This window comes from Buteo buteo, chromosome 1, assembly GCF_964188355.1.
Source record: "Buteo buteo chromosome 1, bButBut1.hap1.1, whole genome shotgun sequence".
Classification (NCBI taxonomy): Eukaryota; Metazoa; Chordata; class Aves; order Accipitriformes; family Accipitridae; genus Buteo; species Buteo buteo.
The window spans coordinates 30,031,895-30,608,610 of record NC_134171.1 but is presented as its reverse complement, the minus strand read 5'-3'; the positions used below and the strand labels follow the sequence as shown (position 1 = coordinate 30,608,610).

At 41.4% G+C, this 576,716-nt stretch overlaps 5 protein-coding genes, 2 long non-coding RNA genes and 1 other non-coding gene across 20 annotated transcripts; 3 read left to right on the top strand and 5 right to left on the bottom strand.

The window, feature by feature from the left end:
- Positions 1-102,747: 102,747 nt before the first annotated feature.
- On the top strand, positions 102,748-178,149 carry LNX1 (ligand of numb-protein X 1). Its single transcript, XM_075025847.1, has 12 exons — positions 102,748-102,937; positions 110,112-110,592; positions 142,695-142,936; positions 144,543-144,698; positions 150,229-150,384; positions 153,632-153,834; positions 156,580-156,951; positions 162,005-162,142; positions 167,884-168,061; positions 169,973-170,201; positions 177,136-177,294; positions 177,980-178,149. Exons 2-12 carry the CDS (start codon positions 110,207-110,209, stop codon positions 178,113-178,115), a joined length of 2,355 nt encoding a protein of 784 aa, XP_074881948.1. The 5' UTR covers positions 102,748-102,937; positions 110,112-110,206; the 3' UTR covers positions 178,116-178,149.
- On the bottom strand, positions 173,141-178,043 carry LOC142030192 (uncharacterized). The gene is made up of 3 exons (XR_012650116.1): positions 177,939-178,043; positions 176,572-176,749; positions 173,141-175,245 (listed from the first exon to the last, which is right to left on the bottom strand). It is a non-coding gene; the product is annotated as an uncharacterized LOC142030192 (long non-coding RNA).
- A 1,419-nt stretch (positions 178,150-179,568) lies between the features above and the next one.
- FIP1L1 (factor interacting with PAPOLA and CPSF1) lies at positions 179,569-224,062 on the bottom strand. Of its 9 annotated transcripts, none has more exons than XM_075025863.1 (18): positions 223,845-224,062; positions 222,943-222,982; positions 220,519-220,576; positions 216,895-216,998; positions 214,633-214,694; positions 214,325-214,432; positions 213,037-213,167; positions 212,685-212,753; positions 210,287-210,396; positions 200,883-200,976; positions 199,661-199,814; positions 192,301-192,327; positions 191,673-191,727; positions 189,845-189,900; positions 185,629-185,724; positions 184,418-184,637; positions 180,611-180,748; positions 179,569-179,893 (listed from the first exon to the last, which is right to left on the bottom strand). In XM_075025863.1, the coding sequence occupies exons 1-18, from the start codon at positions 223,924-223,926 to the stop codon at positions 179,746-179,748; spliced, it is 1,752 nt and encodes a 583-aa protein (XP_074881964.1). In that variant the 5' UTR covers positions 223,927-224,062; the 3' UTR covers positions 179,569-179,745. The 9 variants fall into 9 exon arrangements, with proteins under 9 accessions (XP_074881964.1, XP_074881984.1, XP_074881975.1 ...); XM_075025883.1 differs by having other exon boundaries at positions 184,418-184,616; XM_075025874.1 differs by having other exon boundaries at positions 216,895-216,995.
- A 4,336-nt stretch (positions 224,063-228,398) lies between these two features.
- Positions 228,399-435,666, top strand: SCFD2 (sec1 family domain containing 2). The gene is made up of 9 exons (XM_075025831.1): positions 228,399-229,158; positions 237,894-238,062; positions 262,881-263,008; positions 282,354-282,529; positions 317,517-317,766; positions 421,247-421,392; positions 425,003-425,137; positions 429,764-429,883; positions 433,951-435,666. The coding sequence occupies exons 1-9, from the start codon at positions 228,417-228,419 to the stop codon at positions 434,041-434,043; spliced, it is 1,959 nt and encodes a 652-aa protein (XP_074881932.1). The 5' UTR covers positions 228,399-228,416; the 3' UTR covers positions 434,044-435,666.
- Positions 435,667-437,216: 1,550 nt separating this feature from the next.
- On the bottom strand, positions 437,217-441,144 carry RASL11B (RAS like family 11 member B). The gene is made up of 4 exons (XM_075041511.1): positions 440,960-441,144; positions 440,817-440,873; positions 439,675-439,751; positions 437,217-438,831 (listed from the first exon to the last, which is right to left on the bottom strand). Exons 1-4 carry the CDS (start codon positions 441,105-441,107, stop codon positions 438,364-438,366), a joined length of 750 nt encoding a protein of 249 aa, XP_074897612.1. The 5' UTR covers positions 441,108-441,144; the 3' UTR covers positions 437,217-438,363.
- Positions 441,145-478,468: 37,324 nt separating this feature from the next.
- Positions 478,469-481,196, bottom strand: LOC142037265 (uncharacterized). Of its 3 annotated transcripts, none has more exons than XR_012652319.1 (6): positions 481,171-481,196; positions 480,672-480,873; positions 479,688-479,761; positions 479,347-479,511; positions 479,191-479,260; positions 478,469-478,757 (listed from the first exon to the last, which is right to left on the bottom strand). It is a non-coding gene; the product is annotated as an uncharacterized LOC142037265 (long non-coding RNA). The 3 variants fall into 3 exon arrangements; XR_012652318.1 differs by having other exon boundaries at positions 479,347-479,452; XR_012652317.1 differs by lacking the exon at positions 479,347-479,511.
- On the bottom strand, positions 479,407-479,524 carry LOC142037427 (small nucleolar RNA SNORA26). Its single transcript, XR_012652372.1, has one exon. It is a non-coding gene; the product is annotated as a small nucleolar RNA SNORA26 (small nucleolar RNA).
- Positions 481,197-488,674: 7,478 nt separating the features above from the next.
- Positions 488,675-523,539, top strand: USP46 (ubiquitin specific peptidase 46). 3 transcript variants are annotated; one of them, XM_075025798.1, is made up of 10 exons: positions 488,675-489,103; positions 490,132-490,253; positions 501,799-501,879; positions 502,670-502,883; positions 505,158-505,387; positions 508,863-508,939; positions 514,525-514,608; positions 514,892-515,089; positions 515,934-516,012; positions 517,004-523,539. In XM_075025798.1, the coding sequence occupies exons 2-10, from the start codon at positions 490,173-490,175 to the stop codon at positions 517,103-517,105; spliced, it is 1,146 nt and encodes a 381-aa protein (XP_074881899.1). In that variant the 5' UTR covers positions 488,675-489,103; positions 490,132-490,172; the 3' UTR covers positions 517,106-523,539. The 3 variants fall into 3 exon arrangements, with proteins under 3 accessions (XP_074881899.1, XP_074881908.1, XP_074881918.1); XM_075025807.1 differs by lacking the exon at positions 490,132-490,253 and having other exon boundaries at positions 488,681-489,103; XM_075025817.1 differs by lacking the exons at positions 490,132-490,253; positions 502,670-502,883 and having other exon boundaries at positions 489,044-489,103.
- Positions 523,540-576,716: the final 53,177 nt, after the last annotated feature.

Below are 576,716 nucleotides of genomic sequence, written 5' to 3'. Positions count from 1 at the left end.
TTTTTATTTAAAATAAATTCAGTTCTAAAGTCTCCTTGATTAGAAGCCACATGCTTTAAATACATATTTTCTTTCTTTATCTTGTGGACTACACCCTTCAAAACAAATATTCCACTATTTTATACCTTCATCTTACTGTTGTTACATTAAAAGGACCAAACTAATAAATACGAGTTTTAAAAAACATAATTGTTTCTGAAGTGGGGTTCAGGCCTGTGAATTCAGTTCAAGTTCAGAAGATTATGCTGGAGGTACATGGAAAAGCCTTGAAGTAGGTATTTTAAAGAAACTTACAATTTAAAATGGAAATAAATATTGTATTGAAAAACTAAGTATGCAGACCATGGCATGAGGCTTAGAAAAACGCAGCTGATCTTCTGTTGACAAAAGTGGAAGGTGGCTTACCTTGTGCTCCTCTCCCCAAGGATGCCTGTGGGAGGCCCAGCTCATGAATCTTGTTGTTGGATGGTGCTGAATCCTGACCTATGTACAGTTATAGCGAGAGCGATTCTTTGGACAGCTTGGAAACTCATGACCCTTTGTTTGCAAAAGGCGTTTTTAAATAGCAGCATTTTGGACTCCACAAGTGATCTGTGCTTCAGTGTAGAAAAGCATTTCTTTAGTTAATTTTTCTCTTAAGAAACTCCATTCCAAGTCAGCAATCGCATCTTCTGGTCCTGGTTAAGGCATCAGGCAAGGGAGTCAGGCTTTTACAGTCAAGCTTATGCAAACACGCGCATCCCCATGCACCCTGGTTTGTTTTGTTATAAGGCAAGTAAGGGTCATCCGAAGCTTTAGCAGGGGAAGTTCAGAGCCTTAGTCCTGGCACTGACTGTGTTTTAAATAGATGGAGCACAGCAGAGCTGTGATTTAGTTGCCTGAGGTGTTAGTAGTTTGTTAGCTGTACTTGTGGAGCTGCTGAGAGCTTGGGCTTTTGTGGTACCCGGTCTGCAACACAGAGCAGACCAGCGGGGAGGTTTCCTTGGTAAGGAATCTGCCCTTGGACAGTAGCCCAGGTTGTGCAGATCCAGGTCAGCGCCCACCTGGGTTAGCAAGTGTCAGGCTTTAAAGTAATTAGAGAAGTCAAGCTGTGAGTTACTGCGTTTCATTTGGGGGTCCCAAAACCAGCACGCCCGGTGAAGCTGGGGGAGTCCAGGGGGATGGTGTGAACCCCCTCCTGGCCATAGCACAGAGCCCTTCCCAGAGGAGGGCTGCGATGTGCTCGAGCAGCCTGAAGCCACTCGCTGCCCTCTCTGCTCTGCAGAGGTTTTCTGAGCGTGGCTTCAAAACCGTGCTTGTCTGTACTGAATACGCAAACCACATTGTGCAGCCTTAAACCCTAGGCTCAGCCTCCAGAGGGAAAGTGTGGGGGTTTCCTCTGGTAACAGAAAGCTGTGTTAGCAGTCTCTGTGCCAATGCGGTGTGGAGGGAGTGTGTGAAAATGGCCAGTGCCAGCTGGCTCACATGCCCTCGGGACCACTTTTTTTTTTTTAATACTTTATCGTATGAAAAATTGTATTAGCATAGTTTAGAGTAGCCCTGAGCCCCCTGATTTAGGGCTACTTTGAATAACTTCTGGGAATCATAGACAGCCCTCAGGAGTCTCTAATGCAGGGAGGCAGCACCCAGCTCCCTTGTATCATAATTTCTATGCTGGTTTTTTACTGGGACATGCAGATGGCCATGCTTAATGAGGCAGTTCCCGTTGCAAAAGCTACTCTGTTGGAAGACCAGATTTCTGCTTGCAATTCACCCATGATGGCTGAACAGTCCAGCCACAGAGTACAGCTTGGACTGACTTTGGTTTTAGTTGTATTTCCAAATCACCCTAGTATGTTATTTTAATATATTTGTATGTATGTGTAAATATATAATATGTATAATGTATGTATTATATACAATATCTGTACATACATCTTAGATACATACATACATTAGGGTGGTTTTTTTATATATATATATATATAAAATATATATATAAAATATGTTACTTCCACTGACAATCTTACTGAAGAGTCAGTTATAGGCTTCCACAGTGTGTCATGACACAGAATACTGCTGACAAGGCAGTGGCCTGGCATTGATTTTAAAATCAGATTCTTCTTCAATAATAGACACATTTTTGGTATTGACAGCATTAGGCTCTGCAGTGTCTACTAGAACCATGTTGTTCTGATTGCTTGCCAGATCACTGACCCTATTGTTTCTCTTACACCTCTGTATTAAGTTTTTATGCAGTACTCAACCAAAGCAAAAGTTTTAACAGGATACGGAGCCTTCCATTCTTTCCACTTCTCTCTGCAACTCCAACTGCAATGCGCTTTATTTAATTCGCTGTAACTGCTTCTCCATTAATTGGCCATTTATAATCCACTGGAACCAAAACAATGACCTACGCGTTAAAATGAGAGTAATGGAGTATCCCCCTGACACAGAGTCAGCCCACCTTGAAAGCCCTGACATTACCACCACCCCATCGGATTAGAGGAGATGTGGTTTATATTAGTGACCTGAAGAAGGTTCATGCCCTCTGGGAGAAGGCTGTTCCCTGGAATGGCAGTGTGATTAATGGTTTATTTACAGCACTGACATCAAGGCTGTCAGGACTCTTCATCAGTCTTTGATGTAAAACACACTAAGAGGCCCTAGGTCATTCTTATCTGCTTGGAGAAGAGAAATCAGAAATGAGGAGCGGTTCAGTGTGGCCACAATTCTGGTACTAATATTTTCCACAATGGCAACAACAGAAGAAAATTACAAGGTCACTCCTACTTCACTGGCCTTACTGGTAAGACGGTGTGACCACAGTGAGACCGTGGCTTCTCTTTTTTGGCTGGGGGGGGGGGCTGCAAGAGAGCACTAGTAACAGAAAACGTGGTGAGAACATACAGATGCCTACCTCAAATCCACAGGACACTGTGAGGGGTGAGTGCTTCAGTTCTGCACAAATCACAAACCAGAATGGGTTTTTCATGTCCTGGCTGAAGTTGAGCTTAGGCAGATATCTTTAGTGATTACTGTGTAGTCCCCAGCACTGTCACGTATAGACATTTTCAATTTTTAATATTTAATACTTTAATACTATTTTAGAAAAGGCTTCCGCTCCTGAAAACTTCCTCCGTTTTCTTGCTGAGTTGGCTCAGCATGGTCTGATTTTCCACAGCTCTGTGTGCTGGTAAATCCCACGCAGCCCGCTGCTCTCATGGGCTGGCTGATCAGTGAGATAATGTAGAGGCAGCGTCAGCCCTTTCCCTCAGCCCACTGATGGGAACCGGCTTGCTGACACCCGGCACGTTTGCACGGGCAGCCACCTCCTCCCCTGCCCGATCCAAGTCCTGTGGTGCAGGACTCTTGCGGGAGAGCTTGTGAGTCGGGGGCGTGATGCAGGATTGTGCCTGTGGTGCTTCGGTTCTGCATTGCCTTCATGGGGGACTGACTTACTTAAAAAATTACTAAAGATGCCTGAGAAGTTCTCCTGGCCCCAGTTGAAATAATAACTGGATGAAAACCAGTTACTGAATCCAAGCCAGATAAGATTGAAAATAATGCTGGGGGGGGGGGGGGGGCAGAGAAAACTATGTTGGAGAGCCTCAGCTTCCCCAGAATTTCCCTCTGTTAAGAGGTCTGGCACTTGCGCTATCGGCGTGTTCCAACCCACTTGGCTTGGTGTGGGCTCCTCACTATTTCCTGGTGCCTGAGCAGCGCAGTCCCGTGAGACAGCTCTTCTGTGTATGATAGCCTGTCTGGCTGCGCTCTTTCTTACTGGGTTAAGGTCTACAGATAGTAATCTATGACTTGCAGGAATATGTATAGGATATATGCCTGTGAATCAAGCCGTTGATCTTAACAGGGCTCTGGTTTGTTCAAAACCCTGTTAACAGGCTTGCTTGGCAGAGCTGGCTTCCCAGAGAACATTTTGCTGGGGCCTGCTCCCTCCTTGGCTTCTTGTAGAGTACTGTATGGAAATTAGTGTGTGCAGTGAGGACCACCCAAAGCAAATGATTTCCATTAGAGCTAATGAGTCCTTAAACACAAGAGTGTAGCATGTACGTGCAATGGGACCCGGAGGTTTCTCGACAGCAGGTGTTACTTAAAGGAAGCAAAAAGCCCCGGGATATAGTAGGAACAAACCACCCAAATAAAGCAACCAAGAAAAAAATAGATAAGAAAATTAAAGTTTGTGCACAACAAAAATGAAGATAAACAAAGCTGCACTTCCCTGTCCTAACTTTAATCCTCTAAAAGGTCTTTAGACATTGCAGTATATGGCTTCTAGCCCACATGTGAAGATCCTAACTACCATTACGCAAATGATTGTAATTAGCAGTCTAGTTGATTTTACTTCCTGAAAGTGCAAATTGCAAACACTTTACATATTCATTATTTGATATTTCTTCTAAGTTTCTTAGGGGAATAATTCTCAGCTGTAGACCATTTGCAAATATTTCATTCTCAACAAATTTGACCTTTTTGTTGTTGGCAACTTAAATAGATTTTTCTTTCTTGGTTGGATGCCCCTTAATTACTTAAAACCTTGTGTGGCGAAGATGATATATGAGTGTAAAGCCTTAGATGCCCAGCTCTGGTTAAGCAGGTAAAGTGAGCAATACTCAGACACTTCCACTAGAATACTGCTAGGGAGTATGTACATACATCAGTGCCAAAAAACCCAACCCTTTTGCTGCAAACATTTCACACAAACACAAAAAAAACCCGTGAAAATTTTGCAAGAAGATGCAATGTTGCTTTCCAGATATACCTTAAAAGCTGTAGTATTTTCATGGCTAGTATTTCTATTTGATTAGTACAGTTCTGGGTACAGAACCTAAGCCAGAAAGATTGGAGAAGACAGGAGAAGAAGAATACACAGAAAACAATCTTTGTTGGTGGCTTTCCCTGTTTCTCTTTCCCCTTGTTTCATGGAAGATTCGAGGTAACAGCAGTTTATGTGGCTGGTGAGTCACAACCAACAATCATTATACTCAATACACACTATACATATATTTTGGTATTTTCCAGCTCCCAGAGAAAGTTGCATCATTTTCTCATTTTCTAAAACTTTCCCAGACCACTCCCTTTGTAAAATCTGTTAAAGGGCTTTTAGCCATTTTGTGGTCAAGGCTCTGTCCCCCGTGCAGCGTGCTAGTCCCAGAATATGCTTCAGTAAACTCGGAACAAAGCCGGGCTACCCTCAGAAGCCCCCGCTCCCTTTCTTCTCTCCCATCTCCATATGGGAACTCAAAAGCCTAAATTATTAAATGCTGCGGGGTTTGTTGTTGGTGATGAGCAGCTGCAGCGTAGAAGTTAGCGAGGGAAACCTGGATTTTCTGGCACCCGTCTTGGGAAACACCCAGACCCGCAGCCTGGTCCTCTCCCACCGCTCTTGTCCTGCCGTTGCTACCTGAGGCTCATCCCCGGCTACGCGCATCTCTTGGCTCCCTCCATGCCAGCCAGAGAGATCCTTCTGCTCCTCTGCTGCCTGCCAGCCTGCCTACCTGCTGGAGGGGACACCCGCAGCCTGACCTGCTCCGGGGCTGTCTCCTACGGTGCTTCAGTCGAAACGCGCTGGGTGAGGAGCCAGCAAGGGTTAGGGAGCACTCGGGCACCAGCAGCCCAGCTAGCAGCAGGGAGCTCGGTCCTTCGGGTGCAGGGACAGGGCATCCAGACCTGCTCTGGGCCGCTGATGGTCAGATGAGGCTAAGGAGCTCCCCGTTTTTGTCAGACTCCTTCCTGCCTGCAGTGCCCCGGTGGAAAGCAGAGACTGTCCTCCCCTCGCAGGGAGGGCACAGGGCTCCTCCCAGGCAGAAGCAGGTGATGTACTTGCACGTTTCAGGTGACCAGCAGCCCAGGGGTTAAAATGCAGCTTTGCCACAAGCTCTGTTTTAGATACAGCTCAATAAATCATTAGCAGCTGAATCATAGCTGCTTCCCAGATCCCCTCCTTGAGGGAAAGGCAGCGCTGCCAGCAACCTGCATGACACACAGGAGGACCTACCGGTTTGCTGGTCCTGCTCGGAGGTCTGGAGCCAGCTCCCCACCCAGCCTGCCTACAGAAGGAGGTGCAGAGGCTTTATCCGGCAGTCAGTGCAAAGCAGGAACAGGGGACTGTAGGCCCTTTTACCCGTCGGCATAGGTTAATGGGATGAGCCACAGCTTGTTTCTAAAGCTTAATTTCAGCAGCAGAAGTCGCGGCTTGAGCAAGCCGCTTTGCCTGTGCTCCTCCCTAAGCAGCACGTCAAATTTCTATTCTGTCTGCTGTATCCAGAGTTTAATATTGCTTCTTGAGTCTGACATAACCTGCTTTGCATTGCACAGAGTTCTTGCTGTGGGATAAATTGCAGGGTCTGACAGCCCTTACATTGTATGTAACAGTTCTTCAGGTGCCAAATTTTTCCAGTTTAACACGCAGCAGATGTGCTTGCAGTCTTTTTGGAGTTGTTTTAAAAACGGCTACAGTAAATCTATTTTCAAAGCTGGCTGGCTAACTAATACGTCCTTGCTTAAGGGTGAATGTTTTCATAACTAGCCCCAGGAATGGCTCATCATTTTTTCAGTGCTCTGTCTATGAAGCATTTCATTAATGGCAATTGAAAATCTACTGCCAGATTACTTTGTTGATATGATATTTTCTTTAAAAGTTTCTGCATCCAGCTGGAAACTTAATAGTCAAGTTTTGACAAATACAGTGATTCATTTTTGCAAGAAGGTATTGCAACTTTTTAATTCTGTAGGTATTTTGGTTATCAGATACCTGTGGGTTTGGATGAGGTGTCTAAAACATAGCTAAACTAAAACCTAAACGCATATATAACACTGACAAACTGAAAAGCAGAGCAGCCGCAATACTCCAGGCACAATATCCCTTAAGAGTCATAACGGGCTTCTCTTGAAGAGTGCAAGCGTGGAATGGGTATAATGCTGCTCCAGCACAGTTAAAGACAAAACTCCCATTGACTTAACTGGGAACAGCATCAAAGCCAAGCAATAATGTCTGATAACAAAGTAAATGGGAACTTTCTTGCACTGGTAGAAACAAGAAATGACGGCGTACTGCATTGCTGTGCATGAAGTTTTGTTTGACAAGAGCTGAGTGTGAGGCATCCAGTCTTGTTCCCTGCTCACAGAAAGAAGCAGTGTTGATATTGGAGCTTTTACCATACTTTGGAGTTGTTTATCCTCCAGTTGCAGTAGAAACACAACAGTGTTATCTAAATTAGCATCTTTTTTTTACACACCAGACTGCAGCAGTGTTTTTCCTGCAAGGATGGGCTGTACTGTAGTCAGGATACAGGAATGGGGTGCTCGTATGAAGTGATAATGTTTCTCCCCATTGGCTTGCTGGGACATTGTTGCCTGTTCTAGGGCTGGAGTGAGAGGTGTGAGTTAGCTTTCAGCTCCTCATTGTGGTGTTGGGGCTTGTTGTGTGATGCTTCCATGGGTGGGTTGTGTGCCTTTTGCAATGTCATTTGACACAGCAAATTGTGTTACTCAGCCCAGACAGGCAGGACTGTTGACTCTGCTGGGCACCATGTGAACAGATAAGGCAAAGGTTGCTTGTTCTGTCTTGGACAAGCCAGTTATGATCAGATCAATGGAGGAGCTCTCACAACTTGAGCAGGGTCTGGAACACACATGGAAAGCCCAAGTCCATGAAGACAATCCCCCCAAACCCTGCTCAGCTACTCTTCCAATCTGGGAGCACCCAAATGCCATAGGCCTCCCCCCTTCTTTGGGCTCTCCAGGCATTTAGGGCCCCTGTGCTTTCCCAGTAGCACCCAGCTCACTGCTTCAGGTTGAATGGCTGAACTTGGATCCAAGGTGCTTGGCTGAACTTGGATCCAAGACTAGATGCTCCTCTGCTGAAGTCCCCTGGGGTACCAAGCATGCTGAGGCTCACAGTGTGTGTCTAACAGCCATGGGCACGACAGCACCTCGTAAGGCAGTGGAGGCTGCTTCTCTCTTTTAAAGGATGGAGAGAGACAGAGAAGCAAGTGGCCCATCACTTTTTGTTCCTGCTCTCCTTGAGCTAGGATACCTGGATCTAGCTCTCTCCTCAGTTTGAAGGCACTCAAACCCACTGGTCTTGTTGGCCAAGCAGAACCCTACTCCCAGCCTATAAGCTCCTGTACCGAGAAATGCTGCCCCGCTCCCAGTTTGCTCTGCAGCACGTACCCACCTCGTCATACCGATGGGCCAGCAACAAAGTGATTGTGGCTCTGACGAAAGCATGTGCGTGGGAGGGAGTTTGCACGGGTAGTGTAGCAGGCATGTCCTGGGCAGCACGGGGGCACAGCCTGATGAGGCAGCCTAGCTGTCCTACACACCTTCCCTGCTCTGGAGGCATGAGACTAGAAGTCACAAGCGCCCAACAGCTGCCTTCAGGATACCTAATTCACAGTCTTGCCCTCTGTCTTCTCATGCTCTTGCTCTTGCCTATTTGTGTCACAGGTTTTAATTTAAAATCAATTTTACTAGCGTAAATGCTGATATTACTCAAGGGAACTGGGCTTTACTGGCAACGGGTGAGGTATAAAGTACAGCTGAAGGAACAGCGTCTCAGCATAACACGTTAGCAAGCCCTGAGTCAGCACAGGCGCAACAGTGTAATCAAGAACATTGCCTGTTTACTTCAGTGTGATTAATATCAATCATCTGTTCTTCATTAAATGGTTAGATCCTTGATACTAGGAAGTTTCCTGGAGTTATATTTGGAAACCCCATCCATCTCTCAAGAATTTACCTGCTGGCCCCTCACCTTGTGTGGGAACAGCAATGGCTTTGGCTCCGAGGTGGCCAGTGATGAGGCTGATCTGGCTCGAGGTGCTGGACACTCAGGAAATCCCAGAAGCGAATCAGAGCTGAAAATTAATTGCTTTTTAATTTAGCTCAGATCTACAGGCCATGTGTGAGATAAAATAATGCCTGAGATATTAACGATGTTCCCAGTTATGCTAAACTTTAAAAGGAACCTCTTAGCCTTATGCAGATTAGGCCTTGGTCTTTGACATGGAAACAATTACGATTTGAATGTGGTCTCTTTTTCACTGTCATCCTGAATTGGCCTTGCCTCTTAGCAAACGAATGCATGTCAAAAAGATTAATGGATTAAACATGGCCAGGGATAAGCCTATTACACTAAAGCCCTTTAAAATCAATCCATAGCTTGTAAAGGAAGAGATCACCTGAAATGCAAGCCTCAGGGAATATCTACAGGGTGCCGTGACCATCCCTACACCATGGCTGCTGTTGTAGGCATGACTAGACCAGCCACGGCAGCTCTGAGTGTCGCACAGGCCACAGCCAAAACTGGACACGGGGGCCCAGGGTGAGCTGCTTGCTACCTCACCACCACCCAAGCCATACCCTGCATAGCTAGTTTTAGCATTGGGAAAGATTTGCTCTCAGATGACTTTACTGGACTGTGTTTCCCTTGACTTCCCAGGGATTTCTTTTGCAATTCGTGGTCTGGGCTCAGACCCCAAAACGACTAACCCGGAGGATCTCACTGGTGTCATCTTCCACTCTGCCTGCCCTGTGGAGCCTGACACTTCCCTGCAGCTCCACGATGTCTCTTTCAGCATTTTCTCAAGAGGTTTTGAAGAATATTTCACAAACAATTGGCCTAGCACACCGAAAAAAATACCCATCTTGTTTATCTATGCTCCAAATTATTTACCACAACTGGTCATTTTAAAGTATAGTTTACACAGCATTTGAACAGTTTATTCCATAATTTAAGGGTTATCTTCAGAGCTTTTTAAACATTCTGTAAACTTTTTTTTGATTAGATAATTATTTCATATATAAAAATGTAAATGAAGAGTGGGACAAGAGAGCCTGACCCTCAAAGCAGGGCCTTTGGTAAAGAAAAGGAAACCACTGTCTCGAGTCCAGCGCTGGCACTGCCTTTCTGCTCCACAGCACACACCATGCCTTGGAAGACCTGCCCCTGGGGTTTGCATTCACTGCAAGTGGCACAAATGGGGGTCAATAGAGATCTGATAGTTTTGAAGCCAACTTTGCATGTGTTCGTGCTGAAGCCAGAGGGATTGCCTATACAGTAGGCCACTGCTCTGCTCTTTGCAGCTACAGCCAGGTAGCTGAGGCTGCCTGTCTCCAGTTTCATGCTACCTGTTACATTTGCAGTGGCAGATAAGCCTTATGAAGAGCCTTCTAACCTTCTCCGCAGTCTGGCAAGTTGGCAGCAGTTAACTCAATACATCAAGATTTTTGCCAGTCAAACTCTTAATTTGACCTCAAGCCTGCAAGACCTGCCCATATCTAAGAATGCAAGTATTTAAGAGAGTTTATCTTACATGTGGGGAATATATTACTGGACCCAACTGGAGGCAGGGTGAGCAAACATCGCACAGCTCCCAGGGCACGGTGATCAGCCTGCTCCCAAATTACCCGGTTGTGTTGCAGTTACCTGACTTCAGCTGACTGCAAATTAGTCATTGATCTCCTGTAACGTGATGGCTCTATGCTAGCTGTAGGTCTTTCGATATTGAAAAACAAGATGAACAGATTAGCTGCAAATAAGATACAAACCAAGATAAACTCTTTTCAGGAAAATCACTTTGATGTCAAAGGCAAATTAAAGGAGCCCAATAAGCAGGCCAAGCAAAATAAAGTGAGAATAACTGATCCTAGCACAAGCCTTTGGGAAAATACAGAGGGTCTTGCAGCCTTGAGTCAACCAACAGTTAACTAAAGCGACAAATGATTTTGACCATCTCTGATGTTATGTTTCCACATATAGGGAGCTTGATTTTTAGAGGTGCTTTCCCATCCTTTTCAGAAAAATTATGTCTCTTGAAGACATGTAAGGTGGTAAAACCCTCACACTGAAAAAATGAAAATGTTTCCAATATACAATCTGCAACTATTTAAATAAATAATATTACAATTTATATTTAAAAAATGAAAGAACCTTGCTCTTTTGGACAGTGTTTACATTGCACAGATTTGACTGATGAACTAGAATCTGATTGATGGTCCAAAAATGCTCACCATATGTCCCTTTTCTGTATTCCAGGAGACTGGATAAACATACAATGCTTTCTTGGAATGAAAGAAGATTTTGTAAGAGCCATGTACATAAAACACAGTACTTTGTGAATAAAAGAGATTTTATCTCCATAGATATTCTCATCTTTAAAGTCATGGTATTTTAATTTAGTTAGGGACATATAGGACAATTTGTTTGTTCCACTTCAGCCACATTTGTCCTTAGGTTCTTAAGGAAAAACAGGGCTTTCCTCTTGCCTGAGAATGTTTTTCTGCCTTCCTTTTTCCTTAATTTTTTTCAGGATGAGCTTCATGATGTAAATCATATTGACAATTTGATGTCACTGTAAAAAACAACAACAAAAGTATTTTGTCTTACTGCAATAGCAGTGTAAAAGTTTAGACATTGGCAGGAGCACACAGGGACTCTGAAGGGTGTAAGGTCATTTGTTAGGTTTTTTAAAATCCATTTTCTCTTCATTTCAGATGACCACTGGAATGTCATGAGCATTTGGAAATCACTGCTTTTGCCTTGAAGGTATGTTGAATCTTTGCTGTGGAGAATGACCATAATGCTTTAAAATCTAACTGACCATCAACATTTCCAGATGTGCAAGGAGGACTTGATTTCTTTCTCAAAGCTCCTTTTCAACACACAGCCAGCCAGCAACGCAGTTCAGAACATATGGAAAAGGCACCAAGTGTCTGACCTTCTGCTGGAAGAGACCTTTACTTGAGATTTGTCCACTGTGTATCTTACATAGAAACTAGTGCTAAGTATACAAAGCAAAACCACATTTTTGGCTTTAGTGAAACAAATTGCAGCCCCTGACACTCCAAAAGAACGCAGGCTACAGAAAAAGGAAAAATAAAATATCAATGCATCCAAAGTAAAAGAAATCCAACATGCTTAAATCCAAACCCTCCCAAATGTTGTATTTAAATTAAAATATCAAGGGAATAATTTCCTTTGATAGACACAGTATTTCTGCTTAAAAGGTCCTGTGCAAGTATCTTTCTGCATGTACATCTACCATAATATGGATTTTAATGATTTTTAATTATTGTTGCTTCTTCAATAGAAAACTAAAGGGAATAATATTATTTATTATTGAGAATAGAAAACCCTCATACAAATTAAATTATACATGTGAATTCGTACACATTATATGTATTTTTTTCTATTACACACGTAATGCAACTGCTAATACCACATTTACTCCTGCAAAACAAGAGTCTTTTGTTCTTTGTCTTTTTTCCCCTCTTTTATAACAAAATTCCAGAAGTAACAAGCAAACAAAAACCTAAAGCTTGATTTAGTGTTGTAATGCTATGGCAGTAAATGAGGACTCAGGAAATGTCCTATTCCAAATGTACAGCTAATAACAGAGACTTAAGGCACTGTTACAAAATATAAACTATTCACCAATTCTTCACTGGGCTGTACTCCAGGGAAACTGTATTCTGCTTTGCAGAATTCTAGGGCTGACAGAAACGTAAATAGAGTAGATGTCTATATTGGAAGAAGATTTTGCTTTTCCACATTGAAACTATCTCAGAGAGTTTATAAATCTAAGAGTGGATAATACTTTCTTTTGCCAAACCCCAGGTATGATAAATGTATCCTCTCAGAAGAGCATTTTAGCCATTTTTGTTTTGAAGCAGCAATAGCAGAATTGGTAATTGTATGAATTACAACTTGTGAACAATACAGGATGCTTAGCTAGTGAAGTTGCTCTAAGGTTTTCCTGCCAAGTACGGTGCCTGTAGCAGTCCAAGTATTGTCTGATTCTCTAGTGTGTGACATGCCATTTCACTTCATTTAGTGGCATAATTTGGCTCCAGAGCTCAGAAGTACAAGGTGGTTACACAGCTCTTCATGGTTATCGCTCTTGCTGCCAGTAAAGTGCTGTGGATCCTGCCATAGGCTCAGCCTTTCAGAGATGTTTGGAACAAATGTATTTCAAACTATAAGAAGCTATTTTTACATTGGAAAAAAGGGTGTAAAAAGAACCTTTTGTGTTAGTTTAACTGGATCGGTTTATAGGACTAGCCATTTGGCAACAGCACAACTTTCTTCTTGTTGATAAATCCTCCGCTTGCATTAGACCCCATTGAAATATATTCTGTCTTTCTACCATAGATGTTAAACCTATATATTTTTGTTTTGTTTTGACAAATTTGTCACCCGATGGATGAAAACGTGAAATCATTCAAATACAATGACTGAAAGATGGCTCATCCAAAATACTAACTGCATTTCCATTTTAGTTTTTGAGCCATTCCAAATTCCTGCACATCTTGTAAAACCCTCTCAGATATTTTCTTTCGTTGACCGATGTACAGAGAAAACTTTTTGCAGACGCTCTCCCTTTATCTTCAAGACACTAGCTCAGGCAGGAGTTGATGTCCTCGTTTGTCTTGTCCGGGTTCAGTGTGGGATTTGTCCTCAAAGAAAGGTTCCTTGTATGAGGCATGGCAAACAATCAATAATAGCTGTATCCTGAGGGCACTTGGTGAGGGGTGACACAGGCGAATGCAGCTGTAGCCACAGGGTATGTGAGAAAAGCAGTCATGCACGAAGAGCGGACAAGAAAGTGAGAAAGGGGCCAGAAAAAATCCAGGGGGACTTCAGCTGCCAGGACCAGCAAAACAGGGATGCCTTAGGATGGATTTAAAAAGGTCAAAAGCGAGAGGTAGAAATTCTGGGTGGTTATATAGGCTGCTGAGTCCATTCACAGCTAGAGGAAAGGGACAGGATAAGATTTGTTCCAGGCAGCCTTTAACTGTACAATAAAAAGTTACAAAATATTTTAGGAAAAGGTGTTGCCCAGGGGTGTTTGTAGATGATTCTCCAGGGGCGTGGCAGGATATAATGCCAGGTCTTCATCCAGATACATCTCATGCTGCAAAAATCTGTCTGAAACTGATCCTTTCATCACACTTTGTTGGCTACTTAGATGACTTCTTTTTACACTTGAAAAATGAAGAGGATGTAAAAATAGCAATATGCCATGGAAATCATTAGGGACTGCTTATGTGTGTCCAAGAGAAAATATATGGCCTCTGGAACCATTTTGTATCTGCTGAAGTCATTAGCTTGGTGGAGGGAGAGTGCTTGGGGATGAAGGGGTGCAGGTCCTTGGCCACAAAGCCCAACATCAGCTATTGAGCAGCCCCAACCGGCTCCAAGGAGCTTTCCAGCTAGTCCTTTCTGTTTAAAAAGGTTATGGCTCTGGCATCAGATCTGGTTGGTATGACTACACGTGGGCATTGACATGTTCCTTGTCAATATTTTTAGGAATTCAGCTACTTGCTAGCTAGTGCAACAGCCGTATGTTGGAAGGAAGCCCATAATGGAAAAAAGCCTGTGGGTTTACAAAGAAACAAGCTTATACCTGAACGAGACTATGTATCAGCCTTGGCAGGGCACACTATCACTGAAATCTTCTATCTTTCCCTTGCCGTGAGGTGATTTATGCCTAGCAATAGGAGGATAATTGAAGACTGGAAGGGTTAGAATGGATTTGGTTTGGATCCAACAGTCCATGGAGATTTTTACTATTATTACTACCATTATGTGTGTGCAGAAAATTCTCCAGGGGAACAAGTAAGGTCTGTGGTTGTACCATAGCACAAAACACTCACACGATGTTTTGCCTTGATCCATCCTGACAGCCAGTCTCTGCCCTCAGACTTGCAGGGATGGGACTGAAGCGTGGGTAGGAGTCCCAGGTAAGCAGGATGGGGTTTGGCATCCCAAGTCAGGGGTCCTTTCTTTTTTCTTCTCTCATGACTCTGGTTTGAATGAGAAGGTGCTGTGGGTCAGGCCAGCACAGGGAGGAGAAATCAGTCATTGCCTTTTCCCCACACTCAGCTTTGATCAGATGTTAAAAATTTTTTAGTAAACAAAATTCTTACTAGCTCCAACACTGATGATCAGTTAGCTGGTTTAATTTGTATTTTGACTTAAAGGCTTCAAAATGCCATTTATCTTAAATAAGCCTCTGAGCTTGTTTTCCTGAACATGCTAAGCCATTTCCTCTAGTCATACCCCAAATCTCCCACAGCTTTTTCCTCCCTTGGCCTGGGATCAAGCGTCTCGGTGGGACAGCTGGTGTGGGCTCCTGCTCCGAGCTTTACCTTCAGCTGTGCCCCTGGGATGCTAGATAACCATCACCTCTGCCGTGGTGTCCACATCTGGAGATGGAAAGAATGGAAGTTGCCTCCTCTTGTAAAGCATTTTAAGTTCTCCGATATCTCTCTGCAAAAGAATGGCCTCCAAGCTCTGATTTCTACTCCACAGAAGCAGATGTCTAGTAAGCCTAATGTTTGCAAAATTCTTCCCATTTTTACAACAAACAGCAACATTTATTGTAACTGTGCTTGCTAGGATGTTGCCGTGGGAGAGTCTCTGCCCTTTAATTCAGTGCTGAGACCATCACAAAGACTGCACATTCCTTCTGATTACTCTTCTTGCTTCGCACTCCCTCAATTTTTAGTTTTTTATTTTTAGACAAGATGAAACAAAGTCAATGACTGCCTGCCTGAAAGAGGAATTAGGGACTGTGGACTGCTGGGTTGAAGCCTAAGCAAGCAGGGAGAGAGGAGGACTGTCTTTTGACCTGAATACAAACCAATCGGCTCCCATGGGAAACAGCAGCAGTGCTTGCTGAAGTGGGATTTGAGAATGGGTTCAGGATGCGTGTTTTAATAGCCAGTTACACCACACCTTTTCCAGCACAGATCTGATCCCCACCTCGCAGAACTCCCAGGGGGATGCGATGGGTGTCATTAATTCTATCAGCAGAGTTGGATTGTACATGAATTTCTCCCCCTGCAAAGGCAAAAAGAAGTTCTTTGGTATTCTGCTGGCCCTTCTCACTGTGAAGGGTGGCTATGATAGCTAATACTAGTGAAGAACTTTTGCACTTTGTTTGCTAAAAAAAGCTGATTTTAAGGTTTAATAATAGTTACAAGTAATTTTGTAGAGCACAGAGTGGATGCTTAATATTAGGATTATAAATTGATCTTTCTGTAATTCATATCTAGGAACCTATACATTAACTTAGAAGCTTAACTTTCATGACCAGTATTTGAAAATAATGCTCCTGTATTTTCATGTATGCTGATCTCTGGAACATTTCAAAAGCACATGCTTTACACCCCCAAAACGTCAATGTCCACTTTCTGTGCAATTGGAAGATACGTTATCCATCATGAAAACAGGGCTTTGCAGAGCTGCTTAGAAAAAAAGGCTATTATGACTCTGTTGCATATGACTTTTAAAGAGGTTTTAATGTAGTTAGTGTTAAGTGTGGTACAAGTCCTGCCTCCGACTTACTATTCAAAAAGGCAGGAAATTCCCAGGTAACACACAACATATACTTGGCAAAGTGCAAATTTCTGCCATCGTCTTAAACCTTCATGTAGCATGTACTTCACTCCCTGAATCCTAGGTTTTCAGACTGTAAAAGAAGCTTTCTAAATAAAAGGGTCAAAAAGATGTTTTTTAAAGCTGAGGCACACTTTGGTTCAGAGCTCTCTCAGGCACGATGGCGCACCACGTAGGAGCGATGCAGATCTATACAGGTTTATCTTTCCCTGAAGACAAGAATATCATGGCTTTTCTCCCTACTGAAAATACTTTAATTGTCTGTTTTACTTAAGGAGTTTCTTTATGGAAACAAAACCTGTTTCAGATAAAGTCTTTTGGTGCTGCCACACTGGGATCTGAGAGTCCTAGGTCAGCATGCATTTCACGTAAGAAGAATGACATCTAACTCTTTAATTTGGTATAGGAAAAATGTCATCAAGGTCATGTATTTTTACATTTTTAGGTGCTGCTGCTATTAGGGAAACTAAGGCAGAAAAGCATGCTAAAAAAGCAGCAATGTCCTGTTAATTTTCTCCCTAGTTGTTTTCTGCTGTAATTGTGGCAGCACAGCAGGGTGGGAGGGGAGTTAGAAATATTTTGAAAGGTCTGGTTAAATTTTAAAAGACCAATTTTATTGCACAATAAAGGAAATCTTCATTTATCTCCAGGATTTCACATTTTTTTGCCGTCAGCAAGTGCCTTTTGTATTCCTCACTCTCCCAAAGCCCCATCACGACTCATTAAAGAATTTTGTTGCAACAAACTGCTTGCCATTGTTCGTATTTGGGGTCAAGTTTTCTAAGGCACCTCCGAGTAAATCCACAAAGGACAAGGGCTCTGCTGTGCCCCTCATTAAGGCATCTCCCTGGATCTCTGCGGCTGCTGGCTGGGTGCTGGGCTGCCCACACAGCGAATGGGAAAGTTGGTGCTTATGTGGAGGGACAGACAGAGGTGACCACATGGAGCTGAGCACCAGGCAATGCTGAGGAGGGGAGCAGGGCTTAAGCTTTTACCTCTGAGTGATCTGGGTACTTCCCTCCTCTTCAGATTAATTAGTCCCAAGCCCTCCTCAAGAGATAAGCAACAGAAGGCACTTAACGGCAGCCTGGGCATAAAGCGATTTTGAAATTGAAGACGTACCAAGACATTATTTTTGTCCAGAATCACTCACGATGGTTAAATTGCTAATGATACAAAAAGGGATTCAGTAAGTATTTACCTCATTTTAAAAGCAGTGGCAGGCTGTCTCTGGATCTCATGAGAACAATGAAGTGCTTTTCAGTTTGTCAGTAACCAAGGGGATACGGAAAAAAACATTTAGGCAGAAGAAGAGTTTTCAGTTTGGTTTCCTGCAGAAATGAGGCAAAAAGGATCTCAGTCTGCCAGATCCTATCCCAATAATTCTGAACCCACAGACTAATTCTTACCACTTTAGCAGAGGAGATGTTTCACAGATATCAGGTCCCACAAGCTTCGTGAAAATCAACAGCCGGGCAGAGGAGAAAGACCCCATTAATGCTTCATTTCATTAAGGAAAACTCAGCTGCTCTCCATGCTGTTTGGCAGCAGGCAGCTGTTGCCAAGCCTGCAGGTACCTCTTGGCCAGCCGGCCAGCAGCGTGTGGCTCCAGGTTTCCACAGGGCCTGCCAGATTCACACACTTGTGCTCCAGAGAGAGGAGCCTGGGGTGGAAAGGTGAGGCAGGACACGAATCTGGTTTCATCCCTTCCACTTCTATGATCCTGCTTCACTTGCACTAGAGGCTCCTTAAACAGCTGTCTGCAGGCATTTGAATCCCACTGTCTGTAATTTCTACTGTATTTTGGAAATCCCATCACAGAAGTAGAGTTGTGCTATTAATAGTAACTAATTGTAAACTGGTTAATTTGATATCAGTTGTGTCAGCTGCCTATTCAGGAGCTTAAGAGACAACAAAAGGACTGTACTTACAGCTAGTCAACATGGTTTCAGAAAAAACTAGGACTTGTTAAATCCTCCCGATGTCAGAGCTTGAGAGACGAGGGTTGATTGAGGCAGATAACTGACACAGTGGACTTCTGTGATGCATTATCACCACATAGTGTCCTGATTATAAAGCAGTGCTGTACCGTATCTAGCAAGACACTTAACAAGTGACTTAAGATATGGCTAGCTGACAGATTGCAAAATATAGTTATCAAAAGAGAATTGTAACTGAATAGACTGGGGACTGTTGTGTGGTGCCACAGGGACCAGTGTTAAACACACTGCTATCTAATGAGGTCATCAATGACCTTCAGGAAAATATTAAATTTCTGCTGACAGAAGTTTTGCAAAGATTAACATGTTCAGTCTCATAGCATGATTGTAAGTGGGGAAGAATCACCTTCACTGGAGGTTTTTCAAGAACAGGTTAGGCTAGGTCAGTTGGGGATGGTTGGGTAGTCCTTTCTCTGTGTGTAGTGTGTGGGGGTAGACGAGACAATCTTCTGAGGTCTGTTACAGGGTTACATGTCTGTTGGCTTGCAGGCCTAGACCATAATGTAGCTGTGTTAGGCTTATCATCTATGACTTAGATTTTCTCAAAACTTTCCATCAACTTGATAGCTTAAAGAGTACTAACATCCAAAAGCAAAGAGTCATGCTCAAGCCTGATACATATAGAGGTCATTGTTTATGCTTAGTCTTTGTTGCCATAAAAGGAGGTTGTGAATTCTTCACAACTGATGGGTATTTATTCTAAATGATGGTTTCCCTTAAGCTATTAAATGGGAAATTATCCAAAGAAACAAAGAATAGAAATATTCTTTCCACTTGTATTTTTAAGCAACACCCTTTAGTAAACTATTGCCAAATCAGATTGACTTTTTACAAAGATGAAATGTATACAACCTAGTGTAAGCAATTCTTTCAAACCTGGCAATTCCTTAATGCATGAAACTTTATTGATCAGTGTTTGGAAATGGGGTGGTCTCCCATAGGAAAGGAGCTTTGCACTCCTAGCCTGACTCCTAAGTGTTGTGTTTAGCCTGCTGTTGTTTTGTAGTAGGGCAGCTCTGCTGAACAGCACAGTTTATAAATCCTTATGCACTGGTGTTTTTGGCGACCTCCATGCAGAAGGGGAAGGGCTGGGCACTTCCATTACTTGGATGACCATTGCCAAACTTGTATCTGATGGGATCCTGGCCTCTGTCACAGAGCGACTCCTTTCACATAGACACATAAATGGAAGAAGGCATTTTGGCAGTTACGGGTATTTCCCCATCCAACCCCACTGAGGAGTCAGAAAGACTATGAACTGCTCTCACAGCCAAGACAGGGACCCTCTCAGTAGGTTCTAGAGATTTAGGCAGGTTTTTATGCAAAATCTTCTGTTCCCACTTTTTCTGCTAGGTTTCCCTAAGGCAAGGGAGCAACTGCCTGCCAGAGGGGTTTTTTTTGCACTGATACAGACTGGTTTTGCATACAGGCAAGAAGCTGCTCTGTTCTCTGAGCTAAGCAGTACAGGGGAATGAGCCCCCAAAGCAGAAAGAGAAGAGCTTCAGCGGGCTCCGTGGGGAGCCAGCATTGCCCCCCACTCTCCTGCCCCATGGCAGGCAGGAGGAAAGAGGAAGCTCTAGCTCTGGGGCTGCTCTCCTGGCTCAGGGCACGGGAAAGGTGGGCTCCCGGTTTGGGGCCAGCATGGCCTGATGCAAAAGGAGCAATTGAGAATCAGCCTACGCTCAGCAAAGTAGCACGCAGGAAAATTAAGGGTGGGCATAGTCTGGCTCATTTAGTGGGGGATGACACGTAGCTAAGAGTCCATGGTGTTCATGGGAATCACTTTTCAAGAGCTTTGATTCATTGCTAACACCTTATCAGAGTAAATCACACTCACACCTATACATGCTTATATAGGCTGCTTCCAGAAAAAAGGAAGCAAAAAACCCAGCTCTGCAGCAAGTTGTGACAGTGGGTGAGCTCAGGTGTTGGAGGATGGTGAATCCCCAAAAGAGGACGCTGGGGAGAAATGAGTGGCTGTTGCCTTGCCTCCAGACCACGCGTCATGGAGTCTCCTTACTCTTTCTGATACAACCACCACATCAAACTACTAGATAGAAATCATGAGTCATCAAACCCTAGTAAAATGCGTATGTTACACAGCTGTGCTCTGAGCCAGCCACTTTCTTATCAGCATGTCTTGGGGCTGTGTTAGATGCTCTAGAAGCACAAAGAAGCAGTGGCTTGCTCTTCCTGCCCAAGTGGGCACATTTCCCCAGACTGGCTGCAGGGAGTAAGTGTCTGGTCATGTCCAGACAGGCACGGTGGCCTGGCAGTTTGAGAAAGTATCTTGGAAGAGCGATAGTAACGTGTTACTTCAGTGTTAAAACAGGAAAGTCATTGAACTGGTTCAGAGGATGACTTCAAAACTCTACCGGGTGTTTTTTCAAAACCAGATGTTCAGCAAGTGATGGGTTATTATCCTCTAACAGCAAAGAATTTGCCTGTTTGGGGTTTTTTTCGGTCTTGTTTTTTTTGTTGATTTAAAAGGCATGATATTTATATCAAATGGTTACCCAGGAAAAATATTAGAAGAATGTAATGAAGCCTGTAAAATCAAACACTCAAGAAATACCAGGAGTCAAACTGCGGTGCACTCTTAATTCATCTCCATTGTGAGTATGCTTAAATGGTAGTGCTTAACCACATGCATGCAAAAGTATCTCCTCCTCCTTGTTCAGAGTGGATGGTTCTTTCTCAAGTAATATTACAGCTTCTTCTCATTCAGTACTTAGCATTGTCTTATTTACTGCATGATATTTAAGATCTGCTTTGAAGATGAACCTATTAGTTTTTTTCCTGGCTTAGTCTAGTGCTTGTCATTAGGGTAACCTGGTGTTTCACAAGCATTACCACAGTTATTTTTTTGGTGCTCCATTGAAATAAATGTGCATTCCCCCCCCCCCCCCCCCCCCCCATGCAGGGTAAGTTAGCCAAAGAAAGGTGAAAGAGAGAAATTTGGGGACTGAGGGTCTTCCGGCATAGGGGGCCACTCTGTGAATGCTCATGCAACTCAGCAAACAAGCAGCTCAAAGCGACTTAATCAGGTACCTAAAAAAAGAGGAATACACAGTAGCCCACCAGTGAAGACTTTAGTTCAGCTAATCTAGTATTATCTAGGAAGAAGTGGATAGTAAAGAGTAAAGCTGATTTGCTGGCTGACACTCTGCTGCATTGTATGTAAAACTAACGTTTTTCATCTGCAGTCCCAGCCTCATCTTCCAAAGTGAATTATTTTTTGCAGAATCTGGATTATACCAACAGTTTTATACTGTATCTAAGTCTACTGTATTTCTACAGCTTCTCTTTCCTTTGCACTGACTATGGTAAGGGATCGTATGGAAAAAATTCTATGTACACCTGTAACTGCAAGACGGTATCCCAACAAACAAGCATAAAAGGAACTGCTTTAGGCTTATATAGTCAGCCTCATTTCAGGCCTCAGCAGATATTGACAGACTTAGTCTTGTAAATACTGGACTTCAAGTTCTGGTCTTTATTTGTTCCTATGTATAACCTCCCAGTTTGCTTTTAAAAGAATAGTTCTGCCCCCAGAAGTTTTGCAACACAGCATCATGCTGGCATTTATTTGGCACCTGTGCTGCACCTGAGGCCATGGATTACACAGATCTCTGGCACTTTAAATAACTTAGTTACTGGCCATCAGTAATTGCTGCTGTCCGTAGGGACCTGGGCGAGAGCAGAGGGAGAGGCCATTCATCACTGCATCCTTGAAGTGGAGGGATGGTGAACCTCAGGCAAGCCGGGCTCTGTCCTGGCCTCGGGACGGGAAGATGCTCTGGTAAGCAATGCCTTTGTATTTGGGTATTTCTCCTCTCTGCCCACTGATTCCTGCCATTTCTGACCATTTTCTGCATTCTTTGCCATCCTGTTGCTATGTCCCCTCCCAGGCTTCCCAGCCTTGCAGTCATGGCTTGGGTGTCACAGGTCCCATGCTCCTGCACTCAAATCCCATTCCCTCCCTCAGAACAAGAGGGCATGAGAGTTTTTCCAAGAAAATCTTGCTAGTGCATAGTGGCTTTTTTAATGTGGGCTAAAAAATGCTTTTCCCTCAGGCTTCGTTCTCAGAAGTGACTGAAATATTTGGGCCCAGACTTTTCAAAACTGTGTCTGAAGCAAAATTCAGGCTTGGTTTCCCTCAGTCCTGCCACTGGTGTTTGTTGTTACTGTCTTAAAGGTGAAAATGGGCAACTGCAATAGGATTGGGAAAGGATTGGGAAATGTTAAAGACAGGTCAGGCTAATCATGGAGCGTGTCCTCTATATATACAAAGAACTTAAGGCGTTTATATTTCCCAAAACAGTGCTTGACAGCATAAAGCATTTTCATGCAATCCAGTATTTGTGAAATCTACCGTAAGTGCTTTTATAGGATGATTTAACATCAATAACAGTTCCATTTCATGCCAAAAATATTTATATTTTGTGATTGTAACATGCTATGTATTAATCAAGGATAACTGAGAAAGTACTTTGGGTGGGAGCAGCTAGGTCAGTGTTTCCCCTGGGAGCATAGCCGAGGCCATGGACTGCCGTTAGACTCCAGAATCTGGGGGGAGGTGGCCCTTTTGTCTGATCCAGTATGGCAGTTTGTACAAAAGAGAGATTTTGATGAAGCGAACTGGGAAAGATGGAAAGCTTCAGCTCCTTGAAGGTGTGGTAATAGCCAAGGAGAGAGGTAATGGCACTGCACTCCCTTTGACGAAGGCTTGATGAGCGAGACTTGAATCAGTCGAGCAATGCAGTAGCTCTGCTGACTCACAGCTCAGGACCTAAAATCCTGGAGGCTAGAGGCTTGGACTGGGAACACCACATTAAATTCAAAGGAAGATGCCTTCTAATTTGAAGTGATGGCAAGCATCATCATTTTTCCAGAAAGATGTGATGAAGTAACTAAGCTGTACTGCAGCATACTTCATCTACTCCTTCTCTCCAGTGATTTTTATATTGCTCTGTCAACAGGATGCATTTTGTGGCTGCTCTTCGTTTACACATACAAAAGGGCAGTTTATATTCCCTGCGTAGGACCGTCCCTATTTTATAGTGCCAGCTGCTTGCAAAAAAGATTCAGATAGTAAATAACTGAATAGTTTCGTACTAGGTAGCAAAAAAAATACATGTGAAACATATTTTTTCCCTGCTGGCTTTAATTTACTTGGTCACAATGTCACAGGGGACTAATTTTGCCATTTTCTGGAGGCACGGTTACATTATTGTTGTGTACGTCTGTCTGGTTTTATCAGCCGCGTATGGCATCACGTCAAATAACATGAAGTGACATGACTAGTAGAGTCCGACAGGATGCTCTGGGAGAGCCTCCGAGCGGATGTCATCTTTAATGCATCTACAAGGAGTTTTGGAGTGTGCTTTGTTCATCCTCACCATTCCCTGCAATTAGTGCGCTAGAAAGATCCTGCTCCTACTGTGATTGTCCTGGGAAAGAGTTCATTCATTTGCTGTCCATAATGTGGGCCATATCTCCTGAGTTATGATGTCCAGAGGGAAAAACAGCCTCTGAAGACATCAGCGTCTTCTTCAAGTAACCACAGAGACATCCTGAACCTTTTTCTTCGGAGTGTCTGTTGCTTTTGCCATTTATGCAAGATTTCAAATGTTTACGTCCTTCTGACTTTGCTGCCTGTGATTCATGGCCAGAGTCTGCCCGACTTTCTGCCTGGGGCAAGAAGAGAGTGGCTGGCAGCTCTTTGGGCTGCGTGACCTGTTTGGAGATGTTTGTGAGGGTCGTGTGCCCATGTACACCTTTCTCCCGGAGGGCTGCAGGAAGAGGGACACCTGAAAAAATGCAACAAAACTCTTCCCTTTGCCCTCATCCTTAAACAGTGTCAAGGAGGGGGGGGTCAGCAGCGAGGTGGCCCTCGCCCCCTCGGCGGTGGGGAGCAGAGCACTGGTCCTTGGCCTGGTGACACCCGGATCCTGTGTGTTGATGCAAGAACTGCACATGTCTCTGTGTGAGCTGAAGGCTGTCACAGTCACAGTAACATTTTCTCCCCATCCCCAAGATCAAAGGCCAGTCCCATGAGCTGGGGCACTTCGACCTCCATGCCAAACAGCACATCTCCCCTAATGCTAACGGGAAGGCTAAGATTAACCAGGAACGTACAAGCAGCTCCTGAATGAGCCATGGCCAGAAGCCCATGATTAAAGACATAGCAGGCTGCAGGTCGGCTAAGGCTGCCAACAAGCCTCCTGAGCAGGAAGAAAACACTTAAAGCTGTCAAAGCACTTAAAGGTATGATCCTGCTCTCTGGGCTGGGCTCCTTTTTTATTTTTTACTTTTTATTTCACCATTTTTTTCAGGGAATTCATGCTGCAAACAGTAGGTTCCTTTGAAAGATGCTCTTAACCTGAGCAGTGGTTTGAATTTTCAAAGGATCGAGGCTGCAGCGTCACTGAGAAGGGATTGCAACAGGATCGGGCTGTGCTGCTCTCAGCTCCGGTGCTGACCCTCTCTCTTCTCGTAAGGTTCACCAAGTCACTTAAACCCCTCTGCAGCTTCACTGCAGCACAACTTAAAACTTTTTTCAGGTTGAAAGCCTCCTCTCCTAAGACTGAAATTTCTAAAAATGAGGAATTACACAACTCTTTAGAGGTATTGTGGTAAAGGGAGCCAGTACTTGAAGTTAATGACTGCAAGAGATCAAACGTGTTACAGTCTTTCTTTCTCTTTTTCTATATTTTCTTTACTTTGTGCATTTGAATTGCTGGGGGCGGGGGGCTGGAAATCCTGGCTTTGCTGATTTCTGAGTACTGTCAACTGCAATAATACCAAACTATTGCCCTTTGGGTATAGATGTTATAAAGTTTTGTCCAGACAGTCATTGTGTTAGTAACTTTCCCTATTTCTACATGTCTTAACACAGGAACAGAGGAAACATTTACACTTCTTTTTTAATAGGAAAATGTGATGGCTAAACCACATCTTGGCAGAGGAAGTAGGGATAGGTGTGTGAGCTAAAATTTCTTTTAGCTCTCTTTATATTGGCTAACTGTCAAGTTGACTTGTTTCCATTTACTCTTGAGTACAGTACTGGAAATTTATATGTATGCATATGTTTATAAATGTATGTACATGATGTGCACACATTTTTTGACACACTTATTATGCTGTCACTGTAGAAAATAAAAATACAGCTACAGCAGACTGTGTGGGGTGGATAGTGGTTGTTTTGATTTTGTCACACACAGCATTAGATTGTATCGCTGAGCAGTAGAACGGATTTAGCAGCAGGCTACCGCCTTAGGTCCATTTGTATTTATTCTTCCTGATGCATTGTATGCTGAGGGAACTGTAAAAGCACATCAAGATAAACAAACAGTACACAAGGAAAAATAGCAGCTAAACCCCATTTTCCTGAAATTGTTCAACTATGTCTCTTGAGCTATTTCACACTCAGCCATACATCTAAGGCTCCAAAATTTGGAGTGATTTGGGTATCACGCTGAGCTGCGATGAGTTCAAGAGACTACCTCCTTATCTGTAGGAGGCGACTGTCTTGCAGAGAAGGGAACAAGCTGACTTTTGGCCCAGATTGGTTGCACTGGGAGAACCTGCTGCTCAGCGGCTGTCGGTGGGCTGGCGAGCGGTCGGTGCCTTCTGCAACGAGGAGGTCCCTGGGCAAGCCAGGCTCCTCTAGTCACCCTCCTGCTACTTACACACCCACTGCTGCCCAGCTTTGGATACCCAAGCAACGAAAACCAGAAAGATTACATAGAACTTATGCTCTCTTCTCTACTGCTATTTTGCTGTACCAGGCTGGAAGTCAGTATTTTTGGGTGTCTTAATTCCACTGACTGTACAATAAAACTAACACCTGTAACCCTTAAGATACATTTCTGGATCAGAAGTCCTTAACTAGGAACAGGTTTTGTGCAAATGTAGCTGTTCTGCCTGTGCAGGACGTGATTGTTGGCATCCACTCACACTTTCAGTATTTTGCGTGCACAATTATGGATCCTTGTGTTTTGCCAAGCCTCCTAAAATCCTAAATTGAAGTTTAGAAGACTAAAGTGCTTCCTGAAAGGGAAGTCTCCACTGTGTGGACTGCAATATTTGAAATTCAAATTCAGCTCTTGTTCTGGCCAAGGAAATCCTCCGGCCAAAGCACTGCCACAATATCATGGAATGGATTGGAAAATAACCAATGCCATGGAAGTCTCTGCTGGTGAAAAGTGCAGCTTTTCTGAACTGTTCAGAAACTGTTGAGAAGTGGATTTTGTTTGGAGAAAGGGGACTTTTTTTTTCTTTCTGTAAGCTGTTAGCAAAATCTGCTGATTTATATAGGATACTTCTTTCACCATCTGTTTCAAAGACCCAAACTGCTTGTGACTGGGTGTGTGAGGTTTGTCCTTGGTTAGGATGGCAGTTCATCACAGCTCATTGCTGTCTACTGAGTGAGTAACTAGAGATTGAAGGGACAACACTGAGGAAGCTTATCTTAGTACCATGGAAGGATTGATGTTTATGATGCACATGATGAAAATAAGGCATTTTGTGTGCCTCTTTCTATACCATGATTGACTGCCCACTTTGTCTGAGAGGGGGTGGCCTGTTAATCTAACATGGATATGTTAACAATGTTTTCAGCCCAGGGTCTGTAATGATGGTGTTGGCAAGCCACCCCACGACGTGTACATGGCCCCTCCAGGCGTCTTGGCTGCTGCTGGCTATTCAAGCAGCTCCTCGAGGCACCTCCTTTCATCTACAGCGAGCTACAAGGTTATATTCCCCGCTGTCGGTTGTTGGATAGGCCATCGTGATCCACATCTGCGAATTCTGGGCTGGACAACAGACACTCAGTCCAATGAGGAATTTTTCTTCCAGACCTAAATTAGGCTGTAACTGTCCCAGATTCTCTCATTTGGCCTCTGGCAGTTTGGATTGCTGCAGAAAGCACACCACAGCTCTCTGCTCATTGCCCTGGCCCTTGCACAGCTGCAGGTCTAGTTGGTTTTTGCTTTGACATCTTATAGTAGGGCAGTCTAGCCTCGAAGGCCATGTTCTTGGTGACCATCCCCAGCAAGAGGGGTCCTTTGGTATCCTACACTGGGGTCTGGGAGGTGACAAGGAAGGATAAGCTGCTCCTGAGAGCTCAGCTTGTGCAAGCATGAGCCATCGAGGCTTGCTGCTTCACTGGGACTGGCTGGGGTAGTAGAAAATAAAACCCACAAATGGTCCTTTCTTATCTGCAGAATAATCTGTAAAGGCACACAAACATATAAGCTCAGTCAGCACATAGAAGGTTTCAGCAGTTAGCCTTGGAAGTTTTATGATTCCTTGGCTCGATTTTCAGCCTTTCATCTATGTACATTGAACTACCAGCCTAATGTGTCCTCTGTTTTCCTCTTATGAGTAGGAAGAAGCCAAAGAACACATCTATCGAAAAGATGAGAAAGCAGGGGGAGGGTAGAGAAAAGAAAAACACTATTTTAAGTGCAGTTTTTTATTTCTGTCCTGGTGGACGTGTGCGAGACTCCTAAGTGTAACTGTGATTCATCAAGAGAGCCCAGCAAGGTTTGGTTTCTGCCAGTCTCTGAATTCAGAGGGTGTTGGGAGAAAGATTTCCTAAATCCGGAGTTGTGTCCCTCTACTCACGTGGCAGTAGATTAGCTCTGGAGCTCTCATGTATTAAATTACAAGTTGGTGCATTCAAGAATAAAGTTCTTTAGTGTGTCTGCATATTAATTGCTATTGAATTGTGAGAAGGAGGGAAGGGAGGGAGGGAAAGAGATAATCCCATGTCTATAGAGTATAAAATAATCATCACGTTGTTGACTGGATGAAGGCCATTGCCAGCTCAGCTGTGGCATACAATCTGCTGGAGGGCAAGAACTATTCAGGTATTTTTGAGTTTGTGAATAATTGCAGTTCCCATTCAATCAATACCTTGCCCTGTTATCTAGACTATATGGTATGGCACTACAATCGGATGCTTAATTCAGCTTTAATGTGACCTAAGTGGAAGGTTAGGGATCTATTTATTAACAGCCTGCTAAGTCACACTGCACTGAAAATTGGACTGTATGTGGAGGCATAGACATAGATAATCATAGCAAGACTCTGAGTGTTTCTTTAATGTTCCTTAGATTGTGTTACATTGGATTTGGCTTGGCTCATGGGAGAATTTTTGGCATCCATTTAACTGGATAACTAACTTCTCTTAAAATTGGTTTGGTCTCAAAATCCTTGTTTTAGACTCCCCCTACCACCACCACCAAAGTATGTACTTTATTTCCCCACTTACTTATGGCACAGTATTACTGTACAACAGCTTGATGTTAAAAAAAAGTTACCAGAATATAAAACTAGATTTCAAGTGACTTTACTTTTCTATGCAGTGCTTTATATTCATGAGCTATATCTAAAAAAGCAGAGTTCTGTGAACTTTTTATTTTAAATATTTATTAATTACATAAACTAAAGTCTGCTAACTACTGATAAATATATAATACATAAGCAGTGGTGCAAAAAAGATGCTCATCTGGAAAGAAATCCACTCAGACTAGAAAATAACGTGCATCTAGATGTGTTGTTCATCCAGAAAGCATCTTCTCCTTCCTGTTTTGAAGAGAGTTTCACACTTCCTGGGTGCAATTGAGATATTATTTTCAGTTGAGATGGGAAATTGCTTTCTCTCAACACTCTGCAAGTTAAATGTCTGCATCGATAAGTTAGAAAAGGTGATAACGTGTTTGATCAGCTTGTACTGTTGGTACAAAATAGAAGTATGTGGTGTGTCTATAGCAGATCTGATACCTCTGATTTGACCAGCATAAAGGCAGAAACATGTTTTCAGCCTCTTTCAGAAATTGCTGCATTTTTGCTTCATCATTTAAAAATATGGGAGTCTTTCCTGTGTGCCTGTGTGCAAGAATGTGAAATCTCCTCTCCTGAGTCAGACCAGATTTTGTATGATTCAGTTTGTCTGAGCAATTAGATGACACAAGCTGAATTGCCAGTCCAGTAGGTTCTGGAGGAAGGAGAAGAGGTATGATCATCCAAGACCAAGATCCTGGCCTTTTCTCTGGAAGCATTCCCAAAATGCTAACCCAACATTTTTGAGAAATGGGGCTGGAAGACCAGTTGTGAATATGAACCTCCGAAAGCCGATGTTTGTGGCATGAGAGCCGGGACTGTGACTGCCAGCAGTCATCATCCTCCAACAGAGCAATCCCCTCACTTGCAAAACAAACTCGGTGGAAGTACTGCTTGTTGAGGAGACTCCCCTGAAATCCAGGCATCTAAATCTAAGTGAAAACACCATTTCCATTTCCTGATCTAGAATAGACTCTAATCTAGTCCCACTCATTGTCAGTAATTTTTCTTTGGCAATGACATTTCCAGAAATCGTGTATAGCAGCTTAGAGCACCACCCCTGTACTTGAATAAGATAGCTGAAATTCAGCACTCAAGCCTCTGAAGGTGGACTATTTAATCCAAACCCATTTATCCCTCATATGTGAGCACAGGATTTATAGCCCCAGTCTGTAATCATTCAAAAGTTAATTTTTTTTTTTTTACTGTGAGCCTTTCTTGCAGGCTGAGGCTCAGATGGGAGGACATTGTGCAGACTGAACAAAGCCTTTCTGAACTTCATGTGAAGAGCCGTGATCAGACCTGCACCACTGCTGAGCAGCAGTGGATTGTAGTCGTGTATTTTGGGTTGTTTTGTGTTTTCTTTTTAACTTTCTCCCTTTCTGAGGCTGGGAGAGGACAGGACAGTTCCTGTGCCAGGCTCCATGGCTCCTATCCCCAGCCCCAGCAAGGCAGGAAGGCCACTGGGATTACAGCCGATGCAGATGGCTGTGTTCCAAGATGCACATTTCCTGCAAGAAAGCTCAGCTGGGAATGCTGAAAACCAGCTGGAAAACCAGGTCCTACACGAGGCTTCTTCACTGGAGCCTGTGCTGCAAAAATAAGTCAGGAGGAGTTCAGCAGCGCGAGCTGCTGATCCCGCAGGGTTTTCCAAACAGGGGATGGCAGGAGGTGCTGTGTTGGGGACCCTGTGCAAGACTTATGTGTGGGCTGACTGCCTTGTCCCTGTCTACCCCTGCAAATGGGGACAGAGCACGAGGCAGGGGAGCAAAAAAGTCTGGCCAGCATGTACGAACCCGAGCTGGCTGTGCAAAAGCCTGTGGCTCTTGATAAGGATGTGACACCATTTGGGAAAGGTACCCGGGGAGCGGTGTTCTGGCTGCCTTTTGCTCAGGAACACTCGTGCTGAGAGAGTCGGGGTTCTGCCTGGGGCAGCATTGATGCTCACAGCCTCGTCCCGCAGGAGCGCCCGATGCTCCCACATCCACACAGGGGCTTGTGTTCTCCTTCCCTCTCTCCCCACCGTCTGCGGGTGCAGGACCATCTCCCACCCCACACCTCCCAGGGGGGTCACCCACAGCAAGTGGCGATGCTCCTGCATCCTCAGTAAGGCGGTGCCTCTCTCAAAAGGCTTTATCACCTGCTTGCACACCTCTGCATGAAATTATTGGGGGAAAAAACTACTCTGCCCTGACAACCTGCTGCTCCTTTGCAGAAGTTTTTGTTCGTTTGTTTGTTTGTTTGCAGCTCTTGTATGTAGAGGGTTTCTCTTCCTTTTCCTCCATTTATTAATAGATCTGTGCTGTCACGGTTTGGAGCTCCAGTTGAACATGGAGACAAATTCAGACTGCACGTGGAGGCTGGAGAGGAGATGTCGGCCTGGTAGAGCTGCACACCAGCTGCATCACCTCCCGCAGAGTGCACAGGCGGCACAAACTCCCCTCACTGTGCCAAGCAGAAAAGCCACCAGCCATCAAATTAACACCCCCCACACTTACTTCCACTGGAGCTGTCTGCCTCCGAGTGTGTGCCCAGCAGCGTCTCTGCTCCTTCTGCTCTCCGCCTGTGCTTGAGGTCCCCAGAGCAATCAGGTCCAGGGCTGTACTGCAGCCCCCTGCGGTGCAGAACCGGGGGATTCCTGAAGGTAGTGGGTTTGCTGGGCTTGTAACCTCCCCAGAGCCTGGGGGTACTGGTGTTTAGAGATCCATCTTTAGGGCAAGGGGATTTTCCCTTGCGTTGACTGCTCCCAGCAGTCTTTCTGTGATCCCGATCAATTAACCACTGCTGTTTGGCTTCCAGAGCAGGAGAAGACAAATGCCTGGTTTAACAAAACAACAGTGAACACATGTAGCTGGGTAAGGCTTCCTCGCTCCGCTTGCTTTCGGAGAAAGCTTTCCGTCCAGCTCTTGAGGCAGTACAGCTGTGCCACCTAAACATCTTTGCTGCTCCTCTCTGGTGCCTGTTCTGCAAGACATCTACTTCTGTCTTCCACAAAACAAGAGAAATCTGCAGATGTTGAAAACATTGTGGTGAAATATGACCCGTCAGATTTAAGCCATAAAATAGTTCAGCCTCTGTAATGTGCTGCTCTAATTCTATAATGTTTGAAACGAATTCTTACTTGAATTGAAAACTTCAAAAAATTAGGACAGAAATGGATAAGGGATGTTGATCCATATGCAAGGGGATGTCTAAAATTTTCTTCAAATCCACTGGTCATGGGTATGAGAGGGAGACAAATACCGCCTCAGCTTTTTCAATCTTCTTAAATTTGACCTGGTTTAGTGTCTGTCAATTTTGCCTGACCCAGAACACCACCATAAAATCTGAGTTTCTCCAATAGATTTTATGGACTAAAAGAGCTATTCCATACTGTCCTCCATTACAGACTGACAGTAGGCTGAGGTCCTTGCTGTGCAAACAACAGCAGCGATAGCTTCCCATGGGAACAGCTTGCACCTGAGCAGCCTGCCCTGAGGGCAGCAGCCCTGACTGGTCCAGGGGCTCCGCTGCGCTGCAGCATGATGCAGCAGCATGGTCCCCATCTCTTCTCTTCTGCTTTCCCTTTCACCTGCGTGCAGACGAGACAATTTAAGCATTAGTTATTCATTCGTAAGTGTAGAATAACTGGAGAGAATCTATGATGCCTTCTTAGTCTAGCACTTGGCCATTGAACTCTGCTTTTGCAGGCTTTTGCACTGGTACCTCTCTGCTGTGATGGTTAGCACAAACCATAAATATCTCTGACAGCTCTGAAAGGGAGAGAAAATCTTTCTTAGGTCACCGGAAATAATGGATTAGGTCGTGAAACCTTTTCATTTCAAACAACGTGGTTTGGTCAAGGTGGGCTGTTTGCATGCAGGCAGGATACTTCAGTACCTTTCAGAATTTGCGGTTACAATATTCTCCTTAGACTACCTTTTCCACTCATCTAGCTTACATAAATATTTGACTTGAACAGATACCACTATTAATCTGTTTAGAATGCTGCTATACTGTTTACACAGAGAGGAAAGCTGTAAGCCTGCTTGTCCAAATAGTTTTAAGCAAGGGCAATGCTGCTTTTTAGCACCTGGCATAAATATTTGGAAAAAATTATAAATCCCAGATAACCTTGCCTCTCTCAGATGTATTTACTGCTTCCTAAAACCTTTTCCCTAAAGGTCCTCTCATTTTTTTGTTGTTCTTTTGGGAAGAGCTTCATTTTTCTCTGTGAATTTTATCTGCATATCTTTCATGATCCTAATCAGCGCTGTGATTTTATGAATTAAAATGTTTGTCTACCTAGATTTGTATAGATAACACAATCTAGTAGAATGCAGCAAGATTGCTTGAAAGTGCCTGTGATGTGAGTTAAAACATGCATATTTGAGCAGATCATTTCAGAATAATGCAATAAGCTGTCTCATGTTCTGTATGTCCTGGCTTTCTTCTTACATCCGTTTGAATTGCCTTATTATTCCCTTGAAGGTTTCCTATGCTGAGAGAGATTGCCTTTAAATAATAAAAAAACCCTAGCACCACTGCAGTATGGTGGAGCTTTGTTCTGTAGCTTTCTTTTCTTTAGCTGAGCTGTGTCTGAAACAGGTTTGTTTTTTTCTTAAGATTTTATCCATTACCAATGATTTTTTATTTGTCATATCTGCTAGGTGAAATATATGTAATTGCACATGGAATGGAAAAAAACCCTGCCATATTCTCTAACCAGTTTATGGTTGGGTTTTTTTCTGGCCATCAGCCAAAAAAGATCAACTAGAATATTTTTATATGATTATGATTATGATTATTATTATACTAACATTTCAAGGCTGAGTTGCCTGCTCTAGACTCGAGGCAATGCACATAGAGCAAGGGGGAGCCGAGTGCCTTAGGGGCAGGAGTGTTCTCTGTGCACTGAGATTTCTATACAAACTACTGATAACTGTTATGAGACAAAAATATGTTTACGAAGTGTTTTCCCAGCTTCATTTAAGGTTCTGTGATCTGTTCTTTTTTTCTTTTTTTTTTTTTTTTTAAGAAAAGAAAGCATTGGTTTTACATGAGAGCTTCTTTGAATTTGAGAGATCAGTTTCAGTGCGCTTGACCTCTTGTACTAGTTGTTCAGCCTTTCAGAAAACATTAACTTCCTGGTTTTAAAAATCTGGGTCTGTTAAGTCACAATAATAAAACTGCAAATTGATGAAGACTAAAACTGATCACTGGAGTTAAAGTGCATTATAAATAATGATGTTATTGATAAGTGCAAATTCACCTTATAAACAATGATCTAAATTTTGAAATGAAAAATCTAGTTTAAAAAAAATGGGAAGAATTTGGTATTTCATAGCGTAATTTCCACCTGTCTCTGTCTCACTTGCCTTGGGGACAGAAATATGGGGGAATGCACGAGTCGACCCAGAGGAGATCTGGGGAGGGATCTGATTGTCGGGGGCTTTGTGGGCACTGAAGGGGAAGAGAAGGCAGTTCAGCAATGGAGGTGAGGGAGGTCAGAAGGAGCTGTGGGTGGGGAAGCCATGGATGCTCAAAAGACAGCACGCTGTAGAGAAGGCAAGCTAGGGACCAAAGACTACAATAAGCCAGGAAAGGTTCAAATATATTTAGGTGGCTGCTACTAAAATTTGCTATACAAACCAGGTTATTCATATGGCCATGAAGTTAGTTCAGATCTTTTTTACAGTCATGTGCACAAATATAATCTGGAAATTCCAGTCTGTTTTTCCCAGGATCCATGGATCTAGTGAAATTTTGTGAATTGTCCCAAATGCCATGTGTGCAGGAAACGAATCATCACACAGAAGGGAAAATGGTGAAGAGGCACATCTTTCCTAAAGAAGTCAGAGGAGGAACAGGCAACAAAATTTGAGAGGTACTTTGAGAGGAACTGTGCCATACTTGCATGCTGTGCAGTGTCATGTTATAATTTCTTTTTAGTTCACAGCAATCTGATTTCTTTCCAGTCAGCTTTCTCATATGCAGAAACTCCACTAAGTTGCATTTAATTACAACACAAAGATTAAAAAATGATTTGTTCTTCTTGAACTGGTGCTCTGTAAATGTTCAAAGTGCCTGTAACCCCTACTGTATATCGCAGAGCAAAACAATTGCAACCCATCTCCAGAAAGCCTGCCAGAACCCTCTTTTCTGCATTGTCTCCGAGTCAGGAAATCTAAACATGTATTCCAGTTTGTCAAACTTCCCAAAGTGCTGCTATGTATTTTGTGGCATGGTGAGACTCTGTTTATACCTCCTTCAACCATGAGCGTGAGAGCACTGAAAGAAGAAAGGAAAAAGAATAATGGCAAAGAACAGAAGTAAGATATTTCCCACTGGAAACTGCAAGTATTGGTATTACAAGCTGTCTGATTTCAAAGTTGGGGGCCCATGCTCAGCTCTTACATATAGGCAGCCAAACGCCTGAAAAGCTGATGGTGATTGAGCCGGGTGCAATTGTTTGGTCAAAACTTTTTGGAGAGGGGGAGAGGGAAGGAGGACGGAAGAGAGGAAGAAGAGGTGGTAGGTGCAAACAACGAATATGTATGCAGTGGCATGGAGAAACACTTGAATTTGTTTCGGTGTTAACAAACTGTGTTTGGAGAAAGGAAATGCAACTACAGATGTCCAACAGTTAATGCACTTCATTTGACATAAAAATGCTTGCAGACTTTCCTTCCCATATGTCCTCTCATTCTGTTGAAATAAAATACTGCAGTTTTGGTGGGAGTTTTTTGAGGTGAACAAAGAAAGATGGACAATTTTTTTTTTTTTATGTGTACTTGATTCATTAAAATATTTGAAAAATATTCATCAGGTTAACCTTGAAGATGTTAAAAATCTCCACCCAAAGCTACCTGTATATTTCATACTGTTAGTATTTACATCCTTCTTCAAAATCCCCACAAAAAATTAATGCCAAGATGAGATACTCTCAGCATTTTGAAATGTTAGACACCTAGGAACGTGTCTGAAAGATATTTAGATACGCCATCTGTAAAAGCTGAAGCTTGGAAGTGTTTTGTGCCTCTCCATCCTTAAGCTGCAGTGGATCAATCCTTTTGTAACAGGCCATGAGAAAGGGCTCCTCAGGGCTGCCGCTGGTCTCTGCTCTGAACCTTGCTGCCAAACGTAGGAAGAAAAGAAGCTGCTGAGCTAAGGTCTACTTTAACGTTATTAGGAAAGGAAGGCAAGAAAAACCTCAGAGGGTCAGTTCCCAGGCAGTCCTGCCAACCCCCACCGTGCCACAGAGCTTCCTTCTGCCCTGGGAAGTCAGGAGGGAAGCCAAGAGTCCTCCTGGCAGGGAAGTCACCGCCTGGTCTGCTTTTTATTGTCATCTAAATAGTTTCTCCCATGCTTTCTGTCTTCCCCTTCCTATGAACACACTTCGCTTGACTTACTATTGGACTGAGACCTGTCTGCAAGGAGAGGGCTAGGGAAACGGTGGCCAGCAGAAGCTGTTCAGGGCAAGGTAGACCAGGACACCCACAGCGTGGCACTCTCCTTGGCACAATCTTCAGGCCGTCGGCAGCGTGTGTTGACATTGACTGTGGTAAGTATTGTGATTCAGGGTTCGCAGTTCTGCAAAGAAGTACATACATCACAAAGCTTTTCCTGCAAATATTTTTGAAGCCACGGGGCTACCCTGTTTTACGAAAACCGCTTCTCCAAATAATTATATGCAGGCTGCAACGTAACGTTGGGGCTGGGTAGGGGCTGGGATGAGCAGTCTCCTGCGGCCTTGGCTAGCTGCACTGGCTGGTGAGGAGACAGGGCTCGGGAATTCAGTTCTGCTTCAGCTCCTGTCCCTGAGCAGACCTCTGCAAGCAGGAGGCAGAAAGAAATTCAAGCTGTAAATAGATGAGTTTGGGTTGCAGTGTGTCACGGCAGGAAAGGTTTTGTAAAATGCAGTCTAAGCCTTACGTGCTGCATAATAATCCAGGCTCTTCTGCTATTGTTGAAAGAGTTTTCTTCTTGCTCTAAAATGCCTGCACTTCCAGGACAGGCTCTGACTTTTATGGCCCCAGACGGAACAGAAAATGGTTGGTTTTGGCTTCAGCCCATCGAAACCACAGACAGAAACACTGTACTATGCTGCAGTCAACTCTTTCCATGAACAGGCAAGGGAATGTATTGGATGAGATGCTCTGTGGTTATCTGTTACTTAAATATGCCGTCCCAAATTTGTATATGTAACAAAAGTCATGGTAGAGACTACGAGACAAAGCTCAGTACAGCCTCTATGAACGTGGCTCTCCTATTGGAAATAATAAAAGAAGAAAGGATGACTTGTTTCTTACTGCCTATTGACACAAGCATTTCTGGACAGATTTTTAGTCTTGCATTAACCAAAACTTAACAATCTCCCAAAAGGAGGGAGGATGACAGGAAGACTGAATGGCTGGGGACTGGGGGAATGGATGAATGCTGTGGAACTGGAGTCTCTCCAGGTCTCCTGAGCTATTTCTGGTTTTGCAACACTGGTTAGTTTGCAAAGCGTTTTTCTGTAATTTAAACCTATCTGTTTTCATGGATGACTCATTTTAAGAAATAGCATTCTGGCTAAAGGCAAATCTGTGTTGTGTGCTTAGAGTAGAAATATACTTCTCACTAAAAAAAAAAAAAAAAAAAAAAAAAAAGGTGAGATTTTCTGTGCTGTATAGTCAGATAGCCTGCCTGAGATGGAAAGTGTTCCCCTAGTATTTCTATTAAAATTTAGTTTCAAACCCAGTAAATCCGAAGAGATTTGTGCTGGGCAATTAAGGTAAGAGTATGACATTCCCTACCAAAAGGGCAAAAAAGCCATCTCTGTGGGGTTCAGCGAAACTCCACAAAATGAAAACAGGCAACAGATAAAGAGACAGACCACTCCAAGCACTAAAAGAGCATTTTAAATAAAATGTATACTTGGAAAGCATTTTTCTGGAAACAGGCTTCTTGTACAAAACATGCAATCTGCAGCTCAGATCTAAAAAGAGAAAAAAGAGCATGTTCCAGCCTTGCTATGACTGGTGGTGTAAGAATCAGCTGCATAATCTCTTAGCATTAAAACCAGCTGATAAGCAGTCAGAAAAAATGGATATTTTATCAAACTGTTATTACGCCAGAGTAGAGTGATTCTTTCATGATCTCTCTCTGGGTTCACACATTACAGTTAACATTAATATTTTTGTAAAATTGTTGCCCTCCATAAATGGCTTAGAAATACTATAGCATATTGGAATTTTCATAGATATATAACTTTACAGTGTCTATATTGACAAAAATATTCAGTGCATTCCTGCTTCCTGATGAAATGGAGTAGGTGGAGTTTTTCCTTCCACAGAAACAAAATAATTGTCTGGATGATAAAACAATTTCAAATGCTCAGCATCATTGGCACAAAAAAACTAGCCATCTGCAACTGATCTGAAATCAGCTTGTAAGGAAATTGGCCCAAAATGGCTGGTCAATGGCCTTGCAGGTCATATCATACATCATAGTACAAGTAGGAGAAGCAGTGAGAACACTGAAGGAAAAGTAAAAATAAGAAGAACATACCTAATGAGACACTGTGACTTGAAGGCACTGAGCCTCCTGCTTCCCAGGACAGCAAGAACTTCTAACTTGCTTTCAGTGAAATAAGTTTGTTGAATTTTCATTTCTTAGTCTGGATTTTTTGGGGTGTTCTCATTCTCACCTTGCTAGCAGGATTCCTTGTTAACCTCTTGCTGAGCCCCTTTATACTTATCCTTCCTGTTTAAGATCTCCTCTTCTTTTATTTTCCTGAGCACTTTGTAATATTTACCACTAGGTGCACAAGCAGATGTGCAGCACCCGTACTCATCCTCTGAAGACAGACTTCCAACAAATTTGCTCATTTAGTATACTTATCCATCACGGCCAGAATATGCTTAGCTCTTACGTGATTGTAGAGGTATAAAAGACAATGTAGGATACCTTTACCATTTGCTGGGACCTGCAAAATGGCTAGATTAATCTACTACTATTCTTGCGAAAAATAGTTTTTTTATTAGTCATCTTTCAGATTATGAAAGCGGAAAGCAGCCTTCATCACTAGAGGACCTACATATTTTTTCCATATGAAAACTCAATAGGTGGCCCTTTGTTTAGTAACTAAACCTGTAGTAAGAATATATGAAAAATACCATTCCACATTATGGCAACATCCCTGCAGGTTAGGAATATATGAGAAATATCTCTTTTATAGACATTTGGGCAATAGTAAATGCTGATAGGTTTTTTACGCTTTTAAATGTTCTGAATTCATAGAAATTTGATGTAGACCTATTTTTGGTTTAAATGCCCTTTTTTTTCTTGTTGTATTTGCCGAAGAACAAGTTATCACGTATAGTTTTAGTACTCTGAAGATTGTCAGTCTGTGCGTGTAGCAATTGCTGGTGGCCAAAAGGAAAAAGGTGCCCTTCACCTCAACGCCACAGTGGGCTGTTTTTCTAACCACAGTTTTGTTAGGTGGCAGCTAGCCAGTTTTGGGGGGGCTTTTTCTAGATAGGAACCCCATAACATCTTAGTAGTTGCTGCCAGTTAGATATGATTCCTGCAGTCCATCACTGGGACTTGATATGGGTGAAGTCACAGTGAGTGTAACACTCGCGGCTGGAGAAAATATTGACCTTGTCATGTGACACTAGATTCGACTTTGAAACCCTGATCCAGACACTGTGCTTATGCCAGAAAACAAAACCTCCCATTTTCCTGCCAGCATTCCTGGCTGTCAGATACTTCAGACAGCAGGAGACTGGAGCCCCATTATCTATGTGCTTTATAACTCCCCCAGCGTTTGAGGTGGACTGAAGAGGTTCACACCTTTCTACTTCACACCTCAGCTGTCTATTATTTTATTTGCTTCCCAGTATCCAGATGCGTATTCCCTCACTGCGAGTAGTATTAATTTCAGTGCCCTCATTTCTTTGAACTGACGGTTCAAGCATGTAGTTTCTTTATCAAGTGGGATGCGACCTCTGGTCAAGGTTCCTCAACCACAGGTGATGTGGAGAAGGTGGCCGGAAGGCATCTCTCTGCAGGTGTGTTGTGCTCTTGCTCTTTCCCAGACACCTCCTGTGGGGCAGAAGCATGGTGCTGGGCAGGATCCTCACTCTGACCCCATGTAGCTGTCTTTGTTTATGACTTGGGGGTTAGTCATTTCATTTCCAGTCAAAACTGCCTAGTTCATGTAAGAGCTAGCTTATTTCTTGCTGATGTGTCATCTTGCCATGCTGAAATACTACCACCAACACTGCTTTGTCTCCACAAGACCTTCAGAAGGTGGTCAGGGACATCCAGCTTGTGAAGGGTGTTGAGTTTCCCTGCTGATCACAACAAGGCTGCGATTTCATTAGGTATTCGAGCATCCAGTTTTGGTTCCACTTTTTTTCGCAGGAACATTATTTTTGCCGATAACCTCTCGTCTGGGCAGAATCTCAGCATAACTCTCCCCGGGCTGATTGATGACTTCCTGGAGCTGGTGTTGCAAGGCAGTCTGCTGAGCGCTGCTTCCTCCAGAGACGCTGCCGAAGCCGTTTGGGGCTGTAAATGGATTGCATACGCAGGCAGCTCAGGAGCTGCAGTACGCTAACATTTTATGGCTATTTTTTCCTTCTCATTATGTCTAATACTAGTCATCCAGGTGCTGTGGGCTTTCCCTCCCCCTGTTGTCTTGGTTGCATGAACTTGCTAGGAACTATTTATCTGACATTTATATTACCAGGATAAAAAATTGCTACATTTGTATTTTTTTGTATTTCATTGTAGTTGTACCCCTCCAGAGGCATTAACAACTGTGCTGCTGCAAGAGTATTTGTTTCCATCTTTAATTTGGCTGATTTCCATCTTGCATCTGCTCTTTGCTTTTAGAGCGATGGTAAAACTTGAAGGTCACATGTGTGATAAAGATCTGTATGAACGAACTTAATCAAGATTTCTTCTAGAACAAACTGTGGAGATCGTGCTGACCTACTCGACCAGTCATCCAGAAAATATGTCTATGGATTCAAGTCATTTATTAGTCTTGGCTTTTATTTTATTATTTTTTATGTTGTTCACCATGAAATTTTCTCTTACTAAACATGAGATCCTGCTGGGGATTTTGGTAGCTCAGCTCCACTTCTGTTCTTGTATGAGTTAAATATGCTGTTGTTTTTGTTCTATAAATGTGAATCTCTTTCAGTTGACAGAGGTTTCTGTAGTACACAGATTGCTGCATCCAACATCTTGATCTGGATTCCATGCTCTTACCCATCCCAGCCTGTTAGTGTTATCTGCTCGTTTTTAGGAAAACAATTTTAGCTTTTATTTCCTGTCAGATCAACTTCCAGCCTAGTTTACCACCTCCATCAAAAGTCTCTGAGACGCTACTGTCTAAATATCTTGAGCTATAGTATAAATAGGTCTTGCAATTTGTTTACAAACATGCCTTTTTGCACAGATCACAGAAAAAAACCCTATAGATGCATTTTGAAAAAGGAGCCCCACTTAGGCTGCCACATGTTTATTCAATAGCCGAGGCTCCTTCTGCAGTGTATGATAAATAAACATGTGATTGAATTAGATTTAGTGCATGAACATCTCCCACGAACTGATAAAGGATGTAGCAAAGCAGAACAGAAAGTCCTATCCCGCGTGGTGCTCCTTTAAGCAACCCTGCTCAGAGAAAGGAGGCTTGTTCCTCCCCAAACCTCATCCCTGCAGAGCTGGGCAGGATGGCAAGCCCGTGGAGGTGGCCGTGCTGCTGCCCTCCCCGCGCCACGGTCCTCGGGGTCAGCTGGGAGCCTGACCCCAGGCAGTCACTCCCACGGCTGGGGTGTGTGTGCCTGTGCAAGAACCCCCAAGCTAAATTCCCACCTCCCCATGTGTAGGGCATGTATTTCATCACAGCCTTAGATTGCTTCCAGATGAGCAGAGACAACTACAGAGGAAAGCCGGTTTGCAAAGATGGTGATGCTAGCAATGGACTTTCTGCTTGGGCAGCCTTGCCGCAGGCATACTGAGCCCGGTCTGCCCTCTGGGATCAAGAGAGAAGGGGAGGTGGGTGCTGGTGAGCCACCCTCTGCACTGCTCCCTCTCCCAGGGTTGTCCCTCTTCTCTGCAGCAACCCATGCAGAAAACCTTCTCTGGATCAGCTCCCCCCTTGCCCCCCCCAAAGCAGACAGGGAAGATCGACACCTTGGTGGCACGGGGGCTGCCATCTGCTGGTAATTATTCCTTTTTTTTCAAAATTAATTTAATGAAGTGCAGTTAAACAGCCTTTCAGAGGCACCCCAAGACTCTTTCATTTGGTGTGATTATGATGAGGAGAGAGTTGCCCGTTGCAGCAGCCAGTGGAGGCAGGACTAGTTGACTGTGCAGATGTGGGACCAGAGGCGGCCGCGTAGGTGGTGCGTCCAGGCAGCGGGCTCTGGAGGTTGCGGGGTGTCACAAGCTGTCCGTGAGTCAGTAGAGTTGTGTTGCTGCAAAAAAAGCAAACATCCCACTGGCTTGTATAAACAGGCATATAGCCCACGAGAAATGTGAAGTAATCCTTCCGTCCTGCTCCACATGTATAGTGCCTCAGCTGGAGTACGGCAGATGATGCATTTCCAGAGGGTCTGGAGAAACTGGAGCGAGTCCAGAGGGCAGCAGTGGGAGACGTAGTGTTTCCGAGGGCTGTGATCGACGAAGGGAGGCTGGATGAATTAAGCTTACTGTTGTCTAATAAGGGCAGTAGCACAGGACCAGGCTGCAGCCTTAAAGGATGCATAAATGCTACTGGGGTTAGTCTGTCCTCATTGGCATCGGTAGAGAGGATATAAATTAATGACTTTTATTTCAGCCAAGAAAATTCAGGTTAAACACTGGGAAAAGCTTTCTCTTGGGGGAGGAGGGAAATGGCTCTTGGGGATAAACTCTGTGGCAAGGCTGCAGAGTCACCGGCTCAGTGCCAAAGTTGGTCTCCTTCTTGGGAGGGCAGGGAGGCAACAGGCAGCCCGGCCACTCTTCCCTGTCCTCCCATCCCTAGGGCAGGGATCCTCCCCTGGCACCCACCGCCCTCCCCGCTCACCTAAGACAGCCCCATCGACTGCACCAACCCCTGGATGGAAAGCAGCCGCCCGATTCTTTGAGATTTTTTCACATCCATTCTATTTCTAGCTCTACTGACCTCAACTTTTCAACATAGATTTTGTTCTTCCTGAAGGAGTTGATGTATTACATTAGAGCTAAAAGTGAAACTACGCTACTTATAATTTTGTTACAGATTTATTCTTGGGCAATGCTAGACATTACAAGGGTTCAAAACAAAGGAGGTGAGGTCAGTGTTGTGATTCCAGATTGTTTCTTTTTCCCCTTTGAGATGTATTAGGCCTGGCAATTTAATGACTTTAGTTAATAATCCCCTTTTTGCTCTGTGTGTTTTGTTTTTTGTTCAGAAACACAAAAATGTTAAAATGTGTCATTTAAAGGAATTTTGCAGAAGTGTAAACCATGTCCATCTACTTTAGAGCTTGGGAAGTTAAGAACTTCCATATGTCATGACTGCAGCCCTGAGTCAGAGTATAACGTATGTGTTCTCAGCATGTAGAAACGGTAAAGCATTAGAGTTAACGTTTGGGAGAATTCAGCATTTTGTTCAGGTGGATTGCTCAGTCAAAACCTGAAAATATTCTTGGCAAGGCTCTAAATTAGCGTGGCGGTTTCAGGTTAGAGCTGCTGCAAGTTCCAGAGGACTATGAATTTCATTCATTTTTCTTGAGGATCCTGGAAAGAACACCAACACAAAACCTTTTCCTTTTATCTTTTTTCCAAATGCATTTGATAGTTACAGTTTCCGTTTAGACTGACTCTGGCACTGGATAACCTATGATGGGAATTCCATGGGTTTGCGGAAAAAAAAGTTTTACATGGAAATTTTAGATACCCCTGTGAAGTGGATAGTTGAAAAGCAGCTGCAGTAGCTCTGCGTATCTAAATTAATGGATTTTTATTAAATGTAAACACAATCCCTAAAAGTTCAATATTGGAAAGTAGAGCTGTAGGGTGTTTTTTAGAAAAGAAGCACTGGCTGCTTTCTGCACCTCCCAGCAAACTGGGGATGCAGTAGGATGGCAGAAACTTTGTGTCTGTTATCTGAGGCTTTCTCTGAGGAAGTTTCTCTTTGCAACATTGGAAGTTACTTTCCTTTATGATGTCCAGAAATAATGTTCTAAATCAGAGCAGCACTTCCAAGCACAGATTCATGTAGTTTGAACTATATTTTGGAAGAAACCGGTCTGCTGCTTGGATGTGTGTTTTCCTATAAAAAGTATTTTCACACAAACACTTCTTCTTTGATAAATACATTTTCAAGGTTGTCGGTTTAAGGGTTTGTTTACTTTTTAAAAGTATGTCATTTGTGTGGAAATTGTTTCTTTTAGAAAAAAAATGAACATTCATCTTATATCCAGAAACACTGTTTATTTATTCATCTGTCCAAAAGCTAAAGCATTTGACCCAAGCATAAATATTTCGGCTGTAAAGATGCCACAACAGTTCTTGAGAATTTCTGTTTGGGTACCTGAGACTTGTGTTTCCCTGGAAAAGTTGATCTTCAGCACATTTTTGGTTCATGTGATGATGTACTACGAGCACTTTACTGCCATGAGGAATTGCCTTCTTTTCTTCACAAAGAGAGGAAAACGTACTGTAGCATGAGGAGTGTGGTTTTCCTCCAAAACCTAACCGAGGTGCGGGGAAGACAGCATCCCTCTCCTCATGCATTTCAGATTCAAAATATTTTTTATTTCTTCAATTGCAAAAACTTTAGCTATTTCAGGTGAAAAATTTTCAAGAACAGAAGAAGGAATGAATAACTCTTTTCTGATGAGTTCTAATATAAATCATTGAACCACATTTAATTAATATTTTATTTTGCTGCTTCTGCTGCTTTGGTGCCAGCCCAGGGCAGATGCTCACAAGTTTACTTCTTACTGACTTCCTTAAGCGTCATTCATTTTTTTTGTATCGCTTATCTCTGTTTTTGTCCCTTGGAAGGAACTGTCCTATCATAGTGACTTAGAAGATTCTCAAATAATATCTACCCAAATATGTCTTTGGTTAATTTGTAAAATTTCAGTTTCTTTTAAATTCAGGAAACATGATGAATGGCAATTTTGAAACCAAGATAGCTATTTGTCATTAGGCAGCCAAGAGCTATTGCAGAACAGCAATAATGCAATGAGACTAATTAGTCTAAATTATGCAGTGAGTTTTCTGTTTTTTAAAGCATTACTTTGGATGCCTCTGAGTTGTTCTTGATCATGTGGCCTTCCTACATCTGCTTTTGTTTTTCTTATCTGGGCAACTCTTTGGGAGAAAAGACTGTTTTCCTTTGGTTCACAACTCTGAACATTATCTTTCAGATATCGGGACTTCCATGAAAATCACATCCTCATTTAGTGCATTAATGTCCCATTATGACCCCTGAACCCCCCCAGACCCTGTGCTGTGATGCTGCCTCCAGCTTGGCAGTGAGCGACACAGTGTGCATCACGAGCCCTTCTCCAGGAAAGCAGACATTTCTCAGCTTACTGTGTGCCAACAACAACATAATAGCGATAAGGAATGAGCAAATGTGATGGGGTAACTTGGGCAGTTCTCTCCCAGCATCACTTCCAGGGCACCATGTCAGAGAGCGATCACTTAACCCCCAGTCATAGCACCAAGACACCTCTGCAGCATTGTACAAAGGTTTAGCCTTTGCTCAAATACTTTCTTATCCAGAGTTTGTCTGCATTTGACAGCAAAAATTGGGTTGTTTTCTTTTTTTAATCTCTTTGTAAAAATGACACATTCCTGAAAAATGCCTGAAGAGCTCTGCAAAAAGACTGATAGAAATGGGGGGTCCATTTGCATATTCTGAAAACTTGTGTAGCTCCTGAGCTGGCCGGCAGCCTCAGCTTGCTGTAGGAACCTGTCACCCAAACATAGGAAGCTTTTCTCTGAGATTCAGACCCATTCCTTTCTTTTCACTGTTGTTTATTATCTCCAGTGCTGAATGTGGAGAAAGGGAGATAAATCTCCGAAATTGCTGGTATTTCATACTTATATAAATGCATCCTTGCTGCAGTATGTACTTGCACCTTGCGAATAGCTAATCACTGCTCAAACTGACAGCAGGTCAAAAGTGCACAGCAGCCATCTCAGGGTTTAAAAAAATAAATAAACAGCAGACTCTGTTGACTCTCCGGTGTGGAGAAACGCACATCTGAACTCCCTGTTGTATGCATGAGGTGTTTCCTCATTTACCACACGGAACATTTTAGATTAACTTCCTGTGGTGACGCATCCCGCATCAGAGCTCAGCAGATAATAACAGGGAAGGAGGCTATGACTTGGGATTAGTGATGTACAAGCAGGGTCCTGTCTCGGTGTGACTTGCTGCACCGGTGATGCTGCAAAAAATTCAGGAGCCCAGAGCAAGCACCACCAAAATATGTAAACATTGGTGAGAAGAAAAAATTGAAGGAAAGCGATCCTCTCATATTTCATAATCTTTTCCTTCTGTGGATAGCTGTGACACAGCAAGCAGAGCAGAAAGAAATCAGCAAACAAGCGGAAGGTGCCTTAGATGGGTGGGCACGGGCGGCGCAGGGAGTGGGAAGAGGGAAGGAAGCCGAATCTGGGCTCGAGGCTCTGCAATTAGTCCCACGAATGTCCCTGGGAGGTGGCCTTGCAGATAAGCACCCCAAACTTGTTGTGGGGAGCGGGGACCCACCGTGGGCTATGGGGAGGTCAGGGCTTTCCGCAGCCACCTCCGCTCCCTGTTTTGAAGGGCAGGTGCAAGTCAATGCACTCAGTAAAACACTAAGCAGGTGGGATTAGGAGGCAGTAAGGAGCCATTAACTGCTGGAAATGGGTTGACTCAGAAAATAATGAGAAGTAATAACAAGAGACAGCAAAAACTCCCAAGTAGGAGCGCAGTAAAAAATGTGGACTATTCCTCCAAAGGAAAGCAGTGAAAGCCTCACTGCCTCCAACAGGAAGGGAGACGTACTTCATCATGGTAGTGATTAGGTTAGGTAGCAGGTCTTCTCCATCTCTGATTTCTGAGATCATACAGCCAGGCATGTTAACTATAATTAAGCATACCATCAGGCATCATTTACCCAGGGGTGTGCCTTGGCTGCTGTGCTCTTGCCAATCTGATGCAATTGCCTCCTTTAGGCATAACTCCCTGAGCACAAGCATCCATGACTCACTGGGGGCTGTCTACCTGTCTGACTGCTCACAGACTCAATTAAACACTGTCACAGAGCAAAACACAGGGTCCACTTGCACTGCAGTATGCCATGGCAGCCTGGTGCGTGATGTTACCTTATAAAGGTGTGTGGCCAGGACCATGGGGTGTGTGGTGGCACCCTCCTGCGTGTGCACATGGAGAGCTAGATGTTGCTCCAGTACTTTACTGAAAAAATCAGGCTTAATACAAATAATTCTCTCCCTGAAAAAAAAAAAAAAGAAAAAAAAAAGAAAAAACCCAGAGTGGAAGTGGTGATATATGCTAAATGCTGTCCTGTCCTTTTTAAAGGTCTGATCTCTACTTGCTCTGAATTCAGTGCTGGTCTTTATCAGCGCCATTTTTAATGTCGCACACTTGGACCGCTGGATGGCAGAGATCCCCAGTGCAATGTAGGGGATGGTGTTAAGACTCTAGTCTAATACTTGAGATGCCTTGGTTTTATTCCCTGCTCTGATGGTCTAATCCCACATTCATCCCAGCTAAATTTAGGCACTTAACAGCTCTGCCTGAAGTAGGAGCTTTGCTTCCTTTCCGGAGGAGGCAGGGATGATGCTGGGCTGTGGTCTCTCTGTGCCTTATATTTCTCAGAAGCTGGGGAGAGGGCTGAGGAGATTGGGGAAGGGCTGGGAAAATATAAAGAGACTGCAAAAGAAGAGGCACTACTACCAGGCACTGAAGTGAAGGACTAACCATCAGGTAAAAGACGTCAATTTTCATCTCTGAAGTAGGAGAAATGGTCTTTATGTCAGAAAAGGGTAAGGAGGAGGAATGCGTTGAGGGTTGCGAGGGATTTTGATGAGACAGTAATGGGGAGCAGGGCAGGAAACGTTTATTTAAAGACCAACCCCAACCTGTTTCTTCATGCACCAGTGCTGTGTGCCACGTAACTCATCAGGATTTGAACAATGTTAGCCATTTCTTATGGGCTTGTCAGGCCAAAGCTTGGATTCTCTGTAATAATTAGAAAACAAGGTGACGGGCCAGCTGCTAGCTTTCCGTAGACCTCTGGAAGAAGCTGGGAGGCTGGGGTGAGCCACGCTGAGGGAAAAGAAGTGTTCACAGAGATGCCAGTAACAGTACTGCTTGGTACATCAGCATACACTTACAAGTGCCCTCATGAAAGAGAAGAAATGGTTGATTGGCAGATGTTGTGACAATTATTTTTCACAGGTGCATACGAGGGTTAGAGCAGACATGGGTTTTAAGAGACTATCGTATGTGGCTGCATGTCATCATCAGAATGTGCAGACACAAAATCACTGGATCCCCGTAAGTGGATGTTAATGTACTGCAGCTGGCTTCTTTTTTTTTGTTTTGGAGAGTACACCGAGTATATTATTACATGAGTGTGGTAAAGAGCAGTGGCCTCTAATGACCATAACAAATTAATCCTTACAAAAGCTCTATGAGTAGTAGCATTATTATTAATGCTGGCAAAAGTCTTTAAAGGCGAAGCATGAAGTAAATGGAAGGTGTTTACATTAGCATTCCAGATGTTTGATAATGAACAGCCCTATGGACATGCACTTGCTCCCACCATCTCCTCTGGAGCATGTCACAGATGATGAGTGGATGAAATGTTGCGCTGATACTGAGGATGACTGTTGACTTTTAGGAAATGTTGTCCTATGTCCTGTTGCAGCTTTTTTTGTGGCTGTTGATACTGCTGGTTTCCTTCATTTCTGCAGTAGTAAGCCTGGGGGACTGGAGTGCGTCTAAAGTGCATCTTAGCATTTGCATCTTGGTGGACTTCGGCTTTACTATGCAAAATAGCTTTATATAAAACAAATCACAAGGTGTCTCGTTCTCAAAAAGCTGTCACTCTAAATAGGAAAGACAAAAGGAAAGATGTGTAAAAGAGTAGAAAAATTAAACGTGCCTGGCATCTTCCCTGTGGTAGACCTGTAATCCAGAAACCACGCCAAAAGGCTGGCTGTCTTCCTCTTGCACTGTCACTATTCAGTTTCTCTACATTTCTAAATATTTTTTTATCATTTGGTAATTTCTTTCCCATTCCTAGCATGAGCTGCCTGAAAGTCTTGTTGTTGGGTTGAGAGTAAAACCAGATTCAGAAGAAAGTTTCTACTTAGTGACACAGCATGTGAAGCTTCCCACTAGCCTGTGACACTCGACAAAGTTTCCACCTTGGGGGAGGGCTGTGCTTTGAGCAGCCACAGAAGGGATTGCCCTGCTCCTGAATTGCTAGATTTTCCCCTGAAGGGTGAACCAGAAGCATCTTCTTTAAGCCTGACAGGTGAAGCAGGCATCCTGCTAGTCAGCTTCAGTTGTTATCCAGTCACCCCGCCAGGCAGCCGCATCCTGAACACTTCACACTGCTTTAACTTGGTCACTTAATTGGTGAGAGGCACGGGTTAAAATTAACCCTCAGCTTCCCGAGCTTGTCTGCATTTTATGAAATAAAAATGCTTTAGGGAGCTCTGAATCGTGGATGTAGTCCAGAGGGTGCAGGGGGAAAACACCTAAGAAATCCCTCTTTAATAACAGTGAGCCTGTATGATTTGGTCTGTGTGAGTGAGTCATCATTTCTGTAATGATTTTGAAGAGGCCACTCTGCTGTCCTTGTCCCTGCTGTGGGTCCCCAAGTCTTACCTTAAAGGTGGGATAAAATAAGTTGCCAAGGCCTGGGGTGACTTGCTCAGGGAACCTCGATGGGTCATTTGGTCAAGCAAGGTGGGAGCAGACGTGTTTTGTCAGGGTACCCACCGCCCCAGACGGGCTGGTGTGCTCCTCGGTTAATGCTGCTTGGGAAAAGTGGTCTGCAAACATGCAAGAAACATGCTGGACCTTATGAAAAACAACTGTAAAAGAGATGAGGGATACTTCTGTTTTGTTTATTTACTCATGAGTTCCCAAGGTGGCGGTGTGGCCGGGAGTGCTAATGGGGTTGTTTGAATGCGGATTCAGGAGATGCTCGGGAGGTTTCAGTCCAGGGCAGGGATGCCATCGGTGTGAGAGAAGGTTTAGTGTGAGAACGAAGGTGTGAGTGTGCTGAAAAAAGGCGAGCAAGCCGCTCAGCTTTTGAAAAGGGGGATGAGGGGAACCTGAAGATTATAAGTGCTTCCCTGGGAAATAACACCCTCAAGCCTGGACACACATCCTGTGACATATAACGAGCTGTCAATCAGATGACCTACCAAGTTGTATGGTATGTTCCTCATCACTGGGAGTTTTTGAAACCATGAGTTGATTTTTCACTAAAGGAGATGTGTTTAGTTCAAACTGGCATTAATTCAAGGAAGCCTTCTCGCCTATGTGATAAAGGATATCAAACCAGATAGTTGTGTTAGTCCTCCTTTTGATTTATGAATTTATTAACATTTTCTCCAAATAGTATGTTCACTGGATATATCTTCCAGATTGCAAAAGATGTTCTGTGTAATTTTAAAAATGTGTTGTTGTGATCAGCAGTTTGGACTGATTTTTGAACAAGAATGCATTTTCCTGTAAAGTACAAATAACTTCCACCCCCTCCTCTTCGCCCCCAGCCTGGTCTGTGAATTGTTTTCCAATTTCAAATACTTAATAGGAGGCATCTTTGGTGGTTTATATTCTGGGCAGAATTCATAGATTGCAAACTTTTTGTGATCCATTTTATTGCAGCAAGATTCTTTCCAGAAACGTTATACTATGTGTTGCTGTTTTGTGACTGGGACATGTGGTAACTCTACTTCAAGAACTACTCAATGCCAGATACCACAATACATTTCTACGTTGTCATCCATATAGAGAAAAATCAGAAACATCTGTCCTTTTTTTTTTTAATTCATTGAAAAGAAATATAAGCACAAACTAGTATAGGTAGTAGAAGTTGGTGCACAAGAGTGAAATAAAGAGAGCCATGTGGAAGCATATTCTGGAGTTCATTAATAAAAAAGACAAATCACTAACCATTATTTACTAGTAATAAACATTGATGCTTAATATTGTGCATCTCTTTAAGAGTCATCACCGCTTGTCTTGTGACCATGTGTCTATGTGGAAGGTTATTGTCACCTTCCAGTCTCTGAAATCAATTGCAGTTTTTCACCTTTGTTGAAACTTGCAGCTGTGTTTTTAAATATTCACTCAATTTAGAAGTTCCTTCTCTTTAAGAGTATGTTTATTACCGTGTTGTTCTTTAGTCCCTCCTTAGGCCAGGTATCTGATCATCAGGACACATACTTCCCTTCTGTTCACATTTTGTCATGCCATAGCCAGGCAGAGCCGCGTCAGCATCACTATATGGAAAATTATTCCAGGCCCTAAAAGTTAAAATTGGAAAGGTATTACTGGCAGGTTAACATAAAGAAAACCCAATGCATTTTGCCTGAAGAACAGCAGGCAGGATGAACAGCTTCTTAGACCTTGCTCAGTACAAATTTTTCTATAAGCTCACAGGCACTCCTCTCAATAGAGACAACAAAGTTACTGCCACTTTTATCATGCTGGGGTGTATCAGCTCCATGGGATAAACTTAGCAGCGTTCTTGCTCCGAGTACTTGGAAAGCATCCCTTTATGTCTCAGTTTTCAGCATTCTTGTAGATTAGGAAGACTCTATCTCTCTTTTTTCACCCTTCATAATTTGTATAGAGATATCACTTTCGCTGTATGTTTGTTACAGTTATTTTTTTGGAAAACAGCAGTCATTTTTCCAAACGCTGTTGGCCGATAATATGACAAGAATATACCAGTGCTATTTCCTTAGATTAACAAATCTCAGTTTAAACAAGATTGAAAGAGTAAAGGTTGAGTGAAATATTTTAGTTCAAGCTTCCTTAATGAACCTAGGCAGAAATTTAGTATGCCTTGAAAAAAATGGGTTTATTACAGCCAATTATTTCTACTGGGGAAAGATAGGACATAGTTTTAAAAGCCTCTGTATCATGTTAAAAATATCAATAAAATATTCTATAACTAAGAATGATTTTGTTTCAAAATACTTTACAAATTTGAACACAAATATTTCACCTTCCTAACTGAAATTATTTTTGTGGTTTACTGAAAACTTTGAAAAATAACCATTAATTTTTTTTAGCAGAACTGCCAACAAACCAGATAATCAGTTACATGCATCAGCCCTTGGCCTCGTATTTATATCATTGTCAAAATTACAAGAAGTTGTTTAATTGTAATGATGCTGAAATTTTTTTCAGTTTTGTTTCTAATTTTGCCTGGGTAAGATTTGTCCTCTCTGATACTTGCTCCCATGTGACTTTTTGTGACCCTACTGCCTTTTTGCGTGCTCCTGGAACTAAAACGTAGGACACAGGGCTACAGACTTTTTTAAAAAAACAAAAAGGTAATGCTATTCAAAAAGCATTATTCAGATGCAATAGATAATTTACTTGGAATTCCCACTTTATTTATGCCTTGCCCTCCTTCTAATACTTTCTTAGGTATGGTCTACTTGTGCATGGTGACTGCCTGAGCTGGTATGGCATTTCCTTTGCTCTTATGGCAATTTTAGTTGTCAGTGATCATGACAGGAACAGACAAATTGAAATCGAGCAGTTTTAACAGTTTCATGAAGATTCAACAAGATGGGCATGTCAAGACTACGCTAGCTTGTTTTTAGGAGCACTATCAATGCGCCCTTTATTGTGCGGGAACAGTTGTGCCTTTGTTTTGATGGCACTGTTTTTTGGAAGACGGGTGAATAAGAGACCATTGATACTTTTTTTTTTCTTTTTCCCAAATCTCGCATGTGTCTTTTGACTGGCACGTCTCCCTCTGAAGCGTAAAAACAGTGTGCCACTTTGCTTTTTATATATTTGAGGAGCCAAAAAGGGGGGAGGAGCAGTGGGTACCAACACTGTTGGTACTAACACCTAATTTTATCCTGAGATTCAGCAAATGAGGCTATTCCCTGGCAAAGCCAGGGAGCATCACTGCTAGGTTCGCAAGCCTCTAACAACTAGACACGTGTTGATGAAGGATGAGGTAATTTCCAGATGATGTGTGGCAAGTGCCGTGAGAGTAACAGTGGCAGGAGAGCTGGTGGTGGGAACGGTCTCCTCACAGGTTGTTACCACAGTTGTGCTCGGTAAACGTCTGAGGTAGGTCTCATGGAGAGAAAGAGAAGGGGAGGTGGAGGAAAACAGTGAATTACTGACAAAGTCTGCTCTGCTTGTTCATACTTTTTTTCACTCAGTTCTCCCTTCAGTTGCAACAGCCCAGACTTTGCATGACAGATGGCTTACCGTTTCTCTCCTGTAAGATGCTAAGAAATTTCTGAGCAGAAACATGCAGCATTACTTTCAGAAAGGCATTTTGCAACATCCAGGCTCTGGCTGTGAAGGACCTGAGGTCTGAGTCACGTAGATCATAGGGAGGAAAAAAGCAGTAGGGCTTAAATGTGTAGCATCCGAAAATACGCTTGCTGCTTCCAGTAGGTGCTCTTTGATTTTAGTTTCGGATTCAGAAAATGTAATGAATTCCAGATATTGCCAGTATTAATATATAAAAATCTTTCTTTTTTTGTGTTAAAGTGTTAGTTTAAAGCAATGAATAAAAATATTGGAAATATCATCTTCCTGTAGAAAAAGTCTATTTCAAGTTTATAGCTCATATGGCCAAATAGTAAGAAGCAGCATGGCATCTTTAGAAACATCCATAATGAAACTTATCCTTTTGTAGACAGTAAAGAATTTAAGTAAGTTTAATTTGATCTTTCAGGTGGGATTTTTTCAAGTAGTTATTACAAAACTGTGTGTGAATATAAACACATCATCTTTATGAAAATAAAAATGAAATATAAAAAGTACGTCAACTTGGATATTGGTCGAGATCTGGTCTAGAGCCACAGCCATAAGTGGGTGGCTAGACCATCAGGGGCCCTAAAATACAAGGTCAGAGAAGATACACTACATTAGGAATGGTTATTTTAAATCATCGAATACTCAGTGCGGAGGTTACTTTCAGAATTCTTTATATCATAGTGTAAGACAAAAGTTTGGCTCTGGCTGTTTCAGTTTCGGCATAATATTTTTCTGGTTGTGGTATCACTTTAGAACTCTTCCGGTGGCTTTAATTCATCACATGAAAGCTGAATAATCTTTATGTATATTTGTGAATATTGCAGCAGGCATAAAATAACATTTTGCTTAATAACAAGTTATTCCTTTATTTGTTTTTTTTAAAGATATAATGAATCTTGCAGGCCAGGTTTGATTAACAATAAATTTGTTTTCAGTTCACATGCATATCCAGTATCTTACATAAACATGGAAGAAGGTACTGGAAAAAGCCATAACCATGTGCGGACTTGCAGAAGTAAACAAACCTTAAATTTTTACCTGAAGACTAAAGGAAAAGGTGTTATGCCTCTGGCCTATCATTCAAAAGATTTGGTGACATTCCTGTAAATCCAGAAAAACCTTCCAAATATGGACCTGTAAGAAGGGAAAAAGGGAGAGTAAAAAAAACCACAAAAAAACCTCAGCAAACAGACAACTCTTGAGCAGGATGATGGAGATGCAAGGTCCTGAATGAATGCAGAACTGGACCCCTAAGTATTTAAAGCCAGATCATGCAAAGTGCTTCTGAAAATAAGGCTACTTGTTTCCTCCCAGAAATCACTTGGCAGTTTTCAAGCCCTCCACAGTAGCTGAGATCCTGCCTCCATTGAAGTCAATGACTCAGCTGGGGCCAGGTTTACACTCATATGCTCATACTAAAAGTAATGCTGAAAATAAGAAGAAATAATGTTTCTGGTCATGTTCTGGCTCAGTGTTAGACCTTTGAGTGCTGTAAGATCCTTTGATCTTTTCTGTTTCCCTGTGAAGACCCATCACCTTATAAACCTTGTGTTTTTTGGTTTTTTTTTTTGTTTGTTTTTCTTTAGTGATTACTGTATCAGCTTCCCCAGATTTGAATGAAATAAGGAGAGGTGCCTTGGTGACCAAATTCTTGTTAACTATTTAAATGTGGTCAGGGAAGGGAGTAGGATTTGCATTCAGCAAATGAGCTCAAGCTTACAAGCTGTTATTTTTTTCCTTCTTTACTTGGAGCTGCTTAACAAGGATGATTTATTTGCAAATGAATTACTTTAATAATAGGGTTTGAGTTACACAGAACACAGACGATCTTGACCCCATCTCTGCAGCTGTAAAAGTAACAGCGTGGGTGTGGTTGCCTGGTGGCTGGCCAGGATGATACAGTTCAAGGGGGTGGATAAAATAACATTTACACTTACAGTAACTGTTTAAAAATGTAATTTGAGTTCTGCCAAATCCTTCCAGTTCGTTTTGGGAATCCAGCTCGTTAGGGTTGCCAACACTTAACTCTTCTCACCCTTGCTTTTTGCAAGTTATCTCCTCCTGCCAGATGCATTTCGCTGCAGTAGTCTCATTACGGACCGCGAGGTTCCACCGGGCTTGCTCTGCGCATGGTTACGGTGGGACACTCGTAGCCGACAGCCCTGCCTAAGCAAGCAGTGACCGAGCCTGGCCCGTGAGACTCAGCATGGAGGGGGAACGCGGTCGCAGAGGAAGCATTCCGCTTACAGCTCTGTTTGTATCTGCTGCAGCAAATGCTCCCAAGCCAAGCAAGGTCAGGCATCTGTCGGATCCTTGAGGAAGCATGTGGCGGAGAAGACGGAGGCTTGGAAGCTGGCATTTGTCTTTCTGAGCTGGAATTGCAGAAGTGGGCCATGGGTACCAGGCATCCTGTCTAACAAAGACATAGAATGTGGTCTTGGCCACTTTGCAGTCTCACAGCTGCTTTTTAAAAGGGGGCAAGAGTTGGCTGAAATAGCCAGATCATTCCGACCGGAATAAGCGGTCTCTCTTCCTGCGCCCCTCCTGTGGCAGCACCCTGTTTGAGGACACAGGGAGATCCTCCACCAAGGCTGGCACAGGCTGCCACACGCAGAGCTTTGCTGCGTCGAGTCCTTGCAGCCCTTACCTGCGTCACTGCTGCGCCCAGCAGCGCAGCCAGTTGTGAAGTGCTTGTAGCACCCCTGAATAGAAAGGGCAAGGCATTATTTATGGCTGGGAATAACAATCGCTTCCAAAGGCGTACTGTGAGCTATGCTTACCTGTGTAAATTGATGGATTACTGTCTTTTGTTAGACAAAGAACCCAAGCAGGGGGTGCTTGGGCTGCTAGTGCAAAGAAGAGTGTTTTGAAGAGTTTGCGGTCTCTGCAGGTTGAAGACTCATGTTCACAGCTGGTCCATTCAGTCCACTTTTTAGGACTACTCATGGAGTCCTTGCTGACATCAACCTATTTATCGCATGATAGCATCCATGACTAATGGTTGTCTACTATTGCTGTGCCATGCTAGGGAATGGTTCACAGAGCTTAAGACCTGAGGGACCACTGTCTGCCCGGTTTATGTTAGGCTGTCATAATTCATCCACTTTGGCTAAAATATGTTTTTTTTCAAATCAGCATCTAGTGTTGAACACGTAAAAGACATAGAATCAGCTCTTTGGTGACTTGTTCACATGGTGAATTATTGCCCTCACTTGTTAAGAAAAAGTCAGCCTTTCTGCCTTGAATTTGGCAAACTTTTTCAGATTAAAACATGGCGTGCTTTTTTCAGATTAAAGAGCACTCTTAGTCCCAAATACCTTTTCTTAGTGAAGGTACATACATGTTCACACCGTTATCAAGTCAGCCTTATTTTGCATCTAGCTCGTGCAGTGACAAGATTTGTGATCTTGTCTCCTTTTGTCCATCAGCTTCTCTTACCTAACGTATTTGGAATATTTTGCTGATTTCAAACAAATTTGAAAGAGTGTAGAAGTCTCAAAGAAGAGAGTTCACACTGGCTTGATGAAAAATTGGCCTGGGTAGAGGAGAGAGACTCAGAGAAGGGAGAGCTTAGCTGGCACACACTCTATTTGGCAGCACAGGGCCAGCCGGTCAGTGTAAAAGTATTTACAGGCTACCTGCAGCATGTGTCAGCTCATGTCTAGTAGGGGAGTCATAAGAGACATCGAGACTACGGAGAGTTTTCCTTCAGCTTTGTTTCCCTCAAACCACTTTCCACCAAAAATTGATATGAATTCAGGCATCAGGAATTCTGTTGTCGCGGAACATTTTCTTTTTTATAAAATGAATTCGTTTTCACTCATTAAGCTTTTCAGTAAATGACACTTTCTTCTGCCCTCAAGTCCTCTGTGTCTTCTTGTCTTTCTCTTTTGCCCTCTCCAGATTTTTCAGCACCTAAAGTATGAGTGTCAGACTGCATGCAGAAGTCTATTATTGGTCTTAACAGTGCCTTATTCACACACTTACTTTCTCCTTTCTTCAAAACCTTCTAGTTTTTCTTACTGCAGCTTTGAAATTTGAATGTTGCTTATCTGTCATTAACCCCAACTAGTCCTTGTAGCCGATGATTGCTAACCTAGTGCCTACCCAGTTCTGCAGGCAGAGGCTGTGTATTCTGCTCCCGACAACATGGCCATGCTTGGCTCTGGACACACTGTCTCTGGTATAATGTATGGAGTTTTCCAGATCACTCTATTCAGCCACCATGGTCTTCTCAGCACTGCAACAAGCTCTTAGTCATCTTAGTCTTACCAAATAATTATTTTTTATTTACTTCTGCTGATGTAAAATGCCATGGTACATCTTTTCAACGGAGCACATAAACATCCTGCAACGTAAGAGAAGCAAACAAAAGACATTGGATCATATATGAGAGATATCAATTACATCATTGATGAACTGCTTATAAGATAGCACTGAGGACAATGTAGTAATGTTTTGGAAGAAATCTGTGCAACTTCCATAATCCACTGATGTTCAGTAATTCTGCAATGGGGAAAAAACTGGTGACTTGCCCAAGGTCCTACATACATGGTTCCAGACATCATGACCATACATGGTCATCGCTGTCCTCAGAAACATTGCATGTAGACTTTATGATCATATAACTTCGCATTTAATTTTATTTTGAATTACATTTCCATTATCAGGAGAATATTCCTAACAAGCTTAGGTTCAATGAAAGCCATTGGATATACCACTGTGTAGACAAGAAAATCCTCTCAGAATAGATCAAGATTGTTTTTCCTTTAAAAGGTCTGAAACTCTGCATTTTTTATGGGGAACTCGAGCATTCATTTTTAAAGGAAATTCATTATAGAAATCTTCAACACCTTTAAATAAGGTGTGAATATTTCTTTTTCTCTGTTTTTATTAAAGCCTTGACCAACTTTAAGTGATTCAAACACTGAAACTTCCATTCAGTATCAGCCCAGCATTTATAGAATCATGCAGCCAAAAATCTGGAAGCCATTGAGTAAACTGTACCCCAATCTTTAGTATTTGGAAGTCCATTTAATCAGGCTGTTGAAGGAAACATGAGGCTGTAAAATTGTTTAGACATTCAAATAAGTGAAAATTAATTGTGAGGAAGTTTTCCTATCTCCATTCACTAAACAAATTCAATCCACAAAATGTGCTTAAGGCATCATTTGAAGTGAGCATGTAGGAGTATATTGTTTTAATTAGGAGATGGCAGTTTCAAGTACAACTTCTGAATCCAATCCAAGATTTTCAGTGTACACAGAGTGTTTCCAAAACACACTTTTAAATATTTCAGCTTCAGCTCTGGTTTTAAGTACTGCAGTTTGATGAGCTGTTCTAGTCTGGGGCTAGTAAACAAGTCTAGAACTTGCTGGATTTCTTCCAGCAGATAAATTGTCATCCGCTTACTTTTAACATTGCCTGGATTTATCAAGTCTGCCTGCAATCTTTGTCTCCAGGATAACATGCAATGCAGTCAACTCATGGGAACATGGAAAGATTCTCAGTTGTAATAATAACTTTAAAGTGAGCTTTTTGTAAAAAATCTTCCTCGTGGCTATAAAAGAGGTTAGCTTCCCTGAAGGTACATTTTCACATCAGTCTGCAAGATTTTTGACATATCAACCCTGCTGAATTTTAATAGGGATAGAGTGCTTGGTTTTGCATGTAGTAAAGATGTTTGATCTGCATCCAGATCACAGGTCTGGTTTTTTTAGCTTCCCAACCTACAGCAGCTGTACAGGTAAGAGCAAACTAGTATGTGTGTGGATACAGGACAGCATGAAAATGCCAGGTTTTGTGATTATGTTGCCCATGGATTTCATTGGTCAAAAAAGATCTCTTCATCCAGATGCAACATTTTTCTGGTTGTTAAGAGGACATGCAGACATCTAAACATGAAGTTATTCCATGCTGTGCTTAGGCTGAAACATTTTGTGCAGTTTAGAGAGAGATGGAGAGGCTTTTTAATTTTTTTTCACATTTTGGGTTTTTTTTTGAAAATTTTTAAACTTCTTTTTCTTCCTGTGCTCTTCTCTTACCTTTATCAGCCCAACGCACCCTAACATGTTCAACTTAAATAATACTTCACAAAAAATGAGCTCTTTTTAACACTATACTAGGCAAGGTGTCTGTTGGTTTGAGAAGATTCATATTTTCCAAGCCTTGCAGAGATTTTTATTTCCGAGGGGTCTAAAGAGCTTCTCAGGTGCAGACAACCCCATGGATAGGTGCGTGTAAGCATGGCAGGCACCTTGTTGTGTCTTCATCCACAAAAATTTTTGGACAAAAATCTGCTAAGACACCTGCTGTCTGAGCCACCAAATCCCTTCTTCTAGGCAGGAGATGCTGGTCCCTTCTGCTTTTCTTGGCACTTCTAGAAATACCTGGAGGCTGCACGGTATGTCTGTGTTCTTGCTGCACTTACTGCAGGGAAGACCAGTCGGTTCCTGGACACAGCTGGGCTCTTTGAACTGGGCTTGCTTTATCTCCGAAGGCATTATGATGGGGTGTGTGTGTCACTCCATCAAAAAGTAGATGGGTTTTGACACACACACACGAAAAAATCTGACCGGACAGGCGCGGTGTCAGGGGTCTGGAGGTGGGTGCTGGAGGGAGCTGGAGAAGAAGGGAGGGGGTGTGTGAGCTGCAAGGAAAGCTGAGAAATGGAGCTGAGTCACAAGTTTCTGACCGAACCACCTCCAAGTTTCACAGACGTTCTTTCCCAGCAGGACAGCGGGCAGCAGGGCTCACCCTGTGAGCTGTGCAGTCTCCCTGGCTGGCTGCGGAGTCTTGCTGGCTGGAAGGGAGAGGACATTTCTGGTTAGTCTTACTCTGGCTGACAAGATCACTGACTTCTTGAAGCTGTAACAAAGTCCTTTCATCCCACAGAGGGAATGTAAGATCTGATCTCTGGTGGGCTGGGTTTCTTCTCTTGGGGTACTTTGTGTGAAAAGTCAGAAAGATTTTCCTTAGTTTTTCACTGCGGTGCTGCTAGCCTGGTTGTTACACGACACTTTTTAAGAGCTATTTAAAATCTCAGCTGGCTAAAGTGGTGGGGGAGAAAAGCCTGTTTCACATTTAGCCACACAAAATATTATGTTTATCCTTCATTAGATAAAAAAAAATAAAATCTTTGTTTTAATGTGGGTTGAGTCTAACAGGGGAATACTTCAGGTTTCCAAATTTACAAAGTGTTCTTCCTGAGTGGTTAACTGTTCCCACATTTGTAAAAAGGAGGGGAGAGGAAATTGCCAAAGAGGGTTTGAAAATTACCGTGGACATTAATGGTTGTTTTCGGTTTGTTTTTCCTTGTTCTAATTCTAATAAAGTTTTCTCAAGTCACACTATTGTGCCGCTCTCTTCTAAATGTCTGCTGTGGAAATAAGAACAATGTTGGGAACATTCGTATGGAGTTGGTCTGTTTTGCATTACAAAGCATTTTTCTATCATAAAACTCTGGACCAGGTCTTTACCTCCATCATTAAAGATGAAGGGACAGAAACTCAGCTGGTCTACACTGGCTTAGTTCCATGCATTTTACTGCTATGAACAAGTTAAAGATTTCACCCTTTGCAGTAAGATTCCTCTTTATGAGATTTATTTTCCTTTGATTATAAAAATAATCCCTGAAACGTAAAAAAAAAAAATTGCGTCGATTCAGCCTTGGTTAAATCATGGAAAAAATCACGTGCGAGGCAAATTGCAAAAGCAAACATTGCTCTAGCTGCAGCAGTCTGCAAGTGGCAGGACAGCACTGTGCCGTGTGGTGCTCTGTCTGGGATTCGCCCGCGTGGCTGGGGTAGCTATAAGCGAAGTTAAGCATCTGCTTAGAGAATGCGCAGGTAATTTAATCTTAGCTTAAGCCTGCTTGCATAATAAAACATGTCCCTCTCCTCTGTGCCGACTTGCAGGAGCCCACGGGCAGGTTCCTGGTGAGTCCAGAGCTGTGGCACAGCCCTCGTGGCACCATGGCCCTGGCCCTGCCTGGCTCCTGGCTGCCCCGGCAGAGATGCTCCCACTGACCAGGCGTGGTGAGGACGGAGCCGGTGACAACCGCAGCAGTGGCGGTACCCACACCTGGTCCTGCAGCAGCAGCAGCAGCAGCACTGCTTACGCGGCCCCAAAGCCAAGGCAGCCCACTCCTAACAACCCTCTGCTAGGAAAGCCTACTGATTTATTTAGGAGTTTATATCAACCAGCCATGAAGTGTTAGCTAAAAATAACAGAAGGGCCAGCCTTGCAGGCTGGTGGCAGCCACTTTTGGCATCTTGTCAGAGCTGGAGCTTGATTTTGATTCTGCTTTGCAGCTCTCTGAGCTGACAGAGGGCTACATTTTTAGATGCATGAAGATACCAAAAGTATCAAAAGGACAGAAGCAACAAGCTTCTGAATAACCAGCTTGGCATTTATTTCTACCATCAGGCTCCTCAGTCCCTTCAGAAGTCTCCCCCTAACTTTCTCATGCTGTTACCTATATGGGGGACGAGTGCGCCTCATTATAGAAGCTGTTCTTTATGGCGCCTGATAATTTTGCTGGCTCTTGGAGGATATTTTGGGGGTCCTATTCTGTCTTTCTTTGAAACCTAGCCCAGTTGGGTTGCAGTAGCATGGAGAGTCCCAGCAGAGTGCTGTAGAACAGTCCCGAGGCTCTGAGGTCTCTGCTGAACAGCTGGACGGTATGTAGGCATGACATCCTGTAGCAGACTGATGATTAGCTTTCAAAAAAGAAAAGTAGAAAACATGAAAAATGGTTGGCATGCTGGCAAGCCTACTCTGAGGCTCTTTGGAAGGGATGAGGTGGTGGCTGTAGAGGTTGTTATTCCATGAGCTAAACCAAGGAGGCAGGAAGCTCCCATCAATTGCTTTGTGGTAGAGTCCTCAAGACTGAGTTTCCACCTCATCCTGTCCTTTCTAGCAAAGAAGAAAAATGTGCGTCCTTTAAAGTGGTAATTTGGAAAAAATATAAGCAAAGTCTGTGTAAGCAAGCGCTGGAAAAGTGCTGCCTCTTTTTGGCTCGGCGTGACTGTTTTTCTGTGCATGGACTTCTACACTGTCAGCAGGAAAAGTACACCCTGCTGGACAGGACAAAATTCTGGACAAAAATGCAGCCTCGAGTCAGAAAAAGGCAACCAGGTTAGGAATAAACAATACCTGTTGGTCTCAATGGTGCAGTCATTCTGCTGCTTGCTATGGGGGTTTTCTGGTCCTCATTGTAAGTAATTCATGCTCGGAAGTAACTCTGCATAGGCTGGTAATTCTAGCCACCAGCCAAGATCTATCTCCTGTTCCCCATCAAAATGTGGTCTTTCGCCAAGATATGGAAGTTTTGCTTTTCGCAATTACATACTGAAAGCAGAAACAGTCTTGTTCAAGATTGGTGGGAACAGTTATATTCCCAAAGAGGTCAGAAAATGAATTGCACTGGCATAGTCCAAACAGTGAAGTATCCTTGCTTCCCTTGGGCTCAGTGCAGTAAGTGGGTGAAACCCATGGACCTCAGGGAAAAAGCCCTGAGCAAGGGCTAGGCCAGGTCAGGAACTCACACTGGGGAAGGGGATGTTGCAGTGACATCTGTAGGAGGCACTGGAGCGTATCCAATTCCACCTCACCATTACTGTATTTACCATTGCTCTCTGGTGCGTCAGGTGGTGTCTTCTTCTATGGTGCTTGGAGTGCGGGCTATCGATCACCTCTACTCACCCCAAATAAAGTGGCATTACTGCATTTTTCTCATTTTCTATACAAAAATTGTATTGTCAGTTCTTTCCTTCCTCCTCTGTAAGGAGGGAGGAGGGAAGATCTTTTTTTTAGAAATAAAAGATTTGAAAAAGAAAGGCCAGCATAAAAAAATTACATACTCTTTTCCTTCTTGGACTCTGATCTACCTGAAAGCAACTCAAGCTTCCCTTCTTCTTCAGAGCCCAGGTCCTGTTCTTCTGCATCCCAAAGCACTGGGGTGCATAAAGGTTTGCAATGGTATTTGCTTTCTGCTAGACCACCAAATGCAAAAACTTGTAGAATTAAGAAGGTTGAAAGAAGGAAACCAGGGCATGACTGGTGCTGATGGGCATGCCTGTGAACAACGCCGCCGGCTGCTGCCTTACTTACTGTACCTGGCAGCATTCAGACAACTTTGCCTTGATATTGCACTCCTGAGATTAACAGATGCTATATGTAAATGCTCTGTACAAGCTTAAACCACCACACCGTATGGAGTATGACAGTGTTTAACACTCAAGGGCTGCTTACCTTGCTTCTGAGATATTTTTAAATTGGTACATTGATTTTTGCATTTTGGTGCTGGGTCTGTTTTTAAAAACCACCCAGATGTGGAACCCATTGAATAGATAAGCTGGAATCTGTTTGCAGTTGATAGAAGGAGTTAGCCGAAAGGACTGGGTTTTCTTCCTTTCATTACCTAGCTCTTTCAGATAAGGCAATATCGTCTTAAAAGCTTTTTAAGTAAATAACCAAATAAGATATTTTAAATGAAGGACTTCATAAAAAGTTTTGAGAGAGGCTCATTTTCTTTCCTTTCAATTAATCCCGGAGAGTTCACCACTAGTGTCACCTGTTTTGATGTAAATTGCCTGGAGAGCAAGGCACACATGTGCAAGCTTAAGCTCGGTCACTTCTCTCAGGTACGCATGTGCAAACCTGCAATTGCACAGGGAGTCCACAGGCAAAACCAGATTGTTATGATGGTATATGAGCACAGGTTTTGGTCACAGAACTTTTCAGTTTTGATTACTGCGTGACATCATCCATGGTTTTGGGAACTAGTTTAATGGCTTATTTGTTTAAGAGACTTCAGTAAAGAACTCACAATGGCAACATTAATTCAGATAATTTACTGCCGTTTTCTGCAGAACAAATGGACTCAATGGATTTTTATTTTAGCTCAAGCTCTTTTTAAAGTCTGATCAAATAGTTTGGGAATGTTGAGTTCCACATATGAAATGTTGGTTGTGACCAATTAGAAATACATAATGCTGTTTCTGTTCTTATTTTGGGTGAACTCACTGTTGAGCCAAGGATAGGCTTGTAGGTCTCTAAATGTCTTGGTGCCAGCACATATTAATTTGCAGTTTTCTCACATCGCCACGACCATGGGAACATAGACTAAGTCTAGCCTATAAAATTCTTTCACCAGCATTGTTATATGAAGAAGTGCCCTACTGGAGATGCAGCTCCAAGGTCCTTACATTTACTTGGCTTCTTTTCCTTCTCCAAACCAGGGTAAGTAAGTTCGACTGCTAAGAGCATTATTTATAACTGTGTCTACACCACGGCTAGTTGCTGCACAAGAGCTATCCAATAGTCTATATAGCCGGGTAATAAACAAGTAGTAACAAAAGCCATTGGAAGGGATAAAAGAAATGATGCATAGAGTGCCTGAAGGCACCTTCAGGAATCCAGGTTTGGAAATCCTGAGCCACAAGTTGAATGTAAGCTATTATGTTTAAGATATATAGAAGACTAACGCTCTATGGCTCTGATCAGTTTATTTTTTGATCAAGATGTGCTTTGGACCTTTTGCAGAGGTTGGAAATGTATTTCCTTGTGTTGGTTTTAAGCCTGCTGCTTGATAACCTGATTGATTGCTGCCTATTTGCTCTGTGTTAAGGAAAAGGGAATAGTCATCCCCTATTTGTTTTCCCTGTGTCTTTCATGATTTAATAGATCTTCATTTCATCTCCTGTGCTGTCTTGGTGTCTCTTGTAGTTCTACTATCACCTTCAGGGAAAAAAAGAAAAAATCTCTGAATATATCCACAGATGAATGCAGTGAGAGAACATTTTCTTCTTTAAATAATTTGTATTAGTTCATATAGTCTCTCCAGAACACTGTGTTGACATTTTCCCAGTGATCCCAACATCTCTTTTCTGAGTGGTAATGGCTACTTTAGAGCCTATTACAGGTACAGTTAGGGTAATTTTTCCCTGGTACACTACTTTTAATGCACCAATACCAACTGTAACATGACAAAGTTACAGTATCGAAACCCTTGTGCCTATACTAGTTCTGAAAAAAATCATGTATAATTCCATAGTAATGTATGGCTTTCTGTTCCTACTTTTAATCGGCAATATGCCATAACTCTGATTATCTGTTTTGACTCAGCTATTACAAGCTGCAACTTGCCTTCTTAGGCAAGCATACAATATGCTCTTCACAAATGCTTGAATATGCCGTGACTTCTTTTATTTTGCTGTATTACTATTAGAACTATGTGAACATTTATAGGAGTACCATGCCTCTTCCTTTTTTCTCTGGGTTTTTTTTCCTGTCAATTTTTTGTGAATTTTCTGTCAACAGCTTAATAAATGCATTTGAGAATTTCATGATCTTCATTAAGTAATTCTTGGTCTGCAGATTGTTGCAACTTTGTGAGCAAATATAGGATTTAGAACATGTGTTGTGTTAATGATGCAAACTACCCAATCAAGCTACAAATTGGCACATAATTTAGGACTGGCTCAAGCACAATAGATTGCTAATTGTATAATTCATGGTGCTAGTTGAATTGTTTAATGCAGCTGTTAACTAGGAAGGAAGCATAGATTTTAAATTCTCTCCTGACAAAGAAGCATGTACCTGAGAGAAATGCTGCCTTTAAAGTAGGAATATTTGAATGTTTTAAAATACAGTCTCATAGGGCACGGCTGTCATGATGAACCATGATTCCCTTCAAAGGTAAATGCATCATTTTGGTGGGAAAAAAGTACCGGTTCATAGTTATCAGCAAAATTCAATTCCTTTCTCTCTAGCCTTCCTCCACCTTTCTTGTTCTATTGCTGTTTCTCTCAACAGTTTGAGGCTTATATATGAAGTGATTAGGATGAATATAGAACAGTACTGTTTATGTGTAGTTCTGCATAGACAAAAGGGGTCACTACTCTGAGGAGCTGACTGAAATAGTTAGCTTGGCCGCCGAAGCTGCATGTTGCACACTTTGCTGGCATGCTGATCTCTGTGTGCCATTTACCCTGTATGTGCAAGAACTCACCAGGCTTTGTTGCAAAAGTTATTGAAATGACCTTGCAAGTAGCCAATTAATTCTATTTAAATACTTGCTAATGGCCAGAGAACAAGCATAGTGCAAACTAAAGCTAAATCTTCAAATGCTGTTTTGCCAATAATTAGACTCAGGGCTTGTAAGCAATGATCTGCTATTATAGTTTGCCTGAAAACCCTGACATTTTTCCCCTGACAAAGGTGCTATTGATTGCGGGGCTGTCATGACAGAGCTGCAGTTGCATTCATTGACAGCATGCCTGAGGGTAAGAGACTTGCATATATACAAGGTGTAGAAAATACTTAATTTACTTGTTAAATATGTTCCCTATGCTGTTTCCCATTAGCAAAGGTCTTTGCCAGCTGCGACTGTAGAGCCCACTAAAACTTCATGGAAATGGTTTCTTTTCATGCCTGTTTTTGGAGGTTGGATGTTAGTTCTTTGCGTGTTTCGTAAATTTTGGGTAGAGATTTCTGGACATGAGCAGGAAGGAGCTGCTCTCTCCTGGACTGCCTGGGTGAGAGGAGCTGAGCCAAGCCACACAGGTGAGAGCATTGTGCTCTTCTTTTAGGTGTGCAAACAACCCAATGCTGCTTTGCCTGTGTATGTCTAATACCTGCCCTGGAAGAAATAAGTAAAGCATTTTATATTTGCCTTTGGAGAGGTGCGTGCCTATGCTTTCTGGTTCAATATGGTATCATGGGAGTTGGCAGTATGTAGCCCATATCTTTCTAAAAGACATATGATTTGCTTTCCTGGCTGCCTAGTTTGCTTTGTGTCTATGACCAGTAAAGACGAACTTTGCTTAAAATGTGAAACCATCCCAAAATGGAGACACGTTCCTCTTCAAAGCCAGTACTGAGAGCCAACACAGTTAGCATTAGTCCATATATGCGTGCTTGCAGGCACACAGAGACACACAGAAACAAATATCAGCCAAAAACAGAGAAAAGAGGCCTGGATGCAGTTGTGGGTGAGGGATTATTAGTTAGAGATCCCAATGGTTGGCTTGGAGATCCTGTGTGCTACCAACTTTCTGTGTTTGTGGGCAAGTCATGTACTTTCCATGTAACAAGTGTCTTGTTTGTAGAGAAAGGCTTTACTTTGCTTCCTTTTTTGTTCATTTTCTTACCATGTGTTTGCACATTGCTTGCATATTGTGGTTGCTTAGGGTCAATACATTTTATGTCAAGACAGACATAATACAGGTTTAACTATATGTATAATCTATTTGCCTAGACTGTGAAGAGCTTTCAGGAAAATATGATGCCATCCTAACAGCAAAATTAAACAACTGTAAATTCTCAAATTGCACATCATTTCTAGTCCTTTTTTTTGCTTTACATTTATGTCACCACTTGGTTTGTAAAGTTACAGTAATGTAACCCAAAAGATGGACAAGAATACTGTTCTCATCCTTGGTACTTAACAAGCAAAAATAATTTGAGCAGGTCAGTCAATAATGTGTTTGTCTTTCGACATCTGAAGCCAAACCCCCTCAAATGGATTACGTGGCAGGTTTGCTCAGACATTGCTGCCAGTCTTCAGACCATTGAAGTAGGATCCTAATTTCTAAGACCTTCCCATTCTGGGGACCTTGTTCCAGAATGGACAGGCGAAGTTGGAAGCAGAATGCCCTTTTTTCATCTCTAGAACCAGCTGATCTGGAAGGAAATCTGCTTTCAAAAGCGAAAATTTATGGAGATGAAAACTTTTTGCCTCTGAGTGTTTTAGCTGGTTCCCAAGTCATTGTTTCAAATCTGCTCAGGAATAAAGATTCACTTGGCTTCACTTGGCTTAGCTCATTGTAAAGATAGGAACTGTATTTAGGCTTGAATGTAGCCATGGATCCAAGCTACCCTAAATAGTGTTTGCAAGATTGGAATCACTGTTCTTCTGTAACTTCATCCATGGTCTGTGCTTTGGGAGAGTAATACATCACTACTGTGGCCTCATCTGCTTAGTACCAGTTAAAAAATCATGAAGTCTATGGAAAGGGTTGTTATGATATTTTTTTTTTTACCTAAAAGAGACCTGATTGGAGGAAAAAAAAATAGCATCATCCAAAAGCAATGTACTGTCCCTGTGCTTGATTGTTTACTAACAACTATAACATTTCTAGTGACGGTGGTATAAATCCAGTTGCAGAGGTTGGAAAAGGATTTACAAAGAAATGTTTGGGTTTGTTGAAAACCAAAAGGTTAGATTTCTGTTCAAGACATTCTTCTAGGAAAATTTAAGTATAACTAAAACTATTAAGTGCTTGCCTTTGTCTTTTAGTTTGTTAACATCATCTTCTCAGAGAAAGTCTTACAGCTGTCAGTGTTTCTGAAAATGCTGCAAAATAAAAATAAAACAATTGAAAATATTAAGATACCATTTTTATTGATTAAAACTAGTATTTATTTTAATTGAAATGTGATTAACTAATTATAATTTAATTAAAGTTCCTTAGTTCAAGTAATTTAAATTTCAATTACACAAATTAATATTTTGCACAGATTGCTTGATGACTGACAGACAAACATCCCGTTGCAAGGAGATAATAACTCAATCATCCAAGTGTGTTGAAACAGTTCTGCAAGTACATGTATAGATGCTAGGTCAGGCCTAGCAGTAGTGTATTGTGCTGATGTAGAGCTCACAGGTGCCTTGCTATTCTAAATTCTCTCATTATTCATCTCTTTTCTTGGGCATCTCCGCCCATGCTGTAAGTATGTTCTGCAACACAAGACTAGTTTGCTGGTCCCACTCCATTCCCTCTGAACAGAGCTGCTCTTGTTTAGGGGAGGTGATCGGGTGGCTGCAGATGAGAGGGAAGAGGAGAAAAAGGAGATGCAGGCTGTGTGTGCAGTGACAATAAATAAGGGCAAAGTAGGCTTTAGAAGAGGGAAGAGTGCGTGTTAAGGGAGAGAAGAAATGGACGTGTCCCAAGGGGAGAAGGAGGAGGCAGGGAGGGATGACCATGTCCCGTGGAGAGTCCCAGATGTCCAAAGTAGCCATCTCACATAGTACAGCAACCAATTTGCCCCTCTACAGCTGTGGGGTCACTTCAGGAATGGTCCTAGTTGGCTCCAGAGGAAGTTACAGGCAGCTGTGCTCTGCCCAGGAGACAAACATCACGACATGATGTAAGGACCCCAAGGATGAGAGCGGTAACCAGCAAACATGGGAGATTCCTCAGGGCTCCTGTTGTTGACAGGTCTACCTAAGACACAAGGGAATATGTTGTTATTCCAGGAAGATTTAATGATTTTAGCAGTTGGCTTCCAAGGAACCTGGAATTTTTTATTTTTCTGCACAGTAATTGCAGGTTTCCTGGATGCCATGAATACATCAGATACACTTTGCTATGATGCTTAAGGTTTGATTTGATCTCTTTTTACACCAGTGTGATCTCTTGCTTAATTGCAAATATTCCTCTTTCCTGTAACAATTAGGAGATTTTTAGTGTATCTTGTGTGTAATTTTATACAAGTGTCTGAGAGCCAGGCTGCTAAGTCTGCTCTGTTTCCTCTAAGAGATGTTTCTTGCTTTGGAGAAAGGAGCTGCTTTTGTATTCAATGTGGTTGAGAAAGGTGGGGGAAGAAGATACATGTCAACATGTATATATACCACATACACATAATTCTATGTAAAATGTGTGTTTGTGTATATATGATAATAGGACATGGGTATATTGATGCCTATTTGGAGTGTGGGTATAATTTCTGTTCTCACTCGTATGTTTTGTGATGGGTAGTATGTGTCTAGTGTAGATATAGTCAAAGACTTGGCCCAGCCTGTACTTTGTGGTGTTGTCAGACTGGTGTTTTCTAGGCAACTCTTGCAAATGTTCAAGACTAGCTCCGAAATTCAGGGAAATTCATTACTGTAGATTGCTCTTAGTGCTATAATTTTTAGGTCCCAAATAAACCTCAGCAGCATGTTCCTGAACATCAGGAAACACTTTTTTTTTTTAATGAAGGGGTGACTGACCAATGGCACAGGTTGCCCAGAGAGGTTGTAGAGTCTCCATCCTTGGAGATATTCAAAAGCTGTCTGGAGATGGTCCTGGACAACCAGCTCTAAGTGACCCTGTTTGAGCAGGCAGGTTGGACCAGATGACCTCCAGAGGTGCCTTCCAACCTCAGCCATTCTGTGGTTCTGTGATTCTGCTCCAAATTGGAGCTGTTTTCTGCCTGTTTGTGTGTAGCAAGACTTAAAGAACTTCCCCTACTTGTTAAGCACATCTGTCATTCCCATAAAAAGCAGTAACTAAAGGAATGAAAATTGTTTTCTAGGAAGAGATGAACCCTCAAGATACTTCAATCTGTTGATATGTCTTCTGTGCAGTTGCTGACTGGATTTGATTTGCGCAGGACTAATGGCAGGCCTTCCAACATGAGGATTATTCATGTGGAAATTGCTGCTGCTTTCCGTCTCGCAGAGATGTGCAGGGCAATTCCTAGGGCCTGGTGTAAGCTTCTTTCTACTAACTTCTTAATTATCTTAGCAAGGCATGCCCTGTATTTGATCTAGCTCAGCCATCCACTTGGATGACTCACGAAGTTGGATTTTCTGAATTGGAAAGGAATGTGAAGCACCCAGACAACATTGGCACTGCACAGTGTGGTGGGAAGAGCTCCAATATGGCAGGAAACAAATCCATCTGGTGCTTTTCATCTTGGTCTGCAAATACTCTACATGGTCTCATTGCCCATGCCTGTTCCTATGAACCTGTGATCCTCAAATTTTTATCCTAACTGTGTCAGTGCAATTTTGCCCCTTTGAGTTCTGTATGTAAACTTACGAGTTGCAAAGCAACTGGGAATGTCCCAGTGCAGAGGGGATGCAGAGATTTTCTAGATGTGCTGAGTACTAGCTCCCTCCTCGTCCCAGCCCCAGTAGGAAGCAAGGGATCTCTGCAGTAGGAACCAGGAGGACTCAAAGACCATGTTATGCACTGGAAGCCAAGCCTCTTGAAGAAACTCTGGCAGTGGTCCGTGCCTCATGGGTTCAGGTCCTCTGCTCCTGGGGCTGTCACCCTTGTTTCCTTCTCACCCCTCTGCTCTGCTGCCCTCCCTCCGGCTTGGGAACGCTGCAGCACTGGGGCTCCTGCAGCTCAGTATGTGTGTGAGTTAGGGCACATCCCTTTTTCCATGCACGAGCATTGCATCTTGAGGTGTAAATCAGGATGAGCAGTGCAGTCTTGTCACAGATTGAGCCAAATCTCTGCTTTCCCCAGATATAAGAAAAAGTAAATGGTGGTAGGCTGGCAATATTTGCCATAGAGCAGTCTTGTGCAGCCTGTGGTTTGCAGTCCGTAGCTGATTCATAAGACATAGGAAGGTGATAGGAGACAAGATGGCAACAAAACATCCTCCCCTCTGCTCATGGCAATGGAAGCATAACTTTCCTGACTGGCTGTGCTCAATTGAAAGTTTGCATCTAATAACAAAAAGAGATACAAGAAGGACAGTGGCTTTTCTTCCCCCACAATGGTAGATTTTCCTTTAATTTTAAAATGGCTGAGAAACACTGCTTTTAAACATTCAGCCTGCTAGCAGGGATTGATCCTGTGGGAAATAGCTGATATGAAGCATAAACAAGTTTTGAAAACATACTGGCTAAGAGCTGGCTGTGACCAGCTGATATATGTAAGAAAGCATTACTGTGTGATGTTTTTAAATAGTGTTTAATTAAAACAGGCTTGCTGCCGCTCTTGACTTTGTGGCCATGGCGAAGCCAAGACAGGTGGCTGGCTGTTATAGGGGACCCATTCCATGCTACTATTAGAGGCGCTGCTTTCAGCAGCGCTTATAGAAATCCCGTTGCCTCTGTGTGGTATCTAGTCAGCTTATGTTTTGAACGAGAGCACAAATCTTCTGGCAGGTGCGTGGCTGCAGTTACAGGTCTGGGGACCACAGGGAGAGCTGGGGCTGGAAAGGGCTCCTTCCCCTGGGTCAGCACCGGGGCTGCTCTGCAGCTGAAAAAATGCAAGGGTAAATCCAAGTCAGTACTGAAAGGGATTCTGGTTTCAAGGTTTTTTTACTGACCAAACCCCAAAATATTTCTATTTGGCAAGAAAGGGAGGAAGAGGTTTGTAAGCATGTCCTCTTTGCTGAATGGTGGAACAGTTAAGGAATTCATCTAGTTGTCCAGTCACTACTTTGCCCAAGGAGGACACAGTCGGGAAGCCCTCAGCCTCTCCTCTTCAAGTTGTTTTACTTTGGATAAACAATTAACATTTACTAGAAGAGTGACTGGTGCTCAGGAAGTCTAATCTCTCAAAAGAAGACCCGCTAGGCTACTGATTCATGCACACACGTGTGCTCTCTCTCGATGAATAGTTAATGTTTTATTAAGAGTGGAGCGGATCCAAGGGGATGATTCCAATCTCCTCCCTGGATCCAATACTTGGCTTTCAGCTAATATGCTTTTTGTTCCATCAAAAATGTCATTGCTTTTACACAAGTCCTTCTTCTTCTCTTCATCTAAATGCCCTTCTTTGTTTCAATTGATTTTTGTTTTGTTACTTGCCCGGACACTGCCCTCTCCTTTGCTCCTTGACCCTGAGAGAAGGAGATCTGTGGCTCCATTATATTTGAGATTAGCTGAATCTGTGGAAGGGCCGAAAGCAGGTTTTCTTCTGAACTGGGCTGGGGAGGGCTTATGGTGTTCCCATCTCCAAACCGTCTCCCCAAGCATTTGGAACGTATTGACCCTCGCCTGCTCCATGCATCCTTGATGAACCTGCGGACACTTGGCACTTCCCAGCAGTCTGCTTCAGAAATTAGCAGAAGTGGAAGGGTGCGTTGAACCCTCAACAGACCTGTTTTCACCACTGCCCACCTTCTTCTTCTGTCAGGGTGGTTTTGAAGCCAGGGATGGCAGTTTCCCAGAGGGAAACACAAATTACAAGTGGTAATGAGCACACGTGGGCAGTGGGGTCACACCACGTTGCTTTGCGAAGGGAGGAACCCTAAGGGAAATCCCAAGCTGAGGACCTGTAAATCACCTTTACTCTGTGGAATATAACTCCAGCCTAAACCTGAACCTTACCTGTACCCCACATGCAAACCATTCAGGATTTCCAACTGCTTTTCACGACTGCGAGCTGTAACTCAGGCTGCAGTGTTTCAACCTGGTGTTTTGTGCTGAGGTTGTAGATATGTTTCTCTGCCCACGCGGTGACATTAATATGCATGCTGTTGCATAACCTATCCTGATCTCTGGGGATGGAGGCAGATGGAGAAAGTGGAAGTAGGGCTGCAACAGACGAAGTAGACGAGGCTGTTTTCTCTGCACTGGCTGTTGCCCTGACTGGTTGTATCGGGCACAACCTGGAGTAGAATTAATGGCCACCCCATGGCTGATAGTAAAGTAAGATCAGTGGCTAACTGGCAGTGACAGGGCTGGTCACTAATTGAAATTCAGATGCAGCCATGAACATTATTTGTTAACCCTCTTCTTTCCTTCATTCCTTCTATCTTTCAGCCAGCATGTCCCTTCTAGCCAGCCCCTCTGTCCCTGAAGAGCTCTCTTGTCTGCTTTACCTCCACGTGGTGATAGGAGAGCTGCGTAAAACAATTGTAAAAACACCCACGGTAACTGGCTCCTTGTCTAACCAAGCCCCATCTGTTGCAAACCACAGTGATCGCATTGATATCCCAGAGCCATTAAAACGTTCCATATGGGAAGCTTTGCCATGTACATAACCTTGCCCACAACAAAGCCTAGTGAAGGAGTTGTGATGTTAGGAAAAAACAATACAAATCAAGACAACAGTTAACATATTGGGAGAACATGTAAGCAGTCTGCCAGTTGTAAATTGTAAATTCCAGTTGCCCACCCTGCGATGGGGGGAGAGGAACGTGAGTAATGCCAGCACCAATGCTCACATCTCAGACCATTTGCACCAACTGCTTTCATTCATCTTGGTAAAAGGGGGTTTTATGTTATCCGCTGTTCTTCATGTGGAGCAAGTGAATTTTTGTGATTCAAAATAATGTAAGGCTGTATATTTCTTACCTAGCTTTACAAACTTGGTGTGCCCGTTGCCGCCTTTGTATGGCTTTGCAAATTGACCTCAAGTCTAGACTTCCGTTTTTGGGGTTTTGTTTTTTGTTTGGTTTTTTTTTTTAGAGCACAATCATCATGTCCTTAACTTGCTTTCTCAGTTTTGTTGTTTTGTGGTTGTGTCTGGCCCCCTTGCCCGCTCCACCCCCCCGACTGCCCCACGTGAGCTCTACTTCTTGGGTCTCTGAATAAAGTCCCTCTTACAGGAAAAACTGTAACACACCCTACTAGTTTCCACTATTGCATATGGCTTTCTTATATCCCAAGTAGCATTGGAGCTAACTTGGGCGATGCAAAATAAATTCACGTTATGGTCTTCAGACTGGTTTAGGCTAAGTTTTGCCATGGTAGGGAGAGAAAATGGATGATGTAATTACATTGAGATTTAGTGCTAGGTTAAAGGGCAGGATCTCACAGGAAATACAGTAAGAAGGAAAAGTCATTCCACTTTTGAAAACCATAGCCAATGTTCCCTCCAAAACTCACCGGCTGCCATTTGCCTTCTGTTTTGCCAATGCTTTTATTAGTTACTTTGTAAAAGTGCCAAAGACACCGAAGAACCCTGGAGTTCTTACTGCAAGTGTGGCTTAAGTCTCTCCTAGGTGTGATGGTTGGGCAGAGACTGTTCTGTAAGAAAAGCTGAGCAATGCCACCTCAAAGTCTACTTTGGGATGGGGAAATTGCAGCCTAGTAGCCCCCAGCTAAGGAAAGAGATATCTGAGCTACGATTGCCAGTTGTTAGAGATGTGATGCTCACTCTGAGAAGCATGGACAAAGCGACCAAACTGAAACAAGCTCTGATGATTTTCCCACTTAAACCCACGCTGTACTGCCTTGCTGGCCTTCGTTTGGTCTGTGTGAAACGCAGCACACTTGCAGTTTTAACGTATCTGGTCCCTACCACTGCTTGGCTGACTTGGAAGTGTGTTGGGAGCGGAGATGCACAGGCTGTCTCCCACCGCTAGCCTTGCAGCACGCCTCTGTGTGTGACGCAGCTGGGAGTTGAGATGTTGGGTTGAAACCCAGGTCCCTTTTGAGTGCTGGGGTTGGGCTGTTGAGCCTGCAGTTTCCACCCGATTTAAGTCACAAAGCATCTCTGCCTCCGCCAGAGCCCTGCTGCCTTTTTTGTGTCTTTACAGAAGTCTTGTCCTCTCTTACTCCTAATAATATCATCTCCTTGTGGAGCCTACCAGATCCAGGCGAACTGAAATGATTATGCCACCAGCAGGGTATAAAATTCCCATTTTTCATTAGAGACTTGGAACGTGTTTTTTTGGTTTGTTGTTTTTTTGTTGTTTTTAAATAAAAACACCCAGTGGGGGAAACATTCTGGGAAGCTGGTGTTTTTCATGCGCAGGCCAAACTCAAGCCTTCCCTTTCAGTAATTGAAATGCAGTTAGAAAGATACAGCTGTGACTCATTCAGGCTCTCCTCTGACGATCTGTGAGCCGGGGGGCTGAAAAGGAAGCTGCTCTGCACCAGCTCGCAGGACTACGGTGAATGTGTAATTTGCAGCTGCTTTCAGGATGCTTCCTAGTCTTTTCTTAACTTATAGACTTTTCAGGTAGCAGATATTTTAGGATTTTTCTGCAGAAAGTTGAAAGAAATATCCTTCATGTTCTTTCCGCTCTTAAGGGTTTTTTTTCTGTTTTTCCAGATCTAAGCAGCTCTTTGCATTTTCTTTCCATTTTAACTGTCACACCTTAACTCTTTTTTTTAATCTTTGTTAATGACTACATTTTTATGAGCCTGTGGGACATGTTCCATGAGTACTTTCCTTTTCCTTCTGAACATGTGGTAACTTGGTTTCAAAAGATTGTCTTCAGCATGCCAAGGTACTCTGAAGAGGATTTTTTCCCGTGTTTCGTGACAGCAGTGAACAGGCAAATCAGACACCTCTTAGAGGAAAAGATTCTCACTTAATAGACTTTCTTCTCTCAAGAACGGAAACAAAACAGACGTTTCATCAGCTGCATTTTCCCTGACAGATGAAGGAAATTCTGGTCACTGCTGCAGTTCTTATTCTGCACGGATGTACTTCTGCAGAGAGCAGGGGTAGTTTGGAGGTCTGTCCGTGCCCCACACCGAGTGTGGTACGAGTGGCTCTCATAGAGCCGAAGGACAGTGACAGACATGACTGCCTGAGCGCTTATCCTCCAACTCAAAAATGCCACAGAGTGGATGGGAAAGCACCGTGGCAAATCCTGTCCTTCCTCTCTCAATGAGGTTAATGAAAAGCAACTTTCCACTCTTTTCCAAAAGCTTTTTCATCTGGAAGTTTTGGGGTTGTTTTTTATATATATATATATATATACACTTTTTTTTCTCCTCCAATACCTGAAAGAGATATCTAGAACAATTTGAGGCACCATGGATTTTACAGCCAGCAATATGTCAACAATTCTTGCCCATGTACCTACTTCTGTATGAATGCAATCTGTTAAGCTGGAAATATTTCCCCATCTCAATAGGCAGTGAGCAGTGGGGAGCAGAGCCTCTGGCCCTGGTTCAAGCAAGACAAGGATGAAGTTCCACCCGCTGGAGGAGAGGAAGGATGACAGGGTTGCTTCTGACCCTCTCCTTCCATGGGAAGGTATCTTCTTGTCCTCTGTTGAAGTAATGTTGGCCAGCGGGCCTGTTTCAGCAGCTCCAAGACCAAGTCCAGAGTGTGGGACCTCTTCTTTCAACTGCAGCCATGCTGACTGTAATGTAGGCTGGAAAAGACCTAAGGAGAATCTTTGTTTATTTAAAACATGTTGTTACACACATCAAAATAGAACAGGTCTTCCCATAATAAGAGAGAGAAGGGCAAAAAACTAACCCAGAAAGATGGTTATAGCAGTCACTATCCAGATGAAGTCTGGTAAGCTATCATTCTGGCTGGTAGATCAGCCAAAAAGCAGCTTATTACTGCCTTGAGCTAGTGCTTGGGTTAAAAACCTGGTGGGTTTTTTTTAAAGACATTCAGAGGGACTATTTTAAACAGGATTTTGTCAATGCTAATGACAAAATGCTAGAAATATTTAATCTCCACTTGACCTACCTCTTGTTGACATTGAGTTAACACTCTTTGAAGAAGTGACTGAAAGATAGTGGTTGAAGGAAGATGAAATAAACAAATGGAAAAAATAACACTACACAGTGTAAAGCAGATAGAGTATCAAGTGTGCCCTTTAAAAATTAAAACAACCCCTCCCCCATTAAAAAAGAGCAAGAATACTTTGTTGTGTTTTTAATATGTGAGCCGCAATAGTTTCTAAAATGATGTTTCAATTAGCTATGATTTATTTTCTGCTGTTACGCACTTTCCTTTTCCACGATTGTTGTGCTATATCCTATAATTGTATTCTAATGATATTTCGGCCTGGGTTTTGAGTCTGCGGCTCTGCTGCAACTTCCCGCCTGTGGTGAGAATGACACTGCGAGGCCACGCAGCATGTTCTGGCTGGTCTCTCAGATCCTTTCTGAATGAGTGATTTTGGCCTTGAGAAGGCTATTTGTGAAATGAAGTTAAGGAGAACAGTTCTCATTCATAAGACCTCTTTTGCCTTTTAAGGAAGACCTTTACAGCCAGTTTTCCCCTCATTTCCTATCAACATTTTTTCATAGAGAAGCTAAGCTGGGGTGCTGCCCACCACCCTCTCCTCTGAACTCTCGTAAATGAGCAGGAACAGGCGCTGCAGTTCCAGCTGGCCAGTAAATGGAGTGTGAAAAAAAGCTTTACCTTTCTATTTTAAAACAGAACAGAGCTTTAAACTGCTGTACATAGAGAGATTATGGGCATGAAACAGTAAAATAGCATATATCCTGTGTAGCAGATGGCGGGAGATGAATATTTCAGTCTTTCACAATTTTTACTCCGTTTTCCTCAAGTGTTTTATATCGCTCCATTGAGACACCTTAATTGCTATAGGATACCCTCTCTCAGCAAAGATTTCCAAGAGTATTGCCAGTTTGCAATACAGGGAAAGACAATACTTAAGGAAAAGCAACATACTTAAAACAAAGCCCCTCTTTCCATTTAAGAGTCTGATTGTACCCCAGTAATGGAATAAAGTTAGGGTACGGTGAGATAATTTTGAAATGATATATTTGGGGCATGAGTAATGCTGCAGACTCCTATCCGGTATCCATTACTACCAACTGAAAATACTTATTGTTTCAAATTGCTTGGAGAAGCTCCAGTTCAGCAAGTGAAAAGGCAGAGGACGGGAAGGGGAGTGAGTAGCTGTACTCAAAGTACCTCGTTCTGAATATGTAAGTTTAGTAACTCCAGACTGATACTTCCAGTCCCTGTTGACAAACCACTGGTATGCTTGAGATAATACCAGTGGCACAGGGAAACTCATTGCTGTGTATGTCCAATAAGATGAAGCAAAGGTGAAAAAAAATTTTTTAGTAGTGACCTGAATATAGAGGGCATGTTTCAGTGGTGGTTTCTTCTAATTTTTTTTTCTTTTGTAAAAAGTTGTTGAAATGTTGTAATATTCAGCCTTAATTTTCTCCACAGATACAGTTAAGATATACTCAAAAATACATAGAGAAAACTCCTTCCTATTACAGGCATATGAAAGATTGTTAGATTTCTGCTGTTGTCTTTCTAACAATGATGCTGAACAGGTAGCTTCTGCCCCAGGTGTGGCTAAATGAGCATAGGAGGATGTAAACTTGGTTTTTGGGAGCCCTCACAGGCTCCTGGAGTAGAAAAAGGGACTTCTTTGGGATGGGTGGTGCAGAGCTTTTCTGCTTCTATTGAGAAGAAAGAACTGTAAACCTTTGACATGTAGATCTCTCACTTGATAATTATACAGAGGACATAGTTTTAGCCAAGAGCCAAGTCAAATCCTGTTGTGATCACTATGAAGCATTCATTGGGCAGGCTCTGTATAAAAGTGGAAAAAACCAGAGTTTATCTTTCAGAAAAACAAACAGAAGTACCCCCTCAAAATCCAGCCACTTCATCATCTTGCCCCAGTCCCTGAGAGAAACCTCTCTAATGCCATCAGGAGCTCAGCCTGCCTCTAAGGTGACTACTTAGTCATAGTGTGCGGAAAGGACTTAGAGGAGAGACAGAGAGGGAGGTACCAGGTATGTCTGTGCAGAAAGAAACTGTAATTTGAGACTGCTGCTATCAGTAAAAACCTGCAAATCGAACTCCATCATCCTTTTAGAGGTTCATTGGCTGTAAATTGGAGCTGCATGTCTAACTTTCCGCCTGGAGTGAGGATGCTGCTGTAGCTTCCTTGGAAGATGCACTTTGTGAGGGGAGGCAGAAGCCTACATCATGAAATGATCAAAACTCCAAACTGAACCTGCAAAATATATGATTTCATGAAACGTAGCTAATTAAAGAGCAACATCACAGCAGCTTATAATTTCAGCTTGAAGTCTGTTATTAGTCATACTATTTGTCTTTTATATCCCCCGACTACCCTAGAAATCTGTTGGCATCACAGATCAGCATTATTCACTGTTGTGCGGGTTCCCCAGTCCTTTTAGCCTGGGTCATAATCACGTTTTCTGTAGGTGGTTTTTTTTTAAATGTTAAGGATACAAGTGTCTTACTTGCTCATTGTTTCTTTACTGTCCTCCTCAATATAAGTGTTTCTTTTATATTGCTTACAGTTCTGGTTTTACAGGAGATTGTTCTCCCTTCCCCTCCCTCCCGAGCGTGTACTTGCTTGAGCTGCTGGTGTGTGAGAGCCGGGCTTTTCTGTCTACAGTGCTGAAGCTCATGCAGATACAACCTTTGCTGTAAAACCAATCCCACAGTATTTAGCACAAGTGTGCTATTTCCTCCTCTCAGGCCATGATGTGAATGTAGTCTTTCATATGTTACAACTGGAAACATTTGGGAGTTTCAATAGGATAAATTTTTATGAATTTACATGTCCCTTGCAGGTGGCACCGCTGTAGCACAAGGAACTTACTCTTTCCCTTTCCCCTCACTTTTTTCTAATCCACGTGTAAAGGCCAGGCAAGGTTGTTTCATGGCATAATCTTGAACATTTAGAAAGATGCCTGATTAATGCATGTGCACACGCAGGGCTCTGCAGAGATGTGCCTGGTTGACATTAACGCTGCTGTCAGTAATGAGCTTTCTGGAAGACAGGATGCTCAGCCATGCTCAGAAGCACACCACAGGCCATGCCTGGGGACATCCCTGTGGCGTTCAGCCCTAAGGCAGGCGTGCGAATGGAGTCTGCCTTCCTTTCTGTCCTGACGTTTTTTCATGGAAGCTGAGCAAAGTATCATTTGTGAGTGTGAATGTTTTGCTTGCTAGTGCGCTTGTTTTGGCAACTGGGAAGACACCCATATGTGCTTGCTCCTGTCATAGGTAGCACCCAGGGAGAGCAAGCAGAGAGATGATCATAGACTACCTGAGGATGCTGGAACAGAGGACATAGCCTCTGCGGGGTAACTCTTACAATCTCATGCAGGTGCCTAAATTTAGGCATCTAGTGCTAGCTGAGATGTCCTAGAATATCCGAGACATCTGCACAGAGCTGGCAGCAATGACACAGGAACTACAGGAGGTCCGTGTCATGCTGGAAGCCAGGCGTCTCCAGTGCTCGCGTGTCTGAAAGGACACGAGAAGCCCAGCAGCTGAGTTGTGCTCCTAAGCTGGGAGGTGACAATGACAACACGACTCAGACCTTGGCAAGTTGTTTTCTGTAGATAATCAGTGTTTGTCAGAGGGAACAAAGTTCAGGCATTGTTTCAGGATTTTTTGGTTGCCTTTCTGCCTTCTGTTGTCAAAAGAAACATCTGTGTTATGTAGTTTTGAGAGCCATAATTTACAAGGTAATATTTGAGCCCACTGAGCAGGCTATGTAGACTACCTTAGTGTCTCAGTAACAATGCAAAAGTTGCAAACCAAGGCTTCCTGCAACACACTGTTTTGAAATAATAATAATAATAATAGGATTTGTCTTGCAGATTTGCAGAAGGACAGTGTTCCCAGCTAGTTTAAAGACTGTGGCTCACCTTGTCCCCTCAGGGACAGCTTTTTGGTTTCTGCTGGGGAAGATGGATGGTCCTGGTTCTCCCTTGGTCAGGTCGAGAGCTGAGCAAACATGCAGAGCCGACAGTCTCTTTCAGGCAGTTCCTCAGCCATGGATTGACACCACTGCTTCTCCTGTTTTCTGTTCCTTATCCCCCTCCCCCTCCCCATCTCCATAAATATGACAAGCCGCTCTGCATTATATAAACTCTTCTGCCACAGTGGAAACATCTGTAGCCTGAATGCTCCTGCAGAAATGTCACTTGGGGGAATCACTCTTCATTTTATGAGAAACCTCTCTTTCAAGCCCTTATTGGGGCCGGGTAGGGAGGGGATGCTGGGTTTGACACTAGTTCTATGTTGTTTTTCAGGGATTTTGCGGAAGAATGTTGTGTCTGATTTTGTGGATTGTCAAAATGAAGCCAGATGGTGGCGGATTAAGTGTAATGCTGCTTTGTTGTTCTTGGGTTTGCGACTGTGCTTCCCCTTGAGCAAGGGAGCCCTCCCCACGCAGCAGCCCTAGCCACTGACCCCCCCTTCCCATGGGCTCCCGAAAATGCTGCCCTGGAGAGGGGGAGAGGAGAAACTTTATTTTGGTGAGGACTGCTAATTGGAAACTGCTTACTTGACATTTTCCATGCCTAGATTATTCACCAAGAGCCTGTTTGCTGCACTCGCCATCCAGGGAAATATGGGTATTTTTGCAATTGTAGTAATTGGTTTACTTGCTGAAGTGAAGTTGCTGGGTGAGCAACTGAGCCAGTGAAGCCCGGTTTCTTACAGATTTGTCTGGTAGCTGGATTTCCTGGTGTTTAGAAAGGCGTGAGTTCAATTGAAGTGTTTCCCGTGAGGCATTCAAGTATTTCAAGCCTTTTGTTGATTCTTCAGTGTCTAATAAGGGATGTATTTATGCCCCAACCTTCCTCTCCGTGTGAATGCTTAATGGGGTCTCTTTCCTCTACCACCCTGCCTTATTTTCTTTATACTTTTGGGCACACAATATCTTCAAGATTATTATCCTTTGTCAAAGTTAGGGTACTGGAAGTAGACACTGGGTTCTGAAGATAGAGGGAGGCAGGCAGGCACAGACAAAGGTGTGATTGCCTCAACTTTGTTTCCCTAGGAAATGGGGTTAAGGATAAATTATTAATTAGGGAGAAGATGATTTTAAGGTTGTGATGCTGGGTATTTTCTAGCTTCTTAATTAAAAGTAGACAAGCAGACAAATTTCCTCTTAAGAGGATCGTTCTTCTCTATACCCCCTCCCTGCAGTGTGAACACCTTTTTTTTTTCCAGGGTAACTTTTGATAGTTCAGGTTAGAGCGCTGTCCTGTGACTCAGCCAGAGCCTTGCGAGGGCTGCTCAAACTCTGCTCCTTGTGCTCAGCATCTACAGACCAATGCAACTCCCCCCAGCTTATGAAAACACCAACAAACGATGCGGTACATTTTTCCTTTAAGACTGCAGCATCGTTTCAACCATAAGCTTAATATTTTCCATTTAATTTACTCCTCCACGATCTGTCATTGCAATTTCAGTTTAAACCAGCAAATTTTATTTTGTAACAAATCCGCACTTCTTCGTGTGGACCAGCAAAGGTCTGCTCTGAGTTTGTCATAAAGTCCTTGGGCCTGGAAAGCATTCTGACAAAAACCTGCAGCCTTGATAATAGGGGAGAAACCACAAGCCAAGTCAGCAGTGCTGCTCTGTTGTGCTCTGTCCTGTTCTTCCCTAAGATAGCTTCTCAGCTGCTCAGAAATTTGTTTGAAAGTCAGCTGTACTTCACAACCGTTCAGAGCTTTTTAGCCTTCTTCAGCAAGTCACCATCCCCTATCTTTTTTTGAGAGTCAGCCTTTCCAGCATGACTTTCATGTCATGCACAAAGCCCTGTACAGATCCATGTAATGTTGAGTTGCTCTGGATTTCCTTGTGCAGAGCTGATCTCCTGATCTCAGCTGCTTAGCTTGCAAATTCTTTGATGTGCAGACTGTCTGTGTGGCTTGCGCAGCACAGTCTACCCTGACAGTGCTTAGCAAAAGAAACTGGGGGAGGAGAGGGGCTGCAATTAGGGTAATGTTTGCTTTTATATCACATGTTGTTATAGTGTAGAATATAGATAGCCTTAAGCTAGTCACCGTCTCCAAAATGTAGTAAGTCATGACAATTTTATAGTGACCAGCTATTACCAAGATGCTCAGAAAGACCGGGGTTTCCTAATCTCCAGTTCAGTGAGTTTAGAGATAAATTTTTCCTGATTCTTGAGGAGATACCCTGGTGATGTAAAGGAAATTTTTCAAAGAATTTGAGTCCTAGTACTAGCTTGTAACCTCTGTATTTCACCTTCTGCCTTGGTGGTCTGGCGGGGGTGGCCCCAACATCAATTCTGAGTGTACTTTCATCTTCCTTGTACTACGGTGCATAGTCCGGAAGGTATAAATTAGGCATATTCAAGTCCTCCACTAATGTACTTAGTCTATTTTAAGCAGAAAATTCACTAATTTTCTGTTAAGCAGAAGTAAGTTTGGATGTGCTTTTGTTTTTGTTTATTCTCAGAAGTAGTTTTCATTTATAGTGTGAGCTTCTCCCCCTCAAATTCTTCTCCTGTTTTTCTTTACTGTATCCTGTTGTAATATTCCCTTTGGAAGGTCTTTCAGAGAGTATTTTTTTACAGATTCTAAAAACTTCCTTCCTGGCATTTGCATTCTCTCTTCAGATGTCAAAATCAAAGATAATGGTCCATTGCTGGTGTTTTGGGAAGGGAGGGGTAGGCAAGGGAGTTTGCAGTCTCCACACAGTCGGCAAGTCAACGTACTTTACGTGCGGTGTGAGGGACTTAGTGTGTACCAACAGTAGTTCACTGTTAGCCAGTACAAGGAGGAGCCATTGAAATTCAGAGCAAGCGTTTTGAAAATTGTCAGTATTTTCTGATCCATTTCCCCACATACAAAGCGAACAGATCTCCCAAGGATCTTTGTGAACATGGTGCAAATCTAAATACGAATGGCGATTTTGTCCGCAAGGCATGAATATAGACTTGTTCTGTCAGCAGCAGGGATACGTGTCAGGGATGCTCTGAACAACTGCTTCAGCCTGAAGCCTTTGACAGATAATAGCAAGCCCATTCATATACACTTAGTAAGTACCTCATATAGTGTAAGCTCTCAGCACAAGTTCCCCAGCAAAGCAGCAAGAGGGAAGGTTGGTAGCATGAAGCACGGGTACATCAACATTGAACCTGTGGAGATTTGGGTTCAACTCCTGCCATTGTTTGTATACAGAAATAGTTTGGTGACTTTGCTGTCCCAGTCTGGAATGTTTCAGCATATGTGGTCTACAGAGGCCTAAAGCTACAACAGCAAAATGTTATGTCAGTGTTACCAACCGAGATTCAAGTAGCAGAGCTGTGGTTGAAGTGCTTTTAAAAAAGCTTCTGCTTCATATGACTGGGTCAGACCTTCATTTTTAACTTTCTAGCGGTTAAAGATGTTCAACAGAGATTCTCCAGGTATAATTATGCTAGAAAAACCGCACAAAATATTCACTGAAGACATCACCAGGCACTGAAACCTGAGTTTATGGTTTTGTAATGTCAAATAAGTCTTATCTTCTCTACTTTGCTGAAGAGCTTTCTGTGGTTTTACTGCAGGCCACAATACACTGAAAGGGTAAGTGTACTACGACACTGACCCAGTAATATGAGATTTCTAAGTCAGCTAGGACTTAATTTCTTTTAAACAGTTTCAATGGAGTTGCCACTTCTAAGGCATTTCATGGTACAATGCATAAAAAAATAAATGTTTTCTCAAGGAGCTCTCATTTGAAATGATACATAAGCATTCACATTGGAGACTGCAGACAAAACCATTCATCATCATCATAATAAATAAATATTTCCATTAGAAACTGCTCAAATTTCATTCAACCTTTTGTTGAATTTTATATATATGTACGCATTATATATAATATAGTATACAGTTACATATCCATTTCTTACAGTTTTATAAAACATGCAAGAACTGAAATTTCCAGCATGGAAAACAAGTATAGTTAAACAAACAGATCCATGAGCACCAAACCCAAAGAATCCTGTTTTGCTGTAGATTCATGAGTGCTGAGCTCCAAGGAGAGTTTTTCCTGCTGTTTGGACATTTAAGACTTCTTTCCCATGCTAGGAATAGGAGCTCTGTATGTTGGTAAGATATTCTCAGTGAGAGTTTTCTCCCAGTGAAAATGCTATCAGTCTTTCATCTCCACCTGAAAGCTTATCTGCTTTCACCAAACTTGTTTAATTGCTGTTGAAAGCCCTTCTCGTCTGTCAGAAGTGGTCGAAATTGTTCCTTGAATCCAAAAGTCATTGTGGGTTCTGGGAGACTGACAGGTACACAAACACAGTTACATGAGCTGTTGGAAACTTAAAATTCATTTTCTGTGTACAGAACAAGGGCGGAAGCCTGTGAAAGGCCAGGGCTTGCACTACATAGAGATCATCAAACCAGCTGCTCTTCTAACCACTGTTTTTAGACCTTTGGCTTTGTAAGTAGACTGCTTTAGGATAAAGTAGCACTTACTCATTTGAACTTTAAGTTACATCTCTGAGCTAAATGTCTTCTCTTATCGCCCTCTCCCAGTTTGCAATAGGCATTGCTAAGGAGGTTCTCTGTGTGTATGTATAACATGTTATACACTACATTTGTCTGTATGTAAATATGTTTGTGTGTCCTTACAACTTTGTTTCTGATGTAATCTGTACTCTATGCATTGCGCTACCCCATGGATAAATGAATTAGCAATTTAAGCAACTGGTATGTAAAAGGAGTTGTGCTTAGATTGATGCTCAAGTCATTTAGTAAAACAAAGAGGGGTTATTTGCAAGATGTGTGCTATTCCCTGTTCGCTGAGCTTGCTGGGTCAGCGACACTCTGTGCCTCAATCTCCAAGCAATAACATGCTCAGACTGAATGTGCTGGGTTGCTCAGGAACCGGTGTACTGAAAACATCTCACCTTCTTCAAAGTGGCCCCTTCCTGTGTGCTCTGTCCCACCAGCTGATATCTTCTGTGGGATTTTTTTGTGTGTGGATATACTAGAACTTAGAGTGACAAAGGAACACTTGCATATCTGAAAGCACATAATTCTTCCAGTTGTAGTAATTTGTCTAATAAAGGATACAACCTTTCCACACAAGGAGAAGTTCCCTTACCTCTCTGAGATAAGAGCAGAGGGCCCATAGCATCCTGACTCAAATTTACATCGTTGCAAGTTCCTATGGCATGCATGGAAGCAACTTACTTCATGAAACGGGCCCTAGTTTCCTTTAGCTAGGCTGCACAGGGTTTAAACACTTTAAGGGACAATCCAGTGTTCAGTGCAGTCAGTGGGGGCTGAGTGAAACCTGCTTCCCCAAGGAGTTTTGTCCTTTTAGGAAAAGGCAGGTACCAGCGTGGCAACCAGGCACATGCGAGATGGCCGTGGGCACTGGCACGGCCCCTGCCTGCTCCCAGAAAGGCTCTGCAGAGCTTCGTAGTTTGTGCTGTGTGGGAAAAAAGCAGCTACAAGTAGGTAACTGTCAGACATGCAGATATTAATGCATTTCTTCCTCCCGTGTGAAACACATCTATGCTTCTTCAGAGAGTTTCCATGACCAGCTCAGGCCAGCACTGAGTCCTGTGACTGCAAGGTACTGCAGCAGACTGCCATTCCTTGACAAGTCGCGCCGGTGTGACCCGAGTGGAGTACTTGCACTGATATTAAAAATTGCTTTTGCTGAGTTACATTGCAAAGCCACCTGCAAAAACAGGATGCTCTGTTGCAGAAAGAATGATGCTGATTGCCATTACTTAAGTGGTGCTGCAGATACAGTATCTCAGTCAGCCTATGTCAGCATCCCACAGGTCAGCACAAAATATCTCTATTGGTTTTGGACTGACTACATACCGCGGAGCGAAACCATGCCCTGGCTTGTAATATATGCAGTACTAAATGACGGAGAGATTGAATAGGTGTGGCAGGGGACAAAAAATCATGGCTATTAGGAACTGCTGTAACTGTATTTAAAGTAACAACGCGCAGAAGGGGGTTAAGAAAGTAAATGTGGTTCAAATTCGCCATGTCAGGAACAAATTAAATCAGTGTGGTAGAGGATCCAAAGAGAAATGCATTTGGAAACACTTATAAGCTGAAGCTGGGAGTCTGGGTAGTAAGTAAGAGGAACTGGAATTTCTCAATAATAGAGATGAATTCAACTTAATTGTTTCATCAGGTTTCAGTGCTAGAGGGACCAGTATGTCAGAATATTGTACAAGCTGTTTAAACATGCTAAGGGAGATAAAAGAAATTGTGTGAGAGGAATGACTTTGTGCATGACCCAGTGACTTAAATCTGCCTAACTTAGAACTGGGAAGTGCAGGATCTTAAGAAATGCAGTGCAATATGCTGCTTACCAAAGCCCAGGAGCAAGCAGAGGTGGACAGAGGTGGTATTGTAAGTCACTGAACTGAATCTGAAGACAGGATGAGCTGCTACTGCATGTGGGAAGAAAACCATGTAATTGTAGGGAACTTTATTTTGGACACTTGCTGAAGATTTCATTTAGCTACCTCTAAAACATCACTAGTACTGGATGATAGTTCTACGAAACAAATGTTGTCAAACCTGGCGTGGAAGAATTCTGCTTTTGGGCAGCCTGATAACAGATAAAAATGAATTTATCCACTAGACTGGAAATCAGGAGCTGTCTCAGGAAGAAGTGATCACAACCTGATTACATTCAATATAGTTGAAGAGAAAACAGTCCCAAACAGTAATATTTATACATGCTGTTTTGAAAAGGCCAATTTCCAAAAGCCAAGGACAGCCTTCAATAAAAGGGAAGGGAAAGGTATGAATGAAAGCTGCAAGTTTTTCAAGTTTGCTAAATGGGAAAAACATTGTTAAGACAACTTGTGTGGCAAAAGAAGACAGAAGGTAGAAATGTGCTTACATGTGTTTAAATAGGTATGTATTTGTCCACACATATCTGTATATGGGGCTATGTATGTATACATATCTATAGATACATATGTGGGCATGAATATACACAGTACTTACTTAAACTGTGTGGCTGTATACTGGAAAAAAAAAAAGGGCTAGAAAAAGGGAGATAGATATCCGTTGACATTTATATGTTATGAAGTATGGAAATTACTAGCAAAAGCTAAAACAAAATCTACTCTTGGCAAGTAAATGGTGTTCTAAAGGAGTTTTTAATTTACATAAGGAAAAAAAAGTAGCAATGGTATAGGCCGAGCAAGGGTTGAAGGTACTAAAACTGTTAATAAGAAATGCATAGATGGCTGAAATGTTCAGAATATTTTTCTGGTTTATATTTGGAAAGAAACAGAATGAGGTACATGTATCATGTGAGGATGGTGAATTCTCTTCTAGCTCATCTGTAATTAAGGGAATGTTAGACAACTCCCACTTCGGGAAAACAGCTTTAAAGCAGTAGACCCTGTATAACCTGCAGCTATGCATCCTAAGAAAATTTTTTTGAAAATTGGCTGAGAAATTGTCTGGCTCACTGATGTGAACATTTAATAAATTTTGGTGAAGGCATACTCATTTTTTTGCCAATGTCCTAACAGCACAAACAGGATAATTCTGATAATGGCAGGGCAGCTAGCCTGACCTTACTTCCAGTAAAATAACAGTGCAGCTGATATGGGAATTCAAGTAATAAAGAACAGGAATATTACTAATGGCAGCTAATGAGGTTTTAATTGAACACTGGTCTTGTTAGGTAAGCTTGGTTTGCTTTTTTTAATGTCAGATGACCTGCTTGGTTAATGAAGTAACTATAGAGGCATAATAGACCCTGAAAGTGTTCAGCTCGATATCCTAACATAATTTGATCGAAAATGAAGCAGTTCTTTACATTCTTGTGTAAGCACATGTCAGGTGGCTAAGAACCGGTGTATCAAAAGCAGCTGATGCAGAATCACACTAAAAAGGATATTTCTAGTGAGATTCTAGTGCCAGGTGAGGACTTGGCCCACTTCTGCTAATTTTCACTTCTTGGTCTTACAGGAAAAATATTGGATCACTCACTGATCACGCTTGGTGCTACAGAAAAGGGAATCTGAATTGTCTAAAAAGTGGAGTTCAGACCAAAAAAAGAGTGCTTTGATACAGCCAAATGCAAAATTATAAACATGGAAATAGGGAACCTGTAGCATATCTACAGAAATGGAAAAGATAGCTTAGGAAAAAAATAGAGACTTTGGAAAGATTTTGGAGATCTTAATGGACAACCTCAGAACATAGTCCTAGCCCAGTGGCAGGGCAACATGTCTAGTGTGATCCTTGAGTACACATGCAGAAGGGAGTCAAGTTGGAGCATGGGTCTGATGTGGTCTATGTTTATAGTATGTAAGCATATGGGGAGACTCATGTGAAGTAACACTAATCACGTCACAGCCAGCACTTTAACAGATGATTTAAAAATTGGAGGAGGATGCAGGGAACCGCAAAAATCTTACCTAAGTACTAGGTAAGATACCTGCTAGTTAGAGCACAGTCTTTTTGGTCAGCATGAAAAATATATGGGGATGTTACAGCAAGTGTAACATAGGTAGTGGTACAAGATACAGATACCAGCTTGGGAAGGGCTCTTTCAGCCAGTTAGGAAATGTGTAACATGAATTAATGATGATAATGCAAAGCAGTGTCATTAAATTATCAATAAATTATCCATGTGTTTTTACAAGTATGAATGATTAATTCCCAGAACAAGCTACCAAAGAGACCAGTGGACTCCCTACCTTTTGGTTCTTCAAACCAGGATGGGATGCTTTTCTAGAAAGATTCCTGATGGGGCTAAACCCAGGCAGCAAGGTCTGTAAAGGGCACAGAGCAGGAGACTTGGCAGCCTGTGACACGCAAGAAGTCAGGCAAGATGACCCCCTTCTTTCTTCTAATCTTGAACTCTATGAACAGGGTATAAACCTGGCTGTGAAAGTTAATTCAAGGATGAACTGCACATGCTATGTATTTGTGCATGCTTTTAGTACAGACATTTTACTCCACCTTAAACAATTCCCTTTACTGTGCATAATAATGGGAGAATTAGTGAGATACTCTTTATGCCAAAGACTTCCTTGGTAATTAGGAGCAAGTCACTTAATTTATGTGCTTTGGTTTGCCGATTTCTAGAGAGTGAACCCAGCTTTCCTCAGTCCCTCCCTCCATGCTGGAGAGACCTCTGGGAGGTACTATGCAAATATATTCTTCCAAAAAGTCACAGTTAATCCAAAAGCTGGGGTAGGGCACAGGATTGAAGTTTCTAATGGATCAGAGAGCTTCCATCCTGCAGGAGGTATTCATGTTACCTTGGTCAGCAATCTACCCGTACTGTGAACCTTGACGAGATAAATATAATTGTCCTGGGATTGGTTATGTAACAAGCTTGCTTTGCAATTTAACTAATGAATGTGCTGAGAGCCCAGATTAATCTTTTAACTTCAACAATTTCTCCCAAGAGAAAACATAGAGACCCTGGCTATCTGTAATATTATCCTCTCCTAACAGCCAGAGTGATTTGGCCACTTGAATGTTTGTTTTGCTTATGTATGTACAGCTCATGTGTTCACAGATTTTTCTGGAGGAGGTGGAAGGACCCCAAGCTTCACTTGAGATTGCACAGCTGGGTCTGCAGGCTTTCCCAGTCGGAGCCCTTCCTGACAGATGCCGTACGAGCTCTTTGATGGGATGATTTTAGTTGCTGGTATGGCACAAGTTGCTGTTTTGTTTTTTTCCCCAGTAGGGCCATATATAATCCTGTGCTCTCTCAGCCCATGAAAGCTGTACATTTCAGAAAATAGTAGTTGTAAGTCTGGTACTATTACTGGTTCATTAATTGGGGACAAGAGATTATTTTAATCCTGTGGTTTTGGTTTCTTCATTATGCTCCTGTTCTCCTTCTCAGAAGTCTTCTAGAAAATGTAAAGGTAGAGGATACAGAAGATACAGTAAATTTTTATAACAAAAGAAACATGACTTCCCAGAGTAATATACACTGTGTGAGATCCTTGCTGTCTGTAAATTGCACCAAGTAGGTCAACTTTGGAAGTCAACATCTTATTTAAACTGTCACACTGCACAGAATTGCTAGTTTAACATTGGTGATTAATGACTGCAGAGTCCATAGTCTCATTTCTAAGCAGACTGTCAGTGGCACTCAGTAGTCCCCAGAGAGTCCATAGTACAAGTGCTTGGCAATCTTTCCTTTTATGTTTTGAGATACAATTCAGATTGATGTCCACAAAGAGGAAACAAGGAGAGGGAACTGACATGAAAACACTGGCCTTCATTCTGGAGTTGTTTCTAAACCTGATTTTTCCCCCTCTAGAGTTTGTTGCTATTCTCCAGTACACCTCTACAAGCTGAGGTATATATTTGGTGCAATCCCACAGGAGAACATTGAAAAAAATGCCCATGCCAGGTGTGGATATGGCCTGCCATCATGGAGGTCAGGGGAGACAGATTCATCCTGGGGGACCCCATCTCCTCCTGGCTGGTCTGTCCACACTGCCCCAGGTTGTGACCCACAGCTCTTGATGCTCCTTCCCTGACTCCCCCTTCTCGCTGCTCCTCCACCGAGGCACAGTGCCACCCGCCCTCCACCTCCTGGTCCCCATCCTACCGTCCACCCATGGGGCTCAGGGACAAGGGTATATTTTACCATTGTGGTGACAGCACAGAAATACTCAACAGCACTGGAGATTCCTTGTGTACTTAGAGACAGCATAGCTCAGCCCCCTGCCAGATCTGTGTGGACAGGCATGTAACGTGCACCGGAGATAGGTCTTTTATTTCCATTTTTTGCAAGCTGTCTGCTGGCTGGCCCAGACCAAGGGCTGGAAGAGAGGGATCAGCAACGGGCAAAGAGCTGACGTGCCCCCTGCCTCGTCTGCTCCGGCTTCACGGGAGGCTGCACAGGCCTCTGTGTTCGCAGGACATGGTGATCTTTTCAACCCAACACAGAAGGCATCCGTTACAATATTATCACCTAACATTTGATTATTACAGTTTCCCATAATTTGGCTTGACTGATCACCTAACTTAGCTTGCACAGCATGTACTACCAATGGTTGCAATATATGCTGAAATCATTTAGTTGAAGTAAATAAATGAGTAAGTCTAATACACTAGAGTTTATGGCATGTTGTCCTCCTGGAAATAATCTCAGCAGTAGTAAGTATGGCGTATCTGCAATGGGAGAGGTCTAGCCTTATACCCGTGTTTGCATAGGTTGAGGCAAACTGTACAGATTTGTTTTACAGAGCTAAATATGTAACTTTTTTTGCCTCCAACGCATGAAGCTATACCGGGGGATTAGAAGTTTATCAAGCTGGTGTCACTGCACCAGTCAGATCTATGAGATGCTGCTGTCATTTCGATGCAAAAGAATGAATCGTAGTAGGAAAATACTCTCAGTTTTTTGTGCTGTTGATGAAGAAAATTTGCCAGAGCCTTTAGCCAGCTGCAGGCAAAGGAGGAATCTGTAAATAATGCAGTACACAGGCTGTAGCTCAGAGGAGATCCTTCTACATTCCTCCCCAGCAGATGAAAGACAGGTTCAGCATAGGATCTTCCATCAACAGGTACAGCTCACCATCTTCTTGGTTCAGAGCCAATAACTAACTCATCTTCTGGGGAAATAATTTGCCTGGTATGTGTAAGGAAGTATTAATGCCATATTCCAGAGTGAAGAATTTGGACAGGAATGAGTGCCCAAGAGGGCTGTTTGGGTGAGCAGGAGAGCGGAGAGCCTTTCTTCTGAGTAGAGAGTTTGAAGGGGAAGGAAAATAGGAAAACATGTCATGAGATGGGAAAGGCTATTAAAGCAATCCAGTAACATTAGCGTGAGAACAAATGAGTTTGAACTGGCCCTTAGTCTGGAAACTTAGAAAAGCCTCCCGGCAGCGGGAGGGGGTGAAAACTTGGCTAGTTTCTAAAATGGAAATTAAGTCTGTAACTAAGAGTGTCTGATGTGGTCACCTGTGACAGCAGGGCTCTGGGCTTTCTGATCTAGGGCGATCCGCCTCAGAGAGACCTCCCATGCAAGGAAGATTTAAACACATGCTTTGCTCTGTGGGGATGTATTTGCTAATGTTTAAGCTTCTGTAGCTTAAGCATGTTTTTAAAAGTACATTGCATATGCATAGTTCAATTTTGCAGACGGCTGACGCACGAGGCTTACATATCTGGCCTTGTGACTGCCGTGGACATCTGGTCCCGTGCAGGCTGTTTCTCTCCGTATTGCACCCATCCCGGGGGAAGAGCAGCAGCGCTTCAGCGTTGCACAGTGCTCCAGCACGGCACTGCCGGCACCCACCTGGGGTTTGGGCAACCGAGCACCGGCAGGCTGGCTTGGCAGGGACCCATCCCAGGTTTCCTCGAGCAACTTGGAGCAGAGGTGCTGTGCTGTTGGGGCAAGAAAGGCAAATACTACTGCAAACAAGCATCCATCAGGCTAAGGGCGTGACTGTCACATTTGCTAGTAGGACCTGAGAGGTCCCTCGATGTTTTCTTAAAATAAATGTTTAACAAGGGATTTTATAATCACAAGTAGCAAGTATGCTTTTAAAATGTTTGAAGGGGAACAAACTTGTACAAGAATGAATTGGAGGCCAAGACCTGGTAGCCATAGATGTTTATATCAGAGGCTGGGGATTTCCTTCTGCCTGTTTTCAGCATGTACTGCAGTTGCCTGCTTCAAGTCCATCTCTGAAGCTGCCTTGCTTCCTAAATAACAGTTCCTTCCTTAGAAGCAAATGCTTATGATGGCTGAAGTCATTGCATTTATTAGTGATTCATGTAGTTAGAAGATCAGGGTTTCTTCTCCTCTGTTGAAAATATTTTTTGAAAAAAAGGTCTTTTTTGCTGCTGCTGCTTTCATAACATTCACACTCAGCTGTTGCATTACAGTGCAGCAGTACACCACCTTATCTGCAGTACAACATCTTACCCCTTTCTTGGGTACTTTTAAAGCTGAAAATTATTGGGTAAGAGGGTTTAAAGCAGTCTTTATTTTGCAATGTTCAGAAAATTAGGAGAGCTTGTATTTTCAGCCAGCTGATTCCGAGTTTACAGACTGCCCTTACATGGTTCAAGTCTCATCACCAACTTCAAGTGTGCAGGAACAAGGTGAAGATCCAGCTTCCAAAGCATGGACACAGGGTCAGAGCTTGTGGGCCTCATCTTCCTTTTCTAAGGGGAAAGCCAACATGAATCTTTCATCTTGAAGCAATTTTTAAGATGGTCCACTTGCCTTTATTAAATTTGAACCATGTTGATTGCAAGGCTGAAAGAAGACAAGAGACACAAGGAAGACCCAAACTGAAAATCAACTTTGGTATATGCGGAAAGAAAAGTAAAAGCTTCAAATTACACTGTTGTCTGAGCAGCTTGCACATGCTTATCTGCCTGCGGGAGAAATGACCGGGAGGGTGTGGTTTTCTAAACCTTAAATTGCTCAGGTTTATGCAATTCAGCTTTTCTTTGTACCTTCTGTCATGCCATAGGCTTTCCCATCTGACACGGCCGCCGGCCGCTCTCTGCCTGCAGAGACGGGGCTGAAGGCTGAGTGCGGTTCCCCTGCCTGGCAGCGCCTGCCCGAGCCCGGCGATTTTACACCTGCAGGACTCCACCAGCAGCAGATGAGACACACGGTGAGTTTAAAGACTTGTTGTGGTTTTTGTGCTGTTCCTGCTTTTACCCTTCTGTCGGGCGCAAGTTGTTCCAGAGGAGCAAAGGTGGAAGGAAACGCTGCGGCAAACAAACCAGCCCTGGTTTGTGGCAGGAGGGAGTGGGTCCGAACCTCAGCCTGCACACTCGGGAGTGCCACGCGGCAAGGCAGCGATAAATATTTACTGTGTCTGTCATTAGTGATTCAGTCTCCTCATAATCTAATGCAGGGATTATTTTCATAATCGCACGGAGAAGGCCATATAACATACCTGTAGGTTGCTGCGTTTCTTGGTAGCCGGTGTTAAAATACTACTTAGGTACATACTACGTGCGATTATGCAAAAGTGCCATGCTTAGTTCATTACCTTTTTGTTAGCTAGATGTGTTTGGTTTTCTGTCTTCCTTTTGCTAAGGTCTATTTCTTCAGTAAAGTGTGTTAAAATCCAACTGATTATCTGTGGAGAGGTGCCATTTGTACTGCAGCTGCTTTAGCCCATCATTTTATTAATCCTCTGGAAACCCATTTCTTCCCCTCCCCCAGGTTAAAGCCCAGAAAGTCTCGCTGCAGCCGTAGGAGGTGAATTGAGGCTACATTTGCCCCTGCTGTATCTTGCAGCTTGATTTTATGTATGTAACTGCAGCTGAGGTGAGGAGAGAAAGAGAACTTGGTTCAGTTTTTATCTTTAGCTCGTGTTCTCCTCCACTTACTTAAACTTATACTCAGTTCTTAACTCAAATCATGTTGTAATTCAGTACAGATATATGCAGTGGTTGCAAATCTGCGAATATGTATGAATACACGTAACTTCTTATAAGTTTCGTTTCTACCGATGGGCCTGATCATTCAAGTGAGAACATGTGTATGCACGGACATGCCAGCATAGAAGCCAGGACTGCAATGAGGATACATGGACATCCTCACACACTGAAGTATATGCTTAAAGTACCTAGTAGACAAGAGGTCCAAATACATAAATCAGCAGGACCCATTCAAATGTTTAAATCTAAGAATGTTTTGGGGTGGTGTTAGTGACTAGGGATGGACTGCTTGCATCAAGCTCTCAGCCACTTTGACATCTACCAAGGAAAAACATAAAAAACAGGAAAGGTGTGCATATTAGACTTGTATTTATTTCATGCTTTCCCCAGGTGCCTGATGACTAGGTAAGGGTTCCTCCAACAGCAGCAAAAGGAAGAATACTTTAGGTGAGGTGACTGTACTGGGCACTACGCAAGGCACTTGTTTTCCCACAGTCTCCTGTGGAAATGGAGCTCCCTGTCCATCCCACCCTCCAAAGTGCTTTTAGTTTACTCATTCATATTCATGCAGAACTATATCAAGGCAGGTCCACCACTTTATTGAAACAGCACTGTCTATTATCTGCTGTTGTTGGAAAAGCAGAAATGCTGATCTGTAAATAAAAGCCAGGATTCACCGTCAGGCATTTGGAAAGCTGCTGCCTTGTGAGGAGTTGTATCCTCAATACTCCCATCCACTTTCCTGAGACTGAAAATTCCTCTTAAGGAAGTAATCTGTTACTAATTTGCTATTTTATATTCTTCCACCCCAAACCTCAGAGCTTATGTACATTTTCCAAAAATATAAATTGAATCAATCTGGGGAAGCTTGCCTCTTTGTTATCTTTTTCTTGCCACCTGAAAATATTCTGTCTCCTGCTGCTAATTTCTTTTACTTGTTTGTGGTCCTGTAGAAGTGTCCTGCTCTTTACTCACACAAATTCTGCTTTTTGGAAGCTGTTCCAAGCCCATGTGTTTGAGCATTAACTGCATCAGGACTTCATTGTAGAACAGAGTTGGAAAGAGGAATGTTCCTGGCTCTGGGTTATGATCGTCTATCAGACAAGAAAATTGAATTGTCTTTTGGAAGAAGTTTGAAGGCGCTGGCATCTTCCCCCAGCATAGCTGTTCTTTTGCAAAAACGTGAATAAATCTCGCACGCAGGATGAGATGATAGATTAGCTTCATTTCACTGCAAACCAGGAAATCAAGCAACATTGTTTCCAGCAGGAAGGTAAATTAGTAAAGGCTTTCAAACCCAGAGAGGCTCCTCTGGGCTGGCTGCTGGAGGGAAGCAGTCGGGTGTTTGCGGAGCTGTCAGTCCTGCCTGTGCGGCTGGGTGCTGCCGCCTGGCCTGCTGCAGCTGATTTTGAGGCACTCTGTGGCCAGAGCCTTTTGGGGAGCTAATGAGGCCTCTCTCTAGCTAAAATGGCCAGACACTGGTATCATGTGAGGCTGCCTGACTTGGCACTTGTTTGCAGTGCACGTCCAGTTCTTCTACTGGAATTTTTGCTCCTAGAAACTGGTACGCTCAAAGATGCAGTTGATCTTTCCGCAGCTTCCCCCAGAGGCTGAAGCTGAATCTGGAAAAACAGATCCTTACCTGAATCATATGATTCGAGGGGACTCCACATGGAAGCAGAAACTTTCACCTTTGGTAAATGTTCAGGGAATGGTTAGTTGGCAGCTCCTGTCGTGTACAACTGCCTCCAGCTGCATATTGTTGCCACCCCTCTGAGTAAACATCAATTACTCTTTTACAAGGAAATCAAGGAGCTAAACACTCTTAAAATTCCTACCTGTCTAGCAGCTCCTGGCAACTGTCTGCTTGGTCCATCACTTTTACTTTAATACACCTGCAACATTCTTACTAAAACAAAGAGCCTTAATAAAATGATAGTTTCCATGTGACAGTAATTTCTTATTAAGGGATGATGGCTACTTCTCTGTCTGGATTGATGCATCTTTTCAGAAAATGGCTTGTCTGAAAGCAGGTAAATTTTTATCTGATTTTGGGTATAATTCCAGTCCACTTTTTCTTGTCTTTTCCTTAATCTTTTCCTTTCCATGCCTACAGCTACATGGTATAGATACTGTTGAAATGCTGATGTTAAAAAATATGGATGATGCTGTTATTTTATTTGCTGTTCTCCTTCAAAGCTGATTTTTGTTTGTAGCTCTTTGTACTATGTATTTAACAGTATCAATTCACACAGGATTTTGCAAGTAGAACTTGGTGCTGGAAAGTACCTTGTAGCATAGCTTTGGGTTTTCATAGTTTCAGTCTGAGGAGTCATCTAATCATACTACTGCTATTTAAAAGAATATCGCAGTTTAGATCCAGTCAAAAAGGGTCTGAGGCACTGAAATAGCTATGACTTGTAGGAGGAATTTCAAAGAAATAAAAAATCCCCTTGCCTGCCTGCATGCAGCAGATCACATCCGACCGTGTGGAAGGATGCAGGAAGCAGGACAGTTTGAGCACGTAATTCCTCATTGGTTTCTCATCACAGGATTAAGCAGCACACAATTGGTCTCCACACCCACAGAACCGGTTCTGGAAGCAGATATTAACTCAGCCACAGACTTAACTATCTTTCCCAGGCTGGTGTCACTTGTGTGTCTTGGCTGACAAAACCTTAGTAAGCCTCTTCATTTTAAGGAGACTGTTACAAGACCATCAGCAGCACATGCATGTTAATTAGGAATGGACTTTGTCACAGAGTTCCCGCAAAGCCCCAATTAAAGCACTGATGAATCAAATCCAGTGAGTAGTACCATACTGAGGGATGCTGTTTCCCAGCACGCAGCAGACAAGGGCAGAACCAAGCTCTAGAGGATGTGTTTTGGTAGTTGAGGGCTTGGTCACTGTAATAAACAAAATTTATTTGCTGAGACATTTGTTGGACAGGGATCTTAGTCATTATACTGCTACAAAAAGGTGCCCTGGAACGGAAACTATTGCACAGCCTTAGCTAGAGAGCTGCATCCACTCCTGCTCAAATACTTTGTGTTTCCCCAGTCCTTTCCATTTGGAAGACGGTTATAAGCTCTAGCGCACAGCTCACTCCCAAATGAGCAGTAGGAACTATCAGCAGATATAAATGGGCACTGTCAGCACTACTTCATAAGAGAAGTAACTGAGGGAAAGGCAGTGCGTTGTTCATTCAAGACTCAAAAAGTAACCAGTATTAGCACCAAAAAACTGATAGTCAGACCACAGTAGTTGGACTGCTGGGTTCAGCCTCTTCAGCATGCAATATGTTTTCCTCTTTCAAACAGTGCATTTTTCTTAAATGTGAAATTCAGCACTCGGTATTGCAAACCACCTGTAAGCTCATCCAAACTTCTTCCCCTTGCCCCCTGAAATGTCTGTTTCCAGCTGCATATTGTGTGTCAGCCCATTATTTAGGAGGCTGCCTCTAGGCTGTACCACGCTCCTAAGTTGTTGAAATTTACTTGTTGACTACTCTGCCTGGACTTGTGCCTTCCTTCTTCCAGGTTCCTGAACAGGACTGGGTCCTGGCAGCTGTCACCCTGACACGGGGTGGCAGGGAATGCTTTCAGATTGTGTTATTTTAAAGAGCAAAGTGTCACTGTTTCATGCAGTTCTTCAATAGGGACTGTTCTTTTCTGGTTAGAATTTGGTTATTCAGTCAGTTTTTGTGGATCTAGGTGGCAGGAGGAAGAAAGAATAAGACACAGTTATAATTTAAGTTACAGACATTTACAGACCTATAACTTAAATTATAGATAATATATATAATCTTTAATAGTAATAATATTTTTATTATTAGATTATATATAATCTAATAATAATTATATATAAATTATAGTACTGGAGTTAGGTGCAACATAAGTAGAATTGAGATACAGATGATTAAATCCTCGCTCCACTGAATTTGCTTAATCTTGCCATCGAGTACAATGGGCCAGAGGTTTTACCTAAAGAGTTCTCTTCTCCTGCTTAGACGAGTCACACAGGGGAGCCGGTTGCTGCTGTCCCTGTTGTGGGTGCATGCTCATAAAGCAGAGGATGCAGTCCTAGAAGTCAAGGGTTTGTGAGGGCTTTCCCTCAGAGGATGTCTGAGAGCATCTCTGTGGCCACGCTGCTGCACGAGGACTCTTGTGACGGAGGCTGGGCTTCGGCATCACAGGAGCCTGGTCCCGCTGCATGGGAGCAGCCAGCTGCCCCTTCCCCTGCTCACCTAACCATGCTGCAGGCTGCTCCTAGAAAAGGTCCCCACGGGGTGTTGTGAGAACTCATTAAGCAGTTTGTCAGGCGTTAAGAGGCTCCTGGACCAGAGGAGCAGTTGTAAAGGCATAGTGTAATTAAAGCACAGCTTACTTTATGATGTGTTACTAGCAGGGTTATCCATCACATGTTCTGCACTTTGTAGTTATTAAATGTTATCTCATGGTCACATGCGAGAAGATGCTGTGCGGTCTGAGGGTGACGGGCACCACGGCCATGGGGGGCAGGGTAAGGTGTAAGGCTTCAACATCCTCTCGGGGAGAAGTCCTCCACGGTGCTTTTGCCCCTGCCCTTTCCTTCCCTCTTCAGCAGTTCTTCCCCCCCTGGCACTGAGGGGGCAGAGAGGCAGCATTGCCTGCCTGCCCCACTGACCCACTTGGGGCCCTGGGGGAGGCTTGTGAAGAGACATGAAGACTTACTGTGAAGCTGTATTATGTTAAGGTTTTCACATTCCCGTGCATTTTGCTCTGCCTATTGCATTGTTATTTTAAAGTTAAGTAAGGCAGGCCCGCACGAAGGACACATGGTCTGCATGCCAGGTTGTTCGTGCAGATGCTGTAGCTCTTGAAGCAGTTTTGTGTTGTGTCTGTCCTTGCGGAGCGAACATCTAACAGGGGACGTACAGATGCTCTTGGGATGCATTTGAACTGGCTGAGCCACTCACATGTCATGAAGCTGCAAGTGAGTTGGGCGGGTTGTTCTTCATCCTTACCAACATAAATGTCATCCTGCAAAATCACACTGGATTTTGCACCACAAAAAAGATAAAAGATACTGTAAAGCATTTTAGAGGGTGCTGAGGGTGGAGTTGTTTGGGGGGGGTTGGTAAATGTTCTTGTTCTGACAGATCAGGAAGTCAATGAGATTACTTACCTGCTGTCTGAAGACACAGAATCATCAAAGCATGGTGAGCAAAAGATTTTAATCAGGACAAGCAACTCTTCTCTGAGACTAAACGGGCACCACTGGCAACCAGGGTGCCACCATCCAGCTGTACCTTCCATCTACCCCAGGCATGATCAACCCCTTTTCCCTGCTCCCCAGTACCCTCTAGCCGCTTACCCTTGCATACTGGCAGCAGCTTGCAGTCATGTTGAGGGTCATTTTTTACCCCTGATGGACCAGGGTCATGGGGAGTTTTGCTGTACTCTTTCAGCTAGGCCAACTCAGAGAATAGCTGAATGATACATGGTACAGGAAGGGGTCTTCTCTTCTCAAAGAGGTCTAGGTACATTTGGCCTTGGGAACGTAGTAAAAAGCACATCCACTCATTAGGAAGCCAGAAAGCAAGGGACGTGCCTAGGGAGAAACCTTTTTGTTCAGGTGGGTACCTCTGTTGATGGTATGGGCCGTCTCAGTGCCTGTCCTGCTGCGCACGGTAAGGCATGGAAGCTGGAAGTGGGGAAGGGAAAGAGAACAAGCTTTTTGGATTACATATCAGGGTTCAGTGGGCAGAAGACTTAGTGAACACTATCTCTCTGTGGCTTTGTCTAATATGGTGCAGCTCCAACATCAGTTTTTCTTGAGGGCTGGCTATGCTTATTTCCTTTTTCCTGCCTGTCTTCGTTGATATGCAGTATGGCTTGGGTTCACTCTGCAGTCTTGCTTTTTGTGGGAACACAAATTTTTTCCTCTCTCCTACCCCGTCACCTATTCTCATGCTAATTGTGATAATTTAATATATATGGAGACTTCTGCCATTCTGTCAGAGTGGGCTGAAATTGAAAAATGGATTCAAAAGGTACTGGGGAGCAAAAGAGCAGGAATGAACAAAGATACTCCCAGAGAGAGGGAACAAGTGCAGAACAACCCTGTTTCTTTAGGAAAGAGGGTAGAAGCAGTGTCATGGAGTTAATATCAGGAACTAAATTCATGCTGAAGGTGCAGAGCATTTTATTTTATTTTATTGCAGATGCATTTTATTCCAACTTTTGCACTTTACTTTGCAGCAGCAAGGTTTTTGTGTAACGTCTCACTGTTGCGATATACCCAGTGTGGGTCTGTACATGCCTGGGGGGCTAGGCTGTCTGGCTTGAGTAGCACCTGGCTGGATCTCCCCATAGCTCCATAGTGGTCTTCAGGTCCACGTTTCCTTGCTCTGAAACACAGGAGGAGGGTGGGCAGACACACATCCCCCATCACAGAGACACACCAGACATCCTTGGAGCAAGGACTGGGGGTGCACTCCCTCATGAAGTCTGCATGGACTGTTGTACCTATTCCTAGCTACCAGCATCTTGAAAGGCAGCTGGGGCACGCGGTTGTCCAGCCACACAAATACAGTTTTGTCATTTGGTCAAATGGCTGAAAGGAAGCTTGTGGTATTTGTGAGGTTGCCAGTCTTGCCAAAGTCAGCCGGAGCAATCAGCCAAATCAGAGCGGTAACGCACCTTTTGTTACATAACTAGCCATGCAATTTTATAATTTAGTATGTGAAATGCCGATGGCATTTATTATGTCAATTAGGATGAGCATATGTTTAGGAAGCCCTTTAGGAGTCAATCATAATTGCTCACATAGCCTTGCTTTGGCCACATGATTGACTTCCTTCGAGCAGGTAGACCGTGTGCCTTTGGGAAGCAGTTACCCACAGCCTCCCCATTTTGCTACAACTCATCCTTGCACTTGGAGTCTAAGCTTGTAGTTCTGAGATAAGCTGTTGGTCCAAGTCTGGGTTTACTGAACTTTGAAAAAAGGAAGAAATTGAAATTATTACCTCAACCAACATAGTATTTGACAACTAGAGGCATGCCAGCAACAAGTCTTCTCAGAAATACTACCTTCTGCTAAGGTGAGTTCATTCACAGGACGTGTTCCTTGTCATGTGGGTGGGTTAACCTGTGGGTATGTACTGTCTTATTCAGATCTTCTCTTCACTTAAATCTTGTCCAGCTGTTCCTAATATTCTCAAATTACTTCTGGGCTGATTTTTTTCATTTTAACATGCTAAGCAAAGTTTTGTATCCATGAAATCATCAGAAAGAGCAATTCAGGTTTGCGTGGGCGTGCGAGAGAGAAACAGAAGAAAAAAACAGACTATATTTCCATACATTCCTAACAGACATTTCAGATACGTAATTCCACAACAAAAAACTTTTTCCAGCATTGGTTTATTCTGTAAATTCCAGCATGAGCCGCAGAGAAAACCATTTTTTTCAAACAATCTGGTTCTGGGTTTTGAAGTTATTGTGCGTGCAGGCACAGTATGACATTTCTGTTAGGTTTCACAGCTTGAGCTACAACTTAAAAAGTCGGGGTTATTCACCTACTGTACTGTTGGATTTTTCTATTCGGTTGGAAATGCCTTTCATCACTAAAGGCTCTGCAAAGAGCTTTGATTGTTATAAGCTCTGAGAAGGACTTTTTGACTAATAATAACTTTGAAAAACCAACCAGTCTTAAAGCTGGGGCCAGGCAGAGGAGAGGTTTTGGAGCTCCTGTTTGTTGTCTCAGAGACATTCTGTACTGATGTGCTGAACTTTTAAATACTTAAAAGTCAAGCTGAATTCTTATCCGCTAAATCAATATCTCTGGAAACCCCAACTCTTCTCCAGCTACTGACTTTTTACCTGGAGGTATGCATCTCACCTCTGCCCATAATAAATCTCCGCTAGAGATTGTCTGCTACTGATTACACCTCAGGCAGAAAGAAAATGTGACTTTTCTACAGGTAGAACAGATTTAAAAAATAAGGGGGGAGGGGAAAAACAAGAGAGAGAAAGATATACATAGGAGGAATGCTGGTCCTAAGGCATGATGATAAGGTTTTAGGCACCTTAGTGTTTTATAACCTTCCTTTGAACAAAGTTTCATATCTAGGCAGACTGACTCACCCCTTTGGCCTTTAGTACAGCTATGCCAAGGTTGGTGCAAATTATTATATGATATTTTTTAACCAGATCTTTGGAATGTGAATCACTCTCTTTTGGGATGTAAAATACTGTGTAATATGTATTACTGGAGTGTGGGTCACTATAATGTTTTCCACAACTGTTGTCTTGTATTCTGAAACAAGCAGACTGCCCGATGGCCTCCAAAATAAGTACTACCTTGAACAGTAAAGTCAACGTAATCCATAAAAAAACTTCAGTTGGAGAGAAGCAGTTAGTGGTACAAAAAACAGTAACTGGAAAGCTGGGAGGGTTGCTACCAGGTAAGAGAGTTTGATGCAAGACAATATATTAAAACAGCGTTAAAATTTATCTAACTGATGGCACATAGCTTTGTATAAGCATTCAACCTGATGCCTCATTATAAAACCCTGAATATGAAATTGGTGGAGTGATCTTGTAACCTGGATTCTCACAGGAGCAGTAAGGGCTATGCTCTCCTGAGTATTGTCACGGTTAACCCTGCATAACCTGAGGGGTTTGCGCTTTTGCTTGAGGGTGAAGGAAGACCTCTGCTCCCTCCTGGCTGTGATCCACTCTTCTCCCCAGTGTGGGTGAGCCACTAGATGGGGACAATGCCCACATCTCCTGACCTGCCCATGTCTAGCCAGTGGCAGCTGGGCTGAGGCTTCATTAAAGAGTTAATTCTGTGACTGTGAAAGGTGCCAAGTCTCCTAGAAGTCTTATGTTGGTATTTTTTAACATTAACGAGCAAGATGGCAGTCGCCAGGCTCTCAGCAAAACAAGGTGAGTATCAAGAAAGGCAGGTGTTGGTTGCAGCATGCTCACAGCTAGCGTGGTGAAAGGAAGGCCAGGTAAAAGCATCTCTGGAAGACTAATGAGCTTCTAACTTTACTTGGCAGCAGGCAATGCTGCTGTTGCAGAGCAGTTTCCTTACAAGCCTGCAGACCAGCCCCTTTGGCCATACAGTGCCGTGCTGAACGACACAAAAGGGTGGCTGTGACTGAGATGCACACTTGTAGGAGATAACAGCCCATGCAGGGGTGGCTGTGACTGAGATGCACACTTGTAGGAGATAACAGCCCATGCAGGGGCTGGGGGAAGAATGCAGCACGGCTTTGTTATCACAGTCCAGCTAAGAAGAGCACGAGAGCTCTGCTGGTAGTGCCTCTACCTCCTACAGGGTTGTGTGGCAGAGAAACAGAGCATGAAAAGGCATCCCCTTTTAATCAGCAGATGCAGGATTTGTTATGCACATGCTTGGAGTCCAAAAATAAAACAAGAACATTACTAAAATGTGTTATTTACATACACAGAGAGAAAACCAAAGCAAACAAAAAACCAACTAATATTTCACGATCTTACTGTACTGTTCAGAATTCATTTTTCATTCATATGCTGGCCACCCTTTCCCCTGACTGAGAATTTTGTTAACCCCAAGCCATGCTACTTCAGAATTACTGGAGCTAAATTAATCTACCTGTTCTGCAGCTCATCTGTGTCACTCTGTTTTCCAGTGATGCCCATTTACTGCCTTGTCTTTTACCATTTGGGATTTAAGCTGGTTGCTGCCCTTCCAGGCTCTGTGTCACTGTTTCTCTGAGATTTAGGCATCTACTTTTTTCCTTCCTGTGTTAGCTGTTTCCTCACTATCTGTCATCACTTAATTCTTTCTCTTTTAGCCTTGGTTACTCATTTTTTGCTACCTGAAGCTTCTTCCACTTTGTGCCACGCTACTTCCAAGTGCAGCCTCCTGAACTGCTGGGTTAATATTTGATGTTGTGGCTGGGCGGAGGCAGTGGGGCTTTGCTGCTCTGCTCAGCGAGCCCTCCTCTTGCTGCACTGCTGCCAGTGTAACTGTGATGGTAAGTCAGGATTTAAGCTTAAGGTTGGTTAAATGTTTCATTGGGATGGGACAGCTATGGGCTTGACTGTGCAAAGAGATGAAAGGTGTTCTCTCTACCTACTCTCCATGTTTACTGCCCATGCTTTTTGTCTGGTTTTTTTTTGTTATTCTCTTAAACGCATCTGGTGCCTGCAAATTCCTAAGCAGTGAAGACTTGTAAGGTGCAAACTCCTTCAAATCAGTGCAGTCTGTTGAGTAACTTTTTAAAGTAAAGGTGTTACCATGATACTGGCTTTCACTGTGGTCACAGCCCTGGGGGTTATTTCGTCCCCTGATGTGACCATTCTCATCCCAGCTTGTGGCTGAAAGCTTGGCAGTATGGATATCCAGAATGACAATGTTCTTCCTTCATCATTTGCACCATATTCCTGTGCTTCAGGTCTCTGCCTTGGACTGGAACTTGAATTACTGCAGTGTCACAACACTGTGAAATTCTTACAAATCAGTACTTAATTTTATTTATCTAAGCCAAGCTGTGCTAGGCGCTGCACAACTATGCTAAATCTGGGACCTGAGTTGTTGAAAACTTCCTGCACAGCAGTGAAGCAGTAAATGCTGGTGTTGTCTTCTTGGGCATGGCACCACCACCACCTCTAAAAGCTCCTCCTGCCAATCATCCATGCAGCAACCAGTCCCTGTCAATATGTCTTTCGCTATAAGCCAGCATGAGACTGCCAAAGTGACATCCTCGCCCAGTGGTGTTGACACCAACTGCAAATGAACGTAGGATTCCTCCCCCCTCTTTCACCTCTCCTTCTCCCACAAGCACAGGCCTCAAAGAAGAGATGTTCAGACAGGTAATAATTACCTTTTTTTCACTTAGCTGTGGTTTACCATCTACCTGTTCAGGGTTCCTTGCTCAAAGTGTATTTTATTATTCATAGTTAATAGAAGAAATAGAAATATGCATTGGTTATCAGCAGGTCAAGTTTAAATCTCCCTTTCCCTTTCTTCTACGTTATTCAAGAGGAACTGAGACTTTAAGCTTCCTAAAAGGACATGAAATTAATTATGTAGCTTGTTATGACAGCACATAGATGTTATAAATACAAATGACTGCAAACATTGCAAACAACGTCTGCCTCTGACCGAATCTGTGCAACAACTCCATCTCACACCCTCCATGTTAACTCCTTTGGTGATATAATCACCTCCCAAAGACAGTTGGCAATCATTTCATTGCTTGATATGTCTAGCAGTTTAAGAAAGTTCATCATGGGTGAACATGGACCAGATTAGCCAGAAGAGGCTGAAAGAGTTTTATCCCCCCACTCCAAATTTATGTTATTATCTTGTCTAAATTTTCTAAATAATAGAGGCCATAGGACTTGAATTAAGTCCTTCTAAAAATTCAATGCCTGTTACTAATTAACATGGATGGTTTTGTTTCCCTGTGCTGTAACAAGTATTTGTAATTTATGTAAACGTTGTAAAATTCAGGTACAGCTCTCCACACCTGCGCTTTTTCACTAGCAATGCATTATTAGCATGTCAGGTTCATAGCGAGTATCTGTAACGTGGCCAGGACAATCTGGCTTTGCGTCCACTGGGGCTTCTCATCATTTTTGCTGCAGCAGAGCATGGCCTTAGGGCAGCAATTCCTCTCTTTCCCTATTGTCATTGCGGAAATAATTGTAGTCGCTTCGGAGCTGTAGCACTGTTTCCAATTGTACCTAATTTGTATTGGGGGAGTTGATGGGCTGTGCATGTGGGAGCGGAGGAGTGGTACTTTCAGGGTTAGGGCATGAGGCTGGGAGGGGGCCATTCGGATGCCCACGCTCCTGTTCCTGCGGGGTGCTGCTGCCTCAGAGCAGGGCTGCAGGTCCAGCTTTCAGCGTGTTCGCTGACGGGAGCCACGCGTTGGGCCTCCTGTCAGCAGGAAGCAAGAGTGTCTGTCCTTGGGAACATCCGTGAGGCAACAGAACATTGCAGTTGGTGTATTCTGGTGCCTGGTGCACGGGGAGAGCACCCACGTGGGTCTACCTGTGTGTGCTGGTACAAAATGACGGTTGGACTCAATGATCTTAAAGGTCTTTTCCAACCTCAACGATTCTAGGATTCTATGAAAAGGATGTGGCAGGAGAGTGGAGAAACAGCGTGATATTGCCTGCTCCCCTGGTTGCCCCGGGTGTAAGGCATTTCAAAATTGTAGGAAAGAAAAAAGTTCATAAACCAATGCTATTTTTGTCATGCTTTATTGATTTCAAATTCATTTTATGGCTATTTTTGAAGCCACAATCCCAGAAATTCCCAAGCTGCCTATTGCCATTCTTGCAAGTGGCCCTGTTGATTTCAGATGGGCTCCCTCCATGAGCGAGGAGAGCGGAGATCAGCTGCATGCTCTCCCTCTCACTCTGCGAAACACAAGCTACTGGTAGATCAAACACCAGCTCGCGGCCACCTCGCTTCATCGAGAAGTTGGCTAAGAGCTATCTGCCAGGAGTCAATGGCCAAACAGTCCCCACCTCAGCCTCACAATCATCTTTTCTCTTGTTTCATTTTGCTGTGTGTCACCTTAGTAGAACCAAATAATACTGTTTTCAATTCCTATGTTAAGATAGCAGGTGCAGCTGTTTTCTGCACTTACTTAGAAAGATGTTCATTTCTTCACAAAGGGCTGTTCATAAAGCTCTGTTTAATATTTTTACAAAAGGAAACATTTGTCGCAGTATAAAGTATTTTAAATATTTGCAAGAATTCTAATAGGTGATGATTTTAATTCAAATGAAGCTACAGCTAATCAGGAGACAGAGCTTATGCAGAACTTACTTACCCTTGTAAACAAAAAATATTATTATACAGCCACTTAGCATAATTACTACATAAGAATAGGATCCAGCAAAGCGTTAAAGTGAATGTTTGACATTTAGGCATCTGGTTAGAGTTAGTGGGGCTATCATTTTACCTTCATGTTAGAAAAAACCTGCCCTGATAAAGTTTAATTTCTCAGGTTTAGAGCCCATGAGCTTTGCATAAAAATAAGATTTTATTTTATATGAAAATATGCTCTGTCATAGTCAGATTTTTTTTTTATTCTTTCCCTCCCTTGCCCTCAAATGTGTGTGTCTGAGGCTGACACGTTGTCTCAGCAAATTAAGTCAAGCTGGAAGCAAGGGTACAGTGTTACGGCAGAGCAGCAAGTAAGATTTACATTTTCAAGCAAAAGTAGTAATTAGGCCATTGCATATTTTATATCTTCATGTTTATTTTCAAAGCAGTATATCAAAATAAGCACAGATGTAATGAGACATAAGTGCTCCAACAAGCAGTCGGGGTTCATCAAGTAAAAACTACAAATTACTCTTCTGTTTTGCTGCCACCCACAGAGTTTACATCTTTAAAATACCAGCAGGCAGGTGCTCTGGCCAGAGCTAATTGGGCCTATAGTTAGGGACACACTGGGTTTCTGTAACATGAATTATGAAGGGAATAGGCCTAATTTTGAGTGACATAGTACTTGGCACCGTGTTGTGGACTTCACTTCAGTGTGTGAGGTATTAGATACTTTGGGAAGTAAAACGGGAAGTTTTGAACTGGTTATGCTGGTGCAGATGGTTATAACTGCTTGACCTGAGGCATCCAGAGCAGCGCCATGGGAGGATAAGCAGGCAAGCTTTGAATGCAGGGTCCCAGGTCTGTTGTTGCTGTGCGATGGGGATGGTCTAGAGGGTCTCAAGCTCTAAATCCTCATGACCCAAATTGTCCTCCCTCTGGCTGCGTGTACAGTGTCTGTATGCTTGTGTGTGTTTGTTAGGTGAAGTTGCTGCTCTCCATTGCTGTCCTTAGCAGGCAGCTTGGGCAGTAACCATTATTCTTACATGTGTTTCTGCACACAGTCTTGCAATGTTTGCCTACACATGCTGCTGCTTTTCCAGCAGAAGTAACGTGACCACAAAATCAGCTGACTGGAACTGCAATTATATGCTAATTTAAGGTTTTCAACCATTAAATCCCTATAGTATTTCTCCCTATTTTGGTAGCTTTCTTTATAGTGAGAGTAACTGTGTAAATTGAGCTAGATTTAAAAGAAAAGAAGTCCCTGGAATTAACTCTTTGTTTTTTCTGCCCCCTTCTTTGCTTCACCCTCCCATCCCAAAGATGCAGTCCTTCCCTACTACCTGCTAGAGTACCCCACATCCAGATACATACTGTAAGTACAGTAAGAGACAACAATCCAGAACATAATCCTTCGGCTTTCTTCCCCACAGATCTGATGGCACACAAGTGTTGTTGTGGCTCTCACAAATAGAAAACAGGTCGGGTATTCCCATCTGCCCTCTTTTGAATTGCATCAATTCTGATTATGAGCCAGAAGGAAGAAGAAATGGAGGGTAGCTCCCCGCCACTCTGTGTCACCTGTGGCCAAGCACATTTACCAGAAGAAAACCACTTGTACAGCTACACTGAAGAAGTAGATGATGATCTGATATGCCACATTTGCCTGCAACCTTTGCTTCAGCCGTTAGACACGCTCTGTGGTCACACCTTCTGCGCAGCCTGCCTTACGAACTTCCTTGTGGAAAAAGACTTCTGCCCCATGGACCGCAAGCTTGTGATTCTCCAGACGTGCAGAAAGTCCAGCATACTAGTGAATAACCTCCTGGACAAGCTAATGGTTAGCTGCCCTTTCACAGAACACTGCTCAGAGGTCGTGCAACGTGGTCACCTTGAACAGCATTTCCAAACCCAGTAAGTTGTTGTTGATAGACCTTTTTTTTCACTTTTTCTTAAGGAGAGGAAAAAAAATCTTCAGTTAATGCTGATTAAAATAGACAGTTAATGTAAAGAAAGATTTATTGATTTCACTCCCAAGTAACACTACAGTATCATTAATTTAGAGCTGAATTTAGTCCATTTGTATGATGATATCTTACTCTTTTTTTAGAATCAAATGCATTCAAGGTATTTCATACCATCATTAGCAGTTCTGGGCAGATACCTTGTGGTTAGCTGCATAATGGAAGTGTGTATTTAGTCATCCAAAGAGATCTGTGAGTTTTGGGAAGCTGAGCTACCATAAATATTTTAGTAGTACATTAAGCGTTTTATAATTGCCCTTTCTTCGGTCCTTTTTTGAATCGCAAATGACCTATATGAGAACTAGAGCAGAAAATATTCCAGTTTGGTATTGGTCTTTGGAGCCGAGTGCTCCTTTCTTCCAGGTGAGCACGCACTTACCCCTTCCACCGCACTGTGGGGCTCGCAGGGTGAGGCGGTGTGGAATTGCTCCCTGGCTGGACTCCCCCTCCAGGCTTACCTCTCCTGGTGGCCAGGACACCCTCTCCAGGGAGCAGTTTAGTTCATCTGCAAGGAGAGAACTGATGATGAACGATCCTCTGTTTTGCAGGGTAAAAGCACGTGCTGCTGCTTTTGTCTTGCATCTTCTGCCTTCTGCCTTCCTCTCAAAAGAGTAAAGAGATGCATTCAGGGCTGTGGTTTCTGATGGCAGACAAGTGCTTTGGCATAGTCCAGGTAACAGCACCTCAGATTTGAGGGGATCTTAGATTTGAGGTCTAAGAGATGCCCTTTTTTGTGGCCTGTATCTGGTGTCCAGTGAAACAGCTTCCCCCGTAGTTTTCAGGTGTGAGTCACATTCCTAGGTGTGTGTTTTTCTGCCTGTGCATTGAGGAGGAAGCCCTGGGAGACCAGTGCAGTGCTCCGGACTGCTGCTGGGGGGACATTCCTGCACAGATGTGGTAATGCTGAGGGTCAGAGCATCCCTGGTGAGCAGGCTGGCCAGCCAGAGCACAGAGGTGTGTTCACATGGCTGCAGGCTGCAGGGTCTTGAAGCCCATAACTGGAAATAGCTCTGCAGCCTGCCATTCAAACACATCCCCATTTGAACTGGAGACCTCGTTTCCTGAAGCACCTGGATTCTCATGGGGAATTTATTCACTGAAGATATTTACTGAAGTTACAGTGATTTAACCAACTAAAAACCAGGACGATTTCACATTACTAAAATTGAAAAAAACCATTAGCAAAGGGTTTCTTGACCCCCTGCAAAGGTCAAGAGCCCACTTCACATGCTAGAGGCTCAGTGTTTGTGAATTTGGGTGCCTTTGGCCCACCCAGTTCTGGATCTGGCTTTCCCTGTTGAGGGTGCTGCTGTCTCATGGAGTAAGAGGTGGTGGCAGCAGTCTCCAGCCCAGGCCAGAGGTGCTCTGCAAGGTTAGCTTTCTGCTGCTAAGGGGAAAAATTAGCAAAGTTACTTATAATTTTTCTACCTTTGATCAGCACTTGTCTGACAGGCCTCAAATATTAATTTCAGTAGTAATGCGGGTAAAGGGACTGACAGTCTGCTGTGAGTTGCTATCACTGAGATTATGTTTCTCTATAGATTTCAACCACAAAATATTGACCCCTTAGTGCAAATACCCTTTCCCTTTGCCATACATATAGCTGACTTTAATGTATTTTAGATCCTCCTTTTTGTCTTCATTTTTTTGAGATGATGGTGCTATGGCCATAAAACTCACAGGAAAAAAACCCACACACAATAAATAAGCAAATTGGAATATTGGTTTTTACACAGAAGCCACACAACAAGCACAATTCCTGATTTCTAGTGTCAAGTCTCCTACATGGACATGTGCAAGCCATTCCAGTGTCTTGGTCTCTTCTCCTTAAGGTAGTAGTAAAAATACCCTTCACAGACATACTTTGCAGAATTGCAGTGTTGTAAACCATGCTTTGGTTCTGTAAAAGCCTGGCGAGTTTTATTCCAGTTCTTATTATTGAATGTCCATGGCTTGGATTTTCCCCTCAGGATCTTCAAGATCCTATGCTTCTGGCTCACTTGGCCTGACCCCAGCCAGGGGCAGGAAGAATTGGCTTAGTAACATGTTCCCACAGCCTCTGCTGTCCCTCCTCCCCAGTGGCAGGCTCCCCCCACTAAGTCCTGGCTTTGCAAACCCAAGGAGCAGGAGACTGGAGAGATGGAGCAGTGGTCTCGCTTCTCATCAAACCCTAAAGCCTCTAAGGTAGTGCAGTACAAGGTAGTGCTCCACAGGCTGGGCAGCTTCTTCTTTACCACTCATGACATGGATTTTCCTTCCTCTTGGGACGGTTTGGAGGGCTGAGTTACCTTAAGGCCAAAGGTATGGTTATAATTGCAGAGGCTGGGGAGTAGGAAATCACAGGGAACCTTTGCTGCTGGGGGTTTCAGCTTTCCAGGGGGTGAGTAGCGCAGCATCACTGGCACTCCCACCCGAGGGAAGAATTAGGAGGGAACTTTCTGAGTGACCCCTAAAGGGGGACTTCTGCAACCTTGTGCTTGCAGAGACTGTGCAGTACCATTATTTTTTTTAAGCACAGCACTAATTAATTATCACCAAAGGTATCTTATACCTCTGCCCAATTTAATTCTCAGAAATGCAGGAACGTCTTTTGCCATCCCACCTCCAACTCATGGCAGGGCAGGAGAGGAGAAGGACATTGTGCTCCAGCATGCCCAGGCACAGATTGAGCAGACTGAGCTGACACCGATCTCTTTAATTCCAGTGAATCAGTAGAGGGGAGAGAAAGTGTGTGACTTTGCTAATAAAAAAATAAAATAATAATCATAAACAATCCAGTGCCTGCAGTGAGAACAGCTCAGAGCCCATCTGAAATCTCGACTGAACGTGATCTGTGTTCTCAGTGAATAAATTCAAGTAGACTCCGCTAAAGTCACCGGGGCAGTCGGCAGTCCTCACATTTCTTACATGATTCAGGCTCAGACCAATCCTGGTTCTCGGCGAGAAAATGAAAGTTTGCCCTGATCAGAGACAAGGTCACTGATGGGACAAGGTGAGTTTGCTGTTTTGTGCTTTGTAATTGATGAGAGAACTTTATTTTTTTTTTTTTAAATGCTGGTTGCCATGGAGTAGTCCATTGAAAGCATCCTTATTTAAAATGTTAGCTCTTGCATCCTTCAAAAAAAAAAAAACAACCCCAAGGAGAGACATGTCCTTGGATTATTACATGATTTATGTTTGCACAAAAACATCTGACTGGATTTGGGGAATTCAGATGGAGATGCAAACAGCCAGCAGTTGGCTGTGATCTTTTGTGGTGTTTTACTTTAAAAAGGTGTGGTCTTCTGATATCGCCTGCTTCAAAACTCCGCGGGGGGCATTTTTTTCCCCCCCTTGTCAGACAGCTACACCCTTCCGTGATGCAGTTTAGCTCGTAACCCATCTGCTTGTGGGCAGTGATGTAAACGCACCAGCTGCCTCTGAAGAACCACTCTGAATCCTGCAGGAGGCAGGTCTCTTCCCCGAGCATCGCTCTCCTCTGCAGCATAAGTCACTGTCTCGCCAACCACGCTGTGCTGTCCCTAAACCCTCACGTCTACCCATCCGAGAGTCAGATCGAGTAATCCTCTTACAGGTCAATGATTTTTGCAGTGTAGCTTCGTTTAAGGGATTTAAGCTCGATTCATAATGTGCTACCATTGCGTTGAAATGGAAAGGCTCGCTTAGAAGGGGCTTGGCTGGCACAAAAGCTTCACGTTGTGTGTCCCACCAGCACAGAGAAACGGTGGGAAGGAGGAAACCTAGCAGCAGTGCCAGCCCTGCACTGAAAATGAAGGCTCTCCTGTTACTGGTCCTACCTTGGCTAAGTCCTGCAAACTACATAGACAATGTGGGCAACCTGCACTTCTTGTACTCCGAGCTGTGAGTACGCACGGTCGCGCCGGCGTCGTGCTCTCTGTCTGTCTGTCTCACCCGAGCAGTGGGAATGGGCTCGCCACGAGCGTTTTGGGGGGTCTGTCTGTCTGCCTGTGTGTCTGTGTGTGTGCGTATGTGTGAAGAAAATTCAGCAACGTCTTGCCAACAGCTTCAAACCGTGCTGTGAACTAGCTGCTTCCCATCCGGAAGGCTAATAATAGCAGTACGTCCCCATTGCTTTCTGCTTTGGAAGCAGCTGAGACATACTAAGTGAAGCTGCCTTTTTCCTTATCAATTTGCTTTTCTGTGAGGACATTTTTGGTGGTTGTTGGGTTTGGGGGTGGTTTTTTTTGCCATTTCTGAATCTGTGTTGTTTTCTTTACTTTCCATAAATAGCTTTGCAGGGGAGCTGGGCATAGAGGAGGGCATCAGGATAGACACCCCCAGTGGAGTGCTCTCTGTGTGTATATGCATAATGTTCTGTGTGTAAAGCTGCTTGCCTGTAGCAAAACGCTGAGAAGCCTTTCACCAGAAATAATTCACTTGAGACAGGAAAGAAATTTCCCGTATTTCTGTTTTTGCCCACAGCAGAATGTTATTTTCTCTGTAATGCGAATTTAAATGTAGCAATCCATTCATATATCTTCATGTTTAAAAAAAAATAATACAAAACACCTCAAACTACCCCATAGCTGATCTTTCCAACCCATAAAACAAATATTCTATGGTATCATCTGTAAATGATGCTAGTTTAATTTGTGTTTGAATGCTATTGTACTAGTTAATAGGGCTTTTATGACTAGAAATAGATATATTTTCCAGTATGTTTTAATTAATTATGTTTTGTTTGTATTTTAACAAATTGTAAACTCTCAAGATCTTCCTTGAGATAATGAATGAAATGGCTAATTCTGCTCAAAAATGAAAAATGACTGTATTGTGCCTACAGTGGGAATGTTAGTAACAGTTGTGATTAGTGCCAATGAGACTAATTTCCAAATGATTTTGTCTCTACTGTCAGACGAAAATAGCAGTGTTTTGCAGAAACACAAAGTCCCCTTTTGAAATTCTTGTGTGATATGCATGGCAACTATTAATAATTTAGTCATGCTGCGTACAACAGCTCAGGATTTCTGTACGCCATAGGTGTTTTTAAACATTTAACAAATCTGGTGTTGAGGGTTGCCGCTCATTTTGCCTCATTTTAATTTACTGGCATTTTGTTTAAGAACATTAATTTAAAAAAACCCAAACCACCAACAAACAAAAAACAGTTAAGCCAAGCAGGCTACAGGAGCAATCAAGCTCAAAACAGAGCAGATGAACACTTATAATGGAAACAATGGCATCTGGGACATCTAGTTTCCAGGAAAACAAACTGATGAGATTAATCAGAGCACAGGCGCAGGCACCGCCTACTTGCTTTTCTTGGGGAATTCAGGTTCACTGATTCTCCCAGGGTAAAGGGCTACGACTTACGGTAGCTATTCGTCTCTTATTTATTTAGCCTTCTAACCCACAGAGATGTTAGTCTTGCTGGATGTCAGCAGTCGTTCTTAATGGATTGGGTGTGGGCGGGGGCTTGGACGTGCATCTTCGGGTGTCAGCAATGGGAGGTGCATGTCTCCTGCCCGGTGCCCAGCCCTGGATTTTACCTGGCCCTGGGTACCGGTGCTCAGGACCTCCTGCACCGCTCTGTCTCTGGCTGGGGCAATGGGAAGCAGGATATGCTGGGGCTGACATAATCCAAAAGGGTGCTGGGCAGTTTGAGCCCATTTCAGAAACTTCTCTTCCTCCTCTGTATGTATTTGGTGCCTCTGGCTGCTGCTGGATGCCGCACAAGGCACAGACGTATTAATCTGTGGGATGGAATCAAGGTCCTCTCTAATAGCAGCAGTTGAAAGAAAAAGAGAAATACTGTTTTCAGTCCTGTTTAATCAGTTTATACAAATATTATGACCTACAGGTTGCTACCTCAGTTGCTCAGGCACTTGCATGCGGGATGTTTATCATGAAAATTTTGTGAGTGGGACAGCAGGGGCACCGGTGTCCAGGACAGCCTGGCACCTAGGGGCACAGAATTACTGCCCCAGTCCTTTTGTGCCCCAAACCCCACAGAGGCAGCTTCGTAAATCCTTTCCCACAGGCAACTGAAAACCCACCGCCATGTGTAACATACCTGATGACTTGCCTCAAGGCTTGACACTAGACCATACTAGGTGGAAAACTTTTTTTTTTTTTTCATTATCACACTATCTTTGGTTGCTGGCCAGTACAAATACTGGCCTCAGTCAGGACTCTTTTTTTTGTTGGCTGGCAGCCACCAGAGATACCACCCGAGGAGGAGGAGGGGGCTGGCAGGGGTGTGAGTGGCGAGGGAAGAGCTGGAGGACCATGGGGGATGTGGTTACCATCACTGGTGCTGGTGCAAGAAGAAGAATAAGGGTGCTGAGATTTGCACTGCCCTCCTGCTCATACAGCCCATCTTTTCCCTTCTACCTCATTCAAACAAAGGTTAGGTTATTTGTGTTGCATTGGCAGGGTTTGCTTTAGTTGAGGGCATTTTTTTTTTTATAAGTGCAGAACAAGTGGCTTGGAGAATAGGGATTACAGTATAGCCCAAAGCCCGTCTGGAGATGCAGGCTCTGGAATCCATCTAAGAAATAAAAAGGAGATTTTAGGAGAGTCGAAGAGGAGAAATGAAGTTGGGAAAAGGCTGCATCAGACCTTTGCACTTCAGCTGGGTGCCGTGTAGGTGAGAAAGAGAGGTGTGTGGATGTGTGGTAGTGGCACTTGATGGGACAGATGTTGGGTGCTGCTATTTTTAGTTTTCTATTATTGGTCTGATAATTATAGGTATTGTCAGCAAGCAAATATGTATCTCCTGACACTGTCACCTGCACTAAAACCAATTCCCTGGCCTTTGCCTGTTGTCCCTCCCTTGCCCCCAGCAAAGATCTCAGCACAGATGCTGTTCTTGTCCTCGCTCTTAGCCAAATCATGAAGAGCAGCCCATGGTAACTCAGGGTGCTCCCTCCTGAGGGGAAGCCCAGGGAAACAGCTGGCAGAAGGACAAGAGAAATCTGTGAGGTCTCCCTCGAGAAACCTCTGTTACCAGTGGGATGTAGCCACAAAGCCCGATGGCTCTTGGCATCCTAAGGATATACATGGGTCTTGAGGAGACCCTACTCCAGGGTCCATGCCTTCTCCTTTATATCCTTGTAAAGCTGCTTCAACAGGCATCTGCTCTCTTTCTTTCTTATCTAAAATATCTTCAGAAAGGAAATACTTACCCAAACACTCTTTTGAGTCAGGGTATGTTATTCCCCCCAGTTAAAAACAAGGTGTGTGGATGGAGAGGCAGCCTGTGGCCACTGCAGGAGGCTCTCCTGGGGGTGAGGACCTGGTGGCACTGATCACACCGAGGGACACCAGCTTCCATCGCTATCCCTCTCACTTCAAAGCAGGACCTGTGCAGCAGGATATTTCTCAATAGAAGTGTTTTCTGCAGTTTGATGTCAATGAGACACTTACTTAGAAATAAAATTATGAGGGGAAGAACTCTGACTGCAAGACTAGGCAGTGAATAACCTCACCTTGTCCCTCTGAGGACCTCTGTCACGTGGAAAATGTGGGGTAGTTTCCAACCTAATCCCCCTTCAGCACGTGGCCGCACTGACCGAGCAAATGCCTGGGAGGGTGCCGGGCATCGCATGTGCTCAGCACAGGTCAAGCTCTGGGGAGCCTGTGGCAGCCGCACTTGCTGGTGCTGCTTCTCTCCAAGGATTAAACAGCTCCTGGCCTTAGTCACTGCTGGTAATCCAACAGCTAGATCCACCCCACTAATTTGAATCAAGCCTTTTTAAAAAAAAATCTATTGTTTGTTAGAGTGAAATGCACAACCTACTCCCACATGCAAAAAATTACTTCTGTTTTTCTTACCCCTCTTGAGTTTTACATGAAACAGTCAAAGGGATCTCACCAAATTAACTGGATCAAGTTTCCCCATATAACTTTTATACAATAACTACTCTCTTAAATTTCAAAACAGCACTTTGGGCTGAAATAGCCAGTAAAACTTAGTTTCTCTGTTCATTCAATTTAAAAAGAAGAGATGTAAGCACCAGCTGTCTTCTAGTGTCCTTGGGCATGTCTTTTTTATGGTAAGAACAATTTAGTTCAAGCTATTAGGTGCACCTTCCCAGCCCACTTCCAGCACCAAGCTTAACTGTGCGGCCAACTTCTTTAATTTCTGTTCAAGTCTGTGGGGAAACTCGTGTCTGGCTTCAAGTCTGTCCTTGTGAAACTAGCTGCACAGAGGCTGGGGAGCACAGGGCACACGTTATTCATGACAAAATTGGTAAGCCTGGAGTGCCTTTTGGGCTCATGTGTTAGTCCACTGCAAAAGCCACATGTTGGCCTCCTTACTCTGTGCAAAGCTGCGTGTATGGAAATCTGTGTTGGAGTTAAGCTGTGAGGTTAATTAAAGCTGGAAGTGTTGGAAAGCAAGGCTTGAATGGAAAGATTCTTGAATGAAAATACAAATGAAATGTTTAGAATATCTGCGTTACATAGCCAGGACAAAGCATGCTTAGATAAAATGTGAAGGGTCTTTTCCAGTGTACTAGAACTGGATGTCTCTCAGGGAAAGCAGAGCTGAGGTGAATTAAAGCAGAAAGGCATAGGTGCATCAAGGGCTGCCCATTAGCTTCACTCCTATGCTACAGCTTCACAAAGGGGCCAGGATGGAAACATGGCAAACTGACATCTTGCGTGGAAGCAAGAAATACAGTCGTCTTGGTTCCTGACTCTTCCTGTCTCCAATATTCTCTCTGGGAAAGCTTCTGAATGGGATATTATCCTGCCTCATGTCTGAGCATGTACCCTGGTGCAGAGGAGCAGTAGGCACTGGGCACTCTCAGGCCCTCTTTGTTTCTCCTCAAGCTCTCTGCAAGGGCAGCAGATCCTCCAAGGAGCTGGTTTTCCTTCAGACTTCTGAGATCTTTCAAAAAATCTCCAGCAACAGCTAGTGTCACTTCCCCATCCTGTCCTCTCACTGCCTTATGTCTGACCCCACTCCACCAGCCCTCTCACTTGCTCTTCCACCCTGCACTCTTCGTACCTCTTTTGGTCCTTAACTTTGTTTATTCCCCTCCTCTCTCATGCCTTGACCCTGCCTCTGCTGTTCTTCTCCCTTTGTATTTCCAGTCTTTAGAATTGCACAGTAAAACTTGAAATGTTAGTATGAATATGGCCTGAAAGCCCCCAAGCAGAAGCCCATGTAGGTGAACTGCAAATATACTGTATTATTTTTAAAAGTACAGGAGGAGTTGTTATCTAAACTCGTGGTGTTGAGGTGTGCAAACTGAATTTTCTAAGTACATTAGGTGTTGTATTCAGGAGCGTTTGACAGAGACTATGCTGCTAGCATAGGAGGTGCAGCAGAAAGTAGTCGTTTCTACTGACTGTGACTGTTTTGGGTCTGGTCACTCTGTGACCAAGGACTAATTGCACTCTGCCAAATATGCAGCATTTTCCCCTTAGCAGCACGGTGGGCTCTGGGTCTCTCCCCCACCTTCTGCCACCCTCTCCCAGAGACAGTACCTTTTCCCGCCTGCACATCCTGCCTGGTTCCACAAACTCAGGTTAGAGAGTGCGGCATTTTCATGGTATGAGTAAGTGTTACTGGTTAGCATCTTTTTCCCCAGCACTGTGATTCTAGGTGCAGAAATAAATGTGTCTGGGACAGCTCCAGAAACCAAAACCCCTTTGAGAGCTTTAAGAATTTGTTGATTCTGCCTGGGAATTGTGTGTGTAATAGAAGTTGGCATTTCAGTTATACTTTGAGAAAGATTCTGCTTCATTCCTTCTGTGCATGCATGAAAGTCACCTTTACTCCATTCACAACTACTCACACACACTTTAGTTCAGAATTAGACTTTTTACTCTGCTGGAATGTTTTCTCATGGCTGGAGCCTTCTCACACCTTTGGAAAAGGCTGATGTTGGCCAGCGTCACACTCAACAAACGCATTTTGTTGCCAAAAGTAAAACCTGAGCCAGCCAAAAAAAGTGAAACCCTGCCAAGCTGGAAAGGCAATGCAACAATTATGGTTGGCAGAAAGATTTCTTTTCATGAATGAGTTATGTCTCAGTTATGTCTGATTATTGTGTAGGTTGCTCAAAAGAAGTGTGCTTACATGCCTTGCCCATGTAACGGGAGCACGGAGGGGGTAAACCTTATCCCATTCTGAGGCTGCTTCACACTGGGTGATCCACGTTGGGATGGGGACCAGAGAGGGCAAAGCACCGGGGGGCTGGCGGGATAGGAGGAAGGAGTGAGGGGATGGGAGTTGCAGGAAGTTGGTGGTTACTCACAAGCAACTGACTCTCATTTCTTGTCTGACATTAAGCCACGCAGGCCGTATGCTGCAAGTTTGGCCGACCTCCGCATCTCTCTGACAATTAACCTAGTTTAGCACTGGCACTGGCAGCATGACAAGGATATTTTTCCTTGAGCTATTTCTCTGACAAATCTGGCAGAACTGGGCTGTCCTGCAACGCGAGGATAAACACTGCTCTTGCAGAGCTCTTATGCCTGTCATAGCTTAAATCCTGCTCTGAATACTCGTTCTGAGATCATCTGCAACACAGCTTGTTTCACTGTAGGGAAGCAGACTAGTAGGTCTGAGGATCTTGGGGTTTTTTAACACTCTTGACCTTTTGGGGGAATCTGCCTTCAAGGTCCCCAGACTGCAGAGCAGCTGGCTGTGTTTTGTGACCTTCTCCATGAGCAAAGCTATTGTTCAGGAACTAGACTGGGTGCTTGCAGTAACTGGGTGCATGAGGATGCCAACAGCACAGGACACGAAAGCAGAGGTTTTATAGTAACATCGCTGGCAATGTTGGACTAATATGCCTGTGTGACAGCATAGATGTGGCTGCTGGGGGCTTCCTATTTCAAAAGGAGGGTCCAGGCTGGTCCCTCTGTGTTGAACTGGTACCTCGTGGAGGCATCTGTTAGTCAATGACATGTCATATGTCGCGACTAAAACCCCACTGCCACCGAAGAATTCCTGGCTTGGAGCTGAACTCTGTTTTGGGATTAAGGATGTGAACTTTTTTTAACATCTTAGAAAGCTGAATTCACTCCTAGGCCTCAGCAAAGTTGCAGCTGGTGAAGACTGAATATAGCCCGTGAATCCTTGGACTCTCTCTAGGACATGCTTTATCCATTCATATAATTTATTAATTGACGACAGATTCTGAATATAGATTGACAGTGGGCAAGTCAAGCCATATTTCTAGGAAGTTTCCATCTCCTTTCTGTTGAATTTCTGTTGGCAGCACCATCAAACTTTATCAATAAAGTCTTGTTCTTCTCAGCAGCGCAGGCAGACAATCAGATTTGTAACTATCACACATAGCATTGACTGTATCTACTCTGGTATTCATTCTCTTTTCTTTTTATGAAGACACTGAGCTGAGTATAATGGATACCTGGGTGAGGAGGAAATAATCACCATTGACTCCTCTGTCCTTGTGGAGTTGTCTTGCTCCATGACACTGCTGTGACACATGGCATGAAGTCAGCTTAAGACAAGATATTTGCAGTTGCTGGAGCCATGCTCATTTTTTATTTGCTCTTCTACTAACTCACTACATATTATTTACCTAAATAATGTAAAATAAATGAATAAAATGTCTTTAGTGGTATAAATTTCAGCTACAAAACTTGATCATCAGTGTATTACTTTGGGATTTATTTTTCCCTCCTCGACTCTCTTGAAGTCACATTGGCAGGAAGCAAGTGTTCTAGGTCAGCAAGTCATTTCATGTGCACATATTGGGAAGCTTACACCTCTCTCTATATTACGCATTGCAGTCCCATCATTCACTAGACAGTGTGTAATATATTCTTAATGTAGAATTTCAATAATTTAGTAACCTCTTAAATATAGGATGAGGGGAATCTGACATGGTCTAAGGATTGTATTTTCTTCTCTTCTCTGCAGAACTTAGTGAGCTGATAAGATTAGTAGACTGATGGCCTCGTTATGTTTTCTGTTTTATTAAGAACAGATAGTGCTATTTTTGAAAGCATAATTCAGGTATTTTCTTTTTTCCTCCCATATGTGATAAGCATTACTGTTGTATGTTATTTTTAACATTCAGTTAACACTGGTGATATCTCACTGTTTTTAACCTTCTTTCCCATGTAAAATGAGTAGTGGAATGGTTTCATAGGAGCATCCGCAGAGGCCCCTTCACTTGTGGATTTTGTAACTCAACAGTATGAAAGGCCAGAAAACGTCCCTCATGGAGCAGGCTTTCATGGAGAGGAGATGGGCATGATTAACCAAATCTGTCCTGTGATCCACAGGAGACCACTGGAAGCAGAGAGTATGCTGTGCTGCTGCTACTATATGAGGATGTATAGGTTGATATGGATGAGCAAGGCTGTTTCGCTTGATGTGTACGAGCATCTCCTGCCAAGAGGCTAAATTACAGTCAGAAATAAGCACTCTATATGAAGAGCACATGTTGCAACACAGCCCTTTGCCAGACAGGTTTTGCAGTGGGAGCAGGAATCCCAGGAGGTGGTTGTGACTTGCCCTCACCACTGGTTCTGGTTTAAACATTTGGCATATCTCTCCTTTGAGCATCACTCTCTGGTTTTTAATTACAGCAGGAAGATGGCACTGCTGGAGAAAGGCTGAATACAATTCTTTCCCAAATGCAGTCTGTATATGCTGGTGTTTCTTTTTTGCTCTTGGCACTTCTGCAGTTACAGTTGTCATTGGGATTTGTTGTGGGATGCGCATAGTTGAAAGTGCCAGTTGCTGCTACTTTGCCCCAACCCAGACTGTGATGGAAATATCGGTACTGGTAATATCAGTAAATCAGTCTAGAAATGCTGGGAAGATCCTGCCATGGGACTGCAATCCATGCCGTCCTCGTGCCCCGCTGCTGTGACCTGAGCCCTGGCATAGGACTGGCAGAGTCCTGCACATCCCACGCAGCCACCAGCGTTGGGGACTTGCTGTGTTCTCCACATCTGCTTTCTACCTGCTCTGTGCTGTTGTGGATCAAGGGTATGGCCAGACAAATGTACTTTCCTTGGTGCAGTGTCTGTAAATTTTCTCAGTGTCCATTTTTAAATTGCATTTAAATTTTGCATATCTTGATGATTTTTAGTGGATTGAGTATGCATCATTTCTAGCAAACATGCTGTTTCCAGTTTCTTCCCTCAGAGGAGATTAAATTCCAGTACATTCTTGTTTTATTCTTCCAAGGCATGAGTGTGATGAAGTTGGACAGTAATGGTTGCTGCATTTCACTTTTTTCTGCTCTTTCCCCAGTGGTCTAAGCATCTGTAGGTTTGAAGGCACTTACAGTTATGGTCTTTGAGTTCAAAATAAATCAGAAGAGAATAGACCAAAACAGGACAGAGCATTTAATAAGATATATAGTGTACTTATAAACTTGCACTTAATATGTTGAGCTGACAAAGCAAATAAATGCAAAGTCCCACAGATCTGCCTTTTTTGTAATCTAGGCTTGAATAATAGTAATGTGACCCAAGTGAACAAGAGAAATTTATAAAGGGAGGCCGAGACCAAGTAACCCTCTTCTAGCGCTGATGAACTGTAATCCGTACCAGATATTTCCAAAACGCATTTGGTCCTGTTCCACCTACCTCATAAGACAAGCTCCCTTTCCCCTTTCCCCCTCCCCTCCCTCTTCAGTAGATACTTAGTTACATGCCTCATATTTTTGCTAACTCAGTATTGCAAAGAAGTTAACAGTCTCTTTCTTAGAGACAAAATGCATTTCACAGATTTGTGATGGTCTCCTTGCTTTTTGTTAATGTCTGCTAATTGTTGTTCGGGTCTTCCTGTGCTTCATGTCTCCTCTGTTTTTCAAATCCCCAGCAAATAGAGGTTGACAACCAGCGCAAAAAATACCATAGTCATTTTGTGCCCTGTGGTGCTTTACACCACCAAGAGAACTCACAGCTGACAGCATGAAGGTTTTTTGTCTGTGATGAGAGAGCTTGATTTGCTTGTGTGTTGTGTAAAAATAACAGTTTGCTCTTAAATAGGTGCTTATCTTTTTGCAGTGTTACATAAACTCTCTTGATGCTACCTGCTAAGTGGGAATCGGCTGCTTCTGTCCTATATATGTTTTGAGAGAAAATGCAAGTTTGAAACTCTTTAAATAGGAATCTTTCTGTTGGTTCCCTTGACATGACTTGTAATGCTCATTCAGTCTCTGTCATCACCAGTGCGAGGCTGTGTTTTGGTTTCTTTAGTCATTTTCCACCTGGCTGCTCCTGACTACCCTAAATCTTTCTCTTTCCTTTGCTTCCTCTCAATTCCTGTTTTCTTTATACCTCTGCTCTTGCCTCTCCCACACGTCTGCCCTGCTCAGTACAGCAGTACCAAGGGATCAAGCTTATCAGGGAAGCGTGGCCTTGAACGCTGCACAGCATGATGGCAGCATGTTTCTCCTGTCTGATGAAGGAGAATTGAACTGGTTTGAAAATATAAGGTGCTCTCGTGACACAGACTTCATTGTAACCACTGCAGTAAATGCACAGAGTCAAGATCAAATAAGGACGGTCCTGGATTTAACTGTGGTAGGTGAATGGAGATCACCCATCCATAGTTTCGAAGTCACTTGAAGCCAGTAAGTTCAGTCAGTCCATGGAGAGGCACTTCTGTCGGAGGTGCACAAGCCCTGCCTTCCTTGTTGTAGTTGTGGTGAGACCCTGTGTGCTCCCTTCTCTTGTCTGCAAGCACCTGACTGGTCTGTGAAATAGTCTGTGAAAGGGCTATTCCCTTGAGTGTCTTGTCTTGTTCAAGGAGAGTAAGGAAGAAAGGGAAAGAAAGAAACTGGCTGACTTGATCTGTCAAGGACCCGCGTGGTCAACTCCAGTGATGCTGAGCACACTGAGCCACATGTCTTCCATCGCCTTGCACTATTGCTGTGCTGCAAAACTCCGAGCTGGTTATGCTTATGTTAAATTTATGGATTAATGTATGAGTAAATTGTGAATTTAAGCTGCAGAGCTTAACTTCAGCAAAACACGTGGAGCAGAAGGCTAAAAACAAAGAAAGCTTTATGGATTGACCAGGTTTGGTGAGACTCTCTTTATATTAACTTCACTTCAGCAGTCTTGGTGAACTCTAAACATTTATCTGTTAGACTAAACATAGGTTAAGCCAGGCCATGAAATAGCTCAGTTGTAGAACTGACATCTAATCAGAGTTTTGTCAGCTGATCCTCTACCTATTTAAATTACCACCTGGACCAAAATCCTTAAAAGAGTTGCAAACTGTCCTACAAAACCCACTACAAACAGTGAAAATAAAATAAGGTAAGAAAATAAGTGTCATAAGTTCTCCCCCAATATCATTCAATTCCTCTTACCTAGTTGATTTGTTTGGTTCAAGGACCTCGTCTCTAGTTGTTACTGTATCTGCTATTCCAGTACTCAGACAGAGGAAGCTATGGAAAGTGGAAGAAGTAACAAAAAGAGTAATATCAATGTGCTTGATTTTTTCCTCACTTAAATTAGTTCTATACAGATATTATTCCATTGACTTTAGCAAATTACTCTCTTGAATTTCATTGGAATGAATTAGGAAGAAATTGAGGTTTTGCGTAGATGGGCAAACTTCTGGGTTTTACACCTATATAGCAGAGTGATAGAATAGCAGAGATCCAAAAAAATATTCAGTGATTCACACCATGCGGTTTTTAGCAGAGACAGCAATTTTAAAAACCAGAACATCCCTTGAGGTCGTGTGGGTGAATGAGTTGAAACAATACAAATAAAATGTTATGGACTCCAGCTTCTGCAATCTCTTTGACAACCTCCCCCTCCCTCCAAAAAAAACACATCCCTGTGTGGGATCTTTGTAAAACCTCAGACTCTGCTTTTCCCGTCCCTTGTGACAATGGTAGCTGTATGACAATAGATCCTACAAAACTGTGACTTTTCTTCTGGGTTTTTTGTTGAAATTTATCTCCCTGCATTGGCAAACACAAACTCTGTGACTCTAACACTGACCAGAAAGTCCATTTGAAGCAGGATGTTTTCAGGAGAGTAGCAGGACTGGTGATAAAACAGCAACCCATTGCTGAATGGTTAGATCTGCAGCTAAAGGGCAAGGGTGCAGAAAGGTCCCTGTTTGTCTCCAGCGTTGAAGCTAGTCCTTGTAAGGGTCATCCACATTGCCACAGAAGGCTTCAAGGGGTTTAGGGGTGAACGGCCTTGCTGCCTGTCTCATAAGTTACTGAAGAAGCTGAACAGTGTAACTATAGGCTAGGGATGAATCCTGGTCCCCTCTCACCACACCTCTGGTTGACCACAGTGATGGGGATGAAGTAGGAATCATTTTGATGTCTCCATTTCACCTCAGTGTCCCGGGCACAAGGAGGCAGAGGGTTCAGGTTGGTTTGGTTTTTTTCTGTTAACTGCAGGGAAATTCAGGGCTTATGGTTTGGGTCGTCTTCATTCTAAAAGCTTCTGTGCTGTTTTTTCCTTATCTCCTGGCAGTGCTTGAGAGTGGGATAGGTCTGGCACCATATGACACTGCTCCTTCCCTCTGTCCCCATCCTCCTGCTTGGGGAGGCCCTGGGCACCAGGGAGGACAGGAGGCAGTCCATGTCCGTCTGAGAGCTGCCACGGCTTGCTGCGTGGGCATACCTCGGCAGGATTGCAAAACGACCTTGAGATCGTGTTTTGCCTCCAAAGGTGCGTGACTTCCTGCAGAGCCCGGGGACAGCGTTTTGCTATTTTCTGTGGGTGCTGATGGGACAACTGGCCCTGCATGGACTTTCCCTGCAGAGGGCAGGCAGCTTGCAAAGGGAGGAAAGGGAGAAAGTTGAAGCCATGGGTACGGCCTGAAATCTTCCTGCTGACATTCCCTGGATGTGGCTGTGACCAGGCACAAGAGGGCTGATATAGGGCTATCTCAGCAGCAGCATTTGCTCTGAGACACGCCTGTGTTCTCCTTCATCAGAGAGAAACAGGGAAAATGGATTCTAAGTGATTTCATAATTTATATGTCTGTTTTTCAAGCTGTGTTTGCTATTTGTAAAGTTAGTCAGACCTGGGCTTCCTGAGCAATGTTTTCAAGAAAAGCTTATGACTGTGTGAAGCATTATTCTGGAATCACCTATTGTGCGTCCACCCATGACAACTCCCTCAGCACTTTTTTTTCCTCTCTGACCTTTCCAAAAAGAACAGCTGTGCTGCCTATGGTCCCCTGTGCCAAGGAAGCAGTCGCTGATGTTATCCTCCCCTCCCTTCTGACTGCTTTGCAAAGAGTGCTTCTTCCAGGTCTTCTGAAATAGTCATGTTGAAGAGAATGGTCCTCGCCCTTAGAAGGGTGTGAGCTGTAAGGTCCAGGGCTGAGCACAGGAATTCGGGTGACCCATGATTCTGTATCTTTAGCAACACTTGGATGCAGTGCCAGCACGCTGTTTCAAGTCCCAACCTCTTTTGTGCTTCTGGAAGGTAGATGGGTGTCTGTTATTTCTATTCCCTTCCTGTTTTCTAGAGATGCTGAGGTGTCTGACGGGGAATAAAAGTGCCATTCCTACAGTTAGGGCTCTATGGGACTCCTTTTATTCTTCTTGCTTTTTGCGCTATGGTATTTTAAAGAACCCACAAATGAGCCAAATCTGTATTGTGGGAGACATTGAACAAAAACATAGTAAGCCCTAAGGACTTCTTTTTATTACACGTGAAATAAAGTGAACCTGTAACTTGTTTTCAAGATGTGGCATGTTGAGTGGTAGACCCTGGATCTCACAGAGCTCCAGAGCTTGAACTATAGGACAATATCACCTCTTAACTGATCCTGAACCACTGCTAGACACAGCTGATCAAATTAATCACCTTTTACAGAGTTGGGTTCTTTTATAAGGCATGCTGCCAGGGATGTCTGCCTACTGAACTGGGAGAGCTTTTTTACCCCTGAATTTTTATTAGGTCAACAGTGTTAAAATGATACTTTTAATATGTTAATTAAAAGAAAGCAAGTTATCAAAGGAAAGAAAACAATTATCTGTTTTTACCCCAGCAGCAGAAGGATCTCTTGGTTCACTTCCTGGGGTTACTTATGCCCATTGGCATGAATGTCTATGCTTCATTATGCCTGCTTCTTTGTGGGCTAAAGGAATGGGCAGGTACCTTTGTAGACTTAAAAACGAGCCGTAATTTTACTGATACCTTGATTATACGTGGCCACTACCTAGAGCGAAAAAAGAATTTTGGGATGCAGGGCCTGGAGTTATAGAGTGCAGTGGCATTGAGAAACTAGTACCTAAAATTGGCACTTCGAGCTCCCACAGTTTCAATGTGGTGTCCAGAAGAAAGGGCAGGGAAGAAAGGGCAGAAATTATCCCCAAAATAGACACACAAGGAAAAGAGTACACAGGGAAGTTAATCCATAATAAAGTTGGGTGTCAAGTGACAACACTGTCCGTACTCTAGGATAGCTTCTCTGGTGAATGCTCTTACTCTAGAACAGGGATGTCTCCAGGGAAGCTATTCTCGGATGTGTGTTTCTACACATACAATATACATAGTGTGGCTAAGGTATCATTGCACAACCACTACAGTAATTATGTACCTCCCTGTTGCAGACAACCGCTTAGGAAGCAGCACCATCTCTGGAGGCTGGGTGCAGTTAGCCTTTGCAGAACAATTTGTACTCAGCTTTGGAAGGTCTCCTTAATACCAGTATCTAAGTACTCAGCAAACCCTCCTACATGATACTGTAGTATCTTCAATTACCTTTTAAAGAAATAAGAAAATAATTTGCCATGGGGCTCTTCTGTTTACAGTCACTAAATCATTAGATATTTCTTTCCCTTTTTTCTTCCTCCTTCTTTTCCCTCCGTATTGCACCCTTATAAACACACGGTGCTGAGTATCTGGCTTTGCCCTTCAGGAAGCAAACTTGTTTCAGGGGCAGTTAAGGAAGTTCCTCGGAAGGTACAACCAGCTGAAGATATGTAAACCACCAACCACTGGTCCAAGGCATTGTACAAATTACTAAAACAGAGACCCATGTCTCAATTGCTAATATAAATATTTAAATGCACTACCAGTTTTGTTTAGTCTGCCTACTAATTTTTTCTTTTTATCCTCAATGTCTGTGTCAGGCTGGGGTGGATATTTTGGAACCAGAGAAAATTTTCTCCTTGTAGCTGTAAGATCATTCTGTATTATAAAGCTGGCCAGTTTGGCTCGATGAGCCATCTGCGTTGACAGGCTGTTGTGATAATATTTACATGAAGCAAGTAGAATTTGTTTTATGTATGACTGAATCTGGGCTGCCAACATGTCCAATGCCCCCAGCATGCCGCTGTCCACTGGACACTAGTATAGTTGTCCAGCTGGAGATCTTGTCTGTTGGTGACGGCTTGGGTCACCTTGAGACATGATGTGGGTAGTGCCTTTGCTGTGAAAATTAGCAGGTGATGGGGCATGGCATGAGCACGCTTAGGTTGATTGCCAGCTCCCTTCTGAAGGACCAGGGTCATCTCAGTTTGAAGAAGACAGATTTAATTATCCCCCTTTCAGAGCTGATAATGAGCTGACATCATTTCCTATGCCACCTTGGTTTTCCTTCAGGGGGTCCATCATCACAGCTAACGAGACCCAAGTCTACTTAAATTGTGACGTTAACAAAATCGCAGCCTGGGCTGGAACAGCCTCGGGCACAGAGGCTGGCTGAGTCACCCAGATGCCACAACCTGTCACAGAGAATTCGCGGTTTGGATTCATTTCAAGGCAGACTCTCGCACAGTAGCCCCAACCCATTTTGTGGTCCGGCAAGGTCAAGCAGGATGTGCCCTCTCCTAGGACAGCAGGGGCAAGGCCACCATTTTGGATTACCCAGGGGAATATAACTGTGGCTCATGCTCAAGGTTCAGTTCTCCAAACCTGCTGCCCAGGTTTTCCCACAGTGTTCTAGGTGCCCATTTGCATGCATGATGTTTATATTTCAATTTCAAAAGCAGAAATAGTTATTAGACCTTGAATATTGGAATTCCCAAGGCTGCAGTGGCGTAAAAAAGGAACAAAAGAGTAGCTTCCTAAAGAACATTTTGGGATTGTTTTCTATTTGTTTCCTGTATTTTAGTAGGATGAGTGTGTAAGTTAATGTGTTTTGTAACAGGACTCTTACTCTGAATGTTTTTTTAATAAATTGAATAATTGAAGAAAAACAGAGTGAAAACATCCTCTCTTATTTATACTATGCAAAAATATCATGAAATATGAGAAAGTAGTGATGACTAAAGAAACCCAGAGCATCTGCAAGCTAAAGTATAAGAAGCAGCAGCCTGAACAACTTGGGCTTAAAGTAAGATATGTTGCAAAAGTTGTTTTCTTCTTCTCCTACTTTTTTATGGCGAGAACAATCATTCACTGGAACAACCTCCCCAGGGACATGGTAGAGTTCCCACCACTGGAAGTTTTCAAGATGCAATTGGACAAGGTGCTAGATAGTCTCATCTAGGCTCCCTTTCCCGTGAAAGGTTGGAACAGATGATATTTTGAGGTCCCTTCCAACTGGGATGTTCTGTGATTGTGACCCTTGCCTTTGTCAGGGAAATCCTTTTTGTGTTGCTGGTAATACAGTATCAATTTCTGAAGGTATCTTCTGTAATTAAGGGGGCCTGGGGTTGGATTCCTGCTTCCACCCTAGTTTATGCGTTTTATCCCATGATTCATCAGTTATATCCTGGTGGTCTAAGAAAACAAGACACAGCTTTATGGAGAGGTTCTCAACCCATATTTCAAGCTTCAAAGATCACTTCTTCATCTTCAGACTGAAAAGCTTGTGTGCCTAGATGGTATTGCCATTTTTCCCCCAAGATACTGGTTGGACTAACAGAGGACAATGCCTTTTCTTATGAACTTCTCCCAACTTCAACCAAAAAGCCATAGCAGCCTTTGAAGCAGGACTCAGATTCTCCCTTCCCAGGTGCCAGTTTGTCATTTGGCTAGAGCATTAGGCTCCCTCTTGCTTAATCCTCCTCTCTGAATGAGCTTCAGCAGGAGAAGCAGAGATCAGCCTTACCCCAACCCAACCTGAGCTTTAGTGGTTAGAGCAGTCTGGAAAACTGACGTGTGAGGGTGTGAGCTCCGTCAGCTTCCCTTGCCAAGCGAGAGCTGACAGTGGTCCACGTACAACAGCAGGGAAACCACATCGCTGTGTTTTTGGATGCTTTCTGTGATCCTGAGAGCAGCACTGCCTGTAGGTAGCTATATGGGGAGAAGGCTGAGTGGTTGGGCTTTTTTTAGCTTTGGATAAAGGAATTCAGGTTAAAAATATTTCTGATAGTTCTGTTAAAGAATTGTGTTTAAAAAAAAATGGTTTTCACCATTTTTACAGCATAAGTGAGCATTTCCTACCATGTGAGCTTTAGGAAGACTGTAAACAACATTCCAGCCATACTTGTGCTGTGGCTGGATATGGACTTTCTGGAGCCTTTAAATGCTTTTACAGTGTGTGTTTATTTTAATGGGAGGGTGAAATATCTCACTAAAATATCTCATATTCAACTGGGTGGAACCCATAAAACCACAAGCAGTGAAGATTTTTGCATGCCCAATGGGTTTGGGGTGTTTTGTTCTGAAAACTGGCTCATAATGTCCCTCTGATCCATCCTCTTCCAGCCATATGTGCAAAGACGACGACTGCAGAGCCAGAAGGATTAGAAGCCAGAATAGTGTTTCACTAGCCAAAAGTATTGTTGGCTATGTTATCTTCACAAAAAAAATAGTGCAATGAGATATTTAGTCAACAGTGTGACTTATGTACTTCTTACGCCAGTGTCAATACTCATTTAGGCTGAAATCCTGGAAACTGAACTCTGTGATACACCAGGAAATGTTGTACTCTTCCTTCCCCACCCCTACAGGGAGCCTGTGTTGGTTTAGGGTTTAAAGACACGGTGCTTCGTGAGTCAAATGCAGTTGATTTCTTATAGGACTGATTTAGGGTCCTTGTTGAATATGAGACATTGGAATTGATAAGACAGGAGAACTACTTTTTTTTAAAATGGGAAACATTTGTGACATCTTAAGATGCTTCTTACTTGTGGTGGTAGAAATGTTTGCTCAACACTCAGGTGGGCACCTGACAGGGATCTCTGGTTTTTCAATTTCTGAGGTGTGCTGAGACCTTTTTCTGACCTTCTCCATGAGGAAGCAAGTATGTTTTCAGAGCTTGATGTGTACCAAGATGTGTTAGTGATGTAATTTAGATACCCGTGCTGACCTAAACGGCATCTTATGTGACTTTTGGGTCACTGAGATGAGAGGCAAGTGCCTCCAGAGCTAGAGCTGTGGGTGGCTGTCCATAGCATGTTCTGTCAATAGGAGGCTATAATGACAACATTTGTTATTTACTGCCTGCAGCCCCATTGTTTCCTGTAATTTCGAATTCCAGTGGAAAACATATTAGGAAACCCAAGCCTTGGGTTGAAAACACCTTAAAATTGAACACAGTGTTCCCTTTTGATTATTTTACATCTAGAGACTTATGTGCATGTGTCATTGCTTTGTGCCAACAGAAGCCTCAAACCTGCTCTCAGTAGTGCTGGCTTGTCGAGTCTGTGACATAGCAGATATTGTAATTGGTTTTATTTTAAAAAGAAATGTGTGCTAAGTACGTGTAAATACAAAGTTTCTGTCTGGCAGGCTCTTCTGTCTGTAGCTACAAGAATCGGGTTATGTTGATACTGTCACTCTTGTTAAAAAACCAAAACCCCTTGTCCCATTGCAAGCATATTTTGCTCACTGCATCATAAAGTTTTTATAGTATAGGTGGGGATAGTAGGAGGGGAAGACAATGCCGAAATACTAAGTTCCAGGAGACTAGTTATACCTGTTGAATATAATCCAGTGATCAAAACACCAAACAATAAACATGAAAAACACATGAATCAACAGATTGAATGCTTATTCTTAACGTTAATTATATGTGTGTCCACATAATCTGACAAATGTAGTGTATTGGTTTGTATGATATTATGAGGTATAGCACTGCAATGATTTAAGAATTTCTTTGTTCTTGCACTTGTTATTTTAGTCACAGATAACTTGATTTTAGCAGCATTTACATTTTTTGAGGCTTTGTATATATATGCTGTGATTTTCCTTAGGCTCATTTTCCAGTTAAGGTTCTAAATGAGGAATATATTCTGTGATCCTGCTGCAGTCTCATTGCATATGATCTCCAATTCCTACTGTAAAAAAGGTTACGTTATTATTTTATTAGTATAAGGCAAAATCAGTGATCCAGATTGCCTGCAGAGTACCAGTGCTGTTCTTTGAGTGGTCTTGGGTGGACCTGAAAACTAGATAGGAAGCTGACAGCTGTTGATGGCAAGCGTTATGTTACTTTCCAAATACCCAACTGACACACATTGCATGTGATTGCTCCCTCGTGCATGCCATTTGTAGATAAAAGAATATGAGTATTGATAAGTACCCAAGTTTTCCACGAAGAAACCTCTCAGGGGCCTTTCTAAGTTATGTTTTCTCACTTTCTCTTGAAACAATGTTCCAGTTTTACTCTTTTTTAAGAGTGGGGAAGGCTGAAGCTTTCAAGTATGTTGTGTAGAAAACAGTGCAATTCTGGAAGGTGATGAAAGCACCTGGTAAAGGACTTTAATATTGCACTTCAACAGGATTAATGGGTTTAAATGATGTTGATCTGTCGAATGCTAAAAACACCAGAAGCCATCAGCAAGGTTTACAGGCTCTCACCAGCTCAAAAATGTTAGTCCCACCTGTTTTATTCTTCTCTCTTATTTTGCTCTGAATCTCCTACCCAGGTATTGATAGGTTCCTTGCTGTCAGTACCTGAGCACCTACCAAGAGTCAGAGATAGTGTGCTGCTCCTCTGTTTTCTTTGTGTCAGCTGGTGTGAGTAGATTGCATGAGGTATGTTTAATATTATTAGTTTACTCTTGGGGAGCTTCAGTATTTAATTGAGTAAGTTCAGTACGAATAAATGCTGCTGTTGTTTTGCATCACAAAAGATCACTGTGGTTCTGTACTTCTGGCCAGTAACTTCCCTGTGATGAAAAATGTTTGCTTATAGTAATCTAGGAGCAAATAATGATTAATAGGCTGACTGCAGTCTTTCAGCCCAGTTAATTCCTCATTTTTGTTGCTCAAGGTCTGCCTGTGTTCTACAAGTATTACATTTAAAGGCAGCATTGAAAAGGTAGAAGCTGTAGCAGCAGCCCAAGGGCATGCCTTATGTGAGCAGTGGGAAGAGACTGCCGATGTCCTTGTGCGTTCTCAAAGCATTGGTGGCTTGGGCACAGGTGGGAAGGGGCAACAGAAGGTGAAGCCACAAAGTCAATTGTGAATATTAGCTTCTCAAAAGTAGTAGTTGTGTTAAGCACAATATTGAAGCTGTGCTAATCCCTAAAAGAAGTTGGCATTTCCAGTCTGTATGCTGACTTGCCCATCTCAGCTGTCTCTAGCAATTTACAACTCCGTTCCCCTATATGTAAGACAGCTGCAATTTGTTGGAATGGTTTAAGACCAGACCTTGAAATAATGCTTGAACCTTGAAGAGAAATCAGTACAGCTGTAGTTTCAAAATCATCAGTGACAGAGTAATAGCCTGGAAGAAGTGTCAGGGGAGGGAGAGAACATGGCCTGGACCAACAATTTGTACACAGTCCCAACAACAACTGGGATCATTGCACAATAATCCCAGTCATGATTTTTGCCCACAATTGCAGGCAACTAGTATTGTTTACCTATTTCTTCCAATTCCCTGTTCCCATGATAGAGCTTAATGGGCCTTCTAAAAGATTTCATAATAGAAGCTGATGATGGTGGTTGAAATACAACTTTTTGCTTTTTAAAGAGAAGGGAAAAAAAGCTTAAACATGACCACATGTTACATGACACTTTAGTAGCATGTACATGAAGTTGAAACTCTGCAATTTATTTAAGAATAAAAATGTGTTCCAAGTTCTTTCAACTCTCCTGAAAACTAGTAGGAAATCTGGAAATTCCTCCCTTCCCTCAGCATGAGCAGTCAAATTTAAAATGGGGATTTGGTTTCCATTGAATGCTTGTTCAATTTGTGTCTGGCACTGGCTGTCTGTCCATCAGTAGTTCTGGGAACTGTGGGGACTGGCCTCTGAACTGCAATTCCATTCTCCACCAATTGAAAGTACTTTCAAGGCCCTGTACCAAAATCAGTAGCCAGGCTAGCTCCTCCTTCTCAGCAACCAAATCACAGAAATGGGAGTATGTCACTGTAGGTGATGACTAGCATAGTAATTATAAAGAATGCTCTCTCTATATATTTTCCTCCTATGCTTAGTAAATCTTTTTGGTTTTAATCTGTGGGAACTCTAAGTCCTTCTTCGAGTGGTGCCCCCAAATTCATACAGAGTAGCTGACGTGGAAATGTAAGTATACAGATACTCCTGCACACGTTCCTTATATAATAAACAAATATATTTTGTTTGACAGCATCATAGTGAAAAAGCATTGTAAAAATGACAGCCTTTCCCTGGGATCAGATCTTTAGAGATAGGACACAGCACAACTTTAGGCTTTGCTAGTAAGGTAGTTCCAGACTTTGTTGAATTATAACAGCTTCATTAAAACAAAAAGCATGAAAAAACCTTAGGAAACCATAACAGGGATATGCAGAAATTAAACTGAAAAAAAAAAGATATGTGAGAGTTTTTTCCTATCTTGTGGGAAAGTATTTAAGCTAAATAACTTTAGCTTAAAGAAATAAATGTTATAAGGACCTTTATAAATATTTATAGAGTAGTAATGCAGAAATATAGAACCATTAAATCTACTACGTGTTTATACTTTAGCAAAGGTCTCTAGCTGACAATAGAGAGCAAATAACACGAGACAATCTCTCTGACAGCTAGACAGAGAAGCCATTTGCCTCATCTGAATGTCTATCGTAGCTATCTCTATGTTGACATGGAGAAGAGCAGTGTGTATGGAAGCAGAGGACAGAATCGCTCATCCTCAGCCCCTCGGAGGCAGCGGGGATCAAGCCGCCAGCCTGTGCCTCCCTCCCAGCCAGTCCTGATGCCCCAGGTGCCAGGGAGCTGTCTCTAAAACGCTTTTGTTTATTGGGTTATTGAAGTGAAAGAGTAATAGTAACTGGGACAATTTCCCACTTAAGTTAGATAGAAAATGAGCATTTTTTTCCCCCCCCAAACAAGATGGCAAGCCCCTGACACTGGAAGATCATCAGGGAGAGGATACTCAAGTGCATCAATGCCAGGGCACAGAGTGCACAGAACAGCAGTGGTGAGTGTCTAGAAATGTTGCTGGCATTATGAAATTCAAGGGCAGGTGCAGAGAACAGCCTGTTTCTAGTTGCATGTTTAGACAAGGTTTTTGCAGCCTGACTTTCAGCAAATGTTGGTTGGACTGTAACCCAGGATTTTAAGCTTTGCTTTTTACATGGTTCATCCCCTTCTTTAGGAACATTGAAGAAGGTTTAATGTAGGCAGGACATTCCTAGCCACAGCTGGTGATTATAGTAGCTTGAGGAATGCTCTGGACATGACACAATCCTTTACAAAAAGTAGAAAAGGCAAATGCATTTAAAAAAAAACAAGGTACTTATTTATGAAGCTCTTTTCATATGCAGCATTCATGAAGTGGTTAATCATTGCAAGAACTCAGAATTACCAAGGAAAAAGCATTGCTGTTAAGCACTCAGTTCCAGGATTGATTTTCATATATAGCAAAAAAGAGGGATTTTGCACATAGGACCAGGACTCACAGAAGCCAGATTTCCGAGCAAGGATGATACAACATCATTTGGTGTAAAGAGCAGCAGGGTATCGGTCACCTTTGCTGCTGAAGATGTTGATGTCTCTGGCCTCTTAAGCATCAGTATGGTTAGTCTGGAAGGGAGATTGTGCATTTGCTGCATTTTAGCTTAGATCTGTAACATAGGATTCGGTTGGAGTTTAGATGCCTCAGTTCTTTTTCAGTTTTGGCTCCAGTTTCTGGTGCACTGTTGGCAAAAGGTCAGAGAGGAGTTGGTGTCATCTTTGTCTGAGAACTGATCAAGTCAGTTCACTCCCTTATGATGGAGTTTCAAAAAGCTTTAGAGTTTAGGCGTTTGGCCTGAAAACCATGTGGTTGTTATTTGGGTTATGTTTGGGCTACGGTTACTGCTGATGCACACACGGTACAAATGGTTCCTGTGGGGCAGAAATTGCCAACACCTTCTTGTGAGTCAAACTCTCCAATTCAAATCCCCCCCTGCTTCCTTCCCAGACATAATAGGAGCCTCTCACCAGGATTTCACAATTGAGGTTATCAGCACCAGCTTATCCAGGACGCTCCTTGTTGGTCATCTGCAGTTTCTCCATCATCTTTCCCACCGGATCACTTCAGGGGTACCAGAGCAGTCGGAATAGTTTGTGTGACAGGGTCAGGGTGTGATACACACTGTTGGTACTTCTGATCCTGGCTTGTGTCAAGCCCAAATTACAGAAGGATGAGATTGCTTGCAGTGGCATAGCTGAAACATACTTGTCTACCCTGATCAGGGTTTAGCTTTGGATCAGCGATGACAGCCCATTATGCAGTATTTTCTTCTGTTGGGCAATCCTGAGTGCTTTGTATACATTATTCTTAATTGCACTCAGACAATGTGTCCATTGCTGCTGCATAAAAGCAAAACAGCACCAAAATATAAGTGTGCTGGAAGTGAGGTTGGGAAAGCACTGCTGGAACTGGGCAGGGAGAGCTTCTGCTCTGTTTATTTGTGCCAGACCTGGCTCACAAGCACTGTCATTCTCTAGATTCACTTTTTTTTCCTGTGTTTCCTGCCCAGGCAGTCAGGTGTGAGACAGGGAGAAAGAGGGATAGCCTGTGAAGTGACACAAATAGAAAGCAGGGCATTTTTAAAAGAGCAAATGCATTATAAATATATACTTTTTTTTTTTTGCCTGTGATATTGTTTCATATAGATCACTAGAAGTTAAGTGAAAAAAAACCCATGTAGTTGTCCTTGTTTATGTCTTGCCTTTACATTTTGCCCCGTGAGAGCCTGCGTAATGGAAATCCTTGAGGTCGACATCACTTTCAGGCGCTCCTTTGCTGTGCAAGTCAGGGATGCTGCAAGGAAAATGCATTTCTGTTTTCAAACAACTGTTTTCATTTCAATTTGCAAATGATGTGGAAATGTTTCTGTTGGCCATGAGTTTGACTGAAGCTTGTTTTTACAAATGGTAGGACCAAGTTAAGGCAGCCACAGAGTTTTGGATCTCCTGGCTCCAGCACTTGGGATGTGCTGCTCCTGAAGCCTGGAGTGCAGACCCTCCCTCGCGTGAGGAGCAGGGTGCGGGGCAAGGCTTGCCCTGCAGCTGCTGATCTTGATGCCAGCCAGAATTGCAGCCCTGCTTGAAGCTTCAGCAGCCTCCACTGCCCTTTCACTGCCCGGTCGTTAGCTCATATGGCCAGGATTTAGGCCAGCATAGTTCTGCTTCATGAAAGAGGCCATGCAAACAGAAGAAACTATTTTCTGAATTTCCTGTATGCACCTAGTGACACTACTTTAATGGCATGAACTGTACAACACACATTATTCATGTCTGTTTATCTCTCTTGGTTTTGGCCTTCAAATTGTTTCAGCTGCATGGATGTACTCACTGTCCGGCGCAACTGAGAAGGAACATAAATCTGTAGCTCACCTTGGCCACCAGACAGTGTTGGGTTTGCTTTCTGACTGACCTATGTTAATCAGGTATCCCCCTCTTCCAGCTGTAAATCAGGCAGCTGATTAATAATCACAGTGAGAGAGATAATTAGTACTGGCATGTAGCTGTTTTATGGATCTCTCTTTTCTGGGAGCCAAATCCAACCATATGGAAAGATGTAGTTGAGACACTATAAATATGATTCCACTTAGACAGTCATCTCTTCTGTTTTCTGTTATCACAGCAGTGTCAGCACAAGGAAAACAATGAAAGTGAAGAGATGCTGTTGCAGATTTTATTACAAGTTTGAGGGCTTGGGACTTTTTTTTCTTCTTCAAGGACACTGTGTTAATCTGAAGAAAGAGGGCTTGATTTGTGTTCATTTAGGCCTGCCACAATTATTTAAGAAATAGCTGTAGTGCTCGTACTTGAAGAGCTTTGGTTCTCTTTTAACTATTTCTGGCAGAGTTAGAAAGATATGCCTTGTGCTTTGTATCATGACAACTTGTCTTCTCCAATAAGCCACATCTTAAACTGTGTCAGCCCTCTCTGTGTTCAAAGTAACGGTCTTCTGTTCATTGCTGTTGGATTGATGCTGTTAGCTGGGTGTCTGCAGTGCAGCCAGCAGCAGCGAGTGAGGATTTCCACAGAAAGTGAAGGCTTTAGCAGGGAAGTGCAGATGGGCACCAGGCAGCAGTTGAATCCATGTAGCTGGGAATCCTTGGGCAGAGCCACTTCTGATCTTCACGTTAATCTTCATGCAACCCACCAAAAATAAAAAAAAATCTGCATTTGAGGACCCATTCACAAGGCTCTAATATCAGCTGCTGAAACTTTACTGGCATGGTGAAAACAGAGGCAAATAAAATAAAATGTGGAGCAGGAATATCTCTTATCATATTCCGAATCTTTGCAGGATCTCTGTAAGGCAGAGGTTGTCTTTTGAGAACAGCAAACAATTCACCCTGAAGCCATTTCTTTATGTTCATTTCATTGCGTTGGCTTTTTAGACTATTGTTTAACTATTTTGTTGAGCATTCATAGGCTGGATTAGTAAATGTGACCTTACTGAGAGTGGGAGAGGTCAAGGACAGATTCCCAAAATGCTGTGTTGGAGAAGTTTAGGTAGGCTGCAAGAGGGGAAGGCCTTTGTGTTTCTGCTTCCTATGAAATATAAAGGAGAGCATCCTGCCACGGTGTGGGATGCTGGGCGGGGTGAGGAAGTCACCCCTTTTTCGGGAAGAAATAAGAAAATGCCTGCTGCAGTGGAGGCAGGAGAGCTCTTTCTTTCTGTTTTACACGATTATTGTTGCAGTCTTGTCTTGGAATAGGTGCCCCAAATAGCTTTTTGTTGGTCTTTTGAAATAGTTGACTAACCTTCTCTTCCATAAGAGTATGTTCTTTTGAGATGCCTCATTTTGCTTGTGAAAGGTTTCAGAAATAAGTTCTGCCACAGCCATTCCCATCCACACCTTAAAGCATATACAAAGCCCTTACCTAGTTGCATCAATATGATACAGTTTGGGTTGGGTTTTTTTTCTCCTCTTTAAGACAAAAGTTGTCAGAAGCTGTATGAGGTAAATGATGGTAAATCATAATTTCATGCTAAAAAAAGGTTTTAATTCAATTGTCTCTCATAAAAAGCCAATACCACAAGAGAAATTAAACTACTGCTCCAAAGCTGATATAGAGAGCTCTGTGACTCGGCCGCATCTCATCTTTCTGTCCCAGGAACTGCTTCCATAAATCATTTCTCTTCCAAGGCTTCTGTTCAGTGTACTACTTCTTTTCTGACACTTAACCCACTAGCGTTGTGTACTGTATGCATTATGCATTGCCTTTTGTGTATGCCATATATTACAAAGAGCTTTCTATCCCTAAGGGTTTCTGCAGCTATTTCTGTGAGTTCGTCCTACAGGGCACTTTTATGAAAGTCATCAGTTAGCCTTTGCTATGAAGAAAGAGATAATAGTAACTGAAAGTAGGCCAAGCTCATTAGATTATGATTAAAAGGCAGATTTTCTTTTTAATGCAGTGAATGAGGTTCTAGTGGGTGGGCACTGGGCAGAAGAGGTGCTGGAGAAAAGTCACAGGTGCTGTGCCCTTGGGCCACTCTGTCTCTTTAGTTATTTTATAGCTGTAATTAAATACTGACTCATGAAGAGAATAGTGACCTTTAATTTCATTCAAGTGACTTTAACAAATCTTAAAAAAGAAATGCCATGTGTGGTCCTGCCTTTGCTGTCTAGGATGAATCTAGAGCAGATAGTTGGGACCACAAGTAAGTTGTTTCAAAGCAGGCTTGTAATCTGCCTCTTACAACGCTGTATCTTCAGCTCTTCTGGGAACATGCATGGCTCCACCAGAAATGGAGGATTTTGTCACTGTGGAGGTCGAGCCAGGATTTAGGGTTTGGATTTTCCTCTGGAATTATTTTAGAACCCGCCTTTAGCTCCCCAAAGAGGTGAAGTCCCAGGCTGGCCCAAGGACCTCGGTCTGAGGACCTGCGCTCAGTCATTTGGTGGGAGCCCTGCACTCCCTCCTTGGCTCTGGAGGGGCTGCAGGGCCAGTGGGACCCCCCCACCTCCTGCACCTCTTCCTCTGCCAAGGCAGTGACGCCTCTATTTTAGGGTCTCAACTGAGCTGGAATAGCAGAGCTGGAAACTTCGCCTCCATGGCTGAATTTGAAAACAATTCATTAGGTGCAGTTCAAGTAGTAAATGGTCTGTACGGGCACTGCGTGGGGACTTGATTCCCGCAGACCCCGGGGGGTTCAACTCCCACCTGCAGCCCTCCCGTCATTGATTGCGTTGGCTTCTACCCAAAGGGCAGACCCTGCCTCCTGCATGAAAGACTACAGCGCTGTGCTCCCCGTGAGACCACCTTGGTGACAGGGAAGGTTTTTCAGGGTGAAGGGCTAAGTGAGGCGCCTTTTATTTCACCAGCAGACCTGGAGAAGCTGTCAGACCTCACCCTGCCCTCCTTCATTGACCAGAGGCAAGGGGGAAATTACAGACTGTAGCCTCTGGCTTAATTAGCCACCTGCTATTCCTGTCCTCTTGCATCCGCAGTAACTATTTATACACATGAGACTACACACAAGGCTGCAGGTCTCTATTTTTTCTTGACCAGCAGTAGTCTCTCTCCATAAGGTGGTAACTCAGCTACTTTGTAGGACAGTTTTCCTTCTTTTTCTGTGTAACATGATGGGACTGGCATTTTCCCCTCTTGCTAACCACCCATATTTCATTGGCCACCATGACTGTCACAGTTTGTACTCCAAGTGATTCCTTGGCACCAGATAACTTCCATGAGTACCCGCCATTTAAATACAAATTGTTATCATGTCTCCCTTTCCCTCCCTTCTCCTTAGATGTAAAGGAGCATCCCACTATGGCCTTACCAAGGAACGGAAGAGGCGTTCCCAAGACTGCTCTCCGGACCATGGCTCCAGTTTAGCAGTAGCTGCTCTGGGCCCCGAGCTCTCCGCAGCTGCAGCCATTGCCTTAATGACAGACGAGCCGGGGCTGGTGAACCCGGCCTTCAGCCCCACCTCGGAGGACAGCCAGTCGGGCAGCAGCCCCGGAGACCTGCATCGCAGCAACCGAAACAGAAGTAAGAACTAAAAGTGATGGTTTCAGAGCCTGGTGGCCTCTGACAGCACTTGTTTTCTGTGAAACATATGTTGTTGGAGGCTTTAACAAAAAAAAAGGACAATGGAAGCTTTAATTTTACATGGTTTATCAAATTGCACACTCAGTGACCCAATAGGTTTGAGGTGAAAACCAAATTTGCTTGGCCAAGGGCAGCATCAAGCTGAAGATGGACCAGCTGCACACATGCAAACCACAGGTCTTAAGAAAGATTATTTAAGCAAGTCAGCTCAGTTGGAAGAGCAAATGGCATGTGTAGTGTGCTGGGGAGATGGGGTAGCTGTGTATTGGCTTCACCAAAACATGGTGGCCCAAGTAACCCCCATAGACCATGCCATGGGCAGCTACCCAAAAGCCTGTTGGGAACTGTGATTGGCAGTTGACAAGTATTTGCAGGAAAACAAACCTGAAGAAGTGCCTTGGGAGCCTGGGGGATGTTTGCCAGCCTCCCAGGGAGATGCAGCTCGGAGGAGCTGGTCCTGCTGAAATAACCATAGTCAGGGACAAGTTGCACCAGGAAACCTTGCCTTGATCCTTCACCCTGTGAAACTTCACCCGGCTCCAATGAATGTTATATCTGAAAAACGTGGCCTGGCCAAAGGCAGACTCAGAAGCGTTAACAGTGAGTTCAAAGCTTTTCTTTGAGGACTCCGAAGCCAAAATGAATAGCCCACCTTGTGTTGCACCAGCTGTGTGTTGGGAGAACGGATGAAGGGCTGAAGAAAGACTAGAAAATGAGCAGTGCTATCCTCTTGTCTGCATGGGGCTAGAGAGGTGAGGAAAGGGAGGGGGTAAGAAGAGAACACCAGAATGAAATTAAATCCCACCAGTTTTATTGAGTTTAGAGGCCACAGTCTGGTTTGAGGGAATGTTGTATATTAGATTACAATGTTTGGCTAGCACGCAGAGCTCGAAGAGAGAGAACAGCCACAGCCACGAAGGTATCTTCAGCAGGATGGAAAAGAATGACATGTTTTGAAAGTATTATGACTTTTTTTTTTATTGCCTTACCCAGGTTAGAAGATGTGACTTAGTTGGTCCCTCCCACCTGATAATCTTTGAATTTTTGACATGAAGTTGTTGGCTGTTGTTGGTGGCTTTGAAAGCATTGCAGGGTTTTGAGGCAGTAGTGTGGGGTTTTTTTCAAGAAGAGTTTTTAACAACTTCCAGGTTTGGGTTGTTTGGGTTTTTTTTCAAACTTATATAACTTGGGAAGGGCAGTGCTGCTTTCTTTTCTATGCATTTTTCACAGGAGTGCTGCTGATTCTACCTTGACTGAGGATTATTCTCTCCCAGGCTACCACACTCACAGGAGATTTCTCTGTGTGGCTGGCAAAACAGACAGGGAAGGTGGCAATTCCAGGGTGTGGGAGAGAGGTAGGGTAATTGTACCCAGATTCAGGTGGGTGCAACCTTGGAGTAACAGCTGGAGTCAGGTGCAAAGGTGAAGTGCAGGCAGTCTTGCTGTTGATGTTATGCCCTGTCGTATGCCGACAGCTGCAGAAAAGGTGTGGTTCTAGTCCAGAACTGCTGAACTGTATTCATTTGGTTTTTTCTTGTTGTTGCAGCTCGACACTTTGAACGCTCCACTATAAGAAGCAGATCTTTTAAAAAAATAAACAAGGCATTCAGTGTTCTTCGAAGGACAAAAAGTGGAAGTGCTGTTTCCAACCAGGCTGACCGGGAAAGAGAGACTGTTGGAAACTCTGCTGCTGGAGAGGAAGGTAATGCTTTATTCTCCTTGTGTTATCACTTAAAATGGGATAGGGGACCCTATCCATGTGGGAACTGGATGTCCACGTCTTTCATGTATGTAGTGGGCTGTGTGTGATTAAAAAGCCAGAAAACTCAATCTTTCCTTATTTTCGTCTTTAAAAAGTTGTTAGTGAGTGGCAGGCAAGAATGTTGCTGGGGTGTGTGGGACTTCACGTAGGGCTGTTCTGGTAACAGGCTGCGTGCTACAGCCAGGCCAGTATCTAGCAAGCGGGATGTGGGATCTGGGCATCTGGGATCTATTACTGGAGCTGTCATCGATTTGCTCTATCATTTTGTTCAAGAGGTTTCATCAGCATGTGTCTGTCCCTGTAAAGCAAACGGATCACAGTGATCATACATTATAGGAAATTCATGAGTTTTGGCTAACGTTTATGAAGCACTGGAAATTCCCTGTGGGAGGATGGTATGAAAGTGCAAAGTACTGTAATTATTCCAGCACTTCTGTGGGTTCCTTGGTGACAGACTAGTATTACCTCAGCCAGGCAGGTGATGAGGTAAGAGTGCTCTGCTCTTAAACAGCAGGGAGAGGCAAGTTTGTCTGACGTATGTCAAGAATGAGGGGTCTGGCAGGCAGTAACACTTAACATTTGGCATTCTCAAAGCAATAAGCAAATGTTACTAATTGCTTTGGACCGTAATTACGAAGTCAACATTAGCATTCATGCATCAAGAGGAAGTGATGATAGAGTGGGAATCATTGTCTTAATCAAGGGCTCCACTGAGCTTATTATTGCTTTGCTTGACGCCTCAGCACCTCACGTGTTTTCCCAGATCAAATGTCCAGGGTAAGGGCTTTAAGAAGACAGAATATCCAACTTCCCTTTGCTCTGTATTTCAAGCCGTCATTGTAACCCTCACAAAATAAGTACAAAAGGCTTCCAAATGCTGTGTTTAAGCATCATTATTCTTTAAGTGGTGAATTGGAGAACAGTGTTCAATATTTCTTCTGCTCTATTTGCTTATTCCTTCAGGAGAGTTTCACTACATTTCTGTGTTCTTGGTACTTGCTCTCCTAGTCCACAGACTTGCTGATGTAGCCAAAATAAAACCTGATAATTCAAAACTGTGAACCTTTTCCATAAAAATAATGTGAATCTGCTCCTTGGTCTGGAAACATCATTAATAACTTCACTGTCCTAAATATTTTATTATTTTTCCCCAAGTAAAATTTTGCAAATAAGTTGTCTACAGCTCTCTGAGCAGACAGACACCATTTCTCATTCTCTAGCAACTGTTCAATCCATTGTAAGCAAAAGCTTGCCCTTCTTCAGCTGAAGTGAAATTCTGCATGTCTCAAGTTCATACTTTTCAAAAGACACCTCTTCAGGATGGGGCATAGACATTTTTATGACTACTTTCTACCTAGGCTTATAGCTGACATTCACAATTGTTCCACTGAAAGCTTGGTTTCATGTCCAGAGTGTGTGGGTGATCTGGATGCCAACAGTACCTACCCAGCAACCCAGTGCAGTCCAGATGTTAACAGAAGGAAGTTTGTGAAGATGACACTGCCCTTTACATTTCCAGCAGAATGAAAAGAGCTGTTGTCTCCTTTTTAAGGGACATACAATGGGGCACTGAAGTGGCAATCACTCCAGGGCCCCATTGACAGTGTCAAGATTGTCATTCTCTCCTTGACTCTGCTTGTGGTTTCATTCCTCTGCACCAAGCATGCCTGTAAACTTGCAAATATATTCTACAGCACTGGAAAAACCAGGTAGGCGTGTAATTACTTAATGAGCTATTATTCTTACGTATGAGATCACAGAAGCTGGGTACCTAAATTACTGTATTAATTACATTTGCAAAGAATGCACTTTGATTACACAGTTCTGGAATTTGGTCTCTAAAAAAATGCAAGCAAGTAACTTGCAGCGATACAAATACAACTTTAACAAAGACCTCTACTCAGTCCTTTGCAACAGGTGGTCTGTATAATGGCATCTCAGAGGGTCTCCCTGTTTCTTCTTGTTGGAGGAGGAAATGAATATACTTCTTTCTGTTGCAGTTATCATCATCCTGCCAGCTGGAGGCTTGTTTTCTTCTCCAATTCTGTGTGTTTCCTTCTTTTATTTATTTTTTTTAAATCCGCAGCTGTTCTGAGCAGTCTGCAGTTGGACTCTTGGTTAGACTTGGTTGCACTTTTGGTTAGAGTTGCTGGTCAATCTTTAAGGATAGCTACAGTATGGCCTGCCCTGTGCTTGCCAAAGGTCCAGCCCAAAGCCATTGGAAAAAGGCAGCCCCACGTGTCTGTCTCCCCATTGCCACTCTATTGGCAATGGAGGTGCTCCTGGGGGCGGTGGTTCCTGGCCTTGGAGGTCCCCACACCTGGTGTGAAAGCTGCTGCTGCCTTGCCCCAGATTTCACAAGTTCATGTCTGGGACCACCTGAGAGCACACCTCAGCCATGCCTCGTTGCTCCAGGAGATTGGACAGCACTTCACCACCTCTCTGGTGTCTCCTTTCCTCACCAGGCTTAGTCAGTGCGTGAGCAGAATAACACTGAGACTGTGTCAGCCTCACAGTGGGCACAGAGTGAAGTAACCCTTTCTTGCTGATAACCTCTTGTTGATAAAGAACCTGTCAGATCATCTGGCAAAGTTCAATGTATTATAGTCCATTTGTCCCCAGTTTTCAGAATTCCCTCATCTTAGTTCAGATGTCTCTGTTTAATCTGTGTTTTGCCCATATTTTCATCAAAGGAACTCTGAGAACAAAAACCATAGTGTGTACCTATGTATTGGCACTCAGCATCAGCAGCACTGATGTCAAATGAACTATTTGCCCAGTGCAGAGTGTGTAGGTGCCTTTAATCTGAAGCTGATATATCTGTTGGGCCAATGCTCAGTTGCAATATGACTGTGAGGGTGCCAGACAAAATAATCATTCCTGATACGGGGGAAAAAATATTCAGGTAACCATGATTCTGCTTAAATTGAAGCTGAATGCAGTACTGGTTTTGGAAAACTCCTTTGCTACCCAAGGACACTGAAAAATATGATGTATAACGGCAAATGTGTTTGTGCTATACTTACAGCAGAGAAATAGTTACAGTCTAATGCTATCTTATAAGATACCTGGAGCTGGTAGCAGTCCTGCACTGTGAAGATTACTTCATGGTTTCCATTTGCAACCTGTGGTTTGATTTGCTTAAACAATGTCATATGTGGCCATTTTGGATTTGAATGATTCAGACTTTCTTTGTTCCTCTGTTTAAATGTTTTGGTGACATTTCCAGCAGAGAACTGTTCATTGTCCAAACCAAAGAAAATGTTAGAAGTGAATGAAAAGTGCAAACACTGATGAGAAAATGTTTGGGGCAAGGAGTCATTAAGGTTTTCTCATTTTTAATAATTTGGTCATTGGTAAATAACCCATGCAAAGAAGTATTTGTCTGTAGTGCAGCACCCAAGCTTGTGATATCCACCTGAGACTAATCTCATTAATAACACTTACAGCTACAAATAGCTTTCCAGGTCTGAAGTAGAAGTTAGGAGATCTTCAAAGAGATGGTTTCATTCTGAGATGTGAGGGAAGGTATCATGGACATCCTTCTAGCACTGATGCATTTAAGATGTAATATCTTCTGACTGGTTCTACTGGTGTAAATGACCTTGACAATCTACTTAAATGATAAAATATCTCCGAGCAAAGAGTGGTCCAGCTTTGCTATGCTTATTTGTATCACTGTACTCTTAGTTTGGCATCACACCTCTTAAATTCACTTCCAAGAAAAACTATATATACATACTCTTTACTCAAACTGATCTAGAAATACAAGTCGTAAACCAGCTAATGCTTTAGGAGGAAAGAATTTGGGAATGCAATTGCAAAAACCCTATACAGTTTTACAGTAAAAGGGAGCCACGCTGCTGGTTTTCAAAAAAGTTCATCAGTTCCATTTTGCAGTCAAGCCATTGTAAAATAAATTGAATTTATGATTGCTTGAGGATGTCAAATGTTGTTCAAAGTCAAACTCATTATTCTTAGTCTCATGGTGGGTGCAGTTCTACCATCTGTTATTGCTTTGCAGCACTCAAGACCAAGGCAGGCCCTGGCAGAACCGCAGAACAAACTCTCCTGTTGTATGGGTGTATCTCATTCCTACTGTTCAGTCTGAGCCCTGTTGTATTTTATATATAGACATATATAAAATAGATATTATCAATACGTCAGTTTTGGGGAAAGGTGCATGAAGAAAAAGAAGGTAAGTAAGTGAAACACAGATGGCTCTTCGTATCAACCATTTCACAGCATTAAGGCATTAATGCTCTTTATGTGCAGAAAAGAAAGGGGCTTATCCAGCCCCAGGACAAGACAGCGCAGCCCAACTTCTGTCTCAGGAAGGCTGCACCCTGCAGGAATCCCACGCTGTTCCCCAGATTGGATGCAGTTGCAGTTCCAATTTCCCCAAACAGCTGTTGGAAATCTTACAGAATTAGTTCAAAGCACTTTGCTGTAGGACGATGAGTCAGGCAACTTCCAGAAGAAAGAGATTGGCTCTGTGGCATTTCCTCCACTGCAGACTGGTAAAATTTGCCTGCTGTAGATGAGATATAGCCACAACCCTTTTGAGACACATTCAATTCTACAACAGTTTCATTTTAGTTCTTTTGGGACTCTTTTGGTGAGAGGAATGTCCAGACGCAAGAAGAGACATTAGAGCTGGCATTGCCTTCTACCTGCCCCCTGCATCGGACCAGCATCCCTAGAGAATTAATGGAAGGGATTAAACCAAAATGATGGCAAACTGCTGGGAGAATGAAATGATAAATGAAAATCAATTGGGACAGAAGAGTTGCAGAACAAAGTCCCACACTAGTGCAAGTGCATGTGATGCTCACAGACACAAGAATTTTCCAACAATAGGTTACACAAGCTTTGTTTAAATTCTGGTGACCAGGTGCTGGGAAGCATGAGTGTGTCTCCCTGCAGACAGCCTTTTTTGGGGGGGTGGGCTGGCTTCTCACATCAGTCAGAACTTCTGATCTAAATAAGGACTTGCAACCTGAGACACAAGTTGTGTTTGCAATGATTACCTTTGATTAATCTGGACTCAAGAGTCATAGCAAACATTACACAGTGCTTTGTCACACTGGATACTGGGAATGAAGGCAGAAGTTATCCTGATGGCAACACTGTCAGAAGGAGCACGGTGTGCACAGAAGTCAGCCAAAACCTGAGCACTGAAGGAACACTACCATTAAGTATTATAAAATGTGAGGATAAAATATTAAGCATACTTAAAATTTTGTATTACAGTCTCATGGCTGCTATACTAACAAGTGCTCGGTGTCCTACATCGTACCAGACAAGTAGAGTTTGCTGTGTAAAGCTGGTCTCTCCTATGGTATTTGTTATTGCAATGGGATGTGTGAAAATATCAATAAAATTGCTCACTAATATAAGGAAAATATTGCTTGAGGAAAAAGCACACACAATCTTTCTGAATGCAGATGACATTTTATTATATTGACAGATTCAGAATGCTCCATGCAACCCCCGGTGACAAAAACACAACACTCTGTGGGAAAACCTGCAAGAATCACCAAAAACAAGACAGAAAGTTTACTTCTTTCTAGATTCAGCAGCTCTTCGATATTTAAGGATTGGAAATATAAAATGGTAAAGAAAGGTATGCAATACTCCTGGGTTTTCCTGCTCTGGAAAACCTGGTCAAAGAGAATGGAGAATTCTAATTAAGAGTGTAAGGGATGGAAAATGGGATCTGTGCAAACTGATGCTCCAGCCTCACAACAGGCTGTGTATATGTGAATGGTACAAGCCCTCATCCCAGTTGGAGTCCCTTCGATTGGGCTGCTGAGGCCCCATTCACTGTACGCAACCAGGTGCTGGAGCAGGGTCCACCTCTTCTGGGTATGGTATATGCATTAGAAAAATTCAAGTTGAAGACATTGCTTTCCAGACACGGCATCACCTTGAAATAGGTGTGGTAGGTTTTGATCAAACTGCACACAATGTATGCAGACTGTTTGGTGAAAAAGAGATCATGAATTTTCTTATTGGAAAAAAATATGTATTTGTGTATTCTGTACATTTAGTTTGTCAGACTTACTGTTAGTTTATCAAAATAGGCATTGGTCTTTCACTTACGACAGTCCAGGTTGTTGGTAATACAAACGTCCATATATATGTCTGGGATGAAAACAAAAGGCAAGTCTTCCATGAAGAGAGCAGAAATTAAGGGATCATGGAGTTATTGCTTGGCCCATCTGAGGAGAAAATGGTGCAATTTATTAATTATATTTGATAAAGAACACGAATCAAATGAAGACAGGAGGTGAGGCAGTACATCCTGTTAACTATGAAAAGAGAAAACTTAGTAACTTGCAGACTGGCAAGAAAAATACCTTGGGAAGATTTGTTTTGTTGTAGACTGCACATTTCAGAAGGAAATTAGGTATTAAAAATTCCTCTAAAAGAATCTGTATAAAGTCATATTGAAAGTCAGCCAAGTGACACTGCAAGACTTAATAAACCAGTTAAGGCACTGTTCAAGATGCAAAGAAACTTCTTTAAGTTTATACCTTATATAAAGTTATACATAAGTCTCATATAAGTGCAGAGGCTTGCTCACTGCCCTGTTGCTCTGATTTTGCTCTGGGGTAATTACAGACTGAAATAACGTGAGAGTGTCAATAGCTTGTTCAGTCCACAGTTCTCCATGGTCAAGAAATGTAACAACTGGGTACTTCCTTTAGAAAAGTTTTCAGAATGAGATATGGGAGAATGAGTGTTTGAGTCAAAAAGAACAGTTTGTTAGGACATGCAGTGAATCATCATGCAATGGGATGTGGAAGTAGTTCTGCTATAAGACTGCTTTGGTAGCCTGCAAAATATACAGAGATATTTATTTATGCCAGTTCTGTGCAGAGAAGATCTCTGGGGATCCAGGTTATCATTTGCATTTTTATATATAATACCCATATAGCCACACTGAGAGTGTAAAATGTGCATGCTTATTCTGCTGCAGGGATCAGGCCTTTGGTGATTTTTGAGGAGTACTTATATGGTCTGACTTTAAGCACCCCACTGAGATGCCAGAGTTAATTGCCTCTTTCTGCTTATATAGCAGTTGAGAGAGTTTAGCACCTCCAGAGGTGATTTAGCAGTGAAGCAGGTATCCCTCCGTTTGGGTGCCCATGCATTATAAAGGAAGACAGAGCAAGTAGATCACCAAATTATGCATTTGGCTTAGAGGCCTGGATTTAGATGCAGTGAATCCACCCTTCAGGCTAGAGACAGTGAACAAGTTACAAGCTGGGCAAATGTTCAGAAAACAGAGGAGCATGGGAAAAATAAAGCACCTTTCGTTCCTGAGACATTAAGGTTGTGCGCAAACCTCAAGTAAACCCCTATTAGCACAGAAACTGCTACTACAAGAGTATAAACTAAATGAATACTTGGATATTAGGTTGATGAAGGCTGTATCGTTATCCAGATAGACTTTTATTGCCTGTCAACTCTGTGTAAAACCACAAAGTCGAAGTCTGTGCTACTGGTAGGTGCTTTTTACAGATGTGGAGGAAGACAGCTTCCCACCCCGAAGAGCATATGATCAAAGAAGTGGTAAGGGATGCAACATGGTGTTTCTTAATATTTTTTTCCTGTTCTTTCCTTCCCCTTGCTCTTTCCCAAAAGGTTCTGGTGCCTTGCTGGTTTGTTGCCTGCTAATTCTGTAGTAGAAAATATTTATTCTCTCAGATACTGCTCTGTTTATTTTTATTTAACATTTTACCTCTCTGCGGTAACAGTCACTGTACTTTCATTTCTAAAATAAGCTATTGAAAAAAATACTAGCACTTAATTTTTCAACTTAAAGGTTTTTCATGTAAGTGCTGGATTGGACCCCCCCACAAAAAATTCAAAAGCTCTCTCTCCCCTTTGGGGGATTCAGAATAATTGAAGGCTGATACACCTGTGCTAGAAAACTCACTGGTGCTTTTACTTCAACTTTGCTTACTGTTGAATGTGGATTAAAATTTTGAATTGACCTAGAAGGAAAGAAAGTATTAGTGACACGCTGTGAAAGCAAACATGCCAGTGGAAAAGTAGGGTTTGGAAGAGGATACTCTTATCTAGTGCATTATGAATACAAAAAGGATCTCTGGCCCACCATTAGTCCCTCTTCCCTACACTCAGTTTGCCAGGGCCAGCAGAGATCTTTCCCTCCAGGCACCTTGAGCATACCGTGGTTTTAATACAGACACGTCGCAGTAAGTCATTCCTACTTCTTAGAGTTCAAGGAGTGATGAAAAGAGAAGGGTCTGGTAGGGAAACTACTGTGTGCTTTGGGTTGCCCAAGAAATCCTGCCTTTCTGTTAGCTGAAGGTAAAAGAACCCTTCCTTTGATGTCACAAGCCAAGCACCCAGTCCTCACCTATGGCACCAAAAATGGAGGAAAACAGGGCAGTCTGGGATGCTACCAGTGAGACAGGGTGTGCAGCCTACCACAGCGGGGGTGGATGTTTGTCGAGGTGTCCATGCCCATCTGCTCTAGGGCCAGCAAGGAACCGTGGCCTGGTTCAGAGGGGTCTCTGGTGACTAAAAATATATTTTGTTCCCTTAAAATATTAGCACGTGTAACTGTTTTTAAGTACATTTCATCTGTCCCGATTACATCAAAGGTTTAGGACTGTGTTTTGTGGGGAAAAAAGGAAGTTGGAAAGTATTAATTAAAAATAGATCCCTTCAAGTCCACTCAGCAAGCATACGTATCCTTTTCTCCCCACTTAGTATAAATCACATCCATGCATAAAACCTAGTTTGAATAACTGGCAGGTACTTGAAGTCGTGGGGTGCATGTTTTAACAAAGCCAAGCTGTGATGTCAGATAAATACCTTACAATGTGCATTTCCAGGTTTTCCCAGGTTGTATCACTTGATTCCAGATGGAGAAATTACCTGCATTAAGATCAACCGTACCGATCCCCAGGAAAACCTGGCCATTAGGATTGTGGGAGGCAGTGAGACTCCTTTGGTTCACATTATTATACAGCATATTTATCGAGATGGGGTAATTGCCAGAGATGGAAGATTGCTGCCTGGAGACATGATACTAAAGGTACAGTACTGTGGAGGTACAAGATAAAAGTATCCTAACAAAGAATAAGATGGTGTAAGTCGATCATGAGATGAGATTTGCAGTGTTGCTTGTTTGCATGGGTAGAATAATGCATGCAGAGACATGCAGTCCCTTTGCATGCTGTGATGATTTCATTCATTTCAACAGGTTTTGAGGCTCACAGTTTCATTTATTTTTCCTATTCGCTACCAGGCCTCTCTGATTTCTGCCCAAACATGGTAGATCCAAAATGCAATGTAGTGCAATATACTGTTGGCATTTCTGACCCAGTGGTGCAAAAGTTTTTTTCTGAAAGCAGAGGCTGGGCTTTTTGTCCAGTTTGTTTCTACTGAACTGTGGGCTTAAATCTCAGTTAGTGAGGTTTCCATTGCCTTACATCCCACTTACACCAGTATAGGTGATAGAGGCCTGATCAGGGTTAAGTTATTTATTTCAGCATCTAGCTCCTCTGTATGATGTATTCAGCACTGCAGAGCATGAGACACCACCAGCTCTATTTTGGGAGTGTTGTTCCACCAGCAGCCACAGGTGAACTCTCTAAGAACGAACTTGAGCAGCATTAAGGCATTAGCTGTTGGCTACTACTTCTGCTCCTGTTTCTATAGAAATGTATAACAGATGAACAAGAATTAGGCCAGATCATGTAAAAAAGATCATGTATCTTGTGAGCAGTGGCTTCAGCAATAGCTTTTGAATGGGAACTGCACTCTGAGCTGCCTCAGCGACTTGGAGCTCTGCAAGGATGCTAAATTGTATTAATGTTTCAATCCTTAGAAGAAAAGAGTGAGGACAGAAAATAGTAATTACTTTCCTCACTTTGATGGTGTGTAGTTGGAGTGCACAGGTGTATTCACATTGCAAGCCAAAGGTACAGCCGCAGCTCACCCAGGTATACCCCAAGCAGCTTAAATCAGCTAGCTCAAATATTGGTGACAGTGTGGCCAGAGATGGCAAAGAGCTCAGCATAGGTTTTCCAAGTTACAGGTAAACTTTTGAGCAGGCTGCTTTGCTCACTGTAGGCCATGCTGCCATGGATAGACTGATGCTGGTACCCAGGCTAACCAGTGTGGCATTAGCTGGATAAGGCTATCGCAGCTGGAAGTGGGGTGGACTGCAAGGTCTAGCAAGCATATGTCGGGGTTGTCTTCCAGGTGGAACTGGATGCCCATCTTACTGCCTACTCTGGCATGCCTGGCTGGTAGGGTTAGTGAACAGTTCTCTCAGCCCTACTGATTTCTTCTACTACGTATTTCATGTAAGTAATTATTAAGGATACCATCCTTTGAAGTTCAGAGCACCACCTGTAGGCCACCATGCTTTCCTAGCTTTTGCTGATCCCAGCGGTAGCTGAGGACACTTGAGGCATGCCAGAGTTGTGACATGCCTTCTGCTTCTGAAAGACCATGGCCAAAAGGATTTCTCAGGATCATGATGTGGGCATGCTTTGCTCTGGCACTGTTTAAACATGCCTCTGGATTGTGGTTCCAGGCAGCAGCTGGATGAGTGTCACCCAGTCGCGCGTTTCAGGGACGCTTTTTGTCCTGGTGCCAGCACAGAGTGGCAGAGTTAATGGCACCACTGAGCCAAAACTGTTCCTGCAGGGCACATCCAAACTGCAGTGGGAAGCTGTGATTGCAGCACAGACAGGCCGTCTCAGCTCTCCCCAGCTGTGGCTGACTGCCCAGGGATTTACTGAGGATTCCCAGCAATTTCAGCCCCATGCTGGTGCAGTTCACTCCGTTTGTGGTACCCAAGCTGGCAACTTAAAGTTAGTTGAGCTGTGTCTCTAGGGGTGCAGTCCCCCCATCAGACTGCAGTGGGGACAACCACTGCAAAAACAAATGCCAGTCAAAGGCTTTTATCTGTGCTGGGGAACATTTCTGTTGCAATTTGGAGACGTTTCTTAATATTTAAATGGTTCAACCCGTGCAATGTAAAACTACATGGAAATAACTTGTCTGATTCAGGTTTTCCAGCCAGCAACGACTTACAACCTTGCAACTGGTTTTCATTTAGCAGTGATAAAGTGCAATGCCTAGTCACTCTTACACACACGGACATGACGGGATTGATTTGAAGCTCTTTTTTTTCTCTTTCTTTTCCCCCGCCAAATTAAAGAAGTGGCAGTTACACAGTTTTACCACCATCTGAGCTAAATCCTACCTGGAAAACACTGAGAAATGTAAGCCTGATTCTCTGATGTGGTATATCAGCATAATTGCTAGTAAATATCCAGGGATTTTAAACTTCTGCTTGAGGCTCTTTTCTTCATTTTAGTTAGAGATTCATTAGTGGGGAACATCTTTTTTACTGCACCTAGAACAGCTGGGAGATAATGAAGAAGAGAAACAGCAGGAAAGTGGTGGGAGTGAAAGGAAAGGCTGGCAAGGCGATATGAAATCAGAAGCTAGTGGAATAAAAGTAAGATATATGAAAGGATATTGGAGCTTGGGAAAGAGCAATAATAAAGCTGAAAAATAACATATATGTCTGGAGACTATCAGGGAGAAAGTGGGAAAAAAAAGGCAGAAAGTGTCTGTACAGCACGTCTTTTCCTTGGGGGGAAGACTGTTCTGCATCGCAAACTTGGCCTCCTGTGTGACACAGTTTGAAGTAGCACACGTCACTTCGTATGAAGACATCTGTGTAAATAGATCTGCCCTCTCCAGTGCCAATTCAGATTAGATGGTCTTTCTGCTGCTGACTTACGCTTCTCTCTTCCAGGTAAATGGCATGGACATCAAAAATGTGCCTCACAACTATGCCCTATCACTCCTGAAGCAACCCTGCCACGTACTCCGACTGACGGTGCTCCGAGAGCAGAGGTACCGATGCCGAAACAGCGGACTTTCCCTTGATGTTCACTGCAATAGGGACGACAGTTTCCATGTTGTGCTAAACAAAAGGAGTCCGGACGAGCAGCTGGGGATAAAGCTGGTCCGCAAGGCCAATGAACCAGGGGTGTTTATTTTCAACTTGCTGGAAGGCGGCGTGGCTGCCCGTGATGGACAGCTTCAAGAGAACGACCGGGTGTTGGCCATCAATGGGCATGACCATCGGTACGGCAGTCCAGAGAGCGCAGCCCAGCTGATACAGGTTTGTCACCACCACTTTGACCCCGGTTTCTGAACTTTGCAAAAACCAAGCAGTGTGATTTCACCACCCACCGCGAAGCAGGGGCCAAACTTAATGTGTGCGTGTTTGGGTGAGGGAAGGAGATGTGTCAAGCTTGGATGGGAATTTACACCTCTAAAAGTTCCTTGGTTTCACTGTGGGTACAAGGGTGAATACGGGCATGGACTCTTGCAGTGATGCCTGTTACCATCAGGCTTTGTAATGTATAGATCAAGGTAAGCCTCCATATATTCTGTGCATCACCAAAGAGTGATGCCATCTGCCAAAAAGCACCCTGGAAGCACTGGGTCCAGCTGGGTCCTGACTCCTCCAGCTCCGAAGGAGCTGCAGTGCTCCCTGGTGCAGCCCTGGAGCAAACCAGGGCAGCCTATGGCAATGGACGGCCTGTTTCAGGATGAACGTTACCCTCCCAGACTCAGTGATTTTCCATGGCTGTGTTTTATGACTGAAGGTACTCCGTATCTTGTAGATACTTCTTACCTAAATCCAGCATATGGAAATCCAGATGTTTGGGAAACAATGGATCTGTCTGTAGCTGTAGTTTTTATAAATCTCTATTTAGACTCACATGGAGAACTAAAGGGGTGCCTCTGCAATGCACTAAACAGTCTTACCACAAAACTGTCAGAAAAAAAACCCCTGTGTCTTTCTCAGCTACAAAATCAGCCAGCTTCTGCCGAATTTCCCCTCCAGAACCATGTTAATTTGTTTTCTTTCTTTACAGCCTACGTTTTTAGAAAACTTCAACATGAAAAACAAAGCCAAGAATATTTTGTTGCTTTTATCTCATATTCATAGCAGTTACTATACTTGTGCAATTTTACATTTCATTTGGAGGCATGCAGAGTGTTCACAGAATTTCATGTGCCTCAATAACAAGACGTCAAATCAGGCTGGCTGCTTCCCCTTTCTGACAGGTATACTCAGGGTAACATGAGTCAGACTGAAAGAAGCATTCGAATCCATGCATTTTGTGGAAAGGATTCCTCCTTTAGCATAGGTTCACAGTTGGCTGTAGCCAACTTTTACTGAGAAGTTTATAGCATAGGTAAAGAAAACGGCGTCCCCTTGCGTAATGCCAGTTGTTGAAATTCTGGTCCAGCATCTTTCTGGATTACTTTACGTAGCTCACTAACTGGGAGCAGAAGGCAGTGGGGAGGGGAGGTTTAAATTCTCTGAGGGGAACAAGTCTGGAATGAAAACCTTTCTAAAAAATTGGTATTCTTGGAACAGTTCTTTATGGCTACAAAACAAGGCAACAGTGCTTCATAAGCAAAAAACACATGCAGCCTAGAGATGAAATGGAAAAAATGACTAATGAGACCATTCACACACAAGTGTTTAAAAATGCAACTAAAGCTCTTATTGGGTTCCAAAGAGTGGATGTTATTTATAATAATGCTTGAAATGCACACCAGTCCCTGAGAATTTAAACAACATGCCCATCAAAGGGGAGACTCAGGTTTCTAAACAGCCAAGATTACATTGCATTTATGTGAGCTCTGTGAATCACATTTGTCTAATGCAAAATTCCCGGAACCTGTGTCTTTTTTGTCATGTTTTTTCATCAATTATCACTTGCCTTTCCTGTTTCCATGTTATGCCAGAGAAAAACCGTTATACTGAAGCCACAAATGTTTTGCATTTGCTTCTTACACGAAGGGATGTTGTACTGTGTCCTCTGATTTCTCAACAGTATCCTGCCTGTTGAGACCTCAGCATGTGTCAGTCACAGTACATTGAGGTCTTCAAATTAATGGTGGTGGAAGCTTCAAATACGCCATCGGTTTCTCTAAAAACAGGACTAACATTCACTTAAAGGTAGTGGTGGTTTATTAGGCCAAGCACAGCTGGTAGAACATCAGATTTCTGTGGAATCTGATTCGTTTTGACTTCTAAATAACGAATAATTGAGAAAAATCTGATTCTTCAGGCCTTTAGCAATTATACATTAGCATATGTGAAGGAGTTGTTAATCAGTAGATTAGGTGTCTGGCTGTCTATACGCTCAGTCACAAGAACTGAAATGAGGAAAACGCGTAAGTGCTAATTAGGAACGTGCACACATCGTAACACTTGGGAGTTTGCTGCTTCCCATTTGTCGCGTCATCTTTAGTCATGGCCTCGTGTCAGATGTGGCACTTTTAATCTAAATAACGTGACATTCCACATCTGTTTTCCATGGGAGAGACAAGAAAAGGAACAAGGTAACAGATCAGTGGGCGCTCGTGTGAGCACATCAAGCCGAGCTGCACGGGTTGAGCCAGACTTTACTGCCTCCAGATGTTCGCCCTCCTCTCTCCCTCTTTCCCCCACCACAGTTCGGAGCAGCTGCGACGGGTGCACGACCCCCTCTCCATCACGACAACCGCCGCCGGCAGAAAGCAGGTCATGATGTGGAGCGCACCCGCGCTCCATCAACCCTGCGAGAGATGGGGCGGCTTCTGCCGAGAGCAGCACGGCTGCCTTTTTTTAAGATGCGGTTGCCTACTAGATGCTCAGAAGTTGCCACCGTGTCCCTGCCTCCCTGCTTGATTTGCTTTGGCTGTAACACAAATTTTAATTCTAGTAGATTGTTTCAGCTATTACTTGCATTCAGTCTCAAAGCTAACCTCGTTTCTTTAATTCTTGCTTCAGCATAAAAAAAACAGAGAAGGAATTGTGGGAAAAACAAGTGGTGAGAGGGAGGGAGGGAGCAGAATGAAGCAGTAATTAATATTCTGATCAGTAGAAATGTTAATGGGTTTTTATATGGAAGTTCATAAATACAAAAGCTTGTCTTGTTGTTTGGATAACTTTTTAAAACACTCTGGACTTCTGAGAAATTACCCAACTTGACTGACCTGGAGACATATGTGACATTGCGATAGAGGCTCTTGTTGAACTTTTGCTAGTCATTCTACAAGTATTAATCACATTTACAACCTTGCTCTAAATAACCAACTTTGAGACTAACCATGTGGCAGCAGATGAGTTTTAAACAGAAGTTGCCTAAGTTGAAGCTGTTTGTTTTAGAGAAAACTGGATTTTCATGGGGCCATATGCCCTTAGGAGGTTTAGTCTTGTATTGTTCAGTTCCATCTCAAACATATTACAAACTAGGGACCAGGCTGGTTTCCTTTCTCCCAAGATACAGCATTCTGCTTTTGGGTACCAGCTGAGTCCAGAGTCCAGGAATTAATGTTCCATAGAAAGACACCTGGTGAAAATACCTAGAAAGGTATTTTGAAATATGTGTGTATGTACCAAATGATGTATTATGAAGCTGTGGAGATCTGAGTTGCTGGTGAAAATACTAGCATCTCCAAAGATATTGGGGCAGTAACAAAGAAGTGCACATTTTTTACTGAGAGATCACCTTCCTTGGAAATAGCACAGCCTCAACATGCAGATTTCAGGCTTGATGTTGGAGGTTTAGGAGAGGTAGGTTGCCTTTTTTTTAACTATAGTGACATTTTTCAAAAGCAGTTTTTAACTCTCAGCTACTACTATTGAATTCAGTTCCAGAAAAGACAAACCAAACTATAAAAACAAAAATCCCAGGGGCTTCCTCTGGCTTCTGTTAATTGTCTGCAGGAGATTTGATTTCAATAGCGCAACTGGATCTGGGTTTGGTTTCCAGCTGCTTGTTCAACGCCAGCTTTCCTTGGAGCTTCTCCCCAGCGAGCAGGGCACGTCAGCATGCCAGCAAGCGATTCCGGAGGTCTGATGCCCCCAGGGCTGCGGTACCAACAAGCATTGCTGCTGCAGCCCCAGGGGGATCAGACCTCCAGACATGCTTGCCGGGGGGGCTCCACGTTTGATTCGGAGCAGTTGCTCGGTAACAACCTGCGAGCAAGCAGGCAGGAGTCCCTCTGGAGACTGGTCCTTAAGAGCCCCTCCTGCCTGCCACAACACCAGGGTCTTTAGCCTGGAGAGAAGGAGATTAGAGGATTAATTTTTTTTTATCTTCTGCGTATGCTTCTGTAGCACTGAGGCTATTTCTATACTTCAGTTCAGTATGTTGGTTTGCCCTTATGGCAGACATCTATGATTTACCCAGCTAAACCCCACTCCCTCTCAGCTCTATCTCTACATCACTGTTGTCTTGAACAGATTCATATGAGCCTCACTGAGCGAAGAATGAAGCCATTTGCTTCTAGGGAAACCGTGCTGATTCAATAAGGCAGAAAAATTTACCTGTACACAGAATTAACAACAGTAATATCAGGCACACACAGAACACCTTAAAAATAATGAGCAAACATAACTCAGTAGAAGCTTTGCAGCATCTCTCAGGCATGTAAGTATTATGACTGCGTTGTGCAAAAAAGGCCCAGAAGCATTTTGAGCTTATTTTGGGTTAATTGTTTTTGCAGCTCCTGTTCCTAGAGTGAGAGTTTGGGCTAGTTTCCCATCCTAAACTCCATTACTCTGTGTGCTTGCTTGTGCCCTCCCTCTTTCTTTGTGCTCTTGTGCAGTAGGATTTTACTTCTCAAAATGGTTACACATCCCTTTCTTTAAGCTGCCTTACATTTGTCATGCTCACTGCATGCATGGACTCAGTTACATCATTTATTCCCCACTTTCATCAGCCAAGGCTTGAGCACATCCCTCGTTACAGGGTTAATTGCACCTCTTTCAGAGTTCCCGTCTGGCAGCAGCAGCTCTGGTTGTCTGCCTCTCTCCTGTGGCAGGCAAGTTGCTGCTCTGTGGTGGAGTACGCAGGTGTGTGCGAGAGCTGAGTGGCACTCACTGTGGTGGATCACTGCTTCCAGCCAGATTTGGGGCAGATAGGAAGGGGTTTTCAGAGTTAACACCAAATTTTCAAAAGAAGTATTAAGTAGCTGGCAGTAAATTTTTATGAACTTTATCGACCTGAACTGATGATATTGCTTTATGTCATTGCGACCACGTGAAGTGTGGTTTGGATTTCCCACTAAGTGGGACCCACGTTTTGTGAATCCTCTGGGGCTAAAATGCAGGGGTTTATTGCACCAGGGCGGTGAGATTCACTGTGTACCTCCTCCCACAGGCCAGCGAGAAGCAGGTTCACTTCGTCGTGTCGCGGCAGACCAGGCAGCAGACCCCCGACCTCTTGCAGGAGACGGGCTGGAGTTACGGCTGCGGCAGCCCCCAGCCCTGTCCCACCGAAAGAAACAACCCCGGCAAGGTGAGGGCACGAGCGCTCGCGTGGTTTCTCTGCCATCCGTGGGACAGGGGGCTGGGAGGGCAGCTAGCATTTTACTGTCTTGGGGGGTTATATCTGGTTTCTGTCACCAGAAGAAGCATGCCTTCTTTCGCAATGGAAACGTAGAAGCTGTGCTCCTCATTTTCGATCCACTGCTCCTGCCCTGACTCTGGCTGGGGTGGGGAGGGAAGGAGAAGGTAAAGGGCAGTGGTGGGGCAGACCCTGAGGAGCACACAGCATCCTGGCCATGGGCACCGACCTGGCCGGCGGTGCGAGCCAGCGTGGGGCAATGCGCTCCAATGAAAATAAGAGGCTTAGCTGAAGTTTCTCCATCTGGAGCAAAGTCTTCAGGCAAAAAGCTTTCCTACACTGGCCTGAGAGATTCCCATAAGCTGCCTGAAAAATTACAGTAATTATTAGTCTGTTGCTCATTTCTTAAGACACCCATGCTCTGACCCAGCTGGCAGTTCGGTGGCAGGCAGTGGCTGCAGTCTCCATGGCTGCTGCAAGCATGCCGTCTTTCTGTGGAGCTCTGGACCCAAAACGTGTTGGTTCGGCTGTGGCAGCACAGCTGGACCCAACCCAGGGCCATGCGGCACAGAGCAACCTTCTCGCCCAGATATGGCTCTGGTTCCCAAACTGTCCCTCCAACCGCTCCTCTATACCCGGTTACATCACGTGTTTAGTGCATTTAGACCTGCAATATGCTCTCTGCATAAGGCAGAGAGACTCTCATGGTCAAATATATAAGGTTTTAAAGCAGAAACCAATGCAGCAAGAGCTTTGAAAATACCTCTTCTGAGTTTACTCAATGCTACTCTTTGCACTACAAACACAACAAGGTATGTCCTTGCAGGAGCTGAATTTGTTTATTTCACTAAATTTAAAGTCACATGCCTGGCTAATTTACATGAATTGCTCTGAGTGCCACCACTTATGCAAAGCCTTGCGAGCTGGTCCCCTGGCCACCCATGCCAGGGGTGCATCAGGGAGGTGGACAGGCAGGGCTGGTTTAAATCCATCCTGCCTGATGGGGAGACAGATGTGTCCTTAAAGGGACCTTTGGACTGAATCAGCTGCCAGATCAGATGCACAGCTGTCAGCCAGGAGACAAGCCTAGCTCTGCATTTTACAAATGTTTAAAGACACCCATTTTTTGCAGTTTTTCTTTTTTTTTTTTTGTTAAACTACATTATTCAGTGTTTTTATGTGTAAAAACTATACTAGTGTCTATTTATCTATTTTTAGTTTTCCTTTTCCACAAATTCACAATCACAGCCCTTGTTAGGTGAGACTGGATCAGCAGGAGTTAAACCAGTGAGCGGAGTCAATGCTTGGTAGCTACTACCCAGTAGCAAATAGTGCCCAACTAATCAGGCATCTGCAAGGCATTACTTCCTAATGAAGTAATGATTTCCTTAGGGAGATATGTGTAGGACAGCAATTAGCTTGTGTTGCTACTGTATGATTTCTAGTGAAGCTCCAAGCACCTGCTAGATCTGCCATGTTGATCTGATTAATTGATCGCACATGGGATTATTTGGGAACATGACTTGTCTTCCATAAACTGCCCTAGATCTTCGTTTTCTCTTCCTGTACTGAGGGGTGTTAGATAGCAATTCTTGGTAAATTCAACACAATTTTGGGTAGCTGTGAGATTGAAGGGCCAATGTTGACCTTGCAACAGTCCTTTAAAGACTAATGAATCATCTTTTGCTGGATAGGTCACCGCTTTTAGGAGGATTTCCAGTTTGCCACAAGAGGTGGGTGCTACGTAAGCACATGAGTGGGCATGCTGCTGTGGGCTTCTGTCCAGTGCCACCATTTGGGCACTTTCCAGGGAAGATCACAGCCAAAAAAAGAAAATTCTTAGCTGTTCATAGCTCCCTTTAGCTTTGTGTGTGTGCGCTGAAAGGCTTATATCAGAGAAATGCTCTGGCAATAGATCAGGAGACCAGTATGGCCGGTGGACACGATGAGCTTCAGACATTGTGGGCTTTTGGTCTGATAAAATCATTATTGGAGTGTTATTTGCCCTTTTATAGGATCTGAGTGTGTCAGTTTGAATTTCTCATGCTTTTTTGCTGAAGGTTTAACTGAACAGCCTTTGCAATTCAAGATCTTTAAACTCTAGGCTTTGGCAGACTTAAAATGTTATTTGTTTTTAAATAGACATTAGTGCAGGAGTAATGCTTGCAAGCCTAGGGCCTGTAGGGTGTCCTAACGCAGTGCACACTCCTGCTCAAAACCAAGGCAATGGTCCTTGGCCGGACTTTACTGTCAAGGGATTTTCCTGTGTGTGCATGGCTTGATGAGTCTGTTACCTGCCGCCATCAGTGCGATTGCTTTATTATGTGCGATTGATAGAGAGATTGCTAACCAACTTGAATTCTGATTAATTTTAGGGTGTGTTTTGTCCCCTGAACTTACCGTAGGAGGTGATATTAGCAGGTCAGGAATGCTCTTTGAGGGAAGCAGCTCTCACTGTAGAGCATGTATGTAAACGTGGGCTGAAATCTGCTCTCAAGCCTTGGCTGTATTCAGCACCAAGAATAAACTCTAGCTTCCAGCAGCCGCCTTGCTCGCACGACGGCTCAGGAACCGCTTTTGGCCAAGCTGTTGCCCTCATGACAGCCTGCCTCCATCTGGAAAGCGCGAGGAGGCGGCTCTCTTTCAGGCCCATGGCAATCAGCCACGCAGCCAACAAGGCACTGGAGAAAGAGGAGGATGGTCTGTAGAGACCACGTCCTTCTCTGGCAGCAGTGATGCCGGGTGTCTGGTGTGCCAGGAGATTGTTCCTGCACAGGCCCTCACCGAGCTGTTTTCCTGCGTACGGAGATAGGGGAGGCACAGCCCAAGCTGTTCTGGCTGCCGCCTGGAATCAGAAAAGAAAAGATGTCAGAAACACTTTCTTGTGCAGCCGAGGTTGTTAAGCTGGGCTGTAATGCATAAACAGGCCAGATTCGATTTCTTTGAAGTCGGTGGGAGCTTTGCCATTAATTAAATACCACTTGTTTTTAATTGGAACTGTTTTCTTACTCCTTTCTAACAAATTGCCTAGTACTTAAAACAAATCTGTCACCCTGTTGCTTGAGCAAGCAATGTTTTCTGACCGTACGAGCAGGTTAGTCTTCAGGTGAAGTACATTTTGAAAACAGATGCAGATACATCTTTTGCCTGCAAGACACGTGTCATGGCTTTGATGTTGTGATAATCTGCTGTAAATATTTATTTTCCAGTAAATATACAGAAAAGAAAAAAAATTAAAAAGAGGAGGAGATGAACTGTTATGTTTTTCTTTTCCTGACCTCCAAGGTCACTTCAAAATGACAGAAAAGGACAATTGTTTAGAAGAGAATGCATTGAAATGCAGGCACTGATAAACATTGCCTTTTAACTGGTTTACTCATTATCAGTTGTACCTCCAAGAAAGCTCTACGTGTGTTTACTAAGAAAGGCTTTACTTTCCTTTCATCACTGCCTTCATCTCAGTCGAGTCGACTCAATTCCTTTCTATCTGCAACCATGTAAAAAATGGCATGTGCAAGAGTAGTTTCAAAGGAAAACTGGTCCTACATGGTTGAGCATACAAGTACCAGTACTTTTATGATTCTTCATTGAAAGGTAACAGGACAATTTGCTACCAAGCACTGCTTTGAAATCTGCTTCTCTCTGCACCAATTCCTCAAAAATAGAGCATTAGCCAGTTTATCAGCTAATGCTTTTGGTGTCCGAGACATGATGGACACTTCATAAGTAACAGGATTGCTCTGAACTCTCTGAGCTGCAAGTCTAATTCCAATTTCATCTCTTGGTACAAAATTCCAGACTGCATTTTTGTGAAAATTAGTACTGCCCCTATCCCACATGCTTCAGGAATTAGCCTCTTCCTGATGGAAAGCCATTCCTTTCCAAGGGAAAAAGGACAATGTTTTTGCACAAATATGGATGAAACACTAAGTTTATTTTGCACAAAGATAGAACTACTATGTTTAAAACATTTACACCTTAAAGACAAAGGTGAAAGGTTAAAATTATCTGGACTAGAACATATATATTTTTTTAAAAGGGAGGGTTGTAAAACCTTCAGAATTTTTAGGTTCATTTGCAAGCCATAAGCCCAATTACTCTGAAACAGTGCCTGTGTTCTGCATGGATCAGATGTGTTATGTCCAAACAACTGTATCACTTTGTTTTTTCCTGGTGACTAAGAGAAGACCTTTTCCACAGAGGTCTTTGCCTTTTTGTTCCTGGAGCTCTGTGGCAGCCACTGTTCTGCTGCTCAAGCATCTAGAGATCCTTTGCTAAGCTGCTAAAAGGTTCTGGGGTTTGTTGTTGATGTTGCATCACAGAAATCCTGATGTGGAGTTAGTTCTACCAAACATACCTTTAAAAAAAAACAAACCCAAACCAAATATATAGCTTGCCCTACTCCCACAAAAACTTCTTGCTGCTGTCTTCCTTCATCCATCATCATCATTGCAGGAGCAGCCACGGACTTGCCTGCTCCACTTTCTGTGCTGCTGGCCCAGGAACTGAGGTGGAATGTCTTTGTAGGATCTTGGATTTCTAAGAAGAGATTAATGTGGCTTTAAATGAGTTTTACAGCTTATTTTTGCATATTATAAATGTGTGGTCACACTTGTGAGTGAGAAGGTTGGGGTTTTTTTTAATATGCATTTTAAATATATTTAGCAGCATGCTATTATATCTGCATAGGAGCCTGGAGTGGATGATGCTGTTCCTGCAAGAGAGGCTGGGATCTTCAGGAGTTGATGCCAGGAGCACAGCTTATGAAATACTTAAGGAAATCAAAGCATTTAACACTTAAATCCAGATTTTCTGGAGAAGCATCCTTGTCTCTTCAAGTCTTCTGTAAGAGCTGGATGCGTTGTAAACATGACATTCGGTTCACAGGTTTTGTTGAAGCTTGTGTTGCCTCTCCAACCCGAGGCTGCCTGTGAGTTTGTTTCACTCATACACTAGTTACTGCATGATCAGCGATGTGTATGTAAGTTTTCCTGTTCAGGAGGAGGAATAAGGGGATGACTGTCCTCAGACAGTAGAGCAGGCTGTCCCAAAGTGACCTTTTAAGCAAAAGCACTAGGAAGAGTGCCCTGGAAGCTGCTGGCTCTTCACTCTATAAATTCCTTCTCTTTTCCTGAACAGAAACACATATTCTTCAAGTGTATTCCCACTAGTAATTTACACAGAAACACAGAAATCTGCAAGGGCAAATGAAGTGTGTATCTTCTAATCTGTCCCCAAGAGTTTTATTCCTTTAACCCAGGTGGACCATTTCTCATTAACTGTACAGATGATGCTCAGACTGCAAGCCACAAGATAAGAACCACGACCTGATAGTCAAAGATATGAGGGCCAGTAGTGATAATATCAAGAACAAATTTTTAAAAAAATCAGATTTCTTATTTACATTTCAAAGACCTGCTTCTATTAGTCTCAACACTAAAACTCTTCTGATTCTGGCGGGACCAGTGCCTGACTTTAGCTGTTAAAGCATGGATTATCTTGGAGGTAGCTCTGACTCCACAGATGCCTAAACCCTGGAGAAAGTCATGCTTGCCATCTGGCCAGGCGTGGCAGGTGGCTGTGAAGTGCTTTGGTATTCCCTCAACAAATATTCATTTCAGCAGAAAATGCCTAAGCTGTCAGGGAGGTCCCCGTGCCCACTGTGTTTGTTGTTGCTGTTTTCTCCATCACAGAGCACCCTTCACACTGTCACCTGTCACGAGAAGGTGGTGGCTGTCCGGAAAGATCACACAGAATCGCTAGGAATGACTGTAGCAGGCGGAGCATCTAACCGGGAATGGGATTTGCCTATCTATGTGATAAGTGTCGAACCTGGAGGAGTTATCAGCAGAGACAGCAGGATAAAAACAGGTAAAAAGAGGGGATTTTGAAAGCCTGCTTTAATTTAAAGGCTTCCTTTGAAAAACAGAGGAATAGTGAAAGAGCATCACACCCTGACATCTTCAGCCATCCCATAGATTTTGGGATGCCTCAGATTAGAGGGTCTCAAGTCAGCTACCAGAAAAGGTATAATATGCAGCAGTAACCATCTCTGTGAAGTGGGATGTGGCCATATTCTGGTAGGAAAAAAAAAAAATAGTTTTTCACAGGAAAATGAGCTTGCACCATCTCCCAACTACTGAAATCTTCATTGTGCAACCTTCATGGGTTTTTAATGTAAATTTTTGTGCTTGTTTGTCATATTGTTCATGGCTTTGAAAGAAATATAAAGGAGCAGAATTCCCATTACATATGAAGCAATGTTAGTGCCTTGTGGCTTGATATCATGTCTGGAAACATTGGCTTCATGATTCCATTTGGGTCTTGATGTAACAGAGTGATAAAGTGAATAGCTTCTCCCCCTCTGCATGAATAAGCCTTTACAGTAAGAGGAAGAGCATATGTTATCAGTGGGTTTTGTGGGAACAGGTAGGCAGTAGAGGAATGGTGAAACTCTCAGTTTTCAGGATGTTAAATCTCCAAGAGCCAAGTAGCTTGGTACCCTGCATCTGGCAACCACACAGCTTGCCATCCCCTTGCCCTTCATCCCCCATGCTCAGCTTCAGCCCAGTCACTACCAAGAAGCTGGAGGGAAATCCTGAGTGCGAGGGAAGCAAAGGCACCCGAAAGTGGGGCAGAATAGCTGCAGCCCAGCTGAGCCCCACGAGCCTGGGTCGCAGCACCCAGCACCGGCACACGTGGGAACCTCCCCTTTGCGGGAGCTATGGCTGCTCATCAAAACCCGTGTAAGAACATGACAACAGGAGCAAACCAGCAGGTTTCCCCTTTCCTCCTGCTGGGAAATGACTGCCTCTCAGTGGGATACATTTTCCAAAAAATATTCATCATGAGGCAGCATGGAAAATTCAGCCTAGTTAATTTGATAAAATTAGAAACAAATGAATACGTGATGATATAACAGCGCCATAAGCTTCCATGGTTTAGAGCATCCCTTAGGCTGTTGTCTGCCTCATCGGGGCAGACCACAAGAAGAGGTTAATGTTCATGCTGCGCTGCCTGGACTGCCAGTGAATACAGCCCCTGCCTGGAGGAGCGTGCAGGTGAAGCACAGAGGGACCCAGGGAAGCCCTGTCGTTGGAACGAGCCGTGGAGCCTAGCAGAGCGCTTGGCACCATGGCATCAGGTGTGACATTAATGATGTCTTTATTGTTGTCCCTGAAGTAACTGAGGTCATCTTTGCATTCTTTTCCACAACTTGCTGTGCCTATGTTGTAAACAAAGCAATCAGAAAGATGTTTTGGCTTGTGGCCATTCAAACGAGCATTAACATTAAAATAATAATAGGTTATTCTGCAAAGCAAACTTTACGAAGAACCAGCTGGAGTGGCAGTCCTCAGCTTAGGAAGCACTGGGAGAAAAACACCTTCGAGCTTTCAGGTTGAGTACCAAAGTTGTTAGCTGGACGTGGGCTTTGGAGACCTGGACTAGCATCAGGTGCTGGTACCAAAGCTTGTTGGTACAGCAGGACCCCAGCTGTGCCATTCAGCTCTGGATGCAGGACATGACGTGACAAGAAACCAGGGCCAAAGCCTCCGTCCAGCCCAGTGATGCTCCTGTGTACAGGGATCTAGCCCCTTCCCTCATGCCTGTGGCATGTTTACTAGCATATGCTTCACATCCCCGTTAACCGATAGGATTAACAAACAGCCTCATCAGGCAGCAAGTTCTTGGCCGTGGCTTTGACTCGCTTGTTCGTGGGGGTGGAGAGGGGATCTTGGAAACACTTGCAAGGTTTTTTATCATCCGTTTTATCGGTCTCAGGTGACATCCTCCTGAACGTGAATGGGATTGACCTGACAGGGGTCAGCCGGAGCGAGGCTGTCGCCCTGCTGAAAAACACCAACTCCTCAGTGGTGCTCAAAGCCCTGGAGATGAGAGCGTGCGAAGCCCAGGAGGAGCAGGGCCGCCTGCCACCCCCTGGGGCCACGCAGGCGGCCCCCGAGAGCAGCGAGTGGTCACCTTCCTGGGTTATGTGGCTGGGGCTGCCACGGTAAGTCCACAGATTGCATCCTCTTGCTGAAGGGGAGTGGGAGGAAAGATTTGTGTTTTCTGGCAATTCTTTCTTTTGGCTTGATTCATTGCACTGACATCTTAATTAAATCCAGGCTCTGTCACAGACTTGACTCTAAATACCTCCCTTTTGTAAATGGGTATGTGTACATGGAAAAATAGACACGCAGATCCCCTTGCAAGGGAGGAAAGGATCCTGAATTGTTTCATTGAAAACGTATCTGGCACTTAGGGAGTGAAAGGAAAAGCTTGCAGGGATATAGGAGCTTGCTGAATTGGGGTCTAGGCGCGACCACCCTGCAGAAGGCAGAGCTACCCCTCCTGCAGCTCTCAAGCTGCACAGCCCTTCTCCTTAGCCAAATCCAGCTGAATTGTTTGACTTTGCCCAGATGTTGCAAAGTGTGTGCAGTTGGCCGGTATCTCCGAATCACCTCTTTTAACCCCACCCCCGACTGAAAGAAGTACATTTGTCATACACAGGAAGCAGCTGTGTTGTCATTTCAGTAAGGAAAATAAAAGCCACATCGCATGTTGTTCTCGCAAACACACTCGGTGTGCAGGGTGTATACCTGCAACTTCAGCGACATTTTGTAAGTATTAAATGAGGACATGTTGTGAATCTGTGAATATGTGAAGCTAGTATCACACATTTGAAACTGGTATTCAGTTTTAAAGGAATGAAGAATTTAGCTTACAAGTTACTTTTGTCCTTAGTCCTATCCCTGGCAGCAGTTCAGAGTGTCTATTTGTCTTTTAGGGGAGGGCATGAGAAGATGGTCTGCAGAACAGGGGGGCATTTGGTCTAGGCAGTTTCAGGACTCCTCTTCATTTCCCAGTCTCACATAGCGGGTTAGATGCTTTCTCTCCTTCTGCCTTGAGCTGTTTTGAGCTCATTCACCTTGCAGCAAGGTCTGCTGTGAGGGCCTGATGTGTTTCAGGGCTTGGTCTGAGGCTAATGACTGTGTAACATGTGCTGAAGCACTGCAAGATCAGAAGGTAGGCCACGTGTCTGTCACCCACAGATGAAAGGTTCCTTCTCGAGTGGAGAGAACTACGTCCTTATTCCTGTGAAAGAAAAGCAGCAAAAAGAAAAAGCAGTAAATGGATGGCCCATAACTTGCTACCCCAGCCAATGGTAAACTTTTGTCACCCAGTCCCACTGCAGACAGGCAGCCCTAGGGAGGTCTTCGTTCCTGCTCGCTGCTTCTGCACCCCTGAGCTTGACCAGCAGGATCGTGAAGGCACTGGAGCATGGGTAGCGCTCCCAGCAGAGAGACAGCAAGCAGACTAGAGGCCTTATAGATGCTGCAATTTGCAATGCTGAGGCTTGCTTTCAATCACCACCCATTGCTAGATGGACTGAAACAATTGCACCTTGCCTACATCTGCCCGAACCCCACCTTCGTTGGGCTGTAGAGAAAACCTGAGCTGCCTGGTCATCATCTCTACCCACAGCTGCCTGAAGTCCCCGTGTCCTCAGCAAGGTGACGGAGATGAAGGACAGAGCTCCAGTGCTGCAGGCTTGCACCCAGGGTTCACATCAGTCAGTTCCACTTTGCAGTTTGGGAAGAAAAGTATTTTTCCCATTTTAAAAGCAGTCTCTGAGCCCATTCTATCCCCCCTCCTCCGAAGGCTGCATGTGTGAAAGCATTCCCACCCCTTTGATCTGAAGGAAAATCAGCCTCAGTGTCAGCAAGGCTGAAGACAGGAGTTCATTGTAACTCCATCCCCAGCTGCAATGCCAAGCACAGCGTGGCCCTTCTCCGCCAAAGAAAAGTAAAGGGATTGGTATGCTGAGCGGGTACACTGCTCTGAACATCAGACTAAGACAAGGACCAACACTGGTTAGACATGACAGTAACAAAGGTGCACTGCATCCTTGTTAGTAGCTGGTTGGCTGAGTAGGGGTGTGCAAGGACTGGGTTTGGGTTTGCTCATTAGGTATTATCGGACCCTTCAGTCTTCCCCAGCATCAGTGCGCTTACACTCTTACTCTTGTACTGATTCTTCTTCAGGTCCCACACCAGATGTCTGGAAGTTCTTCAACAGGTTCTCACACTAGGGTGTGTAACACATTAACTCCTTTCACTCCAGGCTGAGCATTTAACCTTTCCCTATCTGGCTTTCAGTTTGCTTTTGGCAAGGATCACATCCCACTAGACCTCAAGGTATTGCCAGCAGTCTCACAGCCTTTTCCAGGCTGCTAGAGAAAACTATTCTTCTCCAAATAGATGTCTGACAGGTCCAGCTTGGCAAAGGTGCCTCATGTGCAACTACGGGACAAGATGGTGAAGATTCACCTACCCTAATTAAAACCATTTACAAGAGGGACTGCTCCAAGATACGTGAGTCCAAGAACGTTTGGTACAGGTGATGGAAAAGTAGAAATGTCAAAATCATGATTATACAGGATCATGCAAAGTAATTGGGAAGACAGGTAGGATGGGGCACACCTACATAAGAAAAACTGAACAAATAGGAGAGTCAGTAAAACTGTTAGGCCAGGAACAGGCACTGGGCAGCCGGATGGTGGATTCTTTAAATTCTGCTGAGATTGGGAAGATGTGGCTCTAGACAAGCCATAGCAGTGCAGTGCCAAGTATCTGTTCACGGCAAGCAAGACAGGGAGTGCAGACGCAGCTTGACATTGCGACTTAGAGTGGGATGCTCAGGCTTAGGAAACTGAGGGGAGAGGAGAGTCTTTCCTTCTGTGTTCCAAAAACATGGAGTTTTGATGAAAATCCTGTCAAGGATGGTCTCATAAAATGTGCCGAGTTGAGCTAAACACTAGAGGATGTCTACAGACCTCTGCCCATGACTGATGAAGTAGAAAACAGGCTAATGTTAATAATAGTTAAGTGATTAAAAGTACCTTCCTCACTTTTGAGGCCGGTGTACTATAAACACCTAGTTCTTCCCAGGGACTGCATACTTGTTACAGAGATGGGCACAGACAAGAGACACAAATATTGAGAGTTAGGGAACTATACCATTTTTCTAGTTCAGGTCAGTAGCAGCAGCATCAGACAGGTTATCTGACTTCTCACACCAAAGCTCAAAGCCTTGGAAAAGCCATCTTGCATAATTTAACATTTGCGTATCTTACTTAAATTTCAGCCCTTTCCTTGTGAGAGCTTAAAATTGGCTTTGGTCCCTTTTATATGGCTTGATAATACATAAACAACTCCTCTGTTCTTTCTGTAGTACAATCCAATATGTAGCAGTTATAAAATAGGATGCACATGTGCATCTGACGTCTGTCAGAACTTGGCCCGCATGTGAGCGGAGGGGCTGCAGGCTGGGCGTCGGGAGGAAACAGTGATGCAGGACCTTAAGCATTCCCGCCCGAAGACTTATTTCAGGGTAGCTAATTTAATTGTTTATTGTTGAGGAAGACAGGTCTCCTTTATTTTTGGAGGGAAATGTTGTTGTGAAGCATGCACAAAGGAAATAATGTGGAGCAGCTGGTGAAAAGCATTTCCCCAGCCCCGTGATGTTTCTTCTACTGCTTGTTTTCCTGCTCTCCTTTCTCTGCTCTCCTCACATTTCCTTCCCCCAGCTAGCACTTAAAAATACTTTATAGATCATCCTGTCATAACATTTTCAAACATTAGTACTTCACACAAGTGCTTTTCTTCATCTGCAAAGTGAGATGAGAAAGACAGGAGGTGGCCAAAGTCATTCTGCAAACCAGGGGTAGAACCGGACATAACACACAGAATTAGGACAGAAACTCCCCCAAATTAACTCCATCCAGGCTGTAGGGCTCTGATGGGAGCAATTCTCATCTATTACTGTATTCCACTGCTACTTGGCTACTGTAACAGGGCAGGGGGAGGGAGTCATGCTTTTCATACCTGTTATTGCTGAAGTGCTCCTGAAGTTGGGCTGGTTTTCATTCCCAGAGCATACTCGTGCTTTGTGAAAAGCGGCAGGGAATTGTACGTTTCACTACTTGAAAACAGGCACTTTTAAATTCTTTGTGCATCAGTAACTGATGCTCAGTTGTAGTATTTCTTACGATAGGACCCTGTGTCTAGACATTGTTTATCCCCAAATCTTGAATCTGAGGCAAGTTTCACACATAAATCACTCCTTGTCCTCAGCTTTTGGAATATTTACAGATAGAGGCAGAAGACTGTGTGCTGCTCTCTTCCAAGACAGTTCTCCTTGGACTGGTTGCAGTTCAGTGGGTTATGGCAGTTTAACTGGGTCGAAACACACAGACTGGGGCTTTCGTTACCACAGAGGAGTAATCTACTCACACTAAGCATCTTTGGATGACGCAAGTACTTACTGCATTTTCTCTCTGTGGCGTTTTCTAGCTAGTCTTTGTTACTACACAGCAGTAACCAGACCCAAATGAACTAACTGCCTTTGGGCTGCTCTTTGCTCAGGCATAGCAGGCATCTCTGCTTATGTACTAAACTGTTTGGAGCAGGCAGTACCCACCTTATATGTAGCTCAGCTTTGCGCACCCTGCCTCCCAGCATCCTTTTCACGTTTCCGACAGCACTAACAAATAGCTGACGGATGGTGCACTGCCATGTTTATACCCTCTATCCTCTAGGACTGAGATAGGGAAACATTAATTTAAATTAATTATATTAATTAAATTTAAAGGGATAAACACCACTTAGCCACTCCCATTCTGTCAAGAGTCAATCTCTAGCTATGGCCAGTGTGATGGGTTGGACCTGGCCTGCACCAAGCACCCACACAGCTCAACACCCCCAGCAGGACAAGAGAACATAGGAAGAACGAGAGCAAGAAAACTCATGGGTCAAAGTAAAGACAGGGAAATCACTCACCCGTTACTGTTGTGTGCAAAAGACGTGGCTTGGGGAATTAAGTTAAAACATTTAATTACCAGTTTGGGTATTGGGAACCAAAGATGACAAACGTGAAAAACACTTGGGGAAGACCCCTTTCCTCCCCTTTCCCCATACTCAGCTTCACTCCAGCACTTCTCCTCCGGCCTTCCTGGTCTCCGCTGCCTTGTTACAGCAGGTTACACCCCATCCCTGCAGTGAGGCAAAAGGCAGCGCAGGGGGTTGGACTCAGGACAGACTAGTTGCTCTCTGCTGCTCCTTGCTCCTTGTGTGTTTCCTCTGCTCTGGCAGAGAGAACAATCCTAACACTAGACTAGTATGTTGTGTCTATTTTACTTAAATTTAGCATACACTTTGACAGCAAATACGTATTTATGCTTTCTGGACTGACAGAGACTGTGTAACTGATAACCTTACAGATGGTATGTACAGAACGCATGTAAGCCTTTGTTTGTCTTCGCTGTGTTTTCTTCTCACGTCTTTACCTGCTTAGCTATTTATTTTCTATGGTATTAGGATTTAGCTGATGTCCTTTCAATTTCAGCAACATCGTCCTTAAGGCAGTGAGCATAGCACCGGGCAGCAGAGACCCCTGCCCCCAAAATCAACACTAGGTAATAGCACTAACGGCTGAATCCTGGCATCGCTTGGTCATGACCTTGATAAACCCTCTATGTTTGATGGTACTTAAGTGATTTTGCACGTTTAAGAAGTCCACAGATGGTAAAGTAATAATGCCTGGCTGCTGAGGAAAGAAGCAAATGTCACCTGTTTCTTACATTAGCAGCCAGTGAATTCTTGTGCAAATATTATATACCTACCATCCTGGCAGCAGGTGAATATTTGTAGGTCCTGGGGGACTAATCTAGTATTACTATAAAATCCTGCTGTGAAACACAGCAAAAGCATTATTTGACAAACAGAATTTTTAAAAAGCTAGACAGATTGGTCTTTAAAATAAAGTTATTAATCCTTCTACAGAAGAAGTGTCAGCTGTTTCTTAGAAACCTAAAGAGTCTCTGAATGGAGTTTGTAACAGTTGCTTGCTGTAGGCCAGCCTATAATTTCAGATATGGAATAGCAAAAGGATTTTCAGGCTCTTCAATCATTCCCGAGTACACTGCTAACGTGGTGGGTTAAGTACTAAGGACAGAAATTTCTGTTGCTCTGTAACTAATGAAATTAATTTGGTTCTTTCCTGTTTGGTTAAAAAAAAGAAACAAAGCAGGTATTGAAATTAATGTACTCAGAGCAATAGGCAAACTGTAAGTCTAGTAACCTTACTACTCTTGCTTTCCCCTATTCCTTGTTTCAGCTAAGCTTTGACTCAGCATAACTTACAGTATCATAAAATGCATTCAAAAGACAAATGGAGGGAAAAGCAGATTTCAGGTCTCTCACCATAAAAACTTGTGTTAATCATTATAGTGAGGACAAGTTATCTTCTTGACAGCAGTCTCAGCACTCCAAAGCACTGACTGACAGGGATAGGCTTCTCACATCTATGCTGTGACTTACCATGTTACTTGACAAGAAAAGCTCAGGATCCCTCCTTCCACTGATACTCTTCTTTGTGTCATCTCTGTGATTTTTCTAATTCTGGCTCATTGGTCTTGAAATTATTTAGCTTTGACCTGCACCACAGTAATAAATGCCTGACCACTTTTGACACAGTTAGTCACATACAGGCTCTTATCTGGAAGAAAACAAGTCACCGGACAGTACAAGGTAGGTGAAATACAGTTTCTGGAATGGCAGCTTACAAATATTAAATCCAGTCTCAGTTAAGTGTTTATCACTTTCAACTAGATCATTTAGCATAAATTATTATCCCATGAAACAACTTATTTAATATTTTAACCCCAAGATTACCTAGTAATTTTACTTTCAGGATAACTGGTTGTGTAAAGCAGCACTACAAAACCAGAAGGGAAGTATAGGTGTATTAATACAGTGGAACTTTGGTGCTACTTTGCATCTTCAAAACACTCTAAGAGTGTATGAAAAGGCAAATTAATCATTAATGATTCATCAAAATCTGAAGTTAACCGTAAGACATTTAATTAGACTGGTTTGTTTCAGGTATTTGTACAGCTGCAAAGAAATCGTATTACGAAGAAATACATCTGGAAGTCTTGGCTTCAGCATCGTAGGAGGTTATGAAGAACATACTGGAAATAAACCATTCTTCATCAAATCCATTGTTGGGGGAACACCAGCATATAATGATGGCAGAATTAGGTAATGATAACTATCTAATGAAAAGTAGCATTTAAGTAAGTCTTTTATCTAGTTAATTTGTGGGTTGTTTTTTTAAAAACAAGTTTTCATGAAGATAGCGTAGGGGGAAGAAAGGACTCATTGATACAGAACTAACTCTGACAGATATAGGAAACAGGACATAAGTGTCCTGAACTTTAATAGATTTGCCTTCATAGTAGAATGTTTTCAGATGTCTAGCAATCACTAGTATGTAAGCATAAAGGTAAGTCAGTTTGATCTCTGGGGTAGTACAAAGCATGCCAGCACAGAGCAGCTTTCCCACATCACCAGATCAAAAAAACCCCAACCAACCAACCAATCAACCACCTTCCCTGCAAACACCAATACAATTTAACAGTAAATGCAGAATTATGGAGCAAACTTAAATCAGTTGAGAAGTCTTAGAACAGTTTGTTCAGAACACAGATCAGTCCCATTTGAAAGAACTATGTCCTATTTTCTTTCAAATATGTCTAAAAACAAGTGAAGTATTTTCACCTGCTTTACTCCCTTATTCGTGAACAGTAGTTAACCAGAAAAGGAATAGTAATACTCCTTTCTACCTCTTCCTCCCAGCTTAAGGACATGCTTCAGCATTTGCAAACATTTAAATAAGAAGTCACCTTGTTCAACTGTTCTCTCGTATTTGCCTTTGGTTTTTCAGATGCGGCGACATCCTCCTTGCTGTCAATGGCAGGAACACATCAGGAATGATGCATGCCTGCTTGGCAAGGATGCTCAAAGAACTGAAAGGAAAAATTACTCTCACAATTGTGTCCTGGCCTGGCACTTTTTTATAAAACAAGGCTTCATGGAGAGTATGACAAGTAATTTGACACAGAAAAAAAAAAACAAAGGACCATTAGTCTTTGCTTTTTTGGGGGGCCACAGATGTGTTTATAAAGAAAAGGTTTGTGAAATTTCAACCTGCATGTCAAGAAAAGTCAAGTTTAGGCAAAGCAGGAACACCTGTCAGAAAATCACTTCAGAGTGATTTAAGCTACAGACTTAAGTCTTTCCTTCCCTGTGTTCTTAAGGTTTTTTTTTTTTGTTTTGGGATTTTTTTAATATATATATATATTTAATGCATTATAATAATAATGAAATTTAAGGAGCAGCAGCTCCTCCTCATTCACTTTATTTTGATTTACAAAAAGAAATCCTTGAATAACTTATTGAAAAACTTCTTGCAATTTTTCTAGTTGCAAAAATCAGGTGAAGGTTTTTATCCAACACATTAATAGCACATTGATTATGTGTACCTTTTCATGGTCAGCATGAAGCTGGTTATTTTCAAGACTTTCAAGTACTGTTTGTTAGTCTGTAAACTGTGAATTAAGTTTCTAAAATAATTAAAAATAACTGTAACTGTGTACTTGTACAGACATTAATTTTCATCCAAAACCAAATTACCTAGTTTCCCTGGTATGTTTTGATTAATACTATTAAATTCTAGGATTTTTATATAGAATTATTGTTTTTAAGGAAGTACACTGCACCCTGCTAATACCATCAAGTAAGTCTTCTAAATAGCACCCTGACAGGGTAGTACAATTTTTGCAGGACTGCCATGCCAATCACACTTGATACAGTTCTGGATGGAGTAAATCTGAAAGTGATGATGGTCTTATGTTTTTCTTAAAATAGTTCTTTGCCTTTCTCTGCAAATTACCCATGTTCCAAAGTCTTATTTTTTCCTCACAAGCTAGCAATAGGAAGAGTATATGTTTGTTAATCTTCATCATGTTAAGGACAGCTGTTCCCGTAGAACAAAGACTAAAATGAACTTTCTCTTAAGCCACTGAAAAGCAGCAGGGATGATTATCCAGCTTAATTCACCCTTACGCACCCACACAAACCAGACATAATTACCAAGTGTATGATCACCACACTCAGTATTCTACCAGACTAACAATCAGCACCTTTCCCAGTTTCCCTAATTCTTTTCATTTCACCTTCATACATGGTTCTTGAAGAGTTTGCAATTCCTGCCTGTCCCTGTAGTAAGGGACGACCTTTTCAAATATGAACTCCAAAAGCTATACTAATCCCACACTGTTCCAGATGTTGATATATAATAAAGTGAATGCACACTGTTTCTAAAGTCTGTAAAAGAATGACCTTCCCACTGGCTTATGAAAAAAGGAGACAATTTAATACAAAGAATTTAAGCCCTATATATTGTAAGAGCATAAGCCTCTAGCTGCAAGATGTTTTCTCATTGTTTCTTAAAAGACAAAGTCAGTCCAGGAATCTTAACATGAAAAATTTATTCTCTTATTTTCAAAAAAAACCCAAAGTAATCTTTGATTTCAAACTAACAGAACAAGATTAAGAGCAAATTATTTTAATACCCAGAAAAATAACAGGATTTATAGTAATCTATTTCTGGCACTAATATATATGCAAGTAGGCAAAAATCACACAAGCCTATTCCACAGGGGCAGCTTCAGTGTTTTCCTGTTCAGGAGCAGGTTCACCGCTGGCTTCTTTTCCTTCTTTGCTTCTTTTGGATTTTTTGTGTTTGTGCCTTCTGTGGCTGTCCCCTTCTTCACTGTCGTGACGACGTCTACTGTTACTGAATAAAGAAAGAGAAAAAAATACCTCAAACAAATTTTGTGACACTTCACGCCCCATTTAATTACAAAGTACCAAAAACCCAGCCTTTGCATTCATATTTGGAAACTGGCACCTTCTCCTGTTCTGACCCATATCGTATTTGGAAGTCAGGACCAAACTGCATTTTTCTTGGAGTGGTACATATATCCACCCATCCTGTACTTTTTGTTAGGAAATTGGAATGATTTTTCACATTTGTAGCCCATATTCTAATAGCAATACTTTTGATAATGTCATGTCCCTACTGGTATCCCTTAATGGTTTAACATTCTTGTTGACCCCCTTCCCTGGACTTAACCTTTATCTCAAGTGATCATGAGGGTTATTTTACTTACTAAGAATCACTGTTGAGTTCTTACGTTAATGCTGCTGAATGTCAGCTTCACTCTACCTCTTTCTGACCCACCATTTTTACCCTTCTTTCCCCAAATTCATAATTTCTGTTCACTAGCTAAGACTGTCACATACATCATTCAATATGAAGTTACCCGGGGCCAACATTGCTTTTTGTCTGTTCACATTTTATATGGCAGACTTGTTCCAAAGTAGTAAATCTGTTTACAGTCTTTCCACCAAACTCCAGTTTGTTTGGGGTTCTTTTAAAAGTTTACTTTATTTTTTTAAAGTGGTCAAGTCTTTCGTATCCTATTAAAAAAAAAAAAAATAAAAATCAAACCTTCGAGATGACTTGTGTCTAGTCTCTTCTTTCTCTCTGTGTCTCCTGTCTCTGTGTCGGTCTTCTTTCTCTCTACTTGTTCTATGGCGGTCATAGCCTCTTTCTGCGTAGTCTCTGTATCTGTATCGTTCTTCATCACTGATTAAAAAATAAGGTATTTTCAGGACAGTAACACTAAGCAGTATATATATTAGAAAAAGAAATTCTTACACACTCTCAAGATAAGTGACAGACAAATCTTAATGTCGCTTCTGGGTTTCTAAACAATATCCACAATGTATGCCAGAAGGACATTAAAGCTCTTCACCTTACACACTAGACTTCTGTGGTTAATACAATTTTGAAAGGGGATTGTTCAGTAAAAATGGAAGGAAAAAACAATATAACAGTGTCACATTAAGTTTATACAGGAGTTATCAAGCAGTTAGCTTAAACCTGTATCTAGCTGCAAATGAAGTACAATCCTACATAAACTTTAGTAATGTTTTCAGATCAGTGTGTGTAATGCTCAACACTTATCAGCACACTTTTGGACTATTATACCATTCGGGTAAATTAAATTAAATTTTGGTACAGTTGATCTATTTCCTTACATCAGCTTCAAGAAAGGAAAAGCTAGGTGCAAAGAGACTGACAGTAAAATATACTCAATGATTTGGGTTGCTTTTAAAATTAATTTCTCTCCAGTACCAACACTGTCTCTGCTTCCACTCCTCTCCTGGATTACCACGGGTGCTGCCCTGCCACAATGCTGGCAAAACTCCCTAAATATTACAGTCTATAGAAGAATTTAAAGGCTTCACTTAGGAATGTATTTTCATATTTTCATTTGATGAAAAGGGCAGTTCTAAGGGTTTAGTAAAATTTTAAAAAAAGATGAGAGCAGAATCTATAGTTAGCCAACACCATTCATACTACATTAGCATAGCTTAAAAAGGCGTGCTCATTTTATCACTTCTCTACCAAGAAAATCCTAGCCAGATACAGTGTCCAGTATCATTTAACAACAAAACTTCCAATACAAATGGACTTACTGTAACTACTTATATATCACATGAAGTCTTCATAACCATAGTTTGGAAGATCCCTACCAAGTCCTAAAGAAAGGCACAATGTGACCAGGCTTTCTGAGGCAGTAATTAAACCAGAAGGATTTAGGCTGGAAGGGACTTTGTGGATGTCACTTGGGCTAACCCCTCCTCAACACAGGGCTAACTCAGAAGTCTGGTCAGGTTGCTCAGGGCCTTGTTTAGTCAAGTTTTGAGTATCTCCAAGGCTGGAGATTCCACGACCTCCCTCTGTAACCTGTCTTAGCACTTGATCACTCTTTTTGTGATTATTCCCTCCCCTCCCCCCATATCTAACTAGAATTTCCCTTGCTGTGACTTTTAACTATTGCCTCTTGTCCTTTCTCTGTGCACCTTGAAAAAGAGCCTGGCTCTATCGTCTCTATAACCATCCATTAGGTAGTTGAAAATAGCCTTTAAAGAATCCTCCTCATCCTACTCCTTTCAAGCTAAGTAACTCCATCCCCTTAGCCCTGCTAACCATGTTATCAGACCTCCACTGGACTCTCCAGTCTGCCAATGTCTTCTTTTTCATATTGAGGGTCCCAAAACTGGGCACGGTACTTTGCACATTGTATCAAGTGCCAAATAAGAGGGGAATAACGACATTCTCCACCTGCGGGCTACACTCTAATGCAGCTCAATGCGTTTTGACCTTTATTGCACATGAAGTGCCAAGGCCCATTCAATTTGTTATCCACCAGGACACCAAGTCCTTTCCTGTAAAGCTGCTTCTAGCCAGCCAGACTCTCATCTGCTCTGCTGCATGGGATTACTGGGTTCCAGGACTTAGAAATACAGTTGTTGGGTTTTGGGTTTGTTTTTCAAATTGCTGAGGAAGAACCACAAAATGGTAAGATATCAATCAAATTCCAAAGTTTACATTTTTAGTGGTAACTAATTGACTTGAAATGATCAAAACAAAAAAAGAAAACATAGTATTTGCAGAACAGACAACAGTCCAAAAAGAACTGCATCTTCTCAAGGGGGCAGAGTGACACATATTGTAAAAATGCACAATTTCATCTGAGGATAGCAGGGTAAAGGTGGAACAGAATATAAAGACAGCTGAAGGCTCCTTTTTAAACCACATTGTGGTTATACTGATAGAATAAAAATAATTCCAATTTTCTTACGATTTTAAGAAATACTATAGCACAAATACAGCCTATTTATCTGGAAAAGAACTGCTAAAAATGTTGAAAGCAGTAATTTCTGAACAGTAAAAAGCTAAAGATGATGCTTACTCCAAATCCCACCACAGTGTCGCTTGAACAAAGTTTAAACAAAGGGAATTTAAATATAAGTAATGCATCTGCATTCTCTAAAATAGTTCTCATTCTCTTCCTCATAGCTCATTTCATTTTATTTTCTTAAATGCACAGAATTGAAAATAAACCTTCTTAAAAAACACTATGTCTGCATGTTCTGTCTTAAGCCTCTCTCACCTTCTCTGTGACTCCCAAACCAACTTATACTAGTTAAGGGCCTCCTGTTTTCTTACACAGCCATGTGGCAACAGCTTTGCTACAGATGGTGGATAATTTAGTCACATAAAAAAGTTGAGGCCTGCTCTTCCCCCTCCTTTACAGATAACTCTGGCAGCAGCACAGACATTTCTCGAGGCCTGGAAGCTATTAAGGTTCATTTCAAGCACCCTTGAATGACCAGGCTTCTTTCTGGCCTTCAATCAAGCTGTCTGAGAAACAGATGTTTAGATTGGTCTTGATTTCTCAGAAACCGACCCTGGAATCATAGCACATGCACATGGGAGACAATATCATCACATCAGCATACACGGAAAATCCCCTATCTTGCACCCAGTTTGGGTCTTCAGCTAAGAATCATCATGCAAAAAATATCATCTCTCAACTGAAGTAATATTGACTCCGGGTGCTCTCATTCCCCACAGAGTAACACCACTGGTAAAAACCATCCACCTAATAGCTAATGTATATATTCAACAAAACTTGAAACTTAACAAAAAACACTGAGAAAAGCATCAGGATGTTTACACCAAAATACTTAGCAAGTAATGAGCAAAGTAAGTTTAGATAAATCTGGCAAGCTAATAGACCTCTGCTCAATGGAGTCATAGTGAGCTCAACATTGAATGCTTTGTACTTGTGCACGTGAACCACACAACAGTTGCAGCTTTTTTCTTTCTGTTTTTTTTTTAAAAGTAATTAGAGAGTTGAAAGCCAAATAAAGTTATCTGCCATTATTTTTGTCATCTGCCTGAAAATGAAAAAAAGTTCTTGACCTTGAACTAATAGCTTTAAAAAAGATAGGACAGATTATTATCCAGCCAGTGCTAATGACCAAACTAACCATTTTAGCAGCTAATAACACCATTCATTAAGGTCAAATGTTGTACCACATTGCTCTTACCACTGAATTGCCAACTAAGATTCACTTAGTACTTCTATAGATTTTTCTAAAACTACTGATGTCAAAGAGAGCTGGATATCTCACTCCTACACAGGGCTTAAATCACACCTTTAACCTGTAAAGCACTATGACAAGTTTGGACATATACTGTTGTTTTTACAGTTCTGTTTTACATCTAGAAATTTAATTATAGTTTCCAAGAGAAAAGGGGGAAGGGGAGGAAGCCACACCCTCTAGCTTTTTGGAATATAGACCTGAACGCTAGATTTTGATGTTGAAGTACACTATTTAACAACACAGACACAGGGTTTTGAGCAGAGTTACAGCATGCTTAAGACATTTCACTAACCTGTTGAATACACTTGGAGTTGGACTGTGATCTCGGTCCCTCTCCCTGTCTCTGGTACGTTCTCGATCTCTGTCTCGGTCCCGGTCCCGATCCCGATCTCGGGATCGCTCTCTCTCACGTTCCCTATCCTTCTCTCTTCGTGCATAGTAATCCCACTGTTTGCTGGTGTCCATAAGACTAGACCACGAAGGAGCAGGACCTGCAAAGTGCGGAAAGGTGACTAAAGAAAAAGACGTGGGTATTAGAAAGAACAAAATCACATACCATATGAAAACTGTAATACTACTTATGCATGAGAACAGAGACATTTGTCAGCCTCCTCCAATGACATTTTTCAATCTTCCCCTTTCACACAGAAGTTAATTCTGAGCAAACTCTGCATTTTTTCCATGATGCTAATAAAGGCCTCTGGCAATCATTTAAATACTCATTATGAAGATGTACAGAACCAGGATATACACCACAAAGACTGCCTAAATCCTTCTGGGGAAAAAAAAAAAATTATGCAAAGATTTGCTGAAAGAATCTGATTTTACGTGGTCAAATGGCTTTGTTTTTGGGGAAACAACAAAACAAAAACAACCAGAAAACAAAACTACCTTCGAAACTCAGTGGCTCTGAGAGTACAGTTCAGAAAAACAAAGAAAAAGGATGCTTCTATCTTTATATTTAGATGCTACTATTTTTATGTTTTGTCTTTTAAAATCATTGTATTTAAAATACTTTAGTTACAAAGTTCTCATTCACTAATTTACATTTACTGTGCTTTGCCATACTTTTCTGATTACAGATGTAACAGCAGCTTTAGAAATAAATTCCACAAGTTCATTCTGGGGAGAAGAAATAACGCTCCTACTTATGCTTTGTAAGATACCATTTCTAATGAATATTCAGCACAGCCACTATTACCACTAAAATATAATAGTTTCAGAAAATTAAGCATTTTTTTCTTAATCTAAAAGATGATACACTTAAGAAGGAAGTCACAACATCATCTCACCACTTTTTTAGGTAATCAGCAATGGAAAGAGAGAAGGGACATGCTTCTCCATTGCTTTCTGCCAACTCCGATGTAATAAATAACTACTACTCTTAATACCCCAATTGTTCTGTCCTGCCCTCCCTCTCCAGAAGCCCCATGAATGCATTCTGTTAATGAAAAATAAGGGCTGTAGTATTTAACTGGAAACAGCACTCTCTAGTGGACTTACAGTACAGAGGACTTCCCACTTTCTGCTTATCTGCTTTGCTAGCCAATGATAACATAGCCTTCAATAAATCGTTTGTTTTGAGTTCCACTTCATTATCTATAATATGAGAACAATATTCACTTGACTTCATGGTGTCACAAAGAGACATTAATATATAATTAACATAAATATCCACTGAACAATGTAAAGTGAGTAATTGATGCTGTATTTAATACTGCCGAGTTATAAAACCAGTGGCTCCTCCTGACAGCTATGTTCAGACTGCCTTGCCTACAACGTCTGGGGTATGCCCACCCCAGAAAGCTTTGGCAGAAGCTTAAGATAGCAGTTTGCCAAGCGTCCAAAGGAGGAATACAAAAGACCTTTTGAGCAGGCAGTGGAGCAGGAAAAAACACTTCATTGTTAAAATACATTTGCAATGAAAAGCATTGTAATTCTTTTAAAAAGCATTTATACAAAGTTTTGCCTCTAACAAAATGCTTGACACTGTTTCACTTCAGGGCTACAGACAAAATGAGGAGTTAACAGAAAAAAATTTCCTAATACAATAGTATGTTGTTCATTATACTGCCAAAACCTGAAATTCTTCTAAGGAAAGCAGCCAGAAATAGCAGAAAAACAGCTGGACTTTAAAGACTGGTAATTTCCTTGACTTGCCACTATGTCAACAATATACGTATGGTCTACGAGACACTGGCTGCCAGAATATTCTGATCTAAAGTGTAAACTTAAGTTTAACTTTAAATGTATATTACAAAACAATTATTAATGATAGTATAAACTTTTACAATAGATTTTGGTTACTCCCTCACATCTGCAGTAATTCTCATCAGACAAAAGTCTGTCATTTCCACCCCAATAACCTGAGATAAACCAGTTACTTGATACTCTGCGCACTTTTGTATCTAGATTTTCACCAGTAGTTATTCACAACACACAAGAAGCTTACTTTCTAATATGAATTGGTGCTCTGTGTTTACTACTTAGAATGAAGTAATTTGTCACTTTTAGTATTTCTACATGGATTATTCTAATAACTTCTACAAAAAGAAGGACACTTCCGAAGTTTAACTCTCATTTTATTTCTAAAACAGGAAGAGAGGGAGCTTTGAACAATCAATAGTTTTGGAGACTTAAGTCCTGTTTTGGAGATGGTTTAAAAATTTAAAAGCTGCATGGTGTCCCAGTCTAAGGCAAACTATTAATACACCTTCTTTGTGCCTCAAAAAATACTGACTCTCAAACTGCTTCTGTAACACTAAATTTCTTGCAAGTTCATAAGATATAAAGAACACGTAGAGCACAGAACAGAGAAATACTTGAGGAAAAAGCGAACAAGCATACAAGTTGCTTCACTGGCAGACCAAACAGTGCCATATATTGACAGCTCAATAAAATTCAAAGATCTGATGGCAAAGGTAGCACTGAGTTGTGTAAAGATTTAACAGCAAATTGAAGAAACTGCATTGATGCAGTGGAAGAACACAAAGACAAAATAAGTATTCTTGAAGCTACCAGTTAAGAAAATTATTTTACTACACAACCTTCCTAATGGGCTTGCAGTGGGTAACATGCCTGACCACTATGGAAAAGACACCAAGGCATGAGATTAGCAATTTGAATAGGCAGAAGAAAGGCTAGAGCCTTAATCAAGATTGGTATTCTTTGCCATGCATTCCATATGCTCATCTTCCCCCGCAATTTTGACAAAGTCATGAAACATACAGAGTGGCAAAGAAGACAACGGGTTACAGATTCAGTGCTATCATCCAAAGCAACTATTAAATAAATATACTTTCCGATTCTTAATTAAAATTATCATCTGTACCCTAAGCCCTCAATTTACCTAAGTTCTGATGCACAGTGAGCACTGGTAAAATACTGACCAGCAATCATGTTGTGAGACAGAGACTATGAGAGTAAGGTGCTAGCCAGGATAACAACAGCGATAAAATGCCACTGAGCCTCTACAGATCCAAAAATCCGTATGACAGCCACAGCTTAGAGACAGACAATTTGCTTTGTGCAGCAAATATGAAAGCTTTTGCCACAATAGGGATGCCAGCTATACTGGGAAGATGGGAGCAGACTATGCTCCTTGGTCTCCATAACCATACAAAGGCAAACATAATTTTTTAACACTGCTGAGTAAATTCACATTCAATGTTGGCATGATCACAGTGACAGTCATCTTTCAAATATTGGTACTGCAACAACATAAGCATGCCATCACCTCTGAAGGTCAACATAAAACTTGGAAACATTCCTGTGTCCCTGACAATACTTGACAGAATAGCAAATTTTAACAAAAGAGATTCCGAGGTGAAAAACATTCTAAATTGGAGATTACATATTAGATGCAATATACATACTAATCACTGTAAGACTGCTTTCCTTATGATATTCTGCATGGCTTTGGATACTGAAGCTTCAGCAAAATAGTCACTCGGGTATCTTAGTTGTCTGCCTCAGCTTTACCTTCTTCTAAAACTTTAGCAAACACAGTTCAATTATTGCTAAAAAAGTAGTTAGCGTAAAGCAGCTGTTTGCCCACATCAAGAATTCTTGAAAACATAACAAGCTTCCATGCATGAAAGCAAACACTTGATAACTGATGAGGATCCTTTCAATGTCAACAAAGTACCATTTGTTACCCCATAAACCGCTCCAACTTCAAGAAATTACAAGCCATTCAAAAATGCCACTGTATATCTTCTCTAAAGACTTATGAACATTTGGGAGATACATTATCTGGACATGTGGTCTGTGCTGAGTTATGTATCACTGGAACAGGACAGAACTTTCCCTACAATTTCTCCTCCCAGCAGCTAGGGTCCAAAGGAACACAGAGCAAGGAAACAGAAAAAGCGGGAAGAAAAGGCACTAGGCATGGGTCTGGATGGCAGGTGCACTGAAGGCAGAGGCAGTGATTGGGAACACACAAGGTCCTGCACCTGGGTTGGGGCAATTGTCAACATCAATACAGACTGGGTGATGAATTGATTGAGAGCAGCCCTGTAGAGAAAGACTTGGGAGGTAATGGTGGACAAAAAATTAAATATGAGCTACCAATGTGAGTTTGCAGCCCAGAAAGCCAATCATATCCTGGGCTGCATCAAAAGAAGCATGGGCAGCAAGTTGAGGGAGGTGATTCTCCCTCTGTGTGCTCTTGTGAGATGCCACCTGGGGTACTGCATCCAGCTCTCAGGTCCCCAGTACAAGACATGTTGGAGCAGGTCCAGAGGAGGGCCACAATCATCAGAGAGCGGGAACAACTAGGTTGTTCAGTTTGGTGAGCCTGGAGAAGAGAAGGCTCTGGGGAGACCTTATTGCCGCCTTTCAGTACTTAAAGGGAGCTTATAAGATGGAGAGAGACTTTTTACCAGGGCCTGCAGTGACAGGACAAGGGGCAATGGTTTTAAACTGAAAAAGGGTAGGTTTAGACTGGACATAGGAAGAAATTCTTTATGAAGAGGGTGGTGGGACACTGGAACAGGTAGCCCAGAGAAGTTGTGGATGCCCCATCATTGGAACTGTTAAAGGTGAGGTTGGACGGGACTTTGAGCAACCTAATCTAGTTGAAGATGTCCCTGCCCATGGTGGGTAGGGGTTGGACTAGATGATCTTTGACAGTCCCTTCCAACCCAAACCATTCTGTGATTCTATGTTTATCTTCCCAATTTGGACTAGGTCAGGAAGAAGCTGACATCTTAGTATTTCTATCACTCTTTTGACTCAAGAAGCAGAGCTGTGCTAGGTAACAGTTCTAAACTCACTGTAAGTTCTGCGGATGTCCTTTTAATTGCACAGAATGAAACTTCTATTTTGGTTCGCTCTTACTATAAACCCAGAAAGTGATGTTTTTCAGCTTCAGATTTTTTCCATGACATTAACCAAAAATCCCCCAGACTGACTTTGCAACAGGATAGCTGAAGATTATAGTATCTTAGACAAACAGTTTTTCAAAGGTGAGGTACATCACTCAGGATTTCTCAATGGTTGGTCTTGGCATAAAAATAAGTATGCAAAACAATAGTATTTACCAACAACTGTTAAATTTGCAACAGCATGTATCTGTTCACAATGATAGGCAATAAACTTTCATAATGCATTACTGAAAGGGCCTGTTTAGTCTCTTAGCTAAAATTCTGATAAGGATATCAAACAATTTGATATAGCACTAGTCAAAATTTTCAAAGCCAGCAAGCCTACTCACCACTGCCATATGAAAATGCACGAACAGAACGACCATCATAGCCAGAAGAATGTCCACTGTTGAAAAGAAAATACATGTAACAATCCCGTTTTACCATCAAAGCTACCTCCATCAATAAACATATACTTTTAATATTGTTCCCCTGAATTCTTACCACCATACAGACTAAAACAAAGTGTTTGTTATAAATGGATTTAAGTCTTCCATTTTGAGCATTACTAATTAAGGAAGCTGTCTATTTCGGTGTCATGTATATTTCATGTTTTACTGCAGGAGGTAAAAATAGAATTCTCTCTTCTTAAAATTTAAAACAGAAAAAATCCATATCATCAAAGCTGTTCTTTTGTATTTTCAATGAATTTTCTATTTCAAATATTTCTTGTATCATAAGATGTTTCTGCACAGATACTGAACTTAATCTCCAATTGTTTGAAAGTGGTTCATTCATGAATGAAGCCATTCTCATTCTTTCTGTTAAAAACTAGGTATGTGAGCATATCTAAGAACAGGTGGAGTTCAAATGTGTAGTTCTATAAATAAACTATTAAATTAGCTACACATTTTCTAGGCTGACTTCTTTCAGCGGTAGCCAACTCAAGTAGGTAAAAACCAGAAAGGTTAAAAAGGATGATATGTGCACAAGGCATAATTCATATATATGTAATTCTTTCATGACTTTTAGCACTTCCTATGTAACTTGAATGAATTATCTTTGCAGTATTTAACCTAAGTGTTATTTCTGTTCTTGAAGGCACTTTAACATTAAGAAATAAGTTTTGGGTTAGCTTAAAAACAAAACAAAACCAATGATAATGAAAGGCCAATGCAACACCTTAGCATTTAAAAGTATGAGATTTAGCTCCTAGGTTCCACAACAAACTTGATTTTTGCACAGCATATTTCAGAAACTATATATTCACTACAAGTAAATGCAATGACTGCTGCTTAACAATTAGAAGCAGCACTCGCAGCAAAATGTCAGTATGAAATAATAAATTTACTTTCATACACATCAAATGCAACTAGTTAGGGTTTTTCCTGAATTAAATCAGATGAGGATTTTCTCAGAGATTTACCATCATCATCCTGTAGCGTATATGTTAATAGAATTTTCAATTTCAAAGGAAGAGATGTGTGCATCTTCCTTCAGTGAAATCCAAAGGACTGGTAAGAGGCTTGCACCATCTTCTGAAGTGAGCTTTGTATATGACCTGATTTTGGCCTCTACCAAAATATAAATACTTTTCAAGGACTGTGCTGGCCAACTATTTTTTCTTCCTTTTACATATAAAATATAAATAAAATATATTTACACATAAACATGTATATAAAAAAAGGTATTGAAAAAATACTTAGGCCTATTAAAGCTGAACACTTAGAACACACACAGTAGAAATAAAAATTTGGATTCTATGGAACTCTGGCTTTTCCTATAGCTTATGAGGGCTTGAATCTGTAGCCAAATTGTTCATTTGTGTTTATAGAAAAGGATACAGTAGCTGACAAGTATACGGTTCACTTAAATAAGCCTTCAGACTACTAAAGAATACTTCAACAATCATTACCTTGACTTTGTTCCTAAGTCTTGGCATTGATATAGTGTCATAACTCAACTAAAATAATAAGTGGTCAAGTAACCTACTCAAAAGAATATTGTCAGACAGCTGAGACTAGTAACACTTCTGTAAAAATACTGTAAAAATCTGAAACTATCTCCCCACTCCCAGACAAAATCCATAAAACACTGCATAGAGTAAGAGTCCTTACTAATTATTTCCGTTACAGAATACTGATATGTTGCTTTATAAGACTTCAAACAGATAATCACCTTTCTATTGTGGGTATGAGGGAAGGTGGAGGACCGCCAGGTGGTGGTGGAAAGCCTGTAATAATAAATTAGGTGAGGGGGGGGTGGGAATAAAAAAAAACAAACCACAAACCAAACATAAACACATAAAAGAACTAAGCTAAGCATAAAATGGCAAACAAATTCCAGAGAGTATAACGCAAAAATTGTTTCTCACTGTGTAAATGAGCTTTGTTTTGTAAGACTGAGAACTACTTTCCAGCTTAACAAAAGTAGAGTATTAAACATTTAATATTATCAATGCTTCAACCCAAATACCTTATCATTCTTCAAAATACAATAATTTAGAAGCATAGGAAAATTCCTGAGTATGTAACAATACTTTATAAACAACAATCACAACTATTTTCTGCATAGCTGAAAAAAAGGAATGGAAAGAAAAGAAGGAAGCACACATCTAAGAAACTGGTTGATTAGGTCCACTACTCAGCAACCGGCGTGACATCAGAATATCTGAGCCTACATCTACACATACAGTTTTGTATTTATGAACTTTTATCTATATAACTAAAAGGAAGTTGATAAGTTGCACATCCATTAAGTTTTCATTTCTTAACCAGATGTGAAAAAAAATTCTAAGCAAGTTTACCTGGTGGTGGCACTGTTATTGGTATACCTGAAAAGAAAACAAATAATGTATCATTATAGTAACAGTTTATGTTTATTATCTGTCAATCTAAAATCAGATTGAGCTATCACCACATACATGATCAAGAAGAATAATAACTTATTTTCTGTGTCCGCAGATCAAGACCTCACATTAATACCAACTGTTAAGATTTTATGCAAACCTTGTGAAATGTGGCTTTTTATTTAAACTCCTATTCTTCAGGAACTTATTTAATCAGAGACAAAAATAATGATGAATAACTCTGGGTCTCAAGATTAGAATTAAATCCCTAACCCTAAAATGTTTATTATCCAGAAGGAAAGTAACATCCCATAGCATGTATTTGCTTTTATTTAAATAATATATATATATAAATAGCAAGGACAGGTAGCCTGGGAGGAATAAGAGAAATTGTAGGAAAGCTAAAGCCCTGATAGAATTAAATCTGGCTGGGGATGTATGTCAAGGACAACAAGAAAAGCTTCTATAGGTACATTGGTTATAAAAGGAAGACTAGGGAAAATGTGGGCCCTCTCCAGAAGTAAACAGGAGACCTAGTTACACAGGACATGCAGAAGGCTGGGCTACTCAATGACTTTTTTGCTTCAGTCTTCACTGGCAAGTGCTCCAGCCACACCACCCGAATCACAGAAGGCCAAGGCAGGGACTGGGAGAATGAAGAACCACCCACTGTAGAAGATCAGGTTCAAGACCATCTAAGGAACCTGAAGGTGCACAAGTCCATGGGACCTGAATGAGATGCATCTGCAGGTCCTGAGCGAACTGGTGGATGAAGTGGCTAAGCCACTATCCATCATATTCGGGAAGTCGTGGCAGTCCAGGGAAGTTCCCACTGACTGGAAAAGGGGAGACATAACTCCCATTTCTAAAGAGGGAAAGAAAGAAGACCTGGGGAACTGCAGGCCAGTTAGTCTCACCTTTGTGTCCAGCAAGATCACGGAGTGGATCCTCCTGGAAACAATGCTAAGACACATGGAAAATAAGGAGGCGATTGGTGACAGCCAACATAGCTTCACTAAGGGCAAATCATGCCCGACAAATTTGGTGGTCTTCTACAATGGGGTTACAGCATTGGTGGATAAGGGAAGAGCAACTGACATCATCCACCTGGACTTGTGCAAAGTGTGTGACACTGCCCTGCATGACAGCCTGGCCTCTAAATTGGAGAGACATGGATTTGACAGATGGACCACTCAGTGAATAAGGAATTGGCTGGATGGTCACACTCGAAGAGTTGCAGTCAATGGCTCAATGTCCAAGTGGAAACTGGTGACAAGTGGTGTTCCTCAGGGGTTGGTATTGGGACCGGCGCTATTTAACATCTTTATTGGCAACATGGACAGTGACATTGAGTGCAACCTCAGCAAGCTTCCCAATGACACCAAGGTGTGGGGTGCGGTCGACACACCGGAGGGAAGGGATGCCATCCAGAGGGACCTTGACAGACTTCAGAGGTGGGCCCATGTGAACCTCATGAAGCTCAACAAGGCCAAGTGCAAGGTCCTGCACATGGGTCAGGCCAATTGCAAGCACAAATACAGGTTGGGCAATGAGTGGGTTTAGAGCAGCCCTGAGCAGAAGGACTTGGGGGTGTTGATTGACAAGAAGCTCAACATGATCTGGCAATGTGCATTTGCAGCCATACCCTGGGCTGCATCAAAAGAAGTGTGACCAGCAGTTTGAGGGAGGTGATTCTCCCTCTCTGCTCCTCTCTCATAAGAACCCACCTGGAGTACTGCATTCAGCTCTGGGGTCCCCAACATAAGAAGGACATGAACCTGTTGAGTGAGTCCAGAGAAGGGCCACAAATATGATCAGAGGGCTTGGAGCACCTCTCCCATGAAGACAGACTGAGAGAATTGGGGTTGTTCAGCCTGGAGAAGAGAAGGCTCTGGGAAGACCTTATTGCAGCCTTTCAGTACCTAAAGGGGGCCTACAAGAAAGCTGAAAAGGGACTTTTTACAATGGCATGTAGATATGGGACAAGGGATAATGCCTTTAAACTGGAAGAGGGTAAATTTAGATTAGATGTAAGGAAGAAGTTCTTCACTATGAGGGTGGTGAGGCACTGGAATGGGTTGCCCAGAGAAATTGTGGATGCCCCATCCCTGGAAGTGTTCAAGGCCAGGTTGGCTGGGGTTTTGAGCAACCTGGTCTAGTGGAAGGTGTCCCTGCCCATGGCAGGGGGTTTGGAACAAGATGATCTTTAAGGTCCCTTCCAACCCAAACCATTCTATGATTCTATATTCCATGACTGGATGAAAGGAAACGCAATTGGTCTCTGACCTTTAATAGCTTAGTATAGGAAACAGTAGGTCCACATGGACAAAATATTCTAGCAACAGTAAGCATTACAGACTTTTCAGTCAATGCTATGCCACACTGCAATTAATCATACAGTTGCTACCTGGAGGGAAAAAAATTGTTCAGTAGTCCATTTTCTTGTAAATATCTGAGAAAGGAGCATCCTTTAATACAAACACATTTGAAAGCTGTTCTAACTTTTCTGGTGTTCAAACCTAGCTTAGCTGTTACAAATCTAAGTAAAAGCTGAGAAATTGTTCCCAACTAAAAGTTAGCTGACCTAACAAAATATACTGCCTCAACATATAAACCTTACTCGATTAGGAAAGGAATGATTATAAGGTGAAAATAATTAATATACTTTAAAGGACATTATCTTTTCATACTTTGCAAAGAACTAGCTTCATCTCAATTGAACACACAAAACACTGTTACATGAAAATAATAAACTGGGCTAAAACAGTGTCATCAGAAAATAGACTACCAGGCATAAAGCTCTTTCAGCTATGAGCAACTCTGCTTCCATTAAAAAACAAGTACTTTCAATCTGACAACTCACTGCAAGACTTTGGGGGGGGGAGAGAATAGAAAACTTAGCCAAGTGCTTTCATCAGTTTTGCCGTAATTGAATAAACATCCAGAAAGAACAGCAGCCAGACCCACTTAAATTAAAACCCTTCTCATTCAAGTTCCAGACTTCATCATTCAGAGAATATCCTAGATGTAATGGCCACTGCACGACTGATTTTATGTATATATCATTAGTTCAACATTAGAACTAAAAGACTATTGCATGGCAGCAACATTTAACTACATCCACCTATTACAGTGTCTAGAAATGCCAACTGCTCCCAAATTGCCTTGGCAGAACGACAGAATGAAGGAATATGCAAGCTGAGGAAGAGTCATCAATATCAGTGTTCACTAATTGCTGGTGATTTCACTAACATGAATTCTTACCAGCATCAATCCTACAGGATTAAACAAATTGTGAAACAAAATTGAGGTTGCTGTCCAATCCTGAAGACTTAAAATCTAATCTCAGAGCCAAAATATAAGACTGGAGACAGTGAACCCGCAAAGCCAAATTTCTAAACTGCATGATCCATTTTCTCTTCACCAGCACACAAGCTTTCCAATGTGCACTGTCGTCGTTAAGAACACTGCAATTCACACCATAAAAAGTTTGACAGTGTAACATTTAAAAGACCAAACACTCCTAATGAAAATTTCTGAAAGAAAAGGAAGACTGGGAACTCAAACTGCTGCATAGCTGAAGTATTTTCTATTTTTTTTTGTTAATTATCCATCTTAATAGATTCTTCATGAGCCTACAACATAGAAAATACATATATAAAAATATATAAAAAATACCTCTTAACAGCAATGTTAAGAACATAAGCAAGAAAAGCACCAGAAGTTCTCTCAAACTGATTAATTTATTAGCTCTACCTTATGCTTAAAAAAATTTCAACTCCTCCACTAAAAACAATATATTGTTAGCACTGACCACAGCTCAGCACTGTGCACAGAACTGCGTGGAAAGCCATCAGCTAATACTCTTTAAAAAAAGAAGAAATTCTGATTAAACAGTTAATATATTCCTCAGAATTTTATCTTGTGCAGGAATACAAATAAAAATCTCATCACAAGATTAAAAGCCAAATGAAAAATTTCACTTGAGAGCCATTCAAGCAAAATTAAGACAGACTGAATATGACTAATACCCAGAGACCAAACATCTAAATAATTTGAATAAATTCATTAATACAGGTTATTATACTAAAAAAGCCACACAGGCGTTTTTTCCTCAAAAACCTTTAAGAACATTAAAAAAGTCATGATTAATGATTATATAATTTTAAGACAGAAGCTAATTTACTTGATGGTATCATAATGGATCTTCTATATTCCAAGTTAGCAAGTATCACTAAAAAGATCTAACCAAAATCTTCTTCCTCACCTTCTTCACTAACACACAAATGTGACAGAAAACAAGAAACAAAAAAATTATAAACCTCAGTTAATGGAAAATTAAAAATTTCTTAACTCTTCACTCCTTTGCCTTCTTCTAACGCAATGTATGAAAATATACTTGAAGTGTCATCAGCCAATTACTTCTGAGAAAAAAAAAAAAGACGCTGAAATATCGAGTCATTTCTTGCAATGTAGGGACTAAACTTGAGTACCGGTGCAAGAAGGTGCCTCAGCACAGATCATGTCACGTCCCTACAACACACTGTACTGCCACAAAGATACACCTGGCCTAAACCTAAATATTCAGACTCGTGTCAAAAGCAATCCAAATGGCATTAGTGCAGCATTTTACCTAATATACTCAAAATTGCTTTCAGGACATTGTATAACATCCTACTAACTCAAAGCTGGTAAATATTTACAGAAAACCAAATAGGTTTTACTAAAGGAAAGCAATGCCACATGTGCTCCACTTGCAGAATAAGGAATCGAACGTGGTAACATTGCTACAGCTTAACAACATACTGCAAATAGCTGAACTGCCTAATAGCCCGCAGCAATGTAACATAACTCAACTTGGTGTAAAAACTCTGACACAGGCTAAACTAAGTCAAATTCTCTCTCATTTATCACAAGATAAAAAGTACACACTTAGATTGCTGGGCCTGAGCAGATGTACAGTTACTTGCTAAGCCCTGGTGTAAGTCTAGGCAGTCAAACTTCCCAAACCTATGCAACAGAAGCTCAATACTTCAGAGGAATTTTTTCTTTAATATCACAAATACATGTCACATTTTAACTATGCTCTTAAACCAAAACATGTAAAACAACTTTTAAAGCCTGTTAAACAGAAGCATCCACTTTCTTCTTTAGATTTAAATTACTCCAACATAGCAATAAACCAAGCAAACAAAAAACAACACATTTTTTGCCACAGCCAGTTATCTCCTAGGAGTACAGGAAAATTTTCTACATTTGGCCCTTTGAATCGTTCCAGGACTCGTTCCTCAAAAAAGATTTGAATTGCAAGAGTGAATGAATTCAGAACAAGAGATCTAACTTCAAAGCAAGATCCTTTTTCAAAGGGGCTTTTGGAGGATGTTTTATATTTGGAATACTTAAATTTTCTGGCAAGTAGTCCCGGTTTAATATTGGGTAAGAGTATTTTTTTTCCTCCTCCTCCATTGAACCTAGGAGGGATGGCAGATTCTATTTTAGTAACAGCTTTGAAGATAAAGAGCTGGCAACAGCACAATTAAAACACAGGCCTGAAGAAACCAAATCCACAGCTCTTAATCGTTATTTTCAAATCTACTTGAAGCACGGAAGGATGTTGAAGGAGACCTTCTGAACAAGTGTATGTCATAAACCTGTCTGTAAACCACAAGACTAAAGCCAAATCTGCTTGCTAAATCTGTAACATGTGCGGATTTCTTTCACCTTTAAAAGCTCAACAGGTGAGGGGTTTCATAAGAACAGTCCAGTACACCTATATGACACCCCTGCGCAAAGTGCATTTGGGGTGTCTCTGGGGGTTCCTCTCATTCTTTTAATAAAACACAACTTAGATCACCTTTTCTGTACCTCAATTACAATTAAAATAATTACTTTCTAAAAACCTGCAATGCATTACCTATATTATTTTATCAGAAAGGTTTTAATCCAGCCTAAAACCAGTGTTATCATTAGCATCATGTTCTTCTCCTTTCTGTCCCCCATGCAGTAAGAAAACATCACAAAATTGCCAGAGCAGTAGCATATTCTCTCTTCACACACCCTATTTTTTATACTTATGCACAAAAGCATGGAAAAGGGCACAGAACTATTTCATCTTTAAATCTCTTCTGTTTTCTAGGTTGCAATCATTTTGTGTATGACAATCTCGGATGAAAGCCAGAGCTTGCCAGGCAGCAGGAGTTAATAGTTTTAAAATCATCATCAGCAATTGAAGAAAGGAACCTGTTCTATGAGGATTTAAACCCTACAAAACCCCACACAAAGCTGCTGCACAGAAATAATAATGTTACTTCCTTGCTTATGCATGTATTAACAGAGAAACTTCTAAAAGATTCCCTATGCAAACAGAATAGCAAAGAAACTGCTCAGCAGGATTTCAGAACAAGTCAAGCAAAAGAATCCAAGGAACAAAAGGAGAAAGTAAGGAAAGGGGCTCCACCTTAAATCAGTCTCTTCTATAAACAAATCCTTCACTTTCCTACTCAAATGCTCCCCAAAGTTCCTCCATCTATTTTCATTTCTCACTGACCACTCGTCTTAGCTTCTTGGTAAGTCCATTTGAACTTAATTCCTTAAAATGACAATGTTCAGGTAACTGCACTATTTGTGCAAATGCCCATGACTCTTCCCCCAGTAAATTTTCATAAATACCAAGTTTCAGTAAATATTCAGTAAATACCAGTAAATTTCAAACCAGATTTAACAATGAGAAGAGCTCTCAAAGAGCTTTGATTCCTCTAAGATTCACAGACACTGGATAAAAACATCAGGTGCTAATAAGACCTCTGACTGAAAGAAAGGATACGGCACAAATGCAATTCTTATCAGACTTCTGGGAATTCATACATACTGTGAGGGCAAAGGGGAATTAAACCTTCTGTTGCTGCTTTGACCTTAGACATCAGAGAATCCAACTTCTGACACAAATTCATGGTATGCCATACTTTTAGTTCAAAAGTTTGTAGAATGATTTGTTAACATGTACCTCTCAATAGCATTAACTGTAGTTGAATTGCAGAAAATAGCTTCTCACTTCAAACATTTTCAAGAACACAGGATCCAACATTTATTCTTTAGGTAATTATTTACTACTTGGGATTATGCTTACTGAGAAATTAAAGACAAAAGTTTGTTTCTGCCTTACAGAAATATTTAAGAAAAGAGTAGAACACAAAATTTTGAAATTCTGCACATATAGCCAAATGTGTATGGAATGTGTCATCTTTAATTCATGATCTACAAGCATTTGATGAGAATGCATCTCTCATTTTTCACATCCTGTGTAGTGCAGGATATTTACCTGGTGGGGGAATCAGAGGTGGAGCAGTACTGACAGTTGGAGGGGGTGGGAGGAAAGGAGGTGGTGGAAGGTGGGTAGGTGGAGCTCCTGGAGGGAAAAATGGAGGTGGCTTGGTAAAATTGTCTACTTCAGGATTAGATCGTTCTGAAAGAACCTGTAAAATATCAAACTATAGTTACAATTGCTATGTCAAAAGGGTAGAAGTTAGGTTTCCTCTCTTTCCAGTTACTACAACAGGAAAGTATTACTTATGCACCTAAAGAGCCACATTCAGATGGTTTAAGTTCTATCTGCATCTCTACGTTCAGTGTCCCATACTTGCCAAGTACCTCTGAGGGTCTAAGAGCAGCCAACAGGGAACAACAAACGTAAGATCTGAGAGGGAATTAAAGCCATCTGAATATGGCCCAAAACACCATCTTAAATTTATATATAAAGGAAAATATTTTAAAAATCAATATGAAAAGCATGAAAAAACCCAAGACTTTAAATTACTTAAACACAGTGAGATCAGCTGAAAAACACATGGCAGTGTTTTCAATATAAGCACTACAATCCATTATTATTTTCATTGTTTAACCTTAACCTAAGTTGGCATAGAAATGCAGCTAGGGCACTAAGCAACCTTGATTCTTCTCCACAGGTAAGTCAGGAGAGAAAAAGTGTATTCAATCTTAAAGCACTTAGTTGTTTTCTTAAGATAATCCAAGCCCACAGACTAAAATCAGAAAGACTATCTTACATTTTATGGTAAAATAATACAATATAATTAAAAAAGAGTACTATCAACTATTTATTCCTTCACAACTTATTTTTAAAAGACTGCCTTTCTCAAACTGCAAACGAAGAGGCCTTCACTTTCAGCATTAGTGTCTGGCAGGAATAGGGGAAAGGTGGACAGTTTAAATATTTATGTTTGTCACTTAGTAAACAAAACACTGTCCTTTACAGATGTAGCAGAGCCAATGCTGTCTCCTGGATTCTAAGTCTGCAATATTGCTCATTTCCTTTCAGTAAGAAGTGTACCAAAACATTTATGTTTTGAAATATATCAAATATTTCATCTTAATACACTTCAATTAACTGCCACAACTTTCTTCCTGAACTTAAAGCTACTTCTGTATTAATCATTCATACACACTGAAATGTTTTAATCAGAAGCTATGGGGAAAGCAAAAATGTCTTTTAGTCAAAAACAATGTGCAAATCTGCAGTATAAAACCTGTATGTTGCTGTTTTCATTAGCACGCCGTCGTCCTTCCACCCTGCTGATAGTGATGGTCTGTCCAATCACATCTATTGTGCCAGATAATCGCCTGCAACAGGACAAACCAGAATCAACAAGCAGAATTAGAAAATAAAAAAAAAAGAGAAAAATAAAAGAGAGAGAAGAAAGTCTTATGGACTTCTCTCATTCTAAATGCTAAAAGTTCCTTCTCCTGTATAAAACATAAAAGACCATTTCTAAAGAACATTAAATGTGATAAATTTGCTGAACTACGCAAGTGTGTAGAACTAAACAATGCAGCAATAAAGACTCCTGTAGGACAAAGGCTGACTCTCCACATTCTCCTTCCATCCCCTACAAGATAATAAATCTGTACTTTTGTTACTGATAAAAGAAAAAAAAAAGGGGGGGGGGGGGGAATACAATGAGATCACAAAAAACCTCAGTAAGAAAAAAATCTATTAAACAGAACTTCTACAAAAATGTGAAGTAAAATAGTTATAAACTAATCATTAGAAATAATTTCTAAACTGCAAGAAACCATACTGGAGGATTCCATAGAAGATCAAATGAAAATAAGTTAGGAGGTAGAAATAAACATAAGCCAACCCTACCATGCATACTATCAATATTGCAGTACATACTGAACAAAATCAGCCGCCAGCTCTGTTATCTTGGAATACAGAGTCTTAATATCAAACAAAAAGTATATGAAACTAGTAGACACTGGACTAAATTAAACCTTGCATCAAACTCAAAGGAATCTTAGACCAACCATTCATACTTATGTTCTTCAGTTTTCCAAATGCAAAATGTCTGTCTCTCAAACACCTCTAAAACATTTGCATAGCTAAGCACTATGTTCACCTCCTTTAAAGAAACTGGCAACAGAGCAGCACAAGACCCACCTCAGTCTCCCTTACAAGCCAATCAGGCAACAACAGAACACAATGTAAGTTAAGAATACCTACCTTAGAAATAGTTAGTAATGGATTTTTAAAGAAAGATGACAAGAAAAGTGGCATGCATAGACACATTCCTTCCCTCCTAGTTTCTGCCAAACAAAAAATTTAAGGGCTTCCCATGCAATGGTGTTTAATAGCCCCGATTAACTTGCATTTGCACAACCTCTTTTGAACACACTTTTAATCTCCAGTGATGAGACCTGTTTCAGCTATTTTTTTTGACCAACAACTGTATTTGGTGCCCTACAGTCCTTGTGTTAAAAAAAAAAAAAAAAAAAAGTAAAAAAATGTAAAAATGTCCCTGTTCTCTGCCAGTGTAGCATTCGTGGGACCTCTGTGTATCTCTTCTCAGTTTTCTCTTTCCCAAGCTGAACTAATGCACATCTCTCCTCATACAGAAGTGACTATAATTTTCACTATTTATTTCATCTTTTTGTGGACCGTTCCTAACTCTACTATACCTTTTCTTGTCTGACGTAAACAGAATCACAGATAATATTCAGCTCTCAGCGCACCATGGCTTTATGTACTACCGTAGTGACTTTTCCCAGTTTGTTCCCCACTGCTAATGATGACTACCTTTCCATTTTCTTATTTTGGCTAACACTGGAAACTGAACTAGCATTTTGGGAAGCAGCAACAATAATCCCAAGATCTCTTTCTTAATGGGTATGGTTATTAATTATGAATGATTAATTTGAAGAAGTGCATCTTATTTAGAAAAATGCAATCTAGGATTTAAGTTTTCAGTGATTTCAGTTCACTATGAACAAGTTATTCCAGTCCACACTGGAGTAAATGTGTGAATTTTAAATGCAAATATATCTTACTTCAGTTCCAAACCAGTCAATCTATTAAGCTTATGCCTGTTAGAATTAAGTTGTTCCTACTATAAAATTCTTAACTCCCATGTACATATTCACATAGTCTTGTTAAGAGATGCATCTTTAAGCCCCCAAAACCATCTGATATTGTGGCCACACAGCTGTCAACTGCAACTTTTTTTTTAACTTTTCAAAGCAGATTAAAAATGCTACACTGAGGGCAAAGACATGATGGCATTCCATTGGATACAAATAAATCAACCACATGGAAATATACTGACAGTAAAGAAGGACTCCAGGCGCCAGACCAGAAAATGATATGACAAGGATCTGAATGTCATCTACTAAAACTAAAACCTGGTATCTGTGACAATGGGGAACCACTATTTTGAAGAGAGGAAGAATCTAAAGTATAGTGAACTTTCCTGTTTGCAGCCCCCAAACAAACAAAACCCAGAAACCTAGCTTTATGGAGAATTTATAACTTATTATTCTTATGCAGAACAGAACAAAACCTACCTGCTTTGCAGCCCACAGTTAATTTCTAAAAGAGGTTAAAAAGCAGGATTCACTTAGGTCAACTCCATTAGAAAATGAGGTACAAAATTACATTGCTAATGGATGAGAGAAACAAAGGTACATCTCTGTCACACCTATAACGGAAACCATAGTAGAGAAAACTGACAATATTTACCAATAGCATGATATCTAACAAAGTAAAAGAAAGACTGGGAAAAAAACTTTCAGGAAATTTCAGAAGAGAAATCCATAGAAAGAAAAGAAAAAACAAACTACTTCTAGTTTTAGAGGACAAGTTCTTTTATTTTTTGTATCTAGTGGACTACTAACAACATTGATACAAATAGCAAGGAGAACAGCTGGAAGGTGGGATTACAGGCTCCAAGTTCTGCTGGACTGATAGCTCTGACCCCAATTGCTCAAATACATAGATTCTGCTGCAGCTGAAAAAGACAGAGCAGACAGTAGAGCATGAAGGATCCATTAGATCTCCCAGAGATAATCTAAATTTCCTGGTCAGACTGCATACTGAGGATGATTCAAATGCCTGTCGTCTGAGCTTTTCAATATCTGGGTTTAGAGCTTCCTCTGGGATTTTAAAGCAAGCTCATTAAGCACAACGGTTTGAACGAAATAAAAAGTCCAGTGGTACAAGAATCTGAGAACAAAACTGCAAACTAGAACAGCGTACTATACAGCAGCCTCTCCAAGGATAACGTAAGTTTAAGAAATTCTCTGTTCTTCTCTGATGCCATCCTAAAAGTCAGATTGTTTCAGTCTAAATCCTGAAATAATCAACACCTGCTTTCCTAAACCTCCCCAGTGGTCTTGCATGGTATTCAAACGCCTCTGCACTTTGGATTATTATTTTGCTTTCAGTAACTAAGTCAGTGTCGTGGTTTAACCCCAGCCAGCAACTAAGCACCATGCAGCCGCTCACTCACTCCCCCCCATCCAGTGGGATGGGGGAGAAAATCCGGAAAAGAAGCAAAACCCATGGGTTGAGATAAGAATGGTTTAATAGAACAGAAAAGAAGAAACTAATAATAACGATAACACTAATAAAATGACAACAGCAATAATAAAAGGATTGGAATGTACAAATGATGCGCAGTGCAATTGCTCACCACCTGCTGATCGACACCCAGCTAGTCCCTGAGCAGCGATTCCCTGCCCCCACTCCCCAGTTCCTAATCTAGATGTGACGTCCCATGGTATGGAATACACTGTTGGCCAGTTTGGGTCAGCTGCCCTGGCTGTGTCCTGTGCCAACTTCTTGTGCCCCTCCAGCTTTCTCGCTGCCTGGGCATGAGCAGCTGAAAAATCCCTGACTTTAGACTAAACACTACTTAGCAACAACTGAAAACATCAGTGTCTTATCAACATTCTTCACATACTAAACTCAAAACATAGTACCTTACCAGCTACTAGGAATACAGTTAACTCTATCCCAGCTGAAACTAGGACAATCAGAAACATAGGTATTATTAAACAACTGATAAACCAACTGCTTCACTACAAAAAAAAAAGAAAAAAAAGACAACAGCAATCTTTGTAAAACAACAAAACTTTGTCTCAGTTTCCACTCTGAGAGCTCATTTGGTTTCAGAGTTCTAAGACACTGGTTCTCCTCCATCACTGGTATCTTACCTTAATTATCTAGAATTGTACCCTAGAAAACTCACTGTACCTAGCTTTAGTCCTTGTGTATGATAGATGACTCTCTTCTACAGCAGGAAGTCCCTCCACAGGTGACCCCCTGCTTGGCTTGCTCCGCTGTTTCACAGGGCTTCCACGTGGGAGTGATGTACTTCAAATTAAGACTCTTCCTGTCTTGCGCTGTTCGCACACTGCCAGCAGCTCTTGGAATCAGCATTGAAAACAGAGGCAATGGACACCAGTGCAAGAGTACTGGCCATTTAACTAATATTTGCATCAACCATACCACAGTAATACCAATTTTGGCTTGGGAAGCAGCCCAAATACAACACTGCCTTATCAAAGGAAGCAAATCTAGACTACCAGTTGGTTCCTAGACATAAACTTTACTGAAATGAACAGGGCTTTCACTTAATTTTTCTAGAGTCTGAAGAGTACATCTATGCTCACTCATTCTTACTTAGCTGGCGCTTTATAATTATTTTTTTAATAATGTTTTATAGTGATACGTCCATTGTTCTTCCCAACAGCTGCCAAGAGATTTAATTTTTTTGTAATGATGGAAGAGTTCAGGAATTTGCCATCATACCTTGAACTTGACAAATACTTTTTCCAAGACTGTGATAATGATTTCATTAAGTACTCCACTAAAAGAGCTTGAAATTGAACAAGAGAAAGCATATGTTCAGTTGCAATTGGAGCAGCAGATGACACCACTGTCAACAACGTAATCTTCACAAAGGCAAGAGAGGCATCTGAAGTGTCCAGAATTTCACAGTTCAACAGTTTTGTAAAAGGGGCAAATCTGAAGCCTCGGATCTTGATTAAGTCATAGCAAGTTGACACATGGGGAAATTTCAAAGACTCCCCAGTCACTATCTAGCTTAGTGATAAGATGTTAAGCAGGCATTACTAGGTTTCTGTCTCAGTGCTGTATGCAAAGAAAAGAAAGGGCTTGGTTTGTCCCTTACACTATCACGGCACCTGGGATACAGATGCATTACCAGTGGATACACCCAAACATAAAAAGGCAATCCACGCGTGTGGGATGCACATGAACCCACAGCAGAGTTCATACAAAGTGTAGCTTGAAAGGAACATTCCAGCAACTCAGTGAGTGACTTCACTCTAATTAGAGAATGGTTATTTACGACATATTTGCACTATGAATACCACCCTCCATGGAGATTTAATTCAGAACAATATCTCAATCTCATTTGGCAAGCTGAGTTTATTTAGGTTCTACAGAGCAAAGAGAAAGGGAGAAAAGAAGAAGAAAAAAAAAGACAAACCCAATTATTTTCCAAATTAATAGCTTCAGAAATCTCTTATCCCCACCACAAGTAATATAAATAATGATCTGCTTTTTGGACCACTCGCCCCCACCAACCCCACTTGTCAGAATTCAGAAACATTCTAACTACTGGATGCCACATTTATTCACTAGACCTACAGTCTAGTCTAAGAATTACATAATTATAGCATACTTTAAAAGCTGTATTTAATATGTTCTTGTGTTCCTTCTAGTCTTATGTGTTTTATGCTTTACTTTCCTCCTTTTGAGGACAGGCTCAATACAGAAATCATTGATATATGAACAGATATTTTTTCAAAATAGTATCTGAGTTTTCATCACTTAGCCTCACAAGGCCAGTTCATGAAACAAGAGAAACCTGTATATTTTCATAGTAATGACATATCACAAATCTATTTTCTATAAATATTCTGTTTATAGAAAGGCCCAAGCACGGAGAAAGCTGATACAATAGCCCATGATACTGACAGGCTAATCTCTCTGAAAGCAAAACTCACTTATATGTAATGTACTCTTTAGTAATAACCCAAAAAGCATAAATGGAGGTTAAAAAACCTAAGAGCTTCTGACAGAACGAAGTTTTGTGATGGACAGCTAGTCTAAATATTACTGGAATGAAAAAATACCAGTGTTTGCATCCAGCTTGTAAATGAAATTTCTGCTTATTTCTCTCCTGCTAAAGAAATACTATTGCACAGTCCTTGAGAAATGACATAAGGAAAAGCATTGGTCTAAAAACCAGTAAGATATCTCTATGACCTGGCTGGTTAGGACAGGTTTGAAATACGTCAAATCCTCCTCGTGTTCTAGAAAGCACTATACTCAAAAAAGATTCCTTCAAGTTTTTATCTAATTGTGACTATGCACACAATGAATCTTTAAACTACCAAACATTCTATTTTATACCATATTATTTGCATATGATGTGCATTCACTAAACCATTCCCATTACATTCTAACTCCTCTTTCAGGGTTACCCAACACTTTATGCTATTCAACAGCCCTAAATATCACAGAATCAAGCAGGAGTTTTAGGTATCATTTCTAAACAACTAATAGCTCAGCTACGATTAAGACAGTCATTGTTTATAAATTCAAGCAAAATTTCTCACACAGACATGTTGTATGAACAAGCACTGATTTTTTTCTTTGAATTAAACATTTAGGATGCAATTCTAGTGAAGTAGTAACTTTTATTTGCTGGTAAGCAATGATTCTGTTTCTATTTTGTAAACTACAACTTCCATGTTGGTAATAAGTAATATTCTTGCTAGACCTCAGCAATTTTTTTTTTTGAGAATTTCAACTGCGATCATATGCAAACATCTACTGTACTCAAAAAGGTAAAAACAGTAGGCACAAAATTATTTTAATGTCTGTGTAAAAACGAATGAAAAAAAGCAAACCCCACTATCTGTCCTCAGAGTTCCCATTAAAGAGAAATATGTGCTGCAATATCATGTGTAAAATCATCCATGAACTGATGTTTCAGTCCTGACTAGTAAATGGGGAATTAAAATGTCAAATTAGGATCATGACTTGACTTCCTCCCTTCCCAGCCTTAATTGGGGTGATTTTTCGCTCCCATATTGTTTCTGCCACTTTCTGATGCCTGAACTGGCTTTTCTGGAGGCAGTACACTGGAGGCATTGTGACTGAGAAGAGGTGCTGCTTCTGGTGAGATAAACTGCCTAGGTCTTTCTTTTCTTGTGTCCCTATCTTTTCTGCTCGGAGTTCCTCTTCTCCTCATGCCCAGCTCCTTACCAATCCCCACACCAATGCCGCTATACCCAGTTTTCCCTCCCTTTCACCAAATATATCAACTACTGTTAGAAGCTGAGAGAAGTTTTACTGCTACACGAGAAATGCTTCCAGCATTTTTACAATAAGGCTATTGCAAATGCCTCATGGCATAAAGGCAATTATTTTAAATTATCAAAGAGCTGGTTTGCCAAAAATTTTCTGCCTACCTAAAATTAACTCTTTAATTAAAGAAAAAAGAAAAGTCCAATCACATAAAACACTGCCTTGTTATAAAGAAGTTAGTAATACAGGTTTTTATATACAGAAAATAGTAGCTGCATTCTGGGGAAGTCATTCAAGTAGAAGCATATATAACCCATACAGTTAAGATGTAGTCATTCACTGAGCTACTCTCAGGCTTTTGAGCATACAATTTTCTTTCAAAATCTCTTCTGACCACTTGGTAGAAATACCTTTCTCTTTACACAAGAATTTATTTTAAGCAGATGTATCCAAAGGAGCAGACATTAAATATGGAAAGAAGTCAGTTTTGTCATTGTAACAAATTACAAATACAGTATTCACAATAAATGTATACAAAACAACCTTTTCTAACCACTGGAATGCACAAGTGATACAACTGGAAATGTACCATTTTGTTTCCTCTTTATCTGTGCAACAGACCAACTTCACTTACTGGCTTCTCATTCTTAAAGATATGCAGGTTTCCCAACCTTTGCTAAGGTAAACTTAGTTCCTGAAGAAAAAAAGACATGTCTTAGGTTTCTCAGGAAAGCTCTGATTAACAACCCATATACTAACTTTAAACCTTTAAAAATCAGAAAGATGGTCACTTAAACTTGAGATTGCTAACTTCAGGCAGAAAAAAAGTTTCAGAAAAAAATATGGTATAAAGACATCTATGGTAAGATAGATTTATCCTAGCTAGAGCATACAACAAATATTTTACTTATGAAGCCTACACCATGCACATGTATGACCTTACTGTATTAAGCTTTCTCACAACAAATGCAAATTTCACAGAATCACAGAATTTATGCAATGCATTTTTTCTACAACTTTAAGCTTAACTGCATTTTAATAACCTGGTCATTAGTTACTTCCTAAAGTATTTTAGAGATTCTCTGTCCACCAATGAGATGCACAAAGAATTGAAATCCTGTAACAAAACCTGTATTAGATACAGATTTGGAATCCTTACCCTGTGAACGGTACATTCAATTTTGAGAACTCTGTTACAAGAACATCACACATCAGAAGCAATTCAGAAACAAAAGTGAAAAAAATAGTTACAGGGTTGGTACAAAGCTTGAAAGACTTTTACTACTTCTTAGACAAAGAAAAATGGAAAAAAAAGAACTAAATCTACTAAAACCAGAGCAGTATAACCTGACAGGTCAGAAAAGAATTTAGGCTATCGGGAAGAAAAATGCAAGCAAGAGTATCAAGCAAGATTTTTTTTTTTTCCACCCAAGAGAAACATATTTGGGTGTTGAAATGACTCTTAAAGGATGGAACTGAACACAAGTGCCTCTGAATTAGTCAAGGTACTTCTGGACGCAGTGCTGAAGACAAGTCATAGATGCTAATCTTTAACTGTTGACAACAAAAGTGTACAACTTGCTCTACCTCTCTTATCATCATTTATAATACAACGGCTTTTAACTTCCACAGAACCAAAACTTCTAAACAGGATGACTTGATAACTGAAGTAAAGCAGAAGCATGGATTCATCCTAAGCCAAGTGCCAGGTATCAAACAGCAGTAGCTTAGATACAAAGGATAGAAGTTATTAAAGCCTGGGACTGGGAGAAGGAGGGGAAGAAGCCCTAGTAAGGAAGTAATTTCTCTCATTTCAAAGAAAGTACAGTAAAATATTTAAATATGGAGAAGCTAAAGCTACCTTGCAGGAAATATACTGGGCTCCAGGAATCCTTCCTGTTGTTGAAGTCACAGCTGTCTGATTCTGTCTTGTTTAACTGAAAAGATGTGTTAGCTAATACCCATTAAAGACACTAGCTAGAAACGTTTTGTTGGCCAATCTAATTCTACGCAAAAACCATGGTGTCATAGATCAACACCTAGATTTTTATAGCTGCCTTATTATTTGGTCCTGCTGTTTTTTCTCCCCTTTCCTTCTACTTTCTCTTTCCTGAATAGCCATGAAGGCACAACAGCATTCATGTGTAATGCTGACTGAAGGCTAAAAGTAATTAGGATCACTATTCCCCTCATTTCTACCTGTTACAGAAACATATTTTCCTGTTTTCCTACAAAATTCATGAACTTCAAATACATAGAAGTAACAGTATAAAAAGTTTTTTGGTCTGGAGTTACAACTGTCTAACTGACCTGTTTGTTGGAATTCCTGATTTGAATACGGCAGGAGGAGATGTGAAATCAGCTTTGGTCGACTGCACTGCCAACTCTTTCTCCAAATTTCCAGTTCTGCCCTGCTGTACCTTCAAAATAATGTTTCATTATTAGTTTAACCTCAGAAGTGTAGTAGCCCCAACACTCAACACAGCACATAGCCAACACAAAAAGAAAGTAAATCCAACTTTAATCAGATTTTTTAAAAACCATCAACTTTGCACAGCTAGTAAAATTCCGTATTTTATAAGGATATATTACTTAAGTACTGTGTTTAATATATAAGAAGCAATTATTACAGAAGATTAGACAGTTTTAATATTTATTTTCCAAGCATTTGATTTGGACATGAACAAACCAAACTGGTTTTCTTGTAGAATTTCCTGTATGAACAAAATAACATCTTAGTTTTTAAAAGCAGCAAACTTCTTAAAAAAAAAAAAAATCTTCATAATAATCTTAATGACAGATTTATCTAACAAGTCTGCTACCCAACAACAAACCATGAGACAAGAAACTGAGTGGATTTTCTGTCTGCTTTACTGACCATGAGATCTAGCAACCACTTAATTTCCAAGTCATACCAGGAAGTCACCTCATACTCTGGGTTATGCAAATTTTAAAAGATTTTTTCATTAGTTCAGACTGAATACTTCAAAAACATACTGCTGTTTCTGAAGTACTGCAAAATTCCAGAGACATGTTATTAAAGCTATGCAAGACCTTTGGTGCAAGTACTTCAAGTACTGCTTGACTTCAGCAGCACATTATACATGAAAGAAAAACTTACATGGACTAGCATTAAAGATAAACCTGTACTGATTCAGTTTTTAAAGATGCTGCCACTGTACCAACCACATAGCTACATCACTCTACATAGTTAGCTCACTCATGGTGTAACATCATATAGGCTGTGATCTCACAGTTTCTTGTAGGCAAGTGAACTACTAAGCTTTTGCAGAATCTTACTTCTAAACAGAGGCACCTCTTTCCCAAACACACAAAAATGCACTTAAGTACTTAAGATTCACTAAAAACTGAATTAAACTTTAGTATCCAGAAACATGAAAATCCCAAACCAAACCCAAAACTGACTAGGATTGGTTTAAGTATTTATCTGAAAAAATCTGTAAAACTTCTATTAATTAATAACTGGGAAATGTAGGAGACGAAGTCTTGCCATTCACAGAAGATTAATCCAAACATACCATGTAAATTACATGAGACTCAGTATTTCAGAAGAGTGGGGAAAAAGTTAATGAAATTACTTAATAATTATAGGGACTCCTTGTAAAATACATAACAAACTCTTACTTCAGACTCTTACAATGCAATTATTATCTGTACTGTTTGATCACAGGACCCCCAGAGAGTCAATATTGAGCTAGCAATAGGGAAGCTTTGGTTTGGAATACTTATCCTTCCTCCTTCAGGACAACAGTTCAGGGAAGTTTGAGAGTGTAATCAGCTGCAAATTGTAACTCCCATTGCCCATCATTCCATAATACTATTATAACGATAACTGAGGAAGGCAAAAAGCCCCGAAGAGCTTCTGATCTGTTCTTGCTAAGATAAAGTCAAAATGACTGGATACCCTCAAGTAGCATGAGGGGAAACAAAAACACCTGTCTGCAATTGACACTTCTGTCAACTATACAGAAGATGGCAACAAACAGTTCCAAGTCAGTTTAATGACAGTTCAAAAACAAAAATGACTGCATATTGAAAATAAGCAAAACAAATACCTTTGTATTTTAATTCCAATTTTAGTATCAAACAAAAGAGAAAATGAGAAAACAAGAAGTTGAAAAAAAATGTTCAATCCTCAAGATAAATCTTGTCATATAGATTTTTCTGCTCTCTGAAAATCAGCATTTCTGAAGGGAAAAACATTATATATAACTCGATTTATTGCCATCTAATCCCAAGAGAACAGAAAAATATGGAAGATTGATTTTCACATCCGAGTTGCCAAGGATAAGTGTTACAAAACACAGTAAGAGCTACAAGGCCACAGGAAAAATAAACATGCCATAATCTACAAAAGCATCCCCGGCACATCTGCACAAATTCTTTAATCCGCACAAACAAATGCACTACAACTAAAAATAAACTGTCATATAAAAGAAAAATTAGTTTCATTGGGAAATTTTTTAGTTCACCAGGCCACTAACTCACGTGCTTGCAAAAGGGTGACGAACAAAGCAACACTTTTTAATCAGCATTTGGTGACATACGGAGAAAGTCGCTGATGTACGATGAGAGTTTGAAATAATGGCTACATCCGTTTCAGTTGTTGTTCTATCACTCTGTGGTGGCATGGGAAGCAATACTCAACAAAAATGAGAGCAACCAACAAAAGTTTACTAAAATTCACCTTAAAAAGATGGTATCTGCCATCGAGAATCTCTGCACTTGGTCTTACTTCCATAGCATTGTCTTCAGCCTAAGTTAAATAACACATTGCCCATTAAGACACCATACAACTCTTAAGTGATGGGCCACAATCTGAATAATGGTACAGATGCAATCTAGCTGTAGCTAGTCTGTCACACTATTCACACAAATTGCCAGTGAAGCAACACAGGAGCACTCTAGACTTGGGGTGGGGAGTCAGGTGCAAACTCACTGAACAAATGCACAGAACTGAGCAGAACAAGCTTATGACACACAAGCAGCTTTTCAGGGAAAAAAAGCATGTAGAACACCACAAAAGTTGTACTAATTACCGTAATTTTATTCGTGGCTGAGGTAACTGGTAAAATTTCAAGACCCATTCGTATTCTCTTTTGTTTTTCACAGTAAGCTTTCCAGGTATCTTCATTGAACCCATAGTTGAAATAATCAGAGAGATCAGCCCCTTTAAATAGAAAAGCGTAGGTTTTTAGGATATTACAAAGTTCATCTTTTCTTCACTGAACATACATACAACTCTATTAATAACATCAAAACAGCTTAGGTATTGATCTATAAACATACTACTGAAATGTACAATTCAGTCTTACATCAGTAAACACAGAGTATTCACGGTTAAGACTATAAAACCAGAAAAATTTAATCCGAAAGAGTATCTTGCCTAGCATCCTGTCCCAGGGATCAAGAGCAGATACTTACAGAGTATCATAGGATATTATCATCCCCATATCATTACAATAGGACAAATATAAGATCTACAGGTCTACTCTATGTTCAGTGAAGAACCATTCCCTTTTGCTTGTTCTGTATTTTGACTCCTCATTTCGTTTTGACTCCTAGTTTCATTTGAAGCCACGAAGTACTTTTATTGTAAGAGAGAGACTAGACATAACTCATATGCACAGAATATATTTCAAATAGCTAACAGTTCAAACACCAGAATAGTATTAAAGGCTTTTTTCCATTTTGTAGACACTATTTGCATTGCCAAAGCAATATACAAACACTAGGAAAAACTATACACAGCAGCAAGTTGTACTGCCACTAAAAAACCCAACCAACACTGGTATTAGACAAGTCTGGCCAAATCACTCGAGCCAATCAGACAATACAAACAGGAGACTTATGGAAAGCCCATGCAGTACCAGCTGCTTCTTCAAAGCTTATGGACGTCTATGCATGAACACAAACAAGCACAAGCAGTTACGTTACACCTTTCTTCATGTTCAAACCTGCTAGAACTATTTTCCTTTCTGCTTTATCTTCTGTCCTATGGCACACACCCATGGCAGTAATCTCCATAGAAATACAGTTTTCCAAGGAGAGTTCAGGATATACATGTATTAAAAAAAATAAAGGGCATGTCCTACAGTCTCTTTTTGCTGATGTATGTGCAGGATGTATACTAAGAAACATGGCACATCAACACACTCTGTGACACACCACAAAGGCAACAAGTAACTTAGCTGCTTTTGTCAAGTTATATTGTACAGTATCTTCTAGCTATAGGGTAAGTAACATCTACATGCAGTAAATGGGAATTATTATTAAAAATAACCTACTGAATACCAACATATCAGCTAATGTAAACCAGTGCATTACCTGGCTTTCTCCAAGGTTTATCTTCAAAAGAATCTAAATCTACTTCCAGAAGTGGCACACCATTAATACTCCCTGGTGCATCTAGATCCACCCCTTTAACTTTTGCACCTGTGAAGAAAAGTTAGAAAGTTAGACCCTTCTGTCTCTACCAAAGAGAGTATTAACAGTTGTAACACACTTAAAATAGAAATAAAAAGTCAGATTTAAATTTATCAAGAAGTTTTGGAAGTGAAAATTATTTCCTTCATCCAAAACAATCAACAATTTTTTTCGCATTTTTACTAATATTACTATGTAAATTTTCTTACCAGAAGATCCATAAGCTCGTCCTCCTGTCTTAATATTGAGATTCACAGGTGCTGCTCCATAACTTAAAGAAATTAACAAAAAGCTAATTAGACAGAGAGAACTCTTAAAACAGAAGAAAACACAAAACACGAGTTAGCTAGATCCAGAAACAAAACTGGACCCAGGCTCAATCGCCATCCTGAATCTCTAGCTTCCCAAGTTGGTAACACTGTAAAAGTAAAGAGATCAGCCTAGGAGGAAGAGAGTGTACCTTTCTATGCTCAGTAGCAACTTCTCCAACTAATAAACAGTTGTGAAGCAAGTCCCAGTCACTCTTCCTGAGTTGAAAGGATAAAGACCTTGATAGAAACAAGAATGGACAGAACCAGAAGAAGAGAGAAAGGAAAAATGCAGTTCATTTAAGGATACAGATGACACTCTGGGATTAGAGTAAAAACAAAATAAAAAAAAAGAAAGGGTTTAGACAGATGCTTTTCTCTTTTCATAATTATTCCCTTTAATCTGTACAGAAGTGGAAAATACAAGCATTTCTTTACAATGATTGAAAGGCTGTCTGTTTCAATGTACTTCTAGCTATCACCTATCCTTGTGACCAACAGAAAAGTACGTAATATTTCACTTTCCAAAACACTTGAGAGCTTTCTTCATAAAAATGCAGTCAGAAATCTAGATACTGAACTGATTTAACTACCTGAGGAATTACAGGATTGTTCATTTGGAACATTAAGAGGTAGCTTTTGCTACCATTTGCATGCAATGTATCTTACCCTCACAGGTGGTATCAGCCCATAAACATAATGAGACTAGCATATAATTAGAAGGCAGTGTATAGTTTACAGTACCACTTCCATTAGTTTTCACTCAAATGCTACAACAGTACAAAACTGACACAAAACATTTAACCTTCTGATCTGCCATCCTCTGTTTGTGCTTGACCGTCAAACACGTTACTTTTTTTTAAACAGCAGTTGACTACTGTATGAAAAATCATTTAATCCTATAAAAGGAACTTGTTATACTGAAGTTAAAACGAACAGCAATGCTGACTTTGGTTTAGGTTACTGCCCTTCCATGAACTTTCTGTCCAATTTGCCCAGAAAAAAAGGTTTTTCAGAAAACAACCATTTCTACATAAAACTTTCTAATTAGAGTTAGGATCATCTGCTTATTGTTTTCTGTATTCATGGAAAGAGCACCAGCAAATCCACTGAGAATATAAATCTAGTTTTGCTTTAGTCTCACAAAATTTGAGGTCGCTTCCTACACCACAAGCATACTGCAAGTTATTGGAAGCTGACAAATAAAGAACTGAAAGAATTGCTATCTTTTATATTACATTGATTTGCACAGTTATTTTAGGATTTGAAATACTGGAAGTTTAAAAATATTATGTTTCAAAAAATGAGTAAATTGCCTGCATTCTGAAGTTAAGAACACAATAATATACATGATTCAGACCTACCTGCAGACCTGTCATAATTCTATTACGAAATGACGCCCTAGTAACTCTGGTTTTAATAAGCATAAAAACATTAGGATTGCCAAGACAAACAAGCAGACCACTTCCCTCAAAAAACTTCCATGTAATAAAAAATAATATTTCATGATTTGGGGTAAAATTAATACTGTTCAAAAGTGTTCAGTGAAAAACAAGCCCTTTATCAAGAGAAGAAGGAATATGAGACAATAACAGCAGCAAAAAATTTCTTGAATGGTACAAATGCCTAAAACGTGATCTTGAGAAATTATGTCCAGAGATTGGGAGCTCAATCCTGAAGTACATTAAAATCCTATTTGAGAACATCAATAGGAATTGAAAGTATAGAGGTCTAATTAGAACTGTATCCGCTACAAACAGAAGCAAGGACAAATGTTTCTAATGTTCTCTGTGCTTATCTCTCTATTATTTGCAAGAAAAATGTCACCATCACAATAATGACCCTAAAAATGCTATGTAACATAGCCACTCCATAATAAAACTCAACACTTGACTTTACAAACTTAATACAATTATTTCTCAAAATCTGAAACCAAAATTTAACTCCTACAACAGCTCTTCCTTTAAGACATCTCATTGGTTTAATTTCACTTTTTTTGTTTTCAAGTCATTGCATCATTGAAAACATTGCTGAAAAGCTGAAAAATACTAAATTGAGACGAATTATGCATATAATTTGACACTGACAAGTGTTAAAGAGCCTGAACTAATACTTATATGTGATCTTGAAAGTCCCCCCAGTTAATGTTTGCAAATAACTTACCCATACTGTGGAGCTCCTGTTTTAATATCCCCTATGGTGACTTGAACATCATCTTCATCATCATCACTATCACTATCACTGTCATCCTCAGCCTCTGCCACCTTCTACGAAAGAAAAAGTCATTGCTTAGACAAAAAGCAGTCACTTACCTTTACAGTGGAAAAATAATCCAGACAAAACTATCCGTTCTAGAAATCTTTGAAAGAAAATTCTCTTTTTCCTAGAACTCAGAAGCCAGTAGCATTAACAGCAAATTTAGGAGGCTCATCTGCTGAAATGCTACAAGTATCCAAAACATCTGGATCAATATAGGGAAGTATCTTTAAAACTAAGCTCTGTTTCTGAAACATGGTATTACCTAAATAAACATAAAATAGTTTCCACTATCTAATATCCTTTTTCCCCTCTATCTAGCTCATACACACCAGTTCTACTCTTATCTTGTCACTCAGGGAAGAACTTAAAGATATGCAAGACTAGCTTCTTGCCATCCTTCATTACATATCCAGAGTAACTCAAATAAAAGTTTTTCCAATTGTAGATGAACACTGCACTTCAGAGAAATCTAATCAGTTACTAACATCAGTAAACTATATAAAATACTTGAGATTTTTCAGTGACCAGGCTGAAAAAACCAGATACAAGATCACACTGCATGCTGTCCTGTTCCATTGCATTCAAGCTTTCTGGTAAGTAAACAGTCATGCCAGTTCACACCAAGAGTTCATTCAGTCCAGTGTTTTGGGTTTGTTTGGTGTTTTGTTTTGGCTTTCCCCTCCCAGCAACCACAGGGGAGAGAAAAAACAGGGCAAACACATATGATGCTCCTCCCTAACACTTTTTTCAGCTGCTGACTATTATCAGCTCAGGGTATTTCCTAAGCCAGTTATGGTTTGTCTGTTTAGTAACCCCCAATGGATCTTTTTCTTAAGTACTTGCCCAGACTTCCCTTGACTCATATAAACTCCCAGCAGCGACACTCTCTTTGGCAAGGAGTTCCATAGCACTGTCTACTGCATGAAGATCCAACCTCTTTTATTTGTTTTCATCATGGCTCCTACAATTTTCATATGAGAATTGGGACTGTTAAATGAAAAGGACTGTGAGGAGTGAATCCTTATAGTCTCCACACATGATTTTGTTAGCCTTCATCGTATCCTATGTATGCCTGTCTTCCAGGCTAAGAAGTCCTTGCTTACTCAGCCACTCCTTGTATGGAAGCTCCCTTGATGACTCTTGCTGTTCTCTCAACTTTTCTCAGTTGAAGTAAAGCCTTTACAGTGTGAGGAGAACAGAACAGCACACAGAATTCAGGGTGCAATTGAACCATGAATTTATGGTATAACGATATCTTCCATTTTGTTCTCTATTCATTTTCTGTAGATTCCAAGGTTTAACTGCTTTTTAGACTCCAGACAAGCAACTAACCATTAATTTCATGATCTTTCTGTGTTTCTTAGTGCATCCCTCCTAAGTGGCAGTGATCAGCTCAGAGACCACCATTTTATTTGTAAACCTGTTTTTCCTCCCATGAACATCACTCTTCTTTCTCTATACAGAATTTCAATAACCATTTACTAACCAGTCAGGTCTTCACAGATAGTCCTTGCTCTTACTATCTTGAATAACTTTGTAACATCAGAAAACTTGTGATCCCACAACTTACCCCTTTTCCAAGTAATTTATAAACACATTAAACACCACACGTTATGCACAACATTCTAGGGAATCCCCACTGGAGGTGACTTCCTTCAACGTGAAAACTGAACCTTTAATTCTACCCTCTGTTTTCTATTTTTACACATCAATTATCCATGTGGGACTCATTCTATAGCTGCTTAGTTTTCTTGAAATCCTTTGGTGAGGAACCTCTTCAACAACTTTGTGGAACCCAAGTGAACTTTATCAACCAGATCACCCTTATTCACATATTTGTTGAATCTTTCAGCAAGAGGCTGAACATACCAAAGTTGATTCTGCCCAGGTAGCCTGCAGTTAGTTATCCAAGCACAGCTGAGCTTCAGCCTTTATCTATTATACCATTTATTAACTTGCCTGGTACATAAATTAGACAAAAATAAGCAGCTGCACAGAAGATAAGATGTTGGAGTGCAGTTCATCCTTGCTATACAACATTAATATAATTTACATAACATTTAAGAGTCTAACGTGTGTGTGTGTGTGTGTGTGTTTCTAGATCACCATAGATATTCTGTAAATAACAGCTGAAGATGGAAGACAGTCTTTGAATGCCTCACTGCTGAAAAGTACAAGTTAACCACTCTCTCACACACCAGGCAACCCACACAGCAGAGAGCCACTACAAATGCATCAAACAGAAAATAAAATTTTGTCTGGAGCATGTACCTTTTCAACCAAACCCAATTTCACTTATAAACAATGATTTCTTAGTTCCCTCCTCATCGGAATATTCACCTTTTCTTATTCAACCAACTTGAACACCACCCATTTTTCTAGGTTGCTGCTGACCCTTCATGTGCACCTTTCACCATGAAGTTCTCAGTTTTATGGAGATGTTCTAATGATATCCTAACAATGGTAGGATTTATATAGGTGAAAAACACAAAGATATGCAAGTACAAGGAAACTGCACCAATGAGGATTTTCAGAAATATTTTTAAATCACCAAGTCCAAAAAAGGATACTATTGTCTCCTTTTACCTAACATATTAAATCTATTTCCCACTTACAGTATTAGCATCAGCACAAAAAGCCTTTGGTGCACTTAAAATAAAGAGCTTTTCAGTTTAAACAACTGAAGTAAGTTTAAGTTTTTATAATTTTTTCCCCAACTTTCAGTAAGTTGTAATATCTTTTATAACTAAGGTATCAGACTTACTGAAAAAAAAATATACTTTTGAGAGAGGCCAGTCCTTAGAACTTGCACAAGTATCATTACAATGGTTTCTCCATCACTTAAGAGAATTCTTGCAAAATATAAGCTAAAATATCCCAGTGAGGTAAAATTACAATTTTTTCATAGGACAAATTTAAACTGTTCCCATTCACAGTAAACTGAGGCCTTTTATTAACATTGCAACTGCAAATTTCATTTCCTGGTCCTTTCCTTCATCATACTAACACTGAAGTTAAACTGAACATTGAAGACTACTACCAAACAAGTCTGTTTTGTTGCCTCTGAAAGGCACATGTAATTTATCTCTTGGTCTGCATTCTCCCACAGTCCTGCAAATGCTGATTGTTTATCACGTTCAAAAAAGAAAAATGATCAGAGGATTTTACTTTCCTCTCTGTGAGGAAAAATAGAGAGTATCATTTTGAAAAGGGTATCTTTGAGAACAGACAGCTGTCTTGACGCACCGTCTTTCCCCCCCCCAAAATGGAAGTACTATTCATTTATTTTCTGTAAGTTAGATTTAAAAAGTGGACTGCAGCTGGAAATCAGAGTTCCTAATTTAGTAATCTCTACAGAGTTTCTGCAGATAGTGTCAAACACCTTTCAGGAAAAAAAAAAAAAAAAAAAAAAAAATCAAAGGCATACACTTCCACATTAATTCATTTAATTATAAGTCCTAGCCGAATTACGAATACCTCTTAAGTCAAAACAAATTAAAGCAGTATTTCAAAAACATTTAAAACTACCGTTTTCACAACGCCATTTTCTGCTGCGTCCTCTTCGTTTCCAGGTGGGGGCGGAGCACTTGAACAAAAACAAACAGGAAAAGATGAAACTAGGTATTTATGCAGATAGTATTTCACACATACCAGCTAATGAAAAAAGCCTTGCTACATCACTCAAGAGAAGAGCCAAAGCTCCAGCTATCTTCTGCATTAATTAAAAAAAAAACAAACCAGAAAAAATTTCTAGATGAATATAACTTTATATTAGCAGGATAATATTTAGCTATCATAAATCATACTAACTGGATGTTTGTAGAATACTTGGACATAATAAGGCATTACACCTGGATACTCTTGAAATCAAAGTGAAATCTTCCACAATATATGAAGGGAGAATAACAGCTTCCCGCCCCTGCAGACTGACACTTTTCAAAGACATAATGGAAAAAGCATTTAAATACCCATAGGTAATGTGGCACTGAATCAAAATTCCCATATCTGCATTGTGAAATTTTCTTCCACCATATGGAATAGATACAATTCAATGATGAATTCAATTATATTTTAACTGCATGCTGAAAACTAAAAATTTTAAAACTACCGGTCTACCTAAAATGACCAGCACTGTCAAATCCATGCAAATGAGCTGTCTCACTGGGCTTACCTACTGCTGTTTCTTAACAGCAATATTTTCATTTCCACAGTTCCATTAACTGTTAGGATATTGCATCACAATTAGCAGAGTAAGCAGGGAGCCATTTAGAAACAATATTCTTTCACTGAAAAGATATTTCTGAAATGGAGTGAGCAACTGCCAATTTTTATTGAATAGAATGATTTTGATCCTGTCTTCTGTGGACAAAATACCCACTCATGAGCGTTGCACCAAAACCCAACACAGACCAAGTACGACCCCAAGGATTCAAGTTTGAGCATTTCACTTCACCACCCAGGAAAATGACAGACTAGCGACAGAATCTGAATAAAACCTCGCAATTTTTATATATACAAAGAATGCCAAAACTGAGAGGCCAGAGGCCAAAACTTTTAACAGGTAAACTGTCACCACACTTCCAGAGTTCCAAACACAACTCATAAGACGCATAAGCTACCATTTGTTATGCCTTTTAGTCCATAACTATGTATTGAGGCAGACAAATGTCAAGCTAGACACTACTGACGAGAAACTGGAGTAAAACACCCCTGTTTCTAAAGATCATTTCAATTGCCATGCAAGTAATTTTCTTCAACAACTCTAATACTGACAAAAGGTACCAGGTCAAGAAAAGGAATAAATTGATATGGAATAGCTTCCAAATAAAAAGCAAATAAATAATTAGAACTCTTTGTTCTGGAAAAGAGATGATTCAAGACTAATGTGACAGAGGTCTAGAACACTGTTAAGTGACATGGAAAAGGTGACAGGAAACTACTCTTTCTTATACTACAAGAACTAATGGGAATCAAATAATTGCATCTAGTAGCTGCTTCAAAATGATATTGTATATAGTCAAGTGGTAGAGATCATTATTGCTGTATCACACTGTGCCTGTCAAAAGTTGATGTCAGTTCAAAAAAGCAACTGAGCAAACTTACAGACAAGAAGTCCACCAAGGGTAACTAAATTCAAGAGCTCTCATTGAAAAAAAATCTCTGTTGACTGGAAGCATTTATAAAAAGTAAAAACACAGGTTTTCTTGCATTGGCTTCCCCTTTATTTGTTTAATTTGACAATCAACATTTTCCGTACTTTACCAATTGTGAGACTTCTTTCATTCAGTATGAGAGACTTATGCCCATTTCCAGTCAGTCCTTGCTACCAACCTCCATCAACTTAGCTAGCTTCTCAAAGGAGCATCTTTGTGCTGTCTCATACAGCCCCTTATTAAATCAAGCTGGCTCCCTCAAACGCTTCCAAAGCTTTTTCTAAATTTCTTTCAAATACTCTCTTACTAATAAAAACAACCACCCCAAAACCCAAAGTAGATGTGTTATGCAACCTGCACATCAAGCTAGCTGGTAATCTTCCACTGCTTCCTTGTATTCCTCTTCTTGTAACTACATTGTAAACTCTTCGGGAGACAAGACTGTCTTTTAATTTCTACATCGTCCAGAACAAATGAAGTCCTGATCCATTAATAAGACTGCAAAGCACAATAATTACAGAAATAAAAGACCTGCTGGTATGTTGTGAGGGGCTACTGCTGTCCATACTGTTAAAACTTAAAATAACTTTCATATGCAAGTGTCCCAATTTCACAGGTAAAACCATTTCACAGAAAAGCCAAGTCATTCTAGCAGGCGAAACATACTATCTTAAGGTGATTCTCAAAGACACCAGAGTGTGTTCGGTTGCTATGGACTTTCAAGCAACTGGGAAGAACGTAACAAATACAACTTTTGTGTGGCCACACTGCAGGACTTGCCAGTTCTCAAGACACTCACCTAGCTTTTTCTTCCTCTGGTCTCTCTGCTTCATTTTCATCTATCACAAGAGCAAAGAAACACAGCGGTTAAGAATAAAATCCCCCGAACACCAACCGTGACAGATATCTCGCCACGCAGATTATTAGGCAGCCCTTCAGGTTACTACTGAGACATTTTCATAACGTTTCAATTGCAAAATCAGCCGAGCAGACCCCCGAGCCCTCAGAGTGCTCTGTACTGACAGGTCCACCACTGGGGCAGGGTTTCGTTTACAGGTTTCATTACGATTTGAACGTAAAGAAAGTCCCTAAAGTTGTAAAGAAAGTTTGTGCGTAAGAGGTTAAGGCTGCTTCAGTACTTCAACGCTGGGAGCCCGGGCAGGGGGGTACGGGGGCGAGGCTCGGCCGCCCCAGGGGTGCGTGTGCGGCAGGAGCGCCATGCGGGCCTCCCGCCTCGGCGGCCCAGCACGCCGCCTCGGCCTGCGCGGCCAGGGCAGAGGGGGCCGGCAGACCTTCGGCGCCTCAGAGAGCGGCCGCCGGGCGCCCGCGGGGGAGGGGGCAGGGAGCCACCGCCGCGGCGGGGAGGGGGCCGCGCACAGGCCCGGGACCGCACCGCCGGAGGGCTGGCCAGGAGGAGGGGACTCAGCAGCCGCGGGGGTGGCGGGACGGGGGGACCCTTTTAAACGGCCGCCGGCCAGCCCGGCTCGCCGGGCAGGTGCGGGCCGCGCTCAGCCGCGGGCGGGCCGGCCGGCCGGCCTGGCTAGGCAAGGCGAGGTGAGGCGAGGCAAGGCGAGGCGAGGCGAGGCGGCGCACGCCGCGGCCTACCCCACCCCCCGCACCCCGTCGCCGGTGGCGGGGCAGAGCGCCGGGACGGCGTGCGGGGGACGCGGGCTGGGGACGGGGGTCTGGGAGGGTCCGTACCGCCATAGAGCCACTCCTCCTCCTCGTCTCCGGCGGCCCCGCCGAGGTCCGCCGACAGCCGCTCCACCTCGCCGGTAGACATGGCCGCCTCCCGCGGGTAGCGAGGGCCCAGGCCCGGCGGCGCCGTGGCCTCCCGCCGCCGGGCAGCGCCGCCGCCCCTCCCCGGGCCTCCGCCGGCGCCTCAGGCCGCGACCGGGCGGCGGCCGGGGGGTTGCGAGCGGCCGCCCGGCCCAACGCCAGCGCTCGCGGAGGCACCGCCGCCGCCTGCTCGGCGCTTCCCCTCCCCCGCCGGCTGAGTGACACGCACAGGAAGCGGGCCCGGCCCGGCCCCGCGGCGCCCTGGGCACGGGCACGCGGGGGGCGGCCCGGCGGCGCCCGGCCGCGCGGGGAGGGAGGGAGGAAGGGAAAAGGGAAGGGAGGGCGGGCGGCCGGCGGGGGGACGTGGCCGGGCGCGGCCCGGCGCCCTCCGCTCGCCGGGGGGCCCTGCCGGGCCGGGGGCCATGAGTGGGGAGAAGCGGAGGGGCCTCCCGGCTGCCCGCGGGAGGAGCGGAGCGGAGCGGGCCGGGCCGGAGGGGAAGGGGGAGAGCCGCACGGCCGGGCCCGGGGGCTGCCCTCTCCGCCGAGGCCGGTCCCACCTCTGCGCGCTGCCAGCCGCCGGCACTCACCTCGGCTGTGCCTTCCCCACACCCTCCCGCGGCGCGGCGCGCCTGCCAGAGCCGCCCGTCCTTCCTCTCGCTGCCCTTTGTCTCCGCTGCCTCTCGGCGGTCCTTGTGCTCTTCGCCATCCCCAAACGCCCGTCCGTCTCCCCAGCAGGGAGCACCGGCAGCGCGGCGGTCTCCCCTAGCGCATCCTCGCCCACCTCCCGAAGCAGGACTTGGCCGAACGCACGTACGGTCCAGTGCCGTGCTTCTACTGGCGGCTGATGGCAGCTGCCGGGGGGGGAGCGTAACCGCAGGATAAACGCGCCGCTACTTCTACTAGTGCTGTCCTAGCTTTCGGCTCAGGCACTCTCCCAGCTGGAGGTAATATTCTAGGTTTAACAACTCTTCATAAAATTTTTTTTTTTCCCCTCCACAAATTGCCTAGTTTTATTTTTAGCTCCAGTAAGAGTTTAACGTTCACAGCGTGCATTGAGTGTTCCAGAGCGTAACTACGCATTTCGTGAAGAAACTGCTCTTATTTTAAAAGCGGTGGCAAGGAGCAAGCCACTTTTAGTGCTGCTTTTCTCACTTCACATCTGTGAATGCTGCATTAACAACTGCAAGATTCATGAGAAAATTTAAGTACCAAAAACTGTCAAAACGAGTTTCGACCAGTCGTGTGTACGAGTGGAGTCTTTGGCATCTTAGGATGTTTGTGGAAACTAAAGAAAGGACCCCTTTTTCACCGCAGGACAGCTTGTGAAAAATCACACCAGAGGCCTTGACTGTATTACAAACACATCGCAACTCTGGGTGGGGGTAGGTTATTCTTTGCATTGCCTGCATAGGGAACCTTATTTTAAAGTTTCATATACGGCATGATGTTTCACTGGAGTTCACATGAACAAACTACCTTCTCCAAAGGCATTTTTTCCCTGAAATTAAATGGTTGGGTGTCACATACTGATCATGAATTATGTGGTATAATTGGGTACGTTTTCATCGTGCAATTCCATTTTTTATACATTGTAGTGGAGTCAGCAAAGGTGTTTTTCACCCAAAACATTTCTAGATACTTGTTTCTCATAAAACAAATTTGTATTGTAGTACCTCTTACTGGGCATCAGTATCTTTCTTCATTTCTGTTTTGTTTACTTGGCCATTTAACACACTTCTGCCTGACATTAAAGGACGTGGTAGAACTCATAACAGTTTCCTTTGACTGCAGACACAAGGAAGAAGAAAGAAACTACGTTTGTGGAAAACACCCCTAAGAGAAAGCAGGAGTAGGTATAGAACATAAAATCTCTTAAAATACATCAACACAGATCCTCAAAGCAGTTTTCCTGGTAGAAACCTTTAAATAGACATCTCATAGAGCTGGTGGTCATATAAAAATCTATCTTGAACACTGGAAGCTCACCCAAAAAGGCTAAGTCCTGAAAACGGCTGCCAGCCTTCCACTGCTCCCAGGAATATCTTTACCCACCTCTGGCTCTGGTTGGACAGAGAGGGTGCTCTGAACCTGTTCTCTGCTTTGGTTCTGAGGACAGAGTGCTGGCCTAGATAGCATTTTGACTTCTGCCCTCAAAGGTAAAAACTCCCATGGGTCCCAGCCTCTGGAAGGGACCTGGCAGTTTCTCCTTACCGCTGCGCAGAGGGACAGCAGCAGTTGAGGCCTGAAAAAAAGGCTTCTCCCAAGGCCCTGAATAGCTAAAAGGCTGAGGACACCTCTCTGTGAGCTGCATAAACATCTGACTCACGGGTCACGCTCCAGAAACCCACAACAAGATATCCAGTTTACGGGAACCCTTTAATACAGTTCATTTTCTAGCACAGTAGTTGTAAATTTGCACATGGGATAAAATAAGCTGTAAAACCAACTTAGATAATATTGTTTTGTAATTTAACCACTGCTTTAAACTGATTAACCTCATTTTGTCTTCCGGCTAGTAATCCTTTTTTTCAACATTGGCATATGCAGAACTAGGTGCGATATATACCGTATTTATAGAGTAAAAAAGCTATTTGTTTTCTTAGAAAAGCACCTACTGTTTTGACAATACATCTGAAAAAAACCCCCAACCTTTAAAAAATGCTAACTAAAGAGTTGGACAAGTCATAATATATCTAGCTTTTGTCCATGGCACTCAAGCATAAACCAAAAGCTCAGAGATACGTAATCTCTGAGGTAATTCAGTCTGATAGGAGGATAATTCTACTTGTGTATAAGCCCAGGGGCCCAGTGGTTAACCATCCCCAATCCTTTCTTGGCATTCATTTTTCAAATCAAAATAGTCAAGAAGGCTATTAACTTACATATTTTTCTAGCATCATAAAGTTATATGCCCTAAGGTTAAAATAACAGATTGGGGTTGGAACAGCACAAAGACATAAGTCTGAGTTTGGAAGAGGGAAGAATGCATTGGGGTAGGAGTGTGCATGGAGGAGACTGGAGGGAGAGAATTTAATTTTGTTACTGGAAATCTGGCAATTCCACATTATTTGTTTTTCAGTGTTCTGAAACAAGCTGAACCTGCAAGAGACCTAAGAAGACCAATTAAGATAGCAGATGAACTAATTAAATAGTTTGTCTTTTCGTTATTGCTGATAATCCAACTATGCCAGAAAAAGTATTCTCGTTCTGTGCTAGAGGAGGTTGCCCAAGTGGAATACCATGTAGAACACAGATTTGCAAGCGAGCCATCCATTCTCTGGGGAGAAGGAGCTGTAGATGCCTATTATGGCATTTTTTTCTAGTTGGCTGTGAAACTGATTTTGAGATCAAGAGCTTTTTAAAGGAGAAATGGAATTTAGTTTGTCACATCTCCAGCTGTGTATCGTAAAAGTTGCATTTATTAAAAGAGAATATTTCTTGTTGCTAGCTCATCAACCACTGGGTTTGTTAATACTAACACAAGAAATACAACATTATAGGACAGGGAACAGCAATGGACGTTTCACCTTTCCAGTGCTGTACGTTTAAAAAAAGTATCAGCAAAACAGTTGTTCTCTCGGTATAACAGAGATATTAATGCAGCAGAAAAGAGGTAGCGACATAAATAGCGACACTGAATTGTTCTAACATTTACAAGGAGCGAGACCAAAGAAGCTCCTAGCCTTTCCAGGAAAATGGTAGGCAAAACTCAACTGTCAGTGCTCAGATGTCCCTGCTGGTACCGGCCAGGGCTGCAGACTGCAGTAGAGTTTCTAATACAGACAGCAGATGAGAGAAACACGTTAATGTTTGTCAGAATTCGGCACTGCCAGCAGAAAGAGGAGCTCCCTACCGGCTCCCCTCCCAGGAAGGTACCCCTGCTGCCGCTCTCGCGGTGTCACAGACCTGGGCGGGAGAACTGGCCGAGGCTAACCCGTGGGGAGACCAGGCCCCGGACCGGCTAGCAGGAGCGCCGGGCGGGCAGCCCTCACCAGGCGCCCAGGCCACGGCGGCTCCTCTGGGGACGGGCGGCGCCTCGGGGAGCCACCACAGCACAGCCCCCGCGGCCGGAGGAAAGGCCTCGCCGCCGCCGGTAACCCCGCCTGAGACACCTGGGCCGCCGCCGGTAACCCCACCTGAGACACCTGGGCCCCCGCCGCCTCCCCGCAGAGACCCCGCTGCCGCCGGCCGCCGGCCCCAAGCGACCCCACAGCCGCCGGCCCCAAGCGACCCCACAGCCGCCGGCCCCAAGCGACCCCACAGCCGCCGGCCCCAAGCGACCCCACAGCCGCCGGCCCCAAGCGACCCCACAGCCGCCGGCCCCCGGCTCTGTCACGGGGGAGGAACGGCACCGCCCGCTGTGCCCTGCCGTGCCGTGCCCCGCCCCTCCCCGCCGGCGGGCAGCCAACCCGCGCCCGCCGCGTCATCCCGCGGCGCCGCCGGCGCGCCGGGCACGTGTGCGGTGTGTTGTGGCTGTCAGCGCTGCCTACCGCCATGGCGGCGCCGGTGCCGGAGCTGCAGCTGCGGCGGCTGTGCCGGCAGGCCTGGGAGCCCGTGCTCGCCAGGGCGCGCCGGGCCGTCGTCTTCCTGGACGCGGCGTCCGCCGAGGCGCTGCACTGGGGCGGCGGCGGGGCGGGCGAGCTGCTGGCGGCGGGGGCGCTGGCCGTCAGGGCGCTGCCCGCGGAGGCGGCGGCGGGGGCGGCCCGCGCCGTCTTCGTGGTGAGCGGGGCGCTGCGGGGCGGCACGGCCGCAGCCGTGCGCGGCGTGCTGGGCCAGGGCGCCGTGCGGCACTGCGTGCTGGTGTCCGGCGGCGAGGCGGAGGGCGGCGGGCCGGCCGAGCTGGAGGAGACCCTGCGGCGGTGGATGGGCGAGGGCGGCCGCGCCGAGGTGGTGCCGCGGGGCCCGCCGCTCCTGGCGCCCGTCTCGGCGGAGCTCTGCCTGCTGCCCGCCCTGGCGGCGCTCCGCCCGCCTCTGCCCGGCCCCGGCGGGCCCGGCCCCGCGGAGGTCGGGCCGGCCGCCCTGCCCGCCGAGCTGCGGGCGGCGGTGCGGGCCCTGGTGGGCGACCTCGACGCGCTCTTCGCCGCCCTGGGCCTGCGGGAGGAGAGCTTCGCCGTGGGGGCCCTCAGCAGGGTCGTCGCTGCCGAGCTGGCAAGCTATGCCCCGGCCAGGAACAGGAGGAGGACGGCCGCCAACAAGGCCTCCGTCGTCTTCGTGGACAGGACGTTGGACCTCGCCGGTAAGAAACCCACCGCTGGCGGGGGCTGCCATCCCTGCGGGCCCGTGTCCACCCCATGCGGAGGTTTTCGGATAGTTGCAGGAGTCCTCGTGGCCCAGGAGCACGTGTAGCACCACGGCCATGGCGGTTGCTCACACATCCTTGCTCCCTAGCGGGTCACGGAAACCAAGGGTGAAGCAGGAGGCTCTGCTGGAAGGACAAGGCTTTGTTTCTGGCACTTCCACGTTGCTGCATGCTAGAGACCTTAGCTGTGCCTGTGTGTCATCCCAGGGCATAAAGGAAATGGCCTGGTGGATTACTGCGAAGTATTTCCCAGCGTATCTACTTGTCGCCCTTAGCATTATGCTTGTCTAAACAGATATACGTCTACATATATGCTTAGCTGTATCTATATGCCCGAAAGTATCTCTCTGTGTGTATATATGTGTGGTTTTTACATGCTATGCATTATACTTAGTCTTTGAGTGAAGCAATTGCACGTGGCTGGTGGTGTTAACTGGGAAAACATTATGTTTGAGTGAAAACAATAGAGAATTGTTTATACAACATGTTCGTTTGCTTCCCGGAACGTAAGAATGGACCAGATGGTAAATTTAATACTGCCAATTAATGCAGAATTGATGCAGAAGTTGAGGAGCGTAGAGAGTGGTGTGAGAGTCGACTGGGAAACTTTTGGAAGGAGAATGTCTTGTATTGTAATCGACCCATGAGCTTGCTAAGTGAGGTGAAGACTTTTAAGTTGGTAAGGTTGGTAAGATGTGATATCAAAAGGTCAGAAAGGGAAAGAGTGATTGAACAAATCACCAGGAGGGTGCTGGGCCAGTGACCCAGAAAAAGTTTGTATCAGGCTCTCACTTCTGGAATAACCATCTTTCAGAGAAAACTAAACTTGGAGAATAATTGTTATAGGAGGGCCTGCATTCACTTACCCCATCATATTATGGATAAACCTGCTCACATATACAGTATGTGGGCCTGGTTCCATTTGCATTGCATATGGTCAATAATTAAGGTTGTAATTTTGCCAGGTGACCCGTAGCAAGTGTTTGGTACAATGTTGCACCTGCAGCTCATCTGTTCCTGATTTTTCTTCCCCCGCCCCACCCTCAATTTTGGCTTTGTGTGTTGTTGCACTGCTGTAGGGTTCATAGCCATTGACAATGTGCTGAAGAGCAGCTATGGAGCTGGGTGGTTAATGCTGTGCTGTGGTTTGGGAAGATTGCTGGGAAGGCTGCAGGAGAGTGGACTTGGATGAAGAGCCTTGAAATGAAACTGTGAGAGGAGTGCCCATTGGGGGTGGGAACCAGTGAAACTGGGTAAGGATTTGTGCACTCAGGTGGTGGGAAGAGTTAAAAACAAGAAAAGGAACTGGAAATTGTGGGTGACAGGGAGCTGCCTGACAAGGAGACTGTTGAGGAGGCATGAAGAGAGATAACTGGTACCAGCTTAAATTTGAGAAGTGAAGTCTGGGTTCTTGTACATCAGTAGGAGAAGTTTTTTTGGAGAAAACATCAGGGCTGTGGTGGGGCAGCTTTGGAGGGGATGCATCAAAGCTCTTGGAGTAAGGATGAGAAATTAAAGTATTGATTTCTTTAGGAATGTATTCTCTTCGGTATCTGTAACTGAGACCAAGATCCGTTCATGCAGCCATTCTTTTGTTATCAGCAAATGTCTCCAGAATTCATTGACAGCTTCATTGAAGCCTTCCTATGCTTTGGACATGATCCCATACTCTTGCCATCAAGTACAGTGCAAACTGAAGGAGGAAAAATATAGTACATTTCAGAGGTAAAGCACTATATGGACCTGAATTTAGTGCCACACAATGAGATTTGTTTCATTGGTTTGATAGAAATTCTACAGTAAAAAGTACACAAAAAGAACAGCATTTATGTTGTGAAATCAGTTGTCAAGAAATAGGAAAAGACAGGATTAAGTTGTACCTGAAACCGTAATTTTCTTAGGTGTATTCAGCCTTTATATACTCTCTCCCCTGGCCCGCTACATCCAACTCCACTGCTTGGCCTTCAGGTGAATGAATGAATCTGTTGAATTTCAGCCTTACACTTTGTAAAAGCTAAAGTTTCCTATCTGCAAGTTCCCATCTTGGTATTGGCAACTGGGTCACTGGATTTTTTTTCAAGCTATGGTATGTATTTGCAGTCAGCAGTGTAAAAATAATTTTTTTTTTTCCTCAAATAACAGCTCAGTGCAGGTGGAAGTCTTTGAGGTAGACTTTCTCATTTGCAGCTCATTTCAAAAAACTTTTTAAATCTCCCCTCTCTAAAGATGAAAGATTTTGCATTTAATTTGTAAATGTCTTATTGATACCTGAATCTTGTCCAACATGTGGGCTGCAGATATGAGAAATGGTTATGTATCCATGAATTATGAGAATGCTTTCATATTCCAACCACTTTGACAAAAACCTGGAAGTTCATTGGAGTAGGTGCTGGGCTACTCTCTGATTAAGTCAGGCTACTGCTTTGAACCAGGTGACTTTGAATCACTCTGAGTAGGCTATCGGGAGGCAAATATTTTCTGACTCAAAAGACCTGAATGGAATACGGCTTTAGGTAGCTCTGGGCGATGTCTAAAGGAGTTGCAGTAACAGATGTCTTATTTTTGGCTCATGTTCCATGCTTATCTACAGCAAATAAGATGTTAGGCTAGAATAACAAATAGAAATCAATTAGTGTTACTGAAAACTAATAGTAAAAATCAAACTATCTCAAAAGTGCCTTTTCTGGTGCTGCAATTGAAAACAACTGAACTGAGGGAAAATACTGGTACTTAAATAAATATTAAAACTTTCCACTTTAAAGAACATACTGAAGAAGTATTAAGTACATTTTGGTAAAGAACTTCTGTCAGTGACATGAAGCTGTATTATCTTTGTTGTGACAATTATTAAAAAATAATTAATCACATACAAAATGGTACATTTTTCTATCAAAAAATCAGAAGGCATCTGTCTAGGTTAGCATTCTAGGTTCCGTGAAGCAAAAGAATATCTTCTGAGTTATTACTCTAAAATTTGGATTGAGCTCTATCGAATACTTTCTATAATCTATATTTTGTATGTTCAGCATTACTTATGCATGCTTTATTTAAGTAGAGAGGAAAATACTGAATTAAGGTAAATAATTCTCCTTTTTGTCCTGTATGACATATTGTTCAGCTGAGCTGTTACACAGATCTTTTTATGGACTTTTCTGCCCTCACTGCAGTGGCGTGGCTTCAACTGGGGATGACATGGATACTGCCTACCCCTGCAGTGTAGGATCTTGTGGATAAAGCAGTGCCCTGGAAAGTGGGACATGTATTTTTATGTGCAGGGGAGATCACAGGCTTAGTACTGTGTGCTCATTTCTTGAATTCTGATTGTATAAAACTTTGTTACTGATGCTGTATGTATGTGTAGTGCTTCTTTTTTTTGCCTACTTACTATTTTAAAGTTCACTAACTTTGCTTTAAAAAGCAGAGTAAATCCTCCCAGCTAGGGTGGTGCTCTCATAAATGACACTGGTTAAAGTCAGAGCTAACTCTGGCACCTTAATTCCCCTTTATTTTTCTCCTCTAATATTTGCGCCCCTAAATATTTGCGTTGCAATACCATATTGTAACCCCATGCTCCTTCCATGTGTTTCTTAGTCACCACCCTGCCAGCATTCACACCTTTTATGAAGCAGTTTTTCCAGCTTCCCAGATTTCCTTTTTCTTTCGTAAGCTCATTGATACCTTTCAGATATTGGTGTTCAGAACAGCTTGATGTGTTTCTCTTTCCAGTCCCTCGGTGCTTTGCAGTATTTGGGACGTGGGCTGTTCTAAGTGCAGGGAATAGGGAGGTCTCACCCACTGGTAAGTGCAGGTGATTTTGAAATGCAGTACAGTGAGCAAAAGACAGAGAAGAATGAATAGCAGGGGGGTGCCTGTGCAGTTAATGTACAGCTTTGAATAATAACCTTTGTGTGAGGAGTGTTGAAGTTGGGTATTTCAGTGCCAGCAGCAACAGCACTTTTATCTTCCCCTAGTGCTTTTGCATGTATCGATCAAAATCACAGGAATGTTTCCCCACAGCCAAGGCTGCAAACTCAGGTTTAACTTTCTGTATTATCTCCCTCACTGTCAGCCAGGCATCATTTTTGCATCACACCCTTGCATTGATTGTAATGTTTTCAGCCTTGTAACAGATAAAAAGTGCACAGTTCAGGCACTTATCGATGAAGTGTAGATACCATTCCCTTTCAGTTTCTGGGAGCAGCCACAGTGATGAGAAAGTTGTGGTGTGCTTTAATTGCCCTACCACATAATGCCATTCATAGAGGAGGATGAGAGTGAAGACTAATGTAGACCCATGCCTTTTTGGTAAAGTCTGGTTCTGACTAATATCTCCTTTTGATCATTTTTGTTTTAAACTGTTTGTTTGTGATTGTCTATTTCTTTCATTATCTCTGTCATGTTTCTGATTTGCAGTGCTTTACTCATGCTTTCTTTGATTGCAGCATCTTCCAAGTTGATGCATTGGTGGATTGACACTAATGCCTTTTTAAAGGAAACAAAACCATGTTTTTTTCTTCATTACCATATAAGCTGAGGTCTTGAAAACATAAATACTGAGGTCTGTAGAGTACAGTAGTCCCTTCTTTATGAACCAGGCTGGGGCTTTGACATAGGAAGCAACTGATGCTTAAATTATTGTAGTTCCTTGAGGTTGTAGACTACAGCTGTGAGGAGTGATGGCAACTGAAAATATTCGAGTGGTGTCAAGTCAGTGCTGCAGGTCAGGGTGCAGCTTCTGCTATGGTGTGTTTTGTAAAGATTCTGCTACTGTGGAATAGGCACGCAAATTTTTATAATAGGTTTTTAAATGCTTCAGATGTTAAATTTCTTATAGAGGCTTTATGGAGATAAGCAAATAAATGGAATGAGTTTTGCCTATTTAAAGAAAACTGCAGGTGGCTGGGTCAGTGCAGAGGGCTTGGAAATTACATGAGCCTTGATGGTTAAGTGTTTCTTATCTCCAAATTTACTACTCTTTACATATGTTGCAGTAGCTGGCTGTGAGAGGTGGGGAATCTGTCATATTTCTGTGGCAGCACTCTGATGCTGCTGTGCTTGGCTGTGGGCTTCTGTGCTTCTACTGCTGGGCTACAAGTTTTTTTGTTTTTTTGTGAGTGGGGGTTGTGGTTTTGTTTGGGGGGGTTGATTGTTTTTTTCTTGGTTGGGATTTGGGTTTGTTGCTGTTGTTTTGTGTTTTTTTTTTAAGATTCAGTAGCCAGCATAGTGGGACAGATAACTGACTACTTTGATGTTCCTTTGTCTGTACAAAGAAGAATGTAGATCTGTCTTTTGGCAGGGCAGAAGGATGCTCTAGTTTGCCTTGAATGCTGCACAATGGTTCCTGGGAACATACAGGCTGCTTTCCAGCACTGTTTAACAAGGTCAGCTTAAGCTAATGCTGGATGAAAGAATATGGCAGAACATTGATAAGCTTTGGAACTGCAACTCCAAATATCCAGCGTCTTTCAAGGGAATAGGTGTAAACGTTTGTGCCTTCTGATATTTTAAACCCTGCACTCACTGAGGTGATGCATTCCCTAAGAAAGTTGCATCACAGAAATTGTCCTGGTAGAGTCCTTTAGTGTAAAGTCTTCCTAGTGGTGATGTTATTCAGAATAGCATTGGGTGAATGTGTAGTGTTGAAACATCAGGAAAACTGGAATGGGTTTGTCCGTGTATCTTTCCAAAATCACCAGTTCTGAACTAATCTACAAAGTAGTTAAAACGGCAGATGTTGAGAAAGCTTGATAGTGGGGGCAAGATACGCCTTGCATACTGTTTTGGTGCACACTGACTTACATGTAACCTCTGATTGAAGGAAAAGCCCCCAGCAGAAATTAGCTGCATTAGTTGTTGGCTAGTGAGCAATGCCTTTGTAGAAGAACTGTTTTCTACTTCAAGCTCCTTGTGTTTAGCTGCTGGCATTGAAGTCTTCCCATTACCCAAGCTCTCGTGTTGCTTCTGTGGTGTGCAATTGCTCCTTAAATCTGCTTTTTGTTTGTTTGTTTTGTTTTTGAACCAGACAGTAGAACCAGTAGGAGAATGTAAGAATTGCAGTACAAATGGTGTGATATAGGGCTGGTAATGGGTTTAGGAAAATATTTTCTTGTATGCATGTCATTGATGCCTTTTGGGGGGAAGGGAGGGTGTAGTTAATGAGTTCCTGGCTCATTCCTAAGGAACTGGTTGGTCGCCTTTGCCAATTCTGACAGCAACAACCTGTATCAAATGTCACGTATTTCAGTTTGTAACCCTTAATGAGAAGAAAAAGTAAAATTAGAACAGCGTGATGCATAAGATTTCCTGTATCCTCAAGGCTGGATATTAGCCTGGTGTGAAGACTCCTGTTTTGCATTGGTCACATAACTTCTCCTTGTCACTTTAACACCTGATCTGTGTGCACATTGGCAGCATTAAAAACCGCCAGCTGCCTTGAACACCATTGGTCATGAGAAGCTGCTGAGCAGCCTGTTGACTGTCCTCAACAGTGATGAGGAGAGAGGATGGAAACCAGTGCCATACACCCTGCTGAAGTCAGTGCAATTTCCTGTCCTAATCTTCTGAAGTTTAACTGTCTTTCCAGCCTTGGTTGCTTTGTGTAGTTGGTCAGCAGTGATAGCGATTTTTAAAACCTCCAGGAGATGTTTTCTGATTGATTTGGTAAGTCACAGCAAAAGCCATTAGCACCTGTGGACCAGTGGGAGTCTCCAAGGAGTAGCAGTTGTGGGAAGGAGACTGAGATGACACTGGCTGATCATGGAAGCAACTCGAATGTGCCAAGACTTCCCCCTGTGCCAAGGAGACAGGAGGGATATTAATAATTAATGTGGGTTTACTTGCATTTGAGGTGTTTCCAGTTTAGCTAAATGTCTTGTCTAGCTAAATGTTGCTCTCGTGCAGCAAGTGTGGAGACATAGACGTTGCTTCCAGTACGTGGGGGTGTGGGTTCAGAAGATTACCATCTGTTTTCCATGTCTGTAACTTTGCGAGTGTTGATAACTGCAGGGTGGCTGACAAGTGACTGACCTAGTAAGAAGAATGTAGGGATTTTGGAGAACAGATGGCTTAGGGAGTCATAAAGACAACCCAGCTCATTTCATCTGTACTTCAGTGGTATAAATCTGGCTGGGGATGGTAGAAAGGAAGGTTGCTGTCATTCTGTGACTATTACAATCTCTGGTGAAACAAATTGGTAATCTCAATCCAGCTGAGCGGCCAGGTGTCCGCATTGCAGTACTACCACATGCTGGACACGTGTGTCTTCCTTGCCTTCTGTGGATAGAGGCATTGCCAGCATGGAGTTTGACTTTACTTTTCTCCTCCCTTTTCATCCTTGCTTCTCTTTTCAACTTCTTCTACAATTCAGAATAGTTGACAAACCATGAGGTGGTTTTACAGCATGGATACCTGGCTGCTGTAGATGTACCGGAGACAACCTTCTGCTTATCCAAGAGCAGTTAATAATCTGACCCCACTGATGTTCTTGATGTAAGGGCCTTGTTTGGATTTATGGAGCATGTGAAGCTACTTCAGCTGTTGAAAAAGACCTCCTCTGTCTTTGGAAATGATGAAAAGTGAGAGCAGATAGGTTGCCACATGGACAGACTTTGACGGGAGTGGGACCATAGCCTGAAAGATCTTTTTCCTGCCTCTCAATGGTGGCTTCAGAAGTCCCCATTCTCCTGTGAGTAAAGCCAGGAGCACAATACTAAGCTCAGAACTGGTATCCAGCCCTGTGGTAATAGCTGAACCATAGCTAAAGTGGCAGAATACAAATACCTTCAACTTGTTCCTGACTTAAAGGCAATAAGGTTTCTGGTCGCCCTCTCTGACTTTTTCATCTGTAGTGTGTGTCATGTTTTTCTGCTTTGGCTTGGTTCACAGTCTTAATATTTTGTCAGTTGGTTGTAGCGCCTGTGTTGAGAGTTTGTGAATGGAAAGAAGAGCATGTGTGTTTGAAATCAAGAGAATTGAAGAAAACGTGCCAACTGGAATTTGGAGTTTCTCTTGGAACATGGTCAAAATGCCATTTTATACTATGTAACTTGGGTTGGTTTAGTTATTTTGTGTTGGTTTCACCTGAGCTGCCCTCAGTCCATATAGAAGAAATCATCTTGACAGTGACATGTCATTGGTAATTGTTTATTTTGGTAATTTGTTATTTTGATATTATGCTAGCCTATCTGGATAGCTATGTATTCAACTTGCATACAGCCCTTTTAAGCACAGTCCTATTAGTTTAGGTAGAAGAGTATACTTTGCATGTGAGTATATTATGAATGTTTGCCTGTGTTTTTTTAATAACCATTGCAAATCTTGTTAAACAAGTTTCTTATGCAAAGAGAAACATTTTGCAAGTTTAAGTGCAAAATCAATGAATATCTAACAGCTGTAAAATTAAGTCTAATTTATGCTTTTTAAATGAATCTTTCTGAAATGTTATCAATGCTTTTAACTTCAAACATTCCAGAAATTAATTTTACTTTTGTAGCAAAATAACTTTGAAAAGCTAAATGTGGTCTTCTTGTTATGACTACCAGTGTCCTTCTCACCAAAACATGGTTATTATTTTGCTCTCAATTCCTTGTGGTTTTTGTGTTGTGTTGTTTTCGTTGTTTTTTTTTAATTCTAGTTATATACCTGACAGTTTTGGTGTCTTTTTCTCACCCCAGGAGCAGTTGGTCATCATGGTGACAATCTTGCAGAGAAGATACTTTCTGTGCTTCCCAAGCTTCCTGGCCACAAAACCGATGTGATGGTTAACATGGTAGAACTTACAGCACTGCAGACTACAGATGAAACTTGCAGTATTATAGCACCTGGCTGCTTAGCACAACCAAAGTAAATGTTCTTTTCTTCTTTCCTTTTTTAAGATGCTGAATATGTTTGTTATCTCTTTGTGAAAAAATGAACAGAGAACAAGTTTTTTCTTTAAAAAAAAAATAATCAAGCTTACAGCAAAACCCCATCTGGTCTTAATTCTGCTGGAATATAATCATCTATATGTGTGCGTGAAGTGAGTGGACCAGATAAGACTCCCAAAAGAGGGAGATTCTCAGGACCTCTTTAGGTTTGGGTTGTTTAAATTGCTGTAGATTAGTCTAATAGAATTCTGTATGGTTTAAACACCAAAAATTCTTCCTTGCGACGTTTCTTTTTCTGCCTAAGTATCAGGTCATACAAACAGGTAGGTCTTAAGTGTGGCTTCCTTTTCCCATAAGCCTCTTTAGAAAGTAAGCTGCATGCTGAATTCTTGTCAGAGTACCTGTTAACTTAAGGTTTTATCCCTGTTTTCCAACACAATAGCTGTGGAGAAAGATAATTAGGCACAAATTTAGGTATACAGACATCTTCATGAGGGCCTGGTTTTTGCTTAAAACAAGGACAACCTAAAAGCAGTAACTTTGAACAATTGTACCTAGCTGTGTATAATTTGTAGCTAAGACTTTGCTTGTAAAGTGCATCAAATTTGATGTTTCACTTTCTAAATTTAGTTGTCCAAACTGAAACTTTCCTGCAGCTTCTGTTAACCATGCATAAACCAGGAAATACACCAGGTGCTGGTTTCAGTCCACAAAAAAATTTTGCTCGGCAGTGCTCTAGAAATTCATGCAGTGCAAAGGAGATTAAAAGTTCTTTCTCTTTTGCTATAGTGTTCCCCCCATATATTAGAAAAGGGTTTTTCAAGATGGGCTGTCTAATGTAGTTTCTATTCTGTTTTTACTCCTTTTGGTGCTTCACACCTGTGCTCTACTCCCTCTTCTCCCCCCGGCAAAGACTTCACAGAAGACTTTCCACTGTTTCAACATATGGTCTGTATTTTCTGAGAGCCTGCAGATCTTTGTCATCTTCCATCTCTCACACATGCTATAACTGGGTCCAGTTTCTAGGTTTCACATGGCATAACTGTCTTCCTTAGGAGTTGGAGAGGAAACATTTCCTCATATAGGTGGACTCAATTGTAAGTTGCTGCTGGGGTGACTTAAATAAAATTTGTTCTGGTTTTCTTCTCGTTGGCTGCTTTCCAGTTGACCTCTGAAGTAGAAGTGAGATGTCCTTAAGATCTGTCTACACAGCAAAATGAAGAGGTCATTGCCTGTGGTAGACATGCTGTGGTAGCTGTTGGTAATGCTAACTTTGAGTAGCTACCAGAAATAAAGAAAACTTCTGGCAGCATGGACTAAGAAAAAAAAAATTTTTTTTGCCCTGAAATTGTTGACCTGTGCTACCACTTCATTATTCCTAACATTATTGACGTTGAGGAGGCTAAAGCTAGTGCTAGTATGCCTTCCCATGCTAAAATTATGACTTCAGTCATATATTCATGTTTTTAGGAACAGCCAGCAGAGTTTTATTGTGTTCTAAGGTGGCTAATAGTATATATACCGAGGTTTGTTTGCCTGTTTGCTAGCTAGCGGGAAGGTGCTTTGTGTTAACAGTATGGTTAGACTTAACATATTTTGCAAAGTCTCTTACGGACACAAGTGGTTAAAGAACAACAGGATTTGGCTACAAGGTGCAAGTGCAATAAAGTTGGATGACAACAGCTGATACCTGGTATCAGGGCAGTGGCATCATTACCATACCAGTTTGTAACAGCTTCCCCAAAATACCCTCCCTCTGCAAAGTCATCTTACAGAATCTGTTACACTGGAAATTTTTAAGAACAGATTAGGAAAATAGTGGTTTAAATACGATTGATCTTGCCTTGGAGCAGAGCAAAGGGACTAGACGATGTCTCAAAAATCTCTCCTGTGATCATTGTTCAAAACTGAAGAAGCGTTGCGTGCCTGAGAATAGTCTCCAAACTCCAAAGAATGTGAGTCTGTGATATTCAATCCTGCATCTTTCACTTTCTCCAGCTACATAATGATTCGGAATAGTTTCTAATTTAGAATAGGCATTTCAAAACCAGCTTAAGACAGTTGGTGAAGAGTATTAGAAACCATAACAGTGTCTGAACATGTGGCTGAAGGTGGTAGTTTCCATTCTGTTCAACAGGACTGTGTTCTTAGCGTTAGATTATAAATGTCAGCACTAATCATCTTTGCTAGTGTAAAATGGTTGAAGTTCTTCTGAAGCACTGAAATGGATTTAAAATTCCCACCAGTAACTTTCCATGTCAATTCCGTAAGAAATTCCATGGGATGCTCTTAGTTCTTCATCAACATGGTTAATGCCATTGGTAGCTGGCTCAAAAGTGTTTCTTGTAATTGAAAACTTAAGTCTTGATTTGTATTTGTAAATGATGCATGGCAAGGAGTGTTCCTCAGCTTGTAAATTTTCTATTTACTCTGGCGAGTGAAAGTGCCAGCACCTTTCCCAGAGACAGGACCAGTAACCTCAGTTACACCCAAATGGAATGTGTGGGGGCTCTTTTACGTGAAATTTTGTGATCAGACTGTGGCATTTCACAGACTCACATATTCAGAATATTTTTCAAATGTTTTCATTATTTTCTCTCAAGTAATATTTGAGCATGCTGGGGGGGGGGGGGGGGCAAGGGGGAGAGGTCTGTTCCTTCCACACAGCTTGCTATATTTAACTTTTCTTATGGAATGCCTCTCCAGCAGAAACATCTGGGCTCAGTTACAGAGTTAGCAAACAGAATTAATGAATAATTTATGGCTGGTGTGGTGAAATAAAGCAGGGTTCTTTTCTCAAATCTAAGGAAATAATGGGCTTCTTTAAAGATTTAGATGAAAATGTAAATGCCATATGCTGCTTAAGTTACTGTACTTTGAAGGTGCTCTCTTTGTGAGGAAGGGAATTTCTTTAAAAAAAAAATCTATTCTAGAATTCTTAATTTTATTAGTCTTAGCCTCAAAAATCTTGCAAAGTAATTGCTTGCCCTACTGTAGTCACTGACATGTTGCTGCTCTGGTGTGAATGTTAGTTGAGAGTTACGCTCTTTGAGAATTGTGTCAAAATATTTTACTCATTTTTATATAAAGATGGATATATATTTAAAAAATGAAAGTTTATAGATATAAAACTAAAGACATCCACTCTTGATCAGAACTGTTGGTTTCTGATTAGGAAAAGTGATAGCCACCCTGTCCTTTCAAATAAACGATGCATAGTAGAAGTGGAAATTGTAGTGAAATCTTAATGGCAGAGGTAATTTAAAAAAAAATATATTGATTGCAGCTCTTTCTGTTTGTATTTTGATAACCCACACAGTGTTTTTGGAGGAATTCCTCCAAATTTCAGCTTCTGATTTTAAGTGTACATGCAGTGGTTTCTAGGAGTTGTTCGCTTGGATGAACGTCAAGCTCTCCATGTTTGTGAGTCATCCATCCTGTCCATTTGATAACATTTTGGCCACTTTGTTTCTCAAAGCACCTATCTTGTGTTTTTAAGATTAGTATTTTATCATGTGGAAGCATCCTGCTGTCAGTAATGGGTTTATCTTGATGGAGGTTTATCTTTCACTGTTTTCCACCTCTTGCAAGCTGGGAGCTGAGGTGCGTGGAGGCCCCACAGTTCCATGAAGCCCCAAATCAGGGTTCAGATGCCTGCATCCTGGCCACAGGTCTGCGGCATGTGACAACAAGAAGTAAAGAGTTATATGATACTGAACTGTGGGCATCTGAAGAAATATGTATGTTTGCTCTTTTTTTTTAATCTGCTTTCCTATTACCCAGGAACACTTTTGATGTGCTCATGTATTTTGCTGAATAAACTGAATACTTAATTTGTTTATGCATATTTCAATAACTTGCTGAATAGAGATTTCTTGACTGTTTTTCCAATTTTGCTTTCTTTCTCCAATCTTTGCAAGCTTCTTGGAATTCAATGTGGTGTTAAAAATCTCAGAAAAATACCAGTTTCTTATTTAAAATACATATGTATGTAATGCAATATACAAAGAACCATGGGTTCTTAGAGCAAGCATTTTTCCATAAAGATGCAAAACTGTAATGTAACACACTTCACGTTTGGTCTGCTATGCCTAAAGCAATTCAATGAGCAATACAGCTGAGGTGTCTGGGCACTTTTGACAAAGCAGATGGAGCCACTAAATCATGTGGATTTGGATTGGGGGGGGAAAATAACAAGTTCAGAATGAGGTGATCATGTTGATGGGTGTGATGCAGAAAGCATTGATATGCAGGCCAGATGTCTGAAATGTGGCACTCGCAAAAATCTTTCCTTAGGTCTTTGTATGAGAGGTGGAAGGAGAGGTGTGCTGGTTAAAAATAAGGGCATTCCTGGAGAGGTGATAGTAAAATTTCAATGTCTCATGTTAATGGCAGTTGAAAATACCCACTTCTCCTAATCCTCCATAGTTCTGAGGTGGTTATTCCTATTCTGGACTGATTAGTACTTTTGTTGACAAGTGCTAAAACTGTTACTGTTTGGATGAAGAAGAAAGCTCTACTCCAGCCACACCTTTGCTCCTGGGCGTGATGTGATGATGCAGTGCTCTCCTTGTACTGGTGGGACTTTGACAGCCCTCAGCATAGAGGAAGGCTGTGAGGTGAATGGACTTGTATTCCAGTCCTGGCTCTGCTGTTGGCTTGCTACTCCTGTTTCTTCTTCTAGTCCTTGTCCAAGGAACTTGTTTTTTAAACCAGTAAACCAGGGAATTTCTCAGGACACAAGTTTGCAGACCACATGGCAGAAAATCCTAAGGGTTCTGGTCTTTGGGAGGGTACAAATAATGTTGCAGATGATCACATGAGGAGTTAAGGTGTTAGTTCAAGCAAAGGCAGGATCTCCATTTGCCCTTTATTCGGGACTGTGTCCTTCCCACTCCTGTGCACGGTGTTTTGTTGCACTGGGGAGAGGGGACTGTTTTGAGTTGTCCCGCAAGCCCCCTTTCCTGGGAGCTGATGGAACAGCAATTCCAGTGGTCTCTGTAAAACACACCACTGCAGCGTTTGTTGAAAAATCACCTGTATCATGTGAGTTTAAAATGAAAGATTATTTGTGCTTGTATGGCAAAGAAAAGAGCAGCAAGAATTAAAACTGGAAAGGAGATTAAAGTCTCCTTTTAAGCAGGGTAATAACTTTTTTTGAATGGCTGAGTCTATTCTCTTGATATATATCTCCCCCCCCCCCCCCTTTTTTTTTTTAGCTGGGGAACAAGCATCTGAAGGATATCAGAGTGATGTTCCTCTTAACACTGAATTAATTGCAAACTAAGCTTTGGGGGGACGGTTCTTGGATCTTTGTGGTATTTTCAATTTTATTTTTTAAGTATTTCCTTTATGCCAGATGTGGGTGGGTTTTTTTTTCTTTTAATTAATATCTACAACTTTTTTGAATGCATAAGCTTATAAAAGATCGTAATAAGAAGGTAATTTAGGACTGTTATTCTTGAATGAGTTGGGAATTTATGGCATAAATTAGAGTAATTTTCCTTTCTGGAATGTTAATATTAAAGAGGAAATGTTAATACTACAGTAAGAAAATCCAGATGACACTACTATATTGCTTTATATCCACTGAGAGTCTTGTGGAAGAGGAAGGGTAAACCAAAACAATGGATGGCGAGGCTCTTTCAGATGGGGAGAGGGGTAGCTGCACGCTGTAAACCACTTTTGGATTTGCCCCGGTATGTTGTTGGTGGTTCAGCAGCAGTGGGGTGCTGCCAGGGCTCCCTGCCTGTCCCTGCTTTTGGGGTGCTCCTCCAGGTTTTCTGCTGCTGGACGCTTCCCCCTACTGGGAGCTGAGCGGTCCTGCTCTCCCAGGACCTGGCCTCCTGCCTCTGCTGCAGTGCCCTGCAGAGCTCTGCTCTTGAGGATTGCTTTAAACCTAAACTTAACCCCGCTAAGACAAAAAAAAACAACACCCAACCAGCCAAAAAACAAAAGCCACCACCCATGTAGAGCCTTTTCCTGTCTGCCTTTCTGAAGAAGGTGAGCAGCACTTCTACAGAGAAAGTGTCTTAACTGCAGGATTTATGAAAAGCAGGCATCACATCACATTAAAAAACCCCTGAAACTTTCCTTCACCAATGACAGGAGAAATCACAGCCCAGCCCTGTGCTTCTACCACTGAGGTCCATTTTCAGGGAGATGAGTTGGGCTTTACAGGGTTTTTCTTTTGACAGCTTTTGCCTTTTCAGCAATCCAGCCAGGAGACGCTTCTCTAAGCTGTGAGTCGGATAGCAGGAATGCCCCAAACACAGCATCCCCTGCTGCCACCACGTTCCTGGACTGGCAGTCTTCCTGCTCACCGCTTTATTTTACTCATACAGGCTCAGAGCACAGCCCTGAGTTGAGGCCTGTTCACAGTTTCCTTATTGTTTGAAATTTCTCAAGGTATCTTCTTGTTTGGAATAGTAGCCCTGGCTGCATCAGCTTCTGGGGTTTGTCAGTCAAGACAAGCTTTCCAGGAGATGCTTTCTGCTCAGTTTCAAACCAGCCTGAATCAAATGAACATAATTGACTGTTGCCACAGGATAAGATGAACAAGCTGATAAGATTTATTATATCTTACAATAAATGTGTATATTTGCCTGGATCCTTTCAACACGGGACCTCCTGGAAATGGAAAAAAGGAAGGGGTGAGAGGGGTGTGCCGAGGGTGGAAAATTCTGGGAAGAGGTCAAGACCCCCAGCTCGCCTGCGCTGTGTAATGTACAGCATTGCTAGAACACCTCACTGCTGCTCTGCAAAACCCCAGTTTGCTGCAGTAGTGGGTTTGTTGAAGTAACCGGTGGAGGAATTGCATGAGGGTTCTCCATCCGACCAGGCTCCTGCATAATAGGTGCCATGTTTTTTTCAATCGCGTGTTATGACAGGCCTTAGAAGTTGCCTTCTAGATAAGAGGAAGCTTGAAGCTTATTTTCCTTGAGATAAAGAATGAATTGGGCTGACGAGCTCTCGGCATCAGCTGGGCAGTTCTTCCTTATCTGTGCCTCTCAGCCCACAAAAAGGACTTCTGGGGAATGTGGGAGGCTGGACTGCTCAAGACTTCGTTCCTTGTGCTTTGAGGACCTCTACCTGCACTGTTTGTCTGGGTTACTCAAGCTGAGTTTTCAGCCAGAATTCAGTTTTTTTTCCTGGGCTCTCTGACACTCTCATAGCCATCCTCGGAGTTCTAGGATCAAGAGATTTGAGATGCCCTTGCCTGTAGAATCTTCTAGCTGAAAATTGCAAAATCCAGAATCCTTGGTGCTTAATTTTTTGAAGACATATTTTTAGTTATGGAGAAGGACTCCCTGTATTTATATTATTGCTAATATAATCTCTATTTGAGTACTGTCGTTAAGTCCCAAGTTTTTGACTTTTTCCTTTGCCTGTTGAAAGACACAATAAATCTGAGTGTTACCCAGAATGTTGTCCAACCACCAACAGGTCTCTGTGTACTTCAGCTGCTTAGCCCAGCAAGGCAACTTAATGTCTGTAAGAAGCTTCAGTGAGTACAGTCCCTCAGCTAGTTTATGTTCTTTTCCTTGTCAGCATTGCTCTCTGTTCTGCAGATACATTTCCTTGTAATATGTAAGAAGGACAAATCTCTGTCTGATTAACTTCCACAAAGAGTAACTAGTGATGTCTGCAGTCAGAACAGAAAGGGAAGATCTTTATGTTGCTTAGGGGTGGTGGTTTTTTGGCTCTTTGCAGCATTTCTTTTAAAACTGACATCACTTTCTTGTTACCTTAATGTTTTTGTTTGTGAATTTTGCAAGTTTCTTTTTTCCCCTGTGTAAATTTGCAAACTGTTTTTCTCTTGGTGTGGCCACAGTGCATTTTCCTGCAGATGTATTTAGAGTTCAATAGCAGCATAAAGACTGTGTCTGTTTAAGCAGACTTTATGAATCTCCAAAGTGAGCTCTGATCTTGTGTTATAGTACGATCTCCCAGTAACTGTTGCTTTGGCTGACATTGTGAGATTTTTCTAAGACTAGCTCTCACTCTGCTTGGCCAACTGCCTTGAAGTTTGCCTCCTGAATGACCTCAACAACGAGGTTTTAAAATGCAGTGATATGCATTGGCCTTATTACATACTGTGGAATTACTCGTTTGCTTTTCAACCATAGTGCCAGAACAGAGGGTGACTGAGTGACCTGAAGGGGTGTTTTAGTTTATCATTCTCATACTATAAAGTAAGCCTGGTGTATCTTACAACGGAGAAAAATGTGCCATAATAGACTGATGAGAACAAATGATAGCTGCTCATTCAGATGATGAATCAATGTTTGGGAAGGAAACTATTATCTGTTGGCAACAGGTTTGGCTGCAAGTTTTGACTCTATGATTGGGATTCTTTCATGATTCCAAACTTAATATGAAACAGGAATCAAAACTTACACAGGCTAAAATTTATGTGAAGTGAGCTATTTACCTGGCAGAGCTTAAAGATGCTTTTACTCTGGAAAGTAGACAGAATCTGTGCATGGAGAAATATTTATCTGTTTTTATACAGATGAATACTTACACAGCTATTGATTTTAATTTTTTATAATTGATCCAAAAATACAGCCTCCTCTTCTGTTATTTAGCATGGCTTCTGTTATTTAGATGGCAGATCTTTGGATTCAAACTCATAAAGCCCAGCTTCAGTGCTCACTGCTCTTCGTACATCTTGTGTTCTTGAAGTGTAGCAAAGAGATGCTGAAATGAGTTTTGCTGCTGTATAGCTGTTTGCAGTTTCAAAAGTGGTTGTGAAAATTGACCAAACCAAGCCAATTTTTATGCCCTGATGAACTGCGGCCCAGAAGCGGTCCTTCTGCACGCTCTGGATGACTGTGCTACACCAAGTACCACTTAATTTCCATAGATTGTGAATGTATTTTCTAAAATGGTCTTCAACTGGGAAAGATTCCCATTTGCTGTGGGAGAGAACAGTTTTATGACCTTACCTAAATCTCTCCACGACTATACTACTTAATTAAATAAGCAACCAGAAAAAGAAATCCATATTGAGCCATTTTCAATTACTGGAAACAGCCGTAGAACAGGCACTGAATGTGTATGCTGCACGTGGATGCTTGTGCTCCAGTTACCCCTTAGAAAAAGGAAATTAACCTCAATAGAAAAAGCTGCAGTTCTTATTAATGACAGGGGAATATGTCATGGCTTCAAACATTCTTTGCACAGGTTGGAAAATACTATCAATGATACACTTGGTTTGGTGGTAAGAAGGGAATGTGGAGGAGGAGGGGAACTAGGCAGCACCTGACACACTTCTTCTACGAGCCCTTTTTAGGAGGAGGATGCAGTGTTAATATTGAATGACTACAGAAAGCCACTGAATATCCAGAGATTTTGGATTAGGGCAAAATTCTGCTCTCCTTACTCATTCTGTGGTAGGCAGAAGTGTGTCATGGAGGGGTGGTGAGAAGATATCCAGAACACAGGGTAAATATATGCAATGTAGACAGAAGTCCTTATCTCGTTCTCTGTGACAGATCAACCACAGTATGGAAGTGGTTATAAAAATGAAAGCCTGAGGCTGGAGCTTTATTCTTTCTGAATAGCTGTCAGTTTGGTTTTGAAGGCTAGAATTGGCCATATTAGGTTTGCATGAGATCTGAAGAAGCTAGGGCTCTAGGTTTGCATTGAAACTATGACAAATATGCTGCTTTGAAGTGAGAGGGGGGAATAAGGAAGATATGCAGGGCCAGGCCCTCAAGTTGATCTAAGTTTGCTTTCAGCAACATGCTAACAGAATCTGGACCTGCATGTTCAAATGACACATCTTTAAGATGTAAGGTCTGCTTCAGATTATTTTTTTACTATTTATTTTGGGTCTCCAGGTGTCTACTTGAATACTTGTTCCTAACTCATAAAGAGAGTTTCTTTGACTGTTTTAACTTGTCTATGCCATAAGACTTCATAAGCAATGATTTTTGTGGTAACTGAGTCACTTATGGAAAGGATTGTCTTTCCTTCTGTGATGAAGACATATTCCTGCACATTAAACCCTCAGAATGGCCTAGTCAGGAGGTAGCGTCGGTAACTCAAGGCTTTAGGCCAGCAAATGAGGGAGGGGGGGAGGTCAAAGGAGACTACCAAAAAGTGGCCGTGTAAATCAGAAACATTGAGGCGAGGGAATTCCTGGCATTCCATGGTATCTGGGTTTATTTTCTTACATTTCTCTAATAAGAAAAACACACTTCAGATGTGTTCTTGGTAAATGTTTTCACTTGTCTCATCTAGTTCTGCTGCCAAATGTGACCCAAAATATATTGGTTTTACATGCCTTGAGGACATCTATTGGATAACTAACCAGTGCATCTGTAAAAGTGGACTTGGCACTCCAGTGCAATCCCTGAATGTAGATTCAATTGTCAGCACCTCATTACTAACTGTTTTTTCACTGGAATCATTTTTATTAAAATAATCTTATGCAATAGCTTTAAAACATTGAACAGAATGCTCTAAAGTAACCTATTATGTTACATGCAGTATTCCCAAGTAATACATATGTTGTAAGGATCAAACTTTATTTTTAGCATAATTCATTTGCTTTGTCCAAAAACTAAATTAAAATCCCTGACAAGTAACTCTTTAATATACACATTTTAAAGAGCTGCTTGGCAAGAATTTTGATATACCTTGTAGTGTACAAAATCCTACTCAGAAGCTTTCAATTAACTTGATTCATACAGTAACTCAGTCTGGCATTCTGCATAAGCTGTCCTGCAGCTTGTAGGAATGAAACATTTTACAGAACCATTTTGTTGGACTAAAATGCAGCCAATTGAAACTCAGACAGGACTAAATGATGGTTATGAATATCAGAAAATTTTAAGAAATTATTTGTGTGCACTTTTTTCCTTTGCCCCTGCAGAGTTTGGCCACTGTTAGAGGAACAAGAGTGAATTTTGGGGTAATGCTGGAATGAATAAGGTCTGCTTTATTACAGTGACCAAGAGGGCTGTGGTGTATATGGGAAGCCTTTCAGCATCAAGCCTTCCCTTTACCTTGTGAAGTACTGTATATCTACATCTGCTAATTGGGAAACGGGGTGGGTCAGATTGCAATAAGAAATTCTAATTCCAACAGAAAGAATTTCACTTTTCAGTGATTTTCAGTGGCTTTTCTTTTGTTTCTCTTGAAGGAAGCAAACTGGCTTCAGCTTTCATCTGGATGGTCAGTTATTTTGTTTCTGGCAGTCCTCCAGTTGCTATGGTGTGCTTGGTTGTTTATTTGGATCAGCCTGCCTTTAAATGTTGCTCTGGGGTCTAAAGATCAGGTGCCGCTTCTGCTTTTGAATGGTGGTGGACAGCTGGAGTACCCCCCCCCACATTTCTTTTTTTTTTTTTTTTGTTTTTTTAAACTCAACAATGACTTCACATGCTATTACAGGCTATGCCTCTTACCCTTCTGTAGGAGCCCCTTTGAGAAATCTTTGAAGATTTCCAAAGAATATATTACTGGGTGAGGGTGCGGTAGGGATAGGAGAAGAGGTAGGAGCACTCCCAGACCTGGTCCCATGCTGGGTCAATGCAGAGGAGCTTAGTCCTGAATACCTGGCAAGAAGTGACAATACTACCCCATATTTGGAACTGAAACTTGGTTTTCCATGTCCAAGTATGATGCATAGCTATCCACTGAGTGCCCCAGTGTCACCAGAATTGTTTAAGAGCTCCTTTAGTACTACTGTTTGAATAATGGGAAAGTTTTAGGGTAGCTAAATGTTCTGTGGCCTGTAATAAAGGCTATTCTGCAGAGATGGCTGATATGAAGCTATTGCAGAAGGGAGGGAACCCTACCGGCTAGTTAATGGATGGAAATTGTAATGGTATGTATTATGTATTGTTAAATAACATCATTTAAAAAAGGAGTAGATAGGGGTTAGAGGAAGGATAGAGTTAAAATGTTTTGAGGTGTGCTGACCACATCCTAGGGCTAGAACTCTTTGCCCAGTTGATGGTTAATCTGCTTTTCTCTTTGCACAGAACATGTTCAAAATCATGTCTGTGTACAAGATGGAGCTTAGTGGGATTTAGTACTTCAAGGATTAGTAAGACCTAAACATCAGTCAGCCTGTGTCAAAACCAGCCCTACCTTTCTGAGACGCATCTTGCTTGCTCTCCTCTCTCAGTGATCATCTGCCAGCTCCCTCTGCTTAGGGTGTCAGCAGAAGGGGTTAAAATGATCAAACCTTGTGTTTGATAAGTACGCTTGCTGTAGTTCATAAAGAAGCAGCCTTAAAAAAAGATTAATAAAATCCCTGTTTATTGGTACAGTTGACTTTCAGTAAAGTTTTTGAGATAATTCAAGTTTTGAAAGAGACATGCTGAAATTCATGTATTTTAAGACAACCAGAGGCATTTGGTTCTAGGATAATAATCATGCAAGATTATAGACTTCAGAGGCTCTTGAAGTTGATAAGTAACTGTCATAAAAGGACTTCTGGCAAAGATGATGATCTGTTTCTTGTTGGTGCAGTTGCCAGGCATAGCTTCTGTTTCAGGGCTGTTCGCATGACTAATGCTTCCCTTTCACTCCTGCTTCAGCCTGGAGAGCAGCAACAGCTCTGCATGGGTTCCTTTTCCTACACCCCTTACCTTCCCGAACTTCCTCCAGACTTGCCTCAGGGTAACATCTTCCAGCATTAGCATTACGACACAAAACATATTGCAGTTTGCACAGTAGTCATATAATGGTGCGAAACATCACTGGCAGTCTGTTTCATAGAATGTGAATAGAGCTGGCTTCAGAAATGTTATTTAGGGAGAGCCTGGGCCTTTGCCAGCCATTTCATGCTTGTGCCATTGCTTCTTCCAGTAGTTCAGCAGGAGCAGCCTTACTTGTTTAGAGGAACTCTCTTCCCAACAAAACATTTGGTAGTTGCTGAAGAAATGATCTTGTAGCAGTATCAGCTGCCATATGAAATTGCAAAGCTGTCTATTTGCTTACATGACTCCTAGTATGTGTGCATTACAGTGTTATATTTAATTTAAAATTTTCAAAGTGAATGGGAGCTTTGGTGTACTGGTCAGTAACCCAATTCAGAGTTCTAATAATTTTGTAATTTGCAGACAGAAAGGTGTTAGGGAATTAAGCACTAGTTCTCCTTTTCACGGGGTGGTTAGGAGAAGATGAAGAGTCCTGATCTAAGTAGTTTCTCCCTACAATGTCAGCCTCTTCTGCTTGCTTGGTGTACTGCACTTGGATGCCGCAGCACATGTAGGCGACAACAATTTATATGTATATTTTTCCCTCTGATGTCACAAATGGAGATGATCTGGTTTATCTGCACATATAGCTTTGTTGGTGTTGGCATGGGTCAGCTGCAGAAGGATGACCATGTGAGAGGTAAGTTAGTCCAGGAGTTGCAAAGATTTTGCTTGACGTTTGGTCCAAGAGTGGACCCCTCTTGATCTTGAGACCTGTTGTTTTTGTAAGGCTTTCATGTGTTCTCAGTGCTGTTGGTTACAAGCTTATACATGTAATAGAACACATCACTGCTGTAGGTTAACAACAACAATCAATGTGGACTTAGGTTATGGGGTTTATGTCGCTTGTGGCAGTGGCAAGATATTTATACAATGTTACAGTTTTGGGGGTATATTTTTATTCCATCTATGGAATGTTTGATGAATATTTTTCTACTCATTTTGTTCTGATTACGTAGCATTTTCTAGAAAGCCACAGTTAGTTAATTTTAAAATTACTCTATAAAAGGAATTACTTGTCATTCTGTAAGTCCTCCAAATTAAATTCTGGCTCAATATGGAGTTTATCTTCTTATCTTTTCTATTACTAAGAAAGAAAAGAAAGTGTAGTTTAAGGAAACTGCCTTAATGTTTCACAGCATATAATCCAGTTGAATACTCCATATTATATTGCTTCCTTATGTTTCACCTTTGGTTGACCTTGAAGTTTACAGGTTCAAGTGGATATTAATGATCTTGGGAATAGCTAAAATAAACAGAACACAAAGGTGATGAGAACCCATAGCTCCCCAAACTATTCGTTGGACTGTGTAGCTTTGTTTTTAACACAGGAAAATGCTGTACTGGCTGGCTGTAATCAGATGAAACATTGTAGAAATGACTGTCTGTCTAAAGGATTATTGATTGTCACCATAACAGTTCAAATATATATGTAGTAAATTCTACTGCAAAAAAAGCTCTGAATGTTTTCTAAGAAACTTTTCACTAAGCAACTGTTCTAATATTAAGCAGATACAGAAATTTTGTATTACTAGTCTATGTAAATGGAATAGAGTAAGAGGCTTTATAAATTAATTTTCCTTCCAGATACACTCTGTGTGTGTGTGCATGCATGTGCATTTGTACTGACTTTTGTTATGGTAAAATACAATCCACAGATTATTTTTCTGCTATCTTGAATTATTTTTCTGTTTTGGTTTAATGCATACTGGTGTCATTGGTTTACAGTATTAGTCTTTTGATACTGGAAGCAGCAATGAGTGGAGTTGGATTACTTTTCAATAAAATCATTCTTTGCACAGCTGCATTGTCTCATGTATGTGGTTATTAGCAAGTAAAATTGTTCAGTGTCATGGATGCTGATGTATGTTAAACTTTTTGGATTTCTGAAGCTGGAAAACTTCTTGTATGTGTATCACAGCATATATATATATATAAAAAAATATACATCTATATTTAGATCAACATGAAACAGGACTGTGGTTAAGATGCTTGTCCTTAAAAGTTTACATGATGCTTGGACTGAGGAAATGTTTGATAAAACTTCAGGCAGTGGGTTTGGCAAGGGACAAACCTGCTTCAGATGGTGGTTGACCACAGTCATCAGACTTGTGTACATATTCTATTTTATAGGTATAGCCATCTGTAAAGTAGATATACGAATGAGCCAGAAAAGTTAAGTTTCTCTTTTATTTTTTTAATTTAAAAAAAAAAAAAAAGGCAAAATGTAGAATGCTGTGTTACCATTCACTTTTGTTGGGAGGATTTTTTTTCCCCCCTCTTTTTAATCAGTTCCTGATGTGAATTGAATCCTTGCCAAGCTTTTAATAATTAATTCTTAAAGTTTATTGTAATTCAGTTCACCTGTGGGACCAAAAATACATAAAATTTTAAGAGTCTGATTTACTGTCCGTTATCTGTGAAGGAGGGGAAAGGAATTCAGCCCCAAGCAAAGAGCTGTAGGTAAACAGAGATGTTGTGTGGCAGTTTGGGGTTGCCATGTTGGTTGTGTTTATAAGAAATCCTGAATTGTTTGTTTTTAAGTTCTCCCATGCTCCACTGATAACAGGGAGCATATTTCTTCCTGGTTTGGAGTGTAGTGGTCATGGTTTTATTGGAACACAATAGATTATATGAAACAGCGGTTTTGCAACTTAAAATGATGGTGTTATTTTAAAAGCTGTTTTGAGATAATTCTTTCACAATTCTTGTCTGTCTGAAATGAGCTTGTGATTTTGTGTATTCTCAGCATAGACTTTTGCTACTATGTCCATGAAAATCCTGTCCCATACTTCATATGCTTCACTGTAAGATGATCAAAACTTATTCTCTCGTGATGCTCAGTAATAAATTCAAAGAATACTTTCCTATTCCTGTTGTTAATCATTGGTCATGTCTGGTGAATCTTATTTTCTCTTCTCCTAATGGTAATTAACAGCCTGTTTTATCATCCGGCATCTGAAAATGATTGCAAAATTTAAGTTAACTTGACTAGGTGTACAGCATTGCCCTGAAGTGTCAGTATCTGTAGGTATGCCTTTATGAAGTTAAATAGAATAGCTTGAATATAATAACTTGCATATAATGGCTGCTCCCTCTCTTATTGCTGTATTTCAACCAACTTTCCCCTAGTGCACTAGACAGTGTACCCTTCTTTTGTGAGCCAGAGCTTTCAAAGAGTAACTCCTGTGCTCTGACCTTTTGTTTTATGGCAATGTTGAGTCAGCTGTATGCGAAACCAGTAACAAAGGAAAACTGGCTGTATCCTGGGGAGCTGCCTGGCAGTCCCTCCTGGCTGCTGAGGACTAGGTAAAGCAAGTTCTCTGCTTCCCAGTTTGATAAAAATGTTTTACTTCTAACACTTACTACTTACAAACATTTCAGGTAGTCCAGAGGAGAATCTATTGTAAAACTTCATGACTGATCATCAGATCCCATTTTTGCTCACAAGTTGTAGCCTTCCTGGCTGCAATCTGATTTGCAACACCTTGAGTATTATCTCAGAACTGCTTTTAAAATGCCTGGCAGCTTCTGTTTTATCTGTCTGCTGTTTAAAATAAGTGTTTTAAAATAAACTAGTGGCAAAAGGCTGTTAAGAATCTAGTCTATTTTTAATGATTTTTTTCCTGTATCTTTAAAATTAGATTTTTTTAAATTAAAATTTTATGCTGCTTGTGTCTTGCAGAAAAGTAATCTAATTGTATAATTGAATAATGAAGTTTGCTAACATCTCCTAAATAATAAGTTGTTCATATAGGACTCCCTATAGGAGTATTTTAACAGTACAGAAACATTTATATACTAGGAAATACTCCTAGTTTGGATGTAGGGGAAATAGCAAAGTATACCACATAGGCAAGGCCTCTAGTTTTCTTTTGGGGAAAGTTCAATAATTTACAGAACTAACAATAAGAAAATTCCCTTATGTTGACCCTTCCTGTTGTAGGACTTGATTTAGTTTTTACTCAAATATCTCATGAGATACTGAAATAGGTTCTGAACTTTGCAGTGCACTTTGAGAGATTGATTTCTCATAGCTTCTTCCAACAATTTTTGTAGTGTGATTATTGCTTTAAAATTTCTGTTTGCAGTGTAGAAAAATGCAAATCTCAAAACCTTATGCGTTGTTCAGGCAGGAAAGTTGGTGTTTTAACAGCACTCCCCATGACCTTTAGTGAATCAATTGTTTTATCAATCAAATTATGCTAGTATGAGTTAATTAATTAACTTGATCTTGATGTGACACAGCCTTCCTGGAGTACATGCAGAAAGGAGGGAGAGGAAAGAAGGGTCTGTATAAACACCACATGCAAAGGCTGAAGCTATCAGCCTGCCATTAGCCCTTTATCTAAGAGGCTCTTGGCATATAAATCAAACAATAACCTCTCTGTTTTGACTCGGTGCCAAAGTACACAGCCACAGTTGAGTCTAGAGCAGATTACACCCACTGAGTGGCTTGAGGGCTTGGAGTGAAACAGGGAAATAACCGTTAAATTATTAAGGAACACATTTATGTTCTTTAATGTTGGCTGTCAGATGTGGTTGGGTTTTTTGGTTTTTTTGTTGGTTTTTTTTTTTCAAAGTACCATTTGCATGTTCTAATCATAAAAAACAATACATGCAGGGCATCTTAACACACATCTAAGTGAGGATGTGAGAATAATGTTCTAAGCTGAACGGCTGCAAAGACTTTGTTTTTTAAGAAGTTTTGTGTGTTTTGCCATGTTGCAATATTTTTACTAATCTATAGTGAGGGTGGTAATATCCAGTGCTCCTGCAGTTTTCTGTAAGCACAGTACCAAGATGACATTAGCTTTCTGTTTACTTTATTTTCTAAGGTTAGGGTGGATTGGAAAATAGTTCAAGTTTCTACTGTCTATGAGGTGCATTTAATTAGGCTGAGCAAATTTGCCAACCATATAAAATGTCCAGCAGCAGAATTACAGTCCGCTGCTAAGAGCGATTTTAAAACTTCAAAAAGTTGTCATTTTACTGTCTTAGAAATAAAAAGTGTTAGTCCCTTCTGCGGTTGTGCAATTTACATTTATCTGAAAATAAACATTTGGGGGGTTTCGTGTTTTTCTTTGCAGAAAGTATAGCTGCATCTTCAGTTGAGCACACGTTGGCTAGCCCATCGAGTGCATGCACGTGGGATGCACACAACTACACAGCAATGCTAGAGACTGAAGTCCTGGAAATACTCGTAGCTGTTTCTGTATAGAAAATTTTTGATAGATTGTATTAGAGCTCTTTGGTCACTTTCAGAAGGGTGAAATGAAGAGCAGCTTCTTTCTCTGAGCCCAGCTGTGTCCAGGCAGCGCGACGGAGCGGAGGTCAGCTCTTCCCATCCCCACGGCATTCCCCACAGCATCCCTGTGGCATCCCTGCGGCGCAGAGCGGAGGCTCTTCAGGGGAGGCTGTTCCACATGTCGCTGTTGGTTCTTTCCTGTGGGGGCTGCTGTGCGTGGAGTGGGGTGCAGTCAGGGACTTGGCCGTCCCCCCTGCCAGTTGTCAGGCTGGTGTGTGTGTTCAGGAATGCGCAGTACATCCAGCGTAGCCTTGGTGCAGCTTCTGCTTTCTCAGAAACAGCAGGGGAATTGGAAGAGGGACGATGTCTTTTGATACGTGGCCCCTCGCTCCAGGCTTATAGCCAAATCGTTGCATCTTATCGCAGGCTTGTGCTTCTCTTTGGTTTATCGGTATTCAGATGACATATTGCCAGCAACGGATTTGTCCTTCCTGGTTACAGTCTTCTAACCACCCTGGTGTTCTTTTTTGAAGTGCTGTGCACTTAGTGTGGATGTTGCATCGTCTTTAAACTAACATGAGTTATTGCAAAGGATATGTAGGCAGCATGCTTTTTTTTTTTTTTTTTTTTTTTTTTTAGCAGTTGCTCAGTTTTGGGCAGCTTTGTGGTATTAATGAAGCTCTAATTTAATCTTTACTGAATTTTTCCCTCATCCCTTTCTCTTGTGAAAATACACAGGCACAGCTGAGCTGTAAAGCTATGTAGACGTAAGGTGAAAGTTTTGCTGATACAATAACCACAGAATCTGTCTCATGTTGAGACTATCACAATTTTCCTTCAGATTTTTTTATCTGTAAAAGTACAAACATGACTAATTTGTTATGATGAAATGCTGTCATTTCAGCTGGTTAATTTTTGAAGCCCACTCATTGTTTTTTGTCACTTATTCAGAGCCTGTGTCAGCAAGTTGCTCTTTGAAATCCCGTGTCCTTTGCCAGGTGTAGAAATAACCACATTTGCTTATTCTTCCTTCCTTGATGTCTTGCTCATATGATGTCCTCCACCTGGTTACTTGCTGTTTCTGATGTGGGCTGTGCTTTCACCTGACCCCAAGCAGTTTAAAACCAAACCAATACTGTACAAAGTCATCTTTCTCTTTCTTGATTTGAGCTACAGGAGATCTGGGAAGGAAACTGGATGTAGATACTGACTTCTCAATTTGGCCTTTGAAAAGGTTATGAAGACACTCTTGACCTGTTTTTCAGTAAGCCTGGGGACATGGCAAGGGTTGCATATAACTGACAGAATAAGGTTGTTATGCTAGTGTTTTATAAGGAGAAAACAGGATGACCTGAATTTGTCCTGTTAGGCAAAGCAGTCCAGGCAAAAATCCAGCAATAGATAATGTACATGTCAATTTTATTCTCCTTGACTGGAAATTAGATCATATTAAAATAATTTGCAGTAGCTTGCCAGAGACTACAGATGTGGCTGATAATTTTGGTGATTATGGTATGCTGCTTGGACAATTATATTTGACTTGTTGTCATTTGGTTAATTATACATGCTGATTGAAGAAATAGATTGCCAAACTAATATTATAAATGCTAAGGGGGTTAAGAATGGCCTATTGGTAGATCTGAAAACATAATTGTAAATAGGGAACACTTAGTCATTGAGTGGACATAATTTCTAGTATGGGCTTAATGCTTCTTGACCTTTTACTCTTGCATTAGTGACGTGGAAGACCATATTTTAATAATTTATCAGTAATAGACAAGACCTGAAGCAGTAAGGGAAGTAAATATCTTTCTGTACTGGTGGTATGAAGCAAGAGGCATATCATTTCAGCCAAGTCTAAAATTGTGGTGTTATGATTCGACCCCCCAGGGTAATAAGTGTCCCCAGGTTTCTGTCTTTGCCTTTAGGTTTACATCTACTCTGAGAGCTTGTTCTCCATTGACTAACACTTGATTTCACCTATTTCCAGACTACTACTTCCAGCTTGGTAATAGCACATCCCAGTGCCACCAACCTCGCCTGTTCTCCCCAAATGCATTCAAAATGAGTAGCTTTTAGACAAAGCCTACAGATGATCACAGATAGGGGCACTTTCTGTTTGTCAGATAACCTTGGCAGTATTGTCCTTGCAGGACTGGGCCAGAACAGATCAAGAGAATGAGTTATAATTATTTTAACAGATGTAAGATTAGGCATTTGATTATCAACCTGTAAATGTACAGATCAAGCAAATTAGTTTAGGGATCTGAGCTGCCTTGAAAAATTACCAACTTTTTTCTATCCGACTCAATGCATAGTCCCACATGGAACGTGTTGCCACAACTGAAAGGGGTGCCATGGGAATGAGAAGAAGTTCCCCCACAGTGAGTGTTGCTGAAGCTAGCATGACATCGCCAAAAGAACTGCTTGCCAGACTGCACCCTTACTTCTGCTCAAGGCTTTGGCTCTTTCACCCTGGCATCTTGCTACCAGCAAACAGCAGCAGATTTCATTGAGTGGCCTTTTCTTTGGGTACTGTAAATTTGGGAAGCCAGCTAGTTAGCCACTTCACAGCTAACTTGTTCTGTTCTTGATTTTTATTTTTATTTTTCCATCTCTCCTATCTTTAATTAAAGAAAGAGTGCCTCTGGAGGCTGCAAATCAGAGGTGCTTTGAACCACCTACAGCTGTCTTTGGTCAGCATAGAACATCCAAGTCATTCTGACTGGCTTCTCATCAGCACCTCTTTCCTGCCACTGTTGCCAGCTGATGTCTCATTTTAGGATTTGTACAGATTATGGGTCTGATGATTTGGTCCCTTTTCCCTCTTTGTCTTTATGATTGAGCTTTGAAAACTGGCATGCAAATACCAGAAGTAGGGAAGCTGCATCTTTTAGGTGTCTAGATTTCTCCCTCTTCCTTTATAGCCTTTTTTGTTGTTCTTTTTAAGTCCAAATTATATGCAGTTAAAGTTTAATCAGTTTTGCAACAGAGAATGGCTCATTTAAAAAAAAGTAACATTTATGTATGAGGGGAAGGGATAAATTTGCAATTATCAGATGTCTGTCAAAAACCTTGCTTTACGTATATCAAATGGTATAGCTCTGTCTAACAGGGCTTTTCAAAGACTTCAGCCTTATCTCTGGACATAATGTAATGCTTTTCTTTAATAAACTTCTAATTTGTCTAGCAGATAACTGCTGCGCTTGGTTTTATTCTGTTTTCTGAGGTGACTGGTTGATTAGGTATTATGACCATAACAATAAAAAGAGGGGACGGGGTATCAAAACCTGTGAGCAAAACTCTAAGCTTATTGGTGAAACCCTTTCTCAGGGTTGCCATGCCCTGCAAAACATTTTTTAATAGAGATGCCCAGAAGTGTGCACTGTAATATTTACCTAGTGTTGTGACATTTATTTTGAAGGGTGGTTTAGAGTTTCTGATCTGTATTGTAGCATAACTGCAAAGAATTTATTTTTTCTTAAGCAAAACAACGTGATTTAGACAATATCTTTAAAGGTTTTGTAGTGCATAAAGTATTTTTTAAAAAAATCTACTTAATTTCAGAAAACTACCTTCAGTGTGTAGCAGTTCACTAGATAATGTGTAAAATCAATAAATAATCCTTGGGAAGTCAAGGAATGCAAGAGGAAGGAGAAATTTGGATTGGTGTACTGGATCCCATACAAATCACTGATTACAGTGCCAGTGTCATCGGATTGGGGCATTTGGACTAAAGCAGAGGAACTGCAGATGGGAAAAAGAGGAGGGGAAGGGCACCGTGACAAGAGCTGGAAGGCAGTCACAGATAAATGTCTCACCAAAAGGGAAAGATAAGATAATATTGTTTCTGAGTGTTAGAAATCTCTAAAATGAAAATGTTGTGGTAACTTCTCAGATCAGGCAAGAGGCAACACCAGAGTCCTGTACTTCGTCCTACTGACTCATTCCCAGCAGCCATTCCTGTCTTGTCATTGATGAAATTAAAGGATGGGCAGTTGTTCAAAGCAAAAGCCCTTCTTTGAAGGTGTAATAGAGGGGGAACAGGAAAAGTGTTTTAAGCAGAAAACATACAAGTACTTCTGTTGCTTTTTTCCCCCTATCGTATTTCCAGAAAATGACTGAACGTGGGAACTGCTGCTTTCAATGGATTGACCCAGTCAGTTGGCTGTGTATGTGAGCTATAAATATATATTGATCTCATCCTGTTTATATATTGTTCTATATATGATACCTAAACCACTAGGTATTCTGCAAAGCAGCGGGAAGAAAAATGTCTAGAGAAACTCCGGTGGACTACGCAGATGCAAGCGTACAGGAGTGTGGTTGACCCCCATCTGCTTTTACCACAGTTGTTTTGCTTTTTGCTATTTTTGGTGTGCTAAAGCAACCCTCAGGGATAGTGCAAACTTAGGACCTTGGCATTAAAGAAAACCTACTGTGGCTAAAGGAGGAAGAAAGAGTTTACAAAGCAAAAAGCTTTGTAACCCCACCTCCCAGCCCCCACTCCGCCATTTTGTTTTAGTGCATTAGTATGACTTTTTTTTTTTTAACTTCAAAATAATTAGTCTATTATTTTAGAGGGTTTTTATTGTTTAAACTACGAGCAAGTAGAAGTACCAGCTGAAGCAGGGACTTGTAGTTGTGATTATACAAGTATAATGTATGTTGCTTTCAAAGACCTTGCAGTCTAAATTGACAAGGACTGATCAACACGTGGTGTGGAAATGGAGAGCAGCATGCAAAGGCAACAGGTAGAAAAATGGTGCAACCTTATCCACATACATTCTGACTTTTACTGAAGTCTGTAGATGCTTTTGGGATGAATTTTCCACACTTTACTATTTGCTAAATACCTTTATGAAGTATGGGTGTGAGAAAGATGAGACTACAAAAACCTGTGCACAATTTGGGAGACTTATTTTGGCTTCCTCATGTTGTTTGTTTTCCTTTGTTTTAAAGTTTTATCTCCTGGTGTGTGTGTTTATGTGAGTCTCTCTGTGCATCTTTATGGTGATGAAGGGAATTGGGAAAATGAGAACAGGTTAAAATCTTAGAAAACAGAAGCTTAGCTTTTCTTCCAAATAGGGAAAAAAGTCTTTTTAAAACTAGCTTTCTACTGGTTAAGGCCTGATTCCTGATCTCTATAGTTTTGTATTTGGACCTGCATTTTCAGGAAGGGATTAGTTAACAGGCAAAGCGGTGGCCTCTTGCAATCCAAACCTCAGGCATGATTGTAAGTGACACATACCCTGTAATTGTGATGTGAACAGGATCGATAGGCTGCATTTAAAAGTGCTGCTGGGTGAGTAGGACTGAATCATAATAATTGAGTACATAGTCTGTAAAAATAGCATACCCAAGAATCCAATACTTAAGGGAGATTGTGTTGAAGCATCTAGTTGCTTTGGAAATCTCTCATTTCTTGCACTATAATATGTTATAAATTGGCGTGCTTTTTCTTGTGAGGAATCCCCTTGGAGCTGCTGCCTATGAACAGTGCGCAGCATTAGTGCTCAGATCGCGCTTGGCGATGGAGTAGAGGGAGCTGAGATGCCCTGGCTGCTTTGGGATGTGCTGCCTCCTTCCTCCGGCGCTGGAGGAAGGTCGAGTTGCACTACGTGAAAGAGAGGTGGAAAGACTGTGTCAGGTCATCTGATTTTTCCTTCCTTAAAGCATGGCAATGAAAATGATGAAGTTTGCTCTTCCTATTCATTTGTGGTTTGTTCAGAAGAAGGGTAACTCAACCTTCTTCCCACGGTCCTTCCACCCACTCAGGCTTTGATAGAGGATGTGGGTTCCTGGGATGACAGGATTGGGGCTTGGTGATCCTCTTACCTGGTTTGGGACATAGCACAGATTTCCTAAATACAGCCCTGCCATTGCAGCAGAGTGTAAGCACAGCTGCTCAGTAACAGTTATCAAATGAGTTGTTGGGGTTTTTTATTTTCTGTGAAACAAAAGCTTGTTTGGCATGTTTATAAGCATGTTGTAAATGACATCAAAACGTATTTAGGAGTTAAATGTCTCCTGAGGAAAAAACAGAGGGAAGCTTTTTCTTTAAAAAAGAAAATAAATAAAAAAAAATCCAACACAGTTAATCCCAGAATCCCAGTGTGTGGCTTTAGCCCCAGGCGAGGGTTTTTTCTCCCTTCTCCACCCCCACCCCCTGCCCTCAGAAAACACTGAATTCATTCACAACAGCAACAAATCCAGTGTCCTGGAGGAGAGAGAAGACTGACAGGGAATGGAGTGCAGATGAGCCACACAAATTCCTAATTTAAGTTTAGCAATAATAAAAAAGAAATCTGTCAATAGGGAGACCATAAGGACAGTTACATTCTGCTATGGATTATTCTTTTCATGTAAGGAGAATCCATGAAACCCAAAGTGACGGTAGCTCATCAAATCATACCAACAGCCTTCAGCGTTGGAAGTATTGGTTTTGGGATTTAAACTCTCATGGGGAAGTTAGAGCCCATCCTTTTCATAGCTTTTTGGTAACTGAAGAAGTTTGGACTGTTTCTGGTATTCCCATGGTTGAACCGTAGTGGTTACTTTGAGGCTGACATATAATAATATATTTATTATATATGAATTCTAATGCTTTATAATTACTAGCAAAAAATTCTAGATATTTTTCTGTAAAACTGTAGCAACTGTTCCGCTAAGAAAAAACAAGCTTTTGTATCACTTTATTTTCGCTTGTATCCTGCCCACCTCAGAGGAGTTACTACGTAGAAGCACTCATCTTAAAATATAAATGTTGTCTTAAGCTTGCTCCATTACTCAAGCAATGTTTAGTGTAACCCTGTCATTTTCTTACAGTGATCCAGCTGCCAAAGCTCTCTGGGAGTCCTTCATGAACCTCAAACAGAAGGAAGCTGTGATGGAGGCTAGGAGACACCTTGTGGAGGCTGCGAGCAGAGAAAATTTACCTATTAAGATGAGCATGGGTGAGTAGTGTGACATACCCTTCCCTACATAGTGGTAATGTGAAAGATAATGTCAGTTCCTCTTCTTCCACTTAACCCTCTTGGGGAAAACTCACCCCATCCTTGGTTCACCCCCATCCTTGTCAACAGATTTCAGGTGAGCATCGTGGCTACCATGGGAACTTTCTGGTATATAAGTGAGAGGCAAGTGTTTTCTTTTAAATACAACAATCTTAAAAAGATTGAGAGCAGTGGTGAAGCAATTGACTTCTATGAAGGAGGGGTTTAAAGGCATGCAAATGGTTAGCCATGCTGCTTGTCTTTATTCTGCAAAGCATGAGAACTTGGGTATTCTTAAAAAGTCAGCAGGACTTGTGTCCTGAAAGCAGGCACTGTAAATAGCAGCTGATCTGATGGAAGCTGTGCAGATCTTGCGTATGATTACATTATACAGGTAGTGATTACATTACACAGGTAGTGAGGTTTATGTGAAGTAAGGCTGCCTGGCTCGAGAGGGTTTAAGCTGAAAACCATGTCTGGGCACTTTTTAAACCTGAATTCTTAAAAATATTAGAGATACAGATTATAACATAATGACTTTCAATAGCTTTTTTAGAACCTCATTCTTACTATATATCATACTCAGTGACATGCAGGAATTGATGTTAGGCTCATAAAAACTGGTATTGCTCTATACCGCAATAATTTTTTGCATTTTATGTACTCTAAGACTATTTTATGCTGAACTTTTCATCAAGAGAGAAAGGTCTTCATGGAATAAGAGTAATAGGCTTTTATCTGGGACTCCAGAGTAAACTGCCAAGATATTGTAGAAGAATTAGATGTACAGCCAACTCATGAACTCTTAACAACTATAACATTTAATATATTGTATGGTCTTTAGAAATACCTAGAGCATGCATTTAGTAGATTATTAATCAGAAATACTAGATCTCTGCAACAGTAATGCTGTAAGCTGTTTTAAAGAAATGGAAAAGGAGCAGCTGTGAGAGGCCTGTTACAAATTTGTCTGAAGGAGGTAAGGCACAGTAAATAATAAAATCTTGTTTAAGCTTTCACTGATAATGTGTGTGTGAGTATTCACCATAATAACACTAAGAAGCCCCTGCTGTTTTTCTATTACATATGCCTTAAAAAAAGATCATTAATGCTGAAATTCAGCTTTGTTTTAAAAGTAATTACTTCCTGTCTTTGAGAGGTAATGATCCATCTACCACCTTTGCTGATTTGTGTGAATGATCAGATCAGCCACCCTTTCCTCTGTGTCCCCTTCCTCTGGTATCCAGTGAAGGCTGCAATAATCTGGTTCTTAATCATATTAGCTGACAGTTACTGATGGCAGCCGAAACATCTGATGTACCTGGGTCCAATATAGTGCTATGTAGAAACATTTAAGAGTTGATGGAGAAACAAATTTCTGACACTATAGTTCTTGAGACCTGCTTTTTGTTGAAGTGTGGCTGTAATTTACTAATGTTTATGGAACTTTGTTATTTATTTTGTGAATTGTATATTTTATCTTGCACTAGAATCATAATCAGTTGTTAACTTGGTAGTTGAACTTCAAAGGATAAAACAAAATTTAAGACAGTCTTGTAAATGATAAACAGGGACAAAACAAGAAACAAGGAAAGGAGGGCACTACAGCCACCAAAATCAAAACTTCTTATTGAGCATAAATGCAGAAAACCTGAAACTGATGCCCAGATGTCACATTGTCCAATGACACATAATTATTAATGACTTTTTAGAACAGGTCTGCATCTTTACAGTGTTCATTGCTCATTCATTGTGCTAAAGAGCATCTTAGTTCTTTCCAGGGAAGCTGGAAATTGTGTTTATCAATTGCTGCTTTTGCTGAGAAGGAAAAATGGCCTGTTCTGGTCCCGATTGCTATGTTTAGTCAAATGACTCCTTCCACTGCGTCTGTGATATGAGGGAACACTGGCTGGAGAGAAGGGAAATGCTTTCACTCTGCTCTGTGCTTAGACTTGAATTTTTATGATTTTAACTCAGGTTCTGCCTGTATCAGAAGATCTTGGTGGATTGCACACTCGTTTTCCCAACACTTAGGGTATTTTTTGAGTTTTTTATGGCCCTAATATTAAATGTCAGAGAGTTTTTCTAGCATGAAAGTTGCCTCTTAGTCTCTTTACTAAGACCAGCTGTGTCAGATGGTAAGAGTATTTTCCTTACTACTACTTTTTTGCTTTTTTTCCCTCTGGAAATAAGGAGTGAATTACATTTGAAAGCAAAGCTTTGAATTCCATTTGGTGTAGCTGAGCCCTCCTGCAGTGGCCACCTGCCTGAAAAACTGCATCACATCTGACACTGGCAGCACAGGAGCCCTGTGCAGCGATGAGAAACTCGATCCCATCCTGTTTCCGTATTTTCAGTGCAAGGAAAATAAATTCTGTTGTTTTCTGGGCTTTGAAAGGCTGCTTATTACTCTGAGGTGTGTGTGTGTGCTTGCCCATGTTTCCCCTGCAAGCAATGTGCCTGATGCCCGGCTTTCCTCTTTCCCTGCCTGGCTGTGTGTGGCAGGAGCTCTGAAAGTTGTAGGAGAAGACAGAGCTCAAGCTTTTGCTTTCTGCTATCTTCTGAATGTGGGAAGGACAGTAGGAGAACTGTAGAAGGTGACACACGTGTGCTCCCCAACACCCCCAAATGTCTGCCGGCCACTGGGAACTCCATCTTCTCCCACAGCAGGAGTGGAGAGAGGAGAGGAGTTCTGAGGAAGGAGAAGAAAGAGAAATAAAGGAAATCAACAATTTTGGCCACATTTTTTGAGCTGAGTAGCTTGGAGCACTGCATTCTGGTGTTCTTGATTTGCATATTCATTTTATTAGTTGGATCAAGGAAAGTGGTAGTGGGGATGTCTGGAAGTCCCGTTGACTGTTTCAGAAGGGATCAGCATAGAAAGAAGGTGGGTGAAGATGAGCTGGCAACATTTTGTTGAAAGTTTTGGTGGAGGGACTCTTGGAGCAAGTCTAGTTTCAAATTTAAGACCATCTCCATGACATTTGTATATAGAGCAGGATTCTCTCTTTTTTCTGTAGCTATCTTGTCTCAGGTTTTCAGGTGGGCCGTTAAGTGGTGTTATACCATCTTCAAGGAAGATTTCCCTTTTTTTTCTTCTTCCATTTCTTCCACTTTCCACAGGAAAGTGCATATTTTATCTGTCATTTCACTTTGTGAGTGAAAGAACTATGTTGTTACAAACTTCAGCAAGTGACACAGGCTAATAAGCTGTCAAGAGCTGTTCACTGCAAGCATTTTAAAATCCTGTTTGTTTTTAAAGCAGAATTGCAAGTCTTAGGAAACCGCATCATAGAGGGAGACAAAGTGCCAAGTGATGGTCCATAAAACCAACTAGAACACAAAACTGTGGAGCTACTTTGCCCTTTCCTTATGGAACAAAACCTGAGCTGTGTAGCTATGTAGCATATTTGATTTTCTGAGGTCAGCCCTGGAGAAGGCAGGCAAAGCACTGTGCAGAATTCCAGCCGGGATAAAGGCTTTATGCATGCTACATCCGGTTTACTTACTGTTTAATCCGTTCCATCCATAAATACATAACATGGGTATATGGGTTTTGAAGATGCAATTTCCTGTGGAGTTTAGTAATGCTGCCAGTATTGACTTTTGGGGAGTATTTGTTCAGTGTTGCTTACTGTGGGCATGCTGACATTGAGCCCTTTCTTTACAGGATGATATAAAGGCACTGAAACCATGTTACTAACATAGCACTTAGATGTAAGTTTTGCCTTAACCCTTTCAGCTAGATACATTTCCCAAAACAGTATATGTTTGCATGTAAACAGGTGGAACTCTCTTTTGCTAGATGTCCATTTAAATAAATGAGCATTTAAATATTCCATATCTCTCTCTATATACGCACATACACCCCACCCCACCCCCAAACCAACAAACAATGCTTTTCAAGAACTGCATCAGGTCCATTTTGCCTCTGAGGCAGCTGCATTTGTGTTTTGGATACCCAAGTGAATGCTGATAAATATCTGGGGGAAGATAGACATTTGCCAAGTTCTCGTCAGATATCCCATTGTGTAGGTGTAAATGTGTAGGTGTAAATTATTTTGGCATAACAAAAATCCTGGCATTTAAAGGAATTATTTAAAGGGATTACTTCGGCTCAGCTCTTAAAGTAAGTGACTGTAAGCAGTGGCCTGACTTACAGTACAGCAGAAAGGTTGCTGTTTTTTCCATTCCTCTACTTCCCGTTCTGTTCTTTGTAGGTCTGATGCATATCTTAATCATCTTCTGAACATGGCAGCCCATGAATCTCTTGTTGAAAGCTTTGCTGTTAGCATAGTATTTGGCAGTAGTAAAAACTTTGCTAGAAATGTCCTTTTGTGGCTTTAGAAACACCCTTGCTCTTCTGTTTGAAAAGAGCACAGTAAACCTTGATCAAGTCTGAATTCCTTTATTGTGTCTTTTTACTGGCATGGAGACTGATGAAAGTCGAAACACTGGTATAGCAACAGAAACAAAGTGCAGTGTGCTGTTACACGAGCCCTTGTTAGCAGAAGAAAAGCCTTTTGGTTTCTTTCCATTTGAACTGTACAAATACAGTTCTAAAAATCCAGCTCACTACAAAATTAGCAGAGCCTCAGGCTTTGTGAAGTAAAGAGGAGTACTGTAACTTTTTCGGATGTGCTGGTTTGCATGGTTTGAATTGAACTCTAAAATTTGTTTGGGTAGAAATGAGAAGATCCTGAAATTTTAGCCTGGAGATATGAAATAACATTTTGAGTTAGAGGAGTACCTTAAAATGGACAGGAGAATATAGATTAATTCCTTATCTAAAAACATAAAGAATATAAAGAATATAAAATGTCCTTTTTTTTTTTAATGAAAACTTGCATTGGACTGTAACAGTGTTTAACATGCTATTTTTTCTTGACAAGATCAATGTAAAAATACTCAAGATTCAACACCATCAATTCCTGGAATAAACTTTACGGATAATAGCTACCCACTAAGAAAATGAGCTGTAATAAAGTCGATGAGTACATACATATCTTTCCAGATAAATCAAGCCTGATCTCAGATATGTAACATCCACCCTGGCCAACCATTAGGACAATTCTGTAGTAGAGACAAGTAATGACACAATGTCAGTCTGGGTTTGAGGTCCTTACAAAGGAGGAGAAAGCAGATCAGCATTGCAGGGCTTAAAGTGGTCTGCGGGGTGTTTGAATCCCTTCTGCTGCACATCTCTGTGTAAGTGATGGGTACCTGGATAACAGCTGAGCTTGGGAGACACTATAGCACCCCGTTATGCAGAGAGGAGATCATATTGTAGGCTGGTTCTTGGGATGTTCATGTACATTTCTCTGTTGCCTATTTACATGGTCTCCAAACCCATCAGGAGAGCAAGCTGCAGAATCAGTGAGGCAGCAGCCAAAGTCTCCCTCCAGGCATCCTCATGAAGCAGGAGGCTTCCCATACCAACTTGACTGAGACAGGCCTGGCTTAGGCCAGAGAGTCCCAAATTCCTGATGGTGGGTCTCACAGTGCTGCTCCAAGGGCTCACTGGTGTTCTCAGGGCATTTTTCCAAGGAGAGGGGATGCTGCTTGTCTCAGACCTGAACTCCTTCCATTGCGCAGCTGGATCCTGAGCAGGTGGTTCCTGAGTTATATTAGTCTGCTTTTTGTCTCACCAAAAGCAACAGAAGTCCTGCAGTGTGGGACTATCTAGTCAAGCAGATTTGGCTTTTCCAGCCTGTTGCAATCCTGAGTTCCTGATTTCTCCCTGTAGTGCAACTAAAAACGTAGTCTTGACCTGAAGCGAATGTTCCCAATCTCAGCGATGGTCAATGTAGCAGATGTTTTGTTGCATCACTCACCCCGGAGGCAGGAAGGCTTTGTGCTTCTCAGTGCTAAATGTTTTTGAAGAGTTTGAAGCATTTCTGAAAGTTTTGCATAAATTCCTGTTTGGGGGGCTTCTTATAGGCCTTTGCATTCCCAGGGGAATGCTCTTTGAGTATAGTGGGGTTAGGCTTTCCCTGATAACTCTTGAAGATGATCTTTCTGAATAGTCATTACCACATGGAGAATTGTAGAAAGAAATTTATATTATGGCTGTTTCACCTTGCAGTGTTAAACCAGGATGAAGTTCAGGGTTTTGACCCTGTTGAGTATGATCAGAGTGTTCACCTAACTGAACAGATCCCATCTTCTGATAGTCATCTGGTTTTGCCAGTCTAGGACAGAGATGTTGCTCCAAGCTCCAGATGTGCAAAGAGTATGTAGCCTTCTGCTGTTTTTCTTAAGCAACTGAACTTTTCAGGTCATCTCTGTAACTCATTAGATGTAACAGAAAGGATGAAGGATACTGATAATCCTGCCAAGAAAGTTCTCTGTTTTTCAGCAGATGTGACAAAATAGCTGAGATGGAGAGATGTTCAGGAGCAGAAGTTTGTTTTTCATCAGTAAGTGACCCTGCGTTTATGTGTAGTGTTGCTTAGAGGCATCACCTGCTGAGGAATCATCTTTGCCCTAATCATTATGCTGCTTTCAGGATGGATCCTGAATTCAGGAAAGTGGTGTGGCAGTTAATTTTTTCAGTCTCACCTGCTGATACACAGAGTAGTATCCTTGAGAGCACAAAACAATTGCTCAAAAGAGAAAACAAACATACCTTAGAATAACTGGAACTATGTGAGGTGTAATGTCCACATGCATATTTTGCAGTTTATCCTCCATCCCTTTTTTTTCAGTCTAGCACATAGAGGTTCCTAGAGCTGAAAGAAACATGTGATTTATGAGGAGCAAGTACTTATGCTCTTGGTGTGAATCCTGTGGAGGTTGAACAGTGAATGGAGTGCTTACTGGGCTTGGAAATGGCTGTTAGTGTGGAGGCAACAGTGTGGCAGAAGCTTGGTGGTAAAGAAGGAAAGGCAGGAAATTTGCCCTTTTTGATGACTGCCTGCAGCTTAGCACAGAATGAGTGGTATCAACAAATAAGGATGAATTGAAGAATAATTTGGGGTTGGAAGGTATCTCTGGAGGTCATCTAGTCCAACCCCCTGCTCAAACCAAGGACAGCTTAAGAGTTAGACTAGATACGTTGCACCTTGTTCAGCTGAATTTTGAATATGTCCAAGGATGGCAGTTCCACAGCCTATCTGGGTACCCTGCACCAGTCTTAACCACTCCTGTGGAGAAAATGTTCTCCTTTTATGTACAGTTTGATTTTTCACTTGCTACAGTGTGTGACCATTGCTTTTTGTCTTCTGACTGTGCACCTCCAAGAAGTCTGATTCAGTCTTCTCTGTAATCACTCATTATGTCCTTGAAGACAGTAAGTAGCTCCCTTCCCTGCTTTTATTTCTTGAGACTAAACAAACCCATCTCCTTCAGCCATTACTTGTGCATCATTTTCATTAGCCCCCTAAACCGTTGTAGTGACCCTTCTCAGGACCTGCTCCAGTGTGTCTTGTACTGTGGAGCCCAAAAATTCATACTCCAGATGCTGTCTAACGAGTACTAAATAGAGGGTTATAACCACTTCCCTCTGCCTGCCGGCTGCATTTGTGCTGATGCCACCTAGTACATGGTTTGCTTCCATTGCTGCAAGGGCATAACAGCTAATTCATGTTCAACTTGACAGGCGGATTTAATCCTGGACTTTAGAGGAATTTAGCTCACAGATCCACTATTAGACTATTGCAAATAAAAGAAACACAGGAAAAGTTGAAATAAAGGCCGGAAAAAAGAAAAAAAGGACTTTGCTGTAAAATGGCATCTTGAATGTGGCAAAAGGCTTGCTAGTGTCTACAGGCATCCATGAAATGTGTTCTTAGTGAGTGCTATTGTTTCTACAGTTGAAAAGGGAACTGGAAACTGCTGTGTCCCAAATGTTGAAATACTGTGCTAGCAAATAATAAATTTTAATCCTTCTTTTTGGACTTTTGCTCAAACACTGGAAATAAATAAAAATGAGAGGACTTCTTATGCACAGTTACTTAAGCTTACTGTTGTTAACTGCATTTGTTTTATTTGGGCAAGAGCTTGAGGACCAAAAAAGAGGTACTATGCCAGGTCCAGACACAGACTGTGAGTCTTTAATACCAGTGAGTTTGAAAGTGAAGGAACTCAACTGGTAGAGCAGTGCAGTATATTTCATGAGGAAGAAGAAAAGTCTAAAGCAATAAAGGCAGCTGTTAGGTAGCTTGTTCTTATCCAGCTCTGTTGATCTTGTAGCTGCTCAGCCAATTGAGTAAATTCTTTTTTGGTTGTTTTTTTTTGTTTTTGTTTTTTTTTAAAACAATGTACCAGTTTCTTTCCTTCATCTCTCACCTTTCCTTTCTCCCCTCCCTTAAATTGTCTTTCAGCTGGCTATGTTCCTTTATGACTTGGGGAAAACACCACTTCACATCTAACTGTTACTTGTGCACTGGTTTGTATATCTTTAATGGCAAAGTATCAATTTGACCCTTAAAGTGCAGTTTTTTTCTGGGAAATGTACACACTAAAATCCATCTTATTGAGGAGAGAAGAGAGGAAAAAAACGGTGATAGAACATCTGTGTCATTTAAACATCCTGTCTGAAAACAGTACCTTGAAATGCTGAATCTTCATCTTAAATGTAGAGATGAAAAGAATGGTGTGGAACATGCAACCCCACTGGGTTCTCCTACTGTAACAATAGCTACAGCTTTTGGGAATGTGTTTGGAAGTAGTTCTGGGAGTTAAGTGCTGCCCTCTGCTTAAAGGAAACATGCCTAATTTAGGGGAGACTGAGACAGATAACATGAAGTGCACTCATAACAAAATCAAATAAATTTTAACCAGAACAGGTTAGAAGAGATATTTTAATCCAAAACTAAAATTACTCAGAATAGTATTAAAGAAAAAAAAAAAGAAATTTTGTAGAGCATCCAGTACTTCCTCTATTGCAAGAAGTTTATTTGGAGGCAACATTTCTCCCTCACTATTTTAGGAAGGTATTCACTGCAGGTGACTGTAAATGGCTTTTTGCTGTTCTTGTTAAGGAAATCAAGTGTTGTTCAGATTTGTTCTGAGTGTGGTGAGTTGGTTTGGGTTTGGGGTATTTTTGTTTGTTTCTTTAATGACTACTGCATTATGCATTATGTGAATTTACCTTAAAGAAGTGTAATATTGGGACTACTCACTCTTAAGTTTAAAGAAAGACTTCAGTTGGTTCTGAAGTACCATGTTCTTGTTGAATTTTTTATGTTTTTTTAATTGACGTAATATTTTTGCAGAAATAGCAATTCCTAGGTTAAGTTAGTTTACAAAGTTTCAGTAAAAGTATTTTTGTCTCAACTGTCTCTTGTTCAGTGAATAACCTACTGCATGCTGAATAGTCTCTTGTGGTGTGAAGATGGGTAATGGTTCAAGCCATAATAAAATTGTAAAGCATGTCATATTTGTGTCTCATACCTCATTTACTTTGCACTTCACTACTATAAAACAGTTAGCAGATGGAAGTGAAACACAGAACCCTGTGCAGTGATGTGAAACAGAGAAATATGCTAGTAGTATGTTATCTTTGATTAAAATGTAGTTGGCACATGGATGCAGGACTATATGGCTAATCTTACTGTTATTTTTAAAAAGGTATTGGGGTGGCAATAGTCTTTCTATGTGTCTGGACTTTTTGGATAAAGTCTTTTTTAAATTTCAATTTTTTGTCTGGACAGTAAACCCAAACACTTAAATATGAACTTGTGGCCAGGTCTCCTTCCATGTCTGGTTGTGATTAGAGTTGAAGATAATTCATAAAAATTTAAAAGAAAACAGAAGTGTGTTGCTCTTGCAGGAGTTCTGCAAACATATCATTTCATTATTTATATTCTTTGCTAATGTAATACTGCAAAGCTTATATTAACTTCAGTATGAAGTCTTATTGTCTTAATAAAAGTATTGTGAAAAGCCTATATTAATGTGGTCTTTCTCTAGACAATTTACATGATGTTTACAATAGTTGGGAGTAAACATTAATGTACAGATAAACATTTGTGAAGCTTTGAAACAAAGATATAATGTAAATGTATGTTGTTATTAATTTTTTATAGTATGTATCTTTAAGAGGAAATGACTGTGGGCTAAAAGCTTAAAAATTTAAATAGCATTTACTTGTATATATACTGGTAACTAGTATTGTTTTGGGAGATGTTGTAAGTAACAGTACTTCTTCATTGGCTCGAATCTGTAGTGAGTTACAGTGTTTCTAATGCGTCTAAACAAACAACTTTGATATAAAACAAACCAAATTGCCCAGGAAAGGTTGAAATGCTTCTTCCAGTTTTTGATTACCCATTAGTCAGTAGTAGGTATAAAGCTAGATCAGTAATCCTGCTATATAGAAATAAGCTGATTTTTATGTACATATGTATAATAATAAAGTATTAAAGAAGATACTATTCATTAGTTACTGAATGCTGATGCAACTTCCTGAAAAGAAGTAGTTGTATTGCCATCTTCTGTTCTTTGCTAAAATTTGTTTGGTGTTTTTTTCAGGTAAACACCAGAGATTTCTTTTATTCACTAAGCTTACTTTATTTTTTGCTGATGTTGAGTTCTATTATATCTTCTGAGTCTTGAAAAGAAATATTTTGAAGTTTTGAATTCAAAGTGATTTAAAAAAAAAAGAAAGCCACTGTACTTGTAGACTGTCCATTTGTGATGATCAAGACATGGTTAAAATCACAGGAGCAGGTCCCTTAAGCTTCTGTGAACCTGGGTGAAAAATAAACCACTTATTCTTTAAGTCTAAGAAAAGGAAATTTAGTGCAATTGCTGTTATTTATATCTGCAGCCTGGTTGGAAATAAGATACAACTTGCTGTACGTGAGCGCTGCGATATCTTCGTTTCATAGGATGCATCAGCCATAATGACTGTGTTTTACATCAGCAGGAGAGTTCATGAATATGGGTTGGGAGATGCCGATTCTGGTGTTTGCTCAGCACGCAGCAGAAACACGTGGCACCTGCACTTTGCTGGAACACTGGGGTAGTTGTGGGTATCAGCACTACGTACCATGCTTTGTGTGTCTTAAGAGATGACAGAAGGGGCTTCAGAATTTCTTTACATTAGGAAAGGAGCCGTGTAGTCAAAAAAAGAGGGGAGCAAACTTGAAGAAAGTAGCTGAAAGTGATATAGAAGTAAAGGAGCAAAGTGTCACTGAGAACAGCCAGTGCCGAAGGATTTAAACCAAAGATACAGTACGTGCTGGTGTGCTTGCAAAGTCTCTAAGCGTGAGACTTAAGGTGGAACATGGCAATACAATAAAACTGGGTGGCTTGCTCAGTGCTTTTTTTTCCAAGCATAATTGTGGAAACCTCATCATTCAGTCTCGCAAAGGATGACTCGTTACACAAGAGACATGGTTAATTACATATGTACATACTCATACATCATCATGTTTTCCATCCCTATTTATTTACTTACCACCCAAATGATTGTTAGGGTATTCTCAGCTGCAGAAGTCTTCCAGAAATCATCAGAGGAATAATCAGTCCTGTGAATAATGTACCAAAGAAGAACAACGACCTCCCTCTCTCTGGGACAGCATGCCAAGAACATGATGAAGTACTCAGTGTCTGAAAACATATGTCTTAGGGCTAAATGAGGACATGCGCAAGCCACCTTGAAATCCTTTGGGCATGTTATTTTAAGACAAACAAGTTGATTCATTTCTACGAGAAGTTTAAAGCATGCAGATGATTCAACCAAATTTGCAAATTTCAAGTCCCTTTACAGTCACGGTGAATTACTGTTTCCAAGGATTACTGTTTTTTTAGGGCTGGAGACCCGCTGGTTGGGACTTCTACTCAGTATTTATTAACCTGGTGGAAGAGGTGAAAAGTAAGGTAATAAAATATGGCCATGATACATATTTAGCCAAGGTTAGGAAGGGGATTTGAGAAACTCTGGTATGCCAGTATTAAATTGGAAGTTTAATATAGATGGTGACCCCTAGGAAGCTTAATTCTGGAAGGTGAGATTTCACCTATTTATTCAAACAGTTCTGAAATTTGCTTTAATATTTGGGAGGGCAACTGGAGAATATTGTAGGCACTGGCTAGAGATGGTTGTTCCTTTTTTGTTCATACTGATTTAATGGGGGAACTGTATGGTAGAGTGCACAAAGAAGGAAATAATGGGTTGAAGTGGCCATGCATTTAAAAATAAAACTCTGAAGGATGAAAAAGAAAAAATTATCAATCCCTATTGAGACACCTGAGATACCAGCTATGTTTGTCAAAGCCTTCTGAATGTACTGGGAAACCTGAAACTGTAAATAATCTAGGAATCGTAAATCATAACTGGGGTCATATTTAGGCATCTGCATTTATGTGCTTAGAACTGAAAACCTTGATGATTATATTAGAGTGCTTTAGTCATGTTTGTCCCACCTAATTCATTAGGTTTTATTTGTTTTAAGGCATGTAAAGAATTTCGAAAGAATAGTAACAGAACTGATATTTAAGCATGGTTTCTATTTTGTAATAAAAGACTGAGGCCAGTTAGGAGAGAAGGCTAAAATAGCATATGGCACTTGTACGAAAATAAATGATCTGTATGGCAACACTGTTAAAACAAGGATTGAATGATAACATACATACCTAGCGATGAATAATAAACTGCTTTTGAGATAACTAACTCAATGCTACGGCTGATGAGACTGAAGCCAAGTCAGCTTCGATGTTCAGACTCGCGTGGCAAGTGTTAGTTGAGCAGTAAATAGAGTCCAGCTTTATTTGTTCTGGGTATAGACCTCCATTCCAGAATTTTCTAAGCCTCAGCATAGTTGTCACCGTTGTCAATGGCTCCTACGTCCTTGAAAGCCACTGCTGTACACACCTGCAGACAGGTGACAGGCTCTGCCTCCCTGAAGGTCCGTCGCTCTGGAGTGACTTGAGGTGCACTGGGAAGCCCGCGACGGGCAGGGAAGAGTGGCTGACCTCCGGCGCCGGTCTCCTGCAGCTATTGCTAAGGCAGTAGGAGGAACGGGGATCAGTAAGGGCCAGCGAGGAAGGAAGGCCGGTCACCGCTCTTCCTCGGTGGCACGGTGCTGCTGGGGGCAGGCAGCAGGAGGCTGCCGCTGCCACGTGGTTTGGGGTGTGCTTCGGGGGCTGCTCAGACCCCCGGGGTGGACTTATCCTGCGATTGCTGTAGTGGGGACTTGCCGTTTGTGCTCATACCTGTGACCACGGGGCTATCTGGATATCAGCGCTCCTGCAAACAGAAAAGGGAGAGAGGCTTACAAGTGACCATCAACTCCAGAGCAGATGGGTTTGTGTTTGTGGGAGATGAGCGTACGCTCTTAGAAATAAGCCTGTGACATCTGCTTTCAGTCTGCTGTAATGTTTAGTGCTCTTCAGGTCCAGAGCCTTGTTCTGGAGAAGCCAGCCAAACAGCATCTCATACTGGCCTACTTTTAATCTCTCCAGAGAACTAGAGGTAGTTGGTGTCCTTCTCTTCTTTATTAACAATTTAAGGGCTGGATGAATTTTGAAGTTAACTAAAGAAAAGTTGAGATCAAATTATTTTTGTGCACTTGCTGTTAAAGAGTGTTACTGAAACTTCCTAAGAAGTACAAAAGCATTTTGAGTTAATAACAACATCTGGAAATTACACTAACAAGGAGACATAAGGGGCGTCATCTGTCCCACTAAATTTCTCTCACTTAGTTTGCAAAATATCTGACTCCCTTAGCAGTACGGTTGCCCAATTGGCTTCGTGGAGCGTGAGAGCTTTCTACATTCCTCACAAGTATCCGGCATTGGACATGATCAGAGGCAAGCTACTGGGAGAGAGAGGTCTATATTCCTAAGGCTGTGGACAAGGAAAACAATTTATTTGGAATTTTTCAGCCCTCTACTGCCTTGAAAAATCTCGACTGTGAACATAAGTATGCCAAGGTCATTTCTTATTTGTTGTTCTGTCAAGTGAAAAATGGACCTCAGCAAAAGCGCTCTAGCCAGTGAAGCTCAAACTCTGTTCTTGCATAAAATTGAACAAAGTTTAAAGCTATATGTATTTGAGGTTCCTGTAGTCTTGGAAAGGCATCCACTTACTTATTCAATTGGTCACAAAATGTACTTTCCTCTTTACTTGTTTTCTTGTCCCTATGGAGATAATTAGCTAAGTGTTAGATGAAAAAATGAGGACTGTAAGTTTGGAACAGCACATTGATAATTCTGACCTTTGCTCTTTAGACACCTCGTTCATCCATAAATCTTTATGTAAAAAAAAAAGAAGAAAAAAATGCACTTTGGGATTCTGAATTTTAAAAATTTACTTCTACCAGTAAATCTGTCTTGAAAAATAATTATTTTCTTGAAGTGATGCCTGCATTGCACTACATAGACTGCAGCATTAATTTAAAATGGAAAAAAGTCATACTGTGGAATCATGTCTTGATCTCTACAAATGTGGTTTGTCCAGTTAACTTTCTGTTTAACTGTTGAGGTGAAAGTCTGTCAAAACTGTCAAAACCAGTTTTTTGACAGGCCTTTAATATCAGTTGCTGGTAATTTCTGCTCCAGTATGTCTAACTTGAGTGATCTGCTTTACTAGTAGTAGAATTACTTCTTCCCTTCAGTCTAACTGTACACATCATCATTGGTGCATGTAGTATTAACTGTGCATTTTCTATATGGTGTATTGTTGCAGATGTTGGTATTCAGTGCTGCTACTTTCATATTTAACAAAAAATAATTTATTTCAATTAATTACCTTTTTTTTTTTTTAAATACAAGGTACGGCTTCTGTAATTTAAAAGTTGGCAAAAGTGATCTGCAGTTCTTTTGGAATCTGCCCTGAATTCTTGAAAGTTGGAAATGGAATTCAACATCTCTATGTCCCAATATGTTTGCAAATTTATTATTGTAAGAGTGAAGGATTGAAGGGGGCCAATTGTATTGAATTAAGTCTTGTGAGCATTTATGCAACTGCTCATCAGACACACATCAAACCCCACCTTAGAACAAAGTAAATTGTTTGCCTCCACTCTTGTCTCCACTACTGGAAGATGGATTGATACAGTGACATGTTTCTTAATGTCTTGTGTAATTATATTCATACTTTATTTATGCCCATTAGTTTTAGTACCAATATTGACCCTTAATGTAAACATTTTTCATGCATTGATATTGATCTCTATTTTTTCCAGGTGGGGCAGGGAGCCCATACAAGCCAGGCGTTTCTATTTTGCTTTCCTAACTTAAGTTCTCTGTCCCCCAATCATTATAGTAGCCTTTCTGTGCATGCAGCACAATTTTGAGTTAAACTTCCAGGAATGGGGATGATTGGAGCTGCATGAAGTGCTTCAGGAGGAGAAGCTTTGTATTGAGGCATTTCTATGGCCCTGTTTTTACTGTAACTATATCACCTGGTATGGATTGTACCTGCTTTTTTACAATAAGGAGGCTTAGACATTATTTCCTCCTTCTGTCATTTCCAGGTTTTAACTCCCAATGTACAGCAGATGCTCTTATCCTAGCCTCAAAATGTATAATTTTGCACTTTGTACCGTTAAATTTCATCCCGTGTACGTTAGTCCAGTGCTCAAAGCAATCCAGCTGTGCCTTCTGCTCTTTCACCATATTAATGGTGTTTCACAACCTTGTGACAGTACTCATTTTGGCACTATTTAGTACCAAAATTTGTACTATAAATACGTACATGCGTACACAAGCACACTCTTATTTTACCTTTTCTTTCTATATGCTAGTACTTCTCTATTGCATGTTACCTGCCATCTACTTTTGGAATTTTATTAGATAGCTTATGATTCTTCTAATCCTAGTCTTTTCCCTCTTAAATATGATTATGGCATAGTTAATGGTATGCTAAATCCATGTGCATTACAATTAATTTATTAATTGGTTACACATCAGTTTGACATGATATTCTTTGATAAATGTGCTTTGCATTTTATCCCACTTTTCTCTGTGATGTAAGGTATTTTTTTCTTGGATATTTGTCCTGAAGCTTTAAATATCCCTGACACCAGACTAATAAGGTAGCTAATTTTCACCATTTCTTAGACATAAATATTAATTTTCTTTTTGCCTAGCCTAGCCTAGTCTGTGTTATCTCTTCCTTCTAATCTTCAGTTTATCAGATCACTGAAATACAGAGCTGCTTCATCACACTGACTTTTCAGTGTTTCCTGGATGGAACTGGTCCTTCAGTAGTGAGACTGGTACCTAGTCCATCATGTTTATGTTACTTCTGTAATGTTCAGTTTCATTTCCTACACTATTTTTTTGTTCTGTTGCCCAAGATTCTTGCATTAGTGCACAAATACTTTAATTGTTCCTAACTAACCATTCACAGCTTCTTAGCTGAATTAATTCCTGCACTACCTGCATCATCAGTCTGTCAGCATTACTGTTTTCCTTCCTTGCTCCCCATCCGCTTGTATTCTGTTAACTTTTGAGTTTCACTGAGAGACTTCCCAGTCACTACCTACTCATTTTATCCTCTCTGCTGACTTGGGCAGAGGCATGAAACTTTGAAACATTTTTTTTTTTTAATGTTGCTTTCAGTAGATGTTGTTTTTATCAAGGCCTGTATCATGGTTTAATGTTGTTGACACAGTATGGGATAAATGTACCTGTTTCACACATGCTACGCTTGACAACTATTAATGGCAAAGGTTACTTCCCAGACAATATGGAATTCCTGGTGTTTGTGCAAGAAAGGTTATCAGTACTTTTAAATCTCTTAAGGGTGGTTGAGGTCTTACTACTTCTTCCCACATCCAGGAATTAAAAAATGATCCAGTGCGTTGTCAACATAACATGGTCCTCGCAAGCCAGACTTTGGTGCCCACACGGACATCTGGCTATGCGTAGGTGTAGGGTTTGGAGCAGGAAGAGGAGAAGAGAGCAGGACAAGACGCTTACACTACAGTCCTTTCTGCCAGTAGTTGCCATCTTCTGCCTGTGAATCTCTGGATTTGCTTTAGAAGAACAAGATGACAGCTGAAACATGATGATGTGGTTGGCATCTGTCTCATCTTGATTTCATGGAACCTGTCTGCCACATTGCAACATAAAAGGACTTGAAACGGCAGAGGGACTTTAAAAAAATAAAGGGCTGATAGGGTTGGCATTAGATTAAATTTAGTCTGTTGTGCTGAAATCTCCCTCTGTGAGCAAGCAGCAGGGAAGGTGATGAGGATTTAGGCCTCAGGAAGAGTCATTTAATTCCTGATTACCACCAATCACTTTCCCAAATTCCTTTTCTCATCTACTGGAACAGTTGTATTTATCAGCCAGCTGTCCAGGGAGGTTTCTGTGTAGAAATTGGCTGGAACTCTTGAACCCTGGATCCGAGTGATTCCATGGATATTGTAAATATCACAGATGAGATGCTGGACTCTTTAATGCCAATGTAAGTTTTGTTAATGACTTGCTAAGGTCAGGATTTCACTTATGTTTACGTATATGTTGGACTTTCTTTTGGTGGTACTCTGAGGGTGGGAAAGAATTTGATTGTTTATCTGAAATGGTGCTGAATGGATCTCAGACTGATCCAGTGCTGCATCTGGATTCACTTTCACAAGGGACAATATGGAACAAAACTCCTGAAAAATTATTTTTTTTTTAAATTGAAATCAGAAGTCTTGAAAGCCCTCACATTTTACTGTTTTATATGAGGGAAGGGCTGGCAACTTCATGTTTTCTCAGTTGAAGCAAGTTATCAGATTTTGAATACGTTACAATATATCAGGACTGCTATAGGTAATAATGCAGTCATTATCAAAGGTATGCTGCAAGGCATCATGGACTGACATTTTCAAATCACCGTGTAAATCTGCCTGACACAGCTTTAAAAGAAATATAACAAGACTGAAAGCTCCAGTGTTTAGTCTAAAAACACACATGGCTGTGGTTGCTGTTTTAGCCTATGTGGGCTAACCGTAGAAGCCTTTTGTCAACCCTCTGGCCTACTGAGTGGTGTCAGCTTGATTTGTGTGTTAATTTGCTGACTTTTTGGTTTGATGCTTGCTGTTAAAATTCACATAAAGAGCCTGTGTGTTTTTGCTTTATTTAGCAGCTTTCCCTAATCTAAATGCTCTTCCAAAGACTGCCCTTGGTATCACTGAAACTAAGAGAAAGCGCTTTCAACATTTATTCACTGTTGGAATCATTTATTTGCCATTTATATGATACTGAAAGGACAGAGGCAGATGGAGAACCTTGTAAAGTGATGATATAACCAAACACAGAGAAGAAACACAGTGGCAGTCTTACAAGATCTTTCCCTTATGGAAAAGTACTGAATAAAATGACCAGTGGTGTAAGCTGTGAACCACCTAGCATCAGCTCAGCCTAGTGCCTTCCTGGCACCAAAGCTTGTCCTGTTTAAGTTAAAGGATCCTCCTCACTCCATCTTACATGTCCCGGCTCTTTAGGTCTGGTTTGCTTGAGGAAGATGACTCGTAACTGGCAGAGGCTGCCAGGAACCATGAAACAGCTCTGGACTGGATCTCAGTCCAGACTTGCAACTAGGATGGTGTTTTGACACCATTTTTCCTTGCATGTTGATGGCATGTGTGATTGCCTGTGATGATTTTCTTGGGGCAGATGAGGTACTATGGACTTTCCTCCCTGGAACAGATCACTTCTAAAATATAAATTGATTGAGCAGTTTAGCTGCCACTTCAATGTTGGATGGAATAACTGCTAATTCTGTAGTGTTTGTGTAGCCTGAATGACTCCCCTCATGCTCTTCTATTAAGGAAAGATCTACAGACCACTGTATGGGCACCAGGGTGCTTATTTTCAATAACAGATGAAGTCATGCTACGCTTACTGCATCTCAGAAACTAAAGAGTCATGCCTTGGAAGTGTCCTTTCCAAGAACAGCTCCAGAAAACAGTTCCTTGAATTACTAACATTATCTCTATTTTTTGAGTCAACACTGATCAAAAGTGCACCCTCAGGAAGCGGCTGGAGGGTGTGGGTTTGGTGTGAGGTAAAAGGCTCACAAATTCCCATTGGACTTTTGATAAAAATAGAAGGATCAACCATTTTCAGTAGTTGTCAAGTATTATCTCCCTAGCTTAAATGAATGTTCCTCTATGTGTGAAAACAAAAAATAGTATTACCCTTTATGTCAGCTTCTGTTGTGTGTTGTTAAATACCTGCCATACCACATACCTTAAGCTACAATTCATGGATGAAGTGAGTCTTTGTCCTGACCTGTTGCTGCAGCTTGACGCTCCCAGTGATTGCAGTGAATCTAGGATCAGGCCCACGGTGGTTTAAAAACTCTAGGTTTGTATTTGCCACCACTGAATGCTGTGTCCTGTTTTCCTTTCCACAGGCAGAGTCACCCCAGAACAGCTCAGCTCATACATTCAGCTTTTCAGAAATAATCTCAAAGCTTTGGAGAACCATTGTGGTCTTCTACAGCTTGTGCTGGCCACGGTCCAGACTTTGAAACACCCCCAGACTTCCAAATGGGACAACTTCCTTGCCTTTGAGAGATTACTTCTGCAGGTACATATTACATGAACTTACTTGACCTAAGTAAAAATGTTTTATTTAATTTTTTGAATTCCCATTGAATTCTGTAGCTTGTATTTTTTTATGAAGAAGTGTGTTGGATATTTTGCTAAAAAACTGTTCCTTGCTGCCAAAGTGGTGAAAGGAATGGGAACCTACAGAGTTAATCTTTAATAGTTTTGTCTAAGAATAATTTTATAAACAAAAGGGTAGACATTAAAGGTGAAGTACATAAATAATCTGAATTGGGTGATGATTTTACATCTATATGAAATTCCAAGATGATATAACTTTTAGCTTTGGATGGGATTATTATTATTACTGTTATTACTACTAGTCTGAAAATGTTTCTTGAGGTAATGTGCAGAATCAATTGCAGAGAGGACTTAGTTACTATGTGAGTGTAAATCCTGTGTAATTTACTGAGCAGATGAAAGCATAGTAGGAAATTCCATGCACGAAGAGAGTGAGATTTCTTTTGCTCACAGCTGTCATCTACCCTCAGCTTTTCCCACCACCGCATTTTTTACAGCATCCTGTTGGTGACCACAGTATTATTTACATACCATTTTGTATCACTCTTGGATTTCTCTCAGGAAATTAGGAGTTAGTGGTATATTGAACTCTATCCTACTAACCTTTGGAGATGTACCAAACAAAGGAAGAGTTTTTCTAAAAACCTAACACGGTTAATTGCTGCTGAAAATCAAGGAAAGTTCAAAACTTTCTTCTCTGTGTTGTCTCTTCTGCCATTGTGTTGTTTTTAGAGTAACCATCTTCTGAAATCCTAGCAAGAGGCAAGTCTTCATGAGCTAACTTCTAATGAAGTTAGAGTCATGTCGTGGTTTAACCCCAGCCAGCAACTAAGCACCACGCAGCCGCTCACTCACTCCCCCCCCATCCAGTGGGATGGGGGAGAAAATCAGGAAAAGAAGTAAAACTCATGGGTTGAGATAAGAACGGTTTAATAGAACAGAAAAGAAGAAACTAATAATGATAATGATAACACTAATAAAATGACAACAGTAATAATAAAAGGATTGAAATGTACAAATGATGCTCAGGGCAATTGCTCACCACCCGCCGACCAACACCCAGCCAGTCCCCGAGCGGCGAATCCCTGCCCCCCCCTTCCCAGTTCCTGAACTAGATGGGACGTCCCATGGTATGGAATACACCGTTGGCCAGTTTGGGTCAGGTGCCCTGGCTGGGCGTGAGAAGCTGAAAAATCCTTGACTATAGTCTAAACACTACTGAGCAACAACTGAAAACATCAGTGTTATCAACGTTCTTCACATACTGAACTTAAAACATAGCACTGTACCAGCTACTAGGAAGACAGTTAACTCCATCCCGGCTGAAACCAGGACAAGTCAGCCTTAAATAAGTGAAGTGTATAGTGTGGACCTCAACTAAAACCAGATACTTCTTCTGTAACAATTAGCTGTCTTTGTCTAGACGTTGAAAATAAATCAACAACCTGACTCTCCCCCTGATCTCTGGCAGCGGGATATTATTCCTGGTGCTTTGAGAAGATTCCACCCATACTTCATAGCTTTGTAATCTGTGAATTTCTGCGTCATTTGGAGGGCAAAAAATGCAAAACTTAAATAGTAGCAAGCTCTTGTCTACATTAATTAAAAAACCTATTCTCTCTTGGTAAAACTGAAATATTTTTTTAATAACATAGAAAGCCTTCTTTCTCTAGTTAAGAAACACACCTCAAGTAAAAGGACTCATTGCAGCCATCCTTTGGTTTGTGTGGACTGTGGAGCATGGGACTGACAGCCCATAGTCCCCTTCTCCCTCCTGCAGTGACTCATGTCACATAGCTCTTCTCAGAAGCTGGCTAAGTTCCATCTTAAAACCAGTCCAGCTTTAGAATCAAAATAAAGCTGCAAGCTCAGCATTGTTTTCACAACAACAGACATCTGCCTATATAAAAGCCATGCCATGAATCACCAGGGAGTGGAAAAACAGAGGTAAGCAATAACCAAACTATACATTTCACAAAAAAGAAACATATAACAAGCACTCTTGTAATCGTAGGTGGCTTTGGATTATACCCACTGCCTTCCACCCATCATATTAAGGTAAAACGTGTTAGCCAAAGCAAACTTTATAGGCTAACATTTGCAACTGTTCCTTAAGCACATACTCATTTTCAGTAGTTCAAACAACAATTATTTTGAATTACACAATCTGTACAGCATGTATCCTTTTCCTGACTCTATTTTGAAGACAGAGTCTGACATGCATTATCTGCTTCTGAGCACATGGCCTGTCTCTGATCTGTTGACAGGAGTTTGTAGGAAGAGCAAAATAGCGAGAGACCCAGAAGACATCAGAGATATTTTTATTTAAAAAAATCAACTAGGACCTTACATTGTGAATGGTTGGTACATAGCACTCTGCACTAAAATTGATGCCATGGTAGTTTATTTCAGCAGTACTACTGAGAAATTCTTTAGTAAAATTGTTAAGTTTCAGGTATTTTAAAATAATAAATCTTAAAAAATCCTCAATAAAAAGTAATTGTTTCAATGTGAAAGTAGTTACTATCCTATATTGGAACCACATAGAAGACAACTGTTTGTGAAAGATCTACTGGGAGTAATATTATTAGACAAGGACAATGTAGGAATTCTAGAGTTTTCACTGATGGATGCATGTCAGACTCTAGCTGATGCCAAAGGAGATAACCCAGTATAAACAGCTGGTGTTAGAATTCTCAGATTTCCCCCAAAAATAAATCTGCACAGTTTTGGAACTGCTGTCATTGCTGGACCTCTCTGATGGGTCTCATGATTCTCTGCTTAGTCTACTTTGTGCTTTTCAGAAAAAAACACATTGTTGACATGAAACCTTTAGTCTAACTCATACATGGAATAACCTCTTCCATTTTTCTTCTTCACTCCTTGATTCACTCCTTTCAGTTGATATTGCAGGTACTTAGTTCTAAAAATAGCCTGATAGAGGTAGAAAGGAGCCCATTTCCACTATTTTACCATAATTAAAGATCTGTAGCTACATTTTTCAGACCTATGTTGTCTCAGTAAGTTTTTTGTACCTCCAGCAAGGACGTTTGGTTTTGACTAGAAATCTGCTGAAAGTCAGTGGAGCTGCATACTTACTACAGAGTTGTCCTCTCCTTAACTGGGATGGATGAATGAGCTGAGAGCAAAACTGGGTTGTGATGGGATCATGGTCTTGACCTCAGAGGAAAGAGGATCATGTGCTGGGTTAAGAGTAATGCATCAGAATGATTCATCTTGTCGATCACAAGTTTTCTCTGTGTTCAGCTGTTCTACCTCTGCACATAATGGAGTTTTTACTACCCAGAAGTTTTAAATGCTTTGTGAATTGAAACAGTATATTGTATTTACCAGGGAGATATCCCATCCCATCGTATTTTCCTTCTCTTGAGGTCCTCTTTCTGACCATCCATAAAACTGATAGGTGGGAAGGGGAGCACAAACTAAACGCTGCACCACACTGCCTGCAACTCCCCAGTATTCCTCATGTGACTGCCATGATTTCCTTCAAGTAAGGATTTAAAATTTAGGGATGTAACAGAAAGTAAGAAAGTAAGAAAGTGTGTTGTCACTTCGTTCTTTTCAGCTCTGTTTAGCTATATCCCCTGTTCTCAAATTTATGACTTTCATAAAGGTTTATTAAGCAGCAGAGGCCCATGACATACAAAAGCACATGAAGAGCAGCTCTCTTCCAGAGTTTAAACAAAATGTGACACTGTGACAGGAAAAATATTTTCGTTGTTTTTAACATACACTACTCCTATATTCACTGAGCAGGGATTTCTGCCCCCGAATTCAGTTTAAAAGTACTCAACGGCAGTAGACAGTGTGAATGGGGGCATAATGTGCCCCAAGGGAAGGTGCAGTTGCCCTGTGAAGGGTACTGCTCTGAAATTCCCCAGGTTGGATGCCACCTCTTAGAATTGGCTGCATCCTTCTGGCATAATCTTGCTTTCAAGATTTAAGAGTAAAGTACTTCTCATACTGAGTAGTAGTCTACTTTATTAATAGCCCCATCCATTTAAATCCCAAGGTTGGGGTTTATTCAGTGCAAGCAACTTTATCAGACTGAGTTTCTGAAATAACATATGGAGTACTTGAAATGCATTTCCCCCCATAGAAAACAGACATTCTCCAAACAATTTAAAATTCTGCTGCTGTACTTTGGAGTGAGACAGAAGAGGAAGGGGAGGATTTAAGTTGATTCCAAGTTCCTGTAGGTTGCCATGAGCAAAGACATTATCATGTTAAAAATTTTACTCTTAGTGCTGTCAATTCTGTGTAGCAGCAACGGCAGAAAATTCTGGCAACAGTTGTATCAGTTGGCACTCCATGGCAGCTAAAGGCTCATTCCACCTTGTCCACAGCTAATTGTCTGCTGCACATTTTTAAATGCAAACCTTTCTGCTAAACTGAGTGGATTTGAAATGCCAGGTCCTCTGCATACTGTGTTTGGATCCCATGGTAGAAACTTCCCAGTGTAGATGCCTTTCCGTAACATATAATGCCTACTAATAACTCAGAGAAAAATCTCTTCCACAATATTATTGATATTTCTTGCTTTATTCCTTACAAACAACTCATACTTTATCAGGCAGGTTTTTTGTACCAGGACTGTTGAAAGCAAACAGTTATTTTGACCTCCCCCAAAAAGGGGACGGATGTGTTTCTTCCTTAGGATGAAGACATTCTCTTCCATTTTGGGTTGTCTGGGCTAAACTTCATTTTAAAACTGCAAATGTACCAGTACTGTTGTCTTAAAATAACTGCATTGCCCAAAGTAAGGAAACCTGAAAGATTACTGAGTTCATTGTTATTACGGTGTTGGGGAGGGGATTGTTGCTTCTTGGGGCTTTTTTGTGGCACAGAGTTTTTGCACCTGCTGACCAGCATTTCATGGTTTACTGGGAAATTAAACAGCTTCAGCATTGACCTAGAAGCCATGATGCTACCATTGGATCTCAGTACTGTCAAAGTTTTGTTTTGTGATGCTGTATAATGTCACATAATCTCAAGAGTAATTGGAATTAAAGGTCATACTAAAAAAAACCCAAAACAACAAACCCACAAAACCAAACCAAAACCAAAAATCCCCAACACATTCACAGTTTCATTTATAAATGAAAAAACAGAGTGTAAACTGGGGGCTATATTGTTCTGGTTGGCTATAATTAGCTTTATGATGCATATCCAGCTAAAATCCTTTCAGCTTTAACCTGTTTGAATTGTCTGACTTCTCAGACTTAAAGCCACTTGAATTGGGACCATGTCCCCTCTGAGCTTTGACCCCTTTCATGTCCTGCACTGTCTATGAGGTAAGTGCCTTGCTGATTGGGAGAAATGTCATCGGTGAGTTTGGAAATGGCATGTTTCTAGCAGATATTGAGGCCAGCTATTCAACTGACTTGACAGTGTGTACCACAACTTCACACACATCCTATTGCTCTTGGATCTGAGCTCACAAGCAGCCTACCTAGCTCAATAGTGTGTTACTTCTATACTTGTAGTCTCTGCCGAGAACATACAGGTGGACACTGCACATCACCTTGACTGCTTAGAAAAATGAAAGCCGATTAACAAGCAAAGATAGATCTTACAAGATGGGCTGCCATCTACCTATAAATCAAAGTTGTCATTGTGTGTGAATTCAGTATAGAATATGTGATATATCTTATCAAAGTCATTACCTTCTACTTGTTTTCAGAGGATGACGTGGTCATTTTTTTAAATTTTACAGGTTGTTTTCCATTCTTTTTTCAAAGCTTTGCCATCATAGGAAAGAGAGCACTGTAATATTTTAGCAAAAGTATCTGGAGTTTTTAGTGGCGTCCTGGTAATAATATAAGTAGGTCAGATACTCTGGTGGTGGATATTACGCATATTTACATGGAGAGCTCCTGACAGTATAGTATTTTCATGTTTAAAGTTCCAAATACTAATTAGTTGTATTTTATTCTATTTCTATTTTCTCATTTTGGTGCTGTAAAATTTGTCAGAAGACAGATTATTTTTTTTGTCCCTGGTGTCTTGAGAAACAGAAATTATAGACATGTTTTTAAGAGAAACAGAAATTTCATGCCAGATAGTCATTCCAATGTTTTTATTTTTCTGTTGGCGGAAAGTGGTTATGAGGTTAATAAAATTACATCATTCTTTCTCCTATGAATAGTAGAGTGCAAACTCACAAAAAAAGTAGTGGAAAAACTGCAATACAGCTGAGTATTTTACATTGTAGTTAATGTTTCAGTAGCAAGATCTGACAGCTAGGGTGTTAGTAACCATTCTATCCTGTGCCATGATTCTCTACCATTTTTACAAATGCAGGGTACGCATGACACATTACTTAATCAAGGATGACATTATTATTTATTTGCACTTTTGCTCACTGCAGAATCTGGTAGGCGTTGTTCACATACGCATGCCTGCACAGGACCCCATGCCAATAAATGTGGAAAGTCTAAGACACCAGCTTGCAGACTTTCCCTGCCTAGAACTCACTGTAGTTTTCAGGCTGCTCAACTGTTCTACAGGGTACAGTAGTTACTAGGTGACATTTACTGACTCTAAACTGGTATAAACCAAAAGCTTAAGCATGGGCTTCAGGCCTGCCAAAACAAGCAGTTTGATACAAAGCAGCGAGGAAATAGAAAAGCTTTTGGAGTAATTCCTCTTGCTCTGCAAGAATAATTCATAGTTCAGCTGTAGTGAGACCTTTATTTCTACATAGAATAGATTCAGATCAGTGGCATTCCTTGTTATTATTATTTAAATTGCTTTAGTCTACATGTAATTTATACTTATGTAGTGCAGCTCTGTGCAATAAATTGTCTTCTTGGTGGCTTACGATCTTGATCAGTAAATCTTTTTAGAAGAGATACTGCAACAGTATTTGGAAAGAAGACCCATGATGTTAGTTGCTTGAAATTAGAGATGTTATATTAAAAAAAAAAAAAGTATTGAAATTAGATCAGTCACTTTTCAACATAAAGTTACATATGGAGTGAATTGTCTTGGTGGGAGTCTTACACGATACCATATTGATTGCAGAGGTCATCCTCTGGAATTTGGTATCTTTTGGATGAGGATGCAGTTTGGACACTGTTACACATTCTGTCTTACACAGCTAGAGAATCAAATGTAATTTGTTGATGACTTCTGAAGAGAAAATAGTCCTGCAGCAATCACTTGCTTAAGATTCCAAATTATTTACAGTAAGTTCTTATTTAACCATCTGTTTGTTAGACTTGCTCCATTTAAACTGGGAGTTGTTTCGAGAACATGTAAACCCATTTGGATTCTGCCTTTATACATGTGATATTTTTAACTTTGCAAGTATTTATTCTACATAAAATTTATGTTAAATTTTATTGCTTTGCTTAAAAATTGGTGTATACAAGCCCTGAAATAATGTTGCTTCTGTCACCTGCCTCACATGGTCTCAGTTAATTTCTTTTGCTTGCTGAATGCCTCTTATGTTCATGGTACCTTGTTTTTAACAAGATTTCAGTTGTGTTTATGTGTTTTCTATACATTTCTATAAAATAGAGCCCTAAACTGCTGGGGACACCTCATGCTACAGCAGTACAGGTGAAACAGTGGACTAAATTTGTGGAAGTGATGAGCTGTTTTGAGTGTGTTTGGCTTTGGGCACCACTGGTGATACTCCAGAGAGGAGGGCATTATTGGTTACAATTCATATTCCATCTTCTCAGGGAGCAAAGTTATGGACCATTTCCAAGGTTTGACATGCCAGAATTAAGACATTCCAACTAGTTTTGCTCAGAAAGAAAGATACGTGTGTGCGTGTGTGCATGCGTATAAAAAAATATAAATAAAAATTCTTCTACTCTATGTTTGTGTGTGTATATATAATCCTTCTAGTCAAACTAATTTTCTGTGAGTAGAATGCTTTTGTCAGATTACTTTGAAAGCAAAATCAAATACAGGTAGGCATTGTTTTAACATTGTTTTAACATTAAATAAATACTTAGACTGTGAACAGAAGCTATTTCTACTGACAATTTATTAAACTGTCGAAAGAAAACCGTTTTAAGTTTTTCTAACTCTGTCTGACAAGGAGTTAAAATATCTTAAGTGAGGTTACCATGTCACATGGGAGTTAAGAGTATCTTTCTGTATTCTTGTCAAAGAAATGTGTTTGCGCTTGGTCTGAAAAATTGCAAAGTATTGCCATTGTGGCTCTCCTTTAGAAAGGAAAGACCTCCCTCCCTCATCTTCTGAAAGAGCTAGTATTTTGTATCCAGATAAGGGTCAGGTAGAGCCTCTAAAATGACTACTTAATAAAGAAATGGCTTTCTTAAGTGAACAAATGTCCACATCAATAAAACTTAAAAAGCCTTGCGGGAAGAAGGGGCTAAACATATTAAGTCAATGGGAACTGTTAAATTAATGTTCTATGTACAAAACCGAAGTACTTACTGTAAAATAAAAGAATCCCAATGTATAAATGATTGTAATGGGAGCCAGCTCTTTGGGGGGGAAAGCAAAAAAACTACTACCACCCCCTCTACACACGCATGCATTATTTTGTTAGAAGTTTAAACAATTAATAGCTTTTTTCTTGCCAGTTGTCTTTTGAGATGCATGTTGAGGTTACATGCCAGTTGATATCTGGTTGGGCCATGTTGCAGAAGGGTAGCATGATTCTCAGTTTCGTATGAACACTCATCACCATCGATAGCTGGAGCCCTTCACCAGCCCCGGGGAGTCCCTGTGCGGAGCTACGGCTGTGCCTGTCACTTGCCATTCTTTCTCCTCTGTGACTTTTCTCCTTAAAATGTAATATTAACTGTTTACTTGCTGTAAAAGATAACATTAACCAGGCTGAAAGGCAGATGCCCTCACTCCCTGTCAGTGTATGTGGAGGAGTTGCGGAGAGGCACAATATTAAGAATATTGATTGAGTCGCCATTTACTCTTACATAGATAATTGTCCTCCAAGAGGCAAAGCTGCTGTCGCATGTACTCCCAGCAAGCCCTTGCTTTGCTGTTTGCGTTGCTCCGTTGACAGAGAGTTGTGTACTACCTGATTTACATTAGTGGCAGGATCTGCTTTCCAGACTCTACTTCTTAAGGAGATTATTGCCACCCTCACCAAAAAAATTAGCTTACTTCTTTCTGTTATTATTTGCACAAGACAGGCTGAGTCATATGTGCAATATTTTTTAAAAAAACCAAAACACTCTTCCAAAAACATGAGAAATGTCTCCAATGGACTGGGCAAACCTTTTGGCTTATTTAACCTGCAGAAAAATGGCATGCACTAGTTTGGATCTAACAAAGCGGAGGATTCAAGCACTCTTGGCAGCAGCATCTTATATTTTGGGAGGCAGAGACCTGTAAGTGGTGCCTTTTTAGTGTGGCTTCTGTGGTCACAGGTAAGCAGTGGAAGAGTGCAGATTCCCATAGTCCATCTTTTTGCCTCTTAACAACAGAAATCCCATTAGCAATGCTCATTCATCAGCCTTCTGATGGACAAGTTAATTGGCAAGATTTTGCTGAGTACTGAATCAAGTGTGTTATTGTGGCATTTAGTCTCTGCTAATAAGCTCATTAATTTGGTGTTAATTGTGTGTTACTGGGCAGGCAAAGTGGTATATGAATGGAGATGGGAAGGTAGGAGGCTCTGTGCTCTAGTATTTTACTTTTTATCCATTTTTTTCATTATGATACCCATGGTTTTTGATAAAAAGACTTGTCTGGTGTATTTTTTTGGATGCTTTCAGTCAAGATGGTTCACTCAGCTTGTCAGAATCTAGGTTAGAAAAGAAAGGGGTTTTTTAAGAGGATACATAAGGTTTCTTAGCTAATAATCCTAACTAATTTTGCCCCTGCTATAGGTTCACAGCAGGACTGCATTTACCTTTGGGTTTTGTCTGCTTTCACCAATTTTATTATAATCTTTAAGGAAATGAGCATTGCCTTATTTTTACAGTCCAGGTATTGTCCCTAGGTAAAATTCCAGGTACTGTTATAATAATGATAACTAAATCAACACCACAGAGCACAGCGTCTGTCGTGAGACCTTTACTCGTAGGAACTGCTTATCATTGTGGTTGTTAGCTCAAAGGCAGCAAATCACCTATCAAATTTCTTATCTGCAAACCAGTTTGATGGTGCCAGCACTGTATCTCTGGTTTTGAGTGTGATTATACTAGTCTGTCAGCTTAGTTTTCCTCATTTTTTGGAGAATATACTTCATTATTTCCTACAAACTGGCAAGGAGAAAGCGTAGAAACAACACAACTCAAAATTAATGAAAACTTTACTGTGGGCGATATCCAAAATTAACAGTGGGGCTGCCACGTTGCATTCCCTCTGTCTCCCCACCTTAATGAGTTGCATATTTCCCTTTCCACTGGCCCACACACTTCCTTGGATCACAGACATTTCTGGGCACAGGGTACATACACAGACATACAGGTGCTCTCTGAACTGCCTTTTCCCACAGTCTGGGCTGTCTGGGTGTTAGTCAGACCCAACCTGGAAAGCAGATAGTCCCCATTGGCACGGTACCGATCCCTAGCTGTAAGCCTCGCCTCTCCATTTGTCTTGTGTCCCGCAGAATATGCTAAAGGATTCTTGCCCCAGCAAAAAAATAAACTTTGGTGAGTCTTGATGTGCTTGTGCAAACATGTCTTTTTGGCTGCTGCCTTCAAATCGCAGCTCCTGCCTCTGTCTGCATCATCTGTTCTTGGTCATGAAGCTCTTTGAAGACACAACCGTGCTCCAACTCTGAGGCTGATATTTCTCCTAAAACCATTATTTTCAGTAGGCAAGTCAGTTTACTCTTAATTTGATTTTGCTTATTTGATGGAAAACAAGGTGGTGGTAGTTTTCCTAGTTGTCAGGCCAGCCAAGATCAGGGTGGTCTAGGGCTTAACTACTTTTCCTGACTTCAGATTTTATCTTTTACCTGGTGAAATTGAACCGGCAGTGAGTTAGAGAACTCGCAAAACTCTTCATTGTTGTTGGCCATGTTTTCATTGAAAACCCCCACCCCCAAAGGAAGCTACACAGAGAGACAGTACTACACTAGTTGATTGTGGCTCAGTCCAGCTATGAAGCTGTGGTAGATTTTTATTCATTATAAATTATGATATCATTGTTTGCAGATGTATAGACTTGCTTGATATCATTTGCTCACTTCCAGTAAAGAAGGCAGGGTCAGCTCTCCTTGTCTAGATTAGGAAAGCAGGTCTTGTTTGAAGGCAACGTGCCGACTCAGCTAGCAAAATCTTAGTGGAATTTTACCGCTGCAGTAGGTCATGAAGAGTGATTTTTAAAATCAAAATCTCTTAGAGAGGTGTAAAACATTGGGATTTAATCAAAGTGGTTACTACTACCTCTGCTGTCCCACAGGTATATGTAACAGACAAATGACTCAATCCTAGTAGTTGTTTCCCACGTGTTCCTGAGGTTTCTTGGGAAATAGATTTCTTCTAGTGGTCTTCCTTCTTTAGATTTTCTCCAGTTCATGTCTCTTCAGCTAAGTTACCTTTCACTGCCATGAAGTTTCTCTAGGGACTTTCTTGATCTGAGAAGATACCTCTTTGGAAGCCTGCCTGTTTCACTCCATGGCAACCTATTTGGGTACAAGAACATTAAAGTCAGCATGCCATAGGCCTGACACAAGTGGATGTCTGCTGGAGGCTGCCTGCTGGCTGTGGTGTTCCCAGCTCAGCACGGAGTAGCGTGAGGGCTCATACAAGACACGCTGGTGTAACAACACTGCTTCCTTCTCATTTGCCCCCCCGCCCCCCCAAAAAAGCAAAAGGAAATACTTGCTCCGTACTTAGAAATGACCTGCACTTACCTAGTCTGAGGCTTCTGTAGCATTGTTTTCTTTGTGTTTACTCTTTCATGTATTCCATTAGAATGCTTTGTTAATTAAAAATGTAGTAGGCACAGGAGAAAAAATGAAATTTCTCTCTGGATGTCCCCCCGTGCACCACCCCATCCCAGGGTGTTTCCCTTTGTGTGCCTTTAAAACAAATAGCACGTGGTTCTGTGAGTGTTCCTGTAACTCAGAGTGGTCATGTTGCCTGCAGAAGGGCACCGCGCACACCTAACACTTTTACAGTATTTTCTAATGAAATACGACAGCCCATTTGTGCAGCTGTGTCTAATAAGGCATGAATGCAGTTAACTGCTATTTACCTCCTTTCACTCTGTTTGTTTGAAGTACAGAAATGCTGTACATTCACATTAGGCAATTCAGTATAGAAATCTAACTTGGACTATCGATGGGAAGTATTTCATAATTTTGTAGCAGGTTAAAACATATGGTTGTAGTTAGAATAAATAAATGGCTTAGTCCATAAACCACTGCCATTCAGCACAACTGTCAGGTTGATGTAGGTTTATCCTTCAGAAGAGTAAAATGTAGGTAACAGATAAGTAATAAATGATAGTCTGGGTCTCTGCCTGGGGAGGGGAAAAGTTTCAAATTCTTTTTAACGAGGGCATTTGTAAGAAAAGAGAAAAGGTAATGTGCCAGAGATGAGAAACTCTCCAAATATGACTTAATTCTATCCATCAGTTTCTCTTCTAGTATTTCTTCCCTTCCCATCCCCAAGTCTAGGGAAAGTGAAATAGCTGCTAAGCCATAGGCAGCAAAGGATTCAGACATACTCCATAGTTTCATCTGATTTACCCTTGCACAGTAGTGCTGCCTTTCCTGAACGGAGCAGAAGGGTTCTTCTATGATAAAAATAAGGAATGTTTTCTTTTAAGTTTTTAAACATGTATCTGGTTTTCTCTGAATTTCATAACCCAGTATTCTTCTGCAACACAGGAACAAAGATAGCACAGTTAAATTTGGGAAGATGTAGGCACTGTGTTAAATGAGGTTATAAAATGCTGTAGCTATTAAATATGTCTGCTCAGAATACTGTTTTTCAGTTGTCAATAGGATCATAGTGTGGTTAAAATAAATGTTCCCCAAGAGAGACTGGCATGGGTCCTCAAATACCTTTTTATTAACAGATATTTAAAAAATGGCTATGATGACCCTGGTAACCAGGCTGTCACTGGCTTCATTTGTTTTGGTTCTGTTTGGTTTTTGAAAGTACATTTTTAAAAAGCATTCATTCTTATATCTGTTTTAAGAGCTACAGTTATGAGAAAACACTGAAAGTCTTTACTTGCAGAATAAAAAAAAAAATAATTAAAAAGCTAAAATTCTTGGTATCATGTACCACTACCTAAAGTTCGTTATCTGTAATGGACAGTAGCCTTAGCTGGGTGTAAGTCTTCTGGTTGTGACTATACGATATGTAGGAATACATTTCAAATATATGTTCTTGTACCAAAAGCCAAGTGAAAAGCTCTCTGAACCTTCTCACTTGTCTTAATGGAATTATCCTGCCTCCCCTCTGTAGGTTTTTCCCCAGAATGCAGATGGATTTTCTGTCCATGTTATTTCATTTCTGGAATTACTCAAAAAATACTCAGTACTCAAGGAGTCAATACACAACACTCAATTACCCTGTAGTCCACACTAGTTCTGGAGATCTTTAGAACAACTCAGGTAGCACTTTCTGTGTCCTCTTATCTACCGTTTCTCCAAGGTTGTCTTGGTGAGAGATTGGCTTTTGCCAGAATTATTGGAAAATTGATGCTGCTTCTCCTGTGTCCCCTGGGAAGAAAGGCTGTTTGAGAATCTACATACTGTCGGAGGGAAATGGTTCACTACATCTTTTCATTGCATCTACAGAGATGGCAGAAGATACACAAAAATGTAAGCTGCTGCTGCTTCAAGGGAGTGTCAATCACTGACGCAGGCAAAGTTTTTCATTGTCTACATACTGGTTTAGTTTCATCTGCTTGTTTGCTGCAGAGAAGAGATTGAATGTACTGAGGGCACATGCACCAGCATTTAATTGGCAGGGGTCTGACGGCACGCAGTGGCAACAAATGTGTAGATTGGGAAGCCACTATGCATTTCAGGGGACATAATAGCTGAGAAGTCTATTAGCAGGATGCAAAACTCCAATGTTTTGCTTCATGTTCTGATTTCACCCAGTTTTTGTAGCTACACGAAATGAAGCTTTTTCTGTATTAATTCAACCTGTGTAAGGCTATCAGTTTGAACTCCAAATGTCAGCATCTGCAAATGGTTTGGTTGCCTCTGTGAAATTGTTTCCTAGCCTATCACTGTGTGCATTTGTGTTTCATCCATAGCCTGAGCAAGATCTCTATGGGAAGTGATCACTACTGGAAAATGAAAGATTTTTTTAGTATCTGATGGGTGGACTTAGACAAGTAAAGATAAGCATGGAGCAGTGTGCCCTTTCTCATCCTGCTTCCCTTCTGTAAGTCAAAAGAGGGTATGCAGTTCTAAGACATGGGTAAAGCACTCTTGCTGGGCACTAGTTATCTTGTCCTTTTCTTGCATGTGCTCTTCATAGGAGTTTTATTTTCATAAAATACGTAGAGGCAGAGGATACCTTTAAATCTTTTAACTCTTAAGTGTTTTCAGTAAGCAGTGGCACGGGAACTGAATTTCTTACGTAAAAATACAAATGCTAGATGCTGTCTCACAGAGGGAGCAACACGTTTCATGCAGATGGGCTCTCAAATGACAATGGAAACAGCAATTCATGGATGACCAGGTGACCTGTTTTTCTGTCCTGAAGAACTAAAAATAATTTACATATTTTTGTTTTTAAAACATTTGCATGTCATCTTGGTGTGATTACTGGCACATGTTGTATTGATTCAACTTTATTGTCACATTATTCTCTCACATTCAAGGGCCACATGTGCTCCACATCTGGTCAACATTCAAAGGCCTTTTGAAAAACATCACCATGTTTTTGTTCTTAGAAATGCTTATGACAAGTATCACGCTCTTGCATCTGCTTCTGCTGTTGGTTGCAAGCAGGATGCACTAGGCTGTGCCTACTGTCCAGTTACAAAAATCACCAAAGATAACATAATACATTTCCTGTTAACTAAAGTGATTAACTGCTTGACTATCGGTCCTTGTTCCTTGCACCAGAATGACCATGCATCCTTGTTGTGGTGAAATCACAATGGACTGTACTGGACGTGTATCTCTTAATGGCCACTTTCATTAGACTAGGCAATGTGGGAAAAAGGGGCAGCAGGAAGAATACCATTGCATTTTTAGGGATGAATAAGAACCCTCTTTTTTATAGTTATTTATGCTAAAATATGATCTTGCTTTTGAGAAGAGCATGCCTTAAAAACTGCTAGCATAGTATTCAACATAAAAAATCACCAATAAATTACTACTAAAAACATTCTGAAAAAAGTTGAATGTTTTCCTACAGATCTGTCAGTACCGTTCTGGTTTGGTACATTGCTCAATGCATTTTATAGTGTGACTGCATGACTATTTACCACACTTCATGATGATGATGTTGCATTTATCGTGAACCTCTCATGGTGTGAAGTATACTCATTCTGAACACCATCTGTTTAGAATATATGGTTCCCCGTACCAAATCAGTTGCATGCAAAGGAGATTGCAGTGTGCTTTTCACACATTATTTATTATGTAGGGCAAAGTTAAAAATCATGATTAGCATCTTCTTACATTTCACCCTTAGGTGCATATAATATAAAATCTCATTTGGAGATACCTAAAGCCAAACTCAAACCTGAAACATGTTTAGTTGGGCTTAGAATGAAGGAGAAAATATTCTCCTGACTCAATAATGAACTTCATTTCTCTTTTGGGACTTGACTTCTGACACAGAGAGAAGGCCAAAATAAAAACCAGAGTGAGTGAGGGCCCCGACTTAAACCTGCTCTTAATTAAGCCTTGTAAAGAAGCTTTTCTGCTAAAACTCTTAGGTTGAAGAGTTCATGCAAAAAAACCCTCCCTGTGGCTTATGAACAGCCAAAGTGGGGACATTCAAACACACATTTTAGAATAGTTTAAACGAGGAAAAAAATGCAAGTGAGAAAGTCCATATTATTTGCTTAATGCAGTTTTTAGCAGACCACTCCTTTTCCAGTTATCTTCTTTTTTTATTATTCTGTGTGTTTCCATTCAAAACTTAATGCCGCTACAAGATGATTTGATACTAACAAACATGAAAACTGAATTGCTTTGGTTTCCTTTTTTTCATAATTGCACATAAATCTGACCCAGTTCAGCTGGACGCAGTTACAGTGCGTTAGAAATGTAATACACATTTCAAATCAGAATCCTTGCGCCAAGGCAAAGGTCAAAGTAATTTTCTTGTTTGTTTGTTTTTAAAGGGATTAAATAAATGTAGTTTTACCACAAGGAAAATGATAGTGCCCATTGCTCAAGTATGGCTTTTATGTCCACATTTAAATAGGAGTAGACAATCCTGTCTGGAGCAGCGGCAGGGATCATTTCAGAAGTAAAGGTTGTGTGCTTTCTGTGCAAAGTGATGCTCATTGTGCAAGACTGCTGCTAGATCACTTACACTATCAACCCCAGACAAGAACTTCCACCACATTAAAATAAAGCTGTGGCTTCAGTGACAGGCTGTAAACAAAAAGGGGTGGGATACAGTTAATGGCAGCAGCATAGCACTAAAGAAAAATAAATAATTCCCTTTTACTTGCAACTGGCCAAGGCCCAAATCCTGAAACATCATCAATCATCCTTGATGACTAGATGAGATCATAAACTGAATGAGGAAAAATAATCTTGAATTTAACTTAAATTGTGATTGGCACAGTAAAAATTAACTTTCACCCAAAAAATTTTTTTTCTTCTTCCAAAACATCTCTAACTGCCGCCCTTCCCAGCTTTTCCCCACCCATTGCAGAACTTCCAAGTGCTTGTCACTGCTGGTGGATGTCATCCCTTATCCTTCCATGTCTGTTTCAGCATGTGCTTTTAGTTTTTTGTTGAGAAGCAAACTGCTTTTGCATTTCTTCCAAAAAAACATTCTAAGTGTAGCCTTCATATAAATACTGAACATCATGTTATTCATAACCTCATAATTCACCAGTCTACCAGCTGAATAATGTAGCAGGCACGGAAGACTGAGAAGCGAAGGATGTTATACAGACCAAGAGAGCCATTCTGACAAAAATCTGTTGGGGAAAAACTTCCTGGGAAAAATACGTGAAGTTTCTTTTTCAGTTCTTCACACATCTACAGCCTATTATGAACAAAATAGACACTCTAGGGAACAATTACGTACTGTCAGGAAAATTGACTTGATATTTTAATTTTTACAGCTGTTTATATTTTGCACCATGATTTTTTACAAAGTTTCTGTATAATATCCCTTGAGATAGAGGTTTGTTCTTCATAAGCTGATAGCTTTAAATATAAAAGTTCTGGCAAGTTGGAGACCTGGTAGGAATAATACTAAAATTCCACCAGCAGTATGAAGTCCAGAGGTTGTGAAGTCAGTTTTGGAGCTGGCAAACTACACCTTTATTTAAAAGATAAAGCAGGGTGTCACTAATTTTGCAGTTGGACAATGATCATTACCGATTATCTGAGAAACATCAGACACATGGTTGGAAGAATTAGTTTGACACTTTTTTTTGACAAGCAATAAGCAAGGAGATTTTGTAGTTTTAGATCATTGGTTTAAAGGCACTGTTACATCCTAGCTGTTCCTGGCACATACAAAGTAAGTTGAGAGTATCAGTCTGGTTCTTAGGGGTCTAATTGATGCCAAATTGGCAGAGATTGAGTAGGAAGGGAGCTTGGGCTACCCCCTAACCTCTTGAGCTTTTGCATACTTAGTTTATCAGTTGTGTAGATAAGGGCTTTTGCTTCACTGTGCTGTCAATCTGGTCGTTGCTCTAAGATGAAAACACTGAATTTAATTATGTAGTTGTGGGCCTGGGTTCAGCCATCTCCTGTGATATCAGATGTGTAAAGTGAACCTCTGCTGGAAATTAGTGTGTATTACTGATGAGTGTTGGGAACAAAATATGTGAGTGATCTCTTCAATAAATACTGTGAGAAGTTTATTTTTTTTCCCTTTAATTAAAAAAAAAAAAAAAGAGGCATAAATGCTGACTTAGAATTGCTCTGGTTGTGTTGAAATGGTGGACCGGTCATGCTATTTATTTATTTATTTATTTATTTACATAATAAGATTTAGGGGGAAAGCTATTCTAGACTGAGTTAAATTTCTGTCAGCATATGACAATGACATGTTATTTTATGTGGAGAGAACTTTGTAAGTTGAGAACTTGTGATTTTGGAGGAATGTCTTTCGAAGGCTCGCTGCTGGTTGCAGCTTACAGTGCTGGAGGGATGCAGCCAAAATAGTATTTTAACTTTTTTTTTTTTCCCCAAGTTACACATGTCAATTTTTCTGGTTGTGTTGGCAGGAGGCTCAGTGTGCGGATAGATGTTTATCCTTTTATACGTGATCATGTTCATGTAATCATTCTTGCCAGAAAGTGGGGACTTAAGTACAGAGGATTTGGAGACACAGATTTTGTGGACGTGGCTGTTTTGACAGTAGTCTGCGAGACCCTTCCCAACGGCCAGTGCATTGAGCGTTTGGATGTGAGAACTGTGGGCTTTGTGGCAGCGCCCTGCTGTTGTCAGGAGAGGGAAACACGGCTGCCGTGCACTAGGGCCATACGGCTCTTCTAGGGCCACAGTGTCCCTCGAAAGGACCAATAGTAAAGGTTAAGTGTAACGTGTCATTCTGGGGTATTTTGTTTCAATTTCACTTTACTGAAGCTGCCACATACCTTTCTCAAGTGGTTGGACGTTGAGATTTAATAACCTTGTCTTCTAAGTTCATGATATTTTTGAGGTGAGATTGGGGGCCAGTGAAACATGTGACCTAATTCAAGAATGAGAATTAGCGGAGTGGTCCTTTAGGACCAATTCTTGGTTATTTTGCAGTTGGCTCAGTAATTGCTAGCCTGCACTGGAAAGAAGGGCTAAGAAAAGAAAATGGCTGTGCTGTTTCTGATGAGAACTGCTTACTGCTCAAAGCTAGGCCAGCTCTTGCAAATCCCACTGATACCTTGATCTCAGGATACAGGGCGAGTTTGGACATTCCCGTAGTCCAAAAAGAAATGGCAAATGAATAGATTACTTTTCTTCGTTGTTTTACCATTGCCGTCATCAAAGGTGCCTTTGCTGTGCTGTTTCTATATTCGTAGCTGCAGCTTCAGAGCCTGTTCTAAACTTCTTGGCTGTACCTGCACTCTTTGCAGAGAATGGTATAAAATACTGGCTTTTATAGCTTACTCTCACTCTTTTCCTGATGTTTGGTTGTTGGTAAGTTACCTATTAGTTATTCTCAGGCTGAATGTTTTGCTGTGAATTTTCTGTTGCTCTGTGGCATTCAAGATGAGGATTTGCCCTTCTTACTAGGATTTTGATAGCTCCACGCCAAAAGTTGGTAGATCCATGTATTTGGAAGGGTTTGGCAGATAAGGGTATGTTCTGGAAGATTAGGTGAGTAATGAGTATAACCTTCAGGCATCTTCCATGAATTTAGCCTTTCAGATTAAATGTAAAATGCTGTTGTTCCTGTCATAATCTAGAAATTTAGCAAGCTGGTTTTTGTTAAAAGCAGTAAAAATTGGGGGTAACTGAAGAGATTTTAGAAAATCCTTCTCATTACTGTTTCTTCTTTTGATAACAGCAAATAGGTATTCCCCATGTCCTTCACTTTATCCATGCGTACCAAAAGTTTGCAAGTTTTAAACAATCACTAAAATTGTTATATAATCATTCTTCTTGTTCCCCTCATAATCCTCCGGGAATGGGGTACTGGGAAGAAAGATTCCAGGAGCCAGTTCTCCTGCAAGAATGAGGAGTACGGATCACTGGTTTTGGAGTATTCGTCCACTCGGCACACTAGTTATGAGTGTCAAGATCTGGCAAAGAAATTTAGCTGGCTTCCCCAAGGGGAGTGAAAGCCATTGAAGGCAGTGAATATAATCGAAGCGGCTTCATTTTCCTTTTCTGACGCTTATGCCAAGGATCACCTAAGCCCTCACAGAAGTTCTGCTAAATACAAAAAAACTTAATGTATACGTTTGCCTTCAGCAGCTAATGGAACATTGGTGCCGTATATTCACATCAACTTTCATATCGGACATGAAGTATATAGCGACTTCTGTTTTTTCCTTGAGGAATTTGGTTTGTCAGAGAAACATCTGGTTTATGTAAATGAGCAAGGAATTTGGTACGCGAGAAGATGATTGCAAAATAGTATCTATATGGTCTCTGCGTCATTAATTCACCTACGTTTTGAAAAAATAAACGTATATTGCTTCTCTAAATGCCGTCCCTTTTTCGGTGTTCAGTGCTAACGAACATGTTTCCCTCCTGCAAGTGTAAAAAAATTTAAAAAAAAAGGGGGGGGGGGGGGAGAAAGAAGCATGTTCGCGCTGGTACCGTAGGGCTGTTTTCCTGCCGTTGGGCTGATGGCTGCAGAAGGCTGACCTGCAGCCTGGATCGGGTTTCCAGGCGGCGGCTCTGCTCCCTCCGGCGCTCCAACACTGCCACCTGCAGGGACCCCAACCCGCCCCCGCCGCCCCCGGCCCCGCCGCCCCGGCCCCGGCCCCGGCCCGCACGGGGCGGCAGGAGCAGCGCCGTGGCTGAGCTCGTTTCCAGCCGTGCGGGAGGGTGACGCGTGGTGCCGCTTCGGGCTGGGCGGTAAGCGGCGGGTTTGCTTCTGTCCCGCTCTTTGGCGGTTTTAATAACGGGGTCGCGTCCGGCGACCCGGCGTGTCGATGTGCGGGAGTGTGCGCGGGCTTCCTTCCAAACCGAGCGTCGAGGTCCACGGGCTTTTCTTTCGCGTAAAGCAAGCTAGTAATTCACCTTAATAAATTCAAAGCGCCGTTGAGCGCGGAGAAGCAGTTCTTGTGTCAAAGTTTAATTTTATTTTTTTATTTTTTTTGTAAATCTGGCTCCAGATCGGTCGTGTTTTATTAAAATGATTTTGGTGGCGTTTCTGTTGCGTGTTTTCTGATGTGGAAAAACAAATCAAAACCCACTTATCACATGAATCATTGTTAAAGTCAGCAGTAGTCCTCTGTGTAAAATCTGCCAGTAAAAGCCGGGAGGATGGGGATTAAACCTGGAGCACATTAAATTAGTTCCAGTCTATCCCGAGCAGGCTCTGCATTGCTTGCTTAGGCAGGCAAAACGGAAACAGGCAGTTTATAACAAGGCTGGTTTAAAAACTGTGGGGTTCATTTGAAAAAGATTTATATCCCCCACTTACATAAACATTACAAATATAGGCTGCAAGCAGGAGGCAAATCTTTATCGAAATCTCTTTAAGAGCTTTTTCATTGTGAATAAAATGGACAGCGTGTACTCTTGTTTGAAGATTCGCCAATATTTGTACAATAATCTTTTCTCAATGCTCTGACTAATTAAAATACGGCTCAGGGTAGAACAGCAAGACCACCAACTGGTAATTTGCTGGGATCTGACAAAAGTGGCGATGACTGAGGTGGCGGAGCGAAATTATTTGGAGGCAGGAGAAAAGATTGTCCTGAGACTGGTTTAGGTTTTCTGTAGTGGTTAGTAAAAAGAGGTGAAATTTTAAAGAGAAAACAACTGTGTCTAGATTTATCTTCACCCACCCCCCTTCCCTTGTGGATGCTGCTGTTCTTAAACAGTAGCGTAGAAATTTTGTGGGTTTTGTGATCTTTGCTAGGGCCTGCAGAACTCTCTGCTGAGAAGGTTGGAATGTTTGCTCCAGTAAAACTAAAAGTAGTCTTCGACGCGAGGGTCCCAGCTGACGGCTGAAGTAGCCACTTGCATTGTAACGTTTGGGAGTTACTTAATTGTGATGATGTTATTTTGAAAGTTTATTTTTAGAAGGATTAAACATACATTAGTGCAGTAAAAAATTTTTCTTCCTATTTTTATTTTTAGTATTAACACACAATTTTATTTCTAGCTGTTGCAATACCATTTTACTTTGTTTATTTAGGGTACATGTTGTAAGAGTTGTCCAGATACTGGATTTAACAGAAAGTGCTTTTCATATTTCATTTTGATGGTAATAAACAGTGTCTAAAAGAGCTTTGCAATACTCAACTGCCTTCCAAAATAGGTTCCAAGTCTCAGATAAATGACTTAAAGTATTTTATGAGTTGTAACATGTAACCAAGATCCTCTGGACTCTCTCATTCAAACTATGGTTTCTCATACCTCTTCTTTTTTGCTGCCATGATGTCTTCATACAGAATAATACTTATGCCCTAAACGTCTGATTCTCATGTCCTGAGAGCAGACTGACAGACAGCTTGTTACAAAAGCAGGAGCTTTCTGTGCTGTGGAGGGGGTGAAGAATTTTCTAGTAGTTGCCAAAAAAGAAATTAGTATTTTTCTGCTGTTACAGTGGTATGTGTACGCTGCAGTAGAAGCTGTGTAGAGGTTGGAAACACTCCCACCCTGAGGTGTGGGGAGCCAGATAAGAAGAATAGAAATTATATCAAAGTCCTATTTTCTCTGTCGTGCAAGAGTTGTGCAAGATAGACTGTGAGGTAGATAGGCATACCCATACTGGCTTTTGAAAAAGAAGCCAGTTAATACTGAGCTCTATCCTGTGATAGATGGACCGCTATTGATAACTCAAACTAAATAGGTTGCAGCGGGCTCAGAGTGTGCCTCTGCTGTATTGGCGTCAGCATACCATGACTTACAGTGTATGCGGGGGCTGCAAAGAGAACTATTGCTGCACTGAATGTTACTGCTCATACCTGGGACTCAACATCAGACTATCAGAGCACTTGAATTAACGCTTGGTAACGTGAGGAAGCTACTGCTGCGGACAGGTGGAGAAAAACAAGAAGCTCGCAGTCGAACATGGAGGTGAGCGTCGGTCTCCAAAGTCTCAGTCTGGTGCCTGACCACTGGGCCATGCCTCCTTTCTCTCCTACCAAAAAGCACAACGGGGAACTAGAAAATATCTTGGTACATCACTGCCTAGCATATACAACTGAATTGGGGGGGCATGTTTTTTGTTGGATTTTGTTTTTTGTGTTTTTTAACATTGTACATACAACCACCTTTTTTCCGCTTGTTACTGAAATCTGAATTGTTAAGTGTTATAACTCAGCACATTTCGGTATTCTCCTGGAATAATTTAAAAAAACAGTTAATATAAAGGTAGCATCTGGGCTTATCTTTAAGGCTGGGGTTTTTTTCTAGTTAAAATGGCATGGAATATACATTTCCCCAGATCTTCAGAGTGAAACTTGAACATAAGAAATCCTTTCTGCATGAAGCAGCTAGGAAATATATATGAAAGTAACTGAAAACTTCTGAAGTCTTTAAATGTTTGGAATGACATGCATGATTTAAGTGTTTTCAGATATTGGGACCAGATGTCCTGTGCTCTCGTTGGCTCCCTTTGCCCAAATGTGATATCATGAGGGATAGTTATGCTGACTCAGGCGTTCGGCTGAGTGGGAGGGAAACCCCAGGGGACAGAAAGCCAGGATTGTTTTTCTAGTTGTAGCTCATGCTGGACAAACGGACGGGGAGGAGGTGTGGCAGGAGCAATCCCTGACAGCCAAGATGCCCTCACATGGTCCTTTCAGCTGGTGGTGGGAGAGCAGCCCGACATCTTCTTCAACCAGAGCAAGGAGCCAGCTGCCAAATCACTGCCAGTGCCACCCAGCATGGCCCAGCCCCATGGGGGGACGATGGGAGTGCTGAAAGGAGCCAAAAGAGGAGAGGGCTTGCTGCATTCCAGCCGTGAGAAAGGCACATGGGCCAAGGGGCATGGAGTATCATGACTGACAAGGAGGTGTTGGGTATATTTACTAATAACTGGCACCCTAACAGGTCAGGTGTGCCCAACCCAGGGCATGTGGTCTGTTCACCACCGCACGTGAATACCAGCGTTGAGGATTCCTACTCCGTTAAGGAGCTGAAGGAACCGCTCATAGGCAGTCAAGTTAAACTGTGCTTGAAGAGAGAACTGTCAGCTTCTAGAGCAGGAAAACATTTCCAGGATGGGATGAGAAGATTAAAAGAATGGGATTTCAGAAGTTTTTCACTGTAGCACTATCACAGCGGAAAAATAATTGTCATTTTGCCTATGCCTGTATTTCACTTGATGTTTTATATTAGATATATGATCAGTAGTCATTGTGGCTGCAGTTCTTGCATATTTATAGGGAAGAAATACATCCTTTACTTTGAAGGATCACTGTTGTTTCTGCCATCCTCTGCTCTCTGAAAGATGGTAACCTGATTAGTTTTTAATGGCAATGGAAAATTGGACAGGAAAATTAAGGTTTTAACCTGATCCATTTCATAGGATGAAATGAGATATAGTTGTATAATTAAGCTTGTTTTATTCTTCCCAACCTGAAAAAGGGAAGGAAAATGTTCTTCCTTGTGCAAATCATGCCACAGCGAGCATCCTCCAGTGAAGATGTCCTGTCAATGAAAGATTCCTTCCACACACAAAAATGGATGAGGGGCTCATAAGTTACAAACTTACTCATGCGTGTGACATCTGCCTTTAATCACCATGAAAGCCTGAATCCTGTTTAAAGCATGGTGAGCCTTGTACAAGGGCTAGAAATGTCAGTACTCTATTGTGATAACATTTACTGTACTGATTAACAGCCGTGGTGCTCTCCAGCGGACTGATAATCTGCCTTCGCATGTCTTTGTGTTGCCGTTCTGTCTCCTTCCTGTGGTTCCAACCAGGACTGTGGGCAGAGCAGTGGGATCTTCTCCTGTGCAAACCTCCCATGTCCATATATTTTTGCTTTGTCGTTTATGTCATCTGTTATGTCTTAGTCTATCTGCGTACTGAGGTATAAAATATTTTAAAGGCGGTGCAAAACATTTCCAAGTTAGCTACTGTTTAAATTCATACCTGTGAAATGCAGTAATGTGATCTAGCATCTGGCCTCATATGACCATCTCATGCAAGTTGATGTTTAAATGGCTTTCAAGTTTCTTGACTCATAGGAGTTTCAATTCCTAGTATTTTGGTAAATTCCAACAGGTCTTGGCAAGTATGTTTATCTTAGTGGTAGATTTTCACTTTTGGGCCTTTTTTTTAAGAAAAGGAGCAAAAGAGAAGGGATAGGGAGAGAGAATGCTGCTTTGCTCAGATCTGCATCCACTTCCATTGAAATTGTCAACAAAAAGTTGGGTTTCAACGATACTGTGAAATGGGGTGTTTTGGTCAAAATAGTACCCTCATTCAGCATATTTTATGGAATAGTATAATCTCTAAGCATTGCTAGAAGCTATCAGGTATATGTTTGGCCCTAACTTAGTTGGAATCATGATTTGTATGATGCTTTGGTGCAAACTGGCATTGGTGCTTGTAGCAGTGTATGATAGAGGTCCTGATTGTCTGTTAATATCAAACTTCTACGGGCCGAAGCTGACTGGATTTGTTTAAAAAAGTTTGATGGTGAGGTAAGACACTTCAACACAAGAAGTCAACAGCAATAAGAAAACAAATTTCTTTCAAATGAGCCCAAACAGTCATGTGGGCTCCAAACTCCTGTTTTTCACCCGTTAGGACTTGTTTTCCCGTTTTACACTTGTCCCAGGCCATCTCATTTTTTCATTTCTGGTACCAGTGTCCACCATGGACTGACCCATCACCAAAAGTCTGGAGGTTTCCCTGCAGCTCTGAGGAGTTTCTGAAACATCTGACGTTAGACTGGCACAGGAGTGAAGGATGACGTGTAGAACAAAGGGCTGAGAGGAAAGAGGTGGCCCAAAAGGCAAAAATGTGGAGAAAAAGGGACAAGATGGGGTTATTTTGACTGTCAGTCTCCTTTTATAACTTACTGCTGTGTGCCAGCTCTCATAGCATGTCCAGTATTTCAGTATGTATTACCTTTATCCTTTCTGCTATTTCTATTTTTCCCTTGCAGTTCACAATTCTTTTCATTGCCATTAAGCACTGTGCCAAAGAGTTTATGGTTTTATTCACCAGATGCATTTTATGCATAGTGTTTTATTGCGTGAGACCGCTGAGTTTGTGCTTTCTGCTTGTTTTCTGTCCTTTCACCCTCCAAAGTCTTTCTTGAAATATGCACGCCACCAAGAGCATCTCCACTAACTTGAGAACTGGAAAAATCATAAGTTTCAGCTTCCCTTGTTTCTCCTGTGCCTTTCTTGACTAGATTCAAAAGCTGTCTCATACTCTGAAATTTTCTTCTGACTGCACAGATAAACTGTTATTCTTCCTTTTGATAAGCCAACTGTCTCTCACCCTGAAGAAATTTACTCTTTTAGTTGTTTTATAGTTCTCTCCAACATTATGTCTAGTTTCCACAGGTTCTTAGAAATGTGGACACTGGAACTGGGCACAATATATCGGAACTGATCCTGACAGTGCCACATACTCTAATAAACCTGCTCCCCTACTTCTTTCCCCTGGATACTGTATTTTGTAGTTATATTGGTCCTTTTGCCATGACTTTGAGGTAAGTACATCCATTCTGGATTGGATCGAAAATGTAGCTGAGCTAGTTTGCTTTTTCTAAGCATACTCAAAGCAGCTGCCTACAGAAAATTAAGAGGACAAGGTTATATGATACTCTCCCAGCTCTGACCATTTTGAGTTCTGCAACAGATGTGGTTTCTGTGTATTTACTAATATTTGATGAAAAAATTTTCCCCTGTGAGTTTTCCTATCATCTTTGTGAACCCAAGTAAGAATTTAGCAGCACAACAGCCTTTGGCAAGGAGTTCCACATTTGAGCAAATTGCATGAAGAACTACCTCCATTTAATTTGCTTTTTAAACTGGCTCCTACCAGCTTTGTTTATTGCCCCTTAGTTCTTGTGTTGGGACAGAGCAATCAATCCCTACCCTATTTGTGATTTTTTAGACCTTTTATCCCCTCTGGGTCATCTGTTTTTCCAACCTGAAGGGTTATAACTAGGGTTCTAAGCAGGGATTCATGTCCTATTCTTTGTCCAGAGCATTTCTCAAATCTTTTTCAGTAACCATCTGGCAGGATAGAATCCCCTCCTGCAGATATGGTGTGCACTATTGAGTGACTGATTTGGTTGTACTATATTTTTCTTGATTTATACCCCCTTTATTTGTTTTCTGTCCCTGTGGATTCTTATCCTTTGCTTTGTAGTGACTGAACGCTTTCCCATTGTTCTCCTCAAAGCTGATGTGAGCTTTAACCTCCCAGGATATTATGTTATCCCCATGCCCTTTTCTCAGTTTTGAACCCCTACCATCTTCTGGCAGTTTTCCCAATATTCCAAGGCTTATAAAAACAAACAAACAACCTCAAAAAACCACACAAAAAATCCTGACGTGTGTAGCACCAAGATCTTTCTCTGGTATATGTTTTATCTTAACTGTGCCTGTACTCCTTTTTCATTCTTCAGACATCATTTTTGCCGTGCTGATTCATGTTTTTACCGAGCACGTCTGTAGAAGCCATCACAGCTAAAAGCTTTTGACTGAGTATGTTGGAAGTACTCCCTTTTTAACTTGCTGATGAGTCTCTTATGTCAGACATGCGGTGATTTAAGTAAAATTGTCCTTATCCTTGCAGAGCTTTGTCTAATAAAATCCAGACTTATAAAAAATCCTTTTTTCAGTATGCTGTTGCCGCTGAGCCCCCATGAACCCATTACAGTATCTTAACACAGCTGTACATTTAGATGGTTTCCAAAGAGGGAGGGAAAAACTGGACCGTATGATGTAATGATGCATCGCCAGACAGCATAACTCACTGGGATGAAGTGATTTCTGTACTGTGGAAGATTAGATATCAGTGGGTTTATTAGAAGCTTTTGTGATGGCTTTTAAATTTTATCAAAATGTATGTGTAAGTCTCGCAGTTCTGACATAGTAACTGAATCTGCCTTTTGTAACACAAGAAACAAAAATAACTGAAGAAGTTGCAAGGTGGTTGAAAACGGGAAATTGTCAGACAACTGTGGTGCTCAGTAATGACAGGAGAAAGGTGATAAGAGGAAATCTTAATTATGTTCAAAGTTAGGTTAAAGAAAAATACTGGAATATACTACTTTGGCTATGGGTTATAGGTGGAATCCAAATGCTTAGGTCATGATCATGGGCTAAGGAGTTACTTGCTGAAAGAACTGTCCTGGGCTTTGCTTTTGTTTTGGTTTTAGACATGATAGGGCTTGAGCAGCTTGTTTTAAATATTTTTGTTGTTATCACATATTAGCTGTTAAGTATTGGTGGTGTGGTTTTGGAATTATGCAAGACGTTAAAAAAAAAAAAATCTGACCAGAAGAGCTTACAAATGTTGTACTTTTTAAAAGCTTTATGTTGTAAGTTAATTTTTCTTGCCTTTGACTCATCACTGTGTTTTGCAGTAAGTGCTAACATCCTGGATAGATATTCAGCAGGTAAAAATTAGCAAAGGACTGTTGTTGTCTGTAGTGTTGACTGACAGACATGAGTTAAGAATCTGGCCATATGACAGTGTATTGAAGAAGTCATCCAAAGAGCAGGTGATTATTTATATAATTTTCTTTTATATCTCTTGGCAACCTTAAACTCTAGTTCATGTAGGCTTCAAGCCAGCACTGTTGCATAAGGAAGTGGTCCAATCCTTGGCCTTCATGGCTAGTGTACGTGTTTCTGTGGCCAAGCAGTAAACCCGAGGAGAGAACCACTCTGGTTAAAACGATTTGTTTTAATGCACAGTCACAGAAACACTTCAGCAGGCGCAGAAGAGAGAGGCCGCTGTGGTGGGCAGAAGGCAAGAATGAAGGCCAATTGGGAGAGCATGCACATAGGAGGAATGTGAGTCTGTGTCTTTGACAGCATGAGCCAGGTTAAAAATAGCTTTTAGAAAGCTTACTCGTTTTCTTTTATTTGCTTTTTATTTGTTTATGGTAGAATTTTAAGACTCTGTCTACAAGGGCTGCCTGGAAATTGTCTCTGCAGTTTTGAGAATATAGTTCCTGGGGCAGTGCTCAGAGTGGGTGATAAATGCAGAAAAGGGGACAGGAGATAGAATTGGCTCTGTAGGGATATTTCATTAAAGACAGAGGAGTCATTAAGAGTAATGACAGAGGAGACCGGTCCTAGGTGCTTTTACTGTTTCCTGTGTCTCACTAGCAGTTTAGTTCTCTGCTATTTTCTTTATACGTGTATTCTTGGTAGATTTCTGTATCGTCTATCAAGTGAATAGACAGACACTGCCATTAAAGAGAGGAAGATGCAAGTCTCTTGGTATTGACAGGGGCAGTCATAAACTTTTTTTGGTCCCCAACAAAAGGCAATGTGATCTTTCTCCTTATCTTTAATGACTTACACTTTTTTTTTTTACTGGAAGCGGCCATTTACTGCCACCATCTCACACCTCCACTCTCAAGCTGCTGTGAGTTCATGATGCTTCGTCTGCTTTCCCCTAAGGCTAAAGTTTGCTCCTTCCCCCTGCAAGGCGAGCTTTTGTAAACCCTCCCCAGCTGGAAACGTAAGTTTGAGACTAAAACTTTTCTGGCATCCAAATTCACTTCCTGCAAAAGGAAGTGTACAGACAGTGGACTTCAGTTATCAGAATGATTTCATCGTCTTCTTAAACAGCCTGCCTGAATAATTGGATGCTATATATTTTGATGCTGACAGATTGAGGGGTTTCCTAATGGTGAGAGTGCAGTACTTTGAAGATCTTCATTTTTTGTGTTGTGTCTTGGGTTGGTTATTCTTCAGTCATACCCTACAGATATGTAAAGAGAAGACATTTTTATCAAAACCTGCCCAAGTCAAGAATGATAATGATTTCTAGAGCTTAATATGGAAAAACACAATTTGCGTGGTAAGATCATGCTTACTGATTTATTGTGTCAAATCACTAGTCACTCATAGGCCATTTAATGAAAACTAAATACATGAAATGATTGTTTTGCTGGGAGTAGGGAGTACAGACATCTTCTCACCCATATGGAAATTACGTGTAATCAACGCCAAATCTCAGGTGGCCAAACAGTGTAAAACAGCAAGTAACAGAACTGCAGCATTTGATTTACGGGCAGCTGAGTACTGTAGGCAGCTAAGACTCCTCCTTAGCTTGGCAATGCCTCTTGTTTTCATTAAGATGTCTGCTGCTGCAGATCTGTTGCCATTGAAGGATCTGAGCTGGTTCTGCATACCCATGAGGTCCTCCCTTGGTGCCATTGTCACTCTTAGAAGCTAGAATATTCTGTCTTCGTCTGAATAGTGGGGAAGCTAATACGCTTGGCAAAATCATGAAACACAAAACATCAAACCCAGGTAAAGCATGACAAATCAAATAGCACAACATTGGAAAGCTGCTTATTCCACATCTCATGAAGCATCTTTTCCCACCTAAGTTACTAATAAAAGGAGCTTCTATTAAATAGGGTGGTCCAGGAGCATGGGGCAGCAAATGACCCAAGGGCTTGTGAGTTTCCACTGATCCTTCTGCTGGTTTTACCTGCAGCTGGGTTTTGGGGTTGTTTTTTAGTTTTGATTTTCCCCAATAAAATTCCTCACTATTGTAAAGCTGTGTGATTCCCATTCCGAAAAGTTCTGTTAACTCATGCGACCTCTGAAGGAATTAAACGTGTTTTGCTTCCTAAGCGGAAAGCCACTAGAATATTTACATAGTGAAGTAGTCTCTTAAGATTTATCTCCTCCTTCCTCCTGGATTTTAAAAGAAAATAAATTCCACTTGCTTGAAGTTGGTTTTTGCTTTAATATTTTTAATGATGTGTTGAGGACAGTGGGCTGGAACCACAGGGATTAGAGTGCTCAGTTCTCTTCTCAATTTTGTCAGGGACACGTGTTAATTCAAGTAAACTCTGACCCTCCTCTTCTCTTCCTCGCCAGCGCACTCTGTTTTCCATTGTCTAAAAGATGTCTAATGGTACATATGGCTTTAGATTCTTACAGGTTTATTTAATACTGAAAATAATGCCTCTCACAGAAAAGCAAAATTTTTTTCCTTGTTTATTACACTTCCTCTTAATTCCTGTAGATCCTTTAAATCACATTTTAAATGTCACTTTTGAAGCACAATATCATGTTCAGTGTTTAAAAACTGAAAAAATGATTTTTTTACTTTCTTCACTGTCCTCCCATCTGCCAAAACTTGGGCCTTTTGCAAAAATCAGCAAATCGACGTCAGTTCATTTACCCTTAGGGATAGTAAATTATTACACAGCTTAAGTTATAAAAATAAATAACTAAGGAGAGTGGAGGAAAGAGATGGAAAACAACAAAAATCTATCACAAACTCTTCCTGGATTCTGAAGAATATATGATTATAGCATTAAAATGTCCAAACAATGCAACAAAGCAGAAGGTGTTAGAGCTTGGGCCTTAGCTGGCTCTGCATTAAGCAGCGTTAATGGTTTTATACAGCCTTTGGAAAGCTCAGAATTGACCTGCTTTTATTATTTTTATTGGCTCCCTTGATGATAGACAAATGGGGCTAACCTGAGGCCAGCATAACCAGCAGGAAATTTGGGTCATGGGTAGTTACATTTTTAAAACTTGTGTTTTAGGGTTGTTCAATCAGGGTAATTGATTGATTGTTAGGCGGTGCAGGGAGCCCCTAAATCATCGGAGGTGGCCAGATAATGACAATCTGCCAGTGGATTTTGTTTGAGGCAAATTTCCCAGCTCCCTGCGGAGCCATGCTCTGCAGTAAGGCTGCGAGTCCCTGTTTTTTTTTCATGCATGCTCCAGTCCAACTGGCCTGTTTGGACAAAATAGCCTCTGAAACTTGGCAGTTCCATCTGAAGTCCTCTGTAGTGCCATTTCCCAAGAGATAAGGGAAAAACATTCCAGAGAAGTTCATACCCCAGAAAGACCCTACGTGCGTTCTGAAGTTAACGGTTTATTATAGCTCTTTATTATTTTTTTTTCTCTTTCATTTTTACTTTGAAGATAAGAGGTGGCAATTGTTGCTTTAAGTTGTTGAGTTTTAGCCCACCCTACAGTAAATCATCCTGGAAGTTTATACCCAATTTTTTTTTATCATGTATGCTTGAAAGTTTGCCAGAGATGCTGTATACGTGTACTTTCAGGAGCTATTATCCTCAAGCAGGAGCTGTTGACCGTACTGTTTTATACAACCATGTGCATCCTCAGTGCTCCATGCATTTGGATAATTTGTGCATGCAAAATAGAGCTTTTTCAAGAATTTATCTTTGGTGTTGTAGGAGCACGCTATGAGATATTTAGCGATGGGGTGAAGTAGAGAGTTTGTGTGTTGGGAGGGGAGGGGGGGATAGATGATGTGCCAGTAGATGGTAGATGATGTTCAATAAAACGTGGTGTTGGACTTGCCTCTCCTTAAAAGTGAATTCAGATTAATGTAGATTGAAGTTTGTTATCTATTCCAGAATAATTCCACGTGTAGGTTAATCTTCAGTTCCTAGATTTTTAGGGCTGATTAGGCTTTTGCTTGTTGCGGGTGGCTTCCTCCCAGTAGCTGCATACCTCTGAGTTCCTTGAAGTTTTCTCTTTTTCCATTTTAGGAGCTGGATGGTCTGATATTTATTGTACTGGCTTACAGATCAGAATTTGTTTGTGTTACTTTTCAAGAAGAGAGCAGGTAATACTGAACTGAGGCAGGGCTGAGTTGGAATTTGGGAACCGGCAGCCTTGTCTTGAGGGTGGCCCAGCTGCCAGCATATGCCAGACTGGCACCAAACACCATGGATTTGCTTCCAGGCAGAGCAGCGCCTGGACTTGCTGTGCATGTGATTTAACGCTCCATGCCCAAACACATCCAGGGTGCCAACCCTTCCCAGATTTCTAAACATTCCTTTTTAGCCCTCACATGCTTTTGACCACTGTAGCTTTGTAATTTACTGCTTAAGTTCCACAGTTGCACTTACTGTTAGGTTTAGCATGTGGGCAGTTAGAAAATTCTTCTCTAAGGTATGTATTCGAATAGAAACATAACACCTGACCACATTAAAGTCCCTTGAAAGATGGGTCCATAGCAAAACTTGTATGTCAGGAGCAGGGTGGAGCCCAAGCCTGCAGAAGTGTTGTTTCCTATAGCACAGGCTGGAAAAAAGTTTCTTGAGAGCTTGAGTAATTCGTGCTTTCTTTATGATCAAGGTCTGTAGCAGGTCGGTGTGAGTATAAAAATTGCAGTTCATGAGGTGCTTGTTAGTGTTTCTGAGATTGTCAAAGAACAACTAAAACAAAATACAATGAAAACCAGGACCCCCTGAAGTGTTGTATGGAGTACGCCAGGACATGAAACTTTCAGTTTCTGTGTTCCTTAAGTTAGACTCTGAAGGCCCTGCCTAGGTTTCAGAGAAAACTACTCAGTTGTCGTAAGAGCTCGGAACTAAATTAATGCAGTTAAAAGCAGTGATAAACCTAATTGCATGATTTTGTTATTGTATAAACGTGTGTCTCTTTCTAGTTCGTTTGTTTGTTTTGTATTTTATTTACTTATTGTGAATCTATTTAAAGGGTATATTATTGGTTGTGGTGCCTATTTACCATGATTAGTCTGTTTGAACTTACTGTAGTAACAACCCAGAATAAATATTTGCAGACTTGACTGTTTGGATTCTAAGAGATGCGATGTTTTGCTGTACGCTACGACTTGACCCACAGGTTTTCACAGGGTGCTGTTTGGTGATCACAGGGCAATGGGCAGGGTACTGGTGTTGCAGGAGACCTCTAGGATGGATCCAAGCGATCACTGCCACCGAGAGAGGAAGGCTGTCCTTCTCTTCTCCCACACCTCCCTCCCCAGGCAGGAGCAGGGTGCTCCTCCTGCTTGCCTTGCACTGGCCCCGCTTCTCACCTCATCCCACTGCTGAGCTGCAAACGAACCCACAGCAGAAAACTAGCGTGTGGAGATACCATACGCAGGTGTGTGTGCGCGGGGAGGGTGGCAGTTTGCCGGTACGATTAGTCGCTCTGCTGTCCTGAGCGGCAGAGACCCTCACAGCGGACCTAAACCCCAGCCCTGGTGTTACATGTTGTGGATGTCAGCGTGGCCCTTCAGGGGATTCATGTCTGAAGTCTCCTTTTTACAACTACAGTAAAGCTGTATGGACACCTTCCCCACAGAGGTGAGAAGAAGCAAGTGCAGTTTCAACTCTTGAGGACCTAGGACATCCCAGCATACTCTCAGTTTCCCCCTCCTTTTCTCTGCCAGCCTTCCTCTCCTCTTACACACGTTATGGTCATCTTTCACCCTCACAGTCACGTACTTCTCCCTGCTTCCGCACAGCCTTTGCGTTACTCACCTCGCAGCATGGAAGTGCTGTGGGAATGAGCCTGACCTGCCTAGCAAAGAAGGCTTTTTCGGTGTGGAAGACCCCCGTTAAATGGCTTGAGAAGCTGGTGAGCGTGCTGTGAAGGAGGTGGAGGGAGAAGAGGGTCAGGGCACGTGCCAGGCCGGTGATTGCTGCCCTGCCCTTGCTCCTGTCGTAGAGCTCTTCTAGGAAACCACGCTGGTCACTTAAACCACGCGCTTCACAGGTAGTTCCCTCTGTTTCTGATTTTCTGGGTTTCTGACCTGAAAGCATAGGGTCAGGTTTGCAGATGTGCTGAGGGCTCGCAATAGCAACTGAAGTCAGTGGGAGCTGGGCTTTGAACTCTCTGCACAAGTACAAAATCAGGCCCGAGGAGGAGGCCCAAAATTTAGAGGAAGCCTTTGACCATGTGCTTTGTACCATTTCTACCCATACCGTGGAGACCGATGATCCCATCCTCTTATCATACTGGTACATGGAGAAGATCTGATTATCAGGCTTTTCAAGTGCTAAGGTGCTGCTATCGTGAGTCCCTAGGAAAAAACTTGTAGGAAATTAATAAATTTGCTGTCTGAGCAGCAAATAAGTCACAGGACCATGTGCTGACAAATGAGAATGCAAATGTTGAACAATGTTTCATTAAATGAGCACTGCTATTATGAGAAATAATAGCTCGTGGATGCAGCCAGGAGTATGTCTGATGCTAACTGTTAAGCACTATGGGGGCAATCTGACACAATCTTCCTTCTGTTTTTCAGACTATTGGCGAGTCAGAAATGCCTAGTGTTTTGAACCAGTTATTGCCAATGATCAAGTCTTACAACGAGAGAACAAAAGATGATTATACCTGCGAGGACTTCCTTGTCTTGCTAGTATACATGTATTCTGTGGTTGGAGAAATCAGAAGTGGAAAAGAGCTGGAGGCAGCTGAAGAAGAGGTGAAAAAGGCCCTAGTCAAGGCCATTTGTGGTGAACCAGAGCCATCTCCTTTGCTGCAGAAAATAACAGGTAAGAGTCTGCTTGTGTGGTGAGAAATTAGATGGCTGGGAGTGCAGGAACTGGGAGAAACATATAAAAGCGGCTTGACTCGTCTGTGGTGCTGAGGGTATATGAGTAAGCACAAGGATTTCCTGTAGATTTGTTCCATCTCCCATGTTCATATATGCCAAATGCTGACAGGCTGTCCTTGAAGAGTGCTGAGTCTGACGAAAGCTCTACAAGTTGTTCTTTTTGTTAAAGGTTGGCTAAGTTTGTGTGTTTTCATAAGGTAATCTTTCCCACAATTTCTTTCATTGATCAGTGTAAAGTTGACCCTGGGAAGTCAAAATTAATTCTGGAAACATGTTCAGTGAACCACAGTTGCTTTGTGAATATGAGGAGCTGGCCTGTCTGGCATAAAAGAAGAAATGTGTCTAAAACCAACATTGAGCTTTTTTGCTGAAATGACATGAACATTAGCCTTTAAAAATAGCATGCTAAGCCTTTTTTTAGGTGAGCACTCATAGAGTAGGAAAGCCCTAACCTCTTGCTGCTGGTGTCACATTTTAGAAAAAAATAATTGTTAAAAAAAATATTGTTAAAATGAATGAACTATGGCTTGAGGGTGGCATATCTGAATGGCAGAGGGGATCTCGCTTCCTGCTGTCAATTTTCTCAGTATTTACTAATAGTGGGCAGGTCACTGACCAAGTCATCTGTGAGGTAGGGAGCATATGAACATAAATCAAGATGTTGTGAGGAGCTTACAGTTGAAAGTCTTTGCCAAGAAAGGGCCTAAGTGGGGAGTCTCAAGGGTAGTGGAATATTGCTGCTGTTGGTTATTCTGGTACTATTCCCTGTGGACGCTTCTACTTCAAAATACAGGTGTGGTCTGACCAATCTGCTGTTGCTTTGAGTGTAAAATACTGTAATGATTAAAAGACTCTTACTGTTGGAATAAGCATGTTCAGTCATATTTGCACTGTGCTGTTATTTTAATACTCCTGGCCATGGTGCCTACAGTGTTCCAGGCTCCTTGTAGACTTTTGCTCTCCTGTTTTCCAGTATGTACTGCACATCTTGTCCACTATATGGTGCTCCCCTCACAACTTCAATGGTGTCTTCTACTGGACATGATGCGATCATTTCTAAACCTCCATTTTCCTATTTTGCCTTTTCTCCTATGATTGACAGTGTTTTGAATCACAGTTTTATCAGTTTCTCTTTGTTGCACCTAACCTAAGTATGCGAAGATTTGAAGTCTCTAAAACTTCAGTGAAGTATCAAAGAAGAGCTGCATTCCTGTGTACATCGATGCTTCCCTTGTTGCCCTCTATGCTCTCAGGTTATGTAGTTGCAAGCACAGATGGAGATCAAAATAGACATTGTGCTTGTCTTATGTTCCATAACCTGTCAATAATTCCATAGCTTTTATGAAATATTTGCATGCTTGATTTCCAGTGTGCATGTTTCCTGAGTAAAAGTGAGTATCTGGGTGTTTGCTCTCAACTTCTGGGCAGATGAACAGGTGAATGAATGTTTCAGTACAAAAATTCTTTAGTTTATGAAATAAAATTACTTATTTTCACATAGTGGGTGGACTATTAGGAGCATGGTGGGTGTCTGAAGTACAGCATTCATCTCATTCATCTCCTTAGGCATAAGTATTCACTCCGTTATGTGGGGCATCTGACTATGAAAAAGAGAAGGCCTTAACACTGTGCGAGCACTGTTCAGCAGCAGCCAAAGCATTTGTGTGTTATCAACGCGGGTTTAGCCACAAATCCAAAACACAGCACCATGCAAGCTGCTGTGAAGAAAGTTAACTCCATCCCAGCCAGACCCAGTAGAGATAGTTTTAGACCAAGCACATCATTATTACGTGATGAAGTTAATTGCATAACACAAAGCCAGACTCCTTGCATCCTTCTATTTCTGTATCTGTGTGTTTAGCACAACCACGTTTGTGCTTTCTGCACAAGTGTGTGATAGTATTTCCCCTTGCTTGCATGCTTTTTTGGTTTATCAGCATTCTTTGTTTTTACATCTTATTTAGAACAACAGTTCTTTTGACTTATTCATGAAAGAGGAAAAAAAAAAATTAAAACTAACTGTCGTGACCAAAAATAAGGATTGTCTTGGGAAAAAAGTATAAAATGGAATTTCTAGGAATGCGCCTTAGGTAGTTTACAAGCCTTCATTCATCCAACAGATTGCTTTCTCAGCATTGGGGAAATTTGCTGAATTTGTAATTTGCTATATTTGCAGTACAGTTGAATTGGGAAGACTGAGAAAACATGAGCAGCCTTAGACCTACTCTTCCCTGAGTGATATTTTGCCAGGCTTGTGTTCTACATCCTGCTTCCCTCTGAACCTTGGGTACCTTGCTCACTGCTTGACAGGCAAAGCAAGTCAGAACCATAGGAGCACCCGCAAACTTTCTTTCAAAGGCACAGCAGGAGGACTGTCTTTGTAGCAGGGCTGAAAGTCGGGGAATAGATGGCAGCGCTGGTTTCCCCTTTTGGTACAATAGTGGATATAATGCTGAGGCACCTTCTGCTTCCAGCAGAACATGCTATGAACTACAGACCGGCTATTTCTTTTAGCAGATACAAGCTGGCCTATTTTCACAAGGTCAGCCCAGCTCTGCAAGTTAGCAACAGCCACAGGTCTGGACAGATCATGGTTCAGACCTACAATGTTCCACGTTCATTTTACTTAAGTCAGAAACAAGAGAAAATCTTTTTTGCTCTTAAATGGTCACAAAAGTTAATTAGACTATAATAAATTTCAGTAATTCTTGGAATCACTCATTCAAGATCAGAACAAAGCAAAACATTTGTGGTCTTTTATTTTCAGTTTTCTGTCAAGGTAAGTGATAGGAAGAATGCTAAATTGCATGTGTCAGGAGAATAAACTAAGCCAGTTACTGGGTAGGTTCAAGACACTGCCTGCTGGCTCACTCCTCACCTCCAGGTTCCCATGTGGGACCTGAATTCCTGAGTATTCAATATCCATTCTGCAGTAAATCTGCTCTTACTAAGTAGCTTAACCTGCAGAGCTGCCGGTTGAAGTTTCAAACCCTGCTGGCAATGCATGATTGGACAGCTTTGGTTATAGCATCAGATAGCAAAATTCACTGTTGACTTTAAAAAGGCATATAGAAGTAATAATACGTAGGCTGCAAAGCCAAGCACTTCGAAGTTGAGAAATGCCAGTAACTCAGTTTCCCATGCAACCATCATTTGACTCCTGTGCGCGTTGTAGCACAGTCTTCAATTTCATTATTATGTACTGTATTTTCTATGAGCCATGGCTGCATTCAGTGTAGGGACTGACCACCACAGAGAACCAGAACAATATAGCTTCAGTTATTCTTACACATGATGAAGAAGTACTAATAGAGTAAGTGATACTCTCTATATGATATTCAACAAGTAACTTTCCCTGGGTCTCAGTTTGCAGTTCATGAAGTGGACTGGTGCTCTCAGCTTTCTGTGACTCATTTTGGAACTTGAAGAAGAAAAGCATTAAATTACATTTTCAGGTATTAGTGATTACATTTCTTTGAACAGAGAGGACTTTGTGCTCTGCTTCCCGATACACCTGGTGCCTGATGTTTTGGGTTTAGTTTGGACCTAACACTGTGCTAAGGCCGTTTGGTTAAGCTGAAATTAAAAGCCGTATCTCAGCTGTGGCTCTGAATTGCTGCCTAAGCCTTTTGCTTTCCTCTTCTCTGCAAAGCATGGAAGGTGTGCAGTCTTGACAGATTTTTTTTTGTTTGGTTTTATTTGTCATTCCCATGGAGTCACTTGAGAAATAAAATGCAAAACCCTTGTAAAACTTTAGAAAACTGGACTTTTGAGGTCAATTCAATAGTCAAAGTAATAGCTGTGTTTATAGGAGGTATCTTTTATTCCTATTATACTTGTTAAATGTAAACTTACTTAGGCTTGCCTGAGTCTATGCCTGTAGGAAATCTCCGGTGATGTGGCTGCCTCACAGAACTAGTGCAAACCTCCCACAAAAGATGCAACACATCAGTGCACAGGGGATATTTATGCTATGTTTGGGTTTTGGTGTTACCTAGTGAAACTGGATTAGTATTTGCGGCAGTGGAAAAGAAAGCTATTCTCAGAGATTTAGTCTTATCTACCTGGTTGGCCCCACTAGTTTCCCTGATGTAGCCTAGATGATTACAGCCCTCTGCAGAATACGTTAAGATGCAGCACTTGTGTAAGCCTACATTGTGAAAGAAGCGTAAGCACTCACAATTTCCTGGCTGTTGAGTGTTAGGCTTCTCACCCTTATTGTTGCCTGAACATATGTTTTCCAAAATATTTGTACAATAATGTTCTGCATTTATGCAACACCTTGTTTCATTGAAGCACTAAAAATATTGTGGAACTGTTAATTAAAATGAAAATGCAACACGTTAATCACCCAATGACATTTAAGAAATAAGATACAATTTTTCTGCACGCATAATAATATAAAAGTATATTAGTGGTGTTGTGTTTGATGGAACTGTTAAATAATACGTGTTGTGGTAGACAATCTTAATGCCTTGGGTAATAAAACTGAATGTAACAGTTCCAGGATTTCTCCTGGGTGTAATTTACCACAGACATATGTTCTTCATCACTGTTTCCAGCAGAATGTTACAAATTGGAGGGGAAACAGAATAGACCAAAACATAATGGAAAATGGTGCTTTTCAACAGAATGCTGGGGTTGGGGGGGAGAGTTGTCCTTTTGGTAGCTGTTAAAAAAAACCCGTTGTAAAATATTGTATTTATTTTATCATCTTATCTGTTCATCTAGTTTTGTAAATGTCGACGTAGAGCTGTGTACAACTACAAACGTATGCAAAAGTAATGCTAATAGAGCCGCAAAGCAATTAAAAATCTATTTTTTCAGCTGCGCCGTTCTCTCTTTTTCATCTGCAAATCTCTGTGGGAGCTTCGTAGAGCAGATCTGCCTTCTGTGGTGTGCTCTGGAGGCCAGGAGGCCAGCCCCAGGCACTGCCGGGCTGCGGGGCAGCCAGCGACGCTGCCCACGTACGGGAGCTCTCAGCTGGTGGGGTGTGCAACAGCGGCTGGAGGTATCAGTTGCACCTTCTCGAGCATAGGTGTAGCAGGAACCCTCTTGTGCCAGAAGCTGCTGTTTATCAGCCTTTAAAAACTGAAATTTTTAAGCATAAAATGTATTTCTGGACTTTTTCATTGCTTTTTCTAAATTCCATATGTTGAAGTGTAGGCATTGCTGTACTGGGTTAGACGCACAGTGTCTTGGCTGCTTCTGCTTCTGATTGTCCTCAGCACACGATTCTTGGGGGAAATGTTATGCAGGCTACCTAAAGGTATCATTACCTTTCTTCTAGCATGGCCTAAGTATCATGAGACCTAAAATCATTGCCGGTTTTGCAATAAGCATTTACATTCCTGGAAAGGGACAGCCAGTTGCCTCAGAGAACAGGCATGCTCACTTTTATTTGGCTGTGGTCTTGGCTTCATTGCTGGATTTCCCAGTGAGGGGTAGGTAGGTATGAAATTGGGTCCTGGGCTGTGGTTATAATGTAAGCCCTTTGGATTTGATTGAATGTGCCATGCTCCTTGTGCAGGGACACGGGAGGGCTTCCCCTGCTTCACAGTGGAGGTGTAGCTCAAGTACCTGCTAATGATTTCTACCCCTTCCCCACACCCCTCCACCCCCAATTCATGCAGTTCAGGAAAATACTGTGAAACTACCATTGTTTAAAATCTTAAAATTTCGGAGTAAACGCTGAGTGATTCTAAATTTTGCGTGCTTTTATCAAGAATATTTTCTATAAAGTTTCAACTAGTTCAGTGAAAGGCTAGCCCATCTCTTGCTTGTTTTATAGCTTATTTCCATGTAACCCATGAGTTCCACAACAGAGCTGATATGAAAAAAAAATCATGATTTGAAGAAAATATTTGCAGTCTTTCTTTTATTTTGCTGTTTATTGATAATTTAATCCTTACTACAAAGAGACTTTTTTCACATGTTCTTAAAAGCTAAATGCTTTATTAATGGCAACATGTAGACAAATTAGAGAAGGATTAATCTGGTATTTCTATGTAGTGTAGGTATTTATGCCTACAGAACTATAACTGGCTGTATCTATCCAAAATAAAATAAAGCTGCAACTAAATTGTTTCTTGCTGTCATTTAGGGAAAAAATAGATAAGGCAAAATCAAATATTGTGCCTTCTGAGTTTTCAAAGAAATGTAATTCAAGAAATTCAAAGTTCCATTCTTTTTTTTGAACATTTAGAGAAGTCTTAACAAGCTGTGCTGTCTCCCAGGCCTTCTCAAGAGCTTCCATTTTGCCCGTTCACGCTTCAGGAGGTCTGCATTTGCATTGTCTGCACAAAAAATAAGAGCAATGTGTTAGCAATGCTGGGTCCTGCTGGGGCAGTCCTGCAGGTCTGGGGTACAGGACTCACGTTTAAATTGCTCCTTGATTCCAGGCGTGTGTGGGAGCCTGGCTGCAAGTAGATAGCGATCAGATCCCCACCAGAGCGAAGGTTTATAAACTAAACTGTTTATGTTAAAAGTTCATCGAGTGGGTTACAGAGGGTGGGGGAATACCTCAACACATCAAATAGCTAAACATTTTGAATGTCCAGACAGGCTTCTCTCTGAAATACTGATCAGCTTCTTCTAGTCCCTGATGTTAAAGGGTCATTTTCATGCCTAATATTAGCGGGACAGCTTTGCACTCCACTTTGAATTGGGAAGAAGAGCTCTTCCCACCAGGTTAGGCTGTTGTATGTGCATGATTATAGGCTGTGTTGCTTGGGGAATGTGCTCTGCCCTGTAGCCTGCAAGTCATAACTGCTGCTCTGTGATGAAGGCAAATGCTAGAAATGCCACTGAATATGGTCTGTGTAGAGATCAGTCTGCTGTGATATAGAGAGGAGCTGTAAATGCTGGTGTGGCTGCGCAAACTTCAGGGCTGCTGCCATCATCATGGATGCATTACAAGGAAAGAAAACTCTCTCATAGGATGGCTCCAATCAGATGATGAAAAAGGAAGTAATCTCAGATTATGGCAATGTTTCTTTCTCTTTCTCCCATGCTCCCTGTGTCTCCTCCAGTAACGAGGAGATGATCCTTGCCCCACAGAGCCCTCTTGGGCTGGCAGGCAGATAAGGCACAGTTGGAATGAGTTTCCTCTTTTGAGTTGGACAACAAAATGTAGTCTCTGTTCATAGAGCTAAATAGCTTCATCCTGCCACAGTGCACACGTTATTACTGCAGCCAGAGGAGACCCAGACCGTTTTCGCCCCAATTCTAAAATAGAAGATGGATGTTCAGGAGGGGTTTTTTTGCTGTTGTCCCAGCTGATTTTACAGACACCTAAAATACCCCTCTCTCTGACTGGCAGAGGGTGTGTGTAAGATGACGTCCCAGTATCTGTATTACTTTCTTGATGTGTTTTGGACATGATCCAGTGGAAAGTATTTGTGATCCAGCAGTCGCAGAGGATGGTGGACCTGACATTGGCCCTGCCAGGAGCACCGGGAAGACCTGAGCAAAGCTGCTGCCTGGCCGCGCAGGAGCAGCCGCGCAGGGAGCTCCTGCAGTTTAACTAACCCTGAGGTGCTGCCGCTGCTGCAACACCTCAGTCCTTTGCTTCATAATAACACAGTTATTGGGGAAAAAAGATCACTTCACAGGTCCGAAGGCGTTCATCTGATTTACACAACAGTCAGAAGGGTTCACGGGGATTGTTGTGACCTATGCAAAACCAGGGAGAAATGGGTATGCACTGAAGCAATGGCCTGCTCTGCTTTAGCCACTGACTCTGCAGGCGCAGAGTATGTGTCCTAATTTTTGTCAGCTCTCCTTAGGACCCTTGAGCTCTCCAAGACCTCAGTACCTTTCTGCTGCGACCTTTCTAAAGGCTTTTTCCCATTTCTGTTCAAAATCGTGGACGGCAAGTGGGAGACAAGTGAGCCAAATCAGCGGTCGCTGACTTACGGCTTTGTGTCGCTGCCTGGGTGGATTCCAGGGCTATTTCTCAGCTGGGAAACATGGAGGGTTTTCTGGTGAATTCTTCGGGATACAAATTGCAGTAGTCTTCTGGATCAATTTATAGCTAAATTTGCATACGCCTATTTTTGTAGGTCTTAAAAATATGGGGCATAAGTTAAAAATCAGTGTTAAAAAGCCATGGTCCTAAAGGTGAGAAAATCAGGCTGCTTTGTACAGATGCAGGGATATTTTGTTTGGATTTCATGATGTACATTGAAATGTATGGTAGAAGACAATCCCAATGGAAGCCCAGTGGCGCTGGGGATTTTTTTTTTAACTTTCATATGTTGTCTGTTTATTTTGTCTTCAGCACCTGGTCTCAGTTGGCTCCAAACTGGATAGTAATTTTCATTGAAGTGTTTATAACATGAAGTCTTTTTTTTCTTTTTTAACATGAGACATATGCCTGCAGCTCTGCAGGCTTCTGTCTCACTGCCAACTTAGCAGGACAGCCAACTGCAACAGGAAACTGATATGGTACAATTTTCATTAATGATTTGTATTCTTTTTCAGCATGCAAATTCAACAGCATTTAGAAAATGCTTCTAACATCAAATATCTCTTTGCTTTAAGCATAAGAAGAAAACAGAAGCTGCTTTAGAATTAGGCAACTTTTGAAAAGGTACTTTTATATGTACGTGGCATAGTTAAATGCTTTTTTTCTTCTTTCTACATGATTCACTTCCTTGCAAAACCTTCAAGTTTTGGCATATTGTAAAATTATGACTAAATTCTTGCTGTTTTGCAGAGCACACCCAGCCTGGCAAACCAAAAATGGCGAAGTATTAAATAACTGTCAAATTAAAGAAAAAAAAAAAAAAGGAAAGGAAAAAAATGACTTGTTAGTAGTCACCACCCATATGACAGAAAACTAATGAGATTGGGGGCCATGTTTTTCTTTTGCACACAGACACAAATGTTAAGGTGTTTGGTGTAGATTGCAAAATTTTGCTTTGTTCCATTTGAATGCCTTCATGTAAGAGTTTCTAAATACTCTATCATAATTCTTATCAATTTGGTATCTGTTTTAAATACCACACTGTGTGCTGGATCAGATGGCACAAGGACAGACAGCATTGCCTCCACTGAGGCAAGGAGGAATAACTGCCAGCTATAGATATTTCTAATTGTTTTCTTCAGCTCAGTGGTGGTGGTAATTCTCTTGTGCTTACCATGAGATTTTATCAGGGGTGAATTCTGGCCTTTGAATTTTGGGCAGTCAACCTATGTCAGGCTAGCAATCTCCATGTATTTTAATGACGATGCAATATGTTGAAATCCAGTATTTCAAGAAGCAGTCAAGCTCAAATGTAAAATGGAGTCATACAGCTCTGCGTTATTGTAGTGTTAAAGCAAAGAAATCCCTTGAATAATTGATCATAATCCATCTTTTATCTTGCAAAATCTTTGCTGTGTTGGTCGTCTTAACATCTCAGCAGCAGAACCAGGAATATAAAATTCACATGGAAAAGAATTTCTAGAATTTAATAAATAGCTCAGGGATTTATGGCCTAAACATACATCACTTGCCCACGCAGTTCGCTAGGCAGCATGCCCTAATTTTTCCCTCTTCATCTCAAGCTTTGGAGATTCATGGATTTGGGCTCTGGAGGTCTTCTGTTCAATTGTCCATTATAGTTAAGATAACTTGCTTTCATAGATATTATATTTTAAGGGTCAGGTTCTGCTTCTGTATAAATCAGTGTGAAAACATTACAGTGCTCCTTCTGCTTCCAACAGTCCTGAGATCAAGTTTAAGGGATGTATCAAACTGTTGTAATGTTTGCGGATCAATTTTGATGTAAGGGGATAAGCAACATTAAATATTTTCATTGATTTGTCAACCTTGCTAATACAATTTTTTTTAATATAACAATTTAAATACCTTCCTTAGAACTGTTGTTAGTGCTACTACCATTTTGTTTTCAGTAACATCTAAATATTGTCACGTACTATAGAAGTTCAAAAGCACTACCTTATTTAAATGAGTACTTTCTCACAAATCTCTTCATGTGTACTCAAGCCCTTACTATAAACCTAAAAGGCAGTTCTCTCAGGTCTTGAATTTTAAATCAACATGAAGAAGGTGCTCTCATAGTCCCTTTCTCCCTATTTGTTCTTGTTTAGTTTTAAATTTTATAGTTGAGTAAATGTCACCTCTGGTGGTTAAAGTTCAGGTCAAGTTACATTTTGCTGTGACCCTCCTGCTCTCTTTTGTAGACACTAGGACTGTGGTCTGTCAAGACAGGAAAGTTCACAGATCATAGCCTAAGGATTTCCCTCCCCCCCCCGCCCCGCCTTTCTTTCTTGGATATCCTTTCGTCAGGCAAGGAAAGTAATGTTTGTAAAATTGGATTGAGGGAGCTCTGTTAATTGAGAGTTTGTGTAAATAACAGAGTGATGTTTGTGCCCTACACAATTTTAGAAAGCATTATGCATCGCTGAGGCTAGTTTAGAACCAGATGTCTGATTCTCTTTTAATTTCCCACTTTATTCATTAAAATAAACATTACTGTGGAAATAGTTGCCTGATGAAAGGTGGCAACAGCCAGTCATAGCCAATTAGACACATTTATTTAATGGAAAACAATAGAAATATGTATTTGACTTGCATGGATTTGTGTTAATGTGGGGAATGTGTGGATATAATGTGTGAATGTTCCTGGTTTATTCAAATCTCCTTCTTCAGCCTTTTGTTTCTGGTGCTGTCTGTGCATATTTATTTTACAGGTCTGTGTACACCAGGTGTATTGATGTAGCCCCCAAGACTTTAAAAAAAAAATAATAGAGAGATAGGTAGAATTAGAGTTATAAAACAGTCTTTGGAGAATGCTTATAGCCACGGGGAAGTACTGCTGCATGTTCACCAAGGAGAGCTACCTAGATGACAACTACTTTCCCAGGCTGTTACCGAATATCTCTGTACCCAGGAGGCTCCCCCGTATGCCATGATCCCAGTGGAAATTCTGCCTTTCTTCTCTTAAAATGTTGAGCAATTGGAGAATATATAGACATGGCAGAGGCACCCTTGTGTTACCTTAAAGAAAGTTTATTAGAATGGAGGCTGCAAAAGAGAAAAACCTAATAAAATAAAAATTTGGAAAGAGCGTTATCTCCAGTAGCCTTGGCTAACAACAGGTGAGAATTGGGAGTCAGAGAAACAGGATCTAATTCTTCAGTTTCTTCATCATCTTTTCGTCTTCTGCCCCTTTCTGCCATCTTCTCCATACTCTGCTCACATTCCTGCAAATCTGTGCATGAACAGCAGAAGAAATAGTAGGGGCTAATTGATTGCACCCTTATCTTAATGTTGTTCATGCTGAGGAACTGTAATTCTGGCATTTGTTAACTTTTGAGTGCTTGCCTTCACAAACTCACTGTTGTTCCTTTGATGCTTTCAACATAATTTCTGAAGTAAGCAAACAAAACACTTAAAAGCTGAAACAACATTTTGACTGTAGAGAATGATACTTATTTTACTGGCAAGTTCACATAATTTGGCTGCACATCACAGCTGTCTGCTGCTTGCACCAGCGAAGTGATCAGTGCAATACCAGGTTGTCTTCCAAATGGACCAAATGTTTACCAGTGGGTAAACATACCAGCTAGGCTTTGCAGGTATTTGACAGCAGCAGAGTACCGAGGTTTATGACTAATTGATTCAAGATTTGCTGCCTATATTCCTTTAGCTTCTTTTGTCTCTTCATGCCACAGCTCTTTTCCCCCACCATCCATCTCATATTCCTCTCTGTCCATCTGTTTTTACATCTGCCCCCATTTCCAGCCCACTGCCCCAGTTCTTCCCTCTGCCTCTCCATCACCCACATGGATCCAGTCTACCCTTAGCTCCTTGCTACGCTTCCTTTTTTTTTGTCCACCTCCTCCTAAAGTCTGCCTTTGGTCTCCCCAGGCTCCCACCTGTAGGCTGTCTCACACCCCTGCTGCATTCATGTATGTGAAGTGTCTTCCTGCCCTTTGTTTTTCCTAATTTCAGGTCGAGCATTTATAGTGGGGAGCCTTCAGTGACCAGTTGTATCCTCAGGTGAAAATGCCATGCTCATACTCTCCCACTCATAGATCTGCTCTCTGCCCCGGAACAAGCTACAGTAGGACAGTTCCAGCCACCACTGGTTACCAAATTCATTTTTTAAAAGGAAAAAAAAAAATAAACAAAGGCATTATGCATATTTTTTTATAGCTCCCTAAACCCCCTCTGTTCCTACATTATTCCCCCAAAACACTTACTTGTAGCAATCAGGGATGGAAATGGAGTATGCTGGGTTTGTTCCCACCACCCTACTTTAACCCAGGTTTAAAATAGGAACGTTGTCTGTCTGTCTGTCTTTTTATGGCCAACAGAAACAGGTTTTCCAAGGGCATGATTCATCTTGTTTATGAATGAACCAGCCTTATGAAGTACCTGTCCCTCCATTCCCAAGGGTGAGGTGTGGGAACCATCCTTCACCAAGTTGGTTATGTACCTATGGAGCAGGCATACCTGCCTGGCTCATGATGTGTCTGCAAGGAGCCGCAGCGGGATGGTGACGGTCAGTGCCCAAGCTGCTCCTGGGGGCTTTCATTAGTAAAGGTCAGGTTGCAGAGGTTGGATGTTGCTTTATTTTTGTTCATACTTAGTCATTTGTGCCTTTCTATTTGCTTCACATTCTACAACCCCCTTCTTTCTTCAGAAAGAGTCTTATACTGAAAGTTCATCTCCTTTCACTGGCACTATCCTTGTCGAAAGCTCTTGATATTTTACTTTGAGTTCATGGCCCCTAAGTTACGTTCATGGTGGTTCCTTCTCAGTTCTTGTGTCTTAGACAGCATTCCTCTGTACAGAAAATACACATTTATCTGGCATGTATTTCAAGAAACAAGAATATGTGTAAGTGAAAATATGTACTCATTTACAGATAGTTTCATGAGACAAGAAATGACGATCTTTGTTATTTTTGCTTCCATTTTCCATGCCCATTTGCCATCTGCTTCTCCAGCAATGCAGTGTTTCTGACAGATAGATAGGAACTGGGAGTGCATCATGCCTTTTATTTTGCAGTGAGTGGGGGTTTCTGCACTTTACAACGCTCATGTCCCTTCCTTAACTAACTCCCCTGATGGTCCTGGGTTTGAGGTGCTGTCTTGTGGGTTGCCTGTGCAAATAACTTCTTCCAGTGTATTACTTGTAGTGGTAGACGGAGCGGTTTGGTTTGTTTTTCCTTGTAGCAGCTGTGATTCTTGGTTTTAATATCTATTTGATTCCAGTATATTCACTAGTATCTCTTTCCTGGTTTCGAGGAGATAAACTGGGATGAGTCATAGAGCACTTATTCCCAGAGATAGCTTCAGCAATCGAAAAGGGGCCATGAATACTTCTGGCAAAAGTACTAGATATTAGGCATAGATGGTATGAAGGTCACTGGGTTTTGTTATTTTTCCCCCTCCCTAAGTAGATGTTCTCTTCAAACAGACTGCAGAAATACCAATTAGTGTGCTTCATTCTGAAATGTAATCAAATTTTAAATGTAAAAAATCCCTTTCGGCTACAGTGGAATCGAACCCCTAATTATGAAAGGCATATGTTTCCCCCCCCCATCTTTCTTCCCTCCACCCATGTAGATAATTGTCCTTCTTGAATGATTTCTTCTTTGTAAAAATCTTTGTGACATTCTACTCCTGGTTTGCTCAAAGCAATGCTGTTATCTGGTGTGTTAGCTTTGTGTTGTTGGATTCTTACAGGATAATATACAATATAGTTACACTGATTGCTTGCTATTTTGTGTGTCATCTGTGTTTTGGAATATCTCAAAGCTTGTCAGTCTTCCGCTGGGGATTACATCATTTTGGGGGTCTCAACCGTTCTGAAACAAAAGCATACTTCAGTGGTAAAATATGTATGCCCGGACAGCTGGCAGTCTTACAAGACTCCAAACTTGACACAGAGTTAATCTCAGAGAAAAGTATTTTCTTCTAGTGATAGTAACTAAACAATTATTTCCATGCTGGGGTTTTTTGCCCCCCCTTTTTTTTCTTTCTTTCTTAATGTGGAGTTTTCTTTACAGATGGTAATTACTGACATAAAATACATTTCTTTGTTTTATTCCCAGCCACCGCAGGATTTATTCTGGGGTGGTGATTTTGGTTTCTACGTGGTCTTTGAATGTTTTGGCAATGGTCAATTCATATTAATAATTGTTTCTTTAGTGGTAAGCCTAATCTTGTTTGAAATGTGCAAGTCTCTCTGTTATTAGCTTGCCTTTTTTTCAGGGGCAGACCTCTGGGGAGAAAGTCACTTGCACCTGCTAAGCTGCCTTGTCCCATATTGAATTATAACAACAAATTGGTATCACAGACCACCCACTCTATCACATAAGCACTATTTATGTTGTAAAGACTTCATAAGGGTCGAATTGAAACACAGCTTGTTGCACTAGGTGAATTTCATCCCAATACCTGCTATATAAAATGGCTTCAGAGCCGTTACAAGTAGATGCTAGAAAAAAGAGCAATGCAAAATTGGACCAAGAATTTGCTGTGTGTGTACTTAATCTAGATTCTCATGCTATTCGTACTACTTTGTTAGGTTTAAAAGAAATACGCTGCATTTAACTTGTTCTGAGGAAAACCTGTCTCCCAGGCTATCAGTTCCGAGCTTTTGTTTGGGCAGCTCAATTCCAGGTTTATGCCCCAGTGGGTCCTATTTCGGTACCAGCTTCTGCAGTCGGGCTCCCCTGCTTTGGGAGCTGCTGCATTCAGAGGCACAGTGAGAATCTCTCTTGCAGACCCACTATGTAAGGATGTAGCCGAAGTGAAAACACCTGCAGAATATTCTTGGCTTTAACAGAGTATCTATTTTATTTTCCTAAAATATTACTTCATCAAATATTTTTAACATATCTTGGTAATGTTAAAAATTTAGCTTTCCATTTGAAAGAGAATTAAGGCATAGAGTTTGAGTAACTAATACAATATAATAAGAACAAATATGAAATGTAAATGGACTAATAATATTAATTGATTTTAATTTGTCATATAGTACCAATAAATAAATTACTATTGTTGGGGATATATGTGTGGATCTATTTCTATATTTGATTCACCAGAAAACTTGTGTGAGTTTCCTCCTGATTTTTTGGTAGATTTTTCTTTAATTTGCAAAGATTTCATGTTAAAAGAGTTATCAGATTGGGGAATTTATGCCTTTGTTTCACATAAGATGCAGACATCACTGGCATGACAGATGAGTTCTTTCTATATGTAGAAAAGCATTTAAATAAGTGGAAAGCGTATAAGAAAAAGTTCTGGGATTCTTTTTTAAGACTGGAACTTTCCAAAAACATCCCTTAAAAAGATTTTCTATCTCCTTTTAGTTTATCACAGATTAATGAACTCTATGTTCCTCTTAATTTTAGTGGAATTTAATTATAATTACTTTTTTTTTCCTTGTGTGCAACAACTTTCCAATATAAAGAGATTAGATGGCCTTCATTCATTCTTTTCAAGGCACACCACTGCCAAAAGAGCACTTTGTAAGCAATTAAGCAGAATTGTGCAAGCTCTTATTGCTGATTAATTCTATGGCAAATCTGATTTCTCATTGGTTTGCGTGCAAGTCATGCAGTCAAGTATCTAAGTATGCAGGTCATGCAAATTACAAGTTTATTGAAGGGTCAGTATAGTTATCAATGGCAGCTGTTCATAGGATCCTTAACACTGAGATGAAAATTTATCTTTTGATTCGAATGGTTCTCACCCCTACAAACATTATAAGGTCTCAAGAGCATTACTATTTTTAACTAAATAGTGGTTATGTCTTTCAGTTTACTTAGGCATCAGACCAAAGATCATCGAAGTCAATATGAATTCTTCCAGTTACATCAGCATGCTCTGGGTCATGCCCTTAATAAACTGTTGTGTTTGCTCTCCAAACCAGAAGAGATTACAGCATAACGACTGGTGCAGTACAAACTAAAATGGGTTCAAAAATAGCCTGAAGTACTAATTCTACCTTCAGTGAAACCAGTGGAAGATAAACATCCCACAAGAAAAGTTGGACTGTTTGTTGCATTAATGTTACCTTTCAGCTAACCTAACGATGGTAAAAATGTTTTGGCATGACTGTCTTGCCCACACACCGATGTTAGTGATGAGAGGTTGGGGTGCGTGATAAAACGCCATGTAAGATTTTGGAGTGTGAGTGTTTATCATTAAGCAAACACTGGTTCATTTGTGAAGTAAAAAAAGGGGGTTGATCTTTGTTTCGAAGGTCTTTTAATCATGATAGAACAACTACATTTATACCACAGAAGTTTTGAAAGATGTGGTGAAGATGATAGTAACAATTAAGAAGCCCTATATCAGGAACCCTGAAAATAAGCTTGGAATAGAAAGTTTGGTAGTCTAAAAATTAGGAATTCGGGTATTGTACTGTATGAAAGTTTTGTAATAAGGAGAAAGAAGGAAATATATGTTACTATGCAACCATTAGTGTTCAGAGGAAAAAATGACGGAAAAAAAAAAAAATCAAAAGACTATACTTAACCCTTTCACATCATTACATTATAACTGAGCAATCTACTGGAATTTTAAAAATATTTTTATAAGTAAAAGAATTTTAGATTTGCAACAAGAAAAAGCACAGGGTTCTCAAATGTGAAAAAGGTATTAATCTTAAAATTTAATTTTGTTTAGTTTAATTTTTAAAATATAAGCTTTTTTTGAATTATCAAAAGGGAACTGAAAGAAATGGATATCATTATACTAAATTGTTGTCTGCTTTCCAGTTTTGTTCCCTGCTAAATTATTCTCTTGACAAACAGGATAGAAAGTATTTGTGCTTCAGACATTTTATGATTAATCAGCCTCTGTGTTTGTGTCTGGGTTAGTAAAAACAGAGCTACTGTTGAAGGGTGGAAATAATCATGCTGGCTTATGCCTGCAGTCAATGCTCCGACTTCTGTTGGGTACATTTTTTCCAACATGTATCAAATACCTTATAGAAGGTATAGCAGTGATTGAGGAAACGGCTGCTAAAGGGCTGTCTAGGCAAAGCCTTTCACTTACACTTCATACAGTTCAGTAGCAGAGATGCCTTGGTATTATTAGTGGTTAGTTGTTCATGTTAGGTGCCCGAGAATCATTTTTGATGGTGGCAAATTCTCAAAAGGTGTTTGTTTCAACTGGCCCACGGATGGGGACTAGTTAGGCTGGTGCTCCTCACCCCTGAGAATCAGGTCCATGTGATTTTTTTAATTGGCTTTACGGGCTAGCTGATGGAGCAGTTTCTTTGAAGAGCTTTTGAACACAATTCACCAGCTACTTTGAAAAGATTACCATTGAAGGCCCTTCGGTACAATTTTCAGTCACTGTGGGCAAAGCGCTCCCTTGCAGTCCCAGCTTTGGTAGAAATTGCTTCTCTGCTGTTTTGCAGATGCACCCAGAGAGGATCTCAGCTCAGGTTTCTGGCCGCTTATCATAAATCCACAAGGTCCCTGGCGGGGCACTGTGCATTGCCGAGGACATCTGAAGTTCAGACTTACTAAGAGAAGAAGCTGAGCCACAGGGTCCATGCTTTCCCCCGCGTGTCTGGGCTGGGTGGAGAGTGGGACCAGTGCTGGTGATCAAAGTAGAGAGGTGCAGAGTGCGAATACTGGCTTTGTTCCTCAACACTGTTTATCAAAGAGGAAGGTACTTATTAGCACAGAAGTGAGAAAGGAGTGTTGCTGGCCTGGAAGTTGTCATTATCGGGATTTTTGCATGGGAATAGATGGAAAAAAGAAAACGTTCCTCCAAACACAGCCTTATCCACTAGCTCATTTCATAATTTCCTTCACACAATCAATTTGCATTCTTTACCAGTGGTGTCTTACTTCTGTTTTTTGTCTACCAAGAGGAAATGGAAGTAAATGGCTCCTTTTCTTGTATGATTTCGGCATCTTCCACACTTCATAAGAAACAGAAGATTTTCTTCTAAAGATGGTCTTGAATACAAGCGTTTACATCATTTAGAACGGGAGAGGCAGATTTTTTTGACTGATACCTGAAATTGTGCATGCAGCTTTATAGTGTATGTTCTTACTTATGTGCACAAGTGATGATTTGTTCAGATAAAGTTGCTCAGTTTACCCAGGCAAAAGCTACACCATAAGCAAGAGCCATCATATATAAAGGTCAGCATAGAAAAACAAAGCAAAAGGTCACCATGAAATAACCATGATGATTTATTTATTATTATAAATAGTAACGCAATAATGTAAAATGCTTGCTCAGTTTCTGTGAATACCTGCAAAAAAGGTATATCCATATGTAGGACAATTCAGCAGAAAAGAGATTCTTTCTGGCTATTAGGCTAAGGACAAGTAATGAAAAACTGTAACAGTTCCCGGTCACTATAGATCAGCAGAGACTTATTGTGGTTTACAGCATTGTTTTACAGGTTGTTGTTGGTTTTAGCTTGGATTATTTCCCTGATATGGTTCACAGTGCGGCTTGTCTATCAGCTCATACCAGTGTGGCCGAGGGAGCCGGTTTGCAGTGCCGGAGGGTGCTGGGAGGACTGAGGACTCTTGCCGTCCTCCTGGCTGCGGGGCAGCCTGGACAACCGTTTGTTTCATGAACTTTAATTCCACATGATTAGCGCTTTATCAGCCAAATTCATGGATTCCATAGCTTTCACCAGGGCATCCTCTTGCTTTTTCCATTCAGTCTTTCCCCTGGTCAGTGAAATAAAATAGCAGGCAACCCTCCTGGAGATAGGAGACGTCCTGCAGTCCCCCTCCAGTGCCCTTCAGCAAGCAGCTGGTGCCATTGTGGTCCTGCAGCTTTTGTCTCCTCGTAATAGCAGAAATGCATCCTAACGAATGATGAGTTGTGTTGTTGGATGGGTGCTAAATCCCATTTCCCTTTTCCCTCCCCATCCTCACAGCACTAGCCAGTATTTGTCTCTAAGGGCACTGGTTGTATCTTTATACACTCTCCTTTATTCATTTTTAATCTAATCTACCTCCCTTACATCATTCTCCTCTCTTCCTGCCGGGAAGTCGTGCCGAGGGGAGCTCCCCTGGTCCCCCGAGAGTTGTCTTGGGGAGATATCTTGTGCTGTTGAAGGCCCCGTTTTACACTTTGTGGAATGCAGATGGTCTAGACACAAGTTGCATTTTTGTCTTTCAACATAAAGCACTGCATTTTTAACACATACCTCCAATAAATACAGCAAGAGGAGAACCAGTTAGCAATGGTTCCTTAAGGCAGGTATTCCAGTTGTCTTGGAGTTTTATAGTGCCTCAGTATGGCATGTTTTTGTCCCCCCCGAGAACATAGCTTCTAGGATATGGCATTGCTATAAAGCAATAGCACAGTACTGTTGTTGTGCTAGCTTAAGTCCTTGCTGTATTTTTTCATATTTTATTTTTTAAGTGGCTGTTGGCTATGCTGCTCCACAAAGGACTGTTGCTTCAACACAGTGGTTAGACTTCATTTGTTCCTCAGAAAGTTATGTCATATCTAGCCACATTTATTTAAGCACCTACAAAGCATAGCCTCTGTTTGCAATTTTTTTAATATATTATTTTTTGCCCATAAATTGTACCAATCTCTGTCCGGATGAAATGTGAAATTAAATTTTAAAAAGGCAAACTGTTTTTATTTTTAATCAGTTATACAAAGCTTCCTTAAATGTGCTGAAGACTTTTAAAAAACGGAATTCAAAGGCATTTTGATAAATTTAAATGCAAGTTTTTCCAGTTAATAATAGAACTGACAGATCATACTGTCCTAAAAGCTTCACTTGACTAACCTCATCCGTTGCTATCTAGTTTTTATCTGTAAATTGGAAATTGGTTCTCTCTATCTAACAACCAAAGATTTTCTCAGCTTTGAGTGAACTAGCCTTTGAATTGAGCTAGATGAATAAACTGACTTAAATAAAATGTTCTCCCTGCACCTGCAGAAGAAGCTGCAGCTGCCAAAAGATGAATACTTCAAAAAATTTGGATCCCTAGGATTTAGCCGGTGATTTCTGCCAGTTCAATACTTTGATGTTCTTTGAAAGTTCAGCACCAAATGCACAGTAATGGGGGTTATTATGTAAGTATAGCCCTTTTAAAAAAAATAACATAATCTCAATTTGGAATCTTAATAAGCAAAAAAATCCAACTTAAATAAAACTGTTGGTGGAGGCAGTTTTTAATACCAACTTTTTATTCATCCTCTTGTCTCTGAAATCATCATGGGCTTTCCATATGACTGTGTCAGTGCAGGTGATGGAGGTCAGCTGCCAGCAGAGAGAGGTATTCGTTGAAAAGAAGAAGATAAACCAGGGAGGGAAGCGTCATTTCACTAAGTCACTAGGGGTGGAGGGTGTTCATCCAAGGTTTCTGGAAGAATTTCAGGAAGCAGCTGAGTTGAAGTCATATGTAGCTCACTGAAAACAATTACTTCAGCAAAGAAACAGATGTGGCCGGGAGCATACCTAACTTAGGAAAGTGGGTATAATTTTAAACCTTACTTTCCTACTGGCACAAACAGTGAAGTGCTGAAGAGAGAAGTATTAAGGCAGGAGGAGGAGATGGCTGTTGAGCCCTGTGAGCACAGGCAGGAGACCTGGGATGCAGGGGAGGGCAGTGCCTGGGGCCAGGGGTTGCGGGAGTCAGCAATGACCCATGCAGGAGCTTACCCCAGTTTTCAACAGCACTGTAGATAAATTCCTGCTCCTCCTGATGGAAGGAGGGTAGCCATCAGAGACCTGGATTGTCAGCTATGGGCTGGTGGGTGTCCTCACATCGTGAGGGGAGGAGGAGGGTGCTATTCAATACATAGTCCTCTTCACTTTATTCTGCTTGAAAATGCAAAAAGATTGTGATAATATCCAGAAAAATCAAAGATCGTGAGAATTTCCAGGAAAATCTTATGCAGTTAGAAAACAGGTTACAGAACTTCACTGTGAACAAATGCAAGGCAGCAAGCATTGGAAAGAGTACTTAACTCTTTGTCCTGTGTCCAGTGAAAATGATACCTGGTTAGGTTTTTTGCAAGTAAGAGATTAGCTGCATGTTTTAAGCCTGGACAGCAGTCGTCAGCTAAATGAATTTAATATTAGCATCTCTTGGAGGGTGTTATTTTGCATAAATTGAGATTGGCATTTACAAATGAAATCATCCTCCTCTCTATTATGTTCAGCCCTTGTCATAAATTAATAGAAAAGGTAGAGAAATGAAGCAATGGGAAGTGAATAGCTGGAAGATCATATAAGGAACCAGGGCTCTCAGGAGGAGTTTGAAAGAGACATGGGAAAAAACAAAAAAAGTCTAAACCATGAGGTTTTGCATGAAGAATTTTGTTCAGAGTTATTTGCCTGTAATATGGGGATGCTGAGATTAAAATGACAGACAGTTTAAATGCTGTCAATGAAGATGTCATTTCAGGTATAGCTTTTGTGTTCATTTTCTAACGTGAACCCAGGAGAAACACAGAGTTGCATGGTGCACATACGCACTTTCACATACCTCCATGAAGGTGTGTGCCCTGCAAAGTCTGCCCATAGCTGGAAGACATGATTCTGCAAAGGCAGGATCTAATGCTAAATTCCTTGCTTGTGCTTTTGCCCAAGCAGACTTTGCACGATCATATCACAGTCACATTGCAGGGAACACATGCTGGGACTTCAGATGGTCAGGTGTCACATTTTTGAAGATGGCACCCTTTCAGCAGAAAAAAAAAATAAATACCAGAACGAAATAAGAAAATAGAGTTAAATTATATCAGAGAGATAGATGAAATATATTCTATTTGTAGTGATGATGTGGTAGAAATAGAAAGAAAAGCGCCATATTTCACAGTTGGACACTTCAAAAGATCCTCCTCTCCCAGTAATCCTCTGATCTGCTTCATGTCACAGGTCACCTAAACAGTATTTACAAACCTCCTGGCTGGAGCACTCATTCAGGATTTAAGGTGTCGCAACTTTTTTTGACATCAAAAGTTCAAGTGCACTGATATTTCTCTGAGAATGTTACATCGGGGTTAATTTTTATGTAGACTCATGTTTATGAATATGTCTCCTCAAGACTGATGTGAAACTCGCCTGGCGAGGGGGAAAGGTTTTCTCCTGACAGCCGTGTGATGAGATTAGACAGTGGTAGTTAGCAGGCTGCTAATTCCAATGTGCCCAAAAAGGTGAGGACCAAAGCAGGAGTCAAAAGGCTTGGCTTAACCACTGACTGATGTGTCACTGAGAAACTGGTATGAACTCTGGGTTCCTGTTACATCTGAATGTAAATATTAATGTTCTCCTCCAAAGTGCTTTGCCACCTTGAAGAGAAAAAAGCACCAATAGTAATTGCTGCTATAATTTTGAGTGTGGGCTGGACTTGGATGTAAAGTCTTACTTTTGGCACCAAACTCATTCTGGGAGGCTCCCATTTACTGTGTGGTGCTTGGGCAGTGATGAGTTCTTCTCTCCCAGACAGGCATCATCCTTGGTTCTAGGTGGCCTTTCCAAATCCTCCAAGTCATGAGGGTTTGGGAATTTTGTACTGATCAGGCAGTTGCTAGTTGCTTCCATTAGATGGGTTCTATCTTCTACTCTTTCCACAGAGTAAGCTTACTTTTTTACTGTCTTACTACTCCAAGCAAATGATGGCATAAGCTGATTCCTGCAAATCTCTGTGCAGTTTCTTGCAAACCCTTGCAGTAGGAAAGCTGTTCTATGAAGCCTGATTATTAGGCATGTTGGCAGGCATTTGAAGAGACTTTTTTCATGGTTTTATTCCTGTTTTGTCTTTACAAGGAAGAGGAACATATTCAAAATATTTCTGTAGCACCAAGGTGAAAGTACCAAGTTCCTAGGGTCATAGCTGAAATAAAACTCCTGAGTATTTTGCTTTTGCCGAAGTAGGAATTCCTGGTTGCTTTGTCCATGAATGATTTGAAGGAAGACGGATATTTTTTCAAATCTGTTTAATTAAGATGCCTCTTCAGTTCTCCCTGTCCTTCATTTCAATAGGTTTTCAGGGGCTTTCAAACCAGAACTACACAGGGCTCTATTTCAAGTGTGCTGTAAAGAGCTGATAATATAGCCTCTGTGGCTGGGGCACAGAATCTTCCTTATATAGCTTTTCTGAACAGGATACGCTTGTTCTGTAACAGATCTTGCGTTGTTTATTCCTGATAACCATTCTCAAGTCAGTATAAATGACACTTCCAGATAACTTTCTTCCTCCCTGATAACAATCTGGTAGTTTATACCACTTTCCAGAAGTGTATATTTCTGTTTAGTTTTTTAGGGTGCATTTAGTATTTAGTATGGCCAAAGCAGTAATTCTTTCAGTGTCTGCCAGCTAGATCGGTTTTGAGAAGAGTCTCTTCAAAGCAATGTCTGTTTAGAACTGACTTATTTATGTGCAGTTTCTGTTCCACAACAAAGCAGTCAAAGAAATTAAGCATCAGTCCCTGGTGCCTGAGAAAGAGGCCTGAGAAAGGTCTCAGAAAACAGGTATGATTTAGAAAGTCATTTGCAAGAGCTCTGTGTTCTGAATAGCTGTGTACTCATGCACATTTCAGATCTTATTTTTAAGGCTTTGGTTTTTGAACGAAGCACTGACGGATGTGGAGGCAACAGTGGGTTGTGCTGAAAGGGAAGTGATCAGGATCCAGGGAGGTTACTAGCAAAGCTCTTCAAGGATGGTGCTCAGGACAGTTGTAGGGTCCCATAAATGACTTGAGCATATTAGGGGTGCACTCATGCAGGTTGCTGGTGACCCAAAGTTGTCAGTACAGAGGAAGGTGGGCTGTCATGCAGGAAGAAACTGGATGACATCAAAGCCTAATAGAAATGGGGCAGAATTTCATAGGTCAAAATATATGTTGAGACTAATAATGAGATTTTCCTGGCTGGAGAATCACTGTGGTATATTACCGAGGGATCACAGACAGGTGATCTTGAACTACAGCCTGTTGGTGGTGCATGTCAGGGCAGCAAATTACAGCCAAGCAGATGTGGCATTAATGCTGCTGAATTAGGGCCGGGAGATTTCCTCTGGTTCTGTTTGCCCACATGCATGAAAAGTTGACTGTAGCTGAAATAAATTAAGAAGAGAGCTTGTGAGATGCCAAGGAAGGAGTTGTTGGATGCTAAAGAGGCATATGCATTTTACAGGATGGAGAAGAATGCTTAGTAAGAATAAGGAGCGAAGCAGGAGTATCTTGGGTGGGAGCACTAGCTATTTTGAATTACATAGCATAGCAAAACAAAGGCAAAGAGAGGAGTGGGTTGCTCTCTGTAAATACGCTTGTGAGGCAAAACCCAGGCACCCAGTGGTGTTGACTGCCTCCACCAGACGATAATACTGGTGTTAAAACAAATAGCATAAACCTGGTCATTAATAATGCAGGAAACCAGTAACAAGTTTCTAACTGTGGAGTAACACAACTGTATGAAGGTCAGAGGGAGCAGAAATCCCCCTCTTACAAGCCTGTTCTCCTCACAGACCTCAGTAAATAAATAGGACTGTATAATAAGGTGGCCTACAAAAACAAGAAACTAATAACAAGGGACTGATGATTGCCAGGAAAGACTTTTCCAGTCCTTTTTGTTCCTAAGTTATAAGTTGGCTAACAGATATCAGAAAGTTAAACACAAAGTATCTAGGGGTTTAGAAGAGCTATAATATCTCTCCTGCCGTCTTTGTCAAGCATTTTAAAGTACTTTGTGATTTGTTTTCTGTTCTGAAATTGAATTTACCAGTGGAAAAAGGAAAAGATTTTGCCGTACATGTAGGGGAAAATATGTTGTGTTGGATCTGACAGCCCAAGAGGCGAGGCTGGCGCAGCTCCATGTCCCCAGGTCCAACCAGTAGCAAGGCTGAAGATGTATTCCCAACTGCTACATGCATACACAGCATATGTATATATAAATCCCTTCCTCTGAGTCCTCAGTTTAGGTTCCCCACCTGCCATTGTGCCCCTGTGCTCCTCTGAGCTTGTGCGGGTGGGCCTTTGATGGGCTGATGGCTCCAGTGATGGGCCTAGGAGTAGCTGGGTAGGGTATTATTTGGGCTCCTCTTCCTGCCATCATCTCTCTGTGCTCCTTTGTGGGTGTGCAGATGAGGTTTTGTCATGTAACCTAACAGTACCAAACTTGGTTTTGAGTGTGGTTCATGGGGCAAGCAACTCTAGGAGGGAGAGGGGTCTCAGTTTGGTAGCTGCACACCACAGATCCATGCTTACAGAATGGCAGGACTGTACAGAAGTAAAACCTCTAATTGGACAGAGGAGAGCTGGAGAAAGTTAAGACCAAAATATAATATGGATGATGTGATTCAAAAAATGGGGAACTGTTCAGACCAAGAACATGGGAAATATTGAACTTGACTATATTTTCCCAGCAGGCTGGCAAAAAAATAAAAAAGGAGGAATGCAGCATGGAAATTTCTGGATGATGTCAAATACCTTTGTCAGAAGACATTGGAAAAAAAATAAATGCAGACATTCTCATCTGCGTCTATGATACATAGAAATACTCTATTTTGAGCTTTTAGGTAAATGGTTTAAAATATTACTTTAAATACAGATACAGATCTAGATTTACTTTTTTTCCCAGCAAAGTAGATCATTCTCTTATCTCCCATTTTTGCTTATCAAAGCTTTCCATTTAAATTGACGGACACACACGGATATTCCTGGGGGATTTTTCTTTAGTTATGACTAGCTCTTTCCTAGGCAGCAGAGGTGAAGTCTTCTATGTGTGTTTTTTGACATACATCCATGAGAACTGTTCACACTAAAAGATTGCTGCCCTAGTACCCATAATTAAATTTATGCTCAGTTTTTGAATAGCAGTTGTTGGTATGTTCACCAGCAGAGTCTAAACCAGTTTCAAACAGGTAATGGAGAGCTTCCCACATCCCCTTCCCATTCCCTGGAAATTCAGAGACAGCTCCATTCCCTCTGCCAGAGGCACACAGAAGGACTTCTGGAGTCCTCTCATCACTTCTGGGCTTAGACTCCATCTGAGGAGTTCCAGCTTCCCAGCTCTGCTAGCATCAGTCATGGCACTGGAAAAAGCAGCGTGACACAAGTTTATGCCTCAGTTGATCCTGCCTGATAAGTCCTCCATTTGAATGTTTCTGCTCAACAAAATATTTCTAAACAGTACAAGTGTTGATAACGTAACAAGTGTTGATAACGTAATTGTCATAAAAACTAATCTAGATCCATAGTTGGTATGCTGAAGGCAGGGGTGACTATAGGGGACAACTTAATTTTCCAAATTGTTCAAGCAAAGTCTATCCATTTGAGCCTTTCCAGGAAACTTGTGTATACATTACTCAGTTTGTCTTTCCTTCCAAGTAGAGTGCCTTAGTGAAGTTGCTTGGATGGTATTACTGTCATAGAAGAACTGAGTAGAATCATAGAATCACAGAATGGGTTGGGTTGGAAGGGACCCTCAAAGATCATCTAGTCCATCTAGACATCTTTCACTAGATCAGGTTGCTCAAAGCCCCATTCAACCTGACCTTGAACAATTCCAGTGATGGGGCATCCACAGCTTCTCTGGGCTACCTGTTCCCGTGTCTCACCACTCTCATCATAAAAAGAAATTATCCCTTATGTCCAGTCTAAATCTACCCTCTTTTAGTTTAAACTGAATAGCACTGCTTCCAGCTTTGCTGAACACCCACCCCTCTTTCCTGCAGGAAAAAAGCAGTTACTTTTAGCAAATTTGAAACACTTAGGTGATGAGAGGATTTCCCTTATGAAGTCCTGCTCCACTCTCCTCCCCTCAACTCTTTATAATTTTATTAAAGTAATGCATTTGAACAATTCAAAGCTTTTATTATTTGATGTCTACCAAAAATTACTGTCAAAGATTATCTTTGAGACACCATTTTGAATGAAGGTGAGAAGGGGCTCCTATTTTGTATTGCTAACAAAATTCTTGTATTTTTCAAGTCTTCATTACAAATGCAGTAAAAAACTTTACAATTTTAAGGTAGTCAGAGCAGGATCCACTTTAATGTGGGCACATTCCCTACCAGTGCATATAGATTCTCCTGTTTATGTCTTGCTTTCAAACTAAAAGGCAAATTAATTCTTTTCAGCCTTTACAACATCATTACATGTTGGGAATACATAGATTAAACCAGTGATTGATAGTACTTCAGCAATAGCTAGAAGCCCTCATTATAATGCACTCCAAAAGATGTTGTTCAGAGTGGTTGTAAAGTGAGATGAACCAAATTAGTCCGCAGAATAGTTGCAAAGTCTGCCAAGCATGCTCTATCCACTTCCATCTTCCTAGCTCTGGCTCCAGCGAGGATGGTATGGCTCAGCCTCCCTTTGAGAATGGATGCTTGGAGTCTGCCTGACCGTCAAGATCTGTGTAAGTGGGACCTCCCATCTTAATGACTTAACAAATTGAAGACTTAGCAAGTACAGTGCGGAGTAGACCAAGAGAACAAGCTGGGGCAATAGGAAGGAGTTTCAGCACTCCCTGGTGCAATCCTCTTTTTCCCACCGAAGCAGTAGTTGTGCAGCTATAACTGTGCAGTACATTTAGGTTGTGCATGCAGAATAGGCCTGGCACATCCCCAACACACTGGATTCTCCATGGATGGGCTGCACAGCACATGTTGCTGTATAAACTGGTGCGTAGCTGAGATTTTTTACTGAAATATGGGAGCCATGTGTGCACGTGCCTGGATTACATGCCATGACTGTGCAACATCATCTGGCCAGGTCTGCTTGAACCATCCATCCAGTGCGATGATCCTGTGCCACACAAAGTGGTTTTGTTACATGTTGGAGTAAGAAAAGGGAGTGACTCCCTTCTGCACATCAAAGCAATGAGAGCTGGGAACCCCAAGACTGAAAGATTTAGGAAGTAAGTCTTTGGCATTTTTTTCCTCAAACTGATTTTGTCTAGGGTCATAGCTAGGCTTGGCTGCACATCTGTCTTTAAACTTCTGTGAGGAAGCATAGCTGTTGTAAATATAAACGTCTTTAAAACTTCCATTTAATGGATAATTCCACAAATCTACAGTATTTTTAAATTGATTCTCCACATATTTAACTTCTAAGGGCACTGAAATAAAGAGACTTTGCAAAGCAGCATCTAAAACGTAGCTGTTAGAATTGTGAGCAGCTGTATGGGAACTGCACAATGCACATAATGTACTGTGACAGCAGGGGAGGTGGTTTTGCAGAGAATTGATGCATTTTTTAACTTTCAAGGTCACTTTAGACACCGCTGTGCAAATCAACCCTTAAAAGTATAAGACAGAAGAAATTAATAAGTATTTTTATGAATGCAGAAGTTAATAATAAGAGTGGCTGCAATAACATTTATGTGAGCAAAAATTAAAGATCATAAAAGCATTTTTACATGAAAGAGATGAAGTTTCTGAATAATCTGTAATAGAATTTAAGCCCATTTGAAGCTCAGCTTAACGGGGCTTTTGAACTGAAATAATGCATAGCTTTCGGTGTGGTTAAAATTTTCATTCAAATACAGGTTTTTCATCTTTTTTTAATTTTATAACCAGAGAAAATATTCATCCATTTTCTCTCTGCTTTAAAAAAAGACATATTTCAGCTTTATGAAGTAGGTGTTCTCTGCAGAATGGGCGCTGATGAGAACCATGCACAGAACAGGAAGTTCGGAAGACAGGGGATGGCAGCCGAGAGCAGCTCCATCTGCTCTGGAAATGCATTGCTGTACAGTGGAGGCCAAAACAACTGACAAGACAAAGTCATTATTTATGGAAAGACTCTGAACTCTGGCCGTTTGTCAAGCTGACTCAAGTAGTCTGCTGCTGGACCTGATGAGCTAGCAAGTATCTAACATAGATTTGTGCTCTAATAAATGTCAGATACAGAGGCGTTACTGAAACAAATTGCTAAAATATTAGGAGAAAAGGGGAATGTACATCGAACAGCAGAAGACCCTAATTACTAATTTTGGTAATAAAGACTGGAGAGCATCAGAACACCTTATTTTCAAAAGAAAAGTGTGGGGAGGAGGGAGCAGTGTGATGTCCCAGCTCTGAAGCCAGTGGCAGAACTCTCATTGATATGGAGCTAGGGTTTCACCTGCCGTGTGCAGTGTTTCCGTGTACTTCTCCATCCATTCACTTCATCCTACAGGAGCCGGGATGCTTCATGTGTTTGTGAAATAGTTTCCACGTCTGCGTATTTAGTAAAAGTTCCAGTCCCCAGGCCAATGAAAACATTCCCTGTTCTTTTTAAAAATGTGCATCAGCAAGGACAAATTGTATCTGTTAGACTAATAAAAAAATGATTGGGATGGTGCTGTGCTTTTTTTTATGCTAGCATCTGTTGAAAGCTGGAATTTAGAAAAAAATCAGCTGAAATTAGTATGGATAATCTCATAGTCAAGTCAGGTTGGGTGCAATTTTTTGTTTGTTGTTTGGTGGTGTCCCAAATCTTGTCATCATTCTCACGTATATGAATTATAGTGTGTTAGAAGATTACCAGAAGGAAGACTTCTTTCCATAACTGAATAGTATATATGCTATGTACAGTCAACAACTAGAAATTCATGTGCCTTCCTGCTCAAATGCTCCACTACCTGACTTGAATAGCAATAAGTAATTTGATGTTGTCTTCAAAAAGTGTCATGGCTCTCCAGTTACAAGCATTTTCCTATTGCAAAAATATTCTCTAAACATAGGCACTTCTAAAAAAATAATAATAAACCCAAACCTCCTACTAGGAAGTCTGTCTAGATTCATTGCTTGGCTGCGTGACACACAGCAAGAAAGGGAGCCACATGTTCCTGTCTGGAAAGTGATCAGTTACATTATACTAAGCATTAAAATGTGTCCGTATGTGTGCATCTGTACACACAGAGACACGCATACTTCAGATCGTGCTGATAATGACATTTCCAGTCTCAAAAGAAAAATAGATTGTGTACAAAATCCTTTATTTATCAGGCATAGAATTTCATTGTGGTCTACCCCTTCGACTTTAAAAATACTCTTTATTATGATAGCAAGAGCAGTCTTAAAGCGGTTAACTGATTCTGTGTATAGCCTCTCATTTAGTCTGTTACTGAATGAGAAAAAGGAGTACAATGATCTCCTACTTTATTTATCATATTTTATCTAGTGTAAGGGCACATTATGTATATCTGCCATTCTGTATAAAATAATGTATCTGTTATAGTCCTGCACCTTGGATATTCTAGAGCACTGAGAGTCTCATGATGAGTTGTAGTCATGCGACACGGTCATCCATTACGTGCCTGACAGTCTCACCTGCATGCTGGCCATTAATCTGTTCTCCACAAACATCTAACATTACTGTCCCCAGGCAATTTTGCAGTTTCCCTGCATAGAAAGGCAAAAAAAACCCCTGCTACAAAACTTTTGTTTCCATCCTATCAAAGGTAGAACCTCCTCCAAAAGTGCTCTCAGTGAGGTCTAAAATGAGCAAGGTTCTGTCTAGAACTAGTGATGAAGTTGTGGATGCCTCATCATTGGAAGTGTTCAAGGTGAGGGTGGATGGGGCTTTGAGCAACCTGGTCTAGTTGAAGATGTCCCTGCTTATGGCAGGGGGATTGGACTAGATGGTCTTTGAAGGTCCCTTCCAACCCAAAGCATTCAATGATTTTGTGAAGCAGGACATAATAATGTGGGTGATTTTGGAGAGCTAGCACTTCAACCTTCGGAGGGGGGAGGGCAGGCAACCGTACTTCTGCTGACCTAGGAAAGGCATCCATCACAGGCACTTCACACTGTAGAGGGCTTTGGCAAAGGTGATAGGTTGGAAAGCAATGAAGCCATCTTTCGGGCTTTGGGACCTGAGGCTATCACCTTGAGTAGGGACTGTAGATGATGAGGAAGGAGCTGAAATAATACACATGGTCTACAGCTTGACCCAGCCTAATTAGGAGGAACCAGAACAAGGCTTTGGGACCTCCCAGCGTTTTGCTGGTGACAATAATAGTGGTTCTAACAGCACTGAACCTATGTGGGGCTTTGTCTCTTTGTCAGAAGGTGGCGTAGAGGGATCCTCCTAGGACAGAGCACAGAATGGACCGTGAAGTCCAGATACAAGCACAGACCCATGCTGGATCATGCCTTCCCTGCACTTTTCCTATCACAGTGTTCCTTACTGTCTGCTTAAAAACAGCCCCTTGGGGGCCTCTGAGCATTAGGTCCGACCTGATGGTGAGCCTTCTTCAAATAGCAGAACCATGCAGCAGTGGCTTTACTCTGTGTTGTGCCACTCATTATTGAACAGTGTTTATGGTCACGTAATTGAGCTGCATTTTTCTGTCCCCATTAGAAATTTGTTTTTCTCAGTAACAAAAGGAATTTATTTGTCACTTTTCCTTCACTTAATTGTAATTTTCAGTGCAGAAGACAAGTCTTGGTTTTGGGGAGGGGAGAAGGGTCAGATATTTTACAAATGAGCAGCCAGTTCCTAAGTTCTGCACTACAAAGGTTATTGTGCATTTTTACTGCATTTGATACTAATTATGCTGTACATGATCTGTTCTTTCCATGAGGAATCCTGCAGATGTAAAGGCTCACACTATGGTTGGTTTAATTAGAAATAAAGTGTCAAGAAATTTGGCACCTTTTTTATTCTTTGTTCAAATAACAAATGTTAAACACATGGATACCAATTAATTCCTGGAGCAGTTTAACTGATTTGAGTTACTGCATTACAGCAGGGGTCATTTAGCCTATGACATTAATTCCAATTTTATTTTTTTTAATTAACTTCTCTAACTAGTGTTGCCATCTAAAAATCTGTGGTAAAAGAGGAATAGCCTGAGATCTGGGAAAAGCATCATCAGCCATACTTCACTTGGCAAGTAATTTGCTAGGCCATTTTCTGAATCTTGTTATTTTGCTAAGGGCTAGCTTTGGAGAGAAAAGAGAGTATCTTTATTAATCCCTCTTTTTTTGTTTTTGGGAGAGTGACGACTTTGCAGATTACTGAAGATCCTGTTCTGCAACAAGAGTTCAGTCGTGTTCTTGCAAATTGTCAACTGAAGTAGCTTGCTGCTGCGAGTTATTGGCAGTAATGATTGCAGAATTGGGCTCTTAAGTTACAATATTGTCAAAGAAGCTGTTACAAATAGTAATAAGATCATTAAAATGTTTTCATTGGGATTTGCTGTGAGAAATAGCCATTTCACATGCCTTTGCTCCAAATGTTGATTTGTATGTGTGTCCATACTCATTTCCAAGGTGCAAAATTAGCAAATGACTTGTGGAATGAATCAGTAAAACTATTGTGCTCTGTGAAGAAGTGAATAAACCAGCTATTTTAACCCCAGCCTAGGCTTCCCCTCTCCTGGGCTTCCTAGCGGATCCTTTTGAGATATATCTGTTCACAAAATAAAGCCACTTTTTATGCTTTTTAGTACTTGCTGACTATTTGCCAAGGATTTCTATGAAGTATCTGTGAATATAGGCTGAGACAACACGACACTGCTTCCCCTGTTTCCTGTGCTGAATGGCCAGCCCCAGTGATAAACTGTAACACTACTCAAGGTAGGAAGGGTGAGCTGCCAGAAACTATTTATCACTTCACTGGCTTTGTACCATGCACATCCGTCTGAAGTTAAATTGAGGTTATAAGAGGAGTTTTCTTTTTGCTCCAGCTTTGCCAGTGATAGTATCTTGCATAAAGATGAACATAGAAGTTCAGTGTTCAGCCCTTAGAAGTTCCCATGCCATGAAAAGAAGATGGAAGTGATACAAAATTTGACTTAAAACACCTTCAGTTTCTGACAGCTAGTCCTATAACGTTAATCAGCCATTAATTTTGATAAGGTGAATGCCTCTTCCTAATGGCAGATTTCAGGATGATGGTTTAAGTACTAAAATATAACGTCAGGTTTCAGCTCAAATTTTCATCCTCTTTGGATATCTTAGGAGTTTTTAAATTACTAATATCTCCAATCCTTTCATTCTATTTGATGTTGCTGTTATGCATAAAAAAGTGAGTATTCTTTTGTCTATACAACCTCATTTTAGAGATTATAGATATTCTAAGCTAAAAGTAAAACATGCGTGATATTCTAAGCAAAGCTTTGGGTAATTCTGTGCAGTTCAACTCTTCATAAACCCATAAATCCACATGAAGTTAATCTTAAATGTTTCCTACAGTAGAATGAGAGTTTAACTTTTTGTGATGTTTCTCTCATACTCAGTGTTAAGTACCATGAATCCCATGATACATAACATAACTGTGTTGTAAAATGAAAACATCATCAAAAAACTCAGCACGCACTCAGCAACATAGCTCTTCTCATTTTTGCACATCCAAAGCAGACGTGTATCTTCATTATCAATGCTGGTTGTGTTTTGAAGTTAATGGTTGTGCCAGGTGTTGCTTCACCTGAGAAAAAACTGAATCAAAGAAGCAACAGACTTGACTTGTAGAAAGGTGGTACTTGAGAGGCGGTCACTGTGATAGCAGGTGGCTGATAATACACACCATGCTCTTATGCATCGTCAAATAATTCACTAATTGTAGTTGTTGCAAAACATGTCTTTGCCAAGAGATATTCCTGGTTATTGTGTCATTGCTTTGCAGCTTTCATTTCTACTGACTGCAGTTTGCTAAAGTTTAAGCTGTTATTTTTGAACAGTTGGCTCACGCTGATAAGAATATTGGCTGCCTGTCTCATCAGCTCGAGTGGGACAGGGTGCTCAAACCGACCACCCCGTTGTCTGAAGACAAGGAGCCTGAGAGCAGAGCACACCGCTCGGGAGCAATTACGTGCTGGGTGACCTCCCAGCCGCTCCGCACAAAGCATCCCCTTTCCCATGCTTTCTCCAGACCTTGGCAGTGGCAGAGAGCTAAGTGGATGAGAGGGCGTGGTGGGAGAGGCTGAGACGGGGATGAAGGGAGGCGAGGAAGGCTTTGTTTCTAGACCTTTGGAAGAGTGTGTATGTAAGAAGCCTTTACGCATATTTTGCATATGAGGCCAGAGCTTTAAGTGGGGCATATTTTTAATTAATCAAAATATATCATTGGAACAAACTTATTTGTATAACCAAAATTATATCACGCAATCAAAATTCACTTACTTTTTCTTTAAATTTATGGCAACAGCAAACTTATTTATGTTTATGCCTTCCTGAGCATGTCAAAAATGCTTAATATATCGCTTGAAAAATGTTACTACAATAACTATGTTTTCTTTTTAAACCAAAATACAAAAATGCATGATAAAAATGCCACAAAGGGAAATAATTGATTGCTAGTCCATGCCGTAGAGACTGACTGACTACACAACACCCTTAAGTAATTAAATTGCTTTAACCACAGATAGCTAGGCCAGATTCCTTTACGTGATTCCCGCTCCTCCACCCAGGATTCACCATTTCATTTCACTTGATGTTGACCTTGCTGTAAAGCTAAAAACACACAGATAATGTGTTAAACACAACTCATAGTCTTGTTTTTTCTTTATAAAGAAAAGGGTTGGTTTTACTCCATTATTTTAATGTTTGCGCTTAAAGAACTTCAAAAAGCTCAGTTACTTTCAGTACTTTGATGTGTTTGGGGTTTTCTTTCATAAAAAAATGGTGGTATTAAAGCTACTCAAGTAAAGGAGACGTTTTCAGATAAAAATCCAGTTCTCATGATTTGCTGCCTGGTTTTACGATGCATTCCCTTTTCCTTTTGAATTTTGCTCTTACAAGGAAGGGTAGCTAAATAAATACAGTAGCACAGAAGCAAATGGAAAACATCTGTTGTTCTTATTCTGTAATTTAGTGAGTCAGGTTTTATGAACATCTGAACTCAGCACTTTTACATATTTGTAGAATTTTCTGTAGTTTAAAACTATTTTTGTAAAATATACACTTAAAGAGAATACTGTAACAAGTGTTGAGAGTACGCTTGTGCTTTGGAAATGCCAAAGCTGAACAGGAATGAAAGGAAGGTGGGGGTTTGGCTTTGTTTTCTTTTTAATGGAAATGATTCAGAACCCCAAGGAAATAAGAAGCGTGTACTGGACCAAAGCGTGGTTTAGCCTGGTGCCTGTGTCTGGTAGTGGCCAGCACAAGGAAATGAAAGACCTGCTCCTGCCAGAGTGATCTTTCCCTGATACGCCATCCTGTTCTCCAGCAATCGGAGCTGTAAAAGATTTGCTGAGCTAGTGGTGGATCTTGTAATTACAATAGCAGTGTAATGGAGGTGGATATTCTGTGATTTATAATTGGCAAGGCTAAAGGATATTTGAAATAGATGGAAGCCCAGATTTTTTTACAGGAGATGGGTAGGTACTGTGGCTTAAAGAGAAGGTCACTATAATATAGCAACTTTTAAAACTGATGTTCTGATAATGAAGAGAAGTGATTTTACCTAAAATATTAAGAATGCCTTTCTCCATATTTCATCAAGTTGAAGATGGCTCCTTATGCTAATGTGGCCTATTTTTTGTGTCAGTGATGTCATTGTGAAAGTTCTCTTGCTGTCTCTCAGACCATGAGCTCATCTCCTTTGTTTCTACAGCTTTCTCCTCCTCTGCATTCAGAGCCCCTTCAAAACTTTATTCTGTACAAGTCTGGTATTTGAGACATCTGTAAGTATCACCGCATAACCAGAGCTGGATGTCATTACTTTGTTAAGTCACCTAATGTTCCCACATTTGTATCTCCCCTTGCTGAGAACTTCTGCAAATGTTCATTAATTCAGTACCTGTTATGTCATCTTTATTTTGGCAGCCTTAAAGACCTTTACTCCCACTCATCTTCCTCACCTGTGAATTGCTAAAACTGGGAATAAATGAATTCATTCATGTACCAAAATGCAACTTTTCATAGAGCTTATTTAAATCCTCTTTCTTGAAAGCTAAGCAGCTTTTTCCCACCAAATGCCAATGTGCATTTTCTTGCAGTCACAGCAGTGATGATGTGATGTTACAAGTACTGTTTTGGTAATCTGTAGAAAGGGGAAAAGAGCCTACAGCTTCTGTGTCTTGAGCTAGTAAAGTTTGCAAACTGTGTGAAAGTCCAACACCTCCAAAGGTATTTTTTTATGGCCAAGTGGTAAACATCCAAACTGTATTAAAATGCTACATGCTGGGCACCAAAAGGTTACAAAATTCAAGTTAGTCATTCCTCCCACCTTTAAAGTGTACGTTGAAAAAAGTTGAGACTAAAACCAGTATCACCTATCAGAAAGTACTTTGTGCTAACAAAAATAAAAAATAAGCATATCAAAATGTGCAGATATTTCAGTCTGAATTGTTGAAAAAGGCAGTGCGGGCAATGAGGTTAACAACTGATAATTATGGCAGAAAGCACCTTCTTGTTTGTTGGCAGCTGTTAGGTTGCAGATATTCCTCTCCCATGGAGAGGCTTAGTGGCCTGGAAGGTCTTGTGTAGTTTGAAACATGGAAAACTGCATATACCCAATCCACTGTGTTGTTTTGAGCACTGGAATACTAACATCCACTGGTACAGTGAATACCAGCACTATTTTCTGTATCTGATTAACTACATGGGGAACAGCACCTGTTCGGTCAGGCCCACCCATAAAAAGGATGCATGTTTTCTGGGATTTTGCTTGTATGTGCTAATTATTGGCTTTGGTATGCATGTTATTCATTACCGTTTGGCAAGAATATGAAAAAGGCATTTTGTTCTGAAAATAGCTAGAAGAAAGAGGTGGGAGGAAGAAAAAATGCTTCTGTAATTGATCCAGAGTGAATCAAGAATCCATCCCTCTCCATGTCCCAGTAGTGCAATTTAAAATCCTCTGCCCTTCAAGGTCAGTTGAGCCAGATCAGAGCAATTCAAAGGAGCTGTGTGCTTTATAGTTTGAACATCCTATTGGTTTCAGCATTTTCTGTTAGATCTTCAGTATGTTGTTTTATGCCTCCTCAATGGCTCTAGCAATTTGTATCACCTGAAAAGTCTTGCTTACAGTAGAGTTGGCAGCTGTGCTCCAAGTAGCTAGGTTTGTCCATCCAGACTTTATTGTCTCTTAGCTGCTTTCTCAAACTTCCAGCCTGGTCCTAGTTTAAGATTTATAGGTACTGAAAATGTTTGTTTTCCCTTCAGGTTTGATTTCCAAAATCATTTCTGTATTGTTTTCACTTCATTACATAGAAAGCTTGTGCACAGATCCTACCATTAGAAATGGTCTTATGCTACTCTATGTTCTATGTTTACAGATGTAACTAAACTGAAAAGAGAGAAGCTACAGCTTTGCTCACCCACTTAGAATGACAGCAGCAATAGGTAGTTTCTGATCTTGAGGCTTGACTTCCAGACAGTTTTTAAGTCCCGAAATACACGCTATTGATGCTGTGTAAGTAGTAAGTAATGATGATGAGCTTTCTAGTAAAGAGCACAATTTACCTTTGCCTTTGGAGCTGTCAGCACGGTATCTTAATGTCTTGACGCTGTTAACCTCTCAGGTGAATGGATACGTCAGTCTGGAACAACTGGCAATTTCTCGACGGGACTAAACTGGTGTAGCTCCATATAATTATCAAGCATCTGTGTTGTCTTAATCCAGCTGAGAATTTGTCCCATAATTTTGTTTACCTCGGTGGGTCTGTGTATGGTCACCATCCTTAGAGAATGCTGCCATCTACCATGAGCTAAAAAACACATTCAGCTCCTTCTTGTCTCAGTTTAAGGGCTCAATTTTTGTTTTTTTAAAGAAATAATGAGATTGAGGATTCTCTCGAGAATCATCTCTCCCTCCTAATGAGAAAACCAAAACTCTTTCCCCTCTACCATAAGAGTTTCTCTAGGAGGACATTACCTCTGACTTGAAATGCAGGGTTTCAGATATCCCACCTGTGTCAGACACGCATCCTTTTGTTTGTCCTGCTCCCTGTTGTTATATTTATTGGCAAAAAGGAAAGACTAGCAACTTCGTAGGAATTTTCCGTCCTTCGTGGCCATAATTTTGTGCTTCTACCTTGTGCACATATATATGTATGAAAGTCAGTGTCTGCCTGGTTTTTTTCCTTCCTTGACCAAAGCTCTTCATACAACAAGAAAAGAAGTCTTTATCAGAAAATTCCCAAAATGGAGAATGGAAATACACTGGATGCAATTTTGGGCTGTAGGTCTTAAGAAGTAGAGACAAAGGCAAAACATGATGAGGAATAACCCAGTTGAATTTAAGTGACTTTTGCATCATCTTTTGCTTTCCTAGTTGGTGGACTGCTCTGGAGATGGGAGGGTCTTCTGGCATAAGAGAAACAAGCTTGGGCATGCCTAATTTAATGCAGGACCCAGAAGCTGCTAAAGGGGGCATAAATTTGTTTAGCATTTCTAGGTCAGCTTCTTCTGCCACCATTTTCTATATGCCAACAATTGTGAAGAGGTTCTTTGGAGGGCTGTCTTGTGGTAATCTGCCATAGTTTTGTACCAGCAAGTCTTCCTTGAAAATGTGAGAAATCCTTGTCGGATTCCTTTGTGCTACATTAGCCCTTTACATAATGCCACTGTGGGGAGGTAGATCTCATCCTCTCCTTCATACCTTTATTTAAGATGCTGGCTCTATTCAGATAATCAGTAATTCCTTTAGATAAATGCATTCATGATTTCTAGATGCAGGACTTTGACTCTACTTTCCAACCTTGCATCTCAAAATTCTGTACAAAGATTGATGGGTGCTTTCATCTCCATCATATACCTGTGAATGTGAAGACAGAGACTGTGACACATTCAGGATAACAAAGACAATGATCACAAAAACCTGGGTTAGAAATGGTTTCCTGACTCCTGATTTCTTGAGCAATGATTGTTTTCTTCCATTCCAGAACCATCTTATGCAATCATATCTCCTACCCTATTCTCTTAGTATACAAAGCAAAAGTTTAATTGGGTCCTTTAAAGGATTTTCCAAGCTGAAGTGGGTCCTCATTGTGTGCAGTCAAACTTGAAACAGGCAGGACAAGCATTCTTGCTGTACCCTGTACTTATCAACGTGTCAGGTTGGACCAAGAACATTCTGTAAAAGTTATTCCTCATTACGACAAATCCCCTAGCTAGATTACAGCATCGACAAATTTTTACCAGATTTTTACTGCCAAGTTCACTGGGAGCACATCTGGAACTATTAGACATCGCTGTGTCTGGCATATCATGTTCCTTTTCCATTTAGGGCAGGTTGGTCATCGTTGCGAGAAATCCTAGCTGCAATCTGATGTCCTTTCCCACCGATAACATAAAGGAATGGCCCAAGTTCCTTGTTCTCCTCTGTTTGACATAGTTAAGGTTTATAAACTGAATTAAGGAGGCATAGAAGAGAGCTGCGTTTGCATACTTACACATCTGTTAAAGAGTTTATTGGGTAAGGCATTTATTTATATGTATGTACGTGTCCAGTGGGAGAGAAAATTGTGCCCCCAAGTCGCAAGTCTTGTGCATTACCGGAGAAGGAGTCTGACAGGACCCTGAAACATCCCTCAGTGTATCCACCAACCTTGGGCAGGATCAGTTCTACCTAAGCCCTTCCTCTGCCCAGTTCTTAAAAACTGCCCATGAACTTCCCTAGAACTTCTAAAACTCTGCTAGAGAATCAAGCACTTAACTTCCCTTACTTCAAAAGTTTCTCCTAACATCCAATATCTTAAATCTTCCTGCAACTTAACCCCAGCCTCAGTGGCCATAGAATAAAGTCTGTTAGGTAAAGGGTGACTAAGGAGAGTATTTGAAAAATGCTCTCTTGTTCCTTCCTGTCTTCTCTGCCCCAGACTAAACAAACCAAAGGCTCTTATTCTTGGTTTTGCTAGTGCTGTGATGATTTTGGGTGCTTTGCTCTGGACTGTCTCCAAGTTTTCCATGTGTTTCCTCAAGTGCAGTGGTCACAACGAGGAGCAATACTGCAACGCAGTCATCCCTGCAGAGCAGAGGACTGGATTATTTCGTGTTTCTCCCACGTGATGCTTCTGTCTGTAATTCCCAGTGCAGAGCTTGTGGTGGTACAGCACCATTTGTAAGTCTGGCCTGTTCCTGCGCTCCCCTTCCTAAAGACAGGTGCTATACTTGCCTCCTTCTGGCCCTTTAAAACTTCAGCCGTTGCCTGTGCCCCCTCAAAGAAAGCCTGTAATGGGTCTGAGATTAGTTCACTGACTTCTCTAAATTCTCTCAGGTGCAATTCATCTGGCCCAGCTGACATGAAAACATCTCAACTTATCTAGTCTGGTTTTCCTCTAGTCTGTCCATGATCATTTTAACTATCTGATTACGTTATCTTTCTAGCAAAGGCTGCAGCAGAAAGACATCAAACCCATTAACCTTCTCAGTAATAACTGTGGATAGATTTACCTTGCATTTAATAACAGTGTTTTTAATTTTTGTTGTCATCTCCCTGCGATTCCTTCCTTCCTTTCCTCTTCTCTTTCCCTTTTCCCTCATTCAAGTGTTTTCTTGCCACCCCTCTCAGGGGACATCAAAAGCACCTTTGTGCGTTCTGATTTTGCCTGTGTGCCTGTATTTCATCTGTAGTGGTCTGAGCTGAGTTGCACTTTCCTTGACTTCTTGCTTCTGAAGTCAGTGAAGACCTCATGATTTAGCCAAGTGGATCTCCTTCTTTATTCTAGGTTTTCTGCTTGGTAGGGGAAATTTATGCTTGTGTCCTATTTTGTGTTTTTCAGGAAACAGTAACTTGCCTGAGGTCTTTTTACCTTGTAGTTTTTATTTGGGTGTAGTCTTGTATACAAAGTTGCTTAGCTATTTCAGTCTGTTTTCTTAAATATAGTTCCTTTCTGTCTTCCTGTTCTTCCTCTTCCCTTCCTGAAACAGGTGAAATCAGTAATTCCAAGATTTTTGTTAATGTAATTGCCTTCTACAATCTCAGTCAGTTCCCTGATGTTTGTAAAAAATTAATCTCAGAAAGCACCCCCTTCCTTTAGTGACTTTTTCTATCACCTGTATAAAAAAAATCAGCCGTACATTTCAGGAATTTACTGATTGTAGTACAGGAGCTACAGGTGACTTAGCTAATTAAAAACTGGCAACTTAAACCCGAAAAATTATCTTTTTATGTTGCACGATCTGTGGAAAACACTAGTACAAAATCTCTAAGGGCAAGTTTGTATGTATTTTTAGCGCAACCGCAAATGCATATTTGATTACGAGATAGCTTAGCATCCCGACTGCTGGTGGTAAAGGCTGCCTGCGTCTGCACGTAGTGTCACAGGTTTCTGAGACAAGAGAGGAGAGTACAGGGCAGAGCTTTAGATTGCACAAACCCCTTCCACAAGTTCAGCTTCTTAACCTGCCTGGTGGCTGAGCCAGCCTCAGCAATAGCCAGGTCTACCTGGCCAAGTCCTTTGCGTCATAGCCTGTAATGTCTTGCTGTGATATTGTGCGGCTGACATTGGGCAGACAAGGTCTCTGTGCACCTTCCTACAAGGGCTTGACATCTATTGCAGCGAGTCAGCCCGAGATGCAAAAGAATTACAGATGTTTGCCAGGAATGCAGACTTGTGGATCTGGGAGTATTGGCAGATCTGTGCTTTACAGGAAAGCATACTCCTAACCACAGGTAATCAACAACTTGCTAGTAGCAGGAAGCCGGTAGCAGTAGTTCTATAAAGAAGTCTATTGCAATATGCTATATAAAAATGCTAAGCATGGAGTATAGAGGATACAAGCTGATACAACATTTTGAATATTGTATTTTAGGTAAGCTTTCTTTTTGTAGACTTTTCACCATCAAGATGAAAGACAAGAAAATAAGCTGTTTGATTTATAGTTTTGTTTTGCATTAAAAGATTATGCTACATTGCCTTGTTTGCATGGCAGATAGGTAATAGGGTTATTTTTAACAATGCTGATAAATAGCTGGTGAGTGGTGACTGGTTGTTCCTGGGATGCTCTCTCTCACTTCTTGTATTGTCCGTTCTGTAAAGCATTAAACCCTTGCGTATGTTTGCGCTATATGTAAGGCTAAGGTGTCAAACAGCCACACGAACTTGAAGGCCAACTTGCATGTAGGTACAGGATTTAGACAAGCAGTGGGGTGTGCCAGCAGAGGAAGCTTTGGTCTGTATTGCCCTTGGGTGCAATGTAGTAGGGTCTTACGGACAAGCCTGAATTGCCCCAGATTATCTTTCTAAAAAACAGTGGAAATGCAGACACAAAATCACCTGGGATCTGGAGGTGGCCTGAGATTGACCTTCCTTGTGTGACCACAGGGCTGAGCTCAGAGGGGTCCTGGAGACAGCAGCAGAGGTGGTAGGGAGCATGATGTCTATGAGCCTGTTCCCCTCAAGAGCTCACCCTGCCAGGACGGACATATCTGCCACAACACCAGCTTGCTCAACAGCGGTCCTGGATGTCCAGGCTTCTTTTAATTTTGACAGATCGAAGATCTACAAATCTGTCACTCTGCTTTTGTGTTACATCACGGGTCTTGTCATGTTTGTGTCTTTGCACCTTGTGCTCCTGAAATTTCTAACTCTTTGGAGGTGTGCACTCTGTGGATGGTTTGGTATCAAGTCTTGGCTACATGGAGCTGTGTTGTTCAGATATAATAATGAAAATATTCCTTCTCCATCCATAAGAAAAATTTTGCCATTTTTTGTTTAAATGTTGTCCCTGCATAGTGTACTTCTCTGAATTAAGAGAAAATAAAATAACTGTTCCCCAAACTGTCTTTGCCATGTATGCACTGGGATACTTGCTGCCTGGGACAACCACTTCTTTTCTTTGCCACAAAGTAAAAATCAACACGGAAATTTTTCAAATTCTGGCATACATCTTCCAGAGATGAAAAAGAGCTGTAGGTTTATTTCTTCTTTGCGTCGTCCAGACACAGCAGCAATTTTCTGACCACAAAAAGGGTGTATTCTGGTATCTACCCAATTTTAGAAAGAACGGCACTTCTGCCAGTTGTGTCTGTAAAAGTTTCAAACATCTGAGCACCGGAAAAAACTACAGCTGAGAGTCAATGTTGCATGGTAATGCTGGAAATGCTCTTCTGAGTTCAGCGAAAGTGTTTGTTCCTGTTCTGAAAATTCTGAAATGAATTAGCAAAAACTTGCAATATGGGGGAGAAGTATTTGCATGCATATCTGAAGCTATGATGATGTGTGAACTGGAAAAATGCTAACCTGAAAAAACTTACATCGTGGTTACCATGTGGTATTTCATTATGGTGGCCTTTTTTTCTTCTTTTTCTGTGCTTTGAAGAGAAGTTGGGGGGAAAGAAGCAAATATGTGACAAGCAGCATATGCAAACTGTAAGGTGGAAGTGGTAAATGAATAAGACCACATTTGGAAGAGACAGATGGTGCTTTTCTTGATCATATGGTAGCACTGGCAGTAGAAATGTTTTGGAGTTAGGGAAGTGGGGAGGCCAGACATGTTTCCTAAATGCAGGATGATTTATTTGTAGAACATGCAGAAGTGCAGGGAACAAAAACATTAAACAGCCCTTGGAGACGTGCATGAACATGATACATTTATATGTGGTTTACTCTGAACTCCTGGCCATTCACATGGGATCTTTGATTATGTATTCTTGGTTTGGCTGATGACATCTCCCAGCATCTCTTGTCCCCATTGCCAGTTTCTCCTTCTCTGGTACCTGTTTAGCTCTTGCTGTGATGTGCCTTCTTCCAGACCCCATATCAGCCAAAATTGTCTTATCTCTGCCCATGGTTATTTCTATTCTGGTTGTTTGTAGATTAACTTTCGGTCAGCTAGACATTTATTCTTGATTAACTGGTGCAGCCATAGGCCTGATTTGGCAAAAGCCTGGATATTGGTCTAGTTTATGATAATGCTAGAAGGCATTAAGACGTGCTTCATCAGGAGGAATGGTGCAATAAAGGCATATAAAATGCATAAAATCTCATTGTGTACTCGGGAGGAATTTTATATTTATATATACAATGAAAAGGATGATTTCTAAAAATTAGTTGCTGGAGGAAATAACTTTCTGCAACTTTGTGTTTTTATAATTACTTAGGCAGCAGTTCGTGTCTGTTACTACTGATAATATGTAATCACAAAGACTTTCTGAAGAATAGTGTAGCAAGAGAATAATTAAACCTTTTAATTATCATTTGTGTTGTGTGGTTTCTAGGAAACGTTTTCTATTTTTTATTGTACCTTGAACAGTAAATCTTAAATCCTTTTAACTACTAAGCATCTGAGTATATAAAAGAGAATTTTCATAGCAATATATAGAAGATATATGCTGTGCAAAAAACCTATCTAGAATATGGGAAACAAATGCTTAAATATAGTTTTAGAGGAAAAAAAAAAGAAAAAAAAAAAGACAGTTTGCAGGCAAAACCTGTATGAAAATATAAGAAGGTACTTTTGAAAATCCACTTGTCATCTTTTTTGTCCTGCAAAGCTGATAAAACTAATGGCATTTCACACACTCATGGAAGGAAACAAAGCAGACCTTTCACTTGACAGGGTGAGAAGAATTTTGCTAAAGCTACAGTAGGAAGTGCAGAATCTACAAGCCTGCCAGGCACAGGAGTTTAAACCAAATCTGTCTGAAAATAGTTTAGTCCTGCTCACAGATATCTTAAATCTTAACAGAGGATTGAATATTCAGTGGTTTTGATTTTCACAGCATTAAAAAAATTGACCTTTGAGATTCACTGTTTTGTTGACTGAGGGAGAATATATTTGTACTAAATATGAATCATTGGGAGTTTTGAGAGGAGAATTATGAAGGCAAAATGCTTTTGAAAACTTCCTCACATTACAAACATTGCAAAAGATCAGATGCTCATTAAATGCTCCTCTACAGGTCGCAATTGTATTCATACAGAAAACCTTTAAAGACTAATTTTGACATCTTTTGCATCATTCTTCCCGGGCACTGCTCTGATATACCCTGGCGGGACCCGCTCAGCTGTGGAGAGGCACACCACACTAGTATGAACGATGTTGAAGGGCACGGCTGGCTGAAGGCAACTTCTCAGTCCCCACAAATTCTTTGCACAGGTTGGTACTGTGATATGAAGTCACACGTCTCCTGTTGAGATGTGAAGTGTTTGGAAAAGATCACCTGATGTCAAAGTTTGTGAAGACAGCTCCACACCTGGCTATTAGTGCTGCTTAAACTTATGTTTCTGGTACATTTGTAATTACGTTAAGTTTTATTTTCAGATGGGCATGAGAGCTGTTGGTATGGTCAGATGTCTTCCGAGTCCCTCATTTAAGTGTAGGCTTGTCCTTAGCTAAGAGTTAACTTCAGCTGAGCTTCAGCAATTTTAAATAGTAGGGACCCATCCACCTGCGGATTCCCTCAGGGCTGCAGTGATGCCCGTCCCTGTCCCTAACACACCCCAGACCTGTCTCATGACTCAGCCCCGCTCTCAAGGCAATTCAGCATTGTGTTGGCTCAGTCTCACTCCTCAACGGTAAAAAACGCATTTCCCTCTTTCCTAGATTTCCTGCGGCTGGCAGGCCTTCCCTTCATTTTGCAGCCCCAGCTTGAAGTGATTTTATATTCAGCAGTGAATTGGCAGCGCTGTTGGCTGGACGAAGTTGCTGTAATCTTCCTTCCAGTGCCGTGCTGGGTGAATGCTGAAAAGTTAATCCATTTACCTGAACTGGAAATGCTGTGTTTCATTGACCTGCTCCATATTACTTGTAGAGCAGTAAGTTAGAAAGTTATGTTTAAATGCTAGAAAGTAAGCTTGAGAGCTGCTGCTGCATGTAGCGGGCTTTATTCAAACAGAAGTGTGTAATTTTGATCATACTGTGAAACTGTGCGATAGCTGGCCAGGCAGGCATGGATAGCAGTGATGGTGGGGTTCAAGAAGCTTACCTGGATTCACTGCTGAGGCTGTGCCAAGTATAATTTTGGTGAGACCTGTAGGAAGAGAGGATTGCATGGGGCAATGAAGTGTCAACTCTCCTCTCATTATTCCAGGAGTGGGGAGTGTTTCAGACAAGCATTTTGCTTTATCAAAGTAAAAAAGCCCGGCTGGCTGCACGGTGCCCTGCTGCCCTCAACTCAGGTACTCAAGTTTCTTTGCACTGGAGACTTTTCAGGATATGTTACTTGTCAGCTGAAATAATGGAGATTAGCTGACTAAGTCGTACAGATTCAGACTCTTAGTTTGCAGAGGATTGACCTAAAAGATACCTTGAAATGGGTCCTTGGAGCTCTGAAGTTTATTTTTGTTTCTGCACAGCTGGTGTACATGTGTTTCTTTAAGACCACATGTTAAACGTCTTACGAAACACTAGAAAACGCACTGTACATGTTGTGGAATTGCTTAGCAAGTCTTAGTATCTTTATTCCTTCTGAAATGAAAAATTATTATTTTACCTAATTGTCATAATAGGTTAGCCCATATTTACTTTTTTCTTTTAATGAAAGACAGTTAAGTAACCTCAAAAAAGATTTTATATTTACTAGACTACAATTTCTATCCTTTCAAGGCTTAGAACAATGAGATTGTGTGTTGTGGAGTTTGGTTTGGTTTGGTTTTCTGGAAGGCCTGGAAGTAGTAACTGAAATCCCGAATCCACTGAAGCCAATGGCAAATTCTTGGGAACCAAATTTCTTGGGACCAAAATTTCTTTTTTTATTTCTGGCCTGTATGATATGCTGCTAATCATCAGCCTTGACTGACTGCAGCAAGTTGGAAAAGCATGTGTAGCAAAAACTTTGGTAGCCACTAGACTACAGAAGCAGACTTATGGTAGGTCATGAAGACTGAAATCCTAAAAGGAATTATAAAAAATAATGAACTGAAGATGAAAACAGTTATTAGCAAAGACTCCTGGCACAGGCTTAGGCAGTGCAGATGTAACTACCTGGGTATTTCCCAGCAGTGCACCCATTATCTTTGTAATAAAAACTAACTAAGTTTTGATTGAAGCTCTTGCATTGTGAAATTGATCCATGCAACTTCTACTCTATGAATAAAGAAATTTTTTTTGTGTGCTTCAAAATGTTTAAGGTGAGATTTGCCCTGCTTCTGAAGCTGTTCATTAGCTATTTCTTGTGATAGATTAACCAGTCAGTTTTGATACCTCAGAGATAAGACCTCAGGGGCATAGAGAGGTCTTTCCCAGAAAAATGTATTTCTTTAAATGCAGAACTGTGTGGGTCAGTAATGCTAAATTAAGCACTCCATGATCTGCTGCAAGTCTCAGTCTTCTACTATATGACCTTCTGAGCCCGTGAACTAAGCAAACTACTAGGTTTCCTGACATCCTTAAGAGAAAAAAAATGCATTAACAGTGAATAACTATGAAGGTAAGTCAAGTTCTGTGTTGTGTTTAAGGTGAGCCTCTTCATTTTGCAAATGCAGTAGATGTTATGCCCCCTCCATAATTCCACTCATTTTAACTACTTCTCTGATAATGCTGGTCAAATTCTGTGATTGGATCATAAATTAAAATGTGCATTTCAGTTTCTTGTAGTTAAACATAAGCCAAATGTTGCAGAAAGGCTGTTTTTGGAGAAATCAGGAATAGTTTGGAATAATTCACGTCAAGAGTTGTCTTTCACTAATTAAGCAGCTTGATTGCTGTTGCTCTGATATGTTGCACACCAGCTTACCCATCAGTGCTTGAAAGGCTTCCCCATAGCCTCGCTGGCTTTTGCTTCACTGCTCATTAAGGCACTGTTTCTGGGGGAGCTCTGTCACAGACTCCTAAAGCCCCCAGACATTGTGGGAAGGGGGCTCTCTTTGTCTTCCCTTTCAGTGAATGCCAATCTTGCACAGCTATTGCAATCAACTTCCAGCTGACAGACCAGGAGCCAGATTTGCTCATTGATCTCAGCTGTTTTGTACTGCTCCAGAGGTCCCCTGATGGTTTGCTAACTATACGCTTTTCTTAGTTGGGATACACACACCATCTGCTTTGATATAGCAGTGAATTATGCACATAGAAATATATGTATAAGGCTATTATTGCATATCTTCAAACCATGGAAATACTGTATGTGACATTTCTAATCATATATAAAATCAGGAATTTTTACAGAATATTAAAAAATGAAAGACTTACAGATAAAAAAATTGCAGGGATGATGCAGTTATGCTCAAATCAAGGATCATAAACTATAGTAAACCTTAAATTCAGAGTTATACCCACCCTTGAAAGTAATCTGAACATTTAAACAGAATCAGTCTTAACTCCCTTTGGTAATGGCATGAAATGACAATGGGGGGAAAAAGTCCTTAAAAATAGGTTTAAATTCACCTGGGATTGCAAATGCTTTAAGTGCAATGAAAAGTGTAGCACAGAATAAGAGTAGGACTGACTTAACAGTTGTTTGTATGCTTAACTGTGCAAGTGTTACCTGGTATGTCTGGATTTCTTTTAAGTATAACCGTAGAGTATAGCCTATATATATTTATAATCTTAAGTTTAACTCTGAATTGATTCTACTTCCGATCTGTTCTCTTTTGGCAAGTTTTTAAAATGTCTATTAACAAATCGTATGAGATCTCAGACAGGGAGTGTGGAGCTTTAGTACAAAGTTAGGGCTGGAAGATGAAGGTCATCCCAGTGTCTTTTTGTAATTTGTGAGGGAATTATTACAGCTGTGTGGCCAAATTTGCAGAAAGAATTGAGCACTCAGAAGCTTCTGCCATTTCTTTGCATCCCAAGGCAATCATTTATGAGCCAACTATCGTAATCAAATAGACAAAAAGCATGTAAGATACACTAACAGCTTTCCCAGTACTTCATTATTTTTTTTCTTTTGTTACTTTTAAATTTCACAGACTTTTGTAATGTTTGAAGAATATATATAGGAAATCTGCATGAACAGAGTAAAATTTGGTCAGCGTAGCTTGCACACAAGGCTTTCAGAAAGGAGGAGAGTATTTTCAGATTTAGCCTGCAGGTTTATTTTACAAAAGAGATTAAATTTCTAGAAAATCCCTTCCATGAAACTCTGCAAAAACTGTTCAGTGGAATCAAATAAAATATTTTTGTTTGAGGGGGTGGGGGTGAAGAAACAAAACCCCAGACTATTTTACTGGGTGTATTTGACATCCCCTGTGTAAACTGATCTGGTTCTGATCATGGTCATGAAATGTGAGGTCTGATTGCAACAGTTCTTGACCCAGACACAAACAAACAGTTCTTCTCACTTTAATTTAATTTTGGTCTATGGTTGGAGCACCACCTCCACTAGGGAATATAACTCCTGGCTTGTTACAAACACGCAAAGTAAAACAGCATGACTGCAGAGCCACCAAACGCATGGACCATACTGCATCTTTGACTGCCTTTGTCCTTATCACCTTAAATCTACAATAGACAGGGCCAGTAGTTGGTTACTTACTGTTATTCTCAATATCACCAAACTGAAAGTATGTATGTGTATAGTGTAGGTCTTAAAATAAACTCAAGATTTTGGGGAATTACAGTGTTATAAAGTGAATTCTTTAAGCTGATTGGACATGAGCATACATAAAAGTTCCCTCATGTGAAAAAGGAAACAGCAGCATCAGAAGAGCGAAAACTGTTGCGCATCCATGTCAAGTACCATAAATTGCTGGTGGAATATGATAGTCGAGACCTGCTCCTGCTTCCATCCCGTCCTGTGCAAGGGGTAGTTTTCCCCTTACTTTTCTGAGAGCCAAGTTTGTCCCCAAGGAGAATCTGAGCAGTCATCACATGTCTTAGCTGCTCCAGACTTGGCCCTTACACAATGATTTAAGCCAGAAATTGTTGATACCATTTTCCTCCCTTGCCTGTTTCTCATCTTGAGCTTTATGTTTGATTCCCCAATACCCCTATGTCCTGAAGTGTGTTCCTCAGACTTGTTTTGTGCACAGGCATTAGCTCATGAAAGTCCGAGCTTATTTTTCCTGAGTTTGTATTGGGTTTTATACCTAGAAACTTGAGAATCTGGCAGCTGCCTGGAGCTGGACAAATGTCATTTTGGGGTCTTTTCTGGGCCCCTGAATCATTTTCCTTTTCTAATTTTGCAGTCTTTTCTGGCCACTTGGGCATCAGGTCCAGACACTTATGGCTGTTTTCAGCATCTCTGCCATGTCAGCCTCTCCTGTGCCACGCAGCCCCTCTCATGCCTGCAAGCTTTGTCTGCCACGGAGAAAATCATTAAGAAGCTCTTCTGTGATTATTTTAACCTCTCTCCTCTTGCACCACCTGAATTCAGGTTTGAACTAGAGAGTTGTCCCATTGTCATCCCCCGTGGGAGGAGAGGTCTGTTCATGACCCCAGAGTGGCAGGATCTGGGCTTCACAGCCCACCCAAAGGCACAGCCAGGGCAGCAGTGTCCCCCACTCCCCACCGTGGGCAGGCTGGTCTTTTCCTCCTAGGAGATGCTGTGATTCCTCCTCTCCCTCTGTCATGTAAGTGGTTCAAAAGAGTAAGAAAATCCTCAACATAATCTTACAGCTGCTAGAAACTGTGTGTCTAGAAGGCCAGAGCCATATTTCTAACTAGCCCGCTGCCAGAATATCTGCTCTAGTAGTTTTGTCTCTCGTGCTGGGCTGTCCTTCCTTCCCCACCTCAGTGCTCTCACCTTTCCTTTTCTGCTGCTTTCTTTTGCAGCCTGTAAAAATTCATACGCGTTCAAGCTGGCAGTTGCCCTGCAGAGCTCACACCACCTGTATAGTTCAAATGCAGGCGTTTGTGGGGTTTGACTTTTGCTGGTTGTCACTTTTGCGGTTGTGTAATGAAAAATATAGCCCAAGTCTTCCTCTTGCACTATAGCAATTTGAGAAGATAAGCTTGCTATTTGATTCAAAGTTTATCAAAAGTAAGAGGAAAAAATGTAACAGACTCGGTGAGTGATTTGAGGAAATTGCCATTGGGATTTGTTTGTATCTGGCAAAACCCCAGGTTTCTATCTGCAGTTGTTTATTCTGTGCTATACGCTCTTACTAAATAGCAATCTATTCCTAGGCTAAGTGCCTTACAGAAATTGCGATAGCACAAACAAGGAGCAAAACGCATGTCAAGTGTTGGTGTTTTGGCAATCAGGGTTAGTTTGTAGTCTGAGTTTTCCATGTTGGGGAATACCTAAGGTGGAAACGAGAGGTTTGAATTCCATCCTGCCAGTGAGAAGGTGCTGGCAGCTCTCTGTCTCTCCCACTGGGCCCCTCTGGCATGGCCTTTACAGCTGCGGGTGGCTGCTTATCCTCCTCGCAGGCTCCCACTGCTCCTGGTAAGGGCTAATCAAGTGATTTCTCAGCAGCTCTTCGGGACCACCACAAGGAAGGACTTTGCAGAAGAAAACCAGCATCTTGGAACTGTGTAAGGTAGAGGTAGACTGCTGCATTTTGAACCGCCTGATGCTCTTTCCTTATTTCAGAGACCCTACTCACTTCCTAACAGAAGTCTTTCTATTCCAAACCATCCTTTGGTAAGTTTTGAATTGCTTTCCAGCAGTAGGTGGTCATCTACAGATTTCCCATCTTCCCGCTTTCTTAAATGTTTGGAGTGAGACCTTGCCGTAAAGTGATTATCCTCAAAAGTTCCTCAGAGCAGAATTACTTATCTTTAGTCTCGCTGAGATCTAGGTTATAGTTATTGAAAACGGTTGCAAGCGTGTCATGTCACAACAGAGCTGCACAACAGTTTTACCTTGGGGTAAGATTGCTGTTTCCTGAGTGGTGTTAGGAGATTTTTTACTAGCTCTAGGCTTAAAAATTATCTTTTTTTGCTTATTTTATTGTGAAGCACTTTCAGTCTACTCTTCTTTTTTTTTCATCCCCAGAAGACCATTCACAGTTCAGAGCCAAGTTACCAAGGGAATATCTCCTTTCACATTAATATCAAGAGAGCTAAATGATAGGAATGCTTCCAATAGCCGGCAAAACTCCTTTTAAACTGAAAAACCCAAACTCACATGAAGATCCATGTTTTTATACGGCACTGTCCTGTAAGCCTCCTTTATTTCATACCCTGAGATCCTGGCATTCGGTTGTTTGGACAGGATTGTCCTGCTCTGTAATGGGTTCCAGCTGCTGTCTTGGCACCGTTGTTCAGGAGGTGTCACTTGGTTCCTATCTAGGTCTCTCTTGTGCCAAGACGCCTTGCAGGAGAGCAGGCTATCCATTGCGTCTCTTGGCAATGAGATCTTTCTTTCAGCAATACAAGATTGTGATGATTTACATAAATGGAAAGAAACTGCAGTTTTGAAGGAACCAAACTCTATTGTGTGAGGTTTCTTCTACAGAAGGAGCAAAATATTGTGCAATGAGCATTCTTTTATTGTTTTTTCCATAAGAAAAGAGAAACAAATTATGCAGCCTTTTTTTTTGCAGCTGTGCTGGGCACAAATTGAACTGCAAGCCGAGTCTTGAATTGCTGAGAACTTCAGAGCACAGCTGTCCTCCTCAGAACAAGTCACTGTAGATGCACCCTGACAGTTTTGTGCCGAGAACATTGTATTTGCGTGCACACCTCAGTTTGCCATATGTTCCCAATGTAATAGCAAGCAATTAAAACAACGTCCTTACCCCAACATTCATGCAGTGATGCATTGCTTTGGAAAGAAATTCCTATGCTATTACCCAACATGTGTCAAAAAGGTAAAAAACATGATTTGAAAGGGAAATAGTTTTGGGGTTGTTTGGTTGTTTAATTTTCTCTCTCCTTGCACTGATATTTTAATGTTAAATGCTGAACTTGGTTATGGAGGATTGTTTGTTTTAACAGTATCACAGGGTTTATATTAAGGTAACTTCTAAATTAATTACAGTAAAGTCTGCATCTTCTAGTGAGGTATTCTTAAATGTAGAATTAACTGTAATAAAATAGTCGGTTTATTTTGTAAAATGGAAGATTTTCTTTTCCCTGTCAGCCAATACAGCATGTGTCAAAGGATGATCAGCTCAGCATTTGTGAAAGCTGAGAAGAAAGAGTATTCACAGTTGTTGTTCCATTACCTCTCTCATTTTTTCATCAACAAAGAGGCATTTTGCTTTTTTTGAGGTTGGAATTGAGACTCACTGGTCACAGGGGAGAATGGGGCTTCGTACGGAGAGAGGTGGTTATTCACACATCACGAGAACCCACCAGAAAAATGGAAACAGTGCCATGCAAGGTTTGTCACACTCGTCTGCTGGGCCCGCTGAAAGTCGGTGCAATGTCTGTTGCCCTGTGGATTTGGGGAAACCTGAGGTCAGCACAGATCCCGCATGTTGGTTTAACGTCTAAGCACCATTAGCGTAGATGGCTGCTCAAAGCAAACAGGCGAGCTGGGAACAACTACTGGTGTCTCCTCATATTAGACGTGCTGTTGGTGCTCATGCACGGTAGGCAAGGCTCTGGTCGAGTCCTGTCGTGATGGGTGTGGGTCGGATGGAGGCGGGTCGCTCCTGCCTGGCCTGACGAGCGTACTCCATTATCCCGCATCGGAGGTGTGGGAAGAGTGGCTCTCCTACTTGCTCAGCAAGATCGTGCCAGTTGGGGGAGGCTTCGGAGACTGACCTCTTTAGCCTCTGCGCAGCAGGTCGCATTCAAGCAGTAATTAGCAATGGGGCGGAACTAACGCGAGCAACACAGGAACAATGCCGTGGCCCAGGTACTAAAAAAAAGCTACTACCCTTTTAGATTAAATCAGTGTCTGCGAAAAGTTACTGACTGGTCTCTTCCTCCCTTGCCTTTGCTGCTTCGTCCCTTCCACCCCCATTCAAATATTTCTAGGCTGAGTTTCAGCAAAGGCTGCAAATAAAAGCATTTTTCTCTGATGCAGACACAACTGATTATGGGTATGCAATGATAGTTAATTATATTTCTGTAGTGGAAGTGAAACATTCAGCTCCGTTATCAGCTTTGTTGTCAGTCTTATGATTATTATGGGATAGTATTTCTGTACTATTAGCAGCACTGTATATGCAATTGAAAACTAGATGCATTAAATTATGGCTGAACACCAGCAGTCCAAAGGTTAATTTGGTTGTACAAGTACAATCCCAGAGTTATGTATGAACACATGCTCTACATATTTATTAATGAGTAAGGTCAGACTGGCATGAGCTGTGTTATATTTCCTGAATATTCTTCAAGAGTTTACATATGATCTTCAGTGCAGATAATGCAGAGATCTGTTTTCAGGAAACGCCTATTTAACCATAAAGAAAATAGTAGGATGCAAATTGTTAGCTGTAAGGTTGACTGTTTTTCAGTTAATGTCGGGGTTGAGTGTCATCTGAAAGGGTGCCAGTAACTTGTGGTTGGCATCATCCTTGGGGCTGCGTGCATTTGGGAAAGGCACAAAGAAGGAAACCCATGAACCTGAAAGCATTTGCAAGTTGTAGTCAGCTAGGCTGTTGCAAGGGAGTGCTTCAGGGAACCTGGTCTGTACATTTTTATTTCAGTGCAACTGGCTACAGCTTGAGAAAAGGCTCTTTCACAGCACCCACTTTTCTGAAATTCTGCTGCTTGGATCATCTTTCTCTTTGTGCTAACACAGGGTGAAGTGAAGCTCCTCTGCTATATTTCTTCTACTGATTTAGGGCATTTTCCTCTGATCACTTGCTGTAGGATAACCTTACTGGATGAAAGCGTAACCTTGCTGGGTAAAAGAATCCAGCCTCACATTTCTCTTTGTGTAGTTTCAGACTTTCTTCATCATACCTGATTTACTATGTTACTACATTATTATAGCTTGGCATACTTAAATCTAGTTTATTGTTCACACAGTTCATTCAGTCTAGGTGTCTCACTGCAGGCTTAAAATTTGGTGGGTTTATTTAGCATCCGTGTTATGGCAGAATCCAGGTGCCCTGACAGTTAGTTTTGATGAGCTAACACAGAAACTCATCAAAGTGAAGATGAGTGATACTCTTTCTGCCTAGGAGTAGTAGCTTGGTGAATTAAAGCTACACAGATTTTACAAGCTGTGGCCCTGCTCCAGCATTGAGTCCAGATGCGAGGTGGGTGCCCAAGTAGTAAAATTAAACTTGTTTGCCGAGCCAGTTCTCCTTCTTGAAAGTGTCTGTCCTCAAGTGCTTGAATTGCAATTGCTTCAGGGGAATATTGGCTTTCAGATACCTGTGCTCCACAAACTTTCTAATATAAGCTGAAATACTAATGAAAAAAAAAATTAATCAGACATGTTCTAGAATATCTGAAGAATATTTTTTAATAAATCTAGACTTCTCTTTCTTGAGAGAAAAGGGTCGGCTGGTGGTTATCACTGAGACTGGCTTCCTGTGTTGCAAGGGGACGCTTGCCCCGTTGTTCCCTCTGTACATCGAGTAGGTTATGGGTTGCTATGGGATTTAGTGGAGCCTAAGGCTGACATTTTCACCTAAGCTTTTCTTCATTTTTAACACTTTGAGATGCTTAACATCAGTGTGTCATCCTGTAAGAGGGAGAACTTACGTGTTGCAAATGTTGGCAAACATAATTTTGAAAACCCTTTGAAAGGGTGTGAATATACTCATTATAAACTGCATCTCCATGTCATCTTTTCTGAGCAGAGAGCACTGGCAGCACTGGTGCTTTGTGATACAAGCCTGCTCAGGTGGGTGTGAGAAACGTGGAAGGGAGAAAGCTGCTGGTCAGGCAGCTTTCTGCTGGGGCAGAGGAAGAGCAAATTTAATTTGGGAGAGGAGGCAGCAGCTAGAAAGCAAGTGGTTCCATATACTGTCTCTGTCGTTATTGCCAGTTCAACTTAATTCAATTCTGATAATGTCGACAGATCTCTCTGTACAACATCTTTCGGCCGTATGGAGCTAGTCTGGCAGCTCCCCCAACCCAAATGGGCGTCTGGCACTATCTATCATCTTGTTCATGAGGCTCAGACAGTGTTTTATCCAGAATCATGTAGAAACCTCGGCGTATACACTACCCGAAAGTAGATCTTGCAAGTCTGCAGTGACCCCACTTGTACCATGGCTCTATGCTGGCCTTTAGCTGTGTCATCATGGAGAATTTTGGCCCATGCCAAGCTCTTTCCAACAATTTGAAGTATATAGACATCAGAGAACAGCATCACTTCTTCAGTGCAGCTGCTCCTGCTTTTCTGTGTTCATGTTAAGGGGGTAATAAAATATGGCTGTAGAAAAGCACTGTTGAAATTGTCCACTCCTTTGCTCATCTCTGTCAGCAAATAGATCATTTGTCAAGGGAAGAGGAGAGTCTCAGTTCTGCTCTACTAGCTGACAAGTTCAAATCTAGACAAAAAGATTGAACAATCTTCTGTGCAAACAAAAGGCTGCATATGATTTAAAGAATTACTTGCCTGTTGGGAGGAATGTTCAAACATTTTAGATTGAGACAAAGCGTCAGGGTTTTTGCCTGCTTTAAAAGTTTTATATTCTTCCAAAATACCTTTTTTTCTGATGCACTCAGTATGTACCAAGCTATTTCTAAAAGACATGCTGGGTCTATGTCACCCTATTCTCTTCATATGTGATCCAAAAATGTTCATACTTCTAAATTTGTGAAATCATATTAATTTCCATGACAACCGACTAACGTTGCAAACAAAGGATTAATTGTTTTGTTGTGGTATGAAGCAGAAGGGGAATTTAGATCATGTGAGGAAAAAGTGAAATGCCTATACCAATGCAAACATACTGTAATTGCAAAAGGAATATAGCAAAGGAAGAGCTAAATATGTTTTTCTTTAACTAAATCTTCAAATTCGTCAAGCTTGTTTTAGTGTTAAAAGTCGCTTTCTGGGGAAAGATGTACAAGAATATCAGTTAATTCCTTGTGCAAGGCTGAAGAGCTTATCTCACTCACTGGTCAAGCATCCAAACTGCAACTGGCCAAACATCTGCAGGCAGAGTACGGCAGCTGGAGAAACCCAGACATCTTGTGCTGGGCCTTTAGCAAAAGCCAGCAAGAAGGAAAAAACTGGCGGTTCCCTCCAGAAAGATCAGCATGCTCCTATTTGTTAACATACAGTGCCTTCTTGTGGGCAAAAGGTCTTACTGCTGGATGGAAACCTTGGCAGGGCTGCTGCTTCCCCTTCCTTCCCCTTTTTAACTCAAGACAACTCGGGGAAGAAACCCAAGGAATGTAGAACATGTGGGTTTAGATATAGAAATTGCAAACGCATGTGGAGCCATCCAGTTTGCCTTACACCACAACTTTCCATTAATGGAAGCTCTTTTGAAGTCTATAGAAATGAGATGAATGTAGGGTTTGACTTTCACAGCACTAAGAAACATTTTTCCTTTTTGATTGAATTTTGTTCAAGAAAAGGATGCAGTCTCACACAGAAATAGATGTAGCAATAACTTGTCAGGCATTTTCTCATCACCTTCCATCTTTGCAAGAAGGTTTTTCTCTTTCTTTCAAATTCAGACACACACGCATGCATGCACATGGATGCCAGATACTCGGGCACATACGCATACAGGGCTGGGTGGATGGTAATCATCTTTTGTTGTTTCTGATTTCCCTTTTCTGCTCAGGGAATTACCTGGCTGTGCAGGGTACTGCATGCACCTTTAGCAAGCTGAGGTCCCAGCCCTGCCTGCAACTCCTGTCCTCGCCTGCGTGTCCCATCCCTCCACCTCCCCGCTTCTCAGCCCCAAGGATTCTCCAGGCGGGTGTATTTACAAGTCTCTCTTCTCTCCACAGCCAGTGCGTGTGAACTTGGGTATTTCAGATACCGTAATAACGCTGTTAAACCCAACGCAGAGCGCCAGATCTGATAAGCAAGGAGGCTGGCCATAGGCGTAGGTGCGTGCTGCAGTGGATGCTGACTGCAGAGCTTGGGGGGGGCTCATTTCTAAGTGAAAGGAAGGAACCCTGAACGAGAGGCCGTATCGCTACTTTTCATGTAATTGCCGCATTCTTTTTGTAAAATGTTTATAGTAAATACAATAGCTGGATACTTCCCCTTCGGCAGATTTTGAATGTTTGCGAGACTAAACTGCAAATGTGTTTATTGCTGAGATGAGGCTTACATTTGAAACTGGTTCCTGAATTTGCAGCTTCTTTCATGCAGCCAGTATCAGTCCAAGTGTGGTGGAGTTGAGTCTAGTGAAGGCCTCTTCCTGTCATAAATAAGATTACTTTCATTTCACTTGTGGAGTGTGTTATTCCTCAGAGTAATGAATTTCCTCTGTGCCTTTGAGCACATAAACATGGTTTTCATTAGGTTTCTATTAAAAAAAAAAAAGTGCAGAGTAAAATTAATAAGAAGACTATTAACTCCATAAATGCAGATGTGTTTTCACTGTATAACTGTGTTGGAAGTAAACAGCTTCTTCGCTGAAGACTGCAAATTGCAGAAAATGAAAGAATTCTGCAGACCTGGATTCTGCTATCGGAGAACAAAGTAGGTGGAAAATCTGACTTCACAAACTAGTTTTTTAGGAGGAAAAATAGATTATCAGATTAAATGTAGACAGACAAATAGCCTCAGGATTTCTACTTAATATGTAACGTATGTGATAATAATAGTTTTAAACCATATATTTAGAATTAGAATTACAGCTAAGAGTTTGAACATTCCTTTTTTTTTTTTTTTTTTGTCCTTTACCAGAATGTCCCTGAAGTTGCAGAATAAGGAATAGCGACATTTGCAAATATTTCGCTGATAGATCCTGTAACTCATAAAATTTTCATGTACCATTTGTATTTGCGGCTTGAGAACTCTGTCAAGTGGTGAATCCCTACAGCATCACTGTGGTTTTCTTTTTTTCATAGCTACCAGCATTTTAAACAGAAACCCCAAAATCACCATGCATGCGAAGTCAGGCATTTGCAGAAATGCAGACCCTTAAACTGCTGATGTCTCTTTCCACTCTCCCATCGAAATTATATCATAAAATGATAGAAATTAGCAGTTAGAATACACACTCTTTACACTCCTCTAATTTAATATTTTATTGAAGAAAACTGAGGTCACTTTCTTGCTACTCAAATCTTATACAGTACTTTTAACTTTCTCAAAATGAAGTTGCTAGACTTCAGCAAAAATTCAGTGCCAAAAACTACAGCTTGGCAACTAATTAAATTTCAAAACGTTACCAGCCTGCTCTGTGTAATTTTATATTGTCCTGTAGAGTATTTTAAGCCTTGTTTTCCCACAAAATAAAAATTCTGAAATTTTTTATACATAGTTCCCAATTTCATTTTGCTTAAGTAAACAATGTGAACAGCAACAAGGTATCACATAATAGCTGTTACTCTTGATGCTAATAAAAATATGTAGTCTACCAAGACTTTTTGCTTGAACACAGAAATATAAATGTTCCTTTCATATATCAAATCACTGTTTTTAAAATAAATTGTCATATTTTTAATTTTTCTTCTCAGTATTTATTTCCTAGTAAATCTGTAAGGAAAACTCTGCCAGTTTTACCTGAGAGCCATTTTTATTCTCATGCTAAACCTTATAATTATTGTTCCTTGTTACCATGCAAGTTTTGCAGTGCTGTTACTGTAACAGTGCAGATGTTTTTTATTTAAAATGGTAAGGATAAAGTTGTTTAAAGAGCCAGTCTCAGTTATGGGTGAACATTGCTGGTTGAAACCTCAACAACAGAGTAAGAGAAATCTTAAATACCAGTTCCCATTTCCCTTAGCTTTTGGGCAGGAAATTGTTTTTGGATGTTTTTATTTATTTATTTTTGAGGGTAAAGATAGAAGGCCCTGCACATTAAAAATTCTGTATGGTTGTTTAATATTTGCTCAGTAGTGCTATTCCCCAATCAAGCCCCTGCAAGCTGTAAATCACAGCCGCTATGTCACTGTTTTGATTGGAAGCAAGAGCTGTACCATGGCATATCTCTAGGGACAGCAAACTTCTGCAGCTGTGGAAAGCTGGAACTATTTGCTATTATTATTAAAGGAATCTGAGATTTTTTTTATAAATGTGAAGTCGTAGTGAAATTCATAACGTGCACAGAGGTGTAGTGTGAAGGTTTTACAGCAAGTGTGGCCTGTAACAATAGTGCTCTGGTAAGAGAAACTGAGTTGTTCTAAGTGTTAAAACAGCAAATGTGAAATTATAGCCCCTTTCTCACCTCTTCCCTTGTCCATCTTAGGAGAAAATATATGCAAATAATCATAAATTATTTCTAAATGTAAAATACCAGTCAAGCATTTGGGCCTTCAGTAAAATGTCTTCCTGTTGAATGAAAGAGTGGGGTTTCCTTCTAGAAACATCCTGGTAATTTTTACTATAATTTTGTTTTCATGAAGGTGTTTTGAGTGTTTTTTGGGCTTTGACTTCTGAACTACAGCCAGTATAAATGGAGCCTAAGGACAGAAATGTTAACTTCTCCTGAAGTGCAATGTAAATACTTGAGTTAATTTATATGCTGTTTATCACAGAGAGGTCTAGAGCTAGATGATAACTTTCCATTAGAATATTCTCTTAAAGATACTCTAAGTGCTTCCCCAAGATTAAATTGAATGACTGCAGAGGAAATTAATTTTTGACATATGCAAATCCTCCATCCTATATGCATGGGCTTCTTGCAGGATTGATTGTAATATTATTCCCAGATGCCTTAATCATATGTTAGGCCTTGATTAATTAAAGTAATAATGTAGTCATGCTGGGATTTTTCTAACAGTAAATCTGGCATGCTGGTATATTCAGTTTGAAAGAGGGGGAAAGTGGAGGAATTTGAAAGATAGCGTGCTTATTGACATGTGGCTTAAACTAGCGGTTATGAATCAAGATGAAATATGGATGTGGAAAAAATAATTCCTGTCGGACTAAAAGATGGCCCGATCATATTTTGGCATCTGAAATCAGCCTTTGCATTTACTGCAACAGCATCCTTTACAGTAGCATGTCTCAAATTCCTGGCGATGTACAACTGGTTATAATTATATACTATATGATATATAATATGTAATAATATATAAGGGTTGTTTGGAGAAGGGCTTTGCCCTTTGATTTCATCTTTTCTTTTCACTTTTGAGGAGAAATGGGTAGACATTGAATAAGCAAGCAGAGAAATAAGCTTCATTGTTGTAGTCTTTTTAGTAAGTGAAGAGTTACTCAGCATAAATAGAAGTGCTGGTTTTCTGCAGGGCTGATGCTTCTTGCTATTGCTGGTTTGGAAGTCCTGTAGCTACAGCCTGCAATCCGCCTGGCTTCATTCAGGGTTATTCATAGCTCAACTTTCACAATTATTAAATGAGCCAAATTTACATACCTCCTTATCCAGATACAAATCTATTTTAAAACTGCTGTGAAAAGAAATGCTTTCTAGTAACAAACCCACCTCATTATTCCTAAGCCTTGATAAGAAGCAGTAAAAGGTGGTGGTATGGTTGGTAAACGTGCCTCGAGGGATCACACGTTGAATGCGACTCTCATTTTTTGTTCCCCTGTAAGTCTCTTTACGCTGCCCTGACTAGTTTGAAGTGCCTTTTAATGAGCACAGATCATACTTTGGGCCTTTTTTTCTTAAACTCTTACAAAAGAGATCTGGCAGAAGGCAAATCAGGTGCATGATAGTTTAAAATGTGCTATAAAAGCATCAGTTGCGTAGTGCACACAGTGCCTCCATGAAGCCATCTTTTTTCCCCCAGCTATGGAAATTTAGAGACGTGCCAATAGACTTGCCCGAGGCCACCCAGTGTGTTAACAGCACAACCGGGATTAGAGCTCAGGAGCTGGTTTCGTGCAACCCCATAGCTAATCCGCTGTTTCACGTGACTGCCTTTGCGTGGAAAGCATGCAGGCACAAACCCGGATTGCTCCAGCTGAGCACTGCGGGGTCAAGGAATAAATCCACCCTTCCTGGCTGTCCGTGGTCGCAAGCCCTGTTCCACCACCAGATCTGCAGTGTTGGCACACAACTGATCAGAGCATGAAGTGTGGGGTCATCTTCACATAGTCCATCTCGGAGCCTTTCTTGCACTGACGTCTATTTTAGTCCAGCGTAGAAACCCCCTCTGAGATGCGTTGCAGTGTCGCCGGGTGGCTGCGGGTAGGCAGGATTTACGGCTGCTCTTTGGGCATTCACAGTCTTCTCCAAACACAAGCGAACTTGCACACATTTACATTTACCACTCCCCATCTTAGTAACAACTGTTAGAGAAACCAGTGACCTAAAAATCTCCTCGATGGCTCTGTTTCAGTGAATGTCAATCAGGAAAAGACAGCTCCCACAACCTTGCTGAGGTGTTACTTAAAAAACAGTTGTTTTTATAGGGTAGCAAAGTGAATGTTGAAGAAAAAAATATCCCAAATCCAGCTCCTGGATCTCCTCGTGTAGCCTCAGCCATCTCTGTGTAGACAGTTATTTTCTCTCACAGTCCTTTTTAAAGCCTGAATTGCTTGGTTTTTCTTTACATCCTTCCCTTCCAGCTTTGCATGTCACAGTGAAATCTTACAACAGAGTCAGGTTGGACATGCTGGTGGCTTTCCTAAAACATGCCTACGATGTGAAAGTTAAATCCCAAACTTTGTTTGCCGTATAGAAATATAACCTGCTGGTCCTTCATTTTGAACTTGCTGTCGTGCTTTGCCAACTAGCATAATGAGTACTTTATCTCCTTTTTCACTGCAGGATGTTGTGAAATGTTATCAAATGCTACCATTCTAGCAGTGCGGCATATATTTAATAAGACCTGCAAGCTTTTTTGCTATGAAATAATTAAGAGTATCTTGACATTGTTCACTCATGATCTCATATAGCAGCCGAAATATCAGATCATGTCCAAAATTCTTCAACAAAATATTAGTGACCCAAATCAATGTAGATTATTTCATAGTCTTATAAGTCATCCTAAGAATGTCTAATAGAAGGCTGATAAAATATCATGTGTTACAGTACCTAGCCTAGTGCCACCTTTTAATTCAGACTACCCAATAATATTATGTGCATATTTTATATTGAATTTATTTGTTCATTTATTTTATATTGAATGTATTTGTTCATTTATTCACCTGCTACTTGGTGGAGGAGTTAAAATAGCAGTTTTTTGTCTCCTGTAATGCCCAGCCTTTTGGGGATTTATGTATCCCTTAGAGTAGCTGTCACATCATCTTCGCTGCATGCACATTTTGCAAAACCAAGAAGAAATTCTCATCTGTCCTATGTGGACAGTGAATATATTTCACCTTAAGTATACAGAAATCTTCTGTATGTCCGATTTGTAGTAAAGCTCTTCAGCTATGCAGCAGAGTTGTTTTTCTCTGTGTTTTTATAAATAATACTAACTTCAGTACCAAAGTTCTCCAGTCACAAGGACGTTATTTGCAGGACACAGTTTGGAGAGAGCCCTGTTTTGGTCTTCTGAGTCAGACTGATTGTCTCCTGTAGCCATTTCATCCGTTACCAAGTGGCATCTCTGTAAGGCATAACCATACACAGTGGTGTGGTGTTTCCCTCTGTGGCTGAAAACTAAGTATCTAAGTACGGCTTCTGTTTATGGAAGAGTATAACTATCAGAGTCTCTAATTAAAGGGGAACACAATTACTATTTAGAAGTCTAGGAAGATACTCAAAATCAATTGAAGCTATTTTGGACTTGTTAGACTGCACAGTTACCTAAATAAACAGGATTCCCCTTTCTTCTTAGTTACTGCCCTCTATTGTGAACTCCCTGAAAATCTAGCCAAGTTTACCCTTGTGGCTTGTATCATATTTGCATCAAATATAATTTTAAAAGTTAGCATTTTCAATGTGAGCAGTTTGTTTTTTCTCCTGGTGAATTTGATTATAGGTATATTAGTTCTCAAATGTCAGAAACTATCTTTCTGTGGGGTTGGGTTTTTTTGTTTTAGCTTCTCGTTAAACCTGTGTCATTTCCTTTTCATTTTTCCCCATCTCATTCCCAAAGGAATTAGCAACAAACTCCCTTTGAGAAAAAACATGGCTGGGGAAGAAAAGTACTTTTGATGATTAAGGCCCTTCTGTTCAAACAGTTCCTGCCTACACTATGGAATCCATAGATACTGGAGATATAAAGGAGAGGGTTAGAAGATAACTAAGACCCCTCAGGCTTGATATGTAATCAAAGAAGTATTGTTTAGGAATGACTTAAGGGGAAGCAGAGTGGCTAACATTTTGGCCCTGATCCAGCTACCGCTGGAATTGATGGCAGAGTTCCCACTGACTTCAGGAGAAGCAAGAGCAGACCTTTTGTCTGGTGAGGACAAGCGTATGAAAACACAACAGGAAAGATGACAACCATGCAAATTGGGAAAGACAACTGCCTACAGATCCCTTATTTAAAGGATGTCTCTGCATGGGTAAGTGAGCTTGACAGGAGAGGCACGTTTCATCTCCAGCTCCTGGGCAGTGCCCAGCTCAGTCAGTGGCACCTTTTGGTGCAGACAGGATCCCACTGTACAGTTAACCACAATTCCAGGAGTACAGCTCTGCATCTTGCCAGCTGAAGTTGTAAGGGCAACTGAAAATTAACTAACAACATAAGCACAGTTGTACTGTGTAGGCACAAAGACCTAGCTAGCCTGGCAGTTTGTTTTCTGTAGAGGATTAAAGAACAGCAGAACAGGGCATGTAAAGCACAGAGCATCCCTTGGTAAACCATCCCAACTTCCCTAAGTCAATAATTTAGAGCTGTTTGGGTATTATCTACATTTCAGAACATTGTGTTTAAAGATGATTAGTGGACCTGTGTGCAGACAGTTGAAGTCTGAACTCCAGTCATAGCATCTCCCGTTATATTTATGTTAAGAGGTCTGCAAGTGTACTGTAGGGCATCTCTTTCAAGGTCAGCCCCTGAAAAAGGTGCTCTCCACCTCTTTCCTGCTGTCGCTGTCGTGTGACTGATTAGAGGCGCATCTCTTGGGGCTAGTGGCTAGTTTCCAGGACATTTGCAGCTTGAGTGTTACAAAGCTGGTGCGGGGCTCTAGCTTCTGGTTGGGATTAGGCCCCTCGGAAAGGTGCAGTTTCCCTAATGAGCAACGACAGCTGTGATTGGCACTCCGTGAAGTGGAAGAGTGCAGGTGCCTTAATCTTGATTAGGAACCAGCACTGGGACAACTGGTAAAATCCACAGAGAGAAAAGTACACGTTTCGGAAAGGCCAAGAAGGAAAATAAATACGCAAGGTACAGAAACCAGGGAAAAAAGGGTAGAACAAAAGAGAGATTTGACAACTGTGCTGGGACCTACAAAAGGGGCCACATCTGTTCTGGCACAATCCCAAGCTGTGAACAGGTCTGACATTCACAGAAGAAGCTTTCCCCATGCAAAGATTGGAGAGGTGTTTGGTGGAAAGGCTGCGGTGTACACTAGCTGCACTTTCCCTTGCCTTATGGTCATATGGTTCCCATTTATTGGGTGGAATTGAATAGCTGCAGACTTGCCACTCTCAGAGGAAAGAGATCGTCTTTCTTACTGTAAAAGTCTTAGGGGCTTTTTGCCTTGAATGTATGAGAAGGACACTTTGGCCATGACTTGTTAAAGCTTGCACAGTGCACAGCAGGAACTGCAAGGTGGTTTTGCTTCAGTGCAAGTGTGAATGAAGGGCATGTGCGGACACAAATAACATTCAGCTGCTGGGGCAGTCTTCACTGAGCAGAAGCAGCCCTGGTGCTCTGACATCCACTCCATACCTTTGGCAAAATAGGGTCAGAAACAGGAAGAAATAAAAGGGCAGTGTGGGAAGAATTCGTTTGCTTAAGGATCCTGGGAATGAAAATAATACTTTTTTCTACTCACCTTCCTCAGGTCCTAGGTGTTGGGAGAAATGAGCCTGGTGCCCGCTCAGTGCTGGTGCAGGCAGGGTCAGGGTCCTTTGTGATTCTTTCCTTATTCATTGCTCTTCCACTCGCTCTTCCACTCGCCCCATATCCAAATCTGGCAGGTTTTGGTCTTTCTCTTTAAACTCCAGCTGCTGGGTTCGGGCTATTACCGGAGAAGCAAAATAAGTTGCTACCCTTTGTGGCTGGGGGAGAGAGGCTGAAAATGTGAACTTGTGAACTTCATTGGCCAAGGCCAATGAAAAGAATTCAAAATTTAAAATTGCTCACAGATTTTTGAACTCTTTTTCCTAATTTCTGAATGCTAATTCAGAAATAACTGAATAATTCAGACTAATAAAGTTGTGTAGGCAATTCTCCATACCAGCATTAAGCCAAATAAAGCCCTAATGTTATTTACCTAATTACAGAGAGTTTGGAGGAACATGTAGTGAAGTGAAGGATACCATTTAGCTGTTGTCAATAACTGCCTGTTTCAGGGGTAGAATGGAAGGCTTAAAAAAAGTGATATCCTTTGTATCTCAGGTAGAAGTAAGTCCTTTCTCCAAGCTTATTTCTCACTGTGCTAAATAATCCCATCATTTTTATGTTCCTCATTAATCAGAACTGTCTGGTTTAGTAAATGATTTTTTTCTTATTCCATTTTTGACAAAGTTACTCTTTAACTGAGCATTTCTCCAAAGCACACTACTATTTTTTTAATAAGTGATTACATCATAAGCAAAATATCTTCAAATTTTTTCTTCATCAGGTGTTAAAACATAAATAATAATCAAAGAAAATTCTGATTGTATTTAGACTTGAGCAGTTTCTATTGACATTGCTGTGCTTCGGAGGTGTAATGCTCTGTAACAGACAAGGGAACTAATGAACCAGTGGCTGCATCAGTCATGCTGGAGAGAAGAGTCGACGGGGCTTTTGCAGAGTTAAGTCGGATGCATAAGTGCTCAGCGATTAGAGCAAGGAAGGAGCCAGCAATCAACTGTCTATGGTTGAGACCCACCGGAGAATATACTTGTATTTCATCAACAACCCTTACTCAAGGCTTTTACATAAACTAAACAGTCATGGCTCAGTATGGAAAATTCACGTATAGATTACTAACTGGTTACAAATTAAGAAATAAAAAAAAGCCATGAGCAGGGTACCAAAAATAGCCACAGACATTCAATGTGAGTGTGCCTCAATTTCTCCAGACATGCTGAAGTGTGATACTGCTGATTGTCTTTGCCACTTCTCTCCCATTTGGACTGCAGAGCAAAGGGTTTACACTGAGTAGCTACTCGATTACTGTCCCAGGGGTGAATGAAACATGAGTGAGGAAGATAATATTAGGAAATTGCACCACTGCTCTCAGATTTCTTTGGCTGTATTTTGACAGCTGAATTAACTTGAGTTATCTGCGCTCAAGTGAACTTCCCCCAGCATAGCACAGCTTACTCGAGAACAGCCATCCTGCAAAATTATACTGGAGCTGCACAAATGAATTAGGGGATAACCAATGTGACTGTAGAGCAGCACAGAGAGATTAAGCTGGGCAAACTAAATATTTTGCCTCTTCATTATAGCTTGAGGCAAATCACACAAGTTAAAAGCACCATCACTTTTGAACTAATATTTTTCTTTATGGATGGAAGTCTGGTTAGGGCTGCAATTTTAGTTTTGGCTCAAATGAATTCTACACTGAAGATAAGTGCTTTGATTAGCACTTTACAGAAAAGCATCTTTTTGAAAAACTTCTTTCATCCCCCTTCTAAAGGATATCCAAGCAACTCTGGGACAAATGGCTTCTGGGACTTAACATTTTGCCTTTGATTCTTTCTGCTGAAGAACTGCTTTTGGAAAGAAAACTCAAATCCAACATTCTCTGTTTACACATATTCCATTTTGCCCTGGTAAGAGAAAGGAAAGGTGTATCTGGCAGACAAAAATGAGACTGGAAAATTAGCAGGATACTTAGAGTGACATTAAAATTGCTTTGCTCAGCCAGAGCCTACCAGGACCTGGGTGCAGTCGAGGTAGGAGCTCCTCTTGTTTTAAAGCATTATGGAGCCCTCAGGAGCATGTGTTTGACACACAGCAATGGAAATGTAAAGCCATGAACTCAGTGGAAGTTCAATTTGTTCATTTTTTTGTGTAGTTACTTTAACAAAAAAAAAAAGTAATATCTTCATTCTGATAAAGCCTTGAATTTGCCAGATGAGACTTTCAGGAGGGAATCTTTATCTGTGTGTTCTCCAGCACTGGCAAAGCTGCTTGTTTCTTAATGTCTAGAAAAAAGGCTTTTTTCTGGGGAGAAGTCCCAACTGCAGACAGCCTAATTTGTTCTTGGCACATGTTAGGATTTGCATTGCTGTGGGGGTCAGAAATGTAATAATTCATGAATCTATCTGCTGAGCTGGGCTCAATTAGTCAGTCTCCTTTTTTTTTCCGCTTTTCCAGTTGCCTTTTGGGAAGGGGAGAGCCTTCCCTGAGCAGAGCAGAGGGTCTTGGAGCGTGTTGTGGCACTACGCCTAGCAGTGCTTCTGGGAAGGGCAGGGCAGCACAACACTGTCTCTGCTTTCTGCGGGGATGAAAATAGGGCTTGAGAGGAGAAGCCGCTCACCTCCTCTGGGCCCTTGGTTGGTACAGGCAGAAATTGCACTCCCCTCGATGACATTTAAAATGCTTTCTTCCATTTTTTACAAGATCTGCAGGAAATAAACCCTTCTCATTCAAGGCTGGGGCTTCACGCCCTCATGTGCTGTCTGTCAGAGTTCACTTCTTTGCCCATGTTTTCTACTTGCTAGACTCCAGAAGAAGGCAGCCACAGGAATATAAATTCCTCCTGTCCAAGGAAGGTCACATCTGTGCCCAGCACTTGGCAGGGAGCCTGGGCACCACCACCTCAGGTGGGAGCTAGATGCAGTGATTCAAGCTTCATACAGTTCTGGGATCTCAGAGCTGCTCTTAAGTGTTTCAGGTGCCATTATTCACAGGCTACAGCTGTGTGCTTTAAAAACACTTAAGACTTGACCATATCAAAATGGATGTTGACCAGACACAGTAAAATATATACCTACCTAATCTCAAACCCGGATTTAAACTTCCCAGCTACTTCTAGGTGTTAGAGCAAAGATAAGCAAGAGAGCTGCTGAAAATATTTAAAATGGCAAGGAATTTCTCTTCTCTTTGTTCCCAGAAGCAGCTGAACTATTTTTACTCCTTCCTTCTAAGCACATCCACTTGTTGAGGAGAAATTAGATAAAGAAGATGCTGTTTTGACAGAATTATGAGAAACTGAAGAAGGACTTTTGCATGTAACCAGCAACCTTCAGCTAGAGCTGTCACTGGCAGCTCCAGCCATAATGAAGTTGCACATTTCATGCAACTAAAGGTTCATTACATGGCAAAACTTTTTAACGTCCAGACCCTAGCGTCATCGAAAGCATGATGTGCTGACTTGCAGTAGGACCTGATACAGGAAACATGGTTACAGGGTAGCTCATGGGCACAAACAGAGTCTTACTAAAGGCAGTAGGATTGAGTTATGCCTTCTGTACCTCATGGGTTGGGGTCTTAGTCTGTTTGGGCTTTTTAGTAAACAATGTGCAGTTGCGGAAGTATTAAAGGAAATTCTCTTTAAGTAAGATATTTCACTGCTATTACACTGATAGTGGGGAAAGTCCACAAAATGCCAACATTTCTTCTTTGCTAACAGTAATGGCACAGCCATTAAAATCTTAAGCCATTGATATATTATATAGTAATACCAGCTCTTATAACATTAGGTGAAGCCTCTTTGTTCACTAATGGTTCAGTTTCTCAGTATTATTTATCTGTATGCATGCACTTGCAGACATTAGAGTAGTAAGAAATCAAAGTTCAGAAGTTATGATATGAAACCTGTTTGGTATGTGTATATATAAAGAACCACAGAATCATAGAATCATTTAGGTTCGAAAAGACCCTTAAGATAGTCCAACCATAAGAGTTGGTTAAAAGTCCAACCATAAACCTAGTCCACCACTAAACCATGTCCCTAAGCACCACATCTACACGTCTTTTAAATACCTCCAGGGATGGTGACTCAACAACTTCCCTGGGCACCCTGTTCCAATGCTTGATAACCCTTTCAGTGAAGAACTTTTTCTTAATATCAAATCAAAACCTCCTCTGGCACAACTTGAGGCCATTTCCTTGCATCCTATCACTTGCTACTTGGGAGAAGAGACTGACACCCATCTTGTTACAACCTCCTTTCAGGTAGTTGTAGAGAGCGATAAGGTCTCCCCTCAGCCTCCTTTTCTCCAGGCTAAACAGCCCCAGTTCCCTCAGCTGCTCCTCATAAGACTTGTTCTCTAGACCCTTCACCAACTTTGTTGCTCTTCTCTGGACACACTCCAGCACCTCCATGTCTTTCCTGTAGTGAGGGGCCCAAAGCTGAACACAGGACTCGAGGTGCGGCCTCACCAGTGCTGAGTACAGGGGAACAACCACCTCCCTGCTCCTGCTGGCCACACTATTTCTGATACAGGCCAGGATGCCGTTGGCCTTCTTGCCCACCTGGGCACACTGCTGGCTCATATTCAGCCGGCTGTCAACCAGCACCCCCAGGTCTTTCTCTGCCGGGCAGCTTTCCAGCCACTCTTCCCCAAGCCTGTAGCGCTGCATGGGGTTGTTGTGACCCCAGTGCAGGACCCGGCACTTGGCCTTGTTGAACCTCATACAATTGGCCTCGGCCCATCAATCCAGCCTGTCCAGATCCCTCTGCAGAGCCTTCCTACCCTCGAGCAGATCAACACTCCTGCCCAACTTGGTGTCATCTGCAAAATTGCTGAGGGTGTACTCGATCCCCTTATCCAGATAATTGATAAAGATATTAAACAGAACTGGAAAGATATGAAACAGAACTGGAGTATACATACATAAAAAGTACTAGGCAAGCAGAAATACTGTTTCAGGGTGTATGTTAACAGCTATTGAAAATATATGGCCAAAGGGTTGGAAAATATCCTTTATTCAGAGTTCTGATAATTGTTTCCACCTAATGAGATGCTTTAGACCAGCAGTTGTAGAGCCCTAAATATTGTGTGCCAAGCAAGAATTGGCTATTGTGTCAATTAAAGTTCAGCAATGGGAGGAACTTTGAAGTATATCTCGGGGTCAGAGCCAACAGAGTGGAGGTTAGAGAATTGGGATTTAACAGAGAAATGATAATAATTCAGAACAATATAGGTGAAGGTATAAAATATAATTGGTAAACACATTGTCTTGTAGTAGTAATAAACACCAGCTAGTTGTAAACAGTCTGGGAAAATAGTGAATGTAGAATATTTGACTCATCAATTTTAATGCAATAGAGCATTCATGTTATAGATTATGTTAGGCTTTTTATTTATTTGGAACGTCTTGCACGTTATTCATTTTGTTTCTTTATTGAGAGTTTTGCAAATGTGCAGTGATAAGAAAACAACAGTAAGTAAATAAGTAGAAATTCAGACAATACAATTGAAATAACTGTAAAAGAAATTAAGAAGGCACTTAGGTAAGAAAATGGACAGGAGGAGGGAATACATGCAGCAGAACTGCTGAATTTGTATTCCTATAGATTTGTGTCTCAAGTGTACTAAAAATCTTCTCCCCCCCACCCCTTGCACTTTCTGAGTTCAAATCTAGTAATGTGATGGGAAGCATTCTCATGTTATTATCTAAGAGGTATTTTTATTGAGGTAGAAGCTTTGAATTTGGTATAACACAGTGTAGGGAACAATAGCTGATGCATCAAAAATGCAGACATACAGTGCACAGCAAAAATAGCAAAGCTCAGTTCAAAATTCATGGCTATTTTCATTTCCTATTTATTTAGGCATCTTGGCAGACACAACACAAATTCTGAAATGGTTTCTGGTTAGTTCAGCACATCTCTGTCTTAAATCCTCTCCTGGAGCGTAAGTCACACTGCCTGCAAAAGCTCTGTGAAGGAGAACTAATCAACTGTGAGCTCCCCTGTGGATGTGACCTCTGTCAACAAGCTGTTTATGATTCCCAGAATGAATTTAAATGGATACCAGTTCTTCCTTCGCTGTGAGAAGCTGTTGACATGGTTGCAGTTGGTTAAAAAAAAATCCCTATATCTTATAAGAGAGTAGGTGAATCATTGCTTTATTTAGGGAGCCTTCAGATCAACACCTCGCTCTTTGAACAAAAGCAAAGGACATTAACCACCTCCGGGACGTGCTGGCAATACCCACTCAGACCAGAGTTTCTGATAGATTTTCTGCAGCTAGGACAGACAGACATCCAGAAGGATTCCTCTCTTCCTTTTAACATAAAGAACAATAAGATAAATGTATACTGCTTTTTTTACCAAGTAAGGCAGGGAATGGATGAAGCAGGGGAAGGCTGGGGAGTTCTTGCTGCATTTCCGAACAGGCTGTCTTTCCCAAGACAGCAGAGGTCACTGTGCTCATTAGGAAAGAAGTGGGGAAATCGGGAGGCACTCAGGATATTTCAGTCCTCAGTTGACAAAATCAGTCTGTCTTGCTCCAGAACAGAATTGCTAATTCAGATTAGTTTTCCTGTAATAAAAAACCAGCATCTTTTGGCCAGTTCTAAATACAATATCCACACTTATGAAGAACCCTCTGAATTCTCACTGCCATTAACCTGAAGAAGTTATTAAAAGGAATTTGTGGTTGGAGACCCTGCAAATTAATTTCTGTGGCTTGGAGGACAGGAAGGTGTGCAACAACAGACCCTGTTTGGGCATGTTTCAGTTTTCTCCCTAGAATATCAAAAAGCTTTTTAATGACAGTTGTCATTTGCAAGAACAGCCCAAGAGTGTTTATTATCGTGTGTGTTTCTCATCAGAGAGCTGCAATTTTGAGCATGACAAATTTGACGGCATGCCCTGAGATATCAGGGAAGGTGTGTTGGTGCACATGTAGTCCTCATGCAGCATCTTTCAAATGACCCTGGTTAGAGTCGAGGGCAGCGTAACATAGGAGGGAGGAAAGACTGGGGAACAAATAGAAATCGCAATAAGCTTTTTTTCCCAGTCAAGCAGTTTCTGTTCAGTCTTCAGTACAGTCAGTGCTGTATTACCTACCATGCACATTTTAAGTTTCTATTCTTTCTTATCATTGTAAAATCAAATCTAGGTTCATTCTGACAACTGACATTAAAATTTAACTTTTTCCTACCTTATAGGAAAAAAAATAACAAGCTGTTGCTTGCTTGGTTGTCTGACTGCTAATTTTCTGTCCAAAACTAGCAGGCTGAGGATGGAACAGCAGAGGGCAGTACAGGAGTGTCTGAGCACCCAAACTGTCAGCAAAATAGGTGAGCAGGGATACAATCATTTAGGAAGCGTGTTTTTTTTCCATCGGGGACAAGACAGAAGCTCTTAAAATTCCATTTGCTTTCTTCAAATAAATGTTTTTGTTTCATAGACACGCTGTAAATGAAATTCAGGATTCTCTTGACACGTTGGTTTTATTTATTGTGACAAAGAGAGGACCATTTCTTGTGGGGACTGAAAAAAGCAAGGCTTTTCAGCTAAGGATGATCTGGGATATTAGAGACGTATTCAGGTATCTTTCCTGAGCTGCAGTGCAATTAGTGTTTCATGGGATAGCACCCCTGCATCCAGCTGCACGTGTTGGGATTTGTGGTGTGGCTGAGCAGGGGGAACGTGCCGAGGCACTGCTCAATCCAGAGGCACTCAAAGCATGTACCCGTGAAGTGAGGAGAGCCAGTTTTGCCCTCTGACACAGGGCAGCAATTAGGCCTATTAATGCTATTCTTTCACAGAACAGTGGTGCTGTAATGGCTCCGTAATCATCTACAGCCTAATGAGCACGTGAAGGAGCATCCAGTGTTGCATCCTGCCATCCTAATTCTCCCTGCCTCTCCTGGAGGGGGTTGCCCTGCCAAGCTTTGCCTTTCTCTGCCTCCCCACAAAAACAAGCTCTTGCAGGGTGAGTTGGATTACTGTAGACAGAGGAAGAAGTAGGTGATCCTCCAGACGGGAGGAAATCTCTCCCTCCTCTCTACAAAAGCATGGAAACACAACTTAAAAAGCACAAGACTAGTTCACCGGTGGGAGTGGGAATTTGGCAGTCTGGTCTTTCAGCACAGAAGACCAACTGGACTGGAGTAAGGCAAATTGGTCAGCTGAACTAAAGGCATCTGTACTATGGCCTTTTGTTAATCTTTGGAGATTGACTTGGGTGATGTAACCTTCCTAGAAATCCCTCTATTTCTTGGACTATGGAAGCACTACATTAGCACAACACAGAAAGATACAATTTTTTCCTTACTACCTGGTTTGAAGAACCTGTTAGAAAAGATCTGATCATCTTCTATGGTAACACAGAGGCCTTAGGGGCCATTGTGCCACATGATGCTGTCCAAGCAGTTGTCAGTACAAGCAGGAGAGAAACTTCTACTCCTTAAATCACTCCTAACATCTGTGGGACAAGCACTGGTATAGAAGGTAGCATGAGGGTTCATCTTAGCTTTGCATGCTTCAACCTAGTTGTACCCTGTGGATTTTGAAGACCCAAAGGCACAGATACAGCACAGAGAAGGGCTGTACTGAACCAGCATTCATTAGCTGCTGCGTTTGTTTTGCAGCCTTGGGTATGGTGAACTGATGTGTGTCTTTTCCGTTCACATAGCTGAATGAAACTCTCACATGCAGTAAGTGCATGGAGATAAACAGCACACAAAAGAATGTCACAGGTTTTTTGGTTTGGTGGTTTTTTCTTTTTTTAAAGGGGAGATGTAGAGAGGAGCTCAAATCAAAAATAAAAAAAAATAGGATCTGTTTAAAGGCTGAGCTTCCCAACATTAGTGATTCCTTGAGCACAAGTCTGCTTTGCTTTGTGCATCCTCATGGAAAAAGGGTGACCTAGACTCACTCACAGATTTTTTTCTTTCATTCTTTTTCCTTTTCAGAGCCATCATCTTAGTATCTCCTGCCTTTCTTATCCTAACAATTCTGAAATGTTTACTTCCACCCCATTATCTTTCATGGTACTTAGCAGCACTGTCATTTATTATTTTTAGAGCTTTTCAAACAGCTGAAGGTTTCATTGCAGTTTTGCATGTCTTTGCTGCCTACTAAAGTTACTTTACTTTTTTTAAATCACATAGCTCTGTGTGTATGTCATAGTGTTTTCTACATGAGTGAAGTAACTTTCTGTTTCCCTTCTGCTTGTTCTCCATGCACACTGTCACAGCTGATGCTGAGGATCCAGGGTCCACACTTGATGAGTTGGAGACTCATGCTTATCTGCTCCTGTGATCTGGATTAGTTGTTGGAGGACATTTTTGTTTTAGTTTCAATGGCAAGGAATTCAGTTTGTGCACTCCAAGGTTACTCTGTAATGCAAATCGAAGCACAGCAAGTGGGAACTAGGAGAAGATTCTCATGAAAACTCCTAATCCAAACTAAAATCTAATGTAGATGCAACTAATGGGACTTAAATGCCTAGACCATAAAGGTACTTTTGGAAGTGGGTCAGAATTACTTCACAGCTTCTCTACAGACATTTTTCAACAGAACACACAGAGTAATTGGCTTTTAGCATGGTCGTGTATGGGTAACTGGAGTGACACCACCACCAAATGTCTGTTCTAGCTCAGCTAGTTGTTTTCATGATTTTTTTTAAACAGTCTTTAGATCTGATAGATGTTCTTAGGCTTGGAGTTTGAGTAGCATGATAAGTTTCTTGGTATAGAATTTGTTTTGCATAAAGTATTTTCTTTCTAAGATGATAGAGCTGATAAACATAGATATAGATAGATTAGAAATAAATATTCTCTGTGTGTGTGTGTGTGTATAGGAACATGCCAAAACCCGTATCTTAATTTGATTTCTAAAATGTTCCAGCTCATACATTGGGAATCAACAATCAGATCCTGAATTCTTTTCCCCAGTGGATTTATAAGCATTAAAAAATCTGCTTGCATAGATTTACTGCTAGATATACTGCATCAGTAAACTTGACCTAGAGCAAAGAAAAGGAGCTCTCTTGCGGTGTTGCAACACAGTTTGCCAAATTAAGGTCTTGATTTGAGAAAGCGCTTTAATTTGTTAAAAGCACAAATGAGTATATGCTGAAATGTTGCCTACTAACATTGCCTGCACTCAGTGTATTTACCAGCTTTTTGCAAGGTATCTCTTCTAGCACAGATTTTTCTACATTGCTAAACACAGTTCTTGACCAGTTTTAATTTTATTTTTTTTCATTTAGTTAGCCTCCTCAGTTGCAAAACCCCTTTGTAAGTAACAAATAGAAGTTGATGAGAGTTATACTATTACCCAGAGGAGGACATGTGGATAGACAGCTACCTTGAAAAGCCTGCCACTCCTTTCTAAGTCTTCCAGTTTTCCCTAAGGCCATGCCTTGAACATCAGAGGCCAGAAAGCAGCGTTAAGGCCAGGAGTGGTTGTATACAATGGCATGCCCCTTTTCAGTCTAATGAATGTGTAGAGGGATCATTTCAAGTAGTTTATAGAATTGTGTGTTGTATTGGTGTTTCTTTGAAGTAGCTTTTTCACACTGACTTGTGCTAAAATTCATGCTTTCGTCCTTAGGGTGGGGAATCTCCTAGATGTCTGTCAGAACAATTGGCTTAAATCCTTTGATTTGAAAGATACTGCAGTATTGAATTACCAAAGGGATTTGTCTAAAGAAAGGAGAGAAGGGGACTTGGGGAAGGCATGGGCTGCCTGTACCAAAACGGTGACCAAACAGCCTTTGCTTGTACTTTGCCAAGAGCTGTCTGATCGTACCGCACAAGTACCCCTTTCTTATTCGTAGCTGATAAGTTCCCTGAAAAGATGGTAAAAATGTGTTCAGTGTTTTCTTCAGTCGTTTAATAGCTGAGCAGTTGTTGCAGTTACTGGAGGGTTAAGATGCAATCTGGAGGCGGAGATATAAAGGCCATCACTGTTGAGAAGTGATTCCAACAGTGAAGAAAGTGTGAGACTCCCTATTGAGCTTGGGAGTTTGGTGGCAATTTAGACTTCAGGCTCTGTTTCAGGTTGGTTTAGAGTATTTTATGTGTATAACTTAGAACTGAAATCATGCCTTAAAACAGTGATTTTACATACCTTAATACAGTCTGGAGAACTTTAATACCACTGCAATTCTTTGGCTGTCTTTCTGTTCTCTTGGTTACATTGTAATAGACTAATCAAAGCAGAAATAATTCACCCATCACTTTATAATGGAGGGATCTTAAAGTGAAAGGAAGAACTCTTGCCTTTAAAAAAAAACCCAAAGTTTATTGTAACAGTGGCTCCTATGGATTATCACTTGCATTATCACTCGCATTATCACTCCTGAATGATCCAGAGGGATGCTGGTGTACTCTTCAGAAGAACTTGACCCACCACCTACGTTAGTGTGTCTATCGCTCTGATCTGATATTAAGTGTATGGTCTATTGGTTAAATAAAGCTGTCTACCCATCTAGGTAGGCCAGGCTGTAGCCACTGCTACAAAGAGGCTTAATCAGCTATTCACAGTGCAGAACTGAGTGATCAGGTCTGGCATGTTCTGTGCATTCAGGTTGTCCACCCATAGGGCAGGTTGGCATGCTGGTCATTCTCGTAAGTAAAATAAGCTAAATTTAGTGCTTAGGGATGGAAAGATTTAATTAAGCTGGATATGTGATATCTAACACAGCGTTTTTGATTGCTAGTTGAGAATACGCTGGGTGTAAAATGCAATTCCAACATTTCTGATTTGCATTAACACAGCCATAATGAGATTTTCAGTGGTGAACAGTTTTGCTTCAGTGTTGCTCCCTGTGAAGCAAGGGATGAAATGCATTTTCACTGAAAGTAGAGCACAACCCATTCAGTTTACTTTCTAAAATATTTTCAATAATTCTTAGAGGTTTCAGTGGTGAAAATCCTACTGTAACAAGTATGTGGTGTTTGCAGATGGTCTTCCCAATTTGTGAAGCAAATGTGGTGGGTGCAGAAGCTACACATCGACAGCTAGGGAAACAGTAATTGCTGTTTTTAACATGAAGCAGGGGAGCCTAAGGCACAGCAGTACAAGCTTCGTTATGCTGCCCAGCATTCCTGGAAGATCCAGACTATTCTGTGTGCCAGTTCGGTCTTCAGCTTTTATTCTGATCAAGCTGGCTTTGGTGGCCTATTTTGCAGTTATCCATAAAAGCAAAATGGGTCTATCAACTCAGGTCACTTGAATTGTGATTCTGTGAACAGGCATGCATTAAAACCAGTGACTGCCTGAAGAAAGACCCTTGAGCCACACATTAGCTCTCCAGAGATACCTCTTCTCTAGAAGTCAAGTCCCTTGTCTCCTACCTCTCCAGTAGCCAAAGGAGCCTTTCTGAAACAGTTTTTAAGCCCATATTTACCAAACAGATTAGTGCAATATTTTGAGCCTAATTAACTTGTGTTTAAACTTTGACTCTAATACTCCTGGAGCCTCTGGTTCTTCAAACTTCTGCCCAGGTTTACTGCTAATCTCCTTGTAACATAGGTCCGATGATGTCACTTTCAAATACTGCTTTTTCGGTAACTTTGTGTGGACTTTTTTTTCTCATAAAGATGTAAAAATAACACTCTTATTTTAACTTACAAGCTGGTAAAAAGATTGTCAGCTAAACCAAATTAATATTCTCCAATGAGAAACTGAGTTCATGACGTCCCACAACTGCTCAGTCTTCCAAGGTTTCATAGAATCATAGAATGGTTTGGGTTGGAAGGGACCTTAAAGATCACCTAGTTCCAAACCCCCTGCCATAGGCAGGGACACCTTCCACTAGACCAGGTTGCTCAAAGCCCCAGCCAACCTGGCCTTGAACTCTTCCAGGGATGGAGGATCCACAACTTCTCTGGGCAGCCTGTTCCAGTGCCTCACCACCCTCATAGTGAAGAACTTCTTCCTTACATCTAATCTAAATTTACCCTCTTCCAGTTTAAAGCCATTACCCCTTGTCCTGTCACTACACACCCTTGTAAAAATTCCCTCTCCGGCTTTCCTATAGGGCCCCTTTAGGTACTGGAATGCTGCTGTAAGGTGTCCCTGGAGCCTTCTCTTTTCCAGGCTGAACAACTCCAACTCTCAGCCTGTCTTCATAGGACAGGTGTTCCAGCCCTCTGATCATCTTCGCGGCCCTCCTCTGGACTCACTCCAACAGGTCCATGTCCTTCTTATGTTGGGGGCCGTAGAGCTGAATGCAGTACTCCAGGTGGGGTCTCTTGAGAGAGGAGCAGAGAGGGAGAATCACCTCCCTCAACCTGCTGGTCACGCTTCTTTTGATGCAGCCCAGGATATGGTTGGCTTTCTGGGCTGCAAACACACATTGCCAGGTCACGTTGAGCTTCTTCTCAACCAAGTGCTTCTGCTCAGGGCTGCCCTCAATCCACTCATCGCCCAACCTGTATTTGTGCTTGGGATTGCCCTGACCCATGTGCAGGAGCTTGCACTTGGCCTTGTTGAACTTCATGAGGTTTGCACAGGCCCACCTCTGAAGCCTGTCAAGGTCCCTCTGGATGGCATCCCTTCCCTCCAGCATGTTGACCGCAGCACACAACTTGGTGTTGTCGGCAGGCTTGCTGAGGTTGCACTCAATGTCACTGTCCATGTTGCCAATAAAGATGTTAAATAGCGCCGGTCCCAATACCAACCCCTGAGGAACACCACTTGTCACCAGTTTCCACTTGGACATTGAGCCATTGACTGCAACTCTTTGAGTGTGACCATCCAGCCAATTCCTTATCCACCAGGTGGTCCATCTGTCAAATCCATGTCTCTCCAATTTAGAGGCCAGGCTGTCATGCAGGGCAGTGTCACACACTTTGCACAAGTCCAGGTGGATGACGTCAGTTGCTCTTCCCTTATCCACCAATGCTGTAACCCCATTGTAGAAGGCCACCAAATTTGTCGGGCATGATTTGCCCTTAGTGAAGCCATGTTGGCTGTCACCAATTGCCTCCGTATTTTCCATGTGTCTTAGCATAGTTTCCAGGAGGATCTGCTCCATGACCTTGCTGGACACAAAGGTGAGACTAACTGGCCTGCAGTTCCCCAGGTCTTCTTCCTTTCCCTCTTTAAAAATGGGGGTTATGTTTCCCCTTTTCCAGTCAGTGGGAACTTCACTGGACTGCCACGACTTCCCGAATATGATGGATAGTGGCTTAGCCACTTCATCCACCAGTTCGCTCAGGACCTGCAGATGAATCTCATCAGGTCCCATGGACTTGTGCACCTTCAGGTACCTTAGATGGTCTTGAACCTGATCTTCTCCTACAGTGGTGGTTCTTCATTCTCCCAGTCCCTGCCTTTGCCTCCTGCGACTCAGGTGGTGTGGCTGGAGCACTTGCCAGTGAAGATTGAAGCAAAAAAGTCATTGAGTAGCCCAGCCTTCTCCATATGCTGAGTAACCAGGTCTTCCATTTCCTCCAGAGAGGGCCCACATTTTCCCTAGGCTTCCTTTTATCACCAACGTACCTGTAGAAGTTTTTTTATTTGCCTTCAACATCCCCAGCCAGATTTAATTCTATCAGGACTATAGCTTTCCTAACTTGATCCCTGGCTGCTCAGACAATTTCTCTGTATTTCTCCCAGGCTACCTGTCCTTGTTTCCACCCTTTGTAGTCTTCCTTTTTGTGTTTGAGTTTGGTAGGAGCTCCTTGTTCATCCATGCAGGCCTCCTGGTGTTTTTGCCTGACTTCCCTTTGTTGGGATGCATCGCTCCTGAGCTTGGAGGAGGTGACCTTGAATGTTAACCAGCTTTCTTGGGCCCTTCTTCCCTCCAGGGCTGTATCCCATGGTAGTCTACCAAGCAGATCCCTGAAAAGGCCAAAGTCTGCTCTCCTGAAGTCCAGGGTAGTGAGCTTGCTGTGCGCCCTCCTCGCTGCCCTAAGGATCTTGAACTCCACTGTTTTGTGGTCACTGCAGCCAAGGCTGCCCTTGAGCTTCACATTCCCCACCAGCCCCTCCTTGTTGGTGAGAACAGGGTTCAGCATAGCCACTCTCCTCGTTGGCTCCTCTATCACTTGGAGAAAGAAGTTGTCATCAACGCATTCCAGGAACCTCCTGGATTGCTTGTGCCTTGCTCTATTGTCCCTCCAACAGATATCGGGGTGGTTGAAGTCTCCTGTGAGGACCAGGGTTTGTGAATGTGAGGCTGCTCCTATCTGTCTGTAGAGGGCCTCATCCGCTCCGTCTTCCTGGTCGGGTGGCCTGTAGCAGACCCCCACTATAACATCATCTGTCCCTGCCCTCCCTTTAATCCTGACCCATAAGCTCTTGGTCGGCTCCTCATCCATCCCTAGGCAGAGCTCCATGCTCAAGACTGGCTGGTCATTGACTTAGAGGGTGATGCCCCCTCCTCGTCTCCCCTGCCTGTGCTTCCTAAAGAGCGATCTGTATCCTTCCATTCCAACACTCCGGTCATAGGAGCCATCCCACCACATCTCCGCGATGCCAGTAAGATAGCGTTCAATGCGTCCTTCCTAAGCGTATTCCCATTGAGCTGGAAGTCTAGCTAGAAGTCAGTCTCCTCCAAAATCTGAGGAGCTGAAAGGCGCACGGAGCCATGTGGATTTGGGCCTTTCAGCCTGTTTGTATTGTTTGTGGTTTACACAGTATTTTTGATTCTGATCATTCCTGCATCCTCCATCCTGAGGGCAGCGGAGCAGCTCCTCTCACTGGGGAACTTCGCATGTTGAGCAGGATCTCCAAACAGCAAAAGATGCCCAGTCCCATCCTGATCTTCTTCCTGGTGCTTGCTGCCAGGTACACTTATGTACGCTGCCTCCAATTCTGCTATGCTTTGTAATAAACCTCGACTGTATTAGGTCCCATATTCCTAGTAATTTCTATGGTTTATGAGTCTGTCATGGTCTGTGATTTTTTTAAATGCTTTTTGTGATTTTTTTTTTTTTTGCCTCTTACCATATTTTAAGGGTCCCTAAAAATGGAACCTGATAAAATTCCTCTCCTTGTATATGATACACAGACTGTTGCTTCCTGACATCTGATTTTACATTCTTGCAGCAGCTGCTCTTAAAACTCCATCAAGAACATAAGAAACATTTGCCCAAAGAAAAGAGAACTCCTCCTTATGCTTGACCCAATTTTCTATGCTTACCTATTTTTTCTCCCTTTCGTATGTAATTTTATTCCTATACAAACCATTTCTCTGGTGAACTAGGCTTCTTTACTGACTCCCTTTCTGTAATTCCTTCCATATGTTTATTGTCCTTTGTAAAAAGTCTGGAGTAAATGATTCCTACTGAAGTCATGTCATTTTGTTTACATTCTTAGTAAATATGAAGAGCTTGATTGGAGCCCTTTAGGCATCTCAAGTATGAATCTCTTTTTCCTGAGTCTTCTATAAAAACAGGATGCTGAATTTTGTGAAGCTAACCTTCCAGGAATAGGTTTAATAAAATAAATATATGTCAGCGTCATAAATTTATTGATAAGTATAGTTGATTTTTGTTAAATTCCTCTGTAGTTTAACAGCTTACTAAACATTAAAAAAAAAAAGTAGAAATGAGGTTTCTACAACTCATTTTCAACATAGACTTTATCTGTTGACAGAGCCTTGTCATTGCCTGGCTGCCATTAGTAGCCTGCTCCTTGCTGCAGCTGCGGGTCTAACCCCATGGCACCAGCATGGTGGCTGAACAGCCCTGGGCTGGGTAGAGCCCAGGAAATGGGACAGCCTTACGGTGTTTTGTGAAAATGGCACATTTTTTGCTGTCTGATCACAGTTAGGAGCTGGGAGGTAACAGATCACAACTTGCCGCTATTTAGCAATTATGGATGGACTGCTCTGTTAGCACCATGTCCCGTGAAAGACTGGAGTATGTTTGGCAAGAGCAACCTTAGACATCTTGATGGTGAAAATCCAGCAAGGCATAACTGAGCATGTGTGAGCAATGATCTTTCAGAGGTTTCCAGCTCACCCAGACTGGAGCAGACTTTCAGAGGAACAAGGAAATGCATGTCCCTGGCTGTTGGACCAGGCGGTTGCTATATGCCACCTCCCTGTTCTCTGCAGTACAGGCAGCAGGAGGTGTTTGAAATATACTTTCTAACAGATATATCCACTGCCTCATCCTTCCCTCCATTCACGTAAGCTTTCTCAACGGTGAGGCAGTGCATTTGCTTCTCCATGCCACCCAGAAGTACGTGGTGCAAGTCCTTCCCCATGAGAGTGAATTGCAGATCCTACAGAATCCCATTTGCTAGCCTGCGTATGCCAGCAAACCCCTTGTTTCTCCTGCCTTTTAGAAACGTAACACATATAATTAGTTTCAAGCCTTTCCTTTCAGCCTTGACTGTTTCATTACTTTGCCTCTCTGATGACCTTTCCACACTTCTTCAATGCCGAAGCAGTTTGGCTTATTAGAGAAGTGAAAGAGCTACACATCTGTGGTCTCTGATGGCTTTACTATTCCTACCAGTCTTTTCTGACGGCTGGGCAATTTACTCAACATTTATACTTTGAGAGAAGGAAGGAGAATTGTAACAACTTTCGCGGGGGGGGGGGGGGGGGAGATATTTTCATTTCTATTAGAGACCGATTCCCAGCTTTGAGCACTCTGTCATTAGCGGGTTGTAAACCTCTCAGACAGGCTGTCCCACAGCTATCCACTGAGCCATTTGTCAGGGCAGAAAAATGTGCGTGGTGAAATTGGTCACTGACAGCCTGCAGCTAGACTGAACCAGGCTTTTAAAAAGGCTGCCAGACATTTCTACGCTTTTAATAGTCAAAATCCTGCATTAGCATTTATGAGAACATTTATAGAGAGTTTGAACAATTGCATGGTTTTTCTCCTAGATGTAATATTAAATCTCTGAAATATAAAAATTATTTGAAATTATCAAGGGTCTACATGGAAGGACAGAAGCATGGAGGTGCTTCCCTCACCACCAAATCAGGCCCCCTGCTCCTTTCAAGGCAAACATAATCTCATTTATAAACTTATCAAAATCCATCTTGAAACTGCTGTTGTTTCCAGACACATCCAACTACTCTCACACAAAGGTTCTTTCAGGACCTTGTTCCTTTGATGATTGGATACTTTATTCTACTTTCCAGCTTACGTATCTTCAATTTTCCTCTTGCTAAGCTGAACATGCCCCATTTTTTGCAGATAAAAATGGTTTCTTATTTCTGTAGTCATGCTCACAGATCTTCTTTCAAAGAAGTTCAACTCTTCCAGTTTGAATTCAAGTATCTCAAGCACCAGTGACCAAAATTGTTTCTGTTGCAGTTTTATCATTTTTAGGACAGAACTAGCATGACTGTGTACCTACAGCAAGTATCTTATCTGATGAGTTTTACATGCCTTATGCAATGCTGATAGCCCAGGGTGATCCCCAGATCGACTAATACCACCCAGATTCTTCTCTTCCTGTTGTTTTCCATCACAGAGTCCAAGCTGATGGAGAGATTTCTTATTATTGCCCACTAAGTTGATGACCTTGATGAGGTTTATCTCATTTTGTATTGCTATACTGGTCTGCTTTGTCTCTTTTCTTGTGCTTCAGAACTTAAATCTTCTACAATATTTCAGGCTCCTTCTACCTTTGACAATACCTCATAATTTTGTCATCAGCACTCCTACTTTTTGTGCAAAATTCATCAACAAAAATAGTAAGACCAGTCCTCAAGGAACGTCACTAAGACTCTCTGTCTATCCCAGGCCATTGTCGTCTCTCCTTCAGCCTGTTCATTACAATTCTTTTATTAAGTCCCATCTCTTCACTCCAAACTAATTCTCCAGGTGGCATTGTATCAGATGTCTTACTGAAATCTGAATAGACTGCATCTACCAGACTTCTGTCAGCTGAACAGTCAGTTATCTCACCCAGAAAGAGGTATGGCGAGCCTGGTTATCACCTGCATTTGTAAGTTTTTGTCTGCCTTCCTCATTCATTTTTAACACTTAGCTTTTCTTTTCAAAATCTGCTTGAACTTTATGCCTATTTGAAAGGCAAGTGACCAGACTGTAGTTGCTTGTGTCATTTTTCCTCTTCTCTTACATTTATATACTGCATGTGGTATTCTGTGGTTACTCAGTTATTCCGTTTTCAACTGAACACAAGTGGGTATATGCAGAGAAATGACTTGCAAACAACTCTGGGGGGGTTGCATGTTTACAGCCACTGTGACTCATATCAAATTTGCTCAACTTACAACTGCAAATATGTTTCTATAGCTGATAGCTCTGCAAAAACACTCTCAGATGTGAAAGCCAACCTGTGTCCATTTTGGTTCACACATTGGAGCTTTGGATTCTGCTGCTTTTCTGCTCAGACAGGATTTTAGTTAGAGACAACTTCATTCTGCTTTTGTTTGGCTCCCTTTGCCTACAAGAGTTGGTTGAGACAATCTTTGCAAAGGTAACACCCTGAATTTTTACTTTGGTGCAGCACTCTGGAGAAGCTATGAAAAAGACTATGTAAAAAAAACTTAAATAAATAAAGCAAGTATTATACATATTAAAGACTCCTCACAAATGGATCACGTTCCATTTGTCATTCCCAGGATAAGGTCTAATCTAGCTGATATATCTGTACTTTTTCCCTTCTGTAGTGTTGGCATAAGCAGAAAGTAGGACAATTTATTTATATCTGCAGAGTAAGTGTTTCTGACTTTGAATGTGCTGGGGGCTGATGGTGACATCTATTCATAGCTGGTTTTTAGAACACCACCACATGCCTTATTATGCCCGTCATAGTTCTTCTGGTCTACAGGTTAATCCTTTTTTTTAATCTCAGATTTGTATTACTTTAGCTTATTCCATGTTAATGACTTGGGCCTTTAGTTGGAAGTGGGAATTATTTCACAGTTTGATGTTAGCATGTGAAGCTTTCTGGAGTCTACTTATAGTCAGTGCAGACAGATTGGCCTTTGCAGGAGATTCCCTGGGATGAGATAACAAGTGTGAACTAGATTTCTGGTTTTCAGATGGCTAACACTATTAGAGATGAATCCCACTTCAGAATATTTTTAAATGGCCAATAATCAACATAAAACAAGTGCGGTTCTGCAAGAGCAGCAAAAGGTCTAATTAAACTTCTTAAGAGAGTTAACTAACTTAAGAGAGTTATAATAAGCTGTGACAGGACAATTCAAGACCGGGGGATCACGGTACAAGCTTAAACGTGATATTCCACCTAGTGCAGGGGGATCGTTGCTTGCTGTGTGCTCTGCTCAGGGCCAGCTGGATGTGTCCCATCAGCCAGAAGCAGAACAGCCTTGCCATGGGCAGACCTGGTCAGTCTGGATGAAGCATCATCCTTGTGAGACGGTGCTTTTCCTGGGAGCTGAATGAAGTGGCACTGCACATTATGACTAATGACACCAGGAATTCAGGGAGGGAGATATGTATCAACCACAGCACTTCTGAAGGAACAGTCCTTGGCCTATTAATTATCTCTAATTATATGTGTTGTCATGCTTTTGCTCCTTAGCCTGAAAGCGCTGAGATTCATCATTTTAGAAGGGTCTGTTGCTTAGGCACATGTGTTTTGGCCATGAAGCACCCAGCATTTCCAGCACAGAGGTGCCACCATACTTACCAAGGAGCCAGCAGAGAATGCAGGCAGTACATGGGTGTATTTCCAAGCAGATAAGGGATAGCAAGACCTTTATAAAAAATGGCAGGTTTACGTTAATGCTGAGGAACAGAACCAGATCTGGACACCAACATATGGGGTTTCTTGTTGTACAGGCTGAATCTCAATAGAGAAACATTTCACCACTGTTTTCCACCAAAGCAGATAGGGACATTCAGTAATTAGGGCTACTTCCAAATCAGGTAAGAAAAAATGAACAAGCAGAATTCTGCTAATAAATAAATTTAATAAAGTCAGACCCAGTGCTCAGGAGGTGACAAGAGGGCTGGTTTTTTGAATCCGTATCTCCTCTGCCATTCCCTGATTTGTTTTCCTCCAGGTACCTGCAGTTTATTGACTGACCTGGTTGGGAGCAGGGGAGGTAGCTGTGGCCTGAGGCTAGGATGGTGGGGACTTTTAAGGCCAATCTCCTCACAGGAGCCCTGCATCTGCTCTCTAGTCAGTTGTTAGTGTCACGTCTATACCTCGGCATATGGCTATATTCTGCATTTTTAATTTGGTGGTGCCTAACTGTGGGAGCTGATGTTAAAAGTTAGGCCACCTGTGGTAACTCCCCACAACCACCATCCTTCTGCAGTGAAAGGGGAAACTTGTTTGCATTCACCATGTCAGACATGCATCATGCAACAGAAACACATGAGCAATTACTGCCAGGTGACCCTTGCTGATGCTTCTCCTGCTGAGTTGTTTCAGTGCCCCAGGTACCTCTCTCAGAGGGCAGCATAAAACACAGCATTGCAAATGTGCAGAGCCACTCTTTGTCGATGCACCGAGTCAAGTAACATTTTCAGCTGAGACAACAGTATAAAATAATTTAAAGCAAGGTGTTTGCCTTATTTCCATCTCTCTTGTGAAAATATGGTACAGTTTTTCAATGACAGCCAGCAGAAGATAACTGATGACAAAGTACTTTGTGCCCAAAGCTGCCAGAAGAGAAGGCAGGCGAGCTGGCAGGGGTTGGTTTTTACACATCTTTGTTGCACAGGGACAAAGCTTTGAAGAAAATAGATATATATTCAGTGGGAGAAGAGGAGCATGACTGGGAGTGGTGCTGTTGGTGCTGGTTTGTGTTCAGAATTCTCCATTTCTGCAGCTTAAAAAGGGAGGTGAAGTAGCAATCAGAAATTAGCTACAGAGGGCAGCATGTATGTCTCCAAACGTGCCACCAACTTATCAGGGAAGGGTGAGAAACAACTTGGTCAGTAGCAAATGCATCAAGGAAGCAGATAACTCACAGTTTTTCTGACATGGGTTTTATTTTTTTACAATTTCTTGGCTTATTCCTAAACTTTTCTTTCACCAGTTTCACCAGTCCTTTGGCTAAAAGCGTAAAAGTGGGGAAAATGAGGCCATTCTTCTGGTTTCAAGATCTTCATGGAAGTGTGAGGTGTCTTTCCTTCTCTGAGTGGTTTTGTACTGGAAAGAACCACACAAGGAAAATTAACGAACCATTATGAATGCAGTCCCGATTAATTATAATTAGTAGTGAATGAGGGAACCTAACAGTGTGAAAGGTTCAGTCAGGTTCGAGGTTGAATTTGCATGCAGGAGAAAAAGCTGTAGATGTGATTTTTCACAGTGTTTACACTCACAACTACATCTTCATATAATTCTTCCCTTTGCAGGAATTATTCATTGAGATTAGCTGTCACAAGCTGGTATAAGGACTTCAGGACCAAAATTAGTCAATATTTTCCCCTTCTGAAATGAAACGTGGTTATGGTAGGAGTCTCAGGAGTCTCCTCCTCTCCTCCACAGCCTTCATTTACATGTGGTACATACCCATTGAAATGCATCTATGTCTAATGATCATTTGACAGCCTATTAGCTTAGATATATTATTATAAATATTTCTATTGCAGTTATACAATTGCCATTGTACGGGCACCCTGCAGATGACAGTCATTGGTGGTCTGGAGCCACAGTGCCTCTGAGCTGCACTTGCCCAGTCCCCTGGCAGTGAACAGCATTGGGCTGCCACAGATCAGCCTCATGGCGAAGTTGCTGCTGTCTGTCCTTTAGGCTTGACTGGTTGCTTGCATTTGCTAATGTCTTTGTTTCCTAAACAAACAAACAAAAAAACCCAGTTAATTTTGAAATTACATGTCCTCTTTCATTCTTAGGCAGGCACAATTTAATTAAAAAAATCCCTATGCTTCTGCCATATACTTGAAGCATAGATTATGTTATCCTCATTCTTTTGGCCACAATAAATAAGCAGGTGTTAAAACCTGGCTACAACATTATGAGTGTTTTTCATTATTTCTTTTTCCTGGAAACATTAACAATTTATACTAAATGGAAATGACTACAGATCCCAGGCATTTTCTATCAGTTGTTGTTTCTTCAGGCCTGTGTTAAAAGCTGTGTTTTCACCAAAGCTTACAATGTTTTCGATTTGTTTTAAAGGCAAAAAATGTTAGTTCTTAAGTGCTTAAGAAACATTCTAGACCAACTCTACAAGCCATTCAATTGTTGGTTAATTAAAATAGCACAATTATTTTGGAATTTAAACTGGAGAGTTTAACCCTAATTCAACAAGGCACTTAAGCACTGGCCTAACTTCATCCTGTCACACCTCGTAAGTTGAATGTGTGTTTACATTTTCTGCTAAACTGAGGCCTCTGCCAGCATCTTTTTTATCTATTGCACATATTATGAATTATTATCTGTTTTATGAATATGAGTTTATTCCACTTAATACTCTAGGATATTTCCTCCCTCTATACATGTGCTTGTGGCTTATACTGCTGAGCATTTTCTTCACTGACTGATACTTGCCATCTGCACTACAGTGTGCGTTCTAGTTAATAGACAAGAAAGAATAAAAATGAGCGTCAATTGTATAATTTTGTGTTATTCGTAGTCAGGGATCTGCTGTGTCTTGGTAGTGGCCAGCTGCAACACCAATGTATTCGGAGGCAGGGGTGGCTTGGCACATGATGTCATTGTTCATCCTTTGGAAACAAATAGTGCCACGCTGGTCTCTCTTCCCATAGTAGGGTTCCTTCTCTCCTCTTTCAGATCCTTTCCGCAGCCTCACTTCTTCTCTTTTGCTTTTCACCCAAAGTACACTTTATGCAGTCTGTGTCTTCTCTCTTGTATAACAGTAATTTCAATTTTAAAATTAACATAAAGTGGGATAATTTATGCAGTGGTTTCTTTCTAACTTGCGTTTTTTATTGCTTTATTATTGTTCTTTCTGCCCATGCTTTTTACTTGGATGTCTTTTCTTGTTTAACTGCAAATTGTTAGATGTTTGGACTGGGCTGTATTCTTATGATCTCTGCAAAGTGCAGTGCACAGTTTCAATGGATTATAAGAGCAGATGAACATAGGAAGACTTTTAAATCATTTAGATGAGTCAGTGTTATCTGCTTTCATAAAGAAAAAAATCTTCTCTCAAGGTACTTTTTAGAGGATGTTATTCTCACTGAGATGTGAAATATTCCCAAAACAAGATGAGTTATCGTTTGAGACACTAGTCCAGCGATGATTTCAAATGAAATAGTTTTACAGCAGGTGATGAAAAATATAAACAACCACTTAAACCAAAGATGAAGCGAGAAATTTGACAAGACCTCTCCTGTTTTATTTCTGACTCCAAATGTAATACTGGTTTTGCATATATATTTCCATGAGATTCATGAAGAGCAAATGCCTCTGCAAAATACAGTTTTTCTAATCTCATCAGAGACATAATGCTTATTCCAAATAACATAATCACCCATGCTGTAGGCTAAACTATCATCTACCTTTTTATCTAGATGCAAAGCATTCTAATGTCAAACTCTGGTAAGGTGACAGACAATATCTCTTGGTTTTGTACTAGAATTAAATTGTTTACGATTCATAGCTTCAAAAATTGACTCAGGCATCCCAAGCCCACGTGTACAATGTTGTGCTTTGCAGATAGACAGTTGTACAAACGGTGGCAGTTTTTCTCTGTGTATTCTGCAGAGGAAGGTATGAAACACAGTAACGTCACATCAGGTCATTTGTTCAGCAGATCAATACAGTGACTCACCAGAGACAGGGGTTTGTCTCCAGAGAGTCTGTTGTATGCACAGCATGCAATACAATTGAGCTGGTAACACACAGTGGATACTGTGTGTGGCTTAAACCACACATGCTCCTTGCCATGATCACCATTGGTTGTGATGGAAGGGCTTGAGAGGGCTGTGCTTCAGCGTAACTTCTCGTCTGCCTGCAGAATATGGACATCTGTGCCCTATATACACCCCTTGCCTAGGTAGCACACGTGTGACCAGCTGAGGGATGCACGCACAGCTTCTTTACCACCCATTCACTGCCTGCTACCCGTTTTCCTCTCTAATGTGCAATGGGATGTTAAGCCTCTTAGACTGGGAGAGCACAAGTCTGCAGCAGCTTTCCCACAGCCCCAGCCAGCCCCTTGCCGGAGGTGTCCCCTGGTGAGGCCAGGACACCAGGGAGACGAAACCCTTCATTTACGTGCATGGTACCACCGGTAGCAGGGCAAAACAGCTCCAGTGAGGGCCAAGAGTAGTCATGGTGTAAATGCAGAAATTTTCAGCATTCCAGTTTCTAGTCCTTTTGCCCTTGGTCAGGTACAACTTGCACTGTGGTAGGTTGCCATTAAAGTAGAATTCCCGATTTCAGTGTGGACAATTGTGGCTGTTGCTTTCAATATTATGTGTTTAAAAGTTTTCCTTTATGTTATGCAGTGAAGCCTTTTTAGCATAAACATTTATGTTCTTTTTCTCTGGAAATTGTTACACTTATCGTCACTTGCAGGATAGAAGAACAGCTGTTCTGCCCTTGCCCTGTTTTATCCTCAGTGTTCAGTGTCAATGTTTGTTTTCAGAGAAGGAAGGAGCAAAAAAAGTATAAAATGGTCCTTGCCCTGTACAACCCCCAGTCTCCAGCAGAGCATCATGAGCCACATTTCTCTGGTTTTCAGCATCATGAACATTTTCACACACCATAGGCAGCTGTGTGCTACATTTGGGGAGGCAGAGCATGTTGCAATTCATGCACTACTGATGGAAGGAAGAGAGAAAGTCCTGTGTGATCTGCCAGGTGGGAAATTGTTCTCTCTAATGCGCTGGCAGGTGCTTGATAGTATAGAGAAAAGGAAACCCTTCCTTCTCCCTCCTAACACCTGTAGCCCCTGGCAGATGCGCTCCTTGACTTTCTCTTCTGATCAGCTTGTGCCCAGCAGGCCACAGTAAGTCATCCTTGTCATTCCCTCAGCAAACCTGCTCTGAACCGAGCTTGGAGTTAGGTTTTTATTTAGGCGGTAGCAGCATCTGATGGAGCCAGCTAAGTCCACAGAGGTCCTGTGGGCACACAGTACCAGGCAGCTCCTGAGCATGTGCCTGAGCTGCTGGGTGGTGATTTACAAGATCATCCGTCTACCAGTTCATGGCTATAAACTTTCCAAATCTTGTTTGAAATTTAGCCACAAAATGGGAATACTCACCTTTTGTGTCATTAACATATACTGTGAAGATATGTATCATTGGTAATGTCAACGAAATGTGTTTTGAAAAAGGCAGCCCTGTAAGACACTTCATTGAAATTGAATTAAAAGTCACCAGGGGAATTACCATGAAATGTCCACTTATGCTGGGTGTTATTCTTGGTTACAGTCACTTTGCATATTTTATTTTAGGATGAATGATTTCCCTGTAGTAAAAGTAGAGTAGTAGGATTTCTCTTTCCTGGGGAGTTGGGATGCTAAAATAAGGTTGAAGGTATTCTGGCTGGACTTCGGTGGGACTTCACATACGGTTAAGCACACCCAAATACCCTCTGTAATTAGGATTTCAGAATTGAGCATGGTGCAGCTCAAACAATGTATTTTTCTTCTAAAATTGCAGTTAAGCTATAAACTCTAATGTCATAGATTAACTTTAGCACTTCAGAGAATTTGTTGTTATACATTTTTTTTCTGTCATAATTACACCGAGCATGGCATTTAGTCTTTCTTTCATTTCTCTTCCAGTTGGGTAGTGCGATGCTAGCTGAATAGTAAATAAAATGTATCAAAAATGGTGTGTCATTTTTCAGGTTTTCATGCTCGAATTTCAAATATTACAAGAACTAGAAATCTGTGATATTTTTGTTTATCTGACAGCTCCTTTTCTTATTACCGTGAACTTCGTAAACTTGTTATAGTGTATTTCTACCTCCTGTTAGCATCAAAACTGTCATAGCAGTGTAGATTAATACAGGATTGGCATTTAGCTTTTAGCTCTTTCATGCTACGTTTCCTGGAAAACAAACTTCTAGTGTTTTGGCTAACACTTAATCCCTTTATAGTTTAATTTTAATTTTAGAAGGTAAGCTGTGACATTTTTTAAACAGAAACAAAGAAATTATTCTGAGCACAGTTATGAATATAAAGCAAAAGGTAGTTAAGGGATGTACCATAATTCTGTTAATTCATATAAGGGGGAAAAATAAAATTGCAACTATTATCTGTTATTAAGTAGAGCCCACTGAATGCAGCCTAAGCGCCTAGTATCCTTGTCAGTTTTCAGATGGCTGTTCACCTGTTGTGTAGCATACTGGGTGAAGAGGCCTTTTTGAATAGATACTTATGCTTAGCATTAAAATGTAATTATTTTTGTCTTCCTGTTTGTCATGGTTTAACCACATCCAGCAATTAAGCACCACAGCTGCTCGCTCAGTCCACCCTGCTACCAGTGGGATGGGGAGGAGAATCAGGAAAAAAAGTAAAATTCATGGGTTGAGATAAGAACAGTTTAATAACTAAAATAAAATATTTTAATAATAATAATAATTGTAATGAAATGGGATATAACAAAAAGAAATCAGACCCATGAAAAGACAGGTGATGCACAATGCAATTGCTCACCACCCACTGACTGATGCCCAAGCAGCGATCCACCCCTCCCGGCCAACTCCCCCCTGTTTATATACTGACCGTGATGTTCTACGGTATGGAATATCCCTTTGGCTAGTTCGGGTCAGCTGTCCTGGCTATGCTCTCCCAGTTTCTTGTACACCAGCTTGCTGGCAGAGCATGGGAAACTGAAAAATACTTAACTTAGGATAAGTGCTACTTAGCAACAACTAAAACATCAGTGTGTTATCAACATTATTCTCACACTAAATCCAAAACATGCTGTACCAGCTACTAGGAAGAAAATTAACTCTATCCCAGCTGAAACCAGGACGGTATCCACACCTTATTCTATACCATTTATGTCATGCCCAGATCCTACACTTTCCAATACATTTCCAATTAATCACCACCACTGTTCCTGTCTTGCTTCAGTAGCTGTTAAATAGATTACAACTGTAGCATTCGCTACATATCAAGGTGCCATGCTTAGATCACTGGTCGGCCCGGACCAGGGAAAGAGACAGATAACACACACAGTGTGAGCACCAACTTCCGCCTTTTATTGCGCAGTTAATTCCTTTTATACTAACAAGGGGAGGTGGGGTTACAGGTACATCACAAGGCTGCGACTAACCCTCTAACTTTCCGTGACATCGTGAGATCTTCCGAACGCCGACCCCTACAACAACTATTAGTTTTAATTGTGATCTTACATTTCTATACATTTATGTTATTGTATAAAGCTGCCTTCACCAGTTTAACAACACCATGAGTTCTAGTTCTGGCTCAGAACTTAAATTGGGAAAGAAAATGTCTCTTGGATATTTCTCCATTACTATCATTCTTAGATGCATCAGTTGAAACGGTTTCATGCATTTTTAAAAATTCTAGGTAGGACAGTTGTTTTCAGAAGGAAGCATTTTCCAATTATGTCTGCAAGCTTGACCTGGCAGTATGAGGAACATACAATCAAATTGGACCGTGAATGCAAAAAACATTGTTCTTATTCATTTCCATTGTCTATGCTAAAAAAAGATGGAAAAATTAAACAAAAATACTAAAGGACTTATTTCACTTTGTTGTTGTTTTAAAAGCATGATTCCTTGTAATCAACATAAGGAACAAAAGTTTTATAAAAATAAGGACATTTACAAATCTTGCCATGTTTTCCTGAGGTTGCCCTCTGAGGCCAAGTGGGTAGAGCATCTAGACTTCCATGGACTTCTACATGAGCTTCCTCCCTGCCCTGCTGCTTCATAGTGCAGAGACAAAACAGGCCATTGGGGTGTTTCTTTATGAAGGCTTTAAGCACAGTTGCTTAGGAACACTTCTCTTTGCATACGATGTTCCTCAGCCCCAGTAGCGTGAAGTGCTGCATTAACAGTGCCACCTGAGCATAAGCAAGGCTGTAGCCTGAACGAAGGCTCGTCTGGCTCCAGGTGGTCTCTCGCACAACGGGAGCTTGCAGATGCTTGGAGAATGAAAGGAAAAAACAGGGCTATAGGGTCCCGACTAGGTACGTTAGAAAAGGCAGTGGCAGGGTCCCATCCGTGTCCCACCATGCCGGCTGTTCTGAAGGAGGACAGCCGCACCATTTCACACGTGCAACGTGTCCTCTGTTCTGGAGCACGCTGGCCAAGGAGGCTTTGCCGTACTGGTAGTTCTTGCTGCCTCACCCACTGCCGGCTGGACACGAGCCTCGTCCCTCTTCCCAATGTATCGTTTGTCCGCCACGTGCGTGGTACCACTTGGAGTACCTTGCGGAGTAGGTGAGAGGCAGCAGAGCCGAGGGTGAAACTTCAAAGCGTCGCTGAAGGGTGTTGGCTGATGCGTGAATAGCAAGAAAGTCCTTGATGGGAGCACAAATCTGTCCTTGCCAAAGTGCAGCCACCAGTCTGTAGACAAAAGGAGGTTAGCTGAGAATAACTTGCAAAAGACTGAGGACATTTGAACGTATAGGTCCTAGGGTGGTATGTTCATAAAGCTCTATATCGTTTAGTAAAACCTGCAGTTTTACTAAGTTCTTGCAAGAACATTATTGGGAGGCCTTATTAGACTTACAGGGCATTTACCATAGCTTTATTAACATGTGTGGTTTTTTAATTAAGATATGGCCTACTTGAGGGAGCAACTGAATGGTTCCCTAATGAATTCGTTACATTAACTTCCTTCAGAAAGCACATCTGAGCCTAACTTAAATTCCTCCTGCAATTAATTTATGTAATTTATTCTAGTAAGTGCTGTAGTTTTTCTCTGTAATTGTTCTCTGAATTGACAGGTTTAATTTCATGTAACTTGAGAGGCTCCAGTACTGAGTTTGCAGTGCTTCATAAAAGTTGATATTACATGTTGTGCAGTTGAATTTTGCCAAGAAGAAGGCAATAAAATATTCCCGTAAAATAGAAACATCCCAATGACAGATATTGAGGCCAAAATGTAAAAAAAAAAAATTACTCTCCAAAGGTAGGTCTCAAATCCATATTTAGTCATGTAGGTAAGTGGCCAGATTTTTATGCATGCAGCTTCAGAGCTTGAGATCCAGTGAAGTACTTAGCCATGCGGACTGTGCGCGCCTTGCATGCCAAAGAGCAGTTTCCAGAAGAGGTTCCTACACTTGAGGCCAACAACAAGCTTTCCAAGCACACTGCTGGCTCTTGCCATGCCTCCCCAGTGAGCTCCAGAGATCGCAGGATGTGCCCCTATATAATAAATGTCAGATCTGTGCTGAAGTGCCCATGGAGACATACACGTGCAATCCCTGGATGCTCAGCACTGCTAAAGTTTGAACGCTTATTTAAAAGCTGAAGTGGAGATTTAGGATTCTAAATTTAGTTACTCTTTAAAAAAACATCCTTGGCTTTTCTCTCAAATGGGAGATGTTTGTCGTGATTAAAATAAAGGACAAATTGCACCTTTGCCAGTCGCAATACTAGCTTCTGTGGTTTCCCTGGCGGTGATCAGACCCTCTCTCCTCCCATCACAGACACCACATCCAGACTTCCACTTGGGCTGCATTGTGCTGGTGACTGCCCTGGAGCATCCCTGTGCGCCGCTGTGTTTTCATTCTCCGTGTGCCAATCAGATCATAAATGACATTTATAGAAATGCAGAGCTGACATTCTCTGTTGTGTGGCTTTGCAGATAATCCCTTTGATTTATTCTGAAGTTTCAGACCTCAGCTGGAGCCCTACAGTGACCCTCCATGCAAACCTTGGTTTCAAATAGGTTCAAAGCAGATGTTGCTAACAATTGAGGGAGAAAAAGATTCTTCTTTGATTTTTAACACTGTATACATTTTCCCTCCCTTTTCTAATGTTTTTCCTATATGCTTGTGGTTTAACCCCAGCCAGCAACTAAGCACCACACAGCCACTCGCTCATTTCTCCCCACCCAGTGGGATGGGGGAGAGAATCAAAAAAAAGTAAAACTCATAGGTCGAGATAAAGACAGTTTAATAGGATAGAAAGAAAGAAAATTATGACGATGATGGTAATAATAATAAAATGACAATAATAATGATAAAAGAATTAGAATATACAAAACAAGTGATGCACAATGCAATTGCTCACCCCTTGCCAACCAATGCCCAGTTAGTTCCTGAGCAGTGATCCACCCTGCCAGCCAACTCCCCCCAGTTTATATACTGGGCATGATGTCCCATGGTATGGAATACCCCTTTGCCCACTTTGGGCCAGCTGCCCTGGCTGTGTCCCCTCCTGACTTCTTGTGCCCCTCCAGCCTTCTCGCTGGCTGGGCATGAGAAGCTGAAAAATCCTTGACTTAGTCTAACCACGACTTAGCAACAAATGAAAACATCAGTGTTATCAATATTATTCTCACACTAAATCCAAAACATAGGACTATACCAGCTACTAGAGAGAAAATTAACTCTATCCCAGCCAAAGCCAGGACAATACTGCTATTCTTTGCTTTCCTCCTCCCCTCTGTTTAACTTTCTGCCTGCTAGCGTTTGCAGTCTGTTATTCGGTGCTGTGTGGACTGGCAGAAGGGCTGATCGAGTCCAGGGCTCGGAAACCCTGAGTTCCCTCCCTGGCTGTGATGCTAACCTCTTGGACACCTCGGTGGAGTTTCGACCTCTTCACCTTTGGTGCACAAATAACTTGCCTCTCCCGAGGAGGGCTGGAGGGATGGAGTGGTTTTGCAGTGGTGCGGTCCAAGGTGAGTTCAGGCTCCCAGGTGCAACGAAGGGCTGAGGCATGACTGGGGCAAGGGGCCATCGCAGGAAGCGGGGAGGGAAGGGGGAGGGTGAGAAAAGGAGTTGAATCGGGACGACGGCTTAGAAATCTGCTGTGGTTGCTGGTAGGGAATGGAGCAAGAACGTCTCGAGGCTGTGGGTAAGGACAGGTTATCTCTGTGTTTCTGCGCCTGCCCCTTCCCCAGCTGACAAGCTTCTGTCCCTCTGTGCCAGCAGCACTGACACACTGCTTTGCCAGGCCTTCAGCAAAATGAACGTGGATTTTTTTTTTATAACTTTCATACATTTTTTTACTAAGTGCCTATTTTCTTGGGATTTTAATTCACCTTTGAACAGCAGATACCATTTTGAAAAATCTTTCAGCTTCTCCCCTGTTTCTTTTTACCCTTCTTTTCCTCTAACCCAAGCCGTAGCACCCAAATCACTTGCTAGTGTCAGAAAACCCAGCCCTGTTTTGAACTCGGCCCACTGTAGTGTTGACTTGGCCTTCAGCCTTGCAAGGTTGCCCAGAGGCTTGCTGCTCGCTGCCAGCAGCACAGACGTGGCTGCCCCAGCCGGCTCCGCACACACTCTGGCCGGGGATGTGGAGGACCGAGCGAGCGCAGAGCAGGACCCTCTGCATCCCCAGGGGTAGGGACCTGCCGTGTGCTGCAGGGAAGCTGCCACAGGCACCGCTGTGTCTGTCCCCTCTGGATGCTCTCTTCTCAAGGGCTGGGGAATGCACCTCTCTTCCATAATCCCCCAAACTAAAATGGAGTCAATTCTCACTTTTCACCTTCTGCTGATGTTGCTATTGGGAAGTGACAGATGTCTTGTATTCTGGCCCATCCTTCCTTGTCCCACAGTGTTACAGTCGCTTACCAGCTTCCCTTTTAGATGCAGCAGACAGCACAATTTAATACAAATCAGATTTAAGAATAAACATTCAAAAGCATGGCAGAATCCATCAGGAAGAAAGGTGAGAGGAGAATCACACAAACTTCATCCCAGTTTGGGTTTTTACACATTTTTTTTTCCCTTGCAAAAACCAGCCATGGTCTGTGTAACCATATGCATTCGTACCTACTTTTTCATAACAATCTTAATGCATGACTATATTGAAACTATTATAAAACACATGGCTGTGGGTATACATATGTATGCTGTTAGATTTATTTGCTAGAAAAAGAAGGGCCCTCATTGCTATGCTATCATCCAAAGTATAAAAATAGAAGATTTTCATTAGTTTAATATCCCAGTGCTGTATTTTGAGTTCTGACCCTCAAGGCACCCTGTATCTCTGTTCTTCCTCAGTCTTTTGCTGACAAGCAAATTAACTCTGCATATCTAGAAAATAGCTTGCATAATGTTGGACTTCCTCTTCTTCAAAATACCAGTTTTCTAGTTTAGCCCATGCTTCAGTGTGTGCTTCCAAAACGGCTTGGCTACTCTGCCACTTCCATTCCAGGGTTTGCAGGGTTTATATTGTACATGGGCAGGTTTTCTGTAAATGGGCTATGGAGAGAGCCTAAGTTAATACCAATAAAACAGCGTAAACTGCTGAACTTTCAGCTTTCCTAAATTTTTAACTTTGTAAGAATTTTAGCCTTTCAGTGATGTCTTGGAAGTATCAAAGACCTTCACAAAGTATTAATAATTATCATACTGCTTTAAAGAAAGAACAAGTTTGTTTATGACACCTGGACCACATACCAAAAGAGACAAAGCACAGTGAAAGGTTTTCTGATATAGGTCTGAAATTCTCATTTGTTGCATTCAGGGAGGGAATAATCAATCACATGCCACTTTATAATTATAGATCTCGTGGGTTCACAATGTCTGTGTCCTTGTCTTAAAGCATCTTCCTTCCTGTTTCAGAAATCAGTGCAAAAACTGGTCCAATTTAGTTTCTGGGTCACTCCAAACTGTGGAGAAGAGCATCTCCATTCTCCTTTCAAGCTTCTTGTGAAAATGGATTAGTTCTGGTTCTAATGGTTATGCAGATGTGTAGCTTAAGAGGAGATGTGCTCACTCTGATGAAAAAGTTCAAAAGTAGGTAAAAACTAAGGGGCGGTAGCCTCATCCTGTTAGGCACTGAATGCAGCTCTGGACAGTCTCACTCTCCTCAAATTCAGCACAAGTGGATGGAAGCAGAACAGAAGCAGTATCAGTGAGGTCGGGGACCACTTACCACAGAACTGGGTTGTGTTCTTCTTGGGATAACATCAAGATCTCGGATACATGCTTTAAAATCTTTAGTCCTATGCTGGTTAACAATGATTTTCTTTTTTCCACAACTGGGCTTCTTCAAGTCGGACAGGAAATCCCCAAATTTCATTTAAATGCCTTTTCCCCTGTATAATAGGGCTTGGGATTCAAGGGAATTCATTCAGCATGCTCTCCAAATGCCATTTAACTTCCCCTGAAAAAACAGTAACAGGAAGAGTTGTTTTAATTAGCACATGAGCTGTGCAGCAGCTAATGTATTCCACCTCTTCATTGTTGTAAAAGGAACAGATTTCTTGGTAGCATGAAGCGGGCAGAGAAGAGGGATTGTGTTCTGCTCTCCATATGCGCACACAGCCCCATTCACAGGGAAGGTGTGAACGGGAGGTGATTTGTAGCCGCCTGCCATTTGTACAACACAAGCTTCTGTTGTTCTCCAGCTTGGAGAGAAACCCAGCTCCCCTCTTCAAACTTACTGCAGTGTGACAGGTAGGCAGCAGCCTTCAGAGAACCTGTGGTTTTGTTATTAATTTCAACAATAAGGGATTGCAAAGAAAACTTTTTTTTTTTTAAATTTTCATTTAAAAAAAGAAGTGGATGTCAGGCTGGAAAAAGAGAGCCATGACATCCCCAGATGTGACATTTCTTGATCAGAAGTCCTAAGGAAGCCACATTTTAGAGAAACCTTTGAAAGTATGCCTCTTTTCCCCTGTCTGGTCAGCCTTAAACCGGCACTGGACCGGAGCTTTGACTCCCAGTGCCCCACTGGCTCCCAGACTGGGTCCAGCACCACGCTCTGCCATGGAGACTGGAAGCACACATTGAGCCCCTGCCCCAGTGCTCCTTGAGATATGCTCCGGTGTGCCGGGAGGCACGGTTGAACACGGAGGGTGAGGATCTGCTGGCCCACAGCCCAGCGCACCGAGGCTCCTGTGCCTCTCGTTTTGGTTCTGGTGACGGTGATGAAGCAATGTGGCCTGATAAACAGATAAACAGATGGTGAGGGTGAATGATTCCATGGCCTCCAGCCCATAAGTGTGTCAGCACAAGCTGTAAAGGAAAGTCTGAGCTCCAGACAGCATCTCCCTGGCAATGAGGTTCGAGCGGTGAGTGACGTTACAGAGGCTGCGCTTTGCCAAGAAATTGCTCAAGGGAAGATTGACCCAGTAACAAAAAGCAAAGTGGGATGCGCTGGGCCAGGCAAGGTGAGAAGAATCTCGGGGTCCTCCAGACACAAAGCCAGACCGTGTCCACTGGAAACTGCCCTGCAGTTCCAGAAGTGGGAATTGACAAGCTGATTTGAAACTTCTTGGTCAAAACGCTCTTGTTAAAATAAAGAGAGAGAAAGAGAAGTGATGCCAACAGGAGAAGGAAACAAATATTTCTTTTCATGACAAAAATAACTGTGGGGCCAAAGCAAAAGGCTTTCAAGTGGTGCAAGAAAATAAACAATTAAGAAAAAAAAAAAGAGTGTGCACAGCAAAGCAAACCTGATGTGATTTTTACCTTGCCTGAACTTGTTCAACATGGGGGACTTGAGTTCACTAGCAAAAGGAAACATTACAGAGGTGGCTTGGCCAAAAGCAATGGCTTTTGCTGATAAAGGATTGAAGAAGAGAGGACAAAGAAAATATCGCTACTTATATTAGCTAGGAGCTAGAGATAATTAGTTATCTCTAATGTGGCTAAAACAGAGAAAGCGTGTCTCTTGGAGAGGACAAAATCTAGTAATACGATAATGAGATATGGCTCTTTTGATTTTCATTTGCAAAGTGCTTTATAAATGTTAACTATTAAACAAGCACAGCCTCTGAGTTTGGAGCTAACAGGGACTGCACCATTTTCTCATTCCTGTTTTCCCATGGGCAGGGTAAAAGCACACTGACAATACAAGATCTCTGAATATTTTGCCTGTGCTAGTGATAAATATAAGCCAGGATTTGTTACCTCAGACTTTATTTATTAACCTCATCTGTCCAGGAGGTGTTCACTTTCATTTTTTTTCAGCGGTTGGACACTGTTCCCTTGCACATAAACCAGCACAAGATCACTTGCAGGAGCCATCTCTCTGATTTCAAGAGCACAAGTGGAGTGGGGTAATGAGCTGCAGAGTGGGGTTTGTTTCACTGGCAACACGCAGGCTCCTTGGCCAAATGAAAAAGTAAACTTTGGTCAATCAGAGTATCAGAGCATGCAGATCTGGCACATACATAACAACAAAAATATTTCTGTAAGTTATTTTGCACTTATTTTAAAAAAATTTAATAATATCAAGAGCCTGCCCAAAAATATATGAGTGTCTGCCTTAGAATTACAACATGGGAGTCACCGAGGGCCAGTTTGTGTTCGTTTCGTTGCTTTGTGGGTTGTAATGGCATAAATCCTCAGCAGCTTGGTTTGATGTAGCCCTGCAGAAGTACAGTCATTTTTTATCTGTTCTGCTGCACCATCTGAGGATCCGACTTGGAGCCTTTCAACAAATAATATTCAGACAAATGAAAGCTCAGTGTCTAATCACCATCTTGTAGGAATAGTTTCAGACCTCTATAAGTGTGTTTGCATGTGTATATATTATATATATTCTGCTGTACAGAATCCAAAGATGTGAAAGAGTGATCCAGATTAGCTATTACAAATTCCCTGTAAATTTTGAAAGTACCACCTTTTTTGTTGTTTCTTTAGTGCATAAGGATTCTGTCCTCTGTCAGTTGTAGAGAAAAGTTTGTTCAGAGTCCCCCCACCCAAAAATTCAGGTGCCTTCACGACAGTTTGGATGCCTGTTTTCAGTGCCAGGCTCTGCTGGTGCAGCACGATGCAAGCCGGTGCCAGTGGGTGCTGGGACCTGCAGGGAGACCCCATCCTCTCAGCAGGATTCTGCACAGACATAGCGGTTTGCCAGTGCAGGACCGATTGTGGGACCGGGGGATGGATGCACAAACCACTACAACAGCATCCCCCAGAGAAGACACGGCCGATAAGCAGGTGTGTGTGTTTGTGTGTGCGTGTGGCAAGAAGGGTTATTTTGTGATGGATCTTCCGCCACAGGGATAAGGAGTCAAGCGAGAAGAGAGGCAGGCAGAGATGTCAAAAGGTGTAGAGCTGTGTTGACAGAGCAATACAAATACCAGGTGACCCAGTTATCTCTCACTTGGCTAATTCTCCTCAGCAGCTCGGCTGAGAAAGTATTTTTTCAATGCTTCTGTGCAATATAGGTCCTGTGATGAGGGGGATGGAGCCAAGGCTAAGAATTTCTCTTTGCTAAGGCACTGCCTGGCCACCTGGAGGGAACTTTTACATGGTACTGTAAATGGAGTTTGCCCTCAGTGGAAGATAAGCATTATATCTTAGCAGAAGTCCTTTGGAAAAATACATTAAAAGTAATAACTGTGCCGCTTTGAGGAATAAGGACTTTTTTATAGTAATACAGCTCTTTCCAATGTGTAGCTATCATTTCCACTGTATTTAGCACAGACTCTTCCCATTTGTCTTGTTGCAAAGGTAGGAAATGCATTTGGAGTCAGCAGGCTCCCAGCCGGGTCCAGCGTACGATGCCTGTGGAGCAATTCCCCTCTTCATGGCTGTGTCACCCTGAGGAGACCAGCAAACCAGCTGGCTCCTTTCCACCTGGGGCTCTTCTTCGGGGTCTGCTAGCATGGGATCTTCTGTTTGCTGTGGAGAGCAAAATATACCCTGGCCCGATGAAATTGCTGTACAATTTCGGTTACGAATGTGTTTAGAGAGGTGCTGTTCACTTTGCTTGCTGTGTAGGGTTTATGCCTTCTTGCTTAGCTGCAGAGACCCGTGCCATGCTGAGGACATGCTGTCTAACAAGCCCCTGAGTTTCTAGAATATAACATGATGAAACTAATTTAAAATTTCCTCCTGGTTATCCTTTTCCTACTGCTTATTATCAAAAGACTTGAAAGTTTTTCACTCACTCAGATCCATGTTTTTTTATTTCTTTAGGCTGTGACTCATCACTGAACCTGACATCTCAGAAAGCCACAGATGCAGTGGATGATATCTTTCAGTCCCTCAGGGATATTGCAAGAGCTCGAATGCACATGAAACAGTTTAATTCCATACATAATGCAGGCAGCAACACCCACCAGGCAAGTGGATCTTTCTTCTCCCTGTGTATGTTATTTCTCTAGGATGCTGTCACAATTACAGCACTAATTTTGTTGATGTGCTAATCTTATATGTGTTCTACCCATGTGGAAGATATTTAAGTATAGATTTTATAATCGACCTAATCATCAAGAACTTCCTCAAGTCCTTCATCTAAACTCGGGCATATCCGTGTCAATGTCAATAAAGAATTGTCTGAGGAAGAAATTTGGGGTTTGCTCTGCGGCACTGTGATATGACATAAATGCCGGTCAAAGGCAGGGCTAGGTCAAGACAGTTTGGGACTAAGACCCCTCATGACATAGCATAGCAGGATGCCCACATCCATACAGCAGCTATATTCCTGTGTATTTTCTCTCTCATCCCTATAAATGTGAGAGGCAGTCCCATTTGTAAACAGATGAAAAATTTTTTGTTTCTAAAATATGAACACATGAACTATGATATTACTATAGGTCATCAGGACTAATATACAGTAGTTTTCTCTCTCTCCATCTCCCCTGAAGTGTTTTAACTTTTTCAGTTAAAAATAGAGTTTTACAATGGAAAGCACATACAGCGATTTAGAGAGAGACCATAAAACTTGATTCTAGCCTTGAGCCAGAAAAAAATCCTTCCAAACTCATAAGTATGCTGTAGACCAGCAAAGGGATGTAGTTCAAATTAAGCATTGCTTTGTAAGAACAGAAATCAGGAGTGTTGCAAAATGTTGCTGGAAAACTAAGGTGGAGAAAACCTGTTACTGAAGTCTCCTAGCATTACAACCAGTCTGGTGTCTGAAACGGGGAAAATTGTTAAACGTTTAATACAGTTCAGTGGGGGATCAGTCAGATGATAAGAAAATACTCTCTAAAAGTTTCCTGGAAGTGTAATTAGCATCAGTATGTTCTTTGGATGTAACCCAGGTTGTTTGCTTAGGGCTAAGTGCTGGAACATATCAAGGGATGTATTAACACCTTGCAGCCCCCTAATCTGGCTATGCAATGGATTTAATTGCTTGCATAGGACCAACCTTCTGCTGAGGGCAGTTCAGGAGGTTTAGAGTAGCAGAAATAAGCAGGCAGTATGGTTTTTTCCATCATACATACAGCTCTCTACAAATGGACCTCTCTTTTGACTGGCAGGTGTTAATACATGGGTTGTGTGTGATCAGTTTAGCTCCTCTGAAGAAGTGGTGCCCTTCCCATGGCCATACGCATTCCCGGCCCAGCTCAATGCTATGGAAATGGGTTTAGCCTATAGGTGCTTTTCCACTTTATCTGTCAGGAGCTGGGAAGCCCACTCTTCTTGTTAAGACTCAGAAAAGGTTTCTGTAGATAAGTAAGTAGGAATTGGATAGCCTCTTAGAAGGACTTTTTGTAGCATTGACGTTTATATGTCTTACATAAAATGATAAATGTTTTCATCAGGTTATCAAACCAGTTCGGGTAGCAACCACATGAGAGGAGAGTATTTATTTTGCCTGATATTGTAACTACTGTTATTTTCCTTTCATCTTGATCTGAAGTATATTTCTCCCTCCTTCTTCCCTTCCTCCATGTCTCTCTCCCTCTCTCTTATCCTCCCTCCCTCTCCTTTTCTTGTTGTCTTTCCTTCTCTCTCTCTTTCTCTCTCCTTTTCTCCTTATAATCTTGTCTGAGGCATGTCCCTTAGCCATCAAACTTTTTAACAACTGTTTTAAACACAGTTTGTGTCCCAGCAAAATTTAAAGTTGATAAAAGATTCATTATATGAGTTAGAAATCATTGCAGCTATTGGGGCGTGTATAAAAAATAAAGTAAAAACTCCCTAAAAATATAATGGGCGAATTTCAAGTCATAATCTATCATAACCAAAAAAAGGTAAGTGATCTTAGTATCTGCCTTTTAGTATCTGTGTAGCCAAATTTGATCATTTTGAAGGGCACTGACTTTTGGTGCTGAAAATTTAGACATGAAAAATCATAGCACATTTTTAACATCTCTTAAGTACATAGTTTTGTCTGAAGTCAGATAACATTTTTCCTTTAATTTCATGCAGTAAGCCTCTCTGTTTAACTGTGATTTGGTCTCTACTCCAAAAATATTTAATTCCTAATGTCTTTCTGTTCCTCATCTATGAAGATATTAAACAGATTTTTATACATAGGGCTTCATGCCTGCATGTGTATTTTCAAACAGTTGTTTATTGCGTGACTAGATTTGACACAAATCTTGGCATGTTATCCTAAAAGATCCTGCAGCTCATGTCTGCTGTAATTTGCTTTGTTGGCTTAATTAAAAATTATGCACGTGTTGTGAGAAGAACTAGATGAGTTGTATAAATCTTCGTTGACAGGGTTGTATTAAAAAACTGTAAGTTTTGTTTCTCACTGTAAAGTGTTGGATGAAAACCATTTCTTTAATTACTCCAGAAAATTTTAGTTTCAAGCCAAGCAGCTTGCTTTTTATTTTCCATCCATTTTTATGTTTATCTTGCATGATGTCTCTTGTAGATGTCATTTTTACAGAATGAATGATGTTACACTTGATTCCCTTAAGAAATCTAGGGGATGATGTATACCTGGGCGTCCCAAAGGCAAACAAATGTGCTAATTTGAAAGCTGCTAATTTTCTAAGACTGTTGCACTTCCTGAAACTTGTGGTTCTGTTGCAGTTTGGACAAAGTTGAAAGCAGCAAAACAAAACTCCATCTGTAAAGCAAGTAAGGTCGAGTTTTCATTAAAGAGCATCTTTCCACAAGTCCCTAAAATTTTTATCTTGGAAACTTTTTCAGGATGGCAGAGTGGTTTAAACCTTGGTAAGGGAATGTGGAAATTTCTAGGCTACTAATTCATATTCAGCACAGGTTTGTGGACCCCGAAGAGGGTGCAGGGTGGATCCTTTGGAAGCAGATCTTCCAGGATGCTGACTATTTTTACCTTTACGTGTTCCACTTTTCCTGGTCCCTAACTTCTCTGAAGCTCTGACGTGCATATCGGTGGGGTTGTTTGGCCTATTTTTCTCAAGGCTTTCCACAAGTGGAAGTGTTATGTAGAGTGCCCTGGCCGTAGAAGCTGAAGGACTAACAGGGGCTCCTCAGCTCTGCTCTTCCATGCGGGACAAACAGGCAGGCTGGCCTCTTCCCAGCCCTGCTGACGTCCAGGCTTCAGTGCTGACACCTGTGGGAAGGCACGACTGGTCAGTAAGCAACCCCTCCTAAAAATCCCTGTTTAAGTGGTTGTAAAATCATCACAAAGGGAATGAGATCTTCTGGGTGCACGATGGGCAACAGAATGTCAACCGTATTGCTATCCCTTTCTGTACTACCTCCAAAAAGATTCCAGAGAAACTGGAAGCCCCCTTCCTTCCTTGCCTCCCTTTACTCATATAATACACATGGGGCAGAGTAAATGTGTGCCCGTCTTCCTGTCTTTTCAGTTTGATGGTGCACATCATTTGTGGTCAAGGTCACAAAGACTGCTGCTGCTTCGATAATTTTTTAACTCTCTGAATGGTTTTCTTTCTAGGATAATTATTTTTTTGTTACCTTTAATGGAAGTAAAATATTTAGAAGAGCAGTTGCACCAAGTCTAAACAGCTTTACTCACAGTGTGTTGTTCTTTTTGTGCAGGCTTCTTACAAACCACTGCTGAAACAGGTAGTGGAAGAGATCTGTAATCCTGATCGACCTGATCCTGTTGATATTGAGCACATGTCATCAGGCCTCACTGATCTCCTTAAAACTGGATTCAGCATGTTCATGAAGGTAAACCAGGCTTCCCAAGCTTATCTGTAAGATTTACCTGAGGTCATAGCATCATATGGCAGTAGCTGATTTTACGTATTTGTGTTGATATTGTTCAGAAGAACTTAAGGGGCGATTAGGAGAGTTAAATCCTTGCAGGGGGACTGGGAATACCTTGAGGCACCACACTGCAGGTACAGTACAAATGGGTAGCACCTGCTGAACAAAACAAGAGGAATGGAGCAGACTGGAGTCCTAAATAAGGGTGATACTGGACACCTAAATAAGGGTGATATGTCTGGGAGGAGGCTATGTGGCTTTGCTAAAGGAAAGTCTTACTTCACTAGCTTTCAGAACTCTTCAGAGATACCCAACAAGCAAATTGGTAAGTGAGTGCCAGTTCATATAACCTACCTGGATTTCCAAAAGGCATTCCGCAAGGCACCTCATCAAAAGATTTTAAGGACACCAAGCAGCCTTGAGACAGGAGGGAAGTAAGTATGAACAGTCAGGTCTCACAGGGGAGGAAGGTCATCAGAGGGGCTCCATATTCAGTGCCTTTTCTATAACTTGGTAAGGTTTAACTTGCAGTGGGGAGGGAGGAAACTTACTAGTCAAAAATTTCATTGTGGATGTTCATAGCATGTTTTAAGACAGTCTCTACAAGAGCTTACTCTGCTTTACAAAGTAGCCTATGCTAAGTGTTCATTAAATGTCTACAGAGGTGAAGTGTGGAGTAGCTAGCATGCTGTACATTCAGCGCTGTCTTACTGCGTATCCTGAGTTCTCCATTGAATAGTATTATGTAAGAGTATGAAGTATATTATGGCAATATGTACCTGTAAGCACCTGCATCTCTGCTAGTAAGAAAAATATCCTACTGTAAGGAATATATAACAGATGAGCAAGTGAACCTTTTGTAGGATGAGTATTTCATAGGCATCATCACATACCTCCCAAATGTGTCCGTGCTTGCTCCTTTAGTTTGTAGCCTAGTTTGTTGGCAAGTGTTCAATTATTACATGAATGAGTTTCTGACCAGCCTGTATTTCTCACGAGAGGATCTTCTCCACTTACTGCGCCATCAGCACTGTAATTATTTCATGAGCTTCCTTTTATTTTTATTTCTTCCTCAATGACTGAATATAAATGCCAACTCACATAAACATGCTTTGGTATGTAATGGACTTAGACATGTTCATCCAGGACAGACTTTTAAAGACACCTCTCATCCAGAAGTTGCTTCTCTGGTGGGTGTGTTTGTTTTGAAGCTTAGGGAAGGTGAAAGGAAAAGGCCTCCCTGCTGCAAGGATTCCTCTTTTGACTGCTGCTCTAGAACACACATGGTTTGTGATGGTCTGAGCTTGGTATCATTGATACCAAGTGCCTTGCATGGCAGTCTAGTTTCTGGTGATTGATGTGTTTTCCTTTTTCCAGTTATTCAGCTAAATTAATAGGTTTCTAGTTGGTCAGAAATACCAGATGCAGTGATGCTGGTGTCCTGGTTGGCAGAGATAGCCCTCGTGGGGCAGTAGAAGTTGTTTTTGCTGACTTTCCTCAGAGAAAAAGGCTGCGTTTTGTGATCTGCCATGAGAACAAACGGGTCCTCTGCCACCTTCCTGTTTCAGTTTTAGATTTTCACTGACCACTGTCACCCCGCTTTCCCATCTCCCCCTCTCCCTTTCCTCCACACAGATACATGTGCCAGCAAAGAGCCCTCTAACCATCAGCATCCTGAGGAAATGCAGTAGTGTGGGCTCGAAGCTGGAGAGAAGGCTGATGTCCAGCTGGGATGCTCTGCTAGCCCAGGGAACCATTCCTCCTTCTTCCTTCAGGCTCCTTCACTTGATGTAATGGGTTCGGTTTTTTCTTGGTTAATGTTTCTAATTGCCTGAGATAATTGTTGCCCAATTTTTTTAATGCATGGCATTTTGAACTGAAAGTGAATTTCACTTGGGGATTTTTGCAAAATGCAGATTTCACAATAAATGGGATTCAGAGGCCTCAGAAATGTCCCAGAACAACTGAACTTTAGAAGGATCCCAGAAGATACACATTGCTTTTGTTGCAGTGCACTTCAGTTCTTCTTCTGTATCACAGAAATGAGCTGTGTTTAGCTACATGCAGCCAGTTCCTTCAAAAGAGAGAGCCTTGGGTGGTTGTATTATCAAACAAAAAAATCTTGGCAGAAACTTGCATTCTTAATACAGCCAAATATTTTGTACCCAAAGTATTGTCCTCCTTCAAAACACTTGTGCATAGCATAACAAAATTAGAGATTCCAAGACCCTTTTCATTACAATTTTAATTTAATTTAGAGTTTGCATGCCTAATAGTATTTTTAATATGCATTTCTGGAATTTGTGGTTTGAACTTTAGTCTTCTGAAAAATAATAAGTTTTATATAGGCACCATGTGTTTGGATCTAGGTTTATTTTGACTGAAGGAAATGATTTGTCAAGACATTTTCTCTTTAGTATTGCCATGAAAGCTTGTGTTTTCTGATTAACGCTCTTATATTGGGTGTCCTTTCAGTGTGTCCAAAGTTATGCGTGCATGTTTATGATGCCTTTATTGTCACTAGGAAAGATATTAGGAAAGAGTGGCTTTATTCAATAGCAAGCTCCTGAAGTTCGAGCTCTTTGCATACATCTTGGGTCATTCAGAAGCTTTCTGAGATGGAGTGGAACTGTTTGCTCTGGCGACAGGGTTAAGAAGAGCAAAGATCCATGAAAAGGAGTAAAACGGTAATTCCTGTATTACCTTGAAGTGCCATAGCAGAGCGTTTTGTCAGCTTTTATCTTCACCATCTTTGCAAGCAGTTATTTCTTTAACCTTGTGTCACTGCCTACGGCAATTATGGCATGAAAAACTCTAATATCTTAGCAAGTAATAGCTCTATCTCACCTGCTTTGTAAGTAAATATTTAGGTCTTACTTAAACTTCTCATGGTGTTTGTAACAGGAATGGACTTTTTTTTCATTTGAGGTCGACACCATGTTATATGCAGATAGTGAGAAGCGAGTAGCCTGATGTGGGAAAGCGCATAAAGAAAGTCTTTGTAAGCTCTGCTGTATCCATTTAATTGATCTGTTGGCGTAAATGGAAAATTGCTCAATACCAGACCAGAATTGCAGGACACGCTGCTGCATGGTAGCATATATGCTATCTGTGCCATCAGTTCAATGAAGATGGCTAGCAAAGTGGGGGCGATTAAGAGAATAAACATCCAGTACACAAATACTCGGCTTACTAATACATCTAACTAAGGCTTTTTGTACTGGTTTCAACCTCCCGGGGAGTCGAAGAGCCTCCCGCCTGGGGAGCAGCACTGAACAGGGAGCCCTGTGTAATCAAAGGCCAGCTAGCCTGGAGAGAGAGCACGCCTTCCCTTCAAAGGGAAGAGTCCCTTCTGAAGGTTGCCGGTCAGAAAGCCTGACGGAGCTGCAGGGTGAAAAACTGCCCAAAGACTAAATGTAGGGCAGCCGCGACAAGGAAGAGCAGAAGACCTGTACCCTCAGGAGCTGGAGCCACAGGGATCAAAGATAGCTGCCGTGGTGGTGAAGGGCAAGGAACTGCGCTCTGCCCAAACACGGGCTGATGACCACTTTCATTCTGTCGAGCGAATGCTGTCATAAACCTACGCTTGTGGAAGAAGAGGGGGTGGAGAGTCTAAAAAGGAGCAAATTAAACTGTTCTCACTGTCACTTTTCAGAGCCAAACATTTGGCGTGTTTCATACTCAAAGGTGGTGTGACAAGAGCAATTGCACGGGCTCCACTGACATCACTCCCAAAGACTGGAGCAAGGCGTCATCTGGGGACCGTGTTTTATCACGAAAGAAAGAGTTTGCTAGGAAAGAGCAAAGTAATCAAACTTCTAGAAATGATTAAGAGGAAACTGATGTAAAGCATTACCTTCACGTTTAAAATTAAAATGCAGGTTTATAAAGTCTTAACTGAAGTGGAATGTTTGTGCCATTTTAATGATAATTGGGGAAAAATGAAACAAGTATTTTGTTTGAGCTAAAGTTTCTCTATATTAGTTACAACCCAGTCACAGAAGTATTGAAAACTCTGAAGTGAAACAAGCTAGAAACTGATTTTATACTATAATGGACCTGAATTATTTTCATTGGATGAATTGTAAAGGATTATTCGCTGGACTGGTGAAAACACATTACTTACAATTCTTTCCATTGCTGACCTCCGGCAGGGATTCTAGCATGTTTAGGCTGGACTCCTTGCTTCTACTGGGTACTAATTTACCCCTCATTCCTTAAAGCCTCATGCGTACGTGTATCCAAACTGTGTATCCACCCAAGTACTCTCCTCCCACTCTGGGAAGGGGAGGAAAGTAATGAAAAAAGAATGGAGGGAGAAGCCCTTAGGTCTCATGAGAAACTCCCCCAGGTTTCAGTTGAAGCCATGAAGACTCCATTTCCCTGGAAACTGTTCATTAGTTTTAACTGGGCATCATCCCCATTGATTTCCCTCTCAGCTACTACAGAAACCAGCATTCCATGAATATTTCTTTATGAGCTTCCTCATTAGTCTTCCTCCAGCAGGTCAGGGAGCCGATCACTGCTAGTCCGTAGGTTTGGAGCTGGACTGAGCAGCTACAAATAATGCTTTCCTTCATTTTACAGGTGAATCGCCCTCACCCTGGTGATCATCCTTTTCTGATCATCTTTATGGTTGGTGGAGTGACAGTCTCTGAGGTCAAAATGGTGAAGGATCTGGTAGCAACACGCAAACCTGGTACCCAGGTAAAAACAGCTCTAAATGTACAGTTCCTATCTGAACAAAGACTAAGAAAATTCATCAGAAAATGTTCCCTATAGCACTGGTACCAAGCCTACATGAAGCCACAGCCACATGGACAGGAATGGTGTTAGGATTTTGCTGTGAAACATATGTAGGCAGCAAGTGTTCAGGCACCAAGGGTCTGTTTTTCACATGTTAGAGTCAGCAATAGAAGTTCAAACTCAGGTTGGAGACTTCAGAACAGACTGGCGTTATTCTGAAGGAGCTTTCATCATGTCCAAAAGATTTGTTTCTTCATATTCTTCATAAACAGAAACATTCAGGCTCCCTGGCACTGCATTCATAGGACATAGTGCAGGGATGCTCAGAAGGAGCCTGCCAAGGGTCTGGGTACCATCTAGTGACATACCAGTGGTGATCCTAGAGACAAGTCAATTGGCATTGCTGAGGAGCAAGATAAATTAGCCCTGATACAGCTGTACTGGTTTCCAGTCCAGGCCAGGTATCTCTGATAGATACCTGACTGCTAGATGCCTTATGTAGCCTGAAGCAGGTGATTTGGAGAAAGCCCCAAGTCTCTGCAGCCCTTGGATGTGCTGTTGGACTCCTGGAAGGAGGATGGCTCCCACAGTGAAGCTTCAACAGCGTCCGTGCAGCTGGTCTTTGCCTCATCCACTCTCTGGCAGCAGCGCTTGGCTACAGCAGCTGTCATCTGAATGGAGTGGGGAGGGAGAGGAGGAGGAGGATGGATGGGCTATGGTGGTGTCTGAGATGTGAAAAATCATTGTTAACTGTGTGGAGGAGCGTGTACAAGAGCAATCGGGTATCTGCTGAGTAGTGCAGAACTACAGGGTAATCTAAAAACTGCAAAGAAGTGCTGTGCAACCAGCTGCATTGTAAACATAAGTCTAGTTTCCAGGGTGGCTTGTAAACATCTTGTTTTCAATTCCTATGGAATGCAATTTTGATTAGTGAGAAATCATTAGCAAAACGGAGCCAGCCAAAGGCTGAGCAGCCCCTGGGTTTGACATGTGTTTTCCACGTTTTAGTTGTCTTTGCAAGGCAGTGTCAAGCAGTATTTTATAAAACAGACTGCCATTTTTAGTGATTTTTTTTTTTTGATCTGATAACACAGTTCTCCCCAATTAGCCTATTGCTAATCTCCTCAAAAAAGCAAATAAAATTCTTTCCCATCTTGAAGGGGGATTGAGTTGTGACACACTGATGGACAAGTATAATCCACACCCGAAATGTATTAACACACCCTGAAAGATAAGCAGAGGGTTAACACATGAACTGGTTGAGAACTATGCAGGGAGACTTTTGACTGGCTTTCTAGAGGGACTTGAGGCTTGACAGTAGTGACGTGGGATCTGGTCTTGCTTTGCTTTGGCTTAACCCCAGTGGCAGGTCACCCTCTGAGGCAGATTCCTAAAGAATTTTAAGCTTTTACTGCATCTTGCCCTTTGTCCAAATGTGGTGTGTTAGAGGTGAAAGGACTAGGGGGGAGAGGTGGGAGGAGGAAGAGAAAGAAGAAAGGAAGCAGTTGTGTAAGTCTCTCTTATAAAAAAAGTTTATGAGTTTGTTGGATTTACCTGGATTTCTGCACTATAGCTGGGAATATGTGCCACCTGTTTGGGATTATTCTCTTTTCAAAAAGCCAGGCATTTGTCTAACTCGAGCCAGCATTTAACAGAGCTTTTTTGTGGTGTTCAGGCAATCAGGCTCGGGCATCAGGGGAACACTGGCCTCCCAAGTTCCTTCCAGTCAAACAAAGCACTGACATTTATACTAATTATTGGCTCTTGGAGAAATGGAGAGATGTGTGGGTGCAAAAATAAAGAATTGAGGAAAGTAACAGGAAAACTGACAGAATGCACTGATTACTTCAACAGTTGTTTGGAGTTGAGGCAAATGACATTTAAATGTGGAGTAGGAGACACATGTTTCCATCCACAGAACTGCTCTGCATCTGAATATGAATGACAAATTTATTTCTCATGGAGGAGCACAAAGGAATACAGCATTTCCTACGCATCATTTGTTTTTGGATGGTGGTGAATAGCTCCCCTAACCTAGTGAGAACTATCCTACTTTCAAAGGAAGAAATTACCTTTTTTTTCCACTTTAATCAGGAGAGTAAAAAAAGGGGAAAGAGCATGAGTGGATGTTTCACCCTCCTAACACGCACAACCATCTATGTGGTTGTGGCTGAGGCATACAGACAGATAAACCCCTCCAGATGCACCGTCAGATGTTAGCTGCATCCTTCCCTGCCCTCTGCTGAGGGGGAACTGCCCATTGCAGCGCAGTAGGTTGGGCCGGGAGCTCCTGGCTCCTCGGCTGCCATCGGGAGGGGTAGCCCTTCAGGTGAAGCATCAAAACCAGGCATGCTGTACCGAACAAGAAGAAGGTCTGCAAAGGAGATGCACTGTCCTGAAGGGACCTGCCTGGAGAAGAGATGGACATGACTTATCTGGGCAATTCCCCCCTTATCTTTAAAAATGAAGGAATATTCACATTTATCCCCCAGAATGAGCGCTCAGAGCTATTGGGGGGAAAGGAGGGAAGTCCCACTGTATTTTGCCGCATTCTTTCTCAGACACTGAAATTGCAGCTCTTGCTTTTCTCTCTGGGCTTGCTATTAGTTGCACGAATCCCCTCAGGGTTCAGTGGTGGGACTCCAAGAAGAAATTGCTTTTATCTGGCAGTGGCTATTGTTGATGTTTGGCTTGTACACCCAAAAAGCTTTGGTAACGTGTCCCCTCGTGTTTTTCAGAATTAAGCTGCGTGATAACAAAATGAGCACATACTGTGCTATAGTCTGATTCTCATGTAACATAAGTAAGGCAGTGTCAGCCTTTGGCATCTGCAAATGAAGGAGTTTTTCATCCATAGGAAGGAGAAGAGATAATCGGTGTCAGTTTGCCACAGATTGTGTGGGAGGACAAGGGAAGGGGAGAAGCGAGGGGGAGACTATCATCGGTACAGAAGGGATCTGTAGTAACTTAACTCCAGATTCCTTTCATTATTTGAAGTGAAAAGATGAAAGAAAAAACAACAAAAAAAGTTGAAATGCAGCACTACCACACATTCAAGCCATGTGATGAAGAGCACAAGTGGTTTGATAGCTACTGCAGGAAACAGACACACAGACATACTCTGTTGTTGATGCTCGTGCTTCCTCTCCTCAGATTTGCACTGAAGAAGCAAATTCATTTTCAAGTAGGCTAATGAGACAAATCTGCCCCCCCGTCCCTGCCTGCAGGCCTGACCCTATGGACACTGCTGAACTTGGGGCTTTGTAAGAGCAGCGTCCCACAGCTTCGACCGTGGGTTAGCTCCACACAGCAAGAGCGTACGCCCTCGCTCCTTGCTGATAGCTTTGCCCTGCAGAGAAGCCTTCATGGTAGGCACCTGCATACTGGTTTTCACTTAAGAAAAACAGATACCTGCATCGAGCAGCATGTGTATCATGGTTGTAGTGTGCGACCGTTTCAGTCCTCAGACCTGTCTTGGATTTAAAATTTGAACAAACAAAAGTGATAGCATCCCAAGAGAGCTCAAGGTTGAGCTTTGGTCCCGATGTGCAGAACAGCCTGTGCCTGGTCTGAAGAGATGGTTCTGAAGAGGGACTGTGGCTCCCCACAGCAGGCCGGCGGCACTTCTCTGGTGCTCGCCTTACCTTCAACTGAGAGGAAAGAGGTGTCACTCAAAACTGTGCTATAGGAGAGGAAACCCCTGCTTCATCAGCTGGTGCCTCACAGTAAACACAATGGCAGTCACAACAAATCACCGGGTAAGATGTGGGTAGAAATGAGTCAAAGCACACATTCATTAAGAGTACAATGCTACCAGTCATTATGCTCCTTAAAGTGATTTAACTACAGTTATTAGTGAGCAGACAGTTTCACTGGGCAAGTTGTATTGCCCTGTCAGTAAACACCAGAAACACACAGCCTGTCTAGTGCGGAGTGAAGCAAACGGTTCGTATCCACGGCTCATTAGTACTGCGATCAGTCTTAATCCCCTCATTTTGACTTGTTGTTTCTTGTCCCCCTTCTTTCAGGTAATTGTGCTCTCCTCCGAACTCCTGACACCACGTAGTGCTATTGAGTTGTTGTTTGCCACAGACCGTCTGCAGCCTGACACCGATATCTGACAGGGCAGGATCTGCGGAGAAGATGAGTGTGTGCCTCAGCTGGAAACATCAAATCCCTGGTCTGTCGCTTTTCCCAATAGCCTTCCAAAAAATTGCATGTCCCCTGCTGCGGTTATGGCTCCAGCTGAAACGGAGCGAAGCAGCTGGGTATCTGGCTGCAAGGGAACACGTGCAGCTCACAGGCAGCTCTTCAAAATGGTCCAGTTGTCCAGCGACAACTCCCCCCTCCTTAATAGTAACACCGTGCCATGCTGAACCACCCCAGCCCCTCTCTGCGTGGCAAGGATGATTGCCTGTCATAATTCCCTAGAAAAGGAGCAGCTGAGGACCAGGGGATGCTGAATTTGCACTCTCCAAGCAGTACGTTTTTCCCTGACATTTTCGCTGGGGTTCCTTATGGTGGGAAATGCTGCTGAGGGAGTGAAAGGCTAGCAAAATCCACCCTCTCTGTCATGTTACCTTGCAAAACACGTGTGCCTTATACAGCATTAACCGCCTCTGCTCTTACTTTGTCCCTCATCCCAGAGAGATGACGGACCACAGCCCTGATTTAGCTGGCAGAGCAGCTCCCAGTCCGGTGATGCTCTCCCAGTGGGACTGGTAGAGGCAGAGAAGCAGAGAGCCAGACTCAAGGGCTGGGTTACGTGGCTGCTTCTCTTTCGGCTTCCCGTTTCCTGCTCTAGTTTCTCCACCTACAGTCCCAGGAGAAGAGACTGTTTCTGATGGCACAATTCTCTGTAGGTTTACGCGGGAGGACATATGGGCTGTGATGATTTGATGATAACCCTGGAAGAATCCTCCCCTCACATGCATTTAAAAAAGAAAAAGAGAAAAAAAAAAAAAGCATGATCCCATTTTCAAGAGGCCGCAGCGACAGATTCTTTCTCGAGCTAGATTTCTGAACAGCATGATTAGAGAACAGCTTTTATTTTTAATGTATGATCACGAAAGACCCACTATCAAATTTTCCTTAAAAAACTTTGATACAATCTGTGATGAAAAAGCAGCAGCCAATAGAGATTGTGATTGCATATAGCACCAAGACTTCCGAACTGGAACATAAAATGGTGGAGCTCTAAAGCTGCATCCTCTTGCTTCATCCAAGGGATGCTAAGACTACAGCTTAAACCGAGATGAGAATGTGAAATTATAAGTGACATTCACTCTATCATAGCATTCTTTATTATGCCAAAGGAATAGATTAAATGGGAAGTAGCTTTTTAACCTTTGTTCACTAGCTAGCTTAAGTTCTCTTAAATGTTTATAATGGTCTTCAGCAAAGGGTGCATTTTGATTTAAATTCACTTTTGAGTGGCTAGAAGGAAACAACAGACCCATTATAAAGCATGGACAATGTTGCCTCTATGGAAAAGAGGTTTATAAGAATGACTATAGAATGGAACTTTGTGCTATAAAAAATGAGAAGTATTATGAGATTGCAATTTTAAAAGCTCAAGAAACAGTTTGAACAGAGCAACTGTAAAGCAAATAGCCAGTCTCTTGGTTTCTTCTCTGTCCTTCTGTACTGTTTAATCTTAGAATATGGATGTTTTGTAAATTCTATAATCAATAAAGCAATGCTCTTACAATGCTGAACCTCATACATCTTCTCCTTCTTTCCTAGTACACAGGGCTACACATGCCAGGACTGCGTATTCCTGTGACCCATTTTTCTTTTGCATTATTTGATTGCCCCTAAGAACCTAGACCTTCTGTCTTCGGAGGTATCCTTAGAGGGGTTTCCACACCCTGCTAGTAGCAGAAAGGCTCTCCTACATCCAGTGGCCATTGCTGGCCAGCAAGTTCAGGCACTCGCACCTCTTGAGATGCTGCTGCTTTCCTGAGATGATGGAGGCTGGCAGTTGTGGTCTTCTCTCCCTCGCCTCTCTTTCATCAGATGCTCTCAGGTCTCTGACTTGGCCACCTAAGGACATTCTGTATAGGATAGTGAGAAGGGGGGTGTGTGTCTAAACAGACACTGGTGCTCTTGCTTTTCCTGTGGGTCAAGTAGCTCTGACTGATGCAGAGACTAGTTTTCCAGCTCACACTTTGGAGGAATCTTTTCAGCCATTGTGGCCACTGCGGTGGCAATGGATGCTGGGACTCAGCCACCATCTCATACTCAGTAGCTGAAGAGATGAAAGAAGAATCTCACAAAATCCTGCTCTTCTTTTAGACCAAGACTGGAGTGGAGCCTTCCCAGTGGCCCTAGTGTAATAGTTAGCTCCTTATTTGTAGGAAATAGCTGTAGTAGCTACACGTAGCCTGTGCTCAGGGAAGAGACCGGGGAATTAGAAGTCTCTTGCTAGGTGCATGTGAGCAGGAACAGAACAAGAGACTTTGCTTGGGCAGGTGCAGGACCACTTAGCACGGAGTGTCTAAGCCCGCTGCGTGTGACACTAAACGATACTCAAAAGGTAACAGAAGGACAAAACACAAAGCCACCCTTGGCAAATGGGTTTACTACTATATTAATAAGCTGAGCAGTATTTGGTAATAAGCTCAGACTGGAAGGGCAAGCTCAGTTTTATTCACTAGTCCTAAGTCACATAATGATAGTAGCTCATGGTCAAAAAGATTATCATCAGCAGGACCTTGTCAGGGTTTCCCTGCACCAGGTTTTACAGCTGTGTGCTAACCAGGTGAGCCTGTGCCACAGTCACCCTACTCCCAGCGCAAACATCTTTCTCAGGAAGTTTCCCAGTAAAGCCACTTTAAACATGAATATAGTTGAAGACTTGTAATTTGATTAAGTTCATTGAGATATAGCTCAATACATAAAGGTCTCTTTTTTTTTTTTTTTAAAAGACAGTGGCAGTCACTTACATAGAAGACTCAGTGTTCTTCCACATTTTGACCTACCTCACACCATTCCTTTCTCACTGGGAGGGGTTTTTTTTGACAAGGGGAAATGAAGAATCCCATTTTAATTTGAAAGGTCTCTGCCTTATTCAGTTCCTCTCCTAAAAGAGTTTCTTAAAAGGAAGTTGTAAAGCAGTTGTGAGAGCTCCCCCCTGGGGTTTATGCTAATAAAGCAACAGTATAGGCAGGAAAGGCCTTCTGACTGTTTCTGTAAAGTATGTTAACTACCTTGAGAAACCTATTACTTTGCCTCAACATTTCACTGGTTATTACCCATTGTTTCTCACCCATGAAGAACACACAAGAAAACATGCAATTCAAAAATTTAATGTTGAACCAGGCAGTAAGAATGAAAAGTCCACTCCCTATGAGGAGTAACTGTACACAAAATAAATAAGTTACAGTTTAAACAAAAGCACAACTGGCTTTTTAAAGTGCATGTGTATAAGGCCTTTAGCCTGTGAACTCCATTGGCTCAATGTAAAAAAAAAAAATTATATATATATAAATCTGCCATGTGTTTAAGGATGAAGAGGGACTGGCTCAGCTCAGAACAAGCCACCAGCTTCATTGCCTAGAGCCAGCTGTGCTTCACACCGAGCTGAATCACAGCCACATTCCTTCTGTGCCTTTCGCACACAGAGAGGTGTCTTACAGTGGCAGCTCTAATGGACTATCAATCCAACTCCACACTTGGTCCTCAAAATCTCCATACTGGATCATTTAGTCTGGACAGTATTTTTTTCAGACAGTAAAAAAACCCACAAGTTATTTGTAACTGGATATGTTTACACCCTGCAGACAATAGTTTTGCATACAAAGAGTCTGGTCAAGTTGTCAACAATAACATAGCTAGTAAAAAAATAAAGGACCATTGTTTACACTCTTGATACCCAGTTGTGTCCACTTATTTTACACTTATTTTTACAGAGCGATTTCATGTTTGCTATTTGTTTTGAAATACATGGGAAATAAACAGTTCTACTGTGCAATAAAATTAAACAGATATGTCATGCTGTCCTTCACCCATGTGAAAACATGACTCAAGTGGTTACTTCTGAACAGTGAACTGCAGTTCAGGGTGTTTCCCTGCTCAAGTACAAGTTGAGTTACAGCTAAAAGGTTGTTTCTGCACAAATGAAAGCCAAATCTGTCCAACTGGAGAAAAGGCAAACCGAAAGCTTGTTTCATTTACTGAAAAGTTCCTTTTCCAAATGAAAATACTTGTTCTGCAAGTCACATCCTCGAACTATTTCAAGAGTTTGGGGTTTGTTTTTTTTCCTTTTCCAGTCTGCCACTGTTCCTTTTTTAAGCAAATGCTTAGAAACTTCTACAGCCATGCAAAAGGCTACCCGAACCATCCTTCTTTCACAATGCCTCAGACTCTAGATATGCCAGTGTTAAACACCTCAGGTTTCAATCTCAGGCTAAACGTTGGGAAGACCAATGGCTCTGCTATCAAACAGAAGTGACAGTCCTCACTTTGGCAGACAGGGCTTGCTTAAACCTTCTCTTCAGGTCCTGCATGTTGGGCGATTTTGGTCGTGGAATAAGAGAGGTTCTCCTTCTCTCAGGGGTGCTGGTTGTTTGCTGTTTACTGACTTCTTTACAGAGGAGATGGAAGGCATTGAAGATGTCATTGTAGTTTTCACTGACAGATACTTCGTAGAAAGTACAGCCCAGCATGTTGGCCAGCTGAAGTCCATGCTGAGGCTCCACCTCTTTGATATGCAAGAGATCAGCTTTGTTTGCGACAATGACAACAGGGACTGCGTTTCCTGGATGCAACTGTCGAACGTGATGGTAAAGGTGACTGAGTAGTTCATAGCTCTTATAGTCTGTGATGGAGAAGACAATCACCAGGGCATCTGCCCAGCGAATGCATCTGTTCAACTGCTCATTACAATGCAGACTGTGTTCACGGATCTGAAAAATGAATGGTCTCAAATTAGATAGCTGAAGTCATAAAATATTAAAGGAACCTGTCTTTAAGAGTCTGTAAAGCCAAATAGCATTTTACAGCTTCGGACATACATTTGCATTTCACATTGTAAGTACAAACTTAATCTGAGCATGGTGAATAAATGCATATGTTGATTCAGCTGCAAAAAGCTGGAATTTAACACTGGAGTTTGCTGTACTCAAATGGAAAATTGACCTGAGTAGTTCTGCATGCAGAGAAAGACTTTGTAGTTCCACAGAATGGGAAATTAACTGGCTAGACAGTAAGTCTGGGGAAGCAAAGATATGAGCTGGAAGCATTTAGACCTGGAGTGTTGCCCAGCTCCAAAGGCAACAATCCAGCATTACTCAGGTCTATACATTCAAAACTTTAACATCTGACACTAACGAGCACAGGCACAATATAGCAGACTTCACTTTCTATCATACACATTTACAAAGCTTGTTGGGCAGCAGTCATGACATTTTCTTTCACACGTACCTTATTTGCTCAGAATTGTTTCTGGTTTTGTGTCTAATGTTCCCAATATATAGGAACAAGACACTTAAGTAATTCAGCCACTCAAAAGTAATGAGCCTCCAGCATACAAATGATCCACCAAAACAGTGAATTGTTTTCTTTTACTACCAGCATACTACAAGCATGCAACACATCTGGCTTCGCTGGTTATAATACAAGTTACCACCCTTCCCACACAGAACACCAAACTTTGAAACGGACCGTAACAAGACGCTGCACGCAGAGGGACTCACGCACATGCAGATTCAGAGCTGCTTTGGTGAACTGCATGGCTGCACCTAGCTCACCTGAACTCCTGGAGTATCTTGCACTTGAATAGCCAACATCTCTCCATCTATCTGGATGTGCCTGCTGTAGAGATTACCTGACAAGAACACCAACAGGTTCACAAGTACAGCCACCACTCTACACACAGACAAACGTCGCTTCTGCTGCCCATTAGTTGCGCAAGAATAGTTGTATCGCTGTTTATGAAGTGAGGGACCAGTGTTATAGGTTTTTTGCGTGTAACAACCCATAAATTTATGCCGGTACTAGACGCCTGGGATTTAATCTGGCATTGGCTTGTTTTGAAGCTTGGCATTTAATAATGTACAACTTGGAACTTAATCACTTCTTAAAGACTATCTTAGCTTAGATGATAGAGGCAAGTGTGCAAAACAACCAGCTTTTGTTATAGAAGAACGGTTTGCCGGTCATTTAGTATTTCCACACTTTGGTGAAGCGCTCTGCTGGCTGACCTGTAAGATTTGTTGGTTTTTCCATTTGTTTGGCTTTTCCCAAGTCAGCTCCTCAACAGACTGCTGTACATTTTACGCTGACATTATTTTAGGGTTCTCACCGTACTACACTCAAGCAAGTACGTAACATCACCTCTTCGACTTCCCCGTTGAGGTGGCACCGTCTAGATCGTTTAGCTGCTAGCACTCAGCTTGCCAAGAATAATTAATACGCTAGGAGGCTTACAGAATGCTTTCTTGTTTTAGCTAAAAGACTTCTTCGAAGGGGCAGGTTCCCACCGCAGAGAGCCAGCCCTGCTAGAGAGGAGAGAGGCGGCAGAGCACGGCGCTCGCGAACCTGCGGTGGCGGCCGGAGGGCTGCCACGCACCGGAGGGCACCGGGACCCGCACCGGCAACGACTTCGAAGCGGGCTGCAGCCTCGTAACCTCTCGGTGGGCTGGGCCGGTAAAAATACCCGTGCAGACCCGCCTGCGGCCCCGCGGTTACCTTCGTTCGTTTACACTGGCTCGGCGCTGGGTTTTGCACGCTTACCTCCAGGACTCGCACACATACACCGCCCGCCCGGGGGTAAAGCCGCCGCTCCCCCCACCCCCGCCGCTCTCACCTGCCGGTAAGCCCCCCCCCCCCGCCCGCGGAGGCCCCCATCTCCGAGCCCGGCGGGAACAAAGCGGCGCCGCCGCCCGCCTACCTGCGTTCCTCTCGTAGTCGCCGATGAACCGCCGGGTGAGGAACCGCACCACCAGCGCTGCGGGCAGGCACAGACAGGCAACCGTTAGCCGCGCTCCGCCGCCGCCCCCCGCCGCCCCGCCGCCGCCGCCGCGCCCCCCTCACCTGTCTTGCCCACGCCGCTGCCCCCCACCACCGCGATCTTGACGAGGCGGGGCCGGGCGGCGGCGGCAGCGGCGGCGGCGGCGGGAGGGCAGCCCTCCCCGCCGGGCGCGCACTCGGCGATGGTGCACATGCTCTGCGTCAGGCGCATCGCCGCTCCGCCGCCCGCCGCGCCCGCCACCGCCGCCGCCGCCGGCCGCTCCCCCGGCGCTTTTCTCGCCCCCGCCCCCGCCCCAAGCCCCGCCCGCCGCTGCCGGCGGCCACTCAGCGCGGGCCCGGCCGCCGCCGCGCCCCGCCCCCGGGCCCCGCCCCGCCCCGCCCCGCCGCCGGGCAGAGGCGAGCGGCGGCGCGGAAGCGCGGAGGGGGCGGCGGAGGAGGGCGAGCGGCCCCGTGGGGGGCGGAGGGGGCCCCGGTGGCCGTGGGCAGGGCGGCGAAGGCTGCCAGAAGTGGGGCGTTTGTGGGGCCTGAGGAGGCGCCTGCCCGCCACCCCCACGCCCCCCGCGTGTCAGCGCTTACCGGCGGCAGCCGACCGAGCGGTTCCGAGGATGGCAGCGCGGGGGTTACGTCTCAGAGTCCCGCCGGGCAGACTCACACGTACCCGGCGCGGCGTAACGTCTCGGTCGTCTGGCTGGTTTTCACCCTGCCGGGGGTACCCGAGCCCTGCTCCCCCCGGGGCAGGGGTCGGTCTGTGCACAGCTGCAGTCCCAGACCTCCACCCACCTCCGGGAAGCCAAGCCAAGCCTTCCCTTTCCCTTTTCCGTCTTGCCTTCCCCCCTTCCTTTTCCCTTTCCTCTTCCTCCTTCCTTTCCCCTTCCCCCTTCCCTTCCCCCTTCCCTTTCCCTTTCCTCTTCCTCCTTCTCTTTCCCCTTCCCCCTTCCCTTTCCTCTTCCCCTTTCCCTTTCCTCTTCCCCCTTCCTTTTCCCCTTCCTCCTTCCCTTTCCCCTTCCCTAAAACAGACTGAAATCAGAAGTGCAGCAACTGCGGAGAACAGAACAGAAACCAAGGGACGAGGCTGGGAGAGGTTTGTACCCCCTCAGCTCGGCTGTAATGTGCAGAAATAGGAAAAGAAATCGAGTAGAGCAAGGATATGGCAACGGTTAAAGAAGCAACAGAAGATGATGGCAAGGAAGGAGAAATAGAAATGAGGGGTGGGTGGGAAACGGAGGACTGAACGAGCCTGGGAGCAGGGAGTGGCCAACGTAAAGCACTCAAAACACTTGCCAGCGCAAGCACAGGGAGCTTGAGCAGCAAAATGGAGGAATAAAACCTGCCCATGCATGAAACAAAGCTTGCTAGAAGAGAGGTAACAGAGCAGGGTAAAATCACTCTCCTGTGCTCAGGAAAGACAGACCTCATAGTAAAGGCCACTGGATAATACTGAATGCGAATTATGCAAAAAGAAGGAATAGACCCAAAGTGTTCGGCTCAAAACTACAGCAGGGAAAGTGTTAAAAGAGAGTCGGGTTAGAACTGGGAGCCTGATGGTGACATTGGCCAAAGACTGTCACCATCACAGCAAACACGCGTTGTTTGTGCACAGCTTTCTATAAGCTGCAAAACTATGTTTGCATATGGAAAAAGATACCTGGAATATAATGAAACAAGTCGCTGCTCCTGCAGTAGCTCCTGCTTTCCCAGATAGAAAGGTGAGAGCAGATGCTGCGAACGATGCCTGGGGCTGAGCGGCGCAGGGTACAATTAGAGGAACAACTCTCTTTGCCAGCCACCAGACCAACAAGAGGTGATGGTGGTTTAGCTTTTTAAGTAGTGGGTATATTGTGAGGCTACTGAGGTCATAGGGGAAAAAAATTGTTTGATAGTTGCAGTTTAAAATAAATAGGTGGGTAAAACATAGGTTTATAAAAAGGCATTCTAAGTCAAAAGGGGAAAGAGTAAGAGAACTAATTAGAAAAAATCAACGGGGCTGGAGGACTCAAGGACTTATATACAAATGAAAGACTGGATTTCTTCATCCCAGAGCAGCAGAAACGATCTGGACATTGTATCTTAAGCAAAGGGGAAGGGTTTCACAGAAGATCTCCTGGCAGCTTGGTAACTAGGGTCACTGGAAATAGAAAACCTACACGTAACAGTGAGGAGGATCACTCTCCTAAGAAAGGTTTGTCTTCCAGATGAGGAAATACAGAAGATAAATAATGGCAGCTAGAAGCAGTTACTTCAAGCAGGGAAAAAGAAACAGGACTGTCATGCAGTGAGAAAGGCATACAGCTTGAAGGAAGTCTGACAGTATTTACAAAACCAATAAGCCTTTTGCTTCCATTTTTAATAAAGATGACTTTGTGAAAGATAGTAGCAGAAGGAAGATGAGTAACATGAAGAAAGTCATGGGTAATTACTGCAGTGGGGAAAAACAAACGATCTCATTCAGAGTGCAGACAGGCCAAGTGTGAGAGAAGCAAGAAGTTTTACTGTGGCACTCAAATCATTCTGGAATATTTGCATTAAAGAAAGGAAGGGAGATAATTTACAATAATTTGGACAAATTTTGAAGGAAAGAATAATTAAAGATATGGGAATAAATGGGGTAAAATGACGTATGCGATTACATTAGATGTTGCTTCAGCAAGATATCTTTCCCTGATACAACTTTGTTTCCCTTTTCCTTAAAGAAAGGAAATGTGGTGGATGTAATCTATTTGAGGTCAATAATACCTGATACTGTCCAGACAGGAAATGGCTATTTAAGCAGAAGAATGTGGGGATCAGGAGAAAAGGACAGAGGGGTGTTTTATATGGGAAATGTCAGACTGAAAGAAAGCTGCTCTGTGGGATTCATCAAGGCTCCTGTCGTCCTTCATATTTTCATTATAGCGGTGTCATCAAGAACACGAGCATGCTAATGAAATCTGCTGTTGGCAGAGCTGGGAGACATCACCAGTTCAAACAAGGGTGGGAATAGTATATTGGAAAAACTGCATGCCTCTTAGAACTAGATTAATGAAAATGTAATTAAATTTGATAATACTAATGACATGCAGCGATTAATCACAAAAATTTCTTCCACTGACTATGAGATCAGCACTTGGAAAAAAAAAAGACTAGTTAATCACAAGATGAGTAGGAGCTATGTAAAAAGGGAAATGTAAACCCAGCAATGTCAGATAAGTAATTTCAGGAAAGATCTGCAGTACAATGTGTGATTCTGTCAGCCAGTCAAGAGTAAATCAAAGTGGAACAAGTATGGAGAAAAACCACTATGATGATCAGAGTCTGGACAGCCCGTTTTAGAAGAAAATAAAAACACTTGGTGTATTCAGTTTGGCAAAACAAAGAAGGGGAGCCAGGAAAGTTAAAACTAAGGGCCAATGTCAGCATGAGAACAAGTAGGTATAGGCTCAACTCTGCAGTCGGAGTAGAAAACACCAGAACAGCCTCTGACAAGCGTGGCAGGAGCAAAATCAAGTCTAACTTCTTTTAAATGGGGCTGGAGGAGTTTACAGAAGGGATTACACAGTGTGGTTGACTGCAGTGGCAATGAGATTGGATGACCAAGAGATCCCTTCTAGAGGCTTACAGACAATATTCTAACACCATTCCATAAATAAATATTTAGGCCTAACATATAGGAATGCATGCAGCAGTGGTGTCTCCAACACGTAAAGGAATATGGTAGAAAAGGGGAAATGGGAAAGGGTGACAAAATTGAGATGACACCTCAATAAACGGGTTTTATAAAGGAGATGATTAATTAGAGACTGGATGAAAGTGCTAAAATAACTGGAGAAAGGGATATTCTCCCTCTATCTCAAAACACCAAAAACAAAACAATCAGCCAGATTGAAAGGTGGAACTTCTGGAAAAATTGAGATACAAAATACGTTCTTGTAAAATACGTAACTGAGCCGCTGAGTCGATTGTTGTAGGAAGGCACTGGGACAAAAATTAAAATTACCGTTGTACAAAGAAGGAGCATGCATTCATCAATTATGAGAAAATGCCTTTTTACAGTACTTTATGCTAGCATAAAATTCATAAGCAGCAGTAAATTAGTCTCCTCAAATTTTGCACCAGTCTCTTAAAGTATTATGGACCGGAAAGAGCTCTAACACAGTGTGGACAGGCTTTCTCATCCATCAGTCTTTTTAATACAAAATTTCTTATGTTTCCTCTCAGTCAAGCAGAAGTGACTGCTGTCAGAGACAAGGTCCTAGCCTGGATGGTCATGGGTCAGAGCTGGTGTGAATACACACTTCCGCACTTCAGGGACGCATTTCTATACTTTATGTTGTGCCGCTGTTCAGAGGGTAAGTTTGCATGCAGCTTACACCTTTCATAAAGACACTTCCATTGACAGACAGGGAATGAACCTCGCTTTGTTATCTAGTGCTTGGTAATTAACTTCTAACATGTGTCTTCAGAGAAACAAGTGGTTCAGAAACACGGACAAGGTCTGCTCATTCCAGATAAGTGTTCACTTTCCAAAGCACCGTGAATTCTCTCTTTGGCTTTATAGGAATAAGTAGAAGAAAGCTCTCTGTTCATGTCACAGGACATATGTCCCATGCTCCCGACATACAAAGCCAAGTCGACCAACCCCTGTGAAAAGCCTGAGAAGACCAGAGTTTACCCCCTCCTCTGACACAGCCCTGCATCGCCTTCCAAGAGCAAAACAAGAGGGAGGGAACAGAGATATTAAAAGAAACTACATAAACAGGAAAACAACTTCTCTCTGTACTGGGAGAGATCTCCTGGTCAGGGAAGGCCGAGCTTATCAAGTAAGATAGGATCTTCATTCCAGGGAAGAGAAAGGGGGGAGGAAGAGAGGGACATGCTCCATGCACCCTCACCTACCCACAGACCCTACCTGGTTTCTATAGCAGCACAATAGCAGACATTTTTCTCTCTCCACAAGAAAGCCTGAGTAATGCTCAGCAATTATATTAGTCTGCATTTTAATCAGATTTTATCTTCTTTTAAGCTCGCCTTTCCCCCCCCCCCATTTCCTCCTTATGTAATGGTCCCAAACTGTAATTCAAGAAGTGAAAAGCTCAAGGTTTTCTCTTCATTCAGGGCTGCCCATCTGCTGCCAGTATTTTATTGTGTTGGTTTGTGCCCCAACACTACAAGCAGTTGTTCTGCATGCAGAATGATGGTTTGATCTGAAAAAGGGAGAGGGGAAACCCCAATGACAGAATCTCTTTAATTAATACAAGCTCTAATGCTTCATTCAAAAATGTATATGAGAGAGCTTAGCAGAATTTTTGTTTTCCATTTTAGGAATGCCTCAGGATCCGTATTAAGCCCTCTAAAAACTGTGACATTAAAGTGCCATTGCCGGCCTCTCTAACTCTCACCTTGTGTTACAACAGAGCCAGTTTGTCAAGGGGCTAACGCCTGGATTGCGTTAGGAAAGTTGACTGCCAAGCCCTGCTGTGCCAGGCAAACTGTAGGACAATGCTTATTACACTGGCAGAGGAGTGCTGGGGCTGGTACACCTTCTCTCAGTTGTTAAGCAAATGAAGAGCTTTTTGCATATACTGTCTGCAAGTCTAACCTCTGCAGATCGTTTAAGTTCATGGAGTCATCACACAGAAGTTGCATCCCTGAAACTACAGACCGGGAAGGCAGTCTTTCTGCCACCACCTCTCCAGATTTCGGCTGTTGCCTCTGGGCAGGCAGCGACTGGCCCTGCAGCTCTGCTGGTGGGTGCACGTGTCCTGCCGTCCTCAGGGGGGTCAACCAGGATGGCACAAGCCCTCACTGAACAGGGCTTGAACTGACCTTGTTCTGAAGTGGAAAGATACTGAAAGCTTTACATTTCTAATACAACTTCTTTAGCAAGAAGGATGTAAATTCAAGTCATGCCTACATACTACAACAGAAAGTTATGATGAGTGAATGTGTAGGTTGCAAAGTCAAATGCAGAAAATATAGGAAATGCCAGAAATAAGATTGCCTGGGCAACCTTAACTCATCCTCCCACATGCATATGCATTTTCTTACAGTCTTAACTGCATAATGTCATACCATTACCCCGTCTCCTGTCATACAGGCATTCTGTCTTCTATTTGCCCATGGGAACAGAGCACCTTAATATACTTGAAGATTTCGATGTTATTCAGCATTTCTTTTAAATCCTCAATTAATCGGCCTGTGGTGCAACACAGGAAGTATTCCCTTAGTACAGGAATTACTATCATCTCCTTCATAGGCTTGTCATGATGTATAGCAAAGACACATGAAAAAAGTTCAAACTCTAAGTCAAGTAGGCTGCCTAAGTCCGGCATGTACCTGCCACTTACTTAAACTCCTTTCAGTTGCTTCCTCATCTTGAAACACCTCAATGCTTTATACACCCAAGTATTCTGTAGCAAAGTCCCATAGACACACTGCACTGAAGCAGGGACCGCAGCCCTGAAGTTTCTGAGATGAGCAGCTGAACCACCAGGAAGGAGTCCTTCTCTCTCTTTGCCTGAATGAACATTAAATCCCTCAGGGCAGTGGAACAACTCTGAGGGGAAGACTAAGAGAGCCACATCTCAGGCTACACGCTAGACCAGGTGTCTGAGCTTGCTTCTGTAAATGTCACAGACCTGGGGCCAAGGGGTTCCTTGAAACTGGGCAGAAAAGAGGCAACCTGAACATATAGGAAGCAAGCATGACAGTAGAGCATGTTAGGCCGGGTACTTGGCAGGCGACGGTGGTGAGATGGGCGAGAGCTCCCCAGAAATACCAGGCAGAGTCTTCCCACCCATGCTCCAGGTGTAACTGGTGCAGCGAGGGGCTGTGAGAGCAATCGGGGAAGAAATGCCAATTTTACAAGAAGAGAGAAGGAAAGACAGCCTTGCTTAGTTTAGCAAATGGTGCCTGTGAGGGGAGATGATAATTACCTGCTGCCAGCTCACACAAAAGGGATCATGGAGGAGAGGAGAGGAGAGCTCCTTAGGGCAAGGAGCATTTTGTCAGAAGGTTTTCCTTATGAGTGGGCTTTGCAGACCTTAAATGCCTAAAGAAACTAGGCACTCCACTCCTACTGCCTTTCAGTAGGAACTAGATCCACATGCCATTTTAAAAATGCAGTTATTGTTAACAATTCGCAAGTAACAGTTTTTTAAAAAGCCTGCAACTGTACAGATTTCCATAAGAAGCCAGGTGATCCAAAATATTTTGTCAATAATCCAAACTATATAAACAGTAAAAAGGTAACAGGGAAAATTGGGAAGTAAACGATTCCCACTTGGGAAACACTACTAGTAAGCTATATAGCTACACAGATATGCAGGCTACAAGAAGCTGGTTATATTTTACTTCACTGTGTTTCTGTACCATAAATTTCTGTGTTCTGTGTCTGAGGCTAGAGCCCATTGGTGATGCTTTGTGAAGGATGTGTTTTAAGGCATTTAAATGAGCAAGCACTGCTGCCTATGAGGCAGCCTTAACAGCCTTAAAAAATTTTTATTCATCAGAGTTTCAGGATAGTCATTAGCATTCACACAATTATTATGCAGGCAGATGACTACTGATAGGCAGCCAAAAATTGTCAGAGGAATGGCATTCATTTTTATTAGCAAAAAAATGAGACTTCAGAGCTACTGCAACACCCAACATTCTAATAACAATCCATTTTTCAACAATACACTGTTCAGCTGGCTAAACATGCACAAGGATTAAACACAGGAAGCTTAAGAGCAGACTCTGTCAGCTATGTTTGTTTTCTATAAATCCCTTTGTGATGATGATGGACTGTGCCATAACAGAGAAGGATAGTTTAGTGTTATTGTATAGATGACTCATATAGTCTCTATGGTTTGACAAGAGCACAGGTTTTTTTTCTAAATAAAGCAAGTAGTCAGTCCAAAAATAGAAGTAACACTTAGAAGAATGCAGCTCCTGGAGGAATTACAAATTCCATCTACCAAAAACACAGAGGTTGGTATGCTAGGACATCTCTGCTGAGGATATTGTGTGAAAGCCATTAATTCTTCATCTGGAATGTAAATCTATGCCGCCCAAATGGGATTTAAGTATTTCAAGGTAGGACTTCAGTTCCTGGCTGGAACCAGTTTTAACCGGTTGGGCAATTTTCATGGTCATTTTTATATTTGCTTTCTTGCTCAGAGCCCAGAGTTATTTGCCCTGTGCTACCTGCAGCGCTGCGGTGTGGTATGGCTGGAATGGGTCCCCAGGCGAGGAAGGAAATGGGGCCCTGGTCCCGCCAGCCGCCAGCTTTCCTCCTCTCTTCACCCCTGGCAGGGCCTCCCCCCCCAGCAGGCTTCAGGGCAATTGCACTGCTTGCAAAGCTGAAGGGGACACTGCCACTGCAGTGTATGCAATTGCACATTTTAAGGTTTAATGCCATCTTATTAGTAAGAAGAAAAGGAAAGCGTCAAGCCCAGATGGAAGGAGAGCATTTCCACTCATTTCTTATCCTACACCAGAGCACTTTTCCCTTCTCCCTAAAATATTCAGGAACTCTGAAAACAAATGCTCTCATTTACCCCGAATATCCTGGAGATGGGTTTCTGTGGCTGAACTACAACTTACCTTTATCACAGTTGCACTGAATTCTCAAAAACAAACAAACAAAAAAGTCTCAGTTTATGAATACATTAGTCATGTTTCCTTACAGAATGAATTACAGAAATCTCCACCAAATGAGAAAGGAAAATACTAACAGAGAACAACTTATTTCCTAGCTTCTAGCTAGATGCTGGTAGGGGTAAGAGCCTAGGACAGGCTGTGCCCGAGTGCCTCGTGCACTGATGCACCACAGTCCAGGATGAGCTTTATCCAACTGCCTAGAAATCATTTGTCATTCAAGCCAGGCTGAAACTACATCCTGAGGGGAAGTTTCTATTCACGCTGGCCAGAATAAAGCCCATCGGTACTAATGCTTGTCGGACACAGGTGAAAATGTGAAAGAAAACCTGTGCTTAAACTACTTCCACTGAGAAAGGTCCCTCTCCTGGGTGCACGCTGGGGTGGCAGGTTTGCCGAGAGGGACGAGTGTGATGACAAGGGAGCAAGCCAGCTGGCTAAAGGCAGAGACTTCCTATCTGGCTTTGTTGCAAGTAGGTTTAATGTGGGCTTTCGTTAATTGCTGTTGTCCGGGAGTCACACTGTTACAGGACAGCTGCAGAAGGAGTGCAAATACAGCACAGCAATTGCCCCCTGTCTGGATGGGATGGACAGCTTGGACTGGAGGCAGCCTTACACATACCAGCAGGTGACTGGGCTTTTCCAAGGCTCTCATTAGTGGACAAGCCACCATTTAGGGAGTAGGACTGAGCTTGGTTTTGCTGTTACAAAACATAAAAACCCCTGCAATATAACCTAAACAACCAAGACAGCCAGTGGCTCATCTTCATTTCCATGTTGCTCCTGCTTAGACCTAATGACAACTGTCTATGTTTTTTTCCAGGAACGCTTTCCTGTGCTTGGAGCAGGTTGCAGAGTGATGACTTCAGTGCCACTTAGCTACCAGTGGGCTCCCTCTGACCTTAGGACTTCTCTGCCTTTTTATATTAACTGGCAAAGGGAGGACTGGAGCTACAGTCTCCATTAAATGTCAACTTGAAACATGCTGCACTTTATATTTAAGATGAAGGGGCATTTAAATGCAAAGTACTACCCTTTGTTCATTAAAGTATGTAGGAAAATGCTACATTATATGCTACTGTACTACTGATGCAGTGTGTATTTTTGCTACAGGTTTAGTTCTACCTCTGTTGATATTACTAACAAAGCTTACTTTAATTTTCATGGTATGGGAATAGAATTATTCACTACAAAATGCATTCACATAGTCTGAAGTTGGACAAAAAAATAGTGTCTTGAAAGTCTGGTAAAATTTATGCTTTTTCACAGTTGCATTTCTAAACCAGATTCTTTTCTTTTAATTTGAAAAAGAATTCTGACCAAGACTGACTTGTAACTCAAGATATGATTTTAAATTGCTGAGATGAATACTAAGTATCAGCATTAAGCTAGCTATAAAGCAAGCTATATACTTGCTAAAAGCATATAGAAAAATTTGTGTGATAAGTCAGGCTTAAGAGCAATTCCAACTACAATCAACTACTGGAAAATTAAACAATGTTGACATTTAATATGCGTTGGGTTTTTACTGCATTCTAGACAAAGAATCACTGTATCTGCAGGTCTAACTACAAACAATAGTAATTCTCCCCAGTAGTTATTGTCAGCATCTCTCCTGAATTCCTGTGGGCATGAAAGGGAATAGGTTTTACGGAAAAATAATTAGGAGAACCAAATGAGGTATTATTCCAGCCATACTACTTAGCTGTAGGTGTAGACAACAGCTGACTCACTGCTTAGAATCACACATTCTCTCACATCTTGGCATCTGAAATAGCTGAAACATCACAAACTGATAACAGGATTTCTAACTGAGGAGTAGAAGTATTTTGCATTAATATTACATACAGTCATGAATAAAACATTAACACGTAACTAGAATGTTTTTCACTTGTATCTGAGCAGTAACTGCAACCTCAGCTGTTTCAAAATATGTATTCTTTCAAAATACCAGAAGGCAGTTGTACATAAAGGATTCATTCTCTTCTGGTGTATGAATCAGCTATGAAAGAACTGAAGTTGCAATTCACTCTCCTGTCCGCTCAGCAAGCAGTACAACTACATTATTACTGATTTGGGACAGATTGTAATGTTATAATTAACTCTGAGATAAAAACTCCTGGAAAAAATCAGTGTTCAGTAAAAATATTCTGGGGAAAAAAGAAAAACTGGCTGAGACTACAATAGAGCATAATTTTCTCTAACTCTACTCATACAGTATTTTCTAAACCAACATTTACATTTATTAATGAATGTCCCACTTTCTTTGACTAGCAAATCACTTGCAGAAGTAGAAACCTTTGTTCAAAGTTATAATAAGAGATTGCATTTACAGAAAGAGACAGTTTTTTCAAGACTCTCTGGAAGCTGTACAGCAGCTCATCTATGCCAGTTTAGCTTACAATTTTTCCTAGCACTAGAACAGACTGTCCTTTAGCTGGCAAAGTAGTACTAAGCAATGATATTTTATTTATCATGTCTTATTGTTTTAAATAAAATATAAAGGCAAATTATGCGAGTCCTGGTTTGTGTTTCAGGCTTGTAGTTCCACTTGAACTTGAAAAAGCACCCAACATATTTTCAGGGAAAAGGTCTTCAAATATGAGAAAAGAAGCATGCAACAAGTAGAGAATGGAAAGCAAATTCTGCAAAAGAAGCGAAAATGAATTGCAGCCAGCACCTGGGATGGGGAGAGAGATAGACACTGCAGGCAGGCGGGATATAGAGTCCATGGTAGTACTCTGGGAAATGAGGGATCTGGGAAGAATGCATTCACCCTATAATATTTTGCAGTCCATAATGCGTAGGTTTCTTAAATGGAGCCATACCGCTGTGTTCTGCAGGTAGTTGCTTCGATTGTTACATCCTGAGTTTTGTCAGTCACCAAGAGCTACAGCAATGATATGCAGCAATATTGATGTGCTGAGAGATGAGCCCTGCTGCCAGCCCCACCTCCCAGCTCTGCTGGTGACTTGACTCCTGCGGTCCAAGCAGCAGAAGGCAATGCAGACACAATTCATCTGCCTCAGAAAACAGATTCGCTGTCTCCCTGAGCAGAGAGGTGTATGGGCAGCCAAAGGTGGAAGTGGGAGATCAGAAGAGTTAAGAAACCTTTCTCTTTGCTCAGTTCAGCCCAGTCTCAGCGCACAGCCAGATCTGAAGCTTACTGACATCACTAGGGTTGCTGGAGCTCGGTGGCTTTGGCTCAGGGCCTCCAGGAGGTGAGTGCCTCCCTAGACCCGAGGTGCCCAAAGCTGACTTGTCTGAGTGCCACCACTGATAGCAGTAGGTACCAAGATGTAAAGAGACAGCGGACACCTCCAACAGCAGTGATCGCGGGCCTGCCTCTGGTCACACCTCAGGATGAAGCATGTCCCAATCCCCTCACTCCGTCCTTGTGCCACCCACCCTAACACCGAGCCAAGTCCAACCAGACTCCATGCCTTACCCCACCGCCACCGTCCTGTCCCATACAAACTCATACACCGAGCCCAGCCCTTGCATGTGTCTGCCTGCCCCTGCCCCATGCCTCGAGCTGTCTTTTGGCATCCCTCGCCAAAAGTGCGGCTCCCACGTTGGCGGCACTCCTGCAGGCCTCTGTGCCAGGCCACCCTCACGTCTGGGGGCTTGCCAGGCAAGAAGCCAGAGCCTCCCCTGGCCCCCGCTAGTGCTGACAGGACACCCAAGACAGCCGCTGGCTGCCGCCCCAGAGGTGCAGAGAGAAGAGCAGAGCCAGCTCCGGGTTTGGGTGTGCACCAGGTCATGGTCTCACCGGTGGAATGGGCACTGGCACGCAGCGGTGATGCTGTACGAGAGATGAAGTGGCCTGGGTCTGAGGTTAGGAAGCCCTGTGTCTCAGGACAAGTTAGTCTGTTCACTCTCACAAGGGTTTGTTTTTTTTTTCCCCTCAATGTCTTTGCACATATTTTCACCTGGCTAGTTGCCATAAAGGTCTGTCATCATGCAAGAAACTGCTGGTTGCTTGTAGGTGAAATCTGTGGCTTCAAGCACGGCTTTGTTGGGGGACGTATGAGAAAACATAAGCATTGTGGGTGTGCGGGGCTGTTGAGGCTCCCAGGGAGAGACTGCCAGCGCGGGTGACAAGGATGGATACCGAACACGTGCAATTTACATTTCATCATGTATTACTGGAGGACATATACTTCACGTCTAGAAAATGAAGCTGTTATTACAAGATGAAAATCCATACACTACGAGGCTTGTTTTTGGCCTCGCTGCAAGGCTGTGCTCTCAGGAGCGGAGCTGTTGTGAAGCAGTAAGGGACACGCTCTGATTCACTGTGCGATCCAGCAACAGCTTCCAAACCGTGGAACAGTTGTTTTTCTTACAGTCACCGAATGGCTTTTGTTCGCCTGCCAAATTCAGCTGACTTGTCCTGCCTTGCAGCCCTTTGGGAAGAAAGAGCAGACCCAACTGGCACACGCTGTAGTCACAACTAAGGCAAGCTCCTCCAAGCTCAGACATACTTCAGCCCATGGAGAAGACAAACTGTGGGTAAAGATATACAGTATCTTTTGAGGAGACAAATGGAAGCAATATGTGCTGTATCAAGTACTAGTGGGCTATGTTTTTGTGATACATACTGTTTTTTTTGAGAGAGACAGACTAAGATTAGCAGGACTCTGCAAAAAACCCCAAACAAGACCACTGATACAAGAACCATATGAGCTCTTGGATCAGCCCCATTGCCCTGGGAGGTTTCTTTGGCCTCCTCCTAATGCCTTTCTACATACTTGCTTCTTGGAGTCCCCAGTATTCAGTCAGTTTTACCAAGAGAAAACATGCTATACACAAAAATATTATTAGGAAAAAAAAATGGTACATGTAGCTGATTTCCTAATTGCAGGAAAATCAAGAAATAACTTTATGCATAGTTCAAGAAGCTTCTTTCCTATTTTTCTTCCCCCTTCCCATCCTCCAAGTCTGCTGATAGATATTTTGGGGTGTATAAATTTTGGCCACAGAGTGTGCATCTCTAAAACATGCTCTGCTTTTCACCTAGCTATAAAACATGTAGTTAGCCCTCTCCAATGGACCACAAATATCAAAACATCCACCTAGCTGTTTGCTGTAATGCTGTATTACTTCCAGTTCTGAATTATATCAAAAGCAAGCTGAATTGCCTGGCTCCTCATTTACCCCATCTCTGGAATGAGAAAATAATGTTTCCCATCATCATCAAGTACTCTAAGGTGGGTGGATGAAGAGCACTATCAAGGTGTGATGCATTGTTAGTAAAACAGTGGCTTGCAAAAAAATGTGCAGGTGCTTTCGGTATGCAAGGGAGACCAGGTTGTGCTGGCAAAGGATGAAAGTTGGGGGAGCTTTCTGGGAGTGAAGTCCCATGATTCCCTAGCAGGGATTAACTTCTGTCAACTTGGCAAGATGGCAATGCGACCATTGACTGCTGAGTCGAAGATGAGGTAAAAAGCCTGGAGGCTCTGCCCCCCTGTTGTGTCAGTGCTGCTCCTCTCCTGGGGGATGGCCAAAGCAGCTTCAGGAGGACCTCCATAGGACTGTCTGTGGCCCACAGAGCTTCACAAGGACTTTGCTATCTGCCAGAGTCAGTAGGAAGGATGATGCTTTTATATCCAACCATGGTCACATTCAAAAAGATGTAGGGTCACATGATGATCTTGGTTGCATGAACACTGATGCTGTGAAGTTTCTTAGACCCTGCTTTACTAAGACACTTAAGGGTGGTGATGCTTAGAAACACAGGTCAACTCTTTGGGTGCAGATGTTCAGTGCATTTCTTTCTCTTCAGAGGGCAGAGTGTTGGAGACTGCCTATGACTGCCCATGACTGCCTAGAGGTTGAAGTGCTCATCTAGAAAGCAGGAGACCTATATTCAGTACTCTCCTCAGCCTAAGATGATTCAAAGACATGTCTTGCTCCCTCCAGGAGTCTCCTTCAGCCACTGGACTGCATACTTCTATGGAGACAGGGCATTCCCTGCCTCTTTTCTCAAAGCGGAGTGATAGAAAAGAAACGAGCTTCAGAGGGCCAGAGAGAGAGAGAACAAGCAAGAAAGCACCTCTCTATGTTGCCCACTAATGTGGGCATTCAGCTGAAGGAATGAGGCATTGGCTCCAGTCCTTCCAGAAGAGCTTAAATATTTTTATCCAGTCCATTATAGCACTAAATATTCAGGGGCGGTGGGAACAACTGTACTTGTTATTTTATGAAATGCCGACATCTTCACTCTAAAGTTACTTGACAACTATTGGCATTTGCTAACTCTGAATTGTAAGAGGAGTTTAAGAGCTGTATACTTTCATCCCAGCTGTGAGAATAATTAACATGAACAGACCCCCTCTTGAAAAATAAAAGGTTTCTCGAGTAAACCAATCCAATAACTGTTGCTAGAATGCCATATCCTATATGAGCAGAGACAAACCAATGATTCATTAATACTTCTAGCTGGAAAGGTAGGGGCTGTTATCCTGTTGATGAATGTAACCTCCTATCTCTCATTAGAGCACAGACTGGAAGTAAGCCCAAGTCAACCTTTATTATTATGATGAGTCATATGCACTGTGGCAACTGTTCAGACCTCCCTGGAGCCCTCTTGGGCTACGTGAAGTAAGGGGCAGTCCAAAGACCTGATAGCCTCACAGAGCAGTCCTGTTCTCTGACTATTAGAATCACAGGTAAGCTCTGCAGTCTTAACCGGGGCTCAAAAATTGCCAACTCAGCAGCAGGGCAGCCTAACAATAACCAGCCTGGGGGGGTGGTGGTGGATTTGTTAAGGTCATGAACAAGTGCATGCATTTCCTGGCATTCATTTTCTCCACGCTGCTGGCTCTGCTTTTGAGAACAGCAGGGGATAGAGGCTGACAATGATCCAAATCTCTGAAATGCTCAGAGAGGGAGTGAAGGTCAAGTTCAATTACTTCTTAATTGATAAGCAGGGAGCCAATAGTGAGGATATGGGGACAGGGCAACATGCCTGCGTGTGTCCTGCACCCCAGGCTTGCTGCTAATGCTGGCCTGTCTGCCAGAGATGTTTAATGCTGTTCCAGCCCATTTTTGTAGGCCGACGCTTTGTTACTCATTATCAGGTTTCTCATTAAAAGGACAGCATCAGGTTTTACTCTTTAATCCATTTTCTGGGTACCGAGAATGTCCCTAGATATTAACCCCATAGGAACTACGCCACTTGTACCCTAAAGTCTGCCTTGTACCTGAAAACTGAGAAATGCCACCTCAAAAATAATTCAGTTAAACAAGATAAAAGTTATACAGAATAAAAGGTATTTGTACTTCTTTCCAAACATCACTGTATACCCAGGATATTAGAACCCTGCACAAAGATTAAGTTTTATATCAGATCTTGAACAGAAGTAAAAATGCTTTAAAAAGCTATGTTCAGTGGAAAGGAAGATTACACTCCAGTAAAACTAAAAGTAAACATTTTGCAAGGGCAGGCAACAATAAGGTAGCTCATCTTTTAGAACTAACCTTTTGTCCTCTGAGATCTACAGCTTAGTGTCGTGGGCAAAGAAAAGCATGGAATAGTGAAAATCAATGAAAATTTTATCACTTAGTAGTCACTGAGTTAGACCAATGTTGTACATTTTGAAAATATCTTCAGAAGCTTATTGCTTAAGCAAAAGTAATAAAGCAGGTTAAAAATCCAAGCAACCCAACAATGTCTCAAAACCACATTACAGAAATTAACGTGCTAACTCTGGAAGCTGTTGAGGTTGAACTTGCAGGGCATGAAGTAGCCACAAAACCCTTTGAGATCACCATCTTTTTAGGTTAGACCCATTATTTTTAGTAATTCCTACTTCATTTATAATTTTGTTAATCACTACAAGACAGCTTGAATGCAAAGGAGAACTAGGAGCTGGGGGAACTTGTAAGACAAATTCCTGGCTGACAACAGATTCTAAAATGAGCAAGCAGCAAAAGTAGGGAATGAGGTCAGACTGCCCAGTCCCACTACCTTACTAGCTTGTTGGGATGGGGAGAGGAGCAAACACTGGTAAAGATGAAAAGTACTTGTAACTTAGTATTAAAGTGTTCAGTAGCTGCTCTGCCAACTTTGATGTAATACTGAAGTTTTAAAGCATATAAAGAAAGACTTTTTAAAGAAATGTGATCCCAAAGCCTCAGAAACTGCCCCCACATAAAAGAGAGAGGTAAAATAACATAGTAATACTGCAGTTACAAAATGCTAGGAGGAAAATTACAGGCAATTTCAGTCCCGTTGCTATTTTCTTTACTGCTTTGAAGGAATGCAGTAGATTACCTGCATTAGAGAGGCAGGCTTAGAAAATGGTTCTCTTTTACAGGCTGCTACAGTCTCAAGGGCTTTAATGCCTTTGGAAATGTCTACACAGCAAAATAAAGGACACAAAATAGCATGGTAAACCTCAACAAGCTTTTATCTTGCTATTACAGATAACAATAGCGGCAAAAACATAGCAGGTAGAAAGGATTTTCCACACCAGCATGTGTCTGTAACATCCATATAGAGCCCCAGGGTGGTTTATATTTGGGTTGCTAGTTTGTGCTCCAGTCTGTGTCAGTCCATCTTGTGTTGTGTAGGCATGTTTTCTGCCTTACAGGCAGTAGACTCAAATGATAACGATGCCTAATTAATGGAGCTCCCCCTCACCTAACTGAAATCTGAGCAGGCTAGGGACAAAGCTGATGATTGCATGCAACATCAAATGGTATCACAGACAGTCAGCAGAAGGTTCATTTTGCATATCACATCTGGTTTAGCTGTGATACCAAGAGAACGGGACCTGTTAAGAAAGATCTGCAGGGAGGAAAGTTCTCAGAACACAAAGACCCATCTAGCTCCCTGACTAGTACTTATTGGATATTTGGCAGCTTGTGTCTCTATGGGTGATGTCTGAATACCAAACCATTTGGGGAATGATTGGATACAACAAGACCAGAAATGGTCAGTGAAACTGTTTTTCTTTAGACTGTCTCAAATCCAGCCTAGTAAGTAGTGACCAGAATGTCCAGTTAATATCTCCTGCCTATTGTTTAATTTATTTTTAAACAATCATCATTAAGGCTATTATTTGCACTGTGGCAGGTGCTGTACAAATAGGGCAAAGCAATAGGGGAGCCTGGTGTAAGGGGAGGAATGAAGTGGATGCCAGTAATTTAGGTTAACAGGCACTTGAACAGGCTTTGAACAAGGAAGCAAGGCACAAAATGGCATATCAGTAACACCAGAAGCGGCAGCTTGCTGTGTCCATGCCTTGCCAGTCCAGTAGCTATCACTTACCTGACAATTATACAAGATCCAACTCAAGTTCATCACTGTCAACATAACTCACTGCAACACTGAATCATTGCACTCCTTGCCCCTTTCCACACCAATACCAATCATCTGTATGTTGAGTCCCTTCAGGAACTGCACTTTATACATCACTAATCAGAGCTAGTTGGAAAAAAATGGTTTTTTCTCCACTGAAAAATAAGCTCTTTCCATCAAAAATCTAACCTATATACCTTTCTTCCATTTCTGAGATACAGCTTGTCCAAAGGAAAAAAAAAAAAATGTTGAGGAAAATGTTAAACTGGTTTCTTTCTACTTTATATAGTTGAAAATGATCTGATCAGGAAAAAGATTCTGATCTGCTAGTAAGGCCATTGACTGATTTAAGTAAAATTTCCAATCAAGTTGCAGAACACAAGAGAAAAGAGTCTTATCTTATCCCACTTGTTCCAGCTGCTTGCCATTGCAATGGCATGTTTAGCCTGCGGTCATCTCAATGCAGAAAAAACATACCAAGCTAACCTGGATACTAGAAATGTGCCAACCCAAAACTCAGGGTAGGTTAGTTTATCCAAGAGATAAGGTACATGTCTGTGACTGTGACAGACACACCTTAAGTTGTGTCTGTGTAAGTCAGTCACTTTACAAGGATGCAATACATCTATATTAATTGCTTTCTGTTGATAACCTCACTAGTGTGCGTTTTTCTAAAGAAAAAGCATGCAAACTTTCCAGTTGAGAAATAACCTCTGCTTTTCCTTTTACAATAGCAGTAAAAGGGACCCAACAAGGTCACATAGTCCAACCCCACCACCCCCACCCCAGGCAGGAACAACTAAATTTAAACCATCTATCACAGGAACTGCTTACTATACTTTTCTTGTCTGCTCACACATTCTTTTTAAGCCAACCTTAACTTTTCTCTTTCAATTAAAAGAGGATGGATGATATCTTTCTTGCTCAATAGACTTCCTGCTGTTTCGCACTCTCTCTGTGTTGTTTTTGCTGGATATTTTTCAAAGTCAAATGCCCTTCCTAGAAATCTGGGCACCTTGTTGTTGGAGATAAAACTGCTGTTGGAGTTTGCTATTGACTAATGTGTGTAGACTGGGATTGATGTCATTTTTGTAAGAAAAGCAAGTGCTTGCAGGAAAAGAATGGGAATATATATTATTGTGGACATTGAGATGTGCATTATGGAGATGGTATGTTTTCTGTTTCTTGTCTGATAGTTTCCTTGATTTTCTGGGACAGATTCTTAGCTTGTATAAACACAATTTCAAGTAGGACTGACCCATGCCAGTTTACGCTAAGCAATAAGCTGGCTCTTGGTCTTGACAGTGTACTTGAGCAACCTCAGATGAGAATTCACAACATTTCTCTGTGGCTCCAGCTGCACTGTACATGATGGTGTTTACCAAGAAAAAAATATAAACCTGAGGGAAAACACAGATTTTTTTCTAATACGTGCTACTGAGAAAACAGCAAAGATCCCTTTTTTGAAATAGAGATTTTACGTACAAAATGCTATGTCTCAAAGATATATATTAGCCAAAATGCTATGCTCTGATGGAACACAGAAAAGTACAGACCATGAGAAATCAGCTTTGATCAACAAATGTAGCCTAAACACAGTTATGACATAATTATGTCTCTACCATTCTCTGCTGCAAAGACTGTAGAGTTGTGGAAAGCCCTGGAATAGTAAGGGCATGAATATAAAATAGCTATTTTCTCATATTTCAAGTGATGCAGAAAGAAGTAACAGTCTATCCATTTTCACTGTGCAGCTTTTTAGTGTTCCTGAGCTGGAAAAAAAGGAAGTCTCCTGCCCATTTTTGACTCGTATGTATTAAACTAATTACTCTGCTTTTTAACAAGGGGAACTTTGTTCTCATAATTTCCAAGTTTCATTCCAACCCCTGCAGCTAATCATGACCACGGTCACTGATAATGAGTAGTAAATTGTTACAGTCCTCAGACCCTGATAGGTACATTCCAGCCTGCATCATGTAGCCCTGCTTCTCTATACATTATTGTTCACAGATGGTAGCTGTCAAACTCTGTCAACTTCATATACACATTCAGAGAGTCACATCCGCATTCCTGGAATTTATGACTGCACAGCCCTCACCTTCTAAGGCCCTTAATTCAATAACATGTCACGTCCCTTCAGTCTCACCCTGCTTTAAAATACTTTCACCCACTTACAGGCCTTCCATTTAGAAAAAAACCCTCTACTGAGTTATTACAATGTAAATATTTTAATAGAATGGGGGGGCTGGGGGGGGAGCCTATCTGGCTTTAAACAGCCCCATTATTACGTTAAGATTGATGGTCAGGAGCTAATGGAGCATTTGCTTTAAAAGTTTATTTAACTACAGGGAAAGTGGATATAGATATGTGTATCTATTGACTGCCACATCACTGAGTCTTTGGGTAACAGTACATAATATAAAGAGATATTTGTAGGGGCTTCATTGTCAAAAGGGTATTATTTAGTTCAACTTTGTCTAATATTTAAACTCTAAGCAAAATAAAAAAAAGGTATGAATAATTTCCATTTCATTTTAAAAGGACTTCTTTTTAAATGAGTAAATATTAGACTTCAAAGATTGATGCCTGAGGACACTGTCACTAATAACATGAATGAAAAAGGAGAAATTCCTTGTTTTGCCCGAACTGAGAAAATGAAGTGCAAATAAGTAAACAAGGCAAGTAAAGCATAACAAATAATTTAAAAGACATTTTTACTTTTCCTGCCTAACAATGCAAAGATGTTACCAGTAACTCAGAGACCATACTTGCTGCTTGTATCCCCCCCTCCTCACCGGGCTTTTCTAGCCAAGATCCTGTTGGCTCAGGAAAGGAAATCTGTAGAAGCACCTTTCCAGAGCTTTTGCACTTTCAAACTGGCCTTGTCTCTAGTTCACCCAAGGGCATCTTCCAGAAAGGACTCAAGCAAGCTGCAGTAGTGGTCTGCAGGCTGACCACATCTCAGAGCTGGACACGAATCAGCCAGAGCTCTCTGAGCTGGATCTGCCCTTACATTTCTCATCTCTGAGCTACTCAAAGAGACAGCAAGTCATTAAAACTGAAGGAAGCTGGATTTTACTAGGACGTGCACTATAAATACTTCTTAAAGACAGAAAATTCAAACTGCCCACATGGCTGATATCAGAAATTAAAATCATTGGTACATAACTCTCCCCTGTCCCACTGTGTCCTTAAAGACAAGCCCTTACTTAAAGGCTTGGGTTTTTTTTTAATTTCACCTCTTCTACAAATTAAAAACACCCAAGCACCACCCTGCTGACACCCGTGTGAGCGACTTGGCAGGAGTGCATGCCCTGTGAACAGCAAACAACGTTTCACCACTAACTCAGCAACCACACTGGCTGTGTTAGAAATTAAGGTAGTCTCATGCTGTGAACAAACTGAACTGAGTTTTCCTCCTACATGTCTTTCAGGCAAAAGTAATCCAGTTTCTATTCATGAATAATGCAGTAGGACATAGCTGATCTTGGAGAAACACTTCAATCACACCCCCACACCCTCAGTAAGAGGAGAACTATGAGTAATCTGATAGGGGTTACTCTGAAATTCAGTTGCAATGCTGGAGTCTCCCTCCCCTCATTAACCTTTTCAAAAGAACCCTAAGACTCTCACCAGCGTCCCTAGTGGGAACTGGTGCCACCATTAAAGGTATGTAGCCCACATGCTATGTCACATTTATGGCCATCTCCTCTGCTGCTAATATCACTGTGAACTCATTGTTGCAGCAGTGATGTATAAGCCAGATGAAAGCTTTGTGAGGCTATAATTTATCCAGAGCTGGATGTTCTGAGACCGCAGCGGTGGTGACCTTGAGATCATGTCACAGTGGGACTCCTTTATAGGTTCCCACACCCAAGAGTGCATCCTGCCAAGGTGGAGACGCAGCCTGGGTCAGAGGCTGGCTCTTGCGAAATTCTGAAAACGGCATGTTCTGTTGTCTTCCTTCACCTCATGTGAAAGGGTAACAATTATATCATTGCAAAATGCATCAAAGGATACTTCAGTACTAGCAACAAGCAAGCTAAAAATGGACGGGGATTTAACTTGAGTTGTGATTTTAAGTCTACACATTCTCAAAGAAAATGTGATAGACCAAGACACCTGGGAATGTAAGCAAAACAAAACAAACAAAAAAAAAAAGAAAGAAAAAAAAGCAAAAATGCATCCACCCCATTAGTAAAACATTAACAAGGTGAGGAATGTTTTGATAGTCTGATTTCTGAGATTCTAGTTTGATTCCTTCACTGCCATAGCTCTTCTAAATAACTGGGTAAATTGTGTGCAGCCTTGCTCTATCACAGAGGAGAGAAATAGATTCAAGACTCCCAAACTACTCAGATAACACAGTAAAAGTGGCTGCAAAAGGGGCTGTGTTATCACAGGTCTGGACTTGAGTCAGGAAAACATCTTTAGTCAGGAAAGCTCTTCAAGTCACCAGGAGATATGGTCTATTCACTGTGACACTGCCCCAGTGCTCTGTTTGTCTCTGGAGAGCAGAAGCTGAAGGTTACATGAAAGCTTTTCAGTAAGAGCTTATCTGGTTTTACATAATGGAAAGGGAAAAAAACAATTTATAGGCTGTGATTTCAAAAAGGCTCCTATGTGTAGGTTTTTGCCATGACAAGGCAATGTCTCAGTCTGTACTGCATATTTTCTAGTGCTTCAGGGTATAAAAGGAAGGAGCATTACATGGCACACAACCTGGTAACAGAGCCACACCAACCATCAGCTGTGAAATCAGTCAGCCAGGCCCATTCTGGCTCTTACTCTTTTCTGATTTCTTGATAACCATTTAGCTAGAAGTACATGTGATGTCTGAGAAAAATCACCTCAAGCAATAATGTAACCTTCCTAGGAATATCTGTCTTGATCAGTTAGTTGTCTAAATGAAGGGAGCCATGGATACCAATCACCCTTCTAGGTGTTGGTCTATCACCTGTAACTTTTGATGAAGATCCATGGTATAACAGGGAGTATGAAGAGCAGCAGTTGGTACAGATAGTGATTCAGTCCCACTGAATCATATTGGCCAAACTACTGGTCCATGTGATTTCGCAGTGACCTGTATTTGGGTGAGAAAAGTACTTCTCTCTTCCTATTAGTATGTTTTATTTGAACAGCTTACCAAAATGCAGACTCCCTGAGCACAACAAGCATGTGCAGAATTCAGCAGAATGTGGCTTGGATTTTAGCTGATAACTTAAGTGTTAATATATGACAAGTAATTACAACCCATACTCAAAAGAAAGTACTAGAAAAAATACATGACTTTTAAAAGAATGGTTATAATTGTTTCCCAAATTTAAAAAAGGGGCAAAACTATTAATTTGGTCTTACCTATGAGAAGAATTGCAGGTTATAGAGAAAAAAAAAAAATCTAAGGATTGTAAGATTGCCTGGATTTAGATTTGAAAACTTTCTTCACTGTTGCAGGATCTGAACCAAATCCAAGTGTTTGAAAGCCACTAAAATTTACTCTTTTCAAAATACAAATCTAATCCACTCTAACTCTATGCACTGCTTGTTACAAACAAGAAGTCAGCTTTTTTTCCTGTTTATATATCAGTTACAGCTTAACTGGGGATACAGTGGAGCCACTGTACTGGTGACTTGCTGCTGATCTACACCACATTCCTTCAGGTGCCGATTAGAGTAGCCTTATCAGAAAGCTTTGTGCAGGTGCACCAGGGAACGCGCCACTCTGGCAGCAGGCTGGGGAGCATTCTTCTGCCGAAACATCAGGGCCTAATTACACAGCAGTCATTGGGGAACACAGACAACACAAGATTTCTGATCCAAAGTCCACAAATACTAGTAAAAAGCATTTTCTAATGTGAACAGAAGCGATTTTGCAAGCCATGTTTTTGCTTCACCTTGCCAAGAGACTTAAATAGAAACATTCCTTTGTCGAGCCAGCCTATGTGGAAAATATACAATTGAATCAGTAAACATTGAAACAATTTACAACCAGCTTGTAAAAAGTGCAATAGGTACATGTTTTTAAAAATATATATATGGGTCTGTACTACATAGTTTATTTTCAAAGTGTTCTGTACCTTGAGCAGCAGGATTATGGATTCTCCTGTCTCACCAGGTGAAGAGGATGGATGAAGGTGAGTAGAAGGAAGAAGACCTGGCAGGGGCATGAAACATTAAGATTTTGGAGGGAAGAGAATGTAAGCCAATCTGCTAGTCACCTTCGCTTCTCTGCTGGAGCCTTGCTGGAGAAGGTGTTGATGGAGGTGAAGTATCACGTTAAAAGGCCAGGACTAGAGGAGACACCCCCAGAGATAGCTCTGGCAAGGGAGATGGGGGGGCACAGGAGGTTACTTGCCAGCTAAGAAGGAGCTGCACGAAGAACTTGTTTCATGTGAGGAGGTGCAGGAAACATGTTTCCTTACTGGGACAAGCAATGGTTTAGACCAGAATTAGAGTAATTATCCCAGCAGCAGTTGCCAAAACCACTCCCTCTTCAAACTGGTGCTCAATGTGATTTTCATCCAAGCAAACTGTATTCAGCACTACAACCAGAAGCTTTCAAAAGCCTTGATGAAGCAGCATGTCCACTGTACTGAAACCATCATGCCAGCAACCAAACACCCATTTCACATGCTTCCTGGGCACTACAGCCACCTAGCTGTTTGGGGGACTTCTGGGACAGAGCTTTTTCTAGCTGGCATATCAGAAGCAGAAATGAGTTTGGGGGTTTTTTCACTCACAGAATAAGGCATTTTGTTGAATGGCAAGGTAGCAAGGTTTTGCGATGTGATAATTTGTAGGACTGAAATGCTTCTAGGTAAGTAAGACAAAGAAACCTTGATAATAGATTAGCGGAATTTGATTGCTTTAACAGCAAGAACTTCAGAACATACTTGTTTGGCTGCTCTGATCTTGATTACATTATTAATGTGAAGATGATTCAAGTATAAATTAATTGCTCTTTAACAGTTTAATAAGATATTCCAGGTGTACTGTGAGATATATTACTTTACATATTTTTAATAAATACATAAACTAGATTGTTTGGTTCATAAAAAGGCACCAGTACAGGAAGATGGGCATGGTGTTACTACCTACTCTAGGGAGCACAGGGTCAAGAGTTATCTACATATAACTAAGCAAGGTGAACATTGTGTATTGATCTTTGCTCTGTGGTAGAAGGGATTTTGTTACTATGTGCTGTCCTCCCAGCAAAAAACTGAGATTACCACCATAAACTGGTATCCATAGGATTCAGCAGCAACTCCTCTGTTAAGCCTAGTGCTGAGTTATAAAATCAGTCATCCTTTATGGCTCTTGCTTTAGGGAAAGGATGGGAACTTTTCCCTCCTCCTCACCCCAGTCATCCTGTGCTGCCGGATGAGAAAGTTCACACTGTACTAGTTCTGAGAACAAAAGGAATGGTTCTTTTCACTAGCGCTGACAACCTGATACCATTCACAAGCACTGCCAATTTAAATTAGGAATGTGGAAAAGGTACAAGAAGTTTAGGCAGCTTAACTGAACTGGCATGCTTATTGAAAAGGGCCTCTGGTACCCTGAATTTATATGCAGCCAGCGGAGCTGCTAAGCCAGAACAATCGATCACCAGGAACACAAATGCGGACCAGACATGTTTCTTTCAATTAAGCATTCAGTAAGATTTTTGTCCTCCATCTAGGCATTCTAACAGCAAATGTACCCAGGTGTTATTTGTGAAATAGAATCATAATCTGAGTATCGCCAAGCCAATAAGATCATTACCAGAAAGGTCACAAGCATCCTTAAAAATAGCATGAATTGACCTATATTCTAGTAACAAAAGTCCTCGAAGGTATGATTTTTTGACCCTTTACATGCAGTTATTTTTGTGTCTCAGTGTTTCAGTATCAGCTGAAAGTCATCTTAAGTGTTACAGTATGGTGGCAGTTAAGTTCCCTGCTCTCATGCTGGAACAAGAAGGGAAGCTCAGTGGTGTTCTTTCCATTTACTTGCTAAATGTTGTATGTGTAGAAAAGAATGAGTAAGAGGGTAGGCCAGTACAGTCTTGAATACTGATGGTGAAAGATTATAGCCTAATGATTTCAAAACCTCTTTAAAAATTATTCTGAGAACAAAATGTACCTGTATGCTTTTTCCCAGTATGCTGAGAGATTAGATGAGTACAAAACAGTGCATAGGATGCCTGTCTCCATAATAAAAGAACCACCAGGCTCTGGCATAAACCTGCAGTAATTCTAAAATGAGATTGATATGGTTATTACTAGCAACTATTTAGCAAATGTCTCAGCTATCAGGTTTTCTGAGTTACAAAATAAAGGCAAAGAGGAGAAAGCCACTAGTCTTTCCTCCACTCCCATCTTAGCAACTCCACATTACTTCAGTGCTGATTATTAACCCTTAGTTGGTTTTAATGGTTGGTTTGGATCCTCCATGGCCCCACAGAAACCTTGGTGCAACACTCTGGATAATTTTCTTCCCTTGTCCCCTTGCTTTGTGTAAGTTTAAGATTTTCAAAACTGAAAAAAATGAAGCCTAGGTTTCAAAAAGAAATTTTATAATAATTTAGAGTAATTTGTTTTTTTTTTCCCTTAATTGATGATACAGTGAAGTCTTTTTGCTTTTCAGTGGTATGTGCCAGCATTTTGCCTCTCATTCTGTTTTAGCCTTTCCTCCCTTCAAGACAACCCATGATTTAAGTGTTGCAACTTGAACAAGGCAAGGTCTCTGCATTGTACAAAATACCCTGGATTTGATACACTAACATTTCCTTCACAAGACATAAAGCCTTTTTGCTACAATTCATTAGATTTCAAAAACCTATATATGACACTTCACTAGAATTTTATCATTTCTGGGACCTATGGAAGCTTCTTTCATGCTGCTGTGAGTCAGGGTAAACCTGCTATAAGCTATCACTTGGTAAAAAGCGGCAGAGAATTCTGCATATTCTCATATGCAGAGAATCTAATAATTAAGATGCCCTGAATAAATGAGGCACAAGTACATCTTTAAACAAAATTACACTTTTGATCTTGGGTAGCCAAGGTGTTTGGCTGTTGTACAGTGGGTATGATGAGGTAACGGATAACACAGGAAGGAACTCATTTTCTCCATACAGTAAAATCAGTTATTTATAGAAGTATGACTATAAGGAGACATATTTTTTCCTATTGCTTTACACACAATTCCAGCTATTTAAAACAGTTGCAGAAAATCGCAATTATTATTGTTATAAAATCATTAATGCTATATATATCCTGTGCTGCTGCTGGATGCCCAACACTATGGAGAACAAGGTCCCTTAGGATATATCCAGACTCCATGGCACAAACTCCTACACAAAATTAGGTCTTGACAGATTAATTTGCATACTGCAAGAAGTCTAAATGCAATTTTATGGTGTTCCCTATAGGCTTATTTGCCATGCTCCTCTCTGCTACCACAACCAGGACTGATTCTATATAAATTGCAGTGGACTTTTTTACACTGCACTGATCACATCCCTTTAGGCTCATTTGTAGATTTGCAGCTCCAGGGAGAGAACAGCAAATAAACTCCTGAGTGAGGGAACTGTACCCTTCTCTTGCCCTACAAATGTCTGAGAGCATACTTTCACAGGTATGCCAATTGTAATGAGGCCCCATCCATTTCCATTACCTTCCTCCTCACTCCCTAACTCTTTCCTGAAGACATACTGCCCCACAGAAGCTGGGCCTGCTGGAACCTACATTCTTGACAAGTCCTCTATCTTTGTTCTGATCAATCTTGTGTAGCCATCCATCCCTGGTGCAGATCACGTCTGTGTGCATGTTTACATTAAGCAGACCTGCTCCAAACAGCTTGGAATCAAAAGCAGCAAGCAAATGTGGTAAAACCCCCAGCATTGCATTCAGCAGAGCAAACAATTGGGGGGGGGGGGGGGGGGCGGGGAGAATTATCCAAGATTAAAAAGATCAAGTGAGCTTTTAGATCAACATTATTGAGTTGTTATGTAACAGACTTAATCATATGGCTTGTGTTTTAGACATCTTTTTAGTATATTATGATTGTGAACAAAGTATATTTCAGAATCCTAAACTATCAATCTACAGACACTGATAACCAGTGCCTTGTGTTGAATATCCCACCTCTTGCTAAGTTACAGATCAGAAAAGTGAGAGGTGTGTGAAATGTTTTTGGGTTTTATATATAAACTGTCAAACGTATAAACTGTCAAACGAGAAGAAAGATTAGTTTGGCATCAATGCGGACCAGACATACTGAGTTTTACAAAATGTCTACATTTTGTTCTATGTTTTGTTCTGTTCTTGCCAATTTTATATCAGATCTAGATAAGTTTTGATCACCAACTAATTCTCATGTTGACTTTGATTTTGTAATTCATCATATATCAATACTTCATTGGTGGAACAGACTACTGAGCTTATGTTGTCACAAACAATATTTAACATCCTGGGGCCTTGGGGTTTTTTTCCCCTCAGTTAATGGTTTTAGGGGACTGAAGTAATGGACTTCCCACAGTATGTGGCATTCAGTTAATGGTGTTTATTCAACTATTCCAAACCAGAGCAATCAAACCCAGTTCCCAAGGTTCCTGAACAACATTTGAAACACAAACCACTGCATCTTCACTTTCTGTTTCCATTCTCTGGGAGCATTCACACAACCATGTCTACACTTTTCTACAGTCCATGCCAAAAAACGCAAATCAAATTTGTGGTAGCTTTCCAGTTTCAAACTCAAATTGGTATTACAACACTCCTGTATGTGATGGCTATCAACTCTTTTTCAGTCACCTCATGGCGCTTCCTCAAGCTATCATTTTCTAAGTAGATTTGTTTCATTATTTTAACTCAATGTTCTATCTAGTTTTTAATTACAATTAATTACATACTGTTTAAATAGGATTTTCTTTTACCCCAGTGATGCTACCACAATGACACTAAAACATGCACACAACAGTCTGAGACTGTCCTTGTATACTACATCAAGTCTTCCATACCCTTCTCTGTATGAAATTCATCTTTTCCTAAATCTCTTTACCTCAATGACTGTTTTGATTTACATGTTGGCCCTGTAGTGTGTTACAGTCTATGGGTGTGAACTGTAAAGCCTGACTCTACCTCTAGAGCTGTATTTGAGTAAACAAAATTCAAGCCAGGAGTTAAGTATTATGTGGGACTAGCTCAGGTTCTTAATTGCAGCATAACAAAAACAATTTCCTCAAATCAAGCTCCTGCCTACTAAAATAGTTCATATTTGCAAGACTACTTATATTGTGTGATGTATTTGATGATACATAGGGCATGAACTAAGGCTTCTTGAAAGACAGTCTACAACTATATCTGTGTGGTTTGTATTTCCTTCAGTGCCTACAGGCTAATTTCTCCTCTTGGCTTCATGATATGAGTATGGAATTACATTATCAACAGTTTCAGTGTGGTCAATCCAAATTACTTGGCTGAACCAAACATGCCCTGCCACCTGAAGAGATTAAGGAATATCAATGATTTTGATTTTACTAACCAGCAGTGAGATTTGCTCTATTGACATTAACAGTAAAACTCTAATTTCAGAAAGACTGGAAAGAATCCAGTTCTGAATACTTCTGAAAAACCCTACCCTAAAAATCTTTATTTTAAATTACTTCAAAACATGCAATTTATAGATAATCTACCATAAGAAATTCTGCCAAAGTGGATCTGAAAGGCAGCTGGGAATACAAGCAAACAGATGATCCATATGATATTCTTACTTGGAGCTTTGAAATCTGACAACTGAAAATAATTTACTTAGAAGGAAAACCAATTCCTCCCCATCCCCTTTTCAATACATGAAATATTCACCTCTAATTTATTTTTCCACAGAAAATGGTAACAGCATTTTGCACTACCGGATTTTATGCAAGACCCTCTCAAGCAGTCCAACTTGTACCCAAATCTCAAGGCAATAAAAACATATATAAAATAGGTAAAAGTCTAAGATAATAAGACCAACAGCACTTAAATCACAGTCTATAACTACTTTAAAGATTCTGATTACAAATTACAAGGGAGTTTTTCTCTCTGTACTCACACAAACATACACAAAATATTGGGAAGACCTTCTTAAGGCAGACTCAGTAATAATACAATTACTCTGAATAAACACAAAAAGTGGTGAAATTGGAATAATTCATAATTAAACTGCAGAAGCCACAATGGAAGGACTGATCACTTATATGGAAGAATAAAGATTATTATTCTTAAAGCAAAAACAAAGGCAGTACATGAGAAACTGTATGAGTCAAGCTAGAAACTTGTGACACCCTGCTGAACAAGATCAAAGATGAGTTCAGGTTAACAGCATGAGGATTAGTGAGAAATGGTATAAATAACCCAACTTTATATAACCCCAAACCTTCAGAATAGGCACCTGATAGAACAGCATAGAGCGGGAATGGCAAGGTGAGCTACTGAGGTAAGAAAGAGGCAAGACTGAGGACAGGAACTCAAATCATTTTAGACATTGGGTTATGAATAGAAACCTCAGAAAGATAAGTAAGGTTTGTAGAGAGGAGTGGGGGGCCTGACTCTCTGCTGAAGTAAACAAGCACAGTTTCATTGAATTTCAGTGAAATTGTCTGTAGACCTACCCTACATTTGTGTTAGCATGCCTGTCATCCACCATATTGATTTACAGGTCCTAGTGACCTTCAAGTAATTTTGCATACCTTATTTTTGGAAATGTTAAAGCTACCTCGATTCAAGCAGCCTTTTCAAATTCTAATTGATAGGTCTCAAGCCAGAGAGAGCTGAGAGAGAAGCTCTCATTTTTGTGTCATGCTACAGTTTACATGAAATGACATCTCCACTTAATAAAAAATGCAACAATTTTCTAAAAAAAAATATTAACCAATGGTAGTACCCTATCTATATTTTCTTCCTTATAGATCAGGTTCTGTCCAAGGGTTACACGGGAGCTGTTACGAACTACATAACAAATGTTGTATCTCTGTACAGTTCCTGAAGTGACAGCAGCACTATAACTCATAGTGCTGTGAAGCAGTTTGAGATACATGGGATATTTAAGAGGGTATATAATATATTCGCTATTTTTCTTTACCTTTTTATTTCCTATCCAAACCCTATATCCAAATATGGAGAGAGAACACTCATCTGATAGCTGAACCTGCATTCAGTTAACAGTCACAATTCTGGTCAAAAAGGAAATCCACCAGCCCCTCTCTGATGGCATAAATAGAGCTAATCAAGTTCTCAATGTTTTATGGTGAATTCTTGTCACACTTTCTTTTTCCTAGCAATTCCCAAAGAAAGTGAGCAAGTAGTTCAAGGAAAGAGTTTATAAAAATTGTGGACTACACAGTATATGGTGCATGAGCCAGGTGGTGCTAACTTCTTTACGGAAGTATGACAACAGCAGTAATTTTTCTCTTCCTGCTCACCTCTAAAACATGCTGCCTGTAGGCACGCAAAAAAGAAAAATAAAAATCTTTGTGATTTTTAAATATCAGCTTAATACTGTCTGTAATTGTAAGTATTAATCAGAGTTACACAGACAGCTACAAGGCAGCGTTAATATTTTCCCATATCTTAAATTTGTGTTTATGTGCCTAATTTTGTAATTCTTTCAAATCACACACATGTATCCCATAGCATTTATTAGAAACAGTTGCTTCTCCATATTCTGTCAGTTTAAGATGGTTTTTTGTTTAGTATTTCTGAGAAACGGTAACAACAAAACTTGAATACTATAATAAATCTATTGAGTGTCCATAAATTGGTCGAAGAGAGGAAGCTCCACGAGAAGTGAAAATCATGGCTACCACAGAGGAGCCTAGAAAGAACGTGGCAATCTGAGGAACCTGGTGTAGACCTTAATAGGACCAACCTATAGAATTACCTTGAGATCTTCCTTCTGCTTTGATTCACAGTAAACTGACACAGTCCAAGGTCTTGCAACAAGTCAGGTGAGAACAGATAAAATACTTACCAAGAATTAAAACAGATACAGTGATAAAACATACGTTTGGAAGGAAAATCAGTTAAAGCACCCCAGTAGCAGTAAAAAAAGTCACCCTGTTACTTATTTGTATAATTAGTTTCCTTTAACTAACACATGGTAAAACAACGCTGGAGAGGAGCCACAGCAGCTGGAACCATCATTTCCCAGCTCAGACCAAGAGGGCAGATGGACCTAGCTCAGATCAGTGAGACTTCTCAGCCTTTACACAACACGTGTGGGAATCAGACTGCATTGCTATTACATCCGCAACACTATGAAGAAGAAATGGCCTACAGTTAAGGTACCCAAACCTGGGATGCTCTCTCTACAAAAAAATGATATGAAAATACTGACCTGGCAGCATCTTTTTGCATAAAGTCAAAAACGATTTATGCCCTGCCATCAACGATACACAAACAAGGAATAGTGGACAGCTGACAAGATTGCAGTTGATATGCAGTTCCAACAAATGTACTCATTATGCAGTATAAGAAGCAGCAATGGCTTGAATCTGGGAGGGACTTAATGTCATCTTACAGTTCTTATGGTTGCTTTTTAATAATTTTCACATTACGGTTACTACAAAAACACATCATAGAATTAAAACATTTTTATTGCACATACATGAGTTCATTATACCTTTTTTTCTCATTCCAGCTTTTCCTGAGAGCAGGAGTATGTCTGGATGAAAATCTCAGATTTCATGTAAACCAGCAGAAGAGATTTTTTTATTCTTTTTGGTTTTAAATTATTTTCTACTTATTCCTTTTTATCTTATTCCTTTTTTTTTTTTTCCCCTTTTACACCACACAACAGAAGACGGAGAGGCCATAACCTATCTGCAAATTGAAACAGCAGCAGCAAGGTCTAAAACAGAGGTTTTGAGGAAACCCATGGGTATCTGGAAAAAAAAAAAAATCATGGTATGTCATAGCATCCCAGCAACTCTAAAAAGCTTGTGTCATACTGGACCTGAAATCAGTATCTTGAGTCTTGGTATGTGGGAGAGAATACATTATTTCTAGAAACAGATTGCATCCTCCTGTACGCTTTACTTGGCTTTATTTTCTTCTGGTTACTTTACCAATAATGTATGTTGCATGTATTTTATGTTTACACTTCAGAGGGAAAAAAATAAATATAAATGAAGTGATGAACCTAATAGGATCCATTACTAAAATCCTGAGAACATTACAGTTAGCAATCTTTTCAAGTAGCTCACAGATTTTTTTCTATAGAGCTGCTGTTGATTTTCCTTCACTTTCCAAACTGCATAAGATAATTTTCTATTTTTAAGGCACAGATCATGATATAGCCAAACAGAAGCTAGGATTTCATCTTCCTACATCATCTGTAATAAGACTTAATGGCAGGAGCACTACTGAAATCTAAGCCAAATTCAATATTACAAATTACCTTCATGTAATCCCTTCACTTACCAGGACAAAGTCTGAAAAACACTCTGAATCATAGGCCGCATACCACCTCTGCTTTGGTGTGCAATATGCCACTGAGAAAGAAATAAAATGACCTCATCTTCTACCACATTAAACAAACTGGAGATCTGCACAGCCTATTGTCTCCAAACCCACAGAGTGCTAAAAAGCAGGAACTCCCAGCATTTTTTTCATCCCCTGGTTTTGTGCACACTACTCTTCCTAGGCCTCTGCCTATTTCCAATTATTCCTGCTCATGATTTTAATCTCAGATCTTTACATCAAAGTCCACTGAGCAGAAAAGGCCCTCTTTGCAGCAATGAATGTCAGTGAAGGTCACACAGCTTTCACCTTTATTTAGATAAGCAAAAGTATTGATGTGTGGAAAAATCCAATGCGAGTTGCACCTGAAACCAAATGTAGGAAGTTTTAAGAAAATGTGTTCTATATAGATCTGATATCTAATGACCATAAAAAGAGGATTCTTCCATCTCATAAACTAGTTTTGTAAGAAGCGCCTGCCTGCATTGATCCAAACCAGAATATATGGGATACACACTCACTGTTTCTTAGGTACAAGTGCATTCTGCCTATATTCTCACCCTATGAATTAAAACCATGACAATGTTAGAGTTAGGTTTATGACTCTCTGTGGCCTTTCATTAATCAATCATACTTATTGATCTTCAGTGGGAAGCTTGGAGGCAATACTCAAGTAATAATGGCTACTTGTTGTCCTTTGTCCTTGTATTCTTTTGAGTTGATGGTTAGTTGCCAACATCTTCCTTATTTTTCCTCATGCCTTCCCATAATGTTAGTCATATCCAAGGTTCTTGAGTTCATGCAAAGAGCAAAATAGCAGCAGAGTGAGAATATAGGCTGAATGCACTTGTACCTAAGAAGATACCTGCCTCCAGACTTTAGATTCTTAAAAACAAAGCAGGACAAACCCTGGAGATTACGAATCTGTGTTACTAAGTAGGAGTCACACAAATTCTGATATTGCCAAGCTCCTCAGAACTAAAACTCTTGGGGACTACCAGACTTTCAAGGTGGTCCCCCAGCAATTGTTCCCAATTAAAAAAAAAAAAAAAGGAAGAATGAGCATTTTTGTGTCTTGCCAGACCCTTGCACAGAACACATAACAATGTTGTTGCATGTAGCCCTGTGTACAGAAAACAGTCCAAGGCTTAGCACATTATTCCCAAAGTACATTTCATTCTTCAGCTTTTTTATCTGCGTTTCCTTTGATCAGTCTCAAGAGTTGTAACAACTTACTAAAAGGAAGTAGGAAATATCATGCTTTTCAACTGCTAGAACACGGAACAGATATGAAAATATTCCCCCTTCTGACAGTCTTCAGTCTTGCTGAACAAATTTAACATTCTTGCAGATTTAGTCAATGAGAAGCCAAAGCAGCATTCCTAAATTTGCAATCAATAGCCAGAATAAACAGATATATACAGATTAAAAGCTATATTATAGCTTTCCTCTATCCTTATTTCCCCCCAAATCATATAATCCCTGTTGTACAAACCATACATACAAAAATTTATAAAATGACAGAACTTAGCTTAATGTCATTTAGCCTGTAACAAGGCTAGTTAATACAAATCTGTGATGACGTAAGCCAGCTAGTTAACCCTTGACTATTCTCCAGCAAACCTGGCTATTTTTCTTCCATTAGTCTTCACTTTTCCAATGAGTAATAAAAAGAAAAATTGCAATGTTATAACTTCATTTAGAGGATAGCATTCATACAAACCAGCTTTCTCTTAGTGAGCTGCATAGCCCCAAGCATACAGTCCCACAGGGTGGTGGTCAGGGTGAATGAGCTAATTTACAACAATAAAGTTATCAGATTTAGACTTACTTTGTATTCCTAGACTAATACTAATCCCTTTGTTTTGCTTCACTACTTTAACATATCATAAAATTAATTAGGTGAATGATTCCTGAACTCACATATAATTCCAAAAAGCCTGATGATGGAATAGAACAAGTCAAAGTTAATTGATAAGAGGTTTCTTATTATAGCTACTCATGAGAAGTCACAGAACAGAGTACTCTCAAGTGACTTATCCTTCCAACCAGCATTTCTTCAAATTGAGCCTTCAGCATAGAATGGCCCCAACTGAGTGATAACAAATAGTCAAATGTAAAGTCATAAGCCTTATAAACACATGAAATAATTTGATACTTCTTTAGTTTAAAATACAAACTGTACTTTGATTTTGTATTAAACCAGTAACTACAAGTCTTGCCAAAACAAAGTAAAAATTAATAACCCAGTTTAAATCTGTCCAATACTGAAGCAGCAGAAAAGCTTAAGGAGCAATATGATAAAATAATATTAAAATATCTTCAAATTGATCAGGAGCAGGCAGTCTGCAAAAGAATTAGCAAGCCCCAGAAATGAACAAGTATGAAAGGAGCCTTTGAGAATTTGAAGGCTTCATCACAAAAGCCAAATGAATGATTCGTCTGTGATAAAGATTACTTTCCCAAAGTTTTAAAACCCAGGGATGAATAAACAAGGACCTACCTGAAACATTTTAGAATAAATTTGTGAATAAGGACCAAGTCATTAGGATTTAATGGTTTTTTTTATCACCAACTGCACAGCATGAAGTTGAAGAGTAGTAATGCCTCAGAAAAACTGAACAAACAAGTCTCTGAAGGAGTCAGCACCTAAGCACAGAGCCTGACTCAAAGGAACACTATTTTAGAAAAGTCTTCAGATATGTCCTTCAAGGGTATGACAGCTACCATGAAAGAGAAGGGACCTTTAGTGTACTCCTAGACCATTAATTCAGAAAGGAGAGGAACAAATAGTTTCAGAAGCGAAAGGACTTCAAAGCTGTTTTCAGCATCAATTAATGTGAAAAAAAGCAGAATACTCTAAGCTAATCATGGCTGCAGACTCCCAGAAATCTTGATTCTGACAAGATCCTCATGGACAGAGCAGCAGACAGAATTTAACACCACTTCTTGCATGACTAATGAATCTGGGAAGGAAGAGTCCAACCCTAATTCTAAAATAGCTTCTACTCACCTTCTGAAAAGTTCTGGAAGTGTAGACAGCTCACTGAAAACATCATCCCAAGCTATCAAAAGAAAACCTGCACAGGGCAGCATAGATCAGATATGAAACCACACACATAAGGCAAGTCTGAATAGACTAAAGCTTAATCCTTCAGCAAGACTGCAGAGGACAGAGGTCTATAAAATGACTGACAAGGCTTGTAGGAAAATGATTCATTGTTTCTCATAACAGGAACTAGACAGTTGTCAGGTTTAATATGAAGAAGATAAAGTACTTTTGTATACTTCAAATTTAGTTTCATCTTTTATTAAAACACAATCCAGAGGACAATAAACACTTAAGTAAGCCTAGCAAGCTACAAATGTAATAGATCACTAAATACTCACCCTGTTTAGCATATGTTTAAGAAAAGATAACCACCAGAAACACTTCTTGGCTAGATGTGCATTAAATCTGACCAAGTATATAAAAGAGTTTGGTCCTAAAGCTACACTCACTTTCCTGTGCAGGCAGTGGGGAGTGCCTGGCAGCTACTTCTAACTGTATTTTATATTCTTGCTTGTGCATTCTAAGGAAGCATTGGCTAGTAATAGGATACACATAAATCAACCTCATGTTAAGACCTACCATTGAGGAATAAGTTATTAATATTTACTTAGACATAAGCAACTGAAAAGCACATACAAGCTTTCAATTGCTCAAAAATATCAATACTACTCTTCAAGGATCTTCACACTAGTTGTTCTTTACATGGAATTTTGCAACATTTTCCTTTATTTGAAATAGGCAGGTAATGGGATTCTTGCTAAGGATGTAATAGTACTTGGTCTTTAAAGTTTGAGACAATCTTTTGACTAGTTGGAGAACATGCAAACACATACAGCCTAATGAAATAACTTAGTAGTCGGCCAGTTGATCTCAAAGTGCTTTCGCATTCTAAAATACATCCCAAAAACCCATAACCAGACATTCAGAATAAAAGATTAAGATTAAGAGGGTCATTTTCAATGGTGTTGTGAGTTAAAGATTAAACTTATCAAGTTTGCACATGGCAAGAGAATGTTTCTGCATGACAACACAAAAGTGTTCACATCCCTGAAACAAAGCCTTCATACAGGACGTACCTAAACAAGAAACCTTCAGAACACACAAACTTCTGGTAGCATTCTCATATTTTATTTTAATTAATCCACAAAGACACAGAAATAAATTACAGCATTTTTTGTTAAGAAACCTGTTTTAACAAATGACAAGATTCCTGATTAAACATGATCATTGAAAACGTGTAGCTTTAGCATTGCTTGTCTCAATTCCACTTTCAAGACAATACATTACAGGTGACAACTGGAGTCATCTAGTATGAATTCAGAAATCAGCCACTCATGAAATCATAAGCTGATGTTTAATATCAGTTCAAATCCCTTGCACATGCTTGTTTCCTCCCTGCAAAAGAAGTTTTATTTAATTTGCAGTCAGCATCACACATACAAAAGAGGTAACTGGCCTAGGGTTGAGCTATATGAACATACTACATGACACTAACTCTTAAGTCAGAGCCATTTCTCAATACAAGTTTCTTCATTTATCCAGGACAGGATTTTCCTTTCCCACACCATTAGTATGGATTCCATTCCAGAGGACCAGCCAGATTAGAATAAATGGACACAATAACTATCATAAGCTTTCCTAAGATTTTTTCCAATTTAGGTTGGCTATGTCTATATAAAGTTCTAACAATTACCATGCAGGTTTCCACTAGTCCAAACTAATTTTGGGTTTTGTTTGTTTGTTTTCAGGTAAGGAATAAATTAAACTTCTTCAGATATAGAAGGCAATGCATCCACTAACATCTGATAATCCTTTTTAAACTACATACCTGGAGACCAACCAGTTTACAAGGAACTCTTTTCACACGTTTATCACAGGTTCATAAAGCACCAACACACCTGAGAAACCCAAAAAAGTAAGATTTACATGAAACTGATACCAAGACACAGATAACATGATAATCTGATGACAGTTCAAAACCTACCTACAAGCTATTAATAAAGTTGATTTAGTAGCTTCCTGAAGTTCAGTAGTTTCATGAATGTGTTGTTCCTCTCACCATGATCCAAAGAAGAGTTTCAACCTCACCTCTGGGTTTGAGAGAGAACTTTTATACCCCTCTGTGTTGGCCACTTAAGACACTGCCAGACTTAAGAGGGCAAAGCATAAAAGGGGAGTAGATTATAGCACTATTTTTTTCTTATTAACTAAGATAATCTGAATTTACCATTTACTCAAGAGATTACAATTTGCATGAAATTTGAATTATCAAAAAGCAAGTTTTAAAAACTATCTACAATTGTCATTAGACTAGAGCATACTTACCTTCTAGCAGATGGTTCTGTTCATTCTTAAGAAGTCCTGAGCAGTGCTTCTAATTTAGGTGTGATCATCCATGCCTAGAATATTTCAAACATAAAGTTGCTACGTGGGACCTCTAAACAGGCCAAAAAAAAGAGACAAAAACTATTAAATTATAATTTATATCATCTAATTACAGACCTTTTTAAAGCCATATTCTACAGACTTGCTATTACATTGAATTAGAGCTTCTTAAAGTCAGTCTACAAAGTTGCAGAAGTCATTTATATATCAAGACTATCAAATCAAGACCTAGAGCAAAAGGTAGTCAGTGGTTCAATCTGTTGAAAAGATTGTTTTAATTAGCCTGTTTAAACTACACAGAACATATTTTTAACATCTTTTAAAATATACTGCTAATCAGAAACAATGGAAAGTTTATTAAGCCTAAATTGCTTTTAGTGTTGACACTACCCTGAAGTAAGCTGTAAATTCTAGATTTAACAGACTTTACCAGCCAGTTCTTTGCTACCTTGTGCCTAATTACATATACCTTGTAACAAATTACACTCTCAACCAAGAGAGACATCAAGTCACTGTTATAGACATACAAGACTGGGCCAAAAGCCTATGCAATCAGTGACTGTTCTTTGTTTGAAACGTTAAGTCCATTTGAACTTAGGTGCCTGCAGCCTTCAGTACCCTAAACACTGCAGGTTATAACTGCAATTTTCTTGATGCAGCCTATAAAAAGAAACCGCTGCACTGAAATCAGATTTAAGGTCTGCGCAGCTCAATACCTATAATTTAGAGAAGAGCAGAAGGGTACAAACGAACACAAATACTCCTTCATCTCACAGCGACACAGACCAAGTACCCTCAGATATACGTTTGCCTTTAAGTGGTACAAGGTGTGAGGATCCAAAGCTCTCCATTTCTGAAGCCCAAAGCCCTAGCTAACCAGCCCCAGGCTGTGAGGTGTGTGATGAGGTCGGCGTGCCCCCTTACCTATAGCAGTTCAAAGGCACGACTCCAGATCCCCAGCACTTCCCACTGGCCAGGCCTACTGCCCTGGGCCTCCTGCCCATGCCGGGCGCAGCCGAGCGCGGCAGGCCAGCGGACAAAGCCTTCGGGGGCATTGGAAGGCCTTGCCGGTACCTTGGGGCGCTTTCTGCCGCCTTCCTCCCCGCCGGGCGGACCACGCCACACACTGCGGAGGGAGAGAGAGAGAAAGAAGTCAGCCCGGAGCAGCAGGGCGGGGGGCGGGGGGAAGGGAGGGGGAACCGCTTGTGCCTCACGACAGGATGCAGGGCGGAGGGGACAGCTCCGCACTGGGTTTCTGTGAGGGAAAGGCGCTCTATCCCCCTGTGTTGACTCCCCGGAGCACCGCCAGGCTCCGAGAGGGCAAGATGTGAAGGGAAGACCCGAGCAGGTCCCACTCCGTCCCCCCGCACCCCGCCCGTTGGGAGCCCGGGGGTCCCGGTGGGAGCGGCTGCGGCCTCCTTACCGCGGCGGAGGGCGGTGGGGAAAGAGGGAGGGCGGCGCCTCCCGGGGCCTTAAATACCGTCCCGCCGCTCCCGCGAGACCCCGCGGGGGCGTCGCTGTTGATTGGTCGAGCTGGCCCACGTGACCCCGCGAGGGGGGAAGGGCGGGAGGGCGCGCCTGCGGGGCCTGAGGCGATCGAGCCGCGCACCGGCGCTCCCAGCGTAAACGTTAAGGGGAGAGGCCGCCGTGCTGCGCCTCCCCGCCCGCGCTGCCCCGCGGGGAGACGGCGTGGGGCTGGCCCTGGAACGGGGGGACGGCCAGTGACCCCGGGCCGCGGCGGTCGGGGAGGTGGGGGCGGCCTTCTGCCTCAGGGAGAAGCGCCCCGGTTTGCTCGGTCGCGCTCCCTGCGGCGGTCAGTCAGGGGCGGACCCGCGGCCTGCGTCACGAGGGGGCTTTTGTCTTCTTTGGGATATAATTGTCGATTTCTACCCAGGCTAAACTCGGGGGGCCCGGAGGTCTTTCGCACACAGAAGCAAAAGCGTCTTTGGTGTGAAGTAGCAGCTGTGTAGCGGTTTTGAGGAACTAAATACTGCTGATCTCTGTCTAAACTCCCATCTAAGCCCTACTTTAGGAGGCTTAGGATCTGTCTGTAAGGATAGCGAAGTAAGCCTCAAGCCTGCGCTAATACCCTCGCTGACGTTACAGCGTATGGGGCTTGCTCTAGAGCACGCCTGGGCTGCAGCTCACAGGGTGGCACGGTGGAACCAGGCCTGCCCTCCTGCGAGTTAGTGCACAACATGGATGCAAAACACAGCTATTGTTCTACCTCAGCTAAGATGTGCTGCCTGACTGGGGACACTACTAGGAGGTTTTAGGGTGAGTACAAGCAGATTAGCATAAACTGGGAATTAGTAATTTGTAGTACAGAGACTTTGAACGTTGCCCAGCCAAGCTAGTAGGTGGGAACCACAGCGTCTTGGTTCCGGTGGAGTTCTGAGTTCAATAAAAGTCTCTGCTTCACAAAGAGGTGGCTATATTGCTGATAACTTGTAGCTTCCTGCCTCAGTGAGAAACAGTATGTCTTGGCTCATACTGAGTTGCTACCAGCACAGCACCTGTAAGTGTGTGGAAAGAAAATAACAGGTTGGCCCACTATCCCTGCGAGCTTTCTGAACCTTGCATTTAAACTACCCCCAGCAGATCTAAACCGTTTCCGCCTGAAACAAAGTCACATAGTTGCAATCGAGGGATAGCTTTAGAAATTGTTTCCTATCACTTCTAATTACCATTTCAGTCTAATTCTTGATACTTGCTTAAAACATGGTTGCAGGTGTAATCTCAGGTGCCAGTCAGTTTATTGTGAGTGCATGGGGATTCAAAAGCTGTCTCTGGGCTCTAGGTAAGTCATTCTCTGCGTATGAATTTGAGACATGTAGCTTCAGGTTATTTCAAGTGGGATTCTCTGCAATGACCATTTTCTACAGTTAGACACATAAGTCAGATTGTCCTTTCTTGTAATGTAGCCAAAAAGATGAATTGGCATCCAACCTTTACATTTTTACCACCTGTGCCAGTGGGATGTATATCAAGCTCAGTGTCTTCTCTTCCAGTAGAGAATGTAAACTGGCACCTCTGTTAGCACAGCAAACCAGTGATCAGTGTCCATCCCAGATGAGTATTTTAATCATTCAGATAAAATCCTACTAGTTTTTCTTCCCCTGCATGAGATTTCTTCTGTCTTCCCCATAAAAACTTTGCATTGTTTGCCTTCTCTCTGGTTCCATGAGACTTACTTTCTTGTCTGATAGTGGCACAACTTCAAGAAGAGAGATGCAGAGGCCACCTGCCCTGTCTGTCCTTTCTTTTCAGCGTGAGAGGTTAGCAGGTTCTACACATGCCCAGGAAAAATTGTCAGACACCTGGTCAACTACACCAGTAGATGTTGTGAGGTCTGTTTACATTAGGGCACTTCCACTTTAGGTAGTCATGGAGAAGAATATTGAAAGTCTGCGTTTTGAAGTTAGCTAAGTGGCAGCTGGGTGTCTTGGTTATTTTGTGGATTTAGTGTTGAGCTTTTTAAGGTGTCTGTGGTGATCTGAACCCAACTGTACAAATCTTGAAGAGCTGTGCTCTAATCAGTCAAGTCTCTCTTTGTGGGATGCATGAATTTAATGTCAAAGTCACAGATCTTATACCTCTCTCAGCTGAAAGACACTTGAAAAACATTTGTTTAAAAACATCATGTTGGGCTCACCACAATGCACAATTGTCATTAAATATTTCATTTCAATCTCACTGTTTTTTCTCCACACTGATATGAAGGAAAACCAAGCAAGTAAAATCTTGATGGGACCATCAGTCTTTGCAGATGGACGACAGTATCCATCTGCATTAAATAATTGGCAGGTTTGGGACCTTAGAATGTAGCAGCCTTTTTTAAATTATTTTTTTACTTGATCAAAACTTTGATATGCTAATATAATAAAAATGTAATTTGATTAATTTATGCCACAATTTACATAAAATGAAAAGGCTATTTTAAATTCATGCTGAAAATAGAGTAGGTGCCATTTACAGCCTGTCTGCTGTCAAAATATCCTTTGTGATTTGTCCTCAGAATCTATGTTAGTTAAAATTAGAGCCTGTAGAATAGAAGAAAAATAATAAGTAATATCTTTGGAGAAGAAGAGGAGGGCAAGCCAGAATTGTTATTTCCTTTCCAGAGGCAGAAATAACAATAAATTTCTGTTAGAAACTTAAGTTCTCTGTTATTTTTGCTCAGTGAGTCTTTTCGTGTTTGATAAATTATTTCCATGGCTAAAAATTTATCTCTTTCTAGCCAATATGTATGATTAGAACTTAAATAGTATCTTTCCAACTGAAAGCACATTTTGTAGAGGTAAGAAAAATGCCAGTAAAGTTTGCTAGTGAACTTCCTTGCTGAATAAAATACCTGAAAAAGAGGCCATTCTTCAAGCTTCTACCTCACAGAAGTATGGGAATATTTTCAGTTGAGTATTGAGTGTCAGGGAAGATCAATGTTATGCAAACTGATGAAGCAATCAATACACAGAAGTTCTCTTATCGTCACTGTTCAGAGCTCCTAATGTAATTTTTTAAAAACACAATTAAGCAGAAGGAAAAAGGCAAGAGTAAGATATTATGAGATAATCACACCTCTAGGCCATTACTGAACATTGAACTGACTCTAAAGGCCTAAACAGCCTCTTCATAGAATAGGCTGTTTAATGGTTATCACTATAGAACTATTAGTCCCTTTTATCTAGTCAGTCCGCTTTTGGTGTATTTGACATCAATGTATTTGCATCTGTCTTATTCTGCTGTTTTGGGGCTTTCAAATCTGATGTCTGGCCAAAAAAAAAATGAAGTCAGATGCTGTAAGCGTATTTTGTTTTCTTCTGCAAAATAGCAATTTCTGAGAAAAATGAAAAGATGGTATTTCCTCTCTGCCAACTAGTATAATGTTTACATTAGCAAATACAGGCAAGATTCAGAGATTAATTTAATACAAAGTTTTATTTTCTGTGCTTCTTATTTGGTAAGTGACAGTATGACTTAGGATTCTAAAGATAAAGTTTTACTGTATTTTATATCAAGAAAGATAATTTCTCAGATAATTTGAAAATTTTGGGTAGGGGTTGCTTTGAAGCTGACAGTCTTCAAGAAGAATAGTGATTCCAGAGTTGAGGTAATTTTTTTTTTTTTTTTTTAGACTAAGGGGCCCCCAGGAGACACCCCACATTTTCTGTGGATTGCCATGAATTTTTCATGGACTACAATTCACTCTGACCATTAGAATTTCAGGTGTAAATGGAGTGGCTTCCCATGGACCTGCTATGATCCATACACTACAGCCTCAGTCCATGGTCTGCAAGTTGCCATTTGGCATTGTACTAAAGCTTCCAATCTGTTCTGCAGTGGGGGCCAAGCTTCATGGAAAATCTTTAGTCCTCATGCTTGTGTCTACATATTTTCCATTCTGTTAAAGACATATTGATATTTTTTGTAGAACATAATTTAATGTGAGATACAAAATACTAAAAAAAATTATAAAATGCTAAACATACATTGTCAGCACTGAAAGTATTTCAGACATCTGAATTCTCTTTTAAGTCCTGTTATATATTTTCCCACCTTCCAGAAAACCTGAGTATTTTTTTAACTGCCTTTTCCATTAATATGCCCTTTTAATTGCCTGGAAATTTATCCTAAATTTGATTCTGTTCCAAACACTTGTTCAGCAAAACTGACTGATGATTAGCCATTTCTGGACCAGAGTTTATTACAAGAAAATCATATATGAACCCTCTGTGGAATTTTCCAAGATTTCTGGAGAGGAAATGCAATATCTTCTTTGTAGTACAGAGTGAGCAGATATTCTAGTCCCAGCTTTGCTGCTAACTTTCCTGTCTAACTTTGGACAAATTGCTAAATTTCTTCTGCCTCTTTTCTTGCTTTGTAAAAGAAGCTAATATTAACTTGCCACCCAATAATTTGACAAGTCTGAGTGAACGTTTGCAAAGTACTCTGAGAATGTCAGATGGAAAATGTTATGAAAGTCCACTAGTCAAAGAGGATATTTACAATAGGTTCTTATTTTATCTAGTGAAATAAAAATGTTCAAGCGTATAACCAGATGAGACCAGGACTGATCTAAAATTAAATGCAGGAGGCATTTTTTGACCTTTCAATAGAAATTATATAAGCACTCATAGGTTATAAATAGTCCTTTGTTTCCCTTCTCTTTGTCTAACACTCAGAAGAAACACAGGGTTAGTTGTTTGTTATGAAGAGATAGGGCAATGCTTTAGAGTGGAAACAATTGTTCACTGTTCTGTATTTATACAGTTCCTGTAATGTTTGTAACTAGCATTTGTTGCTTTTCTTAGCACTTTTTTATCTTCAAAAAGCCACAGAAATAAACTTTCTAGACCTGAAAATGACAATGCCAGAAGAAAACCCAAACACTCACCACCCCATTTCAAGTGTGAAAGTTTCTTTTCTCTTTACCTGTTTGATATGTGACTGAAGAGAAAAAAAGCCAGTGCTAAACTATTGTTAAACTGGTACATAAATACTTGTATATTATTTCCTATTTTTATTACAAATCCTCAGAAATAAGACATGAAATGTGTCCACCCTTAAATGAAAGTATTTTTATTCATGTCGAGGATAATGATATTGAATTCTTCACAGAATGCCGTGTGTGCATGTATATATGTTCATATTTCCAAATATGTTTAGTTTCAACAGTAGTCCTTTCCTTGAACAACCAATAAATGCTTAACTAACAGCAATTTAATTTTGTGTTAAAAAAAAAAAAGTTTAACAAACAGAAACCACCTGAAACCTTACCCTGAAGTCAAGTAATTGTCATCAGTGAGAAAGCAACAGTATGAAAATACCACTTACCTTTTTCTTACTTTTTTGTTTTCCTACTTTGTGTGATTTCTCTGGGGTTCATATTATGGGAATAATATACTTGACATTAAAATATATGTGAGGTAAATGGCTTTATTAGTTACCACAATTCATTTCATTTAGATTTTTAATCACCGTTCAAACCCATTCATTTGCTTCATAACTTTTCACTGAGAGCAAGTACAATTATATACAGTAAATTGGAATAAATGGGCTGCAGCAAAGAGTACACAATTAGGCTTCTGGAATAAAAGGGATCTGAGTTTAAAAACCAGCCATAGTGCAGTACTGTCAGTCTCTATAGGCTACTTAGAAAATGCACTGGAGACCAATCAGGCCTTGATTGCTTCAGAACGGAGGCTGGGGGTGGCCACTCCTGAACTGACACCTCAGCTTAATTCCCATTTCCCTTGGTTATGTTGAGAAAACCTGTGGTATTATGTATAATCCAGTCCTCAGAGTTTAAGCAAATTAAACACTTGGGATCAAATTCACACATAATGTTAAGACCATGAACTTAATAGAATTAAAGCAAAAAAAAATTTTTTTTCTCAGTGTTACATTATTTGATGGCTCTTTTACATAGTGATTTGTGGATTTATGAAGCAGTTTAGTAGCCCTGATGACTTTACTCCATAATGTCCAAAAATCTTTCTCCATCCTGTACTTCAAACGTCTGCAATGATTTAATATAACTAATCCAACTTACTGAGGAAAGGAAGTTCTGCCTCTGTGACAACTTCATTTTGAGTTTCTTTTCTGAAACTGTCAGCAGGATGCCAACTAGTGCCAAATTTGATACCGTTTTTATGAAGTGGGCACTCGTCCACAATGAGCTGGATTGAGGCTACTTACCTAACAGTATTCTCAGGCTAGGAATGTATCTTTAGATGCTACTGCTGGTGCCAGATTTTTGTTAATAATCACGGACCTTCTTTTGAAATAAAAAAAATTACCATCTTCAGAATGTTTCGTGTAAATCAAGCCTGTGGGGACAGGCTGTATAGACTGAAATTATTATATTCTAGCTTCATGAAGTAAAAAGCGTAGCCAAGCCTGAGTGTGCCATACTTCCAGGTGCTCTTAGGAGCAGAGGTGCCTGTAGAAACGTTATCAGTTCTCTCTTCAGTTGAATGACTTCCTCAGCATAGCAGAGGGACAACAAACGGGCCTTAAGCTTCTGCTGAAAACAGCAACATCCGCTAAGGAAAAGGGGAATTCTAAGATGAGGCATTGCCCTGGCTGAACTCTGTTCTTGCTTCTCTCAGAGATTTGCTGTGCGGCCTCACGTTAGCTATGTAACAACCTTGTGCCTATTATCACGGGTGTAACCTTAATACGCTCATACTGCTCTATCTCGGAGAAAGGCATGGGCTTTGACTGACTTGTGTTTGAAGAGGAATGGAGATTATTGCATGAACGGTGCTGTACAAATGCCGCGTGTTGTAAACTCGTGAGTGAGCACTTTGGCACGAAGACGCGTGGCGTGGATGTGGTCCCAGAAGAGCGGTTGCGAAGATAAACGTTGTCTGCGTGAATGGCAATGCAAAGCACCTGCTGTGGGCAGTAAGTGACATTCCGGCCCGCTGTTCTGGGGTTTGCGAGTGCCTGGGCTGCTGCGTACCTCAAATTAGGCGGAGAGAGCACGTCCCGGAGCACAGTGCGGCCGCCACAGCCGCTCACCCGTGCCGTCCCGCCCGGGCTCTGCCTTCCCGGCCTCCCCCCCGCTGCCTGCCAATGCGATTCCGTACGCGCTGAAACCCGAGGTTTGCAGCCCTGTGCCCGCTCCGGGCCTGGCGATTGCGACGCGCCCGTCCCAGGCCGCTGCGTGCCGCCGGCGGGGCGCCGGGCCGGGCCGGGCCGGGCCGGGCGAGGCGGCAGGGGCAGCCCCCCCGCGCCCCCTCCTCCCCGCCGCGCATTGGCTGCGGCGGCAGCAGCAGCCGCCCCGGCCGGGCCCGCCGGGGTGCCCCGAGCCGGTGACTGCCTCTGACCTCCCCCTTCCCCGGCGCTGTCAGAGCGGATCAGCGGGCGCGGCGCTGCAATGGAGCGGCGAGCGGCAACGGCAGCCGCCAGGAGAGGAGGAGGAGGAGGAGAAGGAGGAGGAGGAGGAGGAGGAAGGGGGAGATTAGCGCGGTGCCGGCTGGCGCAGAGGCGCGGCTGAGCGCTCCAGCGGGAGCCCGGGGCCCTGCGGGCCGTGCGAGAGTCAGAGGCGGAAGGAGCGGAGATGCGGCTGCTCTCCCCGCGCTGCTGAACCTCCCGGCCACTCGCCCGGAGGAGGGAGGGCAGGAAGGTCCGTCCTTCTCGCCGCGCCGCGGGCGCGAAGGGTGCCCGTGCAGTCCCCCCCTCTTGCTTTTATCCCAGCCCCGGAGCAGGAGCCGCCGCCGCCCCCTCTCCCTTCCTGCGCTCTTCCCACCATGAGCGGGGCTGTTTTCACCTTATAAAGATGGCGGTGTGGGATCGCTGCAACCTTTAGACTCATGACTGTCAGAAACATCGCCTCCATCTGTAATATGGTGAGTGCTGGCGGGCAGGCGCGCCGGCGGGGGGCGGCACAGCAAGCAGCCCCTCCGGGGGCAGGCCCTGCTGGGGCCGGCGGAGGGGCGGCTGGGGGGGCTCCCCCCAGGGGCGCCAGGCAAAGGAAGCGACCGCATCCCTGCCCCCGGCGGCGGGGGAGCCGGGCGGGCTGCGCCGGGACGTGCCCGGGGTGGAGTCGGCCGCCGGAGAGCGGCGACGTCCCGAGGAGTTTTCCCGGAGCAGCCCGGGAGCGGGCCGGGGAGGGACGGAGGTGCTGAGCCGGTGCGGGGCCCTCCGGAGCGGAGGTGGCCCCGGCCGGTGCGCGTTGCAGACGGAGCCGCAGCCCGCCCTTCCTCCTCCTGCCCTTCCTCTTGCCCTAAGAATCCTGCGAAAGCACCCCAAAGTTGGGCTCTGAATGCTCGTTAAGTCAGTGACCCCACTTAACCCTCTCAGGCCAGGCAGGTACCCTGTGGTCACAGGGGGCCAGGAGCTCCCCAGGTTACGCAGAAAACGAGGATGTTTAGATGCTGATAACGCGCTTTGGGATTCCGACGCTAGCTACCTGTTCTAGGAAGTCTTCGCTTTAGAGCAAACATCAGTGTTTAGCTTGCACTGCGTGCCACTCGGAGAGGACTGCTGTTTGTTAAGTACTCTTGAATCACTTAGCTTTCTCTAAATCAGACTAGGCAATTAGGAAGTAATAAGGAAATATTAGTATTTTTGTTTGTATGTTCAGCCTTTGCCGCTTTCCTCCCCAGGAACAGTTGAAAGGACACTTTCTGCATTGTGCTTGGGACCAATTTTAATCCTAACAAACCTGGCGCATCTGATTGGGTTTAGATTTTTGAAACTTCTTGGTGAGGGAAGGGAGACCTCAAACTTTGTCTGCCAAAGGCTTAATACAGTGAGGCAGTAATAAACTTGCCAAAGAAATGGGTGCGTGCTAAGCACCCCAATGCAAACAGAAGAGAAGCTTGTTTCTGCACATTTTATTGTTTTAGTCTGTAATTTTCCCCCTTATTTCCAGGTTCTTCAAGAGCAGCTACACGCAGTTGCCAGCTTCCCTCCATGTGGTGCCCCAGCATGCCTTGTGCTGGTGATGCCACACATACCATTCATCTGCCCTGGAGAATGGAGCCTACCTCTAGGGTAAGGCAACAGGCACAGCCCCAGAGGCCTGGCTCCTGCGGGGTCAGTAGCAGTGGTCTGGGGGAGGGAGTGCGGATTGCGAGCCTGCTCCCCTTCCATCTGCCCACACTTCCACTTAAGTGGGCTTGCTCTTTTGTTTTCAACCAGATGCCCAGGACATCCCATGCATAGTTCTGACTTAAGCCTCAGTCCTCACTTTGAAATGCCTGCTGTGAAATGCAGAGAGGAAGGGTTGGATTGGGGGTTAAAAAAACTTAATGCAAAATCCAGACTTGGGGTAAAATAATCTGGGTGCTCACCTTTCTTCACCAACACTAAGTAGTTTTCTAAGCTTTTCATTGCTCTTAATCATTTCCAGTCCTGTGGGCCAGTGGGCCAGGGATACTGCAAAGAATGGTTTAGGAAACAGTACAGGACTGAGGAGAAAACCTGGGCACGCTTAACCTTCCTTCTGAGGCAGTCTCTGGTTTTTATTGCTGATGAATGGTGGGTGTGATGCCCCGCATACTGCATAAGAGAGCACCGCATGAAGGGGAGCTGGAGACTCTTAGGTGGTTGTAAGACTCTAGCATTGGCATGAAGTACTAGGAACTCCATGATTTCTTTCATGTGCTTCAAACAGATGCACTTGCATACAGTACGCTTCTCCCAAAGACTGAAGAGGTTCACAGCAAAACTGAGGAGTTTGTTCTAATGGTGTGCTGCTCAGCTGTCACTGCCAGTATATACTGCAAAAGTAGCATCCGAGAAATGGGGAGACTGCAAGGAAGAATTAGAGCCTCAGGGAGAAAAAGCATGCAAGGGTTCATAGTTCAAGGTAATTCTAGTTCATGGTAGCAGTACTGTGACAGAAGGTGAAGTTGGTGTAACAATAATGATGTTTTAAAGCTACATATTCCTTGGGATCTATGTACTTAGCTTTTAGAGATGTTGTGTTGTGCTGGTCACATTTAGTCTTTTCTGGATAACCCACAGGGCCTGGAAAGTCTTTTAGGAAAAAAAGCTGAGATTTTCAAAAGCTACAGGAATTTGGGGCTGTGAGAAAAACATAAATTCTTGGAAGTATTGGCAACACTGCATTATGGCTCCTCCAAAAAGGTGTTGGCTTAGATGAGTTGGTGGACTTGAACTCCATGGTCTGTAGGAGGAACTATGACAAACCTCCATAAGAATGGGACTTTGGAAGGTTAGAGGTATATAAGAAAATCTTTTACCTGTATAAAACCTGAATATTTGCAGTGCTAGTTTGATTTAGGGCATCTGTAGAAGTCTACCACACAAAGATATTAATTCCCGGAACTTGTTGCTGCACTATAACATAGTGCTTGAAGAACTGAACTACTTAGAATTTGTGGACTAAGAAATAGCTGCAATGTTCTTAGGTAATATAATATATTTTAGTATATAATGCTGCATAATAGTATGCTTCTAAGTTTTTTAACCTGGTTGAACACAGTAATGAAAAAAAAAAAAAAAGTTCTGTTCTTCTTTATCTTTTTCCGTTCCTGTTGCACTTGAGAGTGTTCACAGAGATTATTTTTTTTTCTTAACTTTTGCAAAAAAATGGATGATGCTTGGCTGATTTTCGGGGGGCGGGGAGCAGGAGGATGGAGAGAGATAGAGGGAGGAATTGATCCTGAAATATTTGTCCTTCTCTGAATGCAACATAGATTATGTTTTCAATGGTAGTCCTTTCTTGACAAAGTCTTTTGTGTTTGTTTGTCCAAGTACTTTCATGTCCTGAAGGGGAAAAATAGATGAAATTTAGCTCAAGGGAACTTGGGTAGTCAGCATTGCAGGATGCATGTTTGCTATTTAATTGACTGCCTGAGGTCTAGTATCTCAGGTTGTAGTTTTGGTCTCCCGAAGATGGTAGAGATTCAGTCTTTTCCAGGAAGGATCAAAACAAGTGTAGTGAAGCAAGGAAGCCAGGGACAGTATGTAACTTGCTTGCAAAAGAGGTCTAGTACACCGGATAAGTTATGCCTCATGCTGAGGCAGACACAGTAGGAGGTAACCAGTAAGAAAAAATGTTAGGTGCAAAACTTTCCACTTGGCACATTTATTTGTAGTAAATATTCAAATGCACAACCTTCTAGAATTAAACACAATTCCTGTATTGTTTTTTTACTGGTTTTGTTCCCTTGGTTATAATAATGATAGTATTGTAACTAACAGCTTAATGACACCAAAGAGCTCAAACTTGTTCTGCTGGGGTGGAGGGGATGAAGGCAACTGTGCCTGAAGGAATCAGTGGGACTTTTATGTGGGCACAGTGGCCACCCTCACTGATTTGGAGGTCTAGTCCCCAAGATGTTCCCCTTACCTGCCTTTCAGACACTGGGAAAGTTTATCCACTCTGTCTGCACGCCAGGATCACCACAGGAGGTATACAATCATGCGTACGATCATTATGTAGGACAGGTACGGTAGATGTGAAGAAGCATGAGATACACTGAAGAAATCCTGTTTGAGGGAATAGCAACACCCGGTGCCATGTAACCCTTGTAGACTGTAGACACAAACTAGGGATGTGCTGTAATCCTCTTTGGTATTGTTTCTGTGAGATAACCTGATGACTCAAGTACAGAATGCTGTTTCAGAGGTAGATAGGCACGGTGGCATTTTAAGATTGTTGTTACTGAAATTCTCTGCAGTATGTTTCTCTGTTGATGAGCTTTTGGTACAGTCTTGAGTTCTAAGTTAAGCTCATGCTGCAGTTGTGGCCTAGGGATGTTGCTGTTATGTACAGTGAAGGACATCTAACCATTTCAGAATGTATTGACATATATTTTTACAGAGATGGCTAACAAGCTCTGTGGACCATATTTCTCCTAAATACCTTTTAGTATTCTGCTGAGAACAGGTATTAATCACCCCTTTCATAATTTTGTAATAGTATTTCAAATAATCTGATCTGTACTTCAGAGTGCTCTGTCAATTTAATAAATGGGACATTCTGAACACATTTGGATCAAGGTATCATCTGACATACCTCGCAGTTGTACAGATATTCTTTGGAAAAAACATTGCAGTTCTCAGATAAATTTGGGGTTTTATTAACCGGGCTTTCATGTTACCCATTCTTCTCATAGTCTCTATGCATTTCATAATAATTGGCATTTTCCTTCAGGAAAACATTCACATAATTCACCAGGTATTATGTGACTACCTGTGAATTTCAGCTTTCACTTTTAAAAACAAAAAAAAAAAGTTTCTGAACATCCTAGAAACTAGTTGTAGAGAAAAACATAAAAACCTGGGAATCTCTATATTCAGGAAGCAAATAAGAATAACTGTTGGATTTTTTGTTTGTTCGTTTGTTTTTAATGTCATGATTTTCAAGACTCATTGCAGGATTTATTTGAATATAGGGCACTGGCAGAATGATGACTCCAACTACAAATATAGATCTGGAAAATGCTTGATATCAAGAAAATTACAATTGTAATGCTGTAAAAACAGTCAAATTCTGCTTCATACAATAAGAATGTTATTGGATTACAGAATTGATGACTATGACTTTCAACTGGATTTATTCATTTGGACAACCGGCAGTGTATATTTCTTCATCACTTTTAAAACTTCTCATAAACAGAGATTAAGGCAGAATAATACATGCCTAGACAGTTAAAACAGCTATCTGAAAGCGTATTTAGATTGATAAAGGAAAATAGATTTTTACATCTGAAAAGATTATTTACAGGCAGTTCAAGCAATGCAGTTCTAGAAGCGTAGTCTCGAGTGCGCAATTTCAGTATGACATATATAGAAAATATGAAAAATATCAAGAATGTGAAGTCTAATTATTCTAACACATTTCTGAAGTAATGAGAAACTTGAGAGTATGGCTGACAAATGGATACTGGACTGACAAACAAAAAGTGTGCATTCCATCAAAAGATGAACAGAAGTCCACAAAAGATATTTTTTATTGGATAGAGGCGGATATGCAAAGTGAGAAACATCCTAATATACAATTTCCAATGTATAACCTGGACTAATGACTGAGGCTTGTCTTGCATGAATACCTACCCTTTTTTATGGCTAAAGTGGTTATCCTGCTCTTACTAGTTGTTTAGAAGATAAGCACAACAGGACAATTCATGAATACAATGTGTGGTTTACAGTGCGTCTCTGTTAGACGCATATCATCTTTGGCTTCAAGTTGCTGAATTAAGAGCAAACAAGTGATTATGCTAAATACCTTAATAAAGGAACCTCTTAAATACAGCTCAGCAAGGCTGAGTGAGTCTGCATTGTGGAAGAGATGGGATGAAAAGCAGACTCCAGACCCTGACTAACTGTGCATGGTGGGCAAGTGCCACGCAGAAGGTGAGGTGCTGATGGGCTTGAAGAGCCACAATCTGTAGAGTGTAAATCGTGGCCAGTCAGAGAAGCAGTCAGCAAAGTCTCTTCTGCTGATCTTCCTTTAGCCTCAAGAAACTGTCCTTGGCTGGCTGTTTGGTAGACACACTTAGATACATTTATATACATTATGTACTCTTAACACCACAATGTATCAGTACTTCTGGGGAAGAAATGAGCTTGTATCTCCACTGTCAGGGCTCCATTGTAAGCGTGTTTTAGGTATGCTCAGCTTTTGCACAGAAGGCTACTATGCTGGCGGTTTCAAGCCAGCCATTACTGGATATTGTGTGTTGTGGTTATTTAATCTGATTTCACAATTAATGACCTAATAATAGTTGCATCTAAACTGTCCTAGGACAATAAAGTCTCCAACTCTCAAGTGGAATGCCATTTGATAAACCTATGTTATTTCTGATGTATGTCTGTCAAACTTAAAGATTTCCCGTGATGGTGACTACATCATCTCTCTAGGCAGTCTATCCCAATGCTTCAATGTCTTTACGACTATAATGTTTCCTAATGTCTTACCTGAATCTACATTACTGTAATTTGAGCTTGGTACTTTTCATCCTGTCTACCCTTAAGACTGACAACAGACTACTTCCCTTCTGTAACAAACTATATACTTGAAAATATTGTCATGCCCTGCCTCAACCTTTTCTGTCTTATGCAACACAACCCTGTTCAACCCTTTTTTACAGGTCGTTTTCCTCTAGAGTTGAGTTTTTCATTTTGACTGCCTCCTTTCACATTCTCTCCAGTTACCTTCATCTTTCTTGAAACCTAGCACCCAAACCTGGATGTAAGATCCTGTCTGAAGTCTTACCAGTGACAAGTTAAACAGGAAAGTTACTTTAGGAACTTCGTAGACTCCTGTCTGTAAGAATTTCATTATGTTGTCCACATTTTTTGTTGTTGTGGTTTTTTTTAAATAGCATTGCATAGTTGATCCTTATTCATCTTATACTACACTGTGGCCTCTAGACTTTTTTTTTTCTTTTCTTTTCTTTTTTTTTTTAAGCACTACTACCTTAGTCAGCTGTTTCCCATTCTGTACATGTGCAAGTGATTCTTCTCTTCATGTGCAGAATCTTGCACTTGTCTCAGCTGAATTTCAACAGTTTTTAGAGCATTTCTCAAAAAGAGAAACATTGTCAAAAATTGCCTGTCAAAATAATTTTGAATTCTAAACCTGTCCTGCAACATAACTGCAGCCCTTATAACTCATGTTATATTGAGATTTAATGAAGATGTTCTTTATTCTGTCTCCAGGTAATCAAAGACTACTCCAGCTGGTGCAGCTGTGATGAAGTCTAGAATGTGCCTTCCCTTTAGAATGCTCTGGGGCACCACGTATGCAGCCTGGGTGGCCCAGACAAAAATGTTATTGAAGAAATTATAGTCTGTAAGCAAATCTTAGTCTCTTTTTCACTTGTGAGGCCATCTTGAGGTTATGTGTTCTGAAGAAGGAAACTGGCCAAAAAAAAAAAGTTTCTGCTGCTTGTTCCAGCAAAAGCCTGAGTGCCACTAATCCAAGAACAATTAAGCTGGGAATGGAGACAAACTCATGAGAGAATACTGAGTTGCAGTTTGGTAAAGGTTGTCTAATCATGGAAACTTTAAAGGTCAATATTTTTTTAAAAATTCTTATGGATTTAGGTACTGAACTTGCAGTACTTCACTAGAACCTGACTTCCAGTACTTGATTGCTTTGTGCTTTGAGAAAACCAAGTTTTTTAAGCTACATAAAACTGAGTGCCTTAAACATTTTGTCCGAGATTTTAAGTGGTTCAGGATTTCAGGCCTCTAAATTTTTATCAGTTTCTTGGTAACCACACAGTAGAGTGCTGAAGTTATTTATGGTATATGTAATACTTAGATCTGTGATTAGAGAGAGTTCAGTGCATCCAGCAAAAAATAAGTTAGACATCTCCTTTCAAGCTCTTATAATTTTCCTTAATGATCAGAAAACTCTTTGGAGAAAATGCACAAAAATAACTTATTTATTTAGATACATTGTCTTAAATCACCTGTCCTTCAAAAATGTGAGTACACAGTGGTTTTTCAGTCAGTTAATATCCTTTTACTGTTTACTGTGTTCCCCTATGTTTTTCACAGCATCCTCTCTTTCCTCTTTTATCTTGTGGCAACAAAGACCCAAAATAGCTCTGCTGGAGGAACAATAAAACATTTCTTTGCAGAAAGAAAAAAAAGCTAATCTGGTTAAATTCAACCATCTTGTGGGACTTACACTTTAAAAACTACAGAAACCTTTCTGGTTTGACATTTAATATCTGTGAGTTTGGAAGAAGGCTGGCTCAGCTATTCCAGTTACTCACCATACCTCTCTGAAAGTTGAGGTTGTCCCTGAGGATAGTCAAAGTCCAACACTGAGGACAGGTGATGTGTCTGTTGAAAGCAGTTGCATATATACTGCATGGTGTGACATTGCTTGCTCTTCTCTTACTCTCGTTCTCTTTGTGTTGCTTCTGCGAGCTATGTTTGGATTTTATTTAGTTGCTTCCTCTCTTTTGAGTTATGCATCACTACCATTTGTTGGCCAGGAGGCCTTCCACATCTTTCTTTATCTTCTTTTTCCCTTCACTCCCATATGCTGTGCCGTCCAAAATCCTGAAACTCAGGCTGCCTGGCCCTCAAGCCATTTCTATTTTTATTCTAATTTCTCTTCTACCAGCCCAAACGTCACCCTTAGTTTGTCTTAAGTCTTCAGTTTCTCCCTTCAGGAAACAACTCTGTTTCTAGCACATTTCTCTCACTTTCCCTGAATACTAAGAAAAAGAAATCTAGTTCACAGCTGTATATGATCTGAAGCCCTTTGTCATGGACCAGCCATCTTCCTTCATTGATTTCTTGTTCTTTATATATTTGTTAAATTTTTGTTTTCACAATTCAAATTTTATGTGTTTTTTCTTGTATTTTTTAGATTTTCTTGTGACTAAGATATTTCTTGTTATTTCTTACATTGTAATTTATTGTTTGATGGTTATTTGTATTGTGTTTCTGTTTATTTGGCGATACCCATTTAATAGGTTTTCCATAGGTGACATGAAATGTCCTAATTTCTTTACTGCACTCATTTACTTTAAATTAAGCACATGCATATTTCTAGAAAGTTGGTGCCAATTTTTAAAGCTCTGTCATAATAGAAAGTTGAATCTGATTTGCTGTCTTCTGTTTGCAGAATCTTTCGTATTAGCTCTATTCCATTTCTCATCCTCCATAGAATAACTGTAGTTAGGTTATTTTGCGACATGCGATTTAATGATCTAATCTGATGTCTTCCCCCCCCCCCCCCCCGCACTGTTATTTTGTTTACATGCTAAAGTGCAAAGGAACAGGAGGTTTTTTTACTTAGTCTGTTTCATGTGATGCAAAGCACATATTAAACTCTTAGCAACATTATCAGAAATTTCAGCTGAAAAGAAAACTGGCAGTCTTATCCATTGGAAGGCCTAGAGCAAAATAACAAGAGGATAAAATATAGGTCATATGGCCAGAATGTTTTTGGAGTGATGCTGTGGTAGAAATCTTGGCTTAGCCTGAACTGACCCATGCTTGGCTATGTCTCCAACTGTATGTCTTTGCCATTTTATAAGGGCCGAATACTGATTGTTGGATTAAGTGGTAAAACTTCAGAGGAATCAAGGTTCACCAACACCACAGAATACATAGTAGGAGTTTCCACATTGACCTAGTTCTCATTCTCATAAGGTCTGGCTACCACAGCTACTTTGTTGCATTTCCTTCATTAATGTATTCTTTTAAAGAAGGAGCGAGTGTCCTTTGTTTTCTCTATACCCTAATATGAATTTATTTAATAGTCTCAGATCCTGGTTCATTAACCTATGTGGTCTTTCCTCATTTCAGGCTCAGTGGCTGCACTGCCACTCTTGCTTCTTTTTATGAAACTACAGTAGATTCAGCTGCAGTGGGATATTTCTCCTAGCTGAAGTACAGGACTATTTATGAAACCATAGAGAATGGATTGCATTAAAAATGTTTGAGCAGGTTTTCACTGCAGAAGTGACCAAAATGACTTGCTGGGAGTGGGAACAAGCACAACCGTGCTTAAAACAATGTTAAATAATCATGGTTGATTTTTGCTGTAGATTAACCTCAACAGGCTAACATGTTTTCTGTATTTGATACGGTTGGTTTAAATTGAGTTCTGAATCATCTTTAACACATCTCTAATAACATATTTTTTCCAGTTTAAACCTGGCTTGGATGTACAGTTTCTGGTATACTTTGGTTGCAAAAATTTCCAATTTCTTCTTCTGCCATCATGTCAATTGCTTCTTGAGGAGACTTCCTATGCAAAACATGTAATATGTATGCATTGTGGCATGGTTTGAGTTTACTAAGTAGTCTGTCTACATTTTTTTCTTCATGTAAGAAATATATCCTGCTTTGAAGTATTAGGTGTCTGTACTTCTTACCTGTTTTCCTACTCTTCTTTTTCTATGAATTTAACAGTATATTTTTGGAGACCTTAAAATAAACCAGACTGAAATTGCCCTTGATATAAGAAGGCACAATTCCTAATGAAGTCCATGGGAGTTATGCCAGCTTACCCAAAGATTGAATTTAGCCTCTCTGTTTTATTGGGATACAGGCACACAGTGCTTCATTTTCTATTTGCAACAGCCAAGGCCTGGTTTTGGAGAGGTAAAGCTCTACGATGAGCTGTTACTAAGCATATGTTGTTTCAACAGCATGTACTTTTGGAAATTTCCATGCAATATATAGTTTTTATATGAAGATCAGTTAGGGCACATAATGGATTTGTTTGGTTTTCAGTGATAATTTTGTTTGGTAAATCCTGATTCTTGCTCTTTCTCACAATATTTACAAGACAATTTAAATGCTCGAAAGGATTTGTAAAACCATCTGGCATCCTTTGAAGTAAGAAACCCTGGCCCTGGAGGAAAGTCAAATGAGTAATGTAGGAGCAACCAGTTAGCAGAATACTTGCATTCTACTTATCTAACAGCATACACTAACCTGTAGTTTATGAAAGAGTAGGAGGTTATTTTTTAGAGATATTTTCCATGAATTCTACAGGGAGAATTTTTTACAGTGTGGAAAATACTTCCTGCAAAACTGGAAAACCACTCATTTCATTCTTATGTTAGGGAACTTCATTTGAACGCTAAAAGTGTAATCAAAGAAAACCTTTGCTTTGATCTGAATGCTGTAGAATGAGTATTAATATGAAAATGGTTTCTTCAGAAGCTGCATTAATCTTTTGTAGCCATGTTTTTCTTTTATCAGACAAGGTTTTGAGGGTAACAGTGGCTGTTTGCTTCACTGTTAATATCAGATAAGCAAAAGTCTATCAGTTTCCTCTCTCTCAGGAAGTCCGATGCTTTTGCTGAATCTGTGCTTCTTTGGCAAGGCTGACTTTCCAAGCAAAGAAACTAATCTTCACATGGAACATACATAATTATCACATTGTCATCTCTGTTGAAAGCTAGCCAATAATCACTTTGTATAGATCATTCCTTTTTCCAAGTTTCTCGCTGAGGCTTGGCAGAGCCTGGTGAGGACATACAACATACCCCTTAAGCTTTGCATGGAGCCTTGTGCAGGTAAAGTACTTCAGTCTCAAAGGGAATGCCTGGGAAATCACATACACTTGGTCTGAGCAATGAGCTATGTGTATATGTGAGAAAGGGAGAGACTGGAAAGAGATCTGATAAAGGGATGTGAAATACAAAATCTTTGGAGCTTTTCTGGAAGCTGCCAACTTGAAGGAGCTGTTTTACTTTCAAGGCTTGCAAATTCTCAAAGAGCACCTGTGCTGAGTTTCACACCACTGATTCTGTTGACTAAAATAATCTTCTTTTGATGAGTTATCATGAAATAATAATCTAGTATAGCAAGTAGTGGTGATGGCAGGTGCAGTAAGAAAACACAAATCAGGTTTTGGGGAGAGGATGGGGGAGGGACACCAGCATTACTGAATCTGATTACCAGTAACTTTGAAAATTTTAGCTGATGACATCTCTGAGCAAATGATATATTGAACGAACTCAGGAACACAGGAAATTTCAGCAATTTTCAGAAGTTTTGCATGTTGGCATGTTTGTAGGGGCATTTTACATGGTTTTATGAAAGTCAACCAACTGTTCTGTTCTTGTGTGATGGAAATTCTAAGGCATAATATATTAATGCTTCACACTACAGAGCATGCTCAGTAAGGAAATAAACGTATGATGTCGGTTAAGCAATTATCATGCAGATTAAAAATTGGCTAACTGATAGGTCTTGAATAAATGTATGTAGGGAGTACTTGTCCAAATACACCCATTTTGTGAGGTCCTACAGGGATCTATATGCTTATAGAGTGGATAGGCATGATTACATTTACTTTGCCAGCAATCTAGCTTGCTTGCTTGCATGGTAATCTAAGCTTGTTCAAAAATGGGCATTTTGATATATCAAAACTACAGGTAACATATAAAATTAGTGGTTGTACTTCACAGACCAATAGTTGTGGAAGCAACTTTGCTGTTGGAGTGAAGATACAGCTGAATGTAACATGCCACACTGAGGCAGTGACTAAGAGATGTAACAGTGCTTGGGCTTATGAACCCTTTGATGTTAGATAAGACAAAATAGCAGATATATTACACTTGCTTTTAACATTTGTGATGTTGTTACTAGAACTGGGTGCCAGTCTGGACCTCAAGTATTGTTAAAGGCTGTTGATGAACTAGAAGGAATTCAGAGGAGTTTCAGTAATGCTTAGAAAACCTGCCATACATCTAGGAACTGGTTTATCCAAGATAACTTTAAGGGTTTTGCTTAAGATCAAAAAGTATCTTTATGAGTGAGGAGGGTAATGGGACCCAGCTGTTCACGTACACAGTAAAAATAAGGAGGAAGTGGGTGTGGGGAGAACCACTGTTGTTGTGACATGTTCACTTCTATTCAGCCATTACTACAGTGTCTAGGTCAGGCCAGCTCCACTACCTAGAACCACAAATATTTTTATTGTCTCGTATGACTCATACTTGCCCATCAGTAAGACAGAGTTAGCTTGGTTAATTGTAGCTGAAAGGAAAAAATAAGTTTCTGTCTTGATGCCGTCCATAACGGTTTTTAGAATCTTAATATTCTAAATAATTTATTCTCTCTTTTTTTATAGGGCACCAATGCCTCTGCTCTGGAAAAAGACATTGGCCCAGAGCAGTTTCCAATCAATGAACACTACTTTGGCTTGGTCAATGTAAGTACCATTTTCAGTAGGCAAACCATAAACAGAACTATGGCTTTGAAGTTACTTGAACTTTGGTTTCTTTTTTTTTTTTTTTCCTCCCCCAATCCTGTTCCAAGATGGGATTGCCTTTTTTTGAAAAAGTGCCGCTCATGTTCCAATTTTAGGCAAAGTGGATTGCAAAACTGTATCAGATGTTTGAAGATAGCTTCATACACTCCCACAGAAAACAGTTTACTGTTCTATGGATGTTTCCAGGGATTAGAACCTGCAGCTCAATAACGTTAAAAGTCTATTTTAGCTATGAAACGTGAGGGGAAAAGTGATGGAAGTATGTACAAGCTTAGGTACAGCAGTCTGCATTGGGGACTCTCTTAAGAGGAGCTTTTTTATCTGACTAAGGAGAGAATGAGTGAGAAGGGTGTTTAATCACTTGTTTATTCCCATATAAATAAAACAGATAGAGTAACTCTTTCCATTGAAAACATTAGTCATTCTGCTACTGAGCAGTAGGATAGAGCCCAGCAAGAGTATATAAATATATGGAAACAAGCTTAAGGAGATCCACTACAATAAATATATCTCTTGCATATGGAAACTTTTACTTTGTATGCTAGTTAATTTAGAACACCATAGTTTTTTCTGTGAAGTGTCAGGGGTGGGTGTGGAAATATATTCCTACAGCAGCTGCATGGCAAAATGGCTGGTATGTGACAGGGGCACAGAAGCCAGAAGTTGAATGAAGCAACTAGTTTTATTGTGATGCACAGGGATTAAGACTGTTTTTAATTTTACATGGCAGTTTGGGAACACCTGCTACTGTAACTCCGTGCTGCAGGCATTGTATTTTTGCCGGCCGTTTCGGGAAAATGTATTATCATACAAGGCCCAACAGAAAAAGAAGGAAAATCTCTTGACTTGCCTAGCAGATCTTTTCCACAGTATTGCTACTCAGAAGAAGAAAGTTGGAGTTATTCCACCAAAGAAGTTCATATCAAGGTTACGAAAAGAGAACGGTAAGTGTAAAACTGGAATCCTCTTAGATGTTTATACATTGATCAGGAAAGTATAAATAAATATTGGGCAATGTGGTCATATTAATCAGATGTTCAGGTTAGATTTGTAAATTGCTTTTAGTACTTTGGGGGGTTTAGATATTAATATTTCAGTATCTGTGTATGTGATATTACACTTGAAATAACCATACCAGGTTTCATAATTTCCGAAAGGTGCATGAATTAATGATGTTTTCACAGTATGGTGGGACAGACCGCACTGTACAGTGAGCTAGGGCTGGGAATAGGGTGACACTCTGCTGTAATTTTTTTAATTTTTTTTTTGGAGAGTACGGCAGAGAGAAACATTGAGGGCAGTTGGCTGTATAGAAACTGTGTGACCTAGGAGTGCTACAGGCACCACTAGTCCAAAACACTGGAGGTTAAGTAACTTTATGTATGTGGGAGTGTTGAGTGGACTACACGTCGACTGCTGCTCTTTTTCTTAGAAGTCTTTGTGAAGCATCAGGCCCTTTTTGAGCATTAGGTTGGCAACAGCATATGCCTAATCTTGCAGTAGTTCTGTCTAAGGGATATGAGGAACATCTTGAAATAAGGAAGCCTGCCACACAGCTCCATTTTGGCCTGGATTCATATCAATGTGGGTGGTATGCTTAGAAACAGGGGAGCTTTGAATGAAGAGACAAAGTGCAAATCAAACACCTGGAAGAAATTGCTTCCTGGTGACAGCATATAAATAGGCAGACTGTTCATTCCAGAGCAGGCGTTTGAAAGTGTGGCAAAGTTAGCTCTGAGTCATTTAGTGATAAATGCCCCCACACTGTTGGGGATCACTTTTAGGGACTGGATCTTATGTTTTCAGCTTTTTTAAATTAGGGCCAGATTCAGTGTGTGTTAACCTGCTTATGTGTCCAGGCTAGACACTGCAAAGCTGAATGATCTGCACAATATTTTCTGAGGAAATCCACGTGAGCTTTTTCAGGAGAAGGGGGATAAAAATACACATTTCTTGGGAACACAGATTCTTTTTTCTTCAACACAGTGGGCAAATTAAGCCTTCACTGGAGAAGTCTGTACTAAATCACCACTGAGACATTCTCCCCTCCTCCTGCAAGCATTTCTCATTGAAGAGGACAAGTCTCTGCTCATCAGACTTGTGTGTGAAAAATGAGCTTTGTTAGATGGTGTTATTATTATTATTTGTAGTGGGTTAACCTTGGCTGGCTACCAGGTGCCCACCAAGCCTGGCTCTTACTCCCCTGCTCAGCAGGACAGCGGGGGAAAATAAGATGAAAAAAACTTGTGCGTTGATATAAAGGTGGTGTAACAAAAAAAAAAAGCAAAGGCCACATGCGGAAGCAAAGCAAAACCAAAGGAGATTTAGTCTCTACCTCTCCTCAGCAGGCAATTTCCACCCACTCCCTGGGAAGCGGGGCCTTGGTATGCGTAGGAGTTGCTTCTGAAGACAAATGTTGTAATAATGAATGCGCCCCACCCCCCCACCTCCACCCCCTCCCCCCCTTTTCTCTTAGCTTTTATTGCTAGAAACAAAGTCACATGGCATGAAATATCCCTTTGGTCAGTTTGGGTCAGTTGTTCCAGCTATGTTCCCTCCCAACTTCTTGCCCACCCCCAGCCTACCAGCCTTTGGCAGGGGCTGGGGGCGAGTGGGCTGGAGAGACAGCCTTGATGCTATGTGAGCGCTGCTCAGCAATAGCCGACACATTGGTGCGCTGTCAACACTGTTCTAGCCACACGTACAAAGCACAGCACTGTATGGGCTGCTGTGAGGAAAGGTAACTCCATCGCAGCCGGGCACAGTACACTAGTGTGTGTCAGCATCCAATGTCTTCAGTTTCCCCAGCCATGTGTCTTACTGTCCAAACTCTGTGATGTTCGTAAGTGTCTGAGGGACTTGGAATATATGGGTGGGAGTCAGTGCTGCCTAAAGTTGGACATCTAATCTAAGGAATTAATTTGGGATGAGTCACCCTCTTGCTTTTTTTCATTGACTGTGATGGGAGCCTACACAACCAACTCCAAAGAAGAGCGTAACCTTTCAGACAGCTAAAGCTAGGTGAGATGAAGCCTTCCACCAAAGTTGCTTCATGGAAGCCAGTGTGACTGCAAAACTGCTCTTCTTTGGCATGATTTTAAATAACTTTGCTGAGCAAGGGCCAGTACATGTATTTGGAAAGAAATAATGAATTTAGTTTGCTTTCTTGAAGGAAAGGATATACTCAGCTTTAGAAACCTCAACTCTCTTCTTCACAGATCTCTTTGACAACTACATGCAGCAGGATGCACATGAGTTTTTAAATTACCTGCTCAACACCATCGCAGACATTTTGCAGGAGGAGAAGAAACAGGAAAAGCAAAATGGGAAACTGAAAAATGGCAACATGAATGAAGCTGAAGAGAACAATAAGCAAGAACTCACCTGGGTGCATGAGATTTTTCAGGGAACACTGACTAACGAAACTAGATGTTTGAACTGTGAAACTGTAAGCATTGGGATAGATTTTTGGGTTTTTTTGGTTGTTGCTCTTTAATAGATAGATATGTTTTATATATATAAATATATGAATCTTTTCAGACATCTGAGAATTGTGGATATTCCTGTAGAGTTTACTTCTTGAAGTGAGTATATTCTTTTCTAAAAATTTATTTTTCTGAGCATTACTTGGCTAACCTATGCCAAGTCTTGCTGTCCTAATACATATCCCTACAGTTAAAATCCTTGCTAGTTAATGAATACCCTTCCTTATTACTGTAACTTTGGAAGAAGATATTCACATCATCATTCCATGAATAAGTAAAATGTTAAGATGAATTTTTGTTAATTCAATCCTAAGAATGTGACTGGCATACAGAGGGTTTGTTATTAACAAACCATATGTTTTCTTTTATCTCCCTAATATTTTCTAGAGGATGCTGTCAGTTTGAAGTCTCTTATATTTGACGTATAAGCAAAAATTAGTCTCAGTTAGGAAACCTGCTTGCAAGTCTCCTATTGATTTCTGTGGTTTTCAATCACATGCTCCTACTTTAAGGGAAAAGTAATAATAAAATCTTTCTCTCTGTGAGGTTGCTATGTGAAAAAGTAACACAGACAAGAAAAAAAATTGTTTTGGGGAGAGCAGTGACCCTGACTTTCCAAAAAGGTTGGAATTAACCTCACCTAACCTTTGCTTTGTAAAAGGTAGCTGTCAAGGATGAACTAGTTTTCTCAGCTCCTTCTGTAGATGATGGAGGTTGCAAAGGAGCTCCTGCAGGAAGCTGTCTCCATCTGTCTCTAGGCAGTTTCATGAAACTGAAAGTTTTCAGCAGTATCAGGTATTCTGCTTGATACAACTTGTCCTGGCTCTACAGTGTTACTGAGCTTTTGCAATTGTTGGTGCAGCAATGCTGTGAACTGGGCCAGCAAACTGATCTGGCCTAAGAATAATGTGTTTTTAGCTCACACCAACACTGCTACCAAGGACTTCCTCTAAAGAAAAGGCAACTTTATAGATTATCTGCATTAAACTGCCTGGAGAAGGTGCCCAGAGAAGGTATCTTCAGACAGCAAGCTGAGGTTAAATATCTAACTTTAGACAGCTGAAGTTAGGTGAGATAAACCCTACCCAGGTCCTACCAGATGTGTAAAAGAACATATTCTGATATTGATAATCATAAAGAATAGCTCTATACTCGAAGAAAATATGAATTCTCCAGGGATTTGGGTCAGACAGAGGGGGAAAAAGAGATACAGTGATAGTGAGCCTGAAAAAAGGGGTTGTACCAAGTTTGGAACAAGCTTGTATAAGTGAAAACCAGAGCGAGATATTAAAAATTAATTCTTTAATCTATTTCAATTATAAAAACCCAAGTAATAATAGCAAGTTAAAATAAGTGAAAGGGTAGAATTTAGAATTATTTTTTATCTGACAAGCTTCTTCAAAGGGTTGTGGCCTAATTATAAATTAATATCCAGTGTTTACTGAGATAAATTGTACTGAAGTCAGGATGTGTCCTTGGGTAACAGCAAAACTGCACAACACCCTATTTGTAATTCAATGAGACCGAGCTTTAAGGAAAAAATCGTGCTAGGTATTGCTGCTGTAGAAAGGCTTGTCTGTAGCTTCCTGTGAAGGCAAAAATACTGTATACTACTCAGGATACTTTTCCAGTTTGTTTTTCTTGTATTATTGTATCTTGAAATCTTTGGGAAATTGTAAAATGGATTAAAAGATGTTCCTTACTAAAATATTCATATGTAGTGCATGAAGAATCATTCAGATTCCAGCAGTTCTTATTCTCACAAAGAATGCAATTTGAATCTGGTTTTCCAGCTACCTTTAGTTTTGGTCCGTGTTATTCTAGCCCCAACTAGCTCATCTTCCCCTTTCAGTAAATATTTGATGTGCTGAAATCAATAACAAAATTCCTAGCTGCTTTGTGGTATTCAGATGAAACACTATACTTGCCAAAGACTTTTCCAAGTATTTAACCTCTTTCTTGATATGCAATGTGTCTGACAGAACTCTAGTTCCGGCCATAGAGACACAATGTTCTCTGAAGCTTTGTTGCTCTGTCTTTCGAATTCTAGCTGTATGTTTATACTGCAGTTGATTGCTGCCAGTTTTGTGGTTTCTTGTCCCCTGTGGGTCAAATCAGGTCTCAGGGAGGATTTTTGTTTGAAGAACTGCTGTTCATTTTAATTGGGTGTGCATTATGCCTCTGTACATCTTCGATAATATCAAAATTCATCCTGTTAAAGGTGTTCCTCTGGATTCAGAACTGATAGTGGCTGCATTCACCATGTTTATAGGACCCCTGACATAACGTAAAGATGAGCTGAAAGTAGTATGTAACTTTCACATCCATAGAATTGCAGAAATCTGAGCATGAGGGACTTGTGTCAGAACAATGGATTCAACCCCTGCACTGAAGTTCTTGATTTGAACTTCACTATCCAATCATCTGATTTAGTTATTCTAAGGAAATGCAGTCATAGAAGGCAAAATATGGAGTGTTCATGCAGCATTTTACAAACAGAATTGGTTGTTATGAATATGACTAAATTCATGTACAGTAAGTAATTCTGCAGTCTTTTTGACTCAGTTGAAGTATTACAATTATCTGGCTGGATGATTTTTTTTTTTAAACATTATTTCATCTTCAAGATTAAACACTAAGTGAAAAATAATTTTCAAAGCAATAATCAAGATCTGTCATTCTGAAATTGTTTGGGGTTACTTTTTTAAAATAAAAACTCTTTATTAGAATTTTTCTCCTGTCTAAAAAAAATTGGCAAAATCAAAATGAATTTGCAAAATATTATCACTTTGCCATTTTAACATTTAATCTTTGATTTTTTTTAATCAAAATTATTGACCAGGAACAATATTCAATGGGGAAATGCAGCTGTGTCAGCCAGAAATATAAAGCCAGCCTTTTGAATGCTCACTGGAGAGAAAACACAACATGGTTAAATATGACATCTCTTGGCAGATGCTTCTTTGGAAAATATCTTCATTGCATCTTTAATAGTAGAATTAAATAAATATATAGGGCACAAACTGTGATTATTTAGTGTAATATATTATACAAATAATAAATAAAATTCCAGTGAAATAATAAACTAGGCTGTGTTGCGTAACAAGGGGACATATGTAATGCACCAGTCACAGCTTATATAGGGGATGATGACCCCCCTTTAATGAACAGTAGACTGCGGTCTACTGGTTGGTGGGCTTGGATAAGTGGAACAGACAGAAGTTAAATTATATGAAAGCTGGATTGGTAGAGTTACTAATAAATATAGTCACGTGAACTAGAAAAAAATGTAAAAGCATTAAAATTAATTATTTTTGTGTAATTTATTTCTGCAGAAATTTCTCTATCTTTAGCATTTGCACATAGGTATAAACAGCATTTAGAAGTATGGCGTTAGTTACTAAGTCTCTGTTTCATATGTATATTTTTTTGCAACAGGTTAGTAGCAAAGATGAAGATTTCCTTGACCTTTCTGTTGATGTGGAGCAGAACACATCAATTACACACTGTCTAAGGTAAACAAATGCATCTCTTTGGCAGATAGTTCTGTCTGACTTTGCTAAATTTTCCAAGTCTGGTAGATACAGAGAAGAGAAGTAGAATAACATTGGGTTTTGAGCTTTTCCTAAGCAGAAGAAAAAGACTGTAAACTGGGTGTTTCCTCTAATGACAAAATATACATTAATGTATTTTGTTTTACTCACTTTGTCTTTCAATGGCTGTGTTTGAATGGGAAAAAAAATCATCTCTTGGGGAAAATAATTGATTGCCTTGTCATCTGGAAGAATTGCTGCAGAATAATAACTGGCTTCAAATGGATTTAAGTGTGCTTATCTTTAAGCTTCTACTTAAGTGCTTTGTTGATTAGGACTTATGTGCATATTAAAAGTTAAGCATGTGCTTTGCAGAATGAGTACTAGAGTCCCTAGAGGGCAAAAGATTTCAAAAGTCTGCTTTTCTGCATGTAAGTTTCTTATTCTGTGTCTCATCCTAAAATTATGGGGATAGGTCTTTTATTCTAAGTTTCAGTTCTGCTTCTAGTACACTCTTAACTATTAAACAAATACTTCAGAGATCAAAATAATTTTCAGACTTGCATAGATGATTATTCTGAGAGATTTAAAATATCTGGAGTTTTGGAATTGAAACAATAACCCGATACCTAGATTTAAGACAATACGTTGCTGCTCTAAAGTAATGATTATCAGTTGGTCAAATTACTCTTTCAAGCTCCAAAATTGCTGCCAAGTTTGAAATTGTATTTAACAGTTATTCTGGAATGCCTAGGAAGGGTTGTCTGGCATCTCACCCCCAAGCTGAGAGTTAGAGAAAGAGAAAGCATATGAGGTACTAACCATTTCCTGAGTCAGAAAGCAGTGATTTCTCTGGGGATACCACAACTGTAATAGGTAACTTCTGTTACATTTTGAAGTGCTAGATGGAGTAAGTTTTTTCCTTCTCAACTTCTGTTCAGTCTCCTGTAGGATACTGTAGCAGTCCTTAGCCCTCAAGTAATCCACACTGCAGTAACTAGCCTCATTTTAAAAGTGAGCAGCCTGAAGAGTGACTTTGAAAAGGAGTGCATTATTATCTTTTTTTTCCCTATTTTCTCTTTGTCTTTCCATGGTCGTGAATAATTGAATCAGTATTGGTACTCCAGGTTTTTGTTTGCACACTTTACGTTCTTCACTGTAGCCACTACTTTGAACTCATTTTTGTCAGCATTACTTACCTTTCCTTATGGTGTTCAAAGTCAATTTGAAATCCCACTGACATGCAAGGAGGCTGAAGTGTGCATCTTCTGAGGTCCTTTCTAACCTCAGTTGTTATTTGGTTCTATGATATACAGTTACTGGAGACTGAGCACTGACTTTTTCTTACAGCTTAGTCTGGTGAACTTGCTAGAAACTGCTGCTGTACATTAACTTACCACCTGTCCTTCAGCTTTCTCCAATTTTTTATTTAATTTCTTAGTTGTTAATCTTCCTGGAAATGTTTTGTTTGGAAAGGCCGTTTTATGCAAAGGCACAGAGTACTTCAATAGAAGTACCAATAGTATTTCTACTACTGAACAGCCAGTGGCTGTAGCTTACTATATGGAAGAACTGCATCTGTACTACTGCAATCAACAGGTGAGTGGTGGAGTTGAAAGAGACCCCAAGAGGTTAACCGCTAACTCCACCTCAGAAAGGATGCTTGTCCAACCTGTTCCAAAAGTTCTTTTAGCAGTAGTAGCTCGATTGCCTATCCCATTCCCTATCCCTCTGCCTTTCCGTTCTTACTACTAAAAAGTTTTTCCCATTGTGTAACATGAACCGTCCTTGTTTCAGTTCAAGTCCATTTCTGCTTGCCCTGTGTACTGTGGACATAAACCAGGGGTTGCTCCCCTTCGTCTTAGCAGCAATCTTTTACATACAGGAAAAATGTCATCACTTTATTTTTAAGTTAAACAGCCTAAGATCATTCAACATTTCCTTCACAGGCTATCTTCACCACTAGATCTCTGCTCATGTTCATTACTCTTCCACCCTCTCTCCAATTAAACTTCCTTCTTTCTTGAAGTGCAGTTGCCTAAAATTAGGCACAACATTCCAGCAGAGATCTACACAATCCTGAGAAGAATGGATGCCCTAAAAGTTTGTTTATATATCCCAGTATAGTATCTGCCTTTACTCCAACAGCATGACATGCCTTTTGAAGTCCACTCATTGTTCCTTTTGGCAAGAAAGGGAAGCAAAATCCCAGTTTTTCTTTTCTTGGGGTGGGAGGTGTAGGTTGCTATTTACAGATTAAACAGGAAGAGAGTCATCACCTATCATCTGTTCTGATTGTCTTTCACACTAGCAGCATGTCTACCTCTGTTTAGAAAACATATATTCAGTTAGAATATGGATTTCCTCTCATTGCTCTATGGTATTATGCATTATTAAATGAGGTGTAAGTGCTTTTGTGGTTTCTGTTAATAGGAACGGCCAAGTTATTACTCTTTCTGGAACCTTTGCTGTTTCCTTTTTTTTAAAAACTGTTTTGCTGTGTCTTTACAACTTTAAGTGCTACCACATTGAAAAGATAAATTAAAGAAAAACTGTGCAAGATAACATTTAAGTAGAATGAATTTCTTTGCCACTGCAGATGAATGTTCTTTTTAGCTATTTCTGTAGCTTTCAGATTGAAAACGTTCTTGTAATTAAGAGGTCCAAAGAATACAAGCCTCTGGCATAGTCTAACTCCACAAGGTAGACAATCAGGCCTGAAGCAGTAGAAGTCTAATAACAAATATAGTACATCTCCATTATTTTTATTTCCACTAGGAGCTGCAAAGTTTACCAGTCCATTTGATCCTGCCTTTTAATTAGTCTGCCTGTGCTTTTTTATTCCACTGAGAATTGTCTCATCTCTTAAAACAGAAGATTTGTCTTATTTATACATATAAACAATAGAAAGCATCTTCCACACTGTAGCATAGAGGCTGTAGAGAGATGGACTGTGGAAGCACATGAGGTCAATGATAAATTAGTATAGCTTGAGTGGGTTTATTTAAAAATTCCTTTCTCCTGTTAAAATACCATATAAACAGAATGCAGATTGGCCTGTTAATGGAATAGGAAAGAGTTAGAAATGCCTTGAAACTAGCTCTGCAGGTATAAAGGAAAGTTCCTCAAGCCTATAGCTCTTGTACATGCAGACTTTGCATGAACTCCAGTCAACCATCTGTTGTTTTTAACTGTTCAACATATATTAGAAGTGCCATGCTGAAAATTCTCAATTGATGAAACAGCTACTGAAGTTGCAGCTGTAAAGAGCAGCAGAATTCTCACCTGCATACTTCCTCCCCCCAAGGAAAGAGTTATTGCTTATAAATATGCCACCAGTTTTGTTCCTGGTACAGAAAAAGGAATGAATATGTGCTGAATAAGTGAATTAGTAGTGCCTCTAAATTTCATGATTGTGCCTCACCTGCTTTGGTAGAATAGGGTAACAGCCTGTCGGGTGGAAGTAGAAGACAAAGGAATAAAAGAACAAATGCTAAGGGACATGTAAAGGAATGTCCATCAGCTTATCAGGTATTTGCATGTTTCTCCTGCTTTCACAGCTGTAATTCCCATAGCAGTCAACTTATAATTTAAAATGTTAGATATTATTGGTTCCAGAATAATTAATACATTTTTAAAGGAATTCAGAAACTATTTGAGTTTAATTCATTTTCCTGGGAGGCTTGGCATAGAACAAACCGGTATCTATCAAATTTCTATCTTCTGTACATGTTTCTTTATGTTAGAAAAATATTATTTCCATTGCTTCACTTTGAGGTGGGAAGGAAAGTAATGAATTCCACAGGTTGGTTTGTTTATTGTTGAATTGAGACTTTAGGCCCTGAAAATAAAGATTAGACTCTTTCCTTAACAGAAGATCTAAAACTTAGACAAGCACATTCTACTGAATCTTGCGGCATTGTTCCCCACACGTATAACCCAACTCTTACCTTTTCTAAAATTTCATCTCTTCACTTATGATTCCCTGAAAGGTTACCACGTTTTTCAGAGGAATTGGCTGAATTCAGTTAATTTTGTCTTTAAATTCAAACGTGAAATCAGATATTCGAGATTGGTGTTTATCACTGAAGCAAATCCTTTCCAGTGATCATGCTTTATTTTTCTTTTAGATACAAAAATTACACTTATGATCAAAGTTTTGTTGCAACTTACCTTTCAAGAGATGTATTTTGTCCTAAATTTCAGCACTTTCTGATCAAATTATTTAAAACCATATAAAGAAAAATAACTTAGTAAAAGCATTCTCAGTTAGTATAAATATTATTCAGTCATATGAAGTGCCTCTCTGTCATGCTCTGTCAACCTTAAAGAACTTAAAACTTGAAAATGGAAAATCGTCCCCTTTTATGAGGTTAGGTAAATAACTTCTAATACCTATGCCCTGGCAGTCTATATAGTCTTCAGCTCTCCCATCTATCTATGCCTGTGGTGTTGGTGCCAGGAAGAAATAATCATCTGGAATCCTCCCTTTGCCTTTGTAAGATAATTCTGGTGCTGCCTACTCTGAGAACAGCCTGAACTTGCAGGCAGTGCGGCTTTGGCCTCCGTGCATGTGAACTGCAATGGTAGAATGGAGTTTATTCGGTCTGAATGGGTCTAAATTTTTCTGGAGTTCAGAAGTCTGTTAGGTACAATGTAGGTGCAATCAACAGGACAGTTCTGTACTTCAGAAATATCTATTTAAGGCCCAAAGTCACAAGAAAACCTGTGTGCTTAAAGTGGAAGATAGATGCTTATGTCTGCATTTACAGTTCTCAAAACACCTGCTCAGCTGCAATGTAACACTACAGGTGACAAAAAATTACTGTCATTTTTTTATACAGTTAAGTTTTTTTATGTATCTAAAATTCTGCTCCAAAACATATCAGCACTGTGACTTCCAACAAATCTTTCCTGTGAACTGAGAGATACTATCAAACCAGCCTTCTTCTGCCTCTCTCACTTCAAAAGCTCAATCCAGAAACATTTCCAAGTATATTTTCTTGATCAGGATTTACAAAATCTTCTATACTAGCTGACACTTTCCTTTTTAGACCACAAGAAGGTATAATCAAATAACTGTTGGATGACAGTTCAAAAGGTTAGAGGGAATTTCAATTTATTTCTTCTGTGTAAGAGGATTCAAACCTATCTTACAGAATAACACCATAAAATGTGAGCTATCTGGGGATGACAGAAGTGCATTTGAAGATGTTCCATTCTGCAAATAATTTAAAAAGGGACTGGATGGATTGAGCGACTACACCCAAGTCTAGGCAGCCCCTTGGCATGTAAGAGACCAGGATATAAATCCCATTTTGAGATACCTGACGCTCTACCTGTATCGTGTGGAGGGCCTCAGCTCCTAATACAGGGCTGTCATACCAGCCAGGTACTTTTAAGTCTCTTTGCAAACCCTGGTGCAGCTGCTTTAGATGTTTTAGAAAACTGGACTCAGTGGAGAGAGGATTTCATCCTGTGTGTCTTTTTAGGGTTCCAGTTCATCAGCCCAAGTAGGGAAAAAGTGTTAAGATCCTTTAAGAACTGATAATTGTATTTATTTACAGAGACTTCAGTAACACAGAGACATTATGTAGTGAACAGAAATACTACTGTGAGACTTGCTGCAGTAAACAAGAGGCACAGAAAAGGTAAGCGAATAGCAAGCTATTTCACCATGCCCCTCCTGGGCTTTGACAAACCTCTTCCTTGGTATTTATTTTGTTTAGATATCTAGAAGCCTTACACCCCAGCTGCATTCTCTGTATGGGCCAGAGAACCTACAGAGATTCAAAGCTATTACTTGTGTATCTAGAAGCTACTGCTAGTTGACTATTGTTAATTACAAAGTGCTTTTATAATGCAAATGTTTACTCATTAAGGAAGGACAGAATGGCTTTGAACTTCATCATATGCACTTTACTGGTTTCACAGGATGAGAGTAAAAAAACTGCCAATGATTCTTGCCTTACACCTCAAGAGATTCAAGTATATGGAGCAATTGCACAGGTATACTAAGCTGTCTTATCGTGTAGTATTTCCTCTGGAGTTACGTCTCTTCAACACATCTGGCGATGCTGTCAACTTAGATCGGATGTATGACTTGGTAGCTGTCGTTGTTCACTGTGGAAGGTAGGATACTTTCATGTACATCTCGAGCTATTGCCAGACATTTTGCCAAGGGCAGAGGCATGCCTGACAAAATGTGAGGAGAGTGGGAGGGAGGACGTAAACCCTGCTGCTGCACCAACTTGCCTGTGTCTTAGCCTGAACCTCTTAGCCACCCTCCCTCATAGTAAATCTGTACTTGTTTAAAAAATAATGTCTCAGGCCTTCAAAAGTCACAAGATTGGCTTAAATTAATGGAGATGTCTCCTTCCTCATCAGCCCACTTAGAGAGCTTGGGAGCCAGGACTCTGTGAGGGCCAGACACTGCTAGCATGTAGGCCCTTCAACAGATCACCTCAGTCTCCTGTCAAGGCAATAAAAATGGTAGCTTTAATAAAGCTTCTCACATATGGGGTACTGTCAAATATGAAACAAAAAGAAAAATCCTTGGGGGTCTAGGAACACGACTTGTTCTCCCTCTTCTTAAAGACTGTGTGTAACTAAATATTCACGGTTGATACCAAACAATTTTCCCCCTTAAATTTAGTTCATAATGTTTTTTAAAAATTTTCAATAGTTGATGCCTGCCTAATAGTTGTTAAGTGTTCTATAGGTTAATTTGTAAATGGTTGTGGCACAGATGAAAACAACCCATTTAGTTTTCAGTTGATGAAGTCTTTGTAACAAGTCAGTAAAAAGGTGAAAGGAGTAAATGTCTATTGCATCACCCGGGTGGGTTTACTATGTTTTTCATAACATTTAGTTATAATTCAGTCTGCTTGCATATAGAAATGTCACTTGTCAAAATGGACTGAATGGCTTCTTCTAATATTTTGTGGTTTGTTTTTTTTTTTGTTTTGCTTTCTAGTGGACCGAATCGGGGGCATTATATTACTATTGTGAAAAGTCATGGATTTTGGCTCTTGTTTGACGATGACATTGTAGAGGTCAGTATGCTGAAGGTCATGGGCACAACTTTTGTGTTTATGTTCTCTTCTCTATTTGGGGTTAAAATTCTGATCCAGGTCTCAGTATAGATTTCTGGTCTGCAAGGCCACAGTTTGGTTGTAATGAGACATTCTGTTAGGAAGTAAGATTGCAAACAAAATTATTAATCCTGTAGTTCTTACTCTGTCAGTGTCAGCGGGGGTTGTTTTATTTCTGAACAACATCAAACGTTTTTAATATCCAACTTCAAGGGTTTAATTTGGAATGTTTTCTATATCTAATAAAATCAATTTAATTCATTAAAACCTAAAATATCCAGGAATTATGTTGCAATCCTTTGCAAAATCACTTGGCAAAATTGGTCTGGGTAAAGCTAGCCTTGCTGTAGAATTTTAATTTTTGACAATTGGGATGTTACAAGAAAGTCTGGATTCTGTAGTCTATCTGGGTTTGTCTGAATGTGAATTAGAGCAGGATCTGGCCCACAGCTATTACAGATTCTGTTCAAGCATTCTGCAATTCATTCCTAAGCAAAGCCTTTATGTCATTGTGGCACCTTGGCAAAACTGAGGTCTTGAGTCTGATTTCCCGGGAGTAAATGCAACAGAGGAAAGTAAGCACTGGGACATTGGATGGGGCATGACTTGAAGAGGGTTTCTGGAAATTTCAGAAAGATGGGGTGACATGGTCACATTTATGTGTTTTAACAGTGTTCACTACTGCATTCCAAGTAGTCTCTCTGTTATTGGAAAAAGCCTAATTCAGTTAGGTTCACTGAAACAAACATTCCTATTGACTTCCATGAGTGAGACCAGTAGGGCTTAGCCCCTGAACATTAACCTTTCACTGCTTAAATTGCAAACAGAATTTGCTAATTGCTACCCTGAAACAAATAACTGAATTTGTCTTTTGTGTTTATGCAGCCATTTAATCCATGTTTGGTATTTCTTTTAACTAACAGCACATTAAAATTTTTTATTTATTTTGCAGAAAATAGATGCTCAAGCTATTGAAGAATTCTATGGTCTGACCTCTGATATATCAAAAAATTCAGAGTCTGGCTATATTTTATTCTATCAGTCAAGAGAGTGAGTGACTTGGCAAACTGTGACAGTTGCACACAATGATGCTGCATGCAAGAGAAGGTGATGGCCCCCCTTAACTGACTTTTACACAGACCACATCTTGTATGGTCGAACAACGATACGCTCTGTCTCCTATTAAATGGTCTGTGTGATATTGACTATAACTGTCCATTTTTGACATGCAGAACTTTGTTTTGGGAAGGGGCAGTTGTTTGTAGTTTTTAAGTCTGATTGAAGAGTTAATTGCAGTCAGATTTTAGTGGAATTTATATGGACTAACATTTACAGATAATAAGATTTGGATGTCAACTGTTAAACCCAATACAGCTAGAGTAGTATTTTATATGGAAGTGTTCATTGCATTTAGGGCAAAATTGTTTAAAACTTTCTAAATGGCTTTGGGGTGTGTTGATTTACAAAGCATTCCTTTAAATACATCCTGATATATACCTACCCATTTAAAGTGTAAGGAAAAAAATCTGTTTCATTATGATTGGAATTGTGGTTGTATAGGGGATTTTTTTACATGTTACTCTCTGCTGCAAAAAAGATATTCTTCCAAAATCATTTAAGCTTTGGGCTGTTAAAAACTTTCAGTGGATAACCTCAGGCCTAAACTTCACATAGCGGGATTTAAATTACAGTGGAACTAAGTAATTCTGTATGTCCAGTCATTTTGTTTATCATGAGATAGTGCAGATGAGGTGAGATTTCAGAACTCACAGAGCACTGGGATAAAGGGAGTGAGATGACATGTATGACACAAAGATAAATTACATTTATAGAGATTGAGCTTATCTTTCTGTTAAAACAATATCATAGGTTGTTTACTTAATTGAGTTGCAGAGATTGCAACACTGCCCACATCTAACATATCTGTCAAGACTGAAATTACACAGTCCATTTAAATAAGTGTTGTTCATACAATACAGAAGACATGGCTTGATCCTGCAATTTTCTGAATATCTGTAGGTCCCATTTTCATTTCTCAAGACAGAGTCCATTTCTTAGCAACATAACATAATAAATAACAACCATAAGTTTACACATACTGCCATGTATATATAATCTCTAACATTTTGGCCATGTTTGACAGCATTTGGGTCACCACGGAAACAGATACAGCTCTGGAGTGTCTGATTTTAAAAATATCAAAAAGCTTAGTGCAAAAGGCTTAGTTTGTGATTTTACTGGGTGAATTTTGCTGGCACTAGTCGTGCACTGGCTAATAAAATTGCTGAACTCACATGCTGGAATTGGGCAAAGAATGAATGTAGAAGAAAGTATCAATAGGGTATGCGAAGGGATCGATAACAGGTTGTGGCAGTGGTAACACTGGGTAACTACCTTGACTGGTTTGACACTTTCACTCCATTACACAATTCTTGAACTTCAGTAGCCAAATTCCTATTCCAATGAAGTCAACAGCGAAACCATTCTTGTCTTCAGGGGGATTGACAGTTGGTTCTAGTATTTAGAAGGAAATATTCTCATCTCACAAAATTTATTTCTATTGTTATATTTAATTCACTCTCATTAAGTATTTATTAGACAATGTTGCTTTTGGTCCTTCTTTTCTTTAAGAATTCTGCCTGCCACTTTATGGCCGACACTCCATTTCAAGAAATGGCTTTTGAAGTGTAGCTAAATCTTATATTTTAGTCTTCTGTAGGAAAGAGAATAACTTTTTTTCATTGTAATCTATCTACTGTGAATGTGAAATATCTTTTGTTAAACAATGGTGAAAATGAAGTACTAGCTTCTACTGTAACATCAATTGAAGTTCAGTTGGATTTATCAACGGCCATTTTGTACGCTAATGAAATGTAGCACTTTACACTGAATGAGAAACAGAAGTGGACTTCTCATCTAACATTATTTGTGATTTATCATGTTATTATACCTATACAGGAAAACAGACGTAGAATGTAACCTTAGAGTAGTGGTCTACAGAGATCACTCATATGAATGAAGGCTGGTATGCAGGCTCAAGACAAGCATAATTGGGATGCAACTGTAGTTCTTCTATTGATGTTAGAATGAAATGTTCTGTCTCTAACACAGAAGGCAGACATCTTACAGGAGACTTCAACTCTCACTGAGGCCCAGGAGCCTTTCCACTGAAAAGCTAAACCTGCAAATCCCTCTTTAATGGATTTATTTATAAGCATTCAGAATTTCCCTATAAAAATATAATAATCACTTGCTTTTTAAAATGGGTAAGGTTTCCTTATTGTGAATGATGGCACTTTCTAGATCAGCATTAACCAGTGCTGGTTCAAACTGTACTTCACAGTTTACTGTTGAACATTCTTAGGTCATTCTTCAATTTTAAAACAAGCAACAAAAAAGGTATTCTTAAGGTATCATTTGAATGTTTAGGGCTTATGTTTATATGAAAAGTAATTTTTCATAAAAATATTTTTTAAATCAGTTGAATTTTAGGAAATGTTTTCCATATGTCAATTGACTTATCTGAAAATTGATTTTTTAAATGTTACTAATATGAATTAATATTTAAATGCTAAAGAACAGGATAATAATCTTTGTTTTTCTGCAGCTGCAAGACAGCTTTAGGTTGTAAAACATACAGATAATTGCAGTATGTTATTGAGAGTAAAATTACTAGAATAAGCTTTTTCATAAAGTATGAAAAAAAAATTTAAATTCATGCTAGCCCATGAAAAGATCACAGCACTGGTATCACACCAGTCCAACATCAGCGGTCTGATATTAGCTCTGAGAAATTGTGGAATACTCACTTTATGCTAACACCAGCTAGATTAAGGAACATCTACTTTTGATTAAAAAATAATAAATTGCAGTCACAATTCTATAAATTATATCCAGTCTACAGTGTGCTGAATGTCGACTTCAGTCCAGCAAAAGCTGTCCACCACGGCTGTATGAATAGCACCAGTCCAGGCAGCAGAACTTCTCTTCTATGTCAAATTAAGGACATTCACATGGGTTTTGCAGGATTGGGATCCTCACAGGAACAATCATATGATGTGAAGTATTTTAGTTGATTAAATAAAACATAATCCTTTTTCTCTTACGCTTATGTATAGATTTCCTGCCCCTTATGAAAGAATGGAAAAATATCTAGGACAATAAAAGCTTTTCAGCCAGCAGCTAGAAAACAAAATTGTAGCACAGATGTCTAATAGTATTCTGTGCTTCCCTAAAGTTACTATTTTTATGGTGTTGGGCTCTGAGCATATTAGGCCTTATGACATATGAAGTTTTCTATTTGTTTCACACACTGTTGCTGAGATGTGTTGTCCATTTATAAATCTTAGTACTATGTTCTTACTTTAAAAAAAGAGAACATTTTTGTCCTGTGCTGTTTTTCCACTGAACCCACTGAAGCACTGCAGTGCTGATGAATCAGTTACCTTAGAGGATGAGCTCAGACCTCAACTTTTATGTTTTACAGAACAGGCTGTCAGGATTTTATGTAATTTCTATTTCAGGGACACAGCAGAGGGAGGCAGAAGAGGGGAGTGATGGAGAAACCATACCAGTGAAGCAGATCACATTGTTGAAATTAAGTCAGTCCCAAAATTACTCCGATCAATTTTATTTTAATAATTTACAGTTACCTCAGAGCAGTAGACTACATCTTAAAAGTCTTGTTCCTTTAGCAGCTGGAGTAAAGAAAATAAAGCAGTAGGTGTTTCCTTTGCAATAGATTTAATAAAGATATTAAAGACCTAACTAAGCTGAAACTGAAATTCATGTTACATGGTGGGTCCTAAAGTGCTACCACAACCTGTCTTTTATCTTCAGACATTACATTTCATTCACCCATCTGTTACAGCATCATGTACTTGGGACCTGAGCTGGCAGCTTCCAGCTGCCAGTGATTTGATGCCTCTCAGCAGCAGACCCTTCCTGTTTTGTCTCTTTTTTGCTGCTTGTGCCTGACAATTGTGAGCAGTATCTTACAGCTGAATGTGTACTAGAAATTTTAAGAAGTTTTGGCTGTGTACCTGTTCTTTGCCAGTACCTTTTATCAGTGTTTGTTTTAATTTATTTCTCTTTTGTTGGTCTGTTATTGTATTTGTATAATAACTTATGTAGTTAATATTATTAGTTTCCTGTTTAAATTTTTATGTACTTTGATTTTTTAAAATGTAATCAACCCAAGCACTTTAAGCAACAGTCAATCTTGTGAAATTCCAATCAGCTTAACATTTTGCCTTTGTCTTTTTGCTTTTGCAGATGTTTGCTTGTGATCCAACATCTCTAGTTACAACCCAATTTCAATTTTTAGGCTTGTAGTCCTAGTTGGGTTGTAAATTTGGGAAGCCCAAATTTGTTCATACATTACAAGGATGCAGTATTTACTATGTGTCTGCTACACATAGCAGTATGTAGCTGATAAGTTGCACTCACAGTGCACATTTCACAACCTTTTTTGCACTCTACCTGCTAACCCGTCTGAGAATGACTGTAATACTTTAATCTCTGGCACAGTTATCAATTACTATAATTTAGAAAAGCTCTACAGGAGAATTCCAGTTTACCAAACACGGAGTTAGCTGTCAATCAGCTGATGATACAGGTATTGCTCTCTTTGCCATTTTGTCTGTGCTCTGTACAGTCTCAATTATTAATAATCTTGAGAGCTGCATTTATTCTTGGACCTTGTGTGAGTGCTAGCAAGGAGAGCAGTCTTTTTGCATCTTCCTTCTCTCCACTTGGACTCATATAAAGGGAAGAGAGAATGAAGTAGAGTAAGTACTGGTGTAAAAAAACCACACCATCTATCAAAGACACTGGATGTTTCTTAAAGGCCAGCATCTGTGGTATCCGTAAGAGAAAGTCACTGACTTTTTGTGTTGTTATGCAAGGGTTATTCTTAGTTTTTTAGACATTGTATTCTCTTTGATCAATGGAAAGACCAGGGCTTTTTCCTGTAACATCAGTTCTGTTGCTGAGGTGCTTCTTCTCAATCTAACATGGCACTTAGTATTTAAATAGCCCTTGGGAAGCCTTAATAGACGCCCTTTTAATTTCTTTGCCATTAACATGCATTACTTCAAAGAGATTGCTTGAACCTGTCCACAAGACTTATTCAGATTAACACACTCCTTTTGCATACAAAGTCAAATAACACCTATCAGGAGGTGTGTGCCCACCTGATGGGGCCATCTGGGCTAAGCCCACACGTTTTTACACACTAATGATTCTTTACCCCCTAGGAGGTTTGCTTGCTGGCTTTGCCTGAATGATTTAATATGAAATCACACGTAAGTCCCTTTATTCATGGTCTCAGAGTTGCTATAATTCTTTAATAATTCTGCTTCATTTGGTTATCGACTGGGACTATTGCACAGTCTAAAATAGATTAACTTCTGTGTGCCATTCACAGAAGTCAATTTAACAGCCTAATGCTTCTGATGAAGGCTGTTGCAGGTGGCAACTTCACTATACGTAAGAATCTCAAAGAGCAAGTCACTTTTCTGTGGTAGGTCTGTAGGAGGAGCTGGACTAGCATGCAGCTTCCTAACCCTCAGCTTGTACCCAGCTGAAGTTGGTGCTCCAACCTCTAGAAAATCCTAACCCTTCTCCTAGGGGTTCCAAAGTGGCAGGAGAAAACCCTTTGTGAAGACACCTTGTGGTTCACCAAAACATCTTGCTGCCACAGGAGATAATTAATAAGTATTTGCAACCCCTCTCTCCCTGCTCCCCGAAACCTCATTAATACGTATACATTCCATAAAGAGGCTAAGTTTAAACATCAGCAATGTTTCTACAATGATGTTCATATTTGCAAATGTCCCAAGACAGATTGTGTTCACATACTAAATTGTTTCCTAGTCCTCTCTCAACTTTCATTCTAACAGCAACACCAGGGCAGCCATGTTACAGGTTCAAGTGCTTTTCCTGGAGACAATTTTCTAGCTTCAGTGGCTTTTGTTAAAGAAGACCTAAGGCAAGCTCCAGAACTTACCCATGACTCTTTAGGAGTAAAGTCACCATATGCTGTACAAATGTGAGTGTAGGGTAGGGGGAAGAAGAAAGAGAAGAGGAAGAAATAAGGAAAGGGCTGGTTTTTTCAGAGGCTTTGAATATGTATATCTGTTTGTAAATATATAGTCCCTCTCTACCTTGTCAAAACAATGCAATCATAATAAAACTACTTAAGTACTTTGTGCTAGTTTTTTAAATGGAGTAAGAGGTAGTAGAATTATTAGGCACATAATTGGGAACACATGAAAATACTGAATTTCTAGTAAAACGTACAATACGCGGTGTATGTGTACAGTTGAGTACCTGCTCTTTTTAATCATGTACATGTAATTAAACCCTGCACTACCTGCAGAACTGTAAGATAAATTTCATGTTGGTTATTAAGGCTGTAACATAAGAAAACAGTATTTTCTCCTGTTAACGTGTTTATATTTTACATAAAATAAACTCCCTAGCTGATCTTGCTTCCATTCATCTTGCTTTGAATTCAGCTGGAGCCAGTCTAGGGCTGAACACTGATGTTGGTTGTTACACAACATGCTTCTGAATGTCAGGTATCTGTATTCTTACAGATGCCAAGACTGCTGATGCTCGCTTTTTATTTCATTTAATGGAGTCATTACATTTTAAGTGACTTCAGAGAATATTTCACCACCTGGGCTAACTGCCTCTGAAGTGTCTTAAGGGAACAAATTTTGCATGCAGTTGATGAGGCGTCTTGGTGGAATATACATACAATTGTGTGACTGAGCTGCACCTAGTTAAAGCACATCACTGACCTTGCGAATGTTACTGAGAACAGCTGGAACTGAACAGAATAAAAAGCAGCTAGAATTGAATTACCTTTTGCATCAGGGAACGACGAGAATCCCAAGCCCTTTAGCCTGGGATTTTACCTGTGACTACCAGAGTGCGAAAGGGTTTTGCTAACAAGGTCTAAAATTCTGTCAGAGAATTGAAAGGTTCCTGTAGTCTGCTAATTTTCCTGATGTTATTCATTAACAAACACAATTTACTTTCTCAAAATTGAGGTAAATAAAAGGCTGGAGTTTCTTGTTCTTGTCTAAATGGGTTCTTGTTATTCCTTCAGAATCGTTTAGAGAACCAAAATCAAACGTAGCTGTCAAACTGCACGTTAAATTTATAGCTAACATGCTATAAGATTTATGGCACATCAGACTATCAAAGGACTACGTTGAAAAACACTTCACATCTTACAGTACAGTTTTCCTCTCAAATTAAAAACCTTGAAACACCTGCAAATTTATTCCTAGGTTATTAGAACATAAGCTTTTCACCGCAGGATGGAGAAAGAAATTTAAACCACAGGAGATGACTGAAATAAATAAATGGCAAATCCATACTTTTAAAACATTTTAAAGAAATAAAATTTATAGTGTACATATAAAGAAACCAAGAAAAGCTTTCCAAAAGCAGGGTGCACAATCACTGTACATGGGCTCCACTAGAATTGCTCTCACTTCAGAAATGCATTTTCCCAGAAGCTGTATGATGTTTACCTATGTCTCTGTTCCTTATTTTTTGGTATGAGTTAGATTAATCATTTTAGATTAGATTGGGTTGTGTTCTGTGTACCAGGTAAACAGAGAAATGCAAAAAATATAATTTCATCTTGACTGAAAACTCAGGTACGGTAGGAGGAAATTATAAATTTCCTCATTTAAATACACTCAGCAGACTTGAAACAGCATTTATTAGACATGACTAAATGAATGACATGGAGGACCATGTTTCTGGAGATGTTAATTTCCTTGAATGCCTGTGTGCAATTTAAAAATCAAGTAATTTTTTTTAAAGAAGAACAATAGGACAACTGTTTTCAAGACATATAAATATATGTTTATGGTAGCAGAACATTTCAGTTACCCGTTCTGAAAAATGTTCCTCTTCACTTATTAATTTTATATCAAATAGTAGAAGATTATTCCATTGCCTTGTTGAAATTCACTCAGCCTCACTGCATGACTCATTTGGCTGCTCTACTGTGACCTAGAAGAGCTTTAAGCTTTCCTCAGTCTAAAGAGGTTGTAGCCACATGTCCTTGGTCTCTCTGGGAGACTTCTGTGGCACAGACTGCGGGGCCAGCAACCCTCTGAAGACCTGGATCTTCCTGGATCCTTTCTCCCAGGGCACACCAGACCAGTAACGGCTCTCTCCACACCGCACCGGAGCAGCTTCAATACACATTTTCCCCAAGCTCATCTTTCCAGGAACACATGGTTCACAAGTTTTGAATTATTTTCAGTAAAGAATCACTTTGCTTTACATAAGAGAATACATTAGCAGATCTAGAAAAAAGGTGAGCAACCTTATGTAGTCTTCTGCTTTGGTTTGCTCATGTGATTTGAACCTAAGGAGATTCTTTTAACGAATCAATCCAAGACCTTTCTGAACCATAACAAGTTTTCCCCTTTTTCCACCTATGGTTGTCTTTCTTACCCATGTTCTTATATGGCTGGGGGATGGCACTCTCAGTCCCCTTTGTCACAGCAGGTGTCTGCTGCTCTGAGCACAATGTTAGGGTTCCCATGTGAAGGATGGGCTTGCTGTGAAGGAAACCATTGGTGGCATTCACCACTCTAAAAAGTGTAAAGAGAGATATCAAAGCGAACATACTCTTTGCCTGTATTGGTTTAACCAGCTGCCACAAACACTTCACCTGGTGCTAACAGTGCATTTCATCTCACCACGAATACAAGAACAGCAGAGAAGGCAACAACCTGGAGTTTGCAGGTTGCCCCAGGATGCACAGAGACCTACCAGGATCAAACAGAATTCAAGAAGTGGAGACTGATAGACATTTTTTTGCCAAATCACTGCAAGGGTAAAATAAAGAGGTCAATACTGGAATGAAATTTGGAATAAGCCAGAGTGAAATATCATCCTTTGGATTTCATTTCACACACATATGAGGAAAAATATTCAAGTCATGTTCCAGAACAGCAAAGATGTTGAAACAGAAGATACAGATTTCACCCAACACTGCAAACTAGACATCACAAATGCTTAAGTATCAACCAAGACTATCTGATAGAGACCAAATTCTACCGTCAGTCACTTCAGTGTAGCTATAAAGAAGCTCCAGACAGGTTTGCAGTTTTACAGATTAGTAACAACAGAAACTGGAATAAAGTTTCTTACAACATCGTCATAAAACTTTTGGTGTGCAGAGCTGTGTTTTCTGTGCAGCTGTAAGACATGGGTATGTGTGGGAAACAGAAGCACTGGAGAAAAACTACAAGTAGGATTATCTCTGCTCTCTGAAAACATGGTTCAGGAGCACAAGCTCTCACACTTTATTTAGTCACTATTCATATAATTCTCACTGTCATTTATGAAGCATTTTTCATCCTCAAAATAGTTTACCAGATAAATTAATAACTTTCCAACTCTTAATTTGGTGAAAATTGTAGAAATTGGGTAATGTGTACCAAAATCCCTATGTATTTTTGGAAAACTACCATTTGAGCTGAATCTGGCCACCCCTCAGCTAGACCAGTTTAACTAGTAGGAACATTTTCACTGGCTCCTCAGCAGCTGCCCTGATGGCCTATTCACTTCTGGATGCAGTTCAAAGTGCAGATCTTGTAGTACATCGCCCCAGTATAACCTGATCCCTTGCTATCTCTGAAACAGCTTGTCTGGCTTGGAATGCACTGGAGCAGCTGAGGTTACTTGCGAAGTTTGTCATAACAGTGCTTTACTTTCCAAGGAATGGATTAGCTTTCTTTTGCCCCCTAGTAATTGTTAATTATTATACACTAGCAGGAAATATTAGGTAACATAAGGATGATGTCATTTATTTGGTTTATTTCTCTTTCTTCATTCTGGATATTTCTAGTTACATTTTCAGATAAACAAAAGTATTCTGAGGTAAGGTCATTGAAGTTTTGACTGGTTTAATTCTGCAAGATAAGTAGTTCAGGCAAAGACTAGTGTTGGCTAAGATACCAGAAAGGCACTCAGTTGCCCCTCAGAAGCTGGCCCTGAGGACAAAAAGACCCAAAAGGTAAGCAGAATTGTTCCCCCTAATCTTTACAACTACAATATTTTTAAATGCTCAAGCACAGGTTGCTAATTCTGCTGTTGACATATACAAGGATATTTCTGGGGGTACTGCATCACTATGCTGTGCCGTGGTTTCAAACCGACATTGAATTAACCACGCTTTTGCAACAACATGCTTCAGAGTACTATTCAATATTTATATTGAAATGTATTTTTACCATGGCTTAGAGAAGGTGGTGCATGAAATCTTAAAGCTTTACTTTATGGCAGTTACACATTCGTACTCATTCATTGTTCCCAAATGCAGTTACAGAGGATGAGGAAAGGCAATCAGTTTATCATAAAGTAAGCGGTACTGCAGAATACAGACTGTGCACAGCCAGCCTTCAGTGTGGTAACAGCAGTGCATAAATTTTTGCTGTTCAGTAGGTCCGTTTAGTTGTCATGACACTTGTAGAAGAAATGTACCTAAAGGATGTGTTTCCTTAATATACCGAATTCCTTGCTCTTACTCTTGTGCAATCTCCGCCTCCAGACACTGACCTGAAAACAAACCACTCCATTCACCATGCTCTATATACAATTGAACTTTATTTATCCACATGTATTTTACTCAAAATCCCTGTAATATGAAAATGAACCGTATCCCCCAGGCAGAACAGTTTTTATCTTGAAACTCTGTTAAATCTGAATTCACGCAACCATTTCTTAATGAAAAAAAATCGTGCTTTTTTGTTGGCATAATTTCAAGTGACATTCTGCCCCCTTTTTATTGGTTTGGTTTGGTTTGGTTTGGTTTGGTTTCCCCCCCCGCCGCCCCAAGCCATCATGTATGGGCTTCTTTATTATTCCTATTACTCCTGTAATTTTGGACAGTATCTTCTACCATTCTATCTCTCACTGAATGGAAGAATGCTAGTGCTTAGCTTCTCTCTCTCTGAGGGACTGTAACACCAGTCCACCAGCTTCAGTGAATTTTGCAATCATTTAATATCCAATATTATAGGGCACATTCACAGGACTCATCCTTCAGGAAAGGGTGTTCAGGAAAGCAGCAAGGTCTATAGACTGAACATGAGAGTCTGTGATTTCCAATCTCATCCCTATCAAGAACTTGTTGTGTTACATGGACAAATAATGCAACCTCTCTCTTCCTCTATTTCCCACCCAGAAAATGGGTATGCCAGTATTTATCTACCTCAGAGTACTATGGAGCTTAGGTCAGACGAGTAGAGGCTGCAACCTCAATTACTCTCATATGCACAATAATTAGGTTCTAACAATATCTTTTTTGCTTTTCAGGCAGTCTTCTTTTAATAACTGCAGCACGCCCTTCAAGGGGGGAGATTTGCAGACAGTAAGACTAGCTGGCCATTATTTGACAAGAAAAGATCTTTACAAAGAGATCAAACAACTGTCCAGAGGTGGCAGGAATTAATTCGGTGATACAAATATACTCCAAGTTTGTCCTGAAAGGTCAGTATTATTGAATTTTATTTTCAAACATCATACCCCATCATAACCCCAGTCAAAGTCAGTGGGCAAAGATCATGTCCAGAGTGAGTAATAGGTGATCTAACAAGGGAGTTGCTGTGTGTTTCTTTCAGCTCACTGTCTCTCACAATGACTATACCTAGAGGTTTCAAAGGAAAGGGGAAGAACCCTATTGCAGACAGCTATGAAATAAATGATCCATTAAAGAAGACCATTTCCTTGCAAAGAAAAGAAAGGAAAGTTTCTGAGGGAAAGAAACTCTCTCCAAACTTACTCAGTTAATTGTTGCTTTTTTTACAGATATGTATTAGGCTAATGGGTTATGCACTGCACACTGCCTGGTTCTTTACGTATTTGCTTAGCTCATTTGCCCCCTTAAAAATATTTTGTCACCCATAATAGTTTTCCATTTATACCTTAGATAATAAGATGCTATCACATTATTTACAGTATTAGTCATTACATCTTGGGCCCTCGGAAGGATTTTAGGATGACTACAAGATCATCAGCAAAATTGATCTAACAAGGATAAGAGAATACAAAGAAAAAAACCCCAACCTCTCAATGGTTTTATGAAGATAAATATTAAAAAGGTGACCAACAACATTTTTTCCCAGAACTCTGTCCTTAAATTATTTCTCTCTTGGGTTTTGTACTTTTCATTTCAACCTTATTTTTCACATCTACAAAGCTGAGAAGTCAGCTAAATCATTGCAATATTCTGAGAAGAAAATGGTTAATATCCATGAAGGGGAGTAAGAAATGCTGTGTTCCTTTTATAAAGGGCAATTCCTCGCCCACATGGGCATTTGGAGCTCATAAGGATCAGGTTTCCAAAAAACCCACGTGGCTGGAACAAACACTAGCAAATATACAGAAGTGAACCATCCTCAGCTGTTATTGTGATGGACTGGTGGTTTAAAGGGCTGCTGTTCATTTTCAGTGTCCATTCTTATCAGACCCCTTCTACTGGGCACCCAGCAAATAAAAGGCAGCTATTCTCTTCTGAAAGCTGATAAGATCTTTTGCAGAGGAAAATTTGCATTTGGCTGAATGTTAATTTTATAATGCTGTCCAACTAACAGTGGAATAATTTGTTTTTGTTTCCTCCCAACACGCACACAGCCAGGAAGGGACCCTACCTAACCTTTTCAACTCCTTTGAGCAAATAAAGCAAGACTGTATGACTGTGTGGCTTTTCTGCTTAACAGAGGGGTACTTCACAGAACAAATAAGAGTCAAGGACATTACACCACAGAGTCACTGTCCCTTGGGTTTAGGGCCATAGCAGCTATGTGACATGAAAATGTTTTGTGCTTCTTAGTGCTTTTCTTTGTGGACATTTACCAAGTGTTGCCTTTACTCTTTGGCTTCACAGTTTTATAATAATCATCTGAGCATTCCCAGACTTTGGGAAAGGTCAGATCCAGGCCTAAAACCAGTTCCAAGTTTTATGAGTTTGATGTAAAAACATTAGTAATACTTGTTTTTAGAAGCAGCACATGGGACCCAACTAAACTCACATTAGGACTGCTCTGGGGTTTACAAGCCATGTGGTTCAAATCCATTTACAAGTGGCGAAGGCTGGATAGCTTGTGCCTAATCTCCTGATGGGCGATACAGTGGGTTAGATAACTAACACAAATGTATAATACAGGAACTTGTAAGTGACAAGGATTTTTCCTAAACAGTTAAATCATCATCCACTTTTACTTGCTTCTCAGTCACTACACAGTTTCACACACAAAGAATACTCTGTCAGGTTTGAGATCCTGAGAAAGTGATGGGAGAATTGATGGACAGCCTCAGGCATGAGCCTCAGGTCATGGGCATCCTTGTGCTCCAGAGTGTCCTGCAATGCTAATGAGAGCATCAAGTATCATCCTACTGTCACTTTTTAAAAAAAGATTATTCTTAATACCGTGTGTGCCCAGTTGTTTTGCAACAGCAGCTTCTCCTCCTGTTGCTGTTTCCCCTGGACTGTAATACAGATATTAATCAAAATAGAGAAGCTGCAGTAGGAGAAAACTGCTATCTTATTTCTCTAATACAGTGTATTTCCTTGGCAGCAGATACCTTTTGACACTGATCTCATTCACACTGGAACTGTATTTTCCTCCTTCTGTGAAAAAGCACTGCTTTTCTTCCTCTCAGATCATACCTGCTATCCTTCCATAACAGGAATTTAATAAAAAGCCAAACAAAGCAACCCCTCCATGCCTCAAAAAATCCTAACTGCCAGTGGATGAAATGGACCCAAGCAGTGATGAACATGGTCTGATGAAAGATGAGCTCAAAACAGAACACTACATCCAAATAACCCCCAAATGGCATGAATTATCATCATTTACATTCATGCAATATTTGATACTCATGAACAGATGGGAAAGAAATCCTGCCTTTTGCATGCTACAATTCAATGTGCTTTGGGGCATTCACTGAAGTCAATGTGAGCAGTTTTTATCCTGCTGTGTTGGAAAACTGGCTAGGACAGCCGGTAACTAGGTGTCTGTTAATTGAAAGTACACATATAATACTCGTAACTAGGTGCATGTTACTATACTTGAAAATGTAGTGTAGAGATGTTGGACCTTGGCAGTCCATGATGAATCTCCTGAAGTTATAAGCACTCTGACAGTTTTGCCTGTGCTTTCCAGGACAATTTCCAGACAACCTAAGTCTGAAAAGACAAAAAAGAGCCAGGTTTCTGGAGGAAATATTAGCTCCAGGAGTGTGGCTCATCATGAAACAGTGGGGTTTGGAGGTCAATAATTTTTTTCTCCTGCCTTTTAGTACCTGGCTGTAATCTAAGGACTTGTACAAGAACAACTTGTACACAAGGAGCTTGAATAAAAACAACTTCTAAGCTGTTTGATCAAGGGTCTGTTTGACAGAAAGCTCTCTTTGGTGTTGGAGTAAAGGGAATTTAGAACAAGCATGTGCTAAACCTTAAAAAAAAAATACTCAAAAATATTCTCACGCTGCCTTTCTTTTGATAAAAGGGTCCACACCCCGATAACTTTGCTGCCTGAGTCTCTCATCAGTATGTATTTTGTCACTGCAGCAGTAAATTTCCAGTCTCCAGTACCACAGCAAACAGAAGCTAACAGTTAAATTGAAAATTATGTCTCTTCTTTAATTATTTTATACTCCTTTCACATAAATCACTTGCATTTAAACTGCCTAAAATCTCTCCTAATAAGCTCTTTTGTATGCATCTCCATAGCAACACATAAAGGAGAAAAAGTTTTTGGTTTACTGTGTACATAAAATATAAACACACGTTTTGCAGGTTCTGGCATACTACATAGTCACTATTTCCTTAATTAGCTTTTTTTTTTTTAAAAGGCTGGTATGGCTCTTTGGAACAAGAGAGGGGGCAAGTCCTGGTCTCCCTTTCAGGACTGTGTAAGTGCAGGAAGCCTGTACTCTTCGAAAGCAGTCTGAGGAAATGTGAGTCTTTCATCCTCTCCTTAAGACCCTTGAGGTTACCTCTGGAAATATATGAGCATGTTCTTTTCAAGGACCCAAAAGCCCTTTACAAGCGTTCATCCACGTAAAGTCCTTGACTGGAGTAACACAACACCCCAGTGACCTGTGGGCAATAAAACCCAGAGCTCCTAATTCCTACGTCTCCCCAGGCTCATCAGAGCCCCCCTCGCTCCCACCCACATCCCAGACCATTCGTCCCTCTTCCCATGCCCGCTGGCCCATAGGACCCTGAGGTAATTATCCAGGTTGCTTGTTTCACGAGTAAACTCTCTGCTGTTATTACAATAAAGGGCAGCATGTCACCTGGCTCTGAGAAGGGCTGGGACTCAACTAAGTAACACCACCAACAGCATCAAAGTGTCTCCCATGGGGCACAGCAGTGGAAAGACAAATGTCGTGGTGATAAGTATAAATGCTTTTACAAGTAAAACTGAGAATATCCTTATTATAATTCTTTCAACTTTGGGGTATTTTTGTATTAACTAAGATTAATGCAACGTACTTCAACTATTTTGTGGGTATTCAAAATATTCTGTTCTTTTTTTTTTTTTTGCTTCAAAATAGGCAAAGAATAGATAATTGCACTTATATGGCTTGCTTCTGCTCCTTCTGAAATCAACAGGGAAATCTTTTCTTTGAATTCAATAGATTTTGTGTTAAGGTTGCGTTAATAAAGCTGTGGGTCTGGACCCGGTCTGTGCTGGAGATGGGAAAGATGCTCATTTGGTCTTACTCAACTTGCACAGTATGGCCACTCCTGATTTCAGTTTATTTCAGTGGGAACAGCACTAAATTTAAAGTACTAGCCAAAAGTTGCTTTACTCAAATGCTATGTTTTAATATAGCTGTTTATCTGAATGTCAGAATGTTATGATTGGTTAATAAGCATTTATAGTTAAAAAAAATAATCAGGGTATTCAGGTTTTGTATTTCTTTTCTATCCACAGACAGCATGTGCATTTTAACAGCAGTTTAAAGTTCATAACAATATCTCTTGCTCCTCCTGGACCCCTCCATAAGTCCAAATTTGGTTTGTGATCACTGCTGCCCTTCATGAGCTAAATTGCTCTTAATTCCTTATTCATTCAAGTGAGAACATCATTATCTAATGAAAGCCATTAAACTAAAGAGTTATTTTGCAGTCCCATTGTATCTTAGCTGACAGACTCGTCGTAAAGGAAATAAATCAGCTAATGAGATGAAATAATCAGCTAAAAGATTGTATGCTGATTGTACTGTTTGAAGCCTATTAAAAAAGGTAAGCCAGTTTATTGCATTATAACCCCCTAAATTCGGAAGTCTCTGACACTGAATACAGTCAGAAATTCCTACTTCTTCTATTTGAAATTTGCTATGGAAAGTTTCCTTTGAGGCATTTCATCAGCGTTACCTAGTTCTTAGAGCAAGGAAGAAGGCACTAGAAAACCTGAGATTTTCCCCAGCATCAGCACGTGTTGAGTCCAGAGTATTTAGCCCTGTCTCTTTTGCACTGGGGCTGCCCAGCAGCTTGCTAACTCTGGCGTGCATCCGCAAGAACAGAGACAACTTTGACAAAAAGCCCTGTAGGCATCTAAGGAGCCAAGCGCTCTGCTGAAATAGGCTGGGTAGCTCTACTGGGAACCGTGAAAAATTATCGATTTTCACCACATGGAAACCACTCTCCATCCTTAATTGTTGCTGTCTTTTCTGAACCAAGTGGTTCTAATTTCAGACGTGTAGCCTTGGGGGCGTGAGGGAGCCACTATATGAAACTTTTTGTGAGTTAGCCCAAGGATGTTTTGATACATAATAGCATGGAAAATTCATCTATCCCCTTCCTATTTAATTTGCTATAAAAATGGATTATAGAATTACCAAGAAGAGATAGATCCAAGTAGCGAAATTATGCTTTTGCAACCAAGCAGAAAGCTGTAGCTCTGTGGTTTTCTCACAGGAACTAGTACGAAGTGAAGTAAGATTCCATCTTACCCCATCTTCATGATTAGATGATGCAAAGAGTATCTGTGCTATGTACCTAATGCAGATAGTTGTTCCTTGTATTTGTAATAGAGCGTGAGATGGGCTTTCAAAAAGCACTTCAGGTAGTCACAGCTTCTCTTCGCTAACGCATGCTTGAAACTCCCACATCAGCAGGCTTTCTATATAGGCACTTCTGATTCATATGGCAGTATAGTTGAGTTGTACTTAGTATATGCACTTATAAAGGGAAAACTATGACCACATCCATCTAGAAATAAGCCCTGACTTTTTTAACTATTACACTGAATCATTAGGAGAGGCTTTGCTATCTTTCTTCATCTTCATAAGCTAGGGAAAAAACACCTGAATTGTTCACCACGGAATAAACTGCTCCACAAGGATGTCATCTTTTGGTTTGAAAAGTGTGGGCAGAACACTGTGACAAGGAGAAAGGAAACAAGTGCCCCAGCAGGAAGCAGGGTGTGGGTGCCATGCAGGGGTGCTTTTGTGCCCCGTCCATCACCCACACAGTGGCTGCAGCTGCTCCCTGCATCAGACCAAGCAACTGTTCCGTCACCCTTGAAACATGGGACAAAAAGCTAGAGGGAAGAAAAAAAAATCATACAGCTCCCCACTTCAAGCAAATTCAATCATAAAGGCCCATGTGTTCAGCAGTAAGAAAATCCAGGCTGCAAAAAATGAATTGCCTTTAAAAAAAATAAGGATGCAATTCTAATATAACTAAAGATATCAGCTATAATGAATCATTGGGCTTCTTGGTTATTTGACTGACATGAACCATTTTAACTTGAAATGCTTTTATACAATGCATATTGGTTAATTTAATCTGGGTAAGGCATCCACTGAAAGGACGATTGAATTTGTGTCAGTGTGGAAGTGACAGTAACATATTTCTGCCTATAATAGCGAAGGGTAATCTTAAACAACACAGCAGAACAAAGTGCTCCTTTCTGAAGTCATAAGCCAAGACGTAAGCATTGAGAAATGATTTGATGTCATATTGGGAGGCAAACATTGCACTGACAATATCAGAATCTGAAAATAAGAAAATACAGAGATGACAGTATTTTTGAGACTGAGAAGGAATGTGTCTGTGATAAATTTTCTTTGTCCTTTTCTTTTACCTTTCCTGCTACTGAGAAACAGCTTTTTTGTTATTCAAAATCAGGATTAGGCTACTACTACAAAAACGTTACTAATTTCTCTCAAATCTCAAACATTAGAAATATTTTTCTGATTTAGGGTGCTTTGTATTTGCCTGGTCATCAGCGATATAGACTGCAATCTTGCTTACTTTTGACTGTCAGGTGGCTCAGGGCACAAGCAGACGTGCAGATGTGCTGTCAGGGTGACCCGGTCTTGCTCCTGGACACCAACCTCCTTCGTGGGGGAGCCAAGTAGCACTGGCTACAGATCCTGGCAGAGACTGAGGGACTTGTGGCACACTGGATTTTTTTTTTTTTTAATTTTTATTAACTGAAGGATCTACAAATGTTGGTGGACATTTATACACCCAGAGAGGTGGGGCAGAAGACTGGAACCATCTAACTACCAACAGAGATGGTTCAACTTCACATTTGAACGAGGCCCAGCAGCGAGATTCGGAAACGTTTGTTTACACAGACTGCTACTATTAGCTATTGTTCTTACAGGATCACTCGTGAATTCAGCATGAGTAAAGGATAACACCGTCTTTTTCTGTAGTCTGCAGAAGATGTGAGCAGACAGTGTGAACAAGAACTATGTGAAACTGGAGAATTGGTGGAGAAACAAAAGGACTTGTAGATGGTATAGGTGGAAGAGAAAAGCATTCAAGACACATGATAAAAAATGTCAATTGTGAAGAAGGCCAACAAATTATGTCATACAGCATTTTGTAAACCAACACTTCACACGTTTAAACCGCTGCATAAATGGTAATTAGCTCATCTTCATAATACTCTAACAAGCTTTTGTCTTCCTTTGAAAGACAGAAACTTGAAACGAGTAGATGAATTGCCCAGTGTAATAGATCAGGTCAGTGACACATCGAGGAACAGAATGTGACAGTTCCCACTTCCCTCTTTAAAACAAAACAGAGCCAAGAATCAGTTGGGGTTTCCACTTTTGCCAAATATGAGTATACCTCAGCTGAACCTTATCCATGAGGACCACACTACACCCAACGGAATTTGCTTCACCCACAAACACGATTAACTGCGGATGTCAGTATGTATTGGTCTTACATAGGACCAGAAAATATTTTTGCTTTTTTTTTTTTTTTTTACATTTGTTTTGTTTAAAGATCTTTACCTAGTTATACTGCAGTGATATTATTGGTCTGGCTTCCCTTCTTGCACAATGCTCAGTTCTCTTGTGTACAGATATTTTGCAAACACAACTTGCTATTTCTAGGAGATACTCACTGCAGTATCTCTTAAAAACAGTTTTGTTTTATTAAGAAGTCCAAGTGTCACATTTCTATACCACTGCAATTACCAGGTGACAGTGTTTTTACTTTTAAAATACCATTTCCAAGTTTATCATCCCACTCCGTGACTTGTAATTCTTCTGGATAAACATGTTTCAGATCTGTGATGGTTTCCCTGGTGATGGTTGCCATAGTGCTTCACAGGGTTTTATTTCTGCTCATTCCTCAAAAGCAGGACTTTGGTTCTCTGTGGGATGCCCAGAGTTGCACTAGTCTCTGATTTTATGGTCCTTGCTACTCTGCCCCCACTACGGAATAAACTACCCAGACATGCCACTGTCATCTTTACCATGTTCCATCTACTCTGCTCAAAATGCACATCGCAAATCATTCTCCTCCTTTCCATAGGACCTTATTACACATTTGTTGAAGTTTTCATTGGTTTCTACTTAGTTTCCGTCTCAAGCACAAATTAGTCTCCATTAAAATTTCAGACTACATTTTCTAACATCATGCACAATACACTGAGTTTTTAAAATTTCAGTTATGTTCAAATATACTTCAAAAGGCTTCAAAATAGGAAATAGCAAAACTACCATGATTCTAATTGCCTCAAATGCTATGCTTTCCACAGGAGCAAAAACACCGGCCTCTGTCCAGTTCAGTCTCGCTCGTTTTGATAAATACCTTCCTCAAACTTTTTTCCCTAAGAGCTTTAGAAAAATTGCTGAGTCTCATTTCTATGAAATGACTGATATAATGACTATCTCAGAGGCCATGTCAGTGGCAATTAGGTACCAAAATATCTTTGGGAAGCTGAACCATGCTGGTGCATTTGAAGAGGTAGACCATTTCCACTACCTTTGCTTATATTAAAAGGTACTTTTGGCAGTGCCTTGTCTAAACAAAGTCAAAGCTGAAGGATCATTTTATATAACAGAAGCAGAATCTGGTTCATTGCACTTTCAAAGTCAGGTGTTCAAACTGTGGTTTCTAAAGGGCATATATATATATATATATATAAAAAAATGTCCATCACAATGAAGCCTCTCTTTACAGTAGGTAGAGCGGTCACAGGTATACACAGACATTTTATATAAAATAGTAGTAACTGCCTCTCTTCTGCAGGATTTGCATCTTCTGAGTGACCGAAGAACAGAGAAGCATAAATGAACTCTCTTACCAGTCAATTTAATTTTTGAGATTTATTTGACCAGAGGACAAATTTGGCATAAAATATTCAAGAAATGCGCAGGATGCGATTGAAGCCTATCGAGGGGAAAAAGCTCCCAGAGGAGCATGGGCACAAGGCAGTAGCCTTCCAAATTCCCTGCACAGTTGTTCAGATATACTAGACAGCTGGCATCACCCATCACTAAGGCAACTATTTTGTGACCCTTGACCCAGTCCTGAGCAAAGCAGGTTACATGAGCAACAGCACTTGCCTGTGCAGGATCTTGCGTTACAGACCCATCCTTCTCTAAGATCTGCAGTGTGGTGTGCCAGGATGGAGGTGATGGAAAGTGCACAGTGACATCCATCTGATCAGAGTTGCCTGGGAAATGGCTTTCTCCAGCCCACGAAAGTTTAAGATTGGAGACATTTTCCTGTTTCTTGCCAAATAACTTCTGAAGCTTTTCGACTTCGTAAGGCAGTAAAAAAGCACAGAAGGTGTTTATAGGAAGACTCATAACCAGTCTCACTGCTAGTCTCTGTACTAACAGTTATGTACCACTCACCTCCCTGTGCTTGCTCAGCCATAGCGGTGAGCAAGAAGTCCAACTTTTGCCCATTTCCCTTTCTTGGTAGCAGATGGACCAACCTCCCTGAAGAGAGAGTAACTGCAGCAGCTGCAGCAATTTTAAATTTAGATCATCTTTATCCACCGCAATAATTCTCCTTTCAGAACATTAACCAAGCTATATGTGCCGAAGAATAAACAAGGTAGAAATTACCTGCCTGGAGTGTGCGTTAGGGATGGCATGCCCTGTTAGGCTATCAGAGTTAACCAGAGGCAGTTGTTGATAGGGAGCTGCTCCAGGTCCTGCTCTTCTACATGGATCACAAGTTCCACCTGTGAACCTCTGATGGTCACTTATTACTCTGGGGAAAAACAGTACCAGTAACCAGACATATCATCTAGGTCAATCCAAACATGTCTACGTAACACAGAGCTGTGCTGAGGAAGCTAAGCAGCTAAGTTAAAAATCCCATCAGTGTACTGTTCAGCCTGGGCAAATACACTGTGTTGATTAACAGGACTAATTAATTTGGATGGCTGTAAATAACTCTGCTGCTGCAACAGGAACATTCCTTAGTACCCCACCAGGGCAGAGTTTAAACCAAAGAGAAAACACAATGCCAATAAGTCAATAAGAAAACAGGGGCATCCTTTCATAAGGATGTCAGTCAACGCTCATCTGCTTCAGGTAAAAATAGAAACTCTCCTATAATGACCTAGTTCTTCTGGTTCACATTTCTACCTCTATGTAAACTGACATCATTCAATACGAAATTCTAAACTTTCCAGAGAAGCTAAAGCCTGCATTTATAAACACATCACAGCAGATTTACTGTTGGACCAATTATATTATGTGTGTCTCTTAGAAACACCCAATAAAAAAATATAAATACTCCAAAGAGATTTTAAGTACTGATGAAATAAATGGACCCAGGACATTGGAAAGAGCTAGATATGGTAGAGGCAGATGCCAGCCAAGCTTCTTCACATACTTCTCCTTATGTTTCTAAGGCCTGGCCTGCAATGCCCTTCTTTTCCAGGGGCAGGTTCCCCTCCTTCCACCACCACACATCTGCATGTGGCCAGGCAGCTGTCCCTGAAATACCTGCCATCAAAAAGGAGCAGGGAGGTGGCATGGCCTGAATACGTACATACATGCGTGCATATACATACCTACCTATGCACACATACTGGACTAGCCTCAGGGCTTTTAATAGCTGAGAGAGAAAGAAATTTGGTGCAATAAGCATAGACAGTGGAAAGGACCAAGTGACAAGAACAAGCGTGTGGTACAAAGACAGGGCAGGCAGCAGTTAAGAACAGAAAGAAATGGGATGTGTATGGCCTCTCAAGAGGGCAGATACATTCAGACAATTCATGGAATAATTAAAATGGTCAGTTGTATCAGATGGCAATAATAAGTACAAGAGATAATAGCACTTAACCTGTGCTGCCAACCAGGGAGTGGTGAAAAAAAAGATTGCACTGGAAGACAGGAGGCAGATTGCTCAGGTGGAGCCTTTCTCCAAGGCATCGATAGGTGAATGAAAACAAGATTGGTTAGCCCCACCTCAAAATCAGAGAAGCAGCAAACAAAAAGGCTGAATTTTTTGAGCTGTTACAGAAAATCTAGGGAGAACAAGGACTTCTTTGCAGAAAACCTCCTCTTCTTGGTATCCTATTTCTCTTGCTGTTGTTAATGCAGTTGAAAATTCTTTGAAGCTGAAATAATTTCCTTCATCCCACTTTCCTCCCTCCCTGCCCTTGTTCTTAGCCTGGTTGAATTAACAATTTAAATTAATTAAAAACATACTTGTCTAAGTCAAATCTCTTTTATACAACGTGTTAAGAAGAAATATGACACCTGGTTATGGTAGTTTCAAGTTTAAGGGTTTTTACCCTTCCAAGCTGTGCAGATTTTCCCTACTGAGAAGACCAATTTTCTGTGATTAGAGGGGTGTCTTCAGAGCATAATTGTCACCAAATTTCATTCATTCCTCCTTCAGGAAAAGACCTTGATCTTTCTGACTTTTGTCCCATTTCAGTGAATATTTTTTTAATGCAAAAAATACTTGGGGTTTTTTTCCAAACTATTTACATTCTTCCCTTTTAAACCTTTTGTCCTTGTCCAATAGGATTTCTACATGCTCACAATTCCTGGGATATTTCCTCTGTATCTGTCTGTTCCAGAGTGAACTGGCTTTTGGGGGTGTTATGAACTTCTACATATATTCCTAGCAATACTGGCTTCACTGTCTCTGCTTACTGATCTTATCGTAAGCCATTTACTGTTTCCATTTTATCCTTCAATTAGATCCTTCTTCAAACCCATTCTTTCACATTCCTTCCCTAGGTTGTATAAAAGAGAGGTCTTTAATCTCTCCTTTCGTCTAATTGAAACTGTCCTTCCCAGCATGTTTTCCACTGCAGTGCTCTGGTTTTCATTAAGCTATGTCAGTAATACTCTAGTTGTTGTTGCTTTCTGTTTAATGTGGTTTTGCAAGAATAATAACAACTTTTTGTCTTTCCACAGAACATGGAAAGAAAGTTTTAATTTATTAGCCTCATAAAATAAAGAATTGCAGTACTAATGCCTTATGAGAACTAGGGTAAGAAAAAGACAAACTTCTGTTTCTAAGTCCCATACAGGTAATGCATTACCAAGAGTTGCTGCCTGATTAGACAATGACACACCGATACCTTCCAACTGTATCTGGAATGGCTGCAGGCCAACCCTGTTAGGTAAACAACATGAAAAGGTAGAGCTGGGAATGAAATGAGGAAAGGTTCCCTGGGTTGTGTAATTGTGTTATCCAGGGGCACGGTACACTTAAACAGTCACAAAATCCTGGTCCAGATCTGCATAGATGGAGGAGCTGCGACTGGCAAATTCCAGCAATAACTCAATGTAAATTAAGGGGAGATGTTAGACATTCAGACTTTGTTCTCCACTGGAAATGCACTGATTAGCAGCCACTGAGGATCTGATCAGATTAAAATAAGATAAATAGTGGCTGTTTCCATAAGCAGGAGAACTTGGCCTCCAGCAATCAACAGAGTTCCACTATTGTCCACCAGCCACGGAGCTAACTTTTTCCTCAGATAGCAGACACAAGCAGCTATAACAGAGCAAGTTCCTAGCCTGACTTGACTCAAATGTGCAAGATTGCCAGTGCTTTTGTGGTGTGCACTTTCTTAGGATCACACTTGCAGACAGCTAAGTTTGTTCTGAGACAAGTGATGAAAATGAAAACAGCATACTCAATATGTGCTGTAAATCACATACAGCTGTTGGAGTAGGATGATACCTGCTTTTCTCATAGTTTGTTTTTTGTTAAAAAGAAAAAACAAGCAATTATTGTTTCTGAGTGGGAAGAGAAGAGAAGGAAAATTGAGGAATGAAAAGCAATTAAAAGCTTCTCAAGAAATTTTCTGGTGTTTGTTTTGCCTTCTTCCAGGGTGACATTTCAAAGCCAGAGCTTAAAGATCAGCTTGAATTGGAAGCAGAGAACGCGTTGATGTTCAGAGTTTAATCAAGCTCAGCGTTACTGTGAGACGTGGCACAAAAACAACTGCTTCTGACTTACGTGATTCACAGCCACTGCAAAACCTACTGGATATCTGTGAGGTGCTTCACAGGCCAGAACAGCTGAGACCAAGGTATTTCTAATTACTAAGACAAGTCATGGAAACCAGGTTATAGGTTCTTCAAATAACAAGGGCTCTCAGGCAAGTCAAGGATTAACCATCTTCGCAGGTATTATTCCTATTATCAATTTCCTTCTTTATAGCTCTGTAAATCCTCTGCCTTTTTCAGTTTTAAAAGGTGATCACTGAGCAAATTCCACACCTGCCAACCAAAAAAGGGTCTGCCAACTCTAATGGCCAACGAGAGCCCATTTGTCCACCAAGGCCATTCTTCTTAATGTGTAGTCTCAGGCAAAGGGTGGCTGCCTGGGACAGCACCCGGGAGTGGGAATCCAGACAGGCTCCCAGATGCCACACATTGTCATGGATTTTGGTTCTCTTTGCTTTGGAATGTCTGTGCCTCACAGAGGTGGCCCTGACCAGAACAATGACAGTGTACCACCATGTTCAAACACTACTGTGGATGCTAAAATCCATATGTGCCAAAAGTCCTGCCTCTCAGACTAATTCTCTACCTGAGTTACTCAGCAAGTCTGCAGCTACAGCAGTCATGGCCAATTCAGGAGCTCCCTGGCCATGGTGTCCTTCCTGGTGACCTTCCCCTATTCCATTCCTCCTAATGTGCTCTCAAGTAGGTATAACAAGACATCTAATGAGACATCAGCCCAGGATTTTGGAATGAATAGAACTGACTGAAATTCAGAACTTCCATACCACAAGGAGGTTTTGATGTTTCAAGTTCATTTTTGTTGTGAATCAAAGTTTGAAACAAAATATTTTTGCCATATATTGAAAGTATTGTAAGGATTTTGTTTTGGACTGCGTAAAATGTTTAATATTTACCTGAATGATAGCTTTTTACTTTGACTTTAAAAGATTACAATTTTTAAATGTTTACAAAATTAATACTATTAGAAAGTAAATTCTAAATGGTAGACACAAGAGTTACATTTAGATGCTAAAGAATTTTTGTGGATTTTAAAAGTGGCTTTGTAATGCACTGTGATAAAAAAGTGTTTGGTCAAAAGACCTACTTTCCTGTAAGTGTATTATGATTTTATTCTGAAGATATTCATTAGAGCTTTTCTTGATTGTTATCATCTAAAAGTATTATAAACTGTGGAATGAGAAAATTTAAATAAACCAGCCTGTATTAGTCATCCTTTAAGTACAGACCAGATTTCAAATACCTGAGTAATTAAAGCCAATGGCAGTCTACTTAGGAACTTCAGTTTTGGCAGCTATGCACTTAAGCCTTAAATTTTGCTCAAGCCTAAGTAGCTATTCCATGTTCACAAAAAATTACCACAATATCTGCTCTCCTGCTTAGTGAAACCTGTGCAAACTGTGGCACTTTCTAACCATGGCAAAGACTCCCCGACGCTGAGATGTGACTCTCTTCCATCCTCCTCCCATAAGCAATGCACTGCACTGGAAACACTTCTCTGAGACAAAGACTGTTGTATTTTGCTGTCACTGGTAGCTGGGCTATACAGTCTTCATTGAGGTATCAGCTTTACCTACTGTCCTTTTTTTTTCACTTGAGTCTTTTCCTTCCTAGCCTAGGTTACACTGGGGACATGGCAGCCAGGGAAAGAAAACCTCTTACTAGATTTCTGCAAATATGAAAAATAAATAAGAATGTAATGAATAATGCAAATTTTAGCTTTAGTTGAGTGCACAATGCAGTTCAGGAAGCAGGCAGAGAGCAATGGGGGTGGTTTACAGTTCGGCAGTGGCTGTTTCCTCTGCGTTGATCAAGAAACTGTCCTTTTCCAGGGAACATCTGAAATGGCAATGCAGCTGGGGTGGGAGGTGTTCACTGAGAAGAGCCCAAACCAGACTCTGGGATTTCACATAAACTTCTGTGCCACAGAGGCAAGCAAGCAATAGTTAATTAACAGTGTAGATTAGTGCATGCCATATACTGCATATTATGGGACACCTGGCATAATTTCAGTGCTAAGCCCTGCTCCATGTGCTGTGACATACTTATTTCCAGCTGCCTATATTTGGATCTTCAATCATTCTTTAATTTTTCAAACTGTCACCAACAGTGTGTTATATTGCAAGTGTCTGTGACTGATGGCAGGCTAAGGTCAGACAGAGTGTATCAAGCTTTTTTATTTGGAGGAATGCACTTTCTGTTGCAAGTGGCCTCAAGCACCGCTCTTAGTCTTATCGTAAACTGCCTCTTTTATCAGCATCACATAGTGTACCTTTAGTTTCTTCAGACAGTGGCTAGAGATGTTTAACAGCTTTCAGTGTCATCATGATTATTCATTTTGTCCCAGTGCTTTGTTGTTAGGGTCCTAACCTTCATTCATAGTTTAAAAAAAAAAAAAAAAAAAAGGCAGAAAAAAGCTTTATCCAGCTCATACGTTTGGCTCCCACTCTCCAGGGCTCTCCAGACTCACATACTTGATTCACAGTGACATATAGCTCTCTCCACCTAACACCAGACATGGCAGGCTGGAATAATCACTGTCCTCTCCTGCACTTTCCCTGCCACTCTGGAAGTGAAGTCCTTGCCAGCTTCCCAATCCTTTCAGGCCTTAATGGAGACATGTGGGTGGTGTTTCCGTAGCATGGGGAGTATCACATCTTGGCAGAAATGTTTTTACCAGTACTTTGAATTATGATAGGTGAAAAATGCTTCCATCAAGCACTGAGGCTCTTTTGTTTCTAGCTCTGATATTAACAACTCAGGAGTGACTAAAATATCTGTTTAACATTACTGCTATGGAAACAGTAGCCTCCTAGTTATAGTTAGTGAGTACAGCATAGAGTAAGAAGTTATAAGATGGCAAAGATGTTGGGAAGATGCTTTTTCCCCATCAGGCAGGGGATTCAGGCTGAGATGGCCTGTTCCCTGAGAGATCAAGGACAATGTTCCTGGTCCTGTTGCTTGGATGCATAAAAACATACTCCAGGCTTTGGTGAACAAAAGCAAACATACCACACCTAACATAGCTTAAATAAGAACTCGTTCTTCCTTTCAACTTTGTTTCCCTTGCGGAGTCTTGAAATCATCCTCCTTTGTACACGAGGAACTGCAGTTCATGGCTTAGCTCTTCCTGAATGACTTCCAGATGTCTGGTCAGGGCTATGTGAAGAGCCTAGTAATCAGGAGACCCAAATAGTAGGGTCACAAGGTGCACTGTACAAAGGCGTTGTATATCATACACACCATGTCTTTCTGCCTCATTACTTCTCTTCCAGCCAAAGCTGCCAAATATTAGGCCCATTTTTAAACACTCATCTGTCTCCATATAAAAAGTGTTTATTACTGCATCTTCTATGTTACGTCTCAAATTCATAAATAGCTTTATATACATCCTTGTTCTTACTGTACCATGTGTTTGATTCTGATCTAAACCACCTACCCTGTCGAGCTATTGTCTGGGCCATATCTGATATGTGCTGAAGTGAGAAACATCCTCTGTTTATTCAGTCTTCCCCAGTTCCTTATACCTCACGTAGCAAGTCATAAAACACAGGCTGAAACATGAAAATGTTGTTGTAACAGGGGTGTCATCGTGTAGTTCCCCCTTTAAAATCCACTTTTAACTGTTCCTCATCTTCCCTTTGCTACTCAGCATAACCATTTCAGGGCTATCCTTGATTCTTTGCAGCCTCCTCTGGGTTTTGCTCTATGCCAGTTTAATGAACTTACCACCTCTCCTGTGCTCATCATTGCTTTTCCCCACAGGAACCTTAACATCATTCATATATTTTTACTGAAATCATCCTTGAAGTTGAACCCTTTCTCCTTTATGGGATCAGGGAAGTAAGACTTGATTTTTTAAACAGCAGCTGGCTAACACAAATGTTCAAATTAAAAAGAAAAATCTAACTAGCAAGGTAAAACAATGTTAGCATCATCAAATGTAATGGAGGAAGTAATCACAGTTCCTATATCAAGGATGGTAATACACATGAAACAGACATCATTTCTCCATTGAAAAAGGCATTGTATGACCTTGTTTTCAGAATTCTAGAACAAAGTGTCATTATCTAAATGGAGAAGGGTGGCTAATATGTTTTTATATGTTTTTCTTTAGGAAAAGTACTACCAGAAAATGGAAACACAAGATTCAAGATGATTTTCCCTCTAGTTCTGTTATGCAGCATATCAAAATTCGAGATCAACTCAGGCAATACAATAGGACACACTGGCAAAGGCTGGATTTTAGCTACCTGCATTTATATGACTACTAATTGACAGAGTGATGGTGAATGCATTACATTGGGGGAACTGGCAGAAACTGTTCAAATAATTCATTTATTCTCCTTTCCTTGTCAATGAACAAGGAAAAAGAAATATAGAGGCATACACCAGAAAAACACAGTGAGAAAATTAATGTGCAAGAAGGTTGGTTTATATGTGATAGAATAATTCGATTAAGGACAGTTAAATTTTAATGGCCCCTCTCAATGCCCATTTAAGTCAAGTAATATGGTCCACTGACTCTCATTAGAATGAATGATAGCCAAAGCCAAAGTATCATTTATCACTACGTTTTCACTTTTGAGGAATTGGACTGGTTTCATGTTATTTATTTAGATCTTTTACTTTCTAGCTGATCACACCTTTGCATGAAATGGCATCTGCTGTCTTTAGTCATAACTCAGGGCTGGAGAGAGGCAGAGTATGCTAGAAATGTAGGAATTCTGACAGAACACATCATCACTGGACAATGTGGCTTGTGGAAGACAAAGTACCTGATGGTAATGGACCCATTACACCAAATTTTCTTTGTATTACTGTCAGGGATCTACTAACTGTCATTCCAGCTTGCCCAGGCAAGCTGTTTGTGGGCCCATATCTATAGTCATGGCTTGCAGAGCAACCCCATCAGACAGACTGCTCGAAGGCCAGTGACACCAGCAATTTCAGGCTGTCAGGGAGAGCACCTGAAGCTGTGGGAGTGAGAGATCCAGATGACCCCAGAGCATGGCAGCCCTGAGTTCTTCACATCTGGAACTATTCTTGCAGGAGGACTTGGATCCAAAACTAACCTAGGGCTTGCAGCTGCAGAGCAAGAGCTAACAGGATCTTCCACTTCTTTTGCCTAGAGATGAGGGAAACCCTTCTGACAGAGAAACTGAGTATCCAATCCTTAAACTAAATAGCTGTTTAAAAGGCAATCTCAAATTCTGTAAACCCTACTGCATGTGCTTAACTTTGCTCTCCAAGTAGGTCTGCTGGTTTTAACAGGACTGCTCACGTATATCAAATTGATCATGCCTTGCAAGAGTAACCCCTTTCCCCACTTCTCTGTATCAGACCGAAGAACAGAGCTCTACAGTAGAAGAACATGATGTACCAGCCAACTTACAGCTTCTTAACATTATAGCATGAATTTAGTTGTGCTGCCCCAAGGATGATGGTCCAACGTCAAGCTGTCCCTCATACATGCCCTGGAAAGAAGAAGAAAGGGGAAGAATGGAGACACAGCCAGGGTACAAAGAGCTTGGGAGGCACAGGTTGGCTGCTTCTGCTGCTGCCGGGGCTTTGGCTGGACAGGAGAACCCTTTCCCCTACTGAGAACTATGACTGTCCTACTCTGCTGGTGCCCCACACAGCTTGGCCCATCTTCCATGGCAATCTAGGTTCGGTCCCAGGGAGCTGAGGTGGTTTTGCTGCTGCTCCCACCAGCCTGATGCTGAAGACAGCTGGCTGCCTGCACCTACAGTGTCTTCACATCAGAGCGGGTCTCACTGACTGGTTTAAAACCTGCAGTGAGAGCAACGAGGCCTTTTTGGCTGGCAGAAGACCCGGATCCAGATGTGCCAGTGCTATTATGCATGTCCACAATATTGATCTGTGCATTCCTGTCAATCTGGACATGTGCTGGACCGGCTGGTTTAATTGTCTATGTGTAAATGCATGGCACAGCAGCAGCAGCATTGTTTTTGTCCTAGTTCTGGAGCGACCATGCATGCATGATCTAGTTGCATAGAGATATTAATCATATCTGGAGGTAGCCATTTTGTTTGCCTTTTAAATAAGACAGCTGATCACAGACGGATTATCTTTATCCCTGAGCACAATGCCATGACCTTCCTGTGCTTCAAACAAAGAGATTACTAAACATAAAACACATTTGAGATGAATGCTCAAGTAAGAGTAAACTCATCATTCTCTTCAGTGAACAAACATGGTGGAAACCTGACAAGAACAAAACTGTTGTAGTCTGAAATGCATTCATTACTGACTGAACATATGCTATGATTGTTACTACCACTTATCATTGCCTGGTGGCAAAGCAAGACCCATGACTAAGCAATGTCAGTGATCACATAATGTCCTTCTCTGTGCCTAGTCATAGTCTTCTTACAGCTATAAAATTTTCAAGCTCTCACATCATATAGATTTGAAAACCTGGAATGGACCAGGGAAGTTAAAAAACCCAGAGATATTTGGACAGCAGGCCTTCTCAGGTCGTACAAACACTCTCTCTCCACTGGGTGTTCCTTCCACAGTCCCGTTTGATAACCTCCATTAGTAAATTTAGAACAACAAAAGCACAAAAAAGTAATGGACAATCCATTCTAGCCTTGCTTTAAAAGGCCATTTTTCCAGGCAGCTGGCCAGGCTCACTGAGTCTCCTTCCTGACCTTTCCAAGCGACAAAGTATGCTGCTCACCAGTGACAGTGCTGAAGAGGAACACCCGAAGCAAAGCACCATTTCAAGAATATTCATTCAAAGGTATCTTAGGTCCAGATCTCTTTGGACCGAACAGATGTTAAAAGATTTGGTTGGTTCTGTAGCTGTGACCCCCTTGCAAATGCATCATTTCATAAGAAACCTTTCCATTTTAATAAAAGACAGATGGTGTGCTGAAAGGGGCTGTGTCAGTCTAGCCTAATAACATGAATAAAGTGGTAATTATTTCCTTCTGTGCTTTTCCACTGTTTCAATGTATTTGAAGCTGTTCCTGTATTTCCTGGTTCTCTTTAGTGTATGATACAAAATCCCTCAGCAATGGAGAGTACTTGAGATTGGATGCGGCAACCGCAAACAGCACAGGCACATTGAGAAACTGGAAAGTGCTAGAAAGATAAATGTGCCACTTCTATCGGCAAAAGCTTTGCAGGGGAAAAAAACCCAGATATTTTCAGGGGAAATGGGATACCACTTCTCAATCAGTTCTTTACTAAACAAAGACTGCAAGATTGTTTGCCTCCTCAAAGGTCATTTTTGTTCAGATCATGAAGCAGGGCACTAGCAGAAGAGCTTCAAAAGAAAAGAGAAGCTAAAGTCAAATTATTCAGAGAAGCAAAAGCAGAGCAAAACTTGAAGTCTGTAAAAGTTTAGGCAAAACCAAATAGAAAAAAAATCAAAAAAACAGGAAAAAAAGAAAATCTTTATTATGATGCACAGCAATGCAACTAAGATGGAATTACTTCTGTGAATAATGGCTTATAGTTGGGGGAAGACAGGATGATACAAAATATACTGTACAGGTCACTCTTGGAGCAGTAAAAGTGGGATCAGCTATCTTGATATTTCTTGTATTTCATATAACTTTGAATAATGGCAGAAGATTTTAATAAGACTTGTCTTTTGCCAAGAAAGTGACATTCCAATTCCAGTATCAAGAGAAGGAGATCTGTTTCCTAGAGGTGCATTGGACCAGTCAAGAACATGTAAAAGATAATGAGTGAGGAGGACACAGTGTCTCCAGAGCAGTGTTAGAGAGTGAGGAAAGGAGCAGATTATGCACTGCACTGATTCCTTAGGTGTGTGGCAAGCACTGAGGCAGGCTGAAGAGAAAAGGAGAGCCCAGATAGGGAAGGTGGGAGGTTTGCAGACAGGAGAGTGGAGCTGGAGATAGAGGGGAGGTGTGAGAATGCTGCAAAGGGTCGAGGTAAACAGGGCAGAGACAAACTTCTGAAGAAGCAAGGAACCTGGTTCAGTTCATTTCCTTGCGGTGCTATATTGACTAAAGATATTTCTCTGTCCCCACCTTGAATTTACCACCTTATTCCTAATCTGCGTCCAGAAAGTTCTCCTTACCTTTGAAAATGCCTACTTCAAAAGGTCTCAACTTGACCTATTTTTTAAGTATCTGATTCCAGTGGTAAGTTTTGTGTAATTGAAAGATCTTTCTTTTTTTTTCCCCTGAATAAATGCGTCAGTGCTATATTTCTTTCTGTTTATCACCCGCAGCTTTGCGTATGTGAGAAACCACAGACATCTTCCCTTTGGGATGAAAAATCAGTCAAGTTTGTATTAGCTGGAGCAAAAAAAAAAAAAAGCAGTTTACTAAATGACGAGGGAAAGACTTGAGTTGATTTCAACTGGATGCACAGTCATGGAGGAAACCCTCCAAACTGATTTGTACAGAAGGACTCCTGCTCTCACAGAAGTTACTCTATAGAGCAGGGAGAACCGCTCACCAAGAAGACTTGTGGACCATCACCCATGGTACCTTCTAGAGCAATCCCAAGGTATTCCAACCCGAATTCCAGGTTGCCCGCAGGATTTGGTAGCCACCAACCCTGTTGTCTCCTGTGGGCAGCTGGAGCTCTTTTTACTCTAAGGCTACCCAGTCACAGACATCCAGTGTTAAAGCTTTCTGAGGACGGATGCTACAGCCCTTTCAAGAAAAACTCTAGAGAAGTTAGCGAGGCCCACCCCACAGCCGGTAAGTGTCCCTTGGGAAGTACGCTAAGCAGTAGATACACTCTACTTCCTCCCAGATATGCCAGCAAAGTCAGCTCAGAGTTCATTCCAAAGTGGTTTCTACAGTCAGACCATGTAGATGAAGCAGTATGTAATTTTTACTGGCTAAAGATTATACCCTCTGTCATCACTTTCATACCCTTCTGTCACGCCTCTCCTCCTACACTTGCTCTGAGAAGTTACATTGCCAGCTGAAGTTACCTTTAGGTTAGAAGTTACCATAAAGTTAGAACCACAAGTGATTAATATGAGCAATGCTGCCCACCTTTTTGAAATAAATCATAAAACTACATTTCTTCAGACAAATGCTTTTTAAAAAAACCACAGCATATCAATTTTTCTCACCTTAAAAAAACAGCAACTCATTGTTTTCTGTTTTCCCAAATAGAATTTCTCATCTTTTTTTGCTATAATTGTATAATACCACACTTTCTGATATAGGATCATTTTGTATACAAATGTTCTATGTTAACATCCCCTGAAAGCAGCATTTTTTAACTTCGGCATCAATGTTACTTCGAAGTTATCACAATGTCTCATCAGTCATCTACTGCAGATCCGGCAAAAATTATAATATAGTGGTATTTAGCTCTGCTTTCTTACTTAACCTACCCTCCAATTGAAATCACACAGTGAAAATAACCTAAATAATAACAGAATAAAGGAAGTTGAATTATTTCTGAAGTGGAATAATTTCTCAGGACATTGAGTTAGAGAAGGCACTAAATCTAAGAACAATGTGTAGGTAAACACTACAGAATGCTCTTTTCTAGACCTTTGCAAAAACTTAGAAGAGAACAGCTTTCAAAAACAGACAATGGGATGAGCATAAAGCAATTTTTTTTCTTGAAACAATAAAGATGGGTACAAGTTTATGAAATCAGACAAAACAGGAACAAAGTTTTCTTTGTGATGAAAACCACAGAAAGAATTGGTGGTCCAAGAAGAACCAAAAACATTTATCTAGAAGTAAGCCCTAAATATTTTAAGGGGAAAAGAAACCCACAATGAAGAGGGCTTTCATTATTATTAGTGGTGCCAATCTTTCTAGGGAAGTAAAATACAATTTCAATACGGTATCATTACTTTATATGTGGAGTATGGGCTTAATATTAACTGATTTCAGATGGAGCAGAACTACAGCAATGCTGAGTGTTGTGAGCAAAAACATCATGGCATTTTCCAAAGATAGAAGACATCCCTACCAATCTAAAGACAGCATTGACGGTCACAAAACCTGGCTGTAATCCTCAGCTTTGCCATTGTAATCAGTGTGTGGCCTCAGGGAAGTTATTTAATTTCTTTATGTTGGAGTTCATTGCAAGAACTGGCAATGCACTGCTTGCCTCCCTTCTGGGGTTCTCAGTGATTTGGTACTAGAACAAAGAGGTCTTACAATAAAACATTTTGCTTGATGAACTCAGATTTTACTGACAAATTAAGAAAATTTTTTATTTCCTTCATCCAGTTTTGTTCATTAATTTCTCTACTATAAATTATTACTTCCCTTCTCCCATACAGTATAAAACTAATTTAAGTGCCATTGTCTTCAGTGGAAATGGGATTAGAAACTTTCATAGAAACTGCTGGCAGTATTGTGGAAACATTGGAAACTACCATGGAAACTTACTCATGGAGGGCATAAGAAGCAGAAAGAGTTAGTCATTTTAAGTCATACAGTTTGTAAGCTGTGTGGTTAGTTCTGGCAGCAAGAAGTGAGATTCTTTAATAGACCTAATGGATGATGTCAAATTCTGTGTTTAAATATTTAATGTGATTTAACTGCCTAAGAGTATCCTATTGCAGGTTGTCTGGCTTTCGAGGCACATGAAATCTGATCAGACACTGACTGCATACAACAGTAAACTCCTAATAGAGCAGTCAGTATGTGACACAGATGTCAGCCTTCTCTCAAGGGATCTCTCTTGAAGAATAATTAGTTGGTAGCATTATTGCTCAGAAATAAGAGAAAGAATCCAGATAAGAAATGTTAAGTGATTTCAGGTTTTCTGATAAGTGAGCACACACACAGAGCTTGAATTTAACAGGGACTATTCATGTTGTGACCACTACTTCAGGTCCCATCTCTAACCAGCAAGTTGCTTGAACTACTTAAGAAGTTTGGTTTACAACACAGGGGACATATCCTCAAGTGATAAAAGCTGCTACTACAATAGAAGATGCTACTTTGTATTATCTGAAGGTTGTAGAATTGTGAAGGTAGTTTTCCAACAGTATTTTCTCATTTTCAGGGAGTTCAATGGCTGGAAATTTTAGTAATGCCTCTTTAAACTCTGTGAATGGTTTTACAAGCCTTTTTGCCCTGTCTCCTGTTCTCAAGGGTGTTTAACAAGTTTAATACCATGATGTACCACTTGAAAAATAAGTATAAAACTAATCACATCTGTCTACAGCATTAGGCAGTCACATCTGTCCTATCTCACCATTGTTTTCTCTGAAATTAGCCTAAAGACATAGAAAGACTTAATAGCTAGTATGATTATTAAAATGATAAATCCTTCCCTCACAAGAATCACCACTATTTCAGACTCAGGTGTGCTAATCGGTAGAAGAACACTGATCTTGCATCATGCTGAGACTCCAATAGAAATCAAACTGTCCCTAACTTCAGCTTCATTGATTTTTGCTTTGTTAACAACGGAGTCAATATTTTTAACACATATATGTCTGATTAATAAAAATATTCTGCCTGGCGGAGAGTATCAGTAGGGATACAGTTGTCACAAAAGGGAATTTTCTTAAAGATAGACCATCAAAAAGCCTATAACCATCATAGTTTCCATTTATTCCCTTCTTCTTAAAGTCTTTAGTGTGTTTACATGCAACGTTTTGTCTGATGGCTTGACTATAAAAGTTGCTGACAGTAACATATACTCATCTTAACAAGTTACAGACACATTAAAGGCACTGAGCTTCAGTTATTGCTTTCTGAAAGCTTCCTCTGCACTACTCTAGTTGTAGAAAGAAGTCTTTTCATAAATGAGAACTAACCTCATTGCTTTGACAAACTGCAGCAGCATTTCAAAAGCAATCAGTGCTCTATATTGAAAAAAAGTAATAATGCAGTGCTCTGGAGGGCTGATAACACCATCAGTGAGAAGAAATATGTAAAATTCTCTGCTGGTCTAAACTGATATGGTCTTATTGAACCAGGCTACCTTATAAAAGGTAAACTTATTTTCTGCGTATCACAGTATTGCCTCTTCTGTACTGGCTGCCTGGAATGAAAATCAAGGAAAGTGGCCAAATAAAACTGCAGGCAGCCTCGGGCTTCATGAGTCCATTTCCTTCCCTTCCGTACCAGCATATTATCTGCACCATAATATTTTTGCTTATTTATCTTGCAAGAGCTTTGCAAGAGGAACTGGACTTGCAGTGGTTCGTGCCTCTAATACAAGTTTCTCGATGTATCTGGTCACAGGCTCTTACCTTGCATACAGCGAGTTAAACCAAGTATCTACACAGCCCAAAGCACAACTGTGCAGTGGTGGGTGCACTCGCAGCTTCACCAATGTTGGTGGCAACGTATCAGGTCAGTGGTTCTTCCTGTACTGTTTGAGAATCATAGCAATGTCTTCTTGGCAAATTCAGAAATTTCACAAGTCTGATCTAGAGTCTGATCTGTCCTCTCTCCCCAGCAGATATTTTTAAGTGTAAAACTTACAGATTTTTAAAAGATGCTGAAAGCCACAAAAATGCACTTTTAGCTTTTGGCTTGTTATTTTAATTTATATGCTGTTCACTTTCAGCATTCACGCACAAAGCACAACACCATGATGCTATCCAGTAATAAAAATATGCATAAAATTAAAAGAGAGAAAAATAAAGCTTGGAGGCACCTGTGTTTGCTTTATTTGAAGCTGTCAGAGCAAAACAAAGAAGGCAGCCTTATTACCATGTAGTTATGAAGATTGTAAGAAAACGAGGGTGTATCATTATAAGAAGTTCTGCTGCTTGTAATTAGACAGCAAGTAATTTCCAAGGAATATCTAATTCAAAGACTTTCAGAGTACATACACTGCTGTGTAAAAATCTAAAAGCCCCTTTTTCCCCGTGTTTTAATTAGGACAGTTGTTTTGCACTTCACAGTTAATTGTAAATCACCATCAGTTATTAAGGTATGTCAGTTTTTTCTACAGCAAATGTGTATTATGAACCTTGTTGGGCAAAGGTTGTCTATATCAGAGATGGGAGTGCAAAACAGCGCTTGTGTTGTTGGCTATGTGGTCTGAGATAAACCACGTTTGCCATTTGAGTAATTACACGTGTGTGGCACACTTTGATACCCAGGCAGAAGATGTATTAGAATTACAGCCAAGAAAAAGAAGTTGAAGTAACTGCAGACTCCTTATGAACACAGGAATGAGTTTTCAGGTAAGCTGACATGAGGAAAAGACCACACACACACACCAGCACTTGAAGTATCACAAGTTTCCTTTTTTTCTCCTGCTATAAAAGAAACAAAGGCTGTTTGTAACTCCTAAGACCCCCCTCATCTAAACCAACTATTAATAGTATGGGTTCTCATTTGGGTCACCACAACTCTCTGACATTTAGTAGACAGTTTTCTTGTCGATCTTTGTGGTTTACTGATGGGTGAAGCAGCTAGACTGCAGATAAGTGTTGATATGAGTCAAATTTGTGCCAAAGTGAGGCCATTTGCCCTGTTACACAGACTGATATAGGGAAACATCATGTGCTTCTAAGAGAGACAAAGCGCAGTCTTTTTTCTCCTAAACAGCTCCCTCCAGTAATTTTGCTAATCTTACTAATTCTTATCTTGTCCCTGCACAAGGCGGAGGTAGGGTGAGCATCAGCTAGGGGAAATGAGCAAGGAGCTGCCTTCTGCATGGCAAAGGTGGCGTGGGGCAAACCTAGATGTGAAAAAAATGGTGGGCTTTGTCTAAAGGAAGGATGTACTGCCTGGAAAACCTAAGACAAGATGTCAGTGTTTTACACAGAGCTTGTGGCCAAGGCCAGGGAGCTACAGAGAACTAAAAAGGGCTTGAAATCGCTGTGTGATCATAATTTCCTTTTTCCAAGCTAAAAAAAAAAAAAAATCAAGAAAAGAGCTTTTGGCAAAAATCATCTGATTTGATTGTTTGATGTCTACAGGATGGGAATGAAGACCTTCACCCAGTAACAGTAGCTCAGTAGGTTGCAGCCCCCCTGTATGAGCTGTAATAAGTTTCTGCATACAAAACCCCATCACATTCAGTTGAAGCACATCAGCCAAAATCCAACATCCCATATAAAAGCAAAGCGATGTCCCTCTCTGGAAAACCCTGAGTAAATGTGCTTTAAACAAGAGACAGCTTTGGAACAGAAGAATTGAACTCCTACCTCAGCGCTGCCCTACACCAAAACTTCCTTCTGGCAAGAAGCCGGGACTGTGATAGCAACTGCTAAGTCAATGTTGCTCCTGCTTCACCTTCGTGCTGTCTCAGAACATACACACACATTCTTCTGAACCACTGTCCTTGTGCATTTGCACACAATTGTACACAGTTGTACTCAGCTCTGTTGGAAAGTGCAGATTTTCATGCAGACTCGAGGAAAGACAGCCAAAAGTCAAGTGTAGCAGTGGGAGTCAAGGAGAAACATCCATGAATATTTCTAGTTCAAGCACCATTGTCTTCCTAGGGTTGTCTCAGTCTTTCAGAGTAGTTGCATATGAACAAAAGCATCCATATCCCAACTGGCGGGTATCTGCAGTTACTGTGCATTATTAAACATTTATGGAGGAGCAGCTTCCAAGAAGACCGAGTTGAGCACAGAAGCAGCATTTTCATCTAAGGTTACCTCAGACCCCAGATGTCATTCAGCTTGATCCATGTCTTGGAATCTAACTGTGGCTGCAGCATTTATAAGTCACAGAAGACCACCATAATTTAGTCTTGTCTGACTTATAAAAAGTATACAAGAGTTTCATGTGCATGCTGTGACCTTACGCTAGCTAGTGACAGCCAAAGCTTTGGAAAGCCTGAACCCACCTCATTCCTCAGTTGAGAGCCAAGACTAGGTTGTTCAATACTCACCCCAAATTGCTTTTTGGAGGTACCTTGTTCCCTTCTTCAGCTAAGCCCAGAGACTTAGCTCTGGATATGGTTTGAAGCATGTGTGGGTGGAGGGGTTGTAGTCACAAATGCTATTTTTAGCGTGCTAAGGCTGACCTCCACAGCACCCCTCATAGGCAGAAGAGTCAGATGGGCACCTCTGCAGGGCCGTCCAGAATGGAAACCAAGCCTTAGATGCTCCTGGCTGTCTTCTGGTTGGGTTTATTTCTATCCCTTTACTGAAGAGAGCTCAGAAAGTTGCACTTCCTAAGGCCATGCTCCCCCTTACCATGGAAGGGATTAGGCCTGCCAGAGACCAATTCAGAAATAAAGGACAATTTGTGGCTTTAGAGAATCACCTTTCTTATCTAAATTGCTCACACTCTCTGTTTCCCAGCTCAGTGGAGACAGTAGATCCTCTCAAGAGATACAGTGTTAGCTTTGGTTACCAGAAAGTGAGAGGACAATTTTACCGCACAGTACAACTTTCACCAATATGTTGGTCCTAATTCAGAAAACAAAAGCTAGAGCAAAATATTACTACACTTAAATGAAAGCATAGCTTTGAACATAAATCTTTGCTGGCTATACCAAGCAGGCATAGCTTGGTACTGGCTCAGTTACCTCACCCAGAGGCAGTAAAGCCTCTCACGGGGTTTTTACCCTGCAGTTAGCTAGGAGTAACAAATAGTTGCATTAAGTCTGAAGGTTGTGATGTTCAACCTACAAATCTCGTATTGCACGACCCCCCCAAAATCCTTGTGCCTTACTTTATACTCACTGCATTACCACACCGTTCCTTAATGTTTTTTGTTGCAGGTGGACTCAAAGATGAAGCAATTTCTGTATTATTTTTAAAGGAAAGCCAAAGTAAGAGCTAGCAGTACCATCCTGTATATCAATTATTCCACCTGTCCTTTACCACTATGCAAATACTCACAATTCTGATCTGCTCTGGGTTCCTGAGAAGCTGCCAACGCATTGCCTTTGTTTGTACAAAGTTTAGCTGTCTCTCGATAAGCTCCTGATTTCTTATAATAAATCAGCAAGAGCAAAATGTACTCTGGAAGATGGCCTAATGCAAAACTGTGGCACCGATTTTAAATCATAATGCTACTGCCTTTTTGGAACCTTTTCCCTTTCTAATATGCATGTCAGCTATGACAAAAATATTGAGCAACAAGCTTTGAATTATTTTGGTGCTCTGTTGAAGTATTTGAACAATACTGCCGTACCAATTTAGCTACATTTTATAATAATCGGTGATTTGGGACAAATTATAGCATAAACACAGCTTGTCTGAACCAAACAAGTTCTTTTAAAGATATTCTAAATGAAAACATATTTAAGCCTATTGTTATTTCTTTTAGCACAATCACCATGGAAACTATATAAAATTCACTTTTAATATCCATTCTTTCTTAAATGCTGTGTTGCCTAAATGATACATGAATTGAGCATAATTGGTTTGGTATTTTAACGGTCAGTCATGGAACAACATGTCCTTTGGAACACCCTATAACAGTGTTGATTGCTGCATTTACTGTATGTGAGATGCAAGTTTATACCAGCTTTGTTATGAAAGGAGAAGGGAGCAAAACTTTTAAAACACCAAGGGATGTTCTGGATTAGATATATCTCAATTCACTGCAAAATTATAAAATTCCAACAGAGAAAGACTTGGTCAGATTCGCCCCTATAGTAAACTCAGCTAAAATGAATGCAGTTACCTTAAAAATTAAATTGTTTCACTAGCTTCAGGACTAAGACATATTTCCAAAGATGTTGTTAGAGGCATAATGACATTCACAGGTTTCGGCATATGTGATGATCCTTTCCCAGGTTCCCAAGGACAGCATTTAAGGACTTGCTGGAACCTGTCATGTAAACTCTTTCCCAATATACTTTATGGGAGATAAGTGGTAAGGGAGAGATACTATGCATACACAATTTAGTCAGCCTATTCCTAAACATGCCAAATTCCAGGTACCAGTGATGTATTTTTTGTATACACACTTGTACACACAGAGCAGAGCCATCAACGATCCCTTAACAGTACATCCCTGGAGTATACTAAACAGCCTTATTCTTACCCAGGTTCAATGTTCCTTCTGGTGACTCCAGATCAGCTGGAGACTGGTTTGAACAAGGGCTACAAAGGCTGTCCGCAGCCACGATGCCAAGCCTCATTTCTGCCTTGACTCTGCACTTCACAGGCCCTCACGTCATCTACCAGTGACTCCAGGAGATGACCTGAGAACCCTCGTTTGCTCTGCCGACATCAGGCTGTGACTAGACCCGTGCCATGGCCTCCCGGAGCCCCTCAGAGCTCGTGCCCCCCAGCAGGCACTGCAGGTGCCAATTACTTCTTGCTTCTTGCTGCTGGCTGCGGCTTCACCCCTCTGTTCTGCGAGGAGGAGTGAGGCTGCAGCAAGGCAGAGAAATCCCAGGCATTAAGAAGTGAGATATGACAGGGCTGAGTATGTGACCACTGAAAGAGACCTAAAGCTACGTGTGGATGCCACCACAGGCAGACCGCAGCGGTCAAGTGAAGAAGCCCCGTGTGAACCTCATGACAAAGATACAGAAGTGACATAAACAGAAGTGACATCGCATGTAAGTGAGAGCTTCATTTCCCCCATTAGATGCCTAGTTTGCTTATCATTATGCCGTGGGACAGCAGTGAATTCGGCAGGGCAGTTTTGGAGCCACACCAACAGAAGCAAAGGCAGAATTTTCAAAGAACCATCTTTCAGGTAAAAATTGCAGCATCAGCCCAAGGGAAATGCATAGTGATAGAACATACACAGTTGAAAACGAAATTTAAAAATACGTGTAAATGCATTTCATCTGGGTTCTTTTAGTAAAATGCTTGAAATTTAAATTTGAATGCATAACCATCTGTCTCAAGGATAAGTTGGATATAAGCTCTTATTCCAATTTACATACATCTTACTTTGCAAAATGCCTCCTGAAACTCAAGCTAAGTAATGCACAGAGGAAGTAATGCATTTATCTTCCAAGGATACAGTAACCCCTTGATGTACATTTTGATAAAAGACCTAAAGAAAGTACTTCAGGCAATGCTGTTCAAGATGTTGCATATTTCTAAATTTCCCATCTTCAATCAGTTTCTCTGGGAGCAGAAAAGGTCAAATTATATAGTAGAATTACACTCTCTAGTGGTGAAATTCTGGCCCTTGTGTCACTTCTCTCTGTAGCTCCATCGTGTCCTCCTTGTTCTTGTTCTTTCAGGAGATTAACAAATAATTCATGTCATACGTGTTGTAACCAGAAGCTGTTTTTATTGGAGAGGGCGCAGCTACCAGCTCTTCTCAATCTAAAAATTAAAAGGGAAAAATTGAGACACCAGCAAAGAAAGCTTCAACAGCCATTTCTTCACCATATGCAATTGTTGAAGGAGATGAATAAACACCATCGCATATACATATACACTTTAAAAAAAGCATTTACTTTATGAAAGAGCATTTAACACAAAACCTTCCCCTGCTAGAGAGACAACCACACAGTTAACATGAATTGCTACTGTTAAAATGACCAGCAGAGATGTCCTCACACTGGCCAACCGTAGTCCTAGTAAATTTATTCTTTGCTCATGAGAAAAAGGCTTCAAATTACTTTTGTAATTACCACTTATGGTCATATCCACAAAGCACTGCAAAAATTTGTCCAAAGGTATGTTTATCCCAGGAATTGGGAAACCTGTACCCTGGGGACAGGTACAGCTTAAAACTGAGTTTCACATGATTTGCTGCTCTCTGTTGCATGTGCATAATTACAGCACTTAGAATAACACTGGGTATGCGGTGAAGTATGGCCCCACAGGAGGGGACTGAAAAGCTTATTCAGTCCTCAGAAGGAAAAGATGCCCTAAATTTTGCCTATGCACATACCTGAAAGGTCCATGTTCATGTCATGCTTTTGTCCACACTGAAAATATGTGCAGCCATGTCCTGAGGCAATTGCAGCAGAAGACCATAAGCTCTGCTAACCTGTTGGATGTGAGAACTCCTTCCTTGCCACCTACCTGTAGCCTCTTTAGAGTGTAACCTAAGCTACAGAGCCCAGTTTTAGGAAATAGCCAAAAGTCCTACGGTTTCATTTCTGTATCCTATCTGCTTTTGCACAACTCCACCTCCTGCACAACATTTGATCTCTTTGCCCTGCAGACAGTTGCAGATCACTCGCAGTGCTCATTTTTGCATAGAATTGTTGTCTTCTCCCTTGTTAGTCTCTCCACTGTGGCCTCCCTATGCTCGAGAGTTTGGCCAGAGAAGCACAGCCACATGAAGGAAAATATTTCCTCGGCACTGTATTTTGGCAAAAGTAATCAGACGATCCACTTCCATGATATGATTTTGCAGAAGATTTCTTGCCTGGGCATTCACTAAAATCGGGATTGATTGCATTTTTTAAGGTTTCAGTAGTAAATCTACATTAGCAAGCAGTTTTGCCCAGGAAGAATGGATCAGTAGAGGGAAGCAGCTGGAGCTATGACATAGGCAGTTCGAGCGTTTTACTGCAGACTGGTTTCTTGAGCCAAATATTCCCAGTATGCGTCCGGTTGGACCAAAAATTGCTTGAGGCTCTAATGTTCTCATGAGGGGTGGAAGGACACAGGTGTGCATCTGGAGCAGAGCCTCCAACCCAGTTTCCACTGAAGGGAACCTGGTCTTACATTCACCAAACTGCTCCATAGTCTGGAGCAACACATGCTGAACTTCATGCAGTGCAGAGGGGTAGGTTTGGTACACATCACGGGAAGGGAAGGAGTGCGACACACGGTTTAGGCTCATATCAGGGTCAAATTACTCCATGATGCAAAAGAAGCTCTCTTTGATCCAGGACATTTCCTTTCCCCAGTTTTGACCAACTGAAAGAACAAAATCGGGAAATAACAGCACAGAAGATATGCATTATGAGCATTCCCAAATGAAAGACTTGATCTATTGGTACATGCAGTTTTCTGTAAGTATGGCCAGGTGAAATTTGATGTAATGGACTACAACGGGTTGCGAGACCAGTGTGGGGATTTTGTGACACAGACATTTGAGATCGCCCATACATGATCAAATGACCACTCACTTCCCTTGTGGGGTATTAGCAACCAGCATACAGAAGGATCTGTTCCCATTTTTTACATGTAATCGAAAACCTGACCGCAGACTATGAGGCCAGAATATCGCAATCTCATCTTTTCCAATATGGTCCAGTTCTGCACCATATTTGGGTCAGGATCCAAATTTCAATGCTAGATTCCATTCCTTTTACAGGATAAATCAAAATCCAGACTAAAGTCAACAACTGTAGGGGTAGAGGGAGAGGAAAGTATGAATTTATATCTTAATTTTGCAGCTGAGATTAAAGTCAAGCCTTTATTGTCCAAGATTGTGAAGTTCAGAGTAATCAATCCTTGCTGTGAAACCCATCATTTTGTTATCATGAAATCAACACATTGGCTCTCATCCTACTTCTGACCCTGCCACTTAACCCCTTCATGTGTCTTTCCTGGTGTGTTATTTTATTTCATGAGTTAGCATTCTGCTCAGTTTAAATTTGAACCAAGTTTTCAGATGCCTTGGGGGGAAAACATTCATGTCTCCTCCTGAAAGACCATTGGCATAACTGTTGTTTTTGATGGATTGCAGCAGGACCGAGAAATTTCCACAAGAGTTGCTTTTGCTTCTTGAGGGAAATAAATGAGCTCAATGCGTGTCCTTGCCAGTGCTGTATTTGAAAACAAGAGGAAGATTTGTCATGTCAAGTGCAGCTGAAATACAGAACACACCCTTTGAACCAACTTGTTCTAAACCACCTACTGCACAGTCAGTACAAAACATTCATTTATTGTGCTGTTTGCGCGTAAGGGTATACTTAGACTTGAATGACTGGGTAACAAGGAGACCATATGCTGCTGCAACTATGTCAACGGTGCTTTTCTTATCAATTTTTGAAATCTGCTGCCAGCATTATCTTTCACTGTCCTAAAATATTGGAAGAGTTACAGATGACCCCATACCACTTACTTTGTCACTAGTCCGATGCAAAAATAACCTGCCATTGAGCGGTCCCAAGCCAACCTGTCCTGGCCAAAATGCAGCCACCCTTTTTTCCCCCTGATGTTTGCATGCTACCCCAGTTAAGCCTCTTGTGCAGGTCTGCTCTGTGGGTGCTGCCGCCCAAGCCTTGAGGTCAGTGTCAGCCACCAACACGCTCTCCCCAGGTGCTCCCACTGTTCCCCTGTTAGCTCCCTACGGGCAAACGGCAGCAGGGTAGCGGACACAGGCTTTGCTGGGGAAGTCTGAATTACAGCACTCCGCTCACTGATTCAGTCGCTGTGAAAATTGCTCCAGTCCTAAGAGAAGCCTCCTGCAGCGGCTTTGCGCTGAGGGCAGCCGCTGGGTCAGCCCTGCGCACTCTCCCCTCGCAGGCAGCGGGGTGCCAGCAGGCTGGTGTGGTGGATGGAGGGGCTGCAAGGCTGAACTGAAAAGCTGCAAGAAAGGAGATGGGATGTACCTCCCAAAATATCAAAATAAGATGTTCTCAGGTCCCATGGTCACGGAGATCTGATTGTAACAGCAGAGACGGATGAGGTTTCTGGGACTCCTCAAGCACATGGTAAACAAGCAGAAATCAACAAACCTGTTTGCATTCCTGCTGGAAAGCAAGTTTTGAACCTGTTTCTCTGAAGGGGAAAAGCTAACGAACTCCCATGCCTCCTGTGTCACTGAGGTTGGAATTATGACAATATCTATACCCAGCGGTAAAGGCGCAATAATTATTTCCAGATGTATGTAAACGTGGCTGATTTTTTCCACATTAATCTTTCACACAGCCTACATGCATTATAGAGCTCAGATGTTTACTCAGCATTCAAATAAAACATAAAGGGATTAAAAAAACCTATCTGGTCTGTTAAGCTTCCTTAAAAGGGAGCTGATGGTATCTGCCTAACACTTTAACTTGATTTTTATTACTGAAATTCCAGGGATTTACGTAACTGTTCTGCTTTTTTCCAAGGTCTACATTTTTGTCCAACTAATTCGGTTCCCAGTATCCCTGTACAATTAAGTGAAAATAAGCACTAGATTTTGATGCCCATGATGCTACTTGAGGTTTTTATTATACCACAGATAATATTAAAGATGCTGGGAGAATCCCCACCACATTTTCTTCCTGAGCTAACTCCTGATGACTTTGGATTGAATAGATGAGTCTCTTGTTCTTGCTATATGGCAGTGTTAAATCACAGTAAATATAGAAAACTTAGTTCACCTTTGCAAAACACAAGAGTGGTGCAAGGGATGTTCACTGCAGCAGCCTGGATGACTGAGCCACAAGAGGCAGTGGCAAGCTCACATCTTGCCTTGCCAACAAAAGCTGCCCATAAGATGTGCTGTGCCCACATGCCTTGTAGGTATCTGGCACCATTCCTCACTTACCACGCTGGTTGTCCCTCCTCATCCACCACTTACACTCATGCCTCCACACAAACATTTTCTACTCATGGGAGTTTTGATCAAGGGCAGCTATACCATTGCAAGTGCCCTGGTCATATGCTTTGCAAATGTATGGAAATATGCAAGTAGCATGTGCAGAGAAAAAAACATCAGAGATGAAGTCATCTCCAGCCATTCCTGTGTCTGCAGAATGTGTTTAGTCTTTTGATGTCTGAGTATAGGGGGAAGATGCTTAATGGGATTGTAAGGTACCCCCCTGCAGGCATACCCCCAGCTATGCACTGGCCCTTCAACACCTGTTCATAAAGGATGGCTTTTAAACACTAGACATGCTACCTTGTTTGGTTGCTTGGCGATTTCGTGAGCTGCTGTCATTTGAAAATTATACATGGTGTTTATTTTTAGAGATGAACCTGACCCTTACGGTCTGAGCTGGATTTCAATTTCCTCTTCACCCCTGGGGAAGTCCAATAGCTTAAGATTTTGGTCCCAGCTGTACACAAGATGTCACGGTCAGCTGTGATATTTACATAAAGGCTTGTGTTCTAGCAGTCTTCAGATCTGGTACTGCTCAGTCCATGTCCATAACATAGAGTAGATCTAAAAGAACATATATCATCTAATTCAAGGTTCCTTACAAACTACGGACTGATCCTGTGAATTTGCCTCATGTGACTAATCAGGCTGGTGTCCATGAGTTTATTCATATATAGATCATCCCTGTTCATTAGCGTCAGCAATGAATGTGACTCTGACTAATGTTTGCTTCGGTTTATCTTTATGGATCCAGCTCCACAAAGAAATGTCTACACCAAACCTATCACTCACCAAATCGCTTTATCTTCTTTGAATAACACTTATAATGGGTTATGAATAGCATAAATAATGAATATGGAAAGAGACATTTGATTTTCCACAGCTCTCACTGAATTATATATCAAACATTTTATCAAACAGTCTGACAGATAATAATCAAATAACAGTATTGTTTACCAGATTATTTACTTGCACATGCTTTTTTTAGGACAGGCAGTAACTAGATACCATCACTTTTTGTTCCTTACTACTCCCTGCCCTGTAAAGTTCAACAACCAAGAGTTTAGACAGCTTCTCAGTGAGCTATAAGCAAGAATACATAGATTATACAATCATTGTTATTCTAATTTTCATAGGTTAGGGGAGAATTACCTTTGTATTTCTCTTATCAATAAGTTGCATTTCCCTTGACCATTTTTCTCGGGGAAAAAACCCACAACATTACTGCTTTTTTCTTTGATAAACAGCATCATCCAGGGCTATCAAAAGGGGTCTGAGCAGCTGCAGGCAGGAGCTGCTCAGGTCCCTTCTGCTGGCCCTGGGGGACTGCCCAGTCTCCTTCTCCCAGCAGCAGCAACAGCATTACCTTCTCTGGCAAGACCAACCCCTTGGAAGTATCCAGGCACAGTAAGGAGCTATTTTTCCCTTCCTTCTTTCTCCAGTTTTGTCTAACCAAGACCAACACTTCAAAGCAACCAATTTTAACTAGTATTTTGTGTGATTCATACTTCACTTTTTCTTTTAGTAGTACTGTAGCTCTTATGAATTTGCATCAACTACTAAATATGTAAAATGGAAATCAATAGTCAGATCTTCCTCCACCTGCAAAATCTTCAGTATGTCTTCAAAAACCTGTTATACTCTTTTCCTGCATTTTATCTGGCCCAGTTCCAGAAATATGTTTGCTGTTCTGACAAACACTGGGAAACTGAGTTTATTGTGATGTCTCAGATCTTTCTCTGCAGCAAATCTTTCAAAGATATCTCAACCATTATTACTATTCTACAGTGAATAACTGGAGAGGTAAAAAAGTCAAACTGTCATGCAGCTAAAATGTCTCACAGAGTCTCACTCCGTCAGAGACTCCACAAAAAAATTAAATCAATCCATATTACTTTTATTTCCAGACCACCCACTTGCTCTTTGTACTGGATTTCAGTTACTTTAGTTATCAACACTAATTTATTATAGACTACCTAAAGAAACGTCAACATTTATAAAAGGCCATATTTTTCTACTTAAGAAGAGAAAGATTTCTTTCCATGTTTATACAATCATATTTCTCTCCAGCATATAAAATGATTTTAGGGACTCTGACTAATGAAAAGTTTGGGACAGGACAAAAATAAACCTTGATGGGTTTTGCTGCAACCAGCTACTAAGCGGTTTGGGTTCTGCGGGTTTTTTTCTCCTCCTGTCAGCTTCTAGTCTGCATCATGAATCTGAAACATATGAGTAAATACTCAAAAACTTCCACTGTGGTCTTTGATGTTCGCAACTCAGGAGAGAGTTCAGCTTTTCAACTCAGCATCTTGGAGGTGGTCTCTTACCCAAGGTGAATGTAGGAAACACCCTCCACTTACAAGGTAAAATGATGGATTAATGTTATGGGGGAAGGCTCCTATTTTCTTTGTATTCCTTTTAAACTCCATTTATACAGTATTTGGTTCAAGGCGGTAGATCTCTGATCACAGCATTCCTGCTATGGAGCTGAAGATTATACAGGGCAAGGCAAAGAAGATAAAATCTTTTCAGGAATTATTCTTCTCAGTGTTATCTCATCACCCAGGTTAAGATATGATATTTTTTTCTCAGTAGGAAACCCTGGTACATCTGTAAGAAAACACTCAGAGAACAAGAATTGCACTTGTTCTCATCAATGACTGACCTCCATTCCTTGAACTTTGGCTTCAAATAATTTAATCAAGCATCATTGCCAAGAGGCCAAAGCCAGTTTTCGTGCATGCTAATCATTATTGTGGACTGCAACAGGCTTATGGGCTTAACTTGTCCAAATTGATGGGGGAGACTTTCAGATGACTGAAGCTGCCCCTAAGCCATTAGAGCAATGACAATTTATACTGGTGAAGGATTTGCCTTAACTGTATGATGAATCAGTCTTCTACTGCAACTGTATTTTCTTTCCTTTCTTAATTAGAAGCACGTAGTTAAAGAGAATTGATAGTACATGAAAGCAGAAAGAAATGGAAAGTCAAGTCTTCTACCACAGAAAGTACAGCAACACTCAATAATCCCGATATCAAAAGACTTCCCCCAGGATTATGGTTAGCTGCTTTCCCAAATGCCTCACTTGTCTATTCCAGGCGAGCTATGCAGGGCTTAGTTGTTATGATGTGGATATCTGTCTACTAAGAATCAAGGTAAAACCGCAAGTTCCTTTTTCACTGGCTAATTGATATTAAAGACAGAGGTCTAATCAGATGGTAACCAAATTTAGTTACAAGCCACCTGGGATGATATTTGAACCAGCAACCTCATGGTACAAATAATATTCAACATCCCATCCCTGTTCTCCCATAATTGGCCAGGAAGGTTGAAGGAACCTGTTTCCCACAGACAGATAATCACATCCAGGAAACACACAGCCCAGAGCAAACAACGCTTTGTTTTGCTCATTTGTCATCTGACACACCGCTTCCGTTAGCCAGGACCGGAGCTGGTCAAGCCAGAATGCCAAGGGAAACTGTGAGCTTGCTTACACTGTTAAATATGCTGTCTGCTGCATTTGTCTGGTTAATCCCTTTCTTTCCAGCTGGGGAAGCAGGCTAGTGCCTTCAGTTGCTCCTCTCTGGTTTCTAACTCCCATATGATTCCACTACCAGTTAGGCAAGTAAATCTCTCAAAGAGGCATTATGAAAAGCGCCGTGGGTGAAGAAGCAGTGCCACCCTCTTTAGAGTTGTCAGGGCACCAAAGTGCAGAGCTGACCTCATAGAAGCTTTAGGTGACCAAATTCCCTGCACAGTCTGTAGGCACAGAGGCATTGCTAAATTCCTTGTACTGTCTTAGCCTTCACATGCAGCAATTTGGTGGCTTCTTGCTGTGAAACTACTGAGTGATTGCAAGGAATGCAGCAACAAAATCCAGCAAAAGATTGGGCAAGCAACCACTTAGTGAAGGTGTTGATAAATGCTTTCTACAGAATCTGAAGCCTTTGTTAACCATTCAAACATGTATTTGAAAGAATGAGTTAACCTGCCAATTTATTTTAATAGCATTGGGTAAACAAAGGCAACCCCCCCCTCAGTCTTATATTTCAGCCTCTAACTTTCGCTGGCTTTCTTCTTCCTATCACAGCCTTCTGTAACTCTACAGAAGTTTCTCAGTCTCTTGATGGTTAGAGAAGCATACCACTGCACATGGGATGGGCAGGCTGTTTGTCTGCCAGATGATACAGTTCCTCAAATTACACTGCCAGCTGTGAGCCTGGCTCTTGGGTCTCACTGACCAGTGAAGCCTCACTTAGGCAGCAGAGCCATCCTTGGTTTGGATCGCAACGGAACAGTGTTACATCACAAAAAAAAATAAAAAAAAACTTAATTTCAAAACCATATATTCATACTATTGTCAGAAACTGTAATTTTCAAGGTGAGTGTTTTATTTTCTTCACAGCTCACATTTTTTCACAAAGGATCAGCTCCTGCCCTGTCCAGTCCTACTGATATTGGTCAGTGCTTATGTTTAAGTCCTTTGCTAGGCCAGGGCATTTCAACCATTTTCTCCCCAGGTTTTTATTTCCACTTCTTGCTCTTAGCTTGCTTCTACGAAATAGGATTTGGAGCTCTTCCATGTTACCCAACATGGAGAACCACGATGGTGCTGCGTAGGTGGCCAGACAGAGCTGTCCTGGCCCCTGTGGAGGGCACCGTGTGGTACCTGTGCCCAATACCTCCTCCAGCAGCTCCGCAGCCCCCGCAGCCCCTGGTCTGGGCAGCCTGCGTGCCCCACAGCTAGACCCTGCCTCCGAGGGAGCAGCAGCAAACGCTCCCCCCACCCTCCCCCTCACAGCAGCTCTGTGCTTTTATGACCCTGAAATATGAGCAGAAAGGAGGATACTCTATGAATTACAAATTCTAAAGAGTCACTCTTTCCAGAGAGAGACATGAATCAATTTTTAGCAATAGCTCTTTTAGCTGAGCTTCTCCAATCTGAGATGAGGAGAAATGGGATCAAGCCCACCCCAGTGTTTTTCTGTGCCTGATTAAATGCCACCCAATAGAAACAGGTATAAGAAGGAAACAAAAAGTGTGCTAGAGAACTGTTTAAAATGCAGACAGTTGACAAATAGGCTTGAAGTCTCACCAGTTCGATTACCTTCCATTTGACTCTTCTTTGATCCCATTTTAGTTCACTTACTTACATTGTCTCTATGCAAATTCTGTCTGGGATAAAAGTAGATGGTAATGGGATAAGAAAAACTAAGACATAGCATCATCTGTTTTGTATCTTCTGGGCTAAAATCTTCAGATCTACTTAGGATAAAGCTTATTCTAATTTCAAAGATCCCCTTCAAAAAGACACACAATAATAAATTACAGCCACAGTCCTAAGAATAAAAGCCCACTGCCTCGCTGGAATTTTAATCGACAATTGGGTAATGGTCCAGACTGCAGGTCTCCAGGAGACAGTGTTATACAAGTGGAATTTGGCTCACTGATCTATACTGAAGCCTGCTGTACACTTTATTAAAGTGTATTGGCATTTACGCCTGGAGAACTGCAACGTTAGCCCAGTTGCCTCCAAGCTGACACTTTGCTAGGGAACAGCTAGCAATAAAAATAGAAATCAGATATATGAAACCAAGTACAATTAAGAATAATTCTCTACATAGTCTCTGACTATGGTCAGAGTCTCTGACAATGTCTCTGACAAATGATTGACAATGTCTGAGCAAAGTTGGCCAGACCCAACATGTCACAGTCGTGTTTTCAGCTTAGCCTTTTTTGATCTAAAAGCCAAATTAATTTGTAAACGAGTGGTCTGTTTTCATCTGTTGCCCTACCAAAATGCAAATCATGGCATGCAAAGATAATTTGAGCCTACTCAGAAACCCAGTTACTTCCAGTCATTCATCAAAGCGCTAATATTGCTCTTTAGTCAGGGTTAAAAAAAAAGTTTTAAGAGCAGTGCATTAGCTTCACACACCATTAACTATGAGTGCCTCAGGCTGCACATCATATGCTTGACGAAATGGCACTCATGCTGTCCTGTATACCAGAAAATCAAGGCACTAAATATTACCTTTTTTCGAGGGAATCTCAGGCACAGTTGACAAGGTCATGTGTATTGATATAGTGTGTTTGGATTTCTGCAAGGCATTTGATTTAGGAGCAGGTGATGTTTTGTTTAAAAGTATTTTATGCAGAAATAGCAGAGTACAAATTAAAATAACTAAAAACTGCCTCATTGGTGAATCTTATCATGTCTTGATGGAGACGTACCTGTCACTGAGGCCATTCCAGCCTGGTCCATAGGGACCAGTCCCTGAGCCAACGCTAATAGTTTATCAATCATTTAGAAACATGAAATATTTGCTGGTGGCATTCACTGTAGATTAAAATTAAAATGGTAGAATAGCAGAGTGCAGAGGCTGAGTAATCTGAATTGCAAGGTCAGACGGTCACCATCCAACCTGCACCTAGGACACAGGGACACAGATGATAGCCCTGGACTGGGACACTGACTCGTGATAACAGCCATGGCTGATGTATTGTTGAAAGTAACTGTCAATACTACTACTGAAGGCTGCTGTAACCCTTCAATAAATATGAAGAGAAATAACAAAGAGGTAGCAAAGGGAACCTGCTCCTGTGCGCAGCCTCGGTGAAGATGCTATGGAGAAATTCATTCTTTCCCTGTGCTTGTACATTGAGAAGGATGTGGGAATACAAGAGGGAGCACAAGAAGGTCACAAAAATGTTTTGAACTTATCCAGCTTCTCAGAGAGACATGACACACCATATAAAAGATTTATGATAGTCTGGGGAGAAAGAGAGTACAGGTTTACTCATGCTGGAAAAGACTTAAGGTTTGAGAGTTGAGCTTAGATATATGAGACTATTTATACTTTGAAACAACCTGTAAGGGGAACAGGGATCTTACTACCAAGTGCGCAAATCAGGTCCCCAAGCACAGGTAGTAAGTTGTATTTTGAGATGCCCCAGGGCATTCAGGCAGGTCCCCAGATGCTGGTGCAGAGGACTCTGGTGTCCTGCAGCCCCAGCAATCAGAGATCTGCCAGCCCTCTGCCTGTCCCAGATTCCAAAGGGCACGTCCAGCGGGATCTCACCCTCACAGGGTTCAACATGAGATCAGACACTGTTCCAGAGGAGGAGGCTAATCTGCTCTGAGGAGAAACACCCACGGACAGAAGTGAGGTCTGGAGGGCCACTGCGCTGACCCATAGCCTCTCCTCTGCATGACCAGGACTCCCTCTGTTACAGACCCCCTCCCTGTGCCCAGCTTAGACACACTTACCCCATTCTTGGCACTCCTAGTGCTATACTAAACCAGTGGTCAAAATCAGAGCTCAGGGTTCAGGGCGTCTGCTGGCCTCCTGCGGGGCTCAGCAAGGCGTTTTTGTGGTGCACCATGACTCAGCCGCTTGTTAAGGAGGCCCAGACCTGGACCAGGATCCCACCACATTGGGCTCGGTACAGCCTGGACCGAAAAATGCCATGAACATGGCTCCATGTGTCAGACTTTCTCCCCTCACTCCAAGGGATGTGATAAAGCAGCACTGGCACATAAAACCTGCAGTATGTCTTACTTATCTGCTCCGAGTGCAGTTGTGTTAGATTTGGGATCAGAAAGGAATTTTTTTCAGCTTATACTGACAAGAATCAGAGATCTCATCTGCTTTCACTCCGGGGCATACAATTTAATCTTTATGGTCTGAAAAGCTTTGGTCTAAGGTCTTTGGACTAATATGAAAACAAATAGGTGAAAATTTTGAAGTTTCTTATATAAAGAGAGTCATAAACTGTTGAGCTACTTTTTCTTCTTCACCTTAATCTCTATGGAATCATTAAGTTCCTGGAGTGTGAGTTGAGATCAGAGAAAGATACGGGAGGCAAAATGTGATTCTTAATTTAAAACTATAAAGAGAATAATGACAGCCATGTGCACAGCCAGGATGCAAAGCAAATAAATAAATACATACTTTTGAATTTTCAGCAGAGAGGACACTGGATGTGGAAAGGAGAGATTAAGACAGTTCTAGTACATTTGGAACACTGTCTGCTAAGTATAGGTATTTTCACATGGTCCAATGCAATGTATCTCCACACTCAGAAGGGGAACCACTCAGTGCAGTAGGACTACCTACAGATGTGAAGTCAAGACTTCATCAGCACAAGTGCCAAGCTTGTAAAGTTCAGATCTGAAAGGAGAACTTTCCTTCACAGATTCAGAAATGCATAAACACAGAGGCTTGTAAGAGAAATCATCTTGCAGCATAACCACCTAGGATTTTAAAATAATTATTTCCATCTCTCTGAGTACATTTTTATATCAACCACCAGCTGCTTAATTCAAAAACCACTAACATCAGTAGAAATCTAATCACCACAATGCAAAGAGTAGGCACACTCTGGATTCCTCTTCTTTCTCCATAGGCATTTTATTTCTTGTATTCTGCCATTTTCCTTTGTCGCTATACCACTCTCGGCACAAAAGGAAAGATCTGTTAATCATATTGCAGTACTGCTAAAAAAGCCCAGTCATGGATTAGGATCTCATTGCACCAGGCTCTGTATGAACATGGAATGAAATGTTGATACCTAAATTAGGCTTTTGGAGGGAAGCTATTTACAATCTTGACTGTAAAAGGATTAGCTTCACCTAAATGACATGGAACAGTGTGAGAGGTATGTCTGTGCATTTGTCTTATTGTTACAGCATCGAGGACATTTGAGTATTTGAAAAGACCTATGAATGCATGCAATAATCTGGGCATTACACAGCCTTGTAACGCAGATGGGCCATGGGACAAACCCTATAGCACACCCAAAGCATGTGATTTTCTTACAGGCAAATCCCGTTTGCATAGTTTCCTTCTTTTATTTTCAGATTAGAACTTCTGCTCTTTAGAAAAATAGCTTTTTCTGCCTTGCTTTTGAATTTTTTGAGGTATGAATTACCTGGTATGCTCCCCACAGCTCACTGCCTGCACTGGAATGCCATGCAGGAGCCAAAGAGCTTCGCTTAAATTTCTTGTGAATTGCCCCAGTGTTTTATTTCCCAAAACAATGGTCTTGCATCCCGAAGAGTGCACTGATCCCCATCTCTTCGTCCTTTTTGGTAGAATGCAATATGTATTTTGAGAGGGAGGGAAGAAAGGGACATTTCAATATTTAATACTTAATCTTTAGGTTTTTCAAAACATTAATCAAAAATTTCTTTTTACCGCAACATGCAATGTGAATTGCATACATTTCAATGCAGGAATAGTACATTTTCCTAATAGTTTTCTCTTTCTAGTTTCTGGCATCTTTGAGATGCTGACAGAGCAACAGATGGCAAACCTTGCAGTCCCGTTCTGCGTCAGTGGAATTTAGGGCACACTGCAGTGATTAAACAATCCAGTTGAGGGGACATCCAAAAACGACTGCCTGAACACTGAACAGTGTGCTGTTGACTGTAAAATATACAAAGCAATGCTTGTAACCCTCAGCACCCAGCCCCTTGATTCAAATCTGCTCATATAAGAGTAGATGGGATTTGAAAATAAGGAAAGAGATCTCTTTATAGGAGAGACTACCACTATAATTATAATAACTGCAAGAATTTCTAGGAGCCATGAAACTTCACTTCAAAACCAGGCAGCTGAAACAATAGGAGTTTGCCAAAACCAGGCACGTTTTAGCATTCCCCAAAAAGCACAAAGCAGGCATGGGTCACCAGAGGAAAACTCACAGCTCTTCTTCTGAAGAGTTTCAGGTGTCCATGAAGAGTCAGAAATACCAGAGAACCAAGGCAACAAAGACACATCAGACACAAACAGATGCAAAATGCCATCCTGTAAAAACGCTGAGAGCTTTAGGATTAAGGGCTAGCTGTGATTGATTTGTGAATGTCAACGTATTTCTAGAGTCAGGTTTTTTTAGATGATGCTGATTGTGAAATAGCTCCAGGCTGTTCTATAACACCCAAGAAATGCCAAGAAAAATTACACAACCCAGTACTAAGTCAGTAGCGGAGACTCGAGAAGCTCTGATAATTTCCTGTTCCCATGGAAGAGAAAAAGAGGGAGGATAGAAAGGAAAAAAATTGTGCCATGGTAAGATGGTAACCAGCTGCCAGGTTACCCAAGCAGGGCCTTTACTGAAGCTGATTTCCATTGCTAAGGGAGACAGCTTTAATTCAAAGAGCCATCTCATGTTTTGAGAAAAATGGGGCTGGACATGCAGGTAACCTACTATTTTGTCTAGAACCTTACTGATCTCAGGCTGTTGAAATAAAAAACTGCTTTAGAAACACTTGTGTCACAAAAGCTATAAACCACAAACAAGCATGTACATGAAAATGGGCACACAGGAATGACCAGGGAGAATGCTGGAAAGATCCAAGAAAAAGTCCATATTGGTGTCTGCTGGGACAAAGAAAGGTGGCATAGCAAAGGGTAGGTCCACAGTTCAGGCCTCAAACACAGCAGCCCAGGTGAGTTTCCATCACTGGTTGAACAGACCAGGAACTTCTCTGGGTAAAGAAATATTGTCCTATTTGATACATCCCGTGCTCAGTTTGTAGGTTCTGCATCAAAGAAGGTGTCTAGATCCCACATCATCTTCTCATCCCAAGAGGAACATCTTACAGGACTCTCATTATTGGTTAGGCACCTGGGTCAAAAACCAATGCCAAATTTTACAATACCGAGGTTCTGGGAATGCTTTTCAAGCATTGTATGCCTATCCTATATGCCAGACTGCCATACTAAGTGCCCCTCCCTTGCCATCTGCATGTGTATTCTTAGGCTTCAAATTCCCTTTACCTGCTAACATAAATAAATGCATTAATATTTGAACAATTCCCACTGTAAAGTTTTATTCAAGCATTTTCTGGTTGCTTTTAACCAAAATCAGATTGAAATGTAGCATAAAGGTGTTAGCCCAAATGAAAAATGCTTTATACTTGAAATAGAACCTATTAAGAAGTGTTTGTGATGATAAAGTTGCATCTTCATCTCTAAAGCTTTTTAGTAGGATTCAGTTATTTTCCAAATGAATTCTCCAGGACAGTTCTATTTAGGTTAATTTCCAACGTACCCAACAGCACTGTATCTAGGCACCATTAACAAAATAAATCTAGGAGAGTTATTTCACTTTTCTTAGGTAAATAGTTATAAGGAGAATGTGCTTCTCTCGCAAATGTTTGGAAATTTCGGTTCTCGTGATATTAACAGATTGCAGAAAAAAAACCAAACCACTGGGGCAGTTTTATTGTAGAAATCAACTTAACTTGCTAGGAGACAGATTATAGCTTTGGAAAAAAAACACTGATTGGGCCAGTGAGGCTAGCATAAGGAAAGAGGCTTTCAGCCTTGCTTAGAAGAGGGGGATTAACAGTGAATTATGACCTGGTTTTCAGAGCTGTTGATCGATACCTACAAGATTCACTGGCCACTTCTGAAAACAGCCCTGCACAGGTAGGCAGGAGGGAAGAAGAAAGGGGTTACTAAGTAAATGTCAATTGTGGGAAATGTCAAAATGAGGGAATCCTTTAAAATGTTGCCCCAAATTATTTGATCAAACCCACATAGTGCAGGGGTGAGCAAAGGATTAAAGCTAGAACTCATGGCCACACCTCCACAGTGCCATGCCCAGTGGTCTCAGCCCAAACCTTTTGGGAGAAACTTAGCTTAGCACAAGGATTTGGCTATTAAAACACTTCTGGTTCCTGAAGCGGGAAGGAGGTGAGTCCCATCCTTAATTTACTTTGGAGTGAGGTGCTTTGTAGGAAATCAATCACTGTGAAATTCCAGGTGGGGAAAAGGATTTTTCATGCTAAGGAGTGTAAGTCTATCTTGACACCTGGGTGACATGTTCTGGAAATTTACCAAGCAGCAGATTCCTGCCCTAGGTGAGAAGACAAATTTCAGCAAGTAATCCATAATATGTGCCATGAACAGTGAAAGAAAGAAACATTTCGTAAGCAGTTAATTGTATGGGATGATGTTACAGTGTTATGCCTAAAGGCAAGCGTACACTGCACTTCTTCCAGCTCACTAACAAGCATGTAGGGGCTTTCACTATGCAGCAGTACTTCAGGGAGGAAACAGGGGTGGAAACAATTAAGGAAAAGATCAACAGAGAAATAAGGCAGTTTGGCAAAATACATCCTGCAGTATTTTTCATGGATTTCTACAAAATATTAGAATGGGTTAAACTCTGTGAAAGTTGATCTGGGGACAGATTTCTGTTCAGTAACAGGACTGGTACAAAGAGTGAAATTTTCATCCTTAGAATCTAGACATGTGTTTTGTTCACCAGACACATAATTTAATCCACAGGTTTATTTCCAAATTTATGAGAAGCATTCTACTGTCTACAACGAAGGAATAAAACTTTCAGTCTATTACCTGTTTTATGTTAGAACCTTTTAATGTTAGAAATTCTCTCCTAATAATTACATTTCATTTCCAAAAGTCTTTGGAAAATCACAACTACAACGGATAATGTAAAGTGGAGCATGCTTCCATGATGTGAGGTTTTGGTCAACACTACAGTTGGGGTGTCTTTCCCCCCTTGGAAGAC

Excerpts from the sequence above, each read along its gene's own strand:
- USP46 (XM_075025798.1), top strand. The coding sequence starts at position 490,173 with ATGTGGTGCCCCAGCATGCCTTGTGCTGGTGATGCCACACATACCATT. Across the intron at positions 490,254-501,798 it reads GAATGGAGCCTACCTCTAGG|GGCACCAATGCCTCTGCTCT; the intron begins GTAAGGCAACAG and ends CTTTTTTTATAG. Across the intron at positions 515,090-515,933 it reads GTCGTTGTTCACTGTGGAAG|TGGACCGAATCGGGGGCATT; the intron begins GTAGGATACTTT and ends TTTGCTTTCTAG.
- LNX1 (XM_075025847.1), top strand. The coding sequence starts at position 110,207 with ATGAGCCAGAAGGAAGAAGAAATGGAGGGTAGCTCCCCGCCACTCTGT. Across the intron at positions 110,593-142,694 it reads GAACAGCATTTCCAAACCCA|ATGTAAAGGAGCATCCCACT; the intron begins GTAAGTTGTTGT and ends CCTTCTCCTTAG. Across the intron at positions 177,295-177,979 it reads TATAATGATGGCAGAATTAG|ATGCGGCGACATCCTCCTTG; the intron begins GTAATGATAACT and ends TTGGTTTTTCAG.
- FIP1L1 (XM_075025863.1), bottom strand. The coding sequence starts at position 223,926 with ATGTCTACCGGCGAGGTGGAGCGGCTGTCGGCGGACCTCGGCGGGGCC. Across the intron at positions 222,983-223,844 it reads GGAGGAGTGGCTCTATGGCG|ATGAAAATGAAGCAGAGAGA; the intron begins GTACGGACCCTC and ends CTCTTGTGATAG. Across the intron at positions 191,728-192,300 it reads AATAACAGTGCCACCACCAG|GCTTTCCACCACCACCTGGC; the intron begins GTAAACTTGCTT and ends TTATTATTACAG.
- RASL11B (XM_075041511.1), bottom strand. The coding sequence starts at position 441,107 with ATGCGCCTGACGCAGAGCATGTGCACCATCGCCGAGTGCGCGCCCGGC. Across the intron at positions 440,874-440,959 it reads CAGCGGCGTGGGCAAGACAG|CGCTGGTGGTGCGGTTCCTC; the intron begins GTGAGGGGGGCG and ends GCCTGCCCGCAG. Across the intron at positions 439,752-440,816 it reads CGACTACGAGAGGAACGCAG|GTAATCTCTACAGCAGGCAC; the intron begins GTAGGCGGGCGG and ends TGTTCTTGTCAG.
- SCFD2 (XM_075025831.1), top strand. The coding sequence starts at position 228,417 with ATGGCGGCGCCGGTGCCGGAGCTGCAGCTGCGGCGGCTGTGCCGGCAG. Across the intron at positions 229,159-237,893 it reads CAGGACGTTGGACCTCGCCG|GAGCAGTTGGTCATCATGGT; the intron begins GTAAGAAACCCA and ends TTCTCACCCCAG. Across the intron at positions 282,530-317,516 it reads TTGAGAGATTACTTCTGCAG|ACTATTGGCGAGTCAGAAAT; the intron begins GTACATATTACA and ends TCTGTTTTTCAG.